The following is a 518,312-nucleotide window of genomic DNA, read 5'->3' on the forward strand; positions in this document are numbered from 1 at the left end:
TAATAGACAGTCTGATAAAAAGGAATTGCAATAATCCAGCCTAGAAGTAACAAATGCATGGATTTTCTGCACCGGATCTTCCAAATTTTTGCAATGTTATGGAGGTGAAAAAAGGCAGTCCTTGAAGTTTGTTTCATGTGGGAGTTAAAGGACACGTCCTGATCAAAGATCACTCTGAGATTTTTTGTGGTGGCGCTGGAGACCAGGGCAATGCCCTGATTCCTGGTCATTCATGCCTTAATATCATCTGTTAGATTATTGTAGGGTCATGACAATTTGCATTTGAGTTCTTTTCCGTTCTCTCTGATTTGTTCTTAAAAGTCTTTCAGATATTCTTGTGAACTGGCTTCAGCAGTAGCGGTAGCTGCGTTCTTTGAATTGCAGATGGTTTCACTACCCATGCTGGCATGCCGTAAATCCTCGGGTGCCGTAAGCAGTGCGTGAGCGTTATTAACCCTAGTGAGAGTTATCGGCACTCACGTTCATTAGTTGCTAACGAATACGTTCAGTTCACCATTCACCAAAAATATGAGCACGCTCAGTGAGCGCCACTCTTTTAGCGCGTTCATGCACAACAATGATTTCCAATATGTCTTATCTGTTTGTTTTATCTTATATTATTGTTGGGTATTTTATTTTTAACTGTAACTTTGTTTTGAAAAATGCTGTATAAATTAGGAATGGCTCACAGTCATCGACCAATGAGTTCTCTACCATTGTAACTTACTTGGCAATAAACCTGATTCTGTTCCTGGTAGCAACGCTGAGATTTTAATTATGCAGCACACAGAGAAAACAAAACAACTGATGTTTGTCTCTCGCTCATGGATTTAGAGCAGAAGAATTCCAGTGTAGCGTGATTTCCATCGGACATCTGAAACAGTGATACAATTAAGCCGTTGCACCTGGAGAAGTGGCTGGACCATGAACTGCTCAGTGCTAAAAGGCGATTCATGCAGAAAGGGAAAGGGGCAGGGTGGGGGGCTCCACCCTTTGTCCCGCTGGAATGTCAGGGGAAAGGGATAAGAGGTGGGTCAGAGGCACAGGCCAGGTGAGATTACACGGGCCCCTGACTATGAGCAAGGAAACATCATACATACTGTACTGTGTGTGTTGTGAGTGTGCACAGTACCAGATAGTTTGTGTTAAATCCTCCTTTAATGTTTAGTAACTACTAGCTAGACTCAAATGTAGTAACTCAGAAATGTGTAAAACAGTTAGGAAACTTCTGCAGCGCCATCCAATCACGAACCAATCAACACTGTAAACACACGTCGCCGTCATGGGATGTAACATAACTTTGAAAAATAACAGCTCCAACAAGACATTGGATCAAGACATTTGATTCCAGCTTTCAACATTGTTTCATACTCAGCGATAGGAGCAGATTTTGGTTGATGCCAAAAAAGTGCTCAGTGTAATTAAACCAACTATGAGTGTCGAAATGCTGCATCAGTGGTTGGTCTTATCATAAAACATCTTCCTCTGTGCAAAATCAACATCATCTTCTCTCTCCCTTCACATTTCATCCATAAATGAAATAAGAAGTTGTTTGTTAGTTCCATCCAACCATCTGTCACTTAAAGCCTTTGTACAAGGTGCAAATTTTTAGATGATTACTATAGTGCTACTACTTTAGAAGTAAACCTTTAAAAAATTGACTCAGTAATTTCCTAAAACAGCTGCTCACTGGAGATTTTATCAACCGTAACTCTAACAGGACGAAGTAATGCATTTGTCTGAGACTTTTTTTCAGCGGCGGATTAACCACAAACTACAGTGTATCCAGAATTCTGCTGCTCGCCTGCTCACCCACTCCTGGGACCATATCACCCCTGTCCTCCGGAACCTTCACTGGCTCCCTGTCCCACAACGGATCCACTTCAAAATCCTTCTCCTCACTCTTAAAGCAGTCCAGAACCAGGGCCCCCTCCTACCTCACTGATCTGCTCCACCACCACACTCCTTCCTGCAGCCTCCGCTCCTCCGATGCCAATCTCCTGTCTCGAGCACTCACAGAGCACAGGAAGTTTGTGTGAAATTTGCAATTTGTATAAAATTGAAAATGAATGACTATTTCCTGTGGATATTTCAATTTGTCAGACGGTTTTTCCTTATATTTTTAGGAATACAATTCTACGTTCATATTATGATTTTCTTTTTTCTTTCACTACCATACATACGTTTTAATAGTCCAAGCAGCCTGGCTTTATAATAAATAAATATTGACATAAACTTCTAAAATAACCCTTACATTTAGTCGTCCTCTTCACAGAAATTAATTAAATGCATGTGTATTATATTTTATATATATAAAAATGTTTACATCCCTAAAATCAAGAGGGCCTCACGACCCCCCCGTGGAGCTTTGGTGACCCCTGACCCCCAGGTTGGGAACCACTGCTCTAATGAGTATTTGGGGCAGCAGACCTGGACGACCTGCAATTATCTCATGTTGAACTCAGACAATATAGGTAGTATTGAGTAATCCAGTTATTTTTCTGGGCCCTGAACACCTCCAAAACACAGTATCTAAAGGTATAGCTACTCTAGATGGCTTTGCCCTGGCCACGTAAAACAAACTTCAAGGACTGCCTTCAGGCTGTCCCAATAAGTCCCTGAAGACTCTCCAGTTGATCCAGAATGCTGCAGCACGTGTACAGACAGGAACCAGGAAGAGATCATATTTCTCCTGTATTAGCTTCTCTGCACTGGCTCCCTGTAAAATCCAGAATAGAGTTTAAAATCCTTCTCCTGACCTACAAAGCTCTTACTGGTCAGGCACCATCATATCTTAAAGAGCTCATAGTACCCTATTAGAATGCAGGTGTCATTAGGCCTTAAATATCAGACTGTAGTGAAGTAAATGTCAGCAATAAATTATTATGGTCAAATTCATATTTTCCATACAGGAAATAAACTGGGAGTTGATTAAAAAGACAAACTAGTGCATTAATAAATAAATAAGTTTTTAAAAGGACGTAAATCTTTAATATACAAATGCACCTTGGATCGCTCTAAGGTTTAACAATTTGATATTTTGCTTTTAGGGTTAGAGTTTAGTGGAGAAAGTCTCTTTTTTGGGGGGGGCAGTGCGTCGATCTAAAACGAGATATCGTACGCAGTGGAGTTGAGGGAAAGACAGGACAAAAACCTGGAGTCTGCGAGCCATGCGCCTTCACACAGTTTGGAGTGTGTAGACTGAGGTGAGTTCAATTTTATTGCTAATTTTGTGAGCGAATTAGTTGATCTCGACCTGTTGTGAACTGTTAAATAGTCCAGAAAAGGCTCATTTGGCTTAATTGATCCTGTGTTATTTTGGTATGTGCCGTATTTTACGACAATTTTTACGAGGGCGGTGGTGGTGAGGAATAAGAGGAAGAGTGAATTGTGTGGTCGGACCAACAAATTCATACAGAAATGTTTGTTAAAAAGATATTTTAATGTTTATTCCGGATAGTAGTCATGTGTATAGTTGATTCAATGAAGATGAATGAGAAATATATAGAGAAATGACATAATTTGAGCGGTTTAAGATCTTGAATATCTGGCTATTATGTGGGATTAAGTAAAAATAAACTACACTGTGCGTGTGTTCATGGTAATGAAGGGACATGTCATCCAGTGCAGCAGTATGGCTCATTGATGGAAGTGAAAAACCATACCAATAACATCATATTTAAGTATATTTTATCTTGATGTCCGTCCACCACAGTGGACACCATGCATCATATAAAAGGTGAATCAATGGAACTTGAAAAATCATATGTTTTTAAAACATTTACTAAGAGCAAATGGTATGAATATACATACAACTATTAAAGTGTAAATTATATCATAATTGTAAATAAACAAAATAAGGCGGAATCTACAAAAAGGCAGAATATACCCATGGCGCATATTGTCCAGTGGAGTGGACAGATGTATTTTCAGTCACAGAAAAAAAGGTACGAGAAAAATATTAAAATCTGGATAAAAGTATTTCTAACATCTTATTTAGTTGTAAAATAGTTACTTTTTACCTGTCTGGTTTTCTGAGAATGGAAGGGTTTAACAGTTATTCCTGAGGTCTTCTTCCCTCTGCCATGACAAATAGATACAAAGATAATAATCAAATGGCGTTGCAGACAAATGCTTTGGGGGTCCACCTGGTGGTTGGGACATTGTACTACAACTTCAATGGTTTCCAAATAAATGTCCACCATGCATGAAAGGGTTAATGGAACCTAAACACATACCCAGTGAGACCTCATATATACCAGCAACCCCCCCCCGTCTGGCCCAGTCTGCACATGATGCAGTGCAACTCGTTACAATCCTCGGGGCTGACCTGAGTCTTTAATTGAATGGAATTCCTGGTGTGAAGGCCTAACAGGATTACTCAATGTGGAGATGTGAAAGAGCAGGGCACCCAGTGCGGTCAGCCAAGGGATTACATTGTGCTGTGGCTTTCAGCAGTCAGCGAGCACGTTCACCGTCACACATTTCATTTCCTCTGTTTTCCACGTGTCAATACTGACAGCTTACCTTTATCTCTGGAGGCAATAAAGTGGCTCAGCTTTCTAATATGAATGTGATACATATTTCCATACACAGACACAAGCACAGGCATGAATCTGAACATTCAGCCAGTTATTTAGCTTGTGGCAGTGCAGTTTCTAGATGTCTTGATGGGAATGTGGTGAAAAGCTTAATTTTGAACGTACACTGTGACATGTACTATATATGGCTTCTCTTTCTTTCTATCTAAATTTCACCAAAATTGTTGCACGCGATCAAGTCATTCTTGATGACAATTGGAGCGTATATCGGGCAATAGTCTAAGTGCTGCTGTCAACCTGCTCCTTCATATGGAAGGCAAAGTATAAATGATATCTGTCCAATTCACGTCACAAATAGATTACATGTGGTAAATGTATCTGTGTGTCACATTCTGGCAATATTAAACAAATTCATGGGGATTTTAAAAGTAGAAACAAATAGGAAAAGTGATTGATCTCAGTTTGTTGTTGTTGTGGAATTTCTTATGTGTTCTCAGTACAATCTGATAAATACTACTTAAACCAGCTTAGTGCAGTTCCTTTGATGCCAATTAAATGTTCCAGTCTTTGTAATAGGATATGGTGGTCAATAGTTTCGAATGCAGCACTAAGATCTAACAAAAGAAGTACAGAGACAAATCCTTTGTCTGATACAATTAGAAGTCATTTCTAACTTTCAGCAGTGCTGTCTCTGTGCTATGATGAGCTCAGAAACCTGACTGAAAGTTCTCAAATAACTTATTGTCATGTAGAAAGTCACACAGCTGATTGACGACTGCTTTCTCGAGAATCTTGGAGAGAAAGAGAGGGTTAGATATAGGTCTATAGTTGGCTAAAACCTCTGGATAAGAGTGGGCTTTAAGAAGAGGTTTAATTACAGCTACTTTAAAGGACTGTGGTACTGGCCTGTTAATGAAGACAGATTGATCATATCTAGTAAAGAAGTGCGAACTAAAGGCTACAGTGCTGAAAAGAAACCTGGGGTTGTTCTTGTTCTCCTCTATTATTGATGAGTAATAGGCTGTTCTGGCTCTCCTATAGGTTTATGACTATCTTGCCAAACTAAACATGACATTAAGATTCAGGGCTGTCACATGGAGCACTTGGGAGTAGCTGCTAAGAAGTAGAGATTGTTATGAGCAGTTGAAATGACTGCACCAGGACAAGGGAGAGCTGTTCCAGGAGGTGGCATCTGGAAGCAAAGAGCTAAGGCTCATTACTTCTCAGCCTTTTGGCGAAGCCTGCGATTGACTTCTGTTGGTGAGAAACACCTTTGCCTATTTATGGCATTGTGTTTTACTACCTGTACTTGGAAGGACATTCACTTCATTCCTTGTGGAAAACGTTTCAACTTTATTGTAGTTGTAGATCTTATACATATGGGAATTCCTTGGTACAGAGGACTGTTACCTGTATACTGTGGGATGAACATCTTGACCAGGCAAAGTAACAAAACGTAAGTGCGTTTTGATTATTTGTCGGATTTAATATATTTATTGATTTTAGTCATATTTATATCCCCTATCTTTTTTTAGACAATTTGTGGAGAGTGTTTTAGTCCTTTTTTTTTTTTTACTCCTTTTAAGTTTGTGGTGCCTCCACCATGTTGGCCAACCATGCCGGCATGCGGAGGCACCACAGCTGAGAGAGTTTTGGACACGCTTTGAAAACGTAAAAACCCAGTTTTCTGCTTTTAATGTTGAGAAACTGACTGATAAAACCGTCATTATCAGAATGTTCAATGAGACAGTGAATGCGGATGACATTTGTTTGTGGCTGGGTAGATACTGCACTGTTAAAGGCCAGGCTATCAAAGTGAGAGATGAGGATGGCATTTGGAATTGCGCTTGGAGGGTCCCCATCCAACAATGGCAGGACCCCCTAGGCTTCCAGAGCCTGAAACATCTGCCATCTGTGATTATTCTGGGAAACAACAGGGGCTACATTCACTACCAGGGCCAGCCCAAGCTCTGCTGCAAGTGTGGTGAGCATGGGCACCTGGCAGAAGCATGTCAGCAGATTATTTGGGAAAATGTAGAGAAATTGGGCATACTTTTGAGGAATGGCGGAAAGTGCAATCTTTGTGGAGAAACAACCCACCTCTTCAGAGATTGCCCAAAGTCATTTGCCAACAAACTGAAGGCAGCAAAAACCCCACAAAATGGTGGACAAGAGAAAGCAGTTAGAGAGCGAAGTGGCTGGGCTGGGAAATTCAAATCTCCTACCAAATCTTGTGACTGGAGGACTGGGATCAGGAGAGGCGGGAGAGGGGGAGGGGCCTGCAATTGCCCCACAAATGGAGAGTGGTGGAAGATCGGGCAATGCAGGCAGAAGGCGGAGCTAGCTTTGGATATGAAGGAGAGAAGGGGCCTGCAATTGCCCCGCAACTGGAAAGTCTTGAGGAAGATGGGGCAATGCAGGCAAAAGCCGGAGCTAGCTCAGAATGTGAAAATGACCAATCATAGGGCAATAGTGAGTCTCCTGTAGTCTCAGAGAAGAGGTGAAGAGCTGGGAACTACTCAAACAGTTAATCTGTGGGGGAGCCTAGAGTTTTCCCCTCCAATTCTCCAAATGAGGTCTCTTTCCAAACAATAGCCCTGCAATCAACCCGTAAGGACTGAAATCTCAATGCGACCATGTGTCGAAGGCCTACCCCAAGAGTCTGACAGGGGAATGAAGCTCAACCCCGTCACTCTTCACCAATGAGTGTGAAAGAAGAGCTCCATTCACAAGAAATTAAATTTTTTAACATTGATACTCCCTTTTAGACTTTTAAGATTTCATATGTTATTTTTAACCATACTCATGAAACTCACCTTCTCAACCATCAATGTGAGAAGCGTGAAGTCACGAGTTAGAGCCCAGACTGGGCTTCACCTGGTTTAGTGGTGATGGCACCCGAACCTCTCGCATTGATTACATTTTATCACGTGATTGCCCACCAACTGATGCTAGATGGACACCTGTTTTCAGACCACGCTATGCTCTCCTGCACTCTCTCACCCTCTTTGGTTGTGACATTAGGAAGCGGTCTGTGGAAGCTCAACTGCTCCCTTTTAGGAGATAGGGAGTTAGTTAGACAGTTTAGAGAGCAGTACCAAGAGTGGCAGACCCTTCAAGACTTTTACGATACACGTGCACACTTGTGGAAAATGGACCCAGACTTTCTTTAGAGAGGCAGGTAAGAGAAAAAAAGACAGGGACAACAGACGCATGTTGGGACTGCAGAAACGACTCCAGCGGTATTTTAAACTAAACCAACAGGGGATGGATTTTAATAAAGAAATCAAACAAATTAAAACTGAGATGTTAGCCTGAGAAGAAATTAAAAGCAAGGGTGCCATTTTAAGAAGCAAGGAGAGGGAAATAGAGGAAGGAGAGAAATGCACAAGATACTTTTTTAAGAAAATTGTGAATAAAGGGGGGAGCATTTTTAGACTAAAAAAAGAAAATGAAAAAGGTGGGCTCCCTCTGGAATTTTATTTGACGTTCTGGGACATTTTAGCACCTGACTTGCTCGCTGTTTTTACGGATTTTGAAAAACTTGACCGACTTCCTGACAGTTTTAGAGTAGGGATAGTGACTCTCCGAGGAGACAGATTTGAAGAACTGGAGACCCATTACACTTAAATTTTGATTGTAAACTTTTAAGTAAAGTTTTAGCATCCCGCATGTCTTTGTTTTTAGAAGACCTGATTCACCCGGATCGAGCCCGCGCTGTCCTGGGGAGAAAGATCATAGACAGCCTCGTACTGATCCGAGACACCATCTGTTATGCGAGAGACAGAAACATCCAGCTAGTGGTTCTAAATTTGGATTTTGAGAAAGCCTTTGATCGGGTCTCGCACCAGTACCTTTTTAGTACCCTAAAAATTGGGGTTTCCAAGAAAGTTTATAGCCTGGGTGGGATTGCTGTACTGGGGTATTACCAGCAAATTCATTGTTAACGGGCCTCTGGGTCAAAACTCAACAGAGGTAAATGGTAAATGATCTCACTTATATAGCACTTTTCAACCTTCACGGTTCCCAAAGCGCTTTACAGCTAAGTCTCATTCACCCATTCACACACCAATGTCGACTGAGCTGCCATGCAAGGTGCTGGTCTCCATCGGGAGCAACTTAGGGTTCAGTGTCTTGCTCAAGGACACTTCAACATGATGGGGGCAGCCGGGGATCGAACCCCCAACCCGCTCTAACCAGCTTTCACCTCCCGTGCGACAGTGCTAACCACTGCGCCACCATGCCGCCCAAGCCCATGGACAGCGACTGAGATGACAGGACTCCCCCTGACTGTGACCCAGACAGACCAAAAGATACTTGGGATCAAATTCGATAGGGAGGGGGGAGGGAAAACAAATTGGCCAGACATTGTAGGGAAAGTCAGGCAGACACTCGGGTGCGAGAGACTTAGAGGACTGACAATAGAAGGAAAGGTTTTAATCATCAAAGCTGTGATTTTACCTTTGCTTTTTGTTGCAAGGTGAAGTGCAGGGAAGCATGGTGAGACTCATGGTGGACAAAAAAAACATCACACAGGCAAGGAGTTATGCTGAAAAAGATTCGGTAGACTTTTATTCTCAGTCTCCAAAAAAACAACAAAAGAAAAACAAACAAAAATGACACAAAAGCGAGTTAGAAAAAAAACACTTCTTACTCATTTTCTGCTCAACCAATTCTGGTGCTGCTCTTCCTCAACCAGTCCCCCTCTCTCTCATTGCACTCACTTTTATACTATTAGGCCCGCCTTGCCTGTTCAAACTGGCCTATCAGGTCAGCACTGTCATTTATCACCTATACTTTGACCAATTAAAGTGGAGAACCCGCCCACTTCATACACCACATAAAAAGGGCTATAGTTGAGGCGTGCTTCCTCTTAAGCACCAGCACAAGATGGCCTCCACAAAGGACCCAAACAGGTTATGGCTTTGCCAGCATGCCTTAATATATTCCTAAGAAAATCTTAATGATATGAGATTTTAATACCGAGTTAAATTGTTTGTATTTCTAAATGAATGTTGAAACCATAAATTAAAGAAAAGAAAGAAAATGGTATGAGAATTCTTTCCACCTTTAACCAAAGAGGGGGTTTAGCAAATAGTTGGTGAGGAGTTGGTGCTTCCTCACATTTCACACCTCCTCCCCCTCTGGCTTACACAGGTCCGGCAAACGGGAAAGATAGTCAGCGATGAGGTTTTTCTTACCAGGACAATGCTGTATGGTGAACTGGTATGGCTGGAGGGCTAGGCACCAACGCAGGATCCTTGCATTCTGATGCTGCTTTGAGTGCATCCACATCAAAGGCCTGTGGTCAGTCTGCAACACAAACTGTCTTCCCAAAAGATAATACTTCAATGAATCAATAGCCCACTTTATAGCCAGTCCCTCTTTTTCCACAGTAGAGTACTTTTTCTCCCGGTCAAACAGTTTCTTACTCAGGAATAGGACAGGCTTCTCCTCGCCAGGCTCTCCCTGGGCCAGCACGGCTCCTAGTCCAACACCAGAGGCATCAACCTGCACCAGGAATGGTTTTGTGAAGTCAGGGCTCTGCAATACAGGGGCTTGACAGATCTGCCTCTTTAACATCTGGAAAGCATGTTCACATTCATCATTCCAAATCACTTTAGTGGCTGATTTTTTTGTTAGTTCGGTGAGTGGTGCCGCCACCGTAGAAAAATGGGGAACAAATCTCCTGTACCACCCCACCAGCCCTAGAAAAGATCTCACTTGCTTCTTGGTCAGGGGTCTGGGAATCATCTGTATGGCCTTTATCTTTTCTATTTGTGGCCTTATTTGCCCTCGGCCAACCAGGTATCCAAGGTATTTCACCTCCTCTTGAGCCCAAGAACACTTGTTTGCATTCAGGGTCAGTCCAGCATCCTGTATCTTGCCCAGGATAATTTGAGATGCTGCATGTGTTCTTCCCAGGACTCACTGTAGATTACGACATCATCAAGATAGGCAGCTGCAAACCTTGAACAATCATTAATAACAATGTCCATTAATCTTTGAAAGGTTGCAGGCGCTCCATGAAGACCAAAAGGTAACACAGTGTAATGGAACAAACCCATTCCTGGAATCTGGAAAGCCGTGTATTCTTTGCAACCTGGGTCGAGGGGCACTTGCCAGTAACCTTTACAAAGGTCCAAGGCTGTAATATACTTGGCTTTTCCCAATCTCTCCAACAGCTCATCAATGCGTGGCATGGGATAAGAATCAAAACATGATATGCTATTCAATTTCCTCATGTCAGAGCAGAACCGAGGTTGAGTGGAGTTTTTCTTAGGAACCAGCACTATAGGATTTGACCACTCACTTCTTGACGGTTCAATGACACCCATGTCCAACATCATCTGGACCTCCTTCCTCAGTGGTTCCACCATTCGTTCTGGAATCCGGTAAGGCTTCAGGCGAACAGGTTTGGTGTCTTTCAGAACAATTTTATGGTTTATCACATCAGTTCGGCCAGGTCTCTCTGAGAACAAGGATGGGAAAGATTGTTTCAGCTCACCCAGTTGATACCACTGGTCCACACTCAGGTGCTCTGGAGGGGGCTGTGGTTTACACTTCTGTCTGAAGGGGACCATGTCAGCTTCTTCAGCCTCCACTGCATCATCCTCTTCAGGCTGAACATCCTGGATCATCAGAACATGCTCACCTCCTGGTTCCTGGTCATGTCTTTGATGGTATTCTTTTAATAGGTTGACATGAAGCAGTTGTTTGTGTTTATATTTATCAGGACAGAGAATCTCATATGTTACTGGGCCCACCTTTCTGGTCACAATATAGGGGCCTTGCCACTTAGCTAGTAACTTGCTTGGCCCAGTAGGAAGTAGTACCAACACTTTCTGGCCAGCTTTCAGTTCTCTGTCACGAGCATGCTTGTCGTACCATACCTTTTGTTTATGTTGAGCATCCTGCAGGTGTTCTTTGGCTTTTCCTCTATAACTTTCCAGTTTGTCTCTCATCTGCAGAATGTAGGAGATGATGTTGGTTGTTGTTGATGTTGCCTCACCAGCCACCCAGTTCTCCTTCAGCATGTCCAAGGGGCCTCTGACCTGTCTGCCGTACAACAACTCAAAAGGAGAGAAACCAGTTGAAGCCTGGGGTACCTCTCTGTACGCAAACAAAAGAAAAGGCAACCATTTATCCCAATCTTTACCAGTATCATCAACAAACTTTCTCAACATATGTTTCAGTGTGCCAGTAAATCTTTCAACAAGACCATCTGTTTCTGGGTGGTATGGTGTTGTTCTTATCCCTTTTACACCAAGTTCAGAATACAGTGACTTCATCAGGTGTGACATAAAGCTTGTACCTTGATCTGTCAAGATCTCTTTAGGGATGCCAACTCTAGAGAATAACTCCACTAAACACCGAACTATATGTTTGACCTGAATAGAGCGTAGTGGATAGACATCTGGGTATCTGGTTGCGTAGTCACATATGACCAGGGCAAATTTGTGTCCATTGCTACTTTTTGGCAGAGGACCAATGATATCCATAGCTATTCTCTCATAAGGCACACTCGTGATTGGCAATGGTTGTAATTGGCCTCGGTCTGAAACTTTGGTATGAGCTACAACCTGACAGTCATGGCATGTTTTACAATATTCCAGTACTTCTGTGTATAATCCTGGCCAATAGAAGCGCTGAGCAATGCGGTTATAGGTCTTAGCCTGTCCTAGATGCCCAGCCCACGGAACAGTATGACCCAAATGCAGGATTACTTGACGATACTCTTTTGGAATAACAAGCCTAGGTTTCTCAATGTCTGCCAAATACAAAAGGTTGTCTTTTATGATGAAGGGATCCCCAATTGCTCTTTTCAGCCCCACTGTTCCTGCTTCATGGACCCCATCAATTTCACATGCTTTTGCAAAGAGAGGTTTTAGAGATAAATCATTCTCCTGACTCTGTCTGAAATTTTCAGGGATTTGCCATTGGGGTTCAATGAGGGAGGACACAGGGAGAGTAGGTTCAGGGCTTTTAGCTTTATCATGATTTCTGTTTTTCTCCTGACGGCGATGCCGTTTGGTTTTCTTAACCTTATTTCCCCCTTCAAACAAACTGTCATGTACATCTGGTAGGGGTTCTAACCCCTTGGTCACAGAGCGGGTAACTACAGCACAAGAGTATGCTACAGAGTTTTGCTGGACCAAATTATCAAGGATGGGCAAATCTTCTCCAAGGATTACATCATAGGCTAGGTTATCTAGCACTCCAACAGTTAACATAAAGGCTTGCCCTTCGACCTCAATGATAACATCTGCAGTTGGGTAATCTTTCTTACATCCATGTACACATGTTATATTTACACTTCGATCAAAGTTAGTTAGTGCATTGCTGAGTAAGCTGGACTTTACCAATGTTTGTGAACTACCAGTGTCAGCCAGAGCCTTTGCCACATGACCATTAACTGTGACATCCACTACATGTTTGTGTGGACTTAATCCATTATCATTAACATCATCATGGTCATCACTTTCTGCACGAGGCACAGAACACAACTCAACTGACTTTGATTTTCTTAAAGGACATAAGGAAGCTTTGTGACCAGGCTGCTGACAGTAGTAACACACAAAATTGGGTTTTAGGTTTGAATATACAGGTTTCTTACCACCCCCCATGTCCTTACTGTCCATCGCAGGCAAACTGTAAGGTTTGCCCTCCCCAAACCTTGGCTTCCCAGCAGTCACCTGTTTGCTTTAGACCGGCGCATAAACTCTCTCATTTCTTCAAAAAAATCTGGTGCAGAGGGGTCTGGACTTGCCACACAGTCTGTAATCACTTTTGGCCTTACCATCGGCTCTTCTTCACCTTCGGCGGCCATGGCTCCCTCAGGTGGTGGCTCAAACTCCACTGTACTTTCAGCGTCTCTTTCCTCCATTTCTGCCATGGTGGTTTTTCTTGGCAAACGACCTCTTCCACGCCCTACACCTCTCATTTAGCCAGTATTCCGACACCAACTCTTCACAGGCGTATTTGATCCCACTTCTGACACCAATTGTTGCAAGGTGAAGTGCAGGGAAGCATGGTGAGACTCATGGTGGACAAAAAAAACATCACACAGGCAAGGAGTTATGCTGAAAAAGATTCGGTAGACTTTTATTCTCAGTCTCCAAAAAAACAACAAAAGAAAAACAAACAAAAATGACACAAAAGCGAGTTAGAAAAAAAACACTTCTTACTCATTTTCTGCTCAACCAATTCTGGTGCTGCTCTTCCTCAACCAGTCCCCCTCTCTCTCATTGCACTCACTTTTACACTATTAGGCCCGCCTCAGGTCAGCACTGTCATTTATCACCTATACTTTGACCAATTAAAGTGGAGAACCCGCCCACTTCATACACCACATAAAAAGGGCTATAGTTGAGGCGTGCTTCCTCTTAAGCACCAGCACAAGATGGCCTCCACAAAGGACCCAAACAGGTTATGGCTTTGCCAGCATGCCTTAATATATTCCTAAGAAAATCTTAATGATATGAGATTTTAATACCGAGTTAAATTGTTTGTATTTCTAAATGAATGTTGAAACCATAAATTAAAGAAAAGAAAGAAAATGGTATGAGAATTCTTTCCACCTTTAACCAAAGAGGGGGTTTAGCAAATAGTTGGTGAGGAGTTGGTGCTTCCTCACACTTTTACTCATCAGTTCTGTTTTTATCCCACCTAGAAGAGTGCTTTTAGACTTGGAAAGAGCCATCTTTTATTCCCTGTGGGGCTCCAAGTGGGAACGTCTGAGGAGAGGTGTGATGAAAAAGCCAAAGGAGAAAGGAGGAAAAAGGAGTCCCGGACCTGTACTTGTTTTTAAGAAGCAGATACACCGCACTGCACATCACAACCGCCACAACCCCAAAACAACAGCAATGACACGGTTCTGGATGGGGTCCTACCTCAGACGACTAAGAATTTTACCCAATGATCTTAAAGTACCTGTGTCTTTTAACCTGCCACCAACCTACGCTTTTATCCAGACATTTTTAAGGCATTTTAACCTTGAGCAGGAGGAGTTGAAAGTTTTAACCAACCACCGTTCTCTCATTTCTGTTGTGCAGGAGCGGGAACCAGTGAGTCCAGTGTGTGGGCTAGCATTGGGCGAGCCCTCAGCAGTGTGGCGCAACGTGAACCATTCCGCTCTTCCAAACAGACTCCGGGACCTGTCATGGATGGTGGCTCACAAGATCCTCCCAGTCAGGTCTGTAATGCACTCCTGGGGCTTGTCCACGCATTCAACTTGTCCCCAACCAGGTTGTGGCGCGCCCGAGTCGGTGAGACATTTGCTCTGGGCGTGCAGCGCTGCTGTAGAACAGTGGGCAACGGCCGGCTCTTTGCAATTCCCGTACTTGCCAGCAAGGGAGGTCCTTACAGCACAGCTGGTGCTGTATGGGGTGGGCCAAAAACAATTGCCAGCATGTGACTTCCCCAAGCAGTGGCTCACCGTTGCCGCCATTAAAGATGCCATATGGACCTCCAGAAACTTGCTGGCAAGAAAGCAATGCAGATCCCCCCTGTGACTGCGATCCGGATGGCCGCAGCGACGGTCCAAATGGCCAGAGCTGCAGGCGGTGGGCCTAGGACACAGCCACAAAGAAGAATTGCCTCTGTGCCCATTCGGACGAACGAGCTGGAGCTGGAGCCACACAAAAGAAGATCAAAGCAGCGGCAGCCTGACTCTCCGGGTGAGGCAGGTGGGAAGGAGCAACAGGGCAAGGGTCTCCTCTGAGCACCAAGAAAGGATTCCAAGAGACCAAATCTGTTTGGGAGAGCGGAATGAGTTATCCTTGGCAGGGACTCTCTACGCTCCTGCCCAGCATTGGACTTGGAAGGGAACATTTTTACCAATGCACCCCTGAATTTTTAAAATGTGCACTCAAAACACACAGACATACACGAAATGAAAATCTTACGTATACCTTTTAACTTGTGACAGATTGCATCTGTAATACCTCTTAAGTCAGTATTTGTTTGAATGTGGTTTTACGTATTGTATTACTGTATAGATTGTTTTGGTGTGTTTTAAAAGGTAACTTGTATGTCTTGACACTGGGTTTTATATGAAAAATTTATGAATTGAGTGTCAATAAATCTTTTCTCCTCAGTTATTAAACTGAAATACTGGTTAGATTTCAGTGCCGCCGGGAACGGTGCACCCATCTCCTGCCTTGTGAAAAACCAAATACCTGTCCTTTCTGTCCTTAACAAGATTTAACAAGATGCACTTTCGCTCCCCTCGTCACAGAGAGTCTGCAAGGGCCTGAGTGTTTCGGACATTTGGTAGCCTGTGTCCAAAAGCCAGGCCTTCATTTCTCCGCAATCCCATTGGATAGAGCCTGTGCTAATGTGGGGAGGGCTAGGGGAATGCGTGTGGCCTGGTATTTGGGACTCCACAAGCAGAGTGAGGCTTACCGTGAGGGTAGTGACCGGGGCGACTAGGCTCCTCGGCCACTCTCCTGGAGAAGCCTGTATTTACTCGGGTTTCTCTTCATCACGTACAAGTCTTTCGCCTTTCACTAAAGATTTCTGTGGAGAGGAACACCAATGAGTTAAAAGCATTTTTGGCAGGCTCTGCCGTGTGGCTGAACCTCGGGCGTTTGTGAAAAGCAACAAGAAGCTGTCCTTAACAAGATTTAGGGCTGCCACCTGGGTGGCTTGGGAGGAGGTGCTGAGAAGCAGCCATTGTCATGCGCGCTTGAAACGACTGCGCCAGGACAAGGGAGAGCTGTTCCATAATGTGGCCTCTGGAAGCAAACAGCCAGGGGTCATCGCTTCTCGGCCTTTTGGCTAAGACTTCGATCGCCTCCTGTTGGTGGTAAAAACTTTTGCCTGTTTGTGGCATTGTGTTTTACTACCCATTCCCGGGAAGACATTCACCGTATTCCTTGTGGAGAAAATTTCAACTCTATTGTAGTTGTAAATCCTACACCTAAAGGAATTCATTGGCACAGTGTACTGCTTACCTCTACTCTGTGGATTTAACATCTTGTCCAGGCTAAACAGGAAAAGGTAAGTGCGTTTTAATTATTTGCTGGTTTTAACATATTTATTGATCTTAGTCCTATTTATATCGTCTTTGTTTCTTTTTGTTTTGTTTTTTTTAGACAATTCTTAAGTGTTTTAGTCCTTCTTTATAATCCTTTTAGTTTGTGGTGCCTCCACCATGTCGGCCAACCTTGCCGGCATGCGGAGGCACCACAGTGTCAGATTTACCTTTAAAGAAAATGACCATGGAAAGCCCCTGGGGATGTCCAGAATTGACTTCTCCAGGAGGTTAATCCAAAAAACCATTAAGTTTGAACCAGAGAATATAAATTGCATTGTCACTCTACCAACGAATAAAGGTTTTGATGTAAGCTTTCGGTCTGCCGCGCTGCTGAGAGAGTTTTGGACACGCTTCGAAAATGTAAAAACCCAGTTTTCTGCTTTTAATGTTGAGAAACTGACTGATAATGCCTCCAAAACCATCATTATCAGAATGTTCAATGAGACCGTGAATGCGGATGACATTTGTTTGTGGCTGGGTAGATACTGCACTGTAAAAGGCCAGGCTACTAAAGTGAGAGATGAGGATGGCATTTGGAATTGCGCTTGGAGGGTCCCCATCCAACAATGGCAGGACCCCCAAGGCTTCCAGGGCCTGAAACATCTGCCATCTGTGATAGTTCTGGGAAACAACAGAGGCTACATTCACTACCAGGGCCAGCCCAAGCTGTGCCGCAAGTGTGGTGAGCATGGGCACCTGGCAGAAGCGTGTCAGCAGACTATTTGTGGAAAATGTAGAGAAATTGGGCATACCTTTGAGGAATGTACCAATGGCAGAAAGTGCAATCTTTGTGGAGAAACAACCCACCTCTTCAGAGATTGCCCAAAGTCGTTTGCCAACAAACTGAAGGCAGCGAAAACCAAAATGGTGGACAAGAGGAAGCAGTTAGAGAGCTAATTGAAGAAGCTGGGCTGGGAAATTCAAATCTCCCGCCAAATCCTGTGACTGGAGGACCGGGATCAGGAGAGGCGGGAGAGGGGGAGGGGCCTGCAATTGCCCCACAAATGGAGAGTGGTGAGGAAGATGGGGCAATGCAGGCAGAAGGCGGAGCTAGCTCCGGATATGAAGGAGAGGAGGGGCCTGCAATTGCCCCGCAACTGGAAAGCCTTGAGGAAGATGGGGCAATGCAGGCAAAAGCCGGAGCTAGCTCAGAATGTGAAAATGACCAATCACAGGGCGATAGTGAGGACGCCTCCCTCCCCAACGCCCAGCAGACCAAGAGGCCTATATCAGAATTGTCCTCCTAATCTCCTGTAGTCTCAGAGAAGAGGGGAAGAGCTGGGAACTAATCAAACAGCCCATCTGTGGAGGAGCCTAGAGTCTTCCCCTCCAATTCTCCAAATGAGGTCTCTTTCCTAACAATAGCTCTGCAATCAACCCGTAAGGACTGAAATCTCAATGCGACCATGCGTCCAAGGCCTACCCCTAGAGTCCGACAGGGGAATGAAGCTCAACCCCGTCACTCTTCACCCATGAGAGTGAAGGAAGAGCTCCGTTCACAAGAAATTAAATAACTGCTTTTTTAGCATTGATACTCCCTTTTAGACTTTTAAGATTTCATACCTGTTATTTTTAACCATACTCATGGCACTCACCTTCTCAACCATCAATGTGAGAAGCGTGAAGTCACGAGTTAGAGCCCAGACTGTTTTATCCTTTCTTAATTCTTTTAAGTCAGATGTGTTTTTAATACACGAATGTGGCTTGCCGTTTTTAAATCACTACAGAGAGTGGGAGGAGCTATGGCCACAAACTCGATGTGGAGCGGATCAAACGCAAACAGAAATGACGGAGTGGCCATTTTAATCAAAAAAAACCTGGTTTTGGTGAAGGGCAGCACTGTGGTGAGAGATGGTCGGGCACTTTTAGCACACCTGACTTTTATGGGAAAAGATTTTAACGTCTTAAATATTTATGGCTTTAACGACAGAAATGACAGGTATGATCTTTTAGAAGACTTGCAGTTCCACATGCTAGGTAGGGCACCTTTAGTTGTAGGGGGAGATTTTAATTGTATTTTAAGCAGGAATGATAGGAAGAGAGCAGGTGAAGATTTTACAGTGGACAATACCTCAGTTTTATTACAGGGCATATGCAGGGATTTTAAACTTCTGGACTGTTTTAAAACCATGCATCCCAGAGAGGAGGGCTTCACCTGGTTTAGTGGTGTTGGCACCCGAGCCTCTCGCATTGATTACATTTTATCACGTGATTGCCCACCAACTGATACTAGATTGACACCTGTTTTCTTTTCAGACCACGCAATGCTCTCCTGCACTCTCTCACTCTCTTCGGGTGTGACATCAGGAAGCGGTCTGTGGAAGCTCAACTGCTCCCTTTTAGAAGATAGGGAGTTAGGTAGACAGTATAGAGAGCAGTACCAAGAGTGGCAGACCCTTCAAGAATTCTACGATACACGTGCACACTGGTGGGAAATGGTGAAAGCAAGGACCCAGACTTTCTTTAGAGAGGCAGGTAAGAAAAAGAAAGACAGGGACAATAGACGCATGTTGGGACTGCAGAAACGACTCCAGCGGTATTTTAAACTAAACCAACAGGGGATGGATTTTAATGAAGAAATCAAACAAATTAAAACCGAGATGTCAGCCTTAGCAGAAATTAAAAGCAAGGGTGTCATTTTGAGAAGCAAGGAGAGGGAAATAGAGGAAGGAGAGAAGTGCACAAGATACTTTTTTAAGAAAATTATGAATAAAGGGGGGAGTATTTTTAGACTAAGAAAAGAAAATGGGTGCATAGCTGACACCACAGAGGAAATCATAGAAACTGTCGGACATTTTTATAGAGACCTATACAAAGAAAAACACGTTAAGTGGGACACCATGACTGAAGTCTTAGAAGTTATTGACCAAGCAGTAAATGACAGTGAGCTTTTAACCCAAGATTTTAACATTCTCGAGTTAAATAAATGTCTCAAGTCTTTTAAGGCAGGTAAGTCTCCAGGAGAAGATGGGCTCCCTCTGGAATTTTATGTGACGTTCTGGGACATTTTAGCACCTGACTTGCTCGCTGTTTTTATGGATTTCGAAAAACTTGACCGACTTCCTGACAGTTTTAGAGTAGGAATAGTGACTCTCCTTCACAAAGACAAAGACAAGACAGATTTGAAGAACTGGAGACCCATTACACTTTTAAATTTTGATTGTAAACTTTTTAGTAAGGTTTTAGCATCCCGCATGGCTTTGTTTTTAGAAGACCTGATTCACCCTGATCAAGCCTGTGCTGTCCCGGGGAGGAAGATCACCGACAGCCTCGTACTGATTTGAGACACCATCTGTTATGCGAGAGACAGAAACATCCGGCTAGTTGTCCTAAATTTAGATTTTGAGAAAGCCTTTGATCGGGTCTCGCACCAGTACCTTTTCCAGGTGCTGCAAAAAATGGGGTTTCCAAGAAGGTTTATAGCCTGGGTGGGAATGCTGTACCAGGGCATTACCAGCAAATTCACTGTTAACGGGCATCTTACAGAAGCAGTGGATATAAACTGCGGTGTCCGTCAGGGTTGTCCGTTATCTGCCCTCCTCTATGTTCTCTGCGTAGAACCACTGGCACAGATCTTGAGAAGGGACCAACAAATCAATGGGGTTGGAGCCCCAGGGAGCGGTGGACTGGAGACAAAGTGTTTTTTATACATGGACGACGTGAACATTTTATGCACTGACCTTTTATCTGTCAACAGGACGCTGGACTTGACTGACTGGTTTGGACGGGCCTCTGGGTCAAAACTCAACAGAGGCAAGACCCAAGTCCACTTTTATGGACCGTGGACAGCGACTGAGATGACAGGACTCCCCCTGACTGTGACCCAGACAGACCAAAAGATACTTGGGATCAAATTTAGGAAGCAGATACACAGCACTACACATCACAACCGCCACAGCCCCATCCAGAAACCCCAAAACAACAGCAATGACACGGTTCTGGATGGGGTCCTACCTCAGACGATTAAGAATTTTACCCAATGATCTTAAAGTACCTGTGTCTTTTAACCTGCCACCAACCTACGCTTTTATCCAGACATTTTTAAGGCATTTTAAACTTGAGCAGGAGGAGTTGAAAGTTTTAACCAACCACCGTTCTCTCATTTCTGTTGTCCAGGAGCGGGAACCAGTGAGTCCAGTGCGCTGGCTCGCATTGGGCGAGCCCTCAGCAGTGTGGCGCAACGTGAACCATTCCGCTCTTCCAAACTGTCATGGATGGTGGCTCACGAGATCCTCCCAGTCAGGTCCGTAATGCACTCCCGGGGCTTGTCCACGCATTCAACTTGTCCCCAACCAGGTTGTGGCGTGCCCGAGTCGGTGAGGCATTTGCTCTGGGAGTGCAGCGCTGCCGTAGAACAGTGGGCAACGGCCGGCTCCTTGCAATTCCCGTACTTGCCAGCAAGGGAGGTCCTTACAGCACAGCTGGTGCTGTATGGGGTGGGCCAAAAACAATTGCCAGCATGCGACTTCCCCAAGCAGTGGCTTACCCTAGCCGCCATTAAAGACGCCATATGGACCTCCAGAAACTTGCTGGCAAGGAAGCACATGCAGATCCCCCCCGTGGCTGCGATCCGGATTTTTTAACTTGTGAGAAATCTTATCTGTAATACCTCTGACGACAGTGTTTTGAATATTTAAATATGGTTTTACATATTGCACCATTGTATTGATTGATTTCTTGTATTTTAAAAGGTAATTTGTATGTCTTAACTCTGGGTTTTATGTGAAATTACTATGAAATAAGTGTCAATAAATCTTTTCGAAAGAAAAAATCTGTTCTTATCAGTTTAATATCTGATATGTTCTCTATAAGGGGACAACATATTAAATGGATTTTTAGCACCGGGAGCTGAAAAAGGGGCTTGCCCCGTTCACTCCACGCATCGACCCGGTATTGCAGAGCCGCCGGGAACGGTGCACCCATCTCCTGCCTTGTGAAAAAGCAAATACCGACGCAAACAGAGAGTCGGGGTCAAACCCTCTGCTGACTGCCTGACGTCCCTCGCCAAGCCTCATCTGGGCTCCCGCTCTCAAATGACTGTGTATCATCCGTGACCACTGGGGTGGGGGCAGAGCGCAGCTCAGCATCAACAGCCAGATGAAGCCACCCAAAAAAAATGCAGCCAGATTCGCACTTTTGACTCGCAGACAAATAGGGAACATTGCCCTACTGCGACCGGTACATACGGTTAAATGTGCCCTGCACTTTCGCTCCCCTCGTCACAGAGAGTCCGCAAGGGCCTGAGTGTTTGGGACATTTGGTAGCCTGTGTCCAAAAGCCAGGCCTTCATTTCTCCGCAATCCCATTGGATAGAGCCTGTGCTAATGTGGGGAGGGCTAGGGGAATGTGTGTGGCCTGGTATTTGGGACTCCACAAGCAGAGTGAGGCTTACCGTGAGGGTAGTGACCGGGGCGACTAGGCTCCTCGGCCGCTCTCCTGGAGAGGCCTGTACTTACTCGGGTTTCTCTTCATCACGTACAAGCCTTTCGCCTTTTACTAAAGACTTCCGTGGAGAGGAACACCAATGAGTTAAAACTATTTTTGGCAGGCTCTGCCGTGTGGCTGAGCCTCGTGCGTTTGTGAAAAGCAACAAGAAGCTGTCCTCAACAAGATTTAGGGCTGCCACCTGGGCGGCTTGGGAGGAGGCGCTGAGAAGCAGCCATTGTTATGCGCGCTTGAAACGACTGCGCCAGGACAAGGGAGAGCTGTTCCATAATGTGGCCTCTGGAAGCAAACAGCCAGGGCTCATCGCTTCTCGGCCTTTTGGCTAAATCAAGTGTAGTATCTGTTCTTAACAGTTTAATATCTGATATGTCCTCTATAAGGGGAAAACATGTTAAATGGATTTTTAGCACCGGGAGCTGAAAAAGGGGCTTGCCCCGTTCACTCCACGCATCAACCCGGTATTGTAGTGCCGCCGGGAACTGTGCACCCATCTCCTGCCTTGTGAAAAAGCAAATACCGACACAAACAGAGAGTCGGGGTCAAACCCTCTGTTGACTGTCTGACGTACCTCGCGGAGCCTCATCTGGGCTCCCGCTCTCAAATGACCCGGTATCATCCATGACCACTGGGGTGGGAGAGTGCAGCTCAACAGCCAGATGAAGCCACCAAAAAATGCAGCCAGATGAGGGTTTTTACTGGGGTGACTAAACTCCTTGGCTACTGATTAGACATTGATACACTTGCCTGGTCTTGGTCTTTGATAATCAGGCCTTGTCCCAATTTCTATCATGAACATGCAAAGAAGAGTAAATTTTTTTCATCATTGCTTAATGACTTGTATGTTTGTAATAGGGCTAAAGGTTAATCTGCAGTTTTTATTCATGTTCGTGTGTGTTTTAATTAGGTTATTAAGCAACATTGTATAGCAAAAGAAGTTTTTCCCTGATGTGGCACACACTTATTTTGTCCATATATAACTTCAACTCATCGCATATTGACCTATGCCATTAGCTGCTATCCTTGTTAACAGAACTCATGGAAAGATTTCCAAAAGATCCCAGTCGACAAAAGCCATGTCTTTCGCCAAAAGACAAGACTATGCTGCCTACCACGGGTTAATGGGTGACAGGAGTTTTTCAGTGTCTCAGAAAATCAATTCACTGACTGAAGGCTTGATTTAGACCTATAATGACTAATGTGACAAATCTTCATATTAAGTTGGACAGGAAGTTAATGCAATACCAACTGAACAAGATGTTTAATAATAACAAAGTTGTGACTGATAGGACAGATTGGTCTAATTATGTTAAGTATAGTGTAGCCCACCAAGGGAGGACTGATTTGTGAGACGTGAAAATAGAATCGGGTTTTGTAGAAATATAAATGAAAAATAGCCTACTCCCTGTATTGGGATGGAAATCTGTGGTCATAGTCAGAATCATGGTAACTCAGAAGCAAGCCTTCTGTAATGTTAACGCTTTTCTGTATGTTTTCTTTTTTAATACAATTGTTTTAAACATTCTTAATCAATAATATTCTGACTCAAAAAACAAACATTTACTACTACTACTCTATTATGCTAATGAATTAATCGTTCTTGTTTCACTGACCTTGACTGCATTTCGGTTTTCAACATTTAGGTTGGCCCAGCCATGATGTAACAAACAAATGTTAACCTTAAGGTGTCGCATGCCAAAATGTATTTATATATTAAAATTGGATAAAACTAAATATTATGTGTTTCATTGAGGCTTGAGTTAAGCCACCACTCACTTTACCAAGTATGACATGAGATGTTTTGTTAACACTCAAAGTACAATAGTTAACATTGTCGCTAGTCAACACGATTTATATATATATAACAGCTGCAACCCGAATTTCAGGGGTATCTCAAGCAAGACACCATGACACCATGACCAGTTTGAAAATGTGGCCTTGCCTAAGCTTGACGAACCATGTTACACCGGTTACTGGCTTACAAGCCCCCATAACAATGACGGGTGACAGAGGTCAGCCTTATTTCAACATAATGCTGACACAGAGGTACTTGCAGGTCCATTCCGTTTATGACCTAAAGTAAAAGCATTCCACTGATAAACTCATTATAATTTCACATTTCTTTTCAAGTATAGGCCGTACACCTAGAGGAAGGTACCAGTGACTCATATTTATCTATTGACATGCATCAATGCAAATAAAGCAAGACTACATTAAAAAAAAAAAAAGATCTCTCTTACTTAAGTCTTACTATGTCTGTGGTAAGAGATAGGGTACTAGGGATGCAATTGTATTAATCTGTATCTCTATTCATCTCTTGCCCACCTCTTTCAACAGACAGATTTGTATAACAGTAGTGGGAACACCTGAAACCTTTTCTGGTTAAGAAGCACCTTCATGACACTATTTACTTTATTTTTTTTGGGGGGGGAGTAAAAATCTACCCTATTTGCATACAGTTAATATAACAAACAATATGGCACCATTCAATCATCTCATATGCCGGCATAAATGGCCATAGTCATTTAATTTACCAATCAGAAATTAACCAATTTAAAATGCATGACATTGCAGAGAATTGAAGAGAGCGTAACTTAACCTGAAATAACATTGAACGCTAACGTTAGCTAGCTTGTACTTTATTGTTTTGCTCTATTAAGCTGTTTCCGAACATGAGACAATACAGATTAAATCTATACATTTGGTAGAGTGTAATTAAGCTAAAATGCTCGAAAACACTCTGCTAACTCTATTTAAATGTGATAGTACAAGTAGCAAACGTAATACTGATTTTAAAGTTATTACCATCAAAAGCAGCACTTGAAACACTGCCTCCCATGGCGATGCAGTTGCTAGCTCTCGATATTTGGAATGACTGGGGTTCTCCATGATCCACCATTGTAAAATAATTGGCTTTATGACGTGAATGGAGTTGTCTTTCTGTCTCAAGGGCTCTGAATAGAAGCTACTTCTCCCATGCATACATTTTTACACATTCCTCTTTTGACATATTTCTATGGTCTGGTTCGCACAGATTCCTATTTTAGTCAGAGGTATGTTTTGAGACTTGGTTTTTGAAAGCAATGCAAGGGAATGGGGGGGGGCGACCACAGGAGATACGGATCAGAGTGGCAGTACATGGACTTCTATTGAGGTAAAGACAAAGACACAAAATGGAGACATAACGAATTCAAAGGACAATTCTGCAGCATTCTCCTTTGAATTCAAAAAGGTTTCCAATGCAAACATGTCACTCCTTTAAATGAATACTGTGTGGTAGTCTGCCTAGAATGCAATGCATTTTCAGAAATTGTACTGCAAGTCAAGCCAAATATATGTTGTATTTACATCTATCTAAAGTCACTGAGACCATGAGAGCTGTTGATCTTTTTGGGACCCTTCTTCGTGGACTCTTCTTGAACCACATTCGACGGAAGTCTTACTCTGTCCCTGCCCCATTGTCCTTGAGGCACAAAGATGGGTATCACAAACTAATTCGGTGAGTAACTTTTTAAAGCTCCTCTGTTTTCACAGTCATTATCCATGCATAGCTGACTGTATATATACACCAATCAGGCATAACATTATGACCACCTGCCTAATATTGTGTTGGTCCCCCTTTTGCTGCCAAAACAGCCCTGACCCGTCAAGGCATGGACTCCACGAGACCCCTCAAGGTGTGCTGTGGTATCTGGCACCAAGATGTTAGCAGCAGATCCTTTAAGTCCTGTAAGTTGCGAGGTGGGGCCTCCATAGATCGGACTTGTTTGTCCATCACATCCCACAGATGCTTCTCCACAAGGGTGGAGAAAATGTCAGATTCATGTTGGAACATCCCCTTCATGTACCAGCTATCTATTTGTTGACTCATACAGTCCCCTACTTATTTTCAATCACAAAATAGTTTAATTAGTAATTGGCTAATTAGTAGCTGTGGTTTATTCAGTAGGCAAGTTCTTTGTGACTTTTGTTGTGATTTGGCGCTATATAAATAAAATTGAATTGAATTGAATTGAATTTAAGCCGCATTGACTGCATTCCACCTCACTGGATGGATGCCGCAGATTTTCAGCGACATCATCCCCCGATGGGGGGGGACTTCTTTCATGCCCCTACAGTGTTCCGCTCACAAGCAGATGTTTGGTCTTTAGAACGATGATCATGCACCTTCCACCTCCATGCGGAAAATAATTCCTCAATTGGATTCAGCAATGGAGAATGTGGTGGGAGGAACACAATCAGCATTTGGTGGACAGCAAACTGTTGTACCTGGTGACCTCTGCATGGTGGACATTATACCACACAATTACAATTACATTTGGGCAAGTCATGCCTCACCAAACCTCTATCATTGTCAGGGATAAGATCTCTGCAGAGGGTGTCCAGGGTGTATGGGCCAATATTGGGAATATGTATATATATCAGTGGTGGCTCAGGAGGAAAACCAGCCCAGTGTGACAAACTGGCGGTAGAGCGATAGATAGATTGATGAGCATGTGAATTAGAGTGGCTTGGTTCTGCTTCGGAGGCAAATAAGCAATGTTTGAAGTGTATTTAAATGAACAGACTACATAATAGAGCCAAGCACTTGCATCTATCAAAGATGGCAAGAAGTATGGCGAGTATTGAGAATTTACAGATCTCAAAGGATTATGTGAATTGTTTCCACATTTTTAAAGAATGAATAACAACTGGGTCAGACGCGTATTTGGTAATAGGCCCTGAATATGGCAGACTAGAGCATAATAAAGCGAATAATGAGGTGTTCTTAGAGTCTCTCTCTAGAATTAGCCCGGTCAGGTACAGCTGTTACTTTTTCTTTCCATCCAACAGGAAATCATGTTGATATTTGCTGCCCATTAGTAGAACTGAAAGTTTGGCAGTCAAAGCCCTCCATTCCCACTTCAAGGGAAATGAAGAACATTTTAAGAAGACTGGTATACACTGAAACATGTGAAGAAGCTTGGGCAATATGTCCATCTTTATAGTGATAATTCTACCTGCCAGAGGATCAAGATCCTCAACAAGAGGACAGCCCCGTACGAACAGGATTCTCTTGCTGCCAAATATGCATTGACTTTTACTGACTTTCCATTAATTCTACTATAGTGCTATAACTGGAACACTGTAACATGAATAATTCCACTATTGACTGAGCAGATACCCATTTTCCCTGTGGAATGTCTGTAGCACCATCTGTCCTGCTGTTATTACAGACAATTAACCGCAGACACTCTACTGTCCTGCTGCTATTACAGACGTGAACTTACCACAGACACTCGACTGAACAGCGGTCTCCTGTGTGAAAGTCTTGTCTTTCGGCACCCCCGCGCAGGTCATGTGTGTGTTTATTATTATTCATTATTCATTGTCAATTGCCAGATTCGGCCCTGGGTTGAGTATCACAGGTCGACGCTTTCCATGAAAGAACCCGATGACAGTTTCAGACAAAACAATCAGATAAGTAGTGAGAAAGAGGGCGAGTGTTGCTGAATCTTAAAAAGGTATAGAAGTTTTGCAGTTTAGTCAAGAAGCACTTTATTGTGTTGACAGTAGCGTTTCGGCCTGTGGGTTTGGAGTCTATAAATACAAATCAATATCAACTAATATTTATACATACAAGGTAAAAACACTGAGGAATCAGTTCATGATATCCTTGAAGAATTTCGTTAAAATGATGAAGCTACTGTCAAGAATACCACCACCAAAGAGTCCATACACGTTTTCACGCAGTTTTAAACGGCAAACCCAGCATCCCTGAGCTTGTGTTCAGCTGCCCTGAAACTTCTTCATGATAAGGCTGCTGGGTGGTGCATTGGTGAATATTGTCCCCACAAAAACATGTGTCCCCCACAAAGAGTGTTGGATCACTCTACAGCAGCCCAGGTCCTCGATCTGAAAGCCCAGGTGTCGGTACCGGTCGTCCGTCTCAAACAGCGTGTTGTTGGTATACGAGCCAAAGAACTGCGGGGGCGGGGACAAACGCAGTTATCATATAGTTATCCGATCACATCCATCTCCAAAAAAACAACAGCAGTGGGGGGGGTTTTCAACACAACTAAAGTTGCACAATTCTCTGTGTTAACTGTCTGAATCCAACTTATCAGCTGCTATGAATTTTGTCAGTGAAATTTTATAAACAAAGCATGTCTGTGTTGAAAGACTGCAAAGTTCTCAGTCTTGGTTTGCACATGCTCAGCAGCAGCATCTTAGTGCCAGCTTAAGCCATCATTCACCTACACTGAGAGCAGAGATGTTCAAACTTCGGGTGGCTTTCTTGGGTGCTGCGGACTGCTCAAAAGTTGCCACTTACTATTACACTCCAAGCTACAGTGATTCTAACTTGAACTGCGCTCACTGCTTTCTTGCCAAGTGTGTCCAATGAGATTACAGCTGACAAAGAAACCTGTACCACAGAAGAGGTGTGCACTGGCTTTTCTGCAGCATGAATGGAACAGTTCTTCTAAACACCCTATCGGCGCTCTCAGCACCAAATCTGCACCCATCCTATCATTGAGTCCAGCTCAGAGCGCTTTTACCATGAGGAGACAAGGTAGTCTCCATGTTTTCGTTGCAGTGCCCAGCGGCTCCCCCAAAAACGACCCCTACCAGTTCAGTGGTCACACTTTATGAACCTTAAAGAGTAACTTCACCCAGTCTAATAATCTGGCGTGCCCTGTCAGCTAGTGGCGACTACATGCTTTTTTCTCAGAGAACAGTAAAAACTTGACAGACCTGTAGCAGAGCTTAGTATTTCAGCTAGCTCTTCAGTCAGGCTCAGGAAACGACTGGCTGTGTCGTCACTGCTGTATATTTCCAACAGGTTATGGCGCTTTCTAACCCTCTTTCTCTTGTCATTAGTCGCTCCACAACACTGTTAGAAAACCACAAAGAGTTTTCCTTTTTTTCCCCGTTTTTGTCATTTGGTGCCACTGGTTAGCTTGTCCCTGACTGTTACCAACCCTATAGTTCAGTGGCACTCACCTCTGTAGTGATGAAATGCTTTGAACGGCTGGTCAAGGATTACATCTGCTCCTCACTACCCAGTGCACTGGACCCACTGCAGTTTGCCTACGGTCCCAAACGATCAACGGAAGACGCCATAGCACACCTCCTCCACATCACCCTATCTCACCTGTACTTGATAGGGAGCTGTGTGAGATTGTTGTTCCTTGACTGCAGTTCAGCGTTAGACTCGTCACAAAGCTCAAGGACCTGGGATCAAACACCTGACTGTAAATGTGGATCCTTGACTTCCTGACGGGACTTGGTGAGGGTGGCGGACACATCTCTTAACCCTCACCCTTCACACGGGAGCACCCCAGGAATACGTTCTGAGCCCACTGCTGTATTCCCTGTACACACACGACTGTGTGGCCACTTCCAACTCCATCATTAAGTTTGCTGACGACACAATTGTGGTGGGGGCCTGATCACAGACAATGATGAAAAGGCCTACCTGAAGGAACTAGAGGACCTGACCCGCTGGTGTCAGGACAACAACCTACTTAGATCCTTAGTGATCGTTTTGCTCACATTTTCTAACCCTATCACCAGAAGGTTTTTTCATGGAGTGGAGAATTGCTTTCAGAACAAAAAAAAAAAAGATCTCGGATGTAGTCTACAGTCTGCATTTATAGCAAGGAGTGCACTGAGTGCGTTTTGCACAGCCTCCATGCCAAGCGGTGATGTACGTCCCCATCTGACTATCGGCCAAACCAATTTACCGGTTGACCTCTTACACAAACGTGCAGCAACACAGCTGTTAACAAGACTGACTGACAAGGGAAGACTGACTTGTTGTATTAGTATTGTATTAGTATTATTTCCACAGCATTGTCTTGCAAATTTTCCCACTTTCCCTCGCAACAAAAGGAAACATGAGGTCAGGAATTGTGGCCAATGGTGGTTAATGAATACCAGAGCAGAGACTAAATATGTGGTGAAAGTCAGACACCGTTTCAGCAGAGCAGAGTCTTTAGAGAGTGGTTTACGTTTGATATGAACTACCTAAAAAGGTTCGATGAGGGATTCGAAAGGATTCAGACTTGATAAGCAGATTCAGAACTGGCTTCAGATTCGATAAAATGCTGTTGTTACTCTTACAACACTGAGTGACAGTGGTTTGGGTTATATCCATATGGCTGAATGCACTTTGGATAAAAGCATCAAATAGCTAAATAAATGGAATGGTGTCTTACCGCCAGGCCTGAGGACGGGTCGATAAAGTCAGCCCAGAATCCTTCTCTCTGTAGAGCGTAGCAGATCTCCTTCGCTCCATCAACAAACTGCAAGGCAGAGGAACAACTGAGTCTCAGTCTGTGACTTCAATGATTAGTGATTGTTTGCTTGCTGATGATTTACTGTCTTCAGCTACCCACGTGTGACGCATGAGCATAATAAGCTGGAGTACCACCTTAACTGTACTCCCAGTTTTTAGTCTTGATGTCTGTATGTTCTATTATCTTCATGTCTCTTTTCTGTCTACATTTGTTTTGTCACAGTACTCTTCACCAATAAAAATAAATAAGTGAGATGTGACAAACCTGCAGTATATATGGGCATAGCTTTTAAAAACAGTATTAACCGGCTGACCAGCTGTTCAACATCAGCATCATCACTGCTCCATTTGTCCGACCAAACAAACTCCAGACAGCAGCTCACCTTGTCAAGCATCTGCTCTCTCTCCTGTTCCACCTCAGCACACCATGACGTCATATCTTTCTGGGTCTTTTGGGTCACTGTGACCACCATCATACCAGAGGACGGAGCCTCAGGAAACATGGACTGGAAATCTGTTCATTACATCCACAGGAGACATACACATCAGACAGAAACAATGCTTCTCACAGAAACACTTATTTTTGCCCTCCTTCTGGTGGATAGAAAGGGATTTACAAACATCTGAATTACAAAGTTACTGTACTAAGGACCACATGTTTCTTAACCCTCAGAGACCGATAGCTCTCTTTCGTTTTACCCATCTGCTCTCTTGTTGTGTATTTCTCTTCTATTCAACAGGCTGCCTCGCTAGAGCGGCCAGTCTGAATACTTTTCCACTGGTGAAGAGGATCCAATGAGGGGGGGACTGTCTCTCATATAGGTGTCCACCTCTGCCTCTGGGTCATTAGCTTGATGAGGGGTGCTGTAGTCGTCTCCCAGGAGCAACATCGTGGTTATTAATACTATATTTGTTTAACTGATAGTATTAATCGTCAAAATTATTCTTGTCGGTTAAACGGTTAATTATTAACATCCCTACTCTGTGCAGAGGTCCGACAGGTGGTACAGGACACATCTGCAATCAAGGTAAGTGGACACTGCATATGGTGTGATGATACACAGTGGCTTGTGGCCCACAGGCTTCAGTCAGTGGCAGAGCAGCAGGGGCCACAAGGTGCACATAAAACCTCAGGGCTGTCCTGACTGACTGAATCCAGTCTGATTTCAATATTATGTAAATACTGCGCTGTTCATCATTTGCACTGTTTGTATAGTTTGGTTTTTGTTTGGACACATCTACATGGTCAGTAAATGAAATATAGAAATGCTCTGAAAATCACCTAGGTGTTATAATAGATGTTATAATAAGTGGCTGTAACTTGTAAAGTGTAGACCTAGACAAAAAAATCAACATTCTAAATAAAAAAAAACAAATGTCCTGTGAAAAACACCTAATTCTACTGCCGTTTTTAAAAATAAATTGTGGTAAATTGATCCATTTGTAGACAAATGCAAAAGTGGGACTTTAAATGAACCACTTGATGCTGACTGCTAGAATGGGTTAAAACAACTGCATAAACACAGGCGAGGTCTTTGAGGGTTAATAGCCAGTCCAAATAAAGAAAGTGAACATTGATGTTATGGAGAATTGCGTGAGGGGTGCGGCGTCAGTGCTGTACCTTTCTTTAGCAGTTCAGGGCAGGACTGTATGGCACACTCCACAGTAGAGTTGTGAAAATACTGTTCGGCTCTATTGACGTTCTGAGGCGAGGCCGGGTCATCTTTCTCCTGACACACAAACACAAACACACACACACACACAAAACAGCAGTCAGAAAAGCATTTACAGATTGCAGAGACTGCTGTCTGCTATTAGACACTTCCTTAGGTTGGCAGTATACTTGAGACAAAAGGGAATTTGTTGAGTTGGTCAAGACAAGATTTAGCAGCTGTAAAGAGGGCTTGCAATCCTTTATGGTAGCAGGTCAAGCTAAGCAGTCCTCCCAGGTATCCTTTGAGTTCACTGGACAGCATGTACAAGCATATGAGGAAGCCAGTCTGAGAATTCTGACATTCTGGCATACATCCACTTGCGTCAATGCAGGAGGCTATGTGTACGTAAGCTCTTATATTGTGCTTCTTCACTGTAAATGTAGAATAAGTGATTGGTTTGTGATTGGACGTTGTAGCTCGTATGCTAATGTGTATAGCAAGTGACCCACTCGACACAGTATCCAAAGCAGAAGTGCTGCGGCAAGATGTATCAATTCCTCGCTTCAATACACCAAAAATCATGTGATCACCATTACCATACGGGCCGTGCTTGTTAATCTGTCACAGTTTTTCACATCGGAGCCACAGACTGACTGAAAGTGGCTTGTTTTATAATATAGCATTTATTGAAATAATATCAAAGGCGACAGCGGTCAGTGAGTTCACTTATATTCTGACTCAATGTTATATCATAAGGCATTTCATCCTTCCATACAATTGCAATACCAGTGATTGGCCAACAGATGTCCCCGTTACAACAGTATCAAACGCTCATGGTTCAGAGTTGCAGATTCATGTCCATTACTAGTGCTAGAAATAAGTTACCTGATAAGTTTACCCAAGCTAATCCCTAAGACTTTGTTTTCAACATTCAAGTTGAAAACATTCAACTGACCCTTTCGTCAGAGGACCTGATGAAATGGTTGCTCTCAGTACAAATGGTGACATTGTTACACTTACAAAGAACTCTCCGATGCACTGGGCCAGTATGAACTCATGTCTCTCGCGGCTGGACGGGGCGGACAGCACATCAGGGATCATCTTGTTTGGCAGGCTTGTCTTCTGCTCTGCGAGTCCTTCCAGGTGGCAGTCAAAACCCACATTGCCAGGCAGCTGGAAGCGCTGGTCCTGGGGTCCAAAAGGCCCCATGCTCTCGTCAGGCCACACTGTCCGTAGTCCTTAACCAGGGAGGCACGTTAGGAAAAGTACATGATGCACATGTTTCACAGAAAATACACTTTCTTACAGGCTTGGTCTACACCATAATCAAATGGATCAGAGGAAGAGATTGCACACCCGTTTAACCCTTCTGACACACATCTATACCAGGCTTCTCATTTTAGACTTTAAAAAAATGTCTGACATACCCATGTCAGAAGGAGTGACGGCTACATGGGGCTCATCAGAGCCCGAGGATCCAGCAGCAGAGAAGGCTCTGGCTCCAGCCACGCGATGCACCAACACATGAAGCCCTGGGAGGTAACTGACCAGCCTGGCTCTGCTGCACAACACCTGAACACAAACGCAACACACACAAACAAGCCTTTCTCACACACAAGTCCCGAATACACAAGAGTACGGCCTAGACCTGCTCCATATGTAACGTGTCATGAGATAGCTTTTGTGATTCGTGTTGTGATTGAATTTACTTAGTGTAGTGCATTCGCTATGAGCGAAAGCAACTCAATGAAATATATTCTAAACGCCTTCTTGTTCAAAAGTCTAAACCGCAAAAAGCAATCTTCCTAGTGCGCTCAAACTGGTTCATTTCAGTGTAAATGAATCCACATGCCATAAACTGTGAGGTGTGCATTGTACATACAGATGTTTCTGTTGTTTAGCCTACCCTCGTTGATATAAACGGGGTGACAAAATAATAGAAACACCTGCCAGTATGCCGCATATGTAATAGTTTCAAAATAGACTGAACATTCAATCCTTCATGAAGGGAGGATTTATTGCTGGGCTGTCGGATTAGACAGCATTAGTTTTAGCTAGATGTACCTACTAAACTTATGGTAACAGGATACACACGGGATCTTACCACCCACACATACACTCAGTGGCCACACCAGGAAAATCTTTTGCAATTCATGGTTCTGCCGTGGTTGACATTGTCAGAAATGTGTAAATTCAATCATGTTTAAAAGAGGAAAAGAGGCCCGCAAACAAGGTGTTATCTTCGACGCAAAGTTGTCTTTTGATGCTCAGGTGACCAAAGTGGTGCATTCCTGCTTTGCCCAACTGAGATAGCTAACTAAAACAGGTCATTCCTCTCCTCCGCAGACTTAGAGAAGGTCATGCATGCTTTTATTTCCTCCAGACTCGACTATTGCAACGCACTTTATCCTGGAATCAGCAGACGTAACACCCATAGACTGCAGCTGATACAAAGGGCTGCTGCCAGGTAACACGTACTAAAAAGGAGAGAACACATCACACCGATCCTTGCTGCCCTTCACTGGTGAATTTTAGAATTGATAGATTTTACTGCTTGTTTTTAAAGCATTAAATGGTCAGGCCCCTGCCTATATTTGTGATCTGTTGACTCCCTATTAGCCTGATCGCTGCTTGAGATCCTCCAACAGGGCCATTCTAATGGCGACTTGTCACTAAAGGTGCCCGGGACGGCCGCCTGTTCGTGGCCCCTCAGCTGTGAAACTCCCTGCCTGAAGACCTCAGACTGACACACTCAGTATCCTCTTTTAAAACTCATCTTAAGACTCACTTTTATCTTATGGCCTTTTCTTAACTGACGATATGTGTTGTGCTTTTATATTTCTATCTTGTTTAGATCTTAAGTTGGATGTTATTTACTTGTATTATCTGTTGCTTGTTTTTATTGCAAGGCTCTGTTTTGGAATGGTGCTATATAAACAAAGTTATTATTATCATTATAATTATTATTATTACTGAGGCCATAGTTCAAGGTGGTATTGAACTGGACTACATTGTATTGAAAGGGTGTTTCTGATGTTTTTGTGTCCTTCCCATTTGAAACAGGAGGGGGAGGGCACGCTATTAGAAACACCTGTGAATATGATGCAGTTCAGTACAACACCATCACTGACTATTACCTCCATACATAGAACTGAATGAACACCTCTACGACAGCGTCAACGAAATCACATCACAAAAGTAGACTGTATTAGATTGTACAGGTGCAATAAAGTGGCCACTGAGTGTACACACAGCTAGCTCTGAACTACTTCTAGCCGGCTTTGCTCACTCAGAGTCTATCACAGCGCCTCTTACACAACTGCACACACACTTGACTTACACTGGCCATGGTGGTGTGCCTCTGTTTTCTTGCAGTGTCCAGTTATGTTTCTGTAAAGAGTAGAAGAGGCAGTCGAGAACAATTTCCATACACGTCAAAAAATCCGACAGGGATAACTAACTTTAAGGCTCTAACGTCCATTAGGGAACGTTAAAAACAATGGCGGCCACAATAGGTGTTTCTGCTGTGTTCCCAATACAGATATTACGACTTAACAATTCTGTCACATATTGTATCTAAATAGCTGTTACCACAAGTTGTGTGTTGGTCGTATTTGGACAGGGCCACCTGACAATACTGGGTCAACCCCCTCAGCCCACCTAAAGTCTATCCTCTAGCGTCACTGGGTCTGACAGCTCACACATTTCGGTGTAGAAGTTTTAACAAGTGACGTGACGCTCGCTATCATTGTATGCTAGCAAAGGGCCAAGTACACGGACTTACCTAACTTTACAAAGTCCAAACTAAATGGCAGCGTTTATTAGCGTCCACTTGCAGTACAGAATGGAACAAAGACATTCGACTTCTATCTGATAGCGTTATGTGATACTTTTTTTTATGGCTCGAGCAGATGTTTTTGAAGTCGGAGCTCATTCAAAGCTAGGATTAGCACAACACTCTCTGTTGAAGTCCTCCATGCTAGATTCACCTTGAATTCGCGCATGCGCCGTTCTCTGACGCAGGCTCGTCTCCTTCTATTTGTCGGCCGGCGGTTCGCAAACAACTTCCGTGCGCATTACCGCCACCCACTGGTCTGGAGTGTGGACGATGCGTTGAGATAGTTAGTTTATTGGATTCAATCCAAAGTGGCAGAGACAAGAAAACGACTCGTGCTTCTCCTCGCCTTGTTCAAGTACAAAAATGAAATAGACAGTGTCAGAAACGTGAAAAGGAAATTAATGAATTAATTCATTCATTCATTCATTAATTAATTAAAGATATTGAAAGTGTTAATGGAGTGTTTATCTCTTTTAAAAGACCAAAATGCTGTGTAAAATAATGAAAGTAATAATTTAAAGTAATTTAAATCCTACAACTGTAGAATTAAAGAATCTTCATGAAAACTCTATAAGTAGGTTCTTCCGTTGGTGAATGAGGCCCAATGCTATTTGCACTTGGGTGTCCATAGCCAACAGTGCTATTTGCACCCTGGGTAGGACCTAGCAGGGGGGTATAACAATGTTTATATATCTTTTTTTTTTTTTACATTTGGTCTTAAGAATGAGGTGATGTAAGAACTTGAACATCAGAGCCTCCTCACTGAGTGTTTTGTCAGAGTGATTGATATCAGCTGATTGGTTTAACCTTTATTTTGTTCCCAGCCTTCATCCCCTCACAGAGGATGTCAGGTATTCTACTGTGTGGTGCCACCGGGGCGCATATGGGGTTATATGTGCTATTACGCATGGTAAAGTGGCTGGGCATGGAGCCCTTATTCTTTCAGCTCGTGAAGTGAGTGTGTGTTTGTGGTACCAGACACACCCAGTGAGGCTTTTCGCCCTTGTTCTTGTTGTTTCCTCACTTTGAATTATGTTTTTAGATTTATTTTTTTATTTGCTCCCAAATCCATTTGAAACACCGGGGTTGCAGCTGACATAAAAAGGCTAAAATCATCATCCACGCCATAAGAATACATCTAAGCAACACATTCATTTAGCAGAATACACAAATGTGATGACAGTCAGATCTCCTCGTGCACTAATGATGGGGCAGTGATATCAGAAGCCTCATGCATTCACACAGTGGTGATTTTTTGCCAGCTGTCCTTCCTGCATTTGGCAGCTGCAGCTGTGTTGCTTTTAGCCTGGATGATGGGGTTTAACCTCTTCATATTTGTCTAATATTACAATTTTCCCTTCGGTTGTAAAATATGCCACTCTGATGCCAGTAGACGCTGCCAGTGTCCATGTTTGCGATTGGTCAGATGCTGCAAACCCCGCCCCTTTTATGTGAACACGCTTGTGGCTAGATTGGGAAACCCTGGCTTGATGTACCAAGTTGATAACCTCCGTCGTGTGACCGCTAAGCGAGATCGCGGTTGTTAGCCTTAGTGAAGCCAAATATCCTGGGTATGTTGAACCTGCTTCGTAGCACAGGCCTCTGTTTACAGTCTGAGCTTAGACGTGTTTGGCCATGCTCTCTTCCCACAACAACAGGGGAAACTACAGAATTATCGTGGACCAACTAACAATTCACAGTCCACCACACCGAGTAAGAAAAATAACCTGGCACATACAAAAACATTAATTCACTGACATGTCAATGTAGCACTCCTGTGGCAACATACTGTGGGATATTCATCAAAAAGGAGGGTAATGCATTATGGGAAACTATTATGTGTTATACCGGTCTTTTGCTATAGTGGCTCAGTGTGAGATGTTGTACATTGTTGGTTGACCCATATTTCCTCTTCTATTTGTTTGGAAGTCTTTAGGCTCTGAATTCCATTAGGACGATGTTCTTTAAGTCAGTTGATACAAACTGCTAAATGGCACATGATGGCGACTTAACCCTGGGGGGGGGGGTCTCGGTGACAAACACCACAGCATGGAGCGGTGGAGTCTGAACAGTCTGCTCTGAAAGGAGAGTGGGGGTGGGCGGGCAGGCTGGTTATCCCCCTCAGGGCAGCTCTCACTGCTCATTTCTCAGCACTCTGGCCTTTGGAAGCCATATCTGCCTTGTCAGTGGCTCTCAGACCTGCTGGCAAGAAGTCAGACTACTTGTCCAGTGAGTGCTCCCTCTCTAAAGCTATCAGGTACACTTGAGGGAGAGACTGTCACTTTCAATTATGCCCAGCCAGTCAGAAATGACTTTTCCACCCCAATTGACAGGACAGAATTATGGAACAAACTCAAACTGCATTAAACTGGGTTATTTAAAAAATGTTTTTTTAAAAACATGCTACTGGCCTATTACACCCAGCAATATGAAAGTGTGGTCAACAACATACTGTATTAACTATTTTCTCAGTTTTAAATTCTTAAAACAAACTGTAGTGTGTGCTATGAGTGGACAGGTTGTTACTTTTCCGACATCTGTAACATTGCTGGATTCACCTGTCTACGTCATAGTAAATCATCCATAATGGCTTAATTCAAACATGACAGAACCATTAGAGAAGGTCTCAATTCTTGCACAATATTGGGCACCTGGCGCGTGAGAGGGAGTCCTGGCACTGTTAATGAATGACATGAAGGAAGGAAGAGTGTCCTCAGTTCCCTCTCAGCCTGCAGTGATGGATTTTAAAAGGTGAAGGCATGGTCTATCCATCTCCACAACTCAATTATTGACCATTGTGAGCTCAAGGGACACTGGCCCACATTTCATCGGGTCGACCTTGTAGATTTCTAACTTCTTAACACGGCCCTCATTTACTTGATAGAATATTCAATTCTGCTGCCAATTAGTCCAAAATTTGACAGTGCAAAAAGCAGAGTTGAACATGACAATAAGTGACAAGAAGGATTTAATAGTATATTTTTTATATCTGTATTTATTATATGTATATTGGTTTTTTTTAAATACTTCTGGTTTTTATTGACACAGTGCTTGTCTGCTGTGTGTTTCTGCACCTTTCTGTCTTTGCTGCTGTGACTTGAAAATTTCCCCGCTGTGGGATAAATAAAGTTTATCTTATTTTATCTTATCTTATCTTATCTTATTTGTTATTGTTATATTTCATATACATATTTTCATTTTTGACTGATCCAATAAGAAAAGAAACTCTTAACAACTTTAAATAGTGGACCACCTGTTATGTGACCGACATTCCAAAGGTTGCATGATGCCAACTTTGCATCAGTCTGACATTTAAGATTTGTGCCAAGGGATTGCAATCAAGACTTTTAGAGAAAAGGGACTGCAGTGTCACGGTAGGTGAGTGCGAGGCAATGGGATCGGATCCAAGTGTAGACAGGCGAGGCAGACACGATCACTTCAGAGATTTAATGGAGAAATGGAGGTACATACGCTTACAGAGTCATGAAAAGGTAAGGGAAGGCAGGCAAACAAATGCTAAGGGACAGGCAGGAAATCCAAAGTCCAAAAAGATCATGCAGAGATTCAAAACAGGCAGGTCTCAGATAACAGATTAACTTTGACGAACTGACCGAGTGCAAGCAGAAATGAACGGGTATATGTAGATCCGGGCTGATGGGGGGCTGGTGAGCAGGTGGGTGGGAATCGAAAGGAAAAGGGTTACTGCAGAGCAGGATTACCAAAGTCAAGAATGCGCATCCACTGGGGACCCTGAACATCTACGTGACTGTCCTCCCAATGACAGTGTCAGTTGTTTCAGCAAATCCCCCAAGAAAACTTCTGTTTACATTTCAGTGATAAAGCCCTTTATGGGGGGTATAGTAATTATGATTCTTGTCTAGTGTGACATTGTTACAGCACCAGAGAGTCCCAGATGGGCTGGGGGTTAGATCCCTGGCTCCACCCGTCCACATGTCTAAGTGTCCTTGAGCAAGACACTGAACCGTAAGTTGTTCCCGATGGAGGCCAGCAGCTTGCATGTGTGTAAATGGGTGAATTGAGAAGAATTGTTTTCGTGCCTAAACCCAAACAAACCTTAACCTTAATTTGTTAACGGTGTTTTGTTTTTAAGGCACAGACAAATGATGTTGTTCTGGTGATAGCGGTGTCAGATCAGAAGACACTGTGTCGTTCTAGGGGACATGGACAATGCCCTGTCACCTTGGCTCTGAATTATTTTGTGTATAGAGTTGATTATTTGGCCTATGGATTGTGCTAAAGGTAGGCTGCATGATGGAACAAGATCCAGGGATCATGAAAATGCTCTGTACATTTCCTAACAGTCTTCCCATTACATTCATGTGTACATTTGGCCAGACAGTCTTCTTTCAGGAAATGTCGGGGTCACTAGAAATGACTGGACTCATCATCTGGGGACTGAAGGTAGTACATTCTATACTATGAATATATACAGCAAATGTTCTAACTATACTGGCAGCAATTGTTGATACATCGTTTGGTGCTGAATGGATGAACTGACTGACCAACTGAGCGGCCAACCAAGTCTGCCCTGAGCTTGTTCAATATATTGTTCAACTTTTTGGCGTGCACCTCAGTTCTTATTGTGCCTTATTCACAGAAGAAATAAACACGAAAAGAGTTTTAAGTAGTCATTCAACATCTGCTGTTGTTGATCGTCTAGGGCCTATAAAAATCTAAAGGTATGATGATGCAGCTTTAACCTTGGTTAACACTATTGCCAGACATGTTCAACAGGCTACACAATATGCTACAATCTTATCTATTGACTTCATTTTCCACTGACGCTGGATCCCCGTAGAAACTGTCAGCAGCTTGAAATATCTTGGAACAGATGTATATAAATGGATAAAAATTGTTGAATAAGAATCTTCCTTGATGTGGCCGTGAGGAAATGCAGAGATCAGTGATGTACCTATCAACAGTGTAGGGAAACCCCAGATGCAACCAAGTGAGGAATATGAATTAAACAGAAGGACTGAAGCTCTCCAGATTATAAGTGATCCTTCTCACCCTTTGCACTAGCACTTTAAATTTTTACCCTCAGGGAGGTGCTATGGGCAAGTAATAAAAAATGTCTCTCCTGCCAAATGAAATTAGTATACAGAATGAATAGCCTACTATAATCAAGCCCTTATATTTTATTTTAATACTTTATTTTTATTATATTTATGTGGTGTTTTCCACCATGTTGTTTGTTGAGCCTATGTCCAGGCTGTTTGCCCTCATTTTTGTCCTGTATCATCAATTGTCCTGTGCTGTTTGCCAAAAAGAATTTCCAGTTGATCAGAGGATCCTCATGTACTGGAGCCTCAGTAATGTGACCTCTGTGGATGTGGATGTGGAGTGACGAAGATGTGGTGTGACAACATGGAGGGAATCAGAGGCGTGGTGCCCTCACAAATGTCATTTTTCATCAATTTTTCCATCCTCTCTCGCGTCTGACTTGTTCAGCTGGCGGGCTGCGTTGCGTGCCGTAGTGGAGGAGGGACACTGGTGGCATGTGAAATGAATAAGAAATAAGAAAATCCTTTGCCTGTTTTTCTTTGTTTTAATGTCTTCTTGTCTTCTTTTCACCCAGTTGTTGTGACAGAGCACCTGAGCTGAATAAGTCCAGAAGCTATAAAAGAGTGAAGGGGGAGAGGAAAGAGAGACAAGAGGGCAGTCCGGGACACCTCAGACCCAGGACATGTCATCTGTTGTACCGACGCACATAGCAGCAAGGCTATCCGTCCTGTCAAAGGGTAAGAGGTCCCCATGACTAGAGCTTCCTAAATTGATTGTGCCAGCTAGGGAGACCTGGAGTCTCTCTGGACTCCAGAGCTGGAGTGTGGTGACTAATGTCAGGACGATGTGCTGAAAGTGGACAAATGAAAGAAAACATCAGTAAGAAGAGAAAATGTCATACAGATGCTTCCACACGGAGCATGAGGGGTAACTGAACGGTTTGATGAATATGTAAATGATGAGAAATGACCTATATTTACATTTACCTGACAAGGACTATGACTATTGTGTTGAGCTTCAGAGTTCATTCTTGACTATTAGGAACTTCTACGAAAACATGAACAAGGAGTCCTTACAATGCTCCTGCCGATAGTGCCACTGCGTCAGGAATGACAAACAACAAGTTTAGTACTGTGCTCCCATGCTACGGCCTTCATAGATTTCTGAGTGACATGTCAGACCACCATCCTCAAAACACCAAATGAAAGAACATGTTTTGGTGGCACGCTGTTCATCCCTCCACAATAGAGCTCCACACCTGAGGAGAAACTGCAGTACTGCTGATGGCCAGCAGGTGCTACTGCATCTGTGTAGAGCATAGGTCAGAGTCTGGACCCAGACGCCGTCCTATACGGACCCGGACCTATAATCAATAAATTATTAAGGGATTTAAAATTTTGACGGGGCGCTTCTATTTTAACCGGCACAGCTTTTCTAGTCTTTATGGCACTGGTTTAGCGGCTCAGGAAACTCACAGACCAGTTGCATACGAGTTACGCCAGCCCACGTGATGCTACTCAGCCAATCAAATCTGTGTCTTCCAGGCGCTAAACATTGCGACTCTGAATACAGACAGACGAGGTGAGAGGCGAGTGACAGGTGATAAGACGAGTGAACGACACAGGGAGAGAAGACGGAGAGACGAGTGAGCGGGAGGGAGAGAATACACATTATTTATTGTGAAATTGGTTGAGACTGTTAAGATGTGAAACAGTTAACAAAGGAAAAGGGAAACTCAAGCTGCTGCTTTATTTTGTTTTTCTAAAATTAAACACTTTTTTTCACTCAATTTTAAGATGCACAATTTTTCAAAAGCTATTTTGTTTATTTTCTCTATTTTATTTTTAAATGCAGCCCTTCTTTTACTTAATGAGAGAAGAACATTATACATATCTACAGTATCTACAATTGTACTTTCTTTATTTGATTTGACAGTCAGTTGTTGATCACATGCAGACGTTGATACAACTACCAGGCTACTTCAATTTATGTCACACTAAATCACAACGCAAGTTAGACATTAGGATGTTCCGGACCTTTGCTTGAGGACATTTTCTCTAACTGGACCTCTTCGAATTATAGTTGAATACCCCTGGTGTAGAGGGTTGTGGAGTGCTGCAGGAATGAGTCCTAAAACCCGGGAAACTAGCAAGCATTTTCACACTTCCGGTTCCCTCGTCTCGAGGTCAGTGGGTGTTTTGAATGGGTTTCAGGTTAGATGCCTGAAATAAAGTCTGTGCACAAGCCTAAGAGATTTTTACGTTTTGTTCCACAACATAAAATACGTCAGTAGATACCCCCGCTCACGAATTTTGAAGGTTTTACTTATCTAGCGGCTAAATGAGACTACAGAGGTTGTCGCGGACATAAACATGTTCATGCCGAACACGGAGAGTCATCTACTCACTAGTTGACAGCCTTGTTGTGTTTATATGCTACATCTATCTGTCTATATATCTATATCTATCTATATTCTCTTAAAAGTGAAGCTCAGCGGTGGTGACGTTAAAGTAACACGACCGTGGTGGAGTTCCTTTATAGCCTAACGTTAGCTTTTTACTTCCTTCGATTCAATTTATCCTTCAAAACTCATAAAAGTGGAGTTCATTAGTGAATATTATCTTGCCGAACAAAACGTGTGAGCGTCATAAACTTTTGTTTTGCCACAGAGTTTATTTACTGCAATAATCCCAAAACCCCATGGAAAAATCCCTGTACGTCATCCCTGCAACACTCTATTGACTTCCACCCAGGCCCCGCCCCACAGTGCACGCCCACATTAACATGTCCAAGTTTAAGGCCATTTACATGAGAAACACAAAGCTCGGCCTGTAATTCACAAACGGTGTTAGTGACTTATATTTATTCATCCATTTGCTGTTTTTTGGGGGGGGGTGTTCTGCTTGGGCCCCACAAAACAGGTCTGAGAATTCCCGGCAGTCACAGGCTGATTCCTGACGGGATTCCCACGGTGGAGCCCCGCCCCCCTTCTGTTGGAAACAGAGCGCAAGCTGAAGAACGTCCCGGACCCTGCCCAGACCAGACCAGTCACAGTGGACATTTCAGGCATGAGAGAGAGAGACGTCAGACGTCAGACGGTGAGTTAGCGGACTGTTTCGGACTACTTTCTCTGAAGCGGGAACGCGCGGGGCCGTTCTGTAACGTCACGCGGCGGTCTGCGTTGGACCGGATCTGTTTTCCGAAACTGTAGAACGGCAGCCACTGGAGCCAGTGGAGACCACGGCAGGCGGGATGGACTCGGATGCGACTGTCGAATGCAAAGTGGTGGTTGTGGGAGACAGCCAGTGCGGGAAAAGCGCCCTGTTAAGCGTGTTCGCCAAAGACTGCTTCCCCGAGGTAAGAAGACTACGATAGGTAGTCCGCCGTATTCATTCATGAGACACACTGGGGACAGGGTTACTCAGTGACTGGGTGTGCTCCGCAGGGCTACGTCCCCACAGTGTTTGAAAACTACACGGCCAGCTTCGACCTGGACATGCAGAGAGTGGAGCTCCGGCTGTGGGACACTTCAGGTGAGGACCCAGTCAGGCACAGCATTCTGCCTGAGCATCTTACCATTGAGACTGAAATAGTAGACACTCTGGTTGGTCTTGTGCGTGGCAGAATTGTGTAAACCCATCAGTACTAAATCGAAATTATGAAGTCCTATTTTTATTATTACTATTATTATTATTATTATTAGAATCAGAATCAGACACACTTTATTGATTTAGTTAAGTTACAGGCGCTCCAATTCAAGAATAGGAAAAAAAAAAGTAGCATAGAGGTTTTAGAAATGAGAAGTCTGTAAAAATACCATAAAAAAAATAACATAAAAATGTAAAAAAAAACAAAAAACATTTACAATATTTAAGTGAAAAAAAAATACAATAACAATGTATATGTATGCATTGCACTGGTAGTTATTGGTAATTATTATTAGTATCAACTTTTTTTTTCTTTATGTTGACTTTAAAATGAAGGAGGAGAATCCATCCATTCACAATCGTTAATCCTGTTCCACAGCTTGCTTTCTAAGATAATGAAATATTAAGGGAGACGGGAAGCCACTAAAGCGGCCTTTATCTCAACCCGTTATTTCGCGGCTTTATTAAGCGACTCGTGGTATTTGCCATTAAGGCAAGCACATAAGGGAGTAGGCCTACCTTCTCATGCGATCAGTTACATTTACATGATTGCAGAGCCGCAACGATCACTCGATTAATTGATTGCTCGACCGAAAGAAAATTAGTTGCCAACTATTTAGACATTTTCCGAGCAAAAATGTGAAATGTGCGCTGGCTCCAGCTTCTTAGGTGTGAGGATTTGCTGCTTTCCTTTGTCCTTCATGGCATCAGTACATGAAGAGTCTTTGGGACTTTTGGACTGCTGGTTGGACAGAAGAAGTTATTTGAAGGCGTCACTTTGGATGAGCATTTCCTCACAAATGTTTGACATTTTATCGACTAAGCGGTTAATCGTGACAATAATCGGCAGATTAATCGATAATGAGAATAATCGTTAGTTGCATCCCTAATACACGGAGTATATGTGATTGGCAAATTGAGTTCAAGTGATGCTAATCACTCAAGGACTAATTAATAACCCATGAATAAAATCCTTAAGAACTCATTTAGAGTGCACTTCCTATAAGCTTTAGGTAATGGTTTGACTCATTAGAAACATCCAAAACTAAAAATGACTAAAAATGACTAAAAATGATTCGCTTCACAGTGATAGCAGCAGTTGACTTCAGGCAAACTTAAGGAAATGAGCTTTTGTGTCGTTGCACATGATTATATGTGATAGTTGCCGCTTGTGTTAGAAAAGACACACCAACAACAAATGTTGAAAAGTCTCTTGATCGTAAAGGACACGCACCAAAGTGATGGTTCGGTTGAGGTTTAGGTTTTCGATGCTTAACATTGGTTTATTTAATGCAGTGATGGAAAAGTCCTGGATTACAATGACTTGTGTTGGAAAAGTGTAGTGATAGAATGTAAGTGCCAGCAGCTGACAGTCGACACTACAGTGCTGTGTTCGGGGATTAGATAATGTGCTTCCCCACAGGTTGAGAATTTACTTGTCGCGGTGGGTGGCACGGCGGGTGACAGCGCCCCCTAGTCCGACTACACTCAAGTTAAAATGAGGTGTGTAACGTCAACGTTAACACATTAAATACGACTAGGCATTCTTCTTTGGGCATCCAACACTAGAGGTGTAATGGTACACAAAATTCACGGTTCGGGATGTACCTCAGTTTCGGGGTCACGGTTTGTGATGTTCTCGGTACAGTGGGGGGTTGGGGGGGGGGGGGGGGGGTTGGGATGCCATGTCATTTGTTTTGAAACATGTAAACATTCAACAGTGGCCATAGTTCTTACTGTTACAGTTAATGCACTCAAATACTGACATATTGACAATTAAAAAACTCTAGCCGAGCGATGCCCACATACAGTTCGAAACTAATCGTTGCCACATTTTCGCTGTAATTTACCGGGAAACGGCTGCCACCAAGTTTGCTACAGCTGATAACTGGTGCGCTGCCAAAACGTCCTGGGTAAAACTCACGCTGTAGTGTTCCGCGGAACTGAAGGTCCGCTGGTCTGTGTGCATTATGAAATGACAATTGTGCGTTTTGGTTGGGGAAAAAATGGTATTCGTATTTTAATCTACCTGGGCGGGACGCCCAAGTAGCGCCTATGTATGGAAAACACTGAAGGGATAATCACAAAAACTTGAAACCCGTAGCAGTGTTCTAGAAAAAATTATTTAGTTAAGTGTGGGAACCCCGTATAGGTCACAGTAGGTCGAGAAGCTAAATGGTGTGGTCCTTGGTTTTTAATAAAATGTCCTTTAATGTGGTATCTGCTGATACTGAGTCCAATACTTCCATTTACCTAAACGTTGACTACATATGGAGGCTATGTGACACACTGAACATTGAACCGCCCTGGCTACTAAATCTGACACACCTTATCTTTCATGAGCTAATTGATCCAAGTACTGAATGTCCCGATTCAAGGCTATTATGTCTATGAGCTAAATGGTTTCCCAAAGTGCTTCACAGATAAGGTCTCATTCACCCATTCCCATTCACGGATGGCAACCGAGCTGCCATGCAAGGTGCTGGCCTCCATCGGGAGCAACTCAGTGTTCAGTGTCTTGCTCGAGGACACTTCGTGGGACACATGTCAACTAGGGGGAGCCGGGGATCGAGCCCCCAACCCGCTCTACCCTGCTCTACCTCCCGTGCGGTGGAGAATGCGACCCCTGAAACTGACATGACGCAACACGATCAGCTCAGAGAAAAAGCGTATCGCTCTGTTGGATTGGTTTGGGACTGGAAAAACACTTTTGTTGGACAGTGGTGTCACAGAGTGGAGCTTCTGCCCTCACAAGTGATCTTTGACGTCTGCCATCAAGTTACTCTCAGAGTTAAGATAAGGCAATCCTTTGCTGATTGTATTTATTTACTTTATTGATGAGTAATTGACATCAATTAGCGCCGTCAGTTTTAGCCTCTGTGTGTGTTGTAATCAGAGCTTCTCTGTTCTTTGTTTTGGCAGCCGGTCCAGCTGCTAGTGCATGTGAGCGCAGTTACGCCGTGTTACTGTGTTGCATACGCACTGTAATCACAGCCACAGTTATTTCCATTGTGTTGGGGGGCTGTGATTGCAGCTGATATGCACGCTGATGTGGTTACTGGGGTCCCCTAAGCATTCTAATGAACCCGCTACGTTTTCACCAAAGTGATTTGGAACGTCATGCGATTCTGGCTGCTCTGCACACTTGCACATGTGATTTAAACATTTTTGCCACACCGCCCTGCATTCTTTGGCTGAAGCCCTCTGTGGTGAGACCCCATGCTGCCCCAATGCAGTGCTCCCACTGAGAATCAATAAAGCCTGTGTTTTTTTTCTTTTTTGCTGCAGAGCTATTGTCAGTGTGACCCAGGGCATTGCCCCTGAAGCCTTTGGTAAATGCATGATAACAGTGGTAATGAGTCTCAGTTGGGTGTATCTGTATTTCTATCAACTCAGCCAGATTCTGAGGAAAGGCTGGGAAGAAGGTATTGTAGTAATTCAGTCTACCCCCAGCCTTCAAAATAGGGGAGGGCGGAACACAACGTTTGGGAGCATCTCGGCTGAACTCCCTGACTCACGGTGGGTGGGTGGGTGAGTGGGTGGCGTGCCTGTTGTGGAGCAGGGGTGTAAGCCGTAATTTATCCAACACTAGCGAGTTCCACAGAAAGACTGTGACGCTGTGTGTCTGGAATGTAGGCGTGAGCCCTGGCTCTGGAGCTTTGGATATAAACTAAGAGTCAGATTTCACTGTAGCCAACATATGAAATGCTCCCATCAGCCCACTCCCCCAGTATACACACTCACACCTACCCAATGGTAGGATATCATAGTTGCCTTTAAAAGGAAGAAATGCTCTACGAAAAATAGAGAAACTCTGAGCCTAACCCCGAACTCTGAGTTGATGAACCCAGAGATGGGAAACTGAGTTTTTCGTTCCAGAACAGCTGATCAGAGTTAAGTGTGTGCGTGTGTGTGTGTGTGTGTGTGTGTGTGTGTGACGACTAGAAAAAGTTGGATGGATTTTAATCCAGTGGCGCTAGAAATATGAACGCGTGCCAATGACGGACCATGACATGCGTCTTTGAAAACACGGGCACACGCAGTGAGAGAGCCTGAGTTCGAAGAGGCTCAATAAGTTAACGCTGATGCATTTTATTCAGCGTTGTCCACTCCAGTCATCATTTACCAGTCTGTCATTTTCATAATGGACGACAGAAGTGCTGGACTCCCACTGTATGTTACATTCGATCTTCAAATCTATGTATTCAGCTGTGACAGAGACACAATGCAATTCAGTCTTATTTATACAATACGCCAAATCACAGCAAAAGTCACCTCATGACACTTTACATATAGAGCAGGTCTAGACCGTACTCTTTATAGTATGCAGGCGGCAGCAGCTGAAGATGAAAACACAGATCCAACAGATAAAGCATGGTTTACCGATGGACTTCTTGGATGGATTGTAAACTCATAGGCCGAACCATTAATAATGATGTTGGTGATTTGCAGTAGAAAAGGCGTCGGGGTACAGGCATTCTGGACAATGCATCAGTCAGTATCAGTCCCTCCTCCCGTCCTCTGTCCTCCTCCCTCTGCTGCTGCTTGTAGAGAGAGGCGGGGCTGCCGTCTCAGCCAGCAGCTAAGTTTACAAGTTAGGCTACATACATCGCCCCCACCCCTGTTCTGCTGCACCACAGTCATCCTCACACCATCTCCAACACGATGTGCCCACTAGCCAATCACAACATGACAAATTAGATCACTCATTGATCAGTGTCTCATGTGTCTAAAGCGTCATACAGATGTGTTTTATTTAAACAGTCACGTGCGCTAAATGTTTCAGGGCAACTGGTTGACAACCTGACAGCTGCCTTAATGTCCGCAGAGTCACAGTGTTGGAAAGTAGGGCAGTGTGTGGATTTGATTCTGAGCTGAGGATGAATCCACGATGTCCACGGAATGCTGTCTCTCTGTCCTCGGGAGGAGACAGAGAGAAACTTGTCTGTTCCTAGTGTTCATTTCAGTTTCTTCTATTTCGTACGTGCTGCGCCCTCTAACGGGCTTCACAACCTGAAAATACCCCCCCCCCCATCCCCAGTGGAAATTACGCCCTCGTAGCCCCTATGTTCCACTGGTCCTCTTGCTTTCAGATTCTGCATTTTCCTTCTTCTTTCTCTCCCCCCTCAAACATTCCCATGGAAAAACCCCTCATACCTCAGCTCCTGAAGGATGGCAGAGACATTTTCAAGGCACTGTGGTAAAGGCTATGAAAATAAGGGCCTCCGCTCTGTTTGTTTAACATAAGAAACCCGACTTGCCAGATGTGAAAATATTTCGTCACTGTTTACATCTTGCCCATGTGGATCTGTTCATGGAAGAATGCGGAGGGTCGGGGTGTGAGATTTCAGCATGTTGAACTCCTCCTTTTATTTGTGTTTGGGGGAATTAGATAAATGATATGAAAAGATCAGTAGGGTCTTTTGCATTGTCTCTGGTCCGGAGTGGACCATCTGGACTCGATCTGTGAATCCAAGCATCTTGGCGTGAAGTTTGTAAAGTCACTTGGAGAGGTAATGGATTGGGTTCTAAGTGATTGTTATGACTTCCAGTAATGCCATGAAATAGCATACTAGCCTCCTCTTTCCACAGAATTCTTTTGATTTCAGTGGAGCAGTCGGGTACGATTAGTTATTCAGCACTGTTTGTGTTCAGCTGCTGTGTCTTAGGAGCTTTTGAAACACTGTAAACAAGTTGAAAATGTTTGCTTGTAAGATGCTGCGTAACAGTTGCAGTTGAAGCACTGAAAGGGATTGAAGTGTTAAAGTGCAGGAGATGAAAGCACTTGATATGTTATCTGCAGGTTCATCGCTGAGCAGTGGTTACTGAAGTAAAAGTTTATTTGTTTGAGATGTTTTTATTAGAAATATAAGCTGGTAAAGCTTTAAAGTCTCAGAGGAATGAGTGTGTTGCAGTTCATTCTAGTGGTGAGGTGCATAGTGAATACGTTTCCTTTCCTGAAGTTGGAGAATATGTGGCGTGAGAGTCCCCTCACAACGTGGTGTGCGATGGCCAAAACATTTTAGATTTAACACAAATCAAGAAAGGCGTCTTGTGTATGTATGCTGACTGACTGAAGAGCTCACGGTAATGACATGCCAGCTGGAGCAAACGCAAAAAAGTCTGACAACCTGGTCGATGCCCCGGATGTTGAAACGCTACCTGGCGACTTGCATGAGCAGGCGGTTAAACAGGACTCTCATCAGTGTCACATAACAGATCTTGAAAACAAACATCATCTTGCAAAGGATTAGCATCGTCAAAATAATCTAAGGCGTGGGGGTGTTCAGCTTCCTGGTTTAAGTTTTGGAGCCTGTAGCATCATCTTTAAACTGCATCACCTTCAGGAGAAACTACAGATAATTCTATCTGCCCAGGAACGAGGGCAAACAAGCAAAATCCCCAAGTACATAATGATCCTGGACATCTTGACTCAGCTACGGAAGAAACCGGAGGAACAACTTCACAAACTGGATATGAAAGCCAAGCTTCTGCATCCAGCAGGCCTGCGATGTGCAGGGTGGTGGGGAGAAAATCAACGTCTGTAAGAAGAAGAAGTCACTTAAGAGTTTGAAGAGTAAAGACTTCATATTCAAGTAAGGACATTACTGAGTTAAAGGACTAATCTGGGCTAAGTAGCTAACTGTGGACCAATTTTAGGTTTATATGGGGGTTAGGGAAAATAACGTTTACCTAATTTGAATCCCTCTCTCTTCTTTGAATCCGAGGGTCCAGACGTTGACTCAGGAAGTGGGGTGTAGATGACGGGGGAAGCCCCGGGAGCTCACTGGGTAGTGTGCGTACCACATAGGCTGAGGCCTGGGTTTGATTTCTACATGTAGCCAGACACCTACCTTTGATATATTATCTTATGTATTAAGGCATTATGACATTGCTTCCTTTAGTTAGTAAAAGATTGTAAACAAACCCCCCCAAATACCCCATGGTGGAAGGCATGAAATGAAATAAATAGAAAAAGACGTACAGTCACACTTTAACATTTTCGTCTGGGAAATCAAGTAGTCTTCACATGTCTGAAGGACAATGCAGGCTTCCAGACAGGTTTCTTTACCCATGAGTCATGCTACATAATCCAATGAGATCCCAGACCTTAACAGCTTCAGTAACCTGAAGCATCCATCCGCCACTCTGTTAGTGCAAGTATTCAGGTCATAGGCCTGTGTACCAAGTGGCTTGGTTGTCACTCACAGTATCACAAATGAAATTATACACCGTGTCCTTGCAAACTCTTGCTGGAGGGAGGATGTCGTGTTTTGGTGGAATGTACACAGCTGTAATCCTAGCCATGCTTTGGAATCCCAAAGACATTGTCAGCGAGTGAGTGAGCAGACAAGGTGTGTTTCCCTGGAGGACTGTTTGTTAGGAGCAGTCTGATGTATGTGGCTGAGCAGAGACAGGGCATTCCGCCTCAGCTGTACTGTGTCTCAAGTGCTAATTTATATGTCATCACAGCAAACTCAGATCTTGACCATCGTAACCACACAGTACCTTCTAAACATCCCAATGTTAACATTTTGCATAACATTACCATAGTGAGCATGACACACAACTACCATTTACCTCACTATGTCTGCATGAAGTAGGTTTATCACGTCTCCACCATCAGTTCGGATGTTTTAACCAGACTTGAAAAATGACCTTATGTATTCTTACATACAAATATTTTACATGGCACGTGCTGCATTACTCACAGGTCATGTGAGTCAGCGACATCAGTCAGGCAGTATGTACTTTAAAAAAAAGCAATAGAGCTTGTATTCTCGATTCTAGTCTTCTCTATGTTCCACACATTCTGTGTATGTCAAGTCATAACATAGTACAATGGAAAGACACCCTGTGCATACTGCTGAAATGAACAGAATGTACTCTTTCCATGAGCTTCAACATCCTTAAATCCATTTAGAAGTCATAATTAAAAAAAAACAAAACGCTTCGTATAATTGAAGATCTTGTCGGATAATCATCACGTTTAGACATGTTTCAGTATCAGTAGTAATACAGTGGTTGTTGTCTGTACATCCATGGATACAGTGTATACAGGGACTGTTAGTAGCTAAACTTTTTGTGGTACAGATGAACCAAAATGTAAATACTAAAAAAAAGAGATCAACTTAGGGAGTAACAGCAGCACAAGCGCCACGCTGACCTGCAGACTGAACCCTGCTCTGAAAGTCTGGTTTATGTGCTTCCAAAGATTCACCCTCGGGGTAAAAACCCTGTAGAATTCGCTCATGGACAGATGAGTGGAGGTCATAGTGTGCCACAACGTCCGACTTAATTATCCATGACCGACATCAATCAAGTGAATGGGTCCATGTAATACCAAGCTGTTTTGGAATCTGATGAATGAGGAAAATCCTTGTTGGATGTTTCCGTCTTTGAGATTAGCAAAAACATGTTTGACTAACCCTAACCCATCCATTTGACAAAAGTCAGATTTCACGCTGAGCTGACAAAAGTAGAAGTATCAGTAGAAGTAAAAAAAAAAAAAGAAAAAAAAAAAGAGAGATCCTCTTTAAAATATATGGACGTCGCTCTGGACAGGGTTTTAAATTACAGGAGGGGCAGCCGGTTCACAGAAAAACAGGAGGTAATCATGGCTGTAATTATTACTGGGGTGGGGGTGAAAAATGATCCACATACAAGATTAAAATCTCTGGCTAGCAAATGGGGGTTAAGTCATCAAAACTCTCTCACTTTTGTTGGAGCAAGAGACTAGATTGATTTGTCGGCACAGTTTCAAGTTTTACTTTAAATGCTGATCATTTCGGTTTCTGAGGCCCAGCAACTTCTTTATGCCAACGAATATGCCAGAGTTGACATTTGACAGTTGACCTGTAGATGCTTTTTTTTGTTTTTTGTAATTGAAGGTTCTCCCTACTATGACAACGTGCGGCCTCTCTCCTATCCTGACACTGACGCAGTCCTCATCTGCTTCGACATCAGCAGACCAGAGACATTAGACAGCGTTCTTAAGAAGGTGAGCCTTAGGAAGGTCCTTCCCTGTTGGAGTTGGAGATGCCTCCTCCTCTGGTGTCCTGCTCCTCCAGGAGTCCATCCCACGTGTCCTTATACTGTATATTTATATGCCATGCTTGCCCCAAGGTTCTCCGTAGGTTTTGGAATAGGCTGCTAAACTATAAAAGCAGCCAGCAAGGTAGGTCTGGGGACAAGTATTTGACCTGGTATTGTATCAGCAGACTATTCAAACCAAAAGTTAGATCTTAAGGACTTTCAATTACTTTCAATTAAGTTACTTTCAGATCATCGTTAACAGCCCCCTGCTCTTTGACCCCCCTCTGTCCAGTGGACCGGAGAGATTGAGGAGTTCTGTCCCAACACCAAGATGCTGCTGGTGGGGTGCAAGTCGGACCTCCGAACAGACCTCTTCACCAGGTCCCACAACAGCCAGACTCCAGTCTCGTACGATCAGGTGAGAGAATGCCTCTGGTTCTCTTGTTGTCAGTTTCATTTGGACAGGGTCATCAAGGTTGTCATCTGACATGGTTTTGTATGGTTTGTGTTATTGTGAGTGGTGTTTTTTTTTTCCATCAAGTAAAGTCAAGAGAAATGAACAAAGATCAAGGTGTAGCACATTAACGCGTCTTCATGGAGCTTCTTCAGCTTCTCGCTCTCGGCTCCAGCCTGCAGTGTGGTTCATCATACACTTCACTGTAAACATGAAAGTTACAGTGAATTAGTGTAGATCGGAGAATTAAGTCGCCAGTCCAGATTGTCACAGTCACAGGTTATCATTTGTCATGTTTTTGGTTTTTTTGAGCTAGGTTCCACTCGGCATGTGAGCTGGCTGGTAAAAACCTTGGGGGCTGGGGGCCGAGGCTCGCAATGAAGTGCGACAAGAGGACAGAGCAGCGTACGTTCAATCCAGGAGACCTAGTGTTGATGTTAGCTCAGGGGCCACGTGACCAGTTTGGGGTAGTAGTGAGGGAGGAGGGGTTTGATTCTGTGAGTGCTCGGCTGTACAACAAAAAAAGACATGGTCATTTGCAAACAACGTCTACATTGTTTATTTCCATCTCGTAAGTAACGAGAAGTTGGGAAAAGTTTGCTATTTTTCTCTTGACAAATGACAAACTGTAAGTTGATTGTCAAAATTCTTGTTGATTAATTGTGTCAGTGTACAAATCCAGGGGTGTCCAACTACTCATCACCTCACATGAAATACTGAGCAATGGGTGGGGACACCGCGCCCCTGGACTAATCGACTAATTGTGTCAGCTCTAATCATCAGTATAAACAAGTACTACACATTGGGAATGCAGACTGTAAATGTGACATCCTGTCGATGTTTCTTGAACAGGGCTCCAACACAGCCAAGCAGCTGAGCGCCCCCTACCTGGAGTGTTCCTCCCTGCAGTCTGAGAACAGTGTCAGAGACATCTTCCATGTGGCCACGTTGGCATGTGTCAACAAGAGCAACAAGAACATGAAGAGGAGGAAGTCCTCCAGAGCCACCAAGAGGATGTCTCGCAGTGGAGGAGACATGCCCGCTGTGGTAACGGCACACTGTCAGCAGACCAAAGCCAAGAGCTGTGCTGTCATGTAGGCACAAATGCACACTGCTGAGCACCGATGGAACATTCTCTCAGCTAGTGAAGACTCAAAATCAAGGATCTATGGGCTGGGCACCCGTGAAGCAGGTGCTTTGGGTGAAATGATGCCAAGCAGCCCTTATGGAGACTCTTGACTGGCAGAATACTTTGGACAGATAGAAACCTGGAGCGTGCATGAAAGCGAAATGACGAGCTTGGAACCAAAAAGAAGTACGGCATTTTATTACGGCGCTGCAGGGGACACGGCATTCCTCGTGACCCCCAAAAACATCAGCAACTGCAGATAGCTGTTGAAAACCCAACACAATGTGCTGTGTAAGGCGCTGCTCCACTAGAACAGCTGCAGTGCTCCTTGTTATAGTGCGTGGAGCTCTACCAAAGGATGAACAGCGTTCTTCCAAAAGACATTCCCTCATTCAGAGCACCCTAACACATCCGTGTTCAGCTGGGTTGAGATATGGTGACTGCGAAGGCCATCTCACATGATTCACGTCATCAAACCATCCGTGAGCCCTCGAGCCCCGTGGGTGAGGACACCCTCTCTCTCAGACCTCTTGCCATCGTGATCCAAAGTCGAGGTCAACTGGCCTGCTGAGCATTTTACACACAGATTACAGTAGTGTGGAAGCAAGTGCATTCTTTATGCTCCTCCACCTATTATTACTTTGCATGTACACCTAATACTAATACGCGTTGTCATTATCTAAATTCTGCCCACACCGTGATCTGATCTCAATATGTTCAATATGATATGGCACGCAAGACCACCTCAGTTTGTTCAGGGCCATGGAACTTTGGACAGTTACTGGCCCCAAACTATTTTCAATCTAAATGTTCCGTTTCTTAGAAAGAATGAGCCCTGTTTTATTGACTGTTTTATCTTTTTGCATTGTGTTGTGGTACGCTAACCTATATGTTCGGATATTAAAGGCTTGCATTGTTGTGTGTTGTTTTGCTCCTGGTGACATTTCTTGTCATTTTGTCTTATGCTGAGATGGAGTTTATAGTTTGTTTGTTTGTTTGTTTTGGTAACTCTGATCCTGTGCCAGTGTCAGATCACAACGCTATATCTCATAATTCAGTGGGCAGATCCAAGAACTGTAATTCTCTGAAGAGCTGAATACTTTCGACCCCATGACCTTCCCTGCGGGACACTACCCTCCGATTAAACCTTCCCTCCCAACACTTCCTTCAACTTTCAGTGTCACATTTAGATTTGTGATGTAGGAAAAGAGACCAGTAACCTTTTCTATAATTATGACAGACCATTTCCGCCAGGAAAAGAAAAAAGTAAGGCATGGTAGTCTAAAAGATATTAATATGTTGAAAATATGAGATACAAATATACAATATGAGATACTGATTATAAGATAATTTGTCAGCTGTTATTGGCAGCAGCTGGCAATGCACATTCTTGTTTGATTCCGCCCATTCAGATTTCATCCATTCAATGAAGGCAGTCATTTCTATTTACCAACCCACATTGAATGGCCTATTTTTAAATGACAAAAGCTTGTTAGTCACAGAGTGTTCAAGTAAATGAACTGATTAGGCCCGAACCCATTAGCTCTATCAGTTGCCTGCACAATAACATTGTGGAGTTTGGTCTGCGGGTAGCCCTCCACAACTTTGATGCTTTAAAGGAGAAAAAAAAACTCAATTCAAAAGGGAGAGACAGAAAAAAGAATTTGGTTTAAACTCACTGTTCTTAAGATGGCATGAAGGTTTTATTTTACAGTATATACGATGTAGTTCATACAGTTCCCTTGGAGAACATACCCCTTGTGTGGGTATGTTGTGTAAGGCACAGGTGAGGACAATGGAATATGATCCAGGAAGTAACAGATCTGAGGTGGAGGTGTATTGCACTTCGGAACAACTGAAGGCAAGAGAATCGACACAGGGCTTTCAAAGGTACTGCATAACATTAAGAAACCAAACAGATTAAATGGGACCAGGTGTTGAGATACACATATTTAGCGTGACATGATGATACAGATCATTGTTAAGTGCCTTGTCGATGGCACCACCCAAACATCCCTCACCGTGTGATATGAAAACATATAATCATATTCAAATGAATCACCAGATCTCTGACTCGGCAGGACAGCAAATAACTGAGTTTTTACAGAATTACAGAATTATTTCACACAATCCAGACCGTATTACAAACATGATTTTCTGTTTCTGGGGTAGCTCTTTTTACTAATCATAGGAGACAGACTCCCAGTGGATGGGGGAAGAGCTCTTTTTACTTTCCCTACATGTTGGAATGTGGGAGGTTTGGCTCGTGCTGCTTAAAGTCAGTCCTCGCAGAGAAAAAAGGCCCGCACAGCCTTCCCCTTAGAGATGTACTTGGTACTGTCTATCTCCCCACCACCGCTGTTGGGCTTCTGGAAGTGGATCTCCAGGTAGTCCTGCAGGTCCTCCTCGTCCATCACGTCATTGATGCCGTCCAGGAGGATGGTTCGCTTCGGAGAGCCACAGAAGGTCTGAAACGAATCAACAACATCAGCTTGGTCATCGCTCTGCACGGTTTGTCACACAGCTTCTCCCTCTTCGTCAGAGCCAGATGAGGAAATGGACATTGATAGACTGGTCCCACTCATGTGGACCCAAGCTGACCACAGCCGTCGATCTACATTTGACCAATTTGTATTTGACGCTAAAAGGATACAATTTGGCTTCAGAGTTTTTGATGCTAACCACTGACCAATATTACAGATGAGTGATGTAGACGTCAGTGTAATTTGTAACATTAATGAACAGAGATGACATTCTTGAACATCACTGATTTGTTGTTGGGAATAACTCAAATAAAGATACTCATTGTCAGTCAAAACATATCCATCAGTTGATCAGAATAAGTTCAGTTCAGGGAGATCAGGTTCAGACTTTAATTTGGATTTCTTGGCAAGTGAAACTTGGATGAACAGTAATATTCCAACAGCTATGATGATGTTCCTGAGCATGACAGACAATCAGCAAAAGGAGGGGCAGTCCTGATCTATATCAGAGTGCTCTGAAATGAACCTGGATACGTTTGATTTAGAATGCCTGATCTTAAATATTGTTGTGTCACCTGAGAGGAATTTTAAACATTGTAATTGTAGTTTTTCCTGCATAGAGGAACCCCAAGAGTTTTTAGCCAGCGCCAAAGGAAAATCACCAACACCATCATGATGAGAATTAAGAATAAAAATACCAATTCAAATCCTCGCCGAATGTGTTTAATAGCAATTTGTCAAACAACCGTTGAACAAGCAGAACATTAACTTAAGTACGACGTCTTTGACTTCCAGCAGTCAACTCCCCTCTCATCCACAGCCGCCATATTTTACACATGTGGCTGGCCCTGGATAAGCCAGATAAGCTGCATTGTTTTGACTGGGCCTGAACTGTCAACTGTCAAGCTAGCGCTAATGGGACCTCAGTTTTACTGTCCCGAATCAGGCTTTGCTCTGTGGTTTTAATGGTAGTATTTAATCTCAGTTTTACCTGCCAGAGTCAGGCTGCACCAGACGCTCGCGGTGGTTTTAACAGTAGTATTTCATCTCAGTTTTACTGTCCAGATTTAGGCTGTACCGGACTCTCCTAGGCCAGAGTCAGTCTGTACTGGACTCTCCCGATGGTTTTAAGGGTAGTATTTAATCTCAGTTTTACCGTCCAGAATCAGGCTGTAGTGTCCAGCTCTTTGGGCTGTTTAGCCACCTCCTCCTCCGGCATCTCCACGTAGCTAGCTGAACAGTAGGTGGCAGCATTGTCTATGTAATAATATGAATATGTATACATCCTTTAATTCTGGATTGCCGGTCACTGTAGAGTTACGGTACCTAAATCACCCCCACCCCAGATGCTGGTCGAAATTCAGCTTGTTTTCGATTTATTAATATCATGCGTACCATTCTGAACTGAACTGACTAAAGTTCCACTCTGCAGTGTATTGTCTGGGAAAAACAAAGGGCAGGAGAGGAATTAGGCTTGGGCGCTGTCTATTTTTTCATACCTTCATACATTCCTGACATTTCAGAGGGGTATACGGTATATGACGTTATCTGTGTAAAAAAAAGTTATTTAAAGCTAAGCTGCTGTTGATAGAAGTCGTTGGAGCATGTGTGACCTTGTCTAGCCTACAATGCTGTGTCTAATATGCACTATCGAATGAGGTAAGTGCTGTATTAAGTTACTGCTAATGCAAAATGAATATTTCCTACTGATGCAGCTTCACATTAAAAGCATTTAACTGGCAAAACACGTGTTGATGATTATTCTGAAGGTCACAGGAAAAGCTTTGTGTCAAAATGAAATGCATTTACGAAACAAAGACAACGGTATTTTCCCGACATTTTTTTTGACAGCGGACCAGTTTGAAATATTGCAGGGGGTGATGGAACAAGAAGGAGCGGCCACAGTGAGCTGTCTGATGAAGAGTAGTCCCCGCATAGCCAGACCACATCTCCACACTTTGTTTAAGTGATGAAGAACTGCAGGCGACATGCTGCGCACCTTCAACTTCTCAGGGAGGTATCCAGCTCCTGTCACTGCTGCTGTCCTCGCTGTGCAGACTCATGTTGCGTGCGGCATAAAATCAGATCACGTTGCCCAGAGAATGATGGAAAAGGCCAATCTTTGCCTGACTTCAACTTAATTAAAACAACAGTAGTTTTAATTCTGTCACCTGTAGTATTAAACCACAGTTTCAGTTTATCAGTTTTATAGAGAGAGGAGCATCTGTATTTTTGATGGTATTTAATAATTTCTAAATACCCTGGTATACTGTAATGCCGTGATACTGCCCAAGCCTAAGAGGAATGCAGATCATGGTATGCTGATTGGCATGGAGAGCATGCATTACATATGACTGAATGCTACCTGTGCCAAGTCTTAGCACTGTCTCTTACCTGGAACTTGCACAGCTGGTATTTGTAGACGGGTTCAACCTGCACATTCACTTCAGAGTCCAGATCCACACGGTACCTCCCTCTCAGGGCCAGGCTCTCAGCAACTACAGTCACACACACACACACACACACACACACACACACACACACACACACACACACTTCAGCATTAATACATCGTTAACACACTGATGCTCAGCAGGGTTGGGTTTCATTCAGATTTGAGCGATTCTGCTTCTTCTGAATCCTGGTTCTGATTCTAGTTTGAATGAGAAAAGGAAACAAAATATGTTTGAGGAAAAGCCACCTTAATTCTCAGCAGATTTAGCCTGCTGTATCACTGATGAGATATGAGAGATCTGTGATTATTTTTGGATAAAAAAACAATAAATATATGTGTCTATATTATCTATATGTAAAGGTTAACTGATTGACATTTGTTTTTCATGTATTGAATGTGCTACCATCAACTGATTCTGAGCCATTGTGACTATAACTGGGAACATCCAAACACTGCCTCTTGATAACGTGCAGTATTGAATGCTTTGATGTGATAGACCACCCCCAGGTCACTGTACATTTGTCAAGTTTAAACACACGTATGGCTTTGCACTACCTCTGGCCCTTGTCTTTAGACATGGATGCAAATTGCCATGGATACGAGTTGAAATGGACACGAGTTGACATGGACATGAGTTGACATAGACACGAGTTGAAATGGACAGGAGCTGACATAGACACGAGTTGACATAGATACAAGTTGCCATGGATATGACTTGACATGGACAGGAGTTGACATGGGCACGAGTTGACATGACACAAGTTGACATAGATACGAGTGACATGGACAGGAGTTGACATAGACACAAGTTGAAATGGACAGGAGCTGACATAGACACGAGTTGACATAGATACAAGTTGCCGTGGATATGACTTGACATGGACAGGAGTTGACATGGACAGGGGTTGATATGGACAGGGGTTGACATGTACAGGACTTGACATGGACAGGGGTTAACATGGACAGGAATTGACATGGACAGGAATTGACATGGACGGGGGTTGACATGTACAGGAGTTGACATGGACAGGAGTTGACATGGATACTATTTGAATGCCATAGCCAGAGTCCATAGTCCTGACACCTACACCTTGAGAATGTCTGAATCTGACTAAGAATTTTCGAGGTGAACCCCAAACATGAAGTCTTTTTAAGATGTGTTCAATGAGCCAAGTTAACTGACCCACAATGGATGAGAGAATTGACTTTTAATAACCATAATATCCTTAATACCCCCCTAAGGCACATGTTAACAAACAGTATGATCGCCGAAAAGACATGATACATGATATTTTACATTGAACACTACCTGTTTCCTGGGAAATTCTTCTTCTTGCATTATTTGCAGCAATATATTTAGAAGCTGTCTATTTATCGAAAATGTTTTTTTTTTTTGTTTTTTTTTTGGGGGGGGGGGTCTTTCATCAGATAGTCTAACTAGCTGGACACTTTTTCCCACAAATCCAGTACCACCTATAAAATGATGGCCTAGTCCTAGTAGCAGAGAGAACTGTGGACACATTTCCATTGTCTTAGTAAATGTGGCCCAAAGACTTGTACCTCCAGGGTGGACAAAGGTGATCTGTCCTGTCCCAGTGTTCTTATCGTACTCCACACTCTCCACCTCTCCTCCTCCTCTGCTGGGCCTGGAAAAACTCATCTCCAGCCGGTCCTTCATTCTCTCCTCTGACATGGAAGGAGGGATGTTGGTAACCTTGAGCTCCTTCCTGGACATTTGGAGGTGGACCTTAATCGGCGACAGCACAAACTGATTACAGGGGAGTCTTTAATGGTCACCGCACAAAGTACTTATCTATGCAATGTGAAGAGACCATATGAACAGTATGTAACTGAATAGCAGGGTAACACATAACACATCATTGTTCTGTAAGTCAGTACTGATGCAAGGAAATAAGTTGAGGTGTACTCTTAATTCATTTGTTGGGGAACATGGAACTGAATTCAGAGTGGCCATAGAGAGACAATAAACATGTGTTCCATTTTTGATTCATTTGGCCTGCTGCTGGCCCTCTTGGGGTCACTCTGTCTCTGGGGTAGGTGGGGCGGACAAGCCGGGTTACGCAACAAATTGTATCTCGTGCACACAAATGAATCAGAATGTGGAAATATCTGCTGTGAGCCATTAAAAGTCAGGAAAAAAATGTATGGGAACAAGGGTTTTCATATTACAGACTTATCACACAGTTTCATGTTCTCGACTTCTGACGTCATTTCAATCAGTCCATCTTCTCTTAAAATGGAAATGCGAAGCACATTTCAGTGAGCAGTTATGTTGCATTCGTATGCGTTGATTGGCAGCAACATTTACAGCCTGGACTGACTCATCCTGGCTACTGTACCTGAACTACTAATTTGGATGGCACTTTGGATGCGAGCTACAGGTGTTCCGTCCCTGAACACAAACTGCTAAGACTCATTATTTTTTGGTACAAGTGAAAAGCAGGTGAAGAAGCACAGTGGGTCTCTGGCTCTGATTGGCTGACTGTCGTCATCCCTCTCCTCTTTATTCAGAGCCTTTTTTTGTTGAGCTGACATCTGAATTTCAAACCATTACTTCTTCACATGTAGCGTACAGGTGTCAGATGACTCGATGCTACGCCGTGCAGCTGCTGTGTGTTGTCTTTAAGCTGAGCCTTGGCCTCTAAGTGTGGCTTAGCTTAGGAAAGTACATCCAGAACCTTGCGGTCGCTTATGGACACACACAACCTCCCTCCAAACACATTTAGACTGTGTGTGTGTGTGTCTGTTGATGTGCAGCAATACTTGTCACAGCCTAAAAGTGGAAAACCACCATCACTGCACCAAAATGTACCTCAAACTTAACAGTAGGATCCATGATTATTCTTTTTGGTTTCACATCCAAACTACTGCCGTCACAGGACACTGAGCACTTGTCCTTCCTCAGGATCCGAGAGACCGCTGGAGGACAGAGAACATTAGAGAGAGACACAGCATGTACACTCATTACAGTAAGGTACTGTTAAAGTCTGCGTTTAGTGCCACTACTGTATCTTATTGGCACTGGCAATGAAGGCAATTATTTTCAGCCCTAGTCCCCAGTGAGCTCACTTTGTCCATGTTTGTGTGTTTCTGTTCTAGTCATTTCTATCTTTTGATACGCGCCCAAGACAGCAGCACCCCCTGCTGGCCGAACAGCGATATTAACTGAAATCCAATTGACAATAAAGGAGGAGGCCACACAGGTGTTTCTGCCAGCGATTGATCCAGATGGACTGAAAAACCAAAACCAAAACGTCAGTTAAAAAATTCAGTTGCGAGTGGTTGACTATTTAGAAAGAATCTGAGAGGCCAGTCTTACTTTTTAATAAAAAGGGTTAGGGTTTGCAAGCTCTTTAATTGATGGATAAATGAAACAATAAGAAAGCCATTAGTTGTAATTTATAAAGCCTTTATAAAGGGTACCTCATTAGAAAGTGATACTGAAAAGCCTGCCATGTTGAGCATGAGGGGCCGTGTTGTCTAATATGTGCATATTTGACACAGCCAGTCGGCACCAAATACTATCATTGCTTTTATTAATATTAAAAGTACAAGTGAAAACTCAACTACTTATCTATAGATGAAGTCGTGTGTACCTTTGGGCTCTTCGAAGGTGATCAGTGCCTGTCCACCCTGCAAGAGCACAGCGGGTCTCTGGCTGATGGCAAACACTCCGCTGATTGGCTGACTGTCGTCCTCCCTCCCCTCTTTATCCCCGAAATTCACCTCTGTGTCTGGAATCTGGGCGTAAATCTGGACGTGGTGGAGGACAATAATGGTACCTGTAACATCTTATTGCTGCGTATGTCAATGTTAAGTCAGATATTTTGTATTGTTACTAATAAATAGACCGACATGGGTGCAGTGACAGGTTGGTGTAGTTAGGGAAGAACCACGTTCTTCATTCCCACCTTGAATTTCTGCTTCAGTTTGGTGGTCTCTGCCCTCTTAGCCTCCAGTTCATCGTGACATCTCCTCAGTTTGTCCAGCAGATCCTGTGTGCGTTTACCAAGCTTCAGCATTTCATCCTGTGTGAAAGAATCAAGTGAAAAACTGCAGTGAGTTCCTTGCTATTCTCATCTTATTTCTTCCCAGCATCCTGTAGATATTACTGTACCTGCACTGCGTTCATGCTTTGGGTGAACTCCTTCTGATACGCCTCTTGCTTTGCGACACAAGCACACATCTCTTGCTGGGCCTTCGTCTTGGCTTCGTCTTCTTGCAGCTTTTCCAACATCAGCCTGGCTTTCTTATCATCTGCTTTCTCCACTTTAGTCTTTAAGACAAAGCAGGAAGAGTTCAGAGAGACTACAGCTAGACCTGTTCCTTACAGCAGAAAGTAGTTCCAGATGATGATGGTGGATTACAATTTTTTTTTTTTTTAATGCTGTGAACACCACAAATTAAATTCCATTTACTTCCATTGTATCATGAAAGACAAGACACCTCAACCTGGACAAATAAAACCAAAACTATCTGCATGGATAAGTGGACTTCACTTATATAGCTCTTTACAACCTTAGCCGTTCTCAAAAAAGCTGCCATGGAAGGTGCTGGCCTTCATCGGGAGCAACTTCGGGTTCAGGGTGTTGCTCAACACTTGCTCAACACTTCAGCATGTGGCCGGGGATCAAACCTCAAACCTGCTCTACCTCCCGCGCGGCAGTGCTAACCACTGCACCACCATGCCACCCATAGACACCGCGAGAGGGAAGAGAGAAAACAAATCACTGAATTTGAAATGAAACAATGACTTAGGTTTAAGCGCTGACTTTCGGCTTTGATTTTAGTGGTGTTTCCCTCCTTGTTGAGTGAAGAGTGTAAGAAATGTTACCCTCTTTAAACAGCTCCCAAAGCCAATACAAGAAAAATCATTGGACATCAGCAGTGGAACAATGATCCCAAACACGGTCAAAGCAACCCAGGAGGTTTTTACGGGGCCAAACACTGGAATGTTGCCGGACCTCATTCCAACTGAGCGCCAGTTTCACCTGCTGAAGACGGCTGCTGTACAGATCTGACAGACCATCAGCAGGGAGGATAAAGGGCTACAATTCCCACACTCTTGACCTGATGTGACCCCGACCCACTGGGCCTAAGCATCTGGGAATTTCTTTTTTTAATGTATTTTTAAGATGTTTTTTAAACGACAGTTGCATTGGGGCGGCTCGGTTGGAAACATAGATATAATGGTTGGAAAGCTCACCGGCGACATCTACGCACTATAGGAAAACAACAGGTCTTGTGCCTAGAGTGACGTTGACGCTTCCAACTATCACAAGCAAACGTTCTGTGGCAACCGTAGCAACAAGATAGCTAGTCACAGTTACAGTCTCTTCCTCATCGCCATCACCTCCGGTATTTGGCCGTCTGAAAAAAAAAAGTCTAGCATTCATGGCTCCACCGAGTCAGCAACGTTAGCCCAGCCACGGGTCGACAAAGAGCAGCCAGCGAGGACCTCGTCCTCGGTACAGCCGGGCACCCCGTACTCAGTAACGCCCCTAGAACAAGCAAAAGTTTAATGCAACACCGTAGCAAACTTTGCTTGCTTTCACCTCACCCAGTCTTTTTTTTGACTCCAGTCCTCATGAAGGAGAGGACACAATTAAAAGCGAATGGAATGCATCGAGTGCTGGTTTTTCCCGAGGCCTTAAAGTGATCAGTCTGGAGTGAAAAAAAAAGCATGTAAAGTATCTGTAGCCAATCAGGACTGTTTTCAAGTTTTTTTGGTGCAAAAACTTTGATATTATTTATTTTAATTTTATTTCTTTTTTTCGTTGTTGAAAAAACAGCATTGCACAAGACTGTACATGTCAGATTCTTTGTAAGACCCTGCTATAGTTGTTGACTTTTATGAAATGTGTGTTGAATATAGGGCTGGACTGTATGGCCTAAACTTTATATCACGGTATAATTTGAAGCACGGACGGCAACGGCCCTGTGTTTCTAGAGTTAGGTGTTTTTATGGACACGTAAGGAATTGTTAATATGTTATATTTCTTAAAGGGAGTTTGGCCCAATACTTTCCTCAGAGAGCGGAGAGAGCTTTAGTTGTAGTTCAAACTGCTAATTAATATTAGTAATATAATAAAATTAGTATTATATTCATATTCTTTAATGTTTTGTCACCACTACTGAAAATTAAATTAAACACGATGTGCTTGACGGTGTTATTGACTCCTGATGAAACCTGAAAGCTTAGCATTCTCTTTCCGCTTTACCTTCCCTTTCTATAAATCACATTAACATTTATTCACCCCTGAAAAAATATTTCTCTGTGTAATATGGCCTCCTCTTTCTGTCAGCTACTGTGAGTCAGTGTATTGGAGGAGTTAAACCTGTTTAACTTGGTAATTTGACTTTTTATACTGCACCACTGAAACTAGCTCCAACTCCACCAGCTGTAGCAGTAAAATGCACTGATCCATGACCAGTATTACCGATAATGTAATATATGATAATATACTACTCACAGGCAGACAGTACTTGACTACTTAAAACTTAGGTATAATTTAGAATGCAGGTATGTATTCCACTACTGCTTTTCACGTGACTGTTGAATTCTCTGGAAGTGAAGGTTGTCTACCTGTAGTTTTTGAAGACAAATGTACAATACACTACGCAGCGCAATGTATTTCAGTGTATGTTCTGAAACTTCCGTTTCTCTCTCTGTATGCTGAGTTCAAAACCCTCTGAAGGTTTTGTTCACGAGTACTGGAAGTACTTCGCCTCTTACCTTCCACATCTCCAGCTCTTTCTTGGCCTCCTCGAATTGGCTGCCTTCCTCCTCCAGACCACCGCCCACCTGACAATAGGGAACAGTCCCGTTACCCACCAGGCTGGACCACAAGTAACGAGCATACTCTTCGAATGCTTGAGCAATCCTTACCGTGTTATTCGTCGGGTGGTTATTGTCAGCCATGTCCTGGCGGACGAAAGCGAAACTCGGTTAAGAAAGCATGACAAATAAAGCCAGTCAAATACAGCCTGTCCCAACAGTGAAACTTACCTCGCCTGTATGGTTGCTGCTTTATTTTCCTGTCGAAGAGACGTAAAGTGAGAAAAAGACAAGCAGAGGGACACTGACAGAACACCCTGCAGCTGCCGCTCCGACTGGCCCCCGAAATCAAAAGTGAAAGTTAAAGCTGGGTCGAAGTTGACGCAACAGGCACCGCTGTATGGAAGAACAGGTGGGCCGCAATTATTGGTCCACATTTAATGGCGATAACCTGTCGGGAAAGAGTTTGGGTGTTGCCGCTTAAGTTCCTTTTGACAAAGTCAAAGAAATATCCTTCAAAATGCGTCACAGGTTTATGAACGAATCATTGTTTGCAGAAATTCAAGGAGGACATCGATGCAAGTTGGGTTAGGGTTGTGGAGAGCTCAGAGAAACTCTGGTGCGTTTGTTTTGGTCTTTGGTCTTGCCCACATACAAAACAACTAAGAATCAGAATCAGAAATACTTTATTGATTCCCGGGGGGGGGGTTACAGTACCGGTGCTCCCATTCAAGAGGAGAAAGTGGCATAAATTTAGAAAGAAAAGTATGTACAAAATATACAAAATAAGAAATAGAAAATAAAAAGTACTGAGTTAAATAAAGGAATAAAGGAGAAAAGTGAGAAAAAACAAGAAAACACGGTCGGCGCATGCGCCCACACAACTGTGGAATAAATTGTCACAATTTATTGCTGATCATATCCATCCTCACTTTATGCTACTTTGGAAAAATGTGCCTTTCATGGAATATGACAGAAATCTCTGCTCGCAGTTTTATCTGATTTATTTGCTTATCATTTCGACCAAATTTTTATATTTACAAATCCAAATTCCAAATTGTAAGATGTTTATTTAACTTTTTAATTTTTTTTTTTAAATGTTTAGTCTCTCTGACGTGTTTGTGACGTATCACTCTTTCAATAGAGTTTTTTTTTTCTTTTTAAAAAAAAAGGTGGGCCACAATTAGGTAAGGGTTCAAGTAGAATGTCAACAGATACTGGTTCCACTTTCTGGATTGAAGTGTAGATCAGAACGATTTGAAAAGAGGAGAATCAGAACACAGAACCCCCGATTACCCTGATTGGTTGTTTGTTTCAGAACTGGTCCAGTTTTTTAAAAGAAAGAGAGATAGATTCAAAAAATGCTCAGCTAACTGTAGCTGCCATAAGCTAATTAGCTCAGTTAATTGTGCAGGTACCGGTCTATTATCTGTAAAGCTTACAAAAAGCTTTATTAAACCTCCTCCTCCTGGCGGTCCAAAGCTCCAGTGCTAGTGGTGTAAACACCAACACCCCCCCGGTTCTCTGAGCTCCCAGTTCAGGCGGAGGAGTGCTAGCTGCACGGTTAATTGAGCTAACTAACTAACAGCAGTAACAGTTAGCGGTTACTTAAGCAACAAGTAAAGCTATCTGTCGATCAGGAAACTCCATAAAGAGGTGGTGAGGCAGAGCAGCCGGAGGACATCAGACAGTGTTTTTTGTGTACTCCACCCACGAGAATCCATTTTCCTGTTGTTGTGGCGTCTTCTTGTCATTGCTTCACACTTTGATGAGCGAATGAGTACGTACTTCAGCTTACACAGAGGACGTCAGTTGAGTGGGCGGCCCTTCAGTATGGCCCAGTTCAGTGTTCAGCATGAAGACGTTGATGTCTGTGACAACCGCTGTGGTCTCATTTAGCCGCTTGTTAGCAACCACCTTTTTTTCAGACACGTAAAAGCTTCAAAATTCACGAGTGGGGGTATCTACTGACCTATTTTATGTCGAAGAACAAAACGTTGAAATTTATTACGCTTGTGTTAACCACAGACTTTATTTCGGGCACCTAACCAAAAACCCATTAAAAAACCCACTGACTTTGAGACGAGGGAACCGAAAGTGTAAAAATGCTAACTAGTTTTAGGACTCATCCCTGCAGCACTCTATTGCTAATATTAATAGGCCTACTTGAATTTGATCATCCATTTAAAAAACGATTTTTTGTAGGGTATAACTATCTGAAATGCTATGCTTAAAAACCACATCAATCAAGAACACCAAAGTGTTTGACCTCAGAATGTCATGCTGCTTGTACTGAGTCCAATAAAACATTGATGACTCTAAACATTCATAAACTATAGACTTCAGATCACTGATGAACCCCGCAAAGAAGGTGATATCGTCTTTAAACCAGTGCCTTAAATGGGCCGGAGTGAGATGACCCCCCCCCAACACAAACACAAGTTATACGTTATATTAATGTACACCGCCCCTGTCCCCCCTGCGTTACATTAACGCACACACCCCCTACTGGACACTTTATCTGGACACTTTATTTTGGTCACTGCACTGTTTGTTATTTATCTTATCTTATTCTTTTACCTCTATATTTTTACATGTTTGTTGTCAAAGCAATAGCACCATCAGACCACAGCAAATTCCTTGTAATGTATGCTACTTGGCAATAAACAGTTTCTGATTCTGATTCTGATACTGGGTCTCTGTGGAGACACATAGCTAGCGTGACTGAGGAAACAGCGCTGAAAATGTCCTTGTTAAAATGGATTAAAAACACCAAAAGAAAAAGAAAAAGAAAACAGAGGACCAGGAAGAAACTTTAGCAACTGACGAGGGTTCCTATACACCTTATATAGGCCATATATTATGATAGTATTATTATTATATGTGCTTTTATCCAATTTTGAATGTAAGTATGATAACAAAGCACTGAGCCAATGCAACAATGTAAGTCAGTTAAATACTATTGTGATGCTTTCTCCTTTCTATACCATCATTGCAAGGGGAAAATGCTGATTTACCAGAAGATAAAGGAAGAAATTGAAATAGTAAGTTTTCAGTTATACCCAATTTATGTTGATTTGACATACTGTACTTCAAGGTGACATTTGATGTGACTGCATCGTGCAGTCTTGCCCACACATTACAGACCGTTATGCACCTTTTTGGGTCCAATTCAGGCACTGCTTTAAAAAGTATTTAGAAATCATTACAGTGTCTGGCATTAAATCGCTTTGGCTGAGCGCGATCCCGCGAGGTGCATGCACAGACTGTGTGGTTCCTCGGACAGGTCGCTGCTGATTTGTGCTTCAACAGACACGGTCCATTTAGTGTGACGGATGACGGCAGCGGTCACATGACCCTCGTCGTGTTTGTCCCTGAAGTGTCTCACTCCTGCCAGCTGATCGGCGCAGTGCTCGATGTCCAGGCTCGGAAGTAGACACCGACAGGCTGACTTCGCTTCATGAATTGATGTAGCGTAGCTGGTTAACAGCGGCACCAAACACAACTCGAAAAGATGCTTTGGTTTGAGGGCTCAATTCCTGATGCCATTTACTTGGCTAAACAGCGGGGTTTCGCCTTTGTCGTTGTCATTACAGGTATGTATGTATGTTTGTGTGTGTATGTCGATTAGCTAATGCTAGCTTGAATATGTGATAAAGAAGCGATAGCGCTAGCGTGCTAGCCAGCTAGCCGTGCTAGTTGTAACTATTGAACCATTAGCCGGCTAGCATGGCCAACCAGCTGTCGTTAAGTGTCGTCACGCATGTTTGTGGAAAGTGACGCACGAAAAGTAAGAACACAGGAGCTAAACATGACGTATAGTGGCGTGCCAGCTAGCTAGTAGTGTTGGTTACTGGCCTTGTTGTGGGAAGAAATGACAGCGTCTAGCGGCTGGTGTCCCTAATAGCCTAACCAGATTAACTTAACGCCAGAGTGAGCCCAGGCTGGTCGGTTTCGGTAGGGCTGACAGGAAGGGTACAGTCGGTTCACTCTTAAAACGACAGCCGACCAAGCGTCACCAGTTTGAGTTGGCTCACTATTGCATCATGGGCACCAGTGTTAGCAGTGGCGGTGTTCGTTAGCTGTTTTCACAAAGCTGCAGCTTTCTAGAAAGTGTCCAACATCTGACAGGATGGTTTAATGTATGTCAGCGAGCTGTAACTGTACCTGTTCTTCTCAGGGGAAGATGACCAGTCAGCACAGCTGATGTCCAGCTGGGAGGAAGACAATGTCTCAGAGGCAGCACAGAACTGTTGTGTGGCCATCAAAGTCGATGCCAAGAGGTACTGGTCTGTTAAAGGTCCCATGTTATGCTAATTTCAGCTCTTTATTTTTATTCTGGGACTCAGAGTAGTTTTGCGTGATTCACAGTTCAGAAAGGTCCTTATTTATCTTCTCCTGGCCCTTTATGCAGCCCCTCAGTTCCCCCTTTGTCTGAAACAAACCGTTTTAGACAAACTGAACCACCTCCAAACACAGAGTAGTCCTGAGCAGAGCACTCCAATAACTTAAGACAGACTGAGCGGGTGGATGAGCGTCCCTGTACTAGGTGAGTGGTGCTGTGCCTGGAGCAGATGACCTGCTGGGGTCTTCGCTGAGTGCGGTTACTGTGTAGTTGTGACATCACAACCTTGCAGAAGTCCCAACGGCTCGTTTTAAAGGCACAGTTTCTGAATACGGGCTGTGGGCATTTCTCCATGGACTGAGCGTTTTGATACTTTCACAGTATTTATACAGCACCTAGACCTGCTTTGTAATCAAACAAGACATGGAGATCTTGTTTTCTACAATGTGGGACCTTTAAATTAAATGCACAGTGCATGGTACTGAATTTTAGTTGTAAGTAAAGTAACTGTCTTCAATATATTTCCATAAGCACTCACCACTGTCTCCCATGAGCAAAATACAATGTCGCACTGCTTAAAGTGCTTACTATCTCAACTAACCGATTTTCTGGGGAAGCTCTGGTGTCCAAATAGTTTTGTAGTGGACATTGGTCCTTGTGTAAGTGTATTCAGGGAGCCTGCAGGGCCTGTTTTTGTTACACAAAGATTGTCCTTTGTTTCTTCAGTGGCAGAATGACGACTGTTTTTCTTCCTGTAGGGGGAAATGCATGAAATAGATAAATCCAACTGCACTTGTATTGACCCGTCATACTGACCTTGTGAGAGAAGTCCAAACTACTGCCAGTGTACGAAATGAAATGCATGTTAACTTTTATTGCACTCCCCTTTTACATAATTTTCTATTGTGTCTCACAAGGAAACTGGTGTAGTAACTTTTATGAAGCTGATTGTACCAAAAGTAGTATGCATACGTCTTGACCTTTTTAATTTGGCCGACCTCAACAAACCAATAGCCTCACTCTTGCAGACAATCTTACAAAACTGTACAATGGGTTCTACTTTAATACTAAAACATTACTGCCTGATTTTGTTCTGAATTCTGACATATTTGTGTCATATTTGTGCTGCAACATTTTTTTTTCCATAGTGAGACATGTGTGCAGTTCTCCCAGATCTGTATCTTTTTTGTTGTTCTGAATATTGACCATTTCCTCTCGGGTGGAACTAGTGTGGAACTACTACAGAAAGTTATTTAGGAATGTATTAATTACTGACTAATCTCTGACGAAAGCTATTAGTTGCACTACTCATTGCATTGCCACATTCATTGCGCCAATCAATGATGTTGACCTAAGCCCACATTACTGACTAGTTTCTAGTAGGGACCAGTGCTTTTGCATGCTTTAAACCAAGAACCTCCCATGTCAGGCTGGATTACAAAGGACATGTTCATAAAATAATGCACAAGACGAGATTTATCCAATAGATGAAATGCCTCGGCCATTAAAAGTATCTTGTCTGGCAGAGGTTTACATAACATAGACATGATACTAGAGCTGTCCCCAGCTGATCCTAAGGATCGGTGTCGGGGGCCGTTCCAGGCATATTTGAAAGGATCCCTATCTGCTAAAATAAAGCCCATCAGAAATCGATCCTGTCGTTACTGAACTCTACTGTGTTTCTGTCCTGAGCTCTACTGTGTTTCTGTCCTGAGGTCTACTGTGTTTCTGTCCTGAACTCTACTGTGTTTTGTCACCTCAGCCTGCTAGTGCCGAAGCACTGCTCTCCTTAACAACAACCTGCTGCTAGCTAAATGTTTTCTACACTGATCTTTGCTGATGATAAGTAATCTCGGAATTTAGCTAGTACGTGTACCTCCGCTGTCAGAATCATTTTTCATATTCACACACTCTAATTTTCACTGGGTCGAGTCAAGAAACACAGTAGAGTACTACAGTTTTATTTTAGACGACACCGATCAATTAAAATATGCCCGGATCAAAATGGGACATCTCTATATTTTGATTCAAGATTTGATTCTATCTTGTAATTGTAACTTTTAGTCAAACTTTTGGCAAGTGTATAACCTTGACTATTGTCATTTTTATCATTCCTTACTTCTCATTTTTTTCTGGTCGGTGGAAATTGTCTTCCATAAGTGTGTGATCAGTGAAGAGTGATATTTATACTGCTTATGAAAACTCAGTACTACGAAATGTCAGTTGCTGGGAGCTTGTTCCTTAACCCCCCCCCCCCGTGTAAAGATCCAGTGGTGTGCATACCCTCGAGCTTCTTCATTGGAGAGAATGGGATTCCTCTGGAGGTCATCGCTGGCAGCGTGTCTGCTGAAGAACTGATGAAAAGAATCAACAGAGTTAAGCAGGTACGGGCGCAAAGGTTGGATTGTGTACAGTTTAATTTGCAGTGAGCTCACTACGGGTTTTTCCGAACCTTCCTAGTGTTTTAGGTCTCCACAGTACCCCCATAATGAAGAAGGGACTTTGGTCCTGACCGAAATATCTCAGCAGCTACAGGATGGATTGCCGTGAAATTTGCTACACATTCATGTTCCCCTCATGTGAATTTGAATAACTTTTGTTGATCCTCTGACTTTTTTTATGAGCGCCATCATCGGGTCAAAACGTCTCCAATACTTAAGACCAAACACCTGCAATTTCCCATCAGGCTAAGCTGTACTTTGTTTAATTTAATACTAAATATCAAATGTTAGCATGCCAGCATGCCAAACGGAGACATGGAACATTTAAGACTAAATAGCAAATGCTAGCATGCTAACACGCCAAACTGAGATGGGGAACATGGTAAATATTACACCTGTCTAGCATCAGCATGTTAGCATTTAGCTCAAATTCCCGCTGTGCTGAAGTACTGAATATCATATTTGATAACTTCTTGATAACGTAGAATGTTCAGCGTCCAGTTGCGCCACATTCACGCTCCGTCGCAGTTTCAGCAAATACCGGAAACACTTCTGAAGCGGCGCACAGCCACTTTTAAAATAGAGTTTATTGTTATTCTCTTTTTCACGTTTTGCAAAAGTAAATACAGCTGCTCATTGAAATGGTCAGGGAAGCTGTTTGGCTGTTGTTACATACAGTTTTGATATCTGAGGGTGTGCACAATCAACTTGACGAAAGAACGCAGGATATTTCAATATGCCAATGTATGGTAACAAGTGTATGACGACCCTAAATACTGTCCTCCCCTGTTTTCTGACAGATGCATAATCAGCAGATTAGAGGTGGGACAGTTGTACCAGAGGCAAGTGCTCCTGTGGAGACCAGCCCACGTGACAGTACAGGTGCAGAACCTGTTTCAGCCCCAGTGGTGCCCATTGAGTCGTCAGCAGCAGCCACAGAGCCTGCAGCAGCACTAGGAACAGCGAAAGGTGAGTGAGCCTGGATCACACACTCATCCAGGAAGCAGATGCAACTTAGACCCTCATGCTCCTCTGGTGACAAGGGCCTTGTTCAGATGAAATTTAGCGTAATTACTGCAGGAAAAATTACTGGTCTTTTTTTCCCCTGCATTATTTGAGGCTAATTGCATTGTGCAAAAATGGGGCTACAAACTTGTGCAGGAAGGTAGAAGGAAACGTGGGTTTGGAAGCTTATTGACAGAGTATACTGAGCCTTTTAGGAATAACCTGTTACCACCAGTGAGTGCCAATCAGTTCATGTACGCGCGGCTACCTCTGATAAGATAGATGGCTCCAGAGTCGGCCACTTCCCAACATTTAATCCCGGACGTACAGTAACTCTAAAACTCTAAAATGCTAGAGTAGCTGGGTAAGCGAAAAGGTAACCGGCTACAGGGGTCTTGGTCCATGGTCCCTGAATATTTTCTCTGCCAGTATGGCATTTTTTGCAGGTATGCACCGATTGGACACCTCTTGCTGCCAATGTTCACTGTAACCTTTTAACCTTTCATCGAGTTCTACCACTTTTCAGTGTGGGGGTTCAGGGATGTTATACAGTTAAAGGCATGCCTACAGTAGGCGAAACAGTATTGTACAGAAATAGAGTGTGGATCTATAAATCAATCGAGGATAGATGGATAGATTGTTTTCTTTGTGCTGTAAATAAGCAAATTAACCCAGTGCTTTGTGTTTTTGTATGTGTCCTTCGCAGCATCCCTCTCGAGCACAGTAGATGATGGCAGCCTTTCAGCCGCAGTGACTCTTGCAGAGAATGCATCCTCGGATCATGCTACTCAGGGTTCTCAGAGTGAAGAAACCCTGGATGATAAGGTGGAAAGGTAGGAGCAAACGCACTTGTCAAGCTCTGAAGAAAATGTGCCATGCGTTGAGGCGTTTGTACTAAAGATGTCATCTCTGTGTAAGTCAAATGGCAGCCAAAGGGAAAACAACAGTTAATAAGCACATTTTTGGCTACCAAACAGACTGTTCATCTGTATAGAACTATACTAAAAGATGTGTCCGATAGCAAATCCCAAATATTAGAAACAACTATCACTACAATGTTCAGAGTTCAGTATAGATCCACCTCTAATACAGCCAAAGACCAGACTTTGCTCACCTTCTAACATGAGTTTATTACATGGCTGTAGGATTAGATTGGTACCTCAGTGTACCTGTAACAAGGTAAATCTCTCCGCATATGAATGTTACATCAACATTTTGACACAGTCTCAACACAATTTAACATTAGCGTCACAAAGGCAAGATTTGCCTGGTTACTGAATTTCATCACAGCTACTAAGGCTGGACAATAAATCACATTTCATTGAATTACTGACATAACTTTCATAATGACCTGAATTTATTCATATTGAAATTTTCAATAAATTGTAAGTATTCCATCTAATTAAACTGTGAATAGCTACATCAACCAATTGCATTTAACCTGAAGTTGTTATTTATTTATTGACTCATTTGACAGGGACAGTGCACAGCTTCTTAGCCGTACCAGAGTTAGCTATATGCTCATTTACATCTGTAGTCTCTGGGCATATATATACTGTACAACAACATCATCAACAATAGCGACAACAACATTTCACAATAATTAAGACAACAACATTTCACAATAATTAAGACACCATCAACAACAACAAGACTTCACAACATTACGACACCAGCAACAACAACATTAAGACACCACTGACAACAATAAGATTTTACGACATTAAGACACATCACGTGTTTCAACCAACCAGCCTGCAATCCAGTCCAGAAGTCCAGAATCTCTTTGAACTGCTCAAACCGTAATGAATTAGGATGAATAAATCAGAAATGAGCCAACACGAGGAGGGAAATGTAATGCCCTGATGTATTAAAAAGCCTGCTATTGTTATACATTATTTTCAAGGTCATATGATTATATTGTCACGTCAGGTTAACCAAGAAACTGGAGGAGAGACGAGAGCAAAGGAAGATGGGAGAAGAAGAGGTAAGGAGACAAACCCGTTTTGGGCTCTAAATACTTGTCCATGTGTTTCATAGGGATGCACCGAGGCTTGCAATCGCTGCGGCCACTCCAAAAGCTGAAAGAGAGCTGATTTGTTCACCGCAGTATTCAGTGTTGAACTGAAAACGTACCACATGCATAGCGCTCACTGAACACTCTCCTGCTTCATGTGCGTGTCAATCGGCAACAATGAACACAACAGTTCAGGAGCACGGGCCAGACGTGTGTGTGCACGTTAGGATACAAACAGGAGGCTGGCTGACCGGTTAGGTGGTCGGTTGCTTCTAGATTGGCACCCCTACAAATTGCATTTTGGGTTATTTATTTGAACCTCTTGAGTTTTCCGTCGCGTGGATGTTGATCGGAACACATAATTATTGTGGCCCACTCCACCCCTGACCTGCCTGTGTGTGTGTGTTGCCCGTGATTCAGAATGAGATCAAGAAGGAAATAGAGCGGCGGAAGCTGGGGAAGGACATGCATGACTTGAAGAAGAAACAGGAAGAGGAGAGGACCAAGCGTCTCCTGGACGAAAGGAACAGAGAGAAAGCAGAGGAGAAGGCTGCCAGGGAGCGGGTCAAACAGCAGATTGCCTTGGTAAGCTCATCTCTCTCTCTCTCTCCTCTCAAGCTGATATATGATATGTAAGAAATTACATTCAGAATGGCCCTTTGTTAGCTGCTGCTGCTGATGCTTTGAACTCAATTATTAAGTGGACATAATAACTGCCAGGGAATCTGTCATTTATTTGTCATTTTACAACACTATTCGTTCCTCTTTTTTTTTTCATGTAAACTATCAAGCAACACTTTATTGAACTGCCAGATTTTTGAACAGAGTTTGGCGGGATGTCCAGCACTATAGTAAACCGGACAAATTAGCCCTCCATGCTAACTATGCTAGCGACAGATCAGAAACGCGCATTTTCACACTAAATATCAAACAAAAGCCAGGGACTATACCGTATTAAGTTGCTGTGATCTATAAATTCACCACTTATAAGCAGAACCGGGCAGCTGCCTCCATCTCGCTTGCACTCACCCCGGATCTGGGCCTGCATCAGTATGATACATAGCTCAACAGAAATATGCGTGTGATTTCAAGCCTTTCCAAGACAAAAATGCCTGAATAGATTCACATAAGATTACCAGCTTTAACTTGAACGGTTGCACATGAAACTGTGCAGACATATCCCAAACATTAACCTTGGTACACCTTTGTCCACCCTGTCCTGCAGGACCGAGCTGACAGAGCAGCCCGCTATGCCAAAAACCAGGAGGAGGAGAAAGCTGCTAAGCAGGTCCTACAGCAGGCCAGACAGGCAGAGCAGGAGGCCAAGAAGGAGGCATTAGTCAGGGAGAGGAGGTAAAGAGTTCATGGAGACCAAGGAGTGATCCATACACAAACTGTATATGTTCCAGCTGTTTCAGAAAATCTACAAGCATTTGTTTTACAGTTAAAACAATTATGATCCGTGTGCATATCAAAACAATACTATAAAAAACGTCTCTGTTTGTGCCTTTTTCACCACAGACATTTTTATATATCACATAGAGAAAAAGCACAATTGTAACAACAAAAGCCAAAATGTACATGTGCTCGCTGCTGACATTTTTGCAGTTAAACACGCAAAAGTTGCAGTCAAAACACATGAAGAATAAATGAAGAATTAAGTCTAAGTGCTGAGTGGAGTCGTGAAAAGCATTTGAATTGTTATTTCAAGAGACTAAAGCCGTTGAATCTGCAGTTTGAGGGGTAAGAGATGAAGGGAGCTGTCATATTGTCCATCTTTATATAGAGTCTATGGTTTGGACATTCCGTACAATACACAATATAAAAATCTGAGAAGGTCTAGAAAGACCATAAACACCAAGAACAAGAAAAAAAAAAAGACATTTCTTAAAAAACAGAATAAGTACAAAGGGTGGAGACTGGATTAAAGTTTGTGTGACGTTTCCAGGTGAAAGTATGAATGAGCACCTCTGACCTGTTCGGTTAAAACGAACAACCCGGGTGTGTTTTCCAGGTTAGTGCAGTTTGTTTCGGCTTTTACGAAAAAGCTGTCAATCAAACTCTGGTGTGGACAAATCAACTGGGCCTAGACCGACTGAGAAGGAGGGTCTCAGTCCACTTCAAAGCTGACTCTGGTGGGTCGTGTACGGTGTGAAAGCAGACGGACCAACCACAGTATATTTTGGTCGTAGATCTGTGATTTTTACATGATGTTTCAAAAGCTACACTACTATTAAATCCATCTGCTAATTGTGAACTGTTCAGGAAGTGATATATATTTATGTAAATCATACAACAGAACTTTTCCTGCTTAAGCAACTCAAAACGTGTCCTGACCCAAAAACTGTTTCCACACAGTTTTTGGGTCAGATGGTCTGAATGCTGTGTAGGAAGCCTTTGCACTGTTGTAGAATTACCAATAGAGGCTTACTCCAGCTATTGTGTAACAAATACGGGATTGTTAACAATCTTGAGTAACACGAGGCCACATGACATGAGAGCTCAACCATAACAAGGAAGAATCACAAGCTAGATATACTCCAGAGCTTCTGTGAAACGTGTTGAATTTTAACCTGTGTGTGTATGTTCAGTACCATAGCGAGGATACAGTTCCGCCTCCCAGACGGCTCATCCTTCACCAACCAGTTCCCCTCACAGAGCACACTGCAGGAGGCTCGGCACTTTGCTGTTCAGGTCTGTCTCACCAATGTATTTCCACACAGTCCCTGCTCTCGTAGTTGTTGGCATGTTCGATTCTTTTTGCAGGGATTTCGAAATGATAACCTCAGCCTGGGTTCACCATCACTATAAAAGAAGTTAGATTTTAAACACAGAACTGGGGAGTATCAATGATAACATCATCCTCTGATGAAATTCCATCACACTTGGGGAGAAAGACGATTGCTCTTAAAAGTACGCCATCTTCAAGATGATCCCCAGGATTTCAGCATATTCTGATAGCACTGATCTGAGGTTACTACTCCTGCAGTGTAAATCTTTCACATTCAGCCATGTTGTGTTTTGTCGGGTGCATTGTTGAACATTACTTAGAGTTTATTACAAAATAATTATGTAAAAGCAAGTTATTGCTTAGAATTCTCCCTTAATAGAAGCTTCAATTGTTCCACCATTGATTGCTAGCGTGCATGATGCTGCTGAAATACCAAATCATGACAGATGGAAGTAAACCGTTTATCTGTCTCTCTTCACTTTTACATCACTGATTAAACCTGATCCCTGTGACATGTCTTGTGCCGGTCCTGTCCCAGGAAGTGGGAAACCGCTACGGAAACTTCTCCCTGGCGACCATGTTCCCTCGGCGGGAGTTCACCAGCGAAGACCTGAACAAGACTCTGTTGGAGCTGGAGCTGGCTCCAAGTGCTTCCATCGTGCTTCTGCCGGTGAGTAGACCGGAGACTTGTCAATGTCCCACCTAACTGAGTCGCCCCTGGAAAAGTACAGATCAGACCAGCGCTGCGATAGGAGGAGGATTTCTTGAGATGCAGGTGTGAAGAGGTTTAAGTTGCCAGGCAACAAGGTGGAGTCACATAGAACCTGTAACTACACAAAAGACTTTCTACAGCTTTTATAGAGGGGATTTGTGTATATTTCTGTGCCAGGTGAAATATCAGTCTGTACAGTTTAGCACAAATACAAAGCTGAAACGACATATCGGACTCTCCTTACCAGTTCTGCTTAACAACTGTTGCTATGCGACAGCGAGCGGGAGAACAGAGAGCAGCCTGGCTCACACAGAGAGGAGTAATGGAATAATGTGATTATTTCAGGTCAGCATGCTAAAAGCACCATCAGGTGCGCTGCTCAGTGGAGCTACCTGATCTTCTTGGATGCCACTGGGACATTCTTAAACACCGGCACTGGTTTCAAAGGAGCAGATCAGCATTTAGGGAAATGATCTGATGTTCAGATGGATATCAGTCTCAGGTCTGGAGCATAGGGAAGCAGGGGGGAGACGGCTAGTCCGGCTCTAAAAAAATGTCCCGAAATGTTGAGCCATTCCTAAATGTACCTCTTGTATCAACATTATTTGGATGCTCTCCTTCTCAGCAGTCAAGCAGACCTGCTAACGCGGTGGTCCAGTCCTCTGGGGACGGGATCTGGGCATTTCTGGGCACACTCCTCTACCCTCTGCTGGCCGTATGGAGATTCCTCAGCTCCTTCCTGTTTGCAACCCCGCCCCCTCCTGGGGCGGCATCCAGAGGCCCCGCCCACCAGTCCAACTCTTACGCCAACTCAACATCAGCCTCCGACAACTCGAAGAGGTGAGGGAAGCTCGCTGCTCCTTTTCAGATAGAAACGCTTGTCAACAGCCATATACAAAGTCTTCTTCAACCAAAGCAGGACTCAGCTTTCGCTTATCTGCAGCTAGGGCTGGGCGATATGGCCAAAATGTCATATCTGGGTATATGTCATGTTACCGGTAAAGGTAGATATCATTGTAAATGTCAGGATAGAATAATTGTTCATTAAATCCAGAAATGGTTTAAAATAAACACACCGTACTTCATGCTAGAGGTGCATTACCGCCACCAACCGTAAGCAGCCCTGCTGCCCAAATCACGTTATCAGAATCAGAAATACTTTATTGATCCCCAGGGGGAAATTGTACGTTACCTTGATTCACGAGATCATGCGAGAATCCTGCGCTGATTTACTACATAGCCTGCCCTGAATGTAGAACAGAGACGCGGCGGTGTGTCCACCAATGTTTTTTTCCCCCAGCTGGGAGCGCTAGAGAGCGCTTTGGAGGCGCAGCTGAGATCCTATGATACGGAATATGTGCGGAGGGATGTGTTGCAAGTTCACAGACCCACGGGGAACATGGGAATGTTCCTCCAGGCATAATTTTTCCTAATGATATTGTGGTAGTTTGTCCGAGGATGTCATCTGGTACAGACATGGATACTCAGAGACCAGGGGTCTTGTTTATAAAACAGTGTGCAGGATCCAGACTAAAAGTGTACGTGTGCAACTGAAAATCATCTGCAGGCAGCGTTCCCTTTTATAAATCACAGTCCACCTGGAAATGTGGATCAGCCTCGTATCCCGCCCTCTACACGCCCACATTCAACCGTAAATGGTCAACGCACGGCACTGCATGAATATTGATGCGTATAAATGAGCCTGCTGATCACTGGTACTCGCCACAGTGACTCATGGCAGTCCATGTGCAAGTGGTGGAGATGAGCCGGGTCTCCAAACGGCACAGTCTGTTCACTGCAGCCATTTTACTCAGGAAAAACTATAGAATAACTCAAATCAATAGCAGATATTATTAAAAACTGCTTGGGGAGGGGGTGAATGTGATCAGATCTGAGCTGGGGCTCAGAGTTTACGTGCAGGTGCGCACATTCTCCCGCCAAGTTCCTTTTCATAGATCGCAACTCTTGCGTGGGAAGCGGCGTACGCCTCTTTCATGGCCCCGTTTTGTGTGTGTGCAAAGGTTATAAACAAGACCCCAGCAGTATTAAGTTATGTTGCTCAGCACTTGTACATGTAGGATGTGAAGGTTGTTCTTTGTGGTATTTGTCCCGCCCCACCTCCACTGTGATTGGACGGCTGGGTTAAAAAAAATGACGCCTCGTATCCGCCGGTAGAGATTTGCCTGTTTACAGACGCCAGCAGTATGACATTTCTACCGTTGCGATACCGTCATATCGCTCAAACCCTGTCTGCAGCCTGTAGGGGTGCAAAGATTGACCGATACGAGTCCATCAGGCTACATCGATACACAACCGCAGGCCCAAACCACAAATCTTTTCTAAAATTGATTCAGCTGCCAAAAAGTGATCTGAAAGCCGTGTATGGAGACCGTATATGGATATGTAAATCAAAACTACAGTTAACCCCCCCCCCACACACACACACACACACACACACACAGATAAGTCGCATGGTCTAAACAGCATTGTTGAATTCCATACACAACATTTAGTGCCAGTGTGTGTGTATGATAAGGGCTTTGTTACACCAGTTAATCATTACACCAGCAACGATTTTTGGATCCAAATCATTGCCTTCTAATATAAATGTTCCTGGTATGTATGTATGTATGTATATGCTGTGTATGTGGTAATTCACTCACTGCGTCCTGCTGCGTCCCTTTGTGTCTGCTCAGAGAAACCCTCTCCAAGCACACTCGCGAGAAGCGGCCCAAGGACTTCAAGAAAGACGGCAAAATCTGCAGGCTCAGGACTCAGGAGGACAGCGAGGACGAAAACAACACCTGGAACGGGAACTCCACCCAGCAGATGTAGCGCAGTGACAGCAGCTCTCCTGGTGTGATTGGTTTCAGTCTGACCAGTTCAAGGTTGCTGCATATAGGGCTGATCCTTTTTGTTCTCTCTTTCTCTTACTGTGTCCCGGGCCTACGCCCTTGCACCTCGTATGCATGGGTAGATCAATAATAATCAACAGAACCTCCTTTGGGCTTAAGCTGAGTGTTTTTGGGGTTGTTTTTTTTGTGTTGATTATGAACTGATTGTGTCTCCTAACCTGGGCTCAGATTACAGCAGCAGGTTGAAAGTCCTGACAGACTGTGAAAGAGATGCACCGGCATCCTCTCTCGTGTTTGCAGCTCGTAGCCGATCCTCCTCAAAGCCATGTGGCAGGTTGAAAATGAACCGGGTGGCCCTGATTGTGTCTGCCATCGAATTGTCTGGAAAGAGCCAAATGGGACAGTAAACTGTTGACCTGGCCTGAAGATGTAATCTGAGCCCCGCTTTTACATTATGTGATCAAGTCACTGCGTTTTGGAAAGTGGTTGGGTACTTGCCAGTGACTCATCCGAATTATTGCCTAACAGCGGAATGAAGATGGCTTTTGTTTTAGATGTATAAAATATTTCATTGGACAGCTTGCAGCCGCTGGTAGAGTACTACACGTCTGTAACTTTTGGAGTTCTACCAAGGTGGCGGCGCACACACACACATACACACACACGCACGCACACACACACACACTTGGGCCGTATGTGTTTCTACTAGTTGACAATGGGTGACTACTGTAGTTCTCCTCATCCAACAATGAAAATTAAAGCAGCCTGTTTTTCAAAAAACAAATAAAAACCTTGAACTGTGTCTTGGTTGTTTGTTAACAAGGGCCGACTCTGACCTGACCCGCTGTTATTCACACCGGAAGAACTGGTCCAAGCCATCGTGATGTCGTCATAATCCAAATGAATTGGCTCTTTGAACTTGTATTTGCTATCTTAAATCATTGTTCTCTTATTTTGAAATAAAGCCAGCATGACTGTGACCAGCTGATCATATGATAGTGCCGTGCCACCTCATCTTTATTTTGTTACCAACCCTGTCAAAATCTCGGTCAAAATGTCGTCTAATACCACGTTTTCTGGCTCCAGCGGCCAGAAACATCTAGCGGAATATATTTCTTTGTCTTTAAGGTTTACTGATTTCTCGTACCATCTAAGTTTGATGACGGTGTCTCAATAATTTCCATGTTCTCATCTAAAATCATACTGTCACACATCATTTTTTTTTTCTTATGGTGCCATATGGTGAAAGAAGGTGACATTTGCATGTGTAAACGATCACATTTAAAGCACTTCATGGTTTAATCAATGTCCTGGTCATGATGCACCAGTCAATAAGCTGCACTTGTGGAGGTTTGGGCTTAAGGACTTGAGGCCTCATTGCAGAAAAATATAACTGTCTTCACTTACGTTTCAAAGACAGGACAAATCTCGTGATTCCTAAACTCATGGCTCGCATCATATCTTAACTTAAGATAACTGTCCACTAGATTCTCCAGTCGCACACTCGTCCTGCATCCTTGGAAGGTTAGAATGTAACCTCCGCCCTGTGCCTCCTTGTAGGCCTCTCCGGAGTCGGACGTAGTACGTCGGATCAAGTTCAAAATGAATCGCCTTGGCAGTCGATATAAACCCATTACTGCATGGTCCGGGGAATTTAAAGCGTCACCTTGCGGTTTGAGTAGCCTTTCAATCATAATATTTCAGCGTTCATGTTGTTCCCCCCTCTTCATAGTTATTGCCATACAGACCTAACACCCATTTTTGGCTGTTACTTCTTTGAATGTAGGACAGGATAGGATTCCTAATTGAACTCTTCATTTAGGACGGTTCTGTAATAGCTAAATTCCTATCCTAAGGTGAATTAGGATTTTTTTTCCCCCTAAATGCAGTTAGGAAACATGTTTCTGTAATACCAAAAATCCCAAATGTCATCCTAACCTGAGGTAAGATAGGATTTCAGACTTTGGAAGTTTCTGTAACGAGACCCTTGTTGTGCTGACAAAGAGTTCTAGATCAACGTTAACGCAGCTTTGACTGATCCTGTCTAATCAGGCTAACTCAGTGATTCACAGGTTACTTCTTGTTGAATTCTTTCATTCATTCATTCTTTTTTTGACTTCAATGTGAAACAAACATCAAATAAAATGAAATTTTCGGCACAACATTTCAGGGTGAAAAATCAGTCAGGGACATCTTTATTTAACTGTTGATCCAGCATGGAAAGCGCACGTGCGTCAGGGAGGATGGTGTCGACATCCTTTCAAGTATACTAAGCTACATTTTGTACATATTTTATCAAAAGTCCAGAATGACTACCTGTAGCAAGTAAGTTTGCAACTTGGCTTCACCACACAGCATTAAAAACAATGAAGACTAACATCAAGACATTGCATCAACACACAGCATTTACTTCACTACCTTTTTAAAAGAAAGAGAAGAAGAAGGAAAAAAAAAGTTAGGTTTTTGGTGGCTCTGAGTTTGTCTACAGTCCCTCCCTTAGGGTCAAACTGCCAGTGGACGGTTAATGGAGGTAGGAATAAATGACGGCATCATCAGGTGGTTCCGTGTCTACTAATGAGTGTACGGCATCTTCCAGAAAGGCACAGTTCGTACTCGGTGCGCAGGATGCAGAAGGCCAGTCCCAAAACACAGCCTGGTGGAATGTGATCATTTTACGGTCTGAGTGCCCTGCTCAAACAGACTTAGTCAGATTCCTTCAAACAGTGTGTCGCCCATGTGCTCATGGCACACCACGAACAATTGAACATCATCTGCGAACTGTGCGTTGCACCAGTCATTGTGTTGGTGTTTAGATTTTCACATTATGAATGTGTCCTGAAATGACAAGTAAGATTCCAGCCCTCTTAAAGACAGCGATGATGAGATGATCAACATGGCTGACTCAACACAAACGAGGCTGAAAAACTCCCATGTAGGCCGGATAAAATAATAGCGATATACATATTCCAACAAGCAGAGTAAAGGGTCTAATTGGTCTAAATTTGCCGGATGCCCACATTCATTTCTGAGCAACAGCTCCGACCACCCGTTTGTGACAGCGGGTTTGTAAACATGTATATATACACAGTACATATATACTTTATATACTACATTTTTTATTTACAAGTGAGACATTATCTTCTGAAACAAAGTGTGAGGATGTAAGCACACTGCTATATGAATTAGAGAAACTTTATTGTACTTGACGAAAAAAAAACATACGGTATAAGTCCCACAGCATGGATCCCCTGACAACAGTTTGGATATGAAAGAAACTCAAATTCATTTGAAAACTCCTCATGTTAAGACGTAATGATTTATCTCAGTCCTGTTGGTTTTACAACACGTTTACCCTCCCATAAGTAGCTGTTTGAGCAATGACAGTGCACACTACCTGCAGAAAGACAGTCATCTGCTAGCTGGTGAACACTGTGGAGCATTTAGGAGCTTAGAGAGCCAACACATTTTTCTCAGGGGTTCATGGAGACTGTCGTGGAACTTTCAGGGTGAGGAAGGGATATGTTGTATTTTCCCACTACAGAGACCAACCCAAAAGGAGAGGGACGTTTTATTTGATCAGTCGATGACTGCAGCTTTAAATCTTACTTAAGCCACTCATGACATTTAAAATAAAGTTAACTTCAAATTCAAAGTGGATTTTGAAAATGTGCATTTAGAAGCAGGGATTTTAGCAGTCACTAAAAGTATATGCCACATGAAGAGCAAAACAGTGCTTTGAACTATAAAATGAGTATCTTCTTATATGATACATCATTATATTCTTTGCTGCTATAAACTGTATACATGATAAGCTATACTACATTACAGTATGTTTGGTGTCATTATTTATAAACAATGAGCAAACATTTGCATAATGACAGTAAACTGCATGATCCCTGATTCATGACTGAGAAAGTAAGCAAGTCAACATTAATGTGGGTGAATAAATCTGTGGATGTGGACATTTGCAAATATCATCTATGAGCATTACAAAGGGTACTTTCTAACATACAGACTTAACTCGGTTACAGCAGAGATGTATTGAACTCTACTGGCTGTGCTGCAGTGATGACCCTCACTCTCCAGTGAAGGTGGGGTTGGCCACAGTGGTGGTGGCATTCTGGAACAGTGGGTTGTCAGCCTATAGCAACAGAGAAAAGCCCAATGATTAGCTTGTTTTCAGGTGACGGTTTTTAAATCTAGTCTTGACGTCACGTCATTTCAACATTTCACGTCATATGGAACAAGTGAATTCCAAAACCGCACACAGTGTCACTGATGCTCTTGGGCAGATCCCCGGGTGCTGCACGTGTTCATCTCCACAGAGTTTTTAGAGCCGGTATTCAAGTAACGGCAGTCTCAAATAATAGCGGCCGGTGGCTGGCACGAACAAAGGCTGGGTCCAAAAAACACTGAGGGGGGTGAATTACCTGTACTATAATGGCCACATGGTGACTTGAGAACAGCTGGCGGAGCCCTCCCTGAGGATCTGTGCTCTGGCTCATAGGGGAGCAGCATTTCAGCAATATAACTGGGAGCTAAACCATGAAGTGCTTTAAATGTGATCAGTAAAATCTTAAAATCAACTCTAAAACTGACTGGCTCCTGTTTAAATGTGCACCGGCAAATCCAAACTGGAGCTGATCAGAAACCGGAGAGGCTAGAAATGTGATCAATCCTCAATAGAATGTTAAAGACGGGGAAATGAGAAATAAAGGCCTGTCTCTAATAAAAGCCTGGTTCTAGTCTGCTGTTGGCACCGGACACTAGAAGGTACGTAAGGTTAGTGTGGAACATTGGGGTGGGTGAAATGAATGAATGTAGCTGATAGATACAAATGAAAAAAAAACAACTTGGGCACATCAGCTGACTCAATGGAAAAGTTTGCTCTTCATCAAGCCTGTAAAAGCACAGTATTGGGGATTGGAGCCTTGAAACTGGTTTGTCGGATGATGACCACTCCACTACAGTGCAGAGCACAGAGTCATCAGTTTAGTTTAAGCCCTTTATTTGGAGAGTGGAAGTACCAAGACACAAGTAGTATAAACGGTTCTGAATAGTGGTGCATATTTCTCTAGCACCGGTAGCAATGGCAGGAACATAACAGAGGATGAGCACAATTTCAAAATAAAGGTCTCTGAACATGAAGAATTCACAACACACAGCCTGTACAGCATATACACTGGCTGCATTTCTGTCAATGATCCTCCGAGAACTAGACATAGATGGCCATGCAGTCACATTTAGCACCAATACCATAAAAAAACAACAACATGGAGATGAATTGAAGACCTAACTGAACATTAAAAGGATAGAAAGTGACAGACGCACAGTTGAAATTGAGATACTGATGGAACTTCTCTAACAGAGCTATGTGTCTGTGCCAAAGCAAGAAGACATCGTGAGTCTATCTCCAGCAGGTGTTAATATGTGGTCAAAATGCCAACAAAGCCTGCCATCTTTGTCCCCATGGCTGTCCTTTCCTGTTGTAGATAGTGTTCCTGATTGAAACGATGCTACAGTAATTATAAAGTCTGAGGTACTTTGGCTCCTCTGGTGTCTAAATAGTATCCAGGAGTTTCTGGGCCTTGATCAGTAATAGCAATAGATATTTTTATGGATCAGTGGAATCATTTTGCTGTTCCAGGCTCGCTGGCTTTTAAACAGAGCTTTTAAGAAACAACAAAAGGAGTTGGTTACCTCGCTGAGAAGTTGGAGGTGTGCAACCCATTGCCAAAACGCTAACACAAAATGTGGAGATAGGTCTCGAGAATACTCCACGTCTATGGCCACTCCTTCTCGTTCCACTGCTCCCTGCAATATTTTCTGATCCACTGTTCAAAAAATGTCGGTCTTGTTTTGTAGATGCACACATTGCATTTCCTGTGATTTTGCCGCAACTTCATCTGCCTATAATCCTTCCATTCATCCCAGACTATCTGACGTCACCATCCACACTTGTGACTCTCAATTAGTGGAACAGATCAGCTGGGAGTTTCTTTCCCTATCTTCATTTTCCACCTCCACTCCTATCTCAGGCCATACGCTTAGATCATCAGCACGGGTGGAAACACGCCTGAGATGGAAACCCCCCCACACTCTCCCTCTGCCCCGGCCTTCAGTACATCCTCCCAGACCAGCCTAACAGACGACGTCCTTCTTCCACCTCCACCCGACCTCCTTGTGGTGTGGACCTTGCTAGTGAAATACCCCTTCAAATAAGGTAACTGACTTCTACATTTCTCAGTACATGTCACTTTAAAACTGCACATTTTGTGATATAGCTACAGTATATAATATGAACAAATGGACTGTGTAAGTTATTCAATGAAATCATATGTGGACATGGTTGTTTGATTTACTTCATCATATGCAGGGATTGCCGGGAAATACTGTTGTCCAGTGTCTAGTGTGTATTTCATCATGTGACAGTTATGTTGTGTGTTTGACTAGCACCCTTCATTTCTAGCTTTGTGCAGCAGGCAGCACACTGCTGAAAAAGGCCTTTTAGACACAAAAGCAGATTTCAGAAGAGAAAGGAGAAAAAGGAAAAAAGTTTGCCAAGCTACCAAAAGTGGAAGCTGTTTTAAAACCACCAGTGAACACTCCTGCTGTACCTGTCCTGGTAACATTAGCAAGGATGTGGCTGAAGCACACACCAACAGCAGGTCATCATCTTCATCTGAGCTCCGGGTCTCCCAACTTGCAAAGATGCTCATTGTGTATCACTCAGTTATCATTCAGTTATATATAAATTGAGTGATGCTTGCATTGTTCATGACGTTACCCGCTTTAAAAACCACTTGCCGGTGGTGGAGAGGCTGAACACCAGAGCCAGTGCAGGCTGTAAGTTTGTTTTGGCGTTCGGATTGGCTACCGCGCCAGCCCGATATAATATCTCTTGAGTGACTTTGGAACACAAACATGGTTCATAAAAAATAGTATTATAGTATAGTATAATACTTTTTGGACAACAAACAATAGAGAATGTAAAAACGTTTATTGTGATTATTTCTAGTTTTTAGTTTAGAAAATGGCGCCCAAAGAAATCGTCTCACCTCTGCCCACCTGGATTTCTTCTTTTCATTTTCAAATTTCTTGAATTCTTTCAGATCCTTCATGTAGATGAGGAGCTTGATGATCATCAGCAGCACAATGCCAATGAGAGCCACAGACGCAATGGAGCCTCCAATGATGGCTATGACACTGGGCGGCTCCGGACAGTCTGGAGAAAGAGGGACAAAGGTTTTGCACATATCCAATATGCCAAACTATAAAAAAAAAAAGGAAAAAAAGAATGAAATGGAGAAAAGTGTTTGTCTGCTGTCTTCTTTAGCCACGTTAGCAAGGGCTCTAGCGATGTCAGACTGAAATGTCCCAACAACTATTGGATAAATTGCCATAACATTTCATTCGACCAGGCGTTTGTGGTCCCCAGAGAATGAATCCTAGTTACTTCAGTGATCCTCTGACCTTTCCTGTAGTGCCACCGTGAGGGTTGTTGTTTTGACTGAAATGACTCAACAACAACGAGTTGACATGCAATTTGGTTGAACATTCATGTTCCCCTCAGGATGAACTGTAATCACTCCTCTCACTTTTCATCTTAGCGCCCATCATTAGGTCAAAGGTTTTATTTGTCTTTCATTTGTGACCAGATACCTACAAAACTTCCCATTAACATCGACATGTTAGCATTATCTATGAGAGCATTGTAACATAATGGTGTTAGCATTTAGCTCAAAGCACTGCTGTTCCCAAGTACAGCCTCACAAAGCTTCTAGCGGAGTCTTGTTTAATGTTTCCAAATAACAGAACCACTGAAAACAGCATTGACACAATGGCATTGCTCTTTGTCACCTCCACCAAGAGTTTTCTGCATTTCATTAGCAGCTTACCTCTCTGTTTCAGAATTTCAGCCCTGTAGTTATCCTCTCCGACCAACTGTTCAAGCTTAAATTTGATCCAGCAGCCCTCCGTGTCCTTCTGCTGGCACTGCTTGCTTTGTATGGTGAACTGGTCTACCATTTCAGGATAAATGCTCTTGCTGCATGCCACACTGCAGTTTTTTTTAAAGGGACCTGAATCAAAGCCGAGGCATTCAATGCAGTTGCTGAAAACAAGAATAACAGCAGCAGTTAATACTTAGGTCGGTCCGTAGTGGAGCAAATACTGGACCTTTAACAATAATTTGAAGTTAAAAGAAGAGTAGATTTTGGACTCCTTACAATTTGGTCTGGCAAGGGTCGGGGCAGCCGAGGCATGTCTGGCATCGTGGACGCTGGTATCCCTCCTTGCACTCACAGCGGTTACACTTGCAGGCTCCTCTGCCGTAGCACACGGTGTCGTTAGGGGTACGGCAGCCCTCCTCGGACACCTTACACTGACAGGCTGAGCCCTCGAAGTCCGAATAGCATTCACATTTGCCACAGTTGCACTTACCGTTTCCTACAAGTGGTGAGGAATGGACAGGTGAGTTAGAGTGCTGATATGCGTGCCTTTTAACTAAACATTTGTGTGCGCACGCAGCCGCACGCAGGATGCGTTCCGCCTGCGGAATCAATGCCAAGTATCTGCAAGGTGCAACTAAGCCCATGAACAGCGGGGGCAGCAATTCTGGTCTGCAGAGGAGTCTGAAAAGAACACAACAATGTCGGAAAGCTTTGAAGAGGAACTGAAAAGGGATTTAAGGGATTCTGCCCTGAGCCACAAAAATGAATGACAGAATGTAAACACAGTTACGGTGGAGAATATAATTAAAGCCTAACAGAGTGCACACGCATACGAAACCCTTCTATTGGCGCTGGATCATAACACAAGCTGAGGGCAAAAGTCAGACAAAAGGTCGACACTGATAGCTCCCAGCAAATTCATTTAACAGAGCAAGGTTTTGATCTAACAGGGATCTTATATTGGGAATATTGTGAAGAGCACGGTCTAGACCCCCCCTCCATACGGAAAGTGTCGTGAGATAACGGTAGTTCCTGGGGCCGGTAGATTGGCTGGGCCATTATTATTGGACAACATTAGCTTATCTCAGATATATCAGTATCAGTGTCATTGTCAATGCTTGAGGTCATTTTGAAACAGTGTCTCCATTACAGTTTGTCCACCAAAGAGCCCCATTCATTTTAAACTGTAAAATGTCCCACTCGCAAGATATATTCGTCACAAATCCTTCCAAATTTAAGGTCCCTTATCCAAAATGTTTGCGTATGTTATGATATGAAAATATTAGGCACATCCTGGTGGCCTTGGGGTGCAAGGGCCAATTTAGTGCATGCAACCCCTCTTATCGCTTCTCTCCCTTTTCTGTCATTTACAATCCACAATCGCAAAATAAAGGAAAGAACCCCTCCCTCCCCACCCCCTTTATTTACATGGCAATCTGGAAGAAGAAGACTGCTAGCTAGCAAACATGAATGTCAGCAAAGCAGGTTCCGAAACATAAGCAATGTGTGCTTTCCAAATGTCCGAAAGGCTGGCCCTTTTGCTATGACACTTGAAAATGCAGGTCGTTTTGGAAATGAACTGAAACTCTACCTCCGCATAGTTTATTCTGGAACTTCTCACAGTGTTCATCGTCGCACTCGCAGAAGTCCCCGTGGTAACTGCTTCCACTCTCTGTGGTGTGGCACTGGCACCTGCCACACACACAGTCTCCGCGACCCTCGCACTCAGTGCCGTTGTTCTTCTGGCAGGAGGCTCGCAGGGATCGCTCGTCTTTATCGCCAATGGAGCACTCACAGAACTGGCCGACGAAGCTGTCACTGCAGCTGAGAAAGGACAAGCCTAAAATTAGCGAGGAAAACTATAACATTGTAAGAAAAACGCGACAGAGAGACAACTTTTTCACCGGCACCCCTCCCTCTACGATGCATGTTCTAATAGAAATGTTTGTTCAGCTTTGTGAGCCAAAACTATTTGTTCAAAAGCCTTTATCTGGATCAGGCAATCCGTCTCACTTTTGTACCGGTAAGAAGATTGGATTGGGATGACTCTGATCCAAAATCTAACTTTTTTTTAGGATCACCAAATCTAGGATTAGCAGTGCTCCGAATTGTAACGACAGGTAACAGCCAGCAGTGGCAGTGTTTTTAATCATCTTAATTCATCTGTGACGATTGTTTCATTGTAGATCATTTACAGTGGTAATTGATAATTAAATGAACTTATTTTTTACTTTATCACAGTAATAGTTAAACAAATCAAGTGCAAAATGTATTTGAACGTCATGATTCAAGTGTATTTTTGATCTGTTTTGGAGTTCTAATGACATTTTGATCCTGAAATCCAGGATCAGAATAATCCTGTTTTTTGGATCAAAGTGACCCCAATCCTACTAAAAAAGTTTTGAACAACTCAAATTGAGGGTTTTATCCAGATTAAAAACACAGATTTTCAGAATCCAGATTTCTTTTTGAGCAACTTGTGTACGGATTAAACAAACAAGGTGTTAATTAGTGAGATTTTGGTGTACTTTTTTTTTTGGAGGCACGCTGCTTGGCACGCTGCTTGACCTGCTTTCAGTCTCTATGCAAAACTAGGTTAACCACATCCTGACTCATGCTTCTCATCCCACTTTCAGAAAGAAAGCAAATAAACACGGCAGACATTTATTAAGTTAAATATTTGTGTATTTGCTTTGAGTGATTTTGTTGGTTTGTATTATTTGCATGCATTTTGAGTCATCATCTTGTGTTTGTTTGTAGTTACTTTGCTTTGCATGTTCTTCGCATATATTTATCTTGATCTATTTGTGCTCACTATTGATTACAGATTGTTTGCACCGGTGCCCCTCTTGATTAACCCTGCTCAGGCTGGGGAGGCAACAAGTCAATGGGGGCAGCTGGGGACACAGATCTGTTATCCCCTGAAGCAACACAAGTAGCTACCTTCTAGCAGCGGCACAGAGGATGATGGCAGAGGTGGTGGCCTACAACCTCCCCAAGAGGGGAGCGACAGAGCTGGGGAGCAACGCTACGCCCTGGCCCGCGGTTCAGGTCACCACCAGATGCCTATACTACGAAGCAAGTTCAACATACCAGGATATCCTTTGTTACGTGGCTTCACTAATCCTAACAACCATGACCCTGCTAAGCGGTCACACAACGGGGGTTATTAGTACTCAGTAAGTCAACCCAGGGTTTCCCCAATCTAACCACCTGTGTGGGCGGCATTTGCAGAATCTGATCCATCGCGAACATGGACAAGTCTACTGGCAGCAGAGCGGCATATTTTACAAATGAAGAGCAAAATATAATATTAACAAAAGTTAAACACAGCATCCAGGCTAAAAGCAACACAGCTGCAGCTGCCAAATGCAGGAAGGACAGCTGGCGAAAAATCACCCCTTTGTGAATGCATAAAGCTTCTAATATCACTGCCCCATCATTAGGGCACGAGGAGATCTGATTACAATTACATTTGTGTATTCTATTAAATTAATGTGTTGCTTAGATGTATTCTTATGGCGTGTTTGACAGTTTTAGTCTTATTCTGTCAGCTGCAACCCCAGTGTTTCATATGGACTTGGGAGCAAATAAAACATAAATATAAAAACATAATTCAAAGCGGTGAGTATGCTTATTTTCATATTTTATGAGAACAGCAAGAACAAGGCTTTAGTGCTCCAATCAGTCTCTGCTGGAGGATGATATTGGTGTACAAAAGCAGAATGAAATGCACACATAAGTCATTCCCTCCGACCAGAATCTATATTTTCATATAAAACACCGTCAGGGGTCTCTAAAGAGAGAGAGACCCTCTAACGATCTGCAGAGCTAGCTATGTGAGTAGCCACCTGTCAGGAGAGACTGGGCTGGGTGTTGCTGAATGGACTCTGGTGTCAGGCAGGCATACTACACGGCCTGCCCGACCAACCTGACTCCCTCTATTCCAGGGGTCTCAAACTCAGGTATTCCACAAAAAAAGCTTTGCTAAAAAAAATCCAAACTTCTCAAACTACATTACTAACAGTTATTTAACTTCAATGGGTTCTTCTGAACATGAACGTTCCTTCTTAACATGGCGTCTCTTGCCTACTCCTTGCTGCCAGAAACCTGGCAGCGCTTCCTCTCACATAGCTGAGCCGAACAGAACAGCCCGGTAGCAGTCACCTTTCTTTTTGCGCTCGATATTCATGTCTTTCATGATGATATGAACATCATGACATTTGTAGATGGTAGAAAGTACCGGGTTAGTGAGCGCAAAAAAAGGCGAATTCTACCGGGCTGTTCATTATCCGCCGTGCTGTTGTTGTTGTAAACGTCGTCATAGAAACAAGTGAAAGCATGAAGCCGGGACAGTGGGACACCATTATCCCATGGAAGCGTTATTTACTGGCTTTTATTTTCTATAATAACTCCATGGATGCAGCAGGAGCATAGCGGCGTTGTCTGAATCAAATATGTCGTGTGGCACAGCAGCAGACACGCCTGGTTCTGTTTCATTAATGTCACACGCTGTGGAATCACACATACGAGCCTCATATGCTGTCACACAGTGCGCCAAACATGGATGTAAAGGTCTTTTAACGTCCGTTTGTACGTCAGCTCTACTCATTAGACCTCAGTGAGAATTACGCACAGGTTCTCCAACAGCTGATCAGTACGCACAGCTGCTGTGGATATTTGGGGCGACTTTACCCAAAATTCATCACGTTTCTGCAAACCGTCACCACTGTAAAGTGTCAGTCATCATTATTAAACATCAGAAGAACGATAAGTGATGTATTGACAGAGCTCGTGTTGAAACGGACTTTACAAAGTGCTTCACAATAATTAAACTAAGTGATCATTAACGGGGAAATGATGCTCAAATTAAAAGAATGATGCTTTATTAAGGTTTAATAATGCATCTTTGAATTTTACAGAAAGCTGTGTAGCAAAAATAACAACACAATCTACCGTGAGGTGCGCACATTCTCAGCGCACATTGGACGAACAAAAATCGCGGGCCGCACTAACATTAAACTTTTATATCAAGGTGGGGGCCACAAAATATTGTCTTGCGGGCCGCAATTGGCCCGCGGGCCGCGAGATTGAGACCCATGCTCTATTCCTTGGTGTTGTTGTTGCTGTGGACCTTTATTGGATTTAACTAATTGCTGGGGCAACATTTTAATTATTGTCTTTTCTTAATTATTAAGTTTCTTTTTCTCAGAATTTGAAATTAATTTAATTGTTTATTTTTTTTATTTACATTTTTAAAATACACCCCATCACTACATACGCCACACCAAATTATTCCTTTAAGTGTGGGGAACTGGAACTACTTGGTTAAGGTCAGGAAAAGATAATAGGCATGGTTAAGAGAAACCAACATTTACTGTTGTTAGGACACAGGTTGCAGATTGCAGTCTCCGGTGTCAAAGTCAACCATCCAACCAGACCCTCTATCCAAAGTCCTGTTCACACAAAGTAGCAGGCTCTCTCTTGCCTCTCACATTAACACTCAGCTCTGATTGGATAATTATTTTCTCTCGTTGCCACAATGCTGATGGATCATTTAGAAGTTAATTTCCAAAGTGTTTCCACACATCCTTTTTCTTATTCAAGTCCCAGTAGCTCATTACAGTTACGTGATGATACGTAATAGGGTAGCCCTTGACCACTATGATCGGCTTTTCCCCCAGTTGTTAAAGTGCTTTTACAGAGTTGAGTTGAAGTAGAAAACAGTTGTGGCCCAAGTTCCCACAGAGAATCAAAACAAGTATGATCAGTTGACCCTGGGTTGTCGCTCCCGTGCATCATTTTGCATGAAGTTGAAACTTTCTCAACTTCTCCAGGTTGCGCCCTGGCCAACTTTTGAGTTGGTAAAAGGTTGCTTGTCAGGAAACCACACTGCCAAAAAAAAAGTTGCACACTAATATTTCGTTGGACCGCCTTTAGCTTTGAGTACGGCATGCATTCGCCGTGGCATCGTTTCGATAAGCTTCTGCAATGTCACAACATTTATTTCCGTCCAGAGTTGCATTAATTTTCCACCAAGATCTTGTATTGATGATGGGAGAGTCGGACCGCTGCACAAAGTCTTCTCCAGCACATCCCAAAGATTCTCAATGGGGCTGAGGTCTGGACTCTGTGGTGGCCAATCCATGTGTGAAAATGATGTCTCATGCTCCTTGAACCACTCATTCACAATGTGAGCCCGATGAATCCTGGCATTGTCATCTTGAAATATGCCCGTGCCATCAGGGAAGAAAAACTCCATTGATGGAAAGACCTGGTCATTCAGTATATTCAGGTAGTCAGCTGACCTCATTCTTTGGGCACATAACGTTGCTGAACCTAGACCTGACCAACTGCAGCAACCCCAGATCATAACACTGCCCCCACAGGCTTGTACAGTAGACACTAGGCATGATGGGTGCATCACTTCATCCGCCTCTCTTCTTACCCTGATGCGCCCATCACTCTGGAACAGGGTAAATCTGGACTCATCAGACCACATGACCTTCTTCCATTGCTGCAGAGTCCAATCTTTATGCTCCCTAGCAAATTGAAGCCTTTTTTTCTGATTAGCCTCACTGATCAGTGGTTTTCTTAGGGCTACACAGCTGTTTAGTCCCAATCCCTTGAGTTCCCTTCGCATTGTGCGTGTGGAAATGCTCTTACTTTCACTATTAAACATAGCCATGACTTCTACTGTTGATTTCTTACGATATAATTTCACCAAACGTTTAAGTGATCTCCGATCACGATCATCCAAGAGTTTGTTCCGACCACATTTCTTCCTTGAAGATGATGGTTCACCACTATCCTTCTAGGTTTTAATAATGCGTTGGATGGTTCTTAACACGATTTTAGTAGTTTCAGCAATCTCCTTAGTTGTTTTCTTTGCTTGATGCAGGCCAATAATTTGACCCTTCTGAAACAGATTAACGTCCTTTCCACGACCACAGGATATGTCTGCCGACATGGTTGTTTAAGAAATGAGAGGCTACTCACCACATCAGCTAGGGTTAAATAAGTTGTTCCCAGCTGAATCATATTCATCACTGCAATAATTATCCAATGGAAGGCTCTTACCTATTTGCTTAGTTAAATCCAGGTGGCGACTTTTTTTTTGGACGGGCAGTGTATAACATATAACATAAACAGGTCATTTTAGGTGTGTGAACAAATGACTGATGCTGACATTTGTTCTGTCTGGTTAAGACAGCTAGAATAGCACTGTTTATTTTAGATATACCACATGCACATTGATGCATGAATTGAATAAATCCAACACATACTGTACTTTTATGAAATCAAAAGAACTTACAGTCATTGCGTAGGAGTTGCAAAGCTTACCTGCAAATACCACAACTGACTCTTCCCTTTTCATTGCAGTGTGGGTGGCTACGGTTAGGGGGGTCATCACAATCGCACTCACAGTTTGTAGATATGGTCACTGTCAATGTGTCTTTAATGCCCAGTGGTCTAATAGTGAAAGACTTGTCCTCCATACATGAGTCTGCTGTCACTGTGACATCAAAAGAAATCTGGGGAAGGCAGTTAGGGTTGGGGAGTCAGACAGAGGTGTAATACATTTTTTACAACAGTTTAAACTTACAAAAAACTTAACACTTGACAAAATTAGATATTCTTTATCCCCTCTTATATTAATATTCTATGCATTGAACCGCTCCTTTCCAGCTCCTCCTGAATCCGAGGTTCGACAATCAGCGTGATCCTCTTTTCCAGCATCTTGGCATCTTGAACCTGAGTAATGTGATACCCCAATAGTTGGAGCCCACCCTCTGGTCCCTTTAAAAAAAGAAAAAAGAAAAAGAGAACCACCACCCCAGTCTGCACAGAAACTGTCCTCGACCATGAGACATTGAAGAGGCATGTCTACCACAACAGCCCAACAATGTCGAGAGATTTCAGCATCCATTCCTGGTGCCTTGCCACTGAGTTTTTTTACTTCCTCAGAGACCTCTATCAATTGTGGCACAAGCATTTAAGCCTGTGTCATACCAGACTGTTGTGGAAAAAAAAGAGGCAGCTGAGACTAAAGGCTAAGGTCTTGATTTACTGGTCAATCTATGTTCCAACCTTATTCGTGATCATGAGCTTTGGGTAATGAGCGAAAGAATGAGGTCACAAATTCAAGTGGCTGAGATGACTTTCCTTCACAGTGTGGCTGGGCTCAACCTTAGATGTCGGGAAGAGCTCAGATATTTGGAGAGAGCTTGATGGAGAACTGCTGCTCCTTCGTATTGAAAGGAGCCAGTTAAGGGGGATTGGGCATTTGATGAGGATGCTTCGGCAACCTCCCTTTGGAGGTACTCTAGGCATACCCTAACTGGGAGGATACTCTGGGGAAAAGACCCAGAACATGGCGAAGGGACCTGAGGATGGCTTGGGATCTCTCGGGAACAGCTGGAGGAGTGGGCTAGGGAGAAGGATGTCGGGGCTACCTTACTTAGTCTGTTACAACCAGGGCCTGTACCAGGATAAGCAGATGGACAATGGGTGGATGACTTTTTAATACCCAATACAATGTTAAAACCTGAAATTGATGTAACAAGAACGGTATGCACTTGCAACATGAACATCACTGTGAAAAGTTTAAAAAAATACAAAAAGAACTGACCTCTTGTCCCACATGTACATTGTCACAAACCCCTTCGCTTTCCCCTGTTGGTCCTGCATCATTACATTTAGGGGTGTAGACAACTCTTACATTGTCAGGGAGATTGTCATGGGTCACAGTTACTTTGGAGGACAACCTCTGTCATGGATTACATATTTGAGAAGGTTGTGAGATACAGAAAAAAAAAGCACAAAATTGTTACAGGTACAGGTACAGGTCCAATTGTTGTAGGTTGTAAAATGTGTCAGTGGCGAATAGACAACTTACATTGTAGGCGCTTTCAATCAATTGAACAACATTTTTAGAATCTGATGACAGAACTCCAACCTCTGATTTTGGAATCATACCAGAGAGTTGCTGGGATAAAACATAGGTGAAATGAAAAATCAGTCAGAGTTCAAATATAATGTGCGCTCTATAGATAAATAAAAAGAGGTACAGAAATTAATACATTTCATTTACCTTGTACACAGTCTCCACATTTTTTGTCACTGCAAATATTGGCTGAATATTGTTTTTTTCCAACTGCATGGCTAGTTGTCCAACAGATGGGTAGTCCTGCACACGATAATCAATGAAATCAGTGACATTTTGTGAACCTAATGTTACACCTCGTAAATAACCATTTGAGGTGCTAACCACTGAATAAAACTCTATTCTTGTTTTTTTCGTGAAAATGTAGTTATTTGGAATCAGTGTAGCGATAAGTCATAATGGTTAATATGATAACATTGCACTGCAAACCTTTTGACTGTCGATTCCCATATGTGATTCCATACTTACCATATTATTGCTCTTGGTATAAAGGTTGTTTTCCATGTGGCAATGTTCATCATTGGGTTCAAGTATGCCGGCCAATTTTCCATCCCCGGCCATGTGGAATCCAGCATCAGTGGTCAGCACAATCAGCCGAGTGCTGCTGTTTCTCCAACCTATTTTGTCCTAAACAACATATGTTAGGGACCATTTAAGCGTTTGATTTATTGTTTGTGAGTAAACATAATTGCTGCCTGGAGTATGTTGTAATCTTTTTTAGATTATAGAAAAAGGCCCCCTTTGCATTGTCATGTCAGAATTCACCTTTTCAGTATTTAACCAAGACGACCATCTGTCCCTTAACCTCAACTAAAATTTGAGTTGCACAAACAGAACCATAAAAACGCTTTAGCTGCCAAGAGCAGGTCTTTTTGGAAAAGAAAAAGTGAAATGTGTTAATAGTGAATGTTTTGCAGATATGTTCATTCTTTTCTAATGACGAAACCATGCTTGCTTTCCTTGTGTTACTCACAGTACATAGTTATCTCTTTGGTTGAGTCCTTACCCCACATACAGCAGTCTGCATCATGGCGTCGAGGCTCCCTTCAGGAGAGTCCAAGTTCCCAGAAATGAACTGCTCTTTCACTTTTTTTTTGAACTCATCCTCCTTTGGCGTCATACTAAGCACATGTCTGTAGCCAAAGGCAGCCTGACACTGCTGGTAATCCTCATCACATGGCTTCTGCAGTTTCTCCTTGTTGGTGTTAGTGTAAGGAAGGACTGTCTTATCAACGAAGGCACCAAACCCTGTAGTTATAGAAACAACTATTAGTTCCTAATTCCTTGTTTTTTCTTAAAATGGTAGCACTTCTGGAAAGGTTTATCAAGCTTTTCAGACCATTGAGAAGTATAAAGAAATAACATACTGAAATAAAAGGCAGCACTTTAGAATACAGCCTGTACATTTTGTGTAAGTAGTATGTACAAATGGGATACCAACAGCAGAGAGAATAACGGCCTGAATACACAGGATCTGGCTGCGCTGTGTTCCGGCTCTGTTGTGGATGTCAGAAGCTATCTGCTGCCATTCTAGCCGGTGTGTGGGCGTGTGTGTCCATCAGGTTAGAGTCTTTTCCTCTACCAGCTTGTGTGTCAGAAGTCTAATTCACTTGTGAGTGTATATAAATGCCTGTATTTATTGACACTGAGCGCACGTGTGAGTGTTGTGTGAGTGGGTCTACGGAGCGAGTGAGTTTCTGTCTTTCTGATGTTAACTGAAGTTGTGAGTTAGTTTGTTGTTTGTTGGCTGTTACATTTGAGGCTGGTAGCTGTTCTTTTGGCTGCTGTACTCCGGAGCAGCAGGTGCGGCTCGGCGTCATGGCGTTCACCCGACTGACAAGGAAACATGGCTTAAAGATCTCGCCAGGCTTCCCTTGTTCAGTCGAGGACTGCAGTTTAGCGGTAACGAGGGTACTGGGAGCGCCAAGCATTAAGTCTGCTGCGAGGATGAATGGTGGTGTGGTGATTTTTGTAGATGAGGTGGAGAAAGCAAACACTGTAATCACAAATGGCTTCATAGTAAAGGACACGTTGGTCACGTCAGCAAGGAAAGTGATGAGCTGGCCAGATATGGGAAGGTAGTGTCGCCGATAAGAAAGCTGTTGTCAGGCTTCAAAGCACCTGAACTACAACACATTTCCCACAGAAGGCAGCTGTATATGATCAAGAGTTAAACTTGACTTTTAAGCTGACTGTGGATGGGATTGACTACACCCTTTTTGCAGAAACAGAGACCATAAATGCTTTAGCTGTGGAAAAGAGGGGCACCTGATTAGATCTTGTCCAGGAGAGAGTTCCAGTGCTGGGAAAAGTGAGGCTGTTACAGGTGCTAAGGGGGAAAATGCGACGGGGGCAGAATGCTAATGGTGAAACAGAAAAGGGAAATAAAGATGGAGAAGGCTCGAAGCAGACCGATGGAACTGAAGGGGAGAGGGAGTTGGAGGAACCTCAAGAAAATAGTGAAAGTGGTGGTGGAAATGAAGGAGGAGATGCTTTTTGCTGATGTTGAGCCCGAGGCTGCTCGGGGCATGCGGAGTGGTGAGGCTTGTGCTACTAAAGATGACGTGAATACTCATGAGGACAGCAAGTCCTGTTGTAGATCAAGTGGATTCAGGGAGAAGTGATACGGGTAGGGAGGTCAGAGCAGAGGAAGGGCTGGCAGTAGATGTTGATATGGTGGATGAGGAGGACAGTCTAAAGGGGATTCGTCAGAAAAGAAAGTCTAGAAACACAATAACTGGGTCACAAGCAAAAACAAAATGACGGGGCAAGGAAAATCTTCAAAAACTGAGTACACAGAAGGGAACAGGGTCTGACTCCAATTTAGGAGACAAATCTGATGTTTGGGAGAATGATGCACGCATGCAAAAAAAATGCTTATGGAGTCGTTACAGCTGGAGTTTAATGAACACATATCCTGCAGCTGATCTGCTGGGTGAGAGGTGAGTCCACTACATGGAGTACATCTTGAAATGATGGTCTGAAAAACTGTCTATGGAGGAATATGAACTTTTGAGGATTTACAGCGTGGGGGAGGAAACCCTGGAAAAAGAGGACCCTTTCCCAGAGTTAGAACTTTACCCTCAACTAAACGGCTGTTCTGGACGTCTGCTGGATGACAAACATGTTAAAGGTGTTGATTTGTATATGGTTAGTCTTGCTTTCTCAACAAAAGCAAGTTAAATGAAAGAGAAGACTCTGTGTGGAGGAGGAAACTGGAGGTGACTTGTGCAGATAAACCAGGATGGAAAGTTTTGTATAAACTCCCCTCAAAGAAATGGACCGGTGACCTGAATTGGAGAGTGGTTAATGCTTTTATATCTGCAATGAATCCCACTGTTTTAAATGAATGGCCTTTCTGTGGAAGGGTGGAAACTATTTTCCAGCGTGGAAGGATTGAGGCCTTATTTAGAACGTTAGAGACCTTGTTTTTGTCTTTTCAAGACAAATGGTCTGAAGTTGTTGTTATTTTTGGGGCTGGTTACAGGAAAATGAACATTGCCAAGTGGCAGTTGTTAAATTTTCTTTTGGGTGACGCCAAAATGTCAATACAACTTACAAGAAAAAAAACAGAATTAAAAGGGAAGTGTTTCAGGATTTAGTCGGTGTGTTTGGCTCACTGGTAAGAGCAAGGGTTTGAATAGATTTCAGATTGTATAAGGCAATGAAAAGTTTGGATACCTTTGTTCAACAGTGGTGTTATGATGATGTCATCTGGTCAGTGGCGAATGAGGAGTTAGTGTTCGGTGTCGCTTTTTAAGTAAAAATGTCGACGAATTTGTACATTATTAATTATTATAAATATGTTTATACTGCGGTGAGGTAATGATCATGAATTGTTTATTGTTGTATGTATGTATGTATATATATATTGTGTTGAGACAAAGACTTTGTATTAGCACTGTGTAAAAGTACATTTTTTTTCGAAATTCTAAATTCTGTTGCTGTCTCTCTCTCTCTCTCTCTTATGTGTCCCGGTATTGGTAACCAGTATGCATTTACTTACCACTTACTATACGTGATATGTACAAGATAATTACACTGTAAATTGTGGCTGTATTCTAAAGTGTTACCAAGTGACAAATATTAGTAATTTAGACGATTCAAGTTGTCAGATTAAGATTGCAATCTCATTACCTATTTGAGCATGTTCAGTGATTTTATTCAGAGCTGCAAAAAGATCTTGCCCCAGTTCTTTGACATTTTCCAAGTCATCTTTCATGGAGTAAGACAGGTCCATCAGGTAGTAGAGATCAACTGGATAACCCTGAACTCTTTTAAAAGAAACACTGAATGTGGTAGAAAGCCCTGTAAACACACAAGAGCAGCAAATTAATGAAAAAAGAAAGAAGACAAAAAACACTGCCATGCTCATGTATGCATAAAGCAATATACAGTATAAAAATATAAGTTCAGTGACAGTAAGTTTATTCAATTCTCAAATGAAATGTGCGAATAGATGGTAATGAAAAACATAGTAAGAATTTATGACCAGCCCAATTCTGCACAACTCCAGATAATGAACCTGCAAGTAACTGCTCCGGCTTTTTCTCTGATATGGAAACCAAACCACTTCATTCCTTCAATTATCAAAGGTCGGTATTAACTGATTCCACTAACCTGGTCGCAGCCTCAGACTCATCTTCTGTGGACTCAACTGGACCGGCTCCTGCTGGTTGAACGAGTCGGACAGAGAATCATTCTTGACAATGGTTTTAATGTTCTCGGGGTAGATGATCTCTTCACTAGTGCAGCCTCTCTCTATCAACTGAGCTTGGGTGTCACACCGCGCTGCCTCCTGCTCACCTGCTTTGGTGAAATTCTGCACGAAAGGGATGCAGGAACACACGAAAAGAGATAAGAATTGTCTTCTATACTAAAGATATACTAAGTTCCCTTGCATGAGATTTCAGCAAATTACAGTATACTATAAACTGTCAATTAAAATCCAGTATACAAACTAGAGGCCATCAACCGAGCATGTTGACGTTCCGACCCATGAGTACTCAGTAGTCATTACAACATTATTGCATGAGAGGGGTGGACCACACCCACCTACTAACATAGTATTTCGCACAAAGATCTGTTAAGAGCGATCAACCACCCGATATCAATCAGTCAGACAAAATGCTCTGACAAAACGCTCAGTACAGCAACTTCTTACATCACCTCATTTCAGAAGGTCATTTCAGAATTTTCAGTTTATTATTTATTTATTTTGGCTTTTTGTTGGGCCCAACCATTATTTTCTTTATTGAAGGGACATTGAAACAGAAACAAGCAGGTTTATCAAGAACTGAGGTACATGTTTTGTTGGGTAAAAAAAAGAATTATATGTTTTAAGGTAAATTTTGGAAGTGCAAATGAATAACCTTCTATAAATATTTCTTCTATTCCTTTAAAATCAGTTACTGTGCATGTGTTTCTGTGTGGTGGAGGCCTTATTGCTCTCTTTGAAGGGTTGCTACTGCCAATCTCCTCCCGGGCTCCTCTCGGAGCCCGGGAGGAGATTGGCATGAAAAACATGGCATGAAAAACCACCTCCTCCTGGCGGTCCAAAGCTCCTGTGCTGGCGGTGTAAACACCAACACTACCCCTGGTGCTCAGAGCGAACTGAGCTAACGGCAGCTACAGTTAGCAGCAGTTAGCATTTACTTTACAAAGCTTTCTGTCCATCAAGAAACTCCGTAATTCACCAAGAGTTGAGGCAGAGCAGCCGGAGGACATCAGAGGGAAAACCATTTTCTACATAAAATGATCCAGTTTCACCAAAATCAGTGAATAAAGTTATGTGTTTTTGTACAATAATAAAAGTGCTCAGTTCTCAGAAACACTCAGCTCCAGCAGCATCCACCGTCTTTTCAACCTACTTCTTGTCTCATTTGTGGTCTGATAAACACTAAGTTCATCACATTCAGTGCCCCATATCTCTATTTTCCAAGCTAAGTTACTGTAGCTGTCATGCAGTCGACCACAGCAGCTTGAGTATGAAGCCGTGTGGGATGTGCTCAGAGCACAGAGGCTTCTCCCTGCCCCTCGTGGGCTGCAGGGAGGGGGGCCTTGAAGAGACAGGGGCTCAAACGGCTTGCGTCAGACAGAGGGTGAACTGAGGGGCCGCATGAAAGGTCAGAATAAGATGAATAACGACTTATTTGAACTGTGAATCATGCAAAGCCACTCTAGTCATGTCCCAGAATAAAGATATAGAGCTGGAAATGAGCGTAATAGCTCCCCTTTAAGAAAGAAATAAGGCCAATTACCAAAATATGGTTCTTAAAAAAGTCAAACAAAACACTGAGCCCAGAAATATATTCTAACCCAATCAAAAGTATGTATTTTTGTATGTGACTTTGTTTCTCACCAGCTGTTTGCACCACACGCAGTATGGCCCAGATCTGATACAGTCGCCGCAGGAGTTGATCACAGACTTCAAGCAAACTTCCTCTTGTTGACACAGTCCTGCAAAGAAAAACGCAAACTAGATGCAACGCTGTCTCACAAAGAAACTGCAAAACCAGAACAAATTCTAAAACTGAAATGTGCTGTGGACACAAATAATTCAAAATCATCTTTTTAAAAAAAAATTATTTTTTATGTCTCGTATAGAAATTGAACGCATCTATAATAATGATACTAAGTCCTGTTTTGAGTACCGATGCTAGTGTCAGTGGGATCAATAAAAACAACAAAACAAAAAAAACAGCATGCATGCAGCCATAACCTCATTAAGTCAGGAAATTCACATTATAAACATTTGTTATTCATCATTATAATTGGTCTTGTGTTGTAATAATGGCATTTCCACCAATCAAATTTACCATCACCATCAAATGTAAGAATTCGAAGGGGTTTCCCTCTGCAGCAGTCTTTCTCTGCTGAACACATTCTACTTCTTCCATCTTCAGGCTAGCCTTAAGTTTACGATGCTCAACATAGTGTCATGCCATGTAATAATCTAGACTTTTGGTCCTGTTCACTCACTCTGTCCTCCAGACATCTCTAGGTACGTTCAGTATCCGATGAAGACCCTGTGAGGTCAAACCTGGTTGACTTTTTCAAACCGTTATGCCATTATAACTAAATAAAGGCTTTTCCTCCTTACTCCGCCTGAGAGTTTTCTTTCCTGCGACCAGCTTTTGCAACTTTAAAGGACAAGGCTCGCTGGACCTGCAAATGAAACATTGGTCTAAACATTCTTTATTATTGAGACTGACTGTATGTTTGTTGCTAAGAGTGACCCCTTTTGGCATTATACATAGTCATTTCGGATAACTGAGGCTGTCTTCTTGTCTGTCCTGGATTACGGTGATTTCATCTATAGACACGCCTCTGCCTCCGCTCTTAAACCCCTAGATTCAGTTTATCACTCCGCCCTGCGATTTATTACCGGTGACAGTTATTCTGTTCGTCATTGCATTCTGTATGAAAAGGTTCCATGGCCATCTTTAACAGTGAGACGTGACAGGCCTATTCCTTTTTATCTATAAAGCCCTAAATGGCAACTTACCATCATATATCGCTTCCTTATTAAATTGGTCCCATAATCATTACTTGACTCGTTCAAGTGATTGGTTAACGCTTGAAGTCCCACGTGCAAACACAAAATTTGGGAAAACTGCTCTTAGTTTCTGTGCTGCTCACACCTGGAACTTTTTTTACAGCACTCACTAAAACACAGTGGTACCTATAGGTCAATTTAAAACCATGATAACAAGCTACTCTGCTCTTGAACGTAACTGTTTTTAATTGTGTTCTGCCGTTCTCATTAATTACTAAAATGATTTTTGTTGTTATTATTATTTTTTTTTTTTTTATAATTTTCTTTTGCATTTATTTATTCTGTTCTACTTTCGACATTGAAAATGAGGGCATGTCCTCAATGATTCTTTGAGAATTAAATAAAGGTTGAATTAATTAATTAAAAAAAACCCAACAACTTACCTTTTCCTCCCATCAGCAGGAGCAGAAGAAACGGCAAAAACTGGTCCATTTCCTGGGGACAAAAAACATTTTTTTCCTCTCCTTGATCAACATTCAGTAGGTCAGAATTAAAACTGTGTGATTTCCATACAGCGCAACATTTTCCTTAATTAAAAAAATTAAATAATAGTTGGGAGGTTAAAACGGCTTTAGTGTTATATGATTATGATTATAAGTCTGGTAGAAAGTGTGCTAACACACACATTTTAAAATCCCTGGTGGTAAATATAAAGACCCTCGGCTCAAGTGGCCCTCGAGACCCCAGTAGAATTTTAGAATGCTGCTGCAGTTCACTGAGAACCCTCACTTTAATGAGCATTTTCCTACTTAATCCAAACAAACAGCTTTATCTCAAAAACATTAAGAAATTGACAGTCACAAGTTGCTTTCATTTAAAAAACAAAACAAAAACACAACTTCCTCTTGAATTTGATACCTAATATGTGGCATATTTTTGCACTGAAACACTGGTAAATAGCAATTTCCTATAACTTCATAGTTTATCGTATCTTCCTCACACACACAAATCGCTTTTCAGAGTCTGACAACAAAACAGCCCCTCCACTGGATAACGCCAGGCTTTTCAAAATAAAAGAGAAATGTCCTACACGTCAACCCACACAGCAATGTTATTGAAACAAACAACAGTAATGTGAGAGCAGGTAGTGTCTTTGGTGACTTATATGAGAAAAAAATGTACACACGCTGGGAATGGTTTATAATGACAGGCGCCCCCGGGTGCTACAGTGATTCAGAACGGGTGCCATGAGGCACTTCGGGGTCTAGAGGGTTAACTCAGTCAGTGAAATTACTAGGAAGCCTCAAAATCATGGGATTTGTACATAGCCAGAATCAAACATAAATCCCAAAACTGATAATGTAAAAACTGCGAACAACTTAATAAACATGCAGTAAAAAGTGTCTGCTGTGCTGGTGGGAAGCTTGTGAAAGATGTTTTTTGCACTGGTTGGTGGAGGGGTCTAGGTGAGTGAGCGTGAACCTCATTATTAGTTAATACCAAAATATTCCTGTGAAAATAGAATTTCATGTCCCCAAAATCTGCAGTCCTGTCCATCAGACCAAACTCTGACTAGTTAAGCTGGGAAGGATATGTGCTAGCACTAGTGCCTTCCTGCTTTTGTTTTGTTTCCGCCCATTTTCTTTTCAATTTAGTTGTTTTACATCCCCAGCGTGGATCACAGCTCCCGTTTCTCTCAAGCCGTCTATCAGGGGAAGGGTGTAGACCATACAGTGATGTCACCCACCTCTTTACACCTACCAACACCAGAGGCCAGATGTAAAACTCTGTCGGGTCATGATGAAAACCGTGTGAGCGCACAAGGACAGAAGCATTCTTTTCACCAGATTCATAAAGCAGCACCTGCGCCTGTGTTCTGTTTTATAAATCTCCTGTGCCACTACACGCATTGTGCAGTTTCTCAATCACCATTGTTAAACATCAGTGAAATTGGCAAACAAGCTAAACAAACCATTTCACTATAAGGTTACGTCTCACCTTATATCTTATATTATATATGTCCATCATAACATCTAGCTCTAGAAAACAGTGTGTACGCCTGGTCGGCAGTCTGCGTGAGGTGCACACATTCTTCTTAAATACCAATTTATGGCAGAAGAAATGTTCTTTTGTGTGTGCCAACTTTATTACCTGACTAGCATTTGCGATGGTAAAACGAGGTAAAATAATTCTTACGTAATGTTACTTCAAAAATGCCAAATGAAAGGCTTGAAAACCAATTTGAAGTCTCCCCTTAGTATGCAGATTATATGTAAATGTTCTCCTTGCCTCCCCTAAAAGCTCTCCTTCCACGCCAAAACAGTGACAGAAAGTTGAAACTGGAAACCACTATCACTGAAACAACTGACGGCGTAAAAAAACCCAAAAACCTCCCCCAAAAAAACCCACAACATTATCATGCAGAAAGAATCTCAAAATGAATCATTTTGAATGCCTGTGTTCAGTTTTTCAGTAATACTTATTTTCATTGCCAATACAAACACCTCAATGCCAATGTTTCCTTTCTCAGTTCCGGTTATCAATGCCAAATTTGGCCTTTGATGCCAGAAAGTCATAAACATCCACCCACTGTCGGAGCGCAGTAAAGTGTAATACTGAATATGATTATAAGGTTTCCTGTACACAGAGGCTTGTGTTCGTCGATACCATAAAAGGGTAGAGGGGAACAGTGAGGTCTTGTGTACACATTTCCGCTTTGTGACTCAGGCTGAAAAAGTGCTCATAAGAAAGCAGAAGGTGTCTGGCGTGTATCGCTGTTGTTTCTGTTTCTGTTGTTGAGTCCAAATGACACATTTTGAAATGAGATTTTAGATGGATAGACGTTGAGGGAGCAGATGGTGGACTATTGTGGAATTTGTACTTAAACCCTCACATAATGTGGTCCAACAACACTTGACTTGGCTTCAGAAATGGCCGTAGATTTGAATCCACACATCTGCGAAACAGTCTATGGTAGTAGGGCTAGTAGTTTAGTTCAGTTACTGTGTAGCCATGAACACCATGTACACTCGCTTCATTGTTTGCCATAAAAAAATAAAAAGAATTACAAAACCTAGCAGTTCTAGTTCAAGTTAAATTGTGCAGCACCTACTTAATTTGTGTTGCATGTAAGTACTTTACATGGAGATGAACATGACCCAATTCAGGCATAAGAGAGTGTGTGTGTGTGTGTGTGTGTGTGTGTGTGTGCGTGCGTGCGTTTAACTTCTTAACAAGGTGTGCACTGCACCTTGAAACATTCAGATGTGCTTGCTAGGGACAGAAATGAACTGAGTGGTCCCCACTCCTCGTGTTGTCATGAAAACGTTTCAGGTGGTTCTCCTTTTCTTTCAAAACACGGTTGCTGCTGGAACTACTTACATCTTTATCAAAGTGTTACCTGAAAATCTAAAAGGGCAAATACAATTTAGAGATATTTTTTTACTTGGCTTGAGTATTTCCATTGTATGCTACCTCCTTCTACACATTTCAGAGAGAAATATTCACTTCATTAAGTTGAGCAAGAAGCAGTTAAAATGTGCTACTGCTCACACATCAGTATGTCAGCTATAAAAATCAATGATAACACTGAAAGGAGACATTCTGCTGCCTTATGGCCCATTTGCACACCTTTGGCTGAAATTACTTTTCATGCCGGACTTTTGTTTGTAAGGGATTTTATTTTACAATAAGGTCTTCCTTGTTTTGCAAAAGATCTTAATACGTCCTCCACAGGTTGTACATTCTACTCAGTGAAGACGACATCTAATTTCACCAAATGAAGAAGCAGTTGCGCGTTTAGCAAAGAAGCAAATATATTTAGATCATCATGAAAGCAAGAGATTGTTTATCAGTGTTTAGTGCAGGGCAGCACAGAGTAAGGTGTTGCCAGTTCTCTTTTTGGAAGTGGTGATTTGTTTGGTATGTTGCTCACACTTCCCCAAATCTTCATTACAGTCAAGATATACATATATATTTTTTTATAAATTCAATTCAATTCTCTGCGTTAATAAACTGCATCATATTTTGCTCACCTCATAAAAACAGGCAACCCTACGATTATAACACATATCAGACAATTTAGATATTTACTCTCTTGATCTGCCAACAGATATGAGAGCCTGCACAAAGACCACTATAGATATCTCGGCCTGTCAGCGGCTCGGCTCACTTGTACGAGTAATACGACGCAGGAGACATGATGCATGATGTGTAAAAATTTGTTTAAAAATCCAAGTCACATAATGTCATGAAACAGTTCTGGATTCAGAAACCAAATTGTTTGTACCTTTTCTTGAAAATATGTCAGTCAGTAGTTAAGTCAACTTCCTCCCAGAAAACAAGAAGCTTGTCTTCCTCATGTGGCATTATAACAATTCCTGTCACGAATCAGAGGTGTAGCTATGTATTTTTTTCCACGTTATCGTAGTTTGACTTATCTGACTTTATATGAAATAAAATACAGTTCTTCTCAAAATGTTTGATGATGTGAAATACAGTTTATTTCACCCTCACCAGACTTCGTTTGAAACACATCACCAGCTTTTCATGTAAGAATATCAAAAATAAAAAGTGAAATGGGTTATAAGAATTAAAAAAACCCAAAATAAACTATTTCTTTACTAAAACAAACTATTTCTTTGGAAAAGCGAACTTACCAGTCGCAGGAAGATGCAGGTCTCGTCTGTGGTTTACAGTTAAGCTGAACCCTATTTGGATGGAGAGACTCAGGAAACAGGAAGTGTGAAGCAACCAAAGGGTGTGTGACAGCAAGGGTTGTGTCACAACGTAGGCCACACATCATGATGTTAAAAAACAAACTGCAGCCAGCCAGAACTGGAGACGTGAGACCCCCACCACTCAGCACCTTCTCCATAGCTGCCCCCTCCCTCTCCATGTTCAAATCACTAATCAAAACTCATCTTTTCAGAACCGCTTTAATGTTTTGTGGTTTATGTTTTCAGCATGTTGCTTTTTATGACCATTCTAACATATGTAAAGTGTCTTTGAGTACACTGAAAAGAGCTCTATAAATAAAATGTACTATTAGTATTATTATTATCATTATTGTTATTATTTTGATTCTATGGCCTACTCTTCAAAATCAGAATCAGAAATACTTTATTGATCCCAGGGGGGAAATTATACATTATACCGGTGCTCCCATTCAAGAGTAGAAAGTAGCAAAAATTTGGAAATAAAAGTATGGACAAAAATATAAAAAAAATAAAAAATAGAAAATAGAAATATACACATTTACAATATTTAACCTTCCTCTTGTGTTAGGGTCGGCACCGACCTGCTTTTAGGTTTTAAATGCATAAAAGTAAACATTTGTTTATTGCAGCAAGGCTTTTTGACTTTGTCAGGAACTTCTATTAAAACAAAATAAAAATAAAAAATCTATTTCACTAAATGATAAAATGCTCTGGTGAAAATTATGACCTTTGTGTTGTTAGGGTCTGTTTTGACCCAGTTATAATATAAGATTATAAAACAATAATTAGTGCCAAAACTGAAATCATAAACACACTATCAGCCAACAGCCCACAGCCAGCTCCTCTCCCAACCACTTGAGCTTTAGTTAGGGGCTTCTCTCTTTACCTGTTTGTCTCCTTCCTTGAACAAACAAAACAAAGACGGACATTTCCAGACATGTAAGGCCAAGTCAGTTTAGAGTTGGTGACTTGCAGAGTACACATCTCCAGTTTGCAGCATGCAAAAATGAGAAGAAGATTTACAGTAAGCCAAGCTCTGGATCATATCTTTACTGAAAATGAGGCAGAGGACGCAGAGCAGCATAACGATACGGATGAGCAGGTCTATGAGGAGGAAGATGATGTGGAGTATCTACCAGAAGACACGTACACATCTGATGAGTCTGATGAGGAGGTCACCGGTGCTGAAGCTGCTCCCGCTCCTGCTGAAACATTCAAATCCAAAAGTGGTAACATCTGTTGGAGCTCAGTACCTCCTGACGTACATGGCAAGGCAGCTGCTGCAAATGTCATGTTTTTGGAGACTCTAGGAACCACAAGCAGCCCCGCATTCTGGGAGCGGAGTGCTCTAGTGGGGTAATTGGGTACTATGAGCTCTTTAATATATGATGGTGCCTGACCAGTAAGAGCTTTGTAGGTGAGGAGAAGGATTTTAAACTCTATTCTAGATTTTACAGGGAGCCAGTGCAGCGAAGCTAATACAGGAGAAATATGATCTCTTTTCCTGGTTCCTGTCAGTACACGTGCTGCAGCATTCTGGATCAGCTGGAGAGTCCTCAGGGACTTATTGGGACAGCCTGATAATAAGGAATTGCAATAATCCAGCCTAGACGTGACAAATGCATGGACTAATTTTTCTGCATCTGTTTGAGACAGGATCTTCCTGATTTTTGCAATATTACGGAGGTGAAAAAAGGCAGTCCGTGAAGTTTGTTTTACGTGGGAGTTAAAGGACATGTCCTGATCAAAGACAACTCCGAGATTCCTCACGGTGGCGCTGGAGGCCAGGGCAATGCCATCTAGGGTAACAATATCCGTAGATACTGTATTTCTGAGGTGTTCAGGGCCAAGAACAATAACTTCTGTCTTGTCTGAGTTCAACATCAGATAATTACAAGTCATCCAGGTCTTTATGTCCTTAAGGCATGCTTGGAGGTTGGCTAACTGATGAGGTTCTTCTGGCTTGATCGATAAATATAGCTGGGTATCATCCGCATAGCAATGAAAATGTATGGAGTGTTTTCTAATAATATCCCCTAAAGGAAGCATATATAAGGTGAATAGTATTGGTCCAAGCACAGAACCTTGTGGAACTCCATGACTGACTTTGGCGTACATGGAGGATTCATCGTTAACATGTACAAACTGAGATCGATCTGATAAATACGACTTAAACCAGCTTAGTGCGACATGTGGAATGACATTGATGAGGAATACTTGGATGCTTATATTGGTATTCTTCTTCTTGCTGGAGTGTACAGATCTAGCAATGAGGCCACTGATAGTCTCTGGGACGCGACGACATGCAGGAATATTTTCCGGGCAACAATGTCACCTTTTGAATGATATCAAGAGTCCTCAGATTTGACAACAGAGATACTAGAGCAAAATCTGACAAGCTTGCTCCCATCAGGGATGTCTGGGAGAAATGGGTGCAGCTCCTTCCACTGATGTTCAACCCAGGGCCAGAGGTGACAGTAGATGAACGTTGTGTCCCTTTCCGTTGAAAATGCCCCTTCCGGCAATACATGCCCAGAAAGCCAGGCAAATACGGCATTAAAATCTGGGCAGCCTGTGATGCAAAAACCAGCTATTCATGGAATTTACAGATTTACACAGGCAAATCTGCGAGTGGCCTCCCTGAGAAAAACCACGGAAAACGTGTAGTCCTCGATATGACTACTGGGTCACAATATCACATGTGACAATGTTTTTACCAGCTATGACCTTGGACAAGAACTTCTCAGGAGGGAACTTACCATGGTGGGCACAGTAAAAAAAAATAAACCTGACCTGCCTGCTGAAATGTTGCAGGTGAAGGACAGGGCTCCACTTTATTATAGTTAATAATGTTAAAATAAATAAATAAATAAAACAAATTTATTTAAGAGATGTCTTCTAATACCCCTCATTAATAGTCAGGTAACATAACAACCTTTAATTTATTTATATAATTCTCTCAAGGTTAATTTTACCATTTTTTTTTTTTTTTTTTTTTTTTTAAAACAAGGCGTATGTTGTCAAAAGAAAGGCCCAGGATTTTTGTGGAATCAGCTCCCAGTTTAGGTCCGGGAGGCAGACACACTCTCTACTTTTAAAAGTAGGCTTAAAACTTTGCTTTTTGATAACGCTTATAGTTAGGGCTGGCTCAGGCTGCTGTAGGCCAAGACTGCTGGGGGACTTCCCATGATGCACTGAGCTTTCCACCTCTCCCCCTCCATCTTAACACATTCATGTCCCACCAATGCATGTTACTAACTTTATATCTTCCCCTGAGTTTCTTTGTACTTTGTTCTTGTTTTGCAGGTTCCTGTGGATCGTGGTCCTGGTCCTCTTGACTCTCATCACTACAATTATTATTTTTAGTCATAGTTCTGTTACGATTAAAGTTGTTATTGCTATTATTAATCATATCTCAGTTATTTTTACAGCTGTAACTACTATTATCAGTCATATTTCCATTATTATTATAATTATAGTTGCTATGGCTACTGCTGGTGCTGCGATACATCTATGCCTGTCTCTCTCTCTCTCTCTCTCTCTCTCTCTCTCACAAGTCTTCACTTGTAATGTCACTGTGAACTTGCACAGACAGGCTGTATCCTCTTAGCCTTCTCTGTATAGTCTTTACACTGACAAGCAAAAGACATGCAATGTCTGGAACTGTGACGTCAAATTGAAGAAAACACTCCAACTGTTGATGTTGTAGGTTGAAATAAGGCCAACCTCTGTCACCCGTCATTATTATGGGGGCTTGTAAGCCAGTAACCGGTGTTGTAAACTCAGTTTCCAGAAGGTGACATGGTTCGTCAAGCTTATGCAAGGCCTGGTCCACATTTTCAAACTGGTCATGGTGTCATGGTGTCTTGCTAGAGATACCCCTGAAATTCGGGTTGCAGCTGTTATATATATAAATCACGTTGACTGGCGACAATGTTAACTATTGTACTTTGAGTGTAAACAAAACATCTCATGTCATACTTGGTAAAGTGAGTGGTGGCTTAACTCAAGCCTCAATGAAACACATAATATTTAGTTTTATCCAATTTTAATATATAAATACATTTTGGCATGCGACACCTTAAGGTTAACATTTGTTTGTTACATCATGGCTGGGCCAACCTAAATGTTGAAAACCGAAATGCAGTCAAGGTCAGTGAAACAAGAACGATTAATTCATTAGCATAATAGAGTAGTAGTAGTAAATGTTTGTTTTTTGAGTCAGAATATTATTGATTAAGAATGTTTAAAACAATTGTATTAAAAAAGAAAACATACAGAAAAGCGTTAACATTACAGAAGGCTTGCTTCTGAGTTACCATGATTCTGACTATGACCACAGATTTCCATCCCAATACAGGGAGTAGGCTATTTTTCATTTATATTTCTACAAAACCCGATTCTATTTTCACGTCTCACAAATCAGTCCTCCCTTGGTGGGCTACACTATACCTAACATAATTAGACCAATCTGTCCTATCAGTCACAACTTTGTTATTATTAAACATCTTGTTCAGTTGGTATTGCATTAACTTCCTGTCCAACTTAATATGAAGATTTGTCACATTAGTCATTATAGGTCTATATCAAGCCTTCAGTCAGTGAATTGATTTTCTGAGACACTGAAAAACTCCTGTCACCCATTAACCCGTGGTAGGCAGCATAGTCTTGTCTTTTGGCGAAAGACATGGCTTTTGTCGACTGGGATCTTTTGGAAATCTTTCCATGAGTTCTGTTAACAAGGATAGCAGCTAATGGCATAGGTCAATATGCGATGAGTTGAAGTTATATATGGACAAAATAAGTGTGTGCCACATCAGGGAAAAACTTCTTTTGCTATACAATGTTGCTTAATAACCTAATTAAAACACACACGAACATGAATAAAAACTGCAGATTAACCTTTAGCCCTATTACAAACATACAAGTCATTAAGCAATGATGAAAAAAATTTACTCTTCTTTGCATGTTCATGAAAGAAATTGGGACAAGGCCTGATTATCAAAGACCAAGACCAGGCAAGTGTATCAATGTCTAATCAGTAGCCAAGGAGTTTAGTCACCCCAGTAAAAACCCTCATCTGGCTGCATTTTTTGGTGGCTTCATCTGGCTGTTGAGCTGCACTCTCCCACCCCAGTGGTCATGGATGATACCGGGTCATTTGAGAGCGGGAGCCCAGATGAGGCTCCGCGAGGTACGTCAGACAGTCAACAGAGGGTTTGACCCCGACTCTCTGTTTGTGTCGGTATTTGCTTTTTCACAAGGCAGGAGATGGGTGCACCGTTCCCGGCGGCACTGCAATACCGGGTCGATGCGTGGAGTGAACGGGGCAAGCCCCTTTTTCAGCTCCCGGTGCTAAAAATCCATTTAATATGTTGTCCCCTTATAGAGGACATATCAGATATTAAACTGATAAGAGCAGATACTACACTTTATCTTAGCCAAAAGGCCGAGAAGCGATGAGCCCTGGCTGTTTGCTTCCAGAGGCCACATTCTGGAACAGCTCTCCCTTGTCCTGGCGCAGTCGTTTCAAGCGCGCATAACAATGGCTGCTTCTCAGCGACTCCTCCCAAGCCGCCCGGTTGGCAGCCCTAAATCTTGTTAAGGACAGCTTCTTGTTGCTTTTCACAAACGCACGAGGCTCAGCCACACGGCAGAGCCTGCCAAAAATAGTTTTAACTCATTGGTGTTCCTCTCCACGGAAGTCTTTAGTAAAAGGCGAAAGGCTTGTACGTGATGAAGAGAAACCAGAGTAAGTACAGGCCTCTCCAGGAGAGCGGCCGAGGAGCCTAGTCGCCCCGGTCACTACCCTCACGGTAAGCCTCACTCTGCTTGTGGAGTCCCAAATACCAGGCCACGCACATTCCCCTAGCCCTCCCCACATTAGCACAGGCTCTATCCAATGGGATTGCAGAGAAATGAAGGCCTGGCTTTTGGACACAGGCTACCAAATGTCCCAAACACTCAGGCCCTTGCGGACTCTCTGTGACGAGGGGAGCGAAAGTGCAGGGCACATTTAACCGTATGTACCGGTCGCAGTAGGGCAATGTTCCCTATTTGTCTGCGAGTCAAAAGTGCGAATCTGGCTGCATTTTTTTGGGTGGCTTCATCTGGCTGTTGATGCTGAGCTGCGCTCTGCCCCCACCCCAGTGGTCACGGATGATACACAGTCATTTGAGAGCGGGAGCCCAGATGAGGCTCGGCGAGGGACGTCAGGCAGTCAGCAGAGGGTTTGACCCCGACTCTCTGTTTGTGTCGGTATTTGCTTTTTCACAAGGCAGGAGATGGGTGCACCGTTCCCGGCGGCACTGCAATACCGGGTCGATGCGTGGAGTGAACGGGGCAAGCCCCTTTTTCAGCTCCCGGTGCTAAAAATCCATTTAATATGTTGTCCCCTTATAGAGGACATATCAGATATTAAACTGATAAGAACAGATTTTTTCTTTTTCTTTCGAAAAGATTTATTGACACTCATTTCATAGTAATTTCACATAAAACCCAGAGTTAAGACATACAAATTACCTTTTAAAATACAAGAAATCAATCAATACAATGGTGTAAAACCATATTTAAATATTCAAAACACTGTCGTCAGAGGTATTACAGATAAGATTTCTCACAAGTTAAAAAAATATACATTTTGTGCATGTCTGTGTGTTTTGAGTGTCCATTTAAAAATGTCTTTAAAAAAAAAAAAAAAAAAAAAAAAAAAAAAAGGGGGAGTGCTTCGGTAAAAATCCTCCCTTCCAAGTCCATTGCTGTGCAGGAGCATAGTGATTCCCTACCAAGGATAAGTCATTCCGCTCTCCCAAACAGATTTTGTCTCTCGGAATCCTTTCTTGGTGCTCAGAGGAGACCTTCGCCCTGTTGCTCCTTCCCACCTGCCTCACCCGGAGAGTCAGGCCGCCGCTGCTTTGAACTTCTTTTGTGTGGCTCCGGCTCCTTCGTCCGAATGGGCACAAATGCGATTCTTCTTTGTGGCTGTGTCCTTGGCCTGCCGCCTGCAGCTTCGGCTGCTTGGACCGTCGCTGCGGCCATCCGGATCGCAGCCACGGGGGGGATCTGCATGTGCTTCCTTGTCAGCAAGTTTCTGGAGGTCCATATGGCGTCTTTTATGGCGGCTAGGGTAAGCCACTGCTTGGGGAAGTCGCATGCTGGCAATTGTTTTTGGCCCACCCCATACAGCACCAGCTGTGCTGTAAGGACCTCCCTTGCTGGCAAGTACGGGAATTGCAAGGAGCCGGCCGTTGCCCACTGTTCTACGGCAGCGCTGCACTCCCAGAGCAAATGCCTCACCGACTCGGGCGCGCCACAACCTGGTCGGGGACAAGTTGAATGTGTGGACAAGCCCCGGGAGTGCATTACGGACCTGACTGGGAGGATCTCGTGAGCCACCATCCATGACAGGTCCCGGAGTCTGTTTGGAAGAACGGAATGGTTCACGTTGCGCCACACTGCTGAGGGCTCGCCCAATGCGAGCCCGCGCACTGGACTCACTGGTTCCTGCTCCTGCACAACAGAAATGACAGAACGGTGGTTGGTTAAAACTTTCAACTCCTCCTGCTCAAGGTTAAAATGCCTTAAAAATGTCTGGATAAAAGCGTAGGTTGGTGGCAGGTTAAAAGACACAGGTACTTTAAGATCATTGGGTAAAATTTTTAATCGTCTGAGGTAGGACCCCATCCAGAACCGTGTCATTGCTGTTGTTTTGGGGTTTCTGGATGGGGCTGTGGCGGTTGTGATGTGTAGTGCTGTGTATCTGCTCCCTAAAAACAAGTACAGGTCCGGGACTCCTTTTCCTCCTTTCTCCTTCGGCTTCTTCATCACATATCTCCTCAGACGTTCCCACTTGGAGCCCCACAGGAAATAAAAGATGGCTCTTTCCAAGTCTAAAAGCACTCTTCTAGGTGGGAAAAAAACAGAACTGATGAGTAAAAGCAAAGGTAAAATCACAGCTTTGATGATTAAAACCTTTCCTTCCATTGTCAGTCCTCTAAGTCTCCAGTACCCTAGTCTCTGCCTGACTTTCCCTACAATGTCTGGCCAATTTGTTTTCCCTCCCCCCTCCCTATCAAATTTGATCCCAAGTATCTTTTGGTCTGTCTGGGTCACAGTCAGGGGGAGTCCTGTCATCTCAGTCGCTGTCCACGGTCCATAAAAGTGGGCTTGGGTCTTGCCTCTGTTGAGTTTTGACCCAGAGGCCCGTCCAAACCAGTCAGTCAAGTCCAGCGTCCTGTTGACAGATAAAAGGTCAGTGCATAAAATGTTCACGTCGTCCATGTATAAAAAACACTTTGTCTCCAGTCCCCCGCTCCCTGGGGCTCCAACCCCATTGATTTGTTGGTCCCCTCTCAAGATCTGTGCCAGTGGTTCTATGCAGAGAACATAGAGGAGGGCAGATAACGGACAACCCTGACGGACACCGCAGTTTATATCCACTGCTTCTGTAAGATGCCCGTTAACAGTGAATTTGCTGGTAATGCCCTGGTACAGCATTCTCACCCAGGCTATAAACCTTCTTGGAAACCCCATTTTTTGCAGCACCTGGAAAAGGTACTGGTGCGAGATCCGATCAAAGACTTTCTCAAAATCTAAATTTAGGACAACTAGCCGGATGTTTCTGTCTCTCGCATAACAGATGGTGTCTTGGATCAGTACGAGGCTGTCGGTGATCTTCCTCCCCGGGACAGCACAGGCTTGATCAGGGTGAATCAGGTCTTCTAAAAACAAAGACATGCGGGATGCTAAAACCTTACTAAAAAGTTTACAATCAAAATTTAAAAGTGTAATGGGTCTCCAGTTCTTCAAATCTGTCTTGTCTTTGTCTTTGTGAAGGAGAGTCACTATCCCTACTCTAAAACTGTCAGGAAGTCGGTCAAGTTTTTCAAAATCCATAAAAACAGCAATCAAGTCAGGTGCTAAAATGTCCCAGAACGTCACATAAAATTCCAGAGGGAGCCCATCTTCTCCTGGAGACTTACCTGCCTTAAAAGACTTGAGACATTTATTTAACTCGAGAATGTTAAAATCTTGGGTTAAAAGCTCACTGTCATTTACTGCTTGGTCAATAACTTCTAAGACTTCAGTCATGGTGTCCCACTTAACGTGTTTTTCTTTGTATAGTTCTCTATAAAAATGTCCGACAGTTTCTATGATTTCCTCTGTGGTGTCAGCTATGCACCCATTTTCTTTTCTTAGTCTAAAAATACTCCCCCCTTTATTCATAATTTTCTTAAAAAAGTATCTTGTGCACTTCTCTCCTTCCTCTATTTCCCTCTCCTTGCTTCTCAAAATGACACCCTTGCTTTTAATTTCTGCTGAGGCTGACATCTGGGTTTTAATTTGTTTGATTTCTTCATTAAAATCCATCCCCTGTTGGTTTAGTTTAAAATACCGCTGGAGTCGTTTCTGCAGTCCCAACATGCGTCTGTTGTCCCTGTCTTTTTTTTTCTTGCCTGCCTGTCTAAAGAAAGTCTGGGTCCTTGCTTTCACCATTTCCCACCAGTGTCCACGTGTATCGTAGAAGTCTTGAAGGGTCTGCCACTCTTGGTACTGCTCTCTATACTGTCTACCTAACTCCCTATCTTCTAAAAGGGAGCAGTTGAGCTTCCACAGACCGCTTCCTGATGTCACACCCGAAGAGAGTGAGAGAGTGCAGGAGAGCATTGCGTGGTCTGAAAAGAAAACAGGTGTCAATCTAGCATCAGTTGGTGGGCAATCACGTGATAAAATGTAATCAATGCGAGAGGCTCGGGTGCCATCACCACTAAACCAGGTGAAGCCCTCCTCTCTGGGATGCGTGGTTTTAAAACAGTCCAGAAGTTTAAAATCCCTGCATATGCCCTGAAATAAAACTGAGGTTTTGTCCACTTTAAAATCTTCACCTGCTCTCTTCCTATCATTCCTGCTTAAAATACAATTAAAATCTCCCCCTACAACTAAAGGTGCCCTACCTAGCATGTGGAACTGCAAGTCTTCTAAAAGATCATACCTGTCATTTCTGTCGTTAAAGCCATAAATATTTAAGACGTTAAAATCTTTTCCCATAAAAGTCAGGTGTGCTAAAAGTGCCCGACCATCTCTCACCACAGTGCTGCCCTTCACCAAAACCAGGGTTTTTTTGATTAAATTGGCCAATCCGTCATTTCTGTTTGCGTTTGATCCGCTCCACATCGATGTTTGTGGCCATAGCTCCTCCCACTCTCTGTAGTGGTTTAAAAATGGCAGGCCACATTCCTGTATTAAAAACACATCTGACTTAAAAGAATTAAGAAAGGATAAAACAGTCTGGGCTCTAACTCGTGACTTCACGCTTCTCACATTGATGGTTGAGAAGGTGAGTGCCATGAGTATGGTTAAAATTAACAGGTATGAAATCTTAAAAGTCTAAAAGGGAGTATCAATGTTAAAAAAAGCAGTTATTTAAATTTCTTGTGAACGGAGCTCTTCCTTCACGCTCATGGGTGAAGAGTGACGGGGTTGAGCTTCATTCCCCTGTCGGACTCTAGGGGTAGGCCTTGGACGCATGGTCGCATTGAGATTTGAGTCCTTAGGGGTTGATTGCAGAGCTATTGTTAGGAAAGAGACCTCATTTGGAGAATTGGAGGGGAAGACTCTAGGCTCCTCCACAGATGGGCTGTTTGAGTAGTTCCCAGCTCTTCCCCTCTTCTCTGAGACTACAGGAGACTCAGAGGACAATTCTGATATAGGCCTCTTGGTCTGCTGGGCGTTGGGGAGGGAGGCGTCCTCACTATCGCCCTGTGATTGGTCATTTTCACATTCTGAGCTAGCTCCGGCTTTTGCCTGCATTGCCCCATCTTCCTCAAGACTTTCCAGTTGCGGGGCAATTGCAGGCCCCTCCTCTCCTTCATATCCGGAGCTAGCTCCGCCTTCTGCCTGCATTGCCCCATCTTCCTCACCACTCTCCATTTGTGGGGCAATTGCAGGCCCCTCCCCCTCTCCCGCCTCTCCTGATCCTGGCCTTCCAGTCACAGGATTTGGCGGGAGATTTGAATTTCCCAGCCCAGCTTCTTCAATTAGCTCTCTAACTGCTTCCTCTTGTCCACCATTTTGTGGGGTTTTCGCTGCCTTCAGTTTGTTGGCAAATGACTTTGGGGAATCTCTGAAGAGGTGGGTTGTTTCTCCACAAAGATTGCACTTTCTGCCATTGGTACATTCCTCAAAGGTGTGCCCAATTTCTCTACATTTTCCACAAATAGTCTGCTGACACGCTTCTGCCAGGTGCCCATGCTCACCACACTTGCGGCACAGCTTGGGCTGGCCCTGGTAGTGAATTTAGCCTCTGTTGTTTCCCAGAACTATCACAGATGGCAGATGTTTCAGGCCCTGGAAGCCTTGGGGGTCCTGCCATTGTTGGATGGGGACCCTCCAAGCGCAATTCCAAATGCCATCCTCATCTCTCACTTTGGTAGCCTGTCCTTTTACAGTGCAGTATCTACCCAGCCACAAACAAATGTCATCCGCATTCACGGTCTCATTGAACATTCTGATAATGATGGTTTTGGAGGCATTATCAGTCAGTTTCTCAACATTAAAAGCGGAAAACTGGGGTTTTACATTTTCAAAGCGTGTCCAAAACTCTCTCAGCAGCGCGGCAGACCGAAAGCTTACATCGAAACCTTTATTCGTTGGTAGAGTAACAATGCAATTTATATTCTCTGGTTCAAACTTAAGGGTATTTTGGATTAACCTCCTGGAGAAATCAATTCTGGACATCCCCAGGGGCTTTCCATGGTCATTTTCTTTAAAGGTAAATCTGACACTGTGGTGCCTCCGCATGCCGGAAATGTTGGCCGACATGGTGGAGGCACCACAAACTGAAAGGATTAAAAAGAAGGACTAAAACACTTAAGAATTGTCTAAAAAAAAAAAACAAAACAAAAAGAAACAAAGACGATATAAATAGGACTAAGATCAATAAATATGTTAAAACCAGCAAATGATTAAAACGAACTTACCTTTTCTTGTTTAGCCTGGACAAGATGTTAAATCAACAGAGTAGAGGTAAGCAGTACTCTGTGCCAATGAATTCCTTTAGGTGTAGGATTTACAACTACAATAGTTGAAATTTTCTCCACAAGGAATAAGGTGAATGTCCTCCCGAGAATGGGAAGTAAAACACACAAACAGGCAAAAGTTTTTACCACCAACAGGAAGCGATCGCAGTCTTAGCCAAAAGGGCGAGAAGCAATGAGCCCTGGCTGTTTGCTTCCAGAGGCCACATTCTGGAACAGCTCTCCCTTGTCCTGGCGCAGTCGTTTCAAGCGCGCATAACAATGGCTGCTTCTCAGCGCCTCCTCCCAAGCCGACAAGGTGGCAGCCTAAATCTTGTTAAGGACAGCTTCTTGTTGCTTTTCACAAACGCACGAGGCTCAGCCACACGGCAGAGCCTGCCAAAAATAGTTTTAACTCATTGGTGTTCCTCTCCACGGAAGTCTTTAGTAAAAGGCGAAAGGCTTGTACGTGATGAAGAGAAACCCGAGTAAGTACAGGCCTCTCCAGGAGAGCGGCCGAGGAGCCTAGTCGCCCCGGTCACTACCCTCACGGTAAGCCTCACTCTGCTTGTGGAGTCCCAAATACCAGGCCACGCACATTCCCCTAGCCCTCCCCACATTAGCACAGGCTCTATCCAATGGGATCGCGGAGAAATGAAGGCCTGGCTTTTGGACACAGGCTACCAAGTGTCCCAAACACTCAGGCCCTTGCGGACTCTCTGTGACGAGGGGAGCGAAAGTGCAGGGCACGTTTAACCGTACGTACCGGTGGCAGTAGGGCAATGTTCCCTATCTGTCTGCGAGTCAAAAGTGCGAATCTGGCTGCATTTTTTTGGGTGGCTTCATCTGGCTGTTGATGCTGAGCTGCGCTCTGCCCCCACCCCAGTGGTCACGGATGATACACAGTCATTTGAGAGCGGGAGCCCAGATGAGGCTCGGCGAGGGACGTCAGGCAGTCAGCAGAGGGTTTGACCCCGACTCTCTGTTTGTGTCGGTATTTGCTTTTTCACAAGGCAGGAGATGGGTGCACCGTTCCCGGCGGCACTGCAATACCGGGTCGATGCGTGGAGTGAACGGGGCAAGCCCCTTTTTCAGCTCCCGGTGCTAAAAATCCATTTAATATGTTGTCCCTTTATAGAGGACATATCAGATATTAAACTGATAAGAACAGATACTACACTTGATCTTAGCCAAAAGGCCGAGAAGCGATGAGCCCTGGCTGTTTGCTTCCAGAGGCCACATTCTGGAACAGCTCTCCCTTGTCCTGGCGCAGTCGTTTCAAGCGCGCATAACAATGGCTGCTTCTCAGCGCCTCCTCCCAAGCCGACAAGGTGGCAGCCTAAATCTTGTTAAGGACAGCTTCTTGTTGCTTTTCACAAACGCACGAGGCTCAGCCACACGGCAGAGCCTGCCAAAAATAGTTTTAACTCATTGGTGTTCCTCTCCACGGAAGTCTTTAGTAAAAGGCGAAAGGCTTGTACGTGATGAAGAGAAACCCGAGTAAGTACAGGCCTCTCCAGGAGAGCGGCCGAGGAGCCTAGTCGCCCCGGTCACTACCCTCACGGTAAGCCTCACTCTGCTTGTGGAGTCCCAAATACCAGGCCACGCACATTCCCCTAGCCCTCCCCACATTAGCACAGGCTCTATCCAATGGGATCGCGGAGAAATGAAGGCCTGGCTTTTGGACACAGGCTACCAAGTGTCCCAAACACTCAGGCCCTTGCGGACTCTCTGTGACGAGGGGAGCGAAAGTGCAGGGCACGTTTAACCGTACGTACCGGTGGCAGTAGGGCAATGTTCCCTATCTGTCTGCGAGTCAAAAGTGCGAATCTGGCTGCATTTTTTTGGGTGGCTTCATCTGGCTGTTGATGCTGAGCTGCGCTCTGCCCCCACCCCAGTGGTCACGGATGATACACAGTCATTTGAGAGCGGGAGCCCAGATGAGGCTCGGCGAGGGACGTCAGGCAGTCAGCAGAGGGTTTGACCCCGACTCTCTGTTTGTGTCGGTATTTGCTTTTTCACAAGGCAGGAGATGGGTGCACCGTTCCCGGCGGCACTGCAATACCGGGTCGATGCGTGGAGTGAACGGGGCAAGCCCCTTTTTCAGCTCCCGGTGCTAAAAATCCATTTAATATGTTGTCCCCTTATAGAGGACATATCAGATATTAAACTGATAAGAACAGATACTACACTTGATCTTAGCCAAAAGGCCGAGAAGCGATGAGCCCTGGCTGTTTGCTTCCAGAGGCCACATTCTGGAACAGCTCTCCCTTGTCCTGGCGCAGTCGTTTCAAGCGCGCATAACAATGGCTGCTTCTCAGCGCCTCCTCCCAAGCCGACAAGGTGGCAGCCTAAATCTTGTTAAGGACAGCTTCTTGTTGCTTTTCACAAACGCACGAGGCTCAGCCACACGGCAGAGCCTGCCAAAAATAGTTTTAACTCATTGGTGTTCCTCTCCACGGAAGTCTTTAGTAAAAGGCGAAAGGCTTGTACGTGATGAAGAGAAACCCGAGTAAGTACAGGCCTCTCCAGGAGAGCGGCCGAGGAGCCTAGTCGCCCCGGTCACTACCCTCACGGTAAGCCTCACTCTGCTTGTGGAGTCCCAAATACCAGGCCACGCACATTCCCCTAGCCCTCCCCACATTAGCACAGGCTCTATCCAATGGGATCGCGGAGAAATGAAGGCCTGGCTTTTGGACACAGGCTACCAAGTGTCCCAAACACTCAGGCCCTTGCGGACTCTCTGTGACGAGGGGAGCGAAAGTGCAGGGCACGTTTAACCGTACGTACCGGTTGGCATTAGGGCAATGTTCCCTATCTGTCTGCGAGTCAAAAGTGCGAATCTGGCTGCATTTTTTTGGGTGGCTTCATCTGGCTGTTGATGCTGAGCTGCGCTCTGCCCCCACCCCAGTGGTCACGGATGATACACAGTCATTTGAGAGCGGGAGCCCAGATGAGGCTCGGCGAGGGACGTCAGGCAGTCAGCAGAGGGTTTGACCCCGACTCTCTGTTTGTGTCGGTATTTGCTTTTTCACAAGGCAGGAGATGGGTGCACCGTTCCCGGCGGCACTGCAATACCGGGTCGATGCGTGGAGTGAACGGGGCAAGCCCCTTTTTCAGCTCCCGGTGCTAAAAATCCATTTAATATGTTGTCCCCTTATAGAGGACATATCAGATATTAAACTGATAAGAACAGATACTACACTTGATCTTAGCCAAAAGGCCGAGAAGCGATGAGCCCTGGCTGTTTGCTTCCAGAGGCCACATTCTGGAACAGCTCTCCCTTGTCCTGGCGCAGTCGTTTCAAGCGCGCATAACAATGGCTGCTTCTCAGCGCCTCCTCCCAAGCCGACAAGGTGGCAGCCTAAATCTTGTTAAGGACAGCTTCTTGTTGCTTTTCACAAACGCACGAGGCTCAGCCACACGGCAGAGCCTGCCAAAAATAGTTTTAACTCATTGGTGTTCCTCTCCACGGAAGTCTTTAGTAAAAGGCGAAAGGCTTGTACGTGATGAAGAGAAACCCGAGTAAGTACAGGCCTCTCCAGGAGAGCGGCCGAGGAGCCTAGTCGCCCCGGTCACTACCCTCACGGTAAGCCTCACTCTGCTTGTGGAGTCCCAAATACCAGGCCACGCACATTCCCCTAGCCCTCCCCACATTAGCACAGGCTCTATCCAATGGGATCGCGGAGAAATGAAGGCCTGGCTTTTGGACACAGGCTACCAAGTGTCCCAAACACTCAGGCCCTTGCGGACTCTCTGTGACGAGGGGAGCGAAAGTGCAGGGCACGTTTAACCGTACGTACCGGTGGCAGTAGGGCAATGTTCCCTATCTGTCTGCGAGTCAAAAGTGCGAATCTGGCTGCATTTTTTTGGGTGGCTTCATCTGGCTGTTGATGCTGAGCTGCGCTCTGCCCCCACCCCAGTGGTCACGGATGATACACAGTCATTTGAGAGCGGGAGCCCAGATGAGGCTCGGCGAGGGACGTCAGGCAGTCAGCAGAGGGTTTGACCCCGACTCTCTGTTTGTGTCGGTATTTGCTTTTTCACAAGGCAGGAGATGGGTGCACCGTTCCCGGCGGCACTGCAATACCGGGTCGATGCGTGGAGTGAACGGGGCAAGCCCCTTTTTCAGCTCCTGGTGCTAAAAATCCATTTAATATGTTGTCCCCTTATAGAGGACATATCAGATATTAAACTGATAAGAACAGATACTACACTTGATCTTAGCCAAAAGGCCGAGAAGCGATGAGCCCTGGCTGTTTGCTTCCAGAGGCCACATTCTGGAACAGCTCTCCCTTGTCCTGGCGCAGTCGTTTCAAGCGCGCATAACAATGGCTGCTTCTCAGCGCCTCCTCCCAAGCCGACAAGGTGGCAGCCTAAATCTTGTTAAGGACAGCTTCTTGTTGCTTTTCACAAACGCACGAGGCTCAGCCACACGGCAGAGCCTGCCAAAAATAGTTTTAACTCATTGGTGTTCCTCTCCACGGAAGTCTTTAGTAAAAGGCGAAAGGCTTGTACGTGATGAAGAGAAACCCGAGTAAGTACAGGCCTCTCCAGGAGAGCGGCCGAGGAGCCTAGTCGCCCCGGTCACTACCCTCACGGTAAGCCTCACTCTGCTTGTGGAGTCCCAAATACCAGGCCACGCACATTCCCCTAGCCCTCCCCACATTAGCACAGGCTCTATCCAATGGGATCGCGGAGAAATGAAGGCCTGGCTTTTGGACACAGGCTATCAAATGTCCCAAACACTCAGGCCCTTGCGGACTCTCTGTGACGAGGGGAGCGAAAGTGCAGGGCACGTTTAACCGTACGTACCGGTGGCAGTAGGGCAATGTTCCCTATCTGTCTGCGAGTCAAAAGTGCGAATCTGGCTGCATTTTTTTGGGTGGCTTCATCTGGCTGTTGATGCTGAGCTGCGCTCTGCCCCCACCCCAGTGGTCACGGATGATACACAGTCATTTGAGAGCGGGAGCCCAGATGAGGCTCGGCGAGGGACGTCAGGCAGTCAGCAGAGGGTTTGACCCCGACTCTCTGTTTGTGTCGGTATTTGCTTTTTCACAAGGCAGGAGATGGGTGCACCGTTCCCGGCGGCACTGCAATACCGGGTCGATGCGTGGAGTGAACGGGGCAAGCCCCTTTTTCAGCTCCCGGTGCTAAAAATCCATTTAATATGTTGTCCCCTTATAGAGGACATATCAGATATTAAACTGATAAGAACAGATACTACACTTGATCTTAGCCAAAAGGCCGAGAAGCGATGAGCCCTGGCTGTTTGCTTCCAGAGGCCACATTCTGGAACAGCTCTCCCTTGTCCTGGCGCAGTCGTTTCAAGCGCGCATGACAATGGCTGCTTCTCAGCGCCTCCTCCCAAGCCGACAAGGTGGCAGCCTAAATCTTGTTAAGGACAGCTTCTTGTTGCTTTTCACAAACGCACGAGGCTCAGCCACACGGCAGAGCCTGCCAAAAATAGTTTTAACTCATTGGTGTTCCTCTCCACGGAAGTCTTTAGTAAAAGGCGAAAGGCTTGTACGTGATGAAGAGAAACCCGAGTAAGTACAGGCCTCTCCAGGAGAGCGGCCGAGGAGCCTAGTCGCCCCGGTCACTACCCTCACGGTAAGCCACACTCTGCTTGTGGAGTCCCAAATACCAGGCCACGCACATTCCCCTAGCCCTCCCCACATTAGCACAGGCTCTATCCAATGGGATCGCGGAGAAATGAAGGCCTGGCTTTTGGACACAGGCTACCAAATGTCCCAAACACTCAGGCCCTTGCGGACTCTCTGTGACGAGGGGAGCGAAAGTGCAGGGCACGTTTAACCGTACGTACCGGTTGGCATTAGGGCAATGTTCCCTATCCGTCTGCGAGTCAAAAGTGCGAATCTGGCTGCATTTTTTTGGGTGGCTTCATCTGGCTGTTGATGCTGAGCTGCGCTCTGCCCCCACCCCAGTGGTCACGGATGATACACAGTCATTTGAGAGCGGGAGCCCAGATGAGGCTCGGCGAGGGACGTCAGGCAGTCAGCAGAGGGTTTGACCCCGACTCTCTGTTTGTGTCGGTATTTGCTTTTTCACAAGGCAGGAGATGGGTGCACCGTTCCCGGCGGCACTGCAATACCGGGTCGATGCGTGGAGTGAACGGGGCAAGCCCCTTTTTCAGCTCCCGGTGCTAAAAATCCATTTAATATGTTGTCCCCTTATAGAGGACATATCAGATATTAAACTGATAAGAACAGATACTACACTTGATCTTAGCCAAAAGGCCGAGAAGCGATGAGCCCTGGCTGTTTGCTTCCAGAGGCCACATTCTGGAACAGCTCTCCCTTGTCCTGGCGCAGTCGTTTCAAGCGCGCATAACAATGGCTGCTTCTCAGCGCCTCCTCCCAAGCCGACAAGGTGGCAGCCTAAATCTTGTTAAGGACAGCTTCTTGTTGCTTTTCACAAACGCACGAGGCTCAGCCACACGGCAGAGCCTGCCAAAAATAGTTTTAACTCATTGGTGTTCCTCTCCACGGAAGTCTTTAGTAAAAGGCGAAAGGCTTGTACGTGATGAAGAGAAACCCGAGTAAGTACAGGCCTCTCCAGGAGAGCGGCCGAGGAGCCTAGTCGCCCCGGTCACTACCCTCACGGTAAGCCTCACTCTGCTTGTGGAGTCCCAAATACCAGGCCACGCACATTCCCCTAGCCCTCCCCACATTAGCACAGGCTCTATCCAATGGGATCGCGGAGAAATGAAGGCCTGGCTTTTGGACACAGGCTATCAAATGTCCCAAACACTCAGGCCCTTGCGGACTCTCTGTGACGAGGGGAGCGAAAGTGCAGGGCACGTTTAACCGTACGTACCGGTTGGCATTAGGGCAATGTTCCCTATCTGTCTGCGAGTCAAAAGTGCGAATCTGGCTGCATTTTTTTGGGTGGCTTCATCTGGCTGTTGATGCTGAGCTGCCCTCTGCCCCCACCCCAGTGGTCACGGATGATACACAGTCATTTGAGAGCGGGAGCCCAGATGAGGCTCGGCGAGGGACGTCAGGCAGTCAGCAGAGGGTTTGACCCCGACTCTCTGTTTGTGTCGGTATTTGCTTTTTCACAAGGCAGGAGATGGGTGCACCGTTCCCGGCGGCACTGCAATACCGGGTCGATGCGTGGAGTGAACGGGGCAAGCCCCTTTTTCAGCTCCCGGTGCTAAAAATCCATTTAATATGTTGTCCCCTTATAGAGGACATATCAGATATTAAACTGATAAGAACAGATACTACACTTGATCTTAGCCAAAAGGCCGAGAAGCGATGAGCCCTGGCTGTTTGCTTCCAGAGGCCACATTCTGGAACAGCTCTCCCTTGTCCTGGCGCAGTCGTTTCAAGCGCGCATAACAATGGCTGCTTCTCAGCGCCTCCTCCCAAGCCGACAAGGTGGCAGCCTAAATCTTGTTAAGGACAGCTTCTTGTTGCTTTTCACAAACGCACGAGGCTCAGCCACACGGCAGAGCCTGCCAAAAATAGTTTTAACTCATTGGTGTTCCTCTCCACGGAAGTCTTTAGTAAAAGGCGAAAGGCTTGTACGTGATGAAGAGAAACCCGAGTAAGTACAGGCCTCTCCAGGAGAGCGGCCGAGGAGCCTAGTCGCCCCGGTCACTACCCTCACGGTAAGCCTCACTCTGCTTGTGGAGTCCCAAATACCAGGCCACGCACATTCCCCTAGCCCTCCCCACATTAGCACAGGCTCTATCCAATGGGATCGCGGAGAAATGAAGGCCTGGCTTTTGGACACAGGCTACCAAATGTCCCAAACACTCAGGCCCTTGCGGACTCTCTGTGACGAGGGGAGCGAAAGTGCAGGGCACGTTTAACCGTACGTACCGGTTGGCATTAGGGCAATGTTCCCTATCTGTCTGCGAGTCAAAAGTGCGAATCTGGCTGCATTTTTTTGGGTGGCTTCATCTGGCTGTTGATGCTGAGCTGCCCTCTGCCCCCACCCCAGTGGTCACGGATGATACACAGTCATTTGAGAGCGGGAGCCCAGATGAGGCTCGGCGAGGGACGTCAGGCAGTCAGCAGAGGGTTTGACCCCGACTCTCTGTTTGTGTCGGTATTTGCTTTTTCACAAGGCAGGAGATGGGTGCACCGTTCCCGGCGGCACTGCAATACCGGGTCGATGCGTGGAGTGAACGGGGCAAGCCCCTTTTTCAGCTCCCGGTGCTAAAAATCCATTTAATATGTTGTCCCCTTATAGAGGACATATCAGATATTAAACTGATAAGAACAGATACTACACTTGATCTTAGCCAAAAGGCCGAGAAGCGATGAGCCCTGGCTGTTTGCTTCCAGAGGCCACATTCTGGAACAGCTCTCCCTTGTCCTGGCGCAGTCGTTTCAAGCACGCATAACAATGGCTGCTTCTCAGCGCCTCCTCCCAAGCCGACAAGGTGGCAGCCTAAATCTTGTTAAGGACAGCTTCTTGTTGCTTTTCACAAACGCACGAGGCTCAGCCACACGGCAGAGCCTGCCAAAAATAGTTTTAACTCATTGGTGTTCCTCTCCACGGAAGTCTTTAGTAAAAGGCGAAAGGCTTGTACGTGATGAAGAGAAACCCGAGTAAGTACAGGCCTCTCCAGGAGAGCGGCCGAGGAGCCTAGTCGCCCCGGTCACTACCCTCACGGTAAGCCTCACTCTGCTTGTGGAGTCCCAAATACCAGGCCACGCACATTCCCCTAGCCCTCCCCACATTAGCACAGGCTCTATCCAATGGGATCGCGGAGAAATGAAGGCCTGGCTTTTGGACACAGGCTACCAAATGTCCCAAACACTCAGGCCCTTGCGGACTCTCTGTGACGAGGGGAGCGAAAGTGCAGGGCACGTTTAACCGTACGTACCGGTTGGCATTAGGGCAATGTTCCCTATCTGTCTGCGAGTCAAAAGTGCGAATCTGGCTGCATTTTTTTGGGTGGCTTCATCTGGCTGTTGATGCTGAGCTGCCCTCTGCCCCCACCCCAGTGGTCACGGATGATACACAGTCATTTGAGAGCGGGAGCCCAGATGAGGCTCGGCGAGGGACGTCAGGCAGTCAGCAGAGGGTTTGACCCCGACTCTCTGTTTGTGTCGGTATTTGCTTTTTCACAAGGCAGGAGATGGGTGCACCGTTCCCGGCGGCACTGCAATACCGGGTCGATGCGTGGAGTGAACGGGGCAAGCCCCTTTTTCAGCTCCCGGTGCTAAAAATCCATTTAATATGTTGTCCCCTTATAGAGGACATATCAGATATTAAACTGATAAGAACAGATACTACACTTGATCTTAGCCAAAAGGCCGAGAAGCGATGAGCCCTGGCTGTTTGCTTCCAGAGGCCACATTCTGGAACAGCTCTCCCTTGTCCTGGCGCAGTCGTTTCAAGCGCGCATAACAATGGCTGCTTCTCAGCGCCTCCTCCCAAGCCGACAAGGTGGCAGCCTAAATCTTGTTAAGGACAGCTTCTTGTTGCTTTTCACAAACGCACGAGGCTCAGCCACACGGCAGAGCCTGCCAAAAATAGTTTTAACTCATTGGTGTTCCTCTCCACGGAAGTCTTTAGTAAAAGGCGAAAGGCTTGTACGTGATGAAGAGAAACCCGAGTAAGTACAGGCCTCTCCAGGAGAGCGGCCGAGGAGCCTAGTCGCCCCGGTCACTACCCTCACGGTAAGCCTCACTCTGCTTGTGGAGTCCCAAATACCAGGCCACGCACATTCCCCTAGCCCTCCCCACATTAGCACAGGCTCTATCCAATGGGATCGCGGAGAAATGAAGGCCTGGCTTTTGGACACAGGCTATCAAATGTCCCAAACACTCAGGCCCTTGCGGACTCTCTGTGACGAGGGGAGCGAAAGTGCAGGGCACGTTTAACCGTACGTACCGGTTGGCATTAGGGCAATGTTCCCTATCTGTCTGCGAGTCAAAAGTGCGAATCTGGCTGCATTTTTTTGGGTGGCTTCATCTGGCTGTTGATGCTGAGCTGCCCTCTGCCCCCACCCCAGTGGTCACGGATGATACACAGTCATTTGAGAGCGGGAGCCCAGATGAGGCTCGGCGAGGGACGTCAGGCAGTCAGCAGAGGGTTTGACCCCGACTCTCTGTTTGTGTCGGTATTTGCTTTTTCACAAGGCAGGAGATGGGTGCACCGTTCCCGGCGGCACTGCAATACCGGGTCGATGCGTGGAGTGAACGGGGCAAGCCCCTTTTTCAGCTCCCGGTGCTAAAAATCCATTTAATATGTTGTCCCCTTATAGAGGACATATCAGATATTAAACTGATAAGAACAGATACTACACTTGATCTTAGCCAAAAGGCCGAGAAGCGATGAGCCCTGGCTGTTTGCTTCCAGAGGCCACATTCTGGAACAGCTCTCCCTTGTCCTGGCGCAGTCGTTTCAAGCGCGCATAACAATGGCTGCTTCTCAGCGCCTCCTCCCAAGCCGACAAGGTGGCAGCCTAAATCTTGTTAAGGACAGCTTCTTGTTGCTTTTCACAAACGCACGAGGCTCAGCCACACGGCAGAGCCTGCCAAAAATAGTTTTAACTCATTGGTGTTCCTCTCCACGGAAGTCTTTAGTAAAAGGCGAAAGGCTTGTACGTGATGAAGAGAAACCCGAGTAAGTACAGGCCTCTCCAGGAGAGCGGCCGAGGAGCCTAGTCGCCCCGGTCACTACCCTCACGGTAAGCCTCACTCTGCTTGTGGAGTCCCAAATACCAGGCCACGCACATTCCCCTAGCCCTCCCCACATTAGCACAGGCTCTATCCAATGGGATCGCGGAGAAATGAAGGCCTGGCTTTTGGACACAGGCTACCAAATGTCCCAAACACTCAGGCCCTTGCGGACTCTCTGTGACGAGGGGAGCGAAAGTGCAGGGCACGTTTAACCGTACGTACCGGTTGGCATTAGGGCAATGTTCCCTATCTGTCTGCGAGTCAAAAGTGCGAATCTGGCTGCATTTTTTTGGGTGGCTTCATCTGGCTGTTGATGCTGAGCTGCGCTCTGCCCCCACCCCAGTGGTCACGGATGATACACAGTCATTTGAGAGCGGGAGCCCAGATGAGGCTCGGCGAGGGACGTCAGGCAGTCAGCAGAGGGTTTGACCCCGACTCTCTGTTTGTGTCGGTATTTGCTTTTTCACAAGGCAGGAGATGGGTGCACCGTTCCCGGCGGCACTGCAATACCGGGTCGATGCGTGGAGTGAACGGGGCAAGCCCCTTTTTCAGCTCCCGGTGCTAAAAATCCATTTAATATGTTGTCCCCTTATAGAGGACATATCAGATATTAAACTGATAAGAACAGATACTACACTTGATCTTAGCCAAAAGGCCGAGAAGCGATGAGCCCTGGCTGTTTGCTTCCAGAGGCCACATTCTGGAACAGCTCTCCCTTGTCCTGGCGCAGTCGTTTCAAGCGCGCATAACAATGGCTGCTTCTCAGCGCCTCCTCCCAAGCCGACAAGGTGGCAGCCTAAATCTTGTTAAGGACAGCTTCTTGTTGCTTTTCACAAACGCACGAGGCTCAGCCACACGGCAGAGCCTGCCAAAAATAGTTTTAACTCATTGGTGTTCCTCTCCACGGAAGTCTTTAGTAAAAGGCGAAAGGCTTGTACGTGATGAAGAGAAACCCGAGTAAGTACAGGCCTCTCCAGGAGAGCGGCCGAGGAGCCTAGTCGCCCCGGTCACTACCCTCACGGTAAGCCTCACTCTGCTTGTGGAGTCCCAAATACCAGGCCACGCACATTCCCCTAGCCCTCCCCACATTAGCACAGGCTCTATCCAATGGGATCGCGGAGAAATGAAGGCCTGGCTTTTGGACACAGGCTACCAAATGTCCCAAACACTCAGGCCCTTGCGGACTCTCTGTGACGAGGGGAGCGAAAGTGCAGGGCACGTTTAACCGTACGTACCGGTGGCAGTAGGGCAATGTTCCCTATCTGTCTGCGAGTCAAAAGTGCGAATCTGGCTGCATTTTTTTGGGTGGCTTCATCTGGCTGTTGATGCTGAGCTGCGCTCTGCCCCCACCCCAGTGGTCACGGATGATACACAGTCATTTGAGAGCGGGAGCCCAGATGAGGCTCGGCGAGGGACGTCAGGCAGTCAGCAGAGGGTTTGACCCCGACTCTCTGTTTGTGTCGGTATTTGCTTTTTCACAAGGCAGGAGATGGGTGCACCGTTCCCGGCGGCACTGCAATACCGGGTCGATGCGTGGAGTGAACGGGGCAAGCCCCTTTTTCAGCTCCCGGTGCTAAAAATCCATTTAATATGTTGTCCCCTTATAGAGGACATATCAGATATTAAACTGATAAGAACAGATACTACACTTGATCTTAGCCAAAAGGCCGAGAAGCGATGAGCCCTGGCTGTTTGCTTCCAGAGGCCACATTCTGGAACAGCTCTCCCTTGTCCTGGCGCAGTCGTTTCAAGCGCGCATAACAATGGCTGCTTCTCAGCGCCTCCTCCCAAGCCGACAAGGTGGCAGCCTAAATCTTGTTAAGGACAGCTTCTTGTTGCTTTTCACAAACGCACGAGGCTCAGCCACACGGCAGAGCCTGCCAAAAATAGTTTTAACTCATTGGTGTTCCTCTCCACGGAAGTCTTTAGTAAAAGGCGAAAGGCTTGTACGTGATGAAGAGAAACCCGAGTAAGTACAGGCCTCTCCAGGAGAGCGGCCGAGGAGCCTAGTCGCCCCGGTCACTACCCTCACGGTAAGCCTCACTCTGCTTGTGGAGTCCCAAATACCAGGCCACGCACATTCCCCTAGCCCTCCCCACATTAGCACAGGCTCTATCCAATGGGATCGCGGAGAAATGAAGGCCTGGCTTTTGGACACAGGCTACCAAATGTCCCAAACACTCAGGCCCTTGCGGACTCTCTGTGACGAGGGGAGCGAAAGTGCAGGGCACGTTTAACCGTACGTACCGGTGGCAGTAGGGCAATGTTCCCTATCTGTCTGCGAGTCAAAAGTGCGAATCTGGCTGCATTTTTTTGGGTGGCTTCATCTGGCTGTTGATGCTGAGCTGCGCTCTGCCCCCACCCCAGTGGTCACGGATGATACACAGTCATTTGAGAGCGGGAGCCCAGATGAGGCTCGGCGAGGGACGTCAGGCAGTCAGCAGAGGGTTTGACCCCGACTCTCTGTTTGTGTCGGTATTTGCATTTTCACAAGGCAGGAGATGGGTGCACCGTTCCCGGCGGCACTGCAATACCGGGTCGATGCGTGGAGTGAACGGGGCAAGCCCCTTTTTCAGCTCCCGGTGCTAAAAATCCATTTAATATGTTGTCCCCTTATAGAGGACATATCAGATATTAAACTGATAAGAACAGATACTACACTTGATCTTAGCCAAAAGGCCGAGAAGCGATGAGCCCTGGCTGTTTGCTTCCAGAGGCCACATTCTGGAACAGCTCTCCCTTGTCCTGGCGCAGTCGTTTCAAGCGCGCATAACAATGGCTGCTTCTCAGCGCCTCCTCCCAAGCCGACAAGGTGGCAGCCTAAATCTTGTTAAGGACAGCTTCTTGTTGCTTTTCACAAACGCACGAGGCTCAGCCACACGGCAGAGCCTGCCAAAAATAGTTTTAACTCATTGGTGTTCCTCTCCACGGAAGTCTTTAGTAAAAGGCGAAAGGCTTGTACGTGATGAAGAGAAACCCGAGTAAGTACAGGCCTCTCCAGGAGAGCGGCCGAGGAGCCTAGTCGCCCCGGTCACTACCCTCACGGTAAGCCTCACTCTGCTTGTGGAGTCCCAAATACCAGGCCACGCACATTCCCCTAGCCCTCCCCACATTAGCACAGGCTCTATCCAATGGGATCGCGGAGAAATGAAGGCCTGGCTTTTGGACACAGGCTACCAAATGTCCCAAACACTCAGGCCCTTGCGGACTCCCTGTGACGAGGGGAGCGAAAGTGCAGGGCACGTTTAACCGTACGTACCGGTTGGCATTAGGGCAATGTTCCCTATCTGTCTGCGAGTCAAAAGTGCGAATCTGGCTGCATTTTTTTGGGTGGCTTCATCTGGCTGTTGATGCTGAGCTGCGCTCTGCCCCCACCCCAGTGGTCACGGATGATACACAGTCATTTGAGAGCGGGAGCCCAGATGAGGCTCGGCGAGGGACGTCAGGCAGTCAGCAGAGGGTTTGACCCCGACTCTCTGTTTGTGTCGGTATTTGCTTTTTCACAAGGCAGGAGATGGGTGCACCGTTCCCGGCGGCACTGCAATACCGGGTCGATGCGTGGAGTGAACGGGGCAAGCCCCTTTTTCAGCTCCCGGTGCTAAAAATCCATTTAATATGTTGTCCCCTTATAGAGGACATATCAGATATTAAACTGATAAGAACAGATTTTTTTTCTTTCGAAAAGATTTATTGACACTCATTTCATAGTAATTTCACATAAAACCCAGAGTTAAGACACACAAATTACCTTTTAAAATACAAGAAATCAATCAATACAATGGTGCAACATGTAAGACCATATTTAAATATTCAAAACACTGTCGTCAGAGGTATTACAGATGAGATTTCTCACAAGTTAAAAATTATACATTTTGTGCATGTCTGTGTGTTTTGAGTGTCCATTTTAAAATGTCCAACCCAACAAAAAAAACAAAAACAAATGGGGAGTGCTTCGGTAAAAATCCTCCCTTCCAACTCCATTGCTGTGCAGGAGCATAGTGATTCCCTACCAAGGATAAGTCATTCCGCTCTCCCAAACAGATTTGGTCTCTCGGAATCCTTTCTTGGTGCTCAGAGGAGACCTTCGCCCTGTTGCTCCTTCCCACCTGCCTCACCCGGAGAGTCAGGCCGCCGCTGCTTTGAACTTCTTTTGTGTGGCTCCGGCTCCTTCGTCCGAATGGGCACAAATGCGATTCTTCTTTGTGGCTGTGTCCTTGGCCTGCCGCCTGCAGCTTCGGCTGCTTGGACCGTCGCTGCGGCCATCCGGATCGCAGCCACGGGGGGGATCTGCATGTGCTTCCTTGCCAGCAAGTTTCTGGAGGTCCATATGGCGTCTTTTATGGTGGCTAGGGTAAGCCACTGCTTGGGGAAGTCGCATGCTGGCAATTGTTTTTGGCCCACCCCATACAGCACCAGCTGTGCTGTAAGGACCTCCCTTGCTGGCAAGTACGGGAATTGCAAGGAGCCGGCCGTTGCCCACTGTTCTACGGCAGCGCTGCACTCCCAGAGCAAATGCCTCACCGACTCGGGCGCGCCACAACCTGGTCGGTGACAAGTTGAATGTGTGGACAAGCCCCGGGAGTGCATTACGGACCTGACTGGGAGGATCTCGTGAGCCACCATCCATGACAGGTCCCGGAGTCTGTTTGGAAGAGCGGAATGGTTCACGTTGCGCCACACTGCTGAAGGCTCGCCCAATGCGAGCCCGCGCACTGGACTCACTGGTTCCTGCTCCTGCACAACAGAAATGACAGAACGGTGGTTGGTTAAAACTTTCAACTCCTCCTGCTCAAGGTTAAAATGCCTTAAAAATGTCTGGATAAAAGCGTAGGTTGGTGGCAGGTTAAAAGACACAGGTACTTTAAGATCATTGGGTAAAATTTTTAATCGTCTGAGGTAGGACCCCATCCAGAACCGTGTCATTGCTGTTGTTTTGGGGTTTCTGGATGGGGCTGTGGCGGTTGTGATGTGTAGTGCTGTGTATCTGCTCCCTAAAAACAAGTACAGGTCAGGGACTCCTTTTCCTCCTTTCTCCTTCGGCTTCTTCATCACATATCTCCTCAGACGTTCCCACTTGGAGCCCCACAGGAAATAAAAGATGGCTCTTTCCAAGTCTAAAAGCACTCTTCTAGGTGGGAAAAAAACAGAACTGATGAGTAAAAGCAAAGGTAAAATCACAGCTTTGATGATTAAAACCTTTCCTTCCATTGTCAGTCTTCTAAGTCTCCAGTACCCTAGTCTCTGCCTGACTTTCCCTACAATGTCTGGCCAATTTGTTTTCCCTCCCCCCTCCCTATCAAATTTGATCCCAAGTATCTTTTGGTCTGTCTGGGTCACAGTCAGGGGGAGTCCTGTCATCTCAGTCGCTGTCCACGGTCCATAAAAGTGGGCTTGGGTCTTGCCTCTGTTGAGTTTTGACCCAGAGGCCCGTCCAAACCAGTCAGTCAAGTCCAGCGTCCTGTTGACAGATAAAAGGTCAGTGCATAAAATGTTCACGTCGTCCATGTATAAAAAACACTTTGTCTCCAGTCCCCCGCTCCCTGGGGCTCCAACCCCATTGATTTGTTGGTCCCTTCTCAAGATCTGTGCCAGTGGTTCTATGCAGAGAACATAGAGGAGGGCAGATAACGGACAACCCTGACGGACACCGCAGTTTATATCCACTGCTTCTGTAAGATGCCCGTTAACAGTGAATTTGCTGGTAATGCCCTGGTACAGCATTCTCACCCAGGCTATAAACCTTCTTGGAAACCCCATTTTTTGCAGCACCTGGAAAAGGTACTGGTGCGAGATCCGATCAAAGGCTTTCTCAAAATCTAAATTTAGGACAACTAGCCGGATGTTTCTGTCTCTCGCATAACAGATGGTGTCTCGGATCAGTACGAGGCTGTCGGTGATCTTCCTCCCCGGGACAGCACAGGCTTGATCAGGGTGAATCAGGTCTTCTAAAAACAAAGACATGCGGGATGCTAAAACCTTACTAAAAAGTTTACAATCAAAATTTAAAAGTGTAATGGGTCTCCAGTTCTTCAAATCTGTCTTGTCTTTGTCTTTGTGAAGGAGAGTCACTATCCCTACTCTAAAACTGTCAGGAAGTCGGTCAAGTTTTTCAAAATCCATAAAAACAGCAAGCAAGTCAGGTGCTAAAATGTCCCAGAACATCACATAAAATTCCAGAGGGAGCCCATCTTCTCCTGGAGACTTACCTGCCTTAAAAGACTTGAGACATTTATTTAACTCGAGAATGTTAAAATCTTGGGTTAAAAGCTCACTGTCATTTACTGCTTGGTCAATAACTTCTAAGACTTCAGTCATGGTGTCCCACTTAACGTGTTTTTCTTTGTATAGTTCTCTATAAAAATGTCCGACAGTTTCTATGATTTCCTCTGTGGTGTCAGCTATGCACCCATTTTCTTTTCTTAGTCTAAAAATACTCCCCCCTTTATTCATAATTTTCTTAAAAAAGTATCTTGTGCACTTCTCTCCTTCCTCTATTTCCCTCTCCTTGCTTCTCAAAATGACACCCTTGCTTTTAATTTCTGCTGAGGCTGACATCTGGGTTTTAATTTGTTTGATTTCTTCATTAAAATCCATCCCCTGTTGGTTTAGTTTAAAATACCGCTGGAGTCGTTTCTGCAGTCCCAACATGCGTCTGTTGTCCCTGTCTTTTTTTTTCTTGCCTGCCTGTCTAAAGAAAGTCTGGGTCTTTGCTTTCACCATTTCCCACCAGTGTGCACGTGTATCGTAGAAGTCTTGAAGGGTCTGCCACTCTTGGTACTGCTCTCTATACTGTCTACCTAACTCCCTATCTTCTAAAAGGGAGCAGTTGAGCTTCCACAGACCGCTTCCTGATGTCACACCCGAAGAGAGTGAGAGAGTGCAGGAGAGCATTGCGTGGTCTGAAAAGAAAACAGGTGTCAATCTAGCATCAGTTGGTGGGCAATCACGTGATAAAATGTAATCAATGCGAGAGGCTCGGGTGCCATCACCACTAAACCAGGTGAAGCCCTCCTCTCTGGGATGCGTGGTTTTAAAACAGTCCAGAAGTTTAAAATCCCTGCATATGCCCTGAAATAAGACTGAGGTTTTGTCCACTTTAAAATCTTCACCTGCTCTCTTCCTATCATTCCTGCTTACAATACAATTAAAATCTCCCCCTACAACTAAAGGTGCCCTACCTAGCATGTGGAACTGCAAGTCTTCTAAAAGATCATACCTGTCATTTCTGTCGTTAAAGCCATAAATATTTAAGACGTTAAAATCTTTTCCCATAAAAGTCAGGTGTGCTAAAAGTGCCCGACCATCTCTCACCACAGTGCTGCCCTTCACCAAAACCAGGGGGTTTTTGATTAAAATGGCCACTCCGTCATTTCTGTTTGCGTTTGATCCGCTCCACATCGATGTTTGTGGCCATAGCTCCTCCCACTCTCTGTAGTGGTTTAAAAATGGCAGGCCACATTCCTGTATTAAAAACACATCTGACTTAAAAGAATTAAGAAAGGATAAAACAGTCTGGGCTCTAACTCGTGACTTCACGCTTCTCACATTGATGGTTGAGAAGGTGAGTGCCATGAGTATGGTTAAAATTAACAGGTATGAAATCTTAAAAGTCTAAAAGGGATTATCAATGTTAAAAAAAAAGCAGTTATTTAAATTTCTTGTGAACGGAGCTCTTCCTTCACTCTCATGGGTGAAGAGTGACGGGGTTGAGCTTCATTCCCCTGTCGGACTCTAGGAGTAGGCCTTGGACGCATGGTCGCATTGAGATTTGAGTCCTTAGGGGTTGATTGCAGAGCTATTGTTAGGAAAGAGACCTCATTTGGAGAATTGGAGGGGAAGACTCTAGGCTCCTCCACAGATGGGCTGTTTGAGTAGTTCCCAGCTCTTCCCCTCTTCTCTGAGACTACAGGAGACTCAGAGGACAATTCTGATATAGGCCTCTTGGTCTGCTGGGCGTTGGGGAGGGAGGCGTCCTCACTATCGCCCTGTGATTGGTCATTTTCACATTCTGAGCAAGCTCCGGCTTTTGCCTGCATTGCCCCATCTTCCTCAAGACTTTCCAGTTGCGGGGCAATTGCAGGCCCCTCCTCTCCTTCATATCCGGAGCTAGCTCCGCCTTCTGCCTGCATTGCCCCATCTTCCTCACCACTCTCCATTTGTGGGGCAATTGCAGGCCCCTCCCCCTCTCCCGCCTCTCCTGATCCTGGCCTTCCAGTCACAGGATTTGGCGGGAGATTTGAATTTCCCAGCCCAGCTTCTTCAATTAGCTCTCTAACTGCTTCCTCTTGTCCACCATTTTGTGGGGTTTTCGCTGCCTTCAGTTTGTTGGCAAATGACTTTGGGCAATCTCTGAAGAGGTGGGTTGTTTCTCCACAAAGATTGCACTTTCTGCCATTGGTACATTCCTCAAAGGTGTGCCCAATTTCTCTACATTTTCCACAAATAGTCTGCTGACACGCTTCTGCCAGGTGCCCATGCTCACCACACTTGCGGCACAGCTTGGGCTGGCCCTGGTAGTGAATGTAGCCTCTGTTGTTTCCCAGAACTATCACAGATGGCAGATGTTTCAGGCCCTGGAAGCCTTGGGGGTCCTGCCATTGTTGGATGGGGACCCTCCAAGCGCAATTCCAAATGCCATCCTCATCTCTCACTTTGGTAGCCTGTCCTTTTACAGTGCAGTATCTACCCAGCCACAAACAAATGTCATCCGCATTCACGGTCTCATTGAACATTCTGATAATGATGGTTTTGGAGGCATTATCAGTCAGTTTCTCAACATTAAAAGCGGAAAACTGGGGTTTTACATTTTCAAAGCGTGTCCAAAACTCTCTCAGCAGCGCGGCAGACCGAAAGCTTACATCGAAACCTTTATTCGTTGGTAGAGTAACAATGCAATTTATATTCTCTGGTTCAAACTTAAGGGTATTTTGGATTAACCTCCTGGAGAAATCAATTCTGGACATCCCCAGGGGCTTTCCATGGTCATTTTCTTTAAAGGTAAATCTGACACTGTGGTGCCTCCGCATGCCGGAAATGTTGGCCGACATGGTGGAGGCACCACAAACTGAAAGGATTAAAAAGAAGGACTAAAACACTTAAGAATTGTCTAAAAAAAACAAAAAGAAACAAAGACGATATAAATAGGACTAAGATCAATAAATATGTTAAAACCAGCAAATGATTAAAACGAACTTACCTTTTCTTGTTTAGCCTGGACAAGATGTTAAATCAACAGAGTAGAGGTAAGCAGTACTCTGTGCCAATGAATTCCTTTAGGTGTAGGATTTACAACTACAATAGAGTTGAAATTTTCTCCACAAGGAATAAGGTGAATGTCCTCCCGAGAATGGGAAGTAAAACACAATGCCACAAACAGGCAAAAGTTTTTACCACCAACAGGAAGCGATCGCAGTCTTAGCCAAAAGGCCGAGAAGCGGTAGTGTGTAGTATCTGATAAGAACGATCAAGTGTAGTATCGTTTACGTTTAACCGTACGTACCGGTGGCAGTAGGGCAATGTTCCCTATCTGTCTGCGAGTCAAAAGTGCGAATCTGGCTGCATTTTTTTGGGTGGCTTCATCTGGCTGTTGATGCTGAGCTGCGCTCTGCCCCCACCCCAGTGGTCACGGATGATACACAGTCATTTGAGAGCGGGAGCCCAGATGAGGCTCGGCGAGGGACGTCAGGCAGTCAGCAGAGGGTTTGACCCCGACTCTCTGTTTGTGTCGGTATTTGCTTTTTCACAAGGCAGGAGATGGGTGCACCGTTCCCGGCGGCACTACAATACCGGGTCGATGCGTGGAGTGAACGGGGCAAGCCCCTTTTTCAGCTCCCGGTGCTAAAAATCCATTTAATATGTTGTCCCCTTATAGAGGACATATCAGATATTAAACTGATAAGAACAGATACTACACTTGATCTTAGCCAAAAGGCCGAGAAGCGATGAGCCCTGGCTGTTTGCTTCCAGAGGCCACATTCTGGAACAGCTCTCCCTTGTCCTGGCGCAGTCGTTTCAAGCGCGCATAACAATGGCTGCTTCTCAGCGCCTCCTCCCAAGCCGACAAGGTGGCAGCCTAAATCTTGTTAAGGACAGCTTCTTGTTGCTTTTCACAAACGCACGAGGCTCAGCCACACGGCAGAGCCTGCCAAAAATAGTTTTAACTCATTGGTGTTCCTCTCCACGGAAGTCTTTAGTAAAAGGCGAAAGGCTTGTACGTGATGAAGAGAAACCCGAGTAAGTACAGGCCTCTCCAGGAGAGCGGCCGAGGAGCCTAGTCGCCCCGGTCACTACCCTCACGGTAAGCCTCACTCTGCTTGTGGAGTCCCAAATACCAGGCCACGCACATTCCCCTAGCCCTCCCCACATTAGCACAGGCTCTATCCAATGGGATCGCGGAGAAATGAAGGCCTGGCTTTTGGACACAGGCTACCAAATGTCCCAAACACTCAGGCCCTTGCGGACTCTCTGTGACGAGGGGAGCGAAAGTGCAGGGCACGTTTAACCGTACGTACCGGTTGGCATTAGGGCAATGTTCCCTATCTGTCTGCGAGTCAAAAGTGCGAATCTGGCTGCATTTTTTTGGGTGGCTTCATCTGGCTGTTGATGCTGAGCTGCCCTCTGCCCCCACCCCAGTGGTCACGGATGATACACAGTCATTTGAGAGCGGGAGCCCAGATGAGGCTCGGCGAGGGACGTCAGGCAGTCAGCAGAGGGTTTGACCCCGACTCTCTGTTTGTGTCGGTATTTGCTTTTTCACAAGGCAGGAGATGGGTGCACCGTTCCCGGCGGCACTGCAATACCGGGTCGATGCGTGGAGTGAACGGGGCAAGCCCCTTTTTCAGCTCCCGGTGCTAAAAATCCATTTAATATGTTGTCCCCTTATAGAGGACATATCAGATATTAAACTGATAAGAACAGATACTACACTTGATCTTAGCCAAAAGGCCGAGAAGCGATGAGCCCTGGCTGTTTGCTTCCAGAGGCCACATTCTGGAACAGCTCTCCCTTGTCCTGGCGCAGTCGTTTCAAGCGCGCATAACAATGGCTGCTTCTCAGCGCCTCCTCCCAAGCCGACAAGGTGGCAGCCTAAATCTTGTTAAGGACAGCTTCTTGTTGCTTTTCACAAACGCACGAGGCTCAGCCACACGGCAGAGCCTGCCAAAAATAGTTTTAACTCATTGGTGTTCCTCTCCACGGAAGTCTTTAGTAAAAGGCGAAAGGCTTGTACGTGATGAAGAGAAACCCGAGTAAGTACAGGCCTCTCCAGGAGAGCGGCCGAGGAGCCTAGTCGCCCCGGTCACTACCCTCACGGTAAGCCTCACTCTGCTTGTGGAGTCCCAAATACCAGGCCACGCACATTCCCCTAGCCCTCCCCACATTAGCACAGGCTCTATCCAATGGGATCGCGGAGAAATGAAGGCCTGGCTTTTGGACACAGGCTACCAAATGTCCCAAACACTCAGGCCCTTGCGGACTCTCTGTGACGAGGGGAGCGAAAGTGCAGGGCACGTTTAACCGTACGTACCGGTGGCAGTAGGGCAATGTTCCCTATCTGTCTGCGAGTCAAAAGTGCGAATCTGGCTGCATTTTTTTGGGTGGCTTCATCTGGCTGTTGATGCTGAGCTGCGCTCTGCCCCCACCCCAGTGGTCACGGATGATACACAGTCATTTGAGAGCGGGAGCCCAGATGAGGCTCGGCGAGGGACGTCAGGCAGTCAGCAGAGGGTTTGACCCCGACTCTCTGTTTGTGTCGGTATTTGCTTTTTCACAAGGCAGGAGATGGGTGCACCGTTCCCGGCGGCACTGCAATACCGGGTCGATGCGTGGAGTGAACGGGGCAAGCCCCTTTTTCAGCTCCCGGTGCTAAAAATCCATTTAATATGTTGTCCCCTTATAGAGGACATATCAGATATTAAACTGATAAGAACAGATTTTTTTTCTTTCTTTCGAAAAGATTTATTGACACTCATTTCATAGTAATTTCACATAAAACCCAGAGTTAAGACATACAAATTACCTTTTAAAATACAAGAAATCAATCAATACAATGGTGCAACAGGTAAGACCATATTTAAATATTCAAAACACTGTCGTCAGAGGTATTACAGATGAGATTTCTCACAAGTTAAAAATTATACATTTTGTGCATGTCTGTGTGTTTTGAGTGTCCATTTTAAAATGTCTTTAAAAAAAACAAAAAAAACAAAAACAAATGGGGAGTGCTTCGGTAAAAATCCTCCCTTCCAACTCCATTGCTGTGCAGGAGCATAGTGATTCCCTACCAAGGATAAGTCATTCCCCTCTCCCAAACAGATTTGGTCTCTCGGAATCCTTTCTTGGTGCTCAGAGGAGACCCTCGCCCTGTTGCTCCTTCCCACCTGCCTCACCCGGAGAGTCAGGCCGCTGCTGCTTTGAACTTCTTTTGTGTGGCTCCGGCTCCTTCGTCCGAATGGGCACAAATGCGATTCTTCTTTGTGGCTGTGTCCTTGGCCTGCCGCCTGCAGCTTCGGCTGCTTGGACCGTCGCTGCGGCCATCCGGATCGCAGCCACGGGGGGGATCTGCATGTGCTTCCTTGCCAGCAAGTTTCTGGAGGTCCATATGGCGTCTTTTATGGCGGCTAGGGTAAGCCACTGCTTGGGGAAGTCGCATGCTGGCAATTGTTTTTGGCCCACCCCATACAGCACCAGCTGTGCTGTAAGGACCTCCCTTGCTGGCAAGTACGGGAATTGCAAGGAGCCGGCCGTTGCCCACTGTTCTACGGCAGCGCTGCACTCCCAGAGCAAATGCCTCACCGACTCGGGCGCGCCACAACCTGGTCGGGGACAAGTTGAATGTGTGGACAAGCCCCGGGAGTGCATTACGGACCTGACTGGGAGGATCTCGTGAGCCACCATCCATGACAGGTCCCGGAGTCTGTTTGGAAGAGCGGAATGGTTCACGTTGCGCCACACTGCTGAAGGCTCGCCCAATGCGAGCCCGCGCACTGGACTCACTGGTTCCTGCTCCTGCACAACAGAAATGACAGAACGGTGGTTGGTTAAAACTTTCAACTCCTCCTGCTCAAGGTTAAAATGCCTTAAAAATGTCTGGATAAAAGCGTAGGTTGGTGGCAGGTTAAAAGACACAGGTACTTTAAGATCATTGGGTAAAATTTTTAATCGTCTGAGGTAGGACCCCATCCAGAACCGTGTCATTGCTGTTGTTTTGGGGTTTCTGGATGGGGCTGTGGCGGTTGTGATGTGTAGTGCTGTGTATCTGCTCCCTAAAAACAAGTACAGGTCCGGGACTCCTTTTCCTCCTTTCTCCTTCGGCTTCTTCATCACATATCTCCTCAGACGTTCCCACTTGGAGCCCCACAGGAAATAAAAGATGGCTCTTTCCAAGTCTAAAAGCACTCTTCTAGGTGGGAAAAAAACAGAACTGATGAGTAAAAGCAAAGGTAAAATCACAGCTTTGATGATTAAAACCTTTCCTTCCATTGTCAGTCTTCTAAGTCTCCAGTACCCTAGTCTCTGCCTGACTTTCCCTACAATGTCTGGCCAATTTGTTTTCCCTCCCCCCTCCCTATCAAATTTGATCCCAAGTATCTTTTGGTCTGTCTGGGTCACAGTCAGGGGGAGTCCTGTCATCTCAGTCGCTGTCCACGGTCCATAAAAGTGGGCTTGGGTCTTGCCTCTGTTGAGTTTTGACCCAGAGGCCCGTCCAAACCAGTCAGTCAAGTCCAGCGTCCTGTTGACAGATAAAAGGTCAGTGCATAAAATGTTCACGTCGTCCATGTATAAAAAACACTTTGTCTCCAGTCCCCCGCTCCCTGGGGCTCCAACCCCATTGATTTGTTGGTCCCTTCTCAAGATCTGTGCCAGTGGTTCTATGCAGAGAACATAGAGGAGGGCAGATAACGGACAACCCTGACGGACACCGCAGTTTATATCCACTGCTTCTGTAAGATGCCCGTTAACAGTGAATTTGCTGGTAATGCCCTGGTACAGCATTCTCACCCAGGCTATAAACCTTCTTGGAAACCCCATTTTTTGCAGCACCTGGAAAAGGTACTGGTGCGAGATCCGATCAAAGGCTTTCTCAAAATCTAAATTTAGGACAACTAGCCGGATGTTTCTGTCTCTCGCATAACAGATGGTGTCTCGGATCAGTACGAGGCTGTCGGTGATCTTCCTCCCCGGGACAGCACAGGCTTGATCAGGGTGAATCAGGTCTTCTAAAAACAAAGACATGCGGGATGCTAAAACCTTACTAAAAAGTTTACAATCAAAATTTAAAAGTGTAATGGGTCTCCAGTTCTTCAAATCTGTCTTGTCTTTGTCTTTGTGAAGGAGAGTCACTATCCCTACTCTAAAACTGTCAGGAAGTCGGTCAAGTTTTTCAAAATCCATAAAAACAGCAAGCAAGTCAGGTGCTAAAATGTCCCAGAACGTCACATAAAATTCCAGAGGGAGCCCATCTTCTCCTGGAGACTTACCTGCCTTAAAAGACTTGAGACATTTATTTAACTCGAGAATGTTAAAATCTTGGGTTAAAAGCTCACTGTCATTTACTGCTTGGTCAATAACTTCTAAGACTTCAGTCATGGTGTCCCACTTAACGTGTTTTTCTTTGTATAGTTCTCTATAAAAATGTCCGACAGTTTCTATGATTTCCTCTGTGGTGTCAGCTATGCACCCATTTTCTTTTCTTAGTCTAAAAATACTCCCCCCTTTATTCATAATTTTCTTAAAAAAATATCTTGTGCACTTCTCTCCTTCCTCTATTTCCCTCTCCTTGCTTCTCAAAATGACACCCTTGCTTTTAATTTCTGCTGAGGCTGACATCTCGGTTTTAATTTGTTTGATTTCTTCATTAAAATCCATCCCCTGTTGGTTTAGTTTAAAATACCGCTGGAGTCGTTTCTGCAGTCCCAACATGCGTCTGTTGTCCCTGTCTTTTTTTTTCTTGCCTGCCTGTCTAAAGAAAGTCTGGGTCCTTGCTTTCACCATTTCCCACCAGTGTGCACGTGTATCGTAGAAGTCTTGAAGGGTCTGCCACTCTTGGTACTGCTCTCTATACTGTCTACCTAACTCCCTATCTTCTAAAAGGGAGCAGTTGAGCTTCCACAGACCGCTTCCTGATGTCACACCCGAAGAGAGTGAGAGAGTGCAGGAGAGCATTGCGTGGTCTGAAAAGAAAACAGGTGTCAATCTAGCATCAGTTGGTGGGCAATCACGTGATAAAATGTAATCAATGCGAGAGGCTCGGGTGCCATCACCACTAAACCAGGTGAAGCCCTCTTCTCTGGGATGCATGGTTTTAAAACAGTCCAGAAGTTTAAAATCCCTGCATATGCCCTGAAATAAAACTGAGGTTTTGTCCACTTTAAAATCTTCACCTGCTCTCTTCCTATCATTCCTGCTTAAAATACAATTAAAATCTCCCCCTACAACTAAAGGTGCCCTACCTAGCATGTGGAACTGCAAGTCTTCTAAAAGATCATACCTGTCATTTCTGTCGTTAAAGCCATAAATATTTAAGACGTTAAAATCTTTTCCCATAAAAGTCAGGTGTGCTAAAAGTGCCCGACCATCTCTCACCACAGTGCTGCCCTTCACCAAAACCAGGGGGTTTTTGATTAAAATGGCCACTCCGTCATTTCTGTTTGCATTTGATCCGCTCCACATCGATGTTTGTGGCCATAGCTCCTCCCACTCTCTGTAGTGGTTTAAAAATGGCAGGCCACATTCCTGTATTAAAAACACATCTGACTTAAAAGAATTAAGAAAGGATAAAACAGTCTGGGCTCTAACTCGTGATAAGAACAGATACTACACTTGATCTTAGCCAAAAGGCCGAGAAGCGATGAGCCCTGGCTGTTTGCTTCCAGAGGCCACATTCTGGAACAGCTCTCCCTTGTCCTGGCGCAGTCGTTTCAAGCGCGCATAACAATGGCTGCTTCTCAGCGCCTCCTCCCAAGCCGACAAGGTGGCAGCCTAAATCTTGTTAAGGACAGCTTCTTGTTGCTTTTCACAAACGCACGAGGCTCAGCCACACGGCAGAGCCTGCCAAAAATAGTTTTAACTCATTGGTGTTCCTCTCCACGGAAGTCTTTAGTAAAAGGCGAAAGGCTTGTACGTGATGAAGAGAAACCCGAGTAAGTACAGGCCTCTCCAGGAGAGCGGCCGAGGAGCCTAGTCGCCCCGGTCACTACCCTCACGGTAAGCCTCACTCTGCTTGTGGAGTCCCAAATACCAGGCCACGCACATTCCCCTAGCCCTCCCCACATTAGCACAGGCTCTATCCAATGGGATCGCGGAGAAATGAAGGCCTGGCTTTTGGACACAGGCTATCAAATGTCCCAAACACTCAGGCCCTTGCGGACTCTCTGTGACGAGGGGAGCGAAAGTGCAGGGCACGTTTAACCGTACGTACCGGTGGCAGTAGGGCAATGTTCCCTATCTGTCTGCGAGTCAAAAGTGCGAATCTGGCTGCATTTTTTTGGGTGGCTTCATCTGGCTGTTGATGCTGAGCTGCGCTCTGCCCCCACCCCAGTGGTCACGGATGATACACAGTCATTTGAGAGCGGGAGCCCAGATGAGGCTCGGCGAGGGACGTCAGGCAGTCAGCAGAGGGTTTGACCCCGACTCTCTGTTTGTGTCGGTATTTGCTTTTTCACAAGGCAGGAGATGGGTGCACCGTTCCCGGCGGCACTGCAATACCGGGTCGATGCGTGGAGTGAACGGGGCAAGCCCCTTTTTCAGCTCCCGGTGCTAAAAATCCATTTAATATGTTGTCCCCTTATAGAGGACATATCAGATATTAAACTGATAAGAACAGATACTACACTTGATCTTAGCCAAAAGGCCGAGAAGCGATGAGCCCTGGCTGTTTGCTTCCAGAGGCCACATTCTGGAACAGCTCTCCCTTGTCCTGGCGCAGTCGTTTCAAGCGCGCATAACAATGGCTGCTTCTCAGCGCCTCCTCCCAAGCCGACAAGGTGGCAGCCTAAATCTTGTTAAGGACAGCTTCTTGTTGCTTTTCACAAACGCACGAGGCTCAGCCACACGGCAGAGCCTGCCAAAAATAGTTTTAACTCATTGGTGTTCCTCTCCACGGAAGTCTTTAGTAAAAGGCGAAAGGCTTGTACGTGATGAAGAGAAACCCGAGTAAGTACAGGCCTCTCCAGGAGAGCGGCCGAGGAGCCTAGTCGCCCCGGTCACTACCCTCACGGTAAGCCTCACTCTGCTTGTGGAGTCCCAAATACCAGGCCACGCACATTCCCCTAGCCCTCCCCACATTAGCACAGGCTCTATCCAATGGGATCGCGGAGAAATGAAGGCCTGGCTTTTGGACACAGGCTATCAAATGTCCCAAACACTCAGGCCCTTGCGGACTCTCTGTGACGAGGGGAGCGAAAGTGCAGGGCACGTTTAACCGTACGTACCGGTTGGCATTAGGGCAATGTTCCCTATCTGTCTGCGAGTCAAAAGTGCGAATCTGGCTGCATTTTTTTGGGTGGCTTCATCTGGCTGTTGATGCTGAGCTGCCCTCTGCCCCCACCCCAGTGGTCACGGATGATACACAGTCATTTGAGAGCGGGAGCCCAGATGAGGCTCGGCGAGGGACGTCAGGCAGTCAGCAGAGGGTTTGACCCCGACTCTCTGTTTGTGTCGGTATTTGCTTTTTCACAAGGCAGGAGATGGGTGCACCGTTCCCGGCGGCACTGCAATACCGGGTCGATGCGTGGAGTGAACGGGGCAAGCCCCTTTTTCAGCTCCCGGTGCTAAAAATCCATTTAATATGTTGTCCCCTTATAGAGGACATATCAGATATTAAACTGATAAGAACAGATACTACACTTGATCTTAGCCAAAAGGCCGAGAAGCGATGAGCCCTGGCTGTTTGCTTCCAGAGGCCACATTCTGGAACAGCTCTCCCTTGTCCTGGCGCAGTCGTTTCAAGCGCGCATAACAATGGCTGCTTCTCAGCGCCTCCTCCCAAGCCGACAAGGTGGCAGCCTAAATCTTGTTAAGGACAGCTTCTTGTTGCTTTTCACAAACGCACGAGGCTCAGCCACACGGCAGAGCCTGCCAAAAATAGTTTTAACTCATTGGTGTTCCTCTCCACGGAAGTCTTTAGTAAAAGGCGAAAGGCTTGTACGTGATGAAGAGAAACCCGAGTAAGTACAGGCCTCTCCAGGAGAGCGGCCGAGGAGCCTAGTCGCCCCGGTCACTACCCTCACGGTAAGCCTCACTCTGCTTGTGGAGTCCCAAATACCAGGCCACGCACATTCCCCTAGCCCTCCCCACATTAGCACAGGCTCTATCCAATGGGATCGCGGAGAAATGAAGGCCTGGCTTTTGGACACAGGCTATCAAATGTCCCAAACACTCAGGCCCTTGCGGACTCTCTGTGACGAGGGGAGCGAAAGTGCAGGGCACGTTTAACCGTACGTACCGGTGGCAGTAGGGCAATGTTCCCTATCTGTCTGCGAGTCAAAAGTGCGAATCTGGCTGCATTTTTTTGGGTGGCTTCATCTGGCTGTTGATGCTGAGCTGCGCTCTGCCCCCACCCCAGTGGTCACGGATGATACACAGTCATTTGAGAGCGGGAGCCCAGATGAGGCTCGGCGAGGGACGTCAGGCAGTCAGCAGAGGGTTTGACCCCGACTCTCTGTTTGTGTCGGTATTTGCTTTTTCACAAGGCAGGAGATGGGTGCACCGTTCCCGGCGGCACTGCAATACCGGGTCGATGCGTGGAGTGAACGGGGCAAGCCCCTTTTTCAGCTCCCGGTGCTAAAAATCCATTTAATATGTTGTCCCCTTATAGAGGACATATCAGATATTAAACTGATAAGAACAGATTTTTTTCTTTCGAAAATATTTATTGACACTCATTTCATAGTAATTTCACATAAAACCCAGAGTTAAGACATACAAATTACCTTTTAAAATACAAGAAATCAATCAATACAATGGTGCAACAGGTAAGACCATATTTAAATATTCAAAACACTGTCGTCAGAGGTATTACAGATGAGATTTCTCACAAGTTAAAAATTATACATTTTGTGCATGTCTGTGTGTTTTGAGTGTCCATTTTAAAATGTCTTTAAAAAAAAACAAAAAAAACAAAAACAAATGGGGAGTGCTTCGGTAAAAATCCTCCCTTCCAACTCCATTGCTGTGCAGGAGCATAGTGATTCCCTACCAAGGATAAGTCATTCCGCTCTCCCAAACAGATTTGGTCTCTCGGAATCCTTTCTTGGTGCTCAGAGGAGACCTTCGCCCTGTTGCTCCTTCCCACCTGCCTCACCCGGAGAGTCAGGCCGCCGCTGCTTTGAACTTCTTTTGTGTGGCTCCGGCTCCTTCGTCCGAATGGGCACAAATGCGATTCTTCTTTGTGGCTGTGTCCTTGGCCTGCCGCCTGCAGCTTCGGCTGCTTGGACCGTCGCTGCGGCCATCCGGATCGCAGCCACGGGGGGGATCTGCATGTGCTTCCTTGCCAGCAAGTTTCTGGAGGTCCATATGGCGTCTTTTATGGCGGCTAGGGTAAGCCACTGCTTGGGGAAGTCGCATGCTGGCAATTGTTTTTGGCCCACCCCATACAGCACCAGCTGTGCTGTAAGGACCTCCCTTGCTGGCAAGTACGGGAATTGCAAGGAGCCGGCCGTTGCCCACTGTTCTACGGCAGCGCTGCACTCCCAGAGCAAATGCCTCACCGACTCGGGCGCGCCACAACCTGGTCGGGGACAAGTTGAATGTGTGGACAAGCCCCGGGAGTGCATTACGGACCTGACTGGGAGGATCTCGTGAGCCACCATCCATGACAGGTCCCGGAGTCTGTTTGGAAGAGCGGAATGGTTCACGTTGCACCATACTGCTGAAGGCTCGCCCAATGCGAGCCCGCGCACTGGACTCACTGGTTCCTGCTCCTGCACAACAGAAATGACAGAACGGTGGTTGGTTAAAACTTTCAACTCCTCCTGCTCAAGGTTAAAATGCCTTAAAAATGTCTGGATAAAAGCGTAGGTTGGTGGCAGGTTAAAAGACACAGGTACTTTAAGATCATTGGGTAAAATTTTTAATCGTCTGAGGTAGGACCCCATCCAGAACCGTGTCATTGCTGTTGTTTTGGGGTTTCTGGATGGGGCTGTGGCGGTTGTGATGTGTAGTGCTGTGTATCTGCTCCCTAAAAACAAGTACAGGTCCGGGACTCCTTTTCCTCCTTTCTCCTTCGGCTTCTTCATCACATATCTCCTCAGACGTTCCCACTTGGAGCCCCACAGGAAATAAAAGATGGCTCTTTCCAAGTCTAAAAGCACTCTTCTAGGTGGGAAAAAAACAGAACTGATGAGTAAAAGCAAAGGTAAAATCACAGCTTTGATGATTAAAACCTTTCCTTCCATTGTCAGTCTTCTAAGTCTCCAGTACCCTAGTCTCTGCCTGACTTTCCCTACAATGTCTGGCCAATTTGTTTTCCCTCCCCCCTCCCTATCAAATTTGATCCCAAGTATCTTTTGGTCTGTCTGGGTCACAGTCAGGGGGAGTCCTGTCATCTCAGTCGCTGTCCACGGTCCATAAAAGTGGGCTTGGGTCTTGCCTCTGTTGAGTTTTGACCCAGAGGCCCGTCCAAACCAGTCAGTCAAGTCCAGCGTCCTGTTGACAGATAAAAGGTCAGTGCATAAAATGTTCACGTCGTCCATGTATAAAAAACACTTTGTCTCCAGTCCCCCGCTCCCTGGGGCTCCAACCCCATTGATTTGTTGGTCCCTTCTCAAGATCTGTGCCAGTGGTTCTATGCAGAGAACATAGAGGAGGGCAGATAACGGACAACCCTGACGGACACCGCAGTTTATATCCACTGCTTCTGTAAGATGCCCGTTAACAGTGAATTTGCTGGTAATGCCCTGGTACAGCATTCTCACCCAGGCTATAAACCTTCTTGGAAACCCCATTTTTTGCAGCACCTGGAAAAGGTACTGGTGCGAGATCCGATCAAAGGCTTTCTCAAAATCTAAATTTAGGACAACTAGCCGGATGTTTCTGTCTCTCGCATAACAGATGGTGTCTCGGATCAGTACGAGGCTGTCGGTGATCTTCCTCCCCGGGACAGCACAGGCTTGATCAGGGTGAATCAGGTCTTCTAAAAACAAAGACATGCGGGATGCTAAAACCTTACTAAAAAGTTTACAATCAAAATTTAAAAGTGTAATGGGTCTCCAGTTCTTCAAATCTGTCTTGTCTTTGTCTTTGTGAAGGAGAGTCACTATCCCTACTCTAAAACTGTCAGGAAGTCGGTCAAGTTTTTCAAAATCCATAAAAACAGCAAGCAAGTCAGGTGCTAAAATGTCCCAGAACGTCACATAAAATTCCAGAGGGAGCCCATCTTCTCCTGGAGACTTACCTGCCTTAAAAGACTTGAGACATTTATTTAACTCGAGAATGTTAAAATCTTGGGTTAAAAGCTCACTGTCATTTACTGCTTGGTCAATAACTTCTAAGACTTCAGTCATGGTGTCCCACTTAACGTGTTTTTCTTTGTATAGTTCTCTATAAAAATGTCCGACAGTTTCTATGATTTCCTCTGTGGTGTCAGCTATGCACCCATTTTCTTTTCTTAGTCTAAAAATACTCCCCCCTTTATTCATAATTTTCTTAAAAAAGTATCTTGTGCACTTCTCTCCTTCCTCTATTTCCCTCTCCTTGCTTCTCAAAATGACACCCTTGCTTTTAATTTCTGCTGAGGCTGACATCTGGGTTTTAATTTGTTTGATTTCTTCATTAAAATCCATCCCCTGTTGGTTTAGTTTAAAATACCGCTGGAGTCGTTTCTGCAGTCCCAACATGCGTCTGTTGTCCCTGTCTTTTTTTTTCTTGCCTGCCTGTCTAAAGAAAGTCTGGGTCCTTGCTTTCACCATTTCCCACCAGTGTGCACGTGTATCGTAGAAGTCTTGAAGGGTCTGCCACTCTTGGTACTGCTCTCTATACTGTCTACCTAACTCCCTATCTTCTAAAAGGGAGCAGTTGAGCTTCCACAGGCCGCTTCCTGATGTCACACCCGAAGAGAGTGAGAGAGTGCAGGAGAGCATTGCGTGGTCTGAAAAGAAAACAGGTGTCAATCTAGCATCAGTTGGTGGGCAATCACGTGATAAAATGTAATCAATGCGAGAGGCTCGGGTGCCATCACCACTAAACCAGGTGAAGCCCTCTTCTCTGGGATGCATGGTTTTAAAACAGTCCAGAAGTTTAAAATCCCTGCATATGCCCTGAAATAAAACTGAGGTTTTGTCCACTTTAAAATCTTCACCTGCTCTCTTCCTATCATTCCTGCTTAAAATACAATTAAAATCTCCCCCTACAACTAAAGGTGCCCTACCTAGCATGTGGAACTGCAAGTCTTCTAAAAGATCATACCTGTCATTTCTGTCGTTAAAGCCATAAATATTTAAGACGTTAAAATCTTTTCCCATAAAAGTCAGGTGTGCTAAAAGTGCCCGACCATCTCTCACCACAGTGCTGCCCTTCACCAAAACCAGTGGGTTTTTGATTAAAATGGCCACTCCGTCATTTCTGTTTGCGTTTGATCCGCTCCACATCGATGTTTGTGGCCATAGCTCCTCCCACTCTCTGTAGTGGTTTAAAAATGGCAGGCCACATTCCTGTATTAAAAACACATCTGACTTAAAAGAATTAAGAAAGGATAAAACAGTCTGGGCTCTAACTCGTGACTTCACGCTTCTCACATTGATGGTTGAGAAGGTGAGTGCCATGAGTATGGTTAAAATTAACAGGTATGAAATCTTAAAAGTCTAAAAGGGATTATCAATGTTAAAAAAAAAGCAGTTATTTAAATTTCTTGTGAACGGAGCTCTTCCTTCACTCTCATGGGTGAAGAGTGACGGGGTTGAGCTTCATTCCCCTGTCGGACTCTAGGGGTAGGCCTTGGACGCATGGTCGCATTGAGATTTGAGTCCTTAGGGGTTGATTGCAGAGCTATTGTTAGGAAAGAGACCTCATTTGGAGAATTGGAGGGGAAGACTCTAGGCTCCTCCACAGATGGGCTGTTTGAGTAGTTCCCAGCTCTTCCCCTCTTCTCTGAGACTACAGGAGACTCAGAGGACAATTCTGATATAGGCCTCTTGGTCTGCTGGGCGTTGGGGAGGGAGGCGTCCTCACTATCGCCCTGTGATTGGTCATTTTCACATTCTGAGCAAGCTCCGGCTTTTGCCTGCATTGCCCCATCTTCCTCAAGACTTTCCAGTTGCGGGGCAATTGCAGGCCCCTCCTCTCCTTCATATCCGGAGCAAGCTCCGCCTTCTGCCTGCATTGCCCCATCTTCCTCACCACTCTCCATTTGTGGGGCAATTGCAGGCCCCTCCCCCTCTCCCGCCTCTCCTGATCCTGGCCTTCCAGTCACAGGATTTGGCGGGAGATTTGAATTTCCCAGCCCAGCTTCTTCAATTAGCTCTCTAACTGCTTCCTCTTGTCCACCATTTTGTGGGGTTTTCGCTGCCTTCAGTTTGTTGGCAAATGACTTTGGGCAATCTCTGAAGAGGTGGGTTGTTTCTCCACAAAGATTGCACTTTCTGCCATTGGTACATTCCTCAAAGGTGTGCCCAATTTCTCTACATTTTCCACAAATAGTCTGCTGACACGCTTCTGCCAGGTGCCCATGCTCACCACACTTGCGGCACAGCTTGGGCTGGCCCTGGTAGTGAATGTAGCCTCTGTTGTTTCCCAGAACTATCACAGATGGCAGATGTTTCAGGCCCTGGAAGCCTTGGGGGTCCTGCCATTGTTGGATGGGGACCCTCCAAGCGCAATTCCAAATGCCATCCTCATCTCTCACTTTGGTAGCCTGTCCTTTTACAGTGCAGTATCTACCCAGCCACAAACAAATGTCATCCGCATTCACGGTCTCATTGAACATTCTGATAATGATGGTTTTGGAGGCATTATCAGTCAGTTTCTCAACATTAAAAGCGGAAAACTGGGGTTTTACATTTTCAAAGCGTGTCCAAAACTCTCTCAGCAGCGCGGCAGACCGAAAGCTTACATCGAAACCTTTATTCGTTGGTAGAGTAACAATGCAATTTATATTCTCTGGTTCAAACTTAAGGGTTTTTTGGATTAACCTCCTGGAGAAGTCAATTCTGGACATCCCCAGGGGCTTTCCATGGTCATTTTCTTTAAAGGTAAATCTGACACTGTGGTGCCTCCGCATGCCGGAAATGTTGGCCGACATGGTGGAGGCACCACAAACTGAAAGGATTAAAAAGAAGGACTAAAACACTTAAGAATTGTCTAAAAAACAAAACAAAAAGAAACAAAGACGATATAAATAGGACTAAGATCAATAAATATGTTAAAACCAGCAAATGATTAAAACGAACTTACCTTTTCTTGTTTAGCCTGGACAAGATGTTAAATCAACAGAGTAGAGGTAAGCAGTACTCTGTGCCAATGAATTCCTTTAGGTGTAGGATTTACAACTACAATAGAGTTGAAATTTTCTCCACAAGGAATAAGGTGAATGTCCTCCCGAGAATGGAAAGTAAAACACAATGCCACAAACAGGCAAAAGTTTTTACCACCAACAGGAAGCGATCGCAGTCTTAGCCAAAAGGCCGAGAAGCGATGAGCCCTGGCTGTTTGCTTCCAGAGGCCACATTCTGGAACAGCTCTCCCTTGTCCTGGCGCAGTCGTTTCAAGCGCGCATAACAATGGCTGCTTCTCAGCGCCTCCTCCCAAGCCGACAAGGTGGCAGCCTAAATCTTGTTAAGGACAGCTTCTTGTTGCTTTTCACAAACGCACGAGGCTCAGCCACACGGCAGAGCCTGCCAAAAATAGTTTTAACTCATTGGTGTTCCTCTCCACGGAAGTCTTTAGTAAAAGGCGAAAGGCTTGTACGTGATGAAGAGAAACCCGAGTAAGTACAGGCCTCTCCAGGAGAGCGGCCGAGGAGCCTAGTCGCCCCGGTCACTACCCTCACGGTAAGCCTCACTCTGCTTGTGGAGTCCCAAATACCAGGCCACGCACATTCCCCTAGCCCTCCCCACATTAGCACAGGCTCTATCCAATGGGATCGCGGAGAAATGAAGGCCTGGCTTTTGGACACAGGCTACCAAGTGTCCCAAACACTCAGGCCCTTGCGGACTCTCTGTGACGAGGGGAGCGAAAGTGCAGGGCACGTTTAACCGTACGTACCGGTGGCAGTAGGGCAATGTTCCCTATCTGTCTGCGAGTCAAAAGTGCGAATCTGGCTGCATTTTTTTGGGTGGCTTCATCTGGCTGTTGATGCTGAGCTGCGCTCTGCCCCCACCCCAGTGGTCACGGATGATACACAGTCATTTGAGAGCGGGAGCCCAGATGAGGCTCGGCGAGGGACGTCAGGCAGTCAGCAGAGGGTTTGACCCCGACTCTCTGTTTGTGTCGGTATTTGCTTTTTCACAAGGCAGGAGATGGGTGCACCGTTCCCGGCGGCACTGCAATACCGGGTCGATGCGTGGAGTGAACGGGGCAAGCCCCTTTTTCAGCTCCCGGTGCTAAAAATCCATTTAATATGTTGTCCCCTTATAGAGGACATATCAGATATTAAACTGATAAGAACAGATACTACACTTGATCTTAGCCAAAAGGCCGAGAAGCGATGAGCCCTGGCTGTTTGCTTCCAGAGGCCACATTCTGGAACAGCTCTCCCTTGTCCTGGCGCAGTCGTTTCAAGCGCGCATAACAATGGCTGCTTCTCAGCGCCTCCTCCCAAGCCGACAAGGTGGCAGCCTAAATCTTGTTAAGGACAGCTTCTTGTTGCTTTTCACAAACGCACGAGGCTCAGCCACACGGCAGAGCCTGCCAAAAATAGTTTTAACTCATTGGTGTTCCTCTCCACGGAAGTCTTTAGTAAAAGGCGAAAGGCTTGTACGTGATGAAGAGAAACCCGAGTAAGTACAGGCCTCTCCAGGAGAGCGGCCGAGGAGCCTAGTCGCCCCGGTCACTACCCTCACGGTAAGCCTCACTCTGCTTGTGGAGTCCCAAATACCAGGCCACGCACATTCCCCTAGCCCTCCCCACATTAGCACAGGCTCTATCCAATGGGATCGCGGAGAAATGAAGGCCTGGCTTTTGGACACAGGCTACCAAATGTCCCAAACACTCAGGCCCTTGCGGACTCTCTGTGACGAGGGGAGCGAAAGTGCAGGGCACGTTTAACCGTACGTACCGGTGGCAGTAGGGCAATGTTCCCTATCTGTCTGCGAGTCAAAAGTGCGAATCTGGCTGCATTTTTTTGGGTGGCTTCATCTGGCTGTTGATGCTGAGCTGCGCTCTGCCCCCACCCCAGTGGTCACGGATGATACACAGTCATTTGAGAGCGGGAGCCCAGATGAGGCTCGGCGAGGGACGTCAGGCAGTCAGCAGAGGGTTTGACCCCGACTCTCTGTTTGTGTCGGTATTTGCTTTTTCACAAGGCAGGAGATGGGTGCACCGTTCCCGGCGGCACTGCAATACCGGGTCGATGCGTGGAGTGAACGGGGCAAGCCCCTTTTTCAGCTCCCGGTGCTAAAAATCCATTTAATATGTTGTCCCCTTATAGAGGACATATCAGATATTAAACTGATAAGAACAGATACTACACTTGATCTTAGCCAAAAGGCCGAGAAGCGATGAGCCCTGGCTGTTTGCTTCCAGAGGCCACATTCTGGAACAGCTCTCCCTTGTCCTGGCGCAGTCGTTTCAAGCGCGCATAACAATGGCTGCTTCTCAGCGCCTCCTCCCAAGCCGACAAGGTGGCAGCCTAAATCTTGTTAAGGACAGCTTCTTGTTGCTTTTCACAAACGCACGAGGCTCAGCCACACGGCAGAGCCTGCCAAAAATAGTTTTAACTCATTGGTGTTCCTCTCCACGGAAGTCTTTAGTAAAAGGCGAAAGGCTTGTACGTGATGAAGAGAAACCCGAGTAAGTACAGGCCTCTCCAGGAGAGCGGCCGAGGAGCCTAGTCGCCCCGGTCACTACCCTCACGGTAAGCCTCACTCTGCTTGTGGAGTCCCAAATACCAGGCCACGCACATTCCCCTAGCCCTCCCCACATTAGCACAGGCTCTATCCAATGGGATCGCGGAGAAATGAAGGCCTGGCTTTTGGACACAGGCTACCAAATGTCCCAAACACTCAGGCCCTTGCGGACTCTCTGTGACGAGGGGAGCGAAAGTGCAGGGCACGTTTAACCGTACGTACCGGTGGCAGTAGGGCAATGTTCCCTATCTGTCTGCGAGTCAAAAGTGCGAATCTGGCTGCATTTTTTTGGGTGGCTTCATCTGGCTGTTGATGCTGAGCTGCGCTCTGCCCCCACCCCAGTGGTCACGGATGATACACAGTCATTTGAGAGCGGGAGCCCAGATGAGGCTCGGCGAGGGACGTCAGGCAGTCAGCAGAGGGTTTGACCCCGACTCTCTGTTTGTGTCGGTATTTGCTTTTTCACAAGGCAGGAGATGGGTGCACCGTTCCCGGCGGCACTGCAATACCGGGTCGATGCGTGGAGTGAACGGGGCAAGCCCCTTTTTCAGCTCCCGGTGCTAAAAATCCATTTAATATGTTGTCCCCTTATAGAGGACATATCAGATATTAAACTGATAAGAACAGATACTACACTTGATCTTAGCCAAAAGGCCGAGAAGCGATGAGCCCTGGCTGTTTGCTTCCAGAGGCCACATTCTGGAACAGCTCTCCCTTGTCCTGGCGCAGTCGTTTCAAGCGCGCATAACAATGGCTGCTTCTCAGCGCCTCCTCCCAAGCCGACAAGGTGGCAGCCTAAATCTTGTTAAGGACAGCTTCTTGTTGCTTTTCACAAACGCACGAGGCTCAGCCACACGGCAGAGCCTGCCAAAAATAGTTTTAACTCATTGGTGTTCCTCTCCACGGAAGTCTTTAGTAAAAGGCGAAAGGCTTGTACGTGATGAAGAGAAACCCGAGTAAGTACAGGCCTCTCCAGGAGAGCGGCCGAGGAGCCTAGTCGCCCCGGTCACTACCCTCACGGTAAGCCTCACTCTGCTTGTGGAGTCCCAAATACCAGGCCACGCACATTCCCCTAGCCCTCCCCACATTAGCACAGGCTCTATCCAATGGGATCGCGGAGAAATGAAGGCCTGGCTTTTGGACACAGGCTACCAAGTGTCCCAAACACTCAGGCCCTTGCGGACTCTCTGTGACGAGGGGAGCGAAAGTGCAGGGCACGTTTAACCGTACGTACCGGTGGCAGTAGGGCAATGTTCCCTATCTGTCTGCGAGTCAAAAGTGCGAATCTGGCTGCATTTTTTTGGGTGGCTTCATCTGGCTGTTGATGCTGAGCTGCGCTCTGCCCCCACCCCAGTGGTCACGGATGATACACAGTCATTTGAGAGCGGGAGCCCAGATGAGGCTCGGCGAGGGACGTCAGGCAGTCAGCAGAGGGTTTGACCCCGACTCTCTGTTTGTGTCGGTATTTGCTTTTTCACAAGGCAGGAGATGGGTGCACCGTTCCCGGCGGCACTGCAATACCGGGTCGATGCGTGGAGTGAACGGGGCAAGCCCCTTTTTCAGCTCCCGGTGCTAAAAATCCATTTAATATGTTGTCCCCTTATAGAGGACATATCAGATATTAAACTGATAAGAACAGATACTACACTTGATCTTAGCCAAAAGGCCGAGAAGCGATGAGCCCTGGCTGTTTGCTTCCAGAGGCCACATTCTGGAACAGCTCTCCCTTGTCCTGGCGCAGTCGTTTCAAGCGCGCATAACAATGGCTGCTTCTCAGCGCCTCCTCCCAAGCCGACAAGGTGGCAGCCTAAATCTTGTTAAGGACAGCTTCTTGTTGCTTTTCACAAACGCACGAGGCTCAGCCACACGGCAGAGCCTGCCAAAAATAGTTTTAACTCATTGGTGTTCCTCTCCACGGAAGTCTTTAGTAAAAGGCGAAAGGCTTGTACGTGATGAAGAGAAACCCGAGTAAGTACAGGCCTCTCCAGGAGAGCGGCCGAGGAGCCTAGTCGCCCCGGTCACTACCCTCACGGTAAGCCTCACTCTGCTTGTGGAGTCCCAAATACCAGGCCACGCACATTCCCCTAGCCCTCCCCACATTAGCACAGGCTCTATCCAATGGGATCGCGGAGAAATGAAGGCCTGGCTTTTGGACACAGGCTACCAAATGTCCCAAACACTCAGGCCCTTGCGGACTCTCTGTGACGAGGGGAGCGAAAGTGCAGGGCACGTTTAACCGTACGTACCGGTGGCAGTAGGGCAATGTTCCCTATCTGTCTGCGAGTCAAAAGTGCGAATCTGGCTGCATTTTTTTGGGTGGCTTCATCTGGCTGTTGATGCTGAGCTGCGCTCTGCCCCCACCCCAGTGGTCACGGATGATACACAGTCATTTGAGAGCGGGAGCCCAGATGAGGCTCGGCGAGGGACGTCAGGCAGTCAGCAGAGGGTTTGACCCCGACTCTCTGTTTGTGTCGGTATTTGCTTTTTCACAAGGCAGGAGATGGGTGCACCGTTCCCGGCGGCACTGCAATACCGGGTCGATGCGTGGAGTGAACGGGGCAAGCCCCTTTTTCAGCTCCCGGTGCTAAAAATCCATTTAATATGTTGTCCCCTTATAGAGGACATATCAGATATTAAACTGATAAGAACAGATACTACACTTGATCTTAGCCAAAAGGCCGAGAAGCGATGAGCCCTGGCTGTTTGCTTCCAGAGGCCACATTCTGGAACAGCTCTCCCTTGTCCTGGCGCAGTCGTTTCAAGCGCGCATAACAATGGCTGCTTCTCAGCGCCTCCTCCCAAGCCGACAAGGTGGCAGCCTAAATCTTGTTAAGGACAGCTTCTTGTTGCTTTTCACAAACGCACGAGGCTCAGCCACACGGCAGAGCCTGCCAAAAATAGTTTTAACTCATTGGTGTTCCTCTCCACGGAAGTCTTTAGTAAAAGGCGAAAGGCTTGTACGTGATGAAGAGAAACCCGAGTAAGTACAGGCCTCTCCAGGAGAGCGGCCGAGGAGCCTAGTCGCCCCGGTCACTACCCTCACGGTAAGCCTCACTCTGCTTGTGGAGTCCCAAATACCAGGCCACGCACATTCCCCTAGCCCTCCCCACATTAGCACAGGCTCTATCCAATGGGATCGCGGAGAAATGAAGGCCTGGCTTTTGGACACAGGCTACCAAATGTCCCAAACACTCAGGCCCTTGCGGACTCTCTGTGACGAGGGGAGCGAAAGTGCAGGGCACGTTTAACCGTACGTACCGGTGGCAGTAGGGCAATGTTCCCTATCTGTCTGCGAGTCAAAAGTGCGAATCTGGCTGCATTTTTTTGGGTGGCTTCATCTGGCTGTTGATGCTGAGCTGCGCTCTGCCCCCACCCCAGTGGTCACGGATGATACACAGTCATTTGAGAGCGGGAGCCCAGATGAGGCTCGGCGAGGGACGTCAGGCAGTCAGCAGAGGGTTTGACCCCGACTCTCTGTTTGTGTCGGTATTTGCTTTTTCACAAGGCAGGAGATGGGTGCACCGTTCCCGGCGGCACTGCAATACCGGGTCGATGCGTGGAGTGAACGGGGCAAGCCCCTTTTTCAGCTCCCGGTGCTAAAAATCCATTTAATATGTTGTCCCCTTATAGAGGACATATCAGATATTAAACTGATAAGAACAGATACTACACTTGATCTTAGCCAAAAGGCCGAGAAGCGATGAGCCCTGGCTGTTTGCTTCCAGAGGCCACATTCTGGAACAGCTCTCCCTTGTCCTGGCGCAGTCGTTTCAAGCGCGCATAACAATGGCTGCTTCTCAGCGCCTCCTCCCAAGCCGACAAGGTGGCAGCCTAAATCTTGTTAAGGACAGCTTCTTGTTGCTTTTCACAAACGCACGAGGCTCAGCCACACGGCAGAGCCTGCCAAAAATAGTTTTAACTCATTGGTGTTCCTCTCCACGGAAGTCTTTAGTAAAAGGCGAAAGGCTTGTACGTGATGAAGAGAAACCCGAGTAAGTACAGGCCTCTCCAGGAGAGCGGCCGAGGAGCCTAGTCGCCCCGGTCACTACCCTCACGGTAAGCCTCACTCTGCTTGTGGAGTCCCAAATACCAGGCCACGCACATTCCCCTAGCCCTCCCCACATTAGCACAGGCTCTATCCAATGGGATCGCGGAGAAATGAAGGCCTGGCTTTTGGACACAGGCTACCAAATGTCCCAAACACTCAGGCCCTTGCGGACTCTCTGTGACGAGGGGAGCGAAAGTGCAGGGCACGTTTAACCGTACGTACCGGTGGCAGTAGGGCAATGTTCCCTATCTGTCTGCGAGTCAAAAGTGCGAATCTGGCTGCATTTTTTTGGGTGGCTTCATCTGGCTGTTGATGCTGAGCTGCGCTCTGCCCCCACCCCAGTGGTCACGGATGATACACAGTCATTTGAGAGCGGGAGCCCAGATGAGGCTCGGCGAGGGACGTCAGGCAGTCAGCAGAGGGTTTGACCCCGACTCTCTGTTTGTGTCGGTATTTGCTTTTTCACAAGGCAGGAGATGGGTGCACCGTTCCCGGCGGCACTGCAATACCGGGTCGATGCGTGGAGTGAACGGGGCAAGCCCCTTTTTCAGCTCCCGGTGCTAAAAATCCATTTAATATGTTGTCCCCTTATAGAGGACATATCAGATATTAAACTGATAAGAACAGATACTACACTTGATCTTAGCCAAAAGGCCGAGAAGCGATGAGCCCTGGCTGTTTGCTTCCAGAGGCCACATTCTGGAACAGCTCTCCCTTGTCCTGGCGCAGTCGTTTCAAGCGCGCATAACAATGGCTGCTTCTCAGCGCCTCCTCCCAAGCCGACAAGGTGGCAGCCTAAATCTTGTTAAGGACAGCTTCTTGTTGCTTTTCACAAACGCACGAGGCTCAGCCACACGGCAGAGCCTGCCAAAAATAGTTTTAACTCATTGGTGTTCCTCTCCACGGAAGTCTTTAGTAAAAGGCGAAAGGCTTGTACGTGATGAAGAGAAACCCGAGTAAGTACAGGCCTCTCCAGGAGAGCGGCCGAGGAGCCTAGTCGCCCCGGTCACTACCCTCACGGTAAGCCTCACTCTGCTTGTGGAGTCCCAAATACCAGGCCACGCACATTCCCCTAGCCCTCCCCACATTAGCACAGGCTCTATCCAATGGGATCGCGGAGAAATGAAGGCCTGGCTTTTGGACACAGGCTACCAAGTGTCCCAAACACTCAGGCCCTTGCGGACTCTCTGTGACGAGGGGAGCGAAAGTGCAGGGCACGTTTAACCGTACGTACCGGTGGCAGTAGGGCAATGTTCCCTATCTGTCTGCGAGTCAAAAGTGCGAATCTGGCTGCATTTTTTTGGGTGGCTTCATCTGGCTGTTGATGCTGAGCTGCGCTCTGCCCCCACCCCAGTGGTCACGGATGATACACAGTCATTTGAGAGCGGGAGCCCAGATGAGGCTCGGCGAGGGACGTCAGGCAGTCAGCAGAGGGTTTGACCCCGACTCTCTGTTTGTGTCGGTATTTGCTTTTTCACAAGGCAGGAGATGGGTGCACCGTTCCCGGCGGCACTGCAATACCGGGTCGATGCGTGGAGTGAACGGGGCAAGCCCCTTTTTCAGCTCCCGGTGCTAAAAATCCATTTAATATGTTGTCCCCTTATAGAGGACATATCAGATATTAAACTGATAAGAACAGATACTACACTTGATCTTAGCCAAAAGGCCGAGAAGCGATGAGCCCTGGCTGTTTGCTTCCAGAGGCCACATTCTGGAACAGCTCTCCCTTGTCCTGGCGCAGTCGTTTCAAGCGCGCATAACAATGGCTGCTTCTCAGCGCCTCCTCCCAAGCCGACAAGGTGGCAGCCTAAATCTTGTTAAGGACAGCTTCTTGTTGCTTTTCACAAACGCACGAGGCTCAGCCACACGGCAGAGCCTGCCAAAAATAGTTTTAACTCATTGGTGTTCCTCTCCACGGAAGTCTTTAGTAAAAGGCGAAAGGCTTGTACGTGATGAAGAGAAACCCGAGTAAGTACAGGCCTCTCCAGGAGAGCGGCCGAGGAGCCTAGTCGCCCCGGTCACTACCCTCACGGTAAGCCTCACTCTGCTTGTGGAGTCCCAAATACCAGGCCACGCACATTCCCCTAGCCCTCCCCACATTAGCACAGGCTCTATCCAATGGGATCGCGGAGAAATGAAGGCCTGGCTTTTGGACACAGGCTACCAAATGTCCCAAACACTCAGGCCCTTGCGGACTCTCTGTGACGAGGGGAGCGAAAGTGCAGGGCACGTTTAACCGTACGTACCGGTGGCAGTAGGGCAATGTTCCCTATCTGTCTGCGAGTCAAAAGTGCGAATCTGGCTGCATTTTTTTGGGTGGCTTCATCTGGCTGTTGATGCTGAGCTGCGCTCTGCCCCCACCCCAGTGGTCACGGATGATACACAGTCATTTGAGAGCGGGAGCCCAGATGAGGCTCGGCGAGGGACGTCAGGCAGTCAGCAGAGGGTTTGACCCCGACTCTCTGTTTGTGTCGGTATTTGCTTTTTCACAAGGCAGGAGATGGGTGCACCGTTCCCGGCGGCACTGCAATACCGGGTCGATGCGTGGAGTGAACGGGGCAAGCCCCTTTTTCAGCTCCCGGTGCTAAAAATCCATTTAATATGTTGTCCCCTTATAGAGGACATATCAGATATTAAACTGATAAGAACAGATACTACACTTGATCTTAGCCAAAAGGCCGAGAAGCGATGAGCCCTGGCTGTTTGCTTCCAGAGGCCACATTCTGGAACAGCTCTCCCTTGTCCTGGCGCAGTCGTTTCAAGCGCGCATAACAATGGCTGCTTCTCAGCGCCTCCTCCCAAGCCGACAAGGTGGCAGCCTAAATCTTGTTAAGGACAGCTTCTTGTTGCTTTTCACAAACGCACGAGGCTCAGCCACACGGCAGAGCCTGCCAAAAATAGTTTTAACTCATTGGTGTTCCTCTCCACGGAAGTCTTTAGTAAAAGGCGAAAGGCTTGTACGTGATGAAGAGAAACCCGAGTAAGTACAGGCCTCTCCAGGAGAGCGGCCGAGGAGCCTAGTCGCCCCGGTCACTACCCTCACGGTAAGCCTCACTCTGCTTGTGGAGTCCCAAATACCAGGCCACGCACATTCCCCTAGCCCTCCCCACATTAGCACAGGCTCTATCCAATGGGATCGCGGAGAAATGAAGGCCTGGCTTTTGGACACAGGCTACCAAATGTCCCAAACACTCAGGCCCTTGCGGACTCTCTGTGACGAGGGGAGCGAAAGTGCAGGGCACGTTTAACCGTACGTACCGGTGGCAGTAGGGCAATGTTCCCTATCTGTCTGCGAGTCAAAAGTGCGAATCTGGCTGCATTTTTTTGGGTGGCTTCATCTGGCTGTTGATGCTGAGCTGCGCTCTGCCCCCACCCCAGTGGTCACGGATGATACACAGTCATTTGAGAGCGGGAGCCCAGATGAGGCTCGGCGAGGGACGTCAGGCAGTCAGCAGAGGGTTTGACCCCGACTCTCTGTTTGTGTCGGTATTTGCTTTTTCACAAGGCAGGAGATGGGTGCACCGTTCCCGGCGGCACTGCAATACCGGGTCGATGCGTGGAGTGAACGGGGCAAGCCCCTTTTTCAGCTCCCGGTGCTAAAAATCCATTTAATATGTTGTCCCCTTATAGAGGACATATCAGATATTAAACTGATAAGAACAGATACTACACTTGATCTTAGCCAAAAGGCCGAGAAGCGATGAGCCCTGGCTGTTTGCTTCCAGAGGCCACATTCTGGAACAGCTCTCCCTTGTCCTGGCGCAGTCGTTTCAAGCGCGCATAACAATGGCTGCTTCTCAGCGCCTCCTCCCAAGCCGACAAGGTGGCAGCCTAAATCTTGTTAAGGACAGCTTCTTGTTGCTTTTCACAAACGCACGAGGCTCAGCCACACGGCAGAGCCTGCCAAAAATAGTTTTAACTCATTGGTGTTCCTCTCCACGGAAGTCTTTAGTAAAAGGCGAAAGGCTTGTACGTGATGAAGAGAAACCCGAGTAAGTACAGGCCTCTCCAGGAGAGCGGCCGAGGAGCCTAGTCGCCCCGGTCACTACCCTCACGGTAAGCCTCACTCTGCTTGTGGAGTCCCAAATACCAGGCCACGCACATTCCCCTAGCCCTCCCCACATTAGCACAGGCTCTATCCAATGGGATCGCGGAGAAATGAAGGCCTGGCTTTTGGACACAGGCTACCAAATGTCCCAAACACTCAGGCCCTTGCGGACTCTCTGTGACGAGGGGAGCGAAAGTGCAGGGCACGTTTAACCGTACGTACCGGTGGCAGTAGGGCAATGTTCCCTATCTGTCTGCGAGTCAAAAGTGCGAATCTGGCTGCATTTTTTTGGGTGGCTTCATCTGGCTGTTGATGCTGAGCTGCGCTCTGCCCCCACCCCAGTGGTCACGGATGATACACAGTCATTTGAGAGCGGGAGCCCAGATGAGGCTCGGCGAGGGACGTCAGGCAGTCAGCAGAGGGTTTGACCCCGACTCTCTGTTTGTGTCGGTATTTGCTTTTTCACAAGGCAGGAGATGGGTGCACCGTTCCCGGCGGCACTGCAATACCGGGTCGATGCGTGGAGTGAACGGGGCAAGCCCCTTTTTCAGCTCCCGGTGCTAAAAATCCATTTAATATGTTGTCCCCTTATAGAGGACATATCAGATATTAAACTGATAAGAACAGATACTACACTTGATCTTAGCCAAAAGGCCGAGAAGCGATGAGCCCTGGCTGTTTGCTTCCAGAGGCCACATTCTGGAACAGCTCTCCCTTGTCCTGGCGCAGTCGTTTCAAGCGCGCATAACAATGGCTGCTTCTCAGCGCCTCCTCCCAAGCCGACAAGGTGGCAGCCTAAATCTTGTTAAGGACAGCTTCTTGTTGCTTTTCACAAACGCACGAGGCTCAGCCACACGGCAGAGCCTGCCAAAAATAGTTTTAACTCATTGGTGTTCCTCTCCACGGAAGTCTTTAGTAAAAGGCGAAAGGCTTGTACGTGATGAAGAGAAACCCGAGTAAGTACAGGCCTCTCCAGGAGAGCGGCCGAGGAGCCTAGTCGCCCCGGTCACTACCCTCACGGTAAGCCTCACTCTGCTTGTGGAGTCCCAAATACCAGGCCACGCACATTCCCCTAGCCCTCCCCACATTAGCACAGGCTCTATCCAATGGGATCGCGGAGAAATGAAGGCCTGGCTTTTGGACACAGGCTACCAAGTGTCCCAAACACTCAGGCCCTTGCGGACTCTCTGTGACGAGGGGAGCGAAAGTGCAGGGCACGTTTAACCGTACGTACCGGTGGCAGTAGGGCAATGTTCCCTATCTGTCTGCGAGTCAAAAGTGCGAATCTGGCTGCATTTTTTTGGGTGGCTTCATCTGGCTGTTGATGCTGAGCTGCGCTCTGCCCCCACCCCAGTGGTCACGGATGATACACAGTCATTTGAGAGCGGGAGCCCAGATGAGGCTCGGCGAGGGACGTCAGGCAGTCAGCAGAGGGTTTGACCCCGACTCTCTGTTTGTGTCGGTATTTGCTTTTTCACAAGGCAGGAGATGGGTGCACCGTTCCCGGCGGCACTGCAATACCGGGTCGATGCGTGGAGTGAACGGGGCAAGCCCCTTTTTCAGCTCCCGGTGCTAAAAATCCATTTAATATGTTGTCCCCTTATAGAGGACATATCAGATATTAAACTGATAAGAACAGATACTACACTTGATCTTAGCCAAAAGGCCGAGAAGCGATGAGCCCTGGCTGTTTGCTTCCAGAGGCCACATTCTGGAACAGCTCTCCCTTGTCCTGGCGCAGTCGTTTCAAGCGCGCATAACAATGGCTGCTTCTCAGCGCCTCCTCCCAAGCCGACAAGGTGGCAGCCTAAATCTTGTTAAGGACAGCTTCTTGTTGCTTTTCACAAACGCACGAGGCTCAGCCACACGGCAGAGCCTGCCAAAAATAGTTTTAACTCATTGGTGTTCCTCTCCACGGAAGTCTTTAGTAAAAGGCGAAAGGCTTGTACGTGATGAAGAGAAACCCGAGTAAGTACAGGCCTCTCCAGGAGAGCGGCCGAGGAGCCTAGTCGCCCCGGTCACTACCCTCACGGTAAGCCTCACTCTGCTTGTGGAGTCCCAAATACCAGGCCACGCACATTCCCCTAGCCCTCCCCACATTAGCACAGGCTCTATCCAATGGGATCGCGGAGAAATGAAGGCCTGGCTTTTGGACACAGGCTACCAAATGTCCCAAACACTCAGGCCCTTGCGGACTCTCTGTGACGAGGGGAGCGAAAGTGCAGGGCACGTTTAACCGTACGTACCGGTGGCAGTAGGGCAATGTTCCCTATCTGTCTGCGAGTCAAAAGTGCGAATCTGGCTGCATTTTTTTGGGTGGCTTCATCTGGCTGTTGATGCTGAGCTGCGCTCTGCCCCCACCCCAGTGGTCACGGATGATACACAGTCATTTGAGAGCGGGAGCCCAGATGAGGCTCGGCGAGGGACGTCAGGCAGTCAGCAGAGGGTTTGACCCCGACTCTCTGTTTGTGTCGGTATTTGCTTTTTCACAAGGCAGGAGATGGGTGCACCGTTCCCGGCGGCACTGCAATACCGGGTCGATGCGTGGAGTGAACGGGGCAAGCCCCTTTTTCAGCTCCCGGTGCTAAAAATCCATTTAATATGTTGTCCCCTTATAGAGGACATATCAGATATTAAACTGATAAGAACAGATACTACACTTGATCTTAGCCAAAAGGCCGAGAAGCGATGAGCCCTGGCTGTTTGCTTCCAGAGGCCACATTCTGGAACAGCTCTCCCTTGTCCTGGCGCAGTCGTTTCAAGCGCGCATAACAATGGCTGCTTCTCAGCGCCTCCTCCCAAGCCGACAAGGTGGCAGCCTAAATCTTGTTAAGGACAGCTTCTTGTTGCTTTTCACAAACGCACGAGGCTCAGCCACACGGCAGAGCCTGCCAAAAATAGTTTTAACTCATTGGTGTTCCTCTCCACGGAAGTCTTTAGTAAAAGGCGAAAGGCTTGTACGTGATGAAGAGAAACCCGAGTAAGTACAGGCCTCTCCAGGAGAGCGGCCGAGGAGCCTAGTCGCCCCGGTCACTACCCTCACGGTAAGCCTCACTCTGCTTGTGGAGTCCCAAATACCAGGCCACGCACATTCCCCTAGCCCTCCCCACATTAGCACAGGCTCTATCCAATGGGATCGCGGAGAAATGAAGGCCTGGCTTTTGGACACAGGCTACCAAATGTCCCAAACACTCAGGCCCTTGCGGACTCTCTGTGACGAGGGGAGCGAAAGTGCAGGGCACGTTTAACCGTACGTACCGGTGGCAGTAGGGCAATGTTCCCTATCTGTCTGCGAGTCAAAAGTGCGAATCTGGCTGCATTTTTTTGGGTGGCTTCATCTGGCTGTTGATGCTGAGCTGCGCTCTGCCCCCACCCCAGTGGTCACGGATGATACACAGTCATTTGAGAGCGGGAGCCCAGATGAGGCTCGGCGAGGGACGTCAGGCAGTCAGCAGAGGGTTTGACCCCGACTCTCTGTTTGTGTCGGTATTTGCTTTTTCACAAGGCAGGAGATGGGTGCACCGTTCCCGGCGGCACTGCAATACCGGGTCGATGCGTGGAGTGAACGGGGCAAGCCCCTTTTTCAGCTCCCGGTGCTAAAAATCCATTTAATATGTTGTCCCCTTATAGAGGACATATCAGATATTAAACTGATAAGAACAGATACTACACTTGATCTTAGCCAAAAGGCCGAGAAGCGATGAGCCCTGGCTGTTTGCTTCCAGAGGCCACATTCTGGAACAGCTCTCCCTTGTCCTGGCGCAGTCGTTTCAAGCGCGCATAACAATGGCTGCTTCTCAGCGCCTCCTCCCAAGCCGACAAGGTGGCAGCCTAAATCTTGTTAAGGACAGCTTCTTGTTGCTTTTCACAAACGCACGAGGCTCAGCCACACGGCAGAGCCTGCCAAAAATAGTTTTAACTCATTGGTGTTCCTCTCCACGGAAGTCTTTAGTAAAAGGCGAAAGGCTTGTACGTGATGAAGAGAAACCCGAGTAAGTACAGGCCTCTCCAGGAGAGCGGCCGAGGAGCCTAGTCGCCCCGGTCACTACCCTCACGGTAAGCCTCACTCTGCTTGTGGAGTCCCAAATACCAGGCCACGCACATTCCCCTAGCCCTCCCCACATTAGCACAGGCTCTATCCAATGGGATCGCGGAGAAATGAAGGCCTGGCTTTTGGACACAGGCTACCAAATGTCCCAAACACTCAGGCCCTTGCGGACTCTCTGTGACGAGGGGAGCGAAAGTGCAGGGCACGTTTAACCGTACGTACCGGTGGCAGTAGGGCAATGTTCCCTATCTGTCTGCGAGTCAAAAGTGCGAATCTGGCTGCATTTTTTTGGGTGGCTTCATCTGGCTGTTGATGCTGAGCTGCGCTCTGCCCCCACCCCAGTGGTCACGGATGATACACAGTCATTTGAGAGCGGGAGCCCAGATGAGGCTCGGCGAGGGACGTCAGGCAGTCAGCAGAGGGTTTGACCCCGACTCTCTGTTTGTGTCGGTATTTGCTTTTTCACAAGGCAGGAGATGGGTGCACCGTTCCCGGCGGCACTGCAATACCGGGTCGATGCGTGGAGTGAACGGGGCAAGCCCCTTTTTCAGCTCCCGGTGCTAAAAATCCATTTAATATGTTGTCCCCTTATAGAGGACATATCAGATATTAAACTGATAAGAACAGATACTACACTTGATCTTAGCCAAAAGGCCGAGAAGCGATGAGCCCTGGCTGTTTGCTTCCAGAGGCCACATTCTGGAACAGCTCTCCCTTGTCCTGGCGCAGTCGTTTCAAGCGCGCATAACAATGGCTGCTTCTCAGCGCCTCCTCCCAAGCCGACAAGGTGGCAGCCTAAATCTTGTTAAGGACAGCTTCTTGTTGCTTTTCACAAACGCACGAGGCTCAGCCACACGGCAGAGCCTGCCAAAAATAGTTTTAACTCATTGGTGTTCCTCTCCACGGAAGTCTTTAGTAAAAGGCGAAAGGCTTGTACGTGATGAAGAGAAACCCGAGTAAGTACAGGCCTCTCCAGGAGAGCGGCCGAGGAGCCTAGTCGCCCCGGTCACTACCCTCACGGTAAGCCTCACTCTGCTTGTGGAGTCCCAAATACCAGGCCACGCACATTCCCCTAGCCCTCCCCACATTAGCACAGGCTCTATCCAATGGGATCGCGGAGAAATGAAGGCCTGGCTTTTGGACACAGGCTACCAAATGTCCCAAACACTCAGGCCCTTGCGGACTCTCTGTGACGAGGGGAGCGAAAGTGCAGGGCACGTTTAACCGTACGTACCGGTGGCAGTAGGGCAATGTTCCCTATCTGTCTGCGAGTCAAAAGTGCGAATCTGGCTGCATTTTTTTGGGTGGCTTCATCTGGCTGTTGATGCTGAGCTGCGCTCTGCCCCCACCCCAGTGGTCACGGATGATACACAGTCATTTGAGAGCGGGAGCCCAGATGAGGCTCGGCGAGGGACGTCAGGCAGTCAGCAGAGGGTTTGACCCCGACTCTCTGTTTGTGTCGGTATTTGCTTTTTCACAAGGCAGGAGATGGGTGCACCGTTCCCGGCGGCACTGCAATACCGGGTCGATGCGTGGAGTGAACGGGGCAAGCCCCTTTTTCAGCTCCCGGTGCTAAAAATCCATTTAATATGTTGTCCCCTTATAGAGGACATATCAGATATTAAACTGATAAGAACAGATACTACACTTGATCTTAGCCAAAAGGCCGAGAAGCGATGAGCCCTGGCTGTTTGCTTCCAGAGGCCACATTCTGGAACAGCTCTCCCTTGTCCTGGCGCAGTCGTTTCAAGCGCGCATAACAATGGCTGCTTCTCAGCGCCTCCTCCCAAGCCGACAAGGTGGCAGCCTAAATCTTGTTAAGGACAGCTTCTTGTTGCTTTTCACAAACGCACGAGGCTCAGCCACACGGCAGAGCCTGCCAAAAATAGTTTTAACTCATTGGTGTTCCTCTCCACGGAAGTCTTTAGTAAAAGGCGAAAGGCTTGTACGTGATGAAGAGAAACCCGAGTAAGTACAGGCCTCTCCAGGAGAGCGGCCGAGGAGCCTAGTCGCCCCGGTCACTACCCTCACGGTAAGCCTCACTCTGCTTGTGGAGTCCCAAATACCAGGCCACGCACATTCCCCTAGCCCTCCCCACATTAGCACAGGCTCTATCCAATGGGATCGCGGAGAAATGAAGGCCTGGCTTTTGGACACAGGCTACCAAATGTCCCAAACACTCAGGCCCTTGCGGACTCTCTGTGACGAGGGGAGCGAAAGTGCAGGGCACGTTTAACCGTACGTACCGGTGGCAGTAGGGCAATGTTCCCTATCTGTCTGCGAGTCAAAAGTGCGAATCTGGCTGCATTTTTTTGGGTGGCTTCATCTGGCTGTTGATGCTGAGCTGCGCTCTGCCCCCACCCCAGTGGTCACGGATGATACACAGTCATTTGAGAGCGGGAGCCCAGATGAGGCTCGGCGAGGGACGTCAGGCAGTCAGCAGAGGGTTTGACCCCGACTCTCTGTTTGTGTCGGTATTTGCTTTTTCACAAGGCAGGAGATGGGTGCACCGTTCCCGGCGGCACTGCAATACCGGGTCGATGCGTGGAGTGAACGGGGCAAGCCCCTTTTTCAGCTCCCGGTGCTAAAAATCCATTTAATATGTTGTCCCCTTATAGAGGACATATCAGATATTAAACTGATAAGAACAGATACTACACTTGATCTTAGCCAAAAGGCCGAGAAGCGATGAGCCCTGGCTGTTTGCTTCCAGAGGCCACATTCTGGAACAGCTCTCCCTTGTCCTGGCGCAGTCGTTTCAAGCGCGCATAACAATGGCTGCTTCTCAGCGCCTCCTCCCAAGCCGACAAGGTGGCAGCCTAAATCTTGTTAAGGACAGCTTCTTGTTGCTTTTCACAAACGCACGAGGCTCAGCCACACGGCAGAGCCTGCCAAAAATAGTTTTAACTCATTGGTGTTCCTCTCCACGGAAGTCTTTAGTAAAAGGCGAAAGGCTTGTACGTGATGAAGAGAAACCCGAGTAAGTACAGGCCTCTCCAGGAGAGCGGCCGAGGAGCCTAGTCGCCCCGGTCACTACCCTCACGGTAAGCCTCACTCTGCTTGTGGAGTCCCAAATACCAGGCCACGCACATTCCCCTAGCCCTCCCCACATTAGCACAGGCTCTATCCAATGGGATCGCGGAGAAATGAAGGCCTGGCTTTTGGACACAGGCTACCAAGTGTCCCAAACACTCAGGCCCTTGCGGACTCTCTGTGACGAGGGGAGCGAAAGTGCAGGGCACGTTTAACCGTACGTACCGGTGGCAGTAGGGCAATGTTCCCTATCTGTCTGCGAGTCAAAAGTGCGAATCTGGCTGCATTTTTTTGGGTGGCTTCATCTGGCTGTTGATGCTGAGCTGCGCTCTGCCCCCACCCCAGTGGTCACGGATGATACACAGTCATTTGAGAGCGGGAGCCCAGATGAGGCTCGGCGAGGGACGTCAGGCAGTCAGCAGAGGGTTTGACCCCGACTCTCTGTTTGTGTCGGTATTTGCTTTTTCACAAGGCAGGAGATGGGTGCACCGTTCCCGGCGGCACTGCAATACCGGGTCGATGCGTGGAGTGAACGGGGCAAGCCCCTTTTTCAGCTCCCGGTGCTAAAAATCCATTTAATATGTTGTCCCCTTATAGAGGACATATCAGATATTAAACTGATAAGAACAGATACTACACTTGATCTTAGCCAAAAGGCCGAGAAGCGATGAGCCCTGGCTGTTTGCTTCCAGAGGCCACATTCTGGAACAGCTCTCCCTTGTCCTGGCGCAGTCGTTTCAAGCGCGCATAACAATGGCTGCTTCTCAGCGCCTCCTCCCAAGCCGACAAGGTGGCAGCCTAAATCTTGTTAAGGACAGCTTCTTGTTGCTTTTCACAAACGCACGAGGCTCAGCCACACGGCAGAGCCTGCCAAAAATAGTTTTAACTCATTGGTGTTCCTCTCCACGGAAGTCTTTAGTAAAAGGCGAAAGGCTTGTACGTGATGAAGAGAAACCCGAGTAAGTACAGGCCTCTCCAGGAGAGCGGCCGAGGAGCCTAGTCGCCCCGGTCACTACCCTCACGGTAAGCCTCACTCTGCTTGTGGAGTCCCAAATACCAGGCCACGCACATTCCCCTAGCCCTCCCCACATTAGCACAGGCTCTATCCAATGGGATCGCGGAGAAATGAAGGCCTGGCTTTTGGACACAGGCTACCAAATGTCCCAAACACTCAGGCCCTTGCGGACTCTCTGTGACGAGGGGAGCGAAAGTGCAGGGCACGTTTAACCGTACGTACCGGTGGCAGTAGGGCAATGTTCCCTATCTGTCTGCGAGTCAAAAGTGCGAATCTGGCTGCATTTTTTTGGGTGGCTTCATCTGGCTGTTGATGCTGAGCTGCGCTCTGCCCCCACCCCAGTGGTCACGGATGATACACAGTCATTTGAGAGCGGGAGCCCAGATGAGGCTCGGCGAGGGACGTCAGGCAGTCAGCAGAGGGTTTGACCCCGACTCTCTGTTTGTGTCGGTATTTGCTTTTTCACAAGGCAGGAGATGGGTGCACCGTTCCCGGCGGCACTGCAATACCGGGTCGATGCGTGGAGTGAACGGGGCAAGCCCCTTTTTCAGCTCCCGGTGCTAAAAATCCATTTAATATGTTGTCCCCTTATAGAGGACATATCAGATATTAAACTGATAAGAACAGATACTACACTTGATCTTAGCCAAAAGGCCGAGAAGCGATGAGCCCTGGCTGTTTGCTTCCAGAGGCCACATTCTGGAACAGCTCTCCCTTGTCCTGGCGCAGTCGTTTCAAGCGCGCATAACAATGGCTGCTTCTCAGCGCCTCCTCCCAAGCCGACAAGGTGGCAGCCTAAATCTTGTTAAGGACAGCTTCTTGTTGCTTTTCACAAACGCACGAGGCTCAGCCACACGGCAGAGCCTGCCAAAAATAGTTTTAACTCATTGGTGTTCCTCTCCACGGAAGTCTTTAGTAAAAGGCGAAAGGCTTGTACGTGATGAAGAGAAACCCGAGTAAGTACAGGCCTCTCCAGGAGAGCGGCCGAGGAGCCTAGTCGCCCCGGTCACTACCCTCACGGTAAGCCTCACTCTGCTTGTGGAGTCCCAAATACCAGGCCACGCACATTCCCCTAGCCCTCCCCACATTAGCACAGGCTCTATCCAATGGGATCGCGGAGAAATGAAGGCCTGGCTTTTGGACACAGGCTACCAAGTGTCCCAAACACTCAGGCCCTTGCGGACTCTCTGTGACGAGGGGAGCGAAAGTGCAGGGCACGTTTAACCGTACGTACCGGTGGCAGTAGGGCAATGTTCCCTATCTGTCTGCGAGTCAAAAGTGCGAATCTGGCTGCATTTTTTTGGGTGGCTTCATCTGGCTGTTGATGCTGAGCTGCGCTCTGCCCCCACCCCAGTGGTCACGGATGATACACAGTCATTTGAGAGCGGGAGCCCAGATGAGGCTCGGCGAGGGACGTCAGGCAGTCAGCAGAGGGTTTGACCCCGACTCTCTGTTTGTGTCGGTATTTGCTTTTTCACAAGGCAGGAGATGGGTGCACCGTTCCCGGCGGCACTGCAATACCGGGTCGATGCGTGGAGTGAACGGGGCAAGCCCCTTTTTCAGCTCCCGGTGCTAAAAATCCATTTAATATGTTGTCCCCTTATAGAGGACATATCAGATATTAAACTGATAAGAACAGATACTACACTTGATCTTAGCCAAAAGGCCGAGAAGCGATGAGCCCTGGCTGTTTGCTTCCAGAGGCCACATTCTGGAACAGCTCTCCCTTGTCCTGGCGCAGTCGTTTCAAGCGCGCATAACAATGGCTGCTTCTCAGCGCCTCCTCCCAAGCCGACAAGGTGGCAGCCTAAATCTTGTTAAGGACAGCTTCTTGTTGCTTTTCACAAACGCACGAGGCTCAGCCACACGGCAGAGCCTGCCAAAAATAGTTTTAACTCATTGGTGTTCCTCTCCACGGAAGTCTTTAGTAAAAGGCGAAAGGCTTGTACGTGATGAAGAGAAACCCGAGTAAGTACAGGCCTCTCCAGGAGAGCGGCCGAGGAGCCTAGTCGCCCCGGTCACTACCCTCACGGTAAGCCTCACTCTGCTTGTGGAGTCCCAAATACCAGGCCACGCACATTCCCCTAGCCCTCCCCACATTAGCACAGGCTCTATCCAATGGGATCGCGGAGAAATGAAGGCCTGGCTTTTGGACACAGGCTACCAAATGTCCCAAACACTCAGGCCCTTGCGGACTCTCTGTGACGAGGGGAGCGAAAGTGCAGGGCACGTTTAACCGTACGTACCGGTGGCAGTAGGGCAATGTTCCCTATCTGTCTGCGAGTCAAAAGTGCGAATCTGGCTGCATTTTTTTGGGTGGCTTCATCTGGCTGTTGATGCTGAGCTGCGCTCTGCCCCCACCCCAGTGGTCACGGATGATACACAGTCATTTGAGAGCGGGAGCCCAGATGAGGCTCGGCGAGGGACGTCAGGCAGTCAGCAGAGGGTTTGACCCCGACTCTCTGTTTGTGTCGGTATTTGCTTTTTCACAAGGCAGGAGATGGGTGCACCGTTCCCGGCGGCACTGCAATACCGGGTCGATGCGTGGAGTGAACGGGGCAAGCCCCTTTTTCAGCTCCCGGTGCTAAAAATCCATTTAATATGTTGTCCCCTTATAGAGGACATATCAGATATTAAACTGATAAGAACAGATACTACACTTGATCTTAGCCAAAAGGCCGAGAAGCGATGAGCCCTGGCTGTTTGCTTCCAGAGGCCACATTCTGGAACAGCTCTCCCTTGTCCTGGCGCAGTCGTTTCAAGCGCGCATAACAATGGCTGCTTCTCAGCGCCTCCTCCCAAGCCGACAAGGTGGCAGCCTAAATCTTGTTAAGGACAGCTTCTTGTTGCTTTTCACAAACGCACGAGGCTCAGCCACACGGCAGAGCCTGCCAAAAATAGTTTTAACTCATTGGTGTTCCTCTCCACGGAAGTCTTTAGTAAAAGGCGAAAGGCTTGTACGTGATGAAGAGAAACCCGAGTAAGTACAGGCCTCTCCAGGAGAGCGGCCGAGGAGCCTAGTCGCCCCGGTCACTACCCTCACGGTAAGCCTCACTCTGCTTGTGGAGTCCCAAATACCAGGCCACGCACATTCCCCTAGCCCTCCCCACATTAGCACAGGCTCTATCCAATGGGATCGCGGAGAAATGAAGGCCTGGCTTTTGGACACAGGCTACCAAATGTCCCAAACACTCAGGCCCTTGCGGACTCTCTGTGACGAGGGGAGCGAAAGTGCAGGGCACGTTTAACCGTACGTACCGGTTGGCATTAGGGCAATGTTCCCTATCTGTCTGCGAGTCAAAAGTGCGAATCTGGCTGCATTTTTTTGGGTGGCTTCATCTGGCTGTTGATGCTGAGCTGCCCTCTGCCCCCACCCCAGTGGTCACGGATGATACACAGTCATTTGAGAGCGGGAGCCCAGATGAGGCTCGGCGAGGGACGTCAGGCAGTCAGCAGAGGGTTTGACCCCGACTCTCTGTTTGTGTCGGTATTTGCTTTTTCACAAGGCAGGAGATGGGTGCACCGTTCCCGGCGGCACTGCAATACCGGGTCGATGCGTGGAGTGAACGGGGCAAGCCCCTTTTTCAGCTCCCGGTGCTAAAAATCCATTTAATATGTTGTCCCCTTATAGAGGACATATCAGATATTAAACTGATAAGAACAGATACTACACTTGATCTTAGCCAAAAGGCCGAGAAGCGATGAGCCCTGGCTGTTTGCTTCCAGAGGCCACATTCTGGAACAGCTCTCCCTTGTCCTGGCGCAGTCGTTTCAAGCGCGCATAACAATGGCTGCTTCTCAGCGCCTCCTCCCAAGCCGACAAGGTGGCAGCCTAAATCTTGTTAAGGACAGCTTCTTGTTGCTTTTCACAAACGCACGAGGCTCAGCCACACGGCAGAGCCTGCCAAAAATAGTTTTAACTCATTGGTGTTCCTCTCCACGGAAGTCTTTAGTAAAAGGCGAAAGGCTTGTACGTGATGAAGAGAAACCCGAGTAAGTACAGGCCTTTCCAGGAGAGCAGCCGAGGAGCCTAGTCGCCCCGGTCACTACCCTCACGGTAAGCCTCACTCTGCTTGTGGAGTCCCAAATACCAGGCCACGCACATTCCCCTAGCCCTCCCCACATTAGCACAGGCTCTATCCAATGGGATCGTGGAGAAATGAAGGCCTGGCTTTTGGACACAGGCTATCAAATGTCCCAAACACTCAGGCCCTTGCGGACTCTCTGTGACGAGGGGAGCGAAAGTGCAGGGCACGTTTAACCGTACGTACCGGTTGGCATTAGGGCAATGTTCCCTATCTGTCTGCGAGTCAAAAGTGCAAATCTGGCTGCATTTTTTTGGGTGGCTTCATCTGGCTGTTGATGCTGAGCTGCCCTCTGCCCCCACCCCAGTGGTCACGGATGATACACAGTCATTTGAGAGCGGGAGCCCAGATGAGGCTCGGCGAGGGACGTCAGGCAGTCAGCAGAGGGTTTGACCCCGACTCTCTGTTTGTGTCGGTATTTGCTTTTTCACAAGGCAGGAGATGGGTGCACCGTTCCCGGCGGCACTGCAATACCGGGTCGATGCGTGGAGTGAACGGGGCAAGCCCCTTTTTCAGCTCCCGGTGCTAAAAATCCATTTAATATGTTGTCCCCTTATAGAGGACATATCAGATATTAAACTGATAAGAACAGATACTACACTTGATCTTAGCCAAAAGGCCGAGAAGCGATGAGCCCTGGCTGTTTGCTTCCAGAGGCCACATTCTGGAACAGCTCTCCCTTGTCCTGGCACAGTCGTTTCAAGCACGCATAACAATGGCTGCTTCTCAGCGCCTCCTCCCAAGCCGACAAGGTGGCAGCCTAAATCTTGTTAAGGACAGCTTCTTGTTGCTTTTCACAAACGCACGAGGCTCAGCCACACGGCAGAGCCTGCCAAAAATAGTTTTAACTCATTGGTGTTCCTCTCCACGGAAGTCTTTAGTAAAAGGCGAAAGGCTTGTACGTGATGAAGAGAAACCCGAGTAAGTACAGGCCTCTCCAGGAGAGCGGCCGAGGAGCCTAGTCGCCCCGGTCACTACCCTCACGGTAAGCCTCACTCTGCTTGTGGAGTCCCAAATACCAGGCCACGCACATTCCCCTAGCCCTCCCCACATTAGCACAGGCTCTATCCAATGGGATCGCGGAGAAATGAAGGCCTGGCTTTTGGACACAGGCTACCAAATGTCCCAAACACTCAGGCCCTTGCGGACTCTCTGTGACGAGGGGAGCGAAAGTGCAGGGCACGTTTAACCGTACGTACCGGTTGGCATTAGGGCAATGTTCCCTATCTGTCTGCGAGTCAAAAGTGCGAATCTGGCTGCATTTTTTTGGGTGGCTTCATCTGGCTGTTGATGCTGAGCTGCCCTCTGCCCCCACCCCAGTGGTCACGGATGATACACAGTCATTTGAGAGCGGGAGCCCAGATGAGGCTCGGCGAGGGACGTCAGGCAGTCAGCAGAGGGTTTGACCCCGACTCTCTGTTTGTGTCGGTATTTGCTTTTTCACAAGGCAGGAGATGGGTGCACCGTTCCCGGCGGCACTGCAATACCGGGTCGATGCGTGGAGTGAACGGGGCAAGCCCCTTTTTCAGCTCCCGGTGCTAAAAATCCATTTAATATGTTGTCCCCTTATAGAGGACATATCAGATATTAAACTGATAAGAACAGATACTACACTTGATCTTAGCCAAAAGGCCGAGAAGCGATGAGCCCTGGCTGTTTGCTTCCAGAGGCCACATTCTGGAACAGCTCTCCCTTGTCCTGGCGCAGTCGTTTCAAGCGCGCATAACAATGGCTGCTTCTCAGCGCCTCCTCCCAAGCCGACAAGGTGGCAGCCTAAATCTTGTTAAGGACAGCTTCTTGTTGCTTTTCACAAACGCACGAGGCTCAGCCACACGGCAGAGCCTGCCAAAAATAGTTTTAACTCATTGGTGTTCCTCTCCACGGAAGTCTTTAGTAAAAGGCGAAAGGCTTGTACGTGATGAAGAGAAACCCGAGTAAGTACAGGCCTCTCCAGGAGAGCGGCCGAGGAGCCTAGTCGCCCCGGTCACTACCCTCACGGTAAGCCTCACTCTGCTTGTGGAGTCCCAAATACCAGGCCACGCACATTCCCCTAGCCCTCCCCACATTAGCACAAGCTCTATCCAATGGGATCGCGGAGAAATGAAGGCCTGGCTTTTGGACACAGGCTACCAAGTGTCCCAAACACTCAGGCCCTTGCGGACTCTCTGTGACGAGGGGAGCGAAAGTGCAGGGCACGTTTAACCGTACGTACCGGTGGCAGTAGGGCAATGTTCCCTATCTGTCTGCGAGTCAAAAGTGCGAATCTGGCTGCATTTTTTTGGGTGGCTTCATCTGGCTGTTGATGCTGAGCTGCGCTCTGCCCCCACCCCAGTGGTCACGGATGATACACAGTCATTTGAGAGCGGGAGCCCAGATGAGGCTCGGCGAGGGACGTCAGGCAGTCAGCAGAGGGTTTGACCCCGACTCTCTGTTTGTGTCGGTATTTGCATTTTCACAAGGCAGGAGATGGGTGCACCGTTCCCGGCGGCACTGCAATACCGGGTCGATGCGTGGAGTGAACGGGGCAAGCCCCTTTTTCAGCTCCCGGTGCTAAAAATCCATTTAATATGTTGTCCCCTTATAGAGGACATATCAGATATTAAACTGATAAGAACAGATTTTTTTTCTTTCGAAAAGATTTATTGACACTCATTTCATAGTAATTTCACATAAAACCCAGAGTTAAGACATACAAATTACCTTTTAAAATACAAGAAATCAATCAATACAATGGTGCAACAGGTAAGACCATATTTAAATATTCAAAACACTGTCGTCAGAGGTATTACAGATGAGATTTCTCACAAGTTAAAAATTATACATTTTGTGCATGTCTGTGTGTTTTGAGTGTCCATTTTAAAATGTCTTTAAAAAAAAAACAAAAAAAAACAAAAACAAATGGGGAGTGCTTCGGTAAAAATCCTCCCTTCCAACTCCATTGCTGTGCAGGAGCATAGTGATTCCCTACCAAGGATAAGTCATTCCGCTCTCCCAAACAGATTTGGTCTCTCGGAATCCTTTCTTGGTGCTCAGAGGAGACCTTCGCCCTGTTGCTCCTTCCCACCTGCCTCACCCGGAGAGTCAGGCCGCCGCTGCTTTGAACTTCTTTTGTGTGGCTCCGGCTCCTTCGTCCGAATGGGCACAAATGCGATTCTTCTTTGTGGCTGTGTCCTTGGCCTGCCGCCTGCAGCTTCGGCTGCTTGGACCGTCGCTGCGGCCATCCGGATCGCAGCCACGGGGGGGATCTGCATGTGCTTCCTTGCCAGCAAGTTTCTGGAGGTCCATATTGCGTCTTTTATGGCGGCTAGGGTAAGCCACTGCTTGGGGAAGTCGCATGCTGGCAATTGTTTTTGGCCCACCCCATACAGCACCAGCTGTGCTGTAAGGACCTCCCTTGCTGGCAAGTACGGGAATTGCAAGGAGCCGGCCGTTGCCCACTGTTCTACGGCAGCGCTGCACTCCCAGAGCAAATGCCTCACCGACTCGGGCGCGCCACAACCTGGTCGGGGACAAGTTGAATGTGTGGACAAGCCCCGGGAGTGCATTACGGACCTGACTGGGAGGATCTCGTGAGCCACCATCCATGACAGGTCCCGGAGTCTGTTTGGAAGAGCGGAATGGTTCACGTTGCGCCACACTGCTGAAGGCTCGCCCAATGCGAGCCCGCGCACTGGACTCACTGGTTCCTGCTCCTGCACAACAGAAATGACAGAACGGTGGTTGGTTAAAACTTTCAACTCCTCCTGCTCAAGGTTAAAATGCCTTAAAAATGTCTGGATAAAAGCGTAGGTTGGTGGCAGGTTAAAAGACACAGGTACTTTAAGATCATTGGGTAAAATTTTTAATCGTCTGAGGTAGGACCCCATCCAGAACCGTGTCATTGCTGTTGTTTTGGGGTTTCTGGATGGGGCTGTGGCGGTTGTGATGTGTAGTGCTGTGTATCTGCTCCCTAAAAACAAGTACAGGTCCGGGACTCCTTTTCCTCCTTTCTCCTTCGGCTTCTTCATCACATATCTCCTCAGACGTTCCCACTTGGAGCCCCACAGGAAATAAAAGATGGCTCTTTCCAAGTCTAAAAGCACTCTTCTAGGTGGGAAAAAAACAGAACTGATGAGTAAAAGCAAAGGTAAAATCACAGCTTTGATGATTAAAACCTTTCCTTCCATTGTCAGTCTTCTAAGTCTCCAGTACCCTAGTCTCTGCCTGACTTTCCCTACAATGTCTGGCCAATTTGTTTTCCCTCCCCCCTCCCTATCAAATTTGATCCCAAGTATCTTTTGGTCTGTCTGGGTCACAGTCAGGGGGAGTCCTGTCATCTCAGTCGCTGTCCACGGTCCATAAAAATGATAAGAACAGATACTACACTTGATCTTAGCCAAAAGGCCGAGAAGCGATGAGCCCTGGCTGTTTGCTTCCAGAGGCCACATTCTGGAACAGCTCTCCCTTGTCCTGGCGCAGTCGTTTCAAGCGCGCATAACAATGGCTGCTTCTCAGCGCCTCCTCCCAAGCCGACAAGGTGGCAGCCTAAATCTTGTTAAGGACAGCTTCTTGTTGCTTTTCACAAACGCACGAGGCTCAGCCACACGGCAGAGCCTGCCAAAAATAGTTTTAACTCATTGGTGTTCCTCTCCACGGAAGTCTTTAGTAAAAGGCGAAAGGCTTGTACGTGATGAAGAGAAACCCGAGTAAGTACAGGCCTCTCCAGGAGAGCGGCCGAGGAGCCTAGTCGCCCCGGTCACTACCCTCACGGTAAGCCTCACTCTGCTTGTGGAGTCCCAAATACCAGGCCACGCACATTCCCCTAGCCCTCCCCACATTAGCACAGGCTCTATCCAATGGGATCGCGGAGAAATGAAGGCCTGGCTTTTGGACACAGGCTACCAAATGTCCCAAACACTCAGGCCCTTGCGGACTCCCTGTGACGAGGGGAGCGAAAGTGCAGGGCACGTTTAACCGTACGTACCGGTTGGCATTAGGGCAATGTTCCCTATCTGTCTGCGAGTCAAAAGTGCGAATCTGGCTGCATTTTTTTGGGTGGCTTCATCTGGCTGTTGATGCTGAGCTGCGCTCTGCCCCCACCCCAGTGGTCACGGATGATACACAGTCATTTGAGAGCGGGAGCCCAGATGAGGCTCGGCGAGGGACGTCAGGCAGTCAGCAGAGGGTTTGACCCCGACTCTCTGTTTGTGTCGGTATTTGCTTTTTCACAAGGCAGGAGATGGGTGCACCGTTCCCGGCGGCACTGCAATACCGGGTCGATGCGTGGAGTGAACGGGGCAAGCCCCTTTTTCAGCTCCCGGTGCTAAAAATCCATTTAATATGTTGTCCCCTTATAGAGGACATATCAGATATTAAACTGATAAGAACAGATTTTTTTTCTTTCGAAAAGATTTATTGACACTCATTTCATAGTAATTTCACATAAAACCCAGAGTTAAGACACACAAATTACCTTTTAAAATACAAGAAATCAATCAATACAATGGTGCAACATGTAAGACCATATTTAAATATTCAAAACACTGTCGTCAGAGGTATTACAGATGAGATTTCTCACAAGTTAAAAATTATACATTTTGTGCATGTCTGTGTGTTTTGAGTGTCCATTTTAAAATGTCCAACCCAACAAAAAAAACAAAAACAAATGGGGAGTGCTTCGGTAAAAATCCTCCCTTCCAACTCCATTGCTGTGCAGGAGCATAGTGATTCCCTACCAAGGATAAGTCATTCCGCTCTCCCAAACAGATTTGGTCTCTCGGAATCCTTTCTTGGTGCTCAGAGGAGACCTTCGCCCTGTTGCTCCTTCCCACCTGCCTCACCCGGAGAGTCAGGCCGCCGCTGCTTTGAACTTCTTTTGTGTGGCTCCGGCTCCTTCGTCCGAATGGGCACAAATGCGATTCTTCTTTGTGGCTGTGTCCTTGGCCTGCCGCCTGCAGCTTCGGCTGCTTGGACCGTCGCTGCGGCCATCCGGATCGCAGCCACGGGGGGGATCTGCATGTGCTTCCTTGCCAGCAAGTTTCTGGAGGTCCATATGGCGTCTTTTATGGTGGCTAGGGTAAGCCACTGCTTGGGGAAGTCGCATGCTGGCAATTGTTTTTGGCCCACCCCATACAGCACCAGCTGTGCTGTAAGGACCTCCCTTGCTGGCAAGTACGGGAATTGCAAGGAGCCGGCCGTTGCCCACTGTTCTACGGCAGCGCTGCACTCCCAGAGCAAATGCCTCACCGACTCGGGCGCGCCACAACCTGGTCGGTGACAAGTTGAATGTGTGGACAAGCCCCGGGAGTGCATTACGGACCTGACTGGGAGGATCTCGTGAGCCACCATCCATGACAGGTCCCGGAGTCTGTTTGGAAGAGCGGAATGGTTCACGTTGCGCCACACTGCTGAAGGCTCGCCCAATGCGAGCCCGCGCACTGGACTCACTGGTTCCTGCTCCTGCACAACAGAAATGACAGAACGGTGGTTGGTTAAAACTTTCAACTCCTCCTGCTCAAGGTTAAAATGCCTTAAAAATGTCTGGATAAAAGCGTAGGTTGGTGGCAGGTTAAAAGACACAGGTACTTTAAGATCATTGGGTAAAATTTTTAATCGTCTGAGGTAGGACCCCATCCAGAACCGTGTCATTGCTGTTGTTTTGGGGTTTCTGGATGGGGCTGTGGCGGTTGTGATGTGTAGTGCTGTGTATCTGCTCCCTAAAAACAAGTACAGGTCAGGGACTCCTTTTCCTCCTTTCTCCTTCGGCTTCTTCATCACATATCTCCTCAGACGTTCCCACTTGGAGCCCCACAGGAAATAAAAGATGGCTCTTTCCAAGTCTAAAAGCACTCTTCTAGGTGGGAAAAAAACAGAACTGATGAGTAAAAGCAAAGGTAAAATCACAGCTTTGATGATTAAAACCTTTCCTTCCATTGTCAGTCTTCTAAGTCTCCAGTACCCTAGTCTCTGCCTGACTTTCCCTACAATGTCTGGCCAATTTGTTTTCCCTCCCCCCTCCCTATCAAATTTGATCCCAAGTATCTTTTGGTCTGTCTGGGTCACAGTCAGGGGGAGTCCTGTCATCTCAGTCGCTGTCCACGGTCCATAAAAGTGGGCTTGGGTCTTGCCTCTGTTGAGTTTTGACCCAGAGGCCCGTCCAAACCAGTCAGTCAAGTCCAGCGTCCTGTTGACAGATAAAAGGTCAGTGCATAAAATGTTCACGTCGTCCATGTATAAAAAACACTTTGTCTCCAGTCCCCCGCTCCCTGGGGCTCCAACCCCATTGATTTGTTGGTCCCTTCTCAAGATCTGTGCCAGTGGTTCTATGCAGAGAACATAGAGGAGGGCAGATAACGGACAACCCTGACGGACACCGCAGTTTATATCCACTGCTTCTGTAAGATGCCCGTTAACAGTGAATTTGCTGGTAATGCCCTGGTACAGCATTCTCACCCAGGCTATAAACCTTCTTGGAAACCCCATTTTTTGCAGCACCTGGAAAAGGTACTGGTGCGAGATCCGATCAAAGGCTTTCTCAAAATCTAAATTTAGGACAACTAGCCGGATGTTTCTGTCTCTCGCATAACAGATGGTGTCTCGGATCAGTACGAGGCTGTCGGTGATCTTCCTCCCCGGGACAGCACAGGCTTGATCAGGGTGAATCAGGTCTTCTAAAAACAAAGACATGCGGGATGCTAAAACCTTACTAAAAAGTTTACAATCAAAATTTAAAAGTGTAATGGGTCTCCAGTTCTTCAAATCTGTCTTGTCTTTGTCTTTGTGAAGGAGAGTCACTATCCCTACTCTAAAACTGTCAGGAAGTCGGTCAAGTTTTTCAAAATCCATAAAAACAGCAAGCAAGTCAGGTGCTAAAATGTCCCAGAACATCACATAAAATTCCAGAGGGAGCCCATCTTCTCCTGGAGACTTACCTGCCTTAAAAGACTTGAGACATTTATTTAACTCGAGAATGTTAAAATCTTGGGTTAAAAGCTCACTGTCATTTACTGCTTGGTCAATAACTTCTAAGACTTCAGTCATGGTGTCCCACTTAACGTGTTTTTCTTTGTATAGTTCTCTATAAAAATGTCCGACAGTTTCTATGATTTCCTCTGTGGTGTCAGCTATGCACCCATTTTCTTTTCTTAGTCTAAAAATACTCCCCCCTTTATTCATAATTTTCTTAAAAAAGTATCTTGTGCACTTCTCTCCTTCCTCTATTTCCCTCTCCTTGCTTCTCAAAATGACACCCTTGCTTTTAATTTCTGCTGAGGCTGACATCTGGGTTTTAATTTGTTTGATTTCTTCATTAAAATCCATCCCCTGTTGGTTTAGTTTAAAATACCGCTGGAGTCGTTTCTGCAGTCCCAACATGCGTCTGTTGTCCCTGTCTTTTTTTTTCTTGCCTGCCTGTCTAAAGAAAGTCTGGGTCTTTGCTTTCACCATTTCCCACCAGTGTGCACGTGTATCGTAGAAGTCTTGAAGGGTCTGCCACTCTTGGTACTGCTCTCTATACTGTCTACCTAACTCCCTATCTTCTAAAAGGGAGCAGTTGAGCTTCCACAGACCGCTTCCTGATGTCACACCCGAAGAGAGTGAGAGAGTGCAGGAGAGCATTGCGTGGTCTGAAAAGAAAACAGGTGTCAATCTAGCATCAGTTGGTGGGCAATCACGTGATAAAATGTAATCAATGCGAGAGGCTCGGGTGCCATCACCACTAAACCAGGTGAAGCCCTCCTCTCTGGGATGCGTGGTTTTAAAACAGTCCAGAAGTTTAAAATCCCTGCATATGCCCTGAAATAAGACTGAGGTTTTGTCCACTTTAAAATCTTCACCTGCTCTCTTCCTATCATTCCTGCTTACAATACAATTAAAATCTCCCCCTACAACTAAAGGTGCCCTACCTAGCATGTGGAACTGCAAGTCTTCTAAAAGATCATACCTGTCATTTCTGTCGTTAAAGCCATAAATATTTAAGACGTTAAAATCTTTTCCCATAAAAGTCAGGTGTGCTAAAAGTGCCCGACCATCTCTCACCACAGTGCTGCCCTTCACCAAAACCAGGGGGTTTTTGATTAAAATGGCCACTCCGTCATTTCTGTTTGCGTTTGATCCGCTCCACATCGATGTTTGTGGCCATAGCTCCTCCCACTCTCTGTAGTGGTTTAAAAATGGCAGGCCACATTCCTGTATTAAAAACACATCTGACTTAAAAGAATTAAGAAAGGATAAAACAGTCTGGGCTCTAACTCGTGACTTCACGCTTCTCACATTGATGGTTGAGAAGGTGAGTGCCATGAGTATGGTTAAAATTAACAGGTATGAAATCTTAAAAGTCTAAAAGGGATTATCAATGTTAAAAAAAAAGCAGTTATTTAAATTTCTTGTGAACGGAGCTCTTCCTTCACTCTCATGGGTGAAGAGTGACGGGGTTGAGCTTCATTCCCCTGTCGGACTCTAGGAGTAGGCCTTGGACGCATGGTCGCATTGAGATTTGAGTCCTTAGGGGTTGATTGCAGAGCTATTGTTAGGAAAGAGACCTCATTTGGAGAATTGGAGGGGAAGACTCTAGGCTCCTCCACAGATGGGCTGTTTGAGTAGTTCCCAGCTCTTCCCCTCTTCTCTGAGACTACAGGAGACTCAGAGGACAATTCTGATATAGGCCTCTTGGTCTGCTGGGCGTTGGGGAGGGAGGCGTCCTCACTATCGCCCTGTGATTGGTCATTTTCACATTCTGAGCAAGCTCCGGCTTTTGCCTGCATTGCCCCATCTTCCTCAAGACTTTCCAGTTGCGGGGCAATTGCAGGCCCCTCCTCTCCTTCATATCCGGAGCTAGCTCCGCCTTCTGCCTGCATTGCCCCATCTTCCTCACCACTCTCCATTTGTGGGGCAATTGCAGGCCCCTCCCCCTCTCCCGCCTCTCCTGATCCTGGCCTTCCAGTCACAGGATTTGGCGGGAGATTTGAATTTCCCAGCCCAGCTTCTTCAATTAGCTCTCTAACTGCTTCCTCTTGTCCACCATTTTGTGGGGTTTTCGCTGCCTTCAGTTTGTTGGCAAATGACTTTGGGCAATCTCTGAAGAGGTGGGTTGTTTCTCCACAAAGATTGCACTTTCTGCCATTGGTACATTCCTCAAAGGTGTGCCCAATTTCTCTACATTTTCCACAAATAGTCTGCTGACACGCTTCTGCCAGGTGCCCATGCTCACCACACTTGCGGCACAGCTTGGGCTGGCCCTGGTAGTGAATGTAGCCTCTGTTGTTTCCCAGAACTATCACAGATGGCAGATGTTTCAGGCCCTGGAAGCCTTGGGGGTCCTGCCATTGTTGGATGGGGACCCTCCAAGCGCAATTCCAAATGCCATCCTCATCTCTCACTTTGGTAGCCTGTCCTTTTACAGTGCAGTATCTACCCAGCCACAAACAAATGTCATCCGCATTCACGGTCTCATTGAACATTCTGATAATGATGGTTTTGGAGGCATTATCAGTCAGTTTCTCAACATTAAAAGCGGAAAACTGGGGTTTTACATTTTCAAAGCGTGTCCAAAACTCTCTCAGCAGCGCGGCAGACCGAAAGCTTACATCGAAACCTTTATTCGTTGGTAGAGTAACAATGCAATTTATATTCTCTGGTTCAAACTTAAGGGTATTTTGGATTAACCTCCTGGAGAAATCAATTCTGGACATCCCCAGGGGCTTTCCATGGTCATTTTCTTTAAAGGTAAATCTGACACTGTGGTGCCTCCGCATGCCGGAAATGTTGGCCGACATGGTGGAGGCACCACAAACTGAAAGGATTAAAAAGAAGGACTAAAACACTTAAGAATTGTCTAAAAAAAACAAAAAGAAACAAAGACGATATAAATAGGACTAAGATCAATAAATATGTTAAAACCAGCAAATGATTAAAACGAACTTACCTTTTCTTGTTTAGCCTGGACAAGATGTTAAATCAACAGAGTAGAGGTAAGCAGTACTCTGTGCCAATGAATTCCTTTAGGTGTAGGATTTACAACTACAATAGAGTTGAAATTTTCTCCACAAGGAATAAGGTGAATGTCCTCCCGAGAATGGGAAGTAAAACACAATGCCACAAACAGGCAAAAGTTTTTACCACCAACAGGAAGCGATCGCAGTCTTAGCCAAAAGGCCGAGAAGCGGTAGTGTGTAGTATCTGATAAGAACGATCAAGTGTAGTATCGTTTACGTTTAACCGTACGTACCGGTGGCAGTAGGGCAATGTTCCCTATCTGTCTGCGAGTCAAAAGTGCGAATCTGGCTGCATTTTTTTGGGTGGCTTCATCTGGCTGTTGATGCTGAGCTGCGCTCTGCCCCCACCCCAGTGGTCACGGATGATACACAGTCATTTGAGAGCGGGAGCCCAGATGAGGCTCGGCGAGGGACGTCAGGCAGTCAGCAGAGGGTTTGACCCCGACTCTCTGTTTGTGTCGGTATTTGCTTTTTCACAAGGCAGGAGATGGGTGCACCGTTCCCGGCGGCACTACAATACCGGGTCGATGCGTGGAGTGAACGGGGCAAGCCCCTTTTTCAGCTCCCGGTGCTAAAAATCCATTTAATATGTTGTCCCCTTATAGAGGACATATCAGATATTAAACTGATAAGAACAGATACTACACTTGATCTTAGCCAAAAGGCCGAGAAGCGATGAGCCCTGGCTGTTTGCTTCCAGAGGCCACATTCTGGAACAGCTCTCCCTTGTCCTGGCGCAGTCGTTTCAAGCGCGCATAACAATGGCTGCTTCTCAGCGCCTCCTCCCAAGCCGACAAGGTGGCAGCCTAAATCTTGTTAAGGACAGCTTCTTGTTGCTTTTCACAAACGCACGAGGCTCAGCCACACGGCAGAGCCTGCCAAAAATAGTTTTAACTCATTGGTGTTCCTCTCCACGGAAGTCTTTAGTAAAAGGCGAAAGGCTTGTACGTGATGAAGAGAAACCCGAGTAAGTACAGGCCTCTCCAGGAGAGCGGCCGAGGAGCCTAGTCGCCCCGGTCACTACCCTCACGGTAAGCCTCACTCTGCTTGTGGAGTCCCAAATACCAGGCCACGCACATTCCCCTAGCCCTCCCCACATTAGCACAGGCTCTATCCAATGGGATCGCGGAGAAATGAAGGCCTGGCTTTTGGACACAGGCTACCAAATGTCCCAAACACTCAGGCCCTTGCGGACTCTCTGTGACGAGGGGAGCGAAAGTGCAGGGCACGTTTAACCGTACGTACCGGTTGGCATTAGGGCAATGTTCCCTATCTGTCTGCGAGTCAAAAGTGCGAATCTGGCTGCATTTTTTTGGGTGGCTTCATCTGGCTGTTGATGCTGAGCTGCCCTCTGCCCCCACCCCAGTGGTCACGGATGATACACAGTCATTTGAGAGCGGGAGCCCAGATGAGGCTCGGCGAGGGACGTCAGGCAGTCAGCAGAGGGTTTGACCCCGACTCTCTGTTTGTGTCGGTATTTGCTTTTTCACAAGGCAGGAGATGGGTGCACCGTTCCCGGCGGCACTGCAATACCGGGTCGATGCGTGGAGTGAACGGGGCAAGCCCCTTTTTCAGCTCCCGGTGCTAAAAATCCATTTAATATGTTGTCCCCTTATAGAGGACATATCAGATATTAAACTGATAAGAACAGATACTACACTTGATCTTAGCCAAAAGGCCGAGAAGCGATGAGCCCTGGCTGTTTGCTTCCAGAGGCCACATTCTGGAACAGCTCTCCCTTGTCCTGGCGCAGTCGTTTCAAGCGCGCATAACAATGGCTGCTTCTCAGCGCCTCCTCCCAAGCCGACAAGGTGGCAGCCTAAATCTTGTTAAGGACAGCTTCTTGTTGCTTTTCACAAACGCACGAGGCTCAGCCACACGGCAGAGCCTGCCAAAAATAGTTTTAACTCATTGGTGTTCCTCTCCACGGAAGTCTTTAGTAAAAGGCGAAAGGCTTGTACGTGATGAAGAGAAACCCGAGTAAGTACAGGCCTCTCCAGGAGAGCGGCCGAGGAGCCTAGTCGCCCCGGTCACTACCCTCACGGTAAGCCTCACTCTGCTTGTGGAGTCCCAAATACCAGGCCACGCACATTCCCCTAGCCCTCCCCACATTAGCACAGGCTCTATCCAATGGGATCGCGGAGAAATGAAGGCCTGGCTTTTGGACACAGGCTATCAAATGTCCCAAACACTCAGGCCCTTGCGGACTCTCTGTGACGAGGGGAGCGAAAGTGCAGGGCACGTTTAACCGTACGTACCGGTGGCAGTAGGGCAATGTTCCCTATCTGTCTGCGAGTCAAAAGTGCGAATCTGGCTGCATTTTTTTGGGTGGCTTCATCTGGCTGTTGATGCTGAGCTGCGCTCTGCCCCCACCCCAGTGGTCACGGATGATACACAGTCATTTGAGAGCGGGAGCCCAGATGAGGCTCGGCGAGGGACGTCAGGCAGTCAGCAGAGGGTTTGACCCCGACTCTCTGTTTGTGTCGGTATTTGCTTTTTCACAAGGCAGGAGATGGGTGCACCGTTCCCGGCGGCACTGCAATACCGGGTCGATGCGTGGAGTGAACGGGGCAAGCCCCTTTTTCAGCTCCCGGTGCTAAAAATCCATTTAATATGTTGTCCCCTTATAGAGGACATATCAGATATTAAACTGATAAGAACAGATTTTTTTCTTTCGAAAATATTTATTGACACTCATTTCATAGTAATTTCACATAAAACCCAGAGTTAAGACATACAAATTACCTTTTAAAATACAAGAAATCAATCAATACAATGGTGCAACAGGTAAGACCATATTTAAATATTCAAAACACTGTCGTCAGAGGTATTACAGATGAGATTTCTCACAAGTTAAAAATTATACATTTTGTGCATGTCTGTGTGTTTTGAGTGTCCATTTTAAAATGTCTTTAAAAAAAAACAAAAAAAACAAAAACAAATGGGGAGTGCTTCGGTAAAAATCCTCCCTTCCAACTCCATTGCTGTGCAGGAGCATAGTGATTCCCTACCAAGGATAAGTCATTCCGCTCTCCCAAACAGATTTGGTCTCTCGGAATCCTTTCTTGGTGCTCAGAGGAGACCTTCGCCCTGTTGCTCCTTCCCACCTGCCTCACCCGGAGAGTCAGGCCGCCGCTGCTTTGAACTTCTTTTGTGTGGCTCCGGCTCCTTCGTCCGAATGGGCACAAATGCGATTCTTCTTTGTGGCTGTGTCCTTGGCCTGCCGCCTGCAGCTTCGGCTGCTTGGACCGTCGCTGCGGCCATCCGGATCGCAGCCACGGGGGGGATCTGCATGTGCTTCCTTGCCAGCAAGTTTCTGGAGGTCCATATGGCGTCTTTTATGGCGGCTAGGGTAAGCCACTGCTTGGGGAAGTCGCATGCTGGCAATTGTTTTTGGCCCACCCCATACAGCACCAGCTGTGCTGTAAGGACCTCCCTTGCTGGCAAGTACGGGAATTGCAAGGAGCCGGCCGTTGCCCACTGTTCTACGGCAGCGCTGCACTCCCAGAGCAAATGCCTCACCGACTCGGGCGCGCCACAACCTGGTCGGGGACAAGTTGAATGTGTGGACAAGCCCCGGGAGTGCATTACGGACCTGACTGGGAGGATCTCGTGAGCCACCATCCATGACAGGTCCCGGAGTCTGTTTGGAAGAGCGGAATGGTTCACGTTGCACCATACTGCTGAAGGCTCGCCCAATGCGAGCCCGCGCACTGGACTCACTGGTTCCTGCTCCTGCACAACAGAAATGACAGAACGGTGGTTGGTTAAAACTTTCAACTCCTCCTGCTCAAGGTTAAAATGCCTTAAAAATGTCTGGATAAAAGCGTAGGTTGGTGGCAGGTTAAAAGACACAGGTACTTTAAGATCATTGGGTAAAATTTTTAATCGTCTGAGGTAGGACCCCATCCAGAACCGTGTCATTGCTGTTGTTTTGGGGTTTCTGGATGGGGCTGTGGCGGTTGTGATGTGTAGTGCTGTGTATCTGCTCCCTAAAAACAAGTACAGGTCCGGGACTCCTTTTCCTCCTTTCTCCTTCGGCTTCTTCATCACATATCTCCTCAGACGTTCCCACTTGGAGCCCCACAGGAAATAAAAGATGGCTCTTTCCAAGTCTAAAAGCACTCTTCTAGGTGGGAAAAAAACAGAACTGATGAGTAAAAGCAAAGGTAAAATCACAGCTTTGATGATTAAAACCTTTCCTTCCATTGTCAGTCTTCTAAGTCTCCAGTACCCTAGTCTCTGCCTGACTTTCCCTACAATGTCTGGCCAATTTGTTTTCCCTCCCCCCTCCCTATCAAATTTGATCCCAAGTATCTTTTGGTCTGTCTGGGTCACAGTCAGGGGGAGTCCTGTCATCTCAGTCGCTGTCCACGGTCCATAAAAGTGGGCTTGGGTCTTGCCTCTGTTGAGTTTTGACCCAGAGGCCCGTCCAAACCAGTCAGTCAAGTCCAGCGTCCTGTTGACAGATAAAAGGTCAGTGCATAAAATGTTCACGTCGTCCATGTATAAAAAACACTTTGTCTCCAGTCCCCCGCTCCCTGGGGCTCCAACCCCATTGATTTGTTGGTCCCTTCTCAAGATCTGTGCCAGTGGTTCTATGCAGAGAACATAGAGGAGGGCAGATAACGGACAACCCTGACGGACACCGCAGTTTATATCCACTGCTTCTGTAAGATGCCCGTTAACAGTGAATTTGCTGGTAATGCCCTGGTACAGCATTCTCACCCAGGCTATAAACCTTCTTGGAAACCCCATTTTTTGCAGCACCTGGAAAAGGTACTGGTGCGAGATCCGATCAAAGGCTTTCTCAAAATCTAAATTTAGGACAACTAGCCGGATGTTTCTGTCTCTCGCATAACAGATGGTGTCTCGGATCAGTACGAGGCTGTCGGTGATCTTCCTCCCCGGGACAGCACAGGCTTGATCAGGGTGAATCAGGTCTTCTAAAAACAAAGACATGCGGGATGCTAAAACCTTACTAAAAAGTTTACAATCAAAATTTAAAAGTGTAATGGGTCTCCAGTTCTTCAAATCTGTCTTGTCTTTGTCTTTGTGAAGGAGAGTCACTATCCCTACTCTAAAACTGTCAGGAAGTCGGTCAAGTTTTTCAAAATCCATAAAAACAGCAAGCAAGTCAGGTGCTAAAATGTCCCAGAACGTCACATAAAATTCCAGAGGGAGCCCATCTTCTCCTGGAGACTTACCTGCCTTAAAAGACTTGAGACATTTATTTAACTCGAGAATGTTAAAATCTTGGGTTAAAAGCTCACTGTCATTTACTGCTTGGTCAATAACTTCTAAGACTTCAGTCATGGTGTCCCACTTAACGTGTTTTTCTTTGTATAGTTCTCTATAAAAATGTCCGACAGTTTCTATGATTTCCTCTGTGGTGTCAGCTATGCACCCATTTTCTTTTCTTAGTCTAAAAATACTCCCCCCTTTATTCATAATTTTCTTAAAAAAATATCTTGTGCACTTCTCTCCTTCCTCTATTTCCCTCTCCTTGCTTCTCAAAATGACACCCTTGCTTTTAATTTCTGCTGAGGCTGACATCTCGGTTTTAATTTGTTTGATTTCTTCATTAAAATCCATCCCCTGTTGGTTTAGTTTAAAATACCGCTGGAGTCGTTTCTGCAGTCCCAACATGCGTCTGTTGTCCCTGTCTTTTTTTTTCTTGCCTGCCTGTCTAAAGAAAGTCTGGGTCCTTGCTTTCACCATTTCCCACCAGTGTGCACGTGTATCGTAGAAGTCTTGAAGGGTCTGCCACTCTTGGTACTGCTCTCTATACTGTCTACCTAACTCCCTATCTTCTAAAAGGGAGCAGTTGAGCTTCCACAGACCGCTTCCTGATGTCACACCCGAAGAGAGTGAGAGAGTGCAGGAGAGCATTGCGTGGTCTGAAAAGAAAACAGGTGTCAATCTAGCATCAGTTGGTGGGCAATCACGTGATAAAATGTAATCAATGCGAGAGGCTCGGGTGCCATCACCACTAAACCAGGTGAAGCCCTCTTCTCTGGGATGCATGGTTTTAAAACAGTCCAGAAGTTTAAAATCCCTGCATATGCCCTGAAATAAAACTGAGGTTTTGTCCACTTTAAAATCTTCACCTGCTCTCTTCCTATCATTCCTGCTTAAAATACAATTAAAATCTCCCCCTACAACTAAAGGTGCCCTACCTAGCATGTGGAACTGCAAGTCTTCTAAAAGATCATACCTGTCATTTCTGTCGTTAAAGCCATAAATATTTAAGACGTTAAAATCTTTTCCCATAAAAGTCAGGTGTGCTAAAAGTGCCCGACCATCTCTCACCACAGTGCTGCCCTTCACCAAAACCAGGGGGTTTTTGATTAAAATGGCCACTCCGTCATTTCTGTTTGCATTTGATCCGCTCCACATCGATGTTTGTGGCCATAGCTCCTCCCACTCTCTGTAGTGGTTTAAAAATGGCAGGCCACATTCCTGTATTAAAAACACATCTGACTTAAAAGAATTAAGAAAGGATAAAACAGTCTGGGCTCTAACTCGTGATAAGAACAGATTTTTTTTCTTTCGAAAAGATTTATTGACACTCATTTCATAGTAATTTCACATAAAACCCAGAGTTAAGACATACAAAATACCTTTTAAAATACAAGAAATCAATCAATACAATGGTGCAACAGGTAAGACCATATTTAAATATTCAAAACACTGTCGTCAGAGGTATTACAGATGAGATTTCTCACAAGTTAAAAATTATACATTTTGTGCATGTCTGTGTGTTTTGAGTGTCCATTTTAAAATGTCTTTAAAAAAAACAAAAAAAACAAAAAACAAATGGGGAGTGCTTCGGTAAAAATCCTCCCTTCCAACTCCATTGCTGTGCAGGAGCATAGTGATTCCCTACCAAGGATAAGTCATTCCGCTCTCCCAAACAGATTTGGTCTCTCGGAATCCTTTCTTGGTGCTCAGAGGAGACCTTCGCCCTGTTGCTCCTTCCCACCTGCCTCACCCGGAGAGTCAGGCCGCCGCTGCTTTGAACTTCTTTTGTGTGGCTCCGGCTCCTTCGTCCGAATGGGCACAAATGCGATTCTTCTTTGTGGCTGTGTCCTTGGCCTGCCGCCTGCAGCTTCGGCTGCTTGGACCGTCGCTGCGGCCATCCGGATCGCAGCCACGGGGGGGATCTGCATGTGCTTCCTTGCCAGCAAGTTTCTGGAGGTCCATATGGCGTCTTTTATGGCGGCTAGGGTAAGCCACTGCTTGGGGAAGTCGCATGCTGGCAATTGTTTTTGGCCCACCCCATACAGCACCAGCTGTGCTGTAAGGACCTCCCTTGCTGGCAAGTACGGGAATTGCAAGGAGCCGGCCGTTGCCCACTGTTCTACGGCAGCGCTGCACTCCCAGAGCAAATGCCTCACCGACTCGGGCGCGCCACAACCTGGTCGGGGACAAGTTGAATGTGTGGACAAGCCCCGGGAGTGCATTACGGACCTGACTGGGAGGATCTCGTGAGCCACCATCCATGACAGGTCCCGGAGTCTGTTTGGAAGAGCGGAATGGTTCACGTTGCACCATACTGCTGAAGGCTCGCCCAATGCGAGCCCGCGCACTGGACTCACTGGTTCCTGCTCCTGCACAACAGAAATGACAGAACGGTGGTTGGTTAAAACTTTCAACTCCTCCTGCTCAAGGTTAAAATGCCTTAAAAATGTCTGGATAAAAGCGTAGGTTGGTGGCAGGTTAAAAGACACAGGTACTTTAAGATCATTGGGTAAAATTTTTAATCGTCTGAGGTAGGACCCCATCCAGAACCGTGTCATTGCTGTTGTTTTGGGGTTTCTGGATGGGGCTGTGGCGGTTGTGATGTGTAGTGCTGTGTATCTGCTCCCTAAAAACAAGTACAGGTCCGGGACTCCTTTTCCTCCTTTCTCCTTCGGCTTCTTCATCACATATCTCCTCAGACGTTCCCACTTGGAGCCCCACAGGAAATAAAAGATGGCTCTTTCCAAGTCTAAAAGCACTCTTCTAGGTGGGAAAAAAACAGAACTGATGAGTAAAAGCAAAGGTAAAATCACAGCTTTGATGATTAAAACCTTTCCTTCCATTGTCAGTCTTCTAAGTCTCCAGTACCCTAGTCTCTGCCTGACTTTCCCTACAATGTCTGGCCAATTTGTTTTCCCTCCCCCCTCCCTATCAAATTTGATCCCAAGTATCTTTTGGTCTGTCTGGGTCACAGTCAGGGGGAGTCCTGTCATCTCAGTCGCTGTCCACGGTCCATAAAAGTGGGCTTGGGTCTTGCCTCTGTTGAGTTTTGACCCAGAGGCCCGTCCAAACCAGTCAGTCAAGTCCAGCGTCCTGTTGACAGATAAAAGGTCAGTGCATAAAATGTTCACGTCGTCCATGTATAAAAAACACTTTGTCTCCAGTCCCCCGCTCCCTGGGGCTCCAACCCCATTGATTTGTTGGTCCCTTCTCAAGATCTGTGCCAGTGGTTCTATGCAGAGAACATAGAGGAGGGCAGATAACGGACAACCCTGACGGACACCGCAGTTTATATCCACTGCTTCTGTAAGATGCCCGTTAACAGTGAATTTGCTGGTAATGCCCTGGTACAGCATTCTCACCCAGGCTATAAACCTTCTTGGAAACCCCATTTTTTGCAGCACCTGGAAAAGGTACTGGTGCGAGATCCGATCAAAGGCTTTCTCAAAATCTAAATTTAGGACAACTAGCCGGATGTTTCTGTCTCTCGCATAACAGATGGTGTCTCGGATCAGTACGAGGCTGTCGGTGATCTTCCTCCCCGGGACAGCACAGGCTTGATCAGGGTGAATCAGGTCTTCTAAAAACAAAGACATGCGGGATGCTAAAACCTTACTAAAAAGTTTACAATCAAAATTTAAAAGTGTAATGGGTCTCCAGTTCTTCAAATCTGTCTTGTCTTTGTCTTTGTGAAGGAGAGTCACTATCCCTACTCTAAAACTGTCAGGAAGTCGGTCAAGTTTTTCAAAATCCATAAAAACAGCAAGCAAGTCAGGTGCTAAAATGTCCCAGAACGTCACATAAAATTCCAGAGGGAGCCCATCTTCTCCTGGAGACTTACCTGCCTTAAAAGACTTGAGACATTTATTTAACTCGAGAATGTTAAAATCTTGGGTTAAAAGCTCACTGTCATTTACTGCTTGGTCAATAACTTCTAAGACTTCAGTCATGGTGTCCCACTTAACGTGTTTTTCTTTGTATAGTTCTCTATAAAAATGTCCGACAGTTTCTATGATTTCCTCTGTGGTGTCAGCTATGCACCCATTTTCTTTTCTTAGTCTAAAAATACTCCCCCCTTTATTCATAATTTTCTTAAAAAAATATCTTGTGCACTTCTCTCCTTCCTCTATTTCCCTCTCCTTGCTTCTCAAAATGACACCCTTGCTTTTAATTTCTGCTGAGGCTGACATCTCGGTTTTAATTTGTTTGATTTCTTCATTAAAATCCATCCCCTGTTGGTTTAGTTTAAAATACCGCTGGAGTCGTTTCTGCAGTCCCAACATGCGTCTGTTGTCCCTGTCTTTTTTTTTCTTGCCTGCCTGTCTAAAGAAAGTCTGGGTCCTTGCTTTCACCATTTCCCACCAGTGTGCACGTGTATCGTAGAAGTCTTGAAGGGTCTGCCACTCTTGGTACTGCTCTCTATACTGTCTACCTAACTCCCTATCTTCTAAAAGGGAGCAGTTGAGCTTCCACAGACCGCTTCCTGATGTCACACCCGAAGAGAGTGAGAGAGTGCAGGAGAGCATTGCGTGGTCTGAAAAGAAAACAGGTGTCAATCTAGCATCAGTTGGTGGGCAATCACGTGATAAAATGTAATCAATGCGAGAGGCTCGGGTGCCATCACCACTAAACCAGGTGAAGCCCTCTTCTCTGGGATGCATGGTTTTAAAACAGTCCAGAAGTTTAAAATCCCTGCATATGCCCTGAAATAAAACTGAGGTTTTGTCCACTTTAAAATCTTCACCTGCTCTCTTCCTATCATTCCTGCTTAAAATACAATTAAAATCTCCCCCTACAACTAAAGGTGCCCTACCTAGCATGTGGAACTGCAAGTCTTCTAAAAGATCATACCTGTCATTTCTGTCGTTAAAGCCATAAATATTTAAGACGTTAAAATCTTTTCCCATAAAAGTCAGGTGTGCTAAAAGTGCCCGACCATCTCTCACCACAGTGCTGCCCTTCACCAAAACCAGGGGGTTTTTGATTAAAATGGCCACTCCGTCATTTCTGTTTGCATTTGATCCGCTCCACATCGATGTTTGTGGCCATAGCTCCTCCCACTCTCTGTAGTGGTTTAAAAATGGCAGGCCACATTCCTGTATTAAAAACACATCTGACTTAAAAGAATTAAGAAAGGATAAAACAGTCTGGGCTCTAACTCGTGATAAGAACAGATTTTTTTTCTTTCGAAAAGATTTATTGACACTCATTTCATAGTAATTTCACATAAAACCCAGAGTTAAGACATACAAAATACCTTTTAAAATACAAGAAATCAATCAATACAATGGTGCAACAGGTAAGACCATATTTAAATATTCAAAACACTGTCGTCAGAGGTATTACAGATGAGATTTCTCACAAGTTAAAAATTATACATTTTGTGCATGTCTGTGTGTTTTGAGTGTCCATTTTAAAATGTCTTTAAAAAAAACAAAAAAAACAAAAAACAAATGGGGAGTGCTTCGGTAAAAATCCTCCCTTCCAACTCCATTGCTGTGCAGGAGCATAGTGATTCCCTACCAAGGATAAGTCATTCCGCTCTCCCAAACAGATTTGGTCTCTCGGAATCCTTTCTTGGTGCTCAGAGGAGACCTTCGCCCTGTTGCTCCTTCCCACCTGCCTCACCCGGAGAGTCAGGCCGCCGCTGCTTTGAACTTCTTTTGTGTGGCTCCGGCTCCTTCGTCCACGTGATAAGAACAGATACTACACTTGATCTTAGCCAAAAGGCCGAGAAGCGATGAGCCCTGGCTGTTTGCTTCCAGAGGCCACATTCTGGAACAGCTCTCCCTTGTCCTGGCGCAGTCGTTTCAAGCGCGCATAACAATGGCTGCTTCTCAGCGCCTCCTCCCAAGCCGACAAGGTGGCAGCCTAAATCTTGTTAAGGACAGCTTCTTGTTGCTTTTCACAAACGCACGAGGCTCAGCCACACGGCAGAGCCTGCCAAAAATAGTTTTAACTCATTGGTGTTCCTCTCCACGGAAGTCTTTAGTAAAAGGCGAAAGGCTTGTACGTGATGAAGAGAAACCCGAGTAAGTACAGGCCTCTCCAGGAGAGCGGCCGAGGAGCCTAGTCGCCCCGGTCACTACCCTCACGGTAAGCCTCACTCTGCTTGTGGAGTCCCAAATACCAGGCCACGCACATTCCCCTAGCCCTCCCCACATTAGCACAGGCTCTATCCAATGGGATCGCGGAGAAATGAAGGCCTGGCTTTTGGACACAGGCTATCAAATGTCCCAAACACTCAGGCCCTTGCGGACTCTCTGTGACGAGGGGAGCGAAAGTGCAGGGCACGTTTAACCGTACGTACCGGTGGCAGTAGGGCAATGTTCCCTATCTGTCTGCGAGTCAAAAGTGCGAATCTGGCTGCATTTTTTTGGGTGGCTTCATCTGGCTGTTGATGCTGAGCTGCGCTCTGCCCCCACCCCAGTGGTCACGGATGATACACAGTCATTTGAGAGCGGGAGCCCAGATGAGGCTCGGCGAGGGACGTCAGGCAGTCAGCAGAGGGTTTGACCCCGACTCTCTGTTTGTGTCGGTATTTGCTTTTTCACAAGGCAGGAGATGGGTGCACCGTTCCCGGCGGCACTGCAATACCGGGTCGATGCGTGGAGTGAACGGGGCAAGCCCCTTTTTCAGCTCCCGGTGCTAAAAATCCATTTAATATGTTGTCCCCTTATAGAGGACATATCAGATATTAAACTGATAAGAACAGATACTACACTTGATCTTAGCCAAAAGGCCGAGAAGCGATGAGCCCTGGCTGTTTGCTTCCAGAGGCCACATTCTGGAACAGCTCTCCCTTGTCCTGGCGCAGTCGTTTCAAGCGCGCATAACAATGGCTGCTTCTCAGCGCCTCCTCCCAAGCCGACAAGGTGGCAGCCTAAATCTTGTTAAGGACAGCTTCTTGTTGCTTTTCACAAACGCACGAGGCTCAGCCACACGGCAGAGCCTGCCAAAAATAGTTTTAACTCATTGGTGTTCCTCTCCACGGAAGTCTTTAGTAAAAGGCGAAAGGCTTGTACGTGATGAAGAGAAACCCGAGTAAGTACAGGCCTCTCCAGGAGAGCGGCCGAGGAGCCTAGTCGCCCCGGTCACTACCCTCACGGTAAGCCTCACTCTGCTTGTGGAGTCCCAAATACCAGGCCACGCACATTCCCCTAGCCCTCCCCACATTAGCACAGGCTCTATCCAATGGGATCGCGGAGAAATGAAGGCCTGGCTTTTGGACACAGGCTATCAAATGTCCCAAACACTCAGGCCCTTGCGGACTCTCTGTGACGAGGGGAGCGAAAGTGCAGGGCACGTTTAACCGTACGTACCGGTTGGCATTAGGGCAATGTTCCCTATCTGTCTGCGAGTCAAAAGTGCGAATCTGGCTGCATTTTTTTGGGTGGCTTCATCTGGCTGTTGATGCTGAGCTGCCCTCTGCCCCCACCCCAGTGGTCACGGATGATACACAGTCATTTGAGAGCGGGAGCCCAGATGAGGCTCGGCGAGGGACGTCAGGCAGTCAGCAGAGGGTTTGACCCCGACTCTCTGTTTGTGTCGGTATTTGCTTTTTCACAAGGCAGGAGATGGGTGCACCGTTCCCGGCGGCACTGCAATACCGGGTCGATGCGTGGAGTGAACGGGGCAAGCCCCTTTTTCAGCTCCCGGTGCTAAAAATCCATTTAATATGTTGTCCCCTTATAGAGGACATATCAGATATTAAACTGATAAGAACAGATACTACACTTGATCTTAGCCAAAAGGCCGAGAAGCGATGAGCCCTGGCTGTTTGCTTCCAGAGGCCACATTCTGGAACAGCTCTCCCTTGTCCTGGCGCAGTCGTTTCAAGCGCGCATAACAATGGCTGCTTCTCAGCGCCTCCTCCCAAGCCGACAAGGTGGCAGCCTAAATCTTGTTAAGGACAGCTTCTTGTTGCTTTTCACAAACGCACGAGGCTCAGCCACACGGCAGAGCCTGCCAAAAATAGTTTTAACTCATTGGTGTTCCTCTCCACGGAAGTCTTTAGTAAAAGGCGAAAGGCTTGTACGTGATGAAGAGAAACCCGAGTAAGTACAGGCCTCTCCAGGAGAGCGGCCGAGGAGCCTAGTCGCCCCGGTCACTACCCTCACGGTAAGCCTCACTCTGCTTGTGGAGTCCCAAATACCAGGCCACGCACATTCCCCTAGCCCTCCCCACATTAGCACAGGCTCTATCCAATGGGATCGCGGAGAAATGAAGGCCTGGCTTTTGGACACAGGCTACCAAATGTCCCAAACACTCAGGCCCTTGCGGACTCTCTGTGACGAGGGGAGCGAAAGTGCAGGGCACGTTTAACCGTACGTACCGGTGGCAGTAGGGCAATGTTCCCTATCTGTCTGCGAGTCAAAAGTGCGAATCTGGCTGCATTTTTTTGGGTGGCTTCATCTGGCTGTTGATGCTGAGCTGCGCTCTGCCCCCACCCCAGTGGTCACGGATGATACACAGTCATTTGAGAGCGGGAGCCCAGATGAGGCTCGGCGAGGGACGTCAGGCAGTCAGCAGAGGGTTTGACCCCGACTCTCTGTTTGTGTCGGTATTTGCTTTTTCACAAGGCAGGAGATGGGTGCACCGTTCCCGGCGGCACTGCAATACCGGGTCGATGCGTGGAGTGAACGGGGCAAGCCCCTTTTTCAGCTCCCGGTGCTAAAAATCCATTTAATATGTTGTCCCCTTATAGAGGACATATCAGATATTAAACTGATAAGAACAGATTTTTTTCTTTCGAAAATATTTATTGACACTCATTTCATAGTAATTTCACATAAAACCCAGAGTTAAGACATACAAATTACCTTTTAAAATACAAGAAATCAATCAATACAATGGTGCAACAGGTAAGACCATATTTAAATATTCAAAACACTGTCGTCAGAGGTATTACAGATGAGATTTCTCACAAGTTAAAAATTATACATTTTGTGCATGTCTGTGTGTTTTGAGTGTCCATTTTAAAATGTCTTTAAAAAAAAACAAAAAAAACAAAAACAAATGGGGAGTGCTTCGGTAAAAATCCTCCCTTCCAACTCCATTGCTGTGCAGGAGCATAGTGATTCCCTACCAAGGATAAGTCATTCCGCTCTCCCAAACAGATTTGGTCTCTCGGAATCCTTTCTTGGTGCTCAGAGGAGACCTTCGCCCTGTTGCTCCTTCCCACCTGCCTCACCCGGAGAGTCAGGCCGCCGCTGCTTTGAACTTCTTTTGTGTGGCTCCGGCTCCTTCGTCCGAATGGGCACAAATGCGATTCTTCTTTGTGGCTGTGTCCTTGGCCTGCCGCCTGCAGCTTCGGCTGCTTGGACCGTCGCTGCGGCCATCCGGATCGCAGCCACGGGGGGGATCTGCATGTGCTTCCTTGCCAGCAAGTTTCTGGAGGTCCATATGGCGTCTTTTATGGCGGCTAGGGTAAGCCACTGCTTGGGGAAGTCGCATGCTGGCAATTGTTTTTGGCCCACCCCATACAGCACCAGCTGTGCTGTAAGGACCTCCCTTGCTGGCAAGTACGGGAATTGCAAGGAGCCGGCCGTTGCCCACTGTTCTACGGCAGCGCTGCACTCCCAGAGCAAATGCCTCACCGACTCGGGCGCGCCACAACCTGGTCGGGGACAAGTTGAATGTGTGGACAAGCCCCGGGAGTGCATTACGGACCTGACTGGGAGGATCTCGTGAGCCACCATCCATGACAGGTCCCGGAGTCTGTTTGGAAGAGCGGAATGGTTCACGTTGCACCATACTGCTGAAGGCTCGCCCAATGCGAGCCCGCGCACTGGACTCACTGGTTCCTGCTCCTGCACAACAGAAATGACAGAACGGTGGTTGGTTAAAACTTTCAACTCCTCCTGCTCAAGGTTAAAATGCCTTAAAAATGTCTGGATAAAAGCGTAGGTTGGTGGCAGGTTAAAAGACACAGGTACTTTAAGATCATTGGGTAAAATTTTTAATCGTCTGAGGTAGGACCCCATCCAGAACCGTGTCATTGCTGTTGTTTTGGGGTTTCTGGATGGGGCTGTGGCGGTTGTGATGTGTAGTGCTGTGTATCTGCTCCCTAAAAACAAGTACAGGTCCGGGACTCCTTTTCCTCCTTTCTCCTTCGGCTTCTTCATCACATATCTCCTCAGACGTTCCCACTTGGAGCCCCACAGGAAATAAAAGATGGCTCTTTCCAAGTCTAAAAGCACTCTTCTAGGTGGGAAAAAAACAGAACTGATGAGTAAAAGCAAAGGTAAAATCACAGCTTTGATGATTAAAACCTTTCCTTCCATTGTCAGTCTTCTAAGTCTCCAGTACCCTAGTCTCTGCCTGACTTTCCCTACAATGTCTGGCCAATTTGTTTTCCCTCCCCCCTCCCTATCAAATTTGATCCCAAGTATCTTTTGGTCTGTCTGGGTCACAGTCAGGGGGAGTCCTGTCATCTCAGTCGCTGTCCACGGTCCATAAAAGTGGGCTTGGGTCTTGCCTCTGTTGAGTTTTGACCCAGAGGCCCGTCCAAACCAGTCAGTCAAGTCCAGCGTCCTGTTGACAGATAAAAGGTCAGTGCATAAAATGTTCACGTCGTCCATGTATAAAAAACACTTTGTCTCCAGTCCCCCGCTCCCTGGGGCTCCAACCCCATTGATTTGTTGGTCCCTTCTCAAGATCTGTGCCAGTGGTTCTATGCAGAGAACATAGAGGAGGGCAGATAACGGACAACCCTGACGGACACCGCAGTTTATATCCACTGCTTCTGTAAGATGCCCGTTAACAGTGAATTTGCTGGTAATGCCCTGGTACAGCATTCTCACCCAGGCTATAAACCTTCTTGGAAACCCCATTTTTTGCAGCACCTGGAAAAGGTACTGGTGCGAGATCCGATCAAAGGCTTTCTCAAAATCTAAATTTAGGACAACTAGCCGGATGTTTCTGTCTCTCGCATAACAGATGGTGTCTCGGATCAGTACGAGGCTGTCGGTGATCTTCCTCCCCGGGACAGCACAGGCTTGATCAGGGTGAATCAGGTCTTCTAAAAACAAAGACATGCGGGATGCTAAAACCTTACTAAAAAGTTTACAATCAAAATTTAAAAGTGTAATGGGTCTCCAGTTCTTCAAATCTGTCTTGTCTTTGTCTTTGTGAAGGAGAGTCACTATCCCTACTCTAAAACTGTCAGGAAGTCGGTCAAGTTTTTCAAAATCCATAAAAACAGCAAGCAAGTCAGGTGCTAAAATGTCCCAGAACGTCACATAAAATTCCAGAGGGAGCCCATCTTCTCCTGGAGACTTACCTGCCTTAAAAGACTTGAGACATTTATTTAACTCGAGAATGTTAAAATCTTGGGTTAAAAGCTCACTGTCATTTACTGCTTGGTCAATAACTTCTAAGACTTCAGTCATGGTGTCCCACTTAACGTGTTTTTCTTTGTATAGTTCTCTATAAAAATGTCCGACAGTTTCTATGATTTCCTCTGTGGTGTCAGCTATGCACCCATTTTCTTTTCTTAGTCTAAAAATACTCCCCCCTTTATTCATAATTTTCTTAAAAAAGTATCTTGTGCACTTCTCTCCTTCCTCTATTTCCCTCTCCTTGCTTCTCAAAATGACACCCTTGCTTTTAATTTCTGCTGAGGCTGACATCTGGGTTTTAATTTGTTTGATTTCTTCATTAAAATCCATCCCCTGTTGGTTTAGTTTAAAATACCGCTGGAGTCGTTTCTGCAGTCCCAACATGCGTCTGTTGTCCCTGTCTTTTTTTTTCTTGCCTGCCTGTCTAAAGAAAGTCTGGGTCCTTGCTTTCACCATTTCCCACCAGTGTGCACGTGTATCGTAGAAGTCTTGAAGGGTCTGCCACTCTTGGTACTGCTCTCTATACTGTCTACCTAACTCCCTATCTTCTAAAAGGGAGCAGTTGAGCTTCCACAGGCCGCTTCCTGATGTCACACCCGAAGAGAGTGAGAGAGTGCAGGAGAGCATTGCGTGGTCTGAAAAGAAAACAGGTGTCAATCTAGCATCAGTTGGTGGGCAATCACGTGATAAAATGTAATCAATGCGAGAGGCTCGGGTGCCATCACCACTAAACCAGGTGAAGCCCTCTTCTCTGGGATGCATGGTTTTAAAACAGTCCAGAAGTTTAAAATCCCTGCATATGCCCTGAAATAAAACTGAGGTTTTGTCCACTTTAAAATCTTCACCTGCTCTCTTCCTATCATTCCTGCTTAAAATACAATTAAAATCTCCCCCTACAACTAAAGGTGCCCTACCTAGCATGTGGAACTGCAAGTCTTCTAAAAGATCATACCTGTCATTTCTGTCGTTAAAGCCATAAATATTTAAGACGTTAAAATCTTTTCCCATAAAAGTCAGGTGTGCTAAAAGTGCCCGACCATCTCTCACCACAGTGCTGCCCTTCACCAAAACCAGTGGGTTTTTGATTAAAATGGCCACTCCGTCATTTCTGTTTGCGTTTGATCCGCTCCACATCGATGTTTGTGGCCATAGCTCCTCCCACTCTCTGTAGTGGTTTAAAAATGGCAGGCCACATTCCTGTATTAAAAACACATCTGACTTAAAAGAATTAAGAAAGGATAAAACAGTCTGGGCTCTAACTCGTGACTTCACGCTTCTCACATTGATGGTTGAGAAGGTGAGTGCCATGAGTATGGTTAAAATTAACAGGTATGAAATCTTAAAAGTCTAAAAGGGATTATCAATGTTAAAAAAAAAGCAGTTATTTAAATTTCTTGTGAACGGAGCTCTTCCTTCACTCTCATGGGTGAAGAGTGACGGGGTTGAGCTTCATTCCCCTGTCGGACTCTAGGGGTAGGCCTTGGACGCATGGTCGCATTGAGATTTGAGTCCTTAGGGGTTGATTGCAGAGCTATTGTTAGGAAAGAGACCTCATTTGGAGAATTGGAGGGGAAGACTCTAGGCTCCTCCACAGATGGGCTGTTTGAGTAGTTCCCAGCTCTTCCCCTCTTCTCTGAGACTACAGGAGACTCAGAGGACAATTCTGATATAGGCCTCTTGGTCTGCTGGGCGTTGGGGAGGGAGGCGTCCTCACTATCGCCCTGTGATTGGTCATTTTCACATTCTGAGCAAGCTCCGGCTTTTGCCTGCATTGCCCCATCTTCCTCAAGACTTTCCAGTTGCGGGGCAATTGCAGGCCCCTCCTCTCCTTCATATCCGGAGCAAGCTCCGCCTTCTGCCTGCATTGCCCCATCTTCCTCACCACTCTCCATTTGTGGGGCAATTGCAGGCCCCTCCCCCTCTCCCGCCTCTCCTGATCCTGGCCTTCCAGTCACAGGATTTGGCGGGAGATTTGAATTTCCCAGCCCAGCTTCTTCAATTAGCTCTCTAACTGCTTCCTCTTGTCCACCATTTTGTGGGGTTTTCGCTGCCTTCAGTTTGTTGGCAAATGACTTTGGGCAATCTCTGAAGAGGTGGGTTGTTTCTCCACAAAGATTGCACTTTCTGCCATTGGTACATTCCTCAAAGGTGTGCCCAATTTCTCTACATTTTCCACAAATAGTCTGCTGACACGCTTCTGCCAGGTGCCCATGCTCACCACACTTGCGGCACAGCTTGGGCTGGCCCTGGTAGTGAATGTAGCCTCTGTTGTTTCCCAGAACTATCACAGATGGCAGATGTTTCAGGCCCTGGAAGCCTTGGGGGTCCTGCCATTGTTGGATGGGGACCCTCCAAGCGCAATTCCAAATGCCATCCTCATCTCTCACTTTGGTAGCCTGTCCTTTTACAGTGCAGTATCTACCCAGCCACAAACAAATGTCATCCGCATTCACGGTCTCATTGAACATTCTGATAATGATGGTTTTGGAGGCATTATCAGTCAGTTTCTCAACATTAAAAGCGGAAAACTGGGGTTTTACATTTTCAAAGCGTGTCCAAAACTCTCTCAGCAGCGCGGCAGACCGAAAGCTTACATCGAAACCTTTATTCGTTGGTAGAGTAACAATGCAATTTATATTCTCTGGTTCAAACTTAAGGGTTTTTTGGATTAACCTCCTGGAGAAGTCAATTCTGGACATCCCCAGGGGCTTTCCATGGTCATTTTCTTTAAAGGTAAATCTGACACTGTGGTGCCTCCGCATGCCGGAAATGTTGGCCGACATGGTGGAGGCACCACAAACTGAAAGGATTAAAAAGAAGGACTAAAACACTTAAGAATTGTCTAAAAAACAAAACAAAAAGAAACAAAGACGATATAAATAGGACTAAGATCAATAAATATGTTAAAACCAGCAAATGATTAAAACGAACTTACCTTTTCTTGTTTAGCCTGGACAAGATGTTAAATCAACAGAGTAGAGGTAAGCAGTACTCTGTGCCAATGAATTCCTTTAGGTGTAGGATTTACAACTACAATAGAGTTGAAATTTTCTCCACAAGGAATAAGGTGAATGTCCTCCCGAGAATGGAAAGTAAAACACAATGCCACAAACAGGCAAAAGTTTTTACCACCAACAGGAAGCGATCGCAGTCTTAGCCAAAAGGCCGAGAAGCGATGAGCCCTGGCTGTTTGCTTCCAGAGGCCACATTCTGGAACAGCTCTCCCTTGTCCTGGCGCAGTCGTTTCAAGCGCGCATAACAATGGCTGCTTCTCAGCGCCTCCTCCCAAGCCGACAAGGTGGCAGCCTAAATCTTGTTAAGGACAGCTTCTTGTTGCTTTTCACAAACGCACGAGGCTCAGCCACACGGCAGAGCCTGCCAAAAATAGTTTTAACTCATTGGTGTTCCTCTCCACGGAAGTCTTTAGTAAAAGGCGAAAGGCTTGTACGTGATGAAGAGAAACCCGAGTAAGTACAGGCCTCTCCAGGAGAGCGGCCGAGGAGCCTAGTCGCCCCGGTCACTACCCTCACGGTAAGCCTCACTCTGCTTGTGGAGTCCCAAATACCAGGCCACGCACATTCCCCTAGCCCTCCCCACATTAGCACAGGCTCTATCCAATGGGATCGCGGAGAAATGAAGGCCTGGCTTTTGGACACAGGCTACCAAGTGTCCCAAACACTCAGGCCCTTGCGGACTCTCTGTGACGAGGGGAGCGAAAGTGCAGGGCACGTTTAACCGTACGTACCGGTGGCAGTAGGGCAATGTTCCCTATCTGTCTGCGAGTCAAAAGTGCGAATCTGGCTGCATTTTTTTGGGTGGCTTCATCTGGCTGTTGATGCTGAGCTGCGCTCTGCCCCCACCCCAGTGGTCACGGATGATACACAGTCATTTGAGAGCGGGAGCCCAGATGAGGCTCGGCGAGGGACGTCAGGCAGTCAGCAGAGGGTTTGACCCCGACTCTCTGTTTGTGTCGGTATTTGCTTTTTCACAAGGCAGGAGATGGGTGCACCGTTCCCGGCGGCACTGCAATACCGGGTCGATGCGTGGAGTGAACGGGGCAAGCCCCTTTTTCAGCTCCCGGTGCTAAAAATCCATTTAATATGTTGTCCCCTTATAGAGGACATATCAGATATTAAACTGATAAGAACAGATACTACACTTGATCTTAGCCAAAAGGCCGAGAAGCGATGAGCCCTGGCTGTTTGCTTCCAGAGGCCACATTCTGGAACAGCTCTCCCTTGTCCTGGCGCAGTCGTTTCAAGCGCGCATAACAATGGCTGCTTCTCAGCGCCTCCTCCCAAGCCGACAAGGTGGCAGCCTAAATCTTGTTAAGGACAGCTTCTTGTTGCTTTTCACAAACGCACGAGGCTCAGCCACACGGCAGAGCCTGCCAAAAATAGTTTTAACTCATTGGTGTTCCTCTCCACGGAAGTCTTTAGTAAAAGGCGAAAGGCTTGTACGTGATGAAGAGAAACCCGAGTAAGTACAGGCCTCTCCAGGAGAGCGGCCGAGGAGCCTAGTCGCCCCGGTCACTACCCTCACGGTAAGCCTCACTCTGCTTGTGGAGTCCCAAATACCAGGCCACGCACATTCCCCTAGCCCTCCCCACATTAGCACAGGCTCTATCCAATGGGATCGCGGAGAAATGAAGGCCTGGCTTTTGGACACAGGCTACCAAATGTCCCAAACACTCAGGCCCTTGCGGACTCTCTGTGACGAGGGGAGCGAAAGTGCAGGGCACGTTTAACCGTACGTACCGGTGGCAGTAGGGCAATGTTCCCTATCTGTCTGCGAGTCAAAAGTGCGAATCTGGCTGCATTTTTTTGGGTGGCTTCATCTGGCTGTTGATGCTGAGCTGCGCTCTGCCCCCACCCCAGTGGTCACGGATGATACACAGTCATTTGAGAGCGGGAGCCCAGATGAGGCTCGGCGAGGGACGTCAGGCAGTCAGCAGAGGGTTTGACCCCGACTCTCTGTTTGTGTCGGTATTTGCTTTTTCACAAGGCAGGAGATGGGTGCACCGTTCCCGGCGGCACTGCAATACCGGGTCGATGCGTGGAGTGAACGGGGCAAGCCCCTTTTTCAGCTCCCGGTGCTAAAAATCCATTTAATATGTTGTCCCCTTATAGAGGACATATCAGATATTAAACTGATAAGAACAGATACTACACTTGATCTTAGCCAAAAGGCCGAGAAGCGATGAGCCCTGGCTGTTTGCTTCCAGAGGCCACATTCTGGAACAGCTCTCCCTTGTCCTGGCGCAGTCGTTTCAAGCGCGCATAACAATGGCTGCTTCTCAGCGCCTCCTCCCAAGCCGACAAGGTGGCAGCCTAAATCTTGTTAAGGACAGCTTCTTGTTGCTTTTCACAAACGCACGAGGCTCAGCCACACGGCAGAGCCTGCCAAAAATAGTTTTAACTCATTGGTGTTCCTCTCCACGGAAGTCTTTAGTAAAAGGCGAAAGGCTTGTACGTGATGAAGAGAAACCCGAGTAAGTACAGGCCTCTCCAGGAGAGCGGCCGAGGAGCCTAGTCGCCCCGGTCACTACCCTCACGGTAAGCCTCACTCTGCTTGTGGAGTCCCAAATACCAGGCCACGCACATTCCCCTAGCCCTCCCCACATTAGCACAGGCTCTATCCAATGGGATCGCGGAGAAATGAAGGCCTGGCTTTTGGACACAGGCTACCAAATGTCCCAAACACTCAGGCCCTTGCGGACTCTCTGTGACGAGGGGAGCGAAAGTGCAGGGCACGTTTAACCGTACGTACCGGTGGCAGTAGGGCAATGTTCCCTATCTGTCTGCGAGTCAAAAGTGCGAATCTGGCTGCATTTTTTTGGGTGGCTTCATCTGGCTGTTGATGCTGAGCTGCGCTCTGCCCCCACCCCAGTGGTCACGGATGATACACAGTCATTTGAGAGCGGGAGCCCAGATGAGGCTCGGCGAGGGACGTCAGGCAGTCAGCAGAGGGTTTGACCCCGACTCTCTGTTTGTGTCGGTATTTGCTTTTTCACAAGGCAGGAGATGGGTGCACCGTTCCCGGCGGCACTGCAATACCGGGTCGATGCGTGGAGTGAACGGGGCAAGCCCCTTTTTCAGCTCCCGGTGCTAAAAATCCATTTAATATGTTGTCCCCTTATAGAGGACATATCAGATATTAAACTGATAAGAACAGATACTACACTTGATCTTAGCCAAAAGGCCGAGAAGCGATGAGCCCTGGCTGTTTGCTTCCAGAGGCCACATTCTGGAACAGCTCTCCCTTGTCCTGGCGCAGTCGTTTCAAGCGCGCATAACAATGGCTGCTTCTCAGCGCCTCCTCCCAAGCCGACAAGGTGGCAGCCTAAATCTTGTTAAGGACAGCTTCTTGTTGCTTTTCACAAACGCACGAGGCTCAGCCACACGGCAGAGCCTGCCAAAAATAGTTTTAACTCATTGGTGTTCCTCTCCACGGAAGTCTTTAGTAAAAGGCGAAAGGCTTGTACGTGATGAAGAGAAACCCGAGTAAGTACAGGCCTCTCCAGGAGAGCGGCCGAGGAGCCTAGTCGCCCCGGTCACTACCCTCACGGTAAGCCTCACTCTGCTTGTGGAGTCCCAAATACCAGGCCACGCACATTCCCCTAGCCCTCCCCACATTAGCACAGGCTCTATCCAATGGGATCGCGGAGAAATGAAGGCCTGGCTTTTGGACACAGGCTACCAAGTGTCCCAAACACTCAGGCCCTTGCGGACTCTCTGTGACGAGGGGAGCGAAAGTGCAGGGCACGTTTAACCGTACGTACCGGTGGCAGTAGGGCAATGTTCCCTATCTGTCTGCGAGTCAAAAGTGCGAATCTGGCTGCATTTTTTTGGGTGGCTTCATCTGGCTGTTGATGCTGAGCTGCGCTCTGCCCCCACCCCAGTGGTCACGGATGATACACAGTCATTTGAGAGCGGGAGCCCAGATGAGGCTCGGCGAGGGACGTCAGGCAGTCAGCAGAGGGTTTGACCCCGACTCTCTGTTTGTGTCGGTATTTGCTTTTTCACAAGGCAGGAGATGGGTGCACCGTTCCCGGCGGCACTGCAATACCGGGTCGATGCGTGGAGTGAACGGGGCAAGCCCCTTTTTCAGCTCCCGGTGCTAAAAATCCATTTAATATGTTGTCCCCTTATAGAGGACATATCAGATATTAAACTGATAAGAACAGATACTACACTTGATCTTAGCCAAAAGGCCGAGAAGCGATGAGCCCTGGCTGTTTGCTTCCAGAGGCCACATTCTGGAACAGCTCTCCCTTGTCCTGGCGCAGTCGTTTCAAGCGCGCATAACAATGGCTGCTTCTCAGCGCCTCCTCCCAAGCCGACAAGGTGGCAGCCTAAATCTTGTTAAGGACAGCTTCTTGTTGCTTTTCACAAACGCACGAGGCTCAGCCACACGGCAGAGCCTGCCAAAAATAGTTTTAACTCATTGGTGTTCCTCTCCACGGAAGTCTTTAGTAAAAGGCGAAAGGCTTGTACGTGATGAAGAGAAACCCGAGTAAGTACAGGCCTCTCCAGGAGAGCGGCCGAGGAGCCTAGTCGCCCCGGTCACTACCCTCACGGTAAGCCTCACTCTGCTTGTGGAGTCCCAAATACCAGGCCACGCACATTCCCCTAGCCCTCCCCACATTAGCACAGGCTCTATCCAATGGGATCGCGGAGAAATGAAGGCCTGGCTTTTGGACACAGGCTACCAAATGTCCCAAACACTCAGGCCCTTGCGGACTCTCTGTGACGAGGGGAGCGAAAGTGCAGGGCACGTTTAACCGTACGTACCGGTGGCAGTAGGGCAATGTTCCCTATCTGTCTGCGAGTCAAAAGTGCGAATCTGGCTGCATTTTTTTGGGTGGCTTCATCTGGCTGTTGATGCTGAGCTGCGCTCTGCCCCCACCCCAGTGGTCACGGATGATACACAGTCATTTGAGAGCGGGAGCCCAGATGAGGCTCGGCGAGGGACGTCAGGCAGTCAGCAGAGGGTTTGACCCCGACTCTCTGTTTGTGTCGGTATTTGCTTTTTCACAAGGCAGGAGATGGGTGCACCGTTCCCGGCGGCACTGCAATACCGGGTCGATGCGTGGAGTGAACGGGGCAAGCCCCTTTTTCAGCTCCCGGTGCTAAAAATCCATTTAATATGTTGTCCCCTTATAGAGGACATATCAGATATTAAACTGATAAGAACAGATACTACACTTGATCTTAGCCAAAAGGCCGAGAAGCGATGAGCCCTGGCTGTTTGCTTCCAGAGGCCACATTCTGGAACAGCTCTCCCTTGTCCTGGCGCAGTCGTTTCAAGCGCGCATAACAATGGCTGCTTCTCAGCGCCTCCTCCCAAGCCGACAAGGTGGCAGCCTAAATCTTGTTAAGGACAGCTTCTTGTTGCTTTTCACAAACGCACGAGGCTCAGCCACACGGCAGAGCCTGCCAAAAATAGTTTTAACTCATTGGTGTTCCTCTCCACGGAAGTCTTTAGTAAAAGGCGAAAGGCTTGTACGTGATGAAGAGAAACCCGAGTAAGTACAGGCCTCTCCAGGAGAGCGGCCGAGGAGCCTAGTCGCCCCGGTCACTACCCTCACGGTAAGCCTCACTCTGCTTGTGGAGTCCCAAATACCAGGCCACGCACATTCCCCTAGCCCTCCCCACATTAGCACAGGCTCTATCCAATGGGATCGCGGAGAAATGAAGGCCTGGCTTTTGGACACAGGCTACCAAATGTCCCAAACACTCAGGCCCTTGCGGACTCTCTGTGACGAGGGGAGCGAAAGTGCAGGGCACGTTTAACCGTACGTACCGGTGGCAGTAGGGCAATGTTCCCTATCTGTCTGCGAGTCAAAAGTGCGAATCTGGCTGCATTTTTTTGGGTGGCTTCATCTGGCTGTTGATGCTGAGCTGCGCTCTGCCCCCACCCCAGTGGTCACGGATGATACACAGTCATTTGAGAGCGGGAGCCCAGATGAGGCTCGGCGAGGGACGTCAGGCAGTCAGCAGAGGGTTTGACCCCGACTCTCTGTTTGTGTCGGTATTTGCTTTTTCACAAGGCAGGAGATGGGTGCACCGTTCCCGGCGGCACTGCAATACCGGGTCGATGCGTGGAGTGAACGGGGCAAGCCCCTTTTTCAGCTCCCGGTGCTAAAAATCCATTTAATATGTTGTCCCCTTATAGAGGACATATCAGATATTAAACTGATAAGAACAGATACTACACTTGATCTTAGCCAAAAGGCCGAGAAGCGATGAGCCCTGGCTGTTTGCTTCCAGAGGCCACATTCTGGAACAGCTCTCCCTTGTCCTGGCGCAGTCGTTTCAAGCGCGCATAACAATGGCTGCTTCTCAGCGCCTCCTCCCAAGCCGACAAGGTGGCAGCCTAAATCTTGTTAAGGACAGCTTCTTGTTGCTTTTCACAAACGCACGAGGCTCAGCCACACGGCAGAGCCTGCCAAAAATAGTTTTAACTCATTGGTGTTCCTCTCCACGGAAGTCTTTAGTAAAAGGCGAAAGGCTTGTACGTGATGAAGAGAAACCCGAGTAAGTACAGGCCTCTCCAGGAGAGCGGCCGAGGAGCCTAGTCGCCCCGGTCACTACCCTCACGGTAAGCCTCACTCTGCTTGTGGAGTCCCAAATACCAGGCCACGCACATTCCCCTAGCCCTCCCCACATTAGCACAGGCTCTATCCAATGGGATCGCGGAGAAATGAAGGCCTGGCTTTTGGACACAGGCTACCAAATGTCCCAAACACTCAGGCCCTTGCGGACTCTCTGTGACGAGGGGAGCGAAAGTGCAGGGCACGTTTAACCGTACGTACCGGTGGCAGTAGGGCAATGTTCCCTATCTGTCTGCGAGTCAAAAGTGCGAATCTGGCTGCATTTTTTTGGGTGGCTTCATCTGGCTGTTGATGCTGAGCTGCGCTCTGCCCCCACCCCAGTGGTCACGGATGATACACAGTCATTTGAGAGCGGGAGCCCAGATGAGGCTCGGCGAGGGACGTCAGGCAGTCAGCAGAGGGTTTGACCCCGACTCTCTGTTTGTGTCGGTATTTGCTTTTTCACAAGGCAGGAGATGGGTGCACCGTTCCCGGCGGCACTGCAATACCGGGTCGATGCGTGGAGTGAACGGGGCAAGCCCCTTTTTCAGCTCCCGGTGCTAAAAATCCATTTAATATGTTGTCCCCTTATAGAGGACATATCAGATATTAAACTGATAAGAACAGATACTACACTTGATCTTAGCCAAAAGGCCGAGAAGCGATGAGCCCTGGCTGTTTGCTTCCAGAGGCCACATTCTGGAACAGCTCTCCCTTGTCCTGGCGCAGTCGTTTCAAGCGCGCATAACAATGGCTGCTTCTCAGCGCCTCCTCCCAAGCCGACAAGGTGGCAGCCTAAATCTTGTTAAGGACAGCTTCTTGTTGCTTTTCACAAACGCACGAGGCTCAGCCACACGGCAGAGCCTGCCAAAAATAGTTTTAACTCATTGGTGTTCCTCTCCACGGAAGTCTTTAGTAAAAGGCGAAAGGCTTGTACGTGATGAAGAGAAACCCGAGTAAGTACAGGCCTCTCCAGGAGAGCGGCCGAGGAGCCTAGTCGCCCCGGTCACTACCCTCACGGTAAGCCTCACTCTGCTTGTGGAGTCCCAAATACCAGGCCACGCACATTCCCCTAGCCCTCCCCACATTAGCACAGGCTCTATCCAATGGGATCGCGGAGAAATGAAGGCCTGGCTTTTGGACACAGGCTACCAAGTGTCCCAAACACTCAGGCCCTTGCGGACTCTCTGTGACGAGGGGAGCGAAAGTGCAGGGCACGTTTAACCGTACGTACCGGTGGCAGTAGGGCAATGTTCCCTATCTGTCTGCGAGTCAAAAGTGCGAATCTGGCTGCATTTTTTTGGGTGGCTTCATCTGGCTGTTGATGCTGAGCTGCGCTCTGCCCCCACCCCAGTGGTCACGGATGATACACAGTCATTTGAGAGCGGGAGCCCAGATGAGGCTCGGCGAGGGACGTCAGGCAGTCAGCAGAGGGTTTGACCCCGACTCTCTGTTTGTGTCGGTATTTGCTTTTTCACAAGGCAGGAGATGGGTGCACCGTTCCCGGCGGCACTGCAATACCGGGTCGATGCGTGGAGTGAACGGGGCAAGCCCCTTTTTCAGCTCCCGGTGCTAAAAATCCATTTAATATGTTGTCCCCTTATAGAGGACATATCAGATATTAAACTGATAAGAACAGATACTACACTTGATCTTAGCCAAAAGGCCGAGAAGCGATGAGCCCTGGCTGTTTGCTTCCAGAGGCCACATTCTGGAACAGCTCTCCCTTGTCCTGGCGCAGTCGTTTCAAGCGCGCATAACAATGGCTGCTTCTCAGCGCCTCCTCCCAAGCCGACAAGGTGGCAGCCTAAATCTTGTTAAGGACAGCTTCTTGTTGCTTTTCACAAACGCACGAGGCTCAGCCACACGGCAGAGCCTGCCAAAAATAGTTTTAACTCATTGGTGTTCCTCTCCACGGAAGTCTTTAGTAAAAGGCGAAAGGCTTGTACGTGATGAAGAGAAACCCGAGTAAGTACAGGCCTCTCCAGGAGAGCGGCCGAGGAGCCTAGTCGCCCCGGTCACTACCCTCACGGTAAGCCTCACTCTGCTTGTGGAGTCCCAAATACCAGGCCACGCACATTCCCCTAGCCCTCCCCACATTAGCACAGGCTCTATCCAATGGGATCGCGGAGAAATGAAGGCCTGGCTTTTGGACACAGGCTACCAAATGTCCCAAACACTCAGGCCCTTGCGGACTCTCTGTGACGAGGGGAGCGAAAGTGCAGGGCACGTTTAACCGTACGTACCGGTGGCAGTAGGGCAATGTTCCCTATCTGTCTGCGAGTCAAAAGTGCGAATCTGGCTGCATTTTTTTGGGTGGCTTCATCTGGCTGTTGATGCTGAGCTGCGCTCTGCCCCCACCCCAGTGGTCACGGATGATACACAGTCATTTGAGAGCGGGAGCCCAGATGAGGCTCGGCGAGGGACGTCAGGCAGTCAGCAGAGGGTTTGACCCCGACTCTCTGTTTGTGTCGGTATTTGCTTTTTCACAAGGCAGGAGATGGGTGCACCGTTCCCGGCGGCACTGCAATACCGGGTCGATGCGTGGAGTGAACGGGGCAAGCCCCTTTTTCAGCTCCCGGTGCTAAAAATCCATTTAATATGTTGTCCCCTTATAGAGGACATATCAGATATTAAACTGATAAGAACAGATACTACACTTGATCTTAGCCAAAAGGCCGAGAAGCGATGAGCCCTGGCTGTTTGCTTCCAGAGGCCACATTCTGGAACAGCTCTCCCTTGTCCTGGCGCAGTCGTTTCAAGCGCGCATAACAATGGCTGCTTCTCAGCGCCTCCTCCCAAGCCGACAAGGTGGCAGCCTAAATCTTGTTAAGGACAGCTTCTTGTTGCTTTTCACAAACGCACGAGGCTCAGCCACACGGCAGAGCCTGCCAAAAATAGTTTTAACTCATTGGTGTTCCTCTCCACGGAAGTCTTTAGTAAAAGGCGAAAGGCTTGTACGTGATGAAGAGAAACCCGAGTAAGTACAGGCCTCTCCAGGAGAGCGGCCGAGGAGCCTAGTCGCCCCGGTCACTACCCTCACGGTAAGCCTCACTCTGCTTGTGGAGTCCCAAATACCAGGCCACGCACATTCCCCTAGCCCTCCCCACATTAGCACAGGCTCTATCCAATGGGATCGCGGAGAAATGAAGGCCTGGCTTTTGGACACAGGCTACCAAATGTCCCAAACACTCAGGCCCTTGCGGACTCTCTGTGACGAGGGGAGCGAAAGTGCAGGGCACGTTTAACCGTACGTACCGGTGGCAGTAGGGCAATGTTCCCTATCTGTCTGCGAGTCAAAAGTGCGAATCTGGCTGCATTTTTTTGGGTGGCTTCATCTGGCTGTTGATGCTGAGCTGCGCTCTGCCCCCACCCCAGTGGTCACGGATGATACACAGTCATTTGAGAGCGGGAGCCCAGATGAGGCTCGGCGAGGGACGTCAGGCAGTCAGCAGAGGGTTTGACCCCGACTCTCTGTTTGTGTCGGTATTTGCTTTTTCACAAGGCAGGAGATGGGTGCACCGTTCCCGGCGGCACTGCAATACCGGGTCGATGCGTGGAGTGAACGGGGCAAGCCCCTTTTTCAGCTCCCGGTGCTAAAAATCCATTTAATATGTTGTCCCCTTATAGAGGACATATCAGATATTAAACTGATAAGAACAGATACTACACTTGATCTTAGCCAAAAGGCCGAGAAGCGATGAGCCCTGGCTGTTTGCTTCCAGAGGCCACATTCTGGAACAGCTCTCCCTTGTCCTGGCGCAGTCGTTTCAAGCGCGCATAACAATGGCTGCTTCTCAGCGCCTCCTCCCAAGCCGACAAGGTGGCAGCCTAAATCTTGTTAAGGACAGCTTCTTGTTGCTTTTCACAAACGCACGAGGCTCAGCCACACGGCAGAGCCTGCCAAAAATAGTTTTAACTCATTGGTGTTCCTCTCCACGGAAGTCTTTAGTAAAAGGCGAAAGGCTTGTACGTGATGAAGAGAAACCCGAGTAAGTACAGGCCTCTCCAGGAGAGCGGCCGAGGAGCCTAGTCGCCCCGGTCACTACCCTCACGGTAAGCCTCACTCTGCTTGTGGAGTCCCAAATACCAGGCCACGCACATTCCCCTAGCCCTCCCCACATTAGCACAGGCTCTATCCAATGGGATCGCGGAGAAATGAAGGCCTGGCTTTTGGACACAGGCTACCAAATGTCCCAAACACTCAGGCCCTTGCGGACTCTCTGTGACGAGGGGAGCGAAAGTGCAGGGCACGTTTAACCGTACGTACCGGTGGCAGTAGGGCAATGTTCCCTATCTGTCTGCGAGTCAAAAGTGCGAATCTGGCTGCATTTTTTTGGGTGGCTTCATCTGGCTGTTGATGCTGAGCTGCGCTCTGCCCCCACCCCAGTGGTCACGGATGATACACAGTCATTTGAGAGCGGGAGCCCAGATGAGGCTCGGCGAGGGACGTCAGGCAGTCAGCAGAGGGTTTGACCCCGACTCTCTGTTTGTGTCGGTATTTGCTTTTTCACAAGGCAGGAGATGGGTGCACCGTTCCCGGCGGCACTGCAATACCGGGTCGATGCGTGGAGTGAACGGGGCAAGCCCCTTTTTCAGCTCCCGGTGCTAAAAATCCATTTAATATGTTGTCCCCTTATAGAGGACATATCAGATATTAAACTGATAAGAACAGATACTACACTTGATCTTAGCCAAAAGGCCGAGAAGCGATGAGCCCTGGCTGTTTGCTTCCAGAGGCCACATTCTGGAACAGCTCTCCCTTGTCCTGGCGCAGTCGTTTCAAGCGCGCATAACAATGGCTGCTTCTCAGCGCCTCCTCCCAAGCCGACAAGGTGGCAGCCTAAATCTTGTTAAGGACAGCTTCTTGTTGCTTTTCACAAACGCACGAGGCTCAGCCACACGGCAGAGCCTGCCAAAAATAGTTTTAACTCATTGGTGTTCCTCTCCACGGAAGTCTTTAGTAAAAGGCGAAAGGCTTGTACGTGATGAAGAGAAACCCGAGTAAGTACAGGCCTCTCCAGGAGAGCGGCCGAGGAGCCTAGTCGCCCCGGTCACTACCCTCACGGTAAGCCTCACTCTGCTTGTGGAGTCCCAAATACCAGGCCACGCACATTCCCCTAGCCCTCCCCACATTAGCACAGGCTCTATCCAATGGGATCGCGGAGAAATGAAGGCCTGGCTTTTGGACACAGGCTACCAAATGTCCCAAACACTCAGGCCCTTGCGGACTCTCTGTGACGAGGGGAGCGAAAGTGCAGGGCACGTTTAACCGTACGTACCGGTGGCAGTAGGGCAATGTTCCCTATCTGTCTGCGAGTCAAAAGTGCGAATCTGGCTGCATTTTTTTGGGTGGCTTCATCTGGCTGTTGATGCTGAGCTGCGCTCTGCCCCCACCCCAGTGGTCACGGATGATACACAGTCATTTGAGAGCGGGAGCCCAGATGAGGCTCGGCGAGGGACGTCAGGCAGTCAGCAGAGGGTTTGACCCCGACTCTCTGTTTGTGTCGGTATTTGCTTTTTCACAAGGCAGGAGATGGGTGCACCGTTCCCGGCGGCACTGCAATACCGGGTCGATGCGTGGAGTGAACGGGGCAAGCCCCTTTTTCAGCTCCCGGTGCTAAAAATCCATTTAATATGTTGTCCCCTTATAGAGGACATATCAGATATTAAACTGATAAGAACAGATACTACACTTGATCTTAGCCAAAAGGCCGAGAAGCGATGAGCCCTGGCTGTTTGCTTCCAGAGGCCACATTCTGGAACAGCTCTCCCTTGTCCTGGCGCAGTCGTTTCAAGCGCGCATAACAATGGCTGCTTCTCAGCGCCTCCTCCCAAGCCGACAAGGTGGCAGCCTAAATCTTGTTAAGGACAGCTTCTTGTTGCTTTTCACAAACGCACGAGGCTCAGCCACACGGCAGAGCCTGCCAAAAATAGTTTTAACTCATTGGTGTTCCTCTCCACGGAAGTCTTTAGTAAAAGGCGAAAGGCTTGTACGTGATGAAGAGAAACCCGAGTAAGTACAGGCCTCTCCAGGAGAGCGGCCGAGGAGCCTAGTCGCCCCGGTCACTACCCTCACGGTAAGCCTCACTCTGCTTGTGGAGTCCCAAATACCAGGCCACGCACATTCCCCTAGCCCTCCCCACATTAGCACAGGCTCTATCCAATGGGATCGCGGAGAAATGAAGGCCTGGCTTTTGGACACAGGCTACCAAATGTCCCAAACACTCAGGCCCTTGCGGACTCTCTGTGACGAGGGGAGCGAAAGTGCAGGGCACGTTTAACCGTACGTACCGGTGGCAGTAGGGCAATGTTCCCTATCTGTCTGCGAGTCAAAAGTGCGAATCTGGCTGCATTTTTTTGGGTGGCTTCATCTGGCTGTTGATGCTGAGCTGCGCTCTGCCCCCACCCCAGTGGTCACGGATGATACACAGTCATTTGAGAGCGGGAGCCCAGATGAGGCTCGGCGAGGGACGTCAGGCAGTCAGCAGAGGGTTTGACCCCGACTCTCTGTTTGTGTCGGTATTTGCTTTTTCACAAGGCAGGAGATGGGTGCACCGTTCCCGGCGGCACTGCAATACCGGGTCGATGCGTGGAGTGAACGGGGCAAGCCCCTTTTTCAGCTCCCGGTGCTAAAAATCCATTTAATATGTTGTCCCCTTATAGAGGACATATCAGATATTAAACTGATAAGAACAGATACTACACTTGATCTTAGCCAAAAGGCCGAGAAGCGATGAGCCCTGGCTGTTTGCTTCCAGAGGCCACATTCTGGAACAGCTCTCCCTTGTCCTGGCGCAGTCGTTTCAAGCGCGCATAACAATGGCTGCTTCTCAGCGCCTCCTCCCAAGCCGACAAGGTGGCAGCCTAAATCTTGTTAAGGACAGCTTCTTGTTGCTTTTCACAAACGCACGAGGCTCAGCCACACGGCAGAGCCTGCCAAAAATAGTTTTAACTCATTGGTGTTCCTCTCCACGGAAGTCTTTAGTAAAAGGCGAAAGGCTTGTACGTGATGAAGAGAAACCCGAGTAAGTACAGGCCTCTCCAGGAGAGCGGCCGAGGAGCCTAGTCGCCCCGGTCACTACCCTCACGGTAAGCCTCACTCTGCTTGTGGAGTCCCAAATACCAGGCCACGCACATTCCCCTAGCCCTCCCCACATTAGCACAGGCTCTATCCAATGGGATCGCGGAGAAATGAAGGCCTGGCTTTTGGACACAGGCTACCAAGTGTCCCAAACACTCAGGCCCTTGCGGACTCTCTGTGACGAGGGGAGCGAAAGTGCAGGGCACGTTTAACCGTACGTACCGGTGGCAGTAGGGCAATGTTCCCTATCTGTCTGCGAGTCAAAAGTGCGAATCTGGCTGCATTTTTTTGGGTGGCTTCATCTGGCTGTTGATGCTGAGCTGCGCTCTGCCCCCACCCCAGTGGTCACGGATGATACACAGTCATTTGAGAGCGGGAGCCCAGATGAGGCTCGGCGAGGGACGTCAGGCAGTCAGCAGAGGGTTTGACCCCGACTCTCTGTTTGTGTCGGTATTTGCTTTTTCACAAGGCAGGAGATGGGTGCACCGTTCCCGGCGGCACTGCAATACCGGGTCGATGCGTGGAGTGAACGGGGCAAGCCCCTTTTTCAGCTCCCGGTGCTAAAAATCCATTTAATATGTTGTCCCCTTATAGAGGACATATCAGATATTAAACTGATAAGAACAGATACTACACTTGATCTTAGCCAAAAGGCCGAGAAGCGATGAGCCCTGGCTGTTTGCTTCCAGAGGCCACATTCTGGAACAGCTCTCCCTTGTCCTGGCGCAGTCGTTTCAAGCGCGCATAACAATGGCTGCTTCTCAGCGCCTCCTCCCAAGCCGACAAGGTGGCAGCCTAAATCTTGTTAAGGACAGCTTCTTGTTGCTTTTCACAAACGCACGAGGCTCAGCCACACGGCAGAGCCTGCCAAAAATAGTTTTAACTCATTGGTGTTCCTCTCCACGGAAGTCTTTAGTAAAAGGCGAAAGGCTTGTACGTGATGAAGAGAAACCCGAGTAAGTACAGGCCTCTCCAGGAGAGCGGCCGAGGAGCCTAGTCGCCCCGGTCACTACCCTCACGGTAAGCCTCACTCTGCTTGTGGAGTCCCAAATACCAGGCCACGCACATTCCCCTAGCCCTCCCCACATTAGCACAGGCTCTATCCAATGGGATCGCGGAGAAATGAAGGCCTGGCTTTTGGACACAGGCTACCAAATGTCCCAAACACTCAGGCCCTTGCGGACTCTCTGTGACGAGGGGAGCGAAAGTGCAGGGCACGTTTAACCGTACGTACCGGTGGCAGTAGGGCAATGTTCCCTATCTGTCTGCGAGTCAAAAGTGCGAATCTGGCTGCATTTTTTTGGGTGGCTTCATCTGGCTGTTGATGCTGAGCTGCGCTCTGCCCCCACCCCAGTGGTCACGGATGATACACAGTCATTTGAGAGCGGGAGCCCAGATGAGGCTCGGCGAGGGACGTCAGGCAGTCAGCAGAGGGTTTGACCCCGACTCTCTGTTTGTGTCGGTATTTGCTTTTTCACAAGGCAGGAGATGGGTGCACCGTTCCCGGCGGCACTGCAATACCGGGTCGATGCGTGGAGTGAACGGGGCAAGCCCCTTTTTCAGCTCCCGGTGCTAAAAATCCATTTAATATGTTGTCCCCTTATAGAGGACATATCAGATATTAAACTGATAAGAACAGATACTACACTTGATCTTAGCCAAAAGGCCGAGAAGCGATGAGCCCTGGCTGTTTGCTTCCAGAGGCCACATTCTGGAACAGCTCTCCCTTGTCCTGGCGCAGTCGTTTCAAGCGCGCATAACAATGGCTGCTTCTCAGCGCCTCCTCCCAAGCCGACAAGGTGGCAGCCTAAATCTTGTTAAGGACAGCTTCTTGTTGCTTTTCACAAACGCACGAGGCTCAGCCACACGGCAGAGCCTGCCAAAAATAGTTTTAACTCATTGGTGTTCCTCTCCACGGAAGTCTTTAGTAAAAGGCGAAAGGCTTGTACGTGATGAAGAGAAACCCGAGTAAGTACAGGCCTCTCCAGGAGAGCGGCCGAGGAGCCTAGTCGCCCCGGTCACTACCCTCACGGTAAGCCTCACTCTGCTTGTGGAGTCCCAAATACCAGGCCACGCACATTCCCCTAGCCCTCCCCACATTAGCACAGGCTCTATCCAATGGGATCGCGGAGAAATGAAGGCCTGGCTTTTGGACACAGGCTACCAAATGTCCCAAACACTCAGGCCCTTGCGGACTCTCTGTGACGAGGGGAGCGAAAGTGCAGGGCACGTTTAACCGTACGTACCGGTGGCAGTAGGGCAATGTTCCCTATCTGTCTGCGAGTCAAAAGTGCGAATCTGGCTGCATTTTTTTGGGTGGCTTCATCTGGCTGTTGATGCTGAGCTGCGCTCTGCCCCCACCCCAGTGGTCACGGATGATACACAGTCATTTGAGAGCGGGAGCCCAGATGAGGCTCGGCGAGGGACGTCAGGCAGTCAGCAGAGGGTTTGACCCCGACTCTCTGTTTGTGTCGGTATTTGCTTTTTCACAAGGCAGGAGATGGGTGCACCGTTCCCGGCGGCACTGCAATACCGGGTCGATGCGTGGAGTGAACGGGGCAAGCCCCTTTTTCAGCTCCCGGTGCTAAAAATCCATTTAATATGTTGTCCCCTTATAGAGGACATATCAGATATTAAACTGATAAGAACAGATACTACACTTGATCTTAGCCAAAAGGCCGAGAAGCGATGAGCCCTGGCTGTTTGCTTCCAGAGGCCACATTCTGGAACAGCTCTCCCTTGTCCTGGCGCAGTCGTTTCAAGCGCGCATAACAATGGCTGCTTCTCAGCGCCTCCTCCCAAGCCGACAAGGTGGCAGCCTAAATCTTGTTAAGGACAGCTTCTTGTTGCTTTTCACAAACGCACGAGGCTCAGCCACACGGCAGAGCCTGCCAAAAATAGTTTTAACTCATTGGTGTTCCTCTCCACGGAAGTCTTTAGTAAAAGGCGAAAGGCTTGTACGTGATGAAGAGAAACCCGAGTAAGTACAGGCCTCTCCAGGAGAGCGGCCGAGGAGCCTAGTCGCCCCGGTCACTACCCTCACGGTAAGCCTCACTCTGCTTGTGGAGTCCCAAATACCAGGCCACGCACATTCCCCTAGCCCTCCCCACATTAGCACAGGCTCTATCCAATGGGATCGCGGAGAAATGAAGGCCTGGCTTTTGGACACAGGCTACCAAATGTCCCAAACACTCAGGCCCTTGCGGACTCTCTGTGACGAGGGGAGCGAAAGTGCAGGGCACGTTTAACCGTACGTACCGGTGGCAGTAGGGCAATGTTCCCTATCTGTCTGCGAGTCAAAAGTGCGAATCTGGCTGCATTTTTTTGGGTGGCTTCATCTGGCTGTTGATGCTGAGCTGCGCTCTGCCCCCACCCCAGTGGTCACGGATGATACACAGTCATTTGAGAGCGGGAGCCCAGATGAGGCTCGGCGAGGGACGTCAGGCAGTCAGCAGAGGGTTTGACCCCGACTCTCTGTTTGTGTCGGTATTTGCTTTTTCACAAGGCAGGAGATGGGTGCACCGTTCCCGGCGGCACTGCAATACCGGGTCGATGCGTGGAGTGAACGGGGCAAGCCCCTTTTTCAGCTCCCGGTGCTAAAAATCCATTTAATATGTTGTCCCCTTATAGAGGACATATCAGATATTAAACTGATAAGAACAGATACTACACTTGATCTTAGCCAAAAGGCCGAGAAGCGATGAGCCCTGGCTGTTTGCTTCCAGAGGCCACATTCTGGAACAGCTCTCCCTTGTCCTGGCGCAGTCGTTTCAAGCGCGCATAACAATGGCTGCTTCTCAGCGCCTCCTCCCAAGCCGACAAGGTGGCAGCCTAAATCTTGTTAAGGACAGCTTCTTGTTGCTTTTCACAAACGCACGAGGCTCAGCCACACGGCAGAGCCTGCCAAAAATAGTTTTAACTCATTGGTGTTCCTCTCCACGGAAGTCTTTAGTAAAAGGCGAAAGGCTTGTACGTGATGAAGAGAAACCCGAGTAAGTACAGGCCTCTCCAGGAGAGCGGCCGAGGAGCCTAGTCGCCCCGGTCACTACCCTCACGGTAAGCCTCACTCTGCTTGTGGAGTCCCAAATACCAGGCCACGCACATTCCCCTAGCCCTCCCCACATTAGCACAGGCTCTATCCAATGGGATCGCGGAGAAATGAAGGCCTGGCTTTTGGACACAGGCTACCAAGTGTCCCAAACACTCAGGCCCTTGCGGACTCTCTGTGACGAGGGGAGCGAAAGTGCAGGGCACGTTTAACCGTACGTACCGGTGGCAGTAGGGCAATGTTCCCTATCTGTCTGCGAGTCAAAAGTGCGAATCTGGCTGCATTTTTTTGGGTGGCTTCATCTGGCTGTTGATGCTGAGCTGCGCTCTGCCCCCACCCCAGTGGTCACGGATGATACACAGTCATTTGAGAGCGGGAGCCCAGATGAGGCTCGGCGAGGGACGTCAGGCAGTCAGCAGAGGGTTTGACCCCGACTCTCTGTTTGTGTCGGTATTTGCTTTTTCACAAGGCAGGAGATGGGTGCACCGTTCCCGGCGGCACTGCAATACCGGGTCGATGCGTGGAGTGAACGGGGCAAGCCCCTTTTTCAGCTCCCGGTGCTAAAAATCCATTTAATATGTTGTCCCCTTATAGAGGACATATCAGATATTAAACTGATAAGAACAGATACTACACTTGATCTTAGCCAAAAGGCCGAGAAGCGATGAGCCCTGGCTGTTTGCTTCCAGAGGCCACATTCTGGAACAGCTCTCCCTTGTCCTGGCGCAGTCGTTTCAAGCGCGCATAACAATGGCTGCTTCTCAGCGCCTCCTCCCAAGCCGACAAGGTGGCAGCCTAAATCTTGTTAAGGACAGCTTCTTGTTGCTTTTCACAAACGCACGAGGCTCAGCCACACGGCAGAGCCTGCCAAAAATAGTTTTAACTCATTGGTGTTCCTCTCCACGGAAGTCTTTAGTAAAAGGCGAAAGGCTTGTACGTGATGAAGAGAAACCCGAGTAAGTACAGGCCTCTCCAGGAGAGCGGCCGAGGAGCCTAGTCGCCCCGGTCACTACCCTCACGGTAAGCCTCACTCTGCTTGTGGAGTCCCAAATACCAGGCCACGCACATTCCCCTAGCCCTCCCCACATTAGCACAGGCTCTATCCAATGGGATCGCGGAGAAATGAAGGCCTGGCTTTTGGACACAGGCTACCAAATGTCCCAAACACTCAGGCCCTTGCGGACTCTCTGTGACGAGGGGAGCGAAAGTGCAGGGCACGTTTAACCGTACGTACCGGTGGCAGTAGGGCAATGTTCCCTATCTGTCTGCGAGTCAAAAGTGCGAATCTGGCTGCATTTTTTTGGGTGGCTTCATCTGGCTGTTGATGCTGAGCTGCGCTCTGCCCCCACCCCAGTGGTCACGGATGATACACAGTCATTTGAGAGCGGGAGCCCAGATGAGGCTCGGCGAGGGACGTCAGGCAGTCAGCAGAGGGTTTGACCCCGACTCTCTGTTTGTGTCGGTATTTGCTTTTTCACAAGGCAGGAGATGGGTGCACCGTTCCCGGCGGCACTGCAATACCGGGTCGATGCGTGGAGTGAACGGGGCAAGCCCCTTTTTCAGCTCCCGGTGCTAAAAATCCATTTAATATGTTGTCCCCTTATAGAGGACATATCAGATATTAAACTGATAAGAACAGATACTACACTTGATCTTAGCCAAAAGGCCGAGAAGCGATGAGCCCTGGCTGTTTGCTTCCAGAGGCCACATTCTGGAACAGCTCTCCCTTGTCCTGGCGCAGTCGTTTCAAGCGCGCATAACAATGGCTGCTTCTCAGCGCCTCCTCCCAAGCCGACAAGGTGGCAGCCTAAATCTTGTTAAGGACAGCTTCTTGTTGCTTTTCACAAACGCACGAGGCTCAGCCACACGGCAGAGCCTGCCAAAAATAGTTTTAACTCATTGGTGTTCCTCTCCACGGAAGTCTTTAGTAAAAGGCGAAAGGCTTGTACGTGATGAAGAGAAACCCGAGTAAGTACAGGCCTCTCCAGGAGAGCGGCCGAGGAGCCTAGTCGCCCCGGTCACTACCCTCACGGTAAGCCTCACTCTGCTTGTGGAGTCCCAAATACCAGGCCACGCACATTCCCCTAGCCCTCCCCACATTAGCACAGGCTCTATCCAATGGGATCGCGGAGAAATGAAGGCCTGGCTTTTGGACACAGGCTACCAAGTGTCCCAAACACTCAGGCCCTTGCGGACTCTCTGTGACGAGGGGAGCGAAAGTGCAGGGCACGTTTAACCGTACGTACCGGTGGCAGTAGGGCAATGTTCCCTATCTGTCTGCGAGTCAAAAGTGCGAATCTGGCTGCATTTTTTTGGGTGGCTTCATCTGGCTGTTGATGCTGAGCTGCGCTCTGCCCCCACCCCAGTGGTCACGGATGATACACAGTCATTTGAGAGCGGGAGCCCAGATGAGGCTCGGCGAGGGACGTCAGGCAGTCAGCAGAGGGTTTGACCCCGACTCTCTGTTTGTGTCGGTATTTGCTTTTTCACAAGGCAGGAGATGGGTGCACCGTTCCCGGCGGCACTGCAATACCGGGTCGATGCGTGGAGTGAACGGGGCAAGCCCCTTTTTCAGCTCCCGGTGCTAAAAATCCATTTAATATGTTGTCCCCTTATAGAGGACATATCAGATATTAAACTGATAAGAACAGATACTACACTTGATCTTAGCCAAAAGGCCGAGAAGCGATGAGCCCTGGCTGTTTGCTTCCAGAGGCCACATTCTGGAACAGCTCTCCCTTGTCCTGGCGCAGTCGTTTCAAGCGCGCATAACAATGGCTGCTTCTCAGCGCCTCCTCCCAAGCCGACAAGGTGGCAGCCTAAATCTTGTTAAGGACAGCTTCTTGTTGCTTTTCACAAACGCACGAGGCTCAGCCACACGGCAGAGCCTGCCAAAAATAGTTTTAACTCATTGGTGTTCCTCTCCACGGAAGTCTTTAGTAAAAGGCGAAAGGCTTGTACGTGATGAAGAGAAACCCGAGTAAGTACAGGCCTCTCCAGGAGAGCGGCCGAGGAGCCTAGTCGCCCCGGTCACTACCCTCACGGTAAGCCTCACTCTGCTTGTGGAGTCCCAAATACCAGGCCACGCACATTCCCCTAGCCCTCCCCACATTAGCACAGGCTCTATCCAATGGGATCGCGGAGAAATGAAGGCCTGGCTTTTGGACACAGGCTACCAAATGTCCCAAACACTCAGGCCCTTGCGGACTCTCTGTGACGAGGGGAGCGAAAGTGCAGGGCACGTTTAACCGTACGTACCGGTGGCAGTAGGGCAATGTTCCCTATCTGTCTGCGAGTCAAAAGTGCGAATCTGGCTGCATTTTTTTGGGTGGCTTCATCTGGCTGTTGATGCTGAGCTGCGCTCTGCCCCCACCCCAGTGGTCACGGATGATACACAGTCATTTGAGAGCGGGAGCCCAGATGAGGCTCGGCGAGGGACGTCAGGCAGTCAGCAGAGGGTTTGACCCCGACTCTCTGTTTGTGTCGGTATTTGCTTTTTCACAAGGCAGGAGATGGGTGCACCGTTCCCGGCGGCACTGCAATACCGGGTCGATGCGTGGAGTGAACGGGGCAAGCCCCTTTTTCAGCTCCCGGTGCTAAAAATCCATTTAATATGTTGTCCCCTTATAGAGGACATATCAGATATTAAACTGATAAGAACAGATACTACACTTGATCTTAGCCAAAAGGCCGAGAAGCGATGAGCCCTGGCTGTTTGCTTCCAGAGGCCACATTCTGGAACAGCTCTCCCTTGTCCTGGCGCAGTCGTTTCAAGCGCGCATAACAATGGCTGCTTCTCAGCGCCTCCTCCCAAGCCGACAAGGTGGCAGCCTAAATCTTGTTAAGGACAGCTTCTTGTTGCTTTTCACAAACGCACGAGGCTCAGCCACACGGCAGAGCCTGCCAAAAATAGTTTTAACTCATTGGTGTTCCTCTCCACGGAAGTCTTTAGTAAAAGGCGAAAGGCTTGTACGTGATGAAGAGAAACCCGAGTAAGTACAGGCCTCTCCAGGAGAGCGGCCGAGGAGCCTAGTCGCCCCGGTCACTACCCTCACGGTAAGCCTCACTCTGCTTGTGGAGTCCCAAATACCAGGCCACGCACATTCCCCTAGCCCTCCCCACATTAGCACAGGCTCTATCCAATGGGATCGCGGAGAAATGAAGGCCTGGCTTTTGGACACAGGCTACCAAATGTCCCAAACACTCAGGCCCTTGCGGACTCTCTGTGACGAGGGGAGCGAAAGTGCAGGGCACGTTTAACCGTACGTACCGGTTGGCATTAGGGCAATGTTCCCTATCTGTCTGCGAGTCAAAAGTGCGAATCTGGCTGCATTTTTTTGGGTGGCTTCATCTGGCTGTTGATGCTGAGCTGCCCTCTGCCCCCACCCCAGTGGTCACGGATGATACACAGTCATTTGAGAGCGGGAGCCCAGATGAGGCTCGGCGAGGGACGTCAGGCAGTCAGCAGAGGGTTTGACCCCGACTCTCTGTTTGTGTCGGTATTTGCTTTTTCACAAGGCAGGAGATGGGTGCACCGTTCCCGGCGGCACTGCAATACCGGGTCGATGCGTGGAGTGAACGGGGCAAGCCCCTTTTTCAGCTCCCGGTGCTAAAAATCCATTTAATATGTTGTCCCCTTATAGAGGACATATCAGATATTAAACTGATAAGAACAGATACTACACTTGATCTTAGCCAAAAGGCCGAGAAGCGATGAGCCCTGGCTGTTTGCTTCCAGAGGCCACATTCTGGAACAGCTCTCCCTTGTCCTGGCGCAGTCGTTTCAAGCGCGCATAACAATGGCTGCTTCTCAGCGCCTCCTCCCAAGCCGACAAGGTGGCAGCCTAAATCTTGTTAAGGACAGCTTCTTGTTGCTTTTCACAAACGCACGAGGCTCAGCCACACGGCAGAGCCTGCCAAAAATAGTTTTAACTCATTGGTGTTCCTCTCCACGGAAGTCTTTAGTAAAAGGCGAAAGGCTTGTACGTGATGAAGAGAAACCCGAGTAAGTACAGGCCTTTCCAGGAGAGCAGCCGAGGAGCCTAGTCGCCCCGGTCACTACCCTCACGGTAAGCCTCACTCTGCTTGTGGAGTCCCAAATACCAGGCCACGCACATTCCCCTAGCCCTCCCCACATTAGCACAGGCTCTATCCAATGGGATCGTGGAGAAATGAAGGCCTGGCTTTTGGACACAGGCTATCAAATGTCCCAAACACTCAGGCCCTTGCGGACTCTCTGTGACGAGGGGAGCGAAAGTGCAGGGCACGTTTAACCGTACGTACCGGTTGGCATTAGGGCAATGTTCCCTATCTGTCTGCGAGTCAAAAGTGCAAATCTGGCTGCATTTTTTTGGGTGGCTTCATCTGGCTGTTGATGCTGAGCTGCCCTCTGCCCCCACCCCAGTGGTCACGGATGATACACAGTCATTTGAGAGCGGGAGCCCAGATGAGGCTCGGCGAGGGACGTCAGGCAGTCAGCAGAGGGTTTGACCCCGACTCTCTGTTTGTGTCGGTATTTGCTTTTTCACAAGGCAGGAGATGGGTGCACCGTTCCCGGCGGCACTGCAATACCGGGTCGATGCGTGGAGTGAACGGGGCAAGCCCCTTTTTCAGCTCCCGGTGCTAAAAATCCATTTAATATGTTGTCCCCTTATAGAGGACATATCAGATATTAAACTGATAAGAACAGATACTACACTTGATCTTAGCCAAAAGGCCGAGAAGCGATGAGCCCTGGCTGTTTGCTTCCAGAGGCCACATTCTGGAACAGCTCTCCCTTGTCCTGGCACAGTCGTTTCAAGCACGCATAACAATGGCTGCTTCTCAGCGCCTCCTCCCAAGCCGACAAGGTGGCAGCCTAAATCTTGTTAAGGACAGCTTCTTGTTGCTTTTCACAAACGCACGAGGCTCAGCCACACGGCAGAGCCTGCCAAAAATAGTTTTAACTCATTGGTGTTCCTCTCCACGGAAGTCTTTAGTAAAAGGCGAAAGGCTTGTACGTGATGAAGAGAAACCCGAGTAAGTACAGGCCTCTCCAGGAGAGCGGCCGAGGAGCCTAGTCGCCCCGGTCACTACCCTCACGGTAAGCCTCACTCTGCTTGTGGAGTCCCAAATACCAGGCCACGCACATTCCCCTAGCCCTCCCCACATTAGCACAGGCTCTATCCAATGGGATCGCGGAGAAATGAAGGCCTGGCTTTTGGACACAGGCTACCAAATGTCCCAAACACTCAGGCCCTTGCGGACTCTCTGTGACGAGGGGAGCGAAAGTGCAGGGCACGTTTAACCGTACGTACCGGTTGGCATTAGGGCAATGTTCCCTATCTGTCTGCGAGTCAAAAGTGCGAATCTGGCTGCATTTTTTTGGGTGGCTTCATCTGGCTGTTGATGCTGAGCTGCCCTCTGCCCCCACCCCAGTGGTCACGGATGATACACAGTCATTTGAGAGCGGGAGCCCAGATGAGGCTCGGCGAGGGACGTCAGGCAGTCAGCAGAGGGTTTGACCCCGACTCTCTGTTTGTGTCGGTATTTGCTTTTTCACAAGGCAGGAGATGGGTGCACCGTTCCCGGCGGCACTGCAATACCGGGTCGATGCGTGGAGTGAACGGGGCAAGCCCCTTTTTCAGCTCCCGGTGCTAAAAATCCATTTAATATGTTGTCCCCTTATAGAGGACATATCAGATATTAAACTGATAAGAACAGATACTACACTTGATCTTAGCCAAAAGGCCGAGAAGCGATGAGCCCTGGCTGTTTGCTTCCAGAGGCCACATTCTGGAACAGCTCTCCCTTGTCCTGGCGCAGTCGTTTCAAGCGCGCATAACAATGGCTGCTTCTCAGCGCCTCCTCCCAAGCCGACAAGGTGGCAGCCTAAATCTTGTTAAGGACAGCTTCTTGTTGCTTTTCACAAACGCACGAGGCTCAGCCACACGGCAGAGCCTGCCAAAAATAGTTTTAACTCATTGGTGTTCCTCTCCACGGAAGTCTTTAGTAAAAGGCGAAAGGCTTGTACGTGATGAAGAGAAACCCGAGTAAGTACAGGCCTCTCCAGGAGAGCGGCCGAGGAGCCTAGTCGCCCCGGTCACTACCCTCACGGTAAGCCTCACTCTGCTTGTGGAGTCCCAAATACCAGGCCACGCACATTCCCCTAGCCCTCCCCACATTAGCACAAGCTCTATCCAATGGGATCGCGGAGAAATGAAGGCCTGGCTTTTGGACACAGGCTACCAAGTGTCCCAAACACTCAGGCCCTTGCGGACTCTCTGTGACGAGGGGAGCGAAAGTGCAGGGCACGTTTAACCGTACGTACCGGTGGCAGTAGGGCAATGTTCCCTATCTGTCTGCGAGTCAAAAGTGCGAATCTGGCTGCATTTTTTTGGGTGGCTTCATCTGGCTGTTGATGCTGAGCTGCGCTCTGCCCCCACCCCAGTGGTCACGGATGATACACAGTCATTTGAGAGCGGGAGCCCAGATGAGGCTCGGCGAGGGACGTCAGGCAGTCAGCAGAGGGTTTGACCCCGACTCTCTGTTTGTGTCGGTATTTGCATTTTCACAAGGCAGGAGATGGGTGCACCGTTCCCGGCGGCACTGCAATACCGGGTCGATGCGTGGAGTGAACGGGGCAAGCCCCTTTTTCAGCTCCCGGTGCTAAAAATCCATTTAATATGTTGTCCCCTTATAGAGGACATATCAGATATTAAACTGATAAGAACAGATACTACACTTGATCTTAGCCAAAAGGCCGAGAAGCGATGAGCCCTGGCTGTTTGCTTCCAGAGGCCACATTCTGGAACAGCTCTCCCTTGTCCTGGCGCAGTCGTTTCAAGCGCGCATAACAATGGCTGCTTCTCAGCGCCTCCTCCCAAGCCGACAAGGTGGCAGCCTAAATCTTGTTAAGGACAGCTTCTTGTTGCTTTTCACAAACGCACGAGGCTCAGCCACACGGCAGAGCCTGCCAAAAATAGTTTTAACTCATTGGTGTTCCTCTCCACGGAAGTCTTTAGTAAAAGGCGAAAGGCTTGTACGTGATGAAGAGAAACCCGAGTAAGTACAGGCCTCTCCAGGAGAGCGGCCGAGGAGCCTAGTCGCCCCGGTCACTACCCTCACGGTAAGCCTCACTCTGCTTGTGGAGTCCCAAATACCAGGCCACGCACATTCCCCTAGCCCTCCCCACATTAGCACAGGCTCTATCCAATGGGATCGCGGAGAAATGAAGGCCTGGCTTTTGGACACAGGCTACCAAATGTCCCAAACACTCAGGCCCTTGCGGACTCCCTGTGACGAGGGGAGCGAAAGTGCAGGGCACGTTTAACCGTACGTACCGGTTGGCATTAGGGCAATGTTCCCTATCTGTCTGCGAGTCAAAAGTGCGAATCTGGCTGCATTTTTTTGGGTGGCTTCATCTGGCTGTTGATGCTGAGCTGCGCTCTGCCCCCACCCCAGTGGTCACGGATGATACACAGTCATTTGAGAGCGGGAGCCCAGATGAGGCTCGGCGAGGGACGTCAGGCAGTCAGCAGAGGGTTTGACCCCGACTCTCTGTTTGTGTCGGTATTTGCTTTTTCACAAGGCAGGAGATGGGTGCACCGTTCCCGGCGGCACTGCAATACCGGGTCGATGCGTGGAGTGAACGGGGCAAGCCCCTTTTTCAGCTCCCGGTGCTAAAAATCCATTTAATATGTTGTCCCCTTATAGAGGACATATCAGATATTAAACTGATAAGAACAGATTTTTTTTCTTTCGAAAAGATTTATTGACACTCATTTCATAGTAATTTCACATAAAACCCAGAGTTAAGACACACAAATTACCTTTTAAAATACAAGAAATCAATCAATACAATGGTGCAACATGTAAGACCATATTTAAATATTCAAAACACTGTCGTCAGAGGTATTACAGATGAGATTTCTCACAAGTTAAAAATTATACATTTTGTGCATGTCTGTGTGTTTTGAGTGTCCATTTTAAAATGTCCAACCCAACAAAAAAAACAAAAACAAATGGGGAGTGCTTCGGTAAAAATCCTCCCTTCCAACTCCATTGCTGTGCAGGAGCATAGTGATTCCCTACCAAGGATAAGTCATTCCGCTCTCCCAAACAGATTTGGTCTCTCGGAATCCTTTCTTGGTGCTCAGAGGAGACCTTCGCCCTGTTGCTCCTTCCCACCTGCCTCACCCGGAGAGTCAGGCCGCCGCTGCTTTGAACTTCTTTTGTGTGGCTCCGGCTCCTTCGTCCGAATGGGCACAAATGCGATTCTTCTTTGTGGCTGTGTCCTTGGCCTGCCGCCTGCAGCTTCGGCTGCTTGGACCGTCGCTGCGGCCATCCGGATCGCAGCCACGGGGGGGATCTGCATGTGCTTCCTTGCCAGCAAGTTTCTGGAGGTCCATATGGCGTCTTTTATGGTGGCTAGGGTAAGCCACTGCTTGGGGAAGTCGCATGCTGGCAATTGTTTTTGGCCCACCCCATACAGCACCAGCTGTGCTGTAAGGACCTCCCTTGCTGGCAAGTACGGGAATTGCAAGGAGCCGGCCGTTGCCCACTGTTCTACGGCAGCGCTGCACTCCCAGAGCAAATGCCTCACCGACTCGGGCGCGCCACAACCTGGTCGGTGACAAGTTGAATGTGTGGACAAGCCCCGGGAGTGCATTACGGACCTGACTGGGAGGATCTCGTGAGCCACCATCCATGACAGGTCCCGGAGTCTGTTTGGAAGAGCGGAATGGTTCACGTTGCGCCACACTGCTGAAGGCTCGCCCAATGCGAGCCCGCGCACTGGACTCACTGGTTCCTGCTCCTGCACAACAGAAATGACAGAACGGTGGTTGGTTAAAACTTTCAACTCCTCCTGCTCAAGGTTAAAATGCCTTAAAAATGTCTGGATAAAAGCGTAGGTTGGTGGCAGGTTAAAAGACACAGGTACTTTAAGATCATTGGGTAAAATTTTTAATCGTCTGAGGTAGGACCCCATCCAGAACCGTGTCATTGCTGTTGTTTTGGGGTTTCTGGATGGGGCTGTGGCGGTTGTGATGTGTAGTGCTGTGTATCTGCTCCCTAAAAACAAGTACAGGTCAGGGACTCCTTTTCCTCCTTTCTCCTTCGGCTTCTTCATCACATATCTCCTCAGACGTTCCCACTTGGAGCCCCACAGGAAATAAAAGATGGCTCTTTCCAAGTCTAAAAGCACTCTTCTAGGTGGGAAAAAAACAGAACTGATGAGTAAAAGCAAAGGTAAAATCACAGCTTTGATGATTAAAACCTTTCCTTCCATTGTCAGTCTTCTAAGTCTCCAGTACCCTAGTCTCTGCCTGACTTTCCCTACAATGTCTGGCCAATTTGTTTTCCCTCCCCCCTCCCTATCAAATTTGATCCCAAGTATCTTTTGGTCTGTCTGGGTCACAGTCAGGGGGAGTCCTGTCATCTCAGTCGCTGTCCACGGTCCATAAAAGTGGGCTTGGGTCTTGCCTCTGTTGAGTTTTGACCCAGAGGCCCGTCCAAACCAGTCAGTCAAGTCCAGCGTCCTGTTGACAGATAAAAGGTCAGTGCATAAAATGTTCACGTCGTCCATGTATAAAAAACACTTTGTCTCCAGTCCCCCGCTCCCTGGGGCTCCAACCCCATTGATTTGTTGGTCCCTTCTCAAGATCTGTGCCAGTGGTTCTATGCAGAGAACATAGAGGAGGGCAGATAACGGACAACCCTGACGGACACCGCAGTTTATATCCACTGCTTCTGTAAGATGCCCGTTAACAGTGAATTTGCTGGTAATGCCCTGGTACAGCATTCTCACCCAGGCTATAAACCTTCTTGGAAACCCCATTTTTTGCAGCACCTGGAAAAGGTACTGGTGCGAGATCCGATCAAAGGCTTTCTCAAAATCTAAATTTAGGACAACTAGCCGGATGTTTCTGTCTCTCGCATAACAGATGGTGTCTCGGATCAGTACGAGGCTGTCGGTGATCTTCCTCCCCGGGACAGCACAGGCTTGATCAGGGTGAATCAGGTCTTCTAAAAACAAAGACATGCGGGATGCTAAAACCTTACTAAAAAGTTTACAATCAAAATTTAAAAGTGTAATGGGTCTCCAGTTCTTCAAATCTGTCTTGTCTTTGTCTTTGTGAAGGAGAGTCACTATCCCTACTCTAAAACTGTCAGGAAGTCGGTCAAGTTTTTCAAAATCCATAAAAACAGCAAGCAAGTCAGGTGCTAAAATGTCCCAGAACATCACATAAAATTCCAGAGGGAGCCCATCTTCTCCTGGAGACTTACCTGCCTTAAAAGACTTGAGACATTTATTTAACTCGAGAATGTTAAAATCTTGGGTTAAAAGCTCACTGTCATTTACTGCTTGGTCAATAACTTCTAAGACTTCAGTCATGGTGTCCCACTTAACGTGTTTTTCTTTGTATAGTTCTCTATAAAAATGTCCGACAGTTTCTATGATTTCCTCTGTGGTGTCAGCTATGCACCCATTTTCTTTTCTTAGTCTAAAAATACTCCCCCCTTTATTCATAATTTTCTTAAAAAAGTATCTTGTGCACTTCTCTCCTTCCTCTATTTCCCTCTCCTTGCTTCTCAAAATGACACCCTTGCTTTTAATTTCTGCTGAGGCTGACATCTGGGTTTTAATTTGTTTGATTTCTTCATTAAAATCCATCCCCTGTTGGTTTAGTTTAAAATACCGCTGGAGTCGTTTCTGCAGTCCCAACATGCGTCTGTTGTCCCTGTCTTTTTTTTTCTTGCCTGCCTGTCTAAAGAAAGTCTGGGTCTTTGCTTTCACCATTTCCCACCAGTGTGCACGTGTATCGTAGAAGTCTTGAAGGGTCTGCCACTCTTGGTACTGCTCTCTATACTGTCTACCTAACTCCCTATCTTCTAAAAGGGAGCAGTTGAGCTTCCACAGACCGCTTCCTGATGTCACACCCGAAGAGAGTGAGAGAGTGCAGGAGAGCATTGCGTGGTCTGAAAAGAAAACAGGTGTCAATCTAGCATCAGTTGGTGGGCAATCACGTGATAAAATGTAATCAATGCGAGAGGCTCGGGTGCCATCACCACTAAACCAGGTGAAGCCCTCCTCTCTGGGATGCGTGGTTTTAAAACAGTCCAGAAGTTTAAAATCCCTGCATATGCCCTGAAATAAGACTGAGGTTTTGTCCACTTTAAAATCTTCACCTGCTCTCTTCCTATCATTCCTGCTTACAATACAATTAAAATCTCCCCCTACAACTAAAGGTGCCCTACCTAGCATGTGGAACTGCAAGTCTTCTAAAAGATCATACCTGTCATTTCTGTCGTTAAAGCCATAAATATTTAAGACGTTAAAATCTTTTCCCATAAAAGTCAGGTGTGCTAAAAGTGCCCGACCATCTCTCACCACAGTGCTGCCCTTCACCAAAACCAGGGGGTTTTTGATTAAAATGGCCACTCCGTCATTTCTGTTTGCGTTTGATCCGCTCCACATCGATGTTTGTGGCCATAGCTCCTCCCACTCTCTGTAGTGGTTTAAAAATGGCAGGCCACATTCCTGTATTAAAAACACATCTGACTTAAAAGAATTAAGAAAGGATAAAACAGTCTGGGCTCTAACTCGTGACTTCACGCTTCTCACATTGATGGTTGAGAAGGTGAGTGCCATGAGTATGGTTAAAATTAACAGGTATGAAATCTTAAAAGTCTAAAAGGGATTATCAATGTTAAAAAAAAAGCAGTTATTTAAATTTCTTGTGAACGGAGCTCTTCCTTCACTCTCATGGGTGAAGAGTGACGGGGTTGAGCTTCATTCCCCTGTCGGACTCTAGGAGTAGGCCTTGGACGCATGGTCGCATTGAGATTTGAGTCCTTAGGGGTTGATTGCAGAGCTATTGTTAGGAAAGAGACCTCATTTGGAGAATTGGAGGGGAAGACTCTAGGCTCCTCCACAGATGGGCTGTTTGAGTAGTTCCCAGCTCTTCCCCTCTTCTCTGAGACTACAGGAGACTCAGAGGACAATTCTGATATAGGCCTCTTGGTCTGCTGGGCGTTGGGGAGGGAGGCGTCCTCACTATCGCCCTGTGATTGGTCATTTTCACATTCTGAGCAAGCTCCGGCTTTTGCCTGCATTGCCCCATCTTCCTCAAGACTTTCCAGTTGCGGGGCAATTGCAGGCCCCTCCTCTCCTTCATATCCGGAGCTAGCTCCGCCTTCTGCCTGCATTGCCCCATCTTCCTCACCACTCTCCATTTGTGGGGCAATTGCAGGCCCCTCCCCCTCTCCCGCCTCTCCTGATCCTGGCCTTCCAGTCACAGGATTTGGCGGGAGATTTGAATTTCCCAGCCCAGCTTCTTCAATTAGCTCTCTAACTGCTTCCTCTTGTCCACCATTTTGTGGGGTTTTCGCTGCCTTCAGTTTGTTGGCAAATGACTTTGGGCAATCTCTGAAGAGGTGGGTTGTTTCTCCACAAAGATTGCACTTTCTGCCATTGGTACATTCCTCAAAGGTGTGCCCAATTTCTCTACATTTTCCACAAATAGTCTGCTGACACGCTTCTGCCAGGTGCCCATGCTCACCACACTTGCGGCACAGCTTGGGCTGGCCCTGGTAGTGAATGTAGCCTCTGTTGTTTCCCAGAACTATCACAGATGGCAGATGTTTCAGGCCCTGGAAGCCTTGGGGGTCCTGCCATTGTTGGATGGGGACCCTCCAAGCGCAATTCCAAATGCCATCCTCATCTCTCACTTTGGTAGCCTGTCCTTTTACAGTGCAGTATCTACCCAGCCACAAACAAATGTCATCCGCATTCACGGTCTCATTGAACATTCTGATAATGATGGTTTTGGAGGCATTATCAGTCAGTTTCTCAACATTAAAAGCGGAAAACTGGGGTTTTACATTTTCAAAGCGTGTCCAAAACTCTCTCAGCAGCGCGGCAGACCGAAAGCTTACATCGAAACCTTTATTCGTTGGTAGAGTAACAATGCAATTTATATTCTCTGGTTCAAACTTAAGGGTATTTTGGATTAACCTCCTGGAGAAATCAATTCTGGACATCCCCAGGGGCTTTCCATGGTCATTTTCTTTAAAGGTAAATCTGACACTGTGGTGCCTCCGCATGCCGGAAATGTTGGCCGACATGGTGGAGGCACCACAAACTGAAAGGATTAAAAAGAAGGACTAAAACACTTAAGAATTGTCTAAAAAAAAACAAAACAAAAAGAAACAAAGACGATATAAATAGGACTAAGATCAATAAATATGTTAAAACCAGCAAATGATTAAAACGAACTTACCTTTTCTTGTTTAGCCTGGACAAGATGTTAAATCAACAGAGTAGAGGTAAGCAGTACTCTGTGCCAATGAATTCCTTTAGGTGTAGGATTTACAACTACAATAGAGTTGAAATTTTCTCCACAAGGAATAAGGTGAATGTCCTCCCGAGAATGGGAAGTAAAACACAATGCCACAAACAGGCAAAAGTTTTTACCACCAACAGGAAGCGATCGCAGTCTTAGCCAAAAGGCCGAGAAGCGGTAGTGTGTAGTATCTGATAAGAACGATCAAGTGTAGTATCGTTTACGTTTAACCGTACGTACCGGTGGCAGTAGGGCAATGTTCCCTATCTGTCTGCGAGTCAAAAGTGCGAATCTGGCTGCATTTTTTTGGGTGGCTTCATCTGGCTGTTGATGCTGAGCTGCGCTCTGCCCCCACCCCAGTGGTCACGGATGATACACAGTCATTTGAGAGCGGGAGCCCAGATGAGGCTCGGCGAGGGACGTCAGGCAGTCAGCAGAGGGTTTGACCCCGACTCTCTGTTTGTGTCGGTATTTGCTTTTTCACAAGGCAGGAGATGGGTGCACCGTTCCCGGCGGCACTACAATACCGGGTCGATGCGTGGAGTGAACGGGGCAAGCCCCTTTTTCAGCTCCCGGTGCTAAAAATCCATTTAATATGTTGTCCCCTTATAGAGGACATATCAGATATTAAACTGATAAGAACAGATACTACACTTGATCTTAGCCAAAAGGCCGAGAAGCGATGAGCCCTGGCTGTTTGCTTCCAGAGGCCACATTCTGGAACAGCTCTCCCTTGTCCTGGCGCAGTCGTTTCAAGCGCGCATAACAATGGCTGCTTCTCAGCGCCTCCTCCCAAGCCGACAAGGTGGCAGCCTAAATCTTGTTAAGGACAGCTTCTTGTTGCTTTTCACAAACGCACGAGGCTCAGCCACACGGCAGAGCCTGCCAAAAATAGTTTTAACTCATTGGTGTTCCTCTCCACGGAAGTCTTTAGTAAAAGGCGAAAGGCTTGTACGTGATGAAGAGAAACCCGAGTAAGTACAGGCCTCTCCAGGAGAGCGGCCGAGGAGCCTAGTCGCCCCGGTCACTACCCTCACGGTAAGCCTCACTCTGCTTGTGGAGTCCCAAATACCAGGCCACGCACATTCCCCTAGCCCTCCCCACATTAGCACAGGCTCTATCCAATGGGATCGCGGAGAAATGAAGGCCTGGCTTTTGGACACAGGCTACCAAATGTCCCAAACACTCAGGCCCTTGCGGACTCTCTGTGACGAGGGGAGCGAAAGTGCAGGGCACGTTTAACCGTACGTACCGGTTGGCATTAGGGCAATGTTCCCTATCTGTCTGCGAGTCAAAAGTGCGAATCTGGCTGCATTTTTTTGGGTGGCTTCATCTGGCTGTTGATGCTGAGCTGCCCTCTGCCCCCACCCCAGTGGTCACGGATGATACACAGTCATTTGAGAGCGGGAGCCCAGATGAGGCTCGGCGAGGGACGTCAGGCAGTCAGCAGAGGGTTTGACCCCGACTCTCTGTTTGTGTCGGTATTTGCTTTTTCACAAGGCAGGAGATGGGTGCACCGTTCCCGGCGGCACTGCAATACCGGGTCGATGCGTGGAGTGAACGGGGCAAGCCCCTTTTTCAGCTCCCGGTGCTAAAAATCCATTTAATATGTTGTCCCCTTATAGAGGACATATCAGATATTAAACTGATAAGAACAGATACTACACTTGATCTTAGCCAAAAGGCCGAGAAGCGATGAGCCCTGGCTGTTTGCTTCCAGAGGCCACATTCTGGAACAGCTCTCCCTTGTCCTGGCGCAGTCGTTTCAAGCGCGCATAACAATGGCTGCTTCTCAGCGCCTCCTCCCAAGCCGACAAGGTGGCAGCCTAAATCTTGTTAAGGACAGCTTCTTGTTGCTTTTCACAAACGCACGAGGCTCAGCCACACGGCAGAGCCTGCCAAAAATAGTTTTAACTCATTGGTGTTCCTCTCCACGGAAGTCTTTAGTAAAAGGCGAAAGGCTTGTACGTGATGAAGAGAAACCCGAGTAAGTACAGGCCTCTCCAGGAGAGCGGCCGAGGAGCCTAGTCGCCCCGGTCACTACCCTCACGGTAAGCCTCACTCTGCTTGTGGAGTCCCAAATACCAGGCCACGCACATTCCCCTAGCCCTCCCCACATTAGCACAGGCTCTATCCAATGGGATCGCGGAGAAATGAAGGCCTGGCTTTTGGACACAGGCTACCAAATGTCCCAAACACTCAGGCCCTTGCGGACTCTCTGTGACGAGGGGAGCGAAAGTGCAGGGCACGTTTAACCGTACGTACCGGTGGCAGTAGGGCAATGTTCCCTATCTGTCTGCGAGTCAAAAGTGCGAATCTGGCTGCATTTTTTTGGGTGGCTTCATCTGGCTGTTGATGCTGAGCTGCGCTCTGCCCCCACCCCAGTGGTCACGGATGATACACAGTCATTTGAGAGCGGGAGCCCAGATGAGGCTCGGCGAGGGACGTCAGGCAGTCAGCAGAGGGTTTGACCCCGACTCTCTGTTTGTGTCGGTATTTGCTTTTTCACAAGGCAGGAGATGGGTGCACCGTTCCCGGCGGCACTGCAATACCGGGTCGATGCGTGGAGTGAACGGGGCAAGCCCCTTTTTCAGCTCCCGGTGCTAAAAATCCATTTAATATGTTGTCCCCTTATAGAGGACATATCAGATATTAAACTGATAAGAACAGATTTTTTTTCTTTCTTTCGAAAAGATTTATTGACACTCATTTCATAGTAATTTCACATAAAACCCAGAGTTAAGACATACAAATTACCTTTTAAAATACAAGAAATCAATCAATACAATGGTGCAACAGGTAAGACCATATTTAAATATTCAAAACACTGTCGTCAGAGGTATTACAGATGAGATTTCTCACAAGTTAAAAATTATACATTTTGTGCATGTCTGTGTGTTTTGAGTGTCCATTTTAAAATGTCTTTAAAAAAAACAAAAAAAACAAAAACAAATGGGGAGTGCTTCGGTAAAAATCCTCCCTTCCAACTCCATTGCTGTGCAGGAGCATAGTGATTCCCTACCAAGGATAAGTCATTCCCCTCTCCCAAACAGATTTGGTCTCTCGGAATCCTTTCTTGGTGCTCAGAGGAGACCCTCGCCCTGTTGCTCCTTCCCACCTGCCTCACCCGGAGAGTCAGGCCGCTGCTGCTTTGAACTTCTTTTGTGTGGCTCCGGCTCCTTCGTCCGAATGGGCACAAATGCGATTCTTCTTTGTGGCTGTGTCCTTGGCCTGCCGCCTGCAGCTTCGGCTGCTTGGACCGTCGCTGCGGCCATCCGGATCGCAGCCACGGGGGGGATCTGCATGTGCTTCCTTGCCAGCAAGTTTCTGGAGGTCCATATGGCGTCTTTTATGGCGGCTAGGGTAAGCCACTGCTTGGGGAAGTCGCATGCTGGCAATTGTTTTTGGCCCACCCCATACAGCACCAGCTGTGCTGTAAGGACCTCCCTTGCTGGCAAGTACGGGAATTGCAAGGAGCCGGCCGTTGCCCACTGTTCTACGGCAGCGCTGCACTCCCAGAGCAAATGCCTCACCGACTCGGGCGCGCCACAACCTGGTCGGGGACAAGTTGAATGTGTGGACAAGCCCCGGGAGTGCATTACGGACCTGACTGGGAGGATCTCGTGAGCCACCATCCATGACAGGTCCCGGAGTCTGTTTGGAAGAGCGGAATGGTTCACGTTGCGCCACACTGCTGAAGGCTCGCCCAATGCGAGCCCGCGCACTGGACTCACTGGTTCCTGCTCCTGCACAACAGAAATGACAGAACGGTGGTTGGTTAAAACTTTCAACTCCTCCTGCTCAAGGTTAAAATGCCTTAAAAATGTCTGGATAAAAGCGTAGGTTGGTGGCAGGTTAAAAGACACAGGTACTTTAAGATCATTGGGTAAAATTTTTAATCGTCTGAGGTAGGACCCCATCCAGAACCGTGTCATTGCTGTTGTTTTGGGGTTTCTGGATGGGGCTGTGGCGGTTGTGATGTGTAGTGCTGTGTATCTGCTCCCTAAAAACAAGTACAGGTCCGGGACTCCTTTTCCTCCTTTCTCCTTCGGCTTCTTCATCACATATCTCCTCAGACGTTCCCACTTGGAGCCCCACAGGAAATAAAATATGGCTCTTTCCAAGTCTAAAAGCACTCTTCTAGGTGGGAAAAAAACAGAACTGATGAGTAAAAGCAAAGGTAAAATCACAGCTTTGATGATTAAAACCTTTCCTTCCATTGTCAGTCTTCTAAGTCTCCAGTACCCTAGTCTCTGCCTGACTTTCCCTACAATGTCTGGCCAATTTGTTTTCCCTCCCCCCTCCCTATCAAATTTGATCCCAAGTATCTTTTGGTCTGTCTGGGTCACAGTCAGGGGGAGTCCTGTCATCTCAGTCGCTGTCCACGGTCCATAAAAGTGGGCTTGGGTCTTGCCTCTGTTGAGTTTTGACCCAGAGGCCCGTCCAAACCAGTCAGTCAAGTCCAGCGTCCTGTTGACAGATAAAAGGTCAGTGCATAAAATGTTCACGTCGTCCATGTATAAAAAACACTTTGTCTCCAGTCCCCCGCTCCCTGGGGCTCCAACCCCATTGATTTGTTGGTCCCTTCTCAAGATCTGTGCCAGTGGTTCTATGCAGAGAACATAGAGGAGGGCAGATAACGGACAACCCTGACGGACACCGCAGTTTATATCCACTGCTTCTGTAAGATGCCCGTTAACAGTGAATTTGCTGGTAATGCCCTGGTACAGCATTCTCACCCAGGCTATAAACCTTCTTGGAAACCCCATTTTTTGCAGCACCTGGAAAAGGTACTGGTGCGAGATCCGATCAAAGGCTTTCTCAAAATCTAAATTTAGGACAACTAGCCGGATGTTTCTGTCTCTCGCATAACAGATGGTGTCTCGGATCAGTACGAGGCTGTCGGTGATCTTCCTCCCCGGGACAGCACAGGCTTGATCAGGGTGAATCAGGTCTTCTAAAAACAAAGACATGCGGGATGCTAAAACCTTACTAAAAAGTTTACAATCAAAATTTAAAAGTGTAATGGGTCTCCAGTTCTTCAAATCTGTCTTGTCTTTGTCTTTGTGAAGGAGAGTCACTATCCCTACTCTAAAACTGTCAGGAAGTCGGTCAAGTTTTTCAAAATCCATAAAAACAGCAAGCAAGTCAGGTGCTAAAATGTCCCAGAACGTCACATAAAATTCCAGAGGGAGCCCATCTTCTCCTGGAGACTTACCTGCCTTAAAAGACTTGAGACATTTATTTAACTCGAGAATGTTAAAATCTTGGGTTAAAAGCTCACTGTCATTTACTGCTTGGTCAATAACTTCTAAGACTTCAGTCATGGTGTCCCACTTAACGTGTTTTTCTTTGTATAGTTCTCTATAAAAATGTCCGACAGTTTCTATGATTTCCTCTGTGGTGTCAGCTATGCACCCATTTTCTTTTCTTAGTCTAAAAATACTCCCCCCTTTATTCATAATTTTCTTAAAAAAATATCTTGTGCACTTCTCTCCTTCCTCTATTTCCCTCTCCTTGCTTCTCAAAATGACACCCTTGCTTTTAATTTCTGCTGAGGCTGACATCTCGGTTTTAATTTGTTTGATTTCTTCATTAAAATCCATCCCCTGTTGGTTTAGTTTAAAATACCGCTGGAGTCGTTTCTGCAGTCCCAACATGCGTCTGTTGTCCCTGTCTTTTTTTTTCTTGCCTGCCTGTCTAAAGAAAGTCTGGGTCCTTGCTTTCACCATTTCCCACCAGTGTGCACGTGTATCGTAGAAGTCTTGAAGGGTCTGCCACTCTTGGTACTGCTCTCTATACTGTCTACCTAACTCCCTATCTTCTAAAAGGGAGCAGTTGAGCTTCCACAGACCGCTTCCTGATGTCACACCCGAAGAGAGTGAGAGAGTGCAGGAGAGCATTGCGTGGTCTGAAAAGAAAACAGGTGTCAATCTAGCATCAGTTGGTGGGCAATCACGTGATAAAATGTAATCAATGCGAGAGGCTCGGGTGCCATCACCACTAAACCAGGTGAAGCCCTCTTCTCTGGGATGCATGGTTTTAAAACAGTCCAGAAGTTTAAAATCCCTGCATATGCCCTGAAATAAAACTGAGGTTTTGTCCACTTTAAAATCTTCACCTGCTCTCTTCCTATCATTCCTGCTTAAAATACAATTAAAATCTCCCCCTACAACTAAAGGTGCCCTACCTAGCATGTGGAACTGCAAGTCTTCTAAAAGATCATACCTGTCATTTCTGTCGTTAAAGCCATAAATATTTAAGACGTTAAAATCTTTTCCCATAAAAGTCAGGTGTGCTAAAAGTGCCCGACCATCTCTCACCACAGTGCTGCCCTTCACCAAAACCAGGGGGTTTTTGATTAAAATGGCCACTCCGTCATTTCTGTTTGCATTTGATCCGCTCCACATCGATGTTTGTGGCCATAGCTCCTCCCACTCTCTGTAGTGGTTTAAAAATGGCAGGCCACATTCCTGTATTAAAAACACATCTGACTTAAAAGAATTAAGAAAGGATAAAACAGTCTGGGCTCTAACTCGTGATAAGAACAGATACTACACTTGATCTTAGCCAAAAGGCCGAGAAGCGATGAGCCCTGGCTGTTTGCTTCCAGAGGCCACATTCTGGAACAGCTCTCCCTTGTCCTGGCGCAGTCGTTTCAAGCGCGCATAACAATGGCTGCTTCTCAGCGCCTCCTCCCAAGCCGACAAGGTGGCAGCCTAAATCTTGTTAAGGACAGCTTCTTGTTGCTTTTCACAAACGCACGAGGCTCAGCCACACGGCAGAGCCTGCCAAAAATAGTTTTAACTCATTGGTGTTCCTCTCCACGGAAGTCTTTAGTAAAAGGCGAAAGGCTTGTACGTGATGAAGAGAAACCCGAGTAAGTACAGGCCTCTCCAGGAGAGCGGCCGAGGAGCCTAGTCGCCCCGGTCACTACCCTCACGGTAAGCCTCACTCTGCTTGTGGAGTCCCAAATACCAGGCCACGCACATTCCCCTAGCCCTCCCCACATTAGCACAGGCTCTATCCAATGGGATCGCGGAGAAATGAAGGCCTGGCTTTTGGACACAGGCTATCAAATGTCCCAAACACTCAGGCCCTTGCGGACTCTCTGTGACGAGGGGAGCGAAAGTGCAGGGCACGTTTAACCGTACGTACCGGTGGCAGTAGGGCAATGTTCCCTATCTGTCTGCGAGTCAAAAGTGCGAATCTGGCTGCATTTTTTTGGGTGGCTTCATCTGGCTGTTGATGCTGAGCTGCGCTCTGCCCCCACCCCAGTGGTCACGGATGATACACAGTCATTTGAGAGCGGGAGCCCAGATGAGGCTCGGCGAGGGACGTCAGGCAGTCAGCAGAGGGTTTGACCCCGACTCTCTGTTTGTGTCGGTATTTGCTTTTTCACAAGGCAGGAGATGGGTGCACCGTTCCCGGCGGCACTGCAATACCGGGTCGATGCGTGGAGTGAACGGGGCAAGCCCCTTTTTCAGCTCCCGGTGCTAAAAATCCATTTAATATGTTGTCCCCTTATAGAGGACATATCAGATATTAAACTGATAAGAACAGATACTACACTTGATCTTAGCCAAAAGGCCGAGAAGCGATGAGCCCTGGCTGTTTGCTTCCAGAGGCCACATTCTGGAACAGCTCTCCCTTGTCCTGGCGCAGTCGTTTCAAGCGCGCATAACAATGGCTGCTTCTCAGCGCCTCCTCCCAAGCCGACAAGGTGGCAGCCTAAATCTTGTTAAGGACAGCTTCTTGTTGCTTTTCACAAACGCACGAGGCTCAGCCACACGGCAGAGCCTGCCAAAAATAGTTTTAACTCATTGGTGTTCCTCTCCACGGAAGTCTTTAGTAAAAGGCGAAAGGCTTGTACGTGATGAAGAGAAACCCGAGTAAGTACAGGCCTCTCCAGGAGAGCGGCCGAGGAGCCTAGTCGCCCCGGTCACTACCCTCACGGTAAGCCTCACTCTGCTTGTGGAGTCCCAAATACCAGGCCACGCACATTCCCCTAGCCCTCCCCACATTAGCACAGGCTCTATCCAATGGGATCGCGGAGAAATGAAGGCCTGGCTTTTGGACACAGGCTACCAAGTGTCCCAAACACTCAGGCCCTTGCGGACTCTCTGTGACGAGGGGAGCGAAAGTGCAGGGCACGTTTAACCGTACGTACCGGTGGCAGTAGGGCAATGTTCCCTATCTGTCTGCGAGTCAAAAGTGCGAATCTGGCTGCATTTTTTTGGGTGGCTTCATCTGGCTGTTGATGCTGAGCTGCGCTCTGCCCCCACCCCAGTGGTCACGGATGATACACAGTCATTTGAGAGCGGGAGCCCAGATGAGGCTCGGCGAGGGACGTCAGGCAGTCAGCAGAGGGTTTGACCCCGACTCTCTGTTTGTGTCGGTATTTGCTTTTTCACAAGGCAGGAGATGGGTGCACCGTTCCCGGCGGCACTGCAATACCGGGTCGATGCGTGGAGTGAACGGGGCAAGCCCCTTTTTCAGCTCCCGGTGCTAAAAATCCATTTAATATGTTGTCCCCTTATAGAGGACATATCAGATATTAAACTGATAAGAACAGATACTACACTTGATCTTAGCCAAAAGGCCGAGAAGCGATGAGCCCTGGCTGTTTGCTTCCAGAGGCCACATTCTGGAACAGCTCTCCCTTGTCCTGGCGCAGTCGTTTCAAGCGCGCATAACAATGGCTGCTTCTCAGCGCCTCCTCCCAAGCCGACAAGGTGGCAGCCTAAATCTTGTTAAGGACAGCTTCTTGTTGCTTTTCACAAACGCACGAGGCTCAGCCACACGGCAGAGCCTGCCAAAAATAGTTTTAACTCATTGGTGTTCCTCTCCACGGAAGTCTTTAGTAAAAGGCGAAAGGCTTGTACGTGATGAAGAGAAACCCGAGTAAGTACAGGCCTCTCCAGGAGAGCGGCCGAGGAGCCTAGTCGCCCCGGTCACTACCCTCACGGTAAGCCTCACTCTGCTTGTGGAGTCCCAAATACCAGGCCACGCACATTCCCCTAGCCCTCCCCACATTAGCACAGGCTCTATCCAATGGGATCGCGGAGAAATGAAGGCCTGGCTTTTGGACACAGGCTACCAAATGTCCCAAACACTCAGGCCCTTGCGGACTCTCTGTGACGAGGGGAGCGAAAGTGCAGGGCACGTTTAACCGTACGTACCGGTGGCAGTAGGGCAATGTTCCCTATCTGTCTGCGAGTCAAAAGTGCGAATCTGGCTGCATTTTTTTGGGTGGCTTCATCTGGCTGTTGATGCTGAGCTGCGCTCTGCCCCCACCCCAGTGGTCACGGATGATACACAGTCATTTGAGAGCGGGAGCCCAGATGAGGCTCGGCGAGGGACGTCAGGCAGTCAGCAGAGGGTTTGACCCCGACTCTCTGTTTGTGTCGGTATTTGCTTTTTCACAAGGCAGGAGATGGGTGCACCGTTCCCGGCGGCACTGCAATACCGGGTCGATGCGTGGAGTGAACGGGGCAAGCCCCTTTTTCAGCTCCCGGTGCTAAAAATCCATTTAATATGTTGTCCCCTTATAGAGGACATATCAGATATTAAACTGATAAGAACAGATACTACACTTGATCTTAGCCAAAAGGCCGAGAAGCGATGAGCCCTGGCTGTTTGCTTCCAGAGGCCACATTCTGGAACAGCTCTCCCTTGTCCTGGCGCAGTCGTTTCAAGCGCGCATAACAATGGCTGCTTCTCAGCGCCTCCTCCCAAGCCGACAAGGTGGCAGCCTAAATCTTGTTAAGGACAGCTTCTTGTTGCTTTTCACAAACGCACGAGGCTCAGCCACACGGCAGAGCCTGCCAAAAATAGTTTTAACTCATTGGTGTTCCTCTCCACGGAAGTCTTTAGTAAAAGGCGAAAGGCTTGTACGTGATGAAGAGAAACCCGAGTAAGTACAGGCCTCTCCAGGAGAGCGGCCGAGGAGCCTAGTCGCCCCGGTCACTACCCTCACGGTAAGCCTCACTCTGCTTGTGGAGTCCCAAATACCAGGCCACGCACATTCCCCTAGCCCTCCCCACATTAGCACAGGCTCTATCCAATGGGATCGCGGAGAAATGAAGGCCTGGCTTTTGGACACAGGCTACCAAGTGTCCCAAACACTCAGGCCCTTGCGGACTCTCTGTGACGAGGGGAGCGAAAGTGCAGGGCACGTTTAACCGTACGTACCGGTGGCAGTAGGGCAATGTTCCCTATCTGTCTGCGAGTCAAAAGTGCGAATCTGGCTGCATTTTTTTGGGTGGCTTCATCTGGCTGTTGATGCTGAGCTGCGCTCTGCCCCCACCCCAGTGGTCACGGATGATACACAGTCATTTGAGAGCGGGAGCCCAGATGAGGCTCGGCGAGGGACGTCAGGCAGTCAGCAGAGGGTTTGACCCCGACTCTCTGTTTGTGTCGGTATTTGCTTTTTCACAAGGCAGGAGATGGGTGCACCGTTCCCGGCGGCACTGCAATACCGGGTCGATGCGTGGAGTGAACGGGGCAAGCCCCTTTTTCAGCTCCCGGTGCTAAAAATCCATTTAATATGTTGTCCCCTTATAGAGGACATATCAGATATTAAACTGATAAGAACAGATACTACACTTGATCTTAGCCAAAAGGCCGAGAAGCGATGAGCCCTGGCTGTTTGCTTCCAGAGGCCACATTCTGGAACAGCTCTCCCTTGTCCTGGCGCAGTCGTTTCAAGCGCGCATAACAATGGCTGCTTCTCAGCGCCTCCTCCCAAGCCGACAAGGTGGCAGCCTAAATCTTGTTAAGGACAGCTTCTTGTTGCTTTTCACAAACGCACGAGGCTCAGCCACACGGCAGAGCCTGCCAAAAATAGTTTTAACTCATTGGTGTTCCTCTCCACGGAAGTCTTTAGTAAAAGGCGAAAGGCTTGTACGTGATGAAGAGAAACCCGAGTAAGTACAGGCCTCTCCAGGAGAGCGGCCGAGGAGCCTAGTCGCCCCGGTCACTACCCTCACGGTAAGCCTCACTCTGCTTGTGGAGTCCCAAATACCAGGCCACGCACATTCCCCTAGCCCTCCCCACATTAGCACAGGCTCTATCCAATGGGATCGCGGAGAAATGAAGGCCTGGCTTTTGGACACAGGCTACCAAATGTCCCAAACACTCAGGCCCTTGCGGACTCTCTGTGACGAGGGGAGCGAAAGTGCAGGGCACGTTTAACCGTACGTACCGGTGGCAGTAGGGCAATGTTCCCTATCTGTCTGCGAGTCAAAAGTGCGAATCTGGCTGCATTTTTTTGGGTGGCTTCATCTGGCTGTTGATGCTGAGCTGCGCTCTGCCCCCACCCCAGTGGTCACGGATGATACACAGTCATTTGAGAGCGGGAGCCCAGATGAGGCTCGGCGAGGGACGTCAGGCAGTCAGCAGAGGGTTTGACCCCGACTCTCTGTTTGTGTCGGTATTTGCTTTTTCACAAGGCAGGAGATGGGTGCACCGTTCCCGGCGGCACTGCAATACCGGGTCGATGCGTGGAGTGAACGGGGCAAGCCCCTTTTTCAGCTCCCGGTGCTAAAAATCCATTTAATATGTTGTCCCCTTATAGAGGACATATCAGATATTAAACTGATAAGAACAGATACTACACTTGATCTTAGCCAAAAGGCCGAGAAGCGATGAGCCCTGGCTGTTTGCTTCCAGAGGCCACATTCTGGAACAGCTCTCCCTTGTCCTGGCGCAGTCGTTTCAAGCGCGCATAACAATGGCTGCTTCTCAGCGCCTCCTCCCAAGCCGACAAGGTGGCAGCCTAAATCTTGTTAAGGACAGCTTCTTGTTGCTTTTCACAAACGCACGAGGCTCAGCCACACGGCAGAGCCTGCCAAAAATAGTTTTAACTCATTGGTGTTCCTCTCCACGGAAGTCTTTAGTAAAAGGCGAAAGGCTTGTACGTGATGAAGAGAAACCCGAGTAAGTACAGGCCTCTCCAGGAGAGCGGCCGAGGAGCCTAGTCGCCCCGGTCACTACCCTCACGGTAAGCCTCACTCTGCTTGTGGAGTCCCAAATACCAGGCCACGCACATTCCCCTAGCCCTCCCCACATTAGCACAGGCTCTATCCAATGGGATCGCGGAGAAATGAAGGCCTGGCTTTTGGACACAGGCTACCAAATGTCCCAAACACTCAGGCCCTTGCGGACTCTCTGTGACGAGGGGAGCGAAAGTGCAGGGCACGTTTAACCGTACGTACCGGTGGCAGTAGGGCAATGTTCCCTATCTGTCTGCGAGTCAAAAGTGCGAATCTGGCTGCATTTTTTTGGGTGGCTTCATCTGGCTGTTGATGCTGAGCTGCGCTCTGCCCCCACCCCAGTGGTCACGGATGATACACAGTCATTTGAGAGCGGGAGCCCAGATGAGGCTCGGCGAGGGACGTCAGGCAGTCAGCAGAGGGTTTGACCCCGACTCTCTGTTTGTGTCGGTATTTGCTTTTTCACAAGGCAGGAGATGGGTGCACCGTTCCCGGCGGCACTGCAATACCGGGTCGATGCGTGGAGTGAACGGGGCAAGCCCCTTTTTCAGCTCCCGGTGCTAAAAATCCATTTAATATGTTGTCCCCTTATAGAGGACATATCAGATATTAAACTGATAAGAACAGATACTACACTTGATCTTAGCCAAAAGGCCGAGAAGCGATGAGCCCTGGCTGTTTGCTTCCAGAGGCCACATTCTGGAACAGCTCTCCCTTGTCCTGGCGCAGTCGTTTCAAGCGCGCATAACAATGGCTGCTTCTCAGCGCCTCCTCCCAAGCCGACAAGGTGGCAGCCTAAATCTTGTTAAGGACAGCTTCTTGTTGCTTTTCACAAACGCACGAGGCTCAGCCACACGGCAGAGCCTGCCAAAAATAGTTTTAACTCATTGGTGTTCCTCTCCACGGAAGTCTTTAGTAAAAGGCGAAAGGCTTGTACGTGATGAAGAGAAACCCGAGTAAGTACAGGCCTCTCCAGGAGAGCGGCCGAGGAGCCTAGTCGCCCCGGTCACTACCCTCACGGTAAGCCTCACTCTGCTTGTGGAGTCCCAAATACCAGGCCACGCACATTCCCCTAGCCCTCCCCACATTAGCACAGGCTCTATCCAATGGGATCGCGGAGAAATGAAGGCCTGGCTTTTGGACACAGGCTACCAAGTGTCCCAAACACTCAGGCCCTTGCGGACTCTCTGTGACGAGGGGAGCGAAAGTGCAGGGCACGTTTAACCGTACGTACCGGTGGCAGTAGGGCAATGTTCCCTATCTGTCTGCGAGTCAAAAGTGCGAATCTGGCTGCATTTTTTTGGGTGGCTTCATCTGGCTGTTGATGCTGAGCTGCGCTCTGCCCCCACCCCAGTGGTCACGGATGATACACAGTCATTTGAGAGCGGGAGCCCAGATGAGGCTCGGCGAGGGACGTCAGGCAGTCAGCAGAGGGTTTGACCCCGACTCTCTGTTTGTGTCGGTATTTGCTTTTTCACAAGGCAGGAGATGGGTGCACCGTTCCCGGCGGCACTGCAATACCGGGTCGATGCGTGGAGTGAACGGGGCAAGCCCCTTTTTCAGCTCCCGGTGCTAAAAATCCATTTAATATGTTGTCCCCTTATAGAGGACATATCAGATATTAAACTGATAAGAACAGATACTACACTTGATCTTAGCCAAAAGGCCGAGAAGCGATGAGCCCTGGCTGTTTGCTTCCAGAGGCCACATTCTGGAACAGCTCTCCCTTGTCCTGGCGCAGTCGTTTCAAGCGCGCATAACAATGGCTGCTTCTCAGCGCCTCCTCCCAAGCCGACAAGGTGGCAGCCTAAATCTTGTTAAGGACAGCTTCTTGTTGCTTTTCACAAACGCACGAGGCTCAGCCACACGGCAGAGCCTGCCAAAAATAGTTTTAACTCATTGGTGTTCCTCTCCACGGAAGTCTTTAGTAAAAGGCGAAAGGCTTGTACGTGATGAAGAGAAACCCGAGTAAGTACAGGCCTCTCCAGGAGAGCGGCCGAGGAGCCTAGTCGCCCCGGTCACTACCCTCACGGTAAGCCTCACTCTGCTTGTGGAGTCCCAAATACCAGGCCACGCACATTCCCCTAGCCCTCCCCACATTAGCACAGGCTCTATCCAATGGGATCGCGGAGAAATGAAGGCCTGGCTTTTGGACACAGGCTACCAAATGTCCCAAACACTCAGGCCCTTGCGGACTCTCTGTGACGAGGGGAGCGAAAGTGCAGGGCACGTTTAACCGTACGTACCGGTGGCAGTAGGGCAATGTTCCCTATCTGTCTGCGAGTCAAAAGTGCGAATCTGGCTGCATTTTTTTGGGTGGCTTCATCTGGCTGTTGATGCTGAGCTGCGCTCTGCCCCCACCCCAGTGGTCACGGATGATACACAGTCATTTGAGAGCGGGAGCCCAGATGAGGCTCGGCGAGGGACGTCAGGCAGTCAGCAGAGGGTTTGACCCCGACTCTCTGTTTGTGTCGGTATTTGCTTTTTCACAAGGCAGGAGATGGGTGCACCGTTCCCGGCGGCACTGCAATACCGGGTCGATGCGTGGAGTGAACGGGGCAAGCCCCTTTTTCAGCTCCCGGTGCTAAAAATCCATTTAATATGTTGTCCCCTTATAGAGGACATATCAGATATTAAACTGATAAGAACAGATACTACACTTGATCTTAGCCAAAAGGCCGAGAAGCGATGAGCCCTGGCTGTTTGCTTCCAGAGGCCACATTCTGGAACAGCTCTCCCTTGTCCTGGCGCAGTCGTTTCAAGCGCGCATAACAATGGCTGCTTCTCAGCGCCTCCTCCCAAGCCGACAAGGTGGCAGCCTAAATCTTGTTAAGGACAGCTTCTTGTTGCTTTTCACAAACGCACGAGGCTCAGCCACACGGCAGAGCCTGCCAAAAATAGTTTTAACTCATTGGTGTTCCTCTCCACGGAAGTCTTTAGTAAAAGGCGAAAGGCTTGTACGTGATGAAGAGAAACCCGAGTAAGTACAGGCCTCTCCAGGAGAGCGGCCGAGGAGCCTAGTCGCCCCGGTCACTACCCTCACGGTAAGCCTCACTCTGCTTGTGGAGTCCCAAATACCAGGCCACGCACATTCCCCTAGCCCTCCCCACATTAGCACAGGCTCTATCCAATGGGATCGCGGAGAAATGAAGGCCTGGCTTTTGGACACAGGCTACCAAATGTCCCAAACACTCAGGCCCTTGCGGACTCTCTGTGACGAGGGGAGCGAAAGTGCAGGGCACGTTTAACCGTACGTACCGGTGGCAGTAGGGCAATGTTCCCTATCTGTCTGCGAGTCAAAAGTGCGAATCTGGCTGCATTTTTTTGGGTGGCTTCATCTGGCTGTTGATGCTGAGCTGCGCTCTGCCCCCACCCCAGTGGTCACGGATGATACACAGTCATTTGAGAGCGGGAGCCCAGATGAGGCTCGGCGAGGGACGTCAGGCAGTCAGCAGAGGGTTTGACCCCGACTCTCTGTTTGTGTCGGTATTTGCTTTTTCACAAGGCAGGAGATGGGTGCACCGTTCCCGGCGGCACTGCAATACCGGGTCGATGCGTGGAGTGAACGGGGCAAGCCCCTTTTTCAGCTCCCGGTGCTAAAAATCCATTTAATATGTTGTCCCCTTATAGAGGACATATCAGATATTAAACTGATAAGAACAGATACTACACTTGATCTTAGCCAAAAGGCCGAGAAGCGATGAGCCCTGGCTGTTTGCTTCCAGAGGCCACATTCTGGAACAGCTCTCCCTTGTCCTGGCGCAGTCGTTTCAAGCGCGCATAACAATGGCTGCTTCTCAGCGCCTCCTCCCAAGCCGACAAGGTGGCAGCCTAAATCTTGTTAAGGACAGCTTCTTGTTGCTTTTCACAAACGCACGAGGCTCAGCCACACGGCAGAGCCTGCCAAAAATAGTTTTAACTCATTGGTGTTCCTCTCCACGGAAGTCTTTAGTAAAAGGCGAAAGGCTTGTACGTGATGAAGAGAAACCCGAGTAAGTACAGGCCTCTCCAGGAGAGCGGCCGAGGAGCCTAGTCGCCCCGGTCACTACCCTCACGGTAAGCCTCACTCTGCTTGTGGAGTCCCAAATACCAGGCCACGCACATTCCCCTAGCCCTCCCCACATTAGCACAGGCTCTATCCAATGGGATCGCGGAGAAATGAAGGCCTGGCTTTTGGACACAGGCTACCAAATGTCCCAAACACTCAGGCCCTTGCGGACTCTCTGTGACGAGGGGAGCGAAAGTGCAGGGCACGTTTAACCGTACGTACCGGTTGGCATTAGGGCAATGTTCCCTATCTGTCTGCGAGTCAAAAGTGCGAATCTGGCTGCATTTTTTTGGGTGGCTTCATCTGGCTGTTGATGCTGAGCTGCGCTCTGCCCCCACCCCAGTGGTCACGGATGATACACAGTCATTTGAGAGCGGGAGCCCAGATGAGGCTCGGCGAGGGACGTCAGGCAGTCAGCAGAGGGTTTGACCCCGACTCTCTGTTTGTGTCGGTATTTGCTTTTTCACAAGGCAGGAGATGGGTGCACCGTTCCCGGCGGCACTGCAATACCGGGTCGATGCGTGGAGTGAACGGGGCAAGCCCCTTTTTCAGCTCCCGGTGCTAAAAATCCATTTAATATGTTGTCCCCTTATAGAGGACATATCAGATATTAAACTGATAAGAACAGATACTACACTTGATCTTAGCCAAAAGGCCGAGAAGCGATGAGCCCTGGCTGTTTGCTTCCAGAGGCCACATTCTGGAACAGCTCTCCCTTGTCCTGGCGCAGTCGTTTCAAGCGCGCATAACAATGGCTGCTTCTTAGCGCCTCCTCCCAAGCCGACAAGGTGGCAGCCTAAATCTTGTTAAGGACAGCTTCTTGTTGCTTTTCACAAACGCACGAGGCTCAGCCACACGGCAGAGCCTGCCAAAAATAGTTTTAACTCATTGGTGTTCCTCTCCACGGAAGTCTTTAGTAAAAGGCGAAAGGCTTGTACGTGATGAAGAGAAACCCGAGTAAGTACAGGCCTCTCCAGGAGAGCGGCCGAGGAGCCTAGTCGCCCCGGTCACTACCCTCACGGTAAGCCTCACTCTGCTTGTGGAGTCCCAAATACCAGGCCACGCACATTCCCCTAGCCCTCCCCACATTAGCACAGGCTCTATCCAATGGGATCGCGGAGAAATGAAGGCCTGGCTTTTGGACACAGGCTATCAAATGTCCCAAACACTCAGGCCCTTGCGGACTCTCTGTGACGAGGGGAGCGAAAGTGCAGGGCACGTTTAACCGTACGTACCGGTTGGCATTAGGGCAATGTTCCCTATCTGTCTGCGAGTCAAAAGTGCGAATCTGGCTGCATTTTTTTGGGTGGCTTCATCTGGCTGTTGATGCTGAGCTGCCCTCTGCCCCCACCCCAGTGGTCACGGATGATACACAGTCATTTGAGAGCGGGAGCCCAGATGAGGCTCGGCGAGGGACGTCAGGCAGTCAGCAGAGGGTTTGACCCCGACTCTCTGTTTGTGTCGGTATTTGCTTTTTCACAAGGCAGGAGATGGGTGCACCGTTCCCGGCGGCACTGCAATACCGGGTCGATGCGTGGAGTGAACGGGGCAAGCCCCTTTTTCAGCTCCCGGTGCTAAAAATCCATTTAATATGTTGTCCCCTTATAGAGGACATATCAGATATTAAACTGATAAGAACAGATACTACACTTGATCTTAGCCAAAAGGCCGAGAAGCGATGAGCCCTGGCTGTTTGCTTCCAGAGGCCACATTCTGGAACAGCTCTCCCTTGTCCTGGCGCAGTCGTTTCAAGCGCGCATAACAATGGCTGCTTCTCAGCGCCTCCTCCCAAGCCGACAAGGTGGCAGCCTAAATCTTGTTAAGGACAGCTTCTTGTTGCTTTTCACAAACGCACGAGGCTCAGCCACACGGCAGAGCCTGCCAAAAATAGTTTTAACTCATTGGTGTTCCTCTCCACGGAAGTCTTTAGTAAAAGGCGAAAGGCTTGTACGTGATGAAGAGAAACCCGAGTAAGTACAGGCCTCTCCAGGAGAGCGGCCGAGGAGCCTAGTCGCCCCGGTCACTACCCTCACGGTAAGCCTCACTCTGCTTGTGGAGTCCCAAATACCAGGCCACGCACATTCCCCTAGCCCTCCCCACATTAGCACAGGCTCTATCCAATGGGATCGCGGAGAAATGAAGGCCTGGCTTTTGGACACAGGCTACCAAGTGTCCCAAACACTCAGGCCCTTGCGGACTCTCTGTGACGAGGGGAGCGAAAGTGCAGGGCACGTTTAACCGTACGTACCGGTGGCAGTAGGGCAATGTTCCCTATCTGTCTGCGAGTCAAAAGTGCGAATCTGGCTGCATTTTTTTGGGTGGCTTCATCTGGCTGTTGATGCTGAGCTGCGCTCTGCCCCCACCCCAGTGGTCACGGATGATACACAGTCATTTGAGAGCGGGAGCCCAGATGAGGCTCGGCGAGGGACGTCAGGCAGTCAGCAGAGGGTTTGACCCCGACTCTCTGTTTGTGTCGGTATTTGCTTTTTCACAAGGCAGGAGATGGGTGCACCGTTCCCGGCGGCACTGCAATACCGGGTCGATGCGTGGAGTGAACGGGGCAAGCCCCTTTTTCAGCTCCCGGTGCTAAAAATCCATTTAATATGTTGTCCCCTTATAGAGGACATATCAGATATTAAACTGATAAGAACAGATACTACACTTGATCTTAGCCAAAAGGCCGAGAAGCGATGAGCCCTGGCTGTTTGCTTCCAGAGGCCACATTCTGGAACAGCTCTCCCTTGTCCTGGCGCAGTCGTTTCAAGCGCGCATAACAATGGCTGCTTCTCAGCGCCTCCTCCCAAGCCGACAAGGTGGCAGCCTAAATCTTGTTAAGGACAGCTCCTTGTTGCTTTTCACAAACGCACGAGGCTCAGCCACACGGCAGAGCCTGCCAAAAATAGTTTTAACTCATTGGTGTTCCTCTCCACGGAAGTCTTTAGTAAAAGGCGAAAGGCTTGTACGTGATGAAGAGAAACCCGAGTAAGTACAGGCCTCTCCAGGAGAGCGGCCGACGAGCCTAGTCGCCCCGGTCACTACCCTCACGGTAAGCCTCACTCTGCTTGTGGAGTCCCAAATACCAGGCCACGCACATTCCCCTAGCCCTCCCCACATTAGCACAGGCTCTATCCAATGGGATCGCGGAGAAATGAAGGCCTGGCTTTTGGACACAGGCTACCAAGTGTCCCAAACACTCAGGCCCTTGCGGACTCTCTGTGACGAGGGGAGCGAAAGTGCAGGGCACGTTTAACCGTACGTACCGGTGGCAGTAGGGCAATGTTCCCTATCTGTCTGCGAGTCAAAAGTGCGAATCTGGCTGCATTTTTTTGGGTGGCTTCATCTGGCTGTTGATGCTGAGCTGCGCTCTGCCCCCACCCCAGTGGTCACGGATGATACACAGTCATTTGAGAGCGGGAGCCCAGATGAGGCTCGGCGAGGGACGTCAGGCAGTCAGCAGAGGGTTTGACCCCGACTCTCTGTTTGTGTCGGTATTTGCTTTTTCACAAGGCAGGAGATGGGTGCACCGTTCCCGGCGGCACTGCAATACCGGGTCGATGCGTGGAGTGAACGGGGCAAGCCCCTTTTTCAGCTCCCGGTGCTAAAAATCCATTTAATATGTTGTCCCCTTATAGAGGACATATCAGATATTAAACTGATAAGAACAGATACTACACTTGATCTTAGCCAAAAGGCCGAGAAGCGATGAGCCCTGGCTGTTTGCTTCCAGAGGCCACATTCTGGAACAGCTCTCCCTTGTCCTGGCGCAGTCGTTTCAAGCGCGCATAACAATGGCTGCTTCTCAGCGCCTCCTCCCAAGCCGACAAGGTGGCAGCCTAAATCTTGTTAAGGACAGCTTCTTGTTGCTTTTCACAAACGCACGAGGCTCAGCCACACGGCAGAGCCTGCCAAAAATAGTTTTAACTCATTGGTGTTCCTCTCCACGGAAGTCTTTAATAAAAGGCGAAAGGCTTGTACGTGATGAAGAGAAACCCGAGTAAGTACAGGCCTCTCCAGGAGAGCGGCCGAGGAGCCTAGTCGCCCCGGTCACTACCCTCACGGTAAGCCTCACTCTGCTTGTGGAGTCCCAAATACCAGGCCACGCACATTCCCCTAGCCCTCCCCACATTAGCACAGGCTCTATCCAATGGGATCGCGGAGAAATGAAGGCCTGGCTTTTGGACACAGGCTACCAAATGTCCCAAACACTCAGGCCCTTGCGGACTCTCTGTGACGAGGGGAGCGAAAGTGCAGGGCACGTTTAACCGTACGTACCGGTTGGCATTAGGGCAATGTTCCCTATCTGTCTGCGAGTCAAAAGTGCGAATCTGGCTGCATTTTTTTGGGTGGCTTCATCTGGCTGTTGATGCTGAGCTGCCCTCTGCCCCCACCCCAGTGGTCACGGATGATACACAGTCATTTGAGAGCGGGAGCCCAGATGAGGCTCGGCGAGGGACGTCAGGCAGTCAGCAGAGGGTTTGACCCCGACTCTCTGTTTGTGTCGGTATTTGCTTTTTCACAAGGCAGGAGATGGGTGCACCGTTCCCGGCGGCACTGCAATACCGGGTCGATGCGTGGAGTGAACGGGGCAAGCCCCTTTTTCAGCTCCCGGTGCTAAAAATCCATTTAATATGTTGTCCCCTTATAGAGGACATATCAGATATTAAACTGATAAGAACAGATACTACACTTGATCTTAGCCAAAAGGCCGAGAAGCGATGAGCCCTGGCTGTTTGCTTCCAGAGGCCACATTCTGGAACAGCTCTCCCTTGTCCTGGCGCAGTCGTTTCAAGCGCGCATAACAATGGCTGCTTCTCAGCGCCTCCTCCCAAGCCGACAAGGTGGCAGCCTAAATCTTGTTAAGGACAGCTTCTTGTTGCTTTTCACAAACGCACGAGGCTCAGCCACACGGCAGAGCCTGCCAAAAATAGTTTTAACTCATTGGTGTTCCTCTCCACGGAAGTCTTTAGTAAAAGGCGAAAGGCTTGTACGTGATGAAGAGAAACCCGAGTAAGTACAGGCCTCTCCAGGAGAGCGGCCGAGGAGCCTAGTCGCCCCGGTCACTACCCTCACGGTAAGCCTCACTCTGCTTGTGGAGTCCCAAATACCAGGCCACGCACATTCCCCTAGCCCTCCCCACATTAGCACAGGCTCTATCCAATGGGATCGCGGAGAAATGAAGGCCTGGCTTTTGGACACAGGCTACCAAGTGTCCCAAACACTCAGGCCCTTGCGGACTCTCTGTGACGAGGGGAGCGAAAGTGCAGGGCACGTTTAACCGTACGTACCGGTGGCAGTAGGGCAATGTTCCCTATCTGTCTGCGAGTCAAAAGTGCGAATCTGGCTGCATTTTTTTGGGTGGCTTCATCTGGCTGTTGATGCTGAGCTGCGCTCTGCCCCCACCCCAGTGGTCACGGATGATACACAGTCATTTGAGAGCGGGAGCCCAGATGAGGCTCGGCGAGGGACGTCAGGCAGTCAGCAGAGGGTTTGACCCCGACTCTCTGTTTGTGTCGGTATTTGCTTTTTCACAAGGCAGGAGATGGGTGCACCGTTCCCGGCGGCACTGCAATACCGGGTCGATGCGTGGAGTGAACGGGGCAAGCCCCTTTTTCAGCTCCCGGTGCTAAAAATCCATTTAATATGTTGTCCCCTTATAGAGGACATATCAGATATTAAACTGATAAGAACAGATACTACACTTGATCTTAGCCAAAAGGCCGAGAAGCGATGAGCCCTGGCTGTTTGCTTCCAGAGGCCACATTCTGGAACAGCTCTCCCTTGTCCTGGCGCAGTCGTTTCAAGCGCGCATAACAATGGCTGCTTCTCAGCGCCTCCTCCCAAGCCGACAAGGTGGCAGCCTAAATCTTGTTAAGGACAGCTCCTTGTTGCTTTTCACAAACGCACGAGGCTCAGCCACACGGCAGAGCCTGCCAAAAATAGTTTTAACTCATTGGTGTTCCTCTCCACGGAAGTCTTTAGTAAAAGGCGAAAGGCTTGTACGTGATGAAGAGAAACCCGAGTAAGTACAGGCCTCTCCAGGAGAGCGGCCGACGAGCCTAGTCGCCCCGGTCACTACCCTCACGGTAAGCCTCACTCTGCTTGTGGAGTCCCAAATACCAGGCCACGCACATTCCCCTAGCCCTCCCCACATTAGCACAGGCTCTATCCAATGGGATCGCGGAGAAATGAAGGCCTGGCTTTTGGACACAGGCTACCAAGTGTCCCAAACACTCAGGCCCTTGCGGACTCTCTGTGACGAGGGGAGCGAAAGTGCAGGGCACGTTTAACCGTACGTACCGGTGGCAGTAGGGCAATGTTCCCTATCTGTCTGCGAGTCAAAAGTGCGAATCTGGCTGCATTTTTTTGGGTGGCTTCATCTGGCTGTTGATGCTGAGCTGCGCTCTGCCCCCACCCCAGTGGTCACGGATGATACACAGTCATTTGAGAGCGGGAGCCCAGATGAGGCTCGGCGAGGGACGTCAGGCAGTCAGCAGAGGGTTTGACCCCGACTCTCTGTTTGTGTCGGTATTTGCTTTTTCACAAGGCAGGAGATGGGTGCACCGTTCCCGGCGGCACTGCAATACCGGGTCGATGCGTGGAGTGAACGGGGCAAGCCCCTTTTTCAGCTCCCGGTGCTAAAAATCCATTTAATATGTTGTCCCCTTATAGAGGACATATCAGATATTAAACTGATAAGAACAGATACTACACTTGATCTTAGCCAAAAGGCCGAGAAGCGATGAGCCCTGGCTGTTTGCTTCCAGAGGCCACATTCTGGAACAGCTCTCCCTTGTCCTGGCGCAGTCGTTTCAAGCGCGCATAACAATGGCTGCTTCTCAGCGCCTCCTCCCAAGCCGACAAGGTGGCAGCCTAAATCTTGTTAAGGACAGCTTCTTGTTGCTTTTCACAAACGCACGAGGCTCAGCCACACGGCAGAGCCTGCCAAAAATAGTTTTAACTCATTGGTGTTCCTCTCCACGGAAGTCTTTAATAAAAGGCGAAAGGCTTGTACGTGATGAAGAGAAACCCGAGTAAGTACAGGCCTCTCCAGGAGAGCGGCCGAGGAGCCTAGTCGCCCCGGTCACTACCCTCACGGTAAGCCTCACTCTGCTTGTGGAGTCCCAAATACCAGGCCACGCACATTCCCCTAGCCCTCCCCACATTAGCACAGGCTCTATCCAATGGGATCGCGGAGAAATGAAGGCCTGGCTTTTGGACACAGGCTACCAAATGTCCCAAACACTCAGGCCCTTGCGGACTCTCTGTGACGAGGGGAGCGAAAGTGCAGGGCACGTTTAACCGTACGTACCGGTTGGCATTAGGGCAATGTTCCCTATCTGTCTGCGAGTCAAAAGTGCGAATCTGGCTGCATTTTTTTGGGTGGCTTCATCTGGCTGTTGATGCTGAGCTGCCCTCTGCCCCCACCCCAGTGGTCACGGATGATACACAGTCATTTGAGAGCGGGAGCCCAGATGAGGCTCGGCGAGGGACGTCAGGCAGTCAGCAGAGGGTTTGACCCCGACTCTCTGTTTGTGTCGGTATTTGCTTTTTCACAAGGCAGGAGATGGGTGCACCGTTCCCGGCGGCACTGCAATACCGGGTCGATGCGTGGAGTGAACGGGGCAAGCCCCTTTTTCAGCTCCCGGTGCTAAAAATCCATTTAATATGTTGTCCCCTTATAGAGGACATATCAGATATTAAACTGATAAGAACAGATACTACACTTGATCTTAGCCAAAAGGCCGAGAAGCGATGAGCCCTGGCTGTTTGCTTCCAGAGGCCACATTCTGGAACAGCTCTCCCTTGTCCTGGCGCAGTCGTTTCAAGCGCGCATAACAATGGCTGCTTCTCAGCGCCTCCTCCCAAGCCGACAAGGTGGCAGCCTAAATCTTGTTAAGGACAGCTTCTTGTTGCTTTTCACAAACGCACGAGGCTCAGCCACACGGCAGAGCCTGCCAAAAATAGTTTTAACTCATTGGTGTTCCTCTCCACGGAAGTCTTTAGTAAAAGGCGAAAGGCTTGTACGTGATGAAGAGAAACCCGAGTAAGTACAGGCCTCTCCAGGAGAGCGGCCGAGGAGCCTAGTCGCCCCGGTCACTACCCTCACGGTAAGCCTCACTCTGCTTGTGGAGTCCCAAATACCAGGCCACGCACATTCCCCTAGCCCTCCCCACATTAGCACAGGCTCTATCCAATGGGATCGCGGAGAAATGAAGGCCTGGCTTTTGGACACAGGCTACCAAGTGTCCCAAACACTCAGGCCCTTGCGGACTCTCTGTGACGAGGGGAGCGAAAGTGCAGGGCACGTTTAACCGTACGTACCGGTGGCAGTAGGGCAATGTTCCCTATCTGTCTGCGAGTCAAAAGTGCGAATCTGGCTGCATTTTTTTGGGTGGCTTCATCTGGCTGTTGATGCTGAGCTGCGCTCTGCCCCCACCCCAGTGGTCACGGATGATACACAGTCATTTGAGAGCGGGAGCCCAGATGAGGCTCGGCGAGGGACGTCAGGCAGTCAGCAGAGGGTTTGACCCCGACTCTCTGTTTGTGTCGGTATTTGCTTTTTCACAAGGCAGGAGATGGGTGCACCGTTCCCGGCGGCACTGCAATACCGGGTCGATGCGTGGAGTGAACGGGGCAAGCCCCTTTTTCAGCTCCCGGTGCTAAAAATCCATTTAATATGTTGTCCCCTTATAGAGGACATATCAGATATTAAACTGATAAGAACAGATACTACACTTGATCTTAGCCAAAAGGCCGAGAAGCGATGAGCCCTGGCTGTTTGCTTCCAGAGGCCACATTCTGGAACAGCTCTCCCTTGTCCTGGCGCAGTCGTTTCAAGCGCGCATAACAATGGCTGCTTCTCAGCGCCTCCTCCCAAGCCGACAAGGTGGCAGCCTAAATCTTGTTAAGGACAGCTCCTTGTTGCTTTTCACAAACGCACGAGGCTCAGCCACACGGCAGAGCCTGCCAAAAATAGTTTTAACTCATTGGTGTTCCTCTCCACGGAAGTCTTTAGTAAAAGGCGAAAGGCTTGTACGTGATGAAGAGAAACCCGAGTAAGTACAGGCCTCTCCAGGAGAGCGGCCGACGAGCCTAGTCGCCCCGGTCACTACCCTCACGGTAAGCCTCACTCTGCTTGTGGAGTCCCAAATACCAGGCCACGCACATTCCCCTAGCCCTCCCCACATTAGCACAGGCTCTATCCAATGGGATCGCGGAGAAATGAAGGCCTGGCTTTTGGACACAGGCTACCAAGTGTCCCAAACACTCAGGCCCTTGCGGACTCTCTGTGACGAGGGGAGCGAAAGTGCAGGGCACGTTTAACCGTACGTACCGGTGGCAGTAGGGCAATGTTCCCTATCTGTCTGCGAGTCAAAAGTGCGAATCTGGCTGCATTTTTTTGGGTGGCTTCATCTGGCTGTTGATGCTGAGCTGCGCTCTGCCCCCACCCCAGTGGTCACGGATGATACACAGTCATTTGAGAGCGGGAGCCCAGATGAGGCTCGGCGAGGGACGTCAGGCAGTCAGCAGAGGGTTTGACCCCGACTCTCTGTTTGTGTCGGTATTTGCTTTTTCACAAGGCAGGAGATGGGTGCACCGTTCCCGGCGGCACTGCAATACCGGGTCGATGCGTGGAGTGAACGGGGCAAGCCCCTTTTTCAGCTCCCGGTGCTAAAAATCCATTTAATATGTTGTCCCCTTATAGAGGACATATCAGATATTAAACTGATAAGAACAGATTTTTTTTTCTTTCGAAAATATTTATTGACACTCATTTCATAGTAATTTCACATAAAACCCAGAGTTAAGACATACAAATTACCTTTTAAAATACAAGAAATCAATCAATACAATGGTGCAACAGGTAAGACCATATTTAAATATTCAAAACACTGTCGTCAGAGGTATTACAGATGAGATTTCTCACAAGTTAAAAATTATACATTTTGTGCATGTCTGTGTGTTTTGAGTGTCCATTTTAAAATGTCTTTAAAAAAAAACAAAAAAAACAAAAACAAATGGGGAGTGCTTCGGTAAAAATCCTCCCTTCCAACTCCATTGCTGTGCAGGAGCATAGTGATTCCCTACCAAGGATAAGTCATTCCGCTCTCCCAAACAGATTTGGTCTCTCGGAATCCTTTCTTGGTGCTCAGAGGAGACCTTCGCCCTGTTGCTCCTTCCCACCTGCCTCACCCGGAGAGTCAGGCCGCCGCTGCTTTGAACTTCTTTTGTGTGGCTCCGGCTCCTTCGTCCGAATGGGCACAAATGCGATTCTTCTTTGTGGCTGTGTCCTTGGCCTGCCGCCTGCAGCTTCGGCTGCTTGGACCGTCGCTGCGGCCATCCGGATCGCAGCCACGGGGGGGATCTGCATGTGCTTCCTTGCCAGCAAGTTTCTGGAGGTCCATATGGCGTCTTTTATGGCGGCTAGGGTAAGCCACTGCTTGGGGAAGTCGCATGCTGGCAATTGTTTTTGGCCCACCCCATACAGCACCAGCTGTGCTGTAAGGACCTCCCTTGCTGGCAAGTACGGGAATTGCAAGGAGCCGGCCGTTGCCCACTGTTCTACGGCAGCGCTGCACTCCCAGAGCAAATGCCTCACCGACTCGGGCGCGCCACAACCTGGTCGGGGACAAGTTGAATGTGTGGACAAGCCCCGGGAGTGCATTACGGACCTGACTGGGAGGATCTCGTGAGCCACCATCCATGACAGGTCCCGGAGTCTGTTTGGAAGAGCGGAATGGTTCACGTTGCACCATACTGCTGAAGGCTCGCCCAATGCGAGCCCGCGCACTGGACTCACTGGTTCCTGCTCCTGCACAACAGAAATGACAGAACGGTGGTTGGTTAAAACTTTCAACTCCTCCTGCTCAAGGTTAAAATGCCTTAAAAATGTCTGGATAAAAGCGTAGGTTGGTGGCAGGTTAAAAGACACAGGTACTTTAAGATCATTGGGTAAAATTTTTAATCGTCTGAGGTAGGACCCCATCCAGAACCGTGTCATTGCTGTTGTTTTGGGGTTTCTGGATGGGGCTGTGGCGGTTGTGATGTGTAGTGCTGTGTATCTGCTCCCTAAAAACAAGTACAGGTCCGGGACTCCTTTTCCTCCTTTCTCCTTCGGCTTCTTCATCACATATCTCCTCAGACGTTCCCACTTGGAGCCCCACAGGAAATAAAAGATGGCTCTTTCCAAGTCTAAAAGCACTCTTCTAGGTGGGAAAAAAACAGAACTGATGAGTAAAAGCAAAGGTAAAATCACAGCTTTGATGATTAAAACCTTTCCTTCCATTGTCAGTCTTCTAAGTCTCCAGTACCCTAGTCTCTGCCTGACTTTCCCTACAATGTCTGGCCAATTTGTTTTCCCTCCCCCCTCCCTATCAAATTTGATCCCAAGTATCTTTTGGTCTGTCTGGGTCACAGTCAGGGGGAGTCCTGTCATCTCAGTCGCTGTCCACGGTCCATAAAAGTGGGCTTGGGTCTTGCCTCTGTTGAGTTTTGACCCAGAGGCCCGTCCAAACCAGTCAGTCAAGTCCAGCGTCCTGTTGACAGATAAAAGGTCAGTGCATAAAATGTTCACGTCGTCCATGTATAAAAAACACTTTGTCTCCAGTCCCCCGCTCCCTGGGGCTCCAACCCCATTGATTTGTTGGTCCCTTCTCAAGATCTGTGCCAGTGGTTCTATGCAGAGAACATAGAGGAGGGCAGATAACGGACAACCCTGACGGACACCGCAGTTTATATCCACTGCTTCTGTAAGATGCCCGTTAACAGTGAATTTGCTGGTAATGCCCTGGTACAGCATTCTCACCCAGGCTATAAACCTTCTTGGAAACCCCATTTTTTGCAGCACCTGGAAAAGGTACTGGTGCGAGATCCGATCAAAGGCTTTCTCAAAATCTAAATTTAGGACAACTAGCCGGATGTTTCTGTCTCTCGCATAACAGATGGTGTCTCGGATCAGTACGAGGCTGTCGGTGATCTTCCTCCCCGGGACAGCACAGGCTTGATCAGGGTGAATCAGGTCTTCTAAAAACAAAGACATGCGGGATGCTAAAACCTTACTAAAAAGTTTACAATCAAAATTTAAAAGTGTAATGGGTCTCCAGTTCTTCAAATCTGTCTTGTCTTTGTCTTTGTGAAGGAGAGTCACTATCCCTACTCTAAAACTGTCAGGAAGTCGGTCAAGTTTTTCAAAATCCATAAAAACAGCAAGCAAGTCAGGTGCTAAAATGTCCCAGAACGTCACATAAAATTCCAGAGGGAGCCCATCTTCTCCTGGAGACTTACCTGCCTTAAAAGACTTGAGACATTTATTTAACTCGAGAATGTTAAAATCTTGGGTTAAAAGCTCACTGTCATTTACTGCTTGGTCAATAACTTCTAAGACTTCAGTCATGGTGTCCCACTTAACGTGTTTTTCTTTGTATAGTTCTCTATAAAAATGTCCGACAGTTTCTATGATTTCCTCTGTGGTGTCAGCTATGCACCCATTTTCTTTTCTTAGTCTAAAAATACTCCCCCCTTTATTCATAATTTTCTTAAAAAAGTATCTTGTGCACTTCTCTCCTTCCTCTATTTCCCTCTCCTTGCTTCTCAAAATGACACCCTTGCTTTTAATTTCTGCTGAGGCTGACATCTGGGTTTTAATTTGTTTGATTTCTTCATTAAAATCCATCCCCTGTTGGTTTAGTTTAAAATACCGCTGGAGTCGTTTCTGCAGTCCCAACATGCGTCTGTTGTCCCTGTCTTTTTTTTTCTTGCCTGCCTGTCTAAAGAAAGTCTGGGTCCTTGCTTTCACCATTTCCCACCAGTGTGCACGTGTATCGTAGAAGTCTTGAAGGGTCTGCCACTCTTGGTACTGCTCTCTATACTGTCTACCTAACTCCCTATCTTCTAAAAGGGAGCAGTTGAGCTTCCACAGGCCGCTTCCTGATGTCACACCCGAAGAGAGTGAGAGAGTGCAGGAGAGCATTGCGTGGTCTGAAAAGAAAACAGGTGTCAATCTAGCATCAGTTGGTGGGCAATCACGTGATAAAATGTAATCAATGCGAGAGGCTCGGGTGCCATCACCACTAAACCAGGTGAAGCCCTCTTCTCTGGGATGCATGGTTTTAAAACAGTCCAGAAGTTTAAAATCCCTGCATATGCCCTGAAATAAAACTGAGGTTTTGTCCACTTTAAAATCTTCACCTGCTCTCTTCCTATCATTCCTGCTTAAAATACAATTAAAATCTCCCCCTACAACTAAAGGTGCCCTACCTAGCATGTGGAACTGCAAGTCTTCTAAAAGATCATACCTGTCATTTCTGTCGTTAAAGCCATAAATATTTAAGACGTTAAAATCTTTTCCCATAAAAGTCAGGTGTGCTAAAAGTGCCCGACCATCTCTCACCACAGTGCTGCCCTTCACCAAAACCAGTGGGTTTTTGATTAAAATGGCCACTCCGTCATTTCTGTTTGCGTTTGATCCGCTCCACATCGATGTTTGTGGCCATAGCTCCTCCCACTCTCTGTAGTGGTTTAAAAATGGCAGGCCACATTCCTGTATTCCTGATAAGAACAGATACTACACTTGATCTTAGCCAAAAGGCCGAGAAGCGATGAGCCCTGGCTGTTTGCTTCCAGAGGCCACATTCTGGAACAGCTCTCCCTTGTCCTGGCGCAGTCGTTTCAAGCGCGCATAACAATGGCTGCTTCTCAGCGCCTCCTCCCAAGCCGACAAGGTGGCAGCCTAAATCTTGTTAAGGACAGCTTCTTGTTGCTTTTCACAAACGCACGAGGCTCAGCCACACGGCAGAGCCTGCCAAAAATAGTTTTAACTCATTGGTGTTCCTCTCCACGGAAGTCTTTAGTAAAAGGCGAAAGGCTTGTACGTGATGAAGAGAAACCCGAGTAAGTACAGGCCTCTCCAGGAGAGCGGCCGAGGAGCCTAGTCGCCCCGGTCACTACCCTCACGGTAAGCCTCACTCTGCTTGTGGAGTCCCAAATACCAGGCCACGCACATTCCCCTAGCCCTCCCCACATTAGCACAGGCTCTATCCAATGGGATCGCGGAGAAATGAAGGCCTGGCTTTTGGACACAGGCTACCAAATGTCCCAAACACTCAGGCCCTTGCGGACTCTCTGTGACGAGGGGAGCGAAAGTGCAGGGCACGTTTAACCGTACGTACCGGTTGGCATTAGGGCAATGTTCCCTATCTGTCTGCGAGTCAAAAGTGCGAATCTGGCTGCATTTTTTTGGGTGGCTTCATCTGGCTGTTGATGCTGAGCTGCCCTCTGCCCCCACCCCAGTGGTCACGGATGATACACAGTCATTTGAGAGCGGGAGCCCAGATGAGGCTCGGCGAGGGACGTCAGGCAGTCAGCAGAGGGTTTGACCCCGACTCTCTGTTTGTGTCGGTATTTGCTTTTTCACAAGGCAGGAGATGGGTGCACCGTTCCCGGCGGCACTGCAATACCGGGTCGATGCGTGGAGTGAACGGGGCAAGCCCCTTTTTCAGCTCCCGGTGCTAAAAATCCATTTAATATGTTGTCCCCTTATAGAGGACATATCAGATATTAAACTGATAAGAACAGATACTACACTTGATCTTAGCCAAAAGGCCGAGAAGCGATGAGCCCTGGCTGTTTGCTTCCAGAGGCCACATTCTGGAACAGCTCTCCCTTGTCCTGGCGCAGTCGTTTCAAGCGCGCATAACAATGGCTGCTTCTCAGCGCCTCCTCCCAAGCCGACAAGGTGGCAGCCTAAATCTTGTTAAGGACAGCTTCTTGTTGCTTTTCACAAACGCACGAGGCTCAGCCACACGGCAGAGCCTGCCAAAAATAGTTTTAACTCATTGGTGTTCCTCTCCACGGAAGTCTTTAGTAAAAGGCGAAAGGCTTGTACGTGATGAAGAGAAACCCGAGTAAGTACAGGCCTCTCCAGGAGAGCGGCCGAGGAGCCTAGTCGCCCCGGTCACTACCCTCACGGTAAGCCTCACTCTGCTTGTGGAGTCCCAAATACCAGGCCACGCACATTCCCCTAGCCCTCCCCACATTAGCACAGGCTCTATCCAATGGGATCGCGGAGAAATGAAGGCCTGGCTTTTGGACACAGGCTATCAAATGTCCCAAACACTCAGGCCCTTGCGGACTCTCTGTGACGAGGGGAGCGAAAGTGCAGGGCACGTTTAACCGTACGTACCGGTTGGCATTAGGGCAATGTTCCCTATCTGTCTGCGAGTCAAAAGTGCGAATCTGGCTGCATTTTTTTGGGTGGCTTCATCTGGCTATTGATGCTGAGCTGCCCTCTGCCCCCACCCCAGTGGTCACGGATGATACACAGTCATTTGAGAGCGGGAGCCCAGATGAGGCTCGGCGAGGGACGTCAGGCAGTCAGCAGAGGGTTTGACCCCGACTCTCTGTTTGTGTCGGTATTTGCTTTTTCACAAGGCAGGAGATGGGTGCACCGTTCCCGGCGGCACTGCAATACCGGGTCGATGCGTGGAGTGAACGGGGCAAGCCCCTTTTTCAGCTCCCGGTGCTAAAAATCCATTTAATATGTTGTCCCCTTATAGAGGACATATCAGATATTAAACTGATAAGAACAGATACTACACTTGATCTTAGCCAAAAGGCCGAGAAGCGATGAGCCCTGGCTGTTTGCTTCCAGAGGCCACATTCTGGAACAGCTCTCCCTTGTCCTGGCGCAGTCGTTTCAAGCGCGCATAACAATGGCTGCTTCTCAGCGCCTCCTCCCAAGCCGACAAGGTGGCAGCCTAAATCTTGTTAAGGACAGCTTCTTGTTGCTTTTCACAAACGCACGAGGCTCAGCCACACGGCAGAGCCTGCCAAAAATAGTTTTAACTCATTGGTGTTCCTCTCCACGGAAGTCTTTAGTAAAAGGCGAAAGGCTTGTACGTGATGAAGAGAAACCCGAGTAAGTACAGGCCTCTCCAGGAGAGCGGCCGAGGAGCCTAGTCGCCCCGGTCACTACCCTCACGGTAAGCCTCACTCTGCTTGTGGAGTCCCAAATACCAGGCCACGCACATTCCCCTAGCCCTCCCCACATTAGCACAGGCTCTATCCAATGGGATCGCGGAGAAATGAAGGCCTGGCTTTTGGACACAGGCTATCAAATGTCCCAAACACTCAGGCCCTTGCGGACTCTCTGTGACGAGGGGAGCGAAAGTGCAGGGCACGTTTAACCGTACGTACCGGTTGGCATTAGGGCAATGTTCCCTATCTGTCTGCGAGTCAAAAGTGCGAATCTGGCTGCATTTTTTTGGGTGGCTTCATCTGGCTGTTGATGCTGAGCTGCGCTCTGCCCCCACCCCAGTGGTCACGGATGATACACAGTCATTTGAGAGCGGGAGCCCAGATGAGGCTCGGCGAGGGACGTCAGGCAGTCAGCAGAGGGTTTGACCCCGACTCTCTGTTTGTGTCGGTATTTGCTTTTTCACAAGGCAGGAGATGGGTGCACCGTTCCCGGCGGCACTGCAATACCGGGTCGATGCGTGGAGTGAACGGGGCAAGCCCCTTTTTCAGCTCCCGGTGCTAAAAATCCATTTAATATGTTGTCCCCTTATAGAGGACATATCAGATATTAAACTGATAAGAACAGATACTACACTTGATCTTAGCCAAAAGGCCGAGAAGCGATGAGCCCTGGCTGTTTGCTTCCAGAGGCCACATTCTGGAACAGCTCTCCCTTGTCCTGGCGCAGTCGTTTCAAGCGCGCATAACAATGGCTGCTTCTCAGCGCCTCCTCCCAAGCCGACAAGGTGGCAGCCTAAATCTTGTTAAGGACAGCTTCTTGTTGCTTTTCACAAACGCACGAGGCTCAGCCACACGGCAGAGCCTGCCAAAAATAGTTTTAACTCATTGGTGTTCCTCTCCACGGAAGTCTTTAGTAAAAGGCGAAAGGCTTGTACGTGATGAAGAGAAACCCGAGTAAGTACAGGCCTCTCCAGGAGAGCGGCCGAGGAGCCTAGTCGCCCCGGTCACTACCCTCACGGTAAGCCTCACTCTGCTTGTGGAGTCCCAAATACCAGGCCACGCACATTCCCCTAGCCCTCCCCACATTAGCACAGGCTCTATCCAATGGGATCGCGGAGAAATGAAGGCCTGGCTTTTGGACACAGGCTATCAAATGTCCCAAACACTCAGGCCCTTGCGGACTCTCTGTGACGAGGGGAGCGAAAGTGCAGGGCACGTTTAACCGTACGTACCGGTTGGCATTAGGGCAATGTTCCCTATCTGTCTGCGAGTCAAAAGTGCGAATCTGGCTGCATTTTTTTGGGTGGCTTCATCTGGCTGTTGATGCTGAGCTGCGCTCTGCCCCCACCCCAGTGGTCACGGATGATACACAGTCATTTGAGAGCGGGAGCCCAGATGAGGCTCGGCGAGGGACGTCAGGCAGTCAGCAGAGGGTTTGACCCCGACTCTCTGTTTGTGTCGGTATTTGCTTTTTCACAAGGCAGGAGATGGGTGCACCGTTCCCGGCGGCACTGCAATACCGGGTCGATGCGTGGAGTGAACGGGGCAAGCCCCTTTTTCAGCTCCCGGTGCTAAAAATCCATTTAATATGTTGTCCCCTTATAGAGGACATATCAGATATTAAACTGATAAGAACAGATACTACACTTGATCTTAGCCAAAAGGCCGAGAAGCGATGAGCCCTGGCTGTTTGCTTCCAGAGGCCACATTCTGGAACAGCTCTCCCTTGTCCTGGCGCAGTCGTTTCAAGCGCGCATAACAATGGCTGCTTCTCAGCGCCTCCTCCCAAGCCGACAAGGTGGCAGCCTAAATCTTGTTAAGGACAGCTTCTTGTTGCTTTTCACAAACGCACGAGGCTCAGCCACACGGCAGAGCCTGCCAAAAATAGTTTTAACTCATTGGTGTTCCTCTCCACGGAAGTCTTTAGTAAAAGGCGAAAGGCTTGTACGTGATGAAGAGAAACCCGAGTAAGTACAGGCCTCTCCAGGAGAGCGGCCGAGGAGCCTAGTCGCCCCGGTCACTACCCTCACGGTAAGCCTCACTCTGCTTGTGGAGTCCCAAATACCAGGCCACGCACATTCCCCTAGCCCTCCCCACATTAGCACAGGCTCTATCCAATGGGATCGCGGAGAAATGAAGGCCTGGCTTTTGGACACAGGCTACCAAATGTCCCAAACACTCAGGCCCTTGCGGGCTCTCTGTGACGAGGGGAGCGAAAGTGCAGGGCACGTTTAACCGTACGTACCGGTTGGCATTAGGGCAATGTTCCCTATCTGTCTGCGAGTCAAAAGTGCGAATCTGGCTGAATTTTTTTGGGTGGCTTCATCTGGCTGTTGATGCTGAGCTGCGCTCTGCCCCCACCCCAGTGGTCACGGATGATACACAGTCATTTGAGAGCGGGAGCCCAGATGAGGCTCGGCGAGGGACGTCAGGCAGTCAGCAGAGGGTTTGACCCCGACTCTCTGTTTGTGTCGGTATTTGCTTTTTCACAAGGCAGGAGATGGGTGCACCGTTCCCGGCGGCACTGCAATACCGGGTCGATGCGTGGAGTGAACGGGGCAAGCCCCTTTTTCAGCTCCCGGTGCTAAAAATCCATTTAATATGTTGTCCCCTTATAGAGGACATATCAGATATTAAACTGATAAGAACAGATACTACACTTGATCTTAGCCAAAAGGCCGAGAAGCGATGAGCCCTGGCTGTTTGCTTCCAGAGGCCACATTCTGGAACAGCTCTCCCTTGTCCTGGCGCAGTCGTTTCAAGCGCGCATAACAATGGCTGCTTCTCAGCGCCTCCTCCCAAGCCGACAAGGTGGCAGCCTAAATCTTGTTAAGGACAGCTTCTTGTTGCTTTTCACAAACGCACGAGGCTCAGCCACACGGCAGAGCCTGCCAAAAATAGTTTTAACTCATTGGTGTTCCTCTCCACGGAAGTCTTTAGTAAAAGGCGAAAGGCTTGTACGTGATGAAGAGAAACCCGAGTAAGTACAGGCCTCTCCAGGAGAGCGGCCGAGGAGCCTAGTCGCCCCGGTCACTACCCTCACGGTAAGCCTCACTCTGCTTGTGGAGTCCCAAATACCAGGCCACGCACATTCCCCTAGCCCTCCCCACATTAGCACAGGCTCTATCCAATGGGATCGCGGAGAAATGAAGGCCTGGCTTTTGGACACAGGCTACCAAATGTCCCAAACACTCAGGCCCTTGCGGACTCTCTGTGACGAGGGGAGCGAAAGTGCAGGGCACGTTTAACCGTACGTACCGGTTGGCATTAGGGCAATGTTCCCTATCTGTCTGCGAGTCAAAAGTGCGAATCTGGCTGCATTTTTTTGGGTGGCTTCATCTGGCTGTTGATGCTGAGCTGCCCTCTGCCCCCACCCCAGTGGTCACGGATGATACACAGTCATTTGAGAGCGGGAGCCCAGATGAGGCTCGGCGAGGGACGTCAGGCAGTCAGCAGAGGGTTTGACCCCGACTCTCTGTTTGTGTCGGTATTTGCTTTTTCACAAGGCAGGAGATGGGTGCACCGTTCCCGGCGGCACTGCAATACCGGGTCGATGCGTGGAGTGAACGGGGCAAGCCCCTTTTTCAGCTCCCGGTGCTAAAAATCCATTTAATATGTTGTCCCCTTATAGAGGACATATCAGATATTAAACTGATAAGAACAGATACTACACTTGATCTTAGCCAAAAGGCCGAGAAGCGATGAGCCCTGGCTGTTTGCTTCCAGAGGCCACATTCTGGAACAGCTCTCCCTTGTCCTGGCGCAGTCGTTTCAAGCGCGCATAACAATGGCTGCTTCTCAGCGCCTCCTCCCAAGCCGACAAGGTGGCAGCCTAAATCTTGTTAAGGACAGCTTCTTGTTGCTTTTCACAAACGCACGAGGCTCAGCCACACGGCAGAGCCTGCCAAAAATAGTTTTAACTCATTGGTGTTCCTCTCCACGGAAGTCTTTAGTAAAAGGCGAAAGGCTTGTACGTGATGAAGAGAAACCCGAGTAAGTACAGGCCTCTCCAGGAGAGCGGCCGAGGAGCCTAGTCGCCCCGGTCACTACCCTCATGGTAAGCCTCACTCTGCTTGTGGAGTCCCAAATACCAGGCCACGCACATTCCCCTAGCCCTCCCCACATTAGCACAGGCTCTATCCAATGGGATCGCGGAGAAATGAAGGCCTGGCTTTTGGACACAGGCTACCAAATGTCCCAAACACTCAGGCCCTTGCGGACTCTCTGTGACGAGGGGAGCGAAAGTGCAGGGCACGTTTAACCGTACGTACCGGTTGGCATTAGGGCAATGTTCCCTATCTGTCTGCGAGTCAAAAGTGCGAATCTGGCTGCATTTTTTTGGGTGGCTTCATCTGGCTGTTGATGCTGAGCTGCGCTCTGCCCCCACCCCAGTGGTCACGGATGATACACAGTCATTTGAGAGCGGGAGCCCAGATGAGGCTCGGCGAGGGACGTCAGGCAGTCAGCAGAGGGTTTGACCCCGACTCTCTGTTTGTGTCGGTATTTGCTTTTTCACAAGGCAGGAGATGGGTGCACCGTTCCCGGCGGCACTGCAATACCGGGTCGATGCGTGGAGTGAACGGGGCAAGCCCCTTTTTCAGCTCCCGGTGCTAAAAATCCATTTAATATGTTGTCCCCTTATAGAGGACATATCAGATATTAAACTGATAAGAACAGATACTACACTTGATCTTAGCCAAAAGGCCGAGAAGCGATGAGCCCTGGCTGTTTGCTTCCAGAGGCCACATTCTGGAACAGCTCTCCCTTGTCCTGGCGCAGTCGTTTCAAGCGCGCATAACAATGGCTGCTTCTCAGCGCCTCCTCCCAAGCCGACAAGGTGGCAGCCTAAATCTTGTTAAGGACAGCTTCTTGTTGCTTTTCACAAACGCACGAGGCTCAGCCACACGGCAGAGCCTGCCAAAAATAGTTTTAACTCATTGGTGTTCCTCTCCACGGAAGTCTTTAGTAAAAGGCGAAAGGCTTGTACGTGATGAAGAGAAACCCGAGTAAGTACAGGCCTCTCCAGGAGAGCGGCCGAGGAGCCTAGTCGCCCCGGTCACTACCCTCACGGTAAGCCTCACTCTGCTTGTGGAGTCCCAAATACCAGGCCACGCACATTCCCCTAGCCCTCCCCACATTAGCACAGGCTCTATCCAATGGGATCGCGGAGAAATGAAGGCCTGGCTTTTGGACACAGGCTACCAAATGTCCCAAACACTCAGGCCCTTGCGGACTCTCTGTGACGAGGGGAGCGAAAGTGCAGGGCACGTTTAACCGTACGTACCGGTGGCAGTAGGGCAATGTTCCCTATCTGTCTGCGAGTCAAAAGTGCGAATCTGGCTGCATTTTTTTGGGTGGCTTCATCTGGCTGTTGATGCTGAGCTGCGCTCTGCCCCCACCCCAGTGGTCACGGATGATACACAGTCATTTGAGAGCGGGAGCCCAGATGAGGCTCGGCGAGGGACGTCAGGCAGTCAGCAGAGGGTTTGACCCCGACTCTCTGTTTGTGTCGGTATTTGCTTTTTCACAAGGCAGGAGATGGGTGCACCGTTCCCGGCGGCACTGCAATACCGGGTCGATGCGTGGAGTGAACGGGGCAAGCCCCTTTTTCAGCTCCCGGTGCTAAAAATCCATTTAATATGTTGTCCCCTTATAGAGGACATATCAGATATTAAACTGATAAGAACAGATACTACACTTGATCTTAGCCAAAAGGCCGAGAAGCGATGAGCCCTGGCTGTTTGCTTCCAGAGGCCACATTCTGGAACAGCTCTCCCTTGTCCTGGCGCAGTCGTTTCAAGCGCGCATAACAATGGCTGCTTCTCAGCGCCTCCTCCCAAGCCGACAAGGTGGCAGCCTAAATCTTGTTAAGGACAGCTTCTTGTTGCTTTTCACAAACGCACGAGGCTCAGCCACACGGCAGAGCCTGCCAAAAATAGTTTTAACTCATTGGTGTTCCTCTCCACGGAAGTCTTTAGTAAAAGGCGAAAGGCTTGTACGTGATGAAGAGAAACCCGAGTAAGTACAGGCCTCTCCAGGAGAGCGGCCGAGGAGCCTAGTCGCCCCGGTCACTACCCTCACGGTAAGCCTCACTCTGCTTGTGGAGTCCCAAATACCAGGCCACGCACATTCCCCTAGCCCTCCCCACATTAGCACAGGCTCTATCCAATGGGATCGCGGAGAAATGAAGGCCTGGCTTTTGGACACAGGCTACCAAATGTCCCAAACACTCAGGCCCTTGCGGACTCTCTGTGACGAGGGGAGCGAAAGTGCAGGGCACGTTTAACCGTACGTACCGGTGGCAGTAGGGCAATGTTCCCTATCTGTCTGCGAGTCAAAAGTGCGAATCTGGCTGCATTTTTTTGGGTGGCTTCATCTGGCTGTTGATGCTGAGCTGCGCTCTGCCCCCACCCCAGTGGTCACGGATGATACACAGTCATTTGAGAGCGGGAGCCCAGATGAGGCTCGGCGAGGGACGTCAGGCAGTCAGCAGAGGGTTTGACCCCGACTCTCTGTTTGTGTCGGTATTTGCTTTTTCACAAGGCAGGAGATGGGTGCACCGTTCCCGGCGGCACTGCAATACCGGGTCGATGCGTGGAGTGAACGGGGCAAGCCCCTTTTTCAGCTCCCGGTGCTAAAAATCCATTTAATATGTTGTCCCCTTATAGAGGACATATCAGATATTAAACTGATAAGAACAGATACTACACTTGATCTTAGCCAAAAGGCCGAGAAGCGATGAGCCCTGGCTGTTTGCTTCCAGAGGCCACATTCTGGAACAGCTCTCCCTTGTCCTGGCGCAGTCGTTTCAAGCGCGCATAACAATGGCTGCTTCTCAGCGCCTCCTCCCAAGCCGACAAGGTGGCAGCCTAAATCTTGTTAAGGACAGCTTCTTGTTGCTTTTCACAAACGCACGAGGCTCAGCCACACGGCAGAGCCTGCCAAAAATAGTTTTAACTCATTGGTGTTCCTCTCCACGGAAGTCTTTAGTAAAAGGCGAAAGGCTTGTACGTGATGAAGAGAAACCCGAGTAAGTACAGGCCTCTCCAGGAGAGCGGCCGAGGAGCCTAGTCGCCCCGGTCACTACCCTCACGGTAAGCCTCACTCTGCTTGTGGAGTCCCAAATACCAGGCCACGCACATTCCCCTAGCCCTCCCCACATTAGCACAGGCTCTATCCAATGGGATCGCGGAGAAATGAAGGCCTGGCTTTTGGACACAGGCTACCAAATGTCCCAAACACTCAGGCCCTTGCGGACTCTCTGTGACGAGGGGAGCGAAAGTGCAGGGCACGTTTAACCGTACGTACCGGTGGCAGTAGGGCAATGTTCCCTATCTGTCTGCGAGTCAAAAGTGCGAATCTGGCTGCATTTTTTTGGGTGGCTTCATCTGGCTGTTGATGCTGAGCTGCGCTCTGCCCCCACCCCAGTGGTCACGGATGATACACAGTCATTTGAGAGCGGGAGCCCAGATGAGGCTCGGCGAGGGACGTCAGGCAGTCAGCAGAGGGTTTGACCCCGACTCTCTGTTTGTGTCGGTATTTGCTTTTTCACAAGGCAGGAGATGGGTGCACCGTTCCCGGCGGCACTGCAATACCGGGTCGATGCGTGGAGTGAACGGGGCAAGCCCCTTTTTCAGCTCCCGGTGCTAAAAATCCATTTAATATGTTGTCCCCTTATAGAGGACATATCAGATATTAAACTGATAAGAACAGATACTACACTTGATCTTAGCCAAAAGGCCGAGAAGCGATGAGCCCTGGCTGTTTGCTTCCAGAGGCCACATTCTGGAACAGCTCTCCCTTGTCCTGGCGCAGTCGTTTCAAGCGCGCATAACAATGGCTGCTTCTCAGCGCCTCCTCCCAAGCCGACAAGGTGGCAGCCTAAATCTTGTTAAGGACAGCTTCTTGTTGCTTTTCACAAACGCACGAGGCTCAGCCACACGGCAGAGCCTGCCAAAAATAGTTTTAACTCATTGGTGTTCCTCTCCACGGAAGTCTTTAGTAAAAGGCGAAAGGCTTGTACGTGATGAAGAGAAACCCGAGTAAGTACAGGCCTCTCCAGGAGAGCGGCCGAGGAGCCTAGTCGCCCCGGTCACTACCCTCACGGTAAGCCTCACTCTGCTTGTGGAGTCCCAAATACCAGGCCACGCACATTCCCCTAGCCCTCCCCACATTAGCACAGGCTCTATCCAATGGGATCGCGGAGAAATGAAGGCCTGGCTTTTGGACACAGGCTACCAAATGTCCCAAACACTCAGGCCCTTGCGGACTCTCTGTGACGAGGGGAGCGAAAGTGCAGGGCACGTTTAACCGTACGTACCGGTGGCAGTAGGGCAATGTTCCCTATCTGTCTGCGAGTCAAAAGTGCGAATCTGGCTGCATTTTTTTGGGTGGCTTCATCTGGCTGTTGATGCTGAGCTGCGCTCTGCCCCCACCCCAGTGGTCACGGATGATACACAGTCATTTGAGAGCGGGAGCCCAGATGAGGCTCGGCGAGGGACGTCAGGCAGTCAGCAGAGGGTTTGACCCCGACTCTCTGTTTGTGTCGGTATTTGCTTTTTCACAAGGCAGGAGATGGGTGCACCGTTCCCGGCGGCACTGCAATACCGGGTCGATGCGTGGAGTGAACGGGGCAAGCCCCTTTTTCAGCTCCCGGTGCTAAAAATCCATTTAATATGTTGTCCCCTTATAGAGGACATATCAGATATTAAACTGATAAGAACAGATACTACACTTGATCTTAGCCAAAAGGCCGAGAAGCGATGAGCCCTGGCTGTTTGCTTCCAGAGGCCACATTCTGGAACAGCTCTCCCTTGTCCTGGCGCAGTCGTTTCAAGCGCGCATAACAATGGCTGCTTCTCAGCGCCTCCTCCCAAGCCGACAAGGTGGCAGCCTAAATCTTGTTAAGGACAGCTTCTTGTTGCTTTTCACAAACGCACGAGGCTCAGCCACACGGCAGAGCCTGCCAAAAATAGTTTTAACTCATTGGTGTTCCTCTCCACGGAAGTCTTTAGTAAAAGGCGAAAGGCTTGTACGTGATGAAGAGAAACCCGAGTAAGTACAGGCCTCTCCAGGAGAGCGGCCGAGGAGCCTAGTCGCCCCGGTCACTACCCTCACGGTAAGCCTCACTCTGCTTGTGGAGTCCCAAATACCAGGCCACGCACATTCCCCTAGCCCTCCCCACATTAGCACAGGCTCTATCCAATGGGATCGCGGAGAAATGAAGGCCTGGCTTTTGGACACAGGCTACCAAATGTCCCAAACACTCAGGCCCTTGCGGACTCTCTGTGACGAGGGGAGCGAAAGTGCAGGGCACGTTTAACCGTACGTACCGGTGGCAGTAGGGCAATGTTCCCTATCTGTCTGCGAGTCAAAAGTGCGAATCTGGCTGCATTTTTTTGGGTGGCTTCATCTGGCTGTTGATGCTGAGCTGCGCTCTGCCCCCACCCCAGTGGTCACGGATGATACACAGTCATTTGAGAGCGGGAGCCCAGATGAGGCTCGGCGAGGGACGTCAGGCAGTCAGCAGAGGGTTTGACCCCGACTCTCTGTTTGTGTCGGTATTTGCTTTTTCACAAGGCAGGAGATGGGTGCACCGTTCCCGGCGGCACTGCAATACCGGGTCGATGCGTGGAGTGAACGGGGCAAGCCCCTTTTTCAGCTCCCGGTGCTAAAAATCCATTTAATATGTTGTCCCCTTATAGAGGACATATCAGATATTAAACTGATAAGAACAGATACTACACTTGATCTTAGCCAAAAGGCCGAGAAGCGATGAGCCCTGGCTGTTTGCTTCCAGAGGCCACATTCTGGAACAGCTCTCCCTTGTCCTGGCGCAGTCGTTTCAAGCGCGCATAACAATGGCTGCTTCTCAGCGCCTCCTCCCAAGCCGACAAGGTGGCAGCCTAAATCTTGTTAAGGACAGCTTCTTGTTGCTTTTCACAAACGCACGAGGCTCAGCCACACGGCAGAGCCTGCCAAAAATAGTTTTAACTCATTGGTGTTCCTCTCCACGGAAGTCTTTAGTAAAAGGCAAAAGGCTTGTACGTGATGAAGAGAAACCCGAGTAAGTACAGGCCTCTCCAGGAGAGCGGCCGACGAGCCTAGTCGCCCCGGTCACTACCCTCACGGTAAGCCTCACTCTGCTTGTGGAGTCCCAAATACCAGGCCACGCACATTCCCCTAGCCCTCCCCACATTAGCACAGGCTCTATCCAATGGGATCGCGGAGAAATGAAGGCCTGGCTTTTGGACACAGGCTACCAAATGTCCCAAACACTCAGGCCCTTGCGGACTCTCTGTGACGAGGGGAGCGAAAGTGCAGGGCACGTTTAACCGTACGTACCGGTTGGCATTAGGGCAATGTTCCCTATCTGTCTGCGAGTCAAAAGTGCGAATCTGGCTGCATTTTTTTGGGTGGCTTCATCTGGCTGTTGATGCTGAGCTGCGCTCTGCCCCCACCCCAGTGGTCACGGATGATACACAATCATTTGAGAGCGGGAGCCCAGATGAGGCTCGGCGAGGGACGTCAGGCAGTCAGCAGAGGGTTTGACCCCGACTCTCTGTTTGTGTCGGTATTTGCTTTTTCACAAGGCAGGAGATGGGTGCACCGTTCCCGGCGGCACTGCAATACCGGGTCGATGCGTGGAGTGAACGGGGCAAGCCCCTTTTTCAGCTCCCGGTGCTAAAAATCCATTTAATATGTTGTCCCCTTATAGAGGACATATCAGATATTAAACTGATAAGAACAGATACTACACTTGATCTTAGCCAAAAGGCCGAGAAGCGATGAGCCCTGGCTGTTTGCTTCCAGAGGCCACATTCTGGAACAGCTCTCCCTTGTCCTGGCGCAGTCGTTTCAAGCGCGCATAACAATGGCTGCTTCTCAGCGCCTCCTCCCAAGCCGACAAGGTGGCAGCCTAAATCTTGTTAAGGACAGCTTCTTGTTGCTTTTCACAAACGCACGAGGCTCAGCCACACGGCAGAGCCTGCCAAAAATAGTTTTAAGTCATTGGTGTTCCTCTCCACGGAAGTCTTTAGTAAAAGGCGAAAGGCTTGTACGTGATGAAGAGAAACCCGAGTAAGTACAGGCCTCTCCAGGAGAGCGGCCGAGGAGCCTAGTCGCCCCGGTCACTACCCTCACGGTAAGCCTCACTCTGCTTGTGGAGTCCCAAATACCAGGCCACGCACATTCCCCTAGCCCTCCCCACATTAGCACAGGCTCTATCCAATGGGATCGCGGAGAAATGAAGGCCTGGCTTTTGGACACAGGCTACCAAGTGTCCCAAACACTCAGGCCCTTGCGGACTCTCTGTGACGAGGGGAGCGAAAGTGCAGGGCACGTTTAACCGTACGTACCGGTGGCAGTAGGGCAATGTTCCCTATCTGTCTGCGAGTCAAAAGTGCGAATCTGGCTGCATTTTTTTGGGTGGCTTCATCTGGCTGTTGATGCTGAGCTGCGCTCTGCCCCCACCCCAGTGGTCACGGATGATACACAGTCATTTGAGAGCGGGAGCCCAGATGAGGCTCGGCGAGGGACGTCAGGCAGTCAGCAGAGGGTTTGACCCCGACTCTCTGTTTGTGTCGGTATTTGCTTTTTCACAAGGCAGGAGATGGGTGCACCGTTCCCGGCGGCACTGCAATACCGGGTCGATGCGTGGAGTGAACGGGGCAAGCCCCTTTTTCAGCTCCCGGTGCTAAAAATCCATTTAATATGTTGTCCCCTTATAGAGGACATATCAGATATTAAACTGATAAGAACAGATACTACACTTGATCTTAGCCAAAAGGCCGAGAAGCGATGAGCCCTGGCTGTTTGCTTCCAGAGGCCACATTCTGGAACAGCTCTCCCTTGTCCTGGCGCAGTCGTTTCAAGCGCGCATAACAATGGCTGCTTCTCAGCGCCTCCTCCCAAGCCGACAAGGTGGCAGCCTAAATCTTGTTAAGGACAGCTTCTTGTTGCTTTTCACAAACGCACGAGGCTCAGCCACACGGCAGAGCCTGCCAAAAATAGTTTTAACTCATTGGTGTTCCTCTCCACGGAAGTCTTTAGTAAAAGGCGAAAGGCTTGTACGTGATGAAGAGAAACCCGAGTAAGTACAGGCCTCTCCAGGAGAGCGGCCGAGGAGCCTAGTCGCCCCGGTCACTACCCTCACGGTAAGCCTCACTCTGCTTGTGGAGTCCCAAATACCAGGCCACGCACATTCCCCTAGCCCTCCCCACATTAGCACAGGCTCTATCCAATGGGATCGCGGAGAAATGAAGGCCTGGCTTTTGGACACAGGCTACCAAATGTCCCAAACACTCAGGCCCTTGCGGACTCTCTGTGACGAGGGGAGCGAAAGTGCAGGGCACGTTTAACCGTACGTACCGGTTGGCATTAGGGCAATGTTCCCTATCTGTCTGCGAGTCAAAAGTGCGAATCTGGCTGCATTTTTTTGGGTGGCTTCATCTGGCTGTTGATGCTGAGCTGCGCTCTGCCCCCACCCCAGTGGTCACGGATGATACACAGTCATTTGAGAGCGGGAGCCCAGATGAGGCTCGGCGAGGGACGTCAGGCAGTCAGCAGAGGGTTTGACCCCGACTCTCTGTTTGTGTCGGTATTTGCTTTTTCACAAGGCAGGAGATGGGTGCACCGTTCCCGGCGGCACTGCAATACCGGGTCGATGCGTGGAGTGAACGGGGCAAGCCCCTTTTTCAGCTCCCGGTGCTAAAAATCCATTTAATATGTTGTCCCCTTATAGAGGACATATCAGATATTAAACTGATAAGAACAGATACTACACTTGATCTTAGCCAAAAGGCCGAGAAGCGATGAGCCCTGGCTGTTTGCTTCCAGAGGCCACATTCTGGAACAGCTCTCCCTTGTCCTGGCGCAGTCGTTTCAAGCGCGCATAACAATGGCTGCTTCTCAGCGCCTCCTCCCAAGCCGACAAGGTGGCAGCCTAAATCTTGTTAAGGACAGCTTCTTGTTGCTTTTCACAAACGCACGAGGCTCAGCCACACGGCAGAGCCTGCCAAAAATAGTTTTAACTCATTGGTGTTCCTCTCCACGGAAGTCTTTAGTAAAAGGCGAAAGGCTTGTACGTGATGAAGAGAAACCCGAGTAAGTACAGGCCTCTCCAGGAGAGCGGCCGAGGAGCCTAGTCGCCCCGGTCACTACCCTCACGGTAAGCCTCACTCTGCTTGTGGAGTCCCAAATACCAGGCCACGCACATTCCCCTAGCCCTCCCCACATTAGCACAGGCTCTATCCAATGGGATCGCGGAGAAATGAAGGCCTGGCTTTTGGACACAGGCTACCAAGTGTCCCAAACACTCAGGCCCTTGCGGACTCTCTGTGACGAGGGGAGCGAAAGTGCAGGGCACGTTTAACCGTACGTACCGGTGGCAGTAGGGCAATGTTCCCTATCTGTCTGCGAGTCAAAAGTGCGAATCTGGCTGCATTTTTTTGGGTGGCTTCATCTGGCTGTTGATGCTGAGCTGCGCTCTGCCCCCACCCCAGTGGTCACGGATGATACACAGTCATTTGAGAGCGGGAGCCCAGATGAGGCTCGGCGAGGGACGTCAGGCAGTCAGCAGAGGGTTTGACCCCGACTCTCTGTTTGTGTCGGTATTTGCTTTTTCACAAGGCAGGAGATGGGTGCACCGTTCCCGGCGGCACTGCAATACCGGGTCGATGCGTGGAGTGAACGGGGCAAGCCCCTTTTTCAGCTCCCGGTGCTAAAAATCCATTTAATATGTTGTCCCCTTATAGAGGACATATCAGATATTAAACTGATAAGAACAGATACTACACTTGATCTTAGCCAAAAGGCCGAGAAGCGATGAGCCCTGGCTGTTTGCTTCCAGAGGCCACATTCTGGAACAGCTCTCCCTTGTCCTGGCGCAGTCGTTTCAAGCGCGCATAACAATGGCTGCTTCTCAGCGCCTCCTCCCAAGCCGACAAGGTGGCAGCCTAAATCTTGTTAAGGACAGCTTCTTGTTGCTTTTCACAAACGCACGAGGCTCAGCCACACGGCAGAGCCTGCCAAAAATAGTTTTAACTCATTGGTGTTCCTCTCCACGGAAGTCTTTAGTAAAAGGCGAAAGGCTTGTACGTGATGAAGAGAAACCCGAGTAAGTACAGGCCTCTCCAGGAGAGCGGCCGAGGAGCCTAGTCGCCCCGGTCACTACCCTCACGGTAAGCCTCACTCTGCTTGTGGAGTCCCAAATACCAGGCCACGCACATTCCCCTAGCCCTCCCCACATTAGCACAGGCTCTATCCAATGGGATCGCGGAGAAATGAAGGCCTGGCTTTTGGACACAGGCTACCAAATGTCCCAAACACTCAGGCCCTTGCGGACTCTCTGTGACGAGGGGAGCGAAAGTGCAGGGCACGTTTAACCGTACGTACCGGTGGCAGTAGGGCAATGTTCCCTATCTGTCTGCGAGTCAAAAGTGCGAATCTGGCTGCATTTTTTTGGGTGGCTTCATCTGGCTGTTGATGCTGAGCTGCGCTCTGCCCCCACCCCAGTGGTCACGGATGATACACAGTCATTTGAGAGCGGGAGCCCAGATGAGGCTCGGCGAGGGACGCCAGGCAGTCAGCAGAGGGTTTGACCCCGACTCTCTGTTTGTGTCGGTATTTGCTTTTTCACAAGGCAGGAGATGGGTGCACCGTTCCCGGCGGCACTGCAATACCGGGTCGATGCGTGGAGTGAACGGGGCAAGCCCCTTTTTCAGCTCCCGGTGCTAAAAATCCATTTAATATGTTGTCCCCTTATAGAGGACATATCAGATATTAAACTGATAAGAACAGATACTACACTTGATCTTAGCCAAAAGGCCGAGAAGCGATGAGCCCTGGCTGTTTGCTTCCAGAGGCCACATTCTGGAACAGCTCTCCCTTGTCCTGGCGCAGTCGTTTCAAGCGCGCATAACAATGGCTGCTTCTCAGCGCCTCCTCCCAAGCCGACAAGGTGGCAGCCTAAATCTTGTTAAGGACAGCTTCTTGTTGCTTTTCACAAACGCACGAGGCTCAGCCACACGGCAGAGCCTGCCAAAAATAGTTTTAACTCATTGGTGTTCCTCTCCACGGAAGTCTTTAGTAAAAGGCGAAAGGCTTGTACGTGATGAAGAGAAACCCGAGTAAGTACAGGCCTCTCCAGGAGAGCGGCCGAGGAGCCTAGTCGCCCCGGTCACTACCCTCACGGTAAGCCTCACTCTGCTTGTGGAGTCCCAAATACCAGGCCACGCACATTCCCCTAGCCCTCCCCACATTAGCACAGGCTCTATCCAATGGGATCGCGGAGAAATGAAGGCCTGGCTTTTGGACACAGGCTATCAAATGTCCCAAACACTCAGGCCCTTGCGGACTCTCTGTGATGAGGGGAGCGAAAGTGCAGGGCACGTTTAACCGTACGTACCGGTTGGCATTAGGGCAATGTTCCCTATCTGTCTGCGAGTCAAAAGTGCGAATCTGGCTGCATTTTTTTGGGTGGCTTCATCTGGCTGTTGATGCTGAGCTGCCCTCTGCCCCCACCCCAGTGGTCACGGATGATACACAGTCATTTGAGAGCGGGAGCCCAGATGAGGCTCGCAGAGGGACGTCAGGCAGTCAGCAGAGGGTTTGACCCCGACTCTCTGTTTGTGTCGGTATTTGCTTTTTCACAAGGCAGGAGATGGGTGCACCGTTCCCGGCGGCACTGCAATACCGGGTCGATGCGTGGAGTGAACGGGGCAAGCCCCTTTTTCAGCTCCCGGTGCTAAAAATCCATTTAATATGTTGTCCCCTTATAGAGGACATATCAGATATTAAACTGATAAGAACAGATTTTTTCTTTCGAAAAGATTTATTGACACTCATTTCATAGTAATTTCACATAAAACCCAGAGTTAAGACATACAAATTACCTTTTAAAATACAAGAAATCAATCAATACAATGGTGCAACAGGTAAGACCATATTTAAATATTCAAAACACTGTCGTCAGAGGTATTACAGATGAGATTTCTCACAAGTTAAAAATTATACATTTTGTGCATGTCTGTGTGTTTTGAGTGTCCATTTTAAAATGTCCAACCCAACAAAAAAAACAAAAACAAATGGGGAGTGCTTCGGTAAAAATCCTCCCTTCCAACTCCATTGCTGTGCAGGAGCATAGTGATTCCCTACCAAGGATAAGTCATTCCGCTCTCCCAAACAGATTTGGTCTCTCGGAATCCTTTCTTGGTGCTCAGAGGAGACCTTCGCCCTGTTGCTCCTTCCCACCTGCCTCACCCGGAGAGTCAGGCCGCCGCTGCTTTGAACTTCTTTTGTGTGGCTCCGGCTCCTTCGTCCGAATGGGCACAAATGCGATTCTTCTTTGTGGCTGTGTCCTTGGCCTGCCGCCTGCAGCTTCGGCTGCTTGGACCGTCGCTGCGGCCATCCGGATCGCAGCCACGGGGGGGATCTGCATGTGCTTCCTTGCCAGCAAGTTTCTGGAGGTCCATATGGCGTCTTTTATGGCGGCTAGGGTAAGCCACTGCTTGGGGAAGTCGCATGCTGGCAATTGTTTTTGGCCCACCCCATACAGCACCAGCTGTGCTGTAAGGACCTCCCTTGCTGGCAAGTACGGGAATTGCAAGGAGCCGGCCGTTGCCCACTGTTCTACGGCAGCGCTGCACTCCCAGAGCAAATGCCTCACCGACTCGGGCGCGCCACAACCTGGTCGGGGACAAGTTGAATGTGTGGACAAGCCCCGGGAGTGCATTACGGACCTGACTGGGAGGATCTCGTGAGCCACCATCCATGACAGGTCCCGGAGTCTGTTTGGAAGAGCGGAATGGTTCACGTTGCGCCACACTGCTGAAGGCTCACCCAATGCGAGCCCGCGCACTGGACTCACTGGTTCCTGCTCCTGCACAACAGAAATGACAGAACGGTGGTTGGTTAAAACTTTCAACTCCTCCTGCTCAAGGTTAAAATGCCTTAAAAATGTCTGTATAAAAGCGTAGGTTGGTGGCAGGTTAAAAGACACAGGTACTTTAAGATCATTGGGTAAAATTTTTAATCGTCTGAGGTAGGACCCCATCCAGAACCGTGTCATTGCTGTTGTTTTGGGGTTTCTGGATGGGGCTGTGGCGGTTGTGATGTGTAGTGCTGTGTATCTGCTCCCTAAAAACAAGTACAGGTCCGGGACTCCTTTTCCTCCTTTCTCCTTCGGCTTCTTCATCACATATCTCCTCAGACGTTCCCACTTGGAGCCCCACAGGAAATAAAAGATGGCTCTTTCCAAATCTAAAAGCACTCTTCTAGGTGGGAAAAAAACAGAACTGATGAGTAAAAGCAAAGGTAAAATCACAGCTTTGATGATTAAAACCTTTCCTTCCATTGTCAGTCTTCTAAGTCTCCAGTACCCTAGTCTCTGCCTGACTTTCCCTACAATGTCTGGCCAATTTGTTTTCCCTCCCCCCTCCCTATCAAATTTGATCCCAAGTATCTTTTGGTCTGTCTGGGTCACAGTCAGGGGGAGTCCTGTCATCTCAGTCGCTGTCCACGGTCCATAAAAGTGGGCTTGGGTCTTGCCTCTGTTGAGTTTTGACCCAGAGGCCCGTCCAAACCAGTCAGTCAAGTCCAGCGTCCTGTTGACAGCTAAAAGGTCAGTGCATAAAATGTTCACGTCGTCCATGTATAAAAAACACTTTGTCTCCAGTCCCCCACTCCCTGGGGCTCCAACCCCATTGATTTGTTGGTCCCTTCTCAAGATCTGTGCCAGTGGTTCTATGCAGAGAACATAGAGGAGGGCAGATAACGGACAACCCTGACGGACACCGCAGTTTATATCCACTGCTTCCGTAAGATGCCCGTTAACAGTGAATTTGCTGGTAATGCCCTGGTACAGCATTCTCACCCAGGCTATAAACCTTCTTGGAAACCCCATTTTTTGCAGCACCTGGAAAAGGTACTGGTGCGAGATCCGATCAAAGGCTTTCTCAAAATCTAAATTTAGGACAACTAGCCGGATGTTTCTGTCTCTCGCATAACAGATGGTGTCTCGGATCAGTACGAGGCTGTCGGTGATCTTCCTCCCCGGGACAGCACAGGCTTGATCAGGGTGAATCAGGTCTTCTAAAAACAAAGACATGCGGGATGCTAAAACCTTACTAAAAAGTTTACAATCAAAATTTAAAAGTGTAATGGGTCTCCAGTTCTTCAAATCTGTCTTGTCTTTGTCTTTGTGAAGGAGAGTCACTATCCCTACTCTAAAACTGTCAGGAAGTCGGTCAAGTTTTTCAAGATCCATAAAAACAGCAAGCAAGTCAGGTGCTAAAATGTCCCAGAACGTCACATAAAATTCCAGAGGGAGCCCATCTTCTCCTGGAGACTTACCTGCCTTAAAAGACTTGAGACATTTATTTAACTCGAGAATGTTAAAATCTTGGGTTAAAAGCTCACTGTCATTTACTGCTTGGTCAATAACTTCTAAGACTTCAGTCATGGTGTCCCACTTAACGTGTTTTTCTTTGTATAGTTCTCTATAAAAATGTCCGACAGTTTCTATGATTTCCTCTGTGGTGTCAGCTATGCACCCATTTTCTTTTCTTAGTCTAAAAATACTCCCCCCTTTATTCATAATTTTCTTAAAAAAGTATCTTGTGCACTTCTCTCCTTCCTCTATTTCCCTCTCCTTGCTTCTCAAAATGACACCCTTGCTTTTAATTTCTGCTGAGGCTGACATCTGGGTTTTAATTTGTTTGATTTCTTCATTAAAATCCATCCCCTGTTGGTTTAGTTTAAAATACCGCTGGAGTCGTTTCTGCAGTCCCAACATGCGTCTGTTGTCCCTGTCTTTTTTTTTCTTGCCTGCCTGTCTAAAGAAAGTCTGGGTCCTTGCTTTCACCATTTCCCACCAGTGTGCACGTGTATCGTAGAAGTCTTGAAGGGTCTGCCACTCTTGGTACTGCTCTCTATACTGTCTACCTAACTCCCTATCTTCTAAAAGGGAGCAGTTGAGCTTCCACAGACCGCTTCCTGATGTCACACCCGAAGAGAGTGAGAGAGTGCAGGAGAGCATTGCGTGGTCTGAAAAGAAAACAGGTGTCAATCTAGCATCAGTTGGTGGGCAATCACGTGATAAAATGTAATCAATGCGAGAGGCTCGGGTGCCATCACCACTAAACCAGGTGAAGCCCTCCTCTCTGGGATGCGTGGTTTTAAAACAGTCCAGAAGTTTAAAATCCCTGCATATGCCCTGAAATAAGACTGAGGTTTTGTCCACTTTAAAATCTTCACCTGCTCTCTTCCTATCATTCCTGCTTAAAATACAATTAAAATCTCCCCCTACAACTAAAGGTGCCCTACCTAGCATGTGGAACTGCAAGTCTTCTAAAAGATCATACCTGTCATTTCTGTCGTTAAAGCCATAAATATTTAAGACGTTAAAATCTTTTCCCATAAAAGTCAGGTGTGCTAAAAGTGCCCGACCATCTCTCACCACAGTGCTGCCCTTCACCAAAACCAGGGGGTTTTTGATTAAAATGGCCACTCCGTCATTTCTGTTTGCGTTTGATCCGCTCCACATCGATGTTTGTGGCCATAGCTCCTCCCACTCTCTGTAGTGGTTTAAAAATGGCAGGCCACATTCCTGTATTAAAAACACATCTGACTTAAAAGAATTAAGAAAGGATAAAACAGTCTGGGCTCTAACTCGTGACTTCACGCTTCTCACATTGATGGTTGAGAAGGTGAGTGCCATGAGTATGGTTAAAATTAACAGGTATGAAATCTTAAAAGTCTAAAAGGGATTATCAATGTTAAAAAAAAAGCAGTTATTTAAATTTCTTGTGAACGGAGCTCTTCCTTCACTCTCATGGGTGAAGAGTGACGGGGTTGAGCTTCATTCCCCTGTCGGACTCTAGGGGTAGGCCTTGGACGCATGGTCGCATTGAGATTTGAGTCCTTAGGGGTTGATTGCAGAGCTATTGTTAGGAAAGAGACCTCATTTGGAGAATTGGAGGGGAAGACTCTAGGCTCCTCCACAGATGGGCTGTTTGAGTAGTTCCCAGCTCTTCCCCTCTTCTCTGAGACTACAGGAGACTCAGAGGACAATTCTGATATAGGCCTCTTGGTCTGCTGGGCGTTGGGGAGGGAAGCGTCCTCACTATCGCCCTGTGATTGGTCATTTTCACATTCTGAGCAAGCTCCGGCTTTTGCCTGCATTGCCCCATCTTCCTCAAGACTTTCCAGTTGCGGGGCAATTGCAGGCCCCTCCTCTCCTTCATATCCGGAGCTAGCTCCGCCTTCTGCCTGCATTGCCCCATCTTCCTCACCACTCTCCATTTGTGGGGCAATTGCAGGCCCCTCCCCCTCTCCCGCCTCTCCTGATCCTGGCCTTCCAGTCACAGGATTTGGCGGGAGATTTGAATTTCCCAGCCCAGCTTCTTCAATTAGCTCTCTAACTGCTTCCTCTTGTCCACCATTTTGTGGGGTTTTCGCTGCCTTCAGTTTGTTGGCAAATGACTTTGGGCAATCTCTGAAGAGGTGGGTTGTTTCTCCACAAAGATTGCACTTTCTGCCATTGGTACATTCCTCAAAGGTGTGCCCAATTTCTCTACATTTTCCACAAATAGTCTGCTGACACGCTTCTGCCAGGTGCCCATGCTCACCACACTTGCGGCACAGCTTGGGCTGGCCCTGGTAGTGAATGTAGCCTCTGTTGTTTCCCAGAACTATCACAGATGGCAGATGTTTCAGGCCCTGGAAGCCTTGGGGGTCCTGCCATTGTTGGATGGGGACCCTCCAAGCGCAATTCCAAATGCCATCCTCATCTTTCACTTTGGTAGCCTGTCCTTTTACAGTGCAGTATCTACCCAGCCACAAACAAATGTCATCCGCATTCACGGTCTCATTGAACATTCTGATAATGATGGTTTTGGAGGCATTATCAGTCAGTTTCTCAACATTAAAAGCGGAAAACTGGGGTTTTACATTTTCAAAGCGTGTCCAAAACTCTCTCAGCAGCGCGGCAGACCGAAAGCTTACATCGAAACCTTTATTCGTTGGTAGAGTAACAATGCAATTTATATTCTCTGGTTCAAACTTAAGGGTTTTTTGGATTAACCTCCTGGAGAAGTCAATTCTGGACATCCCCAGGGGCTTTCCATGGTCATTTTCTTTAAAGGTAAATCTGACACTGTGGTGCCTCCGCATGCCGGAAATGTTGGCCGACATGGTGGAGGCACCACAAACTGAAAGGATTAAAAAGAAGGACTAAAACACTTAAGAATTGTCTAAAAAAAACAAAACAAAAAGAAACAAAGACGATATAAATAGGACTAAGATCAATAAATATGTTAAAACCAGCAAATAATTAAAACGAACTTACCTTTTCTTGTTTAGCCTGGACAAGATGTTAAATCAACAGAGTAGAGGTAAGCAGTACTCTGTGCCAATGAATTCCTTTAGGTGTAGGATTTACAACTACAATAGAGTTGAAATTTTCTCCACAAGGAATAAGGTGAATGTCCTCCCGAGAATGGAAAGTAAAACACAATGCCACAAACAGGCAAAAGTTTTTACGACCAACAGGAAGCGATCGCAGTCTTAGCCAAAAGGCCGAGAAGCGATGAGCCCTGGCTGTTTGCTTCCAGAGGCCACATTCTGGAACAGCTCTCCCTTGTCCTGGCGCAGTCGTTTCAAGCGCGCATAACAATGGCTGCTTCTCAGCGCCTCCTCCCAAGCCGACAAGGTGGCAGCCTAAATCTTGTTAAGGACAGCTTCTTGTTGCTTTTCACAAACGCACGAGGCTCAGCCACACGGCAGAGCCTGCCAAAAATAGTTTTAACTCATTGGTGTTCCTCTCCACGGAAGTCTTTAGTAAAAGGCGAAAGGCTTGTACGTGATGAAGAGAAACCCGAGTAAGTACAGGCCTCTCCAGGAGAGCGGCCGAGGAGCCTAGTCGCCCCGGTCACTACCCTCACGGTAAGCCTCACTCTGCTTGTGGAGTCCCAAATACCAGGCCACGCACATTCCCCTAGCCCTCCCCACATTAGCACAGGCTCTATCCAATGGGATCGCGGAGAAATGAAGGCCTGGCTTTTGGACACAGGCTACCAAGTGTCCCAAACACTCAGGCCCTTGCGGACTCTCTGTGACGAGGGGAGCGAAAGTGCAGGGCACGTTTAACCGTACGTACCGGTGGCAGTAGGGCAATGTTCCCTATCTGTCTGCGAGTCAAAAGTGCGAATCTGGCTGCATTTTTTTGGGTGGCTTCATCTGGCTGTTGATGCTGAGCTGCGCTCTGCCCCCACCCCAGTGGTCACGGATGATACACAGTCATTTGAGAGCGGGAGCCCAGATGAGGCTCGGCGAGGGACGTCAGGCAGTCAGCAGAGGGTTTGACCCCGACTCTCTGTTTGTGTCGGTATTTGCTTTTTCACAAGGCAGGAGATGGGTGCACCGTTCCCGGCGGCACTGCAATACCGGGTCGATGCGTGGAGTGAACGGGGCAAGCCCCTTTTTCAGCTCCCGGTGCTAAAAATCCATTTAATATGTTGTCCCCTTATAGAGGACATATCAGATATTAAACTGATAAGAACAGATACTACACTTGATCTTAGCCAAAAGGCCGAGAAGCGATGAGCCCTGGCTGTTTGCTTCCAGAGGCCACATTCTGGAACAGCTCTCCCTTGTCCTGGCGCAGTCGTTTCAAGCGCGCATAACAATGGCTGCTTCTCAGCGCCTCCTCCCAAGCCGACAAGGTGGCAGCCTAAATCTTGTTAAGGACAGCTTCTTGTTGCTTTTCACAAACGCACGAGGCTCAGCCACACGGCAGAGCCTGCCAAAAATAGTTTTAACTCATTGGTGTTCCTCTCCACGGAAGTCTTTAGTAAAAGGCGAAAGGCTTGTACGTGATGAAGAGAAACCCGAGTAAGTACAGGCCTCTCCAGGAGAGCGGCCGAGGAGCCTAGTCGCCCCGGTCACTACCCTCACGGTAAGCCTCACTCTGCTTGTGGAGTCCCAAATACCAGGCCACGCACATTCCCCTAGCCCTCCCCACATTAGCACAGGCTCTATCCAATGGGATCGCGGAGAAATGAAGGCCTGGCTTTTGGACACAGGCTACCAAGTGTCCCAAACACTCAGGCCCTTGCGGACTCTCTGTGACGAGGGGAGCGAAAGTGCAGGGCACGTTTAACCGTACGTACCGGTGGCAGTAGGGCAATGTTCCCTATCTGTCTGCGAGTCAAAAGTGCGAATCTGGCTGCATTTTTTTGGGTGGCTTCATCTGGCTGTTGATGCTGAGCTGCGCTCTGCCCCCACCCCAGTGGTCACGGATGATACACAGTCATTTGAGAGCGGGAGCCCAGATGAGGCTCGGCGAGGGACGTCAGGCAGTCAGCAGAGGGTTTGACCCCGACTCTCTGTTTGTGTCGGTATTTGCTTTTTCACAAGGCAGGAGATGGGTGCACCGTTCCCGGCGGCACTGCAATACCGGGTCGATGCGTGGAGTGAACGGGGCAAGCCCCTTTTTCAGCTCCCGGTGCTAAAAATCCATTTAATATGTTGTCCCCTTATAGAGGACATATCAGATATTAAACTGATAAGAACAGATACTACACTTGATCTTAGCCAAAAGGCCGAGAAGCGATGAGCCCTGGCTGTTTGCTTCCAGAGGCCACATTCTGGAACAGCTCTCCCTTGTCCTGGCGCAGTCGTTTCAAGCGCGCATAACAATGGCTGCTTCTCAGCGCCTCCTCCCAAGCCGACAAGGTGGCAGCCTAAATCTTGTTAAGGACAGCTTCTTGTTGCTTTTCACAAACGCACGAGGCTCAGCCACACGGCAGAGCCTGCCAAAAATAGTTTTAACTCATTGGTGTTCCTCTCCACGGAAGTCTTTAGTAAAAGGCGAAAGGCTTGTACGTGATGAAGAGAAACCCGAGTAAGTACAGGCCTCTCCAGGAGAGCGGCCGAGGAGCCTAGTCGCCCCGGTCACTACCCTCACGGTAAGCCTCACTCTGCTTGTGGAGTCCCAAATACCAGGCCACGCACATTCCCCTAGCCCTCCCCACATTAGCACAGGCTCTATCCAATGGGATCGCGGAGAAATGAAGGCCTGGCTTTTGGACACAGGCTATCAAATGTCCCAAACACTCAGGCCCTTGCGGACTCTCTGTGACGAGGGGAGCGAAAGTGCAGGGCACGTTTAACCGTACGTACCGGTTGGCATTAGGGCAATGTTCCCTATCTGTCTGCGAGTCAAAAGTGCGAATCTGGCTGCATTTTTTTGGGTGGCTTCATCTGGCTGTTGATGCTGAGCTGTCCTCTGCCCCCACCCCAGTGGTCACGGATGATACACAGTCATTTGAGAGCGGGAGCCCAGATGAGGCTCGGCGAGGGACGTCAGGCAGTCAGCAGAGGGTTTGACCCCGACTCTCTGTTTGTGTCGGTATTTGCTTTTTCACAAGGCAGGAGATGGGTGCACCGTTCCCGGCGGCACTGCAATACCGGGTCGATGCGTGGAGTGAACGGGGCAAGCCCCTTTTTCAGCTCCCGGTGCTAAAAATCCATTTAATATGTTGTCCCCTTATAGAGGACATATCAGATATTAAACTGATAAGAACAGATACTACACTTGATCTTAGCCAAAAGGCCGAGAAGCGATGAGCCCTGGCTGTTTGCTTCCAGAGGCCACATTCTGGAACAGCTCTCCCTTGTCCTGGCGCAGTCGTTTCAAGCGCGCATAACAATGGCTGCTTCTCAGCGCCTCCTCCCAAGCCGACAAGGTGGCAGCCTAAATCTTGTTAAGGACAGCTTCTTGTTGCTTTTCACAAACGCACGAGGCTCAGCCACACGGCAGAGCCTGCCAAAAATAGTTTTAACTCATTGGTGTTCCTCTCCACGGAAGTCTTTAGTAAAAGGCGAAAGGCTTGTACGTGATGAACAGAAACCCGAGTAAGTACAGGCCTCTCCAGGAGAGCGGCCGAGGAGCCTAGTCGCCCCGGTCACTACCCTCACGGTAAGCCTCACTCTGCTTGTGGAGTCCCAAATACCAGGCCACGCACATTCCCCTAGCCCTCCCCACATTAGCACAGGCTCTATCCAATGGGATCGCGGAGAAATGAAGGCCTGGCTTTTGGACACAGGCTACCAAATGTCCCAAACACTCAGGCCCTTGCGGACTCTCTGTGACGAGGGGAGCGAAAGTGCAGGGCACGTTTAACCGTACGTACCGGTTGGCATTAGGGCAATGTTCCCTATCTGTCTGCGAGTCAAAAGTGCGAATCTGGCTGCATTTTTTTGGGTGGCTTCATCTGGCTGTTGATGCTGAGCTGCCCTCTGCCCCCACCCCAGTGGTCACGGATGATACACAGTCATTTGAGAGCGGGAGCCCAGATGAGGCTCGGCGAGGGACGTCAGGCAGTCAGCAGAGGGTTTGACCCCGACTCTCTGTTTGTGTCGGTATTTGCTTTTTCACAAGGCAGGAGATGGGTGCACCGTTCCCGGCGGCACTGCAATACCGGGTCGATGCGTGGAGTGAACGGGGCAAGCCCCTTTTTCAGCTCCCGGTGCTAAAAATCCATTTAATATGTTGTCCCCTTATAGAGGACATATCAGATATTAAACTGATAAGAACAGATACTACACTTGATCTTAGCCAAAAGGCCGAGAAGCGATGAGCCCTGGCTGTTTGCTTCCAGAGGCCACATTCTGGAACAGCTCTCCCTTGTCCTGGCGCAGTCGTTTCAAGCGCGCATAACAATGGCTGCTTCTCAGCGCCTCCTCCCAAGCCGACAAGGTGGCAGCCTAAATCTTGTTAAGGACAGCTTCTTGTTGCTTTTCACAAACGCACGAGGCTCAGCCACACGGCAGAGCCTGCCAAAAATAGTTTTAACTCATTGGTGTTCCTCTCCACGGAAGTCTTTAGTAAAAGGCGAAAGGCTTGTACGTGATGAAGAGAAACCCGAGTAAGTACAGGCCTCTCCAGGAGAGCGGCCGAGGAGCCTAGTCGCCCCGGTCACTACCCTCACGGTAAGCCTCACTCTGCTTGTGGAGTCCCAAATACCAGGCCACGCACATTCCCCTAGCCCTCCCCACATTAGCACAGGCTCTATCCAATGGGATCGCGGAGAAATGAAGGCCTGGCTTTTGGACACAGGCTATCAAATGTCCCAAACACTCAGGCCCTTGCGGACTCTCTGTGACGAGGGGAGCGAAAGTGCAGGGCACGTTTAACCGTACGTACCGGTTGGCATTAGGGCAATGTTCCCTATCTGTCTGCGAGTCAAAAGTGCGAATCTGGCTGCATTTTTTTGGGTGGCTTCATCTGGCTGTTGATGCTGAGCTGTCCTCTGCCCCCACCCCAGTGGTCACGGATGATACACAGTCATTTGAGAGCGGGAGCCCAGATGAGGCTCGGCGAGGGACGTCAGGCAGTCAGCAGAGGGTTTGACCCCGACTCTCTGTTTGTGTCGGTATTTGCTTTTTCACAAGGCAGGAGATGGGTGCACCGTTCCCGGCGGCACTGCAATACCGGGTCGATGCGTGGAGTGAACGGGGCAAGCCCCTTTTTCAGCTCCCGGTGCTAAAAATCCATTTAATATGTTGTCCCCTTATAGAGGACATATCAGATATTAAACTGATAAGAACAGATACTACACTTGATCTTAGCCAAAAGGCCGAGAAGCGATGAGCCCTGGCTGTTTGCTTCCAGAGGCCACATTCTGGAACAGCTCTCCCTTGTCCTGGCGCAGTCGTTTCAAGCGCGCATAACAATGGCTGCTTCTCAGCGCCTCCTCCCAAGCCGACAAGGTGGCAGCCTAAATCTTGTTAAGGACAGCTTCTTGTTGCTTTTCACAAACGCACGAGGCTCAGCCACACGGCAGAGCCTGCCAAAAATAGTTTTAACTCATTGGTGTTCCTCTCCACGGAAGTCTTTAGTAAAAGGCGAAAGGCTTGTACGTGATGAACAGAAACCCGAGTAAGTACAGGCCTCTCCAGGAGAGCGGCCGAGGAGCCTAGTCGCCCCGGTCACTACCCTCACGGTAAGCCTCACTCTGCTTGTGGAGTCCCAAATACCAGGCCACGCACATTCCCCTAGCCCTCCCCACATTAGCACAGGCTCTATCCAATGGGATCGCGGAGAAATGAAGGCCTGGCTTTTGGACACAGGCTACCAAATGTCCCAAACACTCAGGCCCTTGCGGACTCTCTGTGACGAGGGGAGCGAAAGTGCAGGGCACGTTTAACCGTACGTACCGGTTGGCATTAGGGCAATGTTCCCTATCTGTCTGCGAGTCAAAAGTGCGAATCTGGCTGCATTTTTTTGGGTGGCTTCATCTGGCTGTTGATGCTGAGCTGCCCTCTGCCCCCACCCCAGTGGTCACGGATGATACACAGTCATTTGAGAGCGGGAGCCCAGATGAGGCTCGGCGAGGGACGTCAGGCAGTCAGCAGAGGGTTTGACCCCGACTCTCTGTTTGTGTCGGTATTTGCTTTTTCACAAGGCAGGAGATGGGTGCACCGTTCCCGGCGGCACTGCAATACCGGGTCGATGCGTGGAGTGAACGGGGCAAGCCCCTTTTTCAGCTCCCGGTGCTAAAAATCCATTTAATATGTTGTCCCCTTATAGAGGACATATCAGATATTAAACTGATAAGAACAGATACTACACTTGATCTTAGCCAAAAGGCCGAGAAGCGATGAGCCCTGGCTGTTTGCTTCCAGAGGCCACATTCTGGAACAGCTCTCCCTTGTCCTGGCGCAGTCGTTTCAAGCGCGCATAACAATGGCTGCTTCTCAGCGCCTCCTCCCAAGCCGACAAGGTGGCAGCCTAAATCTTGTTAAGGACAGCTTCTTGTTGCTTTTCACAAACGCACGAGGCTCAGCCACACGGCAGAGCCTGCCAAAAATAGTTTTAACTCATTGGTGTTCCTCTCCACGGAAGTCTTTAGTAAAAGGCGAAAGGCTTGTACGTGATGAAGAGAAACCCGAGTAAGTACAGGCCTCTCCAGGAGAGCGGCCAAGGAGCCTAGTCGCCCCGGTCACTACCCTCACGGTAAGCCACACTCTGCTTGTGGAGTCCCAAATACCAGGCCACGCACATTCCCCTAGCCCTCCCCACATTAGCACAGGCTCTATCCAATGGGATCGCGGAGAAATGAAGGCCTGGCTTTTGGACACAGGCTACCAAGTGTCCCAAACACTCAGGCCCTTGCGGACTCTCTGTGACGAGGGGAGCGAAAGTGCAGGGCACGTTTAACCGTACGTACCGGTTGGCATTAGGGCAATGTTCCCTATCTGTCTGCGAGTCAAAAGTGCGAATCTGGCTGCATTTTTTTGGGTGGCTTCATCTGGCTGTTGATGCTGAGCTGCCCTCTGCCCCCACCCCAGTGGTCACGGATGATACACAGTCATTTGAGAGCGGGAGCCCAGATGAGGCTCGGCGAGGGACGTCAGGCAGTCAGCAGAGGGTTTGACCCCGACTCTCTGTTTGTGTCGGTATTTGCTTTTTCACAAGGCAGGAGATGGGTGCACCGTTCCCGCCGGCACTGCAATACCGGGTCGATGCATGGAGTGAACGGGGCAAGCCCCTTTTTCAGCTCCCGGTGCTAAAAATCCATTTAATATGTTGTCCCCTTATAGAGGACATATCAGATATTAAACTGATAAGAACAGATACTACACTTGATCTTAGCCAAAAGGCCGAGAAGCGATGAGCCCTGGCTGTTTGCTTCCAGAGGCCACATTCTGGAACAGCTCTCCCTTGTCCTGGCGCAGTCGTTTCAAGCGCGCATAACAATGGCTGCTTCTCAGCGCCTCCTCCCAAGCCGACAAGGTGGCAGCCTAAATCTTGTTAAGGACAGCTTCTTGTTGCTTTTCACAAACGCACGAGGCTCAGCCACACGGCAGAGCCTGCCAAAAATAGTTTTAACTCATTGGTGTTCCTCTCCACGGAAGTCTTTAGTAAAAGGCGAAAGGCTTGTACGTGATGAAGAGAAACCCGAGTAAGTACAGGCCTCTCCAGGAGAGCGGCCGAGGAGCCTAGTCGCCCCGGTCACTACCCTCACGGTAAGCCTCACTCTGCTTGTGGAGTCCCAAATACCAGGCCACGCACATTCCCCTAGCCCTCCCCACATTAGCACAGGCTCTATCCAATGGGATCGCGGAGAAATGAAGGCCTGGCTTTTGGACACAGGCTACCAAATGTCCCAAACACTCAGGCCCTTGCGGACTCTCTGTGACGAGGGGAGCGAAAGTGCAGGGCACGTTTAACCGTACGTACCGGTTGGCATTAGGGCAATGTTCCCTATCTGTCTGCGAGTCAAAAGTGCGAATCTGGCTGCATTTTTTTGGGTGGCTTCATCTGGCTGTTGATGCTGAGCTGCGCTCTGCCCCCACCCCAGTGGTCACGGATGATACACAGTCATTTGAGAGCGGGAGCCCAGATGAGGCTCGGCGAGGGACGTCAGGCAGTCAGCAGAGGGTTTGACCCCGACTCTCTGTTTGTGTCGGTATTTGCTTTTTCACAAGGCAGGAGATGGGTGCACCGTTCCCGGCGGCACTGCAATACCGGGTCGATGCGTGGAGTGAACGGGGCAAGCCCCTTTTTCAGCTCCCGGTGCTAAAAATCCATTTAATATGTTGTCCCCTTATAGAGGACATATCAGATATTAAACTGATAAGAACAGATTTTTTTCTTTCGAAAAGATTTATTGACACTCATTTCATAGTAATTTCACATAAAACCCAGAGTTAAGACATACAAATTACCTTTTAAAATACAAGAAATCAATCAATACAATGGTGCAACATGTAAGACCATATTTAAATATTCAAAACACTGTCGTCAGAGGTATTACAGATGAGATTTCTCACAAGTTAAAAATTATACATTTTGTGCATGTCTGTGTGTTTTGAGTGTCCATTTTAAAATGTCCAACCCAACAAAAAAAAACAAAAACAAATGGGGAGTGCTTCGGTAAAAATCCTCCCTTCCAACTCCATTGCTGTGCAGGAGCATAGTGATTCCCTACCAAGGATAAGTCATTCCGCTCTCCCAAACAGATTTGGTCTCTCGGAATCCTTTCTTGGTGCTCAGAGGAGACCTTCGCCCTGTTGCTCCTTCCCACCTGCCTCACCCGGAGAGTCAGGCCGCCGCTGCTTTGAACTTCTTTTGTGTGGCTCCGGCTCCTTCGTCCGAATGGGCACAAATGCGATTCTTCTTTGTGGCTGTGTCCTTGGCCTGCCGCCTGCAGCTTCGGCTGCTTGGACCGTCGCTGCGGCCATCCGGATCGCAGCCACGGGGGGGATCTGCATGTGCTTCCTTGCCAGCAAGTTTCTGGAGGTCCATATGGCGTCTTTTATGGCGGCTAGGGTAAGCCACTGCTTGGGGAAGTCGCATGCTGGCAATTGTTTTTGGCCCACCCCATACAGCACCAGCTGTGCTGTAAGGACCTCCCTTGCTGGCAAGTACGGGAATTGCAAGGAGCCGGCCGTTGCCCACTGTTCTACGGCAGCGCTGCACTCCCAGAGCAAATGCCTCACCGACTCGGGCGCGCCACAACCTGGTCGGGGACAAGTTGAATGTGTGGACAAGCCCCGGGAGTGCATTACGGACCTGACTGGGAGGATCTCGTGAGCCACCATCCATGACAGGTCCCGGAGTCTGTTTGGAAGAGCGGAATGGTTCACGTTGCGCCACACTGCTGAAGGCTCGCCCAATGCGAGCCCGCGCACTGGACTCACTGGTTCCTGCTCCTGCACAACAGAAATGACAGAACGGTGGTTGGTTAAAACTTTCAACTCCTCCTGCTCAAGGTTAAAATGCCTTAAAAATGTCTGGATAAAAGCGTAGGTTGGTGGCAGGTTAAAAGACACAGGTACTTTAAGATCATTGGGTAAAATTTTTAATCGTCTGAGGTAGGACCCCATCCAGAACCGTGTCATTGCTGTTGTTTTGGGGTTTCTGGATGGGGCTGTGGCGGTTGTGATGTGTAGTGCTGTGTATCTGCTCCCTAAAAACAAGTACAGGTCCGGGACTCCTTTTCCTCCTTTCTCCTTCGGCTTCTTCATCACATATCTCCTCAGACGTTCCCACTTGGAGCCCCACAGGAAATAAAAGATGGCTCTTTCCAAGTCTAAAAGCACTCTTCTAGGTGGGAAAAAAACAGAACTGATGAGTAAAAGCAAAGGTAAAATCACAGCTTTGATGATTAAAACCTTTCCTTCCATTGTCAGTCTTCTAAGTCTCCAGTACCCTAGTCTCTGCCTGACTTTCCCTACAATGTCTGGCCAATTTGTTTTCCCTCCCCCCTCCCTATCAAATTTGATCCCAAGTATCTTTTGGTCTGTCTGGGTCACAGTCAGGGGGAGTCCTGTCATCTCAGTCGCTGTCCACGGTCCATAAAAGTGGGCTTGGGTCTTGCCTCTGTTGAGTTTTGACCCAGAGGCCCGTCCAAACCAGTCAGTCAAGTCCAGCGTCCTGTTGACAGATAAAAGGTCAGTGCATAAAATGTTCATGTCGTCCATGTATAAAAAACACTTTGTCTCCAGTCCCCCGCTCCCTGGGGCTCCAACCCCATTGATTTGTTGGTCCCTTCTCAAGATCTGTGCCAGTGGTTCTATGCAGAGAACATAGAGGAGGGCAGATAACGGACAACCCTGACGGACACCGCAGTTTATATCCACTGCTTCCGTAAGATGCCCGTTAACAGTGAATTTGCTGGTAATGCCCTGGTACAGCATTCCCACCCAGGCTATAAACCTTCTTGGAAACCCCATTTTTTGCAGCACCTGGAAAAGGTACTGGTGCGAGATCCGATCAAAGGCTTTTTCAAAATCTAAATTTAGGACAACTAGCCGGATGTTTCTGTCTCTCGCATAACAGATGGTGTCTCGGATCAGTACGAGGCTGTCGGTGATCTTCCTCCCCGGGACAGCACAGGCTTGATCAGGGTGAATCAGGTCTTCTAAAAACAAAGACATGCGGGATGCTAAGACCTTACTAAAAAGTTTACAATCAAAATTTAAAAGTGTAATGGGTCTCCAGTTCTTCAAATCTGTCTTGTCTTTGTCTTTGTGAAGGAGAGTCACTATCCCTACTCTAAAACTGTCAGGAAGTCGGTCAAGTTTTTCAAAATCCATAAAAACAGCAAGCAAGTCAGGTGCTAAAATGTCCCAGAACGTCACATAAAATTCCAGAGGGAGCCCATCTTCTCCTGGAGACTTACCTGCCTTAAAAGACTTGAGACATTTATTTAACTCGAGAATGTTAAAATCTTGGGTTAAAAGCTCACTGTCATTTACTGCTTGGTCAATAACTTCTAAGACTTCAGTCATGGTGTCCCACTTAACGTGTTTTTCTTTGTATAGTTCTCTATAAAAATGTCCGACAGTTTCTATGATTTCCTCTGTGGTGTCAGCTATGCACCCATTTTCTTTTCTTAGTCTAAAAATACTCCCCCCTTTATTCATAATTTTCTTAAAAAAGTATCTTGTGCACTTCTCTCCTTCCTCTATTTCCCTCTCCTTGCTTCTCAAAATGACACCCTTGCTTTTAATTTCTGCTGAGGCTGACATCTGGGTTTTAATTTGTTTGATTTCTTCATTAAAATCCATCCCCTGTTGGTTTAGTTTAAAATACCGCTGGAGTCGTTTCTGCAGTCCCAACATGCGTCTGTTGTCCCTGTCTTTTTTTTTCTTGCCTGCCTGTCTAAAGAAAGTCTGGGTCCTTGCTTTCACCATTTCCCACCAGTGTGCACGTGTATCGTAGAAGTCTTGAAGGGTCTGCCACTCTTGGTACTGCTCTCTATACTGTCTACCTAACTCCCTATCTTCTAAAAGGGAGCAGTTGAGCTTCCACAGGCCGCTTCCTGATGTCACACCCGAAGAGAGTGAGAGAGTGCAGGAGAGCATTGCGTGGTCTGAAAAGAAAACAGGTGTCAATCTAGCATCAGTTGGTGGGCAATCACGTGATAAAATGTAATCAATGCGAGAGGCTCGGGTGCCATCACCACTAAACCAGGTGAAGCCCTCTTCTCTGGGATGCATGGTTTTAAAACAGTCCAGAAGTTTAAAATCCCTGCATATGCCCTGAAATAAAACTGAGGTTTTGTCCACTTTAAAATCTTCACCTGCTCTCTTCCTATCATTCCTGCTTAAAATACAATTAAAATCTCCCCCTACAACTAAAGGTGCCCTACCTAGCATGTGGAACTGCAAGTCTTCTAAAAGATCATACCTGTCATTTCTGTCGTTAAAGCCATAAATATTTAAGACGTTAAAATCTTTTCCCATAAAAGTCAGGTGTGCTAAAAGTGCCCGACCATCTCTCACCACAGTGCTGCCCTTCACCAAAACCAGTGGGTTTTTGATTAAAATGGCCACTCCGTCATTTCTGTTTGCGTTTGATCCGCTCCACATCGATGTTTGTGGCCATAGCTCCTCCCACTCTCTGTAGTGGTTTAAAAATGGCAGGCCACATTCCTGTATTAAAAACACATCTGACTTAAAAGAATTAAGAAAGGATAAAACAGTCTGGGCTCTAACTCGTGACTTCACGCTTCTCACATTGATGGTTGAGAAGGTGAGTGCCATGAGTATGGTTAAAATTAACAGGTATGAAATCTTAAAAGTCTAAAAGGGATTATCAATGTTAAAAAAAAAAAGCAGTTATTTAAATTTCTTGTGAACGGAGCTCTTCCTTCACTCTCATGGGTGAAGAGTGACGGGGTTGAGCTTCATTCCCCTGTCGGACTCTAGGGGTAGGCCTTGGACGCATGGTCGCATTGAGATTTGAGTCCTTAGGGGTTGATTGCAGAGCTATTGTTAGGAAAGAGACCTCATTTGGAGAATTGGAGGGGAAGACTCTAGGCTCCTCCACAGATGGGCTGTTTGAGTAGTTCCCAGCTCTTCCCCTCTTCTCTGAGACTACAGGAGACTCAGAGGACAATTCTGATATAGGCCTCTTGGTCTGCTGGGCGTTGGGGAGGGAGGCGTCCTCACTATCGCCCTGTGATTGGTCATTTTCACATTCTGAGCAAGCTCCGGCTTTTGCCTGCATTGCCCCATCTTCCTCAAGACTTTCCAGTTGCGGGGCAATTGCAGGCCCCTCCTCTCCTTCATATCCGGAGCTAGCTCCGCCTTCTGCCTGCATTGCCCCATCTTCCTCACCACTCTCCATTTGTGGGGCAATTGCAGGCCCCTCCCCCTCTCCCGCCTCTCCTGATCCTGGCCTTCCAGTCACAGGATTTGGCGGGAGATTTGAATTTCCCAGCCCAGCTTCTTCAATTAGCTCTCTAACTGCTTCCTCTTGTCCACCATTTTGTGGGGTTTTCGCTGCCTTCAGTTTGTTGGCAAATGACTTTGGGCAATCTCTGAAGAGGTGGGTTGTTTCTCCACAAAGATTGCACTTTCTGCCATTGGTACATTCCTCAAAGGTGTGCCCAATTTCTCTACATTTTCCACAAATAGTCTGCTGACACGCTTCTGCCAGGTGCCCATGCTCACCACACTTGCGGCACAGCTTGGGCTGGCCCTGGTAGTGAATGTAGCCTCTGTTGTTTCCCAGAACTATCACAGATGGCAGATGTTTCAGGCCCTGGAAGCCTTGGGGGTCCTGCCATTGTTGGATGGGGACCCTCCAAGCGCAATTCCAAATGCCATCCTCATCTTTCACTTTGGTAGCCTGTCCTTTTACAGTGCAGTATCTACCCAGCCACAAACAAATGTCATCCGCATTCACGGTCTCATTGAACATTCTGATAATGATGGTTTTGGAGGCATTATCAGTCAGTTTCTCAACATTAAAAGCGGAAAACTGGGGTTTTACATTTTCAAAGCGTGTCCAAAACTCTCTCAGCAGCGCGGCAGACCGAAAGCTTACATCGAAACCTTTATTCGTTGGTAGAGTAACAATGCAATTTATATTCTCTGGTTCAAACTTAAGGGTTTTTTGGATTAACCTCCTGGAGAAGTCAATTCTGGACATCCCCAGGGGCTTTCCATGGTCATTTTCTTTAAAGGTAAATCTGACACTGTGGTGCCTCCGCATGCCGGAAATGTTGGCCGACATGGTGGAGGCACCACAAACTGAAAGGATTAAAAAGAAGGACTAAAACACTTAAGAATTGTCTAAAAAACAAAACAAAAAGAAACAAAGACGATATAAATAGGACTAAGATCAATAAATATGTTAAAACCAGCAAATGATTAAAACGAACTTACCTTTTCTTGTTTAGCCTGGACAAGATGTTAAATCAACAGAGTAGAGGTAAGCAGTACTCTGTGCCAATGAATTCCTTTAGGTGTAGGATTTACAACTACAATAGAGTTGAAATTTTCTCCACAAGGAATAAGGTGAATGTCCTCCCGAGAATGGAAAGTAAAACACAATGCCACAAACAGGCAAAAGTTTTTACCACCAACAGGAAGCGATCGCAGTCTTAGCCAAAAGGCCGAGAAGCGATGAGCCCTGGCTGTTTGCTTCCAGAGGCCACATTCTGGAACAGCTCTCCCTTGTCCTGGCGCAGTCGTTTCAAGCGCGCATAACAATGGCTGCTTCTCAGCGCCTCCTCCCAAGCCGACAAGGTGGCAGCCTAAATCTTGTTAAGGACAGCTTCTTGTTGCTTTTCACAAACGCACGAGGCTCAGCCACACGGCAGAGCCTGCCAAAAATAGTTTTAACTCATTGGTGTTCCTCTCCACGGAAGTCTTTAGTAAAAGGCGAAAGGCTTGTACGTGATGAAGAGAAACCCGAGTAAGTACAGGCCTCTCCAGGAGAGCGGCCGAGGAGCCTAGTCGCCCCGGTCACTACCCTCACGGTAAGCCTCACTCTGCTTGTGGAGTCCCAAATACCAGGCCACGCACATTCCCCTAGCCCTCCCCACATTAGCACAGGCTCTATCCAATGGGATCGCGGAGAAATGAAGGCCTGGCTTTTGGACACAGGCTATCAAATGTCCCAAACACTCAGGCCCTTGCGGACTCTCTGTGACGAGGGGAGCGAAAGTGCAGGGCACGTTTAACCGTACGTACCGGTGGCAGTAGGGCAATGTTCCCTATCTGTCTGCGAGTCAAAAGTGCGAATCTGGCTGCATTTTTTTGGGTGGCTTCATCTGGCTGTTGATGCTGAGCTGCGCTCTGCCCCCACCCCAGTGGTCACGGATGATACACAGTCATTTGAGAGCGGGAGCCCAGATGAGGCTCGGCGAGGGACGTCAGGCAGTCAGCAGAGGGTTTGACCCCGACTCTCTGTTTGTGTCGGTATTTGCTTTTTCACAAGGCAGGAGATGGGTGCACCGTTCCCGGCGGCACTGCAATACCGGGTCGATGCGTGGAGTGAACGGGGCAAGCCCCTTTTTCAGCTCCCGGTGCTAAAAATCCATTTAATATGTTGTCCCCTTATAGAGGACATATCAGATATTAAACTGATAAGAACAGATACTACACTTGATCTTAGCCAAAAGGCCGAGAAGCGATGAGCCCTGGCTGTTTGCTTCCAGAGGCCACATTCTGGAACAGCTCTCCCTTGTCCTGGCGCAGTCGTTTCAAGCGCGCATAACAATGGCTGCTTCTCAGCGCCTCCTCCCAAGCCGACAAGGTGGCAGCCTAAATCTTGTTAAGGACAGCTTCTTGTTGCTTTTCACAAACGCACGAGGCTCAGCCACACGGCAGAGCCTGCCAAAAATAGTTTTAACTCATTGGTGTTCCTCTCCACGGAAGTCTTTAGTAAAAGGCGAAAGGCTTGTACGTGATGAAGAGAAACCCGAGTAAGTACAGGCCTCTCCAGGAGAGCGGCCGAGGAGCCTAGTCGCCCCGGTCACTACCCTCACGGTAAGCCTCACTCTGCTTGTGGAGTCCCAAATACCAGGCCACGCACATTCCCCTAGCCCTCCCCACATTAGCACAGGCTCTATCCAATGGGATCGCGGAGAAATGAAGGCCTGGCTTTTGGACACAGGCTACCAAGTGTCCCAAACACTCAGGCCCTTGCGGACTCTCTGTGACGAGGGGAGCGAAAGTGCAGGGCACGTTTAACCGTACGTACCGGTGGCAGTAGGGCAATGTTCCCTATCTGTCTGCGAGTCAAAAGTGCGAATCTGGCTGCATTTTTTTGGGTGGCTTCATCTGGCTGTTGATGCTGAGCTGCGCTCTGCCCCCACCCCAGTGGTCACGGATGATACACAGTCATTTGAGAGCGGGAGCCCAGATGAGGCTCGGCGAGGGACGTCAGGCAGTCAGCAGAGGGTTTGACCCCGACTCTCTGTTTGTGTCGGTATTTGCTTTTTCACAAGGCAGGAGATGGGTGCACCGTTCCCGGCGGCACTGCAATACCGGGTCGATGCGTGGAGTGAACGGGGCAAGCCCCTTTTTCAGCTCCCGGTGCTAAAAATCCATTTAATATGTTGTCCCCTTGTAGAGGACATATCAGATATTAAACTGATAAGAACAGATACTACACTTGATCTTAGCCAAAAGGCCGAGAAGCGATGAGCCCTGGCTGTTTGCTTCCAGAGGCCACATTCTGGAACAGCTCTCCCTTGTCCTGGCGCAGTCGTTTCAAGCGCGCATAACAATGGCTGCTTCTCAGCGCCTCCTCCCAAGCCGACAAGGTGGCAGCCTAAATCTTGTTAAGGACAGCTTCTTGTTGCTTTTCACAAACGCACGAGGCTCAGCCACACGGCAGAGCCTGCCAAAAATAGTTTTAACTCATTGGTGTTCCTCTCCACGGAAGTCTTTAGTAAAAGGCGAAAGGCTTGTACGTGATGAAGAGAAACCCGAGTAAGTACAGGCCTCTCCAGGAGAGCGGCCGAGGAGCCTAGTCGCCCCGGTCACTACCCTCACGGTAAGCCTCACTCTGCTTGTGGAGTCCCAAATACCAGGCCACGCACATTCCCCTAGCCCTCCCCACATTAGCACAGGCTCTATCCAATGGGATCGCGGAGAAATGAAGGCCTGGCTTTTGGACACAGGCTACCAAATGTCCCAAACACTCAGGCCCTTGCGGACTCTCTGTGACGAGGGGAGCGAAAGTGCAGGGCACGTTTAACCGTACGTACCGGTTGGCATTAGGGCAATGTTCCCTATCTGTCTGCGAGTCAAAAGTGCGAATCTGGCTGCATTTTTTTGGGTGGCTTCATCTGGCTGTTGATGCTGAGCTGCGCTCTGCCCCCACCCCAGTGGTCACAGATGATACACAGTCATTTGAGAGCGGGAGCCCAGATGAGGCTCGGCGAGGGACGTCAGGCAGTCAGCAGAGGGTTTGACCCCGACTCTCTGTTTGTGTCGGTATTTGCTTTTTCACAAGGCAGGAGATGGGTGCACCGTTCCCGGCGGCACTGCAATACCGGGTCGATGCGTGGAGTGAACGGGGCAAGCCCCTTTTTCAGCTCCCGGTGCTAAAAATCCATTTAATATGTTGTCCCCTTATAGAGGACATATCAGATATTAAACTGATAAGAACAGATACTACACTTGATCTTAGCCAAAAGGCCGAGAAGCGATGAGCCCTGGCTGTTTGCTTCCAGAGGCCACATTCTGGAACAGCTCTCCCTTGTCCTGGCGCAGTCGTTTCAAGCGCGCATAACAATGGCTGCTTCTCAGCGCCTCCTCCCAAGCCGACAAGGTGGCAGCCTAAATCTTGTTAAGGACAGCTTCTTGTTGCTTTTCACAAACGCACGAGGCTCAGCCACACGGCAGAGCCTGCCAAAAATAGTTTTAACTCATTGGTGTTCCTCTCCACGGAAGTCTTTAGTAAAAGGCGAAAGGCTTGTACGTGATGAAGAGAAACCCGAGTAAGTACAGGCCTCTCCAGGAGAGCGGCCGAGGAGCCTAGTCGCCCCGGTCACTACCCTCACGGTAAGCCTCACTCTGCTTGTGGAGTCCCAAATACCAGGCCACGCACATTCCCCTAGCCCTCCCCACATTAGCACAGGCTCTATCCAATGGGATCGCGGAGAAATGAAGGCCTGGCTTTTGGACACAGGCTATCAAATGTCCCAAACACTCAGGCCCTTGCGGACTCTCTGTGACGAGGGGAGCGAAAGTGCAGGGCACGTTTAACCGTACGTACCGGTGGCAGTAGGGCAATGTTCCCTATCTGTCTGCGAGTCAAAAGTGCGAATCTGGCTGCATTTTTTTGGGTGGCTTCATCTGGCTGTTGATGCTGAGCTGCGCTCTGCCCCCACCCCAGTGGTCACGGATGATACACAGTCATTTGAGAGCGGGAGCCCAGATGAGGCTCGGCGAGGGACGTCAGGCAGTCAGCAGAGGGTTTGACCCCGACTCTCTGTTTGTGTCGGTATTTGCTTTTTCACAAGGCAGGAGATGGGTGCACCGTTCCCGGCGGCACTGCAATACCGGGTCGATGCGTGGAGTGAACGGGGCAAGCCCCTTTTTCAGCTCCCGGTGCTAAAAATCCATTTAATATGTTGTCCCCTTATAGAGGACATATCAGATATTAAACTGATAAGAACAGATACTACACTTGATCTTAGCCAAAAGGCCGAGAAGCGATGAGCCCTGGCTGTTTGCTTCCAGAGGCCACATTCTGGAACAGCTCTCCCTTGTCCTGGCGCAGTCGTTTCAAGCGCGCATAACAATGGCTGCTTCTCAGCGCCTCCTCCCAAGCCGACAAGGTGGCAGCCTAAATCTTGTTAAGGACAGCTTCTTGTTGCTTTTCACAAACGCACGAGGCTCAGCCACACGGCAGAGCCTGCCAAAAATAGTTTTAACTCATTGGTGTTCCTCTCCACGGAAGTCTTTAGTAAAAGGCGAAAGGCTTGTACGTGATGAAGAGAAACCCGAGTAAGTACAGGCCTCTCCAGGAGAGCGGCCGAGGAGCCTAGTCGCCCCGGTCACTACCCTCACGGTAAGCCTCACTCTGCTTGTGGAGTCCCAAATACCAGGCCACGCACATTCCCCTAGCCCTCCCCACATTAGCACAGGCTCTATCCAATGGGATCGCGGAGAAATGAAGGCCTGGCTTTTGGACACAGGCTACCAAGTGTCCCAAACACTCAGGCCCTTGCGGACTCTCTGTGACGAGGGGAGCGAAAGTGCAGGGCACGTTTAACCGTACGTACCGGTGGCAGTAGGGCAATGTTCCCTATCTGTCTGCGAGTCAAAAGTGCGAATCTGGCTGCATTTTTTTGGGTGGCTTCATCTGGCTGTTGATGCTGAGCTGCGCTCTGCCCCCACCCCAGTGGTCACGGATGATACACAGTCATTTGAGAGCGGGAGCCCAGATGAGGCTCGGCGAGGGACGTCAGGCAGTCAGCAGAGGGTTTGACCCCGACTCTCTGTTTGTGTCGGTATTTGCTTTTTCACAAGGCAGGAGATGGGTGCACCGTTCCCGGCGGCACTGCAATACCGGGTCGATGCGTGGAGTGAACGGGGCAAGCCCCTTTTTCAGCTCCCGGTGCTAAAAATCCATTTAATATGTTGTCCCCTTATAGAGGACATATCAGATATTAAACTGATAAGAACAGATACTACACTTGATCTTAGCCAAAAGGCCGAGAAGCGATGAGCCCTGGCTGTTTGCTTCCAGAGGCCACATTCTGGAACAGCTCTCCCTTGTCCTGGCGCAGTCGTTTCAAGCGCGCATAACAATGGCTGCTTCTCAGCGCCTCCTCCCAAGCCGACAAGGTGGCAGCCTAAATCTTGTTAAGGACAGCTTCTTGTTGCTTTTCACAAACGCACGAGGCTCAGCCACACGGCAGAGCCTGCCAAAAATAGTTTTAACTCATTGGTGTTCCTCTCCACGGAAGTCTTTAGTAAAAGGCGAAAGGCTTGTACGTGATGAAGAGAAACCCGAGTAAGTACAGGCCTCTCCAGGAGAGCGGCCGAGGAGCCTAGTCGCCCCGGTCACTACCCTCACGGTAAGCCTCACTCTGCTTGTGGAGTCCCAAATACCAGGCCACGCACATTCCCCTAGCCCTCCCCACATTAGCACAGGCTCTATCCAATGGGATCGCGGAGAAATGAAGGCCTGGCTTTTGGACACAGGCTACCAAGTGTCCCAAACACTCAGGCCCTTGCGGACTCTCTGTGACGAGGGGAGCGAAAGTGCAGGGCACGTTTAACCGTACGTACCGGTGGCAGTAGGGCAATGTTCCCTATCTGTCTGCGAGTCAAAAGTGCGAATCTGGCTGCATTTTTTTGGGTGGCTTCATCTGGCTGTTGATGCTGAGCTGCGCTCTGCCCCCACCCCAGTGGTCACGGATGATACACAGTCATTTGAGAGCGGGAGCCCAGATGAGGCTCGGCGAGGGACGTCAGGCAGTCAGCAGAGGGTTTGACCCCGACTCTCTGTTTGTGTCGGTATTTGCTTTTTCACAAGGCAGGAGATGGGTGCACCGTTCCCGGCGGCACTGCAATACCGGGTCGATGCGTGGAGTGAACGGGGCAAGCCCCTTTTTCAGCTCCCGGTGCTAAAAATCCATTTAATATGTTGTCCCCTTATAGAGGACATATCAGATATTAAACTGATAAGAACAGATACTACACTTGATCTTAGCCAAAAGGCCGAGAAGCGATGAGCCCTGGCTGTTTGCTTCCAGAGGCCACATTCTGGAACAGCTCTCCCTTGTCCTGGCGCAGTCGTTTCAAGCGCGCATAACAATGGCTGCTTCTCAGCGCCTCCTCCCAAGCCGACAAGGTGGCAGCCTAAATCTTGTTAAGGACAGCTTCTTGTTGCTTTTCACAAACGCACGAGGCTCAGCCACACGGCAGAGCCTGCCAAAAATAGTTTTAACTCATTGGTGTTCCTCTCCACGGAAGTCTTTAGTAAAAGGCGAAAGGCTTGTACGTGATGAAGAGAAACCCGAGTAAGTACAGGCCTCTCCAGGAGAGCGGCCGAGGAGCCTAGTCGCCCCGGTCACTACCCTCACGGTAAGCCTCACTCTGCTTGTGGAGTCCCAAATACCAGGCCACGCACATTCCCCTAGCCCTCCCCACATTAGCACAGGCTCTATCCAATGGGATCGCGGAGAAATGAAGGCCTGGCTTTTGGACACAGGCTATCAAATGTCCCAAACACTCAGGCCCTTGCGGACTCTCTGTGACGAGGGGAGCGAAAGTGCAGGGCACGTTTAACCGTACGTACCGGTTGGCATTAGGGCAATGTTCCCTATCTGTCTGCGAGTCAAAAGTGCGAATCTGGCTGCATTTTTTTGGGTGGCTTCATCTGGCTGTTGATGCTGAGCTGTCCTCTGCCCCCACCCCAGTGGTCACGGATGATACACAGTCATTTGAGAGCGGGAGCCCAGATGAGGCTCGGCGAGGGACGTCAGGCAGTCAGCAGAGGGTTTGACCCCGACTCTCTGTTTGTGTCGGTATTTGCTTTTTCACAAGGCAGGAGATGGGTGCACCGTTCCCGGCGGCACTGCAATACCGGGTCGATGCGTGGAGTGAACGGGGCAAGCCCCTTTTTCAGCTCCCGGTGCTAAAAATCCATTTAATATGTTGTCCCCTTATAGAGGACATATCAGATATTAAACTGATAAGAACAGATTTTTTTTTCTTTCGAAAAGATTTATTGACACCCATTTCATAGTAATTTCACATAAAACCCAGAGTTAAGACATACAAATTACCTTTTAAAATACAAGAAATCAATCAATACAATGGTGCAACAGGTAAGACCATATTTAAATATTCAAAACACTGTCGTCAGAGGTATTACAGATGAGATTTCTCACAAGTTAAAAATTAAACATTTTGTGCATGTCTGTGTGTTTTGAGTGTCCATTTTAAAATGTCTTTAAAAAAAAAACAAAAAAAACAAAAACAAATGGGGAGTGCTTCGGTAAAAATCCTCCCTTCCAACTCCATTGCTGTGCAGGAGCATAGTGATTCCCTACCAAGGATAAGTCATTCCGCTCTCCCAAACAGATTTGGTCTCTCGGAATCCTTTCTTGGTGCTCAGAGGAGACCTTCGCCCTGTTGCTCCTTCCCACCTGCCTCACCCGGAGAGTCAGGCCGCCGCTGCTTTGAACTTCTTTTGTGTGGCTCCGGCTCCTTCGTCCGAATGGGCACAAATGCGATTCTTCTTTGTGGCTGTGTCCTTGGCCTGCCGCCTGCAGCTTCGGCTGCTTGGACCGTCGCTGCGGCCATCCGGATCGCAGCCACGGGGGGGATCTGCATGTGCTTCCTTGCCAGCAAGTTTCTGGAGGTCCATATGGCGTCTTTTATGGCGGCTAGGGTAAGCCACTGCTTGGGGAAGTCGCATGCTGGCAATTGTTTTTGGCCCACCCCATACAGCACCAGCTGTGCTGTAAGGACCTCCCTTGCTGGCAAGTACGGGAATTGCAAGGAGCCGGCCGTTGCCCACTGTTCTACGGCAGCGCTGCACTCCCAGAGCAAATGCCTCACCGACTCGGGTGCGCCACAACCTGGTCGGGGACAAGTTGAATGTGTGGACAAGCCCCGGGAGTGCATTACGGACCTGACTGGGAGGATCTCGTGAGCCACCATCCATGACAGGTCCCGGAGTCTGTTTGGAAGAGCGGAATGGTTCACGTTGCGCCACACTGCTGAAGGCTCGCCCAATGCGAGCCCGCGCACTGGACTCACTGGTTCCTGCTCCTGCACAACAGAAATGACAGAACGGTGGTTGGTTAAAACTTTCAACTCCTCCTGCTCAAGGTTAAAATGCCTTAAAAATGTCTGGATAAAAGCGTAGGTTGGTGGCAGGTTAAAAGACACAGGTACTTTAAGATCATTGGGTAAAATTTTTAATCGTCTGAGGTAGGACCCCATCCAGAACCGTGTCATTGCTGTTGTTTTGGGGTTTCTGGATGGGGCTGTGGCGGTTGTGATGTGTAGTGCTGTGTATCTGCTCCCTAAAAACAAGTACAGGTCAGGGACTCCTTTTCCTCCTTTCTCCTTCGGCTTCTTCATCACATATCTCCTCAGACGTTCCCACTTGGAGCCCCACAGGAAATAAAAGATGGCTCTTTCCAAGTCTAAAAGCACTCTTCTAGGTGGGAAAAAAACAGAACTGATGAGTAAAAGCAAAGGTAAAATCACAGCTTTGATGATTAAAACCTTTCCTTCCATTGTCAGTCTTCTAAGTCTCCAGTACCCTAGTCTCTGCCTGACTTTCCCTACAATGTCTGGCCAATTTGTTTTCCCTCCCCCCTCCCTATCAAATTTGATCCCAAGTATCTTTTGGTCTGTCTGGGTCACAGTCAGGGGGAGTCCTGTCATCTCAGTCGCTGTCCACGGTCCATAAAAGTGGGCTTGGGTCTTGCCTCTGTTGAGTTTTGACCCAGAGGCCCGTCCAAACCAGTCAGTCAAGTCCAGCGTCCTGTTGACAGATAAAAGGTCAGTGCATAAAATGTTCACGTCGTCCATGTATAAAAAACACTTTGTCTCCAGTCCCCCGCTCCCTGGGGCTCCAACCCCATTGATTTGTTGGTCCCTTCTCAAGATCTGTGCCAGTGGTTCTATGCAGAGAACATAGAGGAGGGCAGATAACGGACAACCCTGACGGACACCGCAGTTTATATCCACTGCTTCTGTAAGATGCCCGTTAACAGTGAATTTGCTGGTAATGCCCTGGTACAGCATTCTCACCCAGGCTATAAACCTTCTTGGAAACCCCATTTTTTGCAGCACCTGGAAAAGGTACTGGTGCGAGATCCGATCAAAGGCTTTCTCAAAATCTAAATTTAGGACAACTAGCCGGATGTTTCTGTCTCTCGCATAACAGATGGTGTCTCGGATCAGTACGAGGCTGTCGGTGATCTTCCTCCCCGGGACAGCACAGGCTTGATCAGGGTGAATCAGGTCTTCTAAAAACAAAGACATGCGGGATGCTAAAACCTTACTAAAAAGTTTACAATCAAAATTTAAAAGTGTAATGGGTCTCCAGTTCTTCAAATCTGTCTTGTCTTTGTCTTTGTGAAGGAGAGTCACTATCCCTACTCTAAAACTGTCAGGAAGTCGGTCAAGTTTTTCAAAATCCATAAAAACAGCAAGCAAGTCAGGTGCTAAAATGTCCCAGAACGTCACATAAAATTCCAGAGGGAGCCCATCTTCTCCTGGAGACTTACCTGCCTTAAAAGACTTGAGACATTTATTTAACTCGAGAATGTTAAAATCTTGGGTTAAAAGCTCACTGTCATTTACTGCTTGGTCAATAACTTCTAAGACTTCAGTCATGGTGTCCCACTTAATGTGTTTTTCTTTGTATAGTTCTCTATAAAAATGTCCGACAGTTTCTATGATTTCCTCTGTGGTGTCAGCTATGCACCCATTTTCTTTTCTTAGTCTAAAAATACTCCCCCCTTTATTCATAATTTTCTTAAAAAAATATCTTGTGCACTTCTCTCCTTCCTCTATTTCCCTCTCCTTGCTTCTCAAAATGACACCCTTGCTTTTAATTTCTGCTGAGGCTGACATCTCGGTTTTAATTTGTTTGATTTCTTCATTAAAATCCATCCCCTGTTGGTTTAGTTTAAAATACCGCTGGAGTCGTTTCTGCAGTCCCAACATGCGTCTGTTGTCCCTGTCTTTTTTTTTCTTGCCTGCCTGTCTAAAGAAAGTCTGGGTCCTTGCTTTCACCATTTCCCACCAGTGTGCACGTGTATCGTAGAAGTCTTGAAGGGTCTGCCACTCTTGGTACTGCTCTCTATACTGTCTACCTAACTCCCTATCTTCTAAAAGGGAGCAGTTGAGCTTCCACAGACCGCTTCCTGATGTCACACCCGAAGAGAGTGAGAGAGTGCAGGAGAGCATTGCGTGGTCTGAAAAGAAAACAGGTGTCAATCTAGCATCAGTTGGTGGGCAATCACGTGATAAAATGTAATCAATGCGAGAGGCTCGGGTGCCATCACCACTAAACCAGGTGAAGCCCTCTTCTCTGGGATGCATGGTTTTAAAACAGTCCAGAAGTTTAAAATCCCTGCATATGCCCTGAAATAAAACTGAGGTTTTGTCCACTTTAAAATCTTCACCTGCTCTCTTCCTATCATTCCTGCTTAAAATACAATTAAAATCTCCCCCTACAACTAAAGGTGCCCTACCTAGCATGTGGAACTGCAAGTCTTCTAAAAGATCATACCTGTCATTTCTGTCGTTAAAGCCATAAATATTTAAGATGTTAAAATCTTTTCCCATAAAAGTCAGGTGTGCTAAAAGTGCCCGACCATCTCTCACCACAGTGCTGCCCTTCACCAAAACCAGGGGGTTTTTGATTAAAATGGCCACTCCGTCATTTCTGTTTGCGTTTGATCCGCTCCACATCGATGTTTGTGGCCATAGCTCCTCCCACTCTCTGTAGTGGTTTAAAAATGGCAGGCCACATTCCTGTATTAAAAACACATCTGACTTAAAAGAATTAAGAAAGGATAGAACAGTCTGGGCTCTAACTCGTGACTTCACGCTTCTCACATTGATGGTTGAGAAGGTGAGTGCCATGAGTATGGTTAAAATTAACAGGTATGAAATCTTAAAAGTCTAAAAGGGATTATCAATGTTAAAAAAAAGCAGTTATTTAATTTCTTGTGAACGGAGCTCTTCCTTCACTCTCATGGGTGAAGAGTGACGGGGTTGAGCTTCATTCCCCTGTCGGACTCTAGGGGTAGGCCTTGGACGCATGGTCGCATTGAGATTTGAGTCCTTAGGGGTTGATTGCAGAGCTATTGTTAGGAAAGAGACCTCATTTGGAGAATTGGAGGGGAAGACTCTAGGCTCCTCCACAGATGGGCTGTTTGAGTAGTTCCCAGCTCTTCCCCTCTTCTCTGAGACTACAGGAGACTCAGAGGACAATTCTGATATAGGCCTCTTGGTCTGCTGGGCGTTGGGGAGGGAGGCGTCCTCACTATCGCCCTGTGATTGGTCATTTTCACATTCTGAGCAAGCTCCGGCTTTTGCCTGCATTGCCCCATCTTCCTCAAGACTTTCCAGTTGCGGGGCAATTGCAGGCCCCTCCTCTCCTTCATATCCGGAGCTAGCTCCGCCTTCTGCCTGCATTGCCCCATCTTCCTCACCACTCTCCATTTGTGGGGCAATTGCAGGCCCCTCCCCCTCTCCCGCCTCTCCTGATCCTGGCCTTCCAGTCACAGGATTTGGCGGGAGATTTGAATTTCCCAGCCCAGCTTCTTCAATTAGCTCTCTAACTGCTTCCTCTTGTCCACCATTTTGTGGGGTTTTCGCTGCCTTCAGTTTGTTGGCAAATGACTTTGGGCAATCTCTGAAGAGGTGGGTTGTTTCTCCACAAAGATTGCACTTTCTACCATTGGTACATTCCTCAAAGGTGTGCCCAATTTCTCTACATTTTCCACAAATAGTCTGCTGACACGCTTCTGCCAGGTGCCCATGCTCACCACACTTGCGGCACAGCTTGGGCTGGCCCTGGTAGTGAATGTAGCCTCTGTTGTTTCCCAGAACTATCACAGATGGCAGATGTTTCAGGCCCTGGAAGCCTTGGGGGTCCTGCCATTGTTGGATGGGGACCCTCCAAGCGCAATTCCAAATGCCATCCTCATCTTTCACTTTGGTAGCCTGTCCTTTTACAGTGCAGTATCTACCCAGCCACAAACAAATGTCATCCGCATTCACGGTCTCATTGAACATTCTGATAATGATGGTTTTGGAGGCATTATCAGTCAGTTTCTCAACATTAAAAGCGGAAAACTGGGGTTTTACATTTTCAAAGCGTGTCCAAAACTCTCTCAGCAGCGCGGCAGACCGAAAGCTTACATCGAAACCTTTATTCGTTGGTAGAGTAACAATGCAATTTATATTCTCTGGTTCAAACTTAAGGGTTTTTTGGATTAACCTCCTGGAGAAGTCAATTCTGGACATCCCCAGGGGCTTTCCATGGTCATTTTCTTTAAAGGTAAATCTGACACTGTGGTGCCTCCGCATGCCGGAAATGTTGGCCGACATGGTGGAGGCACCACAAACTGAAAGGATTAAAAAGAAGGACTAAAACACTTAAGAACTGTCTAAAAAAAAAAACAAAACAAAAAGAAACAAAGACGATATAAATAGAACTAAGATCAATAAATATGTTAAAACCAGCAAATAATTAAAACGAACTTACCTTTTCTTGTTTAGCCGGGACAAGATGTTAAATCAACAGAGTAGAGGTAAGCAGTACTCTGTGCCAATGAATTCCTTTAGGTGTAGGATTTACAACTACAATAGAGTTGAAATTTTCTCCACAAGGAATAAGGTGAATGTCCTCCCGAGAATGGGAAGTAAAACACAATGCCACAAACAGGCAAAAGTTTTTACCACCAACAGGAAGCGATCACAGTCTTAGCCAAAAGGCCGAGAAGCGATGAGCCCTGGCTGTTTGCTTCCAGAGGCCACATTCTGGAACAGCTCTCCCTTGTCCTGGCGCAGTCGTTTCAAGCGCGCATAACAATGGCTGCTTCTCAGCGCCTCCTCCCAAGCCGACAAGGTGGCAGCCTAAATCTTGTTAAGGACAGCTTCTTGTTGCTTTTCACAAACGCACGAGGCTCAGCCACACGGCAGAGCCTGCCAAAAATAGTTTTAACTCATTGGTGTTCCTCTCCACGGAAGTCTTTAGTAAAAGGCGAAAGGCTTGTACGTGATGAAGAGAAACCCGAGTAAGTACAGGCCTCTCCAGGAGAGCGGCCGAGGAGCCTAGTCGCCCCGGTCACTACCCTCACGGTAAGCCTCACTCTGCTTGTGGAGTCCCAAATACCAGGCCACGCACATTCCCCTAGCCCTCCCCACATTAGCACAGGCTCTATCCAATGGGATCGCGGAGAAATGAAGGCCTGGCTTTTGGACACAGGCTACCAAGTGTCCCAAACACTCAGGCCCTTGCGGACTCTCTGTGACGAGGGGAGCGAAAGTGCAGGGCACGTTTAACCGTACGTACCGGTGGCAGTAGGGCAATGTTCCCTATCTGTCTGCGAGTCAAAAGTGCGAATCTGGCTGCATTTTTTTGGGTGGCTTCATCTGGCTGTTGATGCTGAGCTGCGCTCTGCCCCCACCCCAGTGGTCACGGATGATACACAGTCATTTGAGAGCGGGAGCCCAGATGAGGCTCGGCGAGGGACGTCAGGCAGTCAGCAGAGGGTTTGACCCCGACTCTCTGTTTGTGTCGGTATTTGCTTTTTCACAAGGCAGGAGATGGGTGCACCGTTCCCGGCGGCACTGCAATACCGGGTCGATGCGTGGAGTGAACGGGGCAAGCCCCTTTTTCAGCTCCCGGTGCTAAAAATCCATTTAATATGTTGTCCCCTTATAGAGGACATATCAGATATTAAACTGATAAGAACAGATACTACACTTGATCTTAGCCAAAAGGCCGAGAAGCGATGAGCCCTGGCTGTTTGCTTCCAGAGGCCACATTCTGGAACAGCTCTCCCTTGTCCTGGCGCAGTCGTTTCAAGCGCGCATAACAATGGCTGCTTCTCAGCGCCTCCTCCCAAGCCGACAAGGTGGCAGCCTAAATCTTGTTAAGGACAGCTTCTTGTTGCTTTTCACAAACGCACGAGGCTCAGCCACACGGCAGAGCCTGCCAAAAATAGTTTTAACTCATTGGTGTTCCTCTCCACGGAAGTCTTTAGTAAAAGGCGAAAGGCTTGTACGTGATGAAGAGAAACCCGAGTAAGTACAGGCCTCTCCAGGAGAGCGGCCGAGGAGCCTAGTCGCCCCGGTCACTACCCTCACGGTAAGCCTCACTCTGCTTGTGGAGTCCCAAATACCAGGCCACGCACATTCCCCTAGCCCTCCCCACATTAGCACAGGCTCTATCCAATGGGATCGCGGAGAAATGAAGGCCTGGCTTTTGGACACAGGCTACCAAGTGTCCCAAACACTCAGGCCCTTGCGGACTCTCTGTGACGAGGGGAGCGAAAGTGCAGGGCACGTTTAACCGTACGTACCGGTGGCAGTAGGGCAATGTTCCCTATCTGTCTGCGAGTCAAAAGTGCGAATCTGGCTGCATTTTTTTGGGTGGCTTCATCTGGCTGTTGATGCTGAGCTGCGCTCTGCCCCCACCCCAGTGGTCACGGATGATACACAGTCATTTGAGAGCGGGAGCCCAGATGAGGCTCGGCGAGGGACGTCAGGCAGTCAGCAGAGGGTTTGACCCCGACTCTCTGTTTGTGTCGGTATTTGCTTTTTCACAAGGCAGGAGATGGGTGCACCGTTCCCGGCGGCACTGCAATACCGGGTCGATGCGTGGAGTGAACGGGGCAAGCCCCTTTTTCAGCTCCCGGTGCTAAAAATCCATTTAATATGTTGTCCCCTTATAGAGGACATATCAGATATTAAACTGATAAGAACAGATACTACACTTGATCTTAGCCAAAAGGCCGAGAAGCGATGAGCCCTGGCTGTTTGCTTCCAGAGGCCACATTCTGGAACAGCTCTCCCTTGTCCTGGCGCAGTCGTTTCAAGCGCGCATAACAATGGCTGCTTCTCAGCGCCTCCTCCCAAGCCGACAAGGTGGCAGCCTAAATCTTGTTAAGGACAGCTTCTTGTTGCTTTTCACAAACGCACGAGGCTCAGCCACACGGCAGAGCCTGCCAAAAATAGTTTTAACTCATTGGTGTTCCTCTCCACGGAAGTCTTTAGTAAAAGGCGAAAGGCTTGTACGTGATGAAGAGAAACCCGAGTAAGTACAGGCCTCTCCAGGAGAGCGGCCGAGGAGCCTAGTCGCCCCGGTCACTACCCTCACGGTAAGCCTCACTCTGCTTGTGGAGTCCCAAATACCAGGCCACGCACATTCCCCTAGCCCTCCCCACATTAGCACAGGCTCTATCCAATGGGATCGCGGAGAAATGAAGGCCTGGCTTTTGGACACAGGCTACCAAGTGTCCCAAACACTCAGGCCCTTGCGGACTCTCTGTGACGAGGGGAGCGAAAGTGCAGGGCACGTTTAACCGTACGTACCGGTTGGCATTAGGGCAATGTTCCCTATCTGTCTGCGAGTCAAAAGTGCGAATCTGGCTGCATTTTTTTGGGTGGCTTCATCTGGCTGTTGATGCTGAGCTGCCCTCTGCCCCCACCCCAGTGGTCACGGATGATACACAGTCATTTGAGAGCGGGAGCCCAGATGAGGCTCGGCGAGGGACGTCAGGCAGTCAGCAGAGGGTTTGACCCCGACTCTCTGTTTGTGTCGGTATTTGCTTTTTCACAAGGCAGGAGATGGGTGCACCGTTCCCGGCGGCACTGCAATACCGGGTCGATGCGTGGAGTGAACGGGGCAAGCCCCTTTTTCAGCTCCCGGTGCTAAAAATCCATTTAATATGTTGTCCCCTTATAGAGGACATATCAGATATTAAACTGATAAGAACAGATTTTTTTTTTTTTTTTTTCTTTCGAAAAGATTTATTGACACTCATTTCATAGTAATTTCACATAAAACCCAGAGTTAAGACATACAAAATACCTTTTAAAATACAAGAAATCAATCAATACAATGGTGCAACAGGTAAGACCATATTTAAATATTCAAAACACTGTCGTCAGAGGTATTACAGATGAGATTTCTCACAAGTAAAAAATTATACATTTTGTGCATGTCTGTGTGTTTTGAGTGTCCATTTTAAAATGTCTTTAAAAAAAACAAAAAAAACAAAAAACAAATGGGGAGTGCTTCGGTAAAAATCCTCCCTTCCAACTCCATTGCTGTGCAGGAGCATAGTGATTCCCTACCAAGGATAAGTCATTCCGCTCTCCCAAACAGATTTGGTCTCTCGGAATCCTTTCTTGGTGCTCAGAGGAGACCTTCGCCCTGTTGCTCCTTCCCACCTGCCTCACCCGGAGAGTCAGGCCGCCGCTGCTTTGAACTTCTTTTGTGTGGCTCCGGCTCCTTCGTCCGAATGGGCACAAATGCGATTCTTCTTTGTGGCTGTGTCCTTGGCCTGCCGCCTGCAGCTTCGGCTGCTTGGACCGTCGCTGCGGCCATCCGGATCGCAGCCACGGGGGGGATCTGCATGTGCTTCCTTGCCAGCAAGTTTCTGGAGGTCCATATGGCGTCTTTTATGGCGGCTAGGGTAAGCCACTGCTTGGGGAAGTCGCATGCTGGCAATTGTTTTTGGCCCACCCCATACAGCACCAGCTGTGCTGTAAGGACCTCCCTTGCTGGCAAGTACGGGAATTGCAAGGAGCCGGCCGTTGCCCACTGTTCTACGGCAGCGCTGCACTCCCAGAGCAAATGCCTCACCGACTCGGGCGCGCCACAACCTGGTCGGGGACAAGTTGAATGTGTGGACAAGCCCCGGGAGTGCATTACGGACCTGACTGGGAGGATCTCGTGAGCCACCATCCATGACAGGTCCCGGAGTCTGTTTGGAAGAGCGGAATGGTTCACGTTGCGCCACACTGCTGAAGGCTCGCCCAATGCGAGCCCGCGCACTGGACTCACTGGTTCCTGCTCCTGCACAACAGAAATGACAGAACGGTGGTTGGTTAAAACTTTCAACTCCTCCTGCTCAAGGTTAAAATGCCTTAAAAATGTCTGGATAAAAGCGTAGGTTGGTGGCAGGTTAAAAGACACAGGTACTTTAAGATCATTGGGTAAAATTTTTAATCGTCTGAGGTAGGACCCCATCCAGAACCGTGTCATTGCTGTTGTTTTGGGGTTTCTGGATGGGGCTGTGGCGGTTGTGATGTGTAGTGCTGTGTATCTGCTCCCTAAAAACAAGTACAGGTCAGGGACTCCTTTTCCTCCTTTCTCCTTCGGCTTCTTCATCACATATCTCCTCAGACGTTCCCACTTGGAGCCCCACAGGAAATAAAAGATGGCTCTTTCCAAGTCTAAAAGCACTCTTCTAGGTGGGAAAAAAACAGAACTGATGAGTAAAAGCAAAGGTAAAATCACAGCTTTGATGATTAAAACCTTTCCTTCCATTGTCAGTCTTCTAAGTCTCCAGTACCCTAGTCTCTGCCTGACTTTCCCTACAATGTCTGGCCAATTTGTTTTCCCTCCCCCCTCCCTATCAAATTTGATCCCAAGTATCTTTTGGTCTGTCTGGGTCACAGTCAGGGGGAGTCCTGTCATCTCAGTCGCTGTCCACGGTCCATAAAAGTGGGCTTGGGTCTTGCCTCTGTTGAGTTTTGACCCAGAGGCCCGTCCAAACCAGTCAGTCAAGTCCAGCGTCCTGTTGACAGATAAAAGGTCAGTGCATAAAATGTTCACGTCGTCCATGTATAAAAAACACTTTGTCTCCAGTCCCCCGCTCCCTGGGGCTCCAACCCCATTGATTTGTTGGTCCCTTCTCAAGATCTGTGCCAGTGGTTCTATGCAGAGAACATAGAGGAGGGCAGATAACGGACAACCCTGACGGACACCGCAGTTTATATCCACTGCTTCTGTAAGATGCCCGTTAACAGTGAATTTGCTGGTAATGCCCTGGTACAGCATTCTCACCCAGGCTATAAACCTTCTTGGAAACCCCATTTTTTGCAGCACCTGGAAAAGGTACTGGTGCGAGATCCGATCAAAGGCTTTCTCAAAATCTAAATTTAGGACAACTAGCCGGATGTTTCTGTCTCTCGCATAACAGATGGTGTCTCGGATCAGTACGAGGCTGTCGGTGATCTTCCTCCCCGGGACAGCACAGGCTTGATCAGGGTGAATCAGGTCTTCTAAAAACAAAGACATGCGGGATGCTAAAACCTTACTAAAAAGTTTACAATCAAAATTTAAAAGTGTAATGGGTCTCCAGTTCTTCAAATCTGTCTTGTCTTTGTCTTTGTGAAGGAGAGTCACTATCCCTACTCTAAAACTGTCAGGAAGTCGGTCAAGTTTTTCAAAATCCATAAAAACAGCAATCAAGTCAGGTGCTAAAATGTCCCAGAACGTCACATAAAATTCCAGAGGGAGCCCATCTTCTCCTGGAGACTTACCTGCCTTAAAAGACTTGAGACATTTATTTAACTCGAGAATGTTAAAATCTTGGGTTAAAAGCTCACTGTCATTTACTGCTTGGTCAATAACTTCTAAGACTTCAGTCATGGTGTCCCACTTAACGTGTTTTTCTTTGTATAGTTCTCTATAAAAATGTCCGACAGTTTCTATGATTTCCTCTGTGGTGTCAGCTATGCACCCATTTTCTTTTCTTAGTCTAAAAATACTCCCCCCTTTATTCATAATTTTCTTAAAAAAGTATCTTGTGCACTTCTCTCCTTCCTCTATTTCCCTCTCCTTGCTTCTCAAAATGACACCCTTGCTTTTAATTTCTGCTGAGGCTGACATCTGGGTTTTAATTTGTTTGATTTCTTCATTAAAATCCATCCCCTGTTGGTTTAGTTTAAAATACCGCTGGAGTCGTTTCTGCAGTCCCAACATGCGTCTGTTGTCCCTGTCTTTTTTTTTCTTGCCTGCCTGTCTAAAGAAAGTCTGGGTCCTTGCTTTCACCATTTCCCACCAGTGTGCACGTGTATCGTAGAAGTCTTGAAGGGTCTGCCACTCTTGGTACTGCTCTCTATACTGTCTACCTAACTCCCTATCTTCTAAAAGGGAGCAGTTGAGCTTCCACAGACCGCTTCCTGATGTCACACCCGAAGAGAGTGAGAGAGTGCAGGAGAGCATTGCGTGGTCTGAAAAGAAAACAGGTGTCAATCTAGCATCAGTTGGTGGGCAATCACGTGATAAAATGTAATCAATGCGAGAGGCTCGGGTGCCATCACCACTAAACCAGGTGAAGCCCTCCTCTCTGGGATGCGTGGTTTTAAAACAGTCCAGAAGTTTAAAATCCCTGCATATGCCCTGAAATAAGACTGAGGTTTTGTCCACTTTAAAATCTTCACCTGCTCTCTTCCTATCATTCCTGCTTAAAATACAATTTAAAATCTCCCCCTACAACTAAAGGTGCCCTACCTAGCATGTGGAACTGCAAGTCTTCTAAAAGATCATACCTGTCATTTCTGTCGTTAAAGCCATAAATATTTAAGACGTTAAAATCTTTTCCCATAAAAGTCAGGTGTGCTAAAAGTGCCCGACCATCTCTCACCACAGTGCTGCCCTTCACCAAAACCAGGGGGTTTTTGATTAAAATGGCCACTCCGTCATTTCTGTTTGCGTTTGATCCGCTCCACATCGATGTTTGTGGCCATAGCTCCTCCCACTCTCTGTAGTGGTTTAAAAATGGCAGGCCACATTCCTGTATTAAAAACACATCTGACTTAAAAGAATTAAGAAAGGATAAAACAGTCTTATCTTAAACTGATAAGAACAGATACTACACTTGATCTTAGCCAAAAGGCCGAGAAGCGATGAGCCCTGGCTGTTTGCTTCCAGAGGCCACATTCTGGAACAGCTCTCCCTTGTCCTGGCGCAGTCGTTTCAAGCGCGCATAACAATGGCTGCTTCTCAGCGCCTCCTCCCAAGCCGACAAGGTGGCAGCCTAAATCTTGTTAAGGACAGCTTCTTGTTGCTTTTCACAAACGCACGAGGCTCAGCCACACGGCAGAGCCTGCCAAAAATAGTTTTAACTCATTGGTGTTCCTCTCCACGGAAGTCTTTAGTAAAAGGCGAAAGGCTTGTACGTGATGAAGAGAAACCCGAGTAAGTACAGGCCTCTCCAGGAGAGCGGCCGAGGAGCCTAGTCGCCCCGGTCACTACCCTCACGGTAAGCCTCACTCTGCTTGTGGAGTCCCAAATACCAGGCCACGCACATTCCCCTAGCCCTCCCCACATTAGCACAGGCTCTATCCAATGGGATCGCGGAGAAATGAAGGCCTGGCTTTTGGACACAGGCTACCAAATGTCCCAAACACTCAGGCCCTTGCGGACTCTCTGTGACGAGGGGAGCGAAAGTGCAGGGCACGTTTAACCGTACGTACCGGTTGGCATTAGGGCAATGTTCCCTATCTGTCTGCGAGTCAAAAGTGCGAATCTGGCTGCATTTTTTTGGGTGGCTTCATCTGGCTGTTGATGCTGAGCTGCCCTCTGCCCCCACCCCAGTGGTCACGGATGATACACAGTCATTTGAGAGCGGGAGCCCAGATGAGGCTCGGCGAGGGACGTCAGGCAGTCAGCAGAGGGTTTGACCCCGACTCTCTGTTTGTGTCGGTATTTGCTTTTTCACAAGGCAGGAGATGGGTGCACCGTTCCCGGCGGCACTGCAATACCGGGTCGATGCGTGGAGTGAACGGGGCAAGCCCCTTTTTCAGCTCCCGGTGCTAAAAATCCATTTAATATGTTGTCCCCTTATAGAGGACATATCAGATATTAAACTGATAAGAACAGATACTACACTTGATCTTAGCCAAAAGGCCGAGAAGCGATGAGCCCTGGCTGTTTGCTTCCAGAGGCCACATTCTGGAACAGCTCTCCCTTGTCCTGGCGCAGTCGTTTCAAGCGCGCATAACAATGGCTGCTTCTCAGCGCCTCCTCCCAAGCCGACAAGGTGGCAGCCTAAATCTTGTTAAGGACAGCTTCTTGTTGCTTTTCACAAACGCACGAGGCTCAGCCACACGGCAGAGCCTGCCAAAAATAGTTTTAACTCATTGGTGTTCCTCTCCACGGAAGTCTTTAGTAAAAGGCGAAAGGCTTGTACGTGATGAAGAGAAACCCGAGTAAGTACAGGCCTCTCCAGGAGAGCGGCCGAGGAGCCTAGTCGCCCCGGTCACTACCCTCACGGTAAGCCACACTCTGCTTGTGGAGTCCCAAATACCAGGCCACGCACATTCCCCTAGCCCTCCCCACATTAGCACAGGCTCTATCCAATGGGATCGCGGAGAAATGAAGGCCTGGCTTTTGGACACAGGCTACCAAGTGTCCCAAACACTCAGGCCCTTGCGGACTCTCTGTGACGAGGGGAGCGAAAGTGCAGGGCACGTTTAACCGTACGTACCGGTTGGCATTAGGGCAATGTTCCCTATCTGTCTGCGAGTCAAAAGTGCGAATCTGGCTGCATTTTTTTGGGTGGCTTCATCTGGCTGTTGATGCTGAGCTGCCCTCTGCCCCCACCCCAGTGGTCACGGATGATACACAGTCATTTGAGAGCGGGAGCCCAGATGAGGCTCGGCGAGGGACGTCAGGCAGTCAGCAGAGGGTTTGACCCCGACTCTCTGTTTGTGTCGGTATTTGCTTTTTCACAAGGCAGGAGATGGGTGCACCGTTCCCGGCGGCACTGCAATACCGGGTCGATGCATGGAGTGAACGGGGCAAGCCCCTTTTTCAGCTCCCGGTGCTAAAAATCCATTTAATATGTTGTCCCCTTATAGAGGACATATCAGATATTAAACTGATAAGAACAGATTTTTCTTTCTTTCGAAAAGATTTATTGACACTCATTTCATAGTAATTTCACATAAAACCCAGAGTTAAGACATACAAAATACCTTTTAAAATACAAGAAATCAATCAATACAATGGTGCAACAGGTAAGACCATATTTAAATATTCAAAACACTGTCGTCAGAGGTATTACAGATGAGATTTCTCACAAGTAAAAAATTATACATTTTGTGCATGTCTGTGTGTTTTGAGTGTCCATTTTAAAATGTCTTTAAAAAAAACAAAAAAAACAAAAAACAAATGGGGAGTGCTTCGGTAAAAATCCTCCCTTCCAACTCCATTGCTGTGCAGGAGCATAGTGATTCCCTACCAAGGATAAGTCATTCCGCTCTCCCAAACAGATTTGGTCTCTCGGAATCCTTTCTTGGTGCTCAGAGGAGACCTTCGCCCTGTTGCTCCTTCCCACCTGCCTCACCCGGAGAGTCAGGCCGCCGCTGCTTTGAACTTCTTTTGTGTGGCTCCGGCTCCTTCGTCCGAATGGGCACAAATGCGATTCTTCTTTGTGGCTGTGTCCTTGGCCTGCCGCCTGCAGCTTCGGCTGCTTGGACCGTCGCTGCGGCCATCCGGATCGCAGCCACGGGGGGGATCTGCATGTGCTTCCTTGCCAGCAAGTTTCTGGAGGTCCATATGGCGTCTTTTATGGCGGCTAGGGTAAGCCACTGCTTGGGGAAGTCGCATGCTGGCAATTGTTTTTGGCCCACCCCATACAGCACCAGCTGTGCTGTAAGGACCTCCCTTGCTGGCAAGTACGGGAATTGCAAGGAGCCGGCCGTTGCCCACTGTTCTACGGCAGCGCTGCACTCCCAGAGCAAATGCCTCACCGACTCGGGCGCGCCACAACCTGGTCGGGGACAAGTTGAATGTGTGGACAAGCCCCGGGAGTGCATTACGGACCTGACTGGGAGGATCTCGTGAGCCACCATCCATGACAGGTCCCGGAGTCTGTTTGGAAGAGCGGAATGGTTCACGTTGCGCCACACTGCTGAAGGCTCGCCCAATGCGAGCCCGCGCACTGGACTCACTGGTTCCTGCTCCTGCACAACAGAAATGACAGAACGGTGGTTGGTTAAAACTTTCAACTCCTCCTGCTCAAGGTTAAAATGCCTTAAAAATGTCTGGATAAAAGCGTAGGTTGGTGGCAGGTTAAAAGACACAGGTACTTTAAGATCATTGGGTAAAATTTTTAATCGTCTGAGGTAGGACCCCATCCAGAACCGTGTCATTGCTGTTGTTTTGGGGTTTCTGGATGGGGCTGTGGCGGTTGTGATGTGTAGTGCTGTGTATCTGCTCCCTAAAAACAAGTACAGGTCAGGGACTCCTTTTCCTCCTTTCTCCTTCGGCTTCTTCATCACATATCTCCTCAGACGTTCCCACTTGGAGCCCCACAGGAAATAAAAGATGGCTCTTTCCAAGTCTAAAAGCACTCTTCTAGGTGGGAAAAAAACAGAACTGATGAGTAAAAGCAAAGGTAAAATCACAGCTTTGATGATTAAAACCTTTCCTTCCATTGTCAGTCTTCTAAGTCTCCAGTACCCTAGTCTCTGCCTGACTTTCCCTACAATGTCTGGCCAATTTGTTTTCCCTCCCCCCTCCCTATCAAATTTGATCCCAAGTATCTTTTGGTCTGTCTGGGTCACAGTCAGGGGGAGTCCTGTCATCTCAGTCGCTGTCCACGGTCCATAAAAGTGGGCTTGGGTCTTGCCTCTGTTGAGTTTTGACCCAGAGGCCCGTCCAAACCAGTCAGTCAAGTCCAGCGTCCTGTTGACAGATAAAAGGTCAGTGCATAAAATGTTCACGTCGTCCATGTATAAAAAACACTTTGTCTCCAGTCCCCCGCTCCCTGGGGCTCCAACCCCATTGATTTGTTGGTCCCTTCTCAAGATCTGTGCCAGTGGTTCTATGCAGAGAACATAGAGGAGGGCAGATAACGGACAACCCTGACGGACACCGCAGTTTATATCCACTGCTTCTGTAAGATGCCCGTTAACAGTGAATTTGCTGGTAATGCCCTGGTACAGCATTCTCACCCAGGCTATAAACCTTCTTGGAAACCCCATTTTTTGCAGCACCTGGAAAAGGTACTGGTGCGAGATCCGATCAAAGGCTTTCTCAAAATCTAAATTTAGGACAACTAGCCGGATGTTTCTGTCTCTCGCATAACAGATGGTGTCTCGGATCAGTACGAGGCTGTCGGTGATCTTCCTCCCCGGGACAGCACAGGCTTGATCAGGGTGAATCAGGTCTTCTAAAAACAAAGACATGCGGGATGCTAAAACCTTACTAAAAAGTTTACAATCAAAATTTAAAAGTGTAATGGGTCTCCAGTTCTTCAAATCTGTCTTGTCTTTGTCTTTGTGAAGGAGAGTCACTATCCCTACTCTAAAACTGTCAGGAAGTCGGTCAAGTTTTTCAAAATCCATAAAAACAGCAATCAAGTCAGGTGCTAAAATGTCCCAGAACGTCACATAAAATTCCAGAGGGAGCCCATCTTCTCCTGGAGACTTACCTGCCTTAAAAGACTTGAGACATTTATTTAACTCGAGAATGTTAAAATCTTGGGTTAAAAGCTCACTGTCATTTACTGCTTGGTCAATAACTTCTAAGACTTCAGTCATGGTGTCCCACTTAACGTGTTTTTCTTTGTATAGTTCTCTATAAAAATGTCCGACAGTTTCTATGATTTCCTCTGTGGTGTCAGCTATGCACCCATTTTCTTTTCTTAGTCTAAAAATACTCCCCCCTTTATTCATAATTTTCTTAAAAAAGTATCTTGTGCACTTCTCTCCTTCCTCTATTTCCCTCTCCTTGCTTCTCAAAATGACACCCTTGCTTTTAATTTCTGCTGAGGCTGACATCTGGGTTTTAATTTGTTTGATTTCTTCATTAAAATCCATCCCCTGTTGGTTTAGTTTAAAATACCGCTGGAGTCGTTTCTGCAGTCCCAACATGCGTCTGTTGTCCCTGTCTTTTTTTTTCTTGCCTGCCTGTCTAAAGAAAGTCTGGGTCCTTGCTTTCACCATTTCCCACCAGTGTGCACGTGTATCGTAGAAGTCTTGAAGGGTCTGCCACTCTTGGTACTGCTCTCTATACTGTCTACCTAACTCCCTATCTTCTAAAAGGGAGCAGTTGAGCTTCCACAGACCGCTTCCTGATGTCACACCCGAAGAGAGTGAGAGAGTGCAGGAGAGCATTGCGTGGTCTGAAAAGAAAACAGGTGTCAATCTAGCATCAGTTGGTGGGCAATCACGTGATAAAATGTAATCAATGCGAGAGGCTCGGGTGCCATCACCACTAAACCAGGTGAAGCCCTCCTCTCTGGGATGCGTGGTTTTAAAACAGTCCAGAAGTTTAAAATCCCTGCATATGCCCTGAAATAAGACTGAGGTTTTGTCCACTTTAAAATCTTCACCTGCTCTCTTCCTATCATTCCTGCTTAAAATACAATTAAAATCTCCCCCTACAACTAAAGGTGCCCTACCTAGCATGTGGAACTGCAAGTCTTCTAAAAGATCATACCTGTCATTTCTGTCGTTAAAGCCATAAATATTTAAGACGTTAAAATCTTTTCCCATAAAAGTCAGGTGTGCTAAAAGTGCCCGACCATCTCTCACCACAGTGCTGCCCTTCACCAAAACCAGGGGGTTTTTGATTAAAATGGCCACTCCGTCATTTCTGTTTGCGTTTGATCCGCTCCACATCGATGTTTGTGGCCATAGCTCCTCCCACTCTCTGTAGTGGTTTAAAAATGGCAGGCCACATTCCTGTATTAAAAACACATCTGACTTAAAAGAATTAAGAAAGGATAAAACAGTCTGGGCTCTAACTCGTGACTTCACGCTTCTCACATTGATGGTTGAGAAGGTGAGTGCCATGAGTATGGTTAAAATTAACAGGTATGAAATCTTAAAAGTCTAAAAGGGATTATCAATGTTAAAAAAAAAGCAGTTATTTAAATTTCTTGTGAACGGAGCTCTTCCTTCACTCTCATGGGTGAAGAGTGACGGGGTTGAGCTTCATTCCCCTGTCGGACTCTAGGGGTAGGCCTTGGACGCATGGTCGCATTGAGATTTGAGTCCTTAGGGGTTGATTGCAGAGCTATTGTTAGGAAAGAGACCTCATTTGGAGAATTGGAGGGGAAGACTCTAGGCTCCTCCACAGATGGGCTGTTTGAGTAGTTCCCAGCTCTTCCCCTCTTCTCTGAGACTACAGGAGACTCAGAGGACAATTCTGATATAGGCCTCTTGGTCTGCTGGGCGTTGGGGAGGGAGGCGTCCTCACTATCGCCCTGTGATTGGTCATTTTCACATTCTGAGCAAGCTCCGGCTTTTGCCTGCATTGCCCCATCTTCCTCAAGACTTTCCAGTTGCGGGGCAATTGCAGGCCCCTCCTCTCCTTCATATCCGGAGCTAGCTCCGCCTTCTGCCTGCATTGCCCCATCTTCCTCACCACTCTCCATTTGTGGGGCAATTGCAGGCCCCTCCCCCTCTCCCGCCTCTCCTGATCCTGGCCTTCCAGTCACAGGATTTGGCGGGAGATTTGAATTTCCCAGCCCAGCTTCTTCAATTAGCTCTCTAACTGCTTCCTCTTGTCCACCATTTTGTGGGGTTTTCGCTGCCTTCAGTTTGTTGGCAAATGACTTTGGGCAATCTCTGAAGAGGTGGGTTGTTTCTCCACAAAGATTGCACTTTCTGCCATTGGTACATTCCTCAAAGGTGTGCCCAATTTCTCTACATTTTCCACAAATAGTCTGCTGACACGCTTCTGCCAGGTGCCCATGCTCACCACACTTGCGGCACAGCTTGGGCTGGCCCTGGTAGTGAATGTAGCCTCTGTTGTTTCCCAGAACTATCACAGATGGCAGATGTTTCAGGCCCTGGAAGCCTTGGGGGTCCTGCCATTGTTGGATGGGGACCCTCCAAGCGCAATTCCAAATGCCATCCTCATCTTTCACTTTGGTAGCCTGTCCTTTTACAGTGCAGTATCTACCCAGCCACAAACAAATGTCATCCGCATTCACGGTCTCATTGAACATTCTGATAATGATGGTTTTGGAGGCATTATCAGTCAGTTTCTCAACATTAAAAGCGGAAAACTGGGGTTTTACATTTTCAAAGCGTGTCCAAAACTCTCTCAGCAGCGCGGCAGACCGAAAGCTTACATCGAAACCTTTATTCGTTGGTAGAGTAACAATGCAATTTATATTCTCTGGTTCAAACTTAAGGGTTTTTTGGATTAACCTCCTGGAGAAGTCAATTCTGGACATCCCCAGGGGCTTTCCATGGTCATTTTCTTTAAAGGTAAATCTGACACTGTGGTGCCTCCGCATGCCGGAAATGTTGGCCGACATGGTGGAGGCACCACAAACTGAAAGGATTAAAAAGAAGGACTAAAACACTTAAGAATTGTCTAAAAAAAAACAAAACAAAAAGAAACAAAGACGATATAAATAGAACTAAGATCAATAAATATGTTAAAACCAGCAAATAATTAAAACGAACTTACCTTTTCTTGTTTAGCCGGGACAAGATGTTAAATCAACAGAGTAGAGGTAAGCAGTACTCTGTGCCAATGAATTCCTTTAGGTGTAGGATTTACAACTACAATAGAGTTGAAATTTTCTCCACAAGGAATAAGGTGAATGTCCTCCCGAGAATGGGAAGTAAAACACAATGCCACAAACAGGCAAAAGTTTTTACCACCAACAGGAAGCGATCACAGTCTTAGCCAAAAGGCCGAGAAGCGATGAGCCCTGGCTGTTTGCTTCCAGAGGCCACATTCTGGAACAGCTCTCCCTTGTCCTGGCGCAGTCGTTTCAAGCGCGCATAACAATGGCTGCTTCTCAGCGCCTCCTCCCAAGCCGACAAGGTGGCAGCCTAAATCTTGTTAAGGACAGCTTCTTGTTGCTTTTCACAAACGCACGAGGCTCAGCCACACGGCAGAGCCTGCCAAAAATAGTTTTAACTCATTGGTGTTCCTCTCCACGGAAGTCTTTAGTAAAAGGCGAAAGGCTTGTACGTGATGAAGAGAAACCCGAGTAAGTACAGGCCTCTCCAGGAGAGCGGCCGAGGAGCCTAGTCGCCCCGGTCACTACCCTCACGGTAAGCCTCACTCTGCTAGTGGAGTCCCAAATACCAGGCCACGCACATTCCCCTAGCCCTCCCCACATTAGCACAGGCTCTATCCAATGGGATCGCGGAGAAATGAAGGCCTGGCTTTTGGACACAGGCTACCAAATGTCCCAAACACTCAGGCCCTTGCGGACTCTCTGTGACGAGGGGAGCGAAAGTGCAGGGCACGTTTAACCGTACGTACCGGTGGCAGTAGGGCAATGTACACTTGATCTTAGCCAAAAGGCCGAGAAGCGATGAGCCCTGGCTGTTTGCTTCCAGAGGCCACATTCTGGAACAGCTCTCCCTTGTCCTGGCGCAGTCGTTTCAAGCGCGCATAACAATGGCTGCTTCTCAGCGCCTCCTCCCAAGCCGACAAGGTGGCAGCCTAAATCTTGTTAAGGACAGCTTCTTGTTGCTTTTCACAAACGCACGAGGCTCAGCCACACGGCAGAGCCTGCCAAAAATAGTTTTAACTCATTGGTGTTCCTCTCCACGGAAGTCTTTAGTAAAAGGCGAAAGGCTTGTACGTGATGAAGAGAAACCCGAGTAAGTACAGGCCTCTCCAGGAGAGCGGCCGAGGAGCCTAGTCGCCCCGGTCACTACCCTCACGGTAAGCCTCACTCTGCTTGTGGAGTCCCAAATACCAGGCCACGCACATTCCCCTAGCCCTCCCCACATTAGCACAGGCTCTATCCAATGGGATCGCGGAGAAATGAAGGCCTGGCTTTTGGACACAGGCTACCAAATGTCCCAAACACTCAGGCCCTTGCGGACTCTCTGTGACGAGGGGAGCGAAAGTGCAGGGCACGTTTAACCGTACGTACCGGTGGCAGTAGGGCAATGTTCCCTATCTGTCTGCGAGTCAAAAGTGCGAATCTGGCTGCATTTTTTTGGGTGGCTTCATCTGGCTGTTGATGCTGAGCTGCGCTCTGCCCCCACCCCAGTGGTCACGGATGATACACAGTCATTTGAGAGCGGGAGCCCAGATGAGGCTCGGCGAGGGACGTCAGGCAGTCAGCAGAGGGTTTGACCCCGACTCTCTGTTTGTGTCGGTATTTGCTTTTTCACAAGGCAGGAGATGGGTGCACCGTTCCCGGCGGCACTGCAATACCGGGTCGATGCGTGGAGTGAACGGGGCAAGCCCCTTTTTCAGCTCCCGGTGCTAAAAATCCATTTAATATGTTGTCCCCTTATAGAGGACATATCAGATATTAAACTGATAAGAACAGATACTACACTTGATCTTAGCCAAAAGGCCGAGAAGCGATGAGCCCTGGCTGTTTGCTTCCAGAGGCCACATTCTGGAACAGCTCTCCCTTGTCCTGGCGCAGTCGTTTCAAGCGCGCATAACAATGGCTGCTTCTCAGCGCCTCCTCCCAAGCCGACAAGGTGGCAGCCTAAATCTTGTTAAGGACAGCTTCTTGTTGCTTTTCACAAACGCACGAGGCTCAGCCACACGGCAGAGCCTGCCAAAAATAGTTTTAACTCATTGGTGTTCCTCTCCACGGAAGTCTTTAGTAAAAGGCGAAAGGCTTGTACGTGATGAAGAGAAACCCGAGTAAGTACAGGCCTCTCCAGGAGAGCGGCCGAGGAGCCTAGTCGCCCCGGTCACTACCCTCACGGTAAGCCTCACTCTGCTTGTGGAGTCCCAAATACCAGGCCACGCACATTCCCCTAGCCCTCCCCACATTAGCACAGGCTCTATCCAATGGGATCGCGGAGAAATGAAGGCCTGGCTTTTGGACACAGGCTACCAAGTGTCCCAAACACTCAGGCCCTTGCGGACTCTCTGTGACGAGGGGAGCGAAAGTGCAGGGCACGTTTAACCGTACGTACCGGTGGCAGTAGGGCAATGTTCCCTATCTGTCTGCGAGTCAAAAGTGCGAATCTGGCTGCATTTTTTTGGGTGGCTTCATCTGGCTGTTGATGCTGAGCTGCGCTCTGCCCCCACCCCAGTGGTCACGGATGATACACAGTCATTTGAGAGCGGGAGCCCAGATGAGGCTCGGCGAGGGACGTCAGGCAGTCAGCAGAGGGTTTGACCCCGACTCTCTGTTTGTGTCGGTATTTGCTTTTTCACAAGGCAGGAGATGGGTGCACCGTTCCCGGCGGCACTGCAATACCGGGTCGATGCGTGGAGTGAACGGGGCAAGCCCCTTTTTCAGCTCCCGGTGCTAAAAATCCAATTAATATGTTGTCCCCTTATAGAGGACATATCAGATATTAAACTGATAAGAACAGATACTACACTTGATCTTAGCCAAAAGGCCGAGAAGCGATGAGCCCTGGCTGTTTGCTTCCAGAGGCCACATTCTGGAACAGCTCTCCCTTGTCCTGGCGCAGTCGTTTCAAGCGCGCATAACAATGGCTGCTTCTCAGCGCCTCCTCCCAAGCCGACAAGGTGGCAGCCTAAATCTTGTTAAGGACAGCTTCTTGTTGCTTTTCACAAACGCACGAGGCTCAGCCACACGGCAGAGCCTGCCAAAAATAGTTTTAACTCATTTGTGTTCCTCTCCACGGAAGTCTTTAGTAAAAGGCGAAAGGCTTGTACGTGATGAAGAGAAACCCGAGTAAGTACAGGCCTCTCCAGGAGAGCGGCCGAGGAGCCTAGTCGCCCCGGTCACTACCCTCACGGTAAGCCTCACTCTGCTTGTGGAGTCCCAAATACCAGGCCACGCACATTCCCCTAGCCCTCCCCACATTAGCACAGGCTCTATCCAATGGGATCGCGGAGAAATGAAGGCCTGGCTTTTGGACACAGGCTACCAAGTGTCCCAAACACTCAGGCCCTTGCGGACTCTCTGTGACGAGGGGAGCGAAAGTGCAGGGCACGTTTAACCGTACGTACCGGTGGCAGTAGGGCAATGTTCCCTATCTGTCTGCGAGTCAAAAGTGCGAATCTGGCTGCATTTTTTTGGGTGGCTTCATCTGGCTGTTGATGCTGAGCTGCGCTCTGCCCCCACCCCAGTGGTCACGGATGATACACAGTCATTTGAGAGCGGGAGCCCAGATGAGGCTCGGCGAGGGACGTCAGGCAGTCAGCAGAGGGTTTGACCCCGACTCTCTGTTTGTGTCGGTATTTGCTTTTTCACAAGGCAGGAGATGGGTGCACCGTTCCCGGCGGCACTGCAATACCGGGTCGATGCGTGGAGTGAACGGGGCAAGCCCCTTTTTCAGCTCCCGGTGCTAAAAATCCATTTAATATGTTGTCCCCTTATAGAGGACATATCAGATATTAAACTGATAAGAACAGATACTACACTTGATCTTAGCCAAAAGGCCGAGAAGCGATGAGCCCTGGCTGTTTGCTTCCAGAGGCCACATTCTGGAACAGCTCTCCCTTGTCCTGGCGCAGTCGTTTCAAGCGCGCATAACAATGGCTGCTTCTCAGCGCCTCCTCCCAAGCCGCCCAGGTGGCAGCCTAAATCTTCTTAAGGACAGCTTCTTGTTGCTTTTCACAAACGCACGAGGCTCAGCCACACGGCAGAGCCTGCCAAAAATAGTTTTAACTCATTTGTGTTCCTCTCCACGGAAGTCTTTAGTAAAAGGCGAAAGGCTTGTACGTGATGAAGAGAAACCCGAGTAAGTACAGGCCTCTCCAGGAGAGCGGCCGAGGAGCCTAGTCGCCCCGGTCACTACCCTCACGGTAAGCCTCACTCTGCTTGTGGAGTCCCAAATACCAGGCCACGCACATTCCCCTAGCCCTCCCCACATTAGCACAGGCTCTATCCAATGGGATCGCGGAGAAATGAAGGCCTGGCTTTTGGACACAGGCTACCAAGTGTCCCAAACACTCAGGCCCTTGCGGACTCTCTGTGACGAGGGGAGCGAAAGTGCAGGGCACGTTTAACCGTACGTACCGGTGGCAGTAGGGCAATGTTCCCTATCTGTCTGCGAGTCAAAAGTGCGAATCTGGCTGCATTTTTTTGGGTGGCTTCATCTGGCTGTTGATGCTGAGCTGCGCTCTGCCCCCACCCCAGTGGTCACGGATGATACACAGTCATTTGAGAGCGGGAGCCCAGATGAGGCTCGGCGAGGGACGTCAGGCAGTCAGCAGAGGGTTTGACCCCGACTCTCTGTTTGTGTCGGTATTTGCTTTTTCACAAGGCAGGAGATGGGTGCACCGTTCCCGGCGGCACTGCAATACCGGGTCGATGCGTGGAGTGAACGGGGCAAGCCCCTTTTTCAGCTCCCGGTGCTAAAAATCCATTTAATATGTTGTCCCCTTATAGAGGACATATCAGATATTAAACTGATAAGAACAGATACTACACTTGATCTTAGCCAAAAGGCCGAGAAGCGATGAGCCCTGGCTGTTTGCTTCCAGAGGCCACATTCTGGAACAGCTCTCCCTTGTCCTGGCGCAGTCGTTTCAAGCGCGCATAACAATGGCTGCTTCTCAGCGCCTCCTCCCAAGCCGCCCAGGTGGCAGCCTAAATCTTCTTAAGGACAGCTTCTTGTTGCTTTTCACAAACGCACGAGGCTCAGCCACACGGCAGAGCCTGCCAAAAATAGTTTTAACTCATTGGTGTTCCTCTCCACGGAAGTCTTTAGTAAAAGGCGAAAGGCTTGTACGTGATGAAGAGAAACCCGAGTAAGTACAGGCCTCTCCAGGAGAGCGGCCGAGGAGCCTAGTCGCCCCGGTCACTACCCTCACGGTAAGCCTCACTCTGCTTGTGGAGTCCCAAATACCAGGCCACGCACATTCCCCTAGCCCTCCCCACATTAGCACAGGCTCTATCCAATGGGATCGCGGAGAAATGAAGGCCTGGCTTTTGGACACAGGCTACCAAATGTCCCAAACACTCAGGCCCTTGCGGACTCTCTGTGACGAGGGGAGCGAAAGTGCAGGGCACGTTTAACCGTACGTACCGGTGGCAGTAGGGCAATGTTCCCTATCTGTCTGCGAGTCAAAAGTGCGAATCTGGCTGCATTTTTTTGGGTGGCTTCATCTGGCTGTTGATGCTGAGCTGCGCTCTGCCCCCACCCCAGTGGTCACGGATGATACACAGTCATTTGAGAGCGGGAGCCCAGATGAGGCTCGGCGAGGGGCGTCAGGCAGTCAGCAGAGGGTTTGACCCCGACTCTCTGTTTGTGTCGGTATTTGCTTTTTCACAAGGCAGGAGATGGGTGCACCGTTCCCGGCGGCACTGCAATACCGGGTCGATGCGTGGAGTGAACGGGGCAAGCCCCTTTTTCAGCTCCCGGTGCTAAAAATCCATTTAATATGTTGTCCCCTTATAGAGGACATATCAGATATTAAACTGATAAGAACAGATACTACACTTGATCTTAGCCAAAAGGCCGAGAAGCGATGAGCCCTGGCTGTTTGCTTCCAGAGGCCACATTCTGGAACAGCTCTCCCTTGTCCTGGCGCAGTCGTTTCAAGCGCGCATAACAATGGCTGCTTCTCAGCGCCTCCTCCCAAGCCGACAAGGTGGCAGCCTAAATCTTGTTAAGGACAGCTTCTTGTTGCTTTTCACAAACGCACGAGGCTCAGCCACACGGCAGAGCCTGCCAAAAATAGTTTTAACTCATTGGTGTTCCTCTCCACGGAAGTCTTTAGTAAAAGGCGAAAGGCTTGTACTTGATGAAGAGAAACCCGAGTAAGTACAGGCCTCTCCAGGAGAGCGGCCGAGGAGCCTAGTCGCCCCGGTCACTACCCTCACGGTAAGCCTCACTCTGCTTGTGGAGTCCCAAATACCAGGCCACGCACATTCCCCTAGCCCTCCCCACATTAGCACAGGCTCTATCCAATGGGATCGCGGAGAAATGAAGGCCTGGCTTTTGGACACAGGCTACCAAATGTCGCAAACACTCAGGCCCTTGCGGACTCTCTGTGACGAGGGGAGCGAAAGTGCAGGGCACGTTTAACCGTACGTACCGGTTGGCATTAGGGCAATGTTCCCTATCTGTCTGCGAGTCAAAAGTGCGAATCTGGCTGCATTTTTTTGGGTGGCTTCATCTGGCTGTTGATGCTGAGCTGCGCTCTGCCCCCACCCCAGTGGTCACGGATGATACACAGTCATTTGAGAGCGGGAGCCCAGATGAGGCTCGGCGAGGGACGTCAGGCAGTCAGCAGAGGGTTTGACCCCGACTCTCTGTTTGTGTCGGTATTTGCTTTTTCACAAGGCAGGAGATGGGTGCACCGTTCCCGGCGGCACTGCAATACCGGGTCGATGCGTGGAGTGAACGGGGCAAGCCCCTTTTTCAGCTCCCGGTGCTAAAAATCCATTTAATATGTTGTCCCCTTATAGAGGACATATCAGATATTAAACTGATAAGAACAGATACTACACTTGATCTTAGCCAAAAGGCCGAGAAGCGATGAGCCCTGGCTGTTTGCTTCCAGAGGCCACATTCTGGAACAGCTCTCCCTTGTCCTGGCGCAGTCGTTTCAAGCGCGCATAACAATGGCTGCTTCTCAGCGCCTCCTCCCAAGCCGACAAGGTGGCAGCCTAAATCTTGTTAAGGACAGCTTCTTGTTGCTTTTCACAAACGCACGAGGCTCAGCCACACGGCAGAGCCTGCCAAAAATAGTTTTAACTCATTGGTGTTCCTCTCCACGGAAGTCTTTAGTAAAAGGCGAAAGGCTTGTACGTGATGAAGAGAAACCCGAGTAAGTACAGGCCTCTCCAGGAGAGCGGCCGAGGAGCCTAGTCGCCCCGGTCACTACCCTCACGGTAAGCCTCACTCTGCTTGTGGAGTCCCAAATACCAGGCCACGCACATTCCCCTAGCCCTCCCCACATTAGCACAGGCTCTATCCAATGGGATCGCGGAGAAATGAAGGCCTGGCTTTTGGACACAGGCTACCAAATGTCCCAAACACTCAGGCCCTTGCGGACTCTCTGTGACGAGGGGAGCGAAAGTGCAGGGCACGTTTAACCGTACGTACCGGTGGCAGTAGGGCAATGTTCCCTATCTGTCTGCGAGTCAAAAGTGCGAATCTGGCTGCATTTTTTTGGGTGGCTTCATCTGGCTGTTGATGCTGAGCTGCGCTCTGCCCCCACCCCAGTGGTCACGGATGATACACAGTCATTTGAGAGCGGGAGCCCAGATGAGGCTCGGCGAGGGACGTCAGGCAGTCAGCAGAGGGTTTGACCCCGACTCTCTGTTTGTGTCGGTATTTGCTTTTTCACAAGGCAGGAGATGGGTGCACCGTTCCCGGCGGCACTGCAATACCGGGTCGATGCGTGGAGTGAACGGGGCAAGCCCCTTTTTCAGCTCCCGGTGCTAAAAATCCATTTAATATGTTGTCCCCTTATAGAGGACATATCAGATATTAAACTGATAAGAACAGATACTACACTTGATCTTAGCCAAAAGGCCGAGAAGCGATGAGCCCTGGCTGTTTGCTTCCAGAGGCCACATTCTGGAACAGCTCTCCCTTGTCCTGGCGCAGTCGTTTCAAGCGCGCATAACAATGGCTGCTTCTCAGCGCCTCCTCCCAAGCCGACAAGGTGGCAGCCTAAATCTTGTTAAGGACAGCTTCTTGTTGCTTTTCACAAACGCACGAGGCTCAGCCACACGGCAGAGCCTGCCAAAAATAGTTTTAACTCATTGGTGTTCCTCTCCACGGAAGTCTTTAGTAAAAGGCGAAAGGCTTGTACGTGATGAAGAGAAACCCGAGTAAGTACAGGCCTCTCCAGGAGAGCGGCCGAGGAGCCTAGTCGCCCCGGTCACTACCCTCACGGTAAGCCTCACTCTGCTTGTGGAGTCCCAAATACCAGGCCACGCACATTCCCCTAGCCCTCCCCACATTAGCACAGGCTCTATCCAATGGGATCGCGGAGAAATGAAGGCCTGGCTTTTGGACACAGGCTACCAAATGTCCCAAACACTCAGGCCCTTGCGGACTCTCTGTGACGAGGGGAGCGAAAGTGCAGGGCACGTTTAACCGTACGTACCGGTGGCAGTAGGGCAATGTTCCCTATCTGTCTGCGAGTCAAAAGTGCGAATCTGGCTGCATTTTTTTGGGTGGCTTCATCTGGCTGTTGATGCTGAGCTGCGCTCTGCCCCCACCCCAGTGGTCACGGATGATACACAGTCATTTGAGAGCGGGAGCCCAGATGAGGCTCGGCGAGGGACGTCAGGCAGTCAGCAGAGGGTTTGACCCCGACTCTCTGTTTGTGTCGGTATTTGCTTTTTCACAAGGCAGGAGATGGGTGCACCGTTCCCGGCGGCACTGCAATACCGGGTCAATGCGTGGAGTGAACGGGGCAAGCCCCTTTTTCAGCTCCCGGTGCTAAAAATCCATTTAATATGTTGTCCCCTTATAGAGGACATATCAGATATTAAACTGATAAGAACAGATTTTTTTCTTTCGAAAAGATTTATTGACACTCATTTCATAGTAATTTCACATAAAACCCAGAGTTAAGACATACAAATTACCTTTTAAAATACAAGAAATCAATCAATACAATGGTGTAAAACCATATTTAAATATTCAAAACACTGTCGTCAGAGGTATTACAGATGAGATTTCTCACAAGTTAAAAATTATACATTTTGTGCATGTCTGTGTGTTTTGAGTGTCCATTTTAAAATGTCCAACCCAACAAAAAAAACAAAAACAAATGGGGAGTGCTTCGGTAAAAATCCTCCCTTCCAACTCCATTGCTGTGCAGGAGCATAGTGATTCCCTACCAAGGATAAGTCATTCCGCTCTCCCAAACAGATTTGGTCTCTCGGAATCCTTTCTTGGTGCTCAGAGGAGACCTTCGCCCTGTTGCTCCTTCCCACCTGCCTCACCCGGAGAGTCAGGCCGCCGCTGCTTTGAACTTCTTTTGTGTGGCTCCGGCTCCTTCGTCCGAATGGGCACAAATGCGATTCTTCTTTGTGGCTGTGTCCTTGGCCTGCCGCCTGCAGCTTCGGCTGCTTGGACCGTCGCTGCGGCCATCCGGATCGCAGCCACGGGGGGGATCTGCATGTGCTTCCTTGCCAGCAAGTTTCTGGAGGTCCATATGGCGTCTTTTATGGCGGCTAGGGTAAGCCACTGCTTGGAGAAGTCGCATGCCGGCAATTGTTTTTGGCCCACCCCATACAGCACCAGCTGTGCTGTAAGGACCTCCCTTGCTGGCAAGTACGGGAATTGCAAGGAGCCGGCCGTTGCCCACTGTTCTACGGCAGCGCTGCACTCCCAGAGCAAATGCCTCACCGACTCGGGCGCGCCACAACCTGGTCGGGGACAAGTTGAATGTGTGGACAAGCCCCGGGAGTGCATTACGGACCTGACTGGGAGGATCTCGTGAGCCACCATCCATGACAGGTCCCGGAGTCTGTTTGGAAGAGCGGAATGGTTCACGTTGCGCCACACTGCTGAAGGCTCGCCCAATGCGAGCCCGCGCACTGGACTCACTGGTTCCTGCTCCTGCACAACAGAAATGACAGAACGGTGGTTGGTTAAAACTTTCAACTCCTCCTGCTCAAGGTTAAAATGCCTTAAAAATGTCTGGATAAAAGCATAGGTTGGTGGCAGGTTAAAAGACACAGGTACTTTAAGATCATTGGGTAAAATTTTTAATCGTCTGAGGTAGGACCCCATCCAGAACCGTGTCATTGCTGTTGTTTTGGGGTTTCTGGATGGGGCTGTGGCGGTTGTGATGTGTAGTGCTGTGTATCTGCTCCCTAAAAACAAGTACAGGTCCGGGACTCCTTTTCCTCCTTTCTCCTTCGGCTTCTTCATCACATATCTCCTCAGACGTTCCCACTTGGAGCCCCACAGGAAATAAAAGATGGCTCTTTCCAAGTCTAAAAGCACTCTTCTAGGTGGGAAAAAAACAGAACTGATGAGTAAAAGCAAAGGTAAAATCACAGCTTTGATGATTAAAACCTTTCCTTCCATTGTCAGTCTTCTAAGTCTCCAGTACCCTAGTCTCTGCCTGACTTTCCCTACAATGTCTGGCCAATTTGTTTTCCCTCCCCCCTCCCTATCAAATTTGATCCCAAGTATCTTTTGGTCTGTCTGGGTCACAGTCAGGGGGAGTCCTGTCATCTCAGTCGCTGTCCACGGTCCATAAAAGTGGGCTTGGGTCTTGCCTCTGTTGAGTTTTGACCCAGAGGCCCGTCCAAACCAGTCAGTCAAGTCCAGCGTCCTGTTGACAGATAAAAGGTCAGTGCATAAAATGTTCACGTCGTCCATGTATAAAAAACACTTTGTCTCCAGTCCCCCGCTCCCTGGGGCTCCAACCCCATTGATTTGTTGGTCCCTTCTCAAGATCTGTGCCAGTGGTTCTATGCAGAGAACATAGAGGAGGGCAGATAACGGACAACCCTGACGGACACCGCAGTTTATATCCACTGCTTCTGTAAGATGCCCGTTAACAGTGAATTTGCTGGTAATGCCCTGGTACAGCATTCTCACCCAGGCTATAAACCTTCTTGGAAACCCCATTTTTTGCAGCACCTGGAAAAGGTACTGGTGCGAGATCCGATCAAAGGCTTTCTCAAAATCTAAATTTAGGACAACTAGCCGGATGTTTCTGTCTCTCGCATAACAGATGGTGTCTCGGATCAGTACGAGGCTGTCGGTGATCTTCCTCCCCGGGACAGCACAGGCTTGATCAGGGTGAATCAGGTCTTCTAAAAACAAAGACATGCGGGATGCTAAAACCTTACTAAAAAGTTTACAATCAAAATTTAAAAGTGTAATGGGTCTCCAGTTCTTCAAATCTGTCTTGTCTTTGTCTTTGTGAAGGAGAGTCACTATCCCTACTCTAAAACTGTCAGGAAGTCGGTCAAGTTTTTCAAAATCCATAAAAACAGCAAGCAAGTCAGGTGCTAAAATGTCCCAGAACGTCACATAAAATTCCAGAGGGAGCCCATCTTCTCCTGGAGACTTACCTGCCTTAAAAGACTTGAGACATTTATTTAACTCGAGAATGTTAAAATCTTGGGTTAAAAGCTCACTGTCATTTACTGCTTGGTCAATAACTTCTAAGACTTCAGTCATGGTGTCCCACTTAACGTGTTTTTCTTTGTATAGTTCTCTATAAAAATGTCCGACAGTTTCTATGATTTCCTCTGTGGTGTCAGCTATGCACCCATTTTCTTTTCTTAGTCTAAAAATACTCCCCCCTTTATTCATAATTTTCTTAAAAAAATATCTTGTGCACTTCTCTCCTTCCTCTATTTCCCTCTCCTTGCTTCTCAAAATGACACCCTTGCTTTTAATTTCTGCTGAGGCTGACATCTCGGTTTTAATTTGTTTGATTTCTTCATTAAAATCCATCCCCTGTTGGTTTAGTTTAAAATACCGCTGGAGTCGTTTCTGCAGTCCCAACATGCGTCTGTTGTCCCTGTCTTTTTTTTTCTTGCCTGCCTGTCTAAAGAAAGTCTGGGTCCTTGCTTTCACCATTTCCCACCAGTGTGCACGTGTATCGTAGAAGTCTTGAAGGGTCTGCCACTCTTGGTACTGCTCTCTATACTGTCTACCTAACTCCCTATCTTCTAAAAGGGAGCAGTTGAGCTTCCACAGACCGCTTCCTGATGTCACACCCGAAGAGAGTGAGAGAGTGCAGGAGAGCATTGCGTGGTCTGAAAAGAAAACAGGTGTCAATCTAGCATCAGTTGGTGGGCAATCACGTGATAAAATGTAATCAATGCGAGAGGCTCGGGTGCCATCACCACTAAACCAGGTGAAGCCCTCTTCTCTGGGATGCATGGTTTTAAAACAGTCCAGAAGTTTAAAATCCCTGCATATGCCCTGAAATAAAACTGAGGTTTTGTCCACTTTAAAATCTTCACCTGCTCTCTTCCTATCATTCCTGCTTAAAATACAATTAAAATCTCCCCCTACAACTAAAGGTGCCCTACCTAGCATGTGGAACTGCAAGTCTTCTAAAAGATCATACCTGTCATTTCTGTCGTTAAAGCCATAAATATTTAAGACGTTAAAATCTTTTCCCATAAAAGTCAGGTGTGCTAAAAGTGCCCGACCATCTCTCACCACAGTGCTGCCCTTCACCAAAACCAGGGGGTTTTTGATTAAAATGGCCACTCCGTCATTTCTGTTTGCGTTTGATCCGCTCCACATCGATGTTTGTGGCCATAGCTCCTCCCACTCTCTGTAGTGGTTTAAAAATGGCAGGCCACATTCCTGTATTAAAAACACATCTGACTTAAAAGAATTAAGAAAGGATAAAACAGTCTGGGCTCTAACTCGTGACTTCACGCTTCTCACATTGATGGTTGAGAAGGTGAGTGCCATGAGTATGGTTAAAATTAACAGGTATGAAATCTTAAAAGTCTAAAAGGGATTATCAATGTTAAAAAAAAGCAGTTATTTAATTTCTTGTGAACGGAGCTCTTCCTTCACTCTCATGGGTGAAGAGTGACGGGGTTGAGCTTCATTCCCCTGTCGGACTCTAGGGGTAGGCCTTGGACGCATGGTCGCATTGAGATTTGAGTCCTTAGGGGTTGATTGCAGAGCTATTGTTAGGAAAGAGACCTCATTTGGAGAATTGGAGGGGAAGACTCTAGGCTCCTCCACAGATGGGCTGTTTGAGTAGTTCCCAGCTCTTCCCCTCTTCTCTGAGACTACAGGAGACTCAGAGGACAATTCTGATATAGGCCTCTTGGTCTGCTGGGCGTTGGGGAGGGAGGCGTCCTCACTATCGCCCTGTGACTGGTCATTTTCACATTCTGAGCAAGCTCCGGCTTTTGCCTGCATTGCCCCATCTTCCTCAAGACTTTCCAGTTGCGGGGCAATTGCAGGCCCCTCCTCTCCTTCATATCCGGAGCTAGCTCCGCCTTCTGCCTGCATTGCCCCATCTTCCTCACCACTCTCCATTTGTGGGGCAATTGCAGGCCCCTCCCCCTCTCCCGCCTCTCCTGATCCTGGCCTTCCAGTCACAGGATTTGGCGGGAGATTTGAATTTCCCAGCCCAGCTTCTTCAATTAGCTCTCTAACTGCTTCCTCTTGTCCACCATTTTGTGGGGTTTTCGCTGCCTTCAGTTTGTTGGCAAATGACTTTGGGCAATCTCTGAAGAGGTGGGTTGTTTCTCCACAAAGATTGCACTTTCTGCCATTGGTACATTCCTCAAAGGTGTGCCCAATTTCTCTACATTTTCCACAAATAGTCTGCTGACACGCTTCTGCCAGGTGCCCATGCTCACCACACTTGCGGCACAGCTTGGGCTGGCCCTGGTAGTGAATGTAGCCTCTGTTGTTTCCCAGAACTATCACAGATGGCAGATGTTTCAGGCCCTGGAAGCCTTGGGGGTCCTGCCATTGTTGGATGGGGACCCTCCAAGCGCAATTCCAAATGCCATCCTCATCTTTCACTTTGGTAGCCTGTCCTTTTACAGTGCAGTATCTACCCAGCCACAAACAAATGTCATCCGCATTCACGGTCTCATTGAACATTCTGATAATGATGGTTTTGGAGGCATTATCAGTCAGTTTCTCAACATTAAAAGCGGAAAACTGGGGTTTTACATTTTCAAAGCGTGTCCAAAACTCTCTCAGCAGCGCGGCAGACCGAAAGCTTACATCGAAACCTTTATTCGTTGGTAGAGTAACAATGCAATTTATATTCTCTGGTTCAAACTTAAGGGTTTTTTGGATTAACCTCCTGGAGAAGTCAATTCTGGACATCCCCAGGGGCTTTCCATGGTCATTTTCTTTAAAGGTAAATCTGACACTGTGGTGCCTCCGCATGCCGGAAATGTTGGCCGACATGGTGGAGGCACCACAAACTGAAAGGATTAAAAAGAAGGACTAAAACACTTAAGAACTGTCTAAAAAAAAACAAAACAAAAAGAAACAAAGACGATATAAATAGGACTAAGATCAATAAATATGTTAAAACCAGCAAATAGTTAAAACGAACTTACCTTTTCTTGTTTAGCCTGGACAAGATGTTAAATCAACAGAGTAGAGGTAAGCAGTACTCTGTGCCAATGAATTCCTTTAGGTGTAGGATTTACAACTACAATAGAGTTGAAATTTTCTCCACAAGGAATAAGGTGAATGTCCTCCCGAGAATGGGAAGTAAAAACACAATGCCACAAACAGGCAAAAGTTTTTACCACCAACAGGAAGCGATCGCAGTCTTAGCCAAAAGGCCGAGAAGCGATGAGCCCTGGCTGTTTGCTTCCAGAGGCCACATTCTGGAACAGCTCTCCCTTGTCCTGGCGCAGTCGTTTCAAGCGCGCATAACAATGGCTGCTTCTCAGCGCCTCCTCCCAAGCCGACAAGGTGGCAGCCTAAATCTTGTTAAGGACAGCTTCTTGTTGCTTTTCACAAACGCACGAGGCTCAGCCACACGGCAGAGCCTGCCAAAAATAGTTTTAACTCATTGGTGTTCCTCTCCACGGAAGTCTTTAGTAAAAGGCGAAAGGCTTGTACGTGATGAAGAGAAACCCGAGTAAGTACAGGCCTCTCCAGGAGAGCGGCCGAGGAGCCTAGTCGCCCCGGTCACTACCCTCACGGTAAGCCTCACTCTGCTTGTGGAGTCCCAAATACCAGGCCACGCACATTCCCCTAGCCCTCCCCACATTAGCACAGGCTCTATCCAATGGGATCGCGGAGAAATGAAGGCCTGGCTTTTGGACACAGGCTACCAAATGTCCCAAACACTCAGGCCCTTGCGGACTCTCTGTGACGAGGGGAGCGAAAGTGCAGGGCACGTTTAACCGTACGTACCGGTGGCAGTAGGGCAATGTTCCCTATCTGTCTGCGAGTCAAAAGTGCGAATCTGGCTGCATTTTTTTGGGTGGCTTCATCTGGCTGTTGATGCTGAGCTGCGCTCTGCCCCCACCCCAGTGGTCACGGATGATACACAGTCATTTGAGAGCGGGAGCCCAGATGAGGCTCGGCGAGGGACGTCAGGCAGTCAGCAGAGGGTTTGACCCCGACTCTCTGTTTGTGTCGGTATTTGCTTTTTCACAAGGCAGGAGATGGGTGCACCGTTCCCGGCGGCACTGCAATACCGGGTCGATGCGTGGAGTGAACGGGGCAAGCCCCTTTTTCAGCTCCCGGTGCTAAAAATCCATTTAATATGTTGTCCCCTTATAGAGGACATATCAGATATTAAACTGATAAGAACAGATACTACACTTGATCTTAGCCAAAAGGCCGAGAAGCGATGAGCCCTGGCTGTTTGCTTCCAGAGGCCACATTCTGGAACAGCTCTCCCTTGTCCTGGCGCAGTCGTTTCAAGCGCGCATAACAATGGCTGCTTCTCAGCGCCTCCTCCCAAGCCGACAAGGTGGCAGCCTAAATCTTGTTAAGGACAGCTTCTTGTTGCTTTTCACAAACGCACGAGGCTCAGCCACACGGCAGAGCCTGCCAAAAATAGTTTTAACTCATTGGTGTTCCTCTCCACGGAAGTCTTTAGTAAAAGGCGAAAGGCTTGTACGTGATGAAGAGAAACCCGAGTAAGTACAGGCCTCTCCAGGAGAGCGGCCGAGGAGCCTAGTCGCCCCGGTCACTACCCTCACGGTAAGCCTCACTCTGCTTGTGGAGTCCCAAATACCAGGCCACGCACATTCCCCTAGCCCTCCCCACATTAGCACAGGCTCTATCCAATGGGATCGCGGAGAAATGAAGGCCTGGCTTTTGGACACAGGCTACCAAATGTCGCAAACACTCAGGCCCTTGCGGACTCTCTGTGACGAGGGGAGCGAAAGTGCAGGGCACGTTTAACCGTACGTACCGGTTGGCATTAGGGCAATGTTCCCTATCTGTCTGCGAGTCAAAAGTGCGAATCTGGCTGCATTTTTTTGGGTGGCTTCATCTGGCTGTTGATGCTGAGCTGCGCTCTGCCCCCACCCCAGTGGTCACGGATGATACACAGTCATTTGAGAGCGGGAGCCCAGATGAGGCTCGGCGAGGGACGTCAGGCAGTCAGCAGAGGGTTTGACCCCGACTCTCTGTTTGTGTCGGTATTTGCTTTTTCACAAGGCAGGAGATGGGTGCACCGTTCCCGGCGGCACTGCAATACCGGGTCGATGCGTGGAGTGAACGGGGCAAGCCCCTTTTTCAGCTCCCGGTGCTAAAAATCCATTTAATATGTTGTCCCCTTATAGAGGACATATCAGATATTAAACTGATAAGAACAGATACTACACTTGATCTTAGCCAAAAGGCCGAGAAGCGATGAGCCCTGGCTGTTTGCTTCCAGAGGCCACATTCTGGAACAGCTCTCCCTTGTCCTGGCGCAGTCGTTTCAAGCGCGCATAACAATGGCTGCTTCTCAGCGCCTCCTCCCAAGCCGACAAGGTGGCAGCCTAAATCTTGTTAAGGACAGCTTCTTGTTGCTTTTCACAAACGCACGAGGCTCAGCCACACGGCAGAGCCTGCCAAAAATAGTTTTAACTCATTGGTGTTCCTCTCCACGGAAGTCTTTAGTAAAAGGCGAAAGGCTTGTACGTGATGAAGAGAAACCCAAGTAAGTACAGGCCTCTCCAGGAGAGCGGCCGAGGAGCCTAGTCGCCCCGGTCACTACCCTCACGGTAAGCCTCACTCTGCTTGTGGAGTCCCAAATACCAGGCCACGCACATTCCCCTAGCCCTCCCCACATTAGCACAGGCTCTATCCAATGGGATCGCGGAGAAATGAAGGCCTGGCTTTTGGACACAGGCTACCAAATGTCCCAAACACTCAGGCCCTTGCGGACTCTCTGTGACGAGGGGAGCGAAAGTGCAGGGCACGTTTAACCGTACGTACCGGTGGCAGTAGGGCAATGTTCCCTATCTGTCTGCGAGTCAAAAGTGCGAATCTGGCTGCATTTTTTTGGGTGGCTTCATCTGGCTGTTGATGCTGAGCTGCGCTCTGCCCCCACCCCAGTGGTCACGGATGATACACAGTCATTTGAGAGCGGGAGCCCAGATGAGGCTCGGCGAGGGACGTCAGGCAGTCAGCAGAGGGTTTGACCCCGACTCTCTGTTTGTGTCGGTATTTGCTTTTTCACAAGGCAGGAGATGGGTGCACCGTTCCCGGCGGCACTGCAATACCGGGTCGATGCGTGGAGTGAACGGGGCAAGCCCCTTTTTCAGCTCCCGGTGCTAAAAATCCATTTAATATGTTGTCCCCTTATAGAGGACATATCAGATATTAAACTGACAAGAACAGATTTTTTTCTTTCGAAAAGATTTATTGACACTCATTTCATAGTAATTTCACATAAAACCCAGAGTTAAGACATACAAATTACCTTTTAAAATACAAGAAATCAATCAATACAATGGTGCAACATGTAAGACCATATTTAAATATTCAAAACACTGTCGTCAGAGGTATTACAGATGAGATTTCTCACAAGTTAAAAATTATACATTTTGTGCATGTCTGTGTGTTTTGAGTGTCCATTTTAAAATGTCCAACCCAACAAAAAAAACAAAAACAAATGGGGAGTGCTTCGGTAAAAATCCTCCCTTCCAACTCCATTGCTGTGCAGGAGCATAGTGATTCCCTACCAAGGATAAGTCATTCCGCTCTCCCAAACAGATTTGGTCTCTCGGAATCCTTTCTTGGTGCTCAGAGGAGACCTTCGCCCTGTTGCTCCTTCCCACCTGCCTCACCCGGAGAGTCAGGCCGCCGCTGCTTTGAACTTCTTTTGTGTGGCTCCGGCTCCTTCGTCCGAATGGGCACAAATGCGATTCTTCTTTGTGGCTGTGTCCTTGGCCTGCCGCCTGCAGCTTCTGCTGCTTGGACCGTCGCTGCGGCCATCCGGATCGCAGCCATGGGGGGGATCTGCATGTGCTTCCTTGCCAGCAAGTTTCTGGAGGTCCATATGGCGTCTTTTATGGCGGCTAGGGTAAGCCACTGCTTGGGGAAGTCGCATGCTGGCAATTGTTTTTGGCCCACCCCATACAGCACCAGCTGTGCTGTAAGGACCTCCCTTGCTGGCAAGTACGGGAATTGCAAGGAGCCGGCCGTTGCCCACTGTTCTACGGCAGCGCTGCACTCCCAGAGCAAATGCCTCACCGACTCGGGCGCGCCACAACCTGGTCGGGGACAAGTTGAATGTGTGGACAAGCCCCGGGAGTGCATTACGGACCTGACTGGGAGGATCTCGTGAGCCACCATCCATGACAGGTCCCGGAGTCTGTTTGGAAGAGCGGAATGGTTCACGTTGCGCCACACTGCTGAAGGCTCGCCCAATGCGAGCCCGCGCACTGGACTCACTGGTTCCTGCTCCTGCACAACAGAAATGACAGAACGGTGGTTGGTTAAAACTTTCAACTCCTCCTGCTCAAGGTTAAAATGCCTTAAAAATGTCTGGATAAAAGCGTAGGTTGGTGGCAGGTTAAAAGACACAGGTACTTTAAGATCATTGGGTAAAATTTTTAATCGTCTGAGGTAGGACCCCATCCAGAACCGTGTCATTGCTGTTGTTTTGGGGTTTCTGGATGGGGCTGTGGCGGTTGTGATGTGTAGTGCTGTGTATCTGCTCCCTAAAAACAAGTACAGGTCCGGGACTCCTTTTCCTCCTTTCTCCTTCGGCTTCTTCATCACATATCTCCTCAGACGTTCCCACTTGGAGCCCCACAGGAAATAAAAGATGGCTCTTTCCAAGTCTAAAAGCACTCTTCTAGGTGGGAAAAAAACAGAACTGATGAGTAAAAGCAAAGGTAAAATCACAGCTTTGATGATTAAAACCTTTCCTTCCATTGTCAGTCTTCTAAGTCTCCAGTACCCTAGTCTCTGCCTGACTTTCCCTACAATGTCTGGCCAATTTGTTTTCCCTCCCCCCTCCCTATCAAATTTGATCCCAAGTATCTTTTGGTCTGTCTGGGTCACAGTCAGGGGGAGTCCTGTCATCTCAGTCGCTGTCCACGGTCCATAAAAGTGGGCTTGGGTCTTGCCTCTGTTGAGTTTTGACCCAGAGGCCCGTCCAAACCAGTCAGTCAAGTCCAGCGTCCTGTTGACAGATAAAAGGTCAGTGCATAAAATGTTCACGTCGTCCATGTATAAAAAACACTTTGTCTCCAGTCCCCCGCTCCCTGGGGCTCCAACCCCATTGATTTGTTGGTCCCTTCTCAAGATCTGTGCCAGTGGTTCTATGCAGAGAACATAGAGGAGGGCAGATAACGGACAACCCTGACGGACACCGCAGTTTATATCCACTGCTTCTGTAAGATGCCCGTTAACAGTGAATTTGCTGGTAATGCCCTGGTACAGCATTCTCACCCAGGCTATAAACCTTCTTGGAAACCCCATTTTTTGCAGCACCTGGAAAAGGTACTGGTGCGAGATCCGATCAAAGGCTTTCTCAAAATCTAAATTTAGGACAACTAGCCGGATGTTTCTGTCTCTCGCATAACAGATGGTGTCTCGGATCAGTACGAGGCTGTCGGTGATCTTCCTCCCCGGGACAGCACAGGCTTGATCAGGGTGAATCAGGTCTTCTAAAAACAAAGACATGCGGGATGCTAAAACCTTACTAAAAAGTTTACAATCAAAATTTAAAAGTGTAATGGGTCTCCAGTTCTTCAAATCTGTCTTGTCTTTGTCTTTGTGAAGGAGAGTCACTATCCCTACTCTAAAACTGTCAGGAAGTCGGTCAAGTTTTTCAAAATCCATAAAAACAGCAAGCAAGTCAGGTGCTAAAATGTCCCAGAACGTCACATAAAATTCCAGAGGGAGCCCATCTTCTCCTGGAGACTTACCTGCCTTAAAAGACTTGCGACATTTATTTAACTCGAGAATGTTAAAATCTTGGGTTAAAAGCTCACTGTCATTTACTGCTTGGTCAATAACTTCTAAGACTTCAGTCATGGTGTCCCACTTAACGTGTTTTTCTTTGTATAGTTCTCTATAAAAATGTCCGACAGTTTCTATGATTTCCTCTGTGGTGTCAGCTATGCACCCATTTTCTTTTCTTAGTCTAAAAATACTCCCCCCTTTATTCATAATTTTCTTAAAAAAGTATCTTGTGCACTTCTCTCCTTCCTCTATTTCCCTCTCCTTGCTTCTCAAAATGACACCCTTGCTTTTAATTTCTGCTGAGGCTGACATCTGGGTTTTAATTTGTTTGATTTCTTCATTAAAATCCATCCCCTGTTGGTTTAGTTTAAAATACCGCTGGAGTCGTTTCTGCAGTCCCAACATGCGTCTGTTGTCCCTGTCTTTTTTTTTCTTGCCTGCCTGTCTAAAGAAAGTCTGGGTCCTTGCTTTCACCATTTCCCACCAGTGTGCACGTGTATCGTAGAAGTCTTGAAGGGTCTGCCACTCTTGGTACTGCTCTCTATACTGTCTACCTAACTCCCTATCTAGAAGAAGAACAGATACTACACTTGATCTTTGCCAAAAGGCCGAGAAGTGATAAGCCCTGGCTGTTTGCTTCCAGAGACCACATTCTGGAACGGCTCTCCCTTTTCCTGGCGCAGTCGTTTCAAGCGCGCATAACAATGGCTGCTTCTCAGCGCCTCCTCCCAAGCCGCCCAGGTGGCAGCCCTAAATCTTGTTAAGGAGGGTAAGACTGAGGTTTTGTCCACTTTAAAATCTTCACCTGCTCTCTTCCTATCATTCCTGCTTAAAATACAATTAAAATCTCCCCCTACAACTAAAGGTGCCCTACCTAGCATGTGGAACTGCAAGTCTTCTAAAAGATCATACCTGTCATTTCTGTCGTTAAAGCCATAAATATTTAAGACGTTAAAATCTTTTCCCATAAAAGTCAGGTGTGCTAAAAGTGCCCGACCATCTCTCACCACAGTGCTGCCCTTCACCAAAACCAGGGGGTTTTTGATTAAAATGGCCACTCCGTCATTTCTGTTTGCGTTTGATCCGCTCCACATCGATGTTTGTGGCCATAGCTCCTCCCACTCTCTGTAGTGGTTTAAAAATGGCAGGCCACATTCCTGTATTAAAAACACATCTGACTTAAAAGAATTAAGAAAGGATAAAACAGTCTGGGCTCTAACTCGTGACTTCACGCTTCTCACATTGATGGTTGAGAAGGTGAGTGCCATGAGTATGGTTAAAATTAACAGGTATGAAATCTTAAAAGTCTAAAAGGGATTATCAATGTTAAAAAAAAAGCAGTTATTTAAATTTCTTGTGAACGGAGCTCTTCCTTCACTCTCATGGGTGAAGAGTGACGGGGTTGAGCTTCATTCCCCTGTCGGACTCTAGGGGTAGGCCTTGGACGCATGGTCGCATTGAGATTTGAGTCCTTAGGGGTTGATTGCAGAGCTATTGTTAGGAAAGAGACCTCATTTGGAGAATTGGAGGGGAAGACTCTAGGCTCCTCCACAGATGGGCTGTTTGAGTAGTTCCCAGCTCTTCCCCTCTTCTCTGAGACTACAGGAGACTCAGAGGACAATTCTGATATAGGCCTCTTGGTCTGCTGGGCGTTGGGGAGGGAGGCGTCCTCACTATCGCCCTGTGATTGGTCATTTTCACATTCTGAGCAAGCTCCGGCTTTTGCCTGCATTGCCCCATCTTCCTCAAGACTTTCCAGTTGCGGGGCAATTGCAGGCCCCTCCTCTCCTTCATATCCGGAGCTAGCTCCGCCTTCTGCCTGCATTGCCCCATCTTCCTCACCACTCTCCATTTGTGGGGCAATTGCAGGCCCCTCCCCCTCTCCCGCCTCTCCTGATCCTGGCCTTCCAGTCACAGGATTTGGCGGGAGATTTGAATTTCCCAGCCCAGCTTCTTCAATTAGCTCTCTAACTGCTTCCTCTTGTCCACCATTTTGTGGGGTTTTCGCTGCCTTCAGTTTGTTGGCAAATGACTTTGGGCAATCTCTGAAGAGGTGGGTTGTTTCTCCACAAAGATTGCACTTTCTGCCATTGGTACATTCCTCAAAGGTGTGCCCAATTTCTCTACATTTTCCACAAATAGTCTGCTGACACGCTTCTGCCAGGTGCCCATGCTCACCACACTTGCGGCACAGCTTGGGCTGGCCCTGGTAGTGAATGTAGCCTCTGTTGTTTCCCAGAACTATCACAGATGGCAGATGTTTCAGGCCCTGGAAGCCTTGGGGGTCCTGCCATTGTTGGATGGGGACCCTCCAAGCGCAATTCCAAATGCCATCCTCATCTTTCACTTTGGTAGCCTGTCCTTTTACAGTGCAGTATCTACCCAGCCACAAACAAATGTCATCCGCATTCACGGTCTCATTGAACATTCTGATAATGATGGTTTTGGAGGCATTATCAGTCAGTTTCTCAACATTAAAAGCGGAAAACTGGGGTTTTACATTTTCAAAGCGTGTCCAAAACTCTCTCAGCAGCGCGGCAGACCGAAAGCTTACATCGAAACCTTTATTCGTTGGTAGAGTAACAATGCAATTTATATTCTCTGGTTCAAACTTAAGGGTTTTTTGGATTAACCTCCTGGAGAAGTCAATTCTGGACATCCCCAGGGGCTTTCCATGGTCATTTTCTTTAAAGGTAAATCTGACACTGTGGTGCCTCCGCATGCCGGAAATGTTGGCCGACATGGTGGAGGCACCACAAACTGAAAGGATTAAAAAGAAGGACTAAAACACTTAAGAATTGTCTAAAAAAAAACAAAACAAAAAGAAACAAAGACGATATAAATAGGACTAAGATCAATAAATATGTTAAAACCAGCAAATAATTAAAACGAACTTACCTTTTCTTGTTTAGCCGGGACAAGATGTTAAATCAACAGAGTAGAGGTAAGCAGTACTCTGTGCCAATGAATTCCTTTAGGTGTAGGATTTACAACTACAATAGAGTTGAAATTTTCTCCACAAGGAATAAGGTGAATGTCCTCCCGAGAATGGGAAGTAAAACACAATGCCACAAACAGGCAAAAGTTTTTACCACCAACAGGAAGCGATCACAGTCTTAACCAAAAGGCCGAGAAGCGATGAGCCCTGGCTGTTTGCTTCCAGAGGCCACATTCTGGAACAGCTCTCCCTTGTCCTGGCGCAGTCGTTTCAAGCGCGCATAACAATGGCTGCTTCTCAGCGCCTCCTCCCAAGCCGACAAGGTGGCAGCCTAAATCTTGTTAAGGACAGCTTCTTGTTGCTTTTCACAAACGCACGAGGCTCAGCCACACGGCAGAGCCTGCCAAAAATAGTTTTAACTCATTGGTGTTCCTCTCCACGGAAGTCTTTAGTAAAAGGCGAAAGGCTTGTGCGTGATGAAGAGAAACCCGAGTAAGTACAGGCCTCTCCAGGAGAGCGGCCGAGGAGCCTAGTCGCCCCGGTCACTACCCTCACGGTAAGCCTCACTCTGCTTGTGGAGTCCCAAATACCAGGCCACGCACATTCCCCTAGCCCTCCCCACATTAGCACAGGCTCTATCCAATGGGATCGCGGAGAAATGAAGGCCTGGCTTTTGGACACAGGCTACCAAATGTCCCAAACACTCAGGCCCTTGCGGACTCTCTGTGACGAGGGGAGCGAAAGTGCAGGGCACGTTTAACCGTACGTACCGGTGGCAGTAGGGCAATGTTCCCTATCTGTCTGCGAGTCAAAAGTGCGAATCTGGCTGCATTTTTTTGGGTGGCTTCATCTGGCTGTTGATGCTGAGCTGCGCTCTGCCCCCACCCCAGTGGTCACGGATGATACACAGTCATTTGAGAGCGGGAGCCCAGATGAGGCTCGGCGAGGGACGTCAGGCAGTCAGCAGAGGGTTTGACCCCGACTCTCTGTTTGTGTCGGTATTTGCTTTTTCACAAGGCAGGAGATGGGTGCACCGTTCCCGGCGGCACTGCAATACCGGGTCGATGCGTGGAGTGAACGGGGCAAGCCCCTTTTTCAGCTCCCGGTGCTAAAAATCCATTTAATATGTTGTCCCCTTATAGAGGACATATCAGATATTAAACTGATAAGAACAGATACTACACTTGATCTTAGCCAAAAGGCCGAGAAGCGATGAGCGCTGGCTGTTTGCTTCCAGAGGCCACATTCTGGAACAGCTCTCCCTTGTCCTGGCGCAGTCGTTTCAAGCGCGCATAACAATGGCTGCTTCTCAGCGCCTCCTCCCAAGCCGACAAGGTGGCAGCCTAAATCTTGTTAAGGACAGCTTCTTGTTGCTTTTCACAAACGCACGAGGCTCAGCCACACGGCAGAGCCTGCCAAAAATAGTTTTAACTCATTGGTGTTCCTCTCCACGGAAGTCTTTAGTAAAAGGCGAAAGGCTTGTACGTGATGAAGAGAAACCCGAGTAAGTACAGGCCTCTCCAGGAGAGCGGCCGAGGAGCCTAGTCGCCCCGGTCACTACCCTCACGGTAAGCCTCACTCTGCTTGTGGAGTCCCAAATACCAGGCCACGCACATTCCCCTAGCCCTCCCCACATTAGCACAGGCTCTATTCAATGGGATCGCGGAGAAATGAAGGCCTGGCTTTTGGACACAGGCTACCAAATGTCCCAAACACTCAGGCCCTTGCGGACTCTCTGTGACGAGGGGAGCGAAAGTGCAGGGCACGTTTAACCGTACGTACCGGTGGCAGTAGGGCAATGTTCCCTATCTGTCTGCGAGTCAAAAGTGCGAATCTGGCTGCATTTTTTTGGGTGGCTTCATCTGGCTGTTGATGCTGAGCTGCGCTCTGCCCCCACCCCAGTGGTCACGGATGATACACAGTCATTTGAGAGCGGGAGCCCAGATGAGGCTCGGCGAAGGACGTCAGACAGTCAGCAGAGGGTTTGACCCCGACTCTCTGTTTGTGTCGGTATTTGCTTTTTCACAAGGCAGGAGATGGGTGCACCGTTCCCGGCGGCACTGCAATACCGGGTCGATGCGTGGAGTGAACGGGGCAAGCCCCTTTTTCAGCTCCCGGTGCTAAAAATCCATTTAATATGTTGTCCCCTTATAGAGGACATATCAGATATTAAACTGATAAGAACAGATACTACACTTGATCTTAGCCAAAAGGCCGAGAAGCGATGAGCCCTGGCTGTTTGCTTCCAGAGGCCACATTCTGGAACAGCTCTCCCTTGTCCTGGCGCAGTCGTTTCAAGCGCGCATAACAATGGCTGCTTCTCAGCGCCTCCTCCCAAGCCGACAAGGTGGCAGCCTAAATCTTGTTAAGGACAGCTTCTTGTTGCTTTTCACAAACGCACGAGGCTCAGCCACACGGCAGAGCCTGCCAAAAATAGTTTTAACTCATTGGTGTTCCTCTCCACGGAAGTCTTTAGTAAAAGGCGAAAGGCTTGTACGTGATGAAGAGAAACCCGAGTAAGTACAGGCCTCTCCAGGAGAGCGGCCGAGGAGCCTAGTCGCCCCGGTCACTACCCTCACGGTAAGCCTCACTCTGCTTGTGGAGTCCCAAATACCAGGCCACGCACATTCCCCTAGCCCTCCCCACATTAGCACAGGCTCTATTCAATGGGATCGCGGAGAAATGAAGGCCTGGCTTTTGGACACAGGCTACCAAATGTCCCAAACACTCAGGCCCTTGCGGACTCTCTGTGACGAGGGGAGCGAAAGTGCAGGGCACGTTTAACCGTACGTACCGGTGGCAGTAGGGCAATGTTCCCTATCTGTCTGCGAGTCAAAAGTGCGAATCTGGCTGCATTTTTTTGGGTGGCTTCATCTGGCTGTTGATGCTGAGCTGCGCTCTGCCCCCACCCCAGTGGTCACGGATGATACACAGTCATTTGAGAGCGGGAGCCCAGATGAGGCTCGGCGAAGGACGTCAGACAGTCAGCAGAGGGTTTGACCCCGACTCTCTGTTTGTGTCGGTATTTGCTTTTTCACAAGGCAGGAGATGGGTGCACCGTTCCCGGCGGCACTGCAATACCGGGTCGATGCGTGGAGTGAACGGGGCAAGCCCCTTTTTCAGCTCCCGGTGCTAAAAATCCATTTAATATGTTGTCCCCTTATAGAGGACATATCAGATATTAAACTGATAAGAACAGATACTACACTTGATCTTAGCCAAAAGGCCGAGAAGCGATGAGCCCTGGCTGTTTGCTTCCAGAGGCCACATTCTGGAACAGCTCTCCCTTGTCCTGGCGCAGTCGTTTCAAGCGCGCATAACAATGGCTGCTTCTCAGCGCCTCCTCCCAAGCCGACAAGGTGGCAGCCTAAATCTTGTTAAGGACAGCTTCTTGTTGCTTTTCACAAACGCACGAGGCTCAGCCACACGGCAGAGCCTGCCAAAAATAGTTTTAACTCATTGGTGTTCCTCTCCACGGAAGTCTTTAGTAAAAGGCGAAAGGCTTGTACGTGATGAAGAGAAACCCGAGTAAGTACAGGCCTCTCCAGGAGAGCGGCCGAGGAGCCTAGTCGCCCCGGTCACTACCCTCACGGTAAGCCTCACTCTGCTTGTGGAGTCCCAAATACCAGGCCACGCACATTCCCCTAGCCCTCCCCACATTAGCACAGGCTCTATTCAATGGGATCGCGGAGAAATGAAGGCCTGGCTTTTGGACACAGGCTACCAAATGTCCCAAACACTCAGGCCCTTGCGGACTCTCTGTGACGAGGGGAGCGAAAGTGCAGGGCACGTTTAACCGTACGTACCGGTGGCAGTAGGGCAATGTTCCCTATCTGTCTGCGAGTCAAAAGTGCGAATCTGGCTGCATTTTTTTGGGTGGCTTCATCTGGCTGTTGATGCTGAGCTGCGCTCTGCCCCCACCCCAGTGGTCACGGATGATACACAGTCATTTGAGAGCGGGAGCCCAGATGAGGCTCGGCGAGGGACGTCAGGCAGTCAGCAGAGGGTTTGACCCCGACTCTCTCTTTGTGTCGGTATTTGCTTTTTCACAAGGCAGGAGATGGGTGCACCGTTTCCGGCGGCACTGCAATACCGGGTCGATGCGTGGAGTGAACGGGGCAAGCCCCTTTTTCAGCTCCCGGTGCTAAAAATCCATTTAATATGTTGTCCCCTTATAGAGGACATATCAGATATTAAACTGATAAGAACAGATACTACACTTGATCTTAGCCAAAAGGCCGAGAAGCGATGAGCCCTGGCTGTTTGCTTCCAGTGGCCACATTCTGGAACAGCTCTCCCTTGTCCTGGCGCAGTCGTTTCAAGCGCGCATAACAATGGCTGCTTCTCAGCGCCTCCTCCCAAGCCGACAAGGTGGCAGCCTAAATCTTGTTAAGGACAGCTTCTTGTTGCTTTTCACAAACGCACGAGGCTCAGCCACACGGCAGAGCCTGCCAAAAATAGTTTTAACTCATTGGTGTTCCTCTCCACGGAAGTCTTTAGTAAAAGGCGAAAGGCTTGTACGTGATGAAGAGAAACCCGAGTAAGTACAGGCCTCTCCAGGAGAGCGGCCGAGGAGCCTAGTCGCCCCGGTCACTACCCTCACGGTAAGCCTCACTCTGCTTGTGGAGTCCCAAATACCAGGCCACGCACATTCCCCTAGCCCTCCCCACATTAGCACAGGCTCTATCCAATGGGATCGCGGAGAAATGAAGGCCTGGCTTTTGGACACAGGCTACCAAATGTCCCAAACACTCAGGCCCTTGCGGACTCTCTGTGACGAGGGGAGCGAAAGTGCAGGGCACGTTTAACCGTACGTACCGGTGGCAGTAGGGCAATGTTCCCTATCTGTCTGCGAGTCAAAAGTGCGAATCTGGCTGCATTTTTTTGGGTGGCTTCATCTGGCTGTTGATGCTGAGCTGCGCTCTGCCCCCACCCCAGTGGTCACGGATGATACACAGTCATTTGAGAGCGGGAGCCCAGATGAGGCTCGGCGAGGGACGTCAGGCAGTCAGCAGAGGGTTTGACCCCGACTCTCTGTTTGTGTCGGTATTTGCTTTTTCACAAGGCAGGAGATGGGTGCACCGTTCCCGGCGGCACTGCAATACCGGGTCGATGCGTGGAGTGAACGGGGCAAGCCCCTTTTTCAGCTCCCGGTGCTAAAAATCCATTTAATATGTTGTCCCCTTATAGAGGACATATCAGATATTAAACTGATAAGAACAGATACTACACTTGATCTTAGCCAAAAGGCCGAGAAGCGATGAGCCCTGGCTGTTTGCTTCCAGAGGCCACATTCTGGAACAGCTCTCCCTTGTCCTGGCGCAGTCGTTTCAAGCGCGCATAACAATGGCTGCTTCTCAGCGCCTCCTCCCAAGCCGACAAGGTGGCAGCCTAAATCTTGTTAAGGACAGCTTCTTGTTGCTTTTCACAAACGCACGAGGCTCAGCCACACGGCAGAGCCTGCCAAAAATAGTTTTAACTCATTGGTGTTCCTCTCCACGGAAGTCTTTAGTAAAAGGCGAAAGGCTTGTACGTGATGAAGAGAAACCCGAGTAAGTACAGGCCTCTCCAGGAGAGCGGCCGAGGAGCCTAGTCGCCCCGGTCACTACCCTCACGGTAAGCCTCACTCTGCTTGTGGAGTCCCAAATACCAGGCCACGCACATTCCCCTAGCCCTCCCCACATTAGCACAGGCTCTATCCAATGGGATCGCGGAGAAATGAAGGCCTGGCTTTTGGACACAGGCTACCAAATGTCCCAAACACTCAGGCCCTTGCGGACTCTCTGTGACGAGGGGAGCGAAAGTGCAGGGCACGTTTAACCGTACGTACCGGTGGCAGTAGGGCAATGTTCCCTATCTGTCTGCGAGTCAAAAGTGCGAATCTGGCTGCATTTTTTTGGGTGGCTTCATCTGGCTGTTGATGCTGAGCTGCGCTCTGCCCCCACCCCAGTGGTCACGGATGATACACAGTCATTTGAGAGCGGGAGCCCAGATGAGGCTCGGCGAGGGACGTCAGGCAGTCAGCAGAGGGTTTGACCCCGACTCTCTCTTTGTGTCGGTATTTGCTTTTTCACAAGGCAGGAGATGGGTGCACCGTTCCCGGCGGCACTGCAATACCGGGTCGATGCGTGGAGTGAACGGGGCAAGCCCCTTTTTCAGCTCCCGGTGCTAAAAATCCATTTAATATGTTGTCCCCTTATAGAGGACATATCAGATATTAAACTGATAAGAACAGATTTTTTTTCTTTCGAAAAGATTTATTGACACTCATTTCATAGTAATTTCACATAAAACCCAGAGTTAAGACATACAAATTACCTTTTAAAATACAAGAAATCAATCAATACAATGGTGCAACATGTAAGACCATATTTAAATATTCAAAACACTGTCGTCAGAGGTATTACAGATGAGATTTCTCACAAGTTAAAAATTATACATTTTGTGCATGTCTGTGTGTTTTGAGTGTCCATTTTAAAATGTCCAACCCAACAAAAAAAACAAAAACAAATGGGGAGTGCTTCGGTAAAAATCCTCCCTTCCAACTCCATTGCTGTGCAGGAGCATAGTGATTCCCTACCAAGGATAAGTCATTCCGCTCTCCCAAACAGATTTGGTCTCTCGGAATCCTTTCTTGGTGCTCAGAGGAGACCTTCGCCCTGTTGCTCCTTCCCACCTGCCTCACCCGGAGAGTCAGGCCGCCGCTGCTTTGAACTTCTTTTGTGTGGCTCCGGCTCCTTCGTCCGAATGGGCACAAATGCGATTCTTCTTTGTGGCTGTGTCCTTGGCCTGCCGCCTGCAGCTTCGGCTGCTTGGACCGTCGCTGCGGCCATCCGGATCGCAGCCACGGGGGGGATCTGCATGTGCTTCCTTGCCAGCAAGTTTCTGGAGGTCCATATGGCGTCTTTTATGGCGGCTAGGGTAAGCCACTGCTTGGGGAAGTCGCATGCTGGCAATTGTTTTTGGCCCACCCCATACAGCACCAGCTGTGCTGTAAGGACCTCCCTTGCTGGCAAGTACGGGAATTGCAAGGAGCCGGCCGTTGCCCACTGTTCTACGGCAGCGCTGCACTCCCAGAGCAAATGCCTCACCGACTCGGGCGCGCCACAACCTGGTCGGGGACAAGTTGAATGTGTGGACAAGCCCCGGGAGTGCATTACGGACCTGACTGGGAGGATCTCGTGAGCCACCATCCATGACAGGTCCCGGAGTCTGTTTGGAAGAGCGGAATGGTTCACGTTGCGCCACACTGCTGAAGGCTCGCCCAATGCGAGCCCGCGCACTGGACTCACTGGTTCCTGCTCCTGCACAACAGAAATGACAGAACGGTGGTTGGTTAAAACTTTCAACTCCTCCTGCTCAAGGTTAAAATGCCTTAAAAATGTCTGGATAAAAGCGTAGGTTGGTGGCAGGTTAAAAGACACAGGTACTTTAAGATCATTGGGTAAAATTTTTAATCGTCTGAGGTAGGACCCCATCCAGAACCGTGTCATTGCTGTTGTTTTGGGGTTTCTGGATGGGGCTGTGGCGGTTGTGATGTGTAGTGCTGTGTATCTGCTCCCTAAAAACAAGTACAGGTCAGGGACTCCTTTTCCTCCTTTCTCCTTCGGCTTCTTCATCACATATCTCCTCAGACGTTCCCACTTGGAGCCCCACAGGAAATAAAAGATGGCTCTTTCCAAGTCTAAAAGCACTCTTCTAGGTGGGAAAAAAACAGAACTGATGAGTAAAAGCAAAGGTAAAATCACAGCTTTGATGATTAAAACCTTTCCTTCCATTGTCAGTCTTCTAAGTCTCCAGTACCCTAGTCTCTGCCTGACTTTCCCTACAATGTCTGGCCAATTTGTTTTCCCTCCCCCCTCCCTATCAAATTTGATCCCAAGTATCTTTTGGTCTGTCTGGGTCACAGTCAGGGGGAGTCCTGTCATCTCAGTCGCTGTCCACGGTCCATAAAAGTGGGCTTGGGTCTTGCCTCTGTTGAGTTTTGACCCAGAGGCCCGTCCAAACCAGTCAGTCAAGTCCAGCGTCCTGTTGACAGATAAAAGGTCAGTGCATAAAATGTTCACGTCGTCCATGTATAAAAAACACTTTGTCTCCAGTCCCCCGCTCCCTGGGGCTCCAACCCCATTGATTTGTTGGTCCCTTCTCAAGATCTGTGCCAGTGGTTCTATGCAGAGAACATAGAGGAGGGCAGATAACGGACAACCCTGACGGACACCGCAGTTTATATCCACTGCTTCTGTAAGATGCCCGTTAACAGTGAATTTGCTGGTAATGCCCTGGTACAGCATTCTCACCCAGGCTATAAACCTTCTTGGAAACCCCATTTTTTGCAGCACCTGGAAAAGGTACTGGTGCGAGATCCGATCAAAGGCTTTCTCAAAATCTAAATTTAGGACAACTAGCCGGATGTTTCTGTCTCTCGCATAACAGATGGTGTCTCGGATCAGTACGAGGCTGTCGGTGATCTTCCTCCCCGGGACAGCACAGGCTTGATCAGGGTGAATCAGGTCTTCTAAAAACAAAGACATGCGGGATGCTAAAACCTTACTAAAAAGTTTACAATCAAAATTTAAAAGTGTAATGGGTCTCCAGTTCTTCAAATCTGTCTTGTCTTTGTCTTTGTGAAGGAGAGTCACTATCCCTACTCTAAAACTGTCAGGAAGTCGGTCAAGTTTTTCAAAATCCATAAAAACAGCAATCAAGTCAGGTGCTAAAATGTCCCAGAACGTCACATAAAATTCCAGAGGGAGCCCATCTTCTCCTGGAGACTTACCTGCCTTAAAAGACTTGAGACATTTATTTAACTCGAGAATGTTAAAATCTTGGGTTAAAAGCTCACTGTCATTTACTGCTTGGTCAATAACTTCTAAGACTTCAGTCATGGTGTCCCACTTAACGTGTTTTTCTTTGTATAGTTCTCTATAAAAATGTCCGACAGTTTCTATGATTTCCTCTGTGGTGTCAGCTATGCACCCATTTTCTTTTCTTAGTCTAAAAATACTCCCCCCTTTATTCATAATTTTCTTAAAAAAGTATCTTGTGCACTTCTCTCCTTCCTCTATTTCCCTCTCCTTGCTTCTCAAAATGACACCCTTGCTTTTAATTTCTGCTGAGGCTGACATCTGGGTTTTAATTTGTTTGATTTCTTCATTAAAATCCATCCCCTGTTGGTTTAGTTTAAAATACCGCTGGAGTCGTTTCTGCAGTCCCAACATGCGTCTGTTGTCCCTGTCTTTTTTTTTCTTGCCTGCCTGTCTAAAGAAAGTCTGGGTCCTTGCTTTCACCATTTCCCACCAGTGTGCACGTGTATCGTAGAAGTCTTGAAGGGTCTGCCACTCTTGGTACTGCTCTCTATACTGTCTACCTAACTCCCTATCTTCTAAAAGGGAGCAGTTGAGCTTCCACAGACCGCTTCCTGATGTCACACCCGAAGAGAGTGAGAGAGTGCAGGAGAGCATTGCGTGGTCTGAAAAGAAAACAGGTGTCAATCTAGCATCAGTTGGTGGGCAATCACGTGATAAAATGTAATCAATGCGAGAGGCTCGGGTGCCATCACCACTAAACCAGGTGAAGCCCTCCTCTCTGGGATGCGTGGTTTTAAAACAGTCCAGAAGTTTAAAATCCCTGCATATGCCCTGAAATAAGACTGAGGTTTTGTCCACTTTAAAATCTTCACCTGCTCTCTTCCTATCATTCCTGCTTAAAATACAATTAAAATCTCCCCCTACAACTAAAGGTGCCCTACCTAGCATGTGGAACTGCAAGTCTTCTAAAAGATCATACCTGTCATTTCTGTCGTTAAAGCCATAAATATTTAAGACGTTAAAATCTTTTCCCATAAAAGTCAGGTGTGCTAAAAGTGCCCGACCATCTCTCACCACAGTGCTGCCCTTCACCAAAACCAGGGGGTTTTTGATTAAAATGGCCACTCCGTCATTTCTGTTTGCGTTTGATCCGCTCCACATCGATGTTTGTGGCCATAGCTCCTCCCACTCTCTGTAGTGGTTTAAAAATGGCAGGCCACATTCCTGTATTAAAAACACATCTGACTTAAAAGAATTAAGAAAGGATAAAACAGTCTGGGCTCTAACTCGTGACTTCACGCTTCTCACATTGATGGTTGAGAAGGTGAGTGCCATGAGTATGGTTAAAATTAACAGGTATGAAATCTTAAAAGTCTAAAAGGGATTATCAATGTTAAAAAAAAAGCAGTTATTTAAATTTCTTGTGAACGGAGCTCTTCCTTCACTCTCATGGGTGAAGAGTGACGGGGTTGAGCTTCATTCCCCTGTCGGACTCTAGGGGTAGGCCTTGGACGCATGGTCGCATTGAGATTTGAGTCCTTAGGGGTTGATTGCAGAGCTATTGTTAGGAAAGAGACCTCATTTGGAGAATTGGAGGGGAAGACTCTAGGCTCCTCCACAGATGGGCTGTTTGAGTAGTTCCCAGCTCTTCCCCTCTTCTCTGAGACTACAGGAGACTCAGAGGACAATTCTGATATAGGCCTCTTGGTCTGCTGGGCGTTGGGGAGGGAGGCGTCCTCACTATCGCCCTGTGATTGGTCATTTTCACATTCTGAGCAAGCTCCGGCTTTTGCCTGCATTGCCCCATCTTCCTCAAGACTTTCCAGTTGCGGGGCAATTGCAGGCCCCTCCTCTCCTTCATATCCGGAGCTAGCTCCGCCTTCTGCCTGCATTGCCCCATCTTCCTCACCACTCTCCATTTGTGGGGCAATTGCAGGCCCCTCCCCCTCTCCCGCCTCTCCTGATCCTGGCCTTCCAGTCACAGGATTTGGCGGGAGATTTGAATTTCCCAGCCCAGCTTCTTCAATTAGCTCTCTAACTGCTTCCTCTTGTCCACCATTTTGTGGGGTTTTCGCTGCCTTCAGTTTGTTGGCAAATGACTTTGGGCAATCTCTGAAGAGGTGGGTTGTTTCTCCACAAAGATTGCACTTTCTGCCATTGGTACATTCCTCAAAGGTGTGCCCAATTTCTCTACATTTTCCACAAATAGTCTGCTGACACGCTTCTGCCAGGTGCCCATGCTCACCACACTTGCGGCACAGCTTGGGCTGGCCCTGGTAGTGAATGTAGCCTCTGTTGTTTCCCAGAACTATCACAGATGGCAGATGTTTCAGGCCCTGGAAGCCTTGGGGGTCCTGCCATTGTTGGATGGGGACCCTCCAAGCGCAATTCCAAATGCCATCCTCATCTTTCACTTTGGTAGCCTGTCCTTTTACAGTGCAGTATCTACCCAGCCACAAACAAATGTCATCCGCATTCACGGTCTCATTGAACATTCTGATAATGATGGTTTTGGAGGCATTATCAGTCAGTTTCTCAACATTAAAAGCGGAAAACTGGGGTTTTACATTTTCAAAGCGTGTCCAAAACTCTCTCAGCAGCGCGGCAGACCGAAAGCTTACATCGAAACCTTTATTCGTTGGTAGAGTAACAATGCAATTTATATTCTCTGGTTCAAACTTAAGGGTTTTTTGGATTAACCTCCTGGAGAAGTCAATTCTGGACATCCCCAGGGGCTTTCCATGGTCATTTTCTTTAAAGGTAAATCTGACACTGTGGTGCCTCCGCATGCCGGAAATGTTGGCCGACATGGTGGAGGCACCACAAACTGAAAGGATTAAAAAGAAGGACTAAAACACTTAAGAATTGTCTAAAAAAAAACAAAACAAAAAGAAACAAAGACGATATAAATAGGACTAAGATCAATAAATATGTTAAAACCAGCAAATAATTAAAACGAACTTACCTTTTCTTGTTTAGCCGGGACAAGATGTTAAATCAACAGAGTAGAGGTAAGCAGTACTCTGTGCCAATGAATTCCTTTAGGTGTAGGATTTACAACTACAATAGAGTTGAAATTTTCTCCACAAGGAATAAGGTGAATGTCCTCCCGAGAATGGGAAGTAAAACACAATGCCACAAACAGGCAAAAGTTTTTACCACCAACAGGAAGCGATCACAGTCTTAGCCAAAAGGCCGAGAAGCGATGAGCCCTGGCTGTTTGCTTCCAGAGGCCACATTCTGGAACAGCTCTCCCTTGTCCTGGCGCAGTCGTTTCAAGCGCGCATAACAATGGCTGCTTCTCAGCGCCTCCTCCCAAGCCGACAAGGTGGCAGCCTAAATCTTGTTAAGGACAGCTTCTTGTTGCTTTTCACAAACGCACGAGGCTCAGCCACACGGCAGAGCCTGCCAAAAATAGTTTTAACTCATTGGTGTTCCTCTCCACGGAAGTCTTTAGTAAAAGGCGAAAGGCTTGTACGTGATGAAGAGAAACCCGAGTAAGTACAGGCCTCTCCAGGAGAGCGGCCGAGGAGCCTAGTCGCCCCGGTCACTACCCTCACGGTAAGCCTCACTCTGCTTGTGGAGTCCCAAATACCAGGCCACGCACATTCCCCTAGCCCTCCCCACATTAGCACAGGCTCTATCCAATGGGATCGCGGAGAAATGAAGGCCTGGCTTTTGGACACAGGCTATCAAATGTCCCAAACACTCAGGCCCTTGCGGACTCTCTGTGACGAGGGGAGCGAAAGTGCAGGGCACGTTTAACCGTACGTACCGGTTGGCATTAGGGCAATGTTCCCTATCTGTCTGCGAGTCAAAAGTGCGAATCTGGCTGCATTTTTTTGGGTGGCTTCATCTGGCTGTTGATGCTGAGCTGTCCTCTGCCCCCACCCCAGTGGTCACGGATGATACACAGTCATTTGAGAGCGGGAGCCCAGATGAGGCTCGGCGAGGGACGTCAGGCAGTCAGCAGAGGGTTTGACCCCGACTCTCTGTTTGTGTCGGTATTTGCTTTTTCACAAGGCAGGAGATGGGTGCACCGTTCCCGGCGGCACTGCAATACCGGGTCGATGCGTGGAGTGAACGGGGCAAGCCCCTTTTTCAGCTCCCGGTGCTAAAAATCCATTTAATATGTTGTCCCCTTATAGAGGACATATCAGATATTAAACTGATAAGAACAGATTTTTTCTTTCGAAAAGATTTATTGACACCCATTTCATAGTAATTTCACATAAAACCCAGAGTTAAGACATACAAATTACCTTTTAAAATACAAGAAATCAATCAATACAATGGTGCAACAGGTAAGACCATATTTAAATATTCAAAACACTGTCGTCAGAGGTATTACAGATGAGATTTCTCACAAGTTAAAAATTAAACATTTTGTGCATGTCTGTGTGTTTTGAGTGTCCATTTTAAAATGTCTTTAAAAAAAAAACAAAAAAAACAAAAACAAATGGGGAGTGCTTCAGTAAAAATCCTCCCTTCCAACTCCATTGCTGTGCAGGAGCATAGTGATTCCCTACCAAGGATAAGTCATTCCGCTCTCCCAAACAGATTTGGTCTCTCGGAATCCTTTCTTGGTGCTCAGAGGAGACCTTCGCCCTGTTGCTCCTTCCCACCTGCCTCACCCGGAGAGTCAGGCCGCCGCTGCTTTGAACTTCTTTTGTGTGGCTCCGGCTCCTTCGTCCGAATGGGCACAAATGCGATTCTTCTTTGTGGCTGTGTCCTTGGCCTGCCGCCTGCAGCTTCGGCTGCTTGGACCGTCGCTGCGGCCATCCGGATCGCAGCCACGGGGGGGATCTGCATGTGCTTCCTTGCCAGCAAGTTTCTGGAGGTCCATATGGCGTCTTTTATGGCGGCTAGGGTAAGCCACTGCTTGGGGAAGTCGCATGCTGGCAATTGTTTTTGGCCCACCCCATACAGCACCAGCTGTGCTGTAAGGACCTCCCTTGCTGGCAAGTACGGGAATTGCAAGGAGCCGGCCGTTGCCCACTGTTCTACGGCAGCGCTGCACTCCCAGAGCAAATGCCTCACCGACTCGGGTGCGCCACAACCTGGTCGGGGACAAGTTGAATGTGTGGACAAGCCCCGGGAGTGCATTACGGACCTGACTGGGAGGATCTCGTGAGCCACCATCCATGACAGGTCCCGGAGTCTGTTTGGAAGAGCGGAATGGTTCACGTTGCGCCACACTGCTGAAGGCTCGCCCAATGCGAGCCCGCGCACTGGACTCACTGGTTCCTGCTCCTGCACAACAGAAATGACAGAACGGTGGTTGGTTAAAACTTTCAACTCCTCCTGCTCAAGGTTAAAATGCCTTAAAAATGTCTGGATAAAAGCGTAGGTTGGTGGCAGGTTAAAAGACACAGGTACTTTAAGATCATTGGGTAAAATTTTTAATCGTCTGAGGTAGGACCCCATCCAGAACCGTGTCATTGCTGTTGTTTTGGGGTTTCTGGATGGGGCTGTGGCGGTTGTGATGTGTAGTGCTGTGTATCTGCTCCCTAAAAACAAGTACAGGTCAGGGACTCCTTTTCCTCCTTTCTCCTTCGGCTTCTTCATCACATATCTCCTCAGACGTTCCCACTTGGAGCCCCACAGGAAATAAAAGATGGCTCTTTCCAAGTCTAAAAGCACTCTTCTAGGTGGGAAAAAAACAGAACTGATGAGTAAAAGCAAAGGTAAAATCACAGCTTTGATGATTAAAACCTTTCCTTCCATTGTCAGTCTTCTAAGTCTCCAGTACCCTAGTCTCTGCCTGACTTTCCCTACAATGTCTGGCCAATTTGTTTTCCCTCCCCCCTCCCTATCAAATTTGATCCCAAGTATCTTTTGGTCTGTCTGGGTCACAGTCAGGGGGAGTCCTGTCATCTCAGTCGCTGTCCACGGTCCATAAAAGTGGGCTTGGGTCTTGCCTCTGTTGAGTTTTGACCCAGAGGCCCGTCCAAACCAGTCAGTCAAGTCCAGCGTCCTGTTGACAGATAAAAGGTCAGTGCATAAAATGTTCACGTCGTCCATGTATAAAAAACACTTTGTCTCCAGTCCCCCGCTCCCTGGGGCTCCAACCCCATTGATTTGTTGGTCCCTTCTCAAGATCTGTGCCAGTGGTTCTATGCAGAGAACATAGAGGAGGGCAGATAACGGACAACCCTGACGGACACCGCAGTTTATATCCACTGCTTCTGTAAGATGCCCGTTAACAGTGAATTTGCTGGTAATGCCCTGGTACAGCATTCTCACCCAGGCTATAAACCTTCTTGGAAACCCCATTTTTTGCAGCACCTGGAAAAGGTACTGGTGCGAGATCCGATCAAAGGCTTTCTCAAAATCTAAATTTAGGACAACTAGCCGGATGTTTCTGTCTCTCGCATAACAGATGGTGTCTCGGATCAGTACGAGGCTGTCGGTGATCTTCCTCCCCGGGACAGCACAGGCTTGATCAGGGTGAATCAGGTCTTCTAAAAACAAAGACATGCGGGATGCTAAAACCTTACTAAAAAGTTTACAATCAAAATTTAAAAGTGTAATGGGTCTCCAGTTCTTCAAATCTGTCTTGTCTTTGTCTTTGTGAAGGAGAGTCACTATCCCTACTCTAAAACTGTCAGGAAGTCGGTCAAGTTTTTCAAAATCCATAAAAACAGCAAGCAAGTCAGGTGCTAAAATGTCCCAGAACGTCACATAAAATTCCAGAGGGAGCCCATCTTCTCCTGGAGACTTACCTGCCTTAAAAGACTTGAGACATTTATTTAACTCGAGAATGTTAAAATCTTGGGTTAAAAGCTCACTGTCATTTACTGCTTGGTCAATAACTTCTAAGACTTCAGTCATGGTGTCCCACTTAATGTGTTTTTCTTTGTATAGTTCTCTATAAAAATGTCCGACAGTTTCTATGATTTCCTCTGTGGTGTCAGCTATGCACCCATTTTCTTTTCTTAGTCTAAAAATACTCCCCCCTTTATTCATAATTTTCTTAAAAAAATATCTTGTGCACTTCTCTCCTTCCTCTATTTCCCTCTCCTTGCTTCTCAAAATGACACCCTTGCTTTTAATTTCTGCTGAGGCTGACATCTCGGTTTTAATTTGTTTGATTTCTTCATTAAAATCCATCCCCTGTTGGTTTAGTTTAAAATACCGCTGGAGTCGTTTCTGCAGTCCCAACATGCGTCTGTTGTCCCTGTCTTTTTTTTTCTTGCCTGCCTGTCTAAAGAAAGTCTGGGTCCTTGCTTTCACCATTTCCCACCAGTGTGCACGTGTATCGTAGAAGTCTTGAAGGGTCTGCCACTCTTGGTACTGCTCTCTATACTGTCTACCTAACTCCCTATCTTCTAAAAGGGAGCAGTTGAGCTTCCACAGACCGCTTCCTGATGTCACACCCGAAGAGAGTGAGAGAGTGCAGGAGAGCATTGCGTGGTCTGAAAAGAAAACAGGTGTCAATCTAGCATCAGTTGGTGGGCAATCACGTGATAAAATGTAATCAATGCGAGAGGCTCGGGTGCCATCACCACTAAACCAGGTGAAGCCCTCTTCTCTGGGATGCATGGTTTTAAAACAGTCCAGAAGTTTAAAATCCCTGCATATGCCCTGAAATAAAACTGAGGTTTTGTCCACTTTAAAATCTTCACCTGCTCTCTTCCTATCATTCCTGCTTAAAATACAATTAAAATCTCCCCCTACAACTAAAGGTGCCCTACCTAGCATGTGGAACTGCAAGTCTTCTAAAAGATCATACCTGTCATTTCTGTCGTTAAAGCCATAAATATTTAAGATGTTAAAATCTTTTCCCATAAAAGTCAGGTGTGCTAAAAGTGCCCGACCATCTCTCACCACAGTGCTGCCCTTCACCAAAACCAGGGGGTTTTTGATTAAAATGGCCACTCCGTCATTTCTGTTTGCGTTTGATCCGCTCCACATCGATGTTTGTGGCCATAGCTCCTCCCACTCTCTGTAGTGGTTTAAAAATGGCAGGCCACATTCCTGTATTAAAAACACATCTGACTTAAAAGAATTAAGAAAGGATAGAACAGTCTGGGCTCTAACTCGTGACTTCACGCTTCTCACATTGATGGTTGAGAAGGTGAGTGCCATGAGTATGGTTAAAATTAACAGGTATGAAATCTTAAAAGTCTAAAAGGGATTATCAATGTTAAAAAAAAGCAGTTATTTAATTTCTTGTGAACGGAGCTCTTCCTTCACTCTCATGGGTGAAGAGTGACGGGGTTGAGCTTCATTCCCCTGTCGGACTCTAGGGGTAGGCCTTGGACGCATGGTCGCATTGAGATTTGAGTCCTTAGGGGTTGATTGCAGAGCTATTGTTAGGAAAGAGACCTCATTTGGAGAATTGGAGGGGAAGACTCTAGGCTCCTCCACAGATGGGCTGTTTGAGTAGTTCCCAGCTCTTCCCCTCTTCTCTGAGACTACAGGAGACTCAGAGGACAATTCTGATATAGGCCTCTTGGTCTGCTGGGCGTTGGGGAGGGAGGCGTCCTCACTATCGCCCTGTGATTGGTCATTTTCACATTCTGAGCAAGCTCCGGCTTTTGCCTGCATTGCCCCATCTTCCTCAAGACTTTCCAGTTGCGGGGCAATTGCAGGCCCCTCCTCTCCTTCATATCCGGAGCTAGCTCCGCCTTCTGCCTGCATTGCCCCATCTTCCTCACCACTCTCCATTTGTGGGGCAATTGCAGGCCCCTCCCCCTCTCCCGCCTCTCCTGATCCTGGCCTTCCAGTCACAGGATTTGGCGGGAGATTTGAATTTCCCAGCCCAGCTTCTTCAATTAGCTCTCTAACTGCTTCCTCTTGTCCACCATTTTGTGGGGTTTTCGCTGCCTTCAGTTTGTTGGCAAATGACTTTGGGCAATCTCTGAAGAGGTGGGTTGTTTCTCCACAAAGATTGCACTTTCTACCATTGGTACATTCCTCAAAGGTGTGCCCAATTTCTCTACATTTTCCACAAATAGTCTGCTGACACGCTTCTGCCAGGTGCCCATGCTCACCACACTTGCGGCACAGCTTGGGCTGGCCCTGGTAGTGAATGTAGCCTCTGTTGTTTCCCAGAACTATCACAGATGGCAGATGTTTCAGGCCCTGGAAGCCTTGGGGGTCCTGCCATTGTTGGATGGGGACCCTCCAAGCGCAATTCCAAATGCCATCCTCATCTTTCACTTTGGTAGCCTGTCCTTTTACAGTGCAGTATCTACCCAGCCACAAACAAATGTCATCCGCATTCACGGTCTCATTGAACATTCTGATAATGATGGTTTTGGAGGCATTATCAGTCAGTTTCTCAACATTAAAAGCGGAAAACTGGGGTTTTACATTTTCAAAGCGTGTCCAAAACTCTCTCAGCAGCGCGGCAGACCGAAAGCTTACATCGAAACCTTTATTCGTTGGTAGAGTAACAATGCAATTTATATTCTCTGGTTCAAACTTAAGGGTTTTTTGGATTAACCTCCTGGAGAAGTCAATTCTGGACATCCCCAGGGGCTTTCCATGGTCATTTTCTTTAAAGGTAAATCTGACACTGTGGTGCCTCCGCATGCCGGAAATGTTGGCCGACATGGTGGAGGCACCACAAACTGAAAGGATTAAAAAGAAGGACTAAAACACTTAAGAACTGTCTAAAAAAAAAAACAAAACAAAAAGAAACAAAGACGATATAAATAGAACTAAGATCAATAAATATGTTAAAACCAGCAAATAATTAAAACGAACTTACCTTTTCTTGTTTAGCCGGGACAAGATGTTAAATCAACAGAGTAGAGGTAAGCAGTACTCTGTGCCAATGAATTCCTTTAGGTGTAGGATTTACAACTACAATAGAGTTGAAATTTTCTCCACAAGGAATAAGGTGAATGTCCTCCCGAGAATGGGAAGTAAAACACAATGCCACAAACAGGCAAAAGTTTTTACCACCAACAGGAAGCGATCACAGTCTTAGCCAAAAGGCCGAGAAGCGATGAGCCCTGGCTGTTTGCTTCCAGAGGCCACATTCTGGAACAGCTCTCCCTTGTCCTGGCGCAGTCGTTTCAAGCGCGCATAACAATGGCTGCTTCTCAGCGCCTCCTCCCAAGCCGACAAGGTGGCAGCCTAAATCTTGTTAAGGACAGCTTCTTGTTGCTTTTCACAAACGCACGAGGCTCAGCCACACGGCAGAGCCTGCCAAAAATAGTTTTAACTCATTGGTGTTCCTCTCCACGGAAGTCTTTAGTAAAAGGCGAAAGGCTTGTACGTGATGAAGAGAAACCCGAGTAAGTACAGGCCTCTCCAGGAGAGCGGCCGAGGAGCCTAGTCGCCCCGGTCACTACCCTCACGGTAAGCCTCACTCTGCTTGTGGAGTCCCAAATACCAGGCCACGCACATTCCCCTAGCCCTCCCCACATTAGCACAGGCTCTATCCAATGGGATCGCGGAGAAATGAAGGCCTGGCTTTTGGACACAGGCTACCAAATGTCCCAAACACTCAGGCCCTTGCGGACTCTCTGTGACGAGGGGAGCGAAAGTGCAGGGCACGTTTAACCGTACGTACCGGTTGGCATTAGTGGCTCCAAGGACTACAGACCCGTGGCACTGACCTCCCACATCATGAAGACCCTGGAGAGACTCGTCCTAGAGCAGCTCCGGCCCTTGGTCAAGACACACTTGGACCCCCTTCAGTTCGCCTATCAGCCCCGACTTGGAGTGGAGGATGCCATCATCTACCTGCTCAACCGCGTCTACGCCCACCTGGACAAGCCGGCGAGCACTGTGAGAGTCATGTTCTTTGACTTCTCCAGTGCGTTCAACACCATCCGTCCGGCTCTACTGGGTGAGAAGCTGACGGAGATGCAGGTGGATGCCCCCCTTGTGTCCTGGATTGTCAACTACCTGACTGGCAGACCACAGTATGTGCGCTTACAACACTGTGTGTCAGACAGAGTGGTCAGCAACACCGGGGCCCCGCAGGGAACTGTCCTCTCTCCCTTCCTCTTCACCGTCTACACCACGGACTTCAGCTACTGCACTGAGACCTGCCATCTTCAGAAGTTTTCTGACGACTCAGCAATAGTTGGATGTATCAGTAAGGGTGATGAAGAGGAGTACAGGGCTGCTGTGGACAACTTTGTCACATGGTGCGAGCAGAACCATCTACAGCTCAACGTGACAAAGACAAAGGAACTGACTGTGGATCTGAGGAGGACCAAGGCGCCGATGACCCCTGTTTCCATCCAGGGGGCCAGTGTGGACATTGTAGAGGATTACAAGTATCTGGGAGTTCACATAGACAATAAACTGGACTGGGTAAAGAACACTAATGCCCTCTACAGGAAGGGCCAGAGCCGTCTCTACTTTCTGAGGCGGCTGAGGTCCTTCAACATCTGCCGGACTATGCTGAGGATGTTTTATGAGTCTGTGGTGGCCAGTGCTATCCTCTATGCTGTTGCATGCTGGGGCAGCAGGCTGAGGGTGGCGGACTCCAACAGACTAAACAAACTGATCCGCAAGGCCAGTGACGTTGTGGGGGTGCAGCTGGACTCTCTGACGGTGGTGTCAGAGAGGAGGATGCTGTCTAAGCTGCGGGGCATCTTGAACAATGTTTCACATCCTCTCCATGACGTACTGGTCGGACACAAGAGCACCTTCAGTGGGAGACTCATTGCTCCCAAATGCACAACTGAGCGACACAGGAAATCATTCCTGCCTGTGGCCATCAGACTGTTTAACTCCTCTCTCTGAATGTCAGACACTCAGGAAGAGACTGGAATCCGTATCTGTATCTACCTCACCTGTTCATACACCACCTCACTATTTATGCAAAATGTTTAAGTGCAATACATATATAGTCACACACTTTAGTGCAACACATACATACATATACATTGTTATTGTATATATTTTTACCTCATTTCACTTAAATACTGTAAATGTGTATATTTTGTATTTTCATTTCATTTTTCATTTCACCTCATTTCACTTAAATACTGTAAATGTGTATATTTTGTATTTTGTATTTCTTATTTTTATATTTTGTACAAACTTTTAGTTCTAAATTATGCTACTTTCTACTCTTGAATGGGAGCACCGGTACTGTACAATTTCCCCCCGGGGATCAATAAAGTATTTCTGATTCTGATTTCTGATTCTGAATGTTCCCTATCTGTCTGCGAGTCAAAAGTGCGAATCTGGCTGCATTTTTTTGGGTGGCTTCATCTGGCTGTTGATGCTGAGCTGCCCTCTGCCCCCACCCCAGTGGTCACGGATGATACACAGTCATTTGAGAGCGGGAGCCCAGATGAGGCTCGGCGAGGGACGTCAGGCAGTCAGCAGAGGGTTTGACCCCGACTCTCTGTTTGTGTCGGTATTTGCTTTTTCACAAGGCAGGAGATGGGTGCACCGTTCCCGGCGGCACTGCAATACCGGGTCGATGCGTGGAGTGAACGGGGCAAGCCCCTTTTTCAGCTCCCGGTGCTAAAAATCCATTTAATATGTTGTCCCCTTATAGAGGACATATCAGATATTAAACTGATAAGAACAGATACTACACTTGATCTTAGCCAAAAGGCCGAGAAGCGATGAGCCCTGGCTGTTTGCTTCCAGAGGCCACATTCTGGAACAGCTCTCCCTTGTCCTGGCGCAGTCGTTTCAAGCGCGCATAACAATGGCTGCTTCTCAGCGCCTCCTCCCAAGCCGACAAGGTGGCAGCCTAAATCTTGTTAAGGACAGCTTCTTGTTGCTTTTCACAAACGCACGAGGCTCAGCCACACGGCAGAGCCTGCCAAAAATAGTTTTAACTCATTGGTGTTCCTCTCCACGGAAGTCTTTAGTAAAAGGCGAAAGGCTTGTACGTGATGAAGAGAAACCCGAGTAAGTACAGGCCTCTCCAGGAGAGCGGCCAAGGAGCCTAGTCGCCCCGGTCACTACCCTCACGGTAAGCCACACTCTGCTTGTGGAGTCCCAAATACCAGGCCACGCACATTCCCCTAGCCCTCCCCACATTAGCACAGGCTCTATCCAATGGGATCGCGGAGAAATGAAGGCCTGGCTTTTGGACACAGGCTACCAAGTGTCCCAAACACTCAGGCCCTTGCGGACTCTCTGTGACGAGGGGAGCGAAAGTGCAGGGCACGTTTAACCGTACGTACCGGTTGGCATTAGGGCAATGTTCCCTATCTGTCTGCGAGTCAAAAGTGCGAATCTGGCTGCATTTTTTTGGGTGGCTTCATCTGGCTGTTGATGCTGAGCTGCCCTCTGCCCCCACCCCAGTGGTCACGGATGATACACAGTCATTTGAGAGCGGGAGCCCAGATGAGGCTCGGCGAGGGACGTCAGGCAGTCAGCAGAGGGTTTGACCCCGACTCTCTGTTTGTGTCGGTATTTGCTTTTTCACAAGGCAGGAGATGGGTGCACCGTTCCCGCCGGCACTGCAATACCGGGTCGATGCATGGAGTGAACGGGGCAAGCCCCTTTTTCAGCTCCCGGTGCTAAAAATCCATTTAATATGTTGTCCCCTTATAGAGGACATATCAGATATTAAACTGATAAGAACAGATACTACACTTGATCTTAGCCAAAAGGCCGAGAAGCGATGAGCCCTGGCTGTTTGCTTCCAGAGGCCACATTCTGGAACAGCTCTCCCTTGTCCTGGCGCAGTCGTTTCAAGCGCGCATAACAATGGCTGCTTCTCAGCGCCTCCTCCCAAGCCGACAAGGTGGCAGCCTAAATCTTGTTAAGGACAGCTTCTTGTTGCTTTTCACAAACGCACGAGGCTCAGCCACACGGCAGAGCCTGCCAAAAATAGTTTTAACTCATTGGTGTTCCTCTCCACGGAAGTCTTTAGTAAAAGGCGAAAGGCTTGTACGTGATGAAGAGAAACCCGAGTAAGTACAGGCCTCTCCAGGAGAGCGGCCGAGGAGCCTAGTCGCCCCGGTCACTACCCTCACGGTAAGCCTCACTCTGCTTGTGGAGTCCCAAATACCAGGCCACGCACATTCCCCTAGCCCTCCCCACATTAGCACAGGCTCTATCCAATGGGATCGCGGAGAAATGAAGGCCTGGCTTTTGGACACAGGCTACCAAATGTCCCAAACACTCAGGCCCTTGCGGACTCTCTGTGACGAGGGGAGCGAAAGTGCAGGGCACGTTTAACCGTACGTACCGGTTGGCATTAGGGCAATGTTCCCTATCTGTCTGCGAGTCAAAAGTGCGAATCTGGCTGCATTTTTTTGGGTGGCTTCATCTGGCTGTTGATGCTGAGCTGCGCTCTGCCCCCACCCCAGTGGTCACGGATGATACACAGTCATTTGAGAGCGGGAGCCCAGATGAGGCTCGGCGAGGGACGTCAGGCAGTCAGCAGAGGGTTTGACCCCGACTCTCTGTTTGTGTCGGTATTTGCTTTTTCACAAGGCAGGAGATGGGTGCACCGTTCCCGGCGGCACTGCAATACCGGGTCGATGCGTGGAGTGAACGGGGCAAGCCCCTTTTTCAGCTCCCGGTGCTAAAAATCCATTTAATATGTTGTCCCCTTATAGAGGACATATCAGATATTAAACTGATAAGAACAGATACTACACTTGATCTTAGCCAAAAGGCCGAGAAGCGATGAGCCCTGGCTGTTTGCTTCCAGAGGCCACATTCTGGAACAGCTCTCCCTTGTCCTGGCGCAGTCGTTTCAAGCGCGCATAACAATGGCTGCTTCTCAGCGCCTCCTCCCAAGCCGACAAGGTGGCAGCCTAAATCTTGTTAAGGACAGCTTCTTGTTGCTTTTCACAAACGCACGAGGCTCAGCCACACGGCAGAGCCTGCCAAAAATAGTTTTAACTCATTGGTGTTCCTCTCCACGGAAGTCTTTAGTAAAAGGCGAAAGGCTTGTACGTGATGAAGAGAAACCCGAGTAAGTACAGGCCTCTCCAGGAGAGCGGCCGAGGAGCCTAGTCGCCCCGGTCACTACCCTCACGGTAAGCCTCACTCTGCTTGTGGAGTCCCAAATACCAGGCCACGCACATTCCCCTAGCCCTCCCCACATTAGCACAGGCTCTATCCAATGGGATCGCGGAGAAATGAAGGCCTGGCTTTTGGACACAGGCTACCAAGTGTCCCAAACACTCAGGCCCTTGCGGACTCTCTGTGACGAGGGGAGCGAAAGTGCAGGGCACGTTTAACCGTACGTACCGGTGGCAGTAGGGCAATGTTCCCTATCTGTCTGCGAGTCAAAAGTGCGAATCTGGCTGCATTTTTTTGGGTGGCTTCATCTGGCTGTTGATGCTGAGCTGCGCTCTGCCCCCACCCCAGTGGTCACGGATGATACACAGTCATTTGAGAGCGGGAGCCCAGATGAGGCTCGGCGAGGGACGTCAGGCAGTCAGCAGAGGGTTTGACCCCGACTCTCTGTTTGTGTCGGTATTTGCTTTTTCACAAGGCAGGAGATGGGTGCACCGTTCCCGGCGGCACTGCAATACCGGGTCGATGCGTGGAGTGAACGGGGCAAGCCCCTTTTTCAGCTCCCGGTGCTAAAAATCCATTTAATATGTTGTCCCCTTATAGAGGACATATCAGATATTAAACTGATAAGAACAGATACTACACTTGATCTTAGCCAAAAGGCCGAGAAGCGATGAGCCCTGGCTGTTTGCTTCCAGAGGCCACATTCTGGAACAGCTCTCCCTTGTCCTGGCGCAGTCGTTTCAAGCGCGCATAACAATGGCTGCTTCTCAGCGCCTCCTCCCAAGCCGACAAGGTGGCAGCCTAAATCTTGTTAAGGACAGCTTCTTGTTGCTTTTCACAAACGCACGAGGCTCAGCCACACGGCAGAGCCTGCCAAAAATAGTTTTAACTCATTGGTGTTCCTCTCCACGGAAGTCTTTAGTAAAAGGCGAAAGGCTTGTACGTGATGAAGAGAAACCCGAGTAAGTACAGGCCTCTCCAGGAGAGCGGCCGAGGAGCCTAGTCGCCCCGGTCACTACCCTCACGGTAAGCCTCACTCTGCTTGTGGAGTCCCAAATACCAGGCCACGCACATTCCCCTAGCCCTCCCCACATTAGCACAGGCTCTATCCAATGGGATCGCGGAGAAATGAAGGCCTGGCTTTTGGACACAGGCTACCAAATGTCCCAAACACTCAGGCCCTTGCGGACTCTCTGTGACGAGGGGAGCGAAAGTGCAGGGCACGTTTAACCGTACGTACCGGTTGGCATTAGGGCAATGTTCCCTATCTGTCTGCGAGTCAAAAGTGCGAATCTGGCTGCATTTTTTTGGGTGGCTTCATCTGGCTGTTGATGCTGAGCTGCGCTCTGCCCCCACCCCAGTGGTCACGGATGATACACAGTCATTTGAGAGCGGGAGCCCAGATGAGGCTCGGCGAGGGACGTCAGGCAGTCAGCAGAGGGTTTGACCCCGACTCTCTGTTTGTGTCGGTATTTGCTTTTTCACAAGGCAGGAGATGGGTGCACCGTTCCCGGCGGCACTGCAATACCGGGTCGATGCGTGGAGTGAACGGGGCAAGCCCCTTTTTCAGCTCCCGGTGCTAAAAATCCATTTAATATGTTGTCCCCTTATAGAGGACATATCAGATATTAAACTGATAAGAACAGATACTACACTTGATCTTAGCCAAAAGGCCGAGAAGCGATGAGCCCTGGCTGTTTGCTTCCAGAGGCCACATTCTGGAACAGCTCTCCCTTGTCCTGGCGCAGTCGTTTCAAGCGCGCATAACAATGGCTGCTTCTCAGCGCCTCCTCCCAAGCCGACAAGGTGGCAGCCTAAATCTTGTTAAGGACAGCTTCTTGTTGCTTTTCACAAACGCACGAGGCTCAGCCACACGGCAGAGCCTGCCAAAAATAGTTTTAACTCATTGGTGTTCCTCTCCACGGAAGTCTTTAGTAAAAGGCGAAAGGCTTGTACGTGATGAAGAGAAACCCGAGTAAGTACAGGCCTCTCCAGGAGAGCGGCCGAGGAGCCTAGTCGCCCCGGTCACTACCCTCACGGTAAGCCTCACTCTGCTTGTGGAGTCCCAAATACCAGGCCACGCACATTCCCCTAGCCCTCCCCACATTAGCACAGGCTCTATCCAATGGGATCGCGGAGAAATGAAGGCCTGGCTTTTGGACACAGGCTATCAAATGTCCCAAACACTCAGGCCCTTGCGGACTCTCTGTGACGAGGGGAGCGAAAGTGCAGGGCACGTTTAACCGTACGTACCGGTGGCAGTAGGGCAATGTTCCCTATCTGTCTGCGAGTCAAAAGTGCGAATCTGGCTGCATTTTTTTGGGTGGCTTCATCTGGCTGTTGATGCTGAGCTGCGCTCTGCCCCCACCCCAGTGGTCACGGATGATACACAGTCATTTGAGAGCGGGAGCCCAGATGAGGCTCGGCGAGGGACGTCAGGCAGTCAGCAGTAGGGCAATGTTCCCTATCTGTCTGCGAGTCAAAAGTGCGAATCTGGCTGCATTTTTTTGGGTGGCTTCATCTGGCTGTTGATGCTGAGCTGCGCTCTGCCCCCACCCCAGTGGTCACGGATGATACACAGTCATTTGAGAGCGGGAGCCCAGATGAGGCTCGGCGAGGGACGTCAGGCAGTCAGCAGAGGGTTTGACCCCGACTCTCTGTTTGTGTCGGTATTTGCTTTTTCACAAGGCAGGAGATGGGTGCACCGTTCCCGGCGGCACTGCAATACCGGGTCGATGCGTGGAGTGAACGGGGCAAGCCCCTTTTTCAGCTCCCGGTGCTAAAAATCCATTTAATATGTTGTCCCCTTATAGAGGACATATCAGATATTAAACTGATAAGAACAGATACTACACTTGATCTTAGCCAAAAGGCCGAGAAGCGATGAGCCCTGGCTGTTTGCTTCCAGAGGCCACATTCTGGAACAGCTCTCCCTTGTCCTGGCGCAGTCGTTTCAAGCGCGCATAACAATGGCTGCTTCTCAGCGCCTCCTCCCAAGCCGACAAGGTGGCAGCCTAAATCTTGTTAAGGACAGCTTCTTGTTGCTTTTCACAAACGCACGAGGCTCAGCCACACGGCAGAGCCTGCCAAAAATAGTTTTAACTCATTGGTGTTCCTCTCCACGGAAGTCTTTAGTAAAAGGCGAAAGGCTTGTACGTGATGAAGAGAAACCCGAGTAAGTACAGGCCTCTCCAGGAGAGCGGCCGAGGAGCCTAGTCGCCCCGGTCACTACCCTCACGGTAAGCCTCACTCTGCTTGTGGAGTCCCAAATACCAGGCCACGCACATTCCCCTAGCCCTCCCCACATTAGCACAGGCTCTATCCAATGGGATCGCGGAGAAATGAAGGCCTGGCTTTTGGACACAGGCTACCAAATGTCCCAAACACTCAGGCCCTTGCGGACTCTCTGTGACGAGGGGAGCGAAAGTGCAGGGCACGTTTAACCGTACGTACCGGTGGCAGTAGGGCAATGTTCCCTATCTGTCTGCGAGTCAAAAGTGCGAATCTGGCTGCATTTTTTTGGGTGGCTTCATCTGGCTGTTGATGCTGAGCTGCGCTCTGCCCCCACCCCAGTGGTCACGGATGATACACAGTCATTTGAGAGCGGGAGCCCAGATGAGGCTCGGCGAGGGACGTCAGGCAGTCAGCAGAGGGTTTGACCCCGACTCTCTCTTTGTGTCGGTATTTGCTTTTTCACAAGGCAGGAGATGGGTGCACCGTTCCCGGCGGCACTGCAATACCGGGTCGATGCGTGGAGTGAACGGGGCAAGCCCCTTTTTCAGCTCCCGGTGCTAAAAATCCATTTAATATGTTGTCCCCTTATAGAGGACATATCAGATATTAAACTGATAAGAACAGATTTTTTTTCTTTCGAAAAGATTTATTGACACTCATTTCATAGTAATTTCACATAAAACCCAGAGTTAAGACATACAAATTACCTTTTAAAATACAAGAAATCAATCAATACAATGGTGCAACATGTAAGACCATATTTAAATATTCAAAACACTGTCGTCAGAGGTATTACAGATGAGATTTCTCACAAGTTAAAAATTATACATTTTGTGCATGTCTGTGTGTTTTGAGTGTCCATTTTAAAATGTCCAACCCAACAAAAAAAACAAAAACAAATGGGGAGTGCTTCGGTAAAAATCCTCCCTTCCAACTCCATTGCTGTGCAGGAGCATAGTGATTCCCTACCAAGGATAAGTCATTCCGCTCTCCCAAACAGATTTGGTCTCTCGGAATCCTTTCTTGGTGCTCAGAGGAGACCTTCGCCCTGTTGCTCCTTCCCACCTGCCTCACCCGGAGAGTCAGGCCGCCGCTGCTTTGAACTTCTTTTGTGTGGCTCCGGCTCCTTCGTCCGAATGGGCACAAATGCGATTCTTCTTTGTGGCTGTGTCCTTGGCCTGCCGCCTGCAGCTTCGGCTGCTTGGACCGTCGCTGCGGCCATCCGGATCGCAGCCACGGGGGGGATCTGCATGTGCTTCCTTGCCAGCAAGTTTCTGGAGGTCCATATGGCGTCTTTTATGGCGGCTAGGGTAAGCCACTGCTTGGGGAAGTCGCATGCTGGCAATTGTTTTTGGCCCACCCCATACAGCACCAGCTGTGCTGTAAGGACCTCCCTTGCTGGCAAGTACGGGAATTGCAAGGAGCCGGCCGTTGCCCACTGTTCTACGGCAGCGCTGCACTCCCAGAGCAAATGCCTCACCGACTCGGGCGCGCCACAACCTGGTCGGGGACAAGTTGAATGTGTGGACAAGCCCCGGGAGTGCATTACGGACCTGACTGGGAGGATCTCGTGAGCCACCATCCATGACAGGTCCCGGAGTCTGTTTGGAAGAGCGGAATGGTTCACGTTGCGCCACACTGCTGAAGGCTCGCCCAATGCGAGCCCGCGCACTGGACTCACTGGTTCCTGCTCCTGCACAACAGAAATGACAGAACGGTGGTTGGTTAAAACTTTCAACTCCTCCTGCTCAAGGTTAAAATGCCTTAAAAATGTCTGGATAAAAGCGTAGGTTGGTGGCAGGTTAAAAGACACAGGTACTTTAAGATCATTGGGTAAAATTTTTAATCGTCTGAGGTAGGACCCCATCCAGAACCGTGTCATTGCTGTTGTTTTGGGGTTTCTGGATGGGGCTGTGGCGGTTGTGATGTGTAGTGCTGTGTATCTGCTCCCTAAAAACAAGTACAGGTCAGGGACTCCTTTTCCTCCTTTCTCCTTCGGCTTCTTCATCACATATCTCCTCAGACGTTCCCACTTGGAGCCCCACAGGAAATAAAAGATGGCTCTTTCCAAGTCTAAAAGCACTCTTCTAGGTGGGAAAAAAACAGAACTGATGAGTAAAAGCAAAGGTAAAATCACAGCTTTGATGATTAAAACCTTTCCTTCCATTGTCAGTCTTCTAAGTCTCCAGTACCCTAGTCTCTGCCTGACTTTCCCTACAATGTCTGGCCAATTTGTTTTCCCTCCCCCCTCCCTATCAAATTTGATCCCAAGTATCTTTTGGTCTGTCTGGGTCACAGTCAGGGGGAGTCCTGTCATCTCAGTCGCTGTCCACGGTCCATAAAAGTGGGCTTGGGTCTTGCCTCTGTTGAGTTTTGACCCAGAGGCCCGTCCAAACCAGTCAGTCAAGTCCAGCGTCCTGTTGACAGATAAAAGGTCAGTGCATAAAATGTTCACGTCGTCCATGTATAAAAAACACTTTGTCTCCAGTCCCCCGCTCCCTGGGGCTCCAACCCCATTGATTTGTTGGTCCCTTCTCAAGATCTGTGCCAGTGGTTCTATGCAGAGAACATAGAGGAGGGCAGATAACGGACAACCCTGACGGACACCGCAGTTTATATCCACTGCTTCTGTAAGATGCCCGTTAACAGTGAATTTGCTGGTAATGCCCTGGTACAGCATTCTCACCCAGGCTATAAACCTTCTTGGAAACCCCATTTTTTGCAGCACCTGGAAAAGGTACTGGTGCGAGATCCGATCAAAGGCTTTCTCAAAATCTAAATTTAGGACAACTAGCCGGATGTTTCTGTCTCTCGCATAACAGATGGTGTCTCGGATCAGTACGAGGCTGTCGGTGATCTTCCTCCCCGGGACAGCACAGGCTTGATCAGGGTGAATCAGGTCTTCTAAAAACAAAGACATGCGGGATGCTAAAACCTTACTAAAAAGTTTACAATCAAAATTTAAAAGTGTAATGGGTCTCCAGTTCTTCAAATCTGTCTTGTCTTTGTCTTTGTGAAGGAGAGTCACTATCCCTACTCTAAAACTGTCAGGAAGTCGGTCAAGTTTTTCAAAATCCATAAAAACAGCAATCAAGTCAGGTGCTAAAATGTCCCAGAACGTCACATAAAATTCCAGAGGGAGCCCATCTTCTCCTGGAGACTTACCTGCCTTAAAAGACTTGAGACATTTATTTAACTCGAGAATGTTAAAATCTTGGGTTAAAAGCTCACTGTCATTTACTGCTTGGTCAATAACTTCTAAGACTTCAGTCATGGTGTCCCACTTAACGTGTTTTTCTTTGTATAGTTCTCTATAAAAATGTCCGACAGTTTCTATGATTTCCTCTGTGGTGTCAGCTATGCACCCATTTTCTTTTCTTAGTCTAAAAATACTCCCCCCTTTATTCATAATTTTCTTAAAAAAGTATCTTGTGCACTTCTCTCCTTCCTCTATTTCCCTCTCCTTGCTTCTCAAAATGACACCCTTGCTTTTAATTTCTGCTGAGGCTGACATCTGGGTTTTAATTTGTTTGATTTCTTCATTAAAATCCATCCCCTGTTGGTTTAGTTTAAAATACCGCTGGAGTCGTTTCTGCAGTCCCAACATGCGTCTGTTGTCCCTGTCTTTTTTTTTCTTGCCTGCCTGTCTAAAGAAAGTCTGGGTCCTTGCTTTCACCATTTCCCACCAGTGTGCACGTGTATCGTAGAAGTCTTGAAGGGTCTGCCACTCTTGGTACTGCTCTCTATACTGTCTACCTAACTCCCTATCTTCTAAAAGGGAGCAGTTGAGCTTCCACAGACCGCTTCCTGATGTCACACCCGAAGAGAGTGAGAGAGTGCAGGAGAGCATTGCGTGGTCTGAAAAGAAAACAGGTGTCAATCTAGCATCAGTTGGTGGGCAATCACGTGATAAAATGTAATCAATGCGAGAGGCTCGGGTGCCATCACCACTAAACCAGGTGAAGCCCTCCTCTCTGGGATGCGTGGTTTTAAAACAGTCCAGAAGTTTAAAATCCCTGCATATGCCCTGAAATAAGACTGAGGTTTTGTCCACTTTAAAATCTTCACCTGCTCTCTTCCTATCATTCCTGCTTAAAATACAATTAAAATCTCCCCCTACAACTAAAGGTGCCCTACCTAGCATGTGGAACTGCAAGTCTTCTAAAAGATCATACCTGTCATTTCTGTCGTTAAAGCCATAAATATTTAAGACGTTAAAATCTTTTCCCATAAAAGTCAGGTGTGCTAAAAGTGCCCGACCATCTCTCACCACAGTGCTGCCCTTCACCAAAACCAGGGGGTTTTTGATTAAAATGGCCACTCCGTCATTTCTGTTTGCGTTTGATCCGCTCCACATCGATGTTTGTGGCCATAGCTCCTCCCACTCTCTGTAGTGGTTTAAAAATGGCAGGCCACATTCCTGTATTAAAAACACATCTGACTTAAAAGAATTAAGAAAGGATAAAACAGTCTGGGCTCTAACTCGTGACTTCACGCTTCTCACATTGATGGTTGAGAAGGTGAGTGCCATGAGTATGGTTAAAATTAACAGGTATGAAATCTTAAAAGTCTAAAAGGGATTATCAATGTTAAAAAAAAAGCAGTTATTTAAATTTCTTGTGAACGGAGCTCTTCCTTCACTCTCATGGGTGAAGAGTGACGGGGTTGAGCTTCATTCCCCTGTCGGACTCTAGGGGTAGGCCTTGGACGCATGGTCGCATTGAGATTTGAGTCCTTAGGGGTTGATTGCAGAGCTATTGTTAGGAAAGAGACCTCATTTGGAGAATTGGAGGGGAAGACTCTAGGCTCCTCCACAGATGGGCTGTTTGAGTAGTTCCCAGCTCTTCCCCTCTTCTCTGAGACTACAGGAGACTCAGAGGACAATTCTGATATAGGCCTCTTGGTCTGCTGGGCGTTGGGGAGGGAGGCGTCCTCACTATCGCCCTGTGATTGGTCATTTTCACATTCTGAGCAAGCTCCGGCTTTTGCCTGCATTGCCCCATCTTCCTCAAGACTTTCCAGTTGCGGGGCAATTGCAGGCCCCTCCTCTCCTTCATATCCGGAGCTAGCTCCGCCTTCTGCCTGCATTGCCCCATCTTCCTCACCACTCTCCATTTGTGGGGCAATTGCAGGCCCCTCCCCCTCTCCCGCCTCTCCTGATCCTGGCCTTCCAGTCACAGGATTTGGCGGGAGATTTGAATTTCCCAGCCCAGCTTCTTCAATTAGCTCTCTAACTGCTTCCTCTTGTCCACCATTTTGTGGGGTTTTCGCTGCCTTCAGTTTGTTGGCAAATGACTTTGGGCAATCTCTGAAGAGGTGGGTTGTTTCTCCACAAAGATTGCACTTTCTGCCATTGGTACATTCCTCAAAGGTGTGCCCAATTTCTCTACATTTTCCACAAATAGTCTGCTGACACGCTTCTGCCAGGTGCCCATGCTCACCACACTTGCGGCACAGCTTGGGCTGGCCCTGGTAGTGAATGTAGCCTCTGTTGTTTCCCAGAACTATCACAGATGGCAGATGTTTCAGGCCCTGGAAGCCTTGGGGGTCCTGCCATTGTTGGATGGGGACCCTCCAAGCGCAATTCCAAATGCCATCCTCATCTTTCACTTTGGTAGCCTGTCCTTTTACAGTGCAGTATCTACCCAGCCACAAACAAATGTCATCCGCATTCACGGTCTCATTGAACATTCTGATAATGATGGTTTTGGAGGCATTATCAGTCAGTTTCTCAACATTAAAAGCGGAAAACTGGGGTTTTACATTTTCAAAGCGTGTCCAAAACTCTCTCAGCAGCGCGGCAGACCGAAAGCTTACATCGAAACCTTTATTCGTTGGTAGAGTAACAATGCAATTTATATTCTCTGGTTCAAACTTAAGGGTTTTTTGGATTAACCTCCTGGAGAAGTCAATTCTGGACATCCCCAGGGGCTTTCCATGGTCATTTTCTTTAAAGGTAAATCTGACACTGTGGTGCCTCCGCATGCCGGAAATGTTGGCCGACATGGTGGAGGCACCACAAACTGAAAGGATTAAAAAGAAGGACTAAAACACTTAAGAATTGTCTAAAAAAAAACAAAACAAAAAGAAACAAAGACGATATAAATAGAACTAAGATCAATAAATATGTTAAAACCAGCAAATAATTAAAACGAACTTACCTTTTCTTGTTTAGCCGGGACAAGATGTTAAATCAACAGAGTAGAGGTAAGCAGTACTCTGTGCCAATGAATTCCTTTAGGTGTAGGATTTACAACTACAATAGAGTTGAAATTTTCTCCACAAGGAATAAGGTGAATGTCCTCCCGAGAATGGGAAGTAAAACACAATGCCACAAACAGGCAAAAGTTTTTACCACCAACAGGAAGCGATCACAGTCTTAGCCAAAAGGCCGAGAAGCGATGAGCCCTGGCTGTTTGCTTCCAGAGGCCACATTCTGGAACAGCTCTCCCTTGTCCTGGCGCAGTCGTTTCAAGCGCGCATAACAATGGCTGCTTCTCAGCGCCTCCTCCCAAGCCGACAAGGTGGCAGCCTAAATCTTGTTAAGGACAGCTTCTTGTTGCTTTTCACAAACGCACGAGGCTCAGCCACACGGCAGAGCCTGCCAAAAATAGTTTTAACTCATTGGTGTTCCTCTCCACGGAAGTCTTTAGTAAAAGGCGAAAGGCTTGTACGTGATGAAGAGAAACCCGAGTAAGTACAGGCCTCTCCAGGAGAGCGGCCGAGGAGCCTAGTCGCCCCGGTCACTACCCTCACGGTAAGCCTCACTCTGCTTGTGGAGTCCCAAATACCAGGCCACGCACATTCCCCTAGCCCTCCCCACATTAGCACAGGCTCTATCCAATGGGATCGCGGAGAAATGAAGGCCTGGCTTTTGGACACAGGCTACCAAATGTCCCAAACACTCAGGCCCTTGCGGACTCTCTGTGACGAGGGGAGCGAAAGTGCAGGGCACGTTTAACCGTACGTACCGGTGGCAGTAGGGCAATGTTCCCTATCTGTCTGCGAGTCAAAAGTGCGAATCTGGCTGCATTTTTTTGGGTGGCTTCATCTGGCTGTTGATGCTGAGCTGCGCTCTGCCCCCACCCCAGTGGTCACGGATGATACACAGTCATTTGAGAGCGGGAGCCCAGATGAGGCTCGGCGAGGGACGTCAGGCAGTCAGCAGAGGGTTTGACCCCGACTCTCTGTTTGTGTCGGTATTTGCTTTTTCACAAGGCAGGAGATGGGTGCACCGTTCCCGGCGGCACTGCAATACCGGGTCGATGCGTGGAGTGAACGGGGCAAGCCCCTTTTTCAGCTCCCGGTGCTAAAAATCCATTTAATATGTTGTCCCCTTATAGAGGACATATCAGATATTAAACTGATAAGAACAGATACTACAATTGATCTTAGCCAAAAGGCCGAGAAGCGATAAGCCCTGGCTGTTTGCTTCCAGAGGCCACATTCTGGAACAGCTCTCCCTTGTCCTGGCGCAGTCGTTTCAAGCGCGCATAACAATGGCTGCTTCTCAGCGCCTCCTCCCAAGCCGACAAGGTGGCAGCCTAAATCTTGTTAAGGACAGCTTCTTGTTGCTTTTCACAAACGCACGAGGCTCAGCCACACGGCAGAGCCTGCCAAAAATAGTTTTAACTCATTGGTGTTCCTCTCCACGGAAGTCTTTAGTAAAAGGCGAAAGGCTTGTACGTGATGAAGAGAAACCCGAGTAAGTACAGGCCTCTCCAGGAGAGCGGCCGAGGAGCCTAGTCGCCCCGGTCACTACCCTCACGGTAAGCCTCACTCTGCTTGTGGAGTCCCAAATACCAGGCCACGCACATTCCCCTAGCCCTCCCCACATTAGCACAGGCTCTATCCAATGGGATCGCGGAGAAATGAAGGCCTGGCTTTTGGACACAGGCTACCAAATGTCCCAAACACTCAGGCCCTTGCGGACTCTCTGTGACGAGGGGAGCGAAAGTGCAGGGCACGTTTAACCGTACGTACCGGTGGCAGTAGGGCAATGTTCCCTATCTGTCTGCGAGTCAAAAGTGCGAATCTGGCTGCATTTTTTTGGGTGGCTTCATCTGGCTGTTGATGCTGAGCTGCGCTCTGCCCCCACCCCAGTGGTCACGGATGATACACAGTCATTTGAGAGCGGGAGCCCAGATGAGGCTCGGCGAGGGACGTCAGGCAGTCAGCAGAGGGTTTGACCCCGACTCTCTCTTTGTGTCGGTATTTGCTTTTTAACAAGGCAGGAGATGGGTGCACCGCTCCCGGCGGCACTGCAATACCGGGTCGATGCGTGGAGTGAACGGGGCAAGCCCCTTTTTCAGCTCCCGGTGCTAAAAATCCATTTAATATGTTGTCCCCTTATAGAGGACATATCAGATATTAAACTGATAAGAACAGATACTACACTTGATCTTAGCCAAAAGGCCGAGAAGCGATGAGCCCTGGCTGTTTGCTTCCAGAGGCCACATTCTGGAACAGCTCTCCCTTGTCCTGGCGCAGTCGTTTCAAGCGCGCATAACAATGGCTGCTTCTCAGCGCCTCCTCCCAAGCCGACAAGGTGGCAGCCTAAATCTTGTTAAGGACAGCTTCTTGTTGCTTTTCACAAACGCACGAGGCTCAGCCACACGGCAGAGCCTGCCAAAAATAGTTTTAACTCATTGGTGTTCCTCTCCACGGAAGTCTTTAGTAAAAGGCGAAAGGCTTGTACGTGATGAAGAGAAACCCGAGTAAGTACAGGCCTCTCCAGGAGAGCGGCCGAGGAGCCTAGTCGCCCCGGTCACTACCCTCACGGTAAGCCTCACTCTGCTTGTGGAGTCCCAAATACCAGGCCACGCACATTCCCCTAGCCCTCCCCACATTAGCACAGGCTCTATCCAATGGGATCGCGGAGAAATGAAGGCCTGGCTTTTGGACACAGGCTACCAAATGTCCCAAACACTCAGGCCCTTGCGGACTCTCTGTGACGAGGGGAGCGAAAGTGCAGGGCACGTTTAACCGTACGTACCGGTGGCAGTAGGGCAATGTTCCCTATCTGTCTGCGAGTCAAAAGTGCGAATCTGGCTGCATTTTTTTGGGTGGCTTCATCTGGCTGTTGATGCTGAGCTGCGCTCTGCCCCCACCCCAGTGGTCACGGATGATACACAGTCATTTGAGAGCGGGAGCCCAGATGAGGCTCGGCGAGGGACGTCAGGCAGTCAGCAGAGGGTTTGACCCCGACTCTCTGTTTGTGTCGGTATTTGCTTTTTCACAAGGCAGGAGATGGGTGCACCGCTCCCGGCGGCACTGCAATACCGGGTCGATGCGTGGAGTGAACGGGGCAAGCCCCTTTTTCAGCTCCCGGTGCTAAAAATCCATTTAATATGTTGTCCCCTTATAGAGGACATATCAGATATTAAACTGATAAGAACAGATACTACACTTGATCTTAGCCAAAAGGCCGAGAAGCGATGAGCCCTGGCTGTTTGCTTCCAGAGGCCACATTCTGGAACAGCTCTCCCTTGTCCTGGCGCAGTCGTTTCAAGCGCGCATAACAATGGCTGCTTCTCAGCGCCTCCTCCCAAGCCGACAAGGTGGCAGCCTAAATCTTGTTAAGGACAGCTTCTTGTTGCTTTTCACAAACGCACGAGGCTCAGCCACACGGCAGAGCCTGCCAAAAATAGTTTTAACTCATTGGTGTTCCTCTCCACGGAAGTCTTTAGTAAAAGGCGAAAGGCTTGTACGTGATGAAGAGAAACCCGAGTAAGTACAGGCCTCTCCAGGAGAGCGGCCGAGGAGCCTAGTCGCCCCGGTCACTACCCTCACGGTAAGCCTCACTCTGCTTGTGGAGTCCCAAATACCAGGCCACGCACATTCCCCTAGCCCTCCCCACATTAGCACAGGCTCTATCCAATGGGATCGCGGAGAAATGAAGGCCTGGCTTTTGGACACAGGCTACCAAATGTCCCAAACACTCAGGCCCTTGCGGACTCTCTGTGACGAGGGGAGCGAAAGTGCAGGGCACGTTTAACCGTACGTACCGGTGGCAGTAGGGCAATGTTCCCTATCTGTCTGCGAGTCAAAAGTGCGAATCTGGCTGCATTTTTTTGGGTGGCTTCATCTGGCTGTTGATGCTGAGCTGCGCTCTGCCCCCACCCCAGTGGTCACGGATGATACACAGTCATTTGAGAGCGGGAGCCCAGATGAGGCTCGGCGAGGGACGTCAGGCAGTCAGCAGAGGGTTTGACCCCGACTCTCTGTTTGTGTCGGTATTTGCTTTTTCACAAGGCAGGAGATGGGTGCACCGCTCCCGGCGGCACTGCAATACCGGGTCGATGCGTGGAGTGAATGGGGCAAGCCCCTTTTTCAGCTCCCGGTGCTAAAAATCCATTTAATATGTTGTCCCCTTATAGAGGACATATCAGATATTAAACTGATAAGAACAGATACTACACTTGATCTTAGCCAAAAGGCCGAGAAGCGATGAGCCCTGGCTGTTTGCTTCCAGAGGCCACATTCTGGAACAGCTCTCCCTTGTCCTGGCGCAGTCGTTTCAAGCGCGCATAACAATGGCTGCTTCTCAGCGCCTCCTCCCAAGCCGACAAGGTGGCAGCCTAAATCTTGTTAAGGACAGCTTCTTGTTGCTTTTCACAAAAGCACGAGGCTCAGCCACACGGCAGAGCCTGCCAAAAATAGTGTTAACTCATTGGTGTTCCTCTCCACGGAAGTCTTTAGTAAAAGGCGAAAGGCTTGTACGTGATGAAGAGAAACCCGAGTAAGTACAGGCCTCTCCAGGAGAGCGGCCGAGGAGCCTAGTCGCCCCGGTCACTACCCTCACGGTAAGCCTCACTCTGCTTGTGGAGTCCCAAATACCAGGCCACGCACATTCCCCTAGCCCTCCCCACATTAGCACAGGCTCTATCCAATGGGATCGCGGAGAAATGAAGGCCTGGCTTTTGGACACAGGCTACCAAATGTCCCAAACACTCAGGCCCTTGCGGACTCTCTGTGACGAGGGGAGCGAAAGTGCAGGGCACGTTTAACCGTACGTACCGGTGGCAGTAGGGCAATGTTCCCTATCTGTCTGCGAGTCAAAAGTGCGAATCTGGCTGCATTTTTTTGGGTGGCTTCATCTGGCTGTTGATGCTGAGCTGCGCTCTGCCCCCACCCCAGTGGTCACGGATGATACACAGTCATTTGAGAGCGGGAGCCCAGATGAGGCTCGGCGAGGGACGTCAGGCAGTCAGCAGAGGGTTTGACCCCGACTCTCTCTTTGTGTCGGTATTTGCTTTTTCACAAGGCAGGAGATGGGTGCACCGTTCCCGGCGGCACTGCAATACCGGGTCGATGCGTGGAGTGAACGGGGCAAGCCCCTTTTTCAGCTCCCGGTGCTAAAAATCCATTTAATATGTTGTCCCCTTATAGAGGACATATCAGATATTAAACTGATAAGAACAGATACTACACTTGATCTTAGCCAAAAGGCCGAGAAGCGATGAGCCCTGGCTGTTTGCTTCCAGAGGCCACATTCTGGAACAGCTCTCCCTTGTCCTGGCGCAGTCGTTTCAAGCGCGCATAACAATGGCTGCTTCTCAGCGCCTCCTCCCAAGCCGACAAGGTGGCAGCCTAAATCTTGTTAAGGACAGCTTCTTGTTGCTTTTCACAAACGCACGAGGCTCAGCCACACGGCAGAGCCTGCCAAAAATAGTGTTAACTCATTGGTGTTCCTCTCCACGGAAGTCTTTAGTAAAAGGCGAAAGGCTTGTACGTGATGAAGAGAAACGCGAGTAAGTACAGGCCTCTCCAGGAGAGCGGCCGAGGAGCCTAGTCGCCCCGGTCACTACCCTCACGGTAAGCCTCACTCTGCTTGTGGAGTCCCAAATACCAGGCCACGCACATTCCCCTAGCCCTCCCCACATTAGCACAGGCTCTATCCAATGGGATCGCGGAGAAATGAAGGCCTGGCTTTTGGACACAGGCTACCAAATGTCCCAAACACTCAGGCCCTTGCGGACTCTCTGTGACGAGGGGAGCGAAAGTGCAGGGCACGTTTAACCGTACGTACCGGTGGCAGTAGGGCAATGTTCCCTATCTGTCTGCGAGTCAAAAGTGCGAATCTGGCTGCATTTTTTTGGGTGGCTTCATCTGGCTGTTGATGCTGAGCTGCGCTCTGCCCCCACCCCAGTGGTCACGGATGATACACAGTCATTTGAGAGCGGGAGCCCAGATGAGGCTCGGCGAGGGACGTCAGGCAGTCAGCAGAGGGTTTGACCCCGACTCTCTCTTTGTGTCGGTATTTGCTTTTTCACAAGGCAGGAGATGGGTGCACCGTTCCCGGCGGCACTGCAATACCGGGTCGATGCGTGGAGTGAACGGGGCAAGCCCCTTTTTCAGCTCCCGGTGCTAAAAATCCATTTAATATGTTGTCCCCTTATAGAGGACATATCAGATATTAAACTGATAAGAACAGATACTACACTTGATCTTAGCCAAAAGGCCGAGAAGCGATGAGCCCTGGCTGTTTGCTTCCAGAGGCCACATTCTGGAACAGCTCTCCCTTGTCCTGGCGCAGTCGTTTCAAGCGCGCATAACAATGGCTGCTTCTCAGCGCCTCCTCCCAAGCCGACAAGGTGGCAGCCTAAATCTTGTTAAGGACAGCTTCTTGTTGCTTTTCACAAACGCACGAGGCTCAGCCACACGGCAGAGCCTGCCAAAAATAGTGTTAACTCATTGGTGTTCCTCTCCACGGAAGTCTTTAGTAAAAGGCGAAAGGCTTGTACGTGATGAAGAGAAACCCGAGTAAGTACAGGCCTCTCCAGGAGAGCGGCCGAGGAGCCTAGTCGCCCCGGTCACTACCCTCACGGTAAGCCTCACTCTGCTTGTGGAGTCCCAAATACCAGGCCACGCACATTCCCCTAGCCCTCCCCACATTAGCACAGGCTCTATCCAATGGGATCGCGGAGAAATGAAGGCCTGGCTTTTGGACACAGGCTACCAAATGTCCCAAACACTCAGGCCCTTGCGGACTCTCTGTGACGAGGGGAGCGAAAGTGCAGGGCACGTTTAACCGTACGTACCGGTGGCAGTAGGGCAATGTTCCCTATCTGTCTGCGAGTCAAAAGTGCGAATCTGGCTGCATTTTTTTGGGTGGCTTCATCTGGCTGTTGATGCTGAGCTGCGCTCTGCCCCCACCCCAGTGGTCACGGATGATACACAGTCATTTGAGAGCGGGAGCCCAGATGAGGCTCGGCGAGGGACGTCAGGCAGTCAGCAGAGGGTTTGACCCCGACTCTCTCTTTGTGTCGGTATTTGCTTTTTCACAAGGCAGGAGATGGGTGCACCGTTCCCGGCGGCACTGCAATACCGGGTCGATGCGTGGAGTGAACGGGGCAAGCCCCTTTTTCAGCTCCCGGTGCTAAAAATCCATTTAATATGTTGTCCCCTTATAGAGGACATATCAGATATTAAACTGATAAGAACAGATACTACACTTGATCTTAGCCAAAAGGCCGAGAAGCGATGAGCCCTGGCTGTTTGCTTCCAGAGGCCACATTCTGGAACAGCTCTCCCTTGTCCTGGCGCAGTCGTTTCAAGCGCGCATAACAATGGCTGCTTCTCAGCGCCTCCTCCCAAGCCGACAAGGTGGCAGCCTAAATCTTGTTAAGGACAGCTTCTTGTTGCTTTTCACAAACGCACGAGGCTCAGCCACACGGCAGAGCCTGCCAAAAATAGTGTTAACTCATTGGTGTTCCTCTCCACGGAAGTCTTTAGTAAAAGGCGAAAGGCTTGTACGTGATGAAGAGAAACCCGAGTAAGTACAGGCCTCTCCAGGAGAGCGGCCGAGGAGCCTAGTCGCCCCGGTCACTACCCTCACGGTAAGCCTCACTCTGCTTGTGGAGTCCCAAATACCAGGCCACGCACATTCCCCTAGCCCTCCCCACATTAGCACAGGCTCTATCCAATGGGATCGCGGAGAAATGAAGGCCTGGCTTTTGGACACAGGCTACCAAATGTCCCAAACACTCAGGCCCTTGCGGACTCTCTGTGACGAGGGGAGCGAAAGTGCAGGGCACGTTTAACCGTACGTACCGGTGGCAGTAGGGCAATGTTCCCTATCTGTCTGCGAGTCAAAAGTGCGAATCTGGCTGCATTTTTTTGGGTGGCTTCATCTGGCTGTTGATGCTGAGCTGCGCTCTGCCCCCACCCCAGTGGTCACGGATGATACACAGTCATTTGAGAGCGGGAGCCCAGATGAGGCTCGGCGAGGGACGTCAGGCAGTCAGCAGAGGGTTTGACCCCGACTCTCTGTTTGTGTCGGTATTTGCTTTTTCACAAGGCAGGAGATGGGTGCACCGTTCCCGGCGGCACTGCAATACCGGGTCGATGCGTGGAGTGAACGGGGCAAGCCCCCTTTTCAGCTCCCGGTGCTAAAAATCCATTTAATATGTTGTCCCCTTATAGAGGACATATCAGATATTAAACTGATAAGAACAGATACTACACTTGATCTTAGCCAAAAGGCCGAGAAGCGATGAGCCCTGGCTGTTTGCTTCCAGAGGCCACATTCTGGAACAGCTCTCCCTTGTCCTGGCGCAGTCGTTTCAAGCGCGCATAACAATGGCTGCTTCTCAGCGCCTCCTCCCAAGCCGACAAGGTGGCAGTCTAAATCTTGTTAAGGACAGCTTCTTGTTGCTTTTCACAAACGCACGAGGCTCAGCCACACGGCAGAGCCTGCCAAAAATAGTGTTAACTCATTGGTGTTCCTCTCCACGGAAGTCTTTAGTAAAAGGCGAAAGGCTTGTACGTGATGAAGAGAAACCCGAGTAAGTACAGGCCTCTCCAGGAGAGCGGCCGAGGAGCCTAGTCGCCCCGGTCACTACCCTCACGGTAAGCCTCACTCTGCTTGTGGAGTCCCAAATACCAGGCCACGCACATTCCCCTAGCCCTCCCCACATTAGCACAGGCTCTATCCAATGGGATCGCGGAGAAATGAAGGCCTGGCTTTTGGACACAGGCTACCAAATGTCCCAAACACTCAGGCCCTTGCGGACTCTCTGTGACGAGGGGAGCGAAAGTGCAGGGCACGTTTAACCGTACGTACCGGTGGCAGTAGGGCAATGTTCCCTATCTGTCTGCGAGTCAAAAGTGCGAATCTGGCTGCATTTTTTTGGGTGGCTTCATCTGGCTGTTGATGCTGAGCTGCGCTCTGCCCCCACCCCAGTGGTCACGGATGATACACAGTCATTTGAGAGCGGGAGCCCAGATGAGGCTCGGCGAGGGACGTCAGGCAGTCAGCAGAGGGTTTGACCCCGACTCTCTGTTTGTGTCGGTATTTGCTTTTTCACAGTACGGGAATTGCAAGGAGCCGGCCGTTGCCCACTGTTCTACGGCAGCGCTGCACTCCCAGAGCAAATGCCTCACCGACTCGGGCGCGCCACAACCTGGTCGGGGACAAGTTGAATGTGTGGACAAGCCCCGGGAGTGCATTACGGACCTGACTGGGAGGATCTCGTGAGCCACCATCCATGACAGGTCCCGGAGTCTGTTTGGAAGAGCGGAATGGTTCACGTTGCGCCACACTGCTGAAGGCTCGCCCAATGCGAGCCCGCGCACTGGACTCACTGGTTCCTGCTCCTGCACAACAGAAATGACAGAACGGTGGTTGGTTAAAACTTTCAACTCCTCCTGCTCAAGGTTAAAATGCCTTAAAAATGTCTGGATAAAAGCGTAGGTTGGTGGCAGGTTAAAAGACACAGGTACTTTAAGATCATTGGGTAAAATTTTTAATCGTCTGAGGTAGGACCCCATCCAGAACCGTGTCATTGCTGTTGTTTTGGGGTTTCTGGATGGGGCTGTGGCGGTTGTGATGTGTAGTGCTGTGTATCTGCTCCCTAAAAACAAGTACAGGTCAGGGACTCCTTTTCCTCCTTTCTCCTTCGGCTTCTTCATCACATATCTCCTCAGACGTTCCCACTTGGAGCCCCACAGGAAATAAAAGATGGCTCTTTCCAAGTCTAAAAGCACTCTTCTAGGTGGGAAAAAAACAGAACTGATGAGTAAAAGCAAAGGTAAAATCACAGCTTTGATGATTAAAACCTTTCCTTCCATTGTCAGTCTTCTAAGTCTCCAGTACCCTAGTCTCTGCCTGACTTTCCCTACAATGTCTGGCCAATTTGTTTTCCCTCCCCCCTCCCTATCAAATTTGATCCCAAGTATCTTTTGGTCTGTCTGGGTCACAGTCAGGGGGAGTCCTGTCATCTCAGTCGCTGTCCACGGTCCATAAAAGTGGGCTTGGGTCTTGCCTCTGTTGAGTTTTGACCCAGAGGCCCGTCCAAACCAGTCAGTCAAGTCCAGCGTCCTGTTGACAGATAAAAGGTCAGTGCATAAAATGTTCACGTCGTCCATGTATAAAAAACACTTTGTCTCCAGTCCCCCGCTCCCTGGGGCTCCAACCCCATTGATTTGTTGGTCCCTTCTCAAGATCTGTGCCAGTGGTTCTATGCAGAGAACATAGAGGAGGGCAGATAACGGACAACCCTGACGGACACCGCAGTTTATATCCACTGCTTCTGTAAGATGCCCGTTAACAGTGAATTTGCTGGTAATGCCCTGGTACAGCATTCTCACCCAGGCTATAAACCTTCTTGGAAACCCCATTTTTTGCAGCACCTGGAAAAGGTACTGGTGCGAGATCCGATCAAAGGCTTTCTCAAAATCTAAATTTAGGACAACTAGCCGGATGTTTCTGTCTCTCGCATAACAGATGGTGTCTCGGATCAGTACGAGGCTGTCGGTGATCTTCCTCCCCGGGACAGCACAGGCTTGATCAGGGTGAATCAGGTCTTCTAAAAACAAAGACATGCGGGATGCTAAAACCTTACTAAAAAGTTTACAATCAAAATTTAAAAGTGTAATGGGTCTCCAGTTCTTCAAATCTGTCTTGTCTTTGTCTTTGTGAAGGAGAGTCACTATCCCTACTCTAAAACTGTCAGGAAGTCGGTCAAGTTTTTCAAAATCCATAAAAACAGCAATCAAGTCAGGTGCTAAAATGTCCCAGAACGTCACATAAAATTCCAGAGGGAGCCCATCTTCTCCTGGAGACTTACCTGCCTTAAAAGACTTGAGACATTTATTTAACTCGAGAATGTTAAAATCTTGGGTTAAAAGCTCACTGTCATTTACTGCTTGGTCAATAACTTCTAAGACTTCAGTCATGGTGTCCCACTTAACGTGTTTTTCTTTGTATAGTTCTCTATAAAAATGTCCGACAGTTTCTATGATTTCCTCTGTGGTGTCAGCTATGCACCCATTTTCTTTTCTTAGTCTAAAAATACTCCCCCCTTTATTCATAATTTTCTTAAAAAAGTATCTTGTGCACTTCTCTCCTTCCTCTATTTCCCTCTCCTTGCTTCTCAAAATGACACCCTTGCTTTTAATTTCTGCTGAGGCTGACATCTGGGTTTTAATTTGTTTGATTTCTTCATTAAAATCCATCCCCTGTTGGTTTAGTTTAAAATACCGCTGGAGTCGTTTCTGCAGTCCCAACATGCGTCTGTTGTCCCTGTCTTTTTTTTTCTTGCCTGCCTGTCTAAAGAAAGTCTGGGTCCTTGCTTTCACCATTTCCCACCAGTGTGCACGTGTATCGTAGAAGTCTTGAAGGGTCTGCCACTCTTGGTACTGCTCTCTATACTGTCTACCTAACTCCCTATCTTCTAAAAGGGAGCAGTTGAGCTTCCACAGACCGCTTCCTGATGTCACACCCGAAGAGAGTGAGAGAGTGCAGGAGAGCATTGCGTGGTCTGAAAAGAAAACAGGTGTCAATCTAGCATCAGTTGGTGGGCAATCACGTGATAAAATGTAATCAATGCGAGAGGCTCGGGTGCCATCACCACTAAACCAGGTGAAGCCCTCCTCTCTGGGATGCGTGGTTTTAAAACAGTCCAGAAGTTTAAAATCCCTGCATATGCCCTGAAATAAGACTGAGGTTTTGTCCACTTTAAAATCTTCACCTGCTCTCTTCCTATCATTCCTGCTTAAAATACAATTAAAATCTCCCCCTACAACTAAAGGTGCCCTACCTAGCATGTGGAACTGCAAGTCTTCTAAAAGATCATACCTGTCATTTCTGTCGTTAAAGCCATAAATATTTAAGACGTTAAAATCTTTTCCCATAAAAGTCAGGTGTGCTAAAAGTGCCCGACCATCTCTCACCACAGTGCTGCCCTTCACCAAAACCAGGGGGTTTTTGATTAAAATGGCCACTCCGTCATTTCTGTTTGCGTTTGATCCGCTCCACATCGATGTTTGTGGCCATAGCTCCTCCCACTCTCTGTAGTGGTTTAAAAATGGCAGGCCACATTCCTGTATTAAAAACACATCTGACTTAAAAGAATTAAGAAAGGATAAAACAGTCTGGGCTCTAACTCGTGACTTCACGCTTCTCACATTGATGGTTGAGAAGGTGAGTGCCATGAGTATGGTTAAAATTAACAGGTATGAAATCTTAAAAGTCTAAAAGGGATTATCAATGTTAAAAAAAAAGCAGTTATTTAAATTTCTTGTGAACGGAGCTCTTCCTTCACTCTCATGGGTGAAGAGTGACGGGGTTGAGCTTCATTCCCCTGTCGGACTCTAGGGGTAGGCCTTGGACGCATGGTCGCATTGAGATTTGAGTCCTTAGGGGTTGATTGCAGAGCTATTGTTAGGAAAGAGACCTCATTTGGAGAATTGGAGGGGAAGACTCTAGGCTCCTCCACAGATGGGCTGTTTGAGTAGTTCCCAGCTCTTCCCCTCTTCTCTGAGACTACAGGAGACTCAGAGGACAATTCTGATATAGGCCTCTTGGTCTGCTGGGCGTTGGGGAGGGAGGCGTCCTCACTATCGCCCTGTGATTGGTCATTTTCACATTCTGAGCAAGCTCCGGCTTTTGCCTGCATTGCCCCATCTTCCTCAAGACTTTCCAGTTGCGGGGCAATTGCAGGCCCCTCCTCTCCTTCATATCCGGAGCTAGCTCCGCCTTCTGCCTGCATTGCCCCATCTTCCTCACCACTCTCCATTTGTGGGGCAATTGCAGGCCCCTCCCCCTCTCCCGCCTCTCCTGATCCTGGCCTTCCAGTCACAGGATTTGGCGGGAGATTTGAATTTCCCAGCCCAGCTTCTTCAATTAGCTCTCTAACTGCTTCCTCTTGTCCACCATTTTGTGGGGTTTTCGCTGCCTTCAGTTTGTTGGCAAATGACTTTGGGCAATCTCTGAAGAGGTGGGTTGTTTCTCCACAAAGATTGCACTTTCTGCCATTGGTACATTCCTCAAAGGTGTGCCCAATTTCTCTACATTTTCCACAAATAGTCTGCTGACACGCTTCTGCCAGGTGCCCATGCTCACCACACTTGCGGCACAGCTTGGGCTGGCCCTGGTAGTGAATGTAGCCTCTGTTGTTTCCCAGAACTATCACAGATGGCAGATGTTTCAGGCCCTGGAAGCCTTGGGGGTCCTGCCATTGTTGGATGGGGACCCTCCAAGCGCAATTCCAAATGCCATCCTCATCTTTCACTTTGGTAGCCTGTCCTTTTACAGTGCAGTATCTACCCAGCCACAAACAAATGTCATCCGCATTCACGGTCTCATTGAACATTCTGATAATGATGGTTTTGGAGGCATTATCAGTCAGTTTCTCAACATTAAAAGCGGAAAACTGGGGTTTTACATTTTCAAAGCGTGTCCAAAACTCTCTCAGCAGCGCGGCAGACCGAAAGCTTACATCGAAACCTTTATTCGTTGGTAGAGTAACAATGCAATTTATATTCTCTGGTTCAAACTTAAGGGTTTTTTGGATTAACCTCCTGGAGAAGTCAATTCTGGACATCCCCAGGGGCTTTCCATGGTCATTTTCTTTAAAGGTAAATCTGACACTGTGGTGCCTCCGCATGCCGGAAATGTTGGCCGACATGGTGGAGGCACCACAAACTGAAAGGATTAAAAAGAAGGACTAAAACACTTAAGAATTGTCTAAAAAAAAACAAAACAAAAAGAAACAAAGACGATATAAATAGAACTAAGATCAATAAATATGTTAAAACCAGCAAATAATTAAAACGAACTTACCTTTTCTTGTTTAGCCGGGACAAGATGTTAAATCAACAGAGTAGAGGTAAGCAGTACTCTGTGCCAATGAATTCCTTTAGGTGTAGGATTTACAACTACAATAGAGTTGAAATTTTCTCCACAAGGAATAAGGTGAATGTCCTCCCGAGAATGGGAAGTAAAACACAATGCCACAAACAGGCAAAAGTTTTTACCACCAACAGGAAGCGATCACAGTCTTAGCCAAAAGGCCGAGAAGCGATGAGCCCTGGCTGTTTGCTTCCAGAGGCCACATTCTGGAACAGCTCTCCCTTGTCCTGGCGCAGTCGTTTCAAGCGCGCATAACAATGGCTGCTTCTCAGCGCCTCCTCCCAAGCCGACAAGGTGGCAGCCTAAATCTTGTTAAGGACAGCTTCTTGTTGCTTTTCACAAACGCACGAGGCTCAGCCACACGGCAGAGCCTGCCAAAAATAGTTTTAACTCATTGGTGTTCCTCTCCACGGAAGTCTTTAGTAAAAGGCGAAAGGCTTGTACGTGATGAAGAGAAACCCGAGTAAGTACAGGCCTCTCCAGGAGAGCGGCCGAGGAGCCTAGTCGCCCCGGTCACTACCCTCACGGTAAGCCTCACTCTGCTTGTGGAGTCCCAAATACCAGGCCACGCACATTCCCCTAGCCCTCCCCACATTAGCACAGGCTCTATCCAATGGGATCGCGGAGAAATGAAGGCCTGGCTTTTGGACACAGGCTACCAAATGTCCCAAACACTCAGGCCCTTGCGGACTCTCTGTGACGAGGGGAGCGAAAGTGCAGGGCACGTTTAACCGTACGTACCGGTGGCAGTAGGGCAATGTTCCCTATCTGTCTGCGAGTCAAAAGTGCGAATCTGGCTGCATTTTTTTGGGTGGCTTCATCTGGCTGTTGATGCTGAGCTGCGCTCTGCCCCCACCCCAGTGGTCACGGATGATACACAGTCATTTGAGAGCGGGAGCCCAGATGAGGCTCGGCGAGGGACGTCAGGCAGTCAGCAGAGGGTTTGACCCCGACTCTCTGTTTGTGTCGGTATTTGCTTTTTCACAAGGCAGGAGATGGGTGCACCGTTCCCGGCGGCACTGCAATACCGGGTCGATGCGTGGAGTGAACGGGGCAAGCCCCTTTTTCAGCTCCCGGTGCTAAAAATCCATTTAATATGTTGTCCCCTTATAGAGGACATATCAGATATTAAACTGATAAGAACAGATACTACAATTGATCTTAGCCAAAAGGCCGAGAAGCGATAAGCCCTGGCTGTTTGCTTCCAGAGGCCACATTCTGGAACAGCTCTCCCTTGTCCTGGCGCAGTCGTTTCAAGCGCGCATAACAATGGCTGCTTCTCAGCGCCTCCTCCCAAGCCGACAAGGTGGCAGCCTAAATCTTGTTAAGGACAGCTTCTTGTTGCTTTTCACAAACGCACGAGGCTCAGCCACACGGCAGAGCCTGCCAAAAATAGTTTTAACTCATTGGTGTTCCTCTCCACGGAAGTCTTTAGTAAAAGGCGAAAGGCTTGTACGTGATGAAGAGAAACCCGAGTAAGTACAGGCCTCTCCAGGAGAGCGGCCGAGGAGCCTAGTCGCCCCGGTCACTACCCTCACGGTAAGCCTCACTCTGCTTGTGGAGTCCCAAATACCAGGCCACGCACATTCCCCTAGCCCTCCCCACATTAGCACAGGCTCTATCCAATGGGATCGCGGAGAAATGAAGGCCTGGCTTTTGGACACAGGCTACCAAATGTCCCAAACACTCAGGCCCTTGCGGACTCTCTGTGACGAGGGGAGCGAAAGTGCAGGGCACGTTTAACCGTACGTACCGGTGGCAGTAGGGCAATGTTCCCTATCTGTCTGCGAGTCAAAAGTGCGAATCTGGCTGCATTTTTTTGGGTGGCTTCATCTGGCTGTTGATGCTGAGCTGCGCTCTGCCCCCACCCCAGTGGTCACGGATGATACACAGTCATTTGAGAGCGGGAGCCCAGATGAGGCTCGGCGAGGGACGTCAGGCAGTCAGCAGAGGGTTTGACCCCGACTCTCTCTTTGTGTCGGTATTTGCTTTTTAACAAGGCAGGAGATGGGTGCACCGCTCCCGGCGGCACTGCAATACCGGGTCGATGCGTGGAGTGAACGGGGCAAGCCCCTTTTTCAGCTCCCGGTGCTAAAAATCCATTTAATATGTTGTCCCCTTATAGAGGACATATCAGATATTAAACTGATAAGAACAGATACTACACTTGATCTTAGCCAAAAGGCCGAGAAGCGATGAGCCCTGGCTGTTTGCTTCCAGAGGCCACATTCTGGAACAGCTCTCCCTTGTCCTGGCGCAGTCGTTTCAAGCGCGCATAACAATGGCTGCTTCTCAGCGCCTCCTCCCAAGCCGACAAGGTGGCAGCCTAAATCTTGTTAAGGACAGCTTCTTGTTGCTTTTCACAAACGCACGAGGCTCAGCCACACGGCAGAGCCTGCCAAAAATAGTTTTAACTCATTGGTGTTCCTCTCCACGGAAGTCTTTAGTAAAAGGCGAAAGGCTTGTACGTGATGAAGAGAAACCCGAGTAAGTACAGGCCTCTCCAGGAGAGCGGCCGAGGAGCCTAGTCGCCCCGGTCACTACCCTCACGGTAAGCCTCACTCTGCTTGTGGAGTCCCAAATACCAGGCCACGCACATTCCCCTAGCCCTCCCCACATTAGCACAGGCTCTATCCAATGGGATCGCGGAGAAATGAAGGCCTGGCTTTTGGACACAGGCTACCAAATGTCCCAAACACTCAGGCCCTTGCGGACTCTCTGTGACGAGGGGAGCGAAAGTGCAGGGCACGTTTAACCGTACGTACCGGTGGCAGTAGGGCAATGTTCCCTATCTGTCTGCGAGTCAAAAGTGCGAATCTGGCTGCATTTTTTTGGGTGGCTTCATCTGGCTGTTGATGCTGAGCTGCGCTCTGCCCCCACCCCAGTGGTCACGGATGATACACAGTCATTTGAGAGCGGGAGCCCAGATGAGGCTCGGCGAGGGACGTCAGGCAGTCAGCAGAGGGTTTGACCCCGACTCTCTGTTTGTGTCGGTATTTGCTTTTTCACAAGGCAGGAGATGGGTGCACCGCTCCCGGCGGCACTGCAATACCGGGTCGATGCGTGGAGTGAACGGGGCAAGCCCCTTTTTCAGCTCCCGGTGCTAAAAATCCATTTAATATGTTGTCCCCTTATAGAGGACATATCAGATATTAAACTGATAAGAACAGATACTACACTTGATCTTAGCCAAAAGGCCGAGAAGCGATGAGCCCTGGCTGTTTGCTTCCAGAGGCCACATTCTGGAACAGCTCTCCCTTGTCCTGGCGCAGTCGTTTCAAGCGCGCATAACAATGGCTGCTTCTCAGCGCCTCCTCCCAAGCCGACAAGGTGGCAGCCTAAATCTTGTTAAGGACAGCTTCTTGTTGCTTTTCACAAACGCACGAGGCTCAGCCACACGGCAGAGCCTGCCAAAAATAGTTTTAACTCATTGGTGTTCCTCTCCACGGAAGTCTTTAGTAAAAGGCGAAAGGCTTGTACGTGATGAAGAGAAACCCGAGTAAGTACAGGCCTCTCCAGGAGAGCGGCCGAGGAGCCTAGTCGCCCCGGTCACTACCCTCACGGTAAGCCTCACTCTGCTTGTGGAGTCCCAAATACCAGGCCACGCACATTCCCCTAGCCCTCCCCACATTAGCACAGGCTCTATCCAATGGGATCGCGGAGAAATGAAGGCCTGGCTTTTGGACACAGGCTACCAAATGTCCCAAACACTCAGGCCCTTGCGGACTCTCTGTGACGAGGGGAGCGAAAGTGCAGGGCACGTTTAACCGTACGTACCGGTGGCAGTAGGGCAATGTTCCCTATCTGTCTGCGAGTCAAAAGTGCGAATCTGGCTGCATTTTTTTGGGTGGCTTCATCTGGCTGTTGATGCTGAGCTGCGCTCTGCCCCCACCCCAGTGGTCACGGATGATACACAGTCATTTGAGAGCGGGAGCCCAGATGAGGCTCGGCGAGGGACGTCAGGCAGTCAGCAGAGGGTTTGACCCCGACTCTCTGTTTGTGTCGGTATTTGCTTTTTCACAAGGCAGGAGATGGGTGCACCGCTCCCGGCGGCACTGCAATACCGGGTCGATGCGTGGAGTGAATGGGGCAAGCCCCTTTTTCAGCTCCCGGTGCTAAAAATCCATTTAATATGTTGTCCCCTTATAGAGGACATATCAGATATTAAACTGATAAGAACAGATTTTTTTTTCTTTCGAAAAGATTTATTGACACTCATTTCATAGTAATTTCACATAAAACCCAGAGTTAAGACATACAAATTACCTTTTAAAATACAAGAAATCAATCAATACAATGGTGTAAAACCATATTTAAATATTCAAAACACTGTCGTCAGAGGTATTACAGATGAGATTTCTCACAAGTTAAAAATTATACATTTTGTGCATGTCTGTGTGTTTTGAGTGTCCATTTTAAAATGTCCAACCCAACAAAAAAAACAAAAACAAATGGGGAGTGCTTCGGTAAAAATCCTCCCTTCCAACTCCATTGCTGTGCAGGAGCATAGTGATTCCCTACCAAGGATAAGTCATTCCGCTCTCCCAAACAGATTTGGTCTCTCGGAATCCTTTCTTGGTGCTCAGAGGAGACCTTCGCCCTGTTGCTCCTTCCCACCTGCCTCACCCGGAGAGTCAGGCCGCCGCTGCTTTGAACTTCTTTTGTGTGGCTCCGGCTCCTTCGTCCGAATGGGCACAAATGCGATTCTTCTTTGTGGCTGTGTCCTTGGCCTGCCGCCTGCAGCTTCGGCTGCTTGGACCGTCGCTGCGGCCATCCGGATCGCAGCCACGGGGGGGATCTGCATGTGCTTCCTTGCCAGCAAGTTTCTGGAGGTCCATATGGCGTCTTTTATGGCGGCTAGGGTAAGCCACTGCTTGGAGAAGTCGCATGCCGGCAATTGTTTTTGGCCCACCCCATACAGCACCAGCTGTGCTGTAAGGACCTCCCTTGCTGGCAAGTACGGGAATTGCAAGGAGCCGGCCGTTGCCCACTGTTCTACGGCAGCGCTGCACTCCCAGAGCAAATGCCTCACCGACTCGGGCGCGCCACAACCTGGTCGGGGACAAGTTGAATGTGTGGACAAGCCCCGGGAGTGCATTACGGACCTGACTGGGAGGATCTCGTGAGCCACCATCCATGACAGGTCCCGGAGTCTGTTTGGAAGAGCGGAATGGTTCACGTTGCGCCACACTGCTGAAGGCTCGCCCAATGCGAGCCCGCGCACTGGACTCACTGGTTCCTGCTCCTGCACAACAGAAATGACAGAACGGTGGTTGGTTAAAACTTTCAACTCCTCCTGCTCAAGGTTAAAATGCCTTAAAAATGTCTGGATAAAAGCATAGGTTGGTGGCAGGTTAAAAGACACAGGTACTTTAAGATCATTGGGTAAAATTTTTAATCGTCTGAGGTAGGACCCCATCCAGAACCGTGTCATTGCTGTTGTTTTGGGGTTTCTGGATGGGGCTGTGGCGGTTGTGATGTGTAGTGCTGTGTATCTGCTCCCTAAAAACAAGTACAGGTCCGGGACTCCTTTTCCTCCTTTCTCCTTCGGCTTCTTCATCACATATCTCCTCAGACGTTCCCACTTGGAGCCCCACAGGAAATAAAAGATGGCTCTTTCCAAGTCTAAAAGCACTCTTCTAGGTGGGAAAAAAACAGAACTGATGAGTAAAAGCAAAGGTAAAATCACAGCTTTGATGATTAAAACCTTTCCTTCCATTGTCAGTCTTCTAAGTCTCCAGTACCCTAGTCTCTGCCTGACTTTCCCTACAATGTCTGGCCAATTTGTTTTCCCTCCCCCCTCCCTATCAAATTTGATCCCAAGTATCTTTTGGTCTGTCTGGGTCACAGTCAGGGGGAGTCCTGTCATCTCAGTCGCTGTCCACGGTCCATAAAAGTGGGCTTGGGTCTTGCCTCTGTTGAGTTTTGACCCAGAGGCCCGTCCAAACCAGTCAGTCAAGTCCAGCGTCCTGTTGACAGATAAAAGGTCAGTGCATAAAATGTTCACGTCGTCCATGTATAAAAAACACTTTGTCTCCAGTCCCCCGCTCCCTGGGGCTCCAACCCCATTGATTTGTTGGTCCCTTCTCAAGATCTGTGCCAGTGGTTCTATGCAGAGAACATAGAGGAGGGCAGATAACGGACAACCCTGACGGACACCGCAGTTTATATCCACTGCTTCTGTAAGATGCCCGTTAACAGTGAATTTGCTGGTAATGCCCTGGTACAGCATTCTCACCCAGGCTATAAACCTTCTTGGAAACCCCATTTTTTGCAGCACCTGGAAAAGGTACTGGTGCGAGATCCGATCAAAGGCTTTCTCAAAATCTAAATTTAGGACAACTAGCCGGATGTTTCTGTCTCTCGCATAACAGATGGTGTCTCGGATCAGTACGAGGCTGTCGGTGATCTTCCTCCCCGGGACAGCACAGGCTTGATCAGGGTGAATCAGGTCTTCTAAAAACAAAGACATGCGGGATGCTAAAACCTTACTAAAAAGTTTACAATCAAAATTTAAAAGTGTAATGGGTCTCCAGTTCTTCAAATCTGTCTTGTCTTTGTCTTTGTGAAGGAGAGTCACTATCCCTACTCTAAAACTGTCAGGAAGTCGGTCAAGTTTTTCAAAATCCATAAAAACAGCAAGCAAGTCAGGTGCTAAAATGTCCCAGAACGTCACATAAAATTCCAGAGGGAGCCCATCTTCTCCTGGAGACTTACCTGCCTTAAAAGACTTGAGACATTTATTTAACTCGAGAATGTTAAAATCTTGGGTTAAAAGCTCACTGTCATTTACTGCTTGGTCAATAACTTCTAAGACTTCAGTCATGGTGTCCCACTTAACGTGTTTTTCTTTGTATAGTTCTCTATAAAAATGTCCGACAGTTTCTATGATTTCCTCTGTGGTGTCAGCTATGCACCCATTTTCTTTTCTTAGTCTAAAAATACTCCCCCCTTTATTCATAATTTTCTTAAAAAAATATCTTGTGCACTTCTCTCCTTCCTCTATTTCCCTCTCCTTGCTTCTCAAAATGACACCCTTGCTTTTAATTTCTGCTGAGGCTGACATCTCGGTTTTAATTTGTTTGATTTCTTCATTAAAATCCATCCCCTGTTGGTTTAGTTTAAAATACCGCTGGAGTCGTTTCTGCAGTCCCAACATGCGTCTGTTGTCCCTGTCTTTTTTTTTTCTTGCCTGCCTGTCTAAAGAAAGTCTGGGTCCTTGCTTTCACCATTTCCCACCAGTGTGCACGTGTATCGTAGAAGTCTTGAAGGGTCTGCCACTCTTGGTACTGCTCTCTATACTGTCTACCTAACTCCCTATCTTCTAAAAGGGAGCAGTTGAGCTTCCACAGACCGCTTCCTGATGTCACACCCGAAGAGAGTGAGAGAGTGCAGGAGAGCATTGCGTGGTCTGAAAAGAAAACAGGTGTCAATCTAGCATCAGTTGGTGGGCAATCACGTGATAAAATGTAATCAATGCGAGAGGCTCGGGTGCCATCACCACTAAACCAGGTGAAGCCCTCTTCTCTGGGATGCATGGTTTTAAAACAGTCCAGAAGTTTAAAATCCCTGCATATGCCCTGAAATAAAACTGAGGTTTTGTCCACTTTAAAATCTTCACCTGCTCTCTTCCTATCATTCCTGCTTAAAATACAATTAAAATCTCCCCCTACAACTAAAGGTGCCCTACCTAGCATGTGGAACTGCAAGTCTTCTAAAAGATCATACCTGTCATTTCTGTCGTTAAAGCCATAAATATTTAAGACGTTAAAATCTTTTCCCATAAAAGTCAGGTGTGCTAAAAGTGCCCGACCATCTCTCACCACAGTGCTGCCCTTCACCAAAACCAGGGGGTTTTTGATTAAAATGGCCACTCCGTCATTTCTGTTTGCGTTTGATCCGCTCCACATCGATGTTTGTGGCCATAGCTCCTCCCACTCTCTGTAGTGGTTTAAAAATGGCAGGCCACATTCCTGTATTAAAAACACATCTGACTTAAAAGAATTAAGAAAGGATAAAACAGTCTGGGCTCTAACTCGTGACTTCACGCTTCTCACATTGATGGTTGAGAAGGTGAGTGCCATGAGTATGGTTAAAATTAACAGGTATGAAATCTTAAAAGTCTAAAAGGGATTATCAATGTTAAAAAAAAGCAGTTATTTAATTTCTTGTGAACGGAGCTCTTCCTTCACTCTCATGGGTGAAGAGTGACGGGGTTGAGCTTCATTCCCCTGTCGGACTCTAGGGGTAGGCCTTGGACGCATGGTCGCATTGAGATTTGAGTCCTTAGGGGTTGATTGCAGAGCTATTGTTAGGAAAGAGACCTCATTTGGAGAATTGGAGGGGAAGACTCTAGGCTCCTCCACAGATGGGCTGTTTGAGTAGTTCCCAGCTCTTCCCCTCTTCTCTGAGACTACAGGAGACTCAGAGGACAATTCTGATATAGGCCTCTTGGTCTGCTGGGCGTTGGGGAGGGAGGCGTCCTCACTATCGCCCTGTGACTGGTCATTTTCACATTCTGAGCAAGCTCCGGCTTTTGCCTGCATTGCCCCATCTTCCTCAAGACTTTCCAGTTGCGGGGCAATTGCAGGCCCCTCCTCTCCTTCATATCCGGAGCTAGCTCCGCCTTCTGCCTGCATTGCCCCATCTTCCTCACCACTCTCCATTTGTGGGGCAATTGCAGGCCCCTCCCCCTCTCCCGCCTCTCCTGATCCTGGCCTTCCAGTCACAGGATTTGGCGGGAGATTTGAATTTCCCAGCCCAGCTTCTTCAATTAGCTCTCTAACTGCTTCCTCTTGTCCACCATTTTGTGGGGTTTTCGCTGCCTTCAGTTTGTTGGCAAATGACTTTGGGCAATCTCTGAAGAGGTGGGTTGTTTCTCCACAAAGATTGCACTTTCTGCCATTGGTACATTCCTCAAAGGTGTGCCCAATTTCTCTACATTTTCCACAAATAGTCTGCTGACACGCTTCTGCCAGGTGCCCATGCTCACCACACTTGCGGCACAGCTTGGGCTGGCCCTGGTAGTGAATGTAGCCTCTGTTGTTTCCCAGAACTATCACAGATGGCAGATGTTTCAGGCCCTGGAAGCCTTGGGGGTCCTGCCATTGTTGGATGGGGACCCTCCAAGCGCAATTCCAAATGCCATCCTCATCTTTCACTTTGGTAGCCTGTCCTTTTACAGTGCAGTATCTACCCAGCCACAAACAAATGTCATCCGCATTCACGGTCTCATTGAACATTCTGATAATGATGGTTTTGGAGGCATTATCAGTCAGTTTCTCAACATTAAAAGCGGAAAACTGGGGTTTTACATTTTCAAAGCGTGTCCAAAACTCTCTCAGCAGCGCGGCAGACCGAAAGCTTACATCGAAACCTTTATTCGTTGGTAGAGTAACAATGCAATTTATATTCTCTGGTTCAAACTTAAGGGTTTTTTGGATTAACCTCCTGGAGAAGTCAATTCTGGACATCCCCAGGGGCTTTCCATGGTCATTTTCTTTAAAGGTAAATCTGACACTGTGGTGCCTCCGCATGCCGGAAATGTTGGCCGACATGGTGGAGGCACCACAAACTGAAAGGATTAAAAAGAAGGACTAAAACACTTAAGAACTGTCTAAAAAAAAACAAAACAAAAAGAAACAAAGACGATATAAATAGGACTAAGATCAATAAATATGTTAAAACCAGCAAATAGTTAAAACGAACTTACCTTTTCTTGTTTAGCCTGGACAAGATGTTAAATCAACAGAGTAGAGGTAAGCAGTACTCTGTGCCAATGAATTCCTTTAGGTGTAGGATTTACAACTACAATAGAGTTGAAATTTTCTCCACAAGGAATAAGGTGAATGTCCTCCCGAGAATGGGAAGTAAAAACACAATGCCACAAACAGGCAAAAGTTTTTACCACCAACAGGAAGCGATCGCAGTCTTAGCCAAAAGGCCGAGAAGCGATGAGCCCTGGCTGTTTGCTTCCAGAGGCCACATTCTGGAACAGCTCTCCCTTGTCCTGGCGCAGTCGTTTCAAGCGCGCATAACAATGGCTGCTTCTCAGCGCCTCCTCCCAAGCCGACAAGGTGGCAGCCTAAATCTTGTTAAGGACAGCTTCTTGTTGCTTTTCACAAAAGCACGAGGCTCAGCCACACGGCAGAGCCTGCCAAAAATAGTGTTAACTCATTGGTGTTCCTCTCCACGGAAGTCTTTAGTAAAAGGCGAAAGGCTTGTACGTGATGAAGAGAAACCCGAGTAAGTACAGGCCTCTCCAGGAGAGCGGCCGAGGAGCCTAGTCGCCCCGGTCACTACCCTCACGGTAAGCCTCACTCTGCTTGTGGAGTCCCAAATACCAGGCCACGCACATTCCCCTAGCCCTCCCCACATTAGCACAGGCTCTATCCAATGGGATCGCGGAGAAATGAAGGCCTGGCTTTTGGACACAGGCTACCAAATGTCCCAAACACTCAGGCCCTTGCGGACTCTCTGTGACGAGGGGAGCGAAAGTGCAGGGCACGTTTAACCGTACGTACCGGTGGCAGTAGGGCAATGTTCCCTATCTGTCTGCGAGTCAAAAGTGCGAATCTGGCTGCATTTTTTTGGGTGGCTTCATCTGGCTGTTGATGCTGAGCTGCGCTCTGCCCCCACCCCAGTGGTCACGGATGATACACAGTCATTTGAGAGCGGGAGCCCAGATGAGGCTCGGCGAGGGACGTCAGGCAGTCAGCAGAGGGTTTGACCCCGACTCTCTCTTTGTGTCGGTATTTGCTTTTTCACAAGGCAGGAGATGGGTGCACCGTTCCCGGCGGCACTGCAATACCGGGTCGATGCGTGGAGTGAACGGGGCAAGCCCCTTTTTCAGCTCCCGGTGCTAAAAATCCATTTAATATGTTGTCCCCTTATAGAGGACATATCAGATATTAAACTGATAAGAACAGATACTACACTTGATCTTAGCCAAAAGGCCGAGAAGCGATGAGCCCTGGCTGTTTGCTTCCAGAGGCCACATTCTGGAACAGCTCTCCCTTGTCCTGGCGCAGTCGTTTCAAGCGCGCATAACAATGGCTGCTTCTCAGCGCCTCCTCCCAAGCCGACAAGGTGGCAGCCTAAATCTTGTTAAGGACAGCTTCTTGTTGCTTTTCACAAACGCACGAGGCTCAGCCACACGGCAGAGCCTGCCAAAAATAGTGTTAACTCATTGGTGTTCCTCTCCACGGAAGTCTTTAGTAAAAGGCGAAAGGCTTGTACGTGATGAAGAGAAACGCGAGTAAGTACAGGCCTCTCCAGGAGAGCGGCCGAGGAGCCTAGTCGCCCCGGTCACTACCCTCACGGTAAGCCTCACTCTGCTTGTGGAGTCCCAAATACCAGGCCACGCACATTCCCCTAGCCCTCCCCACATTAGCACAGGCTCTATCCAATGGGATCGCGGAGAAATGAAGGCCTGGCTTTTGGACACAGGCTACCAAATGTCCCAAACACTCAGGCCCTTGCGGACTCTCTGTGACGAGGGGAGCGAAAGTGCAGGGCACGTTTAACCGTACGTACCGGTGGCAGTAGGGCAATGTTCCCTATCTGTCTGCGAGTCAAAAGTGCGAATCTGGCTGCATTTTTTTGGGTGGCTTCATCTGGCTGTTGATGCTGAGCTGCGCTCTGCCCCCACCCCAGTGGTCACGGATGATACACAGTCATTTGAGAGCGGGAGCCCAGATGAGGCTCGGCGAGGGACGTCAGGCAGTCAGCAGAGGGTTTGACCCCGACTCTCTCTTTGTGTCGGTATTTGCTTTTTCACAAGGCAGGAGATGGGTGCACCGTTCCCGGCGGCACTGCAATACCGGGTCGATGCGTGGAGTGAACGGGGCAAGCCCCTTTTTCAGCTCCCGGTGCTAAAAATCCATTTAATATGTTGTCCCCTTATAGAGGACATATCAGATATTAAACTGATAAGAACAGATACTACACTTGATCTTAGCCAAAAGGCCGAGAAGCGATGAGCCCTGGCTGTTTGCTTCCAGAGGCCACATTCTGGAACAGCTCTCCCTTGTCCTGGCGCAGTCGTTTCAAGCGCGCATAACAATGGCTGCTTCTCAGCGCCTCCTCCCAAGCCGACAAGGTGGCAGCCTAAATCTTGTTAAGGACAGCTTCTTGTTGCTTTTCACAAACGCACGAGGCTCAGCCACACGGCAGAGCCTGCCAAAAATAGTGTTAACTCATTGGTGTTCCTCTCCACGGAAGTCTTTAGTAAAAGGCGAAAGGCTTGTACGTGATGAAGAGAAACCCGAGTAAGTACAGGCCTCTCCAGGAGAGCGGCCGAGGAGCCTAGTCGCCCCGGTCACTACCCTCACGGTAAGCCTCACTCTGCTTGTGGAGTCCCAAATACCAGGCCACGCACATTCCCCTAGCCCTCCCCACATTAGCACAGGCTCTATCCAATGGGATCGCGGAGAAATGAAGGCCTGGCTTTTGGACACAGGCTACCAAATGTCCCAAACACTCAGGCCCTTGCGGACTCTCTGTGACGAGGGGAGCGAAAGTGCAGGGCACGTTTAACCGTACGTACCGGTGGCAGTAGGGCAATGTTCCCTATCTGTCTGCGAGTCAAAAGTGCGAATCTGGCTGCATTTTTTTGGGTGGCTTCATCTGGCTGTTGATGCTGAGCTGCGCTCTGCCCCCACCCCAGTGGTCACGGATGATACACAGTCATTTGAGAGCGGGAGCCCAGATGAGGCTCGGCGAGGGACGTCAGGCAGTCAGCAGAGGGTTTGACCCCGACTCTCTCTTTGTGTCGGTATTTGCTTTTTCACAAGGCAGGAGATGGGTGCACCGTTCCCGGCGGCACTGCAATACCGGGTCGATGCGTGGAGTGAACGGGGCAAGCCCCTTTTTCAGCTCCCGGTGCTAAAAATCCATTTAATATGTTGTCCCCTTATAGAGGACATATCAGATATTAAACTGATAAGAACAGATACTACACTTGATCTTAGCCAAAAGGCCGAGAAGCGATGAGCCCTGGCTGTTTGCTTCCAGAGGCCACATTCTGGAACAGCTCTCCCTTGTCCTGGCGCAGTCGTTTCAAGCGCGCATAACAATGGCTGCTTCTCAGCGCCTCCTCCCAAGCCGACAAGGTGGCAGCCTAAATCTTGTTAAGGACAGCTTCTTGTTGCTTTTCACAAACGCACGAGGCTCAGCCACACGGCAGAGCCTGCCAAAAATAGTGTTAACTCATTGGTGTTCCTCTCCACGGAAGTCTTTAGTAAAAGGCGAAAGGCTTGTACGTGATGAAGAGAAACCCGAGTAAGTACAGGCCTCTCCAGGAGAGCGGCCGAGGAGCCTAGTCGCCCCGGTCACTACCCTCACGGTAAGCCTCACTCTGCTTGTGGAGTCCCAAATACCAGGCCACGCACATTCCCCTAGCCCTCCCCACATTAGCACAGGCTCTATCCAATGGGATCGCGGAGAAATGAAGGCCTGGCTTTTGGACACAGGCTACCAAATGTCCCAAACACTCAGGCCCTTGCGGACTCTCTGTGACGAGGGGAGCGAAAGTGCAGGGCACGTTTAACCGTACGTACCGGTGGCAGTAGGGCAATGTTCCCTATCTGTCTGCGAGTCAAAAGTGCGAATCTGGCTGCATTTTTTTGGGTGGCTTCATCTGGCTGTTGATGCTGAGCTGCGCTCTGCCCCCACCCCAGTGGTCACGGATGATACACAGTCATTTGAGAGCGGGAGCCCAGATGAGGCTCGGCGAGGGACGTCAGGCAGTCAGCAGAGGGTTTGACCCCGACTCTCTGTTTGTGTCGGTATTTGCTTTTTCACAAGGCAGGAGATGGGTGCACCGTTCCCGGCGGCACTGCAATACCGGGTCGATGCGTGGAGTGAACGGGGCAAGCCCCCTTTTCAGCTCCCGGTGCTAAAAATCCATTTAATATGTTGTCCCCTTATAGAGGACATATCAGATATTAAACTGATAAGAACAGATACTACACTTGATCTTAGCCAAAAGGCCGAGAAGCGATGAGCCCTGGCTGTTTGCTTCCAGAGGCCACATTCTGGAACAGCTCTCCCTTGTCCTGGCGCAGTCGTTTCAAGCGCGCATAACAATGGCTGCTTCTCAGCGCCTCCTCCCAAGCCGACAAGGTGGCAGTCTAAATCTTGTTAAGGACAGCTTCTTGTTGCTTTTCACAAACGCACGAGGCTCAGCCACACGGCAGAGCCTGCCAAAAATAGTGTTAACTCATTGGTGTTCCTCTCCACGGAAGTCTTTAGTAAAAGGCGAAAGGCTTGTACGTGATGAAGAGAAACCCGAGTAAGTACAGGCCTCTCCAGGAGAGCGGCCGAGGAGCCTAGTCGCCCCGGTCACTACCCTCACGGTAAGCCTCACTCTGCTTGTGGAGTCCCAAATACCAGGCCACGCACATTCCCCTAGCCCTCCCCACATTAGCACAGGCTCTATCCAATGGGATCGCGGAGAAATGAAGGCCTGGCTTTTGGACACAGGCTACCAAATGTCCCAAACACTCAGGCCCTTGCGGACTCTCTGTGACGAGGGGAGCGAAAGTGCAGGGCACGTTTAACCGTACGTACCGGTGGCAGTAGGGCAATGTTCCCTATCTGTCTGCGAGTCAAAAGTGCGAATCTGGCTGCATTTTTTTGGGTGGCTTCATCTGGCTGTTGATGCTGAGCTGCGCTCTGCCCCCACCCCAGTGGTCACGGATGATACACAGTCATTTGAGAGCGGGAGCCCAGATGAGGCTCGGCGAGGGACGTCAGGCAGTCAGCAGAGGGTTTGACCCCGACTCTCTGTTTGTGTCGGTATTTGCTTTTTCACAAGGCAGGAGATGGGTGCACCGTTCCCGGCGGCACTGCAATACCGGGTCGATGCGTGGAGTGAACGGGGCAAGCCCCCTTTTCAGCTCCCGGTGCTAAAAATCCATTTAATATGTTGTCCCCTTATAGAGGACATATCAGATATTAAACTGATAAGAACAGATACTACACTTGATCTTAGCCAAAAGGCCGAGAAGCGATGAGCCCTGGCTGTTTGCTTCCAGAGGCCACATTCTGGAACAGCTCTCCCTTGTCCTGGCGCAGTCGTTTCAAGCGCGCATAACAATGGCTGCTTCTCAGCGCCTCCTCCCAAGCCGACAAGGTGGCAGCCTAAATCTTGTTAAGGACAGCTTCTTGTTGCTTTTCACAAACGCACGAGGCTCAGCCACACGGCAGAGCCTGCCAAAAATAGTGTTAACTCATTGGTGTTCCTCTCCACGGAAGTCTTTAGTAAAAGGCGAAAGGCTTGTACGTGATGAAGAGAAACGCGAGTAAGTACAGGCCTCTCCAGGAGAGCGGCCGAGGACCCTAGTCGCCCCGGTCACTACCCTCACGGTAAGCCTCACTCTGCTTGTGGAGTCCCAAATACCAGGCCACGCACATTCCCCTAGCCCTCCCCACATTAGCACAGGCTCTATCCAATGGGATCGCGGAGAAATGAAGGCCTGGCTTTTGGACACAGGCTACCAAATGTCCCAAACACTCAGGCCCTTGCGGACTCTCTGTGACGAGGGGAGCGAAAGTGCAGGGCACGTTTAACCGTACGTACCGGTGGCAGTAGGGCAATGTTCCCTATCTGTCTGCGAGTCAAAAGTGCGAATCTGGCTGCATTTTTTTGGGTGGCTTCATCTGGCTGTTGATGCTGAGCTGCGCTCTGCCCCCACCCCAGTGGTCACGGATGATACACAGTCATTTGAGAGCGGGAGCCCAGATGAGGCTCGGCGAGGGACGTCAGGCAGTCAGCAGAGGGTTTGACCCCGACTCTCTGTTTGTGTCGGTATTTGCTTTTTCACAAGGCAGGAGATGGGTGCACCGTTCCCGGCGGCACTGCAATACCGGGTCGATGCGTGGAGTGAACGGGGCAAGCCCCCTTTTCAGCTCCCGGTGCTAAAAATCCATTTAATATGTTGTCCCCTTATAGAGGACATATCAGATATTAAACTGATAAGAACAGATACTACACTTGATCTTAGCCAAAAGGCCGAGAAGCGATGAGCCCTGGCTGTTTGCTTCCAGAGGCCACATTCTGGAACAGCTCTCCCTTGTCCTGGCGCAGTCGTTTCAAGCGCGCATAACAATGGCTGCTTCTCAGCGCCTCCTCCCAAGCCGACAAGGTGGCAGCCTAAATCTTGTTAAGGACAGCTTCTTGTTGCTTTTCACAAACGCACGAGGCTCAGCCACACGGCAGAGCCTGCCAAAAATAGTGTTAACTCATTGGTGTTCCTCTCCACGGAAGTCTTTAGTAAAAGGCGAAAGGCTTGTACGTGATGAAGAGAAACCCGAGTAAGTACAGGCCTCTCCAGGAGAGCGGCCGAGGAGCCTAGTCGCCCCGGTCACTACCCTCACGGTAAGCCTCACTCTGCTTGTGGAGTCCCAAATACCAGGCCACGCACATTCCCCTAGCCCTCCCCACATTAGCACAGGCTCTATCCAATGGGATCGCGGAGAAATGAAGGCCTGGCTTTTGGACACAGGCTACCAAATGTCCCAAACACTCAGGCCCTTGCGGACTCTCTGTGACGAGGGGAGCGAAAGTGCAGGGCACGTTTAACCGTATGTACCGGTGGCAGTAGGGCAATGTTCCCTATCTGTCTGCGAGTCAAAAGTGCGAATCTGGCTGCATTTTTTTGGGTGGCTTCATCTGGCTGTTGATGCTGAGCTGCGCTCTGCCCCCACCCCAGTGGTCACGGATGATACACAGTCATTTGAGAGCGGGAGCCCAGATGAGGCTCGGCGAGGGACGTCAGGCAGTCAGCAGAGGGTTTGACCCCGACTCTCTGTTTGTGTCGGTATTTGCTTTTTCACAAGGCAGGAGATGGGTGCACCGTTCCCGGCGGCACTGCAATACCGGGTCGATGCGTGGAGTGAACGGGGCAAGCCCCCTTTTCAGCTCCCGGTGCTAAAAATCCATTTAATATGTTGTCCCCTTATAGAGGACATATCAGATATTAAACTGATAAGAACAGATTTTTTCTTTCGAAAAGATTTATTGACACCCATTTCATAGTAATTTCACATAAAACCCAGAGTTAAGACATACAAATTACCTTTTAAAATACAAGAAATCAATCAATACAATGGTGCAACAGGTAAGACCATATTTAAATATTCAAAACACTGTCGTCAGAGGTATTACAGATGAGATTTCTCACAAGTTAAAAATTATACATTTTGTGCATGTCTGTGTGTTTTGAGTGTCCATTTTAAAATGTCTTTAAAAAAAAACAAAAAAAACAAAAACAAATGGGGAGTGCTTCGGTAAAAATCCTCCCTTCCAACTCCATTGCTGTGCAGGAGCATAGTGATTCCCTACCAAGGATAAGTCATTCCGCTCTCCCAAACAGATTTGGTCTCTCGGAATCCTTTCTTGGTGCTCAGAGGAGACCTTCGCCCTGTTGCTCCTTCCCACCTGCCTCACCCGGAGAGTCAGGCCGCCGCTGCTTTGAACTTCTTTTGTGTGGCTCCGGCTCCTTCGTCCGAATGGGCACAAATGCGATTCTTCTTTGTGGCTGTGTCCTTGGCCTGCCGCCTGCAGCTTCGGCTGCTTGGACCGTCGCTGCGGCCATCCGGATCGCAGCCACGGGGGGGATCTGCATGTGCTTCCTTGCCAGCAAGTTTCTGGAGGTCCATATGGCGTCTTTTATGGCGGCTAGGGTAAGCCACTGCTTGGGGAAGTCGCATGCTGGCAATTGTTTTTGGCCCACCCCATACAGCACCAGCTGTGCTGTAAGGACCTCCCTTGCTGGCAAGTACGGGAATTGCAAGGAGCCGGCCGTTGCCCACTGTTCTACGGCAGCGCTGCACTCCCAGAGCAAATGCCTCACCGACTCGGGCGCGCCACAACCTGGTCGGGGACAAGTTGAATGTGTGGACAAGCCCCGGGAGTGCATTACGGACCTGACTGGGAGGATCTCGTGAGCCACCATCCATGACAGGTCCCGGAGTCTGTTTGGAAGAGCGGAATGGTTCACGTTGCGCCACACTGCTGAAGGCTCGCCCAATGCGAGCCCGCGCACTGGACTCACTGGTTCCTGCTCCTGCACAACAGAAATGACAGAACGGTGGTTGGTTAAAACTTTCAACTCCTCCTGCTCAAGGTTAAAATGCCTTAAAAATGTCTGGATAAAAGCGTAGGTTGGTGGCAGGTTAAAAGACACAGGTACTTTAAGATCATTGGGTAAAATTTTTAATCGTCTGAGGTAGGACCCCATCCAGAACCGTGTCATTGCTGTTGTTTTGGGGTTTCTGGATGGGGCTGTGGCGGTTGTGATGTGTAGTGCTGTGTATCTGCTCCCTAAAAACAAGTACAGGTCCGGGACTCCTTTTCCTCCTTTCTCCTTCGGCTTCTTCATCACATATCTCCTCAGACGTTCCCACTTGGAGCCCCACAGGAAATAAAAGATGGCTCTTTCCAAGTCTAAAAGCACTCTTCTAGGTGGGAAAAAAACAGAACTGATGAGTAAAAGCAAAGGTAAAATCACAGCTTTGATGATTAAAACCTTTCCTTCCATTGTCAGTCTTCTAAGTCTCCAGTACCCTAGTCTCTGCCTGACTTTCCCTACAATGTCTGGCCAATTTGTTTTCCCTCCCCCCTTCCTATCAAATTTGATCCCAAGTATCTTTTGGTCTGTCTGGGTCACAGTCAGGGGGAGTCCTGTCATCTCAGTCGCTGTCCACGGTCCATAAAAGTGGGCTTGGGTCTTGCCTCTGTTGAGTTTTGACCCAGAGGCCCGTCCAAACCAGTCAGTCAAGTCCAGCGTCCTGTTGACAGATAAAAGGTCAGTGCATAAAATGTTCACGTCGTCCATGTATAAAAAACACTTTGTCTCCAGTCCCCCGCTCCCTGGGGCTCCAACCCCATTGATTTGTTGGTCCCTTCTCAAGATCTGTGCCAGTGGTTCTATGCAGAGAACATAGAGGAGGGCAGATAACGGACAACCCTGACGGACACCGCAGTTTATATCCACTGCTTCTGTAAGATGCCCGTTAACAGTGAATTTGCTGGTAATGCCCTGGTACAGCATTCTCACCCAGGCTATAAACCTTCTTGGAAACCCCATTTTTTGCAGCACCTGGAAAAGGTACTGGTGCGAGATCCGATCAAAGGCTTTCTCAAAATCTAAATTTAGGACAACTAGCCGGATGTTTCTGTCTCTCGCATAACAGATGGTGTCTCGGATCAGTACGAGGCTGTCGGTGATCTTCCTCCCCGGGACAGCACAGGCTTGATCAGGGTGAATCAGGTCTTCTAAAAACAAAGACATGCGGGATGCTAAAACCTTACTAAAAAGTTTACAATCAAAATTTAAAAGTGTAATGGGTCTCCAGTTCTTCAAATCTGTCTTGTCTTTGTCTTTGTGAAGGAGAGTCACTATCCCTACTCTAAAACTGTCAGGAAGTCGGTCAAGTTTTTCAAAATCCATAAAAACAGCAAGCAAGTCAGGTGCTAAAATGTCCCAGAACGTCACATAAAATTCCAGAGGGAGCCCATCTTCTCCTGGAGACTTACCTGCCTTAAAAGACTTGAGACATTTATTTAACTCGAGAATGTTAAAATCTTGGGTTAAAAGCTGATAAGAACAGATTTTTTTTCTTTCTTTCGAAAAGATTTATTGACACTCATTTCATAGTAATTTCACATAAAACCCAGAGTTAAGACATACAAATTACCTTTTAAAATACAAGAAATCAATCAATACAATGGTGCAACAGGTAAGACCATATTTAAATATTCAAAACACTGTCGTCAGAGGTATTACAGATGAGATTTCTCACAAGTTAAAAATTATACATTTTGTGCATGTCTGTGTGTTTTGAGTGTCCATTTTAAAATGTCTTTAAAAAAAACAAAAAAAAACAAATGGGGAGTGCTTCGGTAAAAATCCTCCCTTCCAACTCCATTGCTGTGCAGGAGCATAGTGATTCCCTACCAAGGATAAGTCATTCCGCTCTCCCAAACAGATTTGGTCTCTCGGAATCCTTTCTTGGTGCTCAGAGGAGACCTTCGCCCTGTTGCTCCTTCCCACCTGCCTCACCCGGAGAGTCAGGCCGCCGCTGCTTTGAACTTCTTTTGTGTGGCTCCGGCTCCTTCGTCCGAATGGGCACAAATGCGATTCTTCTTTGTGGCTGTGTCCTTGGCCTGCCGCCTGCAGCTTCGGCTGCTTGGACCGTCGCTGCGGCCATCCGGATCGCAGCCACGGGGGGGATCTGCATGTGCTTCCTTGCCAGCAAGTTTCTGGAGGTCCATATGGCGTCTTTTATGGCGGCTAGGGTAAGCCACTGCTTGGGGAAGTCGCATGCTGGCAATTGTTTTTGGCCCACCCCATACAGCACCAGCTGTGCTGTAAGGACCTCCCTTGCTGGCAAGTACGGGAATTGCAAGGAGCCGGCCGTTGCCCACTGTTCTACGGCAGCGCTGCACTCCCAGAGCAAATGCCTCACCGACTCGGGCGCGCCACAACCTGGTCGGGGACAAGTTGAATGTGTGGACAAGCCCCGGGAGTGCATTACGGACCTGACTGGGAGGATCTCGTGAGCCACCATCCATGACAGGTCCCGGAGTCTGTTTGGAAGAGCGGAATGGTTCACGTTGCGCCACACTGCTGAAGGCTCGCCCAATGCGAGCCCGCGCACTGGACTCACTGGTTCCTGCTCCTGCACAACAGAAATGACAGAACGGTGGTTGGTTAAAACTTTCAACTCCTCCTGCTCAAGGTTAAAATGCCTTAAAAATGTCTGGATAAAAGCGTAGGTTGGTGGCAGGTTAAAAGACACAGGTACTTTAAGATCATTGGGTAAAATTTTTAATCGTCTGAGGTAGGACCCCATCCAGAACCGTGTCATTGCTGTTGTTTTGGGGTTTCTGGATGGGGCTGTGGCGGTTGTGATGTGTAGTGCTGTGTATCTGCTCCCTAAAAACAAGTACAGGTCCGGGACTCCTTTTCCTCCTTTCTCCTTCGGCTTCTTCATCACATATCTCCTCAGACGTTCCCACTTGGAGCCCCACAGGAAATAAAAGATGGCTCTTTCCAAGTCTAAAAGCACTCTTCTAGGTGGGAAAAAAACAGAACTGATGAGTAAAAGCAAAGGTAAAATCACAGCTTTGATGATTAAAACCTTTCCTTCCATTGTCAGTCTTCTAAGTCTCCAGTACCCTAGTCTCTGCCTGACTTTCCCTACAATGTCTGGCCAATTTGTTTTCCCTCCCCCCTCCCTATCAAATTTGATCCCAAGTATCTTTTGGTCTGTCTGGGTCACAGTCAGGGGGAGTCCTGTCATCTCAGTCGCTGTCCACGGTCCATAAAAGTGGGCTTGGGTCTTGCCTCTGTTGAGTTTTGACCCAGAGGCCCGTCCAAACCAGTCAGTCAAGTCCAGCGTCCTGTTGACAGATAAAAGGTCAGTGCATAAAATGTTCACGTCGTCCATGTATAAAAAACACTTTGTCTCCAGTCCCCCGCTCCCTGGGGCTCCAACCCCATTGATTTGTTGGTCCCTTCTCAAGATCTGTGCCAGTGGTTCTATGCAGAGAACATAGAGGAGGGCAGATAACGGACAACCCTGACGGACACCGCAGTTTATATCCACTGCTTCTGTAAGATGCCCGTTAACAGTGAATTTGCTGGTAATGCCCTGGTACAGCATTCTCACCCAGGCTATAAACCTTCTTGGAAACCCCATTTTTTGCAGCACCTGGAAAAGGTACTGGTGCGAGATCCGATCAAAGGCTTTCTCAAAATCTAAATTTAGGACAACTAGCCGGATGTTTCTGTCTCTCGCATAACAGATGGTGTCTCGGATCAGTACGAGGTTGTCGGTGATCTTCCTCCCCGGGACAGCACAGGCTTGATCAGGGTGAATCAGGTCTTCTAAAAACAAAGACATGCGGGATGCTAAAACCTTACTAAAAAGTTTACAATCAAAATTTAAAAGTGTAATGGGTCTCCAGTTCTTCAAATCTGTCTTGTCTTTGTCTTTGTGAAGGAGAGTCACTATCCCTACTCTAAAACTGTCAGGAAGTCGGTCAAGTTTTTCAAAATCCATAAAAACAGCAAGCAAGTCAGGTGCTAAAATGTCCCAGAACGTCACATAAAATTCCAGAGGGAGCCCATCTTCTCCTGGAGACTTACCTGCCTTAAAAGACTTGAGACATTTATTTAACTCGAGAATGTTAAAATCTTGGGTTAAAAGCTGATAAGAACAGATACTACACTTGATCTTAGCCAAAAGGCCGAGAAGCGATGAGCCCTGGCTGTTTGCTTCCAGAGGCCACATTCTGGAACAGCTCTCCCTTGTCCTGGCGCAGTCGTTTCAAGCGCGCATAACAATGGCTGCTTCTCAGCGCCTCCTCCCAAGCCGACAAGGTGGCAGCCTAAATCTTGTTAAGGACAGCTTCTTGTTGCTTTTCACAAACGCACGAGGCTCAGCCACACGGCAGAGCCTGCCAAAAATAGTGTTAACTCATTGGTGTTCCTCTCCACGGAAGTCTTTAGTAAAAGGCGAAAGGCTTGTACGTGATGAAGAGAAACCCGAGTAAGTACAGGCCTCTCCAGGAGAGCGGCCGAGGAGCCTAGTCGCCCCGGTCACTACCCTCACGGTAAGCCTCACTCTGCTTGTGGAGTCCCAAATACCAGGCCACGCACATTCCCCTAGCCCTCCCCACATTAGCACAGGCTCTATCCAATGGGATCGCGGAGAAATGAAGGCCTGGCTTTTGGACACAGGCTACCAAATGTCCCAAACACTCAGGCCCTTGCGGACTCTCTGTGACGAGGGGAGCGAAAGTGCAGGGCACGTTTAACCGTACGTACCGGTGGCAGTAGGGCAATGTTCCCTATCTGTCTGCGAGTCAAAAGTGCGAATCTGGCTGCATTTTTTTGGGTGGCTTCATCTGGCTGTTGATGCTGAGCTGCGCTCTGCCCCCACCCCAGTGGTCACGGATGATACACAGTCATTTGAGAGCGGGAGCCCAGATGAGGCTCGGCGAGGGACGTCAGGCAGTCAGCAGAGGGTTTGACCCCGACTCTCTGTTTGTGTCGGTATTTGCTTTTTCACAAGGCAGGAGATGGGTGCACCGTTCCCGGCGGCACTGCAATACCGGGTCGATGCGTGGAGTGAACGGGGCAAGCCCCCTTTTCAGCTCCCGGTGCTAAAAATCCATTTAATATGTTGTCCCCTTATAGAGGACATATCAGATATTAAACTGATAAGAACAGATACTACACTTGATCTTAGCCAAAAGGCCGAGAAGCGATGAGCCCTGGCTGTTTGCTTCCAGAGGCCACATTCTGGAACAGCTCTCCCTTGTCCTGGCGCAGTCGTTTCAAGCGCGCATAACAATGGCTGCTTCTCAGCGCCTCCTCCCAAGCCGACAAGGTGGCAGCCTAAATCTTGTTAAGGACAGCTTCTTGTTGCTTTTCACAAACGCACGAGGCTCAGCCACACGGCAGAGCCTGCCAAAAATAGTGTTAACTCATTGGTGTTCCTCTCCACGGAAGTCTTTAGTAAAAGGCGAAAGGCTTGTACGTGATGAAGAGAAACCCGAGTAAGTACAGGCCTCTCCAGGAGAGCGGCCGAGGAGCCTAGTCGCCCCGGTCACTACCCTCACGGTAAGCCTCACTCTGCTTGTGGAGTCCCAAATACCAGGCCACGCACATTCCCCTAGCCCTCCCCACATTAGCACAGGCTCTATCCAATGGGATCGCGGAGAAATGAAGGCCTGGCTTTTGGACACAGGCTACCAAATGTCCCAAACACTCAGGCCCTTGCGGACTCTCTGTGACGAGGGGAGCGAAAGTGCAGGGCACGTTTAACCGTACGTACCGGTGGCAGTAGGGCAATGTTCCCTATCTGTCTGCGAGTCAAAAGTGCGAATCTGGCTGCATTTTTTTGGGTGGCTTCATCTGGCTGTTGATGCTGAGCTGCGCTCTGCCCCCACCCCAGTGGTCACGGATGATACACAGTCATTTGAGAGCGGGAGCCCAGATGAGGCTCGGCGAGGGACGTCAGGCAGTCAGCAGAGGGTTTGACCCCGACTCTCTGTTTGTGTCGGTATTTGCTTTTTCACAAGGCAGGAGATGGGTGCACCGTTCCCGGCGGCACTGCAATACCGGGTCGATGCGTGGAGTGAACGGGGCAAGCCCCCTTTTCAGCTCCCGGTGCTAAAAATCCATTTAATATGTTGTCCCCTTATAGAGGACATATCAGATATTAAACTGATAAGAACAGATACTACACTTGATCTTAGCCAAAAGGCCGAGAAGCGATGAGCCCTGGCTGTTTGCTTCCAGAGGCCACATTCTGGAACAGCTCTCCCTTGTCCTGGCGCAGTCGTTTCAAGCGCGCATAACAATGGCTGCTTCTCAGCGCCTCCTCCCAAGCCGACAAGGTGGCAGCCTAAATCTTGTTAAGGACAGCTTCTTGTTGCTTTTCACAAACGCACGAGGCTCAGCCACACGGCAGAGCCTGCCAAAAATAGTGTTAACTCATTGGTGTTCCTCTCCACGGAAGTCTTTAGTAAAAGGCGAAAGGCTTGTACGTGATGAAGAGAAACCCGAGTAAGTACAGGCCTCTCCAGGAGAGCGGCCGAGGAGCCTAGTCGCCCCGGTCACTACCCTCACGGTAAGCCTCACTCTGCTTGTGGAGTCCCAAATACCAGGCCACGCACATTCCCCTAGCCCTCCCCACATTAGCACAGGCTCTATCCAATGGGATCGCGGAGAAATGAAGGCCTGGCTTTTGGACACAGGCTACCAAATGTCCCAAACACTCAGGCCCTTGCGGACTCTCTGTGACGAGGGGAGCGAAAGTGCAGGGCACGTTTAACCGTACGTACCGGTGGCAGTAGGGCAATGTTCCCTATCTGTCTGCGAGTCAAAAGTGCGAATCTGGCTGCATTTTTTTGGGTGGCTTCATCTGGCTGTTGATGCTGAGCTGCGCTCTGCCCCCACCCCAGTGGTCACGGATGATACACAGTCATTTGAGAGCGGGAGCCCAGATGAGGCTCGGCGAGGGACGTCAGGCAGTCAGCAGAGGGTTTGACCCCGACTCTCTGTTTGTGTCGGTATTTGCTTTTTCACAAGGCAGGAGATGGGTGCACCGTTCCCGGCGGCACTGCAATACCGGGTCGATGCGTGGAGTGAACGGGGCAAGCCCCCTTTTCAGCTCCCGGTGCTAAAAATCCATTTAATATGTTGTCCCCTTATAGAGGACATATCAGATATTAAACTGATAAGAACAGATACTACACTTGATCTTAGCCAAAAGGCCGAGAAGCGATGAGCCCTGGCTGTTTGCTTCCAGAGGCCACATTCTGGAACAGCTCTCCCTTGTCCTGGCGCAGTCGTTTCAAGCGCGCATAACAATGGCTGCTTCTCAGCGCCTCCTCCCAAGCCGACAAGGTGGCAGCCTAAATCTTGTTAAGGACAGCTTCTTGTTGCTTTTCACAAACGCACGAGGCTCAGCCACACGGCAGAGCCTGCCAAAAATAGTGTTAACTCATTGGTGTTCCTCTCCACGGAAGTCTTTAGTAAAAGGCGAAAGGCTTGTACGTGATGAAGAGAAACCCGAGTAAGTACAGGCCTCTCCAGGAGAGCGGCCGAGGAGCCTAGTCGCCCCGGTCACTACCCTCACGGTAAGCCTCACTCTGCTTGTGGAGTCCCAAATACCAGGCCACGCACATTCCCCTAGCCCTCCCCACATTAGCACAGGCTCTATCCAATGGGATCGCGGAGAAATGAAGGCCTGGCTTTTGGACACAGGCTACCAAATGTCCCAAACACTCAGGCCCTTGCGGACTCTCTGTGACGAGGGGAGCGAAAGTGCAGGGCACGTTTAACCGTACGTACCGGTGGCAGTAGGGCAATGTTCCCTATCTGTCTGCGAGTCAAAAGTGCGAATCTGGCTGCATTTTTTTGGGTGGCTTCATCTGGCTGTTGATGCTGAGCTGCGCTCTGCCCCCACCCCAGTGGTCACGGATGATACACAGTCATTTGAGAGCGGGAGCCCAGATGAGGCTCGGCGAGGGACGTCAGGCAGTCAGCAGAGGGTTTGACCCCGACTCTCTGTTTGTGTCGGTATTTGCTTTTTCACAAGGCAGGAGATGGGTGCACCGTTCCCGGCGGCACTGCAATACCGGGTCGATGCGTGGAGTGAACGGGGCAAGCCCCCTTTTCAGCTCCCGGTGCTAAAAATCCATTTAATATGTTGTCCCCTTATAGAGGACATATCAGATATTAAACTGATAAGAACAGATACTACACTTGATCTTAGCCAAAAGGCCGAGAAGCGATGAGCCCTGGCTGTTTGCTTCCAGAGGCCACATTCTGGAACAGCTCTCCCTTGTCCTGGCGCAGTCGTTTCAAGCGCGCATAACAATGGCTGCTTCTCAGCGCCTCCTCCCAAGCCGACAAGGTGGCAGCCTAAATCTTGTTAAGGACAGCTTCTTGTTGCTTTTCACAAACGCACGAGGCTCAGCCACACGGCAGAGCCTGCCAAAAATAGTTTTAACTCATTGGTGTTCCTCTCCACGGAAGTCTTTAGTAAAAGGCGAAAGGCTTGTACGTGATGAAGAGAAACCCGAGTAAGTACAGGCCTCTCCAGGAGAGCGGCCGAGGAGCCTAGTCGCCCCGGTCACTACCCTCACGGTAAGCCTCACTCTGCTTGTGGAGTCCCAAATACCAGGCCACGCACATTCCCCTAGCCCTCCCCACATTAGCACAGGCTCTATCCAATGGGATCGCGGAGAAATGAAGGCCTGGCTTTTGGACACAGGCTACCAAATGTCCCAAACACTCAGGCCCTTGCGGACTCTCTGTGACGAGGGGAGCGAAAGTGCAGGGCACGTTTAACCGTACGTACCGGTGGCAGTAGGGCAATGTTCCCTATCTGTCTGCGAGTCAAAAGTGCGAATCTGGCTGCATTTTTTTGGGTGGCTTCATCTGGCTGTTGATGCTGAGCTGCGCTCTGCCCCCACCCCAGTGGTCACGGATGATACACAGTCATTTGAGAGCGGGAGCCCAGATGAGGCTCGGCGAGGGACGTCAGGCAGTCAGCAGAGGGTTTGACCCCGACTCTCTCTTTGTGTCGGTATTTGCTTTTTCACAAGGCAGGAGATGGGTGCACCGTTCCCGGCGGCACTGCAATACCGGGTCGATGCGTGGAGTGAACGGGGCAAGCCCCTTTTTCAGCTCCCGGTGCTAAAAATCCATTTAATATGTTGTCCCCTTATAGAGGACATATCAGATATTAAACTGATAAGAACAGATTTTTTCTTTCTTTCGAAAAGATTTATTGACACTCATTTCATAGTAATTTCACATAAAACCCAGAGTTAAGACATACAAATTACCTTTTAAAATACAAGAAATCAATCAATACAATGGTGCAACATGTAAGACCATATTTAAATATTCAAAACACTGTCGTCAGAGGTATTACAGATGAGATTTCTCACAAGTTAAAAATTATACATTTTGTGCATGTCTGTGTGTTTTGAGTGTCCATTTTAAAATGTCCAACCCAACAAAAAAAACAAAAACAAATGGGGAGTGCTTCGGTAAAAATCCTCCCTTCCAACTCCATTGCTGTGCAGGAGCATAGTGATTCCCTACCAAGGATAAGTCATTCCGCTCTCCCAAACAGATTTGGTCTCTCGGAATCCTTTCTTGGTGCTCAGAGGAGACCTTCGCCCTGTTGCTCCTTCCCACCTGCCTCACCCGGAGAGTCAGGCCGCCGCTGCTTTGAACTTCTTTTGTGTGGCTCCGGCTCCTTCGTCCGAATGGGCACAAATGCGATTCTTCTTTGTGGCTGTGTCCTTGGCCTGCCGCCTGCAGCTTCGGCTGCTTGGACCGTCGCTGCGGCCATCCGGATCGCAGCCACGGGGGGGATCTGCATGTGCTTCCTTGCCAGCAAGTTTCTGGAGGTCCATATGGCGTCTTTTATGGCGGCTAGGGTAAGCCACTGCTTGGGGAAGTCGCATGCTGGCAATTGTTTTTGGCCCACCCCATACAGCACCAGCTGTGCTGTAAGGACCTCCCTTGCTGGCAAGTACGGGAATTGCAAGGAGCCGGCCGTTGCCCACTGTTCTACGGCAGCGCTGCACTCCCAGAGCAAATGCCTCACCGACTCGGGCGCGCCACAACCTGGTCGGGGACAAGTTGAATGTGTGGACAAGCCCCGGGAGTGCATTACGGACCTGACTGGGAGGATCTCGTGAGCCACCATCCATGACAGGTCCCGGAGTCTGTTTGGAAGAGCGGAATGGTTCACGTTGCGCCACACTGCTGAAGGCTCGCCCAATGCGAGCCCGCGCACTGGACTCACTGGTTCCTGCTCCTGCACAACAGAAATGACAGAACGGTGGTTGGTTAAAACTTTCAACTCCTCCTGCTCAAGGTTAAAATGCCTTAAAAATGTCTGGATAAAAGCGTAGGTTGGTGGCAGGTTAAAAGACACAGGTACTTTAAGATCATTGGGTAAAATTTTTAATCGTCTGAGGTAGGACCCCATCCAGAACCGTGTCATTGCTGTTGTTTTGGGGTTTCTGGATGGGGCTGTGGCGGTTGTGATGTGTAGTGCTGTGTATCTGCTCCCTAAAAACAAGTACAGGTCAGGGACTCCTTTTCCTCCTTTCTCCTTCGGCTTCTTCATCACATATCTCCTCAGACGTTCCCACTTGGAGCCCCACAGGAAATAAAAGATGGCTCTTTCCAAGTCTAAAAGCACTCTTCTAGGTGGGAAAAAAACAGAACTGATGAGTAAAAGCAAAGGTAAAATCACAGCTTTGATGATTAAAACCTTTCCTTCCATTGTCAGTCTTCTAAGTCTCCAGTACCCTAGTCTCTGCCTGACTTTCCCTACAATGTCTGGCCAATTTGTTTTCCCTCCCCCCTCCCTATCAAATTTGATCCCAAGTATCTTTTGGTCTGTCTGGGTCACAGTCAGGGGGAGTCCTGTCATCTCAGTCGCTGTCCACGGTCCATAAAAGTGGGCTTGGGTCTTGCCTCTGTTGAGTTTTGACCCAGAGGCCCGTCCAAACCAGTCAGTCAAGTCCAGCGTCCTGTTGACAGATAAAAGGTCAGTGCATAAAATGTTCACGTCGTCCATGTATAAAAAACACTTTGTCTCCAGTCCCCCGCTCCCTGGGGCTCCAACCCCATTGATTTGTTGGTCCCTTCTCAAGATCTGTGCCAGTGGTTCTATGCAGAGAACATAGAGGAGGGCAGATAACGGACAACCCTGACGGACACCGCAGTTTATATCCACTGCTTCTGTAAGATGCCCGTTAACAGTGAATTTGCTGGTAATGCCCTGGTACAGCATTCTCACCCAGGCTATAAACCTTCTTGGAAACCCCATTTTTTGCAGCACCTGGAAAAGGTACTGGTGCGAGATCCGATCAAAGGCTTTCTCAAAATCTAAATTTAGGACAACTAGCCGGATGTTTCTGTCTCTCGCATAACAGATGGTGTCTCGGATCAGTACGAGGCTGTCGGTGATCTTCCTCCCCGGGACAGCACAGGCTTGATCAGGGTGAATCAGGTCTTCTAAAAACAAAGACATGCGGGATGCTAAAACCTTACTAAAAAGTTTACAATCAAAATTTAAAAGTGTAATGGGTCTCCAGTTCTTCAAATCTGTCTTGTCTTTGTCTTTGTGAAGGAGAGTCACTATCCCTACTCTAAAACTGTCAGGAAGTCGGTCAAGTTTTTCAAAATCCATAAAAACAGCAAGCAAGTCAGGTGCTAAAATGTCCCAGAACGTCACATAAAATTCCAGAGGGAGCCCATCTTCTCCTGGAGACTTACCTGCCTTAAAAGACTTGAGACATTTATTTAACTCGAGAATGTTAAAATCTTGGGTTAAAAGCTCACTGTCATTTACTGCTTGGTCAATAACTTCTAAGACTTCAGTCATGGTGTCCCACTTAATGTGTTTTTCTTTGTATAGTTCTCTATAAAAATGTCCGACAGTTTCTATGATTTCCTCTGTGGTGTCAGCTATGCACCCATTTTCTTTTCTTAGTCTAAAAATACTCCCCCCTTTATTCATAATTTTCTTAAAAAAATATCTTGTGCACTTCTCTCCTTCCTCTATTTCCCTCTCCTTGCTTCTCAAAATGACACCCTTGCTTTTAATTTCTGCTGAGGCTGACATCTCGGTTTTAATTTGTTTGATTTCTTCATTAAAATCCATCCCCTGTTGGTTTAGTTTAAAATACCGCTGGAGTCGTTTCTGCAGTCCCAACATGCGTCTGTTGTCCCTGTCTTTTTTTTTCTTGCCTGCCTGTCTAAAGAAAGTCTGGGTCCTTGCTTTCACCATTTCCCACCAGTGTGCACGTGTATCGTAGAAGTCTTGAAGGGTCTGCCACTCTTGGTACTGCTCTCTATACTGTCTACCTAACTCCCTATCTTCTAAAAGGGAGCAGTTGAGCTTCCACAGACCGCTTCCTGATGTCACACCCGAAGAGAGTGAGAGAGTGCAGGAGAGCATTGCGTGGTCTGAAAAGAAAACAGGTGTCAATCTAGCATCAGTTGGTGGGCAATCACGTGATAAAATGTAATCAATGCGAGAGGCTCGGGTGCCATCACCACTAAACCAGGTGAAGCCCTCTTCTCTGGGATGCATGGTTTTAAAACAGTCCAGAAGTTTAAAATCCCTGCATATGCCCTGAAATAAAACTGAGGTTTTGTCCACTTTAAAATCTTCACCTGCTCTCTTCCTATCATTCCTGCTTAAAATACAATTAAAATCTCCCCCTACAACTAAAGGTGCCCTACCTAGCATGTGGAACTGCAAGTCTTCTAAAAGATCATACCTGTCATTTCTGTCGTTAAAGCCATAAATATTTAAGATGTTAAAATCTTTTCCCATAAAAGTCAGGTGTGCTAAAAGTGCCCGACCATCTCTCACCACAGTGCTGCCCTTCACCAAAACCAGGGGGTTTTTGATTAAAATGGCCACTCCGTCATTTCTGTTTGCGTTTGATCCGCTCCACATCGATGTTTGTGGCCATAGCTCCTCCCACTCTCTGTAGTGGTTTAAAAATGGCAGGCCACATTCCTGTATTAAAAACACATCTGACTTAAAAGAATTAAGAAAGGATAAAACAGTCTGGGCTCTAACTCGTGACTTCACGCTTCTCACATTGATGGTTGAGAAGGTGAGTGCCATGAGTATGGTTAAAATTAACAGGTATGAAATCTTAAAAGTCTAAAAGGGATTATCAATGTTAAAAAAAAGCAGTTATTTAATTTCTTGTGAACGGAGCTCTTCCTTCACTCTCATGGGTGAAGAGTGACGGGGTTGAGCTTCATTCCCCTGTCGGACTCTAGGGGTAGGCCTTGGACGCATGGTCGCATTGAGATTTGAGTCCTTAGGGGTTGATTGCAGAGCTATTGTTAGGAAAGAGACCTCATTTGGAGAATTGGAGGGGAAGACTCTAGGCTCCTCCACAGATGGGCTGTTTGAGTAGTTCCCAGCTCTTCCCCTCTTCTCTGAGACTACAGGAGACTCAGAGGACAATTCTGATATAGGCCTCTTGGTCTGCTGGGCGTTGGGGAGGGAGGCGTCCTCACTATCGCCCTGTGATTGGTCATTTTCACATTCTGAGCAAGCTCCGGCTTTTGCCTGCATTGCCCCATCTTCCTCAAGACTTTCCAGTTGCGGGGCAATTGCAGGCCCCTCCTCTCCTTCATATCCGGAGCTAGCTCCGCCTTCTGCCTGCATTGCCCCATCTTCCTCACCACTCTCCATTTGTGGGGCAATTGCAGGCCCCTCCCCCTCTCCCGCCTCTCCTGATCCTGGCCTTCCAGTCACAGGATTTGGCGGGAGATTTGAATTTCCCAGCCCAGCTTCTTCAATTAGCTCTCTAACTGCTTCCTCTTGTCCACCATTTTGTGGGGTTTTCGCTGCCTTCAGTTTGTTGGCAAATGACTTTGGGCAATCTCTGAAGAGGTGGGTTGTTTCTCCACAAAGATTGCACTTTCTGCCATTGGTACATTCCTCAAAGGTGTGCCCAATTTCTCTACATTTTCCACAAATAGTCTGCTGACACGCTTCTGCCAGGTGCCCATGCTCACCACACTTGCGGCACAGCTTGGGCTGGCCCTGGTAGTGAATGTAGCCTCTGTTGTTTCCCAGAACTATCACAGATGGCAGATGTTTCAGGCCCTGGAAGCCTTGGGGGTCCTGCCATTGTTGGATGGGGACCCTCCAAGCGCAATTCCAAATGCCATCCTCATCTTTCACTTTGGTAGCCTGTCCTTTTACAGTGCAGTATCTACCCAGCCACAAACAAATGTCATCCGCATTCACGGTCTCATTGAACATTCTGATAATGATGGTTTTGGAGGCATTATCAGTCAGTTTCTCAACATTAAAAGCGGAAAACTGGGGTTTTACATTTTCAAAGCGTGTCCAAAACTCTCTCAGCAGCGCGGCAGACCGAAAGCTTACATCGAAACCTTTATTCGTTGGTAGAGTAACAATGCAATTTATATTCTCTGGTTCAAACTTAAGGGTTTTTTGGATTAACCTCCTGGAGAAGTCAATTCTGGACATCCCCAGGGGCTTTCCATGGTCATTTTCTTTAAAGGTAAATCTGACACTGTGGTGCCTCCGCATGCCGGAAATGTTGGCCGACATGGTGGAGGCACCACAAACTGAAAGGATTAAAAAGAAGGACTAAAACACTTAAGAACTGTCTAAAAAAAAACAAAACAAAAAGAAACAAAGACGATATAAATAGGACTAAGATCAATAAATATGTTAAAACCAGCAAATAGTTAAAACGAACTTACCTTTTCTTGTTTAGCCTGGACAAGATGTTAAATCAACAGAGTAGAGGTAAGCAGTACTCTGTGCCAATGAATTCCTTTAGGTGTAGGATTTACAACTACAATAGAGTTGAAATTTTCTCCACAAGGAATAAGGTGAATGTCCTCCCGAGAATGGGAAGTAAAACACAATGCCACAAACAGGCAAAAGTTTTTACCACCAACAGGAAGCGATCGCAGTCTTAGCCAAAAGGCCGAGAAAGCGATGAGCCCTGGCTGTTTGCTTCCAGAGGCCACATTCTGGAACAGCTCTCCCTTGTCCTGGCGCAGTCGTTTCAAGCGCGCATAACAATGGCTGCTTCTCAGCGCCTCCTCCCAAGCCGACAAGGTGGCAGCCTAAATCTTGTTAAGGACAGCTTCTTGTTGCTTTTCACAAACGCACGAGGCTCAGCCACACGGCAGAGCCTGCCAAAAATAGTGTTAACTCATTGGTGTTCCTCTCCACGGAAGTCTTTAGTAAAAGGCGAAAGGCTTGTACGTGATGAAGAGAAACCCGAGTAAGTACAGGCCTCTCCAGGAGAGCGGCCGAGGAGCCTAGTCGCCCCGGTCACTACCCTCACGGTAAGCCTCACTCTGCTTGTGGAGTCCCAAATACCAGGCCACGCACATTCCCCTAGCCCTCCCCACATTAGCACAGGCTCTATCCAATGGGATCGCGGAGAAATGAAGGCCTGGCTTTTGGACACAGGCTACCAAATGTCCCAAACACTCAGGCCCTTGCGGACTCTCTGTGACGAGGGGAGCGAAAGTGCAGGGCACGTTTAACCGTACGTACCGGTGGCAGTAGGGCAATGTTCCCTATCTGTCTGCGAGTCAAAAGTGCGAATCTGGCTGCATTTTTTTGGGTGGCTTCATCTGGCTGTTGATGCTGAGCTGCGCTCTGCCCCCACCCCAGTGGTCACGGATGATACACAGTCATTTGAGAGCGGGAGCCCAGATGAGGCTCGGCGAGGGACGTCAGGCAGTCAGCAGAGGGTTTGACCCCGACTCTCTGTTTGTGTCGGTATTTGCTTTTTCACAAGGCAGGAGATGGGTGCACCGTTCCCGGCGGCACTGCAATACCGGGTCGATGCGTGGAGTGAACGGGGCAAGCCCCTTTTTCAGCTCCCGGTGCTAAAAATCCATTTAATATGTTGTCCCCTTATAGAGGACATATCAGATATTAAACTGATAAGAACAGATACTACACTTGATCTTAGCCAAAAGGCCGAGAAGCGATGAGCCCTGGCTGTTTGCTTCCAGAGGCCACATTCTGGAACAGCTCTCCCTTGTCCTGGCGCAGTCGTTTCAAGCGCGCATAACAATGGCTGCTTCTCAGCGCCTCCTCCCAAGCCGACAAGGTGGCAGCCTAAATCTTGTTAAGGACAGCTTCTTGTTGCTTTTCACAAACGCACGAGGCTCAGCCACACGGCAGAGCCTGCCAAAAATAGTTTTAACTCATTGGTGTTCCTCTCCACGGAAGTCTTTAGTAAAAGGCGAAAGGCTTGTACGTGATGAAGAGAAACCCGAGTAAGTACAGGCCTCTCCAGGAGAGCGGCCGAGGAGCCTAGTCGCCCCGGTCACTACCCTCACGGTAAGCCTCACTCTGCTTGTGGAGTCCCAAATACCAGGCCACGCACATTCCCCTAGCCCTCCCCACATTAGCACAGGCTCTATCCAATGGGATCGCGGAGAAATGAAGGCCTGGCTTTTGGACACAGGCTACCAAATGTCCCAAACACTCAGGCCCTTGCGGACTCTCTGTGACGAGGGGAGCGAAAGTGCAGGGCACGTTTAACCGTACGTACCGGTGGCAGTAGGGCAATGTTCCCTATCTGTCTGCGTGTCAAAAGTGCGAATCTGGCTGCATTTTTTTGGGTGGCTTCATCTGGCTGTTGATGCTGAGCTGCGCTCTGCCCCCACCCCAGTGGTCACGGATGATACACAGTCATTTGAGAGCGGGAGCCCAGATGAGGCTCGGCGAGGGACGTCAGGCAGTCAGCAGAGGGTTTGACCCCGACTCTCTGTTTGTGTCGGTATTTGCTTTTTCACAAGGCAGGAGATGGGTGCACCGCTCCCGGCGGCACTGCAATACCGGGTCGATGCGTGGAGTGAACGGGGCAAGCCCCTTTTTCAGCTCCCGGTGCTAAAAATCCATTTAATATGTTGTCCCCTTATAGAGGACATATCAGATATTAAACTGATAAGAACAGATACTACACTTGATCTTAGCCAAAAGGCCGAGAAGCGATGAGCCCTGGCTGTTTGCTTCCAGAGGCCACATTCTGGAACAGCTCTCCCTTGTCCTGGCGCAGTCGTTTCAAGCGCGCATAACAATGGCTGCTTCTCAGCGCCTCCTCCCAAGCCGACAAGGTGGCAGCCTAAATCTTGTTAAGGACAGCTTCTTGTTGCTTTTCACAAACGCACGAGGCTCAGCCACACGGCAGAGCCTGCCAAAAATAGTTTTAACTCATTGGTGTTCCTCTCCACGGAAGTCTTTAGTAAAAGGCGAAAGGCTTGTACGTGATGAAGAGAAACCCGAGTAAGTACAGGCCTCTCCAGGAGAGCGGCCGAGGAGCCTAGTCGCCCCGGTCACTACCCTCACGGTAAGCCTCACTCTGCTTGTGGAGTCCCAAATACCAGGCCACGCACATTCCCCTAGCCCTCCCCACATTAGCACAGGCTCTATCCAATGGGATCGCGGAGAAATGAAGGCCTGGCTTTTGGACACAGGCTACCAAATGTCCCAAACACTCAGGCCCTTGCGGACTCTCTGTGACGAGGGGAGCGAAAGTGCAGGGCACGTTTAACCGTACGTACCGGTGGCAGTAGGGCAATGTTCCCTATCTGTCTGCGAGTCAAAAGTGCGAATCTGGCTGCATTTTTTTGGGTGGCTTCATCTGGCTGTTGATGCTGAGCTGCGCTCTGCCCCCACCCCAGTGGTCACGGATGATACACAGTCATTTGAGAGCGGGAGCCCAGATGAGGCTCGGCGAGGGACGTCAGGCAGTCAGCAGAGGGTTTGACCCCGACTCTCTGTTTGTGTCGGTATTTGCTTTTTCACAAGGCAGGAGATGGGTGCACCGCTCCCGGCGGCACTGCAATACCGGGTCGATGCGTGGAGTGAACGGGGCAAGCCCCTTTTTCAGCTCCCGGTGCTAAAAATCCATTTAATATGTTGTCCCCTTATAGAGGACATATCAGATATTAAACTGATAAGAACAGATACTACACTTGATCTTAGCCAAAAGGCCGAGAAGCGATGAGCCCTGGCTGTTTGCTTCCAGAGGCCACATTCTGGAACAGCTCTCCCTTGTCCTGGCGCAGTCGTTTCAAGCGCGCATAACAATGGCTGCTTCTCAGCGCCTCCTCCCAAGCCGACAAGGTGGCAGCCTAAATCTTGTTAAGGACAGCTTCTTGTTGCTTTTCACAAACGCACGAGGCTCAGCCACACGGCAGAGCCTGCCAAAAATAGTTTTAACTCATTGGTGTTCCTCTCCACGGAAGTCTTTAGTAAAAGGCGAAAGGCTTGTACGTGATGAAGAGAAACCCGAGTAAGTACAGGCCTCTCCAGGAGAGCGGCCGAGGAGCCTAGTCGCCCCGGTCACTACCCTCACGGTAAGCCTCACTCTGCTTGTGGAGTCCCAAATACCAGGCCACGCACATTCCCCTAGCCCTCCCCACATTAGCACAGGCTCTATCCAATGGGATCGCGGAGAAATGAAGGCCTGGCTTTTGGACACAGGCTACCAAATGTCCCAAACACTCAGGCCCTTGCGGACTCTCTGTGACGAGGGGAGCGAAAGTGCAGGGCACGTTTAACCGTACGTACCGGTGGCAGTAGGGCAATGTTCCCTATCTGTCTGCGTGTCAAAAGTGCGAATCTGGCTGCATTTTTTTGGGTGGCTTCATCTGGCTGTTGATGCTGAGCTGCGCTCTGCCCCCACCCCAGTGGTCACGGATGATACACAGTCATTTGAGAGCGGGAGCCCAGATGAGGCTCGGCGAGGGACGTCAGGCAGTCAGCAGAGGGTTTGACCCCGACTCTCTGTTTGTGTCGGTATTTGCTTTTTCACAAGGCAGGAGATGGGTGCACCGCTCCCGGCGGCACTGCAATACCGGGTCGATGCGTGGAGTGAACGGGGCAAGCCCCTTTTTCAGCTCCCGGTGCTAAAAATCCATTTAATATGTTGTCCCCTTATAGAGGACATATCAGATATTAAACTGATAAGAACAGATACTACACTTGATCTTAGCCAAAAGGCCGAGAAGCGATGAGCCCTGGCTGTTTGCTTCCAGAGGCCACATTCTGGAACAGCTCTCCCTTGTCCTGGCGCAGTCGTTTCAAGCGCGCATAACAATGGCTGCTTCTCAGCGCCTCCTCCCAAGCCGACAAGGTGGCAGCCTAAATCTTGTTAAGGACAGCTTCTTGTTGCTTTTCACAAACGCACGAGGCTCAGCCACACGGCAGAGCCTGCCAAAAATAGTTTTAACTCATTGGTGTTCCTCTCCACGGAAGTCTTTAGTAAAAGGCGAAAGGCTTGTACGTGATGAAGAGAAACCCGAGTAAGTACAGGCCTCTCCAGGAGAGCGGCCGAGGAGCCTAGTCGCCCCGGTCACTACCCTCACGGTAAGCCTCACTCTGCTTGTGGAGTCCCAAATACCAGGCCACGCACATTCCCCTAGCCCTCCCCACATTAGCACAGGCTCTATCCAATGGGATCGCGGAGAAATGAAGGCCTGGCTTTTGGACACAGGCTACCAAATGTCCCAAACACTCAGGCCCTTGCGGACTCTCTGTGACGAGGGGAGCGAAAGTGCAGGGCACGTTTAACCGTACGTACCGGTGGCAGTAGGGCAATGTTCCCTATCTGTCTGCGTGTCAAAAGTGCGAATCTGGCTGCATTTTTTTGGGTGGCTTCATCTGGCTGTTGATGCTGAGCTGCGCTCTGCCCCCACCCCAGTGGTCACGGATGATACACAGTCATTTGAGAGCGGGAGCCCAGATGAGGCTCGGCGAGGGACGTCAGGCAGTCAGCAGAGGGTTTGACCCCGACTCTCTGTTTGTGTCGGTATTTGCTTTTTCACAAGGCAGGAGATGGGTGCACCGCTCCCGGCGGCACTGCAATACCGGGTCGATGCGTGGAGTGAACGGGGCAAGCCCCTTTTTCAGCTCCCGGTGCTAAAAATCCATTTAATATGTTGTCCCCTTATAGAGGACATATCAGATATTAAACTGATAAGAACAGATACTACACTTGATCTTAGCCAAAAGGCCGAGAAGCGATGAGCCCTGGCTGTTTGCTTCCAGAGGCCACATTCTGGAACAGCTCTCCCTTGTCCTGGCGCAGTCGTTTCAAGCGCGCATAACAATGGCTGCTTCTCAGCGCCTCCTCCCAAGCCGACAAGGTGGCAGCCTAAATCTTGTTAAGGACAGCTTCTTGTTGCTTTTCACAAACGCACGAGGCTCAGCCACACGGCAGAGCCTGCCAAAAATAGTTTTAACTCATTGGTGTTCCTCTCCACGGAAGTCTTTAGTAAAAGGCGAAAGGCTTGTACGTGATGAAGAGAAACCCGAGTAAGTACAGGCCTCTCCAGGAGAGCGGCCGAGGAGCCTAGTCGCCCCGGTCACTACCCTCACGGTAAGCCTCACTCTGCTTGTGGAGTCCCAAATACCAGGCCACGCACATTCCCCTAGCCCTCCCCACATTAGCACAGGCTCTATCCAATGGGATCGCGGAGAAATGAAGGCCTGGCTTTTGGACACAGGCTACCAAATGTCCCAAACACTCAGGCCCTTGCGGACTCTCTGTGACGAGGGGAGCGAAAGTGCAGGGCACGTTTAACCGTACGTACCGGTGGCAGTAGGGCAATGTTCCCTATCTGTCTGCGTGTCAAAAGTGCGAATCTGGCTGCATTTTTTTGGGTGGCTTCATCTGGCTGTTGATGCTGAGCTGCGCTCTGCCCCCACCCCAGTGGTCACGGATGATACACAGTCATTTGAGAGCGGGAGCCCAGATGAGGCTCGGCGAGGGACGTCAGGCAGTCAGCAGAGGGTTTGACCCCGACTCTCTGTTTGTGTCGGTATTTGCTTTTTCACAAGGCAGGAGATGGGTGCACCGCTCCCGGCGGCACTGCAATACCGGGTCGATGCGTGGAGTGAACGGGGCAAGCCCCTTTTTCAGCTCCCGGTGCTAAAAATCCATTTAATATGTTGTCCCCTTATAGAGGACATATCAGATATTAAACTGATAAGAACAGATACTACACTTGATCTTAGCCAAAAGGCCGAGAAGCGATGAGCCCTGGCTGTTTGCTTCCAGAGGCCACATTCTGGAACAGCTCTCCCTTGTCCTGGCGCAGTCGTTTCAAGCGCGCATAACAATGGCTGCTTCTCAGCGCCTCCTCCCAAGCCGACAAGGTGGCAGCCTAAATCTTGTTAAGGACAGCTTCTTGTTGCTTTTCACAAACGCACGAGGCTCAGCCACACGGCAGAGCCTGCCAAAAATAGTTTTAACTCATTGGTGTTCCTCTCCACGGAAGTCTTTAGTAAAAGGCGAAAGGCTTGTACGTGATGAAGAGAAACCCGAGTAAGTACAGGCCTCTCCAGGAGAGCGGCCGAGGAGCCTAGTCGCCCCGGTCACTACCCTCACGGTAAGCCTCACTCTGCTTGTGGAGTCCCAAATACCAGGCCACGCACATTCCCCTAGCCCTCCCCACATTAGCACAGGCTCTATCCAATGGGATCGCGGAGAAATGAAGGCCTGGCTTTTGGACACAGGCTACCAAATGTCCCAAACACTCAGGCCCTTGCGGACTCTCTGTGACGAGGGGAGCGAAAGTGCAGGGCACGTTTAACCGTACGTACCGGTGGCAGTAGGGCAATGTTCCCTATCTGTCTGCGTGTCAAAAGTGCGAATCTGGCTGCATTTTTTTGGGTGGCTTCATCTGGCTGTTGATGCTGAGCTGCGCTCTGCCCCCACCCCAGTGGTCACGGATGATACACAGTCATTTGAGAGCGGGAGCCCAGATGAGGCTCGGCGAGGGACGTCAGGCAGTCAGCAGAGGGTTTGACCCCGACTCTCTGTTTGTGTCGGTATTTGCTTTTTCACAAGGCAGGAGATGGGTGCACCGCTCCCGGCGGCACTGCAATACCGGGTCGATGCGTGGAGTGAACGGGGCAAGCCCCTTTTTCAGCTCCCGGTGCTAAAAATCCATTTAATATGTTGTCCCCTTATAGAGGACATATCAGATATTAAACTGATAAGAACAGATACTACACTTGATCTTAGCCAAAAGGCCGAGAAGCGATGAGCCCTGGCTGTTTGCTTCCAGAGGCCACATTCTGGAACAGCTCTCCCTTGTCCTGGCGCAGTCGTTTCAAGCGCGCATAACAATGGCTGCTTCTCAGCGCCTCCTCCCAAGCCGACAAGGTGGCAGCCTAAATCTTGTTAAGGACAGCTTCTTGTTGCTTTTCACAAACGCACGAGGCTCAGCCACACGGCAGAGCCTGCCAAAAATAGTTTTAACTCATTGGTGTTCCTCTCCACGGAAGTCTTTAGTAAAAGGCGAAAGGCTTGTACGTGATGAAGAGAAACCCGAGTAAGTACAGGCCTCTCCAGGAGAGCGGCCGAGGAGCCTAGTCGCCCCGGTCACTACCCTCACGGTAAGCCTCACTCTGCTTGTGGAGTCCCAAATACCAGGCCACGCACATTCCCCTAGCCCTCCCCACATTAGCACAGGCTCTATCCAATGGGATCGCGGAGAAATGAAGGCCTGGCTTTTGGACACAGGCTACCAAATGTCCCAAACACTCAGGCCCTTGCGGACTCTCTGTGACGAGGGGAGCGAAAGTGCAGGGCACGTTTAACCGTACGTACCGGTGGCAGTAGGGCAATGTTCCCTATCTGTCTGCGTGTCAAAAGTGCGAATCTGGCTGCATTTTTTTGGGTGGCTTCATCTGGCTGTTGATGTTGAGCTGCGCTCTGCCCCCACCCCAGTGGTCACGGATGATACACAGTCATTTGAGAGCGGGAGCCCAGATGAGGCTCGGCGAGGGACGTCAGGCAGTCAGCAGAGGGTTTGACCCCGACTCTCTGTTTGTGTCGGTATTTGCTTTTTCACAAGGCAGGAGATGGGTGCACCGCTCCCGGCGGCACTGCAATACCGGGTCGATGCGTGGAGTGAACGGGGCAAGCCCCTTTTTCAGCTCCCGGTGCTAAAAATCCATTTAATATGTTGTCCCCTTATAGAGGACATATCAGATATTAAACTGATAAGAACAGATACTACACTTGATCTTAGCCAAAAGGCCGAGAAGCGATGAGCCCTGGCTGTTTGCTTCCAGAGGCCACATTCTGGAACAGCTCTCCCTTGTCCTGGCGCAGTCGTTTCAAGCGCGCATAACAATGGCTGCTTCTCAGCGCCTCCTCCCAAGCCGACAAGGTGGCAGCCTAAATCTTGTTAAGGACAGCTTCTTGTTGCTTTTCACAAACGCACGAGGCTCAGCCACACGGCAGAGCCTGCCAAAAATAGTTTTAACTCATTGGTGTTCCTCTCCACGGAAGTCTTTAGTAAAAGGCGAAAGGCTTGTACGTGATGAAGAGAAACCCGAGTAAGTACAGGCCTCTCCAGGAGAGCGGCCGAGGAGCCTAGTCGCCCCGGTCACTACCCTCACGGTAAGCCTCACTCTGCTTGTGGAGTCCCAAATACCAGGCCACGCACATTCCCCTAGCCCTCCCCACATTAGCACAGGCTCTATCCAATGGGATCGCGGAGAAATGAAGGCCTGGCTTTTGGACACAGGCTACCAAATGTCCCAAACACTCAGGCCCTTGCGGACTCTCTGTGACGAGGGGAGCGAAAGTGCAGGGCACGTTTAACCGTACGTACCGGTGGCAGTAGGGCAATGTTCCCTATCTGTCTGCGTGTCAAAAGTGCGAATCTGGCTGCATTTTTTTGGGTGGCTTCATCTGGCTGTTGATGCTGAGCTGCGCTCTGCCCCCACCCCAGTGGTCACGGATGATACACAGTCATTTGAGAGCGGGAGCCCAGATGAGGCTCGGCGAGGGACGTCAGGCAGTCAGCAGAGGGTTTGACCCCGACTCTCTGTTTGTGTCGGTATTTGCTTTTTCACAAGGCAGGAGATGGGTGCACCGCTCCCGGCGGCACTGCAATACCGGGTCGATGCGTGGAGTGAACGGGGCAAGCCCCTTTTTCAGCTCCCGGTGCTAAAAATCCATTTAATATGTTGTCCCCTTATAGAGGACATATCAGATATTAAACTGATAAGAACAGATACTACACTTGATCTTAGCCAAAAGGCCGAGAAGCGATGAGCCCTGGCTGTTTGCTTCCAGAGGCCACATTCTGGAACAGCTCTCCCTTGTCCTGGCGCAGTCGTTTCAAGCGCGCATAACAATGGCTGCTTCTCAGCGCCTCCTCCCAAGCCGACAAGGTGGCAGCCTAAATCTTGTTAAGGACAGCTTCTTGTTGCTTTTCACAAACGCACGAGGCTCAGCCACACGGCAGAGCCTGCCAAAAATAGTTTTAACTCATTGGTGTTCCTCTCCACGGAAGTCTTTAGTAAAAGGCGAAAGGCTTGTACGTGATGAAGAGAAACCCGAGTAAGTACAGGCCTCTCCAGGAGAGCGGCCGAGGAGCCTAGTCGCCCCGGTCACTACCCTCACGGTAAGCCTCACTCTGCTTGTGGAGTCCCAAATACCAGGCCACGCACATTCCCCTAGCCCTCCCCACATTAGCACAGGCTCTATCCAATGGGATCGCGGAGAAATGAAGGCCTGGCTTTTGGACACAGGCTACCAAATGTCCCAAACACTCAGGCCCTTGCGGACTCTCTGTGACGAGGGGAGCGAAAGTGCAGGGCACGTTTAACCGTACGTACCGGTGGCAGTAGGGCAATGTTCCCTATCTGTCTGCGAGTCAAAAGTGCGAATCTGGCTGCATTTTTTTGGGTGGCTTCATCTGGCTGTTGATGCTGAGCTGCGCTCTGCCCCCACCCCAGTGGTCACGGATGATACACAGTCATTTGAGAGCGGGAGCCCAGATGAGGCTCGGCGAGGGACGTCAGGCAGTCAGCAGAGGGTTTGACCCCGACTCTCTGTTTGTGTCGGTATTTGCTTTTTCACAAGGCAGGAGATGGGTGCACCGTTCCCGGCGGCACTGCAATACCGGGTCGATGCTGCTGCCTCCACCAAGGACAGACGCAGACTGCAGCGTATCATCCGCTCTGCAGAGAGGGTGATCGGCTGCAACCTCCCATCTCTTCAGGACCTGTACTCCTCCAGGACCCTGAGGAGAGCAGGGAAGATCGCTGCCGACCCCTCCCACCCCGGACACCATCTGTTCGACCCCCTCCCCTCTGGCAGGAGGCTGCGGTCCATCAGGACCAAAACCTCCCGCCACAAAAACAGTTTCTTCCCCTCTGCAGTCAACCTGACAAACTCTCACTGACACCCCCCCGAACACTACCGCAAGCTATACGTTATATTAACGTACATCACCCCTGTCCCCACTGCGTTACATTAACGCACTCACCCCCTACTGGACACTTTATCTGGACACTTTACTTTACTTTATTCTGGTCACTGCACTGTTTGTTATTTATCTTATCTTATTTTTATTTTTATTCTTATTGTTATTTTAGCTTTTATATTCTACTTATTTGTTATCAAAACAATAGCACCTTCAGACCACAGCAAATTCCTTGTAATGTATGTTACTTGGCAATAAACAGTTTCTGATTCTGATTCTGATTTCTGATTCTGATTCTGATTCTGATTCTGATGCGTGGAGTGAACGGGGCAAGCCCCTTTTTCAGCTCCCGGTGCTAAAAATCCATTTAATATGTTGTCCCCTTATAGAGGACATATCAGATATTAAACTGATAAGAACAGATTTTTTTTCTTCTTTCGAAAAGATTTATTGACACTCATTTCATAGTAATTTCACATAAAACCCAGAGTTAAGACATACAAATTACCTTTTAAAATACAAGAAATCAATCAATACAATGGTGCAACATGTAAGACCATATTTAAATATTCAAAACACTGTCGTCAGAGGTATTACACATGAGATTTCTCACAAGTTAAAAATTATACATTTTGTGCATGTCTGTGTGTTTTGAGTGTCCATTTTAAAATGTCTTTAAAAAAAACAAAAAAAACAAAAAAAACAAAAACAAATGGGGAGTGCTTCGGTAAAAATCCTCCCTTCCAACTCCATTGCTGTGCAGGAGCATAGTGATTCCCTACCAAGGATAAGTCATTCCGCTCTCCCAAACAGATTTGGTCTCTCGGAATCCTTTCTTGGTGCTCAGAGGAGACCTTCGCCCTGTTGCTCCTTCCCACCTGCCTCACCCGGAGAGTCAGGCCGCCGCTGCTTTGAACTTCTTTTGTGTGGCTCCGGCTCCTTCGTCCGAATGGGCACAAATGCGATTCTTCTTTGTGGCTGTGTCCTTGGCCTGCCGCCTGCAGCTTCGGCTGCTTGGACCGTCGCTGCGGCCATCCGGATCGCAGCCACGGGGGGGATCTGCATGTGCTTCCTTGCCAGCAAGTTTCTGGAGGTCCATATGGCGTCTTTTATGGCGGCTAGGGTAAGCCACTGCTTGGGGAAGTCGCATGCTGGCAATTGTTTTTGGCCCACCCCATACAGCACCAGCTGTGCTGTAAGGACCTCCCTTGCTGGCAAGTACGGGAATTGCAAGGAGCCGGCCGTTGCCCACTGTTCTACGGCAGCGCTGCACTCCCAGAGCAAATGCCTCACCGACTCGGGCGCGCCACAACCTGGTCGGGGACAAGTTGAATGTGTGGACAAGCCCCGGGAGTGCATTACGGACCTGACTGGGAGGATCTCGTGAGCCACCATCCATGACAGGTCCCGGAGTCTGTTTGGAAGAGCGGAATGGTTCACGTTGCGCCACACTGCTGAAGGCTCGCCCAATGCGAGCCCGCGCACTGGACTCACTGGTTCCTGCTCCTGCACAACAGAAATGACAGAACGGTGGTTGGTTAAAACTTTCAACTCCTCCTGCTCAAGGTTAAAATGCCTTAAAAATGTCTGGATAAAAGCGTAGGTTGGTGGCAGGTTAAAAGACACAGGTACTTTAAGATCATTGGGTAAAATTTTTAATCGTCTGAGGTAGGACCCCATCCAGAACCGTGTCATTGCTGTTGTTTTGGGGTTTCTGGATGGGGCTGTGGCGGTTGTGATGTGTAGTGCTGTGTATCTGCTCCCTAAAAACAAGTACAGGTCCGGGACTCCTTTTCCTCCTTTCTCCTTCGGCTTCTTCATCACATATCTCCTCAGACGTTCCCACTTGGAGCCCCACAGGAAATAAAAGATGGCTCTTTCCAAGTCTAAAAGCACTCTTCTAGGTGGGAAAAAAACAGAACTGATGAGTAAAAGCAAAGGTAAAATCACAGCTTTGATGATTAAAACCTTTCCTTCCATTGTCAGTCTTCTAAGTCTCCAGTACCCTAGTCTCTGCCTGACTTTCCCTACAATGTCTGGCCAATTTGTTTTCCCTCCCCCCTCCCTATCAAATTTGATCCCAAGTATCTTTTGGTCTGTCTGGGTCACAGTCAGGGGGAGTCCTGTCATCTCAGTCGCTGTCCACGGTCCATAAAAGTGGGCTTGGGTCTTGCCTCTGTTGAGTTTTGACCCAGAGGCCCGTCCAAACCAGTCAGTCAAGTCCAGCGTCCTGTTGACAGATAAAAGGTCAGTGCATAAAATGTTCACGTCGTCCATGTATAAAAAACACTTTGTCTCCAGTCCCCCGCTCCCTGGGGCTCCAACCCCATTGATTTGTTGGTCCCTTCTCAAGATCTGTGCCAGTGGTTCTATGCAGAGAACATAGAGGAGGGCAGATAACGGACAACCCTGACGGACACCGCAGTTTATATCCACTGCTTCTGTAAGATGCCCGTTAACAGTGAATTTGCTGGTAATGCCCTGGTACAGCATTCTCACCCAGGCTATAAACCTTCTTGGAAACCCCATTTTTTGCAGCACCTGGAAAAGGTACTGGTGCGAGATCCGATCAAAGGCTTTCTCAAAATCTAAATTTAGGACAACTAGCCGGATGTTTCTGTCTCTCGCATAACAGATGGTGTCTCGGATCAGTACGAGGCTGTCGGTGATCTTCCTCCCCGGGACAGCACAGGCTTGATCAGGGTGAATCAGGTCTTCTAAAAACAAAGACATGCGGGATGCTAAAACCTTACTAAAAAGTTTACAATCAAAATTTAAAAGTGTAATGGGTCTCCAGTTCTTCAAATCTGTCTTGTCTTTGTCTTTGTGAAGGAGAGTCACTATCCCTACTCTAAAACTGTCAGGAAGTCGGTCAAGTTTTTCAAAATCCATAAAAACAGCAATCAAGTCAGGTGCTAAAATGTCCCAGAACGTCACATAAAATTCCAGAGGGAGCCCATCTTCTCCTGGAGACTTACCTGCCTTAAAAGACTTGAGACATTTATTTAACTCGAGAATGTTAAAATCTTGGGTTAAAAGCTCACTGTCATTTACTGCTTGGTCAATAACTTCTAAGACTTCAGTCATGGTGTCCCACTTAACGTGTTTTTCTTTGTATAGTTCTCTATAAAAATGTCCGACAGTTTCTATGATTTCCTCTGTGGTGTCAGCTATGCACCCATTTTCTTTTCTTAGTCTAAAAATACTCCCCCCTTTATTCATAATTTTCTTAAAAAAGTATCTTGTGCACTTCTCTCCTTCCTCTATTTCCCTCTCCTTGCTTCTCAAAATGACACCCTTGCTTTTAATTTCTGCTGAGGCTGGCATCTGGGTTTTAATTTGTTTGATTTCTTCATTAAAATCCATCCCCTGTTGGTTTAGTTTAAAATACCGCTGGAGTCGTTTCTGCAGTCCCAACATGCGTCTGTTGTCCCTGTCTTTTTTTTTCTTGCCTGCCTGTCGAAAGAAAGTCTGGGTCCTTGCTTTCACCATTTCCCACCAGTGTGCACGTGTATCGTAGAAGTCTTGAAGGGTCTGCCACTCTTGGTACTGCTCTCTATACTGTCTACCTAACTCCCTATCTTCTAAAAGGGAGCAGTTGAGCTTCCACAGACCGCTTCCTGATGTCACACCCGAAGAGAGTGAGAGAGTGCAGGAGAGCATTGCGTGGTCTGAAAAGAAAACAGGTGTCAATCTAGCATCAGTTGGTGGGCAATCACGTGATAAAATGTAATCAATGCGAGAGGCTCGGGTGCCATCACCACTAAACCAGGTGAAGCCCTCTTCTCTGGGATGCATGGTTTTAAAACAGTCCAGAAGTTTAAAATCCCTGCATATGCCCTGAAATAAAACTGAGGTTTTGTCCACTTTAAAATCTTCACCTGCTCTCTTCCTATCATTCCTGCTTAAAATACAATTAAAATCTCCCCCTACAACTAAAGGTGCCCTACCTAGCATGTGGAACTGCAAGTCTTCTAAAAGATCATACCTGTCATTTCTGTCGTTAAAGCCATAAATATTTAAGACGTTAAAATCTTTTCCCATAAAAGTCAGGTGTGCTAAAAGTGCCCGACCATCTCTCACCACAGTGCTGCCCTTCACCAAAACCAGGGGGTTTTTGATTAAAATGGCCACTCCGTCATTTCTGTTTGCGTTTGATCCGCTCCACATCGATGTTTGTGGCCATAGCTCCTCCCACTCTCTGTAGTGGTTTAAAAATGGCAGGCCACATTCCTGTATTAAAAACACATCTGACTTAAAAGAATTAAGAAAGGATAAAACAGTCTGGGCTCTAACTCGTGACTTCACGCTTCTCACATTGATGGTTGAGAAGGTGAGTGCCATGAGTATGGTTAAAATTAACAGGTATGAAATCTTAAAAGTCTAAAAGGGATTATCAATGTTAAAAAAAAAAGCAGTTATTTAAATTTCTTGTGAACGGAGCTCTTCCTTCACTCTCATGGGTGAAGAGTGACGGGGTTGAGCTTCATTCCCCTGTCGGACTCTAGGGGTAGGCCTTGGACGCATGGTCGCATTGAGATTTGAGTCCTTAGGGGTTGATTGCAGAGCTATTGTTAGGAAAGAGACCTCATTTGGAGAATTGGAGGGGAAGACTCTAGGCTCCTCCACAGATGGGCTGTTTGAGTAGTTCCCAGCTCTTCCCCTCTTCTCTGAGACTACAGGAGACTCAGAGGACAATTCTGATATAGGCCTCTTGGTCTGCTGGGCGTTGGGGAGGGAGGCGTCCTCACTATCGCCCTGTGATTGGTCATTTTCACATTCTGAGCAAGCTCCGGCTTTTGCCTGCATTGCCCCATCTTCCTCAAGACTTTCCAGTTGCGGGGCAATTGCAGGCCCCTCCTCTCCTTCATATCCGGAGCTAGCTCCGCCTTCTGCCTGCATTGCCCCATCTTCCTCACCACTCTCCATTTGTGGGGCAATTGCAGGCCCCTCCCCCTCTCCCGCCTCTCCTGATCCTGGCCTTCCAGTCACAGGAGTTGGCGGGAGATTTGAATTTCCCAGCCCAGCTTCTTCAATTAGCTCTCTAACTGCTTCCTCTTGTCCACCATTTTGTGGGGTTTTCGCTGCCTTCAGTTTGTTGGCAAATGACTTTGGGCAATCTCTGAAGAGGTGGGTTGTTTCTCCACAAAGATTGCACTTTCTGCCATTGGTACATTCCTCAAAGGTGTGCCCAATTTCTCTACATTTTCCACAAATAGTCTGCTGACACGCTTCTGCCAGGTGCCCATGCTCACCACACTTGCGGCACAGCTTGGGCTGGCCCTGGTAGTGAATGTAGCCTCTGTTGTTTCCCAGAACTATCACAGATGGCAGATGTTTCAGGCCCTGGAAGCCTTGGGGGTCCTGCCATTGTTGGATGGGGACCCTCCAAGCGCAATTCCAAATGCCATCCTCATCTCTCACTTTGGTAGCCTGTCCTTTTACAGTGCAGTATCTACCCAGCCACAAACAAATGTCATCCGCATTCACGGTCTCATTGAACATTCTGATAATGATGGTTTTGGAGACATTATCAGTCAGTTTCTCAACATTAAAAGCGGAAAACTGGGGTTTTACATTTTCAAAGCGTGTCCAAAACTCTCTCAGCAGCGCGGCAGACCGAAAGCTTACATCGAAACCTTTATTCGTTGGTAGAGTAACAATGCAATTTATATTCTCTGGTTCAAACTTAAGGGTTTTTTGGATTAACCTCCTGGAGAAGTCAATTCTGGACATCCTCAGGGGCTTTCCATGGTCATTTTCTTTAAAGGTAAATCTGACACTGTGGTGCCTCCGCATGCCGGAAATGTTGGCCGACATGGTGGAGGCACCACAAACTGAAAGGATTAAAAAGAAGGACTAAAACACTTAAGAATTGTCAAAAAAAAAAGAAAAAAAAAAAAAAGAAACAAAGACGATATAAATAGGACTAAGATCAATAAATATGTTAAAACCAGCAAATAATTAAAACGAACTTACCTTTTCTTGTTTAGCCTGGACAAGATGTTAAATCAACAGAGTAGAGGTAAGCAGTACTCTGTGCCAATGAATTCCTTTAGGTGTAGGATTTACAACTACAATAGAGTTGAAATTTTCTCCACAAGGAATAAGGTGAATGTCCTCCCGAGAATGGGAAGTAAAACACAATGCCACAAACAGGCAAAAGTTTTTACCACCAACAGGAAGCGATCGCAGTCTTAGCCAAAAGGCCGAGAAGCGATAAGCCCTGGCTGTTTGCTTCCAGAGACCACATTCTGGAACGGCTCTCCCTTGTCCTGGCGCAGTCGTTTCAAGCGCGCATAACAATGGCTGCTTCTCAGCGCCTCCTCCCAAGCCGCCCAGGTGGCAGCCCTAAATCTTGTTAAGGACAGCTTCTTGTTGCTTTTCACAAACGCACGAGGCTCAGCCACACGGCAGAGCCTGCCAAAAATGGTTTTAACTCATTGGTGTTCCTCTCCACGGAAGTCTAGTTTTAATCACACCCTCGACCTGTTTCTGACATATGGACTTGAAATTGAACATCTAACTGTCTTTCCCCAGAATCCTTTGTTATCGGACCATTATTTCATAACTTTTGAATTCCTATTACTGGACTACATGCCATTAGGCAAAAAAGCTTACACCAGATATCTATCTGATAGTGCTGTAGCTAAATGTAAGGAAGTGATTCCATCGGCATTAAATTCAATGCCATGTCTCAATACAACTGAGGACTCCTATGCTAACCTTCGTCCCTCTCAAATGGACAATCTTGTTGATAGTGCTGCAGGCTCAATGCGATTGACACTTGACTCTCTTGCCCCTCTTAAAAAGAAGATAATAAAACAAAGAAAGTCGGCTCCATGGTATAACACCCAAACCCGCAAATTAAAGCAAACAGTGCAGAAACTTGAAAGGAAATGGCGCTCGACCAAACTAGAGGAATCACGTTTAATTTGGCAAGATAGTCTTAGAACTTATAGGAAGGCCCTCTGTAAAGCCAGAGCAGCCTATTAATCAACATTAATAGAAGAGAACAAGAACAACCCCAGGTTTCTCTTCAGCACTGTAACCAGGCTGACAGAGAGTCACAGCTCTATTGATCCATGTATTCCTATAACCCTCAGCAGTAATGATTTCATGAGCTTCTTTAACGATAAAATTCTAACTATTAGAGACAGAATTGATCACCTCCTGTCTTCAGGTAGTACCTTACCTTCAAACACAGGAATCTCAGAAATAGCTGTAAAACCTGATGTATATTTAGATTGCTTTTCTCCCATTGACCTTCACCAAATTACTAAAACCATCTCTTCATCTAAGCCATCAACTTGTCTCTTAGACCCCATCCCAACCTGGCTGCTCAAAGAGGTTTTACCTTTAGTCAGCACTTCTTTACTAGACATGATCAATCTGTCTTTATTAACAGGCTACATACCACAGTCCTTTAAAGGAGCTGTAATTAAACCTCTTCTGAAAAAGCCCACTCTTGATCCAGAGGTTTTAGCCAACCATAGACCTATATCTAACCTTCCCTTTCTCTCCAAGATTCTTGAGAAAGCAGTCGCCAACCAGCTGTGTGACTTTCTACATGACAATAAGTTGCTTGAGGACTTTCAGTCAGGTTTCAGAGCTCATCATAGCACAGAGACAGCACTGGTGAAAGTTACAAATGACCTTCTAACTGCATCAGACAAGGGACTTACTTACTTACTTACTTACTTGTTTTGTAAGATCTTAGTGCTGCATTCGACACCATTGACCATCATATCCTATTACAGAGACTGGAACATTTAATTGGCATCAAAGGAACCGCACTAAGCTGGTTTAAGTCGTATTTATCAGATCGATCTCAGTTTGTACATGTTAATGATGAATCCTTCATGTACGCCAAAGTCAGTCATGGAGTTCCACAAGGTTCTGAGCTTGGACCAATACTATTCACCTTATATATGCTTCCTTTAGGGGATATTATTAGAAAACACTCCATACATTTTCATTGCTATGCGGATGATACCCAGCTATATTTATCGATCAAGCCAGAAGAACCTCATCAGTTAGCCAAGCTCCAAGCATGCCTTAAGGACATAAAGACCTGAATGACCTGTAATTATCTGATGTTGAACTCAGACAAGACAGAAGTTATTGTTCTCGGCCCTGAACACCTCAGAAACACAGTATCTACGGATATTGTTACCCTAGATGACATTGCCCTGGCCTCCAGCGTCACCATGAGGAATCTCAGAGTTGTCTTTGATCAGGACATGTCCTTTAACTCCCACGTAAAACAAACTTCAAGGACTGCCTTCTTTCACCTCCGTAACATTGCAAAAATCAGGAAGATCCTGTCTCAAACAGATGCAGAAAAATTAGTCCATGCATTTGTTACGTCTCGGCTGGATTATTGCAATTCCTTATTATCAGGCTGTCCCAATAAGTCCCTGAGGACTCTCCAGCTGATCCAGAATGCTGCAGCACGTGTACTGACAGGAACCAGGAAAAGAGATCATATTTCTCCTGTATTAGCTTCGCTGCACTGGCTCCCTGTAAAATCTAGAATAGAGTTTAAAATCCTTCTCCTGACTTCCAAAGCTCTTACTGGTCAGGCACCATCATATCTTAAAGAGCTCATAGTAACCTATTACCCCACTAGAGCACTCCGCTCCCAGAATGCAGGTTGCTTGTGGTTCCCAGAGTCTCCAAAAACAGAACAGGAGCCAGAGCCTTCAGCTATCAAGCTCCTCTCCTGTGGAATCGGCTCCCAGTTTGCGTCCGGGAGGCAGACACACTCTCTACTTTTAAGAGTAGGCTTAAAACTTTGCTTTTTGATAACGCTTATAGTTAAGGGCTGGCTCAGGCCTGCCTGGACCAGCCCCCTAGTTATGCTGCTATAGGGCTACACTGCTGGGGGACTTCCCATGATGCACTGAGCTTTCCTCCTCTCCCTCTTCATCTTTGCACATTCATCACAGTCCAATGCATGTTACTAACTTTATTTCTTCCCCGGAGTTTCTTTGTGCTTTGTCGTCTCGCAGGTTGCTGTGGATCGTGGTCCTGGTACGCCTGGGTGCTGCCGCCATGGGCCTGCCTGACTCTCATCACTACAGTTATTATGTTTAGTCGTAGTTCTGTTACTATTAAAGCTGCTATTATTAATCTCAGCTAGTATTACAGCTGTAACTACTATTATCAGTCATATTTCCAGTATTGTTATAATTATAGCTGCTATTTCTACTGCTAGTGCTGCCATACATCTCCTGCCTGACTCTCATCACTACAGTTATGTTTAGTCGTAGTTCTGTTACTATTAAAGCTTCTATTATTAATCTCAGCTAGTATTACAGCTGTAACTACTATTATCAGTCATATTTCCAGTATTATTATAATTATAGCTGCTATTTCTACTGCTAGTGCTGCCATACATCTCTGCCTCTCTGCCTCTCTGCCTGCCTGCCTGCCTGCCTGCCTGCCTGCCTGCCTGCCTGCCTGCCTGCCTGCCTGCCTGCCTGCCTGCCTGCCTGCCTGCCTGCCTGCCTCTCTCTCCCCCTCTCCCTCTCTCTCTCAAACCCAACCGGTCAAAGCAGATGACCGCCCACCTAGAGTCTGGTTCTGCTCGAGGTTTCTGCCTCTTAAAAGGAAGTTTTTCCTTGCCACTGTCGCCACAGTGCTTGCTCATGGTGGGAACTCTGTAATAACATTATAAAGAGTCGGTCTAGACCTGCTCTATTTTGTAAAGTGTCATGAGATGACTTTGTTGTGATTTGGCGCTATATAAATAAAATTGAATTGAATTGAATTGAAAATTTAGTCTTTTTCAGGCCAGCTGTGCTGTAAGGACCTCCCTTGCTGGCAAGTACTGGAATTGTAAGGAGCCGGCCGTTGCCCACTATTCTACAGTAGCGCTGCACTCCAAGAGCAAATGCCTCACTAATTCGGGCACACCACAACCTGGTCGGGGACAAGTTGAATGTGTGGACAAGCCCCGGGAGTGCACAGGTACTTTAAGGTCATTGGGTAAAATCCTTAGTCGTCTGAGGTAGGACCCCATCCAGAACCGTGTCATTGCAGTAGTTTTGGGGTTTCTGGATGGGGCTGTGGCATTTGGGATGTGCAGTGCGGTGTATCTGCTTACTAAAAACAACTACAGGTCTGGGACTCCTTTTCCTCCTTTCTCCTTCGGCTTCTTAATCACATCTCTCCTCAGATGTTCCCACTTGGAGCCCCACAGGAAATAAAAGATTGCTCTTTCCAAGTCTAAAAGCACTCTTCTAGGTGTGATAAAAACAGAGCTGATGAGAAAAAGCAATGGTAAAAGCACAGCTTTGATGATTAAAACCTTTCCTTGTATTTTCAGTCCTCTAAGTCTCCAGTACCCTAGTCTCTGCCTGACTTTCCCTACAATGTCTGGCCAATTTGTTTTCCCTCCTCCCTCCCTATCGAATTTGATCCCAAGTATCTTTCTTAACTCCTTGTGTACATCCCAAGTCTCTTAAATTGCATCCACGTTTCCCTCACTTGCGTCGAAGAGAGAGGAAATGAGAAAATGTGGTAATTAAGAATGTCAGGTACCAGGCCTATGTGAGTATCAGATCAGGCTTGACCAAATTCGTATTTTCAACAAGATGTCTATTAACAAAATATCATGTGCACTTGCCACATGGGATGCGCTGCAGCAACAACAGGAGAAATAAAGATGCAAGAGAGCAAAACTGCAGCATGCAATCCTGGGTTTGAGGTAATCACCACACAAATCTAATTCCTTAATTGTATTTAAACATACACATCATAAATACAGCAAACACACTGATAATTATAGGTTGTCTAATCCAACATCATGGCATTTTGCCAAACATCTAGCTACAGTACATACACAAGCCTAGACACAAAAGGTGGAATATCTCAGCCAGGTAAATGAAAGAAAGCATACATCATAGCCTTAGAATGTCTGTGTCAAATAGATTTTATGGTCCAGGTAGTTCAGACAATGAAGAAAAAACGTGCGGGAAATAATACAATTTCCTTTATTTTGTAGGCTGTCAGTGCACCAATACATGCACACCTCAATCCACATGTGCCAGTCCTCGCTGTGTACTTTGATGATCAGAAGGACCTCATGGCTGACTACAGGCTGGGGAATGAGGATTCTGCCATCAAAGTACACACAATGGTCTGGGCCTTTGGCATGTTGAAGACGCGTTGGAGATAGTCGTTTTTCAGGGTTCTGGAGGTGCTGCACAACATCTGCCTCACAACGAGGGACATCCTTGAGGCCATCAAGGATCACTCACTCACCATGAGTGTCTGGCCTCCCACAATATGGCACTCTGTATCACTGAAACAAAAAACTAAATACAAAAAGAATCAAAAACAACAGAGTTGGTTCTGACAGTATATTCAGAGAGAAATCATTCAAAACAAAGGGATAACGAAAACCAAAAGCAAGACAACAGTGGTGCGACAAAATCAGCAGAAGGTAAACCTACCCTACAAAAAGGAGAACAGAAAGTAACCAGATTCACTACACTGCATAGTAACACTAACTACTAAAGTTAAAACATTTGCATCATGCAGAACAAGCATTGTGGATTTTAAATCTAAAACTCACTTAACATACCTGAGCCACCAAACACCACCAGCCACAGCAGAGACTGAACAGGTGCTTTAAATAATCTGGTCCTGATTAGGGGGAGGAGTCAGGCCTGGGGCTGCCTTCACACGCTACACATGTGCCTCATTTGGTGTAATTGTGGTTGCAGAAAACACCTGGGTGAACTTCGTGTCTTTTGTTTGTTCAGAAGGGCATGGTTGGAGTTGTGGATTAGAAGGCCTGTTTGATAAAGGAAGGTAAGTGTTGGCATGCTGGTGTGTAACTGTTTTGGAGCTAAAACAATTTTCCCCTGTCAGGGATAGCAGCGCTGCTCCTTTGAGTTTCGCTGGTTTGTTGTGTTTTTTTTTTTTGTTTTTTTTTGTAGTGTTGGGGTGAACGCGGTTAGAGCTTTGTCTCGGGAGCATGTCCGTGGCTGTGGGGAGGTTGCCAGTTGCTGGTCGCTTCCCCTCACTATCGGTCGGTAGTGCATAAGTACCCGCCGCCAGTAACCGCATGAAGACCAGGGCAGATAGAGGGGACGCTCCTGTTAGCCTTTTTGCAGCCAACGTGTTGACTACTGTTTTCCATTGGTCTAGGTTTGTAAAATGGCTCCATCCGATTTGTTTTTAGAGGACTGCACAAAAGAGCAGTTGTTAAAAGTTGCGGATCAATAAGGTAGAAATCTGTGACAAAAGGCTCAAGGACACAGTTAAGTCTATTTTAAAGGCTAACTTGTATGAGATGAATGTGTTGCCACCACATACAGCGGGAGCTTTTGTTGAGGGCGCTACTGGTTTGTCTTCGCCGTTGCGTAGAGAGTACTGGTTTGACCTTTTGAACAGCAGAGGGAATTACTTCATTGGGTTGAAGTTGAATTGACTTTGGAAAAGATGAAGTATGACACAGAGCAGGCTAGGATCACATTGGTGAACTATTCAGTTTGATCAGGGAAGGTAGTGTGGGAACAGAAACACGGTTGTAATTCACTACTTATCCAATAGTTAATAAATGGGTTTCCCCTCAGTCATTTGTATGTTCAGACCCGAACCAACACATGTATCAGAGTGTATTCCCTTTCCTGGGAAATTAGCTTCGGTTATCAGTTTAGTGTTCAGTATAGTGCAAAGTTTCCCAAAAGAACCCATGTAGTGCTCTTCCTTTCACCCAAGTGTTTATCATGAAGCTGTGAGACAAATGTCAATTCCATTCTCGGAACCGGAGGTGCTGGCTGATGATGGAGCCCAGGAAACGGAAGGACTCCACAGTGTCCACTGGAGAGTCACACAGGGTGATGGGGGCGGGTGGGGCTGCGCTCTTCCTGAAGTCTACAACCATCTCCACTGTCTTTGATGCGTTAAGCTCCAGGTTGTTGCTGTTGCACCAGGTCACCAGATGGTCAGTCTCCCACCTGTAGGCAGACTCACCCTCTCCAGAGATGAGTCCGATGAGGGTGGTGTCGTCCGCGAACTTCAGGAGCTTGACGGACTGGTGACTGGAGGTGCAGCTGTTGGTGTACAGGGAGAAGAGTAGAGGAGAAAGAACACAGCCTTGAGGGGAGCCGGTGCTGATCGTCCGCGAGTCTGAGACGTGTTTCCACAGCTGTGGTGGTAAGAGGTGTGAGAGTTCAGCCCCAGGTGTGATGAGGGGGTTGGGGCTGTTGGGCTGGAGCTGGTGGGTGATGGTGTCAGGACAGTCCTATTGTCTTTCAAAGCGACAGTAGAAGTTGTTGAGGCTGTTGGCGAGGCGTCGGTCGTTGAGTTGGGAGCTCTTGGCTTGTAGTTGGTGATCTGCCTGAGCCCCCTCCACACAGAAGCAGAGTCGTTGGAGGAGAACTGGTCTTGTAGTCTCTCTGAGTACAGTCGTTTAGCTTCCCTCACCGCCTTGCTAAACTTGTACTTGGCTTCCTTAAACTCCTTATCCCCTCCCCTGAGATCTTTCCCCTATATGAAATTGTTACATCATAAAGCCTAGCTCTGAAATAGTACAGTAGGTAGTATTATGACGTTGGTCTGTTCCATTTGTATTATTGGATGGGGGTATACTCTGTTTGAGTTTTCCTTTGTACGAAAGTTATCATAGGGTAAAGCCACGCCATAGGAGATTGATAATAATTTAGTGGAGTAACCAGTCTGCCACTACTATTATCATAACGCCTGTGTTGAAGCTGGAGGTTTCATTCCCAGTGGATTTCCAGAGTGTTATATCTCTAAAGAGGCCTGTTGTCTTGGAATTAGAAATGAGTGCTGAAATATATCAAGATATCCCAGCTCTGACTCCCAAATCGCAAGACAATTTCTGTAACCGGTTTTGTTCGTCTTGTGTTGGTCCAGTATTTTTCAAGCTCACAATTGCTCTGTGAATTATGTGTTGAAATCCAACAGAAATGCTGGTGGTTGGAGTTGCCAGTGATGGATGATTTGAGTACCCAGTGGAATGAATTCAATGTGTTAGGGTCAGTTTTTTTGTTTTGTTTTTTATTTTATACACTCCTGTAATGAGATATTTGGACCTGGACATTTATTTTTCAGATGGATTCATTTGAATCCAGAGATGTGATACGTTTCTCTTTGTTAGACCAAAGACATCACTATGAGCTGTGATTTGTAACAAATCATTCAATGTCAAAATCATGTCTGGTGAGGAAGTGGGTGCCTTGTAGTGAGGATGGTGTAAATTTTCCAAATTGTAGTACCAGCCAAATTTTGTAACTTGGTTTTACAGCTGTCTCATGACCAGTCAGGGCATATGGGGGTTAGGAAGACGTATGACCATATTTTACGGTGCTTCTTTTGGCCTTGGCTTAAAAAAAGGATCAATACGAGAGGCTCAGGTGCCATCTCCAGTCAATACAATACATACATCAGAACTTTCAATTTTATTTATATAGCGCCAAATCACAAAAGTTATCTCACTTTACATATAGAGCAGGTCTAGACCATACTCTTTATATCTCTTTTTAACTTGCCACACGTCAAATAACTGGCAAGCCAAACCAGGTTATTAAGCCTGCCCCTTTATCCAACCCAATACTACAACTTCGAGTAAAGAACTCCCAGTCATAGGTTAGGTATATAGGTATATTGCAGGGGAATTGACAAAGGAGAACTTGGCTTAAGCACAGTAGAAAATGAAATGTGTTTTTATAATAGACGGGCTGAGTGGCGCCAATTCAGTCCTGGTGATTAGATGCTGGCTTTTTTGCCAATTGTTGGGTCAACCTTTTCAGACCAGCTTCATAGGTCCTCACACAGTGGTGAAGCAGACCTCAAAGGAAAACTATTTAATTTCTACTCCAGAACAGAGTTAGAGATCACAGCTTTGTCGTGTCAACCTGTTAAAGCCATACCACACTCGTGTGATTGAGCAGGGTGCGACGAATGTGGCTAGTTCAGAGTGCGTCCAGCCTGTTCACTGTGGTGGGTTCCCCCTCTCAGTCAGCGACAGTTAAGAGTCTCACATTTATGATCAAGCGTTGTTGTATGGTCTGCTAAAGAACACTGAAGCTCAACAACCTGGGTAATTTATTAGGCCATTTGCAAGAGTCAAAGCGTGTTGAGTTGTCTGAGCTAACTGGCAGTTTGTTTGGTAACACACCTTCACAAACCCACCTTTTTATAGAGCATGATATAGAAGTGGGAGATGCAAAACCTATCAAACAACATTTCTATTATATTTAGACACAGAGGTCAAGTGCATGCTTAAACAATATTCCTGGCCCATGCCTGTTTGTTCCCAAGTCTGATAATACTCCTAGATTTTGCTCTAATTTTCATCAACAGTGTCACCAAAGCTTTTGCACAGATGGATGATTGCATTGAACAGGTTGGATCTGCAAAGTCTGTGAGTAGGTTTAATCTGCTTAAGGGTTATTGGCAGGTACCATTGTCCAAAACAGCACAAGAGGTTTCTGCATTTTCCTTCGCCAAAAACAAAAACGACCTAATGTGGTTCTTGGGGATGGAAGCTATTAGACTGTAGTTCTGGGGTTTCTGGATGGGGTTGTGGCGGTTGTGATGTGCAGTGCAGTGTATCTGCTTCCTAAAAACAAGTACAGGTCCGGGACTCCTTTTCCTCCTTTCTCCTTCGGCTTCTTCGTCACATCTCTCCTCAGACGTTCCCACTTGGAGCCCCACAGGAAATAAAAGATGGCTCTTTCCAAGTCTAAAAGCACTCTTCTAGGTGGGATACAAACAGAACTGATGAGTAAAAGCAAAGGTAAAATCATATCTGCTTTGATGATTAAAACCTTTCCTTCTATTGTCAGTCCTCCAAGTCTCTAGTACCCTAGTCTCTGCCTGACTTTCTCTACAATGTCTGGTCAATTTGTTTTCCCTCCCCCCTCCTCATCAAATGTGATCCTAAGTATCTTTTGGTCTGTCTGGGTCGCAGTCAGGGGGAGTGCTGTCATGTCAGTCACTGTCCGTGGGTCTTGCTTCTGTTCAGTTTTGACCCAGAGGTCCGTCCAAACCACTGAGTCAAGTCCAACATTCTGTTGACAGATAAAAGGTCAGTGCATAAAATGTTCATGTCATCCATATATAAAACACATTTTTGTCGCAAGTCCTCCACTCCATGGGGCTCCTACTCCATTGATTTGTTTGTATAGACCCACTGGCATAAATCTTGAGAAGGGACAGATAACATAGAGGTGGGCAGATAATGAACAACCCTGAAGGATGCCGCAGTTTATATTGACTACTTTTGTCAGATGCCCGTTAATAATGAATTTACTGGTAATTCCCCTGTAATTGCCTTATGCCTTCTAAAAGGGAGCAGTTGAGCTTCCGCAGACCGCTTCCTGATGTCACACCCGAAGGGAGTGAGAGTGTAGGAGAGCATGGCGTTGATCAGTGTCAATCTAGCATCAGTTGGTGGGCAATCGCATGATTAAAATGTAATCAATACGAGAGGCTCAGGTGCCATCACCACTTAACCAGGTGAACCCCCCCACTAAAGGTGCCCTACCTACCATGTGGAACTGCAAGTCTTCTAAAAGGTCATACCTGTCATTTTTGTCGTTAAAGCCATAAATATTTAAGACGTTAAAGTCAAGTGTGCTAAAAGTGCCCGACCATCTCTCGCCACAGTGCTGCCCTTCACCAAAACCAGGAAGAATAAATGAGGTAGTAGTATATGACAGGTGAAAAAAGTCCAGAATCCGTCTGTTTATCTGTCTGACACTCAGAGGGAGGCATTGAACAGTTTGATGGTCACAGGCAGGAATGATGCGCTCTGTTGTGCATTTGGGAGGAATGAGTCCCCCACTGAATGTGCTCTTGTGTCTGATCAATACATTATGGAGAGGATGTGAGACATTGTCAAAGATGACCTGTAGCTTGGACAGCATCCTCCTCTCTGACACCACCGTCAGAGTCCAGCTCCACCCCCACAACGTCACTGGCCTTGCGGATCAGTTTGAGTCTGTTGGAGTCCGCTACCCTCAGCCTGCTGCCCCAGCATGCAACAGCATAGAGGATGGCACTGGCCACCACAGATTCATCCTCAGCATAGTCCGGCAGATGTTGAAGGACCTCAGCCGCCTCAAAAGACAGAGACGGCTCTGGCCCTTCTTGTAGAGGGCATTTGTGTTCTTCGCCAAGTCCAGTTTATTGTCAACACACACATCGGACTTAGAATTAAGAAAGGATAAAACAGTCTGGGCTCTAACTCGTGACTTCGCGCTTTTCACATTGATGGTTGAGAAGTTGAGTGCCACGAGTATGGTTAGAAATAACATATGAAATCTAAAGGGAGTTTCAATGTTAAAAAAGCAATTATTCAATTTCTTGTAAATGGAGCTCTTCCTTCACTCTCATGGGTGAACTTGAGTAGTTCAAAGCTCTTCCCCTCTTCTGAGACTACAGGAGACTCAAAGGACAATTCTGATATAGGCCTCTTGGCCTGCTGGGCATAGGGGAGGGGGACATCCTCGCTATTGCCCCATGACTCGTCATTTTCATATTCTGAGCCAGCTCTGCCCTCTGCCTGCATTACCCCATCTTCCTCACCACTCTCCATTTGTGGGGCAATTGCAGGCCCCTCCCCCTCTCCCGCCTCCTGATCCCTGTCCTCCAGTCATAGGATTTGGTGGGAGATTTGAATTTCCCAGCCCAGCCTCTTCAATTAGCTCTCTAACTGCTTCCTCTTGTCCACCATTTTGTGATTGTTTCGCTGCCTTCAGTTTGTTGGCAAATGACTTTGGGCAATCTCTGAAGAGGTGGGTTGTTTCTCTACAAAGATTGCACTTTCTGCCATTGGTACATTCCTCAAAAGTATGCCCAATTTCTCTACATTTTCCACAAATAGTCTGCTGACACGCTTCTGCCAGGTGTCCATGCTCACCACACTTGCGGCACAGCTTGGGCTGGCACTGGTAGTGAATGTAGCCCCTGTTGTTTCCCAGAACTATCACAGATGGCAGATGTTTCGGGCCCTGGAAGACTTGGGGATCCTGCCATTGTTGACCCTCCAAGCGCAATTCCAAATGCCATCCTCATCTCTTACTTTGGTAGCCTGGCCTTTAACAGTGCAGTATCTACCCAGCCACAAACAAATGTCATCCGCATTCACTGTCTCATTGAACATTCTTAAACATGACTGTTTTTACAGGCATTATCAGTCAATTTCTCAACATTAAAAGCAGAAAACTGGGGTTTTGCCTTTTCAAAGCGTGTCCAAAACTCTCTTAGCAGAATCGCAGAGCAAAAGCTAACATCAAAACCTTTTATTTATCTGTAAAGTCACAATACAATTTATGTGCTCTGGTTTGAAATTCAGGTTTTTTGGGATTCGCCTCCTGGAGAAGTCAAGTTTGGACAAGGGCTTTCCATCATTTTCTTTGAATGTAAATCTGATTGCGTTGCCTCCTCAAGCTGACATGGTGGAGGCACCACAAACTAAAAGGATAAAAAAGGCCTAAAAAAACCAACAGGGATAGAAATAGGACTAAAATCATTAAAATAGCACTTACCTTTTCTTATTTGGCCTCAAGATGCTAATCTGGCAGAGGTAAGGTAAGCGCAGGTAAGCAGTCCTCTGTGCCAATGAATTCCTGTATGTGAAAGATAAATAAAGATATAATTGTAATAAATTTGAAATTTTTTCAACAAAGCGTAAAATGAATATCCTCCCAAGTACTGGTAATAAAAACAGTTCCACAAACAGGCAAGAGAGGCAATCGTAGTCCGAGGCCGAGCAGTGACGAGCCCTGACTATTTGCTTCCAGACGCCACCCCCTAGAACAGCTCTCCCTTGTCAACTGCGCATAACAATGGCTGCCTCTTAGCACCTCCTCCCAAGTTAAGGACAATCAATCTTTTAGAGACGTGTTGTGCAAATGTGGGTACCGGTGAACCTTCTGGCACAACCTCCCCTCAAAATGGGCGTCCATATTGTTATATGGAGCATGCACAGTCGGACTCCACAAACATTGGCAGATGACGAAATCATGTTGTTTTTTTTCAAAAATATAATTTAATTTTAACAGACAATACATTTTTCCATCTATCTTTAACTGAATCAATATCCCGCTTATTAATCTCAAATTGGAATCTCCTCTGTATTGCCTCTTCAATGCTATGTGCAGTGCCCGACACTGACCATTTTGTCACACCATTTATCACACTACATCTAACCTCCCATAACTTGGCCTTCGAAATTCAGTTTCTCTTTCTCCACATTAAAATCCATACACTGAACCCTTTCCCAAGACATGTCCTTCAAAAAATACTAACTTTAAACCCAATTCCTTCCAAAGCACACAAAATACATTGTTCTAATGTTTCTATTCCCAAACATACCTCTCGTTGACAGTACTTATTTTTGGTTAGGCTGACGATGATTTAAATGGTGTTCCTCAGGTGTTCCCCACCGCCAATGTCTTTATGAAGCACTAGCCAATTTAAAATCCTTTTAGTTTATTGTCCAACTGCTTACATTGTGTAATTTTCCACACTTCGGTAGGGATATGAAATGCATCTCTAGGGTCAAAACTGGCAATCAATTCCTTATACAACCCTTTATGATTAAGGACTAAGCGTCTGGTCCAACACTCCTTGTACTTCTTTGCCCAAACGATTATTCTTTCATAGTACCCAGCCATAACCTCTGCTTCGGGAAACCTATTATCCCATGCTACAGCTAAGGGTCTCAAATGAAGAGCAAGCCAAAAATTCATTAATGATTTGACATTTATGTTTAGGTAGTGACATCAATATTGTACAAACATTTTGAAAAGAATAACACATTCAACTTCAACCCGATATTGGGCAAGTCTTTACCTCCTCTCTCAACAGGCTGATATATTGTTTCTCTTAATATATTCGTACCCTCCCATGAATTAGTGCTGGCATAGGAAAGACATATGCCACAAGTGTGGTCGTCCAGCTGTGCTCTCCTCCTTTTCCCCTTGTGTTTCTCTGTTTTTCCCCTCCCCTGGTGTTTTCTCGTCAGTAGATTGTTTGTCTGGGCTTGGCCTCAATCATCCCCGACTGTTCACAATCCACTAATCAAGACCTGGAATACTTAAACCCCGGCTCTTCACTCCAGTCTTTGCCAGATCGTTCAGTTTCTCAAGTGGTAACAGGGTGAGGGGCCAAACTTTGTTCCTCTGAAGTTGATCTTGTGTTTTTGTTTGAGTTCCTGACTAACCTTTGTCCGCCTGTGCCTCAGGTCCACTGCCTCCCGTGCGTTCAGCCTGTCTCTCCGAGCCACCTCCAGCCCTGCCATTCTGTCTGCCACGCTGCCATCTCCGGCCGCCCCGGACTGCCATCACCTCATCTCACAATTCAAACCTTGTTCAATAAATCTGACTTTGAACATTTAACCAGCCTGTCTCTGCTCTGTTTTTGGGTCCCTATCTAAGCTAGAGCATAACAACAAAGGGTAATATAACACATTTTATAACTAGAACTTTACCACTGAATGACTAATTTCCACATTTTGTTAAAACTTTAGGTTAGTCACTTTGTCTCCCAATTAGTTTCAACATCCTCCTTATTACCAAAAGATATGCCCAATTAAGTAATTGGCCCTGACCACAGGGATGGACCAAAAGGGGTGTCCATCCTATCCTTCCACTTTCCCAAATATGTAATTTGTGATTTCCCTTTATTGATCTCAGATCCCGACACACCTAAACACATCAATAATATTCATAGCTTCCTGTAAACAAAAATCATTTTCTAAGTACAGAACTGTGTCATCTGCAAACTGGGATATGGTTAAAGATTCATCACCCGGCAGCTGTATACCTCTAATGTGAGCATTTTTCCTTTTCAATAAACACCACATACAATGGAGCTGATGCAGAGCACCCCTGCCGGACGCCCCTGGTTTGCTTAAACAATTCCCCAAGGTTGCCATTAACTTTGCTTCCTACCTCTGTATATAGAATTTTCATCCAACTTCTGAATTTTTTACCAAACCTAATTTTTCGCAATATCCTATATAAAAATAAAAATTCATGACTGACCCTATCAAAAGCACAAATGGGCTGTGTAGTGTCACTCCCACACCACCGCACAACCCTGCGTTAATCGCCGCAACCGCCGGATATGCTAACGCAAATTATTCCCATGTGAAATCCCATTAGATTATGCTGAAAGTATTAGTGACTTGAAATGTGCCATGTTGGTGTGTTTTTCGTTTGATGCAGTCTTTGCATTATTTGTGTAAATTGCTGCTGCTAAGCTGCTGCCTAGGATCAAGCTTGCTCGTGAATTCCACTGTTAGCGCTGGTATTTTTACAATTGACAAGAATTTAATAACATTTTAAAGATGCACCAGTGACTTAATTTAGGTTTTTACTAAAAGTATTACTCTCTCTGAACCAATTATATTGACTGATTTTGAATGAGATTGTGAAACTGAAGTGAACTGCCTATGTTGCGCAATAGAAGTTTGTGAATTGAATTATTAGGTTGACTTCATAGGCTTTGTCCTATGATCAGCAATGCTCATACATGCAATTAAAATCTACAGCCTGTGTCCTGTGTTTCAATTTCACTGTGGTCACTCATCCTCTTGGCTCCCACCGTACCTAAATTCTTCTGAGTCTGGTCCAATCCTTGTGTTGCTTGTATTATTCATTTCTCTCACTGTACTTAGTGGTAACACACACTAGTTATGCCTGGCTCAAGTCTGGTGACATCAGTCCCTTTGCTGAGCTTTGTCCCCCCAACTATATGTTTTTTGATTCCCCCAGACTTACTGGTCGTGGAAGTGGCCTTGCTGTGACTTTTAAAATAGCATTTCAGCTGTAGCCTCATCTCAGTGGAGAAACCTCCTAGCTTTGAGGTGCTGATGTTATCATACCCCTAAACCTAATAGTAGCCTCTCATCTGATTTCTCAGATTTTATTTAATCTGTTGTCTGATGACAAAATCTTATTGGTTGGAGATTTTAAAATTCATGTGGACGACCCCATTAATTGCTTTGCCTCTGAATTTTTTTAAAAGATATTTTTCAGTTTTTGACTTTATTAGATAGTGACACCTTGGAGAGGAAATGAGGGAGAGAGAGAGGGTTTCGTCTCTGATCGCAATACTATGTTTCGGGATGTAATTGACCTGGTTGATCAGTTTAATGTGTTTATCAGCTTTAGATCATATTGCTCCCATCAGGGCAAGGCCAAGGTGCCAGTCAAATCCGTCTCCTTGGGTAAGTGATAAGAGAATGGAGAAGAGCAGAACGAAGGTGGAAGAAAACTAACCTACAAGCCCACCCTTTATATACGAGATTATTGTCTGCTTATAATTTATTAATCAAAAAAGAGATACTCAAGTATTTTACGAACCTCATAACTACAAAAAAAGCATAATTCTAGAGTTCTATTCAACATCATTGATCGACTTGTAAACCCTGCTCCTTCAACTGTTTGGGCCTCTTCCTTTTCGAAGATTGTGATACATTCTTTGCTTATTTTGTTGAGACGGTTAAGGGCATTGAAGCTTCTGACAGTCTATCCCCCAGATTGCTTGAAGACGTATTAGAAGTCACTGCCCCTTGTCGTCTCTCTATTGTAAATTAGTCTCTGTCCTCCGGATTGTTTCCAGACTACTTCAAACTAGCTTACATTCAGCCTCTTTTAAAAAAACCTGGTCTTGATCCGACACTCGCTCTTAATTACAGACCAATCTCTAAATTACCCTTTGTCTTAAAAATAATTGAGAACGCTGCTGCCAAACAACTACTGGAAATAGTGGAAGCTAATAACATTCTCGACCCATTTTAATCTGGATAGACTAAAACACTGGGTCGGCATAGATGGGACTGCCCTCAAATGGTCTTCTTCGTATCCTGCAGAGAGGTCTTTTAGGGTGACTATTGATAATTATGTCTCATCATCGGCTCATCTGCCACAAGGTTCAATCCGTGGTCCCATCCTGTTCAGCTTGTATATGCTCCCCCTTGGTTGTATTATTCGTCAGTTTAAGATCTTTGCCGACCATTTTTATACAGAAGACACCCACCTTTATGTGTCATTTAAATCTGACGATCGTGGCAAGCAAACATGTGGTGACTGTGTTAGTGGCTACGCCATGCAAGAGTTCAAGATGGTGGGCAGGACAGCGAACTTCAACAGGGAGATGAGGAGCACACTGGAGACCATGATTTAACAAGATGGCGTTGGGCAAACTGAGTTATGCTACCACGCTATCTCTGCACTAAAGGTGTGAATGTGGATAAAAGTATGTAGGTGGGTGTGTGTACATGTGGGTTAAACAAGGAAGATCCCACTCAGGAACCCGGCATGCGAACTCCGATTCGCTGAGCTCACGTAAGCCTGTATTAAATTCTAGCCTAGAAGAATGGGTTGCCAGGGCTAGAATCTAATACAGTCCCACTAATGTGGTGTAACAAGCCCAAGCCAGATCGCGATAACGGCAATATGACAGAAAAACTGATGCCAACTGCATCAGTTCAAACTGACTGACCATGATCGCATAACCATTAGGGTTTCCGGACAGGCAGACTTGCGGGGGCTGTCGAGCAGTAAGAGATGCAGAGGAAAGGGGCATCTTACTGTTGAGATCACATGCCTAAGGGAGTTTAGTCCAACTAAGTTTAAGGTTGCGGATTATGTTGTTTGGACAAATGTACCCAGATCACTGGAATCCAAGGTGGAGCAACTTCCACCATGGACAAACTGACCGAGAAAGACGAACCGTATCGCTGTGCATCGTGAGTGCTGGTAACCTCTCCACAGTGATGGCTCTCTCCAGTGTGTAAAGCACCTGAGCTGACAAAGAGGTCTGCAATTATTCGCCTGAGGAGGTTTCTGAACACCTGAATTTGTTTACTATATGTATACAAAAAGATCTTAATCGTGACCGATCCCAATGACTATCCAAGAGCTTTAATGAGAATGTATGATTTATGTAGTGTGTTTTTTATCTGCAAGTGCCACCTATGATTCTCTGTAAGGCCTGCTCAAAGCATGTAAGCACAAAATCAGTGCTTCATAATGTTCATAATGAGTAACGACATATCGACTTGTGGTTGGATGTACATTGTACGCTAACACTTTGGAATTTTGTTCCTCATTTGCCTTGAGAGGTTTTGACTCAAGTGTTGGCAGAGGGAGTTAGGTACAGTTTGGCTTTTACCCACTCCCTGCCAAACAGGGAGGAGAGGTCTACTGAACTGTACAACGGTGATGGCAGGCGTCCCTCAGGACGGGAGGAACCGTGACTTCATGGTCATCCACGTGACACCAGAGCGGATTGTTCAGGTGGTGATGTCATCATAGGTAGCGTGATCATGTCAGTGTGTGACTTGTCAGCCACAAATGGGGGATGTGGGGTAATTTTTTTGTTGCAAATGATCTTTAAAAGTGATTGAACAGTGATTAAACCATTATTTTTTTTTTTTATAAATCTAGTAACAAGCTGAAATAAAATGGTGAATGAGAATGGAAGACTCAAGGACATGACGAGCCCACACAGTATACAAGGCCTTGAGGAACGTTAGATAAGGCACCAGTGTACCAGTGCCATCGGCTGTTGCTTGATAAGTCCAACATGAGGCCACTGATAATAGTGTCTAAAAAAAACTCTATTCGCTAGAGTTATGGGGTTGTTTTTGTAAGAAAAAGGATGACAGCATCGATACTGTAAGTTGCCCTGAAAGCAAGGGCAAGGGTTTCTGTAGGTTGGTGTTCTGCACAGCAACAGCGTAAGTTCCATGTTTGAATGATTGAACTATTGACCAACCGGAAACATCACAATCCATCAGGAGGAGCATATTTTGCCATAAAAGATTATATACATTATTGTACTCTGTTTTGTTCTTCAATAGATCTACAATATACCAGACTCCGAAGATCTAGTAGTGTGTTTATTAAGGACAGCGTGGAGGGAGAATAACATAATAACTACTACTATTACATAACTACTAGAATAACTACTACTACTACAGCTCAACGTGACAAAGACAAAGGAGCTGACTGTAGATCTGAGGAGGACCAAGGTCCCGATGACCCCTGTTTCCATCCAGGGGGTCAGTGTGGACATTGTAGAGGATTACAAGTACCTGGGAGTTCACATTGAGAATAAACTGGACTGGGTTAAGAACACTAATGCCCTCTACAGGAAGGGCCAGAGCCGTCTCTATTTTCTGAGGCGGCTGAGGTCCTTCAACCTCTGCCGGACTATGCTGAGGATGTTCTTTCTTCTTCTGAGTCTGTGGTGGCCAGTGCTATCCTCTATGCTGTTGCATGCTGGGGCAGCAGGCTGAGGGTGGCGGACTCCAACAGACTCAATAAACTGATCCGCAAGGCCAGTGACGTTGTTGGGGTGGAGCTGGACTCTCTGGCGGTGGTTGCAGAGAGGAGGATGCTGTCCAAGCTGCGAGCTTGAGCGGGTTTGCGTGATACCTGTTCCAGTTCAAGTACCTGTTCAGTCCAACACCACTTCCTATCCAGAAGGTGAACAGACCATGTGTGCTTTCAATCCAGTCTCAGTTATGCAAAAACATCTTTCTAAACTCAAATGTGGTCATCCCTAATCAACAGTCTATTAAAGAGAGGACAAATGTTACATTAAAAAAAAATACCGATCTTAACCAGTTTACATAGCAATCAATGGCTTGCAGAACGCCAAATTATTTCCTTTCCCCCCAATCTACTAAAATTTCAACAGGTTGCCTTTTGTGCTCTAATACTGCCATCTAGTGGATACTTAGGCAAACACACCACATGAATTGAATTATCATATTGTATACAAGCTTCACTTTTTCTCATTACGTTGCACAACTATGCAGATGTTACTAATTTCACCATCAGTCAATATTATTTCTTAAGCCAAATTCAGTCCACTGTGGGGACACAGGTCGAGGTAGGCTGCATGGACCAGGTGTTAAAGGTCCCACAACAACTATACAGTCACCCCCCCTCCAGCAGGTCATCTGATCCAGGCACAGCATCACCCACCATGTACAGGGACGCTCATCCACCCAAGATGTTCAAAATGGACTTGTTGACTAGGTACTTTCTGTCGTTTCAGACATACAGCATACTGCTTTTCTCATCAGTATGCAGTATCAAACTGTCAAATCGATTTATTTTGCGGTATGCCTGGCCAGGCTTAGCCGGTTTCTGTTGTGGAAGGTGGCAGCGATAATCATGCAGGTACTACGCCTCCTTTTAAATGAGGCCCTGCAGATCTAATATGAATGAAGATTCAGTCACTGGGTCACTTATTTCTCGCCTCAAATTTGTTCAGAAACAGATTTTGGTGGACCGCTGAGGCGAAATAGGTCAAAGGTTACGCAACGTTAATGGCAAACCACCACCGGCGCTCTGCATTGTGGGACACAGCGTGCGATGTAGACTGGCCCGACGCATACTGGAGATCCGGGTGTTTTTGACATGCTGCATACTACATGCTAGGTTTTGGGCAAATCAGTACGTACTGCTAGTATAGTAGGCGGTTTCCAATACACGCCTGTGGAAAAAGTTCCTCCGGTCCAAAAAACGCCATGTTACAAAATACAGGAGGTGGACAAGCTTAGAGAAGAGAAGGCAAAAGATTCCGACACACTGATCTTTGGTTCAGGAAGTCGTGAGACATCCCAGATGTTGCGTCTGCTGCCAACTGTTCATTAAGTGAAATGATTAAATAATATTTTAACTGCAATATATAAATAAAGCTAATTTGATGACCATTACTGGATTATTACGTACAACTGGAGCTGCATGTGAAATTAAACTATCAGAGGATGACTTGCAGCAAGGTGGGAGAGGCTGGGATATTTCAGGCCGTATGTTGTTTAACAGTTCATTGTTGCCCGTTTATAAGTAAAACAGCTCTGTTGAACCAAATTAGCATATTTCATCATTCAACATGCGCATTTGCGATTAAAAAGGAAAATGTCATCTTGCCGACTCCTTCCACGTTTTGCTTGTGCGCCTTCATTTCCGCACAATTCCACTGTTGCTGCCATTTAAAACGTGACAGCGCTGTGCATCGTGGAATTTTCACACGAGCTCAAAAAGTCAACCAGAGAGCACTCAAAACAAGTGTGGATGTCACAGGAGGACAGTCATGAGTATGTAGAAAGGGGGGGGGGGCTTTGTGAAAAGGTCTTAAGGAGAAACTCTTAAGCCAGGAACTTCTCGCACCACAGTGTGAGACTGTGTGAATACAGTCCCTGATAAAAAAAAGTTCATCCAATACTTACATACTTCATACTGTAAGCCATATTTATGTATGATGTAAATAATACATGTGTGTAACACTAGAACACATCAGAAAATCTGACTACACCAAACACAGCACTTGGAGGAGAATGATTTTATATTGAAATGACAGGACTCTGTGCAGAGACACGGTTGAAAATATTAACGAGAATACGAGGGTACTCTGGTGGACGACAGTTTCTGATGGCGCATCAGTGGTTTTTCAGGCCAGCTTAATCTCATTGGGACCGCTGGTGGTCCACCAGGCGTTCACACGTGTATTGTTAAGGACACACTCCTTGGGATTTAAGGCGTTTCACAGCGTCGGGAAGACTGGCGGCGGGTCTTGACAAGTGCTCTTAATGCGTCCAGCAGTGGGCCCAGCCAGTTTGTGGTCATTGTGTGATGTTAGAATCCGTACTTCTGCTTCAGCTCCTCCACCAGGTTGATGTACTCGTTCATGGCATCCTCTTTGCTCTTGCCTGATAGTTAAATGAAAAATTTAAACTGCATTTACGTAAATACATAAAGACAAATTAACGTGTGGCCACATTAACGGAGCTTTAGCTCAGCCCTGAGATAACCCCGAAATCTTGTCATTCACACTCTGAATCTGAAGATGAATGCAGTGTAAATGAAAAGAGGCAAAAATCCTACAAGTACAATAAGCTCATTCTATACACAGCAGTACTGGAAATTGCTTTGCCTGGGACGTGAGCAGATCCCCTCCTTGTACAGAAAAGCGGCACCATCTACAGGACTGAACACGTACCTTTCTGCTTTTCCCAAGCATCCCATTTGGCTTTCCCAGTGAAATCAAACATCCCTGGACGACCTTCAGAGACAAGAAGGACAAAGACGGATGTAAGTGGTTTAAGTAAATGAAAGCAAGTTTGCAGAAACTGTATGTACTGGAAGATGCAATGCATTTGAGGCCAAGAAGCCTCGTTAAAGTGTGGGAACTGGAGCCAAGTGGCTGGCCTGCTACTCATTAAACAGTTTAGTTTTTTTTACAGCACATTTGTAATAATGTTTCACCACAAAAGACAATGGGGCAACATTAACTACATTTTTCTACATTTGTCTTGTAGCGTTTGAAAATGGAAAGAATAAGCAATAGGCCTAAACGCCAAAATAAATAAATAAATCCAATGATGCTGCAGCAAAAAACAAACAAAAAACTGGTGATGACAGCTCACTGTGCCGGTTGTCATAGCAACACAATGCGCTTTCAGGCACGCACATTTTTTCAGAACAAGCAATGGAGGATTTAGAGGATCTATACAGTCTGAGACAACTGACTAAAAGAACTAAAATCAGCACTTATTATGAAGGGTTGCTGTGGTTTATACTAGGCTAGGTTCAAAACTATTATACAGCTGAACCGTGTATGGTCAATGTGCTGTGAATTCCTGGAAATCAGGGGTTTATCTGCAATTTCCTTCAGTGGTCCCAGTAATACTGCGTACTGACCTAGAATATCACATGACATGGTTAAGCTACGTTTGAGTCCAAAAAAAAAAAAGTGTATAAATGCATTTGCAAGAACAATACTTTCCACTCATATCTTAACATGTTTGATTTGAGTGTTTTGTCGGTGTCAGAGTGATTGTTTTTTGGGATACTGGTACGGTTGTGTATCGTTTCAATTTTATCGATTCCAATTCGGATTCTGCTTATCAAATCTGGTTCTTATCGAATCTTGGTTCCGATTCCAATGTTTTTCAGCTGTTTCTGATGTGCTATGACACTATATCCTAAAAGTCGATGGATATTGCTGTGAATAAACAGATATCAATAACGTATTTTGCACATTACTTTCTCCTTACTCATCTTCCCCTTCATGACTAAAGTGAAGGGAGTTTCTATACTAGAGGGGGGTCTCGGGGGAAGAACCGGATCTGAACTTGCATCTCAGAAAAATCCTGGATATAAACCGAAGAGTCTGTTCTCACGTGCTTTGTTGACGTACGGCATAACAAATCACGTTGACGTGAGGTCCGCGCAGCAGGTCCTGGCAGCTAAGTGCAACTTTTATGGACCGTAAAAAGCTCCCTGCCGTTCACGCGGGAGCGCGACTGAAATATGTAAAAGTTAGGAACCAATAAGCAGCATCGAAATGCACACGTCTTATCGAATCCACTGTTCTTTGATTTGGAACCGGTTCTTGATACCCAACCCTACCAGGGGGACATGGACCACAGGGCACTTCGCCCATATCCCACTAGCCCTTAGAGGGCGAAACCTATACAAAATACAACGTTAGTTACTTACAGTAACTCCAGATTCTATGAGTATGGGCGCATCCCTCTAGCCTGTGGGCCCAAGTGGTTCCTTGAGGCTGCTTTGGAAAGCTGCTTGTTCAGTCTCGAGACAGGGTTGATACAGCTTTTTAAGAGTAAAATTCAAAAGCAAAAATTTCCATTCTGAGAGCAGGCGGTTGCCCTCATGACGCAGAGTTTACACCAGTGGAAACGTTATTGAAAACACGACGGTTAAAATTAAGCATTTTCCAACTTGCAAGACTTTGTACAAACCCTGCGAGGTGGGGTCCACGTAGTAAGTGGCTCTAGACACGTCTTCAGTGCTGCGCAAGCGATGGCTGCGCCTATACTCATAGAATCTAGAGTTGCGTTACTTAACTAACGTACTTTGCTGCGGTCTCGCCAAAAAGACTGGTGCCCATGCCAATTTACAACAACAGCATGTGACAGAAGTGACACTGTTGAGAGTGCTGCATTGTGTTCGTGGCAGGAGGCAGTGGAGTTCTGTCTCACCTGTGTTGACGTCACCCACGGAGGCCTGCTTGAACAGGGAGTAGACCTGCAGCATCTCTTCATCTGTAGGCTTCGCCTTCAGCTGCTTCACATCAGCTGCCGCTGCATCAAATTTTGCCTACAGGGGAAAGGACAATAACATAACAATACTAATGTGATACTTTGTTGATTCCTGTGGACTCCAGTAGGCCAGAGATTCAGGACTGCCAACTCAGCAGCACCACAGAATAGTTAGAATAACATGCACATAGTCCCTGTGAGGTTTTGAAACATGGAGCTGAGTTAAGAGCTTGTTGTCGTCTTGTCTTTCCGTTTGGGCAACAGCAGGGACCAAAGACACACATTTGAGGAAGTGGAATCAGCTTCTAAGAATTGGACTTGGTCTCCACTTTTTTTTTTTGGTTTAATTTAATTTAATCAAAATATTCAAATACACCCCAATCCAGAAGGTGGCACTTAAAAGCTGTTTGCCAACTGCCTCTAAACAACAAAACAGATGATGAAGAAGAAGTGGTGCCAAATGTGATGACTTTGACTTCGGTTGATGGAGTTCTGGGACGAACTTAGGAGAAAACACTGTGTTTCAGTCTGGCAGATTGATTGGAACACTGGTCCCACCTGAGGTGAAGCAAAGAAAACAAGCCTGACAAGGACTGGGCTAGTCTGGCAACATAAGCCAGATTTAGCTAAACTCAGCTTTATGAAGTTCCTGGGTTCTTTTGGTATTTCAGGTGAATATGAATATATTTTTCTTAATATAACACATGTAAAAGGCCTCATATCTAATTAGAGAGGCTGCTGTTAGGCCACCATCTAGTGACTAAATTGATGAAAAGATCAGTCAGGTGACATCAAATCAATAGTTTCACATTTCACACAGTAGGGGACATTGTGTGTGTGTGTTTGTGTGTGTGCACGAGACACTGGCAGTTAATAGTCCTTTTTTTTACGTTTAACCACCTCTGCTGACCTACCGGCAGCTCAGGTGTCTTTTACCTAAGCTTGCATCACATATGCCTTTTGTTTGTCAATTATTTAAACCTTTAACATGAGCCTCTACTGCAATAAACCAATTGTTCCTCCTCCACCAGTCTCTGATAAGAGAAAGATGGTGTGTTAGTGTGTTGAACTTTACTCACTACTGGTGTGGCAATCTGCACACAAAATGGATTCGAGGCGGAGCCTGGGCACAGCTTGAGATATCCCTGAAATCTTTCCATTCAGACCAATGAATGTGAATCTGGAGACGAATGCAGTGCAACTGAAAAAAAATCCGGGTACAATAAGCTCATTGATTTACTTGGAGCCCCTCCACACACCAAGCCCCACTAGCTGTGCCAACTGGGCCAGAGGGGAGAGGACCGGGTCGGATTCTATAAAGTCCCGGTAAAACGATCTGTTAGAGGTTTGGATTCATGCTACGGATACTACCGATGTTCATCTGAGGAGAACTACACATGATGATATGAATAAATGCGTGGAAACACCGCATGAAGTACACCAACCTGCACTGGAGAACATGTCATGCCGTACAAAATAAAAGTACTGCTGGTGTTCATGTTCAAATGATCATGGACCAGGTTGTGGGAACATTGCTAACAGTGTGGACACGAGTCCCCCCCCCCCCCCAGGCTGTGTCACCTGCTGTATGACTGAGTGCGGGTCAAAGGTCGAGCTCTTCAGTACCGCCCGTTCACAGTCCACCTTCGAACGCTGAAGGGGCTCGGGGGTACACCCATTTCACGGTTTGTAGAGATTACAAACCAAAGACTAACCGTAACCACCTGCCGTAAGCGGTTTTATTTAACGTAGTGCGCAAGTGACTTCGCGGAGGGAAGGATAACGGTGAATTGCCGCCGCCGCCGCCACACCCTACTAACATATCTTTCTCAACGACTAGCCAGCCACTGGCCCCAACAATAGCCCCTAACCGTACACCGGAGTACCGGTCACAAAAAACTCTCTTTTGTCCAGCTAGTTGCCATGTGCCCACTTGAGGAAACAAGACCCAGGGCTCGCTGTATGAGCAGGCTTAGCTAACTTTAAACCTGTAACACCGTCTAACGGCTTCCTCTACAGCTCATTCGACGTAACGCGGCGAACTCTCAGTTGCCTGAATATATGCCAAATAGTTCCATACACACCTGGAGATCAGCCATCTTCGCGTACGGGGGACGACTGAGCGAGCTGGCCACACGGAAGACGAGACGGAGGGTGAAGGGGTGAAGTCCACGGTCCCTCCCATCGTGCGCCTGGTGATTCTTTTTCTTCTTCTTTGAGCTTTAATGGCGGCTGGCAAACCAGCTTATAGGCGCATTACCGCCACCTACTGGCATTAGATTTGCAGAAAAACAAAACGGAAAAAAAAAGAATGAAATCCTCTCGATCTGTTACTCTCAAGTAATTATTTAAGAGATTGCGTACTTTCAATTATGTCTTTCCCAGCAGATTCTTTAGTGTAATATTGTGTTTTCCATCACTCCCTTAACTCCCTTCTTTCTTCATCATACCTATTGCAATCTACCAGCACATGCTTGACAGTTTCCGGTTTATTACACTGAGTGCAAAATCCAGTATGGCGCTTGCCTGTTCTATGGAGTGCTTGATTTAAACCTGTACGTCCTATTCTCAGACGGGTAATGGCATGTACACATTTTTTGAATGCTGTAAAGACGTCGCCCTGTGTCACTGAAGGCCCAGCATTCCTGCCAGGCTTTTACGCGCGCACAAATCCTTTACTCAACGGCACTTGTATGTCAAGTAACTCGTCGTTTTAGTGATTGTCTCGCCAACATGTCTACCCTTCGCATTTCCTTCCGCCCCAACATGAGCGGGGACCCGAAGGAAGGAGATATCCAGTCCCCTATAATGTGGCCTGGGCGGCACCACGAAAGGTTTCGAAACACCGGTACTGGTTTTGTACTACCGTCCACTTTGGCACCAGTTTAGGTTCCTCTTTCAAATGTTGACGCAGGCTTGCATCTGTATGATAACGAATGTCCAAGGAGGCACAGCTGATGACGGAACAGTGGGGCTTAAGTTTTCCTTGGGATGTGATCCCCTGTGTCCGTGTAGATGAACCCAAACTCGACCCTCCTAGTTCAGCGCAGGTCTTTCAACCCATTTCTACTTGCACTGCAGATCCTGGTGACACCAGGCAAGCATTTGATCAAGCAGAACTCCAAGAAATCCAACCACCAATCTTCACCTGTTTGTCAATCTCAAACCTTATCCATATCATTTCATGGGCACTGGTTTATGGCATTTAGCGAAGCGTATGACTTGCGACTTGTTTAAATCCCCACTTGTTAGTCCATTTTTCCCCACTTTGTCTATTGCCACTTGCATTTTTGGACTCTTACATTTAATCACGATGTTGAAGAACAGTGAGCCGCACCATTTTCTGCTGAAGACTGAATATTCTGCGCCCACTTTTACTTCTATTGCCCTCCCAAACAGGAAACCTAACACCCAGCTGTTTTGATCTGTTTTAATTTGTTTCTCTGTTTCTTGACGTTGTATTTGTTTATATTTCACCTCATTTTTATTTTTTTTAAGTGCTATACAAACAAAGTTATTTTAACACATTTTTCTCATACCCTTACTGACTTAACTGCAGCACGTAACCAAAGCTCACCTTCTATAAGCATTCAAAAAACGTAGGCTGTCAGAAAACTTTATTAAGCATTTTTTTTTTTTTTTTAAAACATTGGAAATTAATGTCTATCGTCACAATTACAAGAGGGGAAAAAAAGAATGGAAAAACTGAAATAAAAAAAAAAAAAAAAAGGCATACCAGTGTGGTGGAACGTAAGCTTCAGTTTTAAAAACCACCACACAAATTAAAACTCTCCAGTGTAAACACGATGGCACCATTCTTTAAGGATAGGATCTTTTTTTCCCCTATAGTTCCTGGCATGCTTGACCTGTCCTTTAAGAATCTCCTCAGCTATAAAAGTAAAACACTGTGGTCACCAAGCAGCTTTGGGGTTTGCTTTGTAGAGACCGTAGTCTTCTTTCTTGAAGAAGGCCACTTCTGTTTCATTTGCTAAAACGACAAAAACACAAAAAGGCTATGATTAGTTCTATTACTGTCCTCAGTATGTCATTACATTCTGAACTGAGTATTATTACAATGTCAATGCTGTGTTCTATGAATAATTATCATAGACACAAAAATTTGAATCTGCATTTAGAATCATTTCCATGGTTTGCATGGTGCAAACAGAAAAATGTCAACGGTTTTTGATATCAATCAATTGAAGCACTGGTAAGTAAGTGCCGCCCCCCAAATAATACAGAGATAGTGTGACGTGTTAATAAATATGGTACTATTACTTCCTATTCTTACTCTTTGTTTTATTCCCATAATTTGGGGCCTTTGCTGTGAAATCAGTTAGCTGTAGGCTACTACTATTTGAGACCTATCTTTTAAAGTCTGTTTGTTTACATTTTGGCAAACTGGCACCATCAAAAGCATGCGGAATTAGCTATTAGCTATGGGTGTACAAACACTATTACTATTATTAAAACTCAGAAACATGGGAAAGTTCTGGAGTCATAAGGAGCATCTTTTTTTTGCTATGATTGCCAAAGTTTACATTTATTCGTGATGGAAATCAGAGACAATGATATCCTCGGAAAAGTGTAACACTGGATCTGAAAAGATCACGTATCACGTCTGCATGTTCAGATTTGACTGAGCTTGTGTGTAACCACAGACCTTATTTCAGACATCTAACACAAAAAAAAACCACCGACTTCCAGACGAGGGAACCAGAAGTGTAAAAATGTTAGCTAACGACATTTTTTTCGGGTTTTAGGACTCATTCCACTGCAGCACCTCTATAACCTTCATGACTGAAGTTTCAGTTTAGGATCAAGCACTCCTTGAACGATGTACACAGTGCTTAATGAACAGAAATGGAAAAACTCTTACCAACACCGGCACCTCGAAGGGTTTGGCCATCTTGCAGAATGAGCTTTTCATCATCATCTAAACTCATCACCAACTCATTAGTCTGTCAAAAAAAAAAAAGAGTTTCTACTTAAATGGCAACTTTGGATTCCATTTTACATCTATAATACAAATCTCATGGTTTCTGAAATTCAAATGCGGCAAACACCAACTGGGTCAGTTGCTCGTCCACAGACGATTCCCAGCTCATTTCAAGGTGCCTTTCCATGGACACCCCAAATCCAAAAATCTTTTAGCTTGGAGTTGGCTCGACCAATCGCAACTCTTAAATGTTAGGACTTGTGCTAGTAGCTCCATCAACTGTGACAGTATAAATTGAAGTAAAGAAGAAGAAGAAGAAAATACATGCCCTTCTTGATTTTTAACATTCATCCTCACGCGGGGGCCAAGGGTGTGTTTTGAGTCTGGCCTTTATGTCAGTATGTCAGTCCTTAGTTTCAGTCAAGCCTTTAGTGGGACCCTGAGATCAGATTGTGGCTAAATGGTATGACACTCATTATGTTTTTTTGGCATATGCAGATTCTTAGTTGTATGCAGCTGCAGCTCAACAAGCACTTGTCACGGCATATCACTTGTGTTCCACTGGCAGATGCCATTATTCACCAGCAGTTGCAGTGTAAAACTGGCTAGCTTATATTATAACATTATAGGGGTGGCTAAGCTAGCAGTGCTACTTAAAAACTACAATTTTATCCCTGTAAGGTTAGCATAGAGAGCATAGCCTGTAGGATAAAGTTTTAATTAGGGATGTGGAAGGCGACAACAGCACCACTTATCAAGCTCATGACCCAGAGGCAGAGGGGGACACCTGTATGAGAAACAACCCCCCCCCGCTATCTCTGCGTTCCCCCGGACATCGGTACCATCTGAGCAGGTATTCTCCGCCATGGGGTCTCAGAGTCGCGCAACAGACTGACCCCACAGCATTTCGACGCGTTGCTATTTCTGAATCAAAACCAGTAGACAAGCTGCTGATAGACACAGCTCGGGTGGGCCTGATCATAGATAACAATGAAAAGACCTCCCTGAAGGAAGTAGAGGACCTGACCCGCTGGTGTCAGGACAGCAACCTACTCCTGAACGCTGGCAAGACTAAGGAGCTGATAGTGGACTTTGCGAAGAAGCAGGGAAGGAACTACGCCGCCCTTAATATATTTAATATCTACTCCTGCACCATCTTGAGCGTCCCGACGGGAAACATAACTTTTTTTACGGCCATTTGGAAGTTGAAACATCGGACATATACCATGTAAAGTTGTTATAGCTAACATTTTCATATTAACACATCCACCAGACACAGAGCAAAATTAGCATTAATTCGTGTCGAGTCGCGTTTGTGTCCAAGTCCAATATTCTCTCTCTGTCTTGCTCTGTTTCGGTCTTTGGATAACTCCTGAGAAAAATATCTAGTATCCCAGAATGCATTTGGTACCAATTGTACACTATAATCATTTTTCCAAGAAACCATTCCGATTTTGAGTATGTGGTCAATTTATCCAAATAATGCCCATTTGGAAATCTGCTCCGACAATTAAGAGATGCGAGTATCCGGCCGGGTGAGACCGTCCTCACACCTCAAGTCACCTCAGCAACTAGAAGCCCGGCTCCCAAGATGACTGGCTGGTCAATGTCCGTCGCAACTATTTCAGTCGCCATTCTCCTCCCCTTCCGCTAACCGCGCATTACTGTTTTCAAAGTCCGTGGCTTTAACGGGTCTGGTGAGCCCCTCCAGAGCTAAAGTACAGGTAGGCTTCACCTCCAGGACGCAGATGATCAAGTTATGTTAGTCTTTTTTAACAGTAAAAGTTGTAAAATCTACATACGTCGTTTACTAAATTATGTGACGCTTTCTTTAGCAGGGATTTAACCATTTTAATGTCAGTGCTTGCCTCCCCCCATGCCCCACAATGTTTCTCCAAAACAAGTCCCCCCGCCATTTAGTAATTAATTGCTGGCTCTTACATCTCTGCAGTATTTTAATATAATGATGCAATTCTTTCTGGAAGATACAGTTTGGTCCGAGAGATGAAATGTAATGTTTGTTGCCGCCACATAGTTTGCCTGAAAGCAAAAGTTAAGGTTCGTGTCTTTATTGAGCAGTGCAGCAGCGCTGCCTCTGCAGACTTTGGGGTCCTTATACAGTATGTGCAGATATCACCAGATTTCAATAAAAATCAATAAATACATATAAATGAAAACCTTGGTGTCACTGTCACTAACTTTGTAATTGACACTCACAGTCACAACTGAGGAAATCTGTTAGTGGAAGTTAGACTATTTTGTCACAGCACAGTAAGGTAGAGTTGTAGAGTGTAATCACCAGAGCTGACATACTATTTTTAAGTCATGATATGCCACTAAAACAAAAAGTTGCATACCACTAGTACTAGTATTTAGTTGCCTTGAGCCTTCACTCGGCCTCCAGAGGCACGCCTCGTGTCGGGCCCAGCAGTGTGACGCGCGTGTCCTTTAGATAGGTACCTTTGCTCCATGTGCTTGGTGGATGATCTTCATCGTGTCTGAAAATACAAGAGAGCGTATATATACAAATATATATAAATAAATAAATACATATATACACACACACATACAGAATCAGAAATCAGAACTAGAGCTATACATATAGCATATATATACATACGTATATACACATATACACACACACATATATACGTATATATACATATATACACACACACACACACATATACATACATATAAACACACACACATACATACATATATACACACACACACACACATATATACACACACACATATATATATACACACACACATATACATAAATATATACACACACATATATATATATAAAAAAACAAATGTATAATCAACAACTCCAACGTGTTCCCACGGGATCTACATCATCTGGTCTTTGTTTCACTATAATCACAACTAACAATATGTTGCTTCAAAAAGTAAAAAAACTACAAAACATGAAGTTCAGAGAAAATATGGGGGGGGGGGGGGGACAGACTTGTAACACTACACAACACAAATGCAAATCACGTCAGGCATACATACCATAAGCATAATTCCTGAAAGGAGAAGGAAGCCCTGGTCTTGTTGCAATATCTGGAAGAAATTGGAAGTTGCGCAATGACTAGCCTCTAGTTAATTGACATTTCCAGTAAAAAAAATTAAAAAAAAAAAAAACACGACGTTGCCTGCTCACCCTGCTGCCATACGGCAAGCGATATGGAAATATCTACTGCCATACCAGCAGACTACAGGCCAGCTTTTTACTTCTGGCTGTTTTACACCATAAATAAATGACATGTAGCTTTTTGTTATGGTTTTGCACATTGCCATAACACTACCTTTGTATAATATATGCAAGTTACATATTGTTTTTATTCTAATTTTAAATATTTGTGTGTGCAGCCGTGTCGTGGAATGCCGAATAAATGCACCTCGAGCCTTGAATACGACGTCATGAAATGACCTGTCAGCCCCGTCGTTTCTATTCACTCACCGTCTCTGACACGCTGCATGAAGTCAAGCACCGTTTGGTCAACACTGACCCCGTGAAACACCACCGGTCGGAAATTTCTGTGCTCGAAGGACCTCACCAGACGAACGGTGACCACGGCTTCGCCGGCCATGCTCTGCTGCTGTTCAGCCCTGCTGCCAGCCCAGCTGATAAAAAAGTGTGTTTTAACGGCTCCCTCCGTGAAAAGCCGGCGTGTTGCGTAGTAATACGGCTACGTTGGCTGGCGTTGGCATGGGTTCGTTTCCTCCTTCTTCTTCTTCGTCTGTTTTTCTTCTTCTTCTCTGATTTAAAGGCGGATCGCAAACCAATTTGTATGGGGCGCATACTGCCACCTACTGTACAGGAGTGTGTAGCATCAGGGGCCAAAAACTTGAATCTGGATCAGAATGACACGGATTTGGAAATCCCCCCTTTTTTTTCTAACCAGGATCAGGCCCCGGGGGAATCAGTAAAGTATTTCTGATTCTGATTCAATCTTCCTCTTTCTTCACTGAACTTCCTGCAACCTATCAGCACACGCTCAACAGTTTCTTCACGGTCACAGGTTTCACATTTATCTGACACCGTCTTCTTCATGTGGTCCAACTGGTCCGCGGGCCGGCTCCCAGGATTGCACTTGCTGATACCACTTGAGGTGGCGGCTTGGTCACTGCAATCGGCTCATTGCACTACCCACCACGCTGGTGCACGTCCCCATTTCGGGTCACTTTAAAGACATTTGTTAACGTTTTGCTATAACGAAGGGCTCATTCTTGGCTTTCTTTCAAGCCCAGCTGTGAGTGTGTTTGGCACAGGTCAACTTGAGCTGTCAATGACTCTAGTCGTCCACAATATACTGCACAACATTGGCATTATTATTGAAATCCAATACAGACTTTATTTCGCCGTGACTGTCCCCGTCGGGCACAGAAGCATGTTACAATGAAACGACACATGTATGCTAATAATGTTTAAAGCCGAACTGGGCGAGACCGCTACGTAAACATACGCAGGTCTCACCAGTGGAAGATTGAATTAATCCCAGATTAACTTCAAACGTCAATGTGGTCCCTGAGGACGTTTCAGCTCACTGGTGTGAGAAATTGGCAGGGGGGGGGTTAGGTCAAAAAATTTGCTTTTTGTAAGAACTTTCGTTAGCATTTTTTGTGTGCGGACAAAGAGTAAATCGTTTGTCACTGCAATAAAGCATTAAATAATTCAATATCTATTAACCCTTGCACTGCTGACAGGTCTGTAACCTAAATGAAAGACGCCTCAAATTATACTCATATATATATACACACACACACACATATGAAATCATTTTAAAGTTGCAGCTAGTGAATTTGGACCTAATTGTAACTACTTTATATACTGGGTAGTTAGGTCCATAGTAGTGCTTAATATTTTATAAACTGATGCTATGTTTTGTATATAAAAGTCTGTAAAGTCATTAAAGCTGTCAAAAATATTTCTATTTCTGAGATGTAGTGGAGTGGAAGTATAAAGTAGCAGAAAATGGAAATACTCAAAGCTGCACTTTGGTGAAGCGCTTGCACACCCACCACTGGTGCCGATGATTATTCGTGTGTCAGGAGGATAAATACATAACGGGGGGTAACGAGGTGCTTCGGAAATTCAGGCTGCTGCGGTGGCTCTGATCGCCTTCGGGGCTGTTAAAGTTGCCCCTCTGCCGCCTCAATCAAAGCCAACAACACACATTTATAATCCCTTTTTATGACATGACTCTTCCAACATGTTGGTTGGTTGTTTCTTTTTGGAGTATTTGTCCTGGTGTCCTGACAGAAGTCTTCAAATTCCGATAAAATCACTTTTCACTGCAAAAATAATATGTAGAAGTTACAAAATACTTATTTCAAAAGTCATTAAGGCTGCACCAGGATCACGGACCGGTTAGATCACTGGAGGGTCCGCTTCAGCTGACCCCGGCTCCTCGACATTTGGTGGCCGGCATGCGCTCTCCCAGCCCCTGCGGATCCTTGCCAGTCTTAATGCCAGGCACGGCAGAGCCAAGACCATCCGTCCGACCAGGACTATGCAGGGCAGGATGAGGGCCAGCAGGTACACCGGCGGTAGGTAGTAAGGGTAGGCCACGGGGAAGAAGGCAAAGTCCCAGCCGAAGAAGAGAGTGTGCATGATGGAGAGGGTCAAGGCAGCGTAACCAAGTCCTGACTGGAGACACACCAACACCATTAACTGTATTAACATACATATGGAACCTGTCCTTAAGTACAATTAATGAATTCGCAGGTTTTGATTTAAAAACAATTCATCACATGGTAATGGGCTCACCTGAACAAATGTAAACTCCCTCCAGTTGAGGTCATTTCCCACGGACGGCAGGGAGGTAATAGCCAGCAGAGCGAGAACCCCGAATCCCAGAATTCCACAGGACAGGTAAAGGTCGGACCTCCACACCAGCTGCTCCACCCATGAGTTTTCCACGTCAGCTTTCACCTACAAGCGATTGGAAAAATTTCAAACTAAAAAAAACTAAAAAAAAAAAAAAACAAACAAACAAACAAACAAAAAAAAAACCCACAAAAATATAAGAGTTGAGATCGTCAAATTCAGGGCCGGGATCACCTCAGGTGTAATGCTCAGCAATTAGAAGAGACCCAAACAGGTCCATGGTGTACACCGGCCCAGTGCTCACCTGGCGGTAGGCCGCATTCAGTAATGTGTACCCCGCAGCCTTCCGCAGTGTCAGACACATACTGTACACAGCATGGAGTGCGGCGCAGAGGAAGCTCAGCAGGCCGAGTTGCTTCCGCCTGCACAGCCAGCAGTCCAGCCAGTGAGGAAATCTCTTGTACTTGGTTCCCCTGCCCAGCTGAAAGGAGGCCGCCACCAGACCTGAGGACACACAGGACTTTAATGCCCGAAGACTGAGGGCTTGAAAAATGCTCCGCTGAATGTAGTTGTGTCTTTCAGAGCCCGGCAAAACGACCATGAATTATCGATAACATAATGTGTGCAACGTCTCCATAACAAAACGCACACCTACATTCGACCTGCCCTGTTTGTAAACGTCAAATTAGTTCGCTTTAAAGAGGACCCATTATGCGTTTCCTTATTTTCTGTCATATATATAATGTTACAATGTCGGATATTCATACTAAACGTCGCCAAATAATGTGGTTAAACGTATGTAAAAGTGATCCCTGTGAGCCAAAAGCTCAGGCTGCAGACTGCTCTGAACGCTCCGTTGCAGTTTTTTTTCCAACCGCCATGTCTATCTGATGTCAGAGAGGCACGGATGTCCTTATATGGTATCTCTGCTCCAGGCTCAGACCAGATGTCGCTTCGTAACGTTAGGTTCACAGTTTGCCTTTGAAAACTCTTCCAAAGACTTAAGGAACTTCAGAAAGTGCAAGCCAATCAACAGAAAGTGGGCTTTTGGGGGAGGGGGCTTAAAGAGACAGGAGCTCAAGCGGCTTGTTTCAGACCGAGGGGTCCGCATGAAGTGCCAGAATAAGATAAAACCAGGACTTTTTTTGAACTGTGAATCGTGCAAAGCTACTCCAGTGGAATCACCAAATGAAAATATAGAGCTGGAAATGAGCATAATAGGTCCCCTTTAACTTTCAATTAGTACTTCCATAATTCAGGCCTCGTACCTTATATCACTTCTGGTGGGTCGGTATCAGTCTCAGTCTATTAACATTAGTACTTTTATCCTAAGTTTATCCTGCCAATGAGAATTCAACTAACAGACTGCAAACTTTTTGATGATCTGCATTTGCCATGGATTAAACTACAAAACCGTATATATGGCAGTTGAACCCCATACAACCGTAAACATCTACAGCAGTAAAATGCAACATACACATTAATACACCAGTAATATGAATCCAAAAAACACCATATCAATGGCCAAAGCGCAAAACTGCATAATGATCCAGGAAAAGTGGGGGTTCTAAACCTCCCATGTGCACTTTGTGAGGCACAGTAAACACTGCCTGGGGCCATCTTTCTGCACGACGAGTACTTTTACTTTTGATACTTCATGTGTTGCCGATACTTTCACTTAAGTAAGCTTTTGAACGCAGGACTTGGGACTTTTAATGGAGCCTCTTTGTCCTCTTGTCCGCATGAAAATGTGTTGTCGTCACTGTTTGAGGGCCGAGGAAAGTGCAAGTATCGTCACACGCTTGAGAGAGCAGACTCTTTGATTCATGAGTCGTCATTCAAACAGTCAGGACCTCCCGAGCGGACTGACAGCCAAAGCACGCTGTGGCAAACGATCCGACCGAACTGACTCAAAAGGTCGGTCCAAAAATGTGTGATTGTTTTGGGGGTTTTTATTGCTTGTTTTGTCAGTTAGTAATATGGCTATTGATATAGGCCGCTTAACTGTAATCACCTGATTGCGGGGACTGTATGATGATAAGTTTACTTTTAAAAAGACGAAAAGCCGGATGAAAAGTGAGATTGTATTCAGTTGAGGGATTGAGCCGATCTATCACGGGCTATAAAATATATTCAGCTACTCTTTTGACAGGCCTAATATATATTCATTTGTTCATTGGAATGTTAAGAACAACGTAGGACCATTGAAACTAATGCAACCTCACTTGTAATACTGTTGGAAGCTAGCTAGCTAATGGTACCTTAGCCGTCAGTCGCGCTGGGAGAGTATTTGGTCGATTACCTAGCTTAAGCTAACGTTAGCCGACAACGCTTTACATTTTTGGTATTATTGAATGTTTTAAGAGTTGGCCCAAGTACTGTACTTTTTAATTATAGCGTAAATAACTTTTGTTCAATACCTGGTAAATAGACTAGAGCCAGCGTAACCAGGGCGACCGTTGGCAGCGTCTCATTCACCGTCACCAGTGGGAGCTGGTAGAAATTGTTCTCTCCTTGATCGAGGTAGGGCAGCAGTATGTGCCTCAGGAAGTTGTATCCATAGAAGAAGAGGAAGAGGAGGAAGGTGGCCAAAATTGGACCTCCCCAGGACGGAAAGAGGATGAGCGGGGCTTCCTCAATGTCTCTGGATGCACACAGACCCCCCAGGTCCACAGGGCTGAAGCCCAGGGAACGAGCCAGCTGGAGCACCACAGCTTTGGAGTCGGAGCAGTCGCTGCAGATTGGGACCTGGAGGGGGTGGGTTGGAAGACAAGATTTTCAGGGCTTCGGGTACAGCTTATCAGTATGGAACATTACCACTTCTATTTGTTCGGTCTTTCACGTGAAAGTGATACTGACTTCCGCCATATCACCCAGTAATAAAAATTTAAAAAACCTCACCTCCGCCCCCACCTCACCTGTCTGCTTCCATCATGGGCTCCGACCTGCAGCGCCCACGCAGAGATGACGTTGAACCCCTTCACCACCCGGGTCATTGGGAAAAGCTCGGCCAGCCTCTCCGCATTCGACCGCCCCCCACTGTTCAGCCCGGCGGCATTGCTGACATCCACCAGCACTTTCCCGGCCAGCCGCTCCCGCAGCCCCACCAGGGTGTGATAGTGCTCTGGGTAGACCGCAGCGAACACTACCCTCTCTGCGCTGTCCACCGCCTCTCTCTGCGATCGCATCTCCACCCCGCCGGGAAACAGACCCCCGGCAACGCGGTTGAGGTCGCGGCTGCCCACCACCACCCTGAAACCACAGGCCACCAGCCGGCTCGCGAGGGAGCGGGAGAAGTCTCCAGAGCCGATGATGCCAATCACGGGGCCTCCCGGGCACCGAGGCAGGGGCTCTGAGGCATCGGAGGCAGAACTGGCGAGCAAGGGCGTCTTCATGTCACTCTGCATGACGGCCTTCTGGGGGTTACGAGGTCTATTAGATCTCCACAAATGTTAAGTAACACAAAGCCTGGTAGAATTAAAAACTGTTTAAATAGCAAATCAGCGCGTAAAACAGCCGTTTGCGGCTTTCATCATTTCTCGTTGCCCTTCTTGTCTGTGGATTGCTACCATGGTAGTGGGGTGGGGTGAGATTGAGTTAGGGCCGGAAGTTCCAGTTGTAAACACGAAATCTATGGATCTCCTCTGCTCTATTTCAGTACTGGTGACAGCGCAACATACTCCTACGCCTACAACTGTACTGGCAAAGTATTTTTTCTATAACGCTTTACTGTCACTGTTAATGGTTATTCTTAAAGAACGCTTGCGCAAAATACTATCTTAGTGCGTGGGTGCAGTTGGACCCATGATGACTGAGCGATCCCGCTCATGGGTGGGATCGTCAGCATGTCGACGGGTGTCGTGGCCGGTGTGATCCCATCTCAGTGATTGTCTCTAGTGTTTCTCTGCAGTCTTTTAGGTCAGCAGTTCTCAACCTGGGGGGGGTCCCATGAGGGGGTCATGAAGCCCTCTTGAATTTGTGTATGTATATATGTATAGTCAAATGCATATATATATATTTGTATACACACATTTAAGGGTTATTTTAGAAATTTATATCTTTATTTGTTTATTATAAAGCCAGGCTGCTTGGACTATTTAAGCATATGTATGATAGTGACATTAAAAGAGTATCGTAACGCCTACGTAGAATTGTGTTCCTAAAAATATTAGGGAAAAATAAGGATAAATCGTCACATACATTGCAATATCCACCGGAAATAGTCTATTCAGAGTTTTCCACAAACCTCCTGCAGGTATTAAGTTCCCTATTTAGGTTAACTGTACATTTAATTGTTCTGTGCTGTTATTGGGGTTTTTTTGTATGCAAAGAATATAATGAAATATACATAAAGATATTTGAAAAAGAAGTGGGCTACTTTTTTGTGTGTGGGAAGGCGTCAGTGTGTATGCACTGGTAAACCCCACAACATCAAACATCACTGGATATTGACAATAATTAACAGTTATAAAGACAAATAAATAAATGAATAAATAAAACTAAATAAAACGCCTATTCAAACTTGGGACCTCAGGCATAATTTAACATTTATTTTACTTTTTTTTTGTTTTATGAAAAGCCACCTGGTGAGGGAATTCTTAGTTTTATATTTATAAAACTGATAAACTGGTGTGTGTAGAAATTGAAACAGCCGAGCAGAGTTAATTCACTCGCTACAACGTTACCGCTGTTTAACACAGACAGCAAACAAGTATTATGGCTTTTACGTGATTAATCGAAGGCGACTGACCGTGTTCTCTCGGAGGTTCAGTCCAGGAACAATTCACATGACGTTAAAACCAAACCGTAAACGTGAAGAGCGTCACGTTAAAGCCCGCCGTTGGGCCACTTGCTGTCCAGTACTCCGGAGGACGCTTGTTCGAGCTCTCACCTCGCTCGCGTTAGAGGAAGAGGACCGTGCCCGTCACGTGTACGACGTAGCCCCGCCCAATGCTGCCTTCAGGGCACTCCCGATGAGCTCCGAGTTTTGTACGATTTAGTAAAATTGTTGAGGTACTTACGGCCTTCTTTACTTGAGTATTCCCAAGCAAAACACCACTTTGCTACTAATAGAATTGAATATATTATTTACAGCTTTAGTTTATTTTTCAGACAAAATAAAAAAAAATGTATGTAAAAATCATGTGGTAAGTTTATAACATGAAATTTACTGTTAAATATTATACAACAAGTGGTTCCAAAACCTTTTTTGGCTTTTGGAATCAGAATCAGAAATACTTTATTGATCCCCAGGGGGCTTACACAAAAAAAGCAGTATCTAGGTGTGCCTCCATGTTTCATGCTGTCTATGGGTTTCAGCAGTACCACCAGAGGGACACCTCCTCTCTGAACTTCTCAGATGGTGTCAGTAAAATACTGCGTAAGTATTGATGCATCAGTATTAATAATGCAATTTATTATAATATATTTATATTTATTATTATATATTTTCTCCAAAATAAGTTCAAAAAAATTTAAAAATTTAGAAAAAAACATTATTATCTAAATATACTTTAAGTAAAAATAATCAATTAGGACAGTTCAAATGATGTAATGAATATAGGCCTAACACAGATCAAAACTTGACATTTTATCAAAATACATCTTACATTCATTTTCAGATGGAAGAAGGAGGGGTCTAGAGTTGTTACATTTACATTAGGCTATGTAGGTAGAATTATATATATTATTATATAGCCATTATAAAATAATATTAATTGTGAAATACTTGATTTCATCCCCCTTATAAACCAAAGGCACCGAAGAAAGACATAATTGCCTGGGGATGGGTCAGAATAACGAGCAGCGAGGTGATCTGGGAAGTCGTTTAAATTGAGAATTTGACAAAACTTACATGCATGTTATGCATATTTATATTTACTATATTTGTAATGGCACTTACTGTAACTTAAACACCCCCACTCCCCATCCCACCACCCACCCACCCACCCCCAGTTATATGTGCAGCTACTGCAGATTTCGTTTACATGGGATGCCAAACTTCCATGTAAATGTCATATTTATGTACCTGCATTTGTAGCATGGCTTCATGCTCATGAAAATGTCAACTGCAAATGTAAAACACGGAAGCCTTTACCGTTTGGCGTCAATATTTCTGGCAGCAAGTGAAGGCATCACATCTGACAGGGGAAGATAATGCCTGCCCCCTGTGTTTTGGTCTGCTGATAATGCAAAGGTTTCATAAGAGGGAACAAAAACAAAAAAAAGATCACATACACAGATAATGCAAAGAAAAAGTGGCTAAATCCGACTTTTGGTAATATAAAAAAATAATAATAATAAGATAAAAAAAACATGTATGGCAGGGAAGCAAAAGTGATATAATAGCACATGCTGTAATTTCTCTCCACTGGGTGTCGCTCTTCAACTACAGTAGCCTACACGGGGCTGAAGTGGGGCTTTTGTCTTCTTCTGTCCAATCTATAGTTTAGGTAATGTCATTCTGTCAGTTACAGTACAGTTCAATAATAATAATAATAATAAAAATAAAAAGAAACGATATCAATGCTTCTATACTCCATAAATACATAAGATATGCTGACGCTACATTTACCTTAATCTGCATCTGTTAGGCCAGCTCTACACATGACTCAGCAGAGTTGGATATCATTCTTCACATGAGGGTTGGACAAAACTTGGGTTGGGAGAGGGGGTCCCTGCATTTGCACTGAAAACCTTATGCTGAGTATTGGTTTTTGCAAAGGGTTTTTCAAGCTGTAACAATTTGTTTTATTGATTTATAGTTGATGAGTCATTCTCTAATGCTTTATAAATTGAGCCATCAAGAATAACCAGGTTGTGAGAAAAAAAAAAAAAAATTCTTCGTTTATCCTCCTCCAGGAGGTCTCTTTGCGCTTAAGATCATTATTTGTAAGAATGACTTTAAGGACCCTTTATTAACGATGACTAATTTTATTTTCATTTCATTTTTAATAATTTTTTAAACCAGTGTTGCCAGATTTGACTTACACCAAATAGCCCAATTCTTTTTATTTTATTTTATTTATTTTTTTAATTTTGAGTGAGGAGATGGACAGAGCCTCAAGCCTCGGAGTCTCCCAGCTCTGACGTGCCTCGAATCTACGCCGGCTGTGGCGCTCTAGAGTTGACAAAATCTGTCCACAAACAGACGGACAGACAGGTAAACACCTGGCAAAGTACCCGAAACTGCTTCCGAGGTGTCTCCAGGGCCACATTTTAGACGTGATGACACACACACACAATGACCTCCACCAAGTCTAGTATTCATTAAACATAAAAAGTCTTCTTCGACCCTACAGTTTGGCAAGGAAACACTTCCTTTTCCGAGGCAGAAACCTCGAGCAGAACCAGACTCTAGGTGGGGGGGTCACCTGCTTTGAGAGAGAGAGACAGAGAGGAAAGAGAACATACAGTAGCACAGAGACATTGATAAAGATAATAATAGTAATCACAGCAATAATAACTAGAAAATGCCATTTCTGAACTGGATTGCTGACTTAATGAAGAAGCAGCTGAATGATTATGAGGAGCTGACGTTTTAAATAAGTCGAACAATACCAATAATGTATGAAAGATGTGATATTTTTAAGGAATATTGAGTAGCTGACGCAAAAAGTCAGACGTGAAAAAATGCCTCAGAAAGTGTGAGTATGTCTTAGTACCTGTGTGTGTGTGTGTGTGTGTGTGTGTGTCAAACACTAATCAGCTGATCTCAATCAGCCAGGTGTGTGTCATTTTGGACTTAAAATCAGGAAGATCCTGTCTCAAACAGACGCCGAAAAAACTAGTCCATGCATTTGTTACATCTAGACTGGATTAAGTCCCTGAAGACTCTCCAGCTGATCCAGAATGCTGCGGCACGTGTACTGACAGGAACCAGGAAAAGAGATCATATTTCTCCTGTGTTAGCTTCACTGCACTGGCTCCCCGTAAAATCCTTCTCCTGACCTACAAAGCTCTTACTGGTCAGGTACCATCATATCTTAGTAGTACCGTATTACCCTACTAGAGCACTGCGCTCCCAGAATGCAGGGTTGCTTGTGGTTCCTAGAGTCTCCAAAAGTCGAGCAGCTATCAAGCTCCTCTCCTGTGGAACCGGCTCCCAGTTTGGGTCCGGGAGGCAGACACACTCACTACTTTTAAGAGTAGGCTTAAAACTTATAGTTCGGGCTGGCTCAGGCCTGCCTTGGACCAGCCCCTAGTTATGCTGCTATAGGCCTAGACTGCTGGGGGACTTCCCATGATGCACTGAGCTATCTTCCTCTCCCTCTCCATCTTTACACATTCATGTCCCTCCAATGCATGTTACTAACTTTATATCTTCCCCGGAGTTTCTTTGTGCTTTCTCGTCTCGCAGGTTCCTGTGGATCGGGGTCCTGGTACGCCTGGCTGCTGCCGCCATGAGCCTGCTTGACTCTCATCACTACAGTTATTATGTTCAGTTGTAGTTCTGTTACTATTAAAGTTGTTGTTGCTATTATTACTCATATTTCAGTTATATATATTATAGTTGCTATGGCTATTACTTTACTATTATTATTTCTTGCCACTGTCTCCTTAACGCTTGCTCATGGTGGGAACTGTTGGGTCTCTGTAATAACATTATAAAGAGTCGGTCTAGACCTGCTCTATCTGTCAAGTGTCATGAGATGACTTTTGTCGTGATTTGGCGCCATATGAATAAAATTGAATTTGACTGAATTGAAATTGAATTTTGATACTGGCCTGACACTCCAGGCCAATCAGCAAAGGTGGGTAGAGTAGCCAAAAAACTGCTCATAAGTGAAAGAACTGTTACTTTGCAAAAAGTACTCAAGTAATAGTAATAGTATAGAGTATTTAAAGTATTTTATTTGATGTGGATATGAGTGGTCTTCCTCAGGTAAAGGTAAAGATGTGAACATACACCTGTGTCTATTTGCGATCTTCTGGTTAGACAACCGGCCACGACGAATTAGCCTTGAACCTCTGAGTTCATTTTCAGATTCCCAGACGCACCTGCCAGAGCAAATAAAGCATGACCTCCCAGATAAGTCTGGTTCGAAGGCTAAACCTGCCACATGTACACCAGGACAATATTCCCAGTCTATTCACTGTTGCATTGGAGGCAGAACGTCAGGTCCATATGAAATACTGGCTATTGTTTTCGTGTGAGTGATTTGATCGGTTCTAGCCCACTGGCCTCAGACCAGCGTTCACACATCCGGAGTCAATTTGTGTGTAAATACGAGCTACTAGCGCTTTTTCGAAAGCCACCCTCCTGCTGTAGCTTCCGCCATCATGTGGCCAGGTGTGGACTCTCTCTTGCTCTATTACTTTAAGACACATTATCGTGTGATTATTGTGTGTGCGCGAACAAAACCACTGAGTAAGAGAAAAAATGCGCCTTTTCCCGTTTTTGCCGGCTTGCTATGGACGTACTGGGACATGGGAATTTCACCACGACGGCACCACGTTTCAGCTACTTTCTTGCGCAATGGACGCAAGTGTAAGCCGTTTTATTGAGTTGCCTTTTGGGGGAGGCGCTCTGAGGAATCTCCGGTCCCTTCCCGGTTGGCCGTCATGCAACGTATATATGTTTGGGGCGTTTATTGTGAAGGGTAAGAAGGGAACGTTGTGCTCTGTCATGCGCTGTTTTTGTTTGCGACGCAAAAGCCATCATATATATATATATATATATATACCTGAATACTGGAAAAAGACAGAGGACCCAGGATTGATCTATGGAGCACATTCTTGGTCATTGTAACCAAAGCATTTTATGTAATTCTGACCTTTTCCCTTTATTTATTTATTTATTTATTTATTTAATGAAATACCTTTGGAATCCAGTGCTGTGAACTGGAACAGGACCCGCGGACCATTCTGTGCTCACACTAATCTGCATTGTAAAACAGGACCTGGCAGGCAAATGTGTCTCTGTCAAGGTGAACGGGGCTCGGAGGTTGTGGTCCACTGACCCACTGCTACCGTCCGATGAAGTCTAAGTGAGGGTGATGTGCGGCACGTTGCATAACCTGAACACCATGCATTCAACTCGGGGGAGGGGGGGGCAATTGTACTGTCACAGCTTACGCATTTGGCACACGTTGGTTTATGAGGGGTGGAAGCAACAGAAAATATGACGAGAAACAATGAACAGTGAATTGAAAAATGATCACGGCGTTTCCATCACCTAAAGACAGTTTGATTAAATCGGCCATGATATGACGAAAGCAGGGTCACACTTCACGGCTACCCTCGTCTTACATTCATCATTCCCAACACATTTAAATGGCCTCCGGGGTGGGGGTAATGAAATAGAATTAGAACCCAAAAAAAAAAACGAAGCGATGAAAGCGCTTACAATTCATTGTCAGTTGATTTGCTCAACCTGATTGGCAATTCCCTTTGAATTAGCGGCTACTGTTTCCTGCCACGTCGCGGCTGTTTGCGTCGAGTCTGCCTCAAGTGAATCAAACCACTTGATAACTCATCGCTCTGTTTTCCCAATTCTGACAGGCATTTTCATCACCTCCATTCTCGCCGACGGACTTCCGCACCTGACCTCATTGGTTCAGTGTCATTTCAGGAAATAGTGAGTGGTAGAAGACTTGGGATTACACATAATCTCGAATTATATAATCAAATTAGATCGATTAGATATTTGATCAGGCAGGGAACAGGTAAAAGCACATTCACAGACACATAGAACATGTGCAAAGTTGTGTGTGTGGAAGACATTTCCTTAGTGGCCAGCCCAAAATGATGCCAACACAAAGGGACAGCTAATACATGACAGGAGAGTACACACTGTATGATATTTACCTCAGACCTGCATTGCTATGGCTTCTTTATCGAAGCAGCAATGCCCAAGAGGGTGTGTGTGTGTGTAATTACAGTGATTATGGGAGTGACAGTGATGTGAGTAGCATCTGTATCTCTGTGGTAATCTCGCTGAGCATCCCTTCTGGCCTCAAGCACTACCCGGAAGGGAACTGTAGCCTTTCTTGTGTTACAAACAGTCGAATGAATGACAAAATCTCACCCACCTATCTCACTAGCTATGCATGGACAGGCATGTTTCATATGGGCTCATAAAGAATATGCCTGTCGTAAAAGGCAAGTCTGCTGCTTGGAAATAAGAAATTCATAATACGTGGTGCATATTCAGGCACATAGAGTGACGATATTCGTCACGAGTCTCCCTGAGAAACCCTTAAAAGTGCCTAGAAAAAAAAAATCAGTGGGTCAATTTAATAGAATTCAAGGAGCAGAAATGCAGCAGCCCTAAATTAAAATTTCCTAAAGCTGCACGAATTGTATAATTTTGGCCACTTGGGGGCAGTGCAACAGGCTGTCTGGAGATTTCTGACACTAATTATTTTCATTTTGTGTCTTCACTGACTTCAGAGTCGCAAAACCGCAAATCTTCTCATCTATCAAATTCAGAGCGTTGCACTCAATGGAATGACGCTTCCCCAAGGAAATCATGCCATTGTCCACGCAGAGCATCACAGCCACACCAGTTTAACGCTGAGAAAACGCTGGAAGACAAAAACAGAGGACCAGGAAGAAAACAACTGACCGCTGTTAATAGCTAGCTGCAGTGCAAATGACTCAAAGTTGATAGTTGCGGCACCAACACCGACCAGCCAACTACCGTGACCACCTGACTGCTGGACGGGGGGGACCAGAGTTGACTATTTCTGCAAGGCAAATGACCGGCTCATTGTGAAAGATAAGAAGCATGGATGCCGAGAAGTTAAATCTTTGGGGGTACACTGCAGGCAAGGACTGAAACCATCTGGATACTGAACGGGGCGAGCGCCAGGCGACGTACTTTGGCCGTGGTTAAGTGCAAATGCTGGGACCATTGGAGCTCCACGGATGAATTTGTTCATTGTGCAACTTAAACTGCCAGCCCAAGACGCCTGCAAACAGGCTCAGTTAGTGCCAGCAGCTTAACAGGAAGTCTGCCAGCTAGCTTCACGAGCAAGAGGAGCAACCAAGCCAGTGCCAATCAACATTTGAATATTGGCCACCGTACAGCGGGGTACAACTTTTAAAAAGGAAACGTCAAACGGCTTTTCCATTTTCATTTTAACATGGTCATAGAACACCAACGCAAGTTTGCAAATTGCAAATGATTGCGTTTTCATTTTCACTCAGATTTCCGTTATCATTGAAATATAGTCCCATAACAAACTGGCTTTTAATTCATTCAAAATGTACCTTTTAGATGTCCCGCCCACATTCTTTTGGAAAGTGTCGAAATTGTACAAATGATTCCATCCCAACTCACACACACTCCACAGAGCTGGCTTCTGGCATGTGGCCATGTTTGCTTCGCTGAACGTGTCAAGCTGACATTTGGCTTTGGCTGCTGGTGGTGCTCAGCTAAGGGTGTCTTGTGATTACAGTGCCACCAAACTGCTCTCGTGCCCCTTAAGCAAGGAACTAGAAGCAGTCAGTGGTCTGCAGTTGAGTCAGTTGGTACACTGAACCTGAGGTCTGACGTGCACTGGTGAGTGTGTGTGTGTGTGTGTGTGTGTGATTTTTCGGTCATCCGAACGAAATGTCAAAACGTCATTTGTCATTGGCCTCTAAAATGAACCACATTGGTGTTCTCTGATGTGACATCCGCGCCGTCCGAATGGAGTCCTCCCAAATCCATTACGAATAACAAAGAGAAAATCAATGTTTTCCGACACCTCTGTTGTTAAGGTTTGGTTGGGTTCAGGCACAAGGCCTATTGCTTTAACATCATCACGTTTGTGGTTGACAGTTTCAAAAAATCATCAAAACAGATGTAGCAGGAAAAGGGAGATATCATCCTATTCATTCCACGGATTCTTCTTCCTTGTTCAAATCTGGCACCTACATTACCCACAGTGCAACTCCACCACCAGCAATGGAGTGCTGCAGGGATGATGCATTTTTGTAGGCATACCTGGAAGTTAGCGTCGCCCCTGGACTAGTAAGTAGATGACTTTCCGTGTTTCGGTACGAAGACGTTTAACATCTGCGACAACCTCTGTAGTCTCATTTAGCCGCTTGTTAGCAACCACCTTTTTTAAGACGTATAAAATCTTCAAAATTCATGAATGGGGGTATCGACTGACGTATTTTATGTCGTAGAACAAAATGTTGAAATCTCTTAAGCTTGCATCTAACCTAAAACCCACTGACTTTGAGTCGAGGGAACTGGAAGCGTAACAGTGCTAAACTAATTCCGTGTTTTAGGACTCTATTGGGTTGTAGATCCGGTGTGTTATCCTTGTAGTGGGTAATGTTGCCTCAAGCAGCTAGCCTGAAGCGGAGATGAGGAGTGGACTACAGAGGTCTGGCAAACTGACTACAAACTGCAAAATTCCAAGACTTGACCCATCCGACCACCATGACCTCCCCCCTGCTCGTCCAGACCAAATAGATCTATGAACCATGCTATCGCTTCCATGTGGCACTCTTCCACCTGGACCAGAGGAGAATGCGAGAATGCTGTTCATTGAGGCTTTCAATGCCGTTGCTCTCTGAGCTTGTCATCAAGCTCAGAGACCTAGGGCTCAACGCTGCCCTCTGGGATTGGATCCTGGACTTCCTGACGGGCAGGCCCCACACTGTGCGGATACTACGATCACCATCCTCCGCCCCCAACACCAGCAACCCTCAGGGCTGTGTGCTCAGCCCTCCCCTGTTCTGTACTCTGTGTCCGCATTCAAAAGAGAGATGGGGCGATAAGGACTGCAAGCAGAAGTGTCCTTTCCTGGTTTTAATAGTAAGGTTATTGAAGCCTCAGTGAGAGTTTGAGGCAGGGCTTCCCGGTCCAGTGAGTCGTCAGTCAATACGTTTTTATAGAACTCTATTGGATAGCCGTCTAGACCAGGGGCCCTGCCACTCTGCATTAGCTTAATCAGGTCTGCAATTTTTGCAAACAGGTTTTAGAGGTTGATCCATCTCACTCACCTGAGTAGGAGTTACGGGCGGAAATTCATGATTGCCAAGAAACCTTCTCACGTCTGTATCATCAGCAGGGGATTGTGAGGCATATAGCTGAGAGTAGAACGTTTTAAATTGTTCCATTAATGACAGATGGGATTACTGTGAGTTCACCTGAGGGGGGGGTCCTTGTTTGTTTTAATTTGTCGTCGTTGGACTCTTCATTTTGGCTTGACAAAAGACTCGCCATGCTCGTAAAGAAGTCCGCAGGATCATAAAAGCAACTCCTCTGCCTCTCTCGTCGAGAGTAAATCTGGATTCATCCGCCGATTCTGCCTTTCTTTATCTAATTCAGGGGATGGAGACACTGGCGGCTTGCTGACAACTTGCAGAGTAAGATATAGTCTCTCCTCGGACTACCACCTTTAGCGTCTCCCAAAGTAGGGAAGGGGATGTGAGGTCAGAGTTATTGGTTGTAAGGAACTCATCAGTCACTGTGGAAATCATGAATCGCAGAATCTATCATCACTTGACACGGTGCAATTCAATCTCCAGGAGGGAGGGGGGGGGGTTTGGTGAGAGTGTAAACGAGAGGTCGAGCAGCAATGGAGCGTGATCAGACATCACTACAGCTGAGTGTTCTGTGCTGCTGACAGCAGACCTGAGAGCAAATAGGAAACAGTTTTTCATTAGGACAGAGAAGGTGCCATGCTTCCCATTTGGTTCGCAAATGATGAGATAGCTTTGGCCATTTTAGAAGGGGGGGGTGCTCGCTTCGGACAAGACTTGTGTAACATTGCACAGTTAAGGTCACCGCCAACAAAAGTAAATGGTGGGAGCAAAAATGAAATGACCCTTCTAGTTGTACTGATTGGGTTTTCTTTCACACACACCCACACCCACAATTTTCAGAGACAGTTAATGCAGCGCAGTGGGTGCACTGTTCTCGTCTGTCTGTCTTCCAAATTCAAATGAGCTTTATTGGGCATGAAGGATTGGAAATATAAAATAAAATGATTAGATGATTAGAAATAAATGTGCAATAATATGTGCACTGTTGAGCAATCCACCTGTGTTGTGTCCGAGTCTCTCTTCAAAGTAACAGTTCAAATTAAGTTTAACAGTTCAGGTTAAGATGTACTTTAGGTGACCTGTCCCCCCAATACGGGGCCAGACTTCACACCTTTATGAAACTGCTAAAACGGCAGTTGAAGGTCCAGCCACATGCCTGTGGTTTCTGCATCTGCTGGACACCCTACGCTTGCAGTGATAAACCACAAACGCACGGTTGTTTCGGTGCCTGCAGGCGCCTCTTAAACACGGAAGTTGAAGCGTGTACCCAATAGCTAAGATGTTTTTTCAGAGGAAGACCTTTTATGGATCTCTGACCCCCAAGAACAGGGAAGGGCAAAGGTTATAAAAGGAAGAGCAGAACAAAGGCTGGAGGACTCTGCTTGGCTTCTCTTTGAGACTGCCTTTTTGGTCCCTTGGGGCTCTTGGTTGTTTGTGAGACTTTGTTACTTGGTTTTTATATTTTCTTCTTTTTGAACATTTTGTATCCATTTACTCTTTTGACAAAACTCCAATAAAACCGGGATTTTATTTTGTACATTCCAACCAAAGTCCTGTGTTGCTCCTCTCTGAGATCATCTAAGTAGCCCGCCTCAGGTAAGAAGACTACTCTCCTTGAGATATGCCAACAGTAGATAATAATTTGACCTTGATTGGTTGTTGAATAGGTTCAGCTCGGTTGTCTGATGTTTTGCTGCTGCTGTGCTATGATTGGTGTTTTGCTGCTGTTGTGTTATGTTTGGTGTTAAGGTTAAAGTTCTCTGAAAATTTGGGACACGGAGGGATTTCCTAAATTTATCTCTAAATTATAAATTAGGGATTAGGGCCTTCGAGGCAGGCCCAGTGTAAAACCAGGCGAGTGTCTGCCACCCTTCACTGTGGACCTCCCCCAGTATAGATCTTTTCCTTCAGGGTCTTCCTGGGGTACCACCAATCTCCAAACACCTACCGCACACAGATATTCCTGCTAATATCCGGTTGTCAGCACAGAGTCGACTATATAGGCCCTAGAGACGTGGTATTCCGGGAACGTAACTAGGCTCCCTAAGCAGGCTGAGATGGTCTTGCATGTAGATTTTGGGAGTCCGTTCGAAAACCTAAAGATTAGGCCATAGAACAGCCGTCACTCAATGTAATATCCGCGCTGGGTGGGGGTATCGGTTATAACATCTAGAAACCTCTTCAGCGCACTTCTGCCCGTCTGTCTGGTCGTTGATTTTTTTTTTGGTTTTTGTTTTGTTTTTAGCTTGTTTTGGAGTCACACCATGCCGTGAAGTAATGCTGTGCAACAAGAGGTAAAAAAACTAAAAATACTCAGGAAACCATTTTTGATTTGCTAAAAGAGGAAAATAAAAGCATGCCGCTGGCCGAACATCGGCACCTACAGTCATGACGATGAGAAATGTACTTCACATTATAAATCAGCAGGCAATGTCAGCCACCGTTGAAAAGCTCTTACCCTTCCTTGTCTTTTGGACAAGACTGAGTCGCATCGGAAGGAAAACTTGCAGAGTCGAAATTTCAGATGAAGGCTGATGCCCGCGCTAAGTCTAAGTCATAAATACACGCCTTCAACTGGCACATTATCAATGGTTGACGCGGACGTATGCGACACCGGCAAAATTTGATCACAAAATGTGCGTAAAACTGTGGGAACAACAAATATTCAAAAGCTCTGGGAAGAGTTACAACAGAGAAGGTTATTTCAAGACAAACCTTACTGGACCCTGGGCTTTTTCTGCCGCGGTTATATCCAGAGAAACACCATTATATACAGACCTCGGCTCGCTTTATGCCAAAAAAAAAAAAAAAAATGTATTGCTAGCTGCTATGGGTGGGTAAGGCCGGCACTGTCAAGTCTCCCTTTAGAAAGGATAACTTCCACATGAAAGGCTGCACAGCACATATTTGAGAATATATGGACACTCATTATAGTTTGCATCTATTGTAACGGATATACTCCATTTTGCATAGATGTTAAAGTTGTCAAACAGGAGGAGCGTTCTGGTTTTAAGTTTTGCTTTTGTGTCAATACAGCGATTTCTTTTTTATGTTGCGCTATATTTTATGTGACTGTAAAGGGCTAAACTACTGAATTTCAAATTGTAATCCTCACACTCCTGTCACTGCATCAATATCCATGTTACGTTATGAAACATGCGATGTTTAGTTATTCACCATCGATTGTGGTTCGTGACACTCTTGCTCATCCGAGTAACTCTCCCGAACGGTGCAATAAATGTCCAAAATAACGCTGAACAAAAAGTCGAACACGGCGCCGATCGCTGCCACGGTCAGTCTCCGAGCCACGTTCCCCACTCCCCCGTTGTCCCCACTTGCTGTTGCCCTGATTAGATTCGGCGTTCACACTGCTGTTCCTCTAAACCTATCATTATAATTCTGATGCCTTCCGTACCTTTTATTTTATTTTTTATTTTTTGCAGTCCGTCTGCTACCTCCGCATACTTCAAGCTGCAGAGGCCACTCAAGTATCAACGCGCTCTGCTCTTCAAGGACATGCACAGAAATATTCATCTGTTTTCTACATTTTTTTAAATGCTAAGCTTTATTCAACATTGTTGTAAAGGCAATGGAAAGAATCTTCAAATCCCGTTCGGCCTTCTCTACTTTGAGTGTTGCCCTCTCCCTGTCTGTCTGTCTGTGTGTCTCTCTCTCCTCTTCAACGAACTCCATTTTGAAGTTACCTACCACTCCTCCACATTTTAAACCACAGTGTTAAAACTTGCCCTTTAAGGACTATTCAACTTTTCCCCCCCCAGAATTTATGCCTTTTTCTCCTCAACAATTTCTTAAAATAGGAGTGAAAGCCATTCTGGTAATTCGAACCCTTTGCGATTTCTTCTTCTTCTTCTTCTGTGCGCTTTTCGGGTCGACGAATACTTCCGCATGCCTTTTCAGCGACAGACGCAATTCAAATGTAAAAACGCGTGTTTCGGGTTTCTGCATTGTCAGCTGTGTTTTGCAAATTGCGCTCGTGGTGGGTTCAATTGTAAACGTGAATCCTGCCCGAATGGGGCTTCAGAAAGCACTTCCTCGGCCCTCGTTGTAAGGTTTCAGTTTCTCTTGCAGGTGTTCGGGCCCCAAGCAACGAATCTACATGCGACTGCCAGGGCGACCTCCAAGGCAGCTCAACGCGGAAAATACAAACATATTTCACGCCCACTCGCTTTGTCTAACTTGGGCCGGTCACACCCTCCTCACCCCTGGGGGTAGGTGGTCCTTCAGTGTGACCCAGGACACGTTTGCATGCAGCCCACACCACCCCAGAATGTGGCCTGAGTGACCGGACCTCAATGCCTCCTCAGCGCGTCTCGCTTACATTCGCACCTGCACTGTAAGAGTTGTCCCATTTCGGAAAAGGTGATGAGCGGGGGTGGGGCAGACCCTATTAGACCATCTGACAGGACCTCTGTTTGTGGCATACCTCAGCCCTTTAGCTTCAGCTGAATTAGGAAGCCCTGTAGATTTTGCGCCCTGGTGCGGTCCAGCGTCTGGCCTTTCAGGTTGTGACGTTGCCAGGTTGCAAAATCTAAAAAACTGAATCGAAGCAATCTTTCACCTTCCCACTGTCACACTATCACTCACTCACACATACACAATGAACATCCATTATTCAATTTCAAGAAATCACGCAGAGTTGAGTCTGTTTTATTTCAACTTTATTCTCAAACCCACGAGGATGCTAATCACCAACACAGAATAATTTCATGTGGGCCCATCGGGGAGTGCGGTAACACTGTGGGGGCTGTCGGCATGGATCGTGTTCACGGATCTGCTTGTGTGTTATGCAGCAGTGCTTGTGTGTGTGTGTGAGTGTCTGGCACTCATCAGCGGGGGGGGGGGGGGGGCTCCCGGGAATCGACATGGGCACTTTGTTAGCTGCTAGCTTAGCCTGCTGAGACAAGGGGATATGAGGAGAGGTTAAATCCTGGATCGGCGGCGGAGATAAAGGATTAGCTGATCCTCACAACAGAAGACAAGTCGCGCCTCCGTAACAGATTAGACAAGCTGAAAATGGGCGCCGGCCAACTTTTAGATGGTTCCAACTGTAGAGGCCTCTTTCTCGCCCAGAAGCGGAAAAGGTGGCGGTGCGGGGCAGGGAGGGGGCCCCCACAGTGGCCCGTGGTGTTCTCCGGAGAGGGACCCCTGAGCTAGAATTAATTGGAAACCAGAGGACAGATGATGTAAGATCCGTCAGGGGATCAAGCCAATGTGTGACAAACACACAAAGGGATCCCCCCCACCCCCCGCCCACGTCAGCCAGCTTCCTGCATGCATTTGGCCTCTCGTGAAGTGAACGAGAGCTGCGGGCGACACGTCAGCCTGAATAAGAGCAAACTTTTCGGCAGCATTTGTTCCACGACCAACAACCTCTCGCAGGGTCACAGGAAACACGTGCTGTTAACAAGCCAGAGCTTACATTACACCCCAATACAGTGGAGGGGGTGGGGTGGGGGGTGGAGGCCGAAATCTCAGACCCAGGTATTGGTGATAAGGGGTGCGTCCTGTGACCTGGTCAGCAGTCGAATGTGCGAAACAAAAAGGGAAAGCCTATGTGTCAAAACATAGCAGAATGACATCCTGGTCCTGGTCCGGAAACACTGGATCCTAAGCTTCCCATAATGCAACTTAATAGTACTTCATTAAATGGTAAAATGATCTCACTTCATATGGCGCTTTTCAGCCTTCGCGGTTCCCAAAGCACTTTACAGCTACAGTCTCATTCCCTGCTCTGCTGGGCCTCCATCGGGAGCAACTTCTTGTGTCTTCAGTGTCTTGCTCAAGGACACTTCGACATGACGGGGGCAACCATCGCACCACCATGCCGCCCACCTGCCAGGTAAATGCCCACATATTTCAAATTCCACAGGTACAATACGTACAAAAGAAATGTACATAGCATTACATACCTGCACATAACTGCGTATGTAGAGAGTCGTTGTGTAGTTATTCTCAATCTGCGTGATTCAAATGACCAACCTTTTTCTTAAGGGACCCCTATGAACCACATAAAATTACAAAAAAGGGGGGGGGAAAGTAGCCTACTTCTTTTCATGTGTATTTCATTATATTCATTGCATTTAAAAAAAGCAACAACAGCGCAGAACAAATAACTGACACGATTAACCTAAATAGTGAAAACTTAACAGGCGACTTTTCAGACATTACATCTCTATCTTCTATGTCCATATTATGATTTTCTGTTCATCTCACCATCATATCGCACGTTTTAATAGTCCAAGCAGCCTGGCTGTATTTTAAATCAATCAATCAGTCAATCAATCAATCAATCAAGACATAAACTTCTAAAATAACCCTCAAATGTGGTTGTCTTCTTCACAGAAACAAATTAAATACACGTATTATTATATTCCACACCATTAAAATCAAGAGGGCTTCACGACCCCCGCCACTCCTATAGAGTACTAGACTTGCTCTAACCATGTACAGAATATCAACAGCCACTATATATATATATACACACACACACACACATACATATATATACTGCAAGGTTTTAGTGGGTCTATTGACATGTTAACTAACCTATTCCATCCACATATATAATTACATACAATAATTGTAGTGAGGGTCCACAATGCAGCTTCTCTAATTTACACACAAAAGTATAGACATAAGCATGAAACTCGTGCTTAACTAAACGGGAGACCTGAATTTCAATTTCAAAAGTCCTGACCAAAGTCCAGGTGGTTTTCTCAAAGACATAACCCCCCCCCCCCCCCCCCCCCATTAAGATGATTATTTTTATGTATGTATAAAAAGGAGGGAAAAAGAAAAAAAAGAGGAAATGTCTCAGTCTGCTAGAAATCCAAAGTGTCAGTAATGCGTCCTGATCCCGCTCCCCCTTGCGGCTACGCAGAGGGATTTATAATTCATACATAAAGATGGCATGATTATTGTTGCGGTCTTAATCCAAATTGCAACAGGCTTTTTGCCCTGAACTTGTTACGTCAGCGCCCCCCCCCCCCCCCCCCCCCCCCCCTCCTCCTCCTCCTCCCCGCCTCTTGCTTGTTAGCAGGCGAACAAAAACCGCTTGAAGCCTCTTCGCTGCTCCGAGACCCGCCGCGTCCAAGCCATGCCAAGTCGAATATTTCCCCCGCCAAGTGACACTGGCACCGCGCTGAACGCCGCAGGCTGAGCCGGGGCTGCGGGGTTACGACGCGCTTGTTTCTCCTCTCTCTCTCTCTCTCTCTCCCTCCCTCTCTCTCTCTCTCTCTCTTCTCTTTAATTCCGGGCTTGAGTGACTCCATTTTTTCGGGTCCACTCTCTCTTTTTTGTTTTTTCTGCTGTTGCCGTGGCTTTTTAGCGCCTTTCACCACCTTCCACCATTACGTCCCAAAGCAAAACGGACTTCTTAGCGCTTGCTTCTCGGACTCTCCAGAGAAAGAGAATCGTCGCCGCCGTGGTCGGCATCGTCATGGTTTTGGCTCTCATCATCGCGATTCCCCTGCTGGTCCAGACGTCCAAGACCGACGCGCACTACGAGATGATGGGCACCTGTCGGATGATATGTGACCCCTACAACCCCAAACCGAGCGCCACGGCTCTGGAGGTCATGCAGGACCTGAGCGCCATCCCGTCTCCGACATTTGTCCAAGGGACTAAAGGCGAGCCGGGTCGGCCGGGGAAACCCGGGCCGAGGGGCCCGCCAGGTGAGCCGGGGCCACCCGGTCCGAGAGGGCCGCCGGGGGATAGAGGGGATTCCGGAAAGACGGGGTATCCCGGGGTAGTGGGCACAGCGCGGACCGAGACCGGCGGAGAGCCGGGCTCCGTGATCGGCGGGGCAAAGATAGCGTTTTACGTGGGCTTGAAAAACCCGCACGAGGGCTACGAAGTGTTGAGGTTCGACGACGTTGTCACGAACCTGGGGAACCACTACGACCCGACAACCGGCAAGTTCACGTGCCAAGTGTCTGGGATTTACTACTTCACCTATCATGTGCTGATGCGCGGCGGGGACGGCACGAGCATGTGGGCTGACCTGTGCAAAAACGGGCAGGTAAATATTCCCTCTGTGCACCCTTAAAACCTGCGGTGTGTCGCGCACGTGCTGACTAAACAAACCCATCACGGTCCCTGCCAGCTGTGTGGATTTTTGGGTGCGTAATTGCTCTCCGTGCGCCATGGAGAGCAATTACGCACCCAAAAACCCGCCAGAATCCACGACTGTTGGTTCTTTTTTTGAAATCCCATTTGAACAGTAAATGTATAACACACCAGAAGCTCGCGCTCCATCGTGAGATGTGAGGGAGGGGGGGGGGGGGTGTTATGGTTTGAGTTATTTCAGGCGCACTTCTGTTCGGTCGGTGCTGCTGTAAATTAAACATGTGCATCTGCCTGCGGGGTGGGTGGGGGTGGGAAAAGTGTGTGGGGGGGGCGGGGGGGGGGGGCATATACTGCTGGGTCAAAAGCTCTCTCTCTTAATTGGCAGGTCCGAGCCAGCGCCATAGCGCAGGACGCCGACCAGAACTACGACTACGCCAGCAACAGCGTCGTCCTGCACCTGGACTCCGGGGACGAGATTTACGTCAAGCTGGACGGCGGCAAGGCGCACGGCGGGAACAACAACAAATACAGCACGTTTTCCGGTTTCCTTTTGTACCCGGACTAGGGAGCGGGGATGATCCCGCGGACTGCCAGAAACAGAGACGGACTTGAGCTGCGGATCCGAGCGGCAGGAGGAGGACGGCACCCCGCACCGAAACGCTTCATGGTCTCAAAACTTTTAACGTTTCTTATAGAATACGGATTGTTTTTGTTTTTGCTCCCCCCCCCCCCCCCCCCCCCCACACAGGGGTGAAATCATCACACTTTCGAGGTCCCTTCTCAAACAGGTTGTTCTGCTTTGGAAACAAGTGAAATTATTGATATGATATATAAGAAATATATACATATATATATAGAAATATAATAACCTCAGAGTAACCCCCCCCCCAGTGTTTTGAGACTCTGCCACAGATGAACTGCCTTCACACGATGGATTCACAGTCTAGATTTGCAGTGCAAGGTGTTGTTGCGTTTTTTGTTGTTGTTTTTTTTTCCCCCCTTCGTGCATTTCGTGGAGTTGAGGTTCATTTTTGTCGCTGAACTGAAAAGGCCTCGACAACCACCCCTGTATACACAGGGCATTGCTGTGTGACGTGATGCTATTTTTGCTTAAAAGTTTGTCTCACAAAGATATATATATATATATATAGATATATATATACGTATGTATGCACTTCTGTATATATTTGTTTAAAAAAAGAAGAAACGGAAATCAGTCAACCCATATAAGCTGTACACTACAATTAACTGTCCATCCAGTGTTGCAAAAATGTTTGGGTATGTCTTCGTATTAAAGTGTAAATGTTGGGTCGTTCATTTCAATAAATGATTATGTTTTCTAAGTCGGTGTGGGAGTTGGCTGTCGGCGAGACCACCAAGATCAGGACCACGCAGCAGGACGTAGGTTTGAAGGAGCAGGCATGACGCTGGACTGGTTTTGTGGAGGGGGAGGGGGTTCTCATCTGTATTCTTGTCTCCCGATCTCGCGTGACATATATTGGTGAAACGTAAACTTAAGTACATTCAATGAATTTAACTTAGGTTTCCGGGTAGCCGGGCCTCGCCTCAACCGCACCTCTGAGTAACCTGCCGAGCCTACTTGTACCCGGCCAACCACCCTGCACCGTTTGTCGCAGGTTTCTCGACCCCACCCTCCCTCCCTTTCCCTGTTCCTTCAACAATTCATCTTCCGTCCTCATCTCTACCCCCTCCTTCCCTTCCCATTGTCTGACGTCTCATTCCAGACCTGTAACCAGCTCAGGTGGAGGCACGCCGTGCGACGGAACCCCCACTCCGCTACGTTCCTCCCAGTCCAGCCTGACAGACGACACCCTTCCTCCACCTCCACCCCCCTCCCCTTTACATCCATTCACCTGTGCCTGACGTTCCAATACCTCCAGAATTTCCATTCAGCGTGACATATTGTTGTGGCGTGGTCCTTGCTAGTGAACTCCAGCATTGCGCTTAGGTACAGTTTTGAAGTACTTGTACTTTACCTGAGTATTTCCATTCTACGCTGCTTTGTACTTCCACTGCGTGACATTTCAGAGGGAATTATTGTACCCCGCTACATTTATCCAACAGCTATAGTTACCATGCCAGTGTTTTTTTTCACTTGGGCGTGCTGTATCAGCATGTTGAACCAAAAAACACACAAAAAAAACCTGAAAAATTATGTTTTTTTTACTGTCAAAAAACAAAAAAAAGGTTATAAAGGGGTTGCGAATGTAAACACAGGCCGCAAACGTAACACGTGACAGGTGAAATTGAGAAAATTGAGATCATATCAAGCAATATGCAACCATTTACAATGAAAAGCCAGTGCAACCATAGGCGTTCTTCTTCTTCTTCCTTTAAAACAGTTCACGTACACAA

At 47.9% G+C, this 518,312-nt stretch overlaps 12 protein-coding genes, 375 non-coding genes and 34 pseudogenes across 389 annotated transcripts; 7 read left to right on the forward strand and 414 right to left on the reverse strand.

The window, feature by feature from the left end:
- The first annotated feature begins 16,007 nt into the window (after positions 1-16,007).
- LOC139293323 (U5 spliceosomal RNA) lies at positions 16,008-16,120 on the forward strand. The gene has a single exon (XR_011597939.1). It is a non-coding gene; the product is annotated as a U5 spliceosomal RNA (small nuclear RNA).
- Positions 16,121-21,331: 5,211 nt separating this feature from the next.
- On the forward strand, positions 21,332-21,505 carry LOC139293076 (U2 spliceosomal RNA; annotated as a pseudogene).
- Positions 21,506-22,033: 528 nt separating this feature from the next.
- On the forward strand, positions 22,034-22,150 carry LOC139293089 (U5 spliceosomal RNA). Its single transcript, XR_011597717.1, has one exon. It is a non-coding gene; the product is annotated as a U5 spliceosomal RNA (small nuclear RNA).
- Positions 22,151-22,328: 178 nt separating this feature from the next.
- LOC139293046 (U2 spliceosomal RNA) lies at positions 22,329-22,518 on the forward strand. Its single transcript, XR_011597710.1, has one exon. It is a non-coding gene; the product is annotated as a U2 spliceosomal RNA (small nuclear RNA).
- Positions 22,519-27,544: 5,026 nt separating this feature from the next.
- Positions 27,545-35,930, reverse strand: mmadhcb (metabolism of cobalamin associated Db). Its single transcript, XM_070914755.1, has 8 exons — positions 35,744-35,930; positions 35,300-35,349; positions 33,387-33,531; positions 32,980-33,197; positions 31,926-32,034; positions 30,688-30,818; positions 30,225-30,311; positions 27,545-27,987 (listed from the first exon to the last, which is right to left on the reverse strand). The coding sequence occupies exons 2-8, from the start codon at positions 35,306-35,308 to the stop codon at positions 27,793-27,795; spliced, it is 894 nt and encodes a 297-aa protein (XP_070770856.1). The 5' UTR covers positions 35,309-35,349; positions 35,744-35,930; the 3' UTR covers positions 27,545-27,792.
- A 7,967-nt stretch (positions 35,931-43,897) lies between these two features.
- Positions 43,898-56,007, forward strand: LOC139292930 (rho-related GTP-binding protein RhoE-like). The gene is made up of 5 exons (XM_070915341.1): positions 43,898-44,179; positions 44,268-44,355; positions 53,361-53,470; positions 53,798-53,923; positions 54,812-56,007. Exons 1-5 carry the CDS (start codon positions 44,075-44,077, stop codon positions 55,055-55,057), a joined length of 675 nt encoding a protein of 224 aa, XP_070771442.1. The 5' UTR covers positions 43,898-44,074; the 3' UTR covers positions 55,058-56,007.
- A 760-nt stretch (positions 56,008-56,767) lies between these two features.
- nmi (N-myc (and STAT) interactor) lies at positions 56,768-67,179 on the reverse strand. Its single transcript, XM_070915242.1, has 10 exons — positions 67,057-67,179; positions 66,937-66,972; positions 66,784-66,852; positions 64,165-64,323; positions 63,959-64,075; positions 63,644-63,800; positions 62,860-62,966; positions 61,587-61,773; positions 59,966-60,069; positions 56,768-57,556 (listed from the first exon to the last, which is right to left on the reverse strand). Exons 2-10 carry the CDS (start codon positions 66,967-66,969, stop codon positions 57,368-57,370), a joined length of 1,122 nt encoding a protein of 373 aa, XP_070771343.1. The 5' UTR covers positions 66,970-66,972; positions 67,057-67,179; the 3' UTR covers positions 56,768-57,367.
- A 3,046-nt stretch (positions 67,180-70,225) lies between these two features.
- ubxn4 (UBX domain protein 4) lies at positions 70,226-83,733 on the forward strand. 2 transcript variants are annotated; one of them, XM_070914425.1, is made up of 13 exons: positions 70,226-70,421; positions 71,006-71,108; positions 72,319-72,347; positions 73,436-73,554; positions 74,412-74,580; positions 75,323-75,449; positions 76,549-76,603; positions 77,054-77,218; positions 77,859-77,986; positions 79,225-79,327; positions 79,903-80,034; positions 80,702-80,916; positions 82,773-83,733. In XM_070914425.1, exons 1-13 carry the CDS (start codon positions 70,340-70,342, stop codon positions 82,909-82,911), a joined length of 1,566 nt encoding a protein of 521 aa, XP_070770526.1. In that variant the 5' UTR covers positions 70,226-70,339; the 3' UTR covers positions 82,912-83,733. The 2 variants fall into 2 exon arrangements, with proteins under 2 accessions (XP_070770526.1, XP_070770527.1); XM_070914426.1 differs by having other exon boundaries at positions 80,705-80,916.
- Positions 83,734-85,095: 1,362 nt separating this feature from the next.
- On the reverse strand, positions 85,096-111,997 carry itgb2 (integrin, beta 2). Its single transcript, XM_070914368.1, has 16 exons — positions 111,987-111,997; positions 107,772-107,823; positions 106,192-106,289; positions 104,451-104,652; positions 103,968-104,138; positions 100,837-101,078; positions 100,299-100,457; positions 99,978-100,073; positions 99,783-99,872; positions 99,516-99,653; positions 98,228-98,418; positions 92,475-92,707; positions 91,160-91,379; positions 90,830-91,044; positions 89,990-90,156; positions 85,096-87,072 (listed from the first exon to the last, which is right to left on the reverse strand). The coding sequence occupies exons 2-16, from the start codon at positions 107,818-107,820 to the stop codon at positions 87,007-87,009; spliced, it is 2,337 nt and encodes a 778-aa protein (XP_070770469.1). The 5' UTR covers positions 107,821-107,823; positions 111,987-111,997; the 3' UTR covers positions 85,096-87,006.
- Positions 111,998-117,316: 5,319 nt separating this feature from the next.
- On the reverse strand, positions 117,317-117,507 carry LOC139293045 (U2 spliceosomal RNA). Its single transcript, XR_011597709.1, has one exon. It is a non-coding gene; the product is annotated as a U2 spliceosomal RNA (small nuclear RNA).
- Positions 117,508-117,685: 178 nt separating this feature from the next.
- LOC139293088 (U5 spliceosomal RNA) lies at positions 117,686-117,802 on the reverse strand. The gene has a single exon (XR_011597716.1). It is a non-coding gene; the product is annotated as a U5 spliceosomal RNA (small nuclear RNA).
- A 527-nt stretch (positions 117,803-118,329) lies between these two features.
- Positions 118,330-118,509, reverse strand: LOC139293049 (U2 spliceosomal RNA; annotated as a pseudogene).
- A 5,926-nt stretch (positions 118,510-124,435) lies between these two features.
- On the reverse strand, positions 124,436-124,552 carry LOC139293090 (U5 spliceosomal RNA). The gene has a single exon (XR_011597718.1). It is a non-coding gene; the product is annotated as a U5 spliceosomal RNA (small nuclear RNA).
- A 527-nt stretch (positions 124,553-125,079) lies between these two features.
- LOC139293042 (U2 spliceosomal RNA) lies at positions 125,080-125,270 on the reverse strand. Its single transcript, XR_011597706.1, has one exon. It is a non-coding gene; the product is annotated as a U2 spliceosomal RNA (small nuclear RNA).
- Positions 125,271-125,447: 177 nt separating this feature from the next.
- On the reverse strand, positions 125,448-125,564 carry LOC139293091 (U5 spliceosomal RNA). The gene has a single exon (XR_011597719.1). It is a non-coding gene; the product is annotated as a U5 spliceosomal RNA (small nuclear RNA).
- A 527-nt stretch (positions 125,565-126,091) lies between these two features.
- LOC139293700 (U2 spliceosomal RNA) lies at positions 126,092-126,282 on the reverse strand. Its single transcript, XR_011598286.1, has one exon. It is a non-coding gene; the product is annotated as a U2 spliceosomal RNA (small nuclear RNA).
- Positions 126,283-126,459: 177 nt separating this feature from the next.
- On the reverse strand, positions 126,460-126,576 carry LOC139293092 (U5 spliceosomal RNA). The gene has a single exon (XR_011597720.1). It is a non-coding gene; the product is annotated as a U5 spliceosomal RNA (small nuclear RNA).
- A 528-nt stretch (positions 126,577-127,104) lies between these two features.
- Positions 127,105-127,295, reverse strand: LOC139293701 (U2 spliceosomal RNA). The gene has a single exon (XR_011598287.1). It is a non-coding gene; the product is annotated as a U2 spliceosomal RNA (small nuclear RNA).
- A 177-nt stretch (positions 127,296-127,472) lies between these two features.
- On the reverse strand, positions 127,473-127,589 carry LOC139293093 (U5 spliceosomal RNA). Its single transcript, XR_011597721.1, has one exon. It is a non-coding gene; the product is annotated as a U5 spliceosomal RNA (small nuclear RNA).
- Positions 127,590-128,116: 527 nt separating this feature from the next.
- LOC139293699 (U2 spliceosomal RNA) lies at positions 128,117-128,307 on the reverse strand. Its single transcript, XR_011598285.1, has one exon. It is a non-coding gene; the product is annotated as a U2 spliceosomal RNA (small nuclear RNA).
- Positions 128,308-128,484: 177 nt separating this feature from the next.
- Positions 128,485-128,601, reverse strand: LOC139293095 (U5 spliceosomal RNA). Its single transcript, XR_011597723.1, has one exon. It is a non-coding gene; the product is annotated as a U5 spliceosomal RNA (small nuclear RNA).
- Positions 128,602-129,128: 527 nt separating this feature from the next.
- Positions 129,129-129,319, reverse strand: LOC139293702 (U2 spliceosomal RNA). Its single transcript, XR_011598288.1, has one exon. It is a non-coding gene; the product is annotated as a U2 spliceosomal RNA (small nuclear RNA).
- A 177-nt stretch (positions 129,320-129,496) lies between these two features.
- LOC139293096 (U5 spliceosomal RNA) lies at positions 129,497-129,613 on the reverse strand. Its single transcript, XR_011597724.1, has one exon. It is a non-coding gene; the product is annotated as a U5 spliceosomal RNA (small nuclear RNA).
- A 528-nt stretch (positions 129,614-130,141) lies between these two features.
- On the reverse strand, positions 130,142-130,332 carry LOC139293703 (U2 spliceosomal RNA). Its single transcript, XR_011598289.1, has one exon. It is a non-coding gene; the product is annotated as a U2 spliceosomal RNA (small nuclear RNA).
- A 177-nt stretch (positions 130,333-130,509) lies between these two features.
- Positions 130,510-130,626, reverse strand: LOC139293097 (U5 spliceosomal RNA). The gene has a single exon (XR_011597725.1). It is a non-coding gene; the product is annotated as a U5 spliceosomal RNA (small nuclear RNA).
- A 528-nt stretch (positions 130,627-131,154) lies between these two features.
- Positions 131,155-131,345, reverse strand: LOC139293705 (U2 spliceosomal RNA). Its single transcript, XR_011598291.1, has one exon. It is a non-coding gene; the product is annotated as a U2 spliceosomal RNA (small nuclear RNA).
- A 177-nt stretch (positions 131,346-131,522) lies between these two features.
- LOC139293098 (U5 spliceosomal RNA) lies at positions 131,523-131,639 on the reverse strand. Its single transcript, XR_011597726.1, has one exon. It is a non-coding gene; the product is annotated as a U5 spliceosomal RNA (small nuclear RNA).
- A 528-nt stretch (positions 131,640-132,167) lies between these two features.
- LOC139293706 (U2 spliceosomal RNA) lies at positions 132,168-132,358 on the reverse strand. The gene has a single exon (XR_011598292.1). It is a non-coding gene; the product is annotated as a U2 spliceosomal RNA (small nuclear RNA).
- A 177-nt stretch (positions 132,359-132,535) lies between these two features.
- LOC139293100 (U5 spliceosomal RNA) lies at positions 132,536-132,652 on the reverse strand. Its single transcript, XR_011597727.1, has one exon. It is a non-coding gene; the product is annotated as a U5 spliceosomal RNA (small nuclear RNA).
- A 528-nt stretch (positions 132,653-133,180) lies between these two features.
- Positions 133,181-133,371, reverse strand: LOC139293707 (U2 spliceosomal RNA). Its single transcript, XR_011598293.1, has one exon. It is a non-coding gene; the product is annotated as a U2 spliceosomal RNA (small nuclear RNA).
- A 177-nt stretch (positions 133,372-133,548) lies between these two features.
- On the reverse strand, positions 133,549-133,665 carry LOC139293101 (U5 spliceosomal RNA). Its single transcript, XR_011597728.1, has one exon. It is a non-coding gene; the product is annotated as a U5 spliceosomal RNA (small nuclear RNA).
- A 528-nt stretch (positions 133,666-134,193) lies between these two features.
- On the reverse strand, positions 134,194-134,384 carry LOC139293708 (U2 spliceosomal RNA). Its single transcript, XR_011598294.1, has one exon. It is a non-coding gene; the product is annotated as a U2 spliceosomal RNA (small nuclear RNA).
- A 177-nt stretch (positions 134,385-134,561) lies between these two features.
- Positions 134,562-134,678, reverse strand: LOC139293102 (U5 spliceosomal RNA). The gene has a single exon (XR_011597729.1). It is a non-coding gene; the product is annotated as a U5 spliceosomal RNA (small nuclear RNA).
- A 528-nt stretch (positions 134,679-135,206) lies between these two features.
- LOC139293709 (U2 spliceosomal RNA) lies at positions 135,207-135,397 on the reverse strand. The gene has a single exon (XR_011598295.1). It is a non-coding gene; the product is annotated as a U2 spliceosomal RNA (small nuclear RNA).
- Positions 135,398-135,574: 177 nt separating this feature from the next.
- LOC139293103 (U5 spliceosomal RNA) lies at positions 135,575-135,691 on the reverse strand. Its single transcript, XR_011597730.1, has one exon. It is a non-coding gene; the product is annotated as a U5 spliceosomal RNA (small nuclear RNA).
- Positions 135,692-136,218: 527 nt separating this feature from the next.
- Positions 136,219-136,409, reverse strand: LOC139293710 (U2 spliceosomal RNA). Its single transcript, XR_011598296.1, has one exon. It is a non-coding gene; the product is annotated as a U2 spliceosomal RNA (small nuclear RNA).
- A 177-nt stretch (positions 136,410-136,586) lies between these two features.
- On the reverse strand, positions 136,587-136,703 carry LOC139293104 (U5 spliceosomal RNA). Its single transcript, XR_011597731.1, has one exon. It is a non-coding gene; the product is annotated as a U5 spliceosomal RNA (small nuclear RNA).
- A 527-nt stretch (positions 136,704-137,230) lies between these two features.
- Positions 137,231-137,421, reverse strand: LOC139293711 (U2 spliceosomal RNA). Its single transcript, XR_011598297.1, has one exon. It is a non-coding gene; the product is annotated as a U2 spliceosomal RNA (small nuclear RNA).
- Positions 137,422-137,598: 177 nt separating this feature from the next.
- On the reverse strand, positions 137,599-137,715 carry LOC139293105 (U5 spliceosomal RNA). The gene has a single exon (XR_011597732.1). It is a non-coding gene; the product is annotated as a U5 spliceosomal RNA (small nuclear RNA).
- Positions 137,716-138,243: 528 nt separating this feature from the next.
- Positions 138,244-138,419, reverse strand: LOC139293054 (U2 spliceosomal RNA; annotated as a pseudogene).
- A 3,995-nt stretch (positions 138,420-142,414) lies between these two features.
- Positions 142,415-157,487, reverse strand: LOC139292567 (uncharacterized). The gene is given in 6 exon segments (XM_070914929.1): positions 142,415-142,473; positions 143,213-143,321; positions 147,108-147,143; positions 147,145-150,543; positions 154,022-154,057; positions 154,059-157,487. Coding segments are annotated over 6 exon segments (7,068 nt in total).
- Positions 144,483-144,673, reverse strand: LOC139293034 (U2 spliceosomal RNA). Its single transcript, XR_011597699.1, has one exon. It is a non-coding gene; the product is annotated as a U2 spliceosomal RNA (small nuclear RNA).
- Positions 144,851-144,967, reverse strand: LOC139293107 (U5 spliceosomal RNA). The gene has a single exon (XR_011597734.1). It is a non-coding gene; the product is annotated as a U5 spliceosomal RNA (small nuclear RNA).
- LOC139293712 (U2 spliceosomal RNA) lies at positions 145,496-145,686 on the reverse strand. The gene has a single exon (XR_011598298.1). It is a non-coding gene; the product is annotated as a U2 spliceosomal RNA (small nuclear RNA).
- Positions 145,864-145,980, reverse strand: LOC139293108 (U5 spliceosomal RNA). The gene has a single exon (XR_011597735.1). It is a non-coding gene; the product is annotated as a U5 spliceosomal RNA (small nuclear RNA).
- Positions 146,508-146,687, reverse strand: LOC139293069 (U2 spliceosomal RNA; annotated as a pseudogene).
- LOC139293079 (U2 spliceosomal RNA) lies at positions 150,416-150,579 on the reverse strand (annotated as a pseudogene).
- Positions 150,757-150,873, reverse strand: LOC139293109 (U5 spliceosomal RNA). Its single transcript, XR_011597736.1, has one exon. It is a non-coding gene; the product is annotated as a U5 spliceosomal RNA (small nuclear RNA).
- LOC139293713 (U2 spliceosomal RNA) lies at positions 151,401-151,591 on the reverse strand. The gene has a single exon (XR_011598299.1). It is a non-coding gene; the product is annotated as a U2 spliceosomal RNA (small nuclear RNA).
- LOC139293110 (U5 spliceosomal RNA) lies at positions 151,769-151,885 on the reverse strand. Its single transcript, XR_011597737.1, has one exon. It is a non-coding gene; the product is annotated as a U5 spliceosomal RNA (small nuclear RNA).
- LOC139293714 (U2 spliceosomal RNA) lies at positions 152,414-152,604 on the reverse strand. Its single transcript, XR_011598300.1, has one exon. It is a non-coding gene; the product is annotated as a U2 spliceosomal RNA (small nuclear RNA).
- On the reverse strand, positions 152,782-152,898 carry LOC139293111 (U5 spliceosomal RNA). The gene has a single exon (XR_011597738.1). It is a non-coding gene; the product is annotated as a U5 spliceosomal RNA (small nuclear RNA).
- LOC139293061 (U2 spliceosomal RNA) lies at positions 153,426-153,598 on the reverse strand (annotated as a pseudogene).
- A 2,046-nt stretch (positions 157,488-159,533) lies between the features above and the next one.
- LOC139293112 (U5 spliceosomal RNA) lies at positions 159,534-159,650 on the reverse strand. Its single transcript, XR_011597739.1, has one exon. It is a non-coding gene; the product is annotated as a U5 spliceosomal RNA (small nuclear RNA).
- Positions 159,651-160,177: 527 nt separating this feature from the next.
- On the reverse strand, positions 160,178-160,368 carry LOC139293716 (U2 spliceosomal RNA). Its single transcript, XR_011598302.1, has one exon. It is a non-coding gene; the product is annotated as a U2 spliceosomal RNA (small nuclear RNA).
- Positions 160,369-160,545: 177 nt separating this feature from the next.
- Positions 160,546-160,662, reverse strand: LOC139293113 (U5 spliceosomal RNA). Its single transcript, XR_011597740.1, has one exon. It is a non-coding gene; the product is annotated as a U5 spliceosomal RNA (small nuclear RNA).
- A 527-nt stretch (positions 160,663-161,189) lies between these two features.
- Positions 161,190-161,380, reverse strand: LOC139293717 (U2 spliceosomal RNA). Its single transcript, XR_011598303.1, has one exon. It is a non-coding gene; the product is annotated as a U2 spliceosomal RNA (small nuclear RNA).
- Positions 161,381-161,557: 177 nt separating this feature from the next.
- Positions 161,558-161,674, reverse strand: LOC139293114 (U5 spliceosomal RNA). The gene has a single exon (XR_011597741.1). It is a non-coding gene; the product is annotated as a U5 spliceosomal RNA (small nuclear RNA).
- A 527-nt stretch (positions 161,675-162,201) lies between these two features.
- On the reverse strand, positions 162,202-162,392 carry LOC139293718 (U2 spliceosomal RNA). Its single transcript, XR_011598304.1, has one exon. It is a non-coding gene; the product is annotated as a U2 spliceosomal RNA (small nuclear RNA).
- Positions 162,393-162,569: 177 nt separating this feature from the next.
- Positions 162,570-162,686, reverse strand: LOC139293116 (U5 spliceosomal RNA). Its single transcript, XR_011597742.1, has one exon. It is a non-coding gene; the product is annotated as a U5 spliceosomal RNA (small nuclear RNA).
- A 527-nt stretch (positions 162,687-163,213) lies between these two features.
- LOC139293719 (U2 spliceosomal RNA) lies at positions 163,214-163,404 on the reverse strand. Its single transcript, XR_011598305.1, has one exon. It is a non-coding gene; the product is annotated as a U2 spliceosomal RNA (small nuclear RNA).
- A 177-nt stretch (positions 163,405-163,581) lies between these two features.
- On the reverse strand, positions 163,582-163,698 carry LOC139293117 (U5 spliceosomal RNA). The gene has a single exon (XR_011597743.1). It is a non-coding gene; the product is annotated as a U5 spliceosomal RNA (small nuclear RNA).
- A 527-nt stretch (positions 163,699-164,225) lies between these two features.
- On the reverse strand, positions 164,226-164,416 carry LOC139293720 (U2 spliceosomal RNA). Its single transcript, XR_011598306.1, has one exon. It is a non-coding gene; the product is annotated as a U2 spliceosomal RNA (small nuclear RNA).
- A 177-nt stretch (positions 164,417-164,593) lies between these two features.
- Positions 164,594-164,710, reverse strand: LOC139293119 (U5 spliceosomal RNA). Its single transcript, XR_011597745.1, has one exon. It is a non-coding gene; the product is annotated as a U5 spliceosomal RNA (small nuclear RNA).
- Positions 164,711-165,237: 527 nt separating this feature from the next.
- On the reverse strand, positions 165,238-165,428 carry LOC139293721 (U2 spliceosomal RNA). The gene has a single exon (XR_011598307.1). It is a non-coding gene; the product is annotated as a U2 spliceosomal RNA (small nuclear RNA).
- Positions 165,429-165,605: 177 nt separating this feature from the next.
- Positions 165,606-165,722, reverse strand: LOC139293120 (U5 spliceosomal RNA). Its single transcript, XR_011597746.1, has one exon. It is a non-coding gene; the product is annotated as a U5 spliceosomal RNA (small nuclear RNA).
- Positions 165,723-166,249: 527 nt separating this feature from the next.
- LOC139293722 (U2 spliceosomal RNA) lies at positions 166,250-166,440 on the reverse strand. Its single transcript, XR_011598308.1, has one exon. It is a non-coding gene; the product is annotated as a U2 spliceosomal RNA (small nuclear RNA).
- A 177-nt stretch (positions 166,441-166,617) lies between these two features.
- LOC139293122 (U5 spliceosomal RNA) lies at positions 166,618-166,734 on the reverse strand. Its single transcript, XR_011597747.1, has one exon. It is a non-coding gene; the product is annotated as a U5 spliceosomal RNA (small nuclear RNA).
- A 527-nt stretch (positions 166,735-167,261) lies between these two features.
- Positions 167,262-167,452, reverse strand: LOC139293723 (U2 spliceosomal RNA). Its single transcript, XR_011598309.1, has one exon. It is a non-coding gene; the product is annotated as a U2 spliceosomal RNA (small nuclear RNA).
- Positions 167,453-167,629: 177 nt separating this feature from the next.
- LOC139293123 (U5 spliceosomal RNA) lies at positions 167,630-167,746 on the reverse strand. Its single transcript, XR_011597748.1, has one exon. It is a non-coding gene; the product is annotated as a U5 spliceosomal RNA (small nuclear RNA).
- Positions 167,747-168,273: 527 nt separating this feature from the next.
- Positions 168,274-168,464, reverse strand: LOC139293724 (U2 spliceosomal RNA). Its single transcript, XR_011598310.1, has one exon. It is a non-coding gene; the product is annotated as a U2 spliceosomal RNA (small nuclear RNA).
- A 177-nt stretch (positions 168,465-168,641) lies between these two features.
- Positions 168,642-168,758, reverse strand: LOC139293124 (U5 spliceosomal RNA). Its single transcript, XR_011597749.1, has one exon. It is a non-coding gene; the product is annotated as a U5 spliceosomal RNA (small nuclear RNA).
- A 527-nt stretch (positions 168,759-169,285) lies between these two features.
- LOC139293725 (U2 spliceosomal RNA) lies at positions 169,286-169,476 on the reverse strand. The gene has a single exon (XR_011598311.1). It is a non-coding gene; the product is annotated as a U2 spliceosomal RNA (small nuclear RNA).
- A 177-nt stretch (positions 169,477-169,653) lies between these two features.
- Positions 169,654-169,770, reverse strand: LOC139293125 (U5 spliceosomal RNA). Its single transcript, XR_011597750.1, has one exon. It is a non-coding gene; the product is annotated as a U5 spliceosomal RNA (small nuclear RNA).
- Positions 169,771-170,297: 527 nt separating this feature from the next.
- On the reverse strand, positions 170,298-170,488 carry LOC139293727 (U2 spliceosomal RNA). Its single transcript, XR_011598313.1, has one exon. It is a non-coding gene; the product is annotated as a U2 spliceosomal RNA (small nuclear RNA).
- Positions 170,489-170,665: 177 nt separating this feature from the next.
- LOC139293126 (U5 spliceosomal RNA) lies at positions 170,666-170,782 on the reverse strand. Its single transcript, XR_011597751.1, has one exon. It is a non-coding gene; the product is annotated as a U5 spliceosomal RNA (small nuclear RNA).
- A 527-nt stretch (positions 170,783-171,309) lies between these two features.
- Positions 171,310-171,500, reverse strand: LOC139293728 (U2 spliceosomal RNA). Its single transcript, XR_011598314.1, has one exon. It is a non-coding gene; the product is annotated as a U2 spliceosomal RNA (small nuclear RNA).
- Positions 171,501-171,677: 177 nt separating this feature from the next.
- LOC139293127 (U5 spliceosomal RNA) lies at positions 171,678-171,794 on the reverse strand. Its single transcript, XR_011597752.1, has one exon. It is a non-coding gene; the product is annotated as a U5 spliceosomal RNA (small nuclear RNA).
- A 527-nt stretch (positions 171,795-172,321) lies between these two features.
- On the reverse strand, positions 172,322-172,512 carry LOC139293729 (U2 spliceosomal RNA). The gene has a single exon (XR_011598315.1). It is a non-coding gene; the product is annotated as a U2 spliceosomal RNA (small nuclear RNA).
- A 177-nt stretch (positions 172,513-172,689) lies between these two features.
- LOC139293128 (U5 spliceosomal RNA) lies at positions 172,690-172,806 on the reverse strand. Its single transcript, XR_011597753.1, has one exon. It is a non-coding gene; the product is annotated as a U5 spliceosomal RNA (small nuclear RNA).
- Positions 172,807-173,333: 527 nt separating this feature from the next.
- Positions 173,334-173,524, reverse strand: LOC139293730 (U2 spliceosomal RNA). The gene has a single exon (XR_011598316.1). It is a non-coding gene; the product is annotated as a U2 spliceosomal RNA (small nuclear RNA).
- Positions 173,525-173,701: 177 nt separating this feature from the next.
- Positions 173,702-173,818, reverse strand: LOC139293129 (U5 spliceosomal RNA). The gene has a single exon (XR_011597754.1). It is a non-coding gene; the product is annotated as a U5 spliceosomal RNA (small nuclear RNA).
- Positions 173,819-174,345: 527 nt separating this feature from the next.
- On the reverse strand, positions 174,346-174,536 carry LOC139293731 (U2 spliceosomal RNA). The gene has a single exon (XR_011598317.1). It is a non-coding gene; the product is annotated as a U2 spliceosomal RNA (small nuclear RNA).
- Positions 174,537-174,713: 177 nt separating this feature from the next.
- Positions 174,714-174,830, reverse strand: LOC139293131 (U5 spliceosomal RNA). Its single transcript, XR_011597756.1, has one exon. It is a non-coding gene; the product is annotated as a U5 spliceosomal RNA (small nuclear RNA).
- A 527-nt stretch (positions 174,831-175,357) lies between these two features.
- Positions 175,358-175,548, reverse strand: LOC139293732 (U2 spliceosomal RNA). The gene has a single exon (XR_011598318.1). It is a non-coding gene; the product is annotated as a U2 spliceosomal RNA (small nuclear RNA).
- Positions 175,549-175,725: 177 nt separating this feature from the next.
- On the reverse strand, positions 175,726-175,842 carry LOC139293133 (U5 spliceosomal RNA). The gene has a single exon (XR_011597757.1). It is a non-coding gene; the product is annotated as a U5 spliceosomal RNA (small nuclear RNA).
- Positions 175,843-176,369: 527 nt separating this feature from the next.
- LOC139293733 (U2 spliceosomal RNA) lies at positions 176,370-176,560 on the reverse strand. The gene has a single exon (XR_011598319.1). It is a non-coding gene; the product is annotated as a U2 spliceosomal RNA (small nuclear RNA).
- A 177-nt stretch (positions 176,561-176,737) lies between these two features.
- On the reverse strand, positions 176,738-176,854 carry LOC139293134 (U5 spliceosomal RNA). Its single transcript, XR_011597758.1, has one exon. It is a non-coding gene; the product is annotated as a U5 spliceosomal RNA (small nuclear RNA).
- Positions 176,855-177,381: 527 nt separating this feature from the next.
- LOC139293734 (U2 spliceosomal RNA) lies at positions 177,382-177,572 on the reverse strand. The gene has a single exon (XR_011598320.1). It is a non-coding gene; the product is annotated as a U2 spliceosomal RNA (small nuclear RNA).
- Positions 177,573-177,749: 177 nt separating this feature from the next.
- LOC139293135 (U5 spliceosomal RNA) lies at positions 177,750-177,866 on the reverse strand. The gene has a single exon (XR_011597759.1). It is a non-coding gene; the product is annotated as a U5 spliceosomal RNA (small nuclear RNA).
- A 527-nt stretch (positions 177,867-178,393) lies between these two features.
- On the reverse strand, positions 178,394-178,584 carry LOC139293735 (U2 spliceosomal RNA). Its single transcript, XR_011598321.1, has one exon. It is a non-coding gene; the product is annotated as a U2 spliceosomal RNA (small nuclear RNA).
- A 177-nt stretch (positions 178,585-178,761) lies between these two features.
- Positions 178,762-178,878, reverse strand: LOC139293136 (U5 spliceosomal RNA). Its single transcript, XR_011597760.1, has one exon. It is a non-coding gene; the product is annotated as a U5 spliceosomal RNA (small nuclear RNA).
- Positions 178,879-179,405: 527 nt separating this feature from the next.
- Positions 179,406-179,596, reverse strand: LOC139293736 (U2 spliceosomal RNA). Its single transcript, XR_011598322.1, has one exon. It is a non-coding gene; the product is annotated as a U2 spliceosomal RNA (small nuclear RNA).
- Positions 179,597-179,773: 177 nt separating this feature from the next.
- On the reverse strand, positions 179,774-179,890 carry LOC139293138 (U5 spliceosomal RNA). Its single transcript, XR_011597762.1, has one exon. It is a non-coding gene; the product is annotated as a U5 spliceosomal RNA (small nuclear RNA).
- Positions 179,891-180,417: 527 nt separating this feature from the next.
- Positions 180,418-180,608, reverse strand: LOC139293738 (U2 spliceosomal RNA). Its single transcript, XR_011598324.1, has one exon. It is a non-coding gene; the product is annotated as a U2 spliceosomal RNA (small nuclear RNA).
- Positions 180,609-180,785: 177 nt separating this feature from the next.
- LOC139293139 (U5 spliceosomal RNA) lies at positions 180,786-180,902 on the reverse strand. Its single transcript, XR_011597763.1, has one exon. It is a non-coding gene; the product is annotated as a U5 spliceosomal RNA (small nuclear RNA).
- A 528-nt stretch (positions 180,903-181,430) lies between these two features.
- LOC139293739 (U2 spliceosomal RNA) lies at positions 181,431-181,621 on the reverse strand. Its single transcript, XR_011598325.1, has one exon. It is a non-coding gene; the product is annotated as a U2 spliceosomal RNA (small nuclear RNA).
- A 177-nt stretch (positions 181,622-181,798) lies between these two features.
- LOC139293140 (U5 spliceosomal RNA) lies at positions 181,799-181,915 on the reverse strand. Its single transcript, XR_011597764.1, has one exon. It is a non-coding gene; the product is annotated as a U5 spliceosomal RNA (small nuclear RNA).
- Positions 181,916-182,443: 528 nt separating this feature from the next.
- Positions 182,444-182,634, reverse strand: LOC139293740 (U2 spliceosomal RNA). Its single transcript, XR_011598326.1, has one exon. It is a non-coding gene; the product is annotated as a U2 spliceosomal RNA (small nuclear RNA).
- A 177-nt stretch (positions 182,635-182,811) lies between these two features.
- Positions 182,812-182,928, reverse strand: LOC139293141 (U5 spliceosomal RNA). Its single transcript, XR_011597765.1, has one exon. It is a non-coding gene; the product is annotated as a U5 spliceosomal RNA (small nuclear RNA).
- Positions 182,929-183,456: 528 nt separating this feature from the next.
- On the reverse strand, positions 183,457-183,647 carry LOC139293741 (U2 spliceosomal RNA). The gene has a single exon (XR_011598327.1). It is a non-coding gene; the product is annotated as a U2 spliceosomal RNA (small nuclear RNA).
- A 177-nt stretch (positions 183,648-183,824) lies between these two features.
- On the reverse strand, positions 183,825-183,941 carry LOC139293142 (U5 spliceosomal RNA). Its single transcript, XR_011597766.1, has one exon. It is a non-coding gene; the product is annotated as a U5 spliceosomal RNA (small nuclear RNA).
- A 527-nt stretch (positions 183,942-184,468) lies between these two features.
- LOC139293055 (U2 spliceosomal RNA) lies at positions 184,469-184,644 on the reverse strand (annotated as a pseudogene).
- A 1,634-nt stretch (positions 184,645-186,278) lies between these two features.
- On the reverse strand, positions 186,279-186,398 carry LOC139293085 (U2 spliceosomal RNA; annotated as a pseudogene).
- Positions 186,399-186,575: 177 nt separating this feature from the next.
- Positions 186,576-186,692, reverse strand: LOC139293144 (U5 spliceosomal RNA). The gene has a single exon (XR_011597768.1). It is a non-coding gene; the product is annotated as a U5 spliceosomal RNA (small nuclear RNA).
- A 528-nt stretch (positions 186,693-187,220) lies between these two features.
- On the reverse strand, positions 187,221-187,396 carry LOC139293056 (U2 spliceosomal RNA; annotated as a pseudogene).
- Positions 187,397-191,391: 3,995 nt separating this feature from the next.
- On the reverse strand, positions 191,392-203,427 carry LOC139292569 (uncharacterized). The gene is given in 6 exon segments (XM_070914930.1): positions 191,392-191,450; positions 192,190-192,298; positions 196,081-196,116; positions 196,118-199,522; positions 199,959-199,994; positions 199,996-203,427. Coding segments are annotated over 6 exon segments (7,077 nt in total).
- On the reverse strand, positions 193,460-193,650 carry LOC139293037 (U2 spliceosomal RNA). The gene has a single exon (XR_011597701.1). It is a non-coding gene; the product is annotated as a U2 spliceosomal RNA (small nuclear RNA).
- LOC139293145 (U5 spliceosomal RNA) lies at positions 193,828-193,944 on the reverse strand. The gene has a single exon (XR_011597769.1). It is a non-coding gene; the product is annotated as a U5 spliceosomal RNA (small nuclear RNA).
- Positions 194,473-194,663, reverse strand: LOC139293742 (U2 spliceosomal RNA). The gene has a single exon (XR_011598328.1). It is a non-coding gene; the product is annotated as a U2 spliceosomal RNA (small nuclear RNA).
- Positions 194,841-194,957, reverse strand: LOC139293146 (U5 spliceosomal RNA). The gene has a single exon (XR_011597770.1). It is a non-coding gene; the product is annotated as a U5 spliceosomal RNA (small nuclear RNA).
- On the reverse strand, positions 195,485-195,657 carry LOC139293062 (U2 spliceosomal RNA; annotated as a pseudogene).
- A 420-nt stretch (positions 203,428-203,847) lies between the features above and the next one.
- On the reverse strand, positions 203,848-203,959 carry LOC139293086 (U2 spliceosomal RNA; annotated as a pseudogene).
- A 177-nt stretch (positions 203,960-204,136) lies between these two features.
- LOC139293147 (U5 spliceosomal RNA) lies at positions 204,137-204,253 on the reverse strand. Its single transcript, XR_011597771.1, has one exon. It is a non-coding gene; the product is annotated as a U5 spliceosomal RNA (small nuclear RNA).
- Positions 204,254-204,780: 527 nt separating this feature from the next.
- LOC139293744 (U2 spliceosomal RNA) lies at positions 204,781-204,971 on the reverse strand. The gene has a single exon (XR_011598329.1). It is a non-coding gene; the product is annotated as a U2 spliceosomal RNA (small nuclear RNA).
- Positions 204,972-205,148: 177 nt separating this feature from the next.
- Positions 205,149-205,265, reverse strand: LOC139293149 (U5 spliceosomal RNA). The gene has a single exon (XR_011597772.1). It is a non-coding gene; the product is annotated as a U5 spliceosomal RNA (small nuclear RNA).
- Positions 205,266-205,793: 528 nt separating this feature from the next.
- Positions 205,794-205,984, reverse strand: LOC139293745 (U2 spliceosomal RNA). Its single transcript, XR_011598330.1, has one exon. It is a non-coding gene; the product is annotated as a U2 spliceosomal RNA (small nuclear RNA).
- A 177-nt stretch (positions 205,985-206,161) lies between these two features.
- Positions 206,162-206,278, reverse strand: LOC139293150 (U5 spliceosomal RNA). The gene has a single exon (XR_011597773.1). It is a non-coding gene; the product is annotated as a U5 spliceosomal RNA (small nuclear RNA).
- Positions 206,279-206,805: 527 nt separating this feature from the next.
- On the reverse strand, positions 206,806-206,978 carry LOC139293063 (U2 spliceosomal RNA; annotated as a pseudogene).
- A 5,935-nt stretch (positions 206,979-212,913) lies between these two features.
- LOC139293151 (U5 spliceosomal RNA) lies at positions 212,914-213,030 on the reverse strand. The gene has a single exon (XR_011597774.1). It is a non-coding gene; the product is annotated as a U5 spliceosomal RNA (small nuclear RNA).
- Positions 213,031-213,557: 527 nt separating this feature from the next.
- Positions 213,558-213,748, reverse strand: LOC139293746 (U2 spliceosomal RNA). The gene has a single exon (XR_011598331.1). It is a non-coding gene; the product is annotated as a U2 spliceosomal RNA (small nuclear RNA).
- Positions 213,749-213,925: 177 nt separating this feature from the next.
- On the reverse strand, positions 213,926-214,042 carry LOC139293152 (U5 spliceosomal RNA). Its single transcript, XR_011597775.1, has one exon. It is a non-coding gene; the product is annotated as a U5 spliceosomal RNA (small nuclear RNA).
- A 527-nt stretch (positions 214,043-214,569) lies between these two features.
- LOC139293747 (U2 spliceosomal RNA) lies at positions 214,570-214,760 on the reverse strand. Its single transcript, XR_011598332.1, has one exon. It is a non-coding gene; the product is annotated as a U2 spliceosomal RNA (small nuclear RNA).
- Positions 214,761-214,937: 177 nt separating this feature from the next.
- On the reverse strand, positions 214,938-215,054 carry LOC139293153 (U5 spliceosomal RNA). Its single transcript, XR_011597776.1, has one exon. It is a non-coding gene; the product is annotated as a U5 spliceosomal RNA (small nuclear RNA).
- A 527-nt stretch (positions 215,055-215,581) lies between these two features.
- LOC139293748 (U2 spliceosomal RNA) lies at positions 215,582-215,772 on the reverse strand. The gene has a single exon (XR_011598333.1). It is a non-coding gene; the product is annotated as a U2 spliceosomal RNA (small nuclear RNA).
- A 177-nt stretch (positions 215,773-215,949) lies between these two features.
- Positions 215,950-216,066, reverse strand: LOC139293154 (U5 spliceosomal RNA). The gene has a single exon (XR_011597777.1). It is a non-coding gene; the product is annotated as a U5 spliceosomal RNA (small nuclear RNA).
- Positions 216,067-216,593: 527 nt separating this feature from the next.
- LOC139293750 (U2 spliceosomal RNA) lies at positions 216,594-216,784 on the reverse strand. Its single transcript, XR_011598335.1, has one exon. It is a non-coding gene; the product is annotated as a U2 spliceosomal RNA (small nuclear RNA).
- A 177-nt stretch (positions 216,785-216,961) lies between these two features.
- On the reverse strand, positions 216,962-217,078 carry LOC139293156 (U5 spliceosomal RNA). The gene has a single exon (XR_011597779.1). It is a non-coding gene; the product is annotated as a U5 spliceosomal RNA (small nuclear RNA).
- A 527-nt stretch (positions 217,079-217,605) lies between these two features.
- Positions 217,606-217,796, reverse strand: LOC139293751 (U2 spliceosomal RNA). The gene has a single exon (XR_011598336.1). It is a non-coding gene; the product is annotated as a U2 spliceosomal RNA (small nuclear RNA).
- Positions 217,797-217,973: 177 nt separating this feature from the next.
- On the reverse strand, positions 217,974-218,090 carry LOC139293157 (U5 spliceosomal RNA). Its single transcript, XR_011597780.1, has one exon. It is a non-coding gene; the product is annotated as a U5 spliceosomal RNA (small nuclear RNA).
- A 527-nt stretch (positions 218,091-218,617) lies between these two features.
- On the reverse strand, positions 218,618-218,808 carry LOC139293752 (U2 spliceosomal RNA). Its single transcript, XR_011598337.1, has one exon. It is a non-coding gene; the product is annotated as a U2 spliceosomal RNA (small nuclear RNA).
- A 177-nt stretch (positions 218,809-218,985) lies between these two features.
- Positions 218,986-219,102, reverse strand: LOC139293158 (U5 spliceosomal RNA). The gene has a single exon (XR_011597781.1). It is a non-coding gene; the product is annotated as a U5 spliceosomal RNA (small nuclear RNA).
- A 527-nt stretch (positions 219,103-219,629) lies between these two features.
- Positions 219,630-219,820, reverse strand: LOC139293753 (U2 spliceosomal RNA). Its single transcript, XR_011598338.1, has one exon. It is a non-coding gene; the product is annotated as a U2 spliceosomal RNA (small nuclear RNA).
- A 177-nt stretch (positions 219,821-219,997) lies between these two features.
- On the reverse strand, positions 219,998-220,114 carry LOC139293159 (U5 spliceosomal RNA). The gene has a single exon (XR_011597782.1). It is a non-coding gene; the product is annotated as a U5 spliceosomal RNA (small nuclear RNA).
- A 527-nt stretch (positions 220,115-220,641) lies between these two features.
- On the reverse strand, positions 220,642-220,832 carry LOC139293754 (U2 spliceosomal RNA). Its single transcript, XR_011598339.1, has one exon. It is a non-coding gene; the product is annotated as a U2 spliceosomal RNA (small nuclear RNA).
- A 177-nt stretch (positions 220,833-221,009) lies between these two features.
- On the reverse strand, positions 221,010-221,126 carry LOC139293160 (U5 spliceosomal RNA). Its single transcript, XR_011597783.1, has one exon. It is a non-coding gene; the product is annotated as a U5 spliceosomal RNA (small nuclear RNA).
- A 527-nt stretch (positions 221,127-221,653) lies between these two features.
- LOC139293756 (U2 spliceosomal RNA) lies at positions 221,654-221,844 on the reverse strand. Its single transcript, XR_011598341.1, has one exon. It is a non-coding gene; the product is annotated as a U2 spliceosomal RNA (small nuclear RNA).
- Positions 221,845-222,021: 177 nt separating this feature from the next.
- On the reverse strand, positions 222,022-222,138 carry LOC139293161 (U5 spliceosomal RNA). Its single transcript, XR_011597784.1, has one exon. It is a non-coding gene; the product is annotated as a U5 spliceosomal RNA (small nuclear RNA).
- Positions 222,139-222,665: 527 nt separating this feature from the next.
- On the reverse strand, positions 222,666-222,856 carry LOC139293757 (U2 spliceosomal RNA). Its single transcript, XR_011598342.1, has one exon. It is a non-coding gene; the product is annotated as a U2 spliceosomal RNA (small nuclear RNA).
- Positions 222,857-223,033: 177 nt separating this feature from the next.
- LOC139293162 (U5 spliceosomal RNA) lies at positions 223,034-223,150 on the reverse strand. Its single transcript, XR_011597785.1, has one exon. It is a non-coding gene; the product is annotated as a U5 spliceosomal RNA (small nuclear RNA).
- Positions 223,151-223,677: 527 nt separating this feature from the next.
- On the reverse strand, positions 223,678-223,868 carry LOC139293758 (U2 spliceosomal RNA). Its single transcript, XR_011598343.1, has one exon. It is a non-coding gene; the product is annotated as a U2 spliceosomal RNA (small nuclear RNA).
- A 177-nt stretch (positions 223,869-224,045) lies between these two features.
- On the reverse strand, positions 224,046-224,162 carry LOC139293163 (U5 spliceosomal RNA). Its single transcript, XR_011597786.1, has one exon. It is a non-coding gene; the product is annotated as a U5 spliceosomal RNA (small nuclear RNA).
- Positions 224,163-224,689: 527 nt separating this feature from the next.
- LOC139293760 (U2 spliceosomal RNA) lies at positions 224,690-224,880 on the reverse strand. Its single transcript, XR_011598344.1, has one exon. It is a non-coding gene; the product is annotated as a U2 spliceosomal RNA (small nuclear RNA).
- Positions 224,881-225,057: 177 nt separating this feature from the next.
- Positions 225,058-225,174, reverse strand: LOC139293165 (U5 spliceosomal RNA). Its single transcript, XR_011597787.1, has one exon. It is a non-coding gene; the product is annotated as a U5 spliceosomal RNA (small nuclear RNA).
- A 527-nt stretch (positions 225,175-225,701) lies between these two features.
- On the reverse strand, positions 225,702-225,892 carry LOC139293761 (U2 spliceosomal RNA). The gene has a single exon (XR_011598345.1). It is a non-coding gene; the product is annotated as a U2 spliceosomal RNA (small nuclear RNA).
- Positions 225,893-226,069: 177 nt separating this feature from the next.
- On the reverse strand, positions 226,070-226,186 carry LOC139293166 (U5 spliceosomal RNA). The gene has a single exon (XR_011597788.1). It is a non-coding gene; the product is annotated as a U5 spliceosomal RNA (small nuclear RNA).
- Positions 226,187-226,713: 527 nt separating this feature from the next.
- Positions 226,714-226,904, reverse strand: LOC139293763 (U2 spliceosomal RNA). Its single transcript, XR_011598347.1, has one exon. It is a non-coding gene; the product is annotated as a U2 spliceosomal RNA (small nuclear RNA).
- Positions 226,905-227,081: 177 nt separating this feature from the next.
- On the reverse strand, positions 227,082-227,198 carry LOC139293168 (U5 spliceosomal RNA). Its single transcript, XR_011597790.1, has one exon. It is a non-coding gene; the product is annotated as a U5 spliceosomal RNA (small nuclear RNA).
- A 527-nt stretch (positions 227,199-227,725) lies between these two features.
- Positions 227,726-227,916, reverse strand: LOC139293764 (U2 spliceosomal RNA). Its single transcript, XR_011598348.1, has one exon. It is a non-coding gene; the product is annotated as a U2 spliceosomal RNA (small nuclear RNA).
- A 177-nt stretch (positions 227,917-228,093) lies between these two features.
- LOC139293169 (U5 spliceosomal RNA) lies at positions 228,094-228,210 on the reverse strand. Its single transcript, XR_011597791.1, has one exon. It is a non-coding gene; the product is annotated as a U5 spliceosomal RNA (small nuclear RNA).
- A 527-nt stretch (positions 228,211-228,737) lies between these two features.
- LOC139293765 (U2 spliceosomal RNA) lies at positions 228,738-228,928 on the reverse strand. The gene has a single exon (XR_011598349.1). It is a non-coding gene; the product is annotated as a U2 spliceosomal RNA (small nuclear RNA).
- A 177-nt stretch (positions 228,929-229,105) lies between these two features.
- On the reverse strand, positions 229,106-229,222 carry LOC139293170 (U5 spliceosomal RNA). Its single transcript, XR_011597792.1, has one exon. It is a non-coding gene; the product is annotated as a U5 spliceosomal RNA (small nuclear RNA).
- Positions 229,223-229,749: 527 nt separating this feature from the next.
- On the reverse strand, positions 229,750-229,940 carry LOC139293766 (U2 spliceosomal RNA). Its single transcript, XR_011598350.1, has one exon. It is a non-coding gene; the product is annotated as a U2 spliceosomal RNA (small nuclear RNA).
- A 177-nt stretch (positions 229,941-230,117) lies between these two features.
- Positions 230,118-230,234, reverse strand: LOC139293171 (U5 spliceosomal RNA). Its single transcript, XR_011597793.1, has one exon. It is a non-coding gene; the product is annotated as a U5 spliceosomal RNA (small nuclear RNA).
- Positions 230,235-230,761: 527 nt separating this feature from the next.
- LOC139293767 (U2 spliceosomal RNA) lies at positions 230,762-230,952 on the reverse strand. Its single transcript, XR_011598351.1, has one exon. It is a non-coding gene; the product is annotated as a U2 spliceosomal RNA (small nuclear RNA).
- Positions 230,953-231,129: 177 nt separating this feature from the next.
- On the reverse strand, positions 231,130-231,246 carry LOC139293172 (U5 spliceosomal RNA). The gene has a single exon (XR_011597794.1). It is a non-coding gene; the product is annotated as a U5 spliceosomal RNA (small nuclear RNA).
- A 527-nt stretch (positions 231,247-231,773) lies between these two features.
- Positions 231,774-231,964, reverse strand: LOC139293768 (U2 spliceosomal RNA). The gene has a single exon (XR_011598352.1). It is a non-coding gene; the product is annotated as a U2 spliceosomal RNA (small nuclear RNA).
- Positions 231,965-232,141: 177 nt separating this feature from the next.
- Positions 232,142-232,258, reverse strand: LOC139293173 (U5 spliceosomal RNA). The gene has a single exon (XR_011597795.1). It is a non-coding gene; the product is annotated as a U5 spliceosomal RNA (small nuclear RNA).
- A 527-nt stretch (positions 232,259-232,785) lies between these two features.
- Positions 232,786-232,976, reverse strand: LOC139293769 (U2 spliceosomal RNA). Its single transcript, XR_011598353.1, has one exon. It is a non-coding gene; the product is annotated as a U2 spliceosomal RNA (small nuclear RNA).
- A 177-nt stretch (positions 232,977-233,153) lies between these two features.
- LOC139293174 (U5 spliceosomal RNA) lies at positions 233,154-233,270 on the reverse strand. Its single transcript, XR_011597796.1, has one exon. It is a non-coding gene; the product is annotated as a U5 spliceosomal RNA (small nuclear RNA).
- A 527-nt stretch (positions 233,271-233,797) lies between these two features.
- On the reverse strand, positions 233,798-233,988 carry LOC139293770 (U2 spliceosomal RNA). The gene has a single exon (XR_011598354.1). It is a non-coding gene; the product is annotated as a U2 spliceosomal RNA (small nuclear RNA).
- A 177-nt stretch (positions 233,989-234,165) lies between these two features.
- Positions 234,166-234,282, reverse strand: LOC139293175 (U5 spliceosomal RNA). Its single transcript, XR_011597797.1, has one exon. It is a non-coding gene; the product is annotated as a U5 spliceosomal RNA (small nuclear RNA).
- A 528-nt stretch (positions 234,283-234,810) lies between these two features.
- Positions 234,811-235,001, reverse strand: LOC139293771 (U2 spliceosomal RNA). Its single transcript, XR_011598355.1, has one exon. It is a non-coding gene; the product is annotated as a U2 spliceosomal RNA (small nuclear RNA).
- Positions 235,002-235,178: 177 nt separating this feature from the next.
- LOC139293176 (U5 spliceosomal RNA) lies at positions 235,179-235,295 on the reverse strand. The gene has a single exon (XR_011597798.1). It is a non-coding gene; the product is annotated as a U5 spliceosomal RNA (small nuclear RNA).
- A 528-nt stretch (positions 235,296-235,823) lies between these two features.
- LOC139293772 (U2 spliceosomal RNA) lies at positions 235,824-236,014 on the reverse strand. Its single transcript, XR_011598356.1, has one exon. It is a non-coding gene; the product is annotated as a U2 spliceosomal RNA (small nuclear RNA).
- Positions 236,015-236,191: 177 nt separating this feature from the next.
- LOC139293177 (U5 spliceosomal RNA) lies at positions 236,192-236,308 on the reverse strand. The gene has a single exon (XR_011597799.1). It is a non-coding gene; the product is annotated as a U5 spliceosomal RNA (small nuclear RNA).
- A 528-nt stretch (positions 236,309-236,836) lies between these two features.
- LOC139293774 (U2 spliceosomal RNA) lies at positions 236,837-237,027 on the reverse strand. Its single transcript, XR_011598358.1, has one exon. It is a non-coding gene; the product is annotated as a U2 spliceosomal RNA (small nuclear RNA).
- Positions 237,028-237,204: 177 nt separating this feature from the next.
- Positions 237,205-237,321, reverse strand: LOC139293179 (U5 spliceosomal RNA). The gene has a single exon (XR_011597801.1). It is a non-coding gene; the product is annotated as a U5 spliceosomal RNA (small nuclear RNA).
- Positions 237,322-237,848: 527 nt separating this feature from the next.
- LOC139293776 (U2 spliceosomal RNA) lies at positions 237,849-238,039 on the reverse strand. Its single transcript, XR_011598359.1, has one exon. It is a non-coding gene; the product is annotated as a U2 spliceosomal RNA (small nuclear RNA).
- Positions 238,040-238,216: 177 nt separating this feature from the next.
- On the reverse strand, positions 238,217-238,333 carry LOC139293181 (U5 spliceosomal RNA). The gene has a single exon (XR_011597802.1). It is a non-coding gene; the product is annotated as a U5 spliceosomal RNA (small nuclear RNA).
- Positions 238,334-238,861: 528 nt separating this feature from the next.
- Positions 238,862-239,037, reverse strand: LOC139293057 (U2 spliceosomal RNA; annotated as a pseudogene).
- Positions 239,038-243,032: 3,995 nt separating this feature from the next.
- LOC139292570 (uncharacterized) lies at positions 243,033-296,349 on the reverse strand. Its single transcript, XM_070914932.1, is given in 8 exon segments — positions 243,033-243,091; positions 243,831-243,939; positions 247,732-247,767; positions 247,769-251,167; positions 270,843-270,878; positions 270,880-274,197; positions 292,884-292,919; positions 292,921-296,349. Coding segments are annotated over 8 exon segments (10,422 nt in total).
- LOC139293038 (U2 spliceosomal RNA) lies at positions 245,107-245,297 on the reverse strand. The gene has a single exon (XR_011597702.1). It is a non-coding gene; the product is annotated as a U2 spliceosomal RNA (small nuclear RNA).
- LOC139293182 (U5 spliceosomal RNA) lies at positions 245,475-245,591 on the reverse strand. Its single transcript, XR_011597803.1, has one exon. It is a non-coding gene; the product is annotated as a U5 spliceosomal RNA (small nuclear RNA).
- LOC139293777 (U2 spliceosomal RNA) lies at positions 246,120-246,310 on the reverse strand. The gene has a single exon (XR_011598360.1). It is a non-coding gene; the product is annotated as a U2 spliceosomal RNA (small nuclear RNA).
- LOC139293183 (U5 spliceosomal RNA) lies at positions 246,488-246,604 on the reverse strand. Its single transcript, XR_011597804.1, has one exon. It is a non-coding gene; the product is annotated as a U5 spliceosomal RNA (small nuclear RNA).
- On the reverse strand, positions 247,132-247,311 carry LOC139293070 (U2 spliceosomal RNA; annotated as a pseudogene).
- LOC139293080 (U2 spliceosomal RNA) lies at positions 251,040-251,203 on the reverse strand (annotated as a pseudogene).
- LOC139293184 (U5 spliceosomal RNA) lies at positions 251,381-251,497 on the reverse strand. The gene has a single exon (XR_011597805.1). It is a non-coding gene; the product is annotated as a U5 spliceosomal RNA (small nuclear RNA).
- Positions 252,025-252,215, reverse strand: LOC139293778 (U2 spliceosomal RNA). Its single transcript, XR_011598361.1, has one exon. It is a non-coding gene; the product is annotated as a U2 spliceosomal RNA (small nuclear RNA).
- Positions 252,393-252,509, reverse strand: LOC139293185 (U5 spliceosomal RNA). Its single transcript, XR_011597806.1, has one exon. It is a non-coding gene; the product is annotated as a U5 spliceosomal RNA (small nuclear RNA).
- LOC139293779 (U2 spliceosomal RNA) lies at positions 253,037-253,227 on the reverse strand. Its single transcript, XR_011598362.1, has one exon. It is a non-coding gene; the product is annotated as a U2 spliceosomal RNA (small nuclear RNA).
- Positions 253,405-253,521, reverse strand: LOC139293186 (U5 spliceosomal RNA). Its single transcript, XR_011597807.1, has one exon. It is a non-coding gene; the product is annotated as a U5 spliceosomal RNA (small nuclear RNA).
- On the reverse strand, positions 254,049-254,239 carry LOC139293780 (U2 spliceosomal RNA). The gene has a single exon (XR_011598363.1). It is a non-coding gene; the product is annotated as a U2 spliceosomal RNA (small nuclear RNA).
- Positions 254,417-254,533, reverse strand: LOC139293187 (U5 spliceosomal RNA). Its single transcript, XR_011597808.1, has one exon. It is a non-coding gene; the product is annotated as a U5 spliceosomal RNA (small nuclear RNA).
- LOC139293781 (U2 spliceosomal RNA) lies at positions 255,061-255,251 on the reverse strand. Its single transcript, XR_011598364.1, has one exon. It is a non-coding gene; the product is annotated as a U2 spliceosomal RNA (small nuclear RNA).
- Positions 255,429-255,545, reverse strand: LOC139293188 (U5 spliceosomal RNA). Its single transcript, XR_011597809.1, has one exon. It is a non-coding gene; the product is annotated as a U5 spliceosomal RNA (small nuclear RNA).
- Positions 256,073-256,263, reverse strand: LOC139293782 (U2 spliceosomal RNA). Its single transcript, XR_011598365.1, has one exon. It is a non-coding gene; the product is annotated as a U2 spliceosomal RNA (small nuclear RNA).
- Positions 256,441-256,557, reverse strand: LOC139293189 (U5 spliceosomal RNA). Its single transcript, XR_011597810.1, has one exon. It is a non-coding gene; the product is annotated as a U5 spliceosomal RNA (small nuclear RNA).
- LOC139293783 (U2 spliceosomal RNA) lies at positions 257,085-257,275 on the reverse strand. The gene has a single exon (XR_011598366.1). It is a non-coding gene; the product is annotated as a U2 spliceosomal RNA (small nuclear RNA).
- Positions 257,453-257,569, reverse strand: LOC139293191 (U5 spliceosomal RNA). The gene has a single exon (XR_011597812.1). It is a non-coding gene; the product is annotated as a U5 spliceosomal RNA (small nuclear RNA).
- Positions 258,097-258,287, reverse strand: LOC139293784 (U2 spliceosomal RNA). Its single transcript, XR_011598367.1, has one exon. It is a non-coding gene; the product is annotated as a U2 spliceosomal RNA (small nuclear RNA).
- On the reverse strand, positions 258,465-258,581 carry LOC139293192 (U5 spliceosomal RNA). Its single transcript, XR_011597813.1, has one exon. It is a non-coding gene; the product is annotated as a U5 spliceosomal RNA (small nuclear RNA).
- Positions 259,109-259,299, reverse strand: LOC139293786 (U2 spliceosomal RNA). The gene has a single exon (XR_011598369.1). It is a non-coding gene; the product is annotated as a U2 spliceosomal RNA (small nuclear RNA).
- On the reverse strand, positions 259,477-259,593 carry LOC139293193 (U5 spliceosomal RNA). The gene has a single exon (XR_011597814.1). It is a non-coding gene; the product is annotated as a U5 spliceosomal RNA (small nuclear RNA).
- On the reverse strand, positions 260,121-260,311 carry LOC139293787 (U2 spliceosomal RNA). The gene has a single exon (XR_011598370.1). It is a non-coding gene; the product is annotated as a U2 spliceosomal RNA (small nuclear RNA).
- LOC139293194 (U5 spliceosomal RNA) lies at positions 260,489-260,605 on the reverse strand. Its single transcript, XR_011597815.1, has one exon. It is a non-coding gene; the product is annotated as a U5 spliceosomal RNA (small nuclear RNA).
- LOC139293788 (U2 spliceosomal RNA) lies at positions 261,134-261,324 on the reverse strand. Its single transcript, XR_011598371.1, has one exon. It is a non-coding gene; the product is annotated as a U2 spliceosomal RNA (small nuclear RNA).
- On the reverse strand, positions 261,502-261,618 carry LOC139293195 (U5 spliceosomal RNA). Its single transcript, XR_011597816.1, has one exon. It is a non-coding gene; the product is annotated as a U5 spliceosomal RNA (small nuclear RNA).
- LOC139293789 (U2 spliceosomal RNA) lies at positions 262,147-262,337 on the reverse strand. Its single transcript, XR_011598372.1, has one exon. It is a non-coding gene; the product is annotated as a U2 spliceosomal RNA (small nuclear RNA).
- On the reverse strand, positions 262,515-262,631 carry LOC139293197 (U5 spliceosomal RNA). The gene has a single exon (XR_011597817.1). It is a non-coding gene; the product is annotated as a U5 spliceosomal RNA (small nuclear RNA).
- Positions 263,159-263,349, reverse strand: LOC139293790 (U2 spliceosomal RNA). The gene has a single exon (XR_011598373.1). It is a non-coding gene; the product is annotated as a U2 spliceosomal RNA (small nuclear RNA).
- LOC139293198 (U5 spliceosomal RNA) lies at positions 263,527-263,643 on the reverse strand. The gene has a single exon (XR_011597818.1). It is a non-coding gene; the product is annotated as a U5 spliceosomal RNA (small nuclear RNA).
- On the reverse strand, positions 264,171-264,361 carry LOC139293792 (U2 spliceosomal RNA). The gene has a single exon (XR_011598374.1). It is a non-coding gene; the product is annotated as a U2 spliceosomal RNA (small nuclear RNA).
- Positions 264,539-264,655, reverse strand: LOC139293319 (U5 spliceosomal RNA). The gene has a single exon (XR_011597935.1). It is a non-coding gene; the product is annotated as a U5 spliceosomal RNA (small nuclear RNA).
- Positions 265,184-265,374, reverse strand: LOC139293793 (U2 spliceosomal RNA). The gene has a single exon (XR_011598375.1). It is a non-coding gene; the product is annotated as a U2 spliceosomal RNA (small nuclear RNA).
- LOC139293199 (U5 spliceosomal RNA) lies at positions 265,552-265,668 on the reverse strand. Its single transcript, XR_011597819.1, has one exon. It is a non-coding gene; the product is annotated as a U5 spliceosomal RNA (small nuclear RNA).
- On the reverse strand, positions 266,196-266,386 carry LOC139293794 (U2 spliceosomal RNA). Its single transcript, XR_011598376.1, has one exon. It is a non-coding gene; the product is annotated as a U2 spliceosomal RNA (small nuclear RNA).
- LOC139293200 (U5 spliceosomal RNA) lies at positions 266,564-266,680 on the reverse strand. Its single transcript, XR_011597820.1, has one exon. It is a non-coding gene; the product is annotated as a U5 spliceosomal RNA (small nuclear RNA).
- On the reverse strand, positions 267,208-267,398 carry LOC139293795 (U2 spliceosomal RNA). Its single transcript, XR_011598377.1, has one exon. It is a non-coding gene; the product is annotated as a U2 spliceosomal RNA (small nuclear RNA).
- Positions 267,576-267,692, reverse strand: LOC139293321 (U5 spliceosomal RNA). Its single transcript, XR_011597937.1, has one exon. It is a non-coding gene; the product is annotated as a U5 spliceosomal RNA (small nuclear RNA).
- On the reverse strand, positions 268,221-268,411 carry LOC139293796 (U2 spliceosomal RNA). The gene has a single exon (XR_011598378.1). It is a non-coding gene; the product is annotated as a U2 spliceosomal RNA (small nuclear RNA).
- Positions 268,589-268,705, reverse strand: LOC139293201 (U5 spliceosomal RNA). Its single transcript, XR_011597821.1, has one exon. It is a non-coding gene; the product is annotated as a U5 spliceosomal RNA (small nuclear RNA).
- LOC139293798 (U2 spliceosomal RNA) lies at positions 269,233-269,423 on the reverse strand. Its single transcript, XR_011598380.1, has one exon. It is a non-coding gene; the product is annotated as a U2 spliceosomal RNA (small nuclear RNA).
- LOC139293203 (U5 spliceosomal RNA) lies at positions 269,601-269,717 on the reverse strand. Its single transcript, XR_011597823.1, has one exon. It is a non-coding gene; the product is annotated as a U5 spliceosomal RNA (small nuclear RNA).
- On the reverse strand, positions 270,245-270,419 carry LOC139293072 (U2 spliceosomal RNA; annotated as a pseudogene).
- Positions 274,169-274,257, reverse strand: LOC139293084 (U2 spliceosomal RNA; annotated as a pseudogene).
- Positions 274,435-274,551, reverse strand: LOC139293204 (U5 spliceosomal RNA). The gene has a single exon (XR_011597824.1). It is a non-coding gene; the product is annotated as a U5 spliceosomal RNA (small nuclear RNA).
- Positions 275,080-275,270, reverse strand: LOC139293799 (U2 spliceosomal RNA). Its single transcript, XR_011598381.1, has one exon. It is a non-coding gene; the product is annotated as a U2 spliceosomal RNA (small nuclear RNA).
- LOC139293205 (U5 spliceosomal RNA) lies at positions 275,448-275,564 on the reverse strand. Its single transcript, XR_011597825.1, has one exon. It is a non-coding gene; the product is annotated as a U5 spliceosomal RNA (small nuclear RNA).
- On the reverse strand, positions 276,093-276,283 carry LOC139293800 (U2 spliceosomal RNA). The gene has a single exon (XR_011598382.1). It is a non-coding gene; the product is annotated as a U2 spliceosomal RNA (small nuclear RNA).
- On the reverse strand, positions 276,461-276,577 carry LOC139293206 (U5 spliceosomal RNA). The gene has a single exon (XR_011597826.1). It is a non-coding gene; the product is annotated as a U5 spliceosomal RNA (small nuclear RNA).
- On the reverse strand, positions 277,106-277,296 carry LOC139293801 (U2 spliceosomal RNA). Its single transcript, XR_011598383.1, has one exon. It is a non-coding gene; the product is annotated as a U2 spliceosomal RNA (small nuclear RNA).
- Positions 277,474-277,590, reverse strand: LOC139293207 (U5 spliceosomal RNA). The gene has a single exon (XR_011597827.1). It is a non-coding gene; the product is annotated as a U5 spliceosomal RNA (small nuclear RNA).
- Positions 278,119-278,309, reverse strand: LOC139293802 (U2 spliceosomal RNA). The gene has a single exon (XR_011598384.1). It is a non-coding gene; the product is annotated as a U2 spliceosomal RNA (small nuclear RNA).
- LOC139293208 (U5 spliceosomal RNA) lies at positions 278,487-278,603 on the reverse strand. The gene has a single exon (XR_011597828.1). It is a non-coding gene; the product is annotated as a U5 spliceosomal RNA (small nuclear RNA).
- LOC139293803 (U2 spliceosomal RNA) lies at positions 279,132-279,322 on the reverse strand. The gene has a single exon (XR_011598385.1). It is a non-coding gene; the product is annotated as a U2 spliceosomal RNA (small nuclear RNA).
- On the reverse strand, positions 279,500-279,616 carry LOC139293209 (U5 spliceosomal RNA). The gene has a single exon (XR_011597829.1). It is a non-coding gene; the product is annotated as a U5 spliceosomal RNA (small nuclear RNA).
- On the reverse strand, positions 280,145-280,335 carry LOC139293804 (U2 spliceosomal RNA). The gene has a single exon (XR_011598386.1). It is a non-coding gene; the product is annotated as a U2 spliceosomal RNA (small nuclear RNA).
- Positions 280,513-280,629, reverse strand: LOC139293210 (U5 spliceosomal RNA). Its single transcript, XR_011597830.1, has one exon. It is a non-coding gene; the product is annotated as a U5 spliceosomal RNA (small nuclear RNA).
- Positions 281,158-281,348, reverse strand: LOC139293805 (U2 spliceosomal RNA). The gene has a single exon (XR_011598387.1). It is a non-coding gene; the product is annotated as a U2 spliceosomal RNA (small nuclear RNA).
- LOC139293211 (U5 spliceosomal RNA) lies at positions 281,526-281,642 on the reverse strand. The gene has a single exon (XR_011597831.1). It is a non-coding gene; the product is annotated as a U5 spliceosomal RNA (small nuclear RNA).
- On the reverse strand, positions 282,170-282,360 carry LOC139293806 (U2 spliceosomal RNA). The gene has a single exon (XR_011598388.1). It is a non-coding gene; the product is annotated as a U2 spliceosomal RNA (small nuclear RNA).
- On the reverse strand, positions 282,538-282,654 carry LOC139293213 (U5 spliceosomal RNA). The gene has a single exon (XR_011597832.1). It is a non-coding gene; the product is annotated as a U5 spliceosomal RNA (small nuclear RNA).
- LOC139293809 (U2 spliceosomal RNA) lies at positions 283,182-283,372 on the reverse strand. Its single transcript, XR_011598389.1, has one exon. It is a non-coding gene; the product is annotated as a U2 spliceosomal RNA (small nuclear RNA).
- LOC139293215 (U5 spliceosomal RNA) lies at positions 283,550-283,666 on the reverse strand. Its single transcript, XR_011597834.1, has one exon. It is a non-coding gene; the product is annotated as a U5 spliceosomal RNA (small nuclear RNA).
- On the reverse strand, positions 284,194-284,384 carry LOC139293811 (U2 spliceosomal RNA). The gene has a single exon (XR_011598391.1). It is a non-coding gene; the product is annotated as a U2 spliceosomal RNA (small nuclear RNA).
- On the reverse strand, positions 284,562-284,678 carry LOC139293216 (U5 spliceosomal RNA). The gene has a single exon (XR_011597835.1). It is a non-coding gene; the product is annotated as a U5 spliceosomal RNA (small nuclear RNA).
- Positions 285,206-285,396, reverse strand: LOC139293812 (U2 spliceosomal RNA). The gene has a single exon (XR_011598392.1). It is a non-coding gene; the product is annotated as a U2 spliceosomal RNA (small nuclear RNA).
- LOC139293217 (U5 spliceosomal RNA) lies at positions 285,574-285,690 on the reverse strand. The gene has a single exon (XR_011597836.1). It is a non-coding gene; the product is annotated as a U5 spliceosomal RNA (small nuclear RNA).
- Positions 286,218-286,408, reverse strand: LOC139293813 (U2 spliceosomal RNA). Its single transcript, XR_011598393.1, has one exon. It is a non-coding gene; the product is annotated as a U2 spliceosomal RNA (small nuclear RNA).
- Positions 286,586-286,702, reverse strand: LOC139293290 (U5 spliceosomal RNA). The gene has a single exon (XR_011597905.1). It is a non-coding gene; the product is annotated as a U5 spliceosomal RNA (small nuclear RNA).
- LOC139293814 (U2 spliceosomal RNA) lies at positions 287,231-287,421 on the reverse strand. The gene has a single exon (XR_011598394.1). It is a non-coding gene; the product is annotated as a U2 spliceosomal RNA (small nuclear RNA).
- LOC139293322 (U5 spliceosomal RNA) lies at positions 287,599-287,715 on the reverse strand. The gene has a single exon (XR_011597938.1). It is a non-coding gene; the product is annotated as a U5 spliceosomal RNA (small nuclear RNA).
- On the reverse strand, positions 288,243-288,433 carry LOC139293815 (U2 spliceosomal RNA). Its single transcript, XR_011598395.1, has one exon. It is a non-coding gene; the product is annotated as a U2 spliceosomal RNA (small nuclear RNA).
- On the reverse strand, positions 288,611-288,727 carry LOC139293218 (U5 spliceosomal RNA). The gene has a single exon (XR_011597837.1). It is a non-coding gene; the product is annotated as a U5 spliceosomal RNA (small nuclear RNA).
- Positions 289,256-289,446, reverse strand: LOC139292959 (U2 spliceosomal RNA). Its single transcript, XR_011597628.1, has one exon. It is a non-coding gene; the product is annotated as a U2 spliceosomal RNA (small nuclear RNA).
- On the reverse strand, positions 289,624-289,740 carry LOC139293219 (U5 spliceosomal RNA). The gene has a single exon (XR_011597838.1). It is a non-coding gene; the product is annotated as a U5 spliceosomal RNA (small nuclear RNA).
- Positions 290,268-290,458, reverse strand: LOC139292960 (U2 spliceosomal RNA). The gene has a single exon (XR_011597629.1). It is a non-coding gene; the product is annotated as a U2 spliceosomal RNA (small nuclear RNA).
- Positions 290,636-290,752, reverse strand: LOC139293220 (U5 spliceosomal RNA). The gene has a single exon (XR_011597839.1). It is a non-coding gene; the product is annotated as a U5 spliceosomal RNA (small nuclear RNA).
- LOC139292962 (U2 spliceosomal RNA) lies at positions 291,280-291,470 on the reverse strand. The gene has a single exon (XR_011597630.1). It is a non-coding gene; the product is annotated as a U2 spliceosomal RNA (small nuclear RNA).
- Positions 291,648-291,764, reverse strand: LOC139293221 (U5 spliceosomal RNA). The gene has a single exon (XR_011597840.1). It is a non-coding gene; the product is annotated as a U5 spliceosomal RNA (small nuclear RNA).
- LOC139293065 (U2 spliceosomal RNA) lies at positions 292,293-292,466 on the reverse strand (annotated as a pseudogene).
- A 2,048-nt stretch (positions 296,350-298,397) lies between the features above and the next one.
- On the reverse strand, positions 298,398-298,514 carry LOC139293222 (U5 spliceosomal RNA). Its single transcript, XR_011597841.1, has one exon. It is a non-coding gene; the product is annotated as a U5 spliceosomal RNA (small nuclear RNA).
- Positions 298,515-299,041: 527 nt separating this feature from the next.
- On the reverse strand, positions 299,042-299,232 carry LOC139292963 (U2 spliceosomal RNA). The gene has a single exon (XR_011597631.1). It is a non-coding gene; the product is annotated as a U2 spliceosomal RNA (small nuclear RNA).
- A 177-nt stretch (positions 299,233-299,409) lies between these two features.
- On the reverse strand, positions 299,410-299,526 carry LOC139293223 (U5 spliceosomal RNA). Its single transcript, XR_011597842.1, has one exon. It is a non-coding gene; the product is annotated as a U5 spliceosomal RNA (small nuclear RNA).
- A 527-nt stretch (positions 299,527-300,053) lies between these two features.
- LOC139292964 (U2 spliceosomal RNA) lies at positions 300,054-300,244 on the reverse strand. The gene has a single exon (XR_011597632.1). It is a non-coding gene; the product is annotated as a U2 spliceosomal RNA (small nuclear RNA).
- A 177-nt stretch (positions 300,245-300,421) lies between these two features.
- Positions 300,422-300,538, reverse strand: LOC139293224 (U5 spliceosomal RNA). The gene has a single exon (XR_011597843.1). It is a non-coding gene; the product is annotated as a U5 spliceosomal RNA (small nuclear RNA).
- A 528-nt stretch (positions 300,539-301,066) lies between these two features.
- On the reverse strand, positions 301,067-301,257 carry LOC139292966 (U2 spliceosomal RNA). Its single transcript, XR_011597634.1, has one exon. It is a non-coding gene; the product is annotated as a U2 spliceosomal RNA (small nuclear RNA).
- A 177-nt stretch (positions 301,258-301,434) lies between these two features.
- Positions 301,435-301,551, reverse strand: LOC139293314 (U5 spliceosomal RNA). The gene has a single exon (XR_011597930.1). It is a non-coding gene; the product is annotated as a U5 spliceosomal RNA (small nuclear RNA).
- A 528-nt stretch (positions 301,552-302,079) lies between these two features.
- On the reverse strand, positions 302,080-302,270 carry LOC139292967 (U2 spliceosomal RNA). Its single transcript, XR_011597635.1, has one exon. It is a non-coding gene; the product is annotated as a U2 spliceosomal RNA (small nuclear RNA).
- Positions 302,271-302,447: 177 nt separating this feature from the next.
- LOC139293226 (U5 spliceosomal RNA) lies at positions 302,448-302,564 on the reverse strand. Its single transcript, XR_011597845.1, has one exon. It is a non-coding gene; the product is annotated as a U5 spliceosomal RNA (small nuclear RNA).
- Positions 302,565-303,092: 528 nt separating this feature from the next.
- On the reverse strand, positions 303,093-303,283 carry LOC139292968 (U2 spliceosomal RNA). The gene has a single exon (XR_011597636.1). It is a non-coding gene; the product is annotated as a U2 spliceosomal RNA (small nuclear RNA).
- A 177-nt stretch (positions 303,284-303,460) lies between these two features.
- Positions 303,461-303,577, reverse strand: LOC139293315 (U5 spliceosomal RNA). Its single transcript, XR_011597931.1, has one exon. It is a non-coding gene; the product is annotated as a U5 spliceosomal RNA (small nuclear RNA).
- A 528-nt stretch (positions 303,578-304,105) lies between these two features.
- Positions 304,106-304,296, reverse strand: LOC139292969 (U2 spliceosomal RNA). The gene has a single exon (XR_011597637.1). It is a non-coding gene; the product is annotated as a U2 spliceosomal RNA (small nuclear RNA).
- Positions 304,297-304,473: 177 nt separating this feature from the next.
- LOC139293227 (U5 spliceosomal RNA) lies at positions 304,474-304,590 on the reverse strand. The gene has a single exon (XR_011597846.1). It is a non-coding gene; the product is annotated as a U5 spliceosomal RNA (small nuclear RNA).
- Positions 304,591-305,118: 528 nt separating this feature from the next.
- LOC139293043 (U2 spliceosomal RNA) lies at positions 305,119-305,309 on the reverse strand. Its single transcript, XR_011597707.1, has one exon. It is a non-coding gene; the product is annotated as a U2 spliceosomal RNA (small nuclear RNA).
- Positions 305,310-305,486: 177 nt separating this feature from the next.
- On the reverse strand, positions 305,487-305,603 carry LOC139293229 (U5 spliceosomal RNA). The gene has a single exon (XR_011597847.1). It is a non-coding gene; the product is annotated as a U5 spliceosomal RNA (small nuclear RNA).
- Positions 305,604-306,131: 528 nt separating this feature from the next.
- Positions 306,132-306,306, reverse strand: LOC139293053 (U2 spliceosomal RNA; annotated as a pseudogene).
- Positions 306,307-312,238: 5,932 nt separating this feature from the next.
- Positions 312,239-312,355, reverse strand: LOC139293230 (U5 spliceosomal RNA). The gene has a single exon (XR_011597848.1). It is a non-coding gene; the product is annotated as a U5 spliceosomal RNA (small nuclear RNA).
- Positions 312,356-312,882: 527 nt separating this feature from the next.
- On the reverse strand, positions 312,883-313,073 carry LOC139292970 (U2 spliceosomal RNA). Its single transcript, XR_011597638.1, has one exon. It is a non-coding gene; the product is annotated as a U2 spliceosomal RNA (small nuclear RNA).
- A 177-nt stretch (positions 313,074-313,250) lies between these two features.
- On the reverse strand, positions 313,251-313,367 carry LOC139293231 (U5 spliceosomal RNA). Its single transcript, XR_011597849.1, has one exon. It is a non-coding gene; the product is annotated as a U5 spliceosomal RNA (small nuclear RNA).
- A 527-nt stretch (positions 313,368-313,894) lies between these two features.
- LOC139293033 (U2 spliceosomal RNA) lies at positions 313,895-314,085 on the reverse strand. Its single transcript, XR_011597698.1, has one exon. It is a non-coding gene; the product is annotated as a U2 spliceosomal RNA (small nuclear RNA).
- Positions 314,086-314,262: 177 nt separating this feature from the next.
- On the reverse strand, positions 314,263-314,379 carry LOC139293232 (U5 spliceosomal RNA). The gene has a single exon (XR_011597850.1). It is a non-coding gene; the product is annotated as a U5 spliceosomal RNA (small nuclear RNA).
- A 528-nt stretch (positions 314,380-314,907) lies between these two features.
- On the reverse strand, positions 314,908-315,098 carry LOC139292971 (U2 spliceosomal RNA). The gene has a single exon (XR_011597639.1). It is a non-coding gene; the product is annotated as a U2 spliceosomal RNA (small nuclear RNA).
- A 177-nt stretch (positions 315,099-315,275) lies between these two features.
- LOC139293233 (U5 spliceosomal RNA) lies at positions 315,276-315,392 on the reverse strand. The gene has a single exon (XR_011597851.1). It is a non-coding gene; the product is annotated as a U5 spliceosomal RNA (small nuclear RNA).
- A 527-nt stretch (positions 315,393-315,919) lies between these two features.
- LOC139292973 (U2 spliceosomal RNA) lies at positions 315,920-316,110 on the reverse strand. Its single transcript, XR_011597640.1, has one exon. It is a non-coding gene; the product is annotated as a U2 spliceosomal RNA (small nuclear RNA).
- A 177-nt stretch (positions 316,111-316,287) lies between these two features.
- LOC139293234 (U5 spliceosomal RNA) lies at positions 316,288-316,404 on the reverse strand. Its single transcript, XR_011597852.1, has one exon. It is a non-coding gene; the product is annotated as a U5 spliceosomal RNA (small nuclear RNA).
- A 527-nt stretch (positions 316,405-316,931) lies between these two features.
- On the reverse strand, positions 316,932-317,122 carry LOC139292974 (U2 spliceosomal RNA). The gene has a single exon (XR_011597641.1). It is a non-coding gene; the product is annotated as a U2 spliceosomal RNA (small nuclear RNA).
- Positions 317,123-317,299: 177 nt separating this feature from the next.
- On the reverse strand, positions 317,300-317,416 carry LOC139293235 (U5 spliceosomal RNA). Its single transcript, XR_011597853.1, has one exon. It is a non-coding gene; the product is annotated as a U5 spliceosomal RNA (small nuclear RNA).
- A 527-nt stretch (positions 317,417-317,943) lies between these two features.
- On the reverse strand, positions 317,944-318,134 carry LOC139292975 (U2 spliceosomal RNA). The gene has a single exon (XR_011597642.1). It is a non-coding gene; the product is annotated as a U2 spliceosomal RNA (small nuclear RNA).
- A 177-nt stretch (positions 318,135-318,311) lies between these two features.
- On the reverse strand, positions 318,312-318,428 carry LOC139293236 (U5 spliceosomal RNA). Its single transcript, XR_011597854.1, has one exon. It is a non-coding gene; the product is annotated as a U5 spliceosomal RNA (small nuclear RNA).
- A 528-nt stretch (positions 318,429-318,956) lies between these two features.
- Positions 318,957-319,133, reverse strand: LOC139293050 (U2 spliceosomal RNA; annotated as a pseudogene).
- A 3,998-nt stretch (positions 319,134-323,131) lies between these two features.
- On the reverse strand, positions 323,132-337,715 carry LOC139292571 (uncharacterized; annotated as a pseudogene).
- Positions 325,071-325,187, reverse strand: LOC139293238 (U5 spliceosomal RNA). The gene has a single exon (XR_011597856.1). It is a non-coding gene; the product is annotated as a U5 spliceosomal RNA (small nuclear RNA).
- On the reverse strand, positions 325,715-325,905 carry LOC139292976 (U2 spliceosomal RNA). Its single transcript, XR_011597643.1, has one exon. It is a non-coding gene; the product is annotated as a U2 spliceosomal RNA (small nuclear RNA).
- Positions 326,083-326,199, reverse strand: LOC139293239 (U5 spliceosomal RNA). The gene has a single exon (XR_011597857.1). It is a non-coding gene; the product is annotated as a U5 spliceosomal RNA (small nuclear RNA).
- Positions 326,727-326,917, reverse strand: LOC139292978 (U2 spliceosomal RNA). The gene has a single exon (XR_011597645.1). It is a non-coding gene; the product is annotated as a U2 spliceosomal RNA (small nuclear RNA).
- Positions 327,095-327,211, reverse strand: LOC139293240 (U5 spliceosomal RNA). The gene has a single exon (XR_011597858.1). It is a non-coding gene; the product is annotated as a U5 spliceosomal RNA (small nuclear RNA).
- On the reverse strand, positions 327,740-327,925 carry LOC139293048 (U2 spliceosomal RNA). The gene has a single exon (XR_011597712.1). It is a non-coding gene; the product is annotated as a U2 spliceosomal RNA (small nuclear RNA).
- LOC139293077 (U2 spliceosomal RNA) lies at positions 331,656-331,816 on the reverse strand (annotated as a pseudogene).
- Positions 331,994-332,110, reverse strand: LOC139293241 (U5 spliceosomal RNA). The gene has a single exon (XR_011597859.1). It is a non-coding gene; the product is annotated as a U5 spliceosomal RNA (small nuclear RNA).
- On the reverse strand, positions 332,639-332,829 carry LOC139292979 (U2 spliceosomal RNA). The gene has a single exon (XR_011597646.1). It is a non-coding gene; the product is annotated as a U2 spliceosomal RNA (small nuclear RNA).
- LOC139293242 (U5 spliceosomal RNA) lies at positions 333,007-333,123 on the reverse strand. The gene has a single exon (XR_011597860.1). It is a non-coding gene; the product is annotated as a U5 spliceosomal RNA (small nuclear RNA).
- Positions 333,652-333,828, reverse strand: LOC139293064 (U2 spliceosomal RNA; annotated as a pseudogene).
- Positions 337,716-339,764: 2,049 nt separating the features above from the next.
- Positions 339,765-339,881, reverse strand: LOC139293243 (U5 spliceosomal RNA). The gene has a single exon (XR_011597861.1). It is a non-coding gene; the product is annotated as a U5 spliceosomal RNA (small nuclear RNA).
- Positions 339,882-340,386: 505 nt separating this feature from the next.
- On the reverse strand, positions 340,387-340,503 carry LOC139293245 (U5 spliceosomal RNA). The gene has a single exon (XR_011597862.1). It is a non-coding gene; the product is annotated as a U5 spliceosomal RNA (small nuclear RNA).
- Positions 340,504-341,030: 527 nt separating this feature from the next.
- Positions 341,031-341,221, reverse strand: LOC139292980 (U2 spliceosomal RNA). The gene has a single exon (XR_011597647.1). It is a non-coding gene; the product is annotated as a U2 spliceosomal RNA (small nuclear RNA).
- Positions 341,222-341,398: 177 nt separating this feature from the next.
- Positions 341,399-341,515, reverse strand: LOC139293246 (U5 spliceosomal RNA). Its single transcript, XR_011597863.1, has one exon. It is a non-coding gene; the product is annotated as a U5 spliceosomal RNA (small nuclear RNA).
- Positions 341,516-342,042: 527 nt separating this feature from the next.
- On the reverse strand, positions 342,043-342,233 carry LOC139293023 (U2 spliceosomal RNA). The gene has a single exon (XR_011597688.1). It is a non-coding gene; the product is annotated as a U2 spliceosomal RNA (small nuclear RNA).
- A 177-nt stretch (positions 342,234-342,410) lies between these two features.
- Positions 342,411-342,527, reverse strand: LOC139293291 (U5 spliceosomal RNA). Its single transcript, XR_011597906.1, has one exon. It is a non-coding gene; the product is annotated as a U5 spliceosomal RNA (small nuclear RNA).
- A 527-nt stretch (positions 342,528-343,054) lies between these two features.
- LOC139292981 (U2 spliceosomal RNA) lies at positions 343,055-343,245 on the reverse strand. The gene has a single exon (XR_011597648.1). It is a non-coding gene; the product is annotated as a U2 spliceosomal RNA (small nuclear RNA).
- A 177-nt stretch (positions 343,246-343,422) lies between these two features.
- On the reverse strand, positions 343,423-343,539 carry LOC139293293 (U5 spliceosomal RNA). The gene has a single exon (XR_011597907.1). It is a non-coding gene; the product is annotated as a U5 spliceosomal RNA (small nuclear RNA).
- A 527-nt stretch (positions 343,540-344,066) lies between these two features.
- LOC139292982 (U2 spliceosomal RNA) lies at positions 344,067-344,257 on the reverse strand. The gene has a single exon (XR_011597649.1). It is a non-coding gene; the product is annotated as a U2 spliceosomal RNA (small nuclear RNA).
- A 177-nt stretch (positions 344,258-344,434) lies between these two features.
- Positions 344,435-344,551, reverse strand: LOC139293247 (U5 spliceosomal RNA). Its single transcript, XR_011597864.1, has one exon. It is a non-coding gene; the product is annotated as a U5 spliceosomal RNA (small nuclear RNA).
- A 527-nt stretch (positions 344,552-345,078) lies between these two features.
- On the reverse strand, positions 345,079-345,269 carry LOC139292983 (U2 spliceosomal RNA). The gene has a single exon (XR_011597650.1). It is a non-coding gene; the product is annotated as a U2 spliceosomal RNA (small nuclear RNA).
- Positions 345,270-345,446: 177 nt separating this feature from the next.
- LOC139293312 (U5 spliceosomal RNA) lies at positions 345,447-345,563 on the reverse strand. Its single transcript, XR_011597929.1, has one exon. It is a non-coding gene; the product is annotated as a U5 spliceosomal RNA (small nuclear RNA).
- A 528-nt stretch (positions 345,564-346,091) lies between these two features.
- Positions 346,092-346,282, reverse strand: LOC139292984 (U2 spliceosomal RNA). The gene has a single exon (XR_011597651.1). It is a non-coding gene; the product is annotated as a U2 spliceosomal RNA (small nuclear RNA).
- Positions 346,283-346,459: 177 nt separating this feature from the next.
- LOC139293248 (U5 spliceosomal RNA) lies at positions 346,460-346,576 on the reverse strand. Its single transcript, XR_011597865.1, has one exon. It is a non-coding gene; the product is annotated as a U5 spliceosomal RNA (small nuclear RNA).
- Positions 346,577-347,103: 527 nt separating this feature from the next.
- LOC139292985 (U2 spliceosomal RNA) lies at positions 347,104-347,294 on the reverse strand. The gene has a single exon (XR_011597652.1). It is a non-coding gene; the product is annotated as a U2 spliceosomal RNA (small nuclear RNA).
- Positions 347,295-347,471: 177 nt separating this feature from the next.
- LOC139293250 (U5 spliceosomal RNA) lies at positions 347,472-347,588 on the reverse strand. Its single transcript, XR_011597867.1, has one exon. It is a non-coding gene; the product is annotated as a U5 spliceosomal RNA (small nuclear RNA).
- Positions 347,589-348,115: 527 nt separating this feature from the next.
- LOC139293074 (U2 spliceosomal RNA) lies at positions 348,116-348,290 on the reverse strand (annotated as a pseudogene).
- A 5,924-nt stretch (positions 348,291-354,214) lies between these two features.
- Positions 354,215-354,331, reverse strand: LOC139293251 (U5 spliceosomal RNA). Its single transcript, XR_011597868.1, has one exon. It is a non-coding gene; the product is annotated as a U5 spliceosomal RNA (small nuclear RNA).
- Positions 354,332-354,858: 527 nt separating this feature from the next.
- On the reverse strand, positions 354,859-355,049 carry LOC139292986 (U2 spliceosomal RNA). Its single transcript, XR_011597653.1, has one exon. It is a non-coding gene; the product is annotated as a U2 spliceosomal RNA (small nuclear RNA).
- A 177-nt stretch (positions 355,050-355,226) lies between these two features.
- On the reverse strand, positions 355,227-355,343 carry LOC139293252 (U5 spliceosomal RNA). The gene has a single exon (XR_011597869.1). It is a non-coding gene; the product is annotated as a U5 spliceosomal RNA (small nuclear RNA).
- A 528-nt stretch (positions 355,344-355,871) lies between these two features.
- LOC139292987 (U2 spliceosomal RNA) lies at positions 355,872-356,062 on the reverse strand. The gene has a single exon (XR_011597654.1). It is a non-coding gene; the product is annotated as a U2 spliceosomal RNA (small nuclear RNA).
- A 177-nt stretch (positions 356,063-356,239) lies between these two features.
- Positions 356,240-356,356, reverse strand: LOC139293311 (U5 spliceosomal RNA). The gene has a single exon (XR_011597928.1). It is a non-coding gene; the product is annotated as a U5 spliceosomal RNA (small nuclear RNA).
- A 527-nt stretch (positions 356,357-356,883) lies between these two features.
- LOC139293075 (U2 spliceosomal RNA) lies at positions 356,884-357,058 on the reverse strand (annotated as a pseudogene).
- A 3,066-nt stretch (positions 357,059-360,124) lies between these two features.
- LOC139293087 (U2 spliceosomal RNA) lies at positions 360,125-360,232 on the reverse strand (annotated as a pseudogene).
- A 2,697-nt stretch (positions 360,233-362,929) lies between these two features.
- On the reverse strand, positions 362,930-363,046 carry LOC139293310 (U5 spliceosomal RNA). The gene has a single exon (XR_011597927.1). It is a non-coding gene; the product is annotated as a U5 spliceosomal RNA (small nuclear RNA).
- Positions 363,047-363,573: 527 nt separating this feature from the next.
- Positions 363,574-363,764, reverse strand: LOC139292989 (U2 spliceosomal RNA). The gene has a single exon (XR_011597656.1). It is a non-coding gene; the product is annotated as a U2 spliceosomal RNA (small nuclear RNA).
- Positions 363,765-363,941: 177 nt separating this feature from the next.
- Positions 363,942-364,058, reverse strand: LOC139293253 (U5 spliceosomal RNA). The gene has a single exon (XR_011597870.1). It is a non-coding gene; the product is annotated as a U5 spliceosomal RNA (small nuclear RNA).
- A 527-nt stretch (positions 364,059-364,585) lies between these two features.
- On the reverse strand, positions 364,586-364,776 carry LOC139292990 (U2 spliceosomal RNA). The gene has a single exon (XR_011597657.1). It is a non-coding gene; the product is annotated as a U2 spliceosomal RNA (small nuclear RNA).
- Positions 364,777-364,953: 177 nt separating this feature from the next.
- LOC139293254 (U5 spliceosomal RNA) lies at positions 364,954-365,070 on the reverse strand. Its single transcript, XR_011597871.1, has one exon. It is a non-coding gene; the product is annotated as a U5 spliceosomal RNA (small nuclear RNA).
- A 527-nt stretch (positions 365,071-365,597) lies between these two features.
- Positions 365,598-365,788, reverse strand: LOC139292991 (U2 spliceosomal RNA). The gene has a single exon (XR_011597658.1). It is a non-coding gene; the product is annotated as a U2 spliceosomal RNA (small nuclear RNA).
- Positions 365,789-365,965: 177 nt separating this feature from the next.
- LOC139293256 (U5 spliceosomal RNA) lies at positions 365,966-366,082 on the reverse strand. Its single transcript, XR_011597873.1, has one exon. It is a non-coding gene; the product is annotated as a U5 spliceosomal RNA (small nuclear RNA).
- A 527-nt stretch (positions 366,083-366,609) lies between these two features.
- Positions 366,610-366,800, reverse strand: LOC139293041 (U2 spliceosomal RNA). The gene has a single exon (XR_011597705.1). It is a non-coding gene; the product is annotated as a U2 spliceosomal RNA (small nuclear RNA).
- Positions 366,801-366,977: 177 nt separating this feature from the next.
- LOC139293257 (U5 spliceosomal RNA) lies at positions 366,978-367,094 on the reverse strand. The gene has a single exon (XR_011597874.1). It is a non-coding gene; the product is annotated as a U5 spliceosomal RNA (small nuclear RNA).
- Positions 367,095-367,621: 527 nt separating this feature from the next.
- Positions 367,622-367,812, reverse strand: LOC139292992 (U2 spliceosomal RNA). The gene has a single exon (XR_011597659.1). It is a non-coding gene; the product is annotated as a U2 spliceosomal RNA (small nuclear RNA).
- Positions 367,813-367,989: 177 nt separating this feature from the next.
- LOC139293258 (U5 spliceosomal RNA) lies at positions 367,990-368,106 on the reverse strand. The gene has a single exon (XR_011597875.1). It is a non-coding gene; the product is annotated as a U5 spliceosomal RNA (small nuclear RNA).
- A 527-nt stretch (positions 368,107-368,633) lies between these two features.
- Positions 368,634-368,809, reverse strand: LOC139293058 (U2 spliceosomal RNA; annotated as a pseudogene).
- Positions 368,810-374,741: 5,932 nt separating this feature from the next.
- Positions 374,742-374,858, reverse strand: LOC139293259 (U5 spliceosomal RNA). Its single transcript, XR_011597876.1, has one exon. It is a non-coding gene; the product is annotated as a U5 spliceosomal RNA (small nuclear RNA).
- A 528-nt stretch (positions 374,859-375,386) lies between these two features.
- On the reverse strand, positions 375,387-375,560 carry LOC139293066 (U2 spliceosomal RNA; annotated as a pseudogene).
- Positions 375,561-381,497: 5,937 nt separating this feature from the next.
- On the reverse strand, positions 381,498-381,614 carry LOC139293260 (U5 spliceosomal RNA). The gene has a single exon (XR_011597877.1). It is a non-coding gene; the product is annotated as a U5 spliceosomal RNA (small nuclear RNA).
- Positions 381,615-383,722: 2,108 nt separating this feature from the next.
- Positions 383,723-383,913, reverse strand: LOC139292993 (U2 spliceosomal RNA). The gene has a single exon (XR_011597660.1). It is a non-coding gene; the product is annotated as a U2 spliceosomal RNA (small nuclear RNA).
- Positions 383,914-384,090: 177 nt separating this feature from the next.
- LOC139293262 (U5 spliceosomal RNA) lies at positions 384,091-384,207 on the reverse strand. Its single transcript, XR_011597879.1, has one exon. It is a non-coding gene; the product is annotated as a U5 spliceosomal RNA (small nuclear RNA).
- A 528-nt stretch (positions 384,208-384,735) lies between these two features.
- Positions 384,736-384,926, reverse strand: LOC139293044 (U2 spliceosomal RNA). The gene has a single exon (XR_011597708.1). It is a non-coding gene; the product is annotated as a U2 spliceosomal RNA (small nuclear RNA).
- Positions 384,927-385,103: 177 nt separating this feature from the next.
- On the reverse strand, positions 385,104-385,220 carry LOC139293263 (U5 spliceosomal RNA). Its single transcript, XR_011597880.1, has one exon. It is a non-coding gene; the product is annotated as a U5 spliceosomal RNA (small nuclear RNA).
- Positions 385,221-385,748: 528 nt separating this feature from the next.
- Positions 385,749-385,939, reverse strand: LOC139292994 (U2 spliceosomal RNA). Its single transcript, XR_011597661.1, has one exon. It is a non-coding gene; the product is annotated as a U2 spliceosomal RNA (small nuclear RNA).
- Positions 385,940-386,116: 177 nt separating this feature from the next.
- Positions 386,117-386,233, reverse strand: LOC139293264 (U5 spliceosomal RNA). Its single transcript, XR_011597881.1, has one exon. It is a non-coding gene; the product is annotated as a U5 spliceosomal RNA (small nuclear RNA).
- A 527-nt stretch (positions 386,234-386,760) lies between these two features.
- Positions 386,761-386,951, reverse strand: LOC139292995 (U2 spliceosomal RNA). Its single transcript, XR_011597662.1, has one exon. It is a non-coding gene; the product is annotated as a U2 spliceosomal RNA (small nuclear RNA).
- A 177-nt stretch (positions 386,952-387,128) lies between these two features.
- Positions 387,129-387,245, reverse strand: LOC139293265 (U5 spliceosomal RNA). Its single transcript, XR_011597882.1, has one exon. It is a non-coding gene; the product is annotated as a U5 spliceosomal RNA (small nuclear RNA).
- Positions 387,246-387,773: 528 nt separating this feature from the next.
- On the reverse strand, positions 387,774-387,964 carry LOC139292996 (U2 spliceosomal RNA). The gene has a single exon (XR_011597663.1). It is a non-coding gene; the product is annotated as a U2 spliceosomal RNA (small nuclear RNA).
- Positions 387,965-388,141: 177 nt separating this feature from the next.
- Positions 388,142-388,258, reverse strand: LOC139293266 (U5 spliceosomal RNA). The gene has a single exon (XR_011597883.1). It is a non-coding gene; the product is annotated as a U5 spliceosomal RNA (small nuclear RNA).
- A 715-nt stretch (positions 388,259-388,973) lies between these two features.
- Positions 388,974-389,164, reverse strand: LOC139292997 (U2 spliceosomal RNA). Its single transcript, XR_011597664.1, has one exon. It is a non-coding gene; the product is annotated as a U2 spliceosomal RNA (small nuclear RNA).
- A 177-nt stretch (positions 389,165-389,341) lies between these two features.
- LOC139293267 (U5 spliceosomal RNA) lies at positions 389,342-389,458 on the reverse strand. Its single transcript, XR_011597884.1, has one exon. It is a non-coding gene; the product is annotated as a U5 spliceosomal RNA (small nuclear RNA).
- A 527-nt stretch (positions 389,459-389,985) lies between these two features.
- On the reverse strand, positions 389,986-390,161 carry LOC139293060 (U2 spliceosomal RNA; annotated as a pseudogene).
- A 5,932-nt stretch (positions 390,162-396,093) lies between these two features.
- LOC139293268 (U5 spliceosomal RNA) lies at positions 396,094-396,210 on the reverse strand. Its single transcript, XR_011597885.1, has one exon. It is a non-coding gene; the product is annotated as a U5 spliceosomal RNA (small nuclear RNA).
- A 527-nt stretch (positions 396,211-396,737) lies between these two features.
- Positions 396,738-396,928, reverse strand: LOC139293039 (U2 spliceosomal RNA). The gene has a single exon (XR_011597703.1). It is a non-coding gene; the product is annotated as a U2 spliceosomal RNA (small nuclear RNA).
- A 177-nt stretch (positions 396,929-397,105) lies between these two features.
- LOC139293269 (U5 spliceosomal RNA) lies at positions 397,106-397,222 on the reverse strand. Its single transcript, XR_011597886.1, has one exon. It is a non-coding gene; the product is annotated as a U5 spliceosomal RNA (small nuclear RNA).
- A 527-nt stretch (positions 397,223-397,749) lies between these two features.
- LOC139293008 (U2 spliceosomal RNA) lies at positions 397,750-397,940 on the reverse strand. The gene has a single exon (XR_011597674.1). It is a non-coding gene; the product is annotated as a U2 spliceosomal RNA (small nuclear RNA).
- Positions 397,941-398,117: 177 nt separating this feature from the next.
- Positions 398,118-398,234, reverse strand: LOC139293270 (U5 spliceosomal RNA). The gene has a single exon (XR_011597887.1). It is a non-coding gene; the product is annotated as a U5 spliceosomal RNA (small nuclear RNA).
- A 527-nt stretch (positions 398,235-398,761) lies between these two features.
- On the reverse strand, positions 398,762-398,952 carry LOC139293009 (U2 spliceosomal RNA). Its single transcript, XR_011597675.1, has one exon. It is a non-coding gene; the product is annotated as a U2 spliceosomal RNA (small nuclear RNA).
- Positions 398,953-399,129: 177 nt separating this feature from the next.
- LOC139293271 (U5 spliceosomal RNA) lies at positions 399,130-399,246 on the reverse strand. The gene has a single exon (XR_011597888.1). It is a non-coding gene; the product is annotated as a U5 spliceosomal RNA (small nuclear RNA).
- A 527-nt stretch (positions 399,247-399,773) lies between these two features.
- On the reverse strand, positions 399,774-399,964 carry LOC139293007 (U2 spliceosomal RNA). Its single transcript, XR_011597673.1, has one exon. It is a non-coding gene; the product is annotated as a U2 spliceosomal RNA (small nuclear RNA).
- A 177-nt stretch (positions 399,965-400,141) lies between these two features.
- On the reverse strand, positions 400,142-400,258 carry LOC139293294 (U5 spliceosomal RNA). The gene has a single exon (XR_011597908.1). It is a non-coding gene; the product is annotated as a U5 spliceosomal RNA (small nuclear RNA).
- A 527-nt stretch (positions 400,259-400,785) lies between these two features.
- On the reverse strand, positions 400,786-400,976 carry LOC139292998 (U2 spliceosomal RNA). The gene has a single exon (XR_011597665.1). It is a non-coding gene; the product is annotated as a U2 spliceosomal RNA (small nuclear RNA).
- A 177-nt stretch (positions 400,977-401,153) lies between these two features.
- LOC139293316 (U5 spliceosomal RNA) lies at positions 401,154-401,270 on the reverse strand. The gene has a single exon (XR_011597932.1). It is a non-coding gene; the product is annotated as a U5 spliceosomal RNA (small nuclear RNA).
- Positions 401,271-401,797: 527 nt separating this feature from the next.
- Positions 401,798-401,988, reverse strand: LOC139293000 (U2 spliceosomal RNA). The gene has a single exon (XR_011597667.1). It is a non-coding gene; the product is annotated as a U2 spliceosomal RNA (small nuclear RNA).
- Positions 401,989-402,165: 177 nt separating this feature from the next.
- On the reverse strand, positions 402,166-402,282 carry LOC139293295 (U5 spliceosomal RNA). Its single transcript, XR_011597909.1, has one exon. It is a non-coding gene; the product is annotated as a U5 spliceosomal RNA (small nuclear RNA).
- A 527-nt stretch (positions 402,283-402,809) lies between these two features.
- On the reverse strand, positions 402,810-403,000 carry LOC139293001 (U2 spliceosomal RNA). Its single transcript, XR_011597668.1, has one exon. It is a non-coding gene; the product is annotated as a U2 spliceosomal RNA (small nuclear RNA).
- Positions 403,001-403,177: 177 nt separating this feature from the next.
- LOC139293296 (U5 spliceosomal RNA) lies at positions 403,178-403,294 on the reverse strand. The gene has a single exon (XR_011597910.1). It is a non-coding gene; the product is annotated as a U5 spliceosomal RNA (small nuclear RNA).
- A 527-nt stretch (positions 403,295-403,821) lies between these two features.
- LOC139293025 (U2 spliceosomal RNA) lies at positions 403,822-404,012 on the reverse strand. The gene has a single exon (XR_011597690.1). It is a non-coding gene; the product is annotated as a U2 spliceosomal RNA (small nuclear RNA).
- Positions 404,013-404,189: 177 nt separating this feature from the next.
- LOC139293298 (U5 spliceosomal RNA) lies at positions 404,190-404,306 on the reverse strand. The gene has a single exon (XR_011597913.1). It is a non-coding gene; the product is annotated as a U5 spliceosomal RNA (small nuclear RNA).
- Positions 404,307-410,000: 5,694 nt separating this feature from the next.
- On the reverse strand, positions 410,001-410,117 carry LOC139293273 (U5 spliceosomal RNA). Its single transcript, XR_011597890.1, has one exon. It is a non-coding gene; the product is annotated as a U5 spliceosomal RNA (small nuclear RNA).
- A 527-nt stretch (positions 410,118-410,644) lies between these two features.
- LOC139293040 (U2 spliceosomal RNA) lies at positions 410,645-410,835 on the reverse strand. Its single transcript, XR_011597704.1, has one exon. It is a non-coding gene; the product is annotated as a U2 spliceosomal RNA (small nuclear RNA).
- A 177-nt stretch (positions 410,836-411,012) lies between these two features.
- LOC139293274 (U5 spliceosomal RNA) lies at positions 411,013-411,129 on the reverse strand. The gene has a single exon (XR_011597891.1). It is a non-coding gene; the product is annotated as a U5 spliceosomal RNA (small nuclear RNA).
- Positions 411,130-411,656: 527 nt separating this feature from the next.
- Positions 411,657-411,847, reverse strand: LOC139293010 (U2 spliceosomal RNA). The gene has a single exon (XR_011597676.1). It is a non-coding gene; the product is annotated as a U2 spliceosomal RNA (small nuclear RNA).
- Positions 411,848-412,024: 177 nt separating this feature from the next.
- Positions 412,025-412,141, reverse strand: LOC139293276 (U5 spliceosomal RNA). Its single transcript, XR_011597892.1, has one exon. It is a non-coding gene; the product is annotated as a U5 spliceosomal RNA (small nuclear RNA).
- A 527-nt stretch (positions 412,142-412,668) lies between these two features.
- On the reverse strand, positions 412,669-412,859 carry LOC139293012 (U2 spliceosomal RNA). Its single transcript, XR_011597678.1, has one exon. It is a non-coding gene; the product is annotated as a U2 spliceosomal RNA (small nuclear RNA).
- A 177-nt stretch (positions 412,860-413,036) lies between these two features.
- LOC139293277 (U5 spliceosomal RNA) lies at positions 413,037-413,153 on the reverse strand. Its single transcript, XR_011597893.1, has one exon. It is a non-coding gene; the product is annotated as a U5 spliceosomal RNA (small nuclear RNA).
- Positions 413,154-413,680: 527 nt separating this feature from the next.
- Positions 413,681-413,857, reverse strand: LOC139293052 (U2 spliceosomal RNA; annotated as a pseudogene).
- A 5,925-nt stretch (positions 413,858-419,782) lies between these two features.
- LOC139293299 (U5 spliceosomal RNA) lies at positions 419,783-419,899 on the reverse strand. The gene has a single exon (XR_011597914.1). It is a non-coding gene; the product is annotated as a U5 spliceosomal RNA (small nuclear RNA).
- Positions 419,900-420,426: 527 nt separating this feature from the next.
- LOC139293002 (U2 spliceosomal RNA) lies at positions 420,427-420,617 on the reverse strand. The gene has a single exon (XR_011597669.1). It is a non-coding gene; the product is annotated as a U2 spliceosomal RNA (small nuclear RNA).
- Positions 420,618-420,794: 177 nt separating this feature from the next.
- LOC139293317 (U5 spliceosomal RNA) lies at positions 420,795-420,911 on the reverse strand. The gene has a single exon (XR_011597933.1). It is a non-coding gene; the product is annotated as a U5 spliceosomal RNA (small nuclear RNA).
- Positions 420,912-421,438: 527 nt separating this feature from the next.
- LOC139293004 (U2 spliceosomal RNA) lies at positions 421,439-421,629 on the reverse strand. The gene has a single exon (XR_011597670.1). It is a non-coding gene; the product is annotated as a U2 spliceosomal RNA (small nuclear RNA).
- Positions 421,630-421,806: 177 nt separating this feature from the next.
- Positions 421,807-421,923, reverse strand: LOC139293300 (U5 spliceosomal RNA). The gene has a single exon (XR_011597915.1). It is a non-coding gene; the product is annotated as a U5 spliceosomal RNA (small nuclear RNA).
- Positions 421,924-422,450: 527 nt separating this feature from the next.
- LOC139293005 (U2 spliceosomal RNA) lies at positions 422,451-422,641 on the reverse strand. Its single transcript, XR_011597671.1, has one exon. It is a non-coding gene; the product is annotated as a U2 spliceosomal RNA (small nuclear RNA).
- Positions 422,642-422,818: 177 nt separating this feature from the next.
- LOC139293301 (U5 spliceosomal RNA) lies at positions 422,819-422,935 on the reverse strand. The gene has a single exon (XR_011597916.1). It is a non-coding gene; the product is annotated as a U5 spliceosomal RNA (small nuclear RNA).
- Positions 422,936-423,462: 527 nt separating this feature from the next.
- Positions 423,463-423,653, reverse strand: LOC139293026 (U2 spliceosomal RNA). Its single transcript, XR_011597691.1, has one exon. It is a non-coding gene; the product is annotated as a U2 spliceosomal RNA (small nuclear RNA).
- Positions 423,654-423,830: 177 nt separating this feature from the next.
- On the reverse strand, positions 423,831-423,947 carry LOC139293302 (U5 spliceosomal RNA). The gene has a single exon (XR_011597917.1). It is a non-coding gene; the product is annotated as a U5 spliceosomal RNA (small nuclear RNA).
- Positions 423,948-424,474: 527 nt separating this feature from the next.
- On the reverse strand, positions 424,475-424,665 carry LOC139293027 (U2 spliceosomal RNA). The gene has a single exon (XR_011597692.1). It is a non-coding gene; the product is annotated as a U2 spliceosomal RNA (small nuclear RNA).
- Positions 424,666-424,842: 177 nt separating this feature from the next.
- LOC139293318 (U5 spliceosomal RNA) lies at positions 424,843-424,959 on the reverse strand. Its single transcript, XR_011597934.1, has one exon. It is a non-coding gene; the product is annotated as a U5 spliceosomal RNA (small nuclear RNA).
- A 527-nt stretch (positions 424,960-425,486) lies between these two features.
- Positions 425,487-425,677, reverse strand: LOC139293028 (U2 spliceosomal RNA). Its single transcript, XR_011597693.1, has one exon. It is a non-coding gene; the product is annotated as a U2 spliceosomal RNA (small nuclear RNA).
- A 177-nt stretch (positions 425,678-425,854) lies between these two features.
- On the reverse strand, positions 425,855-425,971 carry LOC139293303 (U5 spliceosomal RNA). The gene has a single exon (XR_011597919.1). It is a non-coding gene; the product is annotated as a U5 spliceosomal RNA (small nuclear RNA).
- Positions 425,972-426,498: 527 nt separating this feature from the next.
- LOC139293073 (U2 spliceosomal RNA) lies at positions 426,499-426,672 on the reverse strand (annotated as a pseudogene).
- A 5,128-nt stretch (positions 426,673-431,800) lies between these two features.
- On the reverse strand, positions 431,801-431,923 carry LOC139293081 (U2 spliceosomal RNA; annotated as a pseudogene).
- A 177-nt stretch (positions 431,924-432,100) lies between these two features.
- Positions 432,101-432,217, reverse strand: LOC139293304 (U5 spliceosomal RNA). Its single transcript, XR_011597920.1, has one exon. It is a non-coding gene; the product is annotated as a U5 spliceosomal RNA (small nuclear RNA).
- Positions 432,218-432,744: 527 nt separating this feature from the next.
- On the reverse strand, positions 432,745-432,935 carry LOC139293029 (U2 spliceosomal RNA). Its single transcript, XR_011597694.1, has one exon. It is a non-coding gene; the product is annotated as a U2 spliceosomal RNA (small nuclear RNA).
- A 177-nt stretch (positions 432,936-433,112) lies between these two features.
- LOC139293305 (U5 spliceosomal RNA) lies at positions 433,113-433,229 on the reverse strand. Its single transcript, XR_011597921.1, has one exon. It is a non-coding gene; the product is annotated as a U5 spliceosomal RNA (small nuclear RNA).
- Positions 433,230-433,756: 527 nt separating this feature from the next.
- On the reverse strand, positions 433,757-433,947 carry LOC139293030 (U2 spliceosomal RNA). Its single transcript, XR_011597695.1, has one exon. It is a non-coding gene; the product is annotated as a U2 spliceosomal RNA (small nuclear RNA).
- A 177-nt stretch (positions 433,948-434,124) lies between these two features.
- LOC139293306 (U5 spliceosomal RNA) lies at positions 434,125-434,241 on the reverse strand. The gene has a single exon (XR_011597922.1). It is a non-coding gene; the product is annotated as a U5 spliceosomal RNA (small nuclear RNA).
- A 527-nt stretch (positions 434,242-434,768) lies between these two features.
- On the reverse strand, positions 434,769-434,959 carry LOC139293031 (U2 spliceosomal RNA). The gene has a single exon (XR_011597696.1). It is a non-coding gene; the product is annotated as a U2 spliceosomal RNA (small nuclear RNA).
- Positions 434,960-435,136: 177 nt separating this feature from the next.
- LOC139293307 (U5 spliceosomal RNA) lies at positions 435,137-435,253 on the reverse strand. The gene has a single exon (XR_011597923.1). It is a non-coding gene; the product is annotated as a U5 spliceosomal RNA (small nuclear RNA).
- A 527-nt stretch (positions 435,254-435,780) lies between these two features.
- LOC139293032 (U2 spliceosomal RNA) lies at positions 435,781-435,971 on the reverse strand. The gene has a single exon (XR_011597697.1). It is a non-coding gene; the product is annotated as a U2 spliceosomal RNA (small nuclear RNA).
- A 177-nt stretch (positions 435,972-436,148) lies between these two features.
- On the reverse strand, positions 436,149-436,265 carry LOC139293278 (U5 spliceosomal RNA). The gene has a single exon (XR_011597894.1). It is a non-coding gene; the product is annotated as a U5 spliceosomal RNA (small nuclear RNA).
- Positions 436,266-436,792: 527 nt separating this feature from the next.
- On the reverse strand, positions 436,793-436,970 carry LOC139293068 (U2 spliceosomal RNA; annotated as a pseudogene).
- Positions 436,971-442,901: 5,931 nt separating this feature from the next.
- LOC139293309 (U5 spliceosomal RNA) lies at positions 442,902-443,018 on the reverse strand. The gene has a single exon (XR_011597926.1). It is a non-coding gene; the product is annotated as a U5 spliceosomal RNA (small nuclear RNA).
- Positions 443,019-443,545: 527 nt separating this feature from the next.
- On the reverse strand, positions 443,546-443,736 carry LOC139293006 (U2 spliceosomal RNA). Its single transcript, XR_011597672.1, has one exon. It is a non-coding gene; the product is annotated as a U2 spliceosomal RNA (small nuclear RNA).
- A 177-nt stretch (positions 443,737-443,913) lies between these two features.
- On the reverse strand, positions 443,914-444,030 carry LOC139293279 (U5 spliceosomal RNA). Its single transcript, XR_011597895.1, has one exon. It is a non-coding gene; the product is annotated as a U5 spliceosomal RNA (small nuclear RNA).
- Positions 444,031-444,557: 527 nt separating this feature from the next.
- On the reverse strand, positions 444,558-444,748 carry LOC139293013 (U2 spliceosomal RNA). Its single transcript, XR_011597679.1, has one exon. It is a non-coding gene; the product is annotated as a U2 spliceosomal RNA (small nuclear RNA).
- A 177-nt stretch (positions 444,749-444,925) lies between these two features.
- Positions 444,926-445,042, reverse strand: LOC139293280 (U5 spliceosomal RNA). The gene has a single exon (XR_011597896.1). It is a non-coding gene; the product is annotated as a U5 spliceosomal RNA (small nuclear RNA).
- Positions 445,043-445,569: 527 nt separating this feature from the next.
- On the reverse strand, positions 445,570-445,760 carry LOC139293014 (U2 spliceosomal RNA). The gene has a single exon (XR_011597680.1). It is a non-coding gene; the product is annotated as a U2 spliceosomal RNA (small nuclear RNA).
- Positions 445,761-445,937: 177 nt separating this feature from the next.
- On the reverse strand, positions 445,938-446,054 carry LOC139293282 (U5 spliceosomal RNA). Its single transcript, XR_011597897.1, has one exon. It is a non-coding gene; the product is annotated as a U5 spliceosomal RNA (small nuclear RNA).
- A 527-nt stretch (positions 446,055-446,581) lies between these two features.
- Positions 446,582-446,772, reverse strand: LOC139293015 (U2 spliceosomal RNA). The gene has a single exon (XR_011597681.1). It is a non-coding gene; the product is annotated as a U2 spliceosomal RNA (small nuclear RNA).
- Positions 446,773-446,949: 177 nt separating this feature from the next.
- LOC139293283 (U5 spliceosomal RNA) lies at positions 446,950-447,066 on the reverse strand. The gene has a single exon (XR_011597898.1). It is a non-coding gene; the product is annotated as a U5 spliceosomal RNA (small nuclear RNA).
- Positions 447,067-447,593: 527 nt separating this feature from the next.
- Positions 447,594-447,784, reverse strand: LOC139293016 (U2 spliceosomal RNA). Its single transcript, XR_011597682.1, has one exon. It is a non-coding gene; the product is annotated as a U2 spliceosomal RNA (small nuclear RNA).
- Positions 447,785-447,961: 177 nt separating this feature from the next.
- Positions 447,962-448,078, reverse strand: LOC139293284 (U5 spliceosomal RNA). The gene has a single exon (XR_011597899.1). It is a non-coding gene; the product is annotated as a U5 spliceosomal RNA (small nuclear RNA).
- A 527-nt stretch (positions 448,079-448,605) lies between these two features.
- LOC139293018 (U2 spliceosomal RNA) lies at positions 448,606-448,796 on the reverse strand. The gene has a single exon (XR_011597684.1). It is a non-coding gene; the product is annotated as a U2 spliceosomal RNA (small nuclear RNA).
- Positions 448,797-448,973: 177 nt separating this feature from the next.
- Positions 448,974-449,090, reverse strand: LOC139293286 (U5 spliceosomal RNA). Its single transcript, XR_011597901.1, has one exon. It is a non-coding gene; the product is annotated as a U5 spliceosomal RNA (small nuclear RNA).
- A 527-nt stretch (positions 449,091-449,617) lies between these two features.
- On the reverse strand, positions 449,618-449,808 carry LOC139293020 (U2 spliceosomal RNA). The gene has a single exon (XR_011597685.1). It is a non-coding gene; the product is annotated as a U2 spliceosomal RNA (small nuclear RNA).
- Positions 449,809-449,985: 177 nt separating this feature from the next.
- LOC139293287 (U5 spliceosomal RNA) lies at positions 449,986-450,102 on the reverse strand. The gene has a single exon (XR_011597902.1). It is a non-coding gene; the product is annotated as a U5 spliceosomal RNA (small nuclear RNA).
- A 527-nt stretch (positions 450,103-450,629) lies between these two features.
- LOC139293021 (U2 spliceosomal RNA) lies at positions 450,630-450,820 on the reverse strand. The gene has a single exon (XR_011597686.1). It is a non-coding gene; the product is annotated as a U2 spliceosomal RNA (small nuclear RNA).
- A 177-nt stretch (positions 450,821-450,997) lies between these two features.
- Positions 450,998-451,114, reverse strand: LOC139293288 (U5 spliceosomal RNA). Its single transcript, XR_011597903.1, has one exon. It is a non-coding gene; the product is annotated as a U5 spliceosomal RNA (small nuclear RNA).
- A 527-nt stretch (positions 451,115-451,641) lies between these two features.
- On the reverse strand, positions 451,642-451,832 carry LOC139293022 (U2 spliceosomal RNA). Its single transcript, XR_011597687.1, has one exon. It is a non-coding gene; the product is annotated as a U2 spliceosomal RNA (small nuclear RNA).
- Positions 451,833-452,009: 177 nt separating this feature from the next.
- LOC139293289 (U5 spliceosomal RNA) lies at positions 452,010-452,126 on the reverse strand. The gene has a single exon (XR_011597904.1). It is a non-coding gene; the product is annotated as a U5 spliceosomal RNA (small nuclear RNA).
- Positions 452,127-453,258: 1,132 nt separating this feature from the next.
- Positions 453,259-453,439, reverse strand: LOC139293078 (U2 spliceosomal RNA; annotated as a pseudogene).
- Positions 453,440-480,335: 26,896 nt separating this feature from the next.
- Positions 480,336-485,266, reverse strand: dbi (diazepam binding inhibitor (GABA receptor modulator, acyl-CoA binding protein)). Its single transcript, XM_070914230.1, has 4 exons — positions 485,157-485,266; positions 483,013-483,130; positions 481,008-481,070; positions 480,336-480,717 (listed from the first exon to the last, which is right to left on the reverse strand). Exons 1-4 carry the CDS (start codon positions 485,169-485,171, stop codon positions 480,644-480,646), a joined length of 270 nt encoding a protein of 89 aa, XP_070770331.1. The 5' UTR covers positions 485,172-485,266; the 3' UTR covers positions 480,336-480,643.
- A 1,415-nt stretch (positions 485,267-486,681) lies between these two features.
- Positions 486,682-491,721, reverse strand: c11h2orf76 (chromosome 11 C2orf76 homolog). 2 transcript variants are annotated; one of them, XM_070914228.1, is made up of 5 exons: positions 491,487-491,721; positions 491,036-491,086; positions 490,472-490,509; positions 487,952-488,033; positions 486,682-487,060 (listed from the first exon to the last, which is right to left on the reverse strand). In XM_070914228.1, exons 1-5 carry the CDS (start codon positions 491,614-491,616, stop codon positions 486,984-486,986), a joined length of 378 nt encoding a protein of 125 aa, XP_070770329.1. In that variant the 5' UTR covers positions 491,617-491,721; the 3' UTR covers positions 486,682-486,983. The 2 variants fall into 2 exon arrangements, with proteins under 2 accessions (XP_070770329.1, XP_070770330.1); XM_070914229.1 differs by lacking the exon at positions 491,036-491,086.
- A 634-nt stretch (positions 491,722-492,355) lies between these two features.
- On the reverse strand, positions 492,356-498,720 carry steap3 (STEAP family member 3, metalloreductase). Its single transcript, XM_070914506.1, has 6 exons — positions 498,607-498,720; positions 496,775-497,272; positions 496,277-496,604; positions 494,161-494,360; positions 493,797-493,961; positions 492,356-493,676 (listed from the first exon to the last, which is right to left on the reverse strand). Exons 2-6 carry the CDS (start codon positions 497,261-497,263, stop codon positions 493,398-493,400), a joined length of 1,461 nt encoding a protein of 486 aa, XP_070770607.1. The 5' UTR covers positions 497,264-497,272; positions 498,607-498,720; the 3' UTR covers positions 492,356-493,397.
- A 16,581-nt stretch (positions 498,721-515,301) lies between these two features.
- Positions 515,302-516,501, forward strand: LOC139292277 (complement C1q-like protein 2). The gene is made up of 2 exons (XM_070914553.1): positions 515,302-515,889; positions 516,322-516,501. The coding sequence occupies exons 1-2, from the start codon at positions 515,308-515,310 to the stop codon at positions 516,499-516,501; spliced, it is 762 nt and encodes a 253-aa protein (XP_070770654.1). The 5' UTR covers positions 515,302-515,307.
- The last annotated feature ends 1,811 nt before the right edge of the window (positions 516,502-518,312 follow it).

This window comes from Enoplosus armatus, chromosome 11, assembly GCF_043641665.1.
Source record: "Enoplosus armatus isolate fEnoArm2 chromosome 11, fEnoArm2.hap1, whole genome shotgun sequence".
In the NCBI taxonomy this organism is placed as follows: Eukaryota; Metazoa; Chordata; class Actinopteri; order Centrarchiformes; family Enoplosidae; genus Enoplosus; species Enoplosus armatus.

Coding starts and splice junctions, on each gene's coding strand:
- mmadhcb (XM_070914755.1), bottom strand. Junction 33,198..33,386: donor CGTCACTCCTTCTGACATGG/GTATGTCAGACA, acceptor TCCCTGGTTAAG/GACTACGGACAGTGTGGCCT. Junction 32,035..32,979: donor AGTGCATCGGAGAGTTCTTT/GTAAGTGTAACA, acceptor TTTGTGTGTCAG/GAGAAAGATGACCCGGCCTC.
- LOC139292930 (XM_070915341.1), top strand. CDS start 44,075: ATGGACTCGGATGCGACTGTCGAATGCAAAGTGGTGGTTGTGGGAGAC. Junction 44,180..44,267: donor CCAAAGACTGCTTCCCCGAG/GTAAGAAGACTA, acceptor TGTGCTCCGCAG/GGCTACGTCCCCACAGTGTT. Junction 53,471..53,797: donor TAGACAGCGTTCTTAAGAAG/GTGAGCCTTAGG, acceptor CCCTCTGTCCAG/TGGACCGGAGAGATTGAGGA.
- nmi (XM_070915242.1), bottom strand. CDS start 66,969: ATGGCTGACAATAACCACCCGACGAATAACACG. Junction 64,076..64,164: donor AAAGCATGAACGCAGTGCAG/GTACAGTAATAT, acceptor TCTTTCACACAG/GATGAAATGCTGAAGCTTGG. Junction 63,801..63,958: donor AACTGAAGCAGAAATTCAAG/GTGGGAATGAAG, acceptor CACCACGTCCAG/ATTTACGCCCAGATTCCAGA.
- ubxn4 (XM_070914425.1), top strand. CDS start 70,340: ATGCTTTGGTTTGAGGGCTCAATTCCTGATGCCATTTACTTGGCTAAA. Junction 72,348..73,435: donor TGTGCAGTTCTCCCAGATCT/GTATCTTTTTTG, acceptor CCCCGTGTAAAG/ATCCAGTGGTGTGCATACCC. Junction 80,917..82,772: donor GCCTCCGACAACTCGAAGAG/GTGAGGGAAGCT, acceptor GTGTCTGCTCAG/AGAAACCCTCTCCAAGCACA.
- itgb2 (XM_070914368.1), bottom strand. CDS start 107,820: ATGGACCAGTTTTTGCCGTTTCTTCTGCTCCTGCTGATGGGAGGAAAA. Junction 100,458..100,836: donor TGCAGACTGCTGTATGTGGG/GTAAGGACTCAA, acceptor TATGTTGTTTAG/GACAAAATAGGTTGGAGAAA. Junction 87,073..89,989: donor AGAAATCCAGGTGGGCAGAG/GTGAGACGATTT, acceptor CTGTTGCTATAG/GCTGACAACCCACTGTTCCA.
- dbi (XM_070914230.1), bottom strand. Junction 481,071..483,012: donor CGTGGGTGACGTCAACACAG/GTGAGACAGAAC, acceptor TTGTCTCTGAAG/GTCGTCCAGGGATGTTTGAT. Junction 480,718..481,007: donor TGCTTGGGAAAAGCAGAAAG/GTACGTGTTCAG, acceptor TTTAACTATCAG/GCAAGAGCAAAGAGGATGCC.
- c11h2orf76 (XM_070914228.1), bottom strand. CDS start 491,616: ATGGCCGGCGAAGCCGTGGTCACCGTTCGTCTGGTGAGGTCCTTCGAG. Junction 490,510..491,035: donor TTTCAGGAATTATGCTTATG/GTATGTATGCCT, acceptor TTGTATTTTCAG/ACACGATGAAGATCATCCAC. Junction 488,034..490,471: donor ACCAAGCACATGGAGCAAAG/GTACCTATCTAA, acceptor TTTTTTTGACAG/ACTAATGAGTTGGTGATGAG.
- steap3 (XM_070914506.1), bottom strand. CDS start 497,263: ATGCAGAGTGACATGAAGACGCCCTTGCTCGCCAGTTCTGCCTCCGAT. Junction 496,605..496,774: donor CCCATGATGGAAGCAGACAG/GTGAGGTGGGGG, acceptor CACCCCCTCCAG/GTCCCAATCTGCAGCGACTG. Junction 493,962..494,160: donor TGAATGCGGCCTACCGCCAG/GTGAGCACTGGG, acceptor AATCGCTTGTAG/GTGAAAGCTGACGTGGAAAA.
- LOC139292277 (XM_070914553.1), top strand. CDS start 515,308: ATGGTTTTGGCTCTCATCATCGCGATTCCCCTGCTGGTCCAGACGTCC. Junction 515,890..516,321: donor ACCTGTGCAAAAACGGGCAG/GTAAATATTCCC, acceptor CTTAATTGGCAG/GTCCGAGCCAGCGCCATAGC.